This window comes from Stenella coeruleoalba (genome assembly GCF_951394435.1).
Source record: "Stenella coeruleoalba genome assembly, chromosome: 10".
Taxonomy (NCBI): Eukaryota; Metazoa; Chordata; class Mammalia; order Artiodactyla; family Delphinidae; genus Stenella; species Stenella coeruleoalba.
In genome coordinates, this window is record NC_137156.1 from 36,158,116 (window position 1) to 36,734,831 (window position 576,716).

Consider the following 576,716-nt stretch of genomic DNA (forward strand, 5'->3'; position numbering starts at 1 on the left):
ATCTCACCCGTGCTCATCTGGAGACGACACAGTGACACAGAGGTCGACAAGAAAGCCAGCAAATTAACTGCCTCATGTTCATTCAAGTTTTTAAGTAATCAAATAACTCAAACCCAGGTAGACAGTCTTAATCCCCAGAAATAGCTTGCTCTATAAATCACCCACAGAAAACTGTTTCTCCTTATTCCTCCCAAGTCTCCCTTTTTAGTAGAAAGTCGTTATTTTTAGATTAAAAATAAGCCTTTTGAACAAGTCAGATTATCTTTCCGTGTCATTGCTTTAAAATACAAAACCTGAACTTCAAAAAGGGTTCTGCCCTTTTTCCAGAGTGTCATCTTCATCCATTTCTAGGCCATTCCTTTTACTTATAACCAGAAGGCCAACATTTATGAACACCGTGACCTTATGTACAGAGATGGCAGTGTGAGAATTCTTACTGTTCTTACGTAAGTGTGCACTCAGAGTGTGCTTGTGAGTCCAGAGCCACGGTCAGCAGGCTTCCCTGTTCTCTTTATTCCTCTCATTTGTTTTTCAAGTTCCCTTTGAAGCTAAGAAAAAAATGCTTACATATTGGACAAAATTAGGGGAGAGTAAATGAGAATAGGGGTCGAAGCTAAGCTAGTACCGTATTTATCTGCTCACAGAGTTTCATCAGTTGTTCAGCAGTCTATGCTTCTGGGAAGACTGGGCATATGCAACCATCATCAGCCTTATGATGAGGCCAGACCAGAGTCACTCAGAGGGCCAAGGCTCTGTTCACTTTACTCTTTTTTTTTTTGCAGTACGCGGGCCTCTCGCTGATGTGGCCTCTCCCATCGCGGAGCACAGGCTCCGGACGCGCAGGCTCAGCGGCCATGGCTCACGGGCCCAGCCGCCCCACGGCACGCGGGATCCTCCCAGACCGGGGCACGAACCCGCGCCCCCTGCATCGGCAGGCGGACTCTCAACCACTGCGCCACCAGGGAAGCCCCACTTTATTCTTATTAAGTGTCCCTTGGGCGCCTTCTCACTTTCTTCCTGAACTAGCGAGTCCAGAATTCTGCTGGTTTTGTTTTATCAAACTTCTCAGCATTTCTGTGTGTGCAACGGCAGAGCTGTGTGGTTATGATCAAGCTACCTAATCTCTCCGTGCTTTGATTGTCTCTTCTGCAAAAGGGGAATGACAGGAATAATGCCAACATAAGTATGTGAGGCACAGTGCAGGGCACACAAAACACTAGATACTGTTGCCACGGTATTAATAATTATGATCATTATTATCATCCACACGATGATATGTTCTTTAAACAAAATGGATTTCTTCTCTCGACAGAATCACACACATGTAAATCACTGATATATTATTTTCTACCTTTTCTCCTGATACCTCTCAACAATAAATAAATCCATGAACATAGATGAAAAACCCTTTAAACAGGATACTGGAAAGGAGCAGTGGTGTGGGCAATCCTAACTGCCAGCTAATCTGTACATGCAAGACCTGTGGTGTAGACAGACTCAGGGCATTCCTTGCTGGTCCCTACTATAGGGTGTGGATCCAAACAGCAGGGCAATCAGGAATACGGGCTGCCTTCTGCCTCGGCGAGAGGGCTCCGGCTAGGACAGGCCGTCAGCACCCGGGCTCCCGACTGAAGAACAGGATCTTCAGCCTTTGACCAAAGGCTGAGTGGCTGGTTCCAAACCAGAGACAGGGTCTGACCAGGCCAGAGAAGCCAGGACAGAGAGAAGAATCCATGCAGGACGAGACAGCGGTTACCAACCTCACCAACAAGTCCCCTTTCAGCACCCTTTCTGTGATGGGTAGTTCAACCTTGGCCGTCATTCTGTATCCTTATGTAGCCTGATCTAATAAGGAATGAGATGATAAACGAGATTCCTTTGGCCCTGGGGTTCCTGATCGGTCCCACAACTGGGCTTCTCACTCGGAACTCCTCCCAAGGGGGCTTGGCCTATATACCTCCCTCAAGCTGGGAAAGTCTTCACATGAGTGAAGAATAGAGAGAGCACAGGATAAGAACTTTCCTGGTCTCCTCACTTGTCTTCTCTAAACATCTCATCAGCAAGGGTGTTGGTAGGAACTCAGTAGGACTTTGTCTTCCAGGGGCCTCGGTGTGGGCCAAGCACACTCCAAAAAAAAAAAAAAAAAAAATCACAGGGAGGCAACAGGTAGGGGTCTTTTCCTGGTGTGTCCCAGCATCCATCAATGACACTTCCATGGACATCAAATTTGCTGTGTTCGGGCATCTGGGATCCCCAGACAGCTGACTCCGGCTGGGTAATCTGGGTCAGGGATATTCTGCTGCAGTGCAAATGGCTTCACTCCATCGTGCACTACTTGTTTCTTTTTATCCTGCCCCTAACTTTTTATGGGATCCTGCATGTAAGGCCAAAGTTACAGTGCCAGCAAGCACACAGTGTATCCATGGGGAAATCATTATTCTTGTGTGTTTGAAGCGCTTGTTTGAACCGTCTTTAAATTATTTCTCTGGAAATCAGTCTGGCTTAAATGTGTTTATCCCTCTGCCTTTGTTAGTCCTTGTTTGCCTTCGCCGGGCATTGGTAACAGATGAGCAGAGTCATCGTAAGGTATTTAGCCCTTTGAGGCACTGTAGTTGCTTCCACATTTCTAGCCTAGATAAAATCAACAAGAACTGGGAAAGGATGAGATGGCTAGATGCCCAGGGAGGGGAAAAGGAGAGTTTGGGGATCAAGAACTCACTATGGAGAAGCTAGAAGAGAGATCTTCAGCTATAGAATTGAGTGTGTGTGTGTGTGTGTCTGTGGGTGTGGGGATGTGTGTATACACATACACACATTTTCCCCCCTTTCTTTCTGAAATGCAGTAGATATTGCAGGAATCCCAAGTCAGAAGCGAGATAACTAGGAGCTAATGAGTGATAAATTAAGTCCAGAGACATAACACAAAAGCAGCGTGGAAGTTCTATGTTGGGCCTTGCCCTTCTCTTGTGTGATTCTGAATAAGTCACTTTCCCTCTCTGAACAGTGGAAAACCTGGACCAGAGCCGAGAGGCCTCCCAATTTTGATTTTCCATGGTTCTAAAATACAAGGGAATTAATGGAGAATAAGATCCCTGGGGTGCCCAGGCAGGGGGACTCTCCCTAACTCAGAAGGTGTATTGCGAGGGGGTAATGCAGCACAGGAGGTGTGGCATCGTACTTAATAGTGTGGGTTCTGGAGTCCCACAGCAGAGGTTCAAGTCTAGGCTTTGCTACTTCCTACCTATGCAACGTTGAGCCGGTTCTTAACTTCTCTGTGCCTTTATTTCCTCATCTATAAATTGGGGCTAATAATAATGGCTACCTCAGAGGGTTGAGGGAGGAATAAATAATGCATATAAGGTATTTAGAACTGTGCCTACCCACCTAGAAAGTGCTCAGTGGGTACTTTTTAATATATCTATATATGCACTGATGTGTGGATGTATACATCTATATCTGTATCACTCCAGTGGGGTTGGAAGGTCTATCAGTGAGTGTGGCAGAGACTGCCAGATGCCTCCCCATAGATTTTCACCCTTAGGAAAAAATAAAAGCAAAATAAAACCCTTGTCTAAGATGCCAGGATTCAAATCCCAGCAAGCTGGTTCCAGAGCCTTGAGGCTCTGCAGGGTGTGAGGAGGGTTGATGGACTATGAGGTCAGGAAGTTTACTTGCAGGTCAGAGTGTGAGGGACCAGTGAGCCTTGTCTGTGTCCTGCAGGCAGCATGGAAGCAACTGGAGCTACAGAGCAGGGGTGTGGCTGGATCTAGAGGGTTTAGGACGGGGTGGAGGGTGGAGTCAGTGATGGGCAAAGGCTGTGGTGGGGAAGCCAGTGGCAGGTTGTTACAGTCCTCCATTGAGATGGGCGAGACCTGAACTAAGACAGTGGCTGAGGGCGGGGTCTGGGCATCAGAGGGCACAGAGGATTTGGAATTCTCCCACCTGGGAGAATCGGTACGAGTCACGCCAATGACCAATGCAGGGAACAAAGGAGAAGCATTTTTGAAGAGGAGGAAACAGTCATCTCGGTTTGGGATATTAAACTTGAGGAGCCTGTGGGGTCTCTGGGGAGATGTGTTCAGGGTTGTCAAAATAGAAGTGTGTTGCTTAGGAGAGTAGTCCAAGCTGAGCATGGAAATTCGGGTGGAGGGAGGGCCATCTCGATCCAGGTGAAGACTGAAGCCCTGGGAAGGGATGTAACAGCTCAGGGACGTCTCACGGAGCATGGCAAGAACCCAACTTGCATGGGTTTGCTCTTCCCCCAGGACACCCAGGGTGTCAGATGCCAACAGTGGGAAGCCAACGAGCTCCCAGGTCTTCACAGCATCCTGGTACCCACTGTGGCTTCCTCTGAACCAAGCCCAGGGCCTGCCATCTAGTGCCTTGGCTCCCTTTCAAAGCCTTGTGAGTTCTGGACTGGAATTCTGTTACCAACCACTGACCAGCCCACCCAGCCCTCCCTCTGATCTCTGGCCATAGAAGGCAGCCTCCCTCTTCTGGGTTTCCATTCCCAGATGAGCCTGAGGCTCTTTCAGAAGAGACAAGACATGGGGGAGACTCTGCTTTGATCTTCCAACCGCATGAGAGGCTCCATCAAGCTGCTCACATACTCAGCCAGGTGTGTCTAACAGCCTCGGAAGTGCTGGGCAGGAGAGGTGGCCTCCCTACTTCTCCTGGCCTTTTGTGCTTCTATCAGCTTGATCTCCACAAGGAAACTTTTCAGCAAAGTTTAATGCAGCAATTGATGTTTATATCCAACTCAATTCAGCCTGATGTCCAGTTTCTCTTTCCCTATATTTTAACTCAAGGATAGTGGGGAATAAGCTGAGTGTGGGGGCCACAGGGTCGGGGGGAGAGCAGAGGTGTGAAAAAGATCATTAAGAGTACTGAAGATTTATGCCAAGTTGGACTTTTAGTTGGGAGAGGCCAGGAAAGGTTAAAACCTATGCTGATAGAGGGAACTTCCCTCAACATAATAAAGGCCATATATGACAAACCCACAGTCAACATCGTCCTCAATGGTGAAAAACTGAAACCATTTCCACTAAGATCAGGAGTAAGACAAGGTTGCCCACTCCCACCACTCTTATTCAACATAGTTTTGGCAGTTTTAGCCACAGCAATCAGAGAAGAAAAAGAAATAAAAGGAATCCAAATTGGAAAAGAAGAGGTAAAGCTGTCACTGTTTGCAGATGACATGATACTATATAGAGAGAATCCTAAAGATGCTACCAGAAAACTACTAGAGCTAATCAATGAATTTGGTAAAGTAGCAGGATACAAAATTAATGCACAGAAATCTCTTGCATTCCTATACACTAATGATGAAAAATGTGAAAGTGAAATTAAGAAAACACTCCCATTTACCACTGCAACAAAAAGAATAAAATATCTAGGAATAAACCTACCTAAGAAGACAAAAGACCTGTATGCAGAAAACTATAAGACACTGATGAAAGAAATTAAAGATTATACAAATAGATGGAGAGATAGACCATGTTCCTGGATTGGAAGAATCAACATTGTGAAAATGACTATATTACCCAAAGCAATCTACAGATTCAATGCAATCCCTATCAAACTACCAATGGCATTTTTCACAGAACTAGAACAAAATATTTCACAATTTGTATGGAAACACAAAAGACCCTGAATAGCCAAAGCAATCTTGAGAAAGAAAAACAGAGCTGGAGGAATCAGGCTCCCTGACTTCAGACTATACTACAAAGCTACAGTAACCAAGACAGTAGGGTACTGGCACAAAAACAGAAATACAGATCAATGGAACAGGATAGAAAGCCCAGAGATAAACCCACGCACATATGGTCACCTTATCTTTGATAAAGGAGGCAAGAGTACACAGTGGAGAAAAAACAGCCTCTTCAATAAGTGGTGCTGGAAAAACTGGACAGGTACATGTAAAAGTATGAAATTAGAACACTCCCTAACACCATACACAAAAATAAACTCAAAATGGATTAAAGACCTAAATGTAAGGCCAGACACCTCATACTCTTAGAGGAAACCATAGGCAGAACACTCTATGACATAAATCACAGCAAGATCCTTTTTGACCCACCTCCTAGAGAAATGGAAATGAAAACATAAATATACAAATGGGACCTAATGAAACTTAAAAGCTTTTGCACAGCAAAGGAAACCATAAACAAGATGAAAAGACAGCCCTCAGAATGGGAGAAAATATTTGCAAATGAAGCAACTGACAAAGGATTAATCTCCAAAACATATAGGCAACTCATGCAGCTCTATATTAAAAAAAGAAACAACCCAATTCAAAAATGGACAGAAGACCAAAATAGACATTTCTTCAAAGAAGATATACAGATTGCCAACAAACACATGAAAGAATGCTCAACATCATTAATCATTACAGAAATGCAAATCAAAACTACAATGAGATATCATCTCATACCGGTCAAAATGGCCATCATCAAATAATCTACAAACAATAATGCTGGAGAGGGTGTGGAGAAAAGGGAACCCTCTTGCACTGTTGGTGGGAATATAAATGGAAACAACCACTATGGAGAACAGTATGGAGGTTCCTTAAAAAACTAAAAATAGAACTACATATGACCCAGCAATCCCACTACTGGGCATATACCCAGAGAAAACCATAATTCAAAAAGAGTCATGTACCACAATGTTCATTGCAGCTCTATTTACAATAGCCAGGACATGGGAGCCACCTAAGTGTCCATCGACAGATGAATGGATAAAGAAGATGTGGCACATATATACAATGGAATATTACTCAGCCATGAAAAGGAACGAAACTGAGTTATTTGTAGTGAGGTGAATGGACCCAGAGACTGTCATACAGAGTGAAGTAAGTCAGAAAGAGATAAACAAATATCGTATGCTAACACATATATATGGAATCTAAAAAAAAAGAAAGAAAGAAAAAGAAAATGGTCAGAAGAACCTAGGGGCAAAACAGGAATAAAGATGCAGACTTACTAGAGAATGGACTTGAGGATATGGGGCGGGGGGGGAAGAGTAAGCTGGGACAAAGTGAGAGAGTGGCATGGACATATATACACTACCAAACGTAAAATAGACAGCTAGTGGGAAGCAGCCACATAGCACAGGAAGATCAGCTTGGTGCTTTGTGACCACCTAGAGGGGTGGGGTAGGGAGGGTTGGAGGGAGGGAGATGCAAGAGGGGACATATGTATATGTATAACTGATTCAGTTTGTTATAAGGCAGAAACTGACATACCATTGTAAAGCAATTATACTCTAATAAAGATGTTAAAAACCAAAAGAAAAAAAAACCCAAACCTATGCTGAGTTCCTACAGAGGAGATTGATTTTCTTTAGCTGCTCTGTGTCTGGTCTAAGAGGATGAGTTCTCCCCCTCCACAGAGGGGAGGGGCCGGTGAGCAGCTATTTCACAACCCACAGGTCTGCGAGGTGCTTTTATATTAAGCTGCTCTCCCTCTACAGTAAGAGCATAGCAAGAGAGAAGCCTTCAAAGTACAGCAAGAAATACTCGGGTCAGACATAAGAAGGAACTTCCGGGCAGTGAGAACCATTAGGAGAAAGTTCTAGAAATAGTATTTATCTGTAGTAATTTGGATGTAGTGTTTCTGTTTTGTTTTGTTTAGTTTTCTGTGTTGGGTCTTTGTTGTTATGCGCAGCCTTTTCTCTAGTTGCAGCAAGTGGGGGCTACTCGTCGCTGCGGTGCACGGGCTTCACGTTGTGGTGGCTTCTACTGTTGCAGAGCACAGGCTCTAGGCGTGCAAGCTTCAGTAGTTGTGGCACGTGGGCTCAGTAGTTGTGGCTCATGGGCCCTAGAGCACAGGCTTGGTAGTTGTGGCGCACGGGCTTAGTTGCTCCACGGCATGTGTGATCTTCCCAGGCCAGGGCTCGAACCAGTGTACCCTGCGCTGGCAGGTGGATTCTTCATCACTGCGCCACCAGGGAAGCCCTGGATGTAGTTTTATTGGAAGGCAAAAGAGTGGATAAGGCAAGAGTTTCCTTCCAGCCCCAGTAATGCATCCCCGAGAAGAAGGTTAAGTATCCCTAAATTCCTCGGAAAAATTAGTTGGTGTGGAAGTGTGATGAAATGGCTGATGCCTAGGGTTTGGAGCCAGATGGACATAATGTTTAATTCCAGCTTCAACACTTGTTAACAGGGTGGCCCTGTCCAAGTGAAAATAACCACACCAAGCCTTGGTTTTCTCATCTATAAACTATGGGTAGCAGGGATCATAATAAACATGCAGGAATATTTTTACCTGCTAGAGAAAAATATATGTAAAGCAATCCACACATAGTGGGGCTCAATTTTTAAAAACTTGGATTGAGTTTTTCACTTACTTCTGTGCACATAATAAAAGCCTCAAAGCACTTAGCTCTGGTTTCTATTACGCTCGAAAATGCATTCAGATCTGACTGGGAGAGAGAGCGGATTTTCAGGGCAAAAAACAAACTCCATTGTCTGCTTGTTTATAATTAGTGACATATTTCCCATTACGTCTAGGACTGGCTGTGACTGGTGAGAGAAACAAGGCCCTGTGAAGTGTCTAGTTTGTGCTCTGCTTTAAGCTGCAGAGTTGTTATGACACCAACATCCACGGCTTATTGTCATGGAAGCATGATCCACGTCCCCGTGAAAACACCCAACACCCAAACGACCCCTGGGGAATGTAAATCAGGGGAGATATCACTTCAAAGTAACGTGAAATCCAATCCTTTGTCTTTTCATCATGACTCCAGTGTTTACCATATTGCTTCTCTAAAGCACAGCCTTAATTCCCTCTCTTGGACCAGAAGATGATTTTTAAAAGTCTCTATACTGGGAGCCTCTCAAAAGCCAAGGCAATGATGCTGTGTTGTATTTGTGAGCTCAGGGGAGCAAGGACAGCAGGACAGCATCTCGTGGTGAACTGTATTTGGCAAATGAAAAATACCCACCATCTGCAAGCCTCTCACTGGCAGTGTGGATCCACTTACACCATCTCATCTGGACCATGGGGGGAACTCTACGTGTGAGACAGAGGGCAGGACTGGGTGTCCTTCATGCTCTTGAGAGATGGGAATGAGCTGTCTACACTGGGATCAGATCCTTCAGTCTTACACACCGTGCAGTGACCTGCCCAGCCGACCTTGGTACATAGGTCTCCGAGTAGCTGAACTCTTGAGAACATTTTGAGGCACCAAATGTCATGTCCTTCTGATTTTTGTTCTCATCCTATTCCAGAAGGACCTCAGAAATCCCAGGGATAAGAGAAGAGAAATTCTCTTAGATCACTGACCCCACACATAAAATCTCCATTTGGTGTTAAAATCCCCACTATCAGTTAATAGGTGCTGGGCTATATGAGACACATGGCTTATATGCACGGATGAAACCTATTACGCTTTGTATTTCAAGAGCATGTCATGACCAGGGTTAATATCCAAAATATATAAACAGCTCATACAACTCAATATCAAAAAAACAAACAACTTGTTTAAAAATGGGCAGAAGACCTGAATAGACGTTTTTCCAAAGACATGCAGATGGCCAACAGGCACATGAAAAGATGCTCAATATCGCTAATCAGAAATGCAAATTAAAGCCACAATGAGATATCACCTCACACTTGTTACAATGGCTATCACCAAAAAGACCACAAATGTTGGCGAGGATTTGGAGAAAACAGAAACCTTGTATACTGCTGGTGGGAATGTAAATTGGTGAAGCCATTGTGGAAAACAGTATGGAGGTTTCTCAAAAACCTAAAAATAGAACTACCATATGACCCAGCAGTTCCACTCCTGGGTATATATCCTAAAATAATGAAAACACTAATTCAAAAAGATACATGTGCCCCAATGTTCACAGCAGCATTATTTACAAGAGCCAAGATATGGAAGCAACCTAAGTGTTCATTAACAGATGAATGGACAAAGAAGATGTGGTACATATATATACAATGGAATACTACTCAGTCATTCAAAATGAATGAAATTTTGCCATTTGTAACAACATAGATGGACTTGGAGGGTCTTATCCTAAGTGAAATAAATCAGGCAGAGAAAGACAAAATACTGTATGATATCACTTATATGTGGATCTAAAAAAATAAAACAAACTAGTGAATATAACAAAGAAGAAACACTCACAGATATAGAGAACAAACTAATGGTTACCAGCAGGGAGAAGGGAGGGAGGAGGGGCAAGAGAGGAGAGGGGATTAAGAGGTACAAACTACTATGTATAAAATAAATAAGCTACAAGGATATATTGTACAACCCAGGGAATATAGCCAATATTTTATAATAACTATAAATGGATTATAACCTTTAAAAATTCTGAATCACTATCTTGTACACCTGAAACTTATATGATGTTGTACATCAACTATATACCTAAATAAAAAATGCAAACATCAAATAAAAGGAAAAAAAAAAGAACATGTTATGACCACTTAGCAAATACGTAGATGAGTATCTTTAGGGCTTTTAAATAGAGCCCGGCATGTGAGTCAGGGTCTGGGCAGGAAAGAGGCAGCCATTCAAAGGCACAACTGAAAAGAGCCTTTGACATGGTGTGGGCAGAGTTAAGGGGGCAAGAGGGGACCATGCAGCACCCAAAGACTAGCAACAACGGAAAGACGTCATCACCTGTATTCATTTTCTACTGCTGCCATAAATTACTAAAAATGTAGTGACCTAAAATGATACCTGTTTATTATCTCACAGTTATATAGCTCAGAAGTCTGGTTACAGTGTTACTCAGCTGGGCCCTCTCCTTGGTCGCACAAGGCTGGAGACAGGTGTCCGCAGGCCCATGTTCCTTTCTGGCAGCTCTGGGGATGAGCCTACTTCCAAGCTCATGCAGGTTGTTGGCAGAGTCCAGTTTCTTGCAGGTGTAGGACTGAGAGCTGCTTCCTTACTGACTGACAGCTGGGGGTAGAGCCTCCTCCCTGGCCCCTCCATCTCAGAACCAACATTGAGTCCTTCTCACACTTGGAGTGTCTCTGGTTTACTCTACTGGGGCATCTATCCTGTTCCAGCTGGAGAAAGTTCTGCTTTTCAGGGCTCGTGTGATTAGATTGGGCCCATCTGGATAACCCAGGCTACTCTCCCTATCTTAAAAGGGCCATTACCTTAACCACACCTGCCAAATCCCCTTTGCCATGTAATGTAACGTATTCACAGGCTCCAGGGATTAGGCCGTGGTCATCTTTGGGGGGCAGCTATGCCCACCACACATCCCTAGGACTAAGGAGTGGGGGCACTCTTGCCAGAATGCAGCAAAAGCTGTAGCCCTGGTGAGGGCGACCTGGTAGGTACTGTAACTATATGTAAACAGCTACTACCAAACTGCACCCCAGCTGGGTGGGGAGGGGAGTAAACACTGAGATCTCTCTCTGCTCACCCTCTGATTTCTTGCCACTGCCTTCCATTGCCTGAGCCCAAATGGCACTGAGAGGGCAAGGGAGCCTGGATAATGGAATCCATAGACTTTAGCCTTCCTGAGCACAGATGGAGGCAGATATGGGTAGAGGGTGGGTTTCTGGGGCAAAAGTAGAATAGCCAGCAGATGAAGGTATCGAGTGAATCTAAGCCGAATTCCCCTTAGGATCCAGACATTTCTAGGCAGGTCTGGAAGAATAAATAACAGGGCAGCCCAACAGGGCACTGTTTACATGAGAAACTTGACTCCTGAGAGAGAACACTTCCCAAGGGAAGGATAAATGGAGTTGGGGAAGTTGGTTTAAGGACAAGGGACTGGTAAACCAAAGGGATGCCTGATTCTAAGATCAGTGCATTATCTCTCACTAACACTAAACTCTGACCCATTCCACTGGGCTTCTGACCAAGTCTCTGGCCAAGGGAGTTCTGATAAAAAGCAAGCAAAGATAAAGAGTATCATTTCCATGGGACACTGAGACTGGAGGAGCGGAGCACAGCAGTGACAGCCAGGATCGGTGACGACAGCTGCAGTTTGAAAGCCACAGTGTCAACTTTAGAGTCCACACCGGGGACCTTGGCCCAGACACTCTGCAGCAGCTGACCTAGGGGAGCCATCAGGGGCAACGCTGGCACTGCTGCCTTTTCAGATGGCTAGAGTTGTCAGCATACTGAGCTGGGGCAGGAAGGGAGGAAGGCTGTGTATCCAAAGGGTCAAATCAAGGGGACTTGATTTGGGCAGCAAGGAATTGAAATTTCTTCAGGGAGCATGGGGGCAGGGGAACTAGAAAAATACTCTTTTGTGTCTGTTATTAGTATCCCATTCCTACCTGCAGCCTGGGACACATGGAGTTACCTACAAAGAGGAGTGGGCTAAGTCTGTGTGTTTATCAGGGTTCCAGCAGGAGACAGGCCATCGTACTCACTGGGTTACTTAAGGCCAGCTTAACAGAGGGGCTACTTCCAAAGGTCTGGGTAGGAAAGAGAATCCACAAAAGGTCTTACAGCAACCTGGGGCTAGCCGGAGCAGGAGTTATTCCAGTTCCTAAACCTGAAGGGAGAGACTGGTTACCAGAACACAGAGGCAGAGTGGGCTGACCCAAAGAAGCCACTGACTTCAGTAGAAGGAAGTAGCTACCAGCTAGGTTAGGAACCAGAAGTGGGAGGGGTAAATCTCCTAATCTCCCTTTCTTTGAGTCTCCCAATGCTGTGTCTCCCCTCTATATCGGGCAAATCCAAGGTCAGCCTTGCTGGACACAGAGAAGGATGGAAGCGGGTAGGGAATGGATCTGGAGGGGCAAGTCAAAGACATCCAGAGCCGTCACTGGACAGAAACACATGCTACCACCAGCTGCCGGGCACTGTGTAGCCTGTCTACATAACGCATTAAACTCAGTAGGGTTTGGTCTGTTACACAGCTCACTTCACTGGTCTTGGGAAATGGTCAGAAACAACCCCATCCACTGTGATATAATGAGCATTACCACGATGGAGTTTTCTTAGGTTTTGGTGAACTTCTTAGCAAGACCCAATTTATGTATCTGGTTACCAGAGTCTAAGGCAAGTGATGGTATTAAAAGGCAGTGTCAGGTTTATGCATTCAGTGTAAAGGGTCATGGTAGCTCCTGAACTGCATTTGAATTTGCCACGGAAAGATCAGGTCTGATGTTCCATGTGCAGTAGGAGGTCCACAGGGCCAGAATCAGTGCAATGAAGTAAAAAGCCACTGAACAGTTCCCTAGTGACTGGAGTTAATCAGATTTCACCAAATGCTTAACCACATTGTGGAAAAGAGTTTACATATGGGAGACACTGCCTGTTGCATCTACATTTAATCTCTTTCTCCTTTGAAGCAATGTATTTCCCACAGGGTAAGTTTCTAAAACTCGAACCATTTAATTTGGGGGAAGAATTTTTTTTATAAAGGAAAAACTTAACTTTGTGTGTTTTCCTCCAGATCTCCTGACTTTCTGAGATTATGTATTTTGCTGTTGGGGAGGTTTTTCCTCCATAGTTATACAATAAACTCTTTGTTGTTTAACATTCTATTAACCACAACCCTCTAGTAACCAGTACATCTGTAAATCTCCAGTACAATAATTGTTGTTCATAACCATGACCCTGCGGCTCTGCGTGGTCTCAAATGCCTTCCAAGCCATCAAAGAGAATGCACTAAAATGATTTTGCATTCCCAGAGCACACATCAACCAACCACAGAGGGAAGGAGTCCAGATAAGTGCTAGGTAGGAGAAGAAATAAAGTGGGGATTTCAAATTTGCCACAGGTAATTCACTGTATGGATAATAAAAATCTATACTACATGTGTTAGAGCTTGCCCCTCTCAGTGACTTTCTTCCTGGTCAACGTGAACTCCATCAACATACTTGTGCGCAATTTTCAAAAGTACACGGCTGTAAAAGCAGATGTCAGTGTACCCAGTTAAATCACTGCTGTTTGTGCCTAGTTTGTATTATCCATTGACAAATTGAGGTTGTTAAAAAGCTTTTAAAATTTGAAACTTAGGAGTGGGTGAGACATCCATCTGCTGACCACACAGCAGCAAACACCTAGGTCATTTCCAGACCTTGGGATGGACAATACCAAGCTTCACATGGAACGCTTTCCTCCCTCGGAGAAAAATCTCTGATTAGTCACAGCTACACAAAAGAGTAAAAGCATAAAAAGAAACAAAGAAGGAGGAATAGAAGAAAAAGATTGATGTTGGGAGGGACAATTTTATGATCAGACTGACCAGGACTCCCAAATTCAAGCTCACTTTTTAATGTATCACTGCAAGAGAAAGGCTGCAGAGTATGTTTCTGCAACACGATGTGAATTTCACTCCGGAGGAAAAGCAACGTATTAGACCCCATGTAAGGTTCTATGTTAAGTCAGGTTCCACTGCCATCAAAGACCGGATTTGACAGACAATGTAAAACTGGTTGGCAGGTGGGGGAAAATCAGTTGGATTAGGGAAGAATAAAATAGGATTCTACATGTTAATAAAAACATCTCTTCCCAGCAAAACTGAACATATTTGATTCTGAACAAGAACAACAAAAACAAGATGCCATAATTTCCACAGATAGAGATAAGCCGGGCTTCCCTGATGGTGCAGTGGTTGAGAGTCCACCTGCCGAAGCAGGGGACACGGGTTCGTGCCCTGGTCCGGGAAGATCCCACATGCCACTGAGCAGCTGGGCCCATGAGCCATGGCCACTGAGCCTGCGCATCCGGAGCCTGTGCTCCGCAACGGGAGAGGCCACAACAGTGAGAGGCCCGCGTACCACAAAAAAAAAAAAAAAGAAAAGAAAAAAAAAAAAAGATAGAGATAAGCCAATCCCTAGAAAGAAGTTTTCACAAGGTTATGGTACAGTCTTATTTCTATAAAAAAATCATAACCTTTCCTGATTCTCCATCTAACATTTCAGAATGGTTGAGATAAGTGAGGAAATGCATGTTTCCAAAGGCGGCCGTTTGGGGTACGTGATCTAAAGAGTGTATTTTCTATAGGCACCATACTTCCTACAGTTTAGTATCACTTCTGACTCTGGTCTTACCATAAGACTACAGCCTATGTGGGGTCTTACAGTCCTTGCATCTTCCAAGTTCAATATTTTCCACCCAAATACTCTATACCACCCCAACTGTCTACTTTGTATTTCTCAAGTAGGGTGCTGCTGGCATTTGGGCTGGAACAGTTCTCCTCAAGTGTGTGGGGTGTTTGGATGTTTAGCAGCTCTGGCCCCTATCCACTAAACGCCAGTAGCACTCCCATCAGCAAAGGTCTTTAGGATGACCACACCTACAAGCACTCCCTAGGAGAGCACTTCCTCTCCGCCATGAGAACGCTGGCTACTTCACGTCAAGGCTCCAAAGCAGTGACGGGGAAGCCAGCTGCAACCAGGACAAGCTCAGGCAATTGACTGTGCTTTTCTGGCCCCATCTTTTCTGAGCCATTTATCTCCCTGCTCTTCACCTAAAGTCATAAGCTTTGAGTCATCAGTGATACAAAGACGATGCAAAAAGATCTTGTTTTTGTATAGATAGTTAACTTTTAAAAATCCATGGTATCACGCAAAGCCTGATTTGTGTTGGTATAATTTTCCCAGATTCCTTTTCTCCTTTCCCCTACGATTCCTTAGGATCAACTTCCCATTGCACTGTTTCTGAACTTCTACCCGCAGTTTGGTGCCCAAGTGCCTACGCTTTAATAAGCTTCACACACCAGCTGTGCCTCCAGATAGGGCTGTCCCCTGCTTAGCCTGATTTCATGCTCTTCTCCAACGCCATCGACCACCAGCCTCGAATGCCCCACTTTTTCAGACTATGGTAGAGACCCCCCCAAAGAGGGCTGCCATCAGTTCTTTTCCTCCTTGTACGTGCATGCTACTCTATCAAGATGAGGGATCCGTGTCTCTTCCCTTTCAATCTATACTGGTCTTATGTCTTGCTTTGATCAACAGAATGTGACAAAAGCCCTGAGTGGGAACTTCCAAGACCTGGCAAAACCAGCTGCCACGTAGGCAGCCGGACCACCCTGAGAACGCCATGCTGTAAGGAAGCCCACGCTAACCACGTGGAGAGGCAACGTGATGGAGCACCAAGTAGACAGACCTGTGAGCATGCCTTCCTGGACCTGCCAGCCCAGCTACCGGCTGAGTGCTTCCAAGTTCTCCAGCTGACACCTCTTGGAGAAGAAAACTGCTCAAATGAGTGCAGAATTATGAAAAATAATAAATTGTTGTTTCAAGCCACAGTTTTGAGATCATTTGTTTTGTAGGAATAAATGACTAAAACACATGCCAAGGACTAAGGTTAAAAAATATCCCTCTGCCAGGTTGCATTGGGATGTGCTTTAAATCTCTTAATTTGAGCAGGACTCTCTTAAACATCTTAAACAGTCTCTCAGCTCACACCAGGAAAGGAGGCGAGAACTTGCCTGCTGCCACTCCAGTTGTGGCACTAGCCCTCATCTAGTGGCATTTCTAAAACTCTTCTGGTAGGATTCCACTTACTTGCTGCACTTTGTCAAAAAAAGGAGGTTCTTCCTGTCACCCCAGGGATAACCTCTCCTTTTTGTACAAGGTTACATAAGGATCCGCTGTGGCTCAACTTCCTAGGAATTGGCGTTCCACCTCATGTGACTCCATCCCAGTTTTATCTAAGTAGTTGCAATTATTCATCAAGGGATGTCCAGAATTTCATTCTGTTCCTCAGAAATCATTTTTTCCCTGAAGTATAGACTCATATTTGAATAAATCAATCATATAATTTGTATGATTTATTTCACTTTGAACATGAATTGCTTATCTAGCAAATTTTTAGAATATCCCAGCATTTTCATTCTCAGTGCCAAAAAGGTTTTGTTATGTCTCTATTTCTGTTTTATTAACTTGCAGGAGTTCACCATCACACCTGAAAAATAGCAAAAACGTTATGAACTGCCCATCACTATCTTTGTGTAATCCTACCCACCACTTCAGAAAGCTTTCAAGTACTTTCTAATCCATTTTGGGGGACTAACTTTCGCTTTAAGCTTGGAAATCTGTAAGAAGCAAATTTTGATTTGCAATCTCCGTTATGTAACCTTACCCCATAGCAAAGCCCTTGCAAACCAGGGTGGAAAGAACAATTCTAAATTAGGCAACATTTTGGCAACTACTTCAGGAAATGTCCTAATTTTTTTAAAAAATAAAATTTATACCAACACATTTATACATTCCTCTGAAATTTGGACACATCAAAGTCCAAAGCATATTAGCCTGTTTAAAAAGATTATTTTCCCAATGACTGCTGCTTTGGTGATATTACTGTCCTGTTCCAAAGTTCACTTTGGAAACTTTGAAAACATTTTGAAGACATGTTTACAGAGGCCATATGTGCTCAGCATCGAGGCAGAGAGCAAGAATTCGAAATCACGTTGATGAAACCAAAGTCAAAGTTTGGGGAAAGAGTTGGGTTTGTTGAGCTGACATGTATGTCTATCAGTATTTTTAAATGACCCTGGAACTGCCACTCCCGAACTATAGGAGTAAAGGACAAGATAATACACGTGCAAGGAGTGAGTGACAATTCTCATGCAGAGGCATCCACAGTGAAAATGGTTTATCTGAGTTATAAGTCTGGCAGTCTGGGGAGCCTTTAGGGCCTTGAAACTCTCCTCTCACAGGGATACAGCTGGGCTCATCCAGGCTCTGTGGGTAGGTTACTCAGTGAACTAAAAACTAAAATCTATCTCAGTGAACAAAAACAGTCCTAATGAAACAAGGTGGGACGTGCATTTCTTCAGCCCCCAGCATGTGCCAGGGAGTTTACATACATCATCTCAGTTAAGCCTCACGATAGCCCACAATAGAGAGGTAGAAAACATTCGGAAATTAAGGAAACAAAAGCTCAGAGAGCTTAAGTAATTTGTTCAAGGTCATTCACTACTCTAATGAGATACCCTGGGATTTGAACTCTGAACTGATGACTCAGAGACTCTTTCCTGTACATCTCAGAGCCTCTCTGAAGCCCAGATCAAAGACTGTTAAGCTTGTCTCTGCACCAACAACAGAGCCCGCTACTAATCCCGGCATATAGCTACCTAATGAATGCCATGGGTGATGGAGATTAGACGGGAGAGCGTGGATGGGTAAAGGAAAAACTCACCTAGCTCTGAGCAGATGGTATGTCGTGCTCACTTCTATATCTTAATCCTACCCCTCAAAAACACACTCTTTCCATACTAGACCCTAGCATAATACCTGGCAGGTGCTCATGATTTTGTTGCATTTGATCTGTCACTAATGAGACTTATAATGGTGGTGATAATAATACCAACAACAGTACAAAGAGTTCAGATTTCATGAGCAACTTACTACATCACAGACACTGTCCTACACATACTGTAACCATTAACTCTTTGGGTGCTCATGGCAACCTATGTGGGAAGTACTATTCATTATCGCATTTCACAGATGAGAAAACTAAGGAACTTGTCCAAGATTACACAGCTAGCAAAGGCCAGAATTTAGAATTAAACTAAATCAGGCTGGCTTTAGTACTTGTATTCTTAACCACCCTACCAGTATTTCTCAAACATCCTGAGAATTACTTGGGGCACTTGTCCAAAATAATCTTCCCAGTGCCTTTCTCTGGAAAGTCTAGTCTAGGAGGTTTGGGTTGGGACTCAGCGCCCTGCAACTTTTTAAGAGCCCCCATGAGACTCCTATGATGATAAACACTGCATGTGCCCTTGCTGTCTCTCACTGACAAAACCCTTCCAACGGCACATTTGAGTAGGGTCAGGAGCACCATTTTTTGCAAGGAAGAGTGAATTTATTTATGGGTACAAGGAGAATAACTCCCCACGGAAAAAGGGTTTTTTTTTTGTTTCTTCCTCCAACACATAGCTCAAAAGAAGGTGTTGGGGGTACATATTCTTTGGAAGGGCTGAATTTTCTTTGGAGTCCCTGCTTTTCTTATAAGGCTTCTTCCTATAAGGCTTCCTCAGCACATTATCATAGCGTTTCTAGTATTGCTAGTATCTAGTATTTCTAGTATTGCTAGTATCTAGTATTTCTAGTATTGCAGATGGACTTTTCTTCTGCTGCCTCAGAAGTCTGAGAGGAAAAGAGAGGAAGCTGGGATATGGCAGAAGAAGCCCTGGTTCCCTCCATAGTCATGATATTGAAAGGACAAGGCACAAGCTCACTGACGACTGAGGAGTCAGTTGGGGGCTGGATCAAGAATGGCCTTGCCTGTTGTGTCAGATGGGTCCTCTGAGAAACAAATGCCTAGATAGGACTAGACAGGCAAGAGATTTATTGGGAAAAACACCTGTAAGGATAAAGGGAGAGGAAGTAGGAGAAGGCTAGGAGAGCCTTCAGATTGTGATGTAGGTTTGACACCTGTGAAAGAGGAAAGGCGGGATTGGGTCAGAAAAGCTTCAGACTGCAGCAAAATCCTGAGAAAGCCTTGGCAAGGCTGATTAGGAGCTCCCGAGCAAGGGTTGCCTGTTAGGAGAGTCTTGCGTGGTGCTCAGTCACTGGCTTGGTGCAGTTTGGAGCAAGAGTGGCCTTGGAGTGAGTGCTGTGGCGGATCCACAGCTGTGGTGGCTGGAGGCTGTCAGTCGCTATGCTCTCTGCATCAGGTTCTTCAGGGAGAAATGTGAGAGGCATCCCTCCATAGTTGTCCCATATGTGTGGCTACAAATTTTATGCTTAGTCCTGAAAGCAAAAGACATTTTAGAAAATGCAATGGGGAGATAAAGAGACTAGTTATTAGGCTACTACAAAAATTCAGCCAAGAATGGGAAAGAGCTGAACTCAAGGAAGTGGCTGTGGGAAGAGAGGCATGAGCCAGATGCAAAAGAGCTAAGAAGTTAAATGTTGGCTCTTCAAAAGACACCACAAAGAAAATGAAAAGGCAAGTCACAGACTCTGTGAAAATATTGGCGAAACATATACCCCGTAAAGGATTTGTATCCAGAAAATATAAAGAACTTTTACAACTCCATAATAAGAGACAAACAACTCAATAAAAAAGAGCAGAAAATATTAACACCAAAGAAGATAAACGGATGCAATTTCATGAAAAGATGCTCAATATCATTAGCCCGCAGGGAAATACAAAATAAATGGTAATGAAATGCCCTGCTACTCCTATTAGAGTGGCTACTATTAAAAGATAGACAATTCTAAGTGTTGATGAGGATGTGGGAAAATGAGGATCTGGAAGCTAAATACACTGATGGTGGGAATGTAAAATAGAGCTCCAGTTTGCAAAACTATGACAGTTTCTTAAAAAGTTAAACATACACTCACCGTATAAACTAGCAAGTCCAGTTGTAGTTATCTATGCAAGAGAAACAAAAACATATATCCACACTAAGACTTGTATGAGAATGTTCTTAGCAATATTAGGCACAGTAGCCCAAAACTGGAAAAGCAATCAAATGTCCGTAAATAAGCAAAATGTGGAATACTCATACAAGGGAATACTATCAACTATAAAAAGGAACAAACTGTTGGTACGTGCAACAACATGGATGAATCTCAAAAGCATCATGGAAAGTGAAAGAAGCCAGATACAAAAGCTGTCATATTATGTGATTCCATTTACACAAAATTTCTAGAAAAAGCAAAACTGTAGAAACAGATAGGTGGTTATTTGAGGCCAGGGTGGCATGCAAAGAGGCATAGGGAACTTTTTGGTATAACGGGAGTGTTTTAAAACTGGATTGTGGTGACGGTTGCACAGCTATATATATTTATTGAGACACATTGAAGAGCCTATTTAAAGTGAGTGAATTTTATGAAATGTAATTTCATAAAATTTCAATTTCATGAAATGTAAATTAAAACTCAAAAAACTGTTAAAAATAAAAAGAGCTAAGAAGGCACACAAGATGAGATATGGTAACTGATTGTATCTCCAGAGAGTGAGGTTGAAGAAAAGGTCAAGGATGATGCCTGGGTTTCTGGCTAGGGTCCAGCAGGGAGGATAATGTTATAAAATAATATTTGGAATAGGAGGAAGAGCAGATTTAGAGTTTAGCTTTGTACGTATTAATTTTGAGCGGGCTGTTGAACACTCAAGTGAAGATTTCCAAGAAAGAGTTGCAATGAGTGGTCTAGAGATCATGAAAGCGATAGGAGTTGGAAAGCATTTTGAGAATCATCCACCGTTAGGAGGTAGCTGAAGCCGTAAAAGTGGCTGAAATCCTCCAAGGATAATGTCCACGTGAGGGATCCTAGTTCAGCTGAAATACATTTTCAACTAATTATGAACAACCTCTCAGCTTCCCTAGAGAGTATTTCACCATTTGTGTGATGATAGGAGGGAATTTCTCTATGTTTCTTATATTTTTTTGGTAGCTTGAGATCTTAGAAATTCTGCTTCTAAATGTCAGACCTATTATATAGAGGTAATTTAATCCAGCCTGTATTATCAAATATTTATCTTATGTCACATAACTGGAAGCTGAACTATGGCTAAATTAACAGTATCTGAGGACACTACCCTACGCATGATGATGTGTTTTAAGTCTCTGAAGCTGATTTCTAGACGTTTACAATCTGGTCCTGTAGATTCTGTACCTTTCAGCAGTATGGATTCTGGAGTGGGAAGAGAATGGTAGATGGTAGAGAATCCATCGCCCTACTAGGAAAAGTCCACAAGTACTATAATAAGAAAGAACAAATCTGACTACATACTAGCTCTGCTTCTTTTACTTGAAACTTTGTATTCTATTGCTTTTGCTTCAAGTGAAGAATGTTGCCTATGACCTGAAATATACAGGATAGACCATTCTCAAGGCTCTGACCTTTAAGGGTGTAACACTTTTCTATTCATATAGAGATAAAAAGTTGCAGAGCAGAGAATAACATTTATCTCCTTGGAGGTTTACAGGAACATGGTGACCTGACCCATGGGGACAACTGCAAGAACAAAAGATTCCAACACCAAGATGTTTGCAGCAACCACCCAAGCCCTTCCCTCACCTTGCCTGTAAAAATGCTTGCTGAAACCCTTCAGGGAGTTTGGGGGTTTGGGGTACAAGCCACCTGTTCTCCTTGCATGCCCTGCAATAAACCTTTCTCTGCTCCAAAATCTGACCTTCCAGTTTGTTTAGTTTCACTGCTCATTGGGCACACAAACTTGCGTTGGATAACAGTACCTGTTGGGTTATTTGTCTCCATGATAATCCTTGACTGGAAATAAATTTGAGGACATTGCTCAGGCCAAAAGGGCTTCTGTTTTGTTTCAGAAAGTGAGTTCTTGTGGGTTTCTTTTTTAAGCTCACCTTGGTCATTTTATTCGAAGTGAATTTTATCCTGATTTTCCAAGAGACACGGTAAGCATTATTTTCAGAAGCCATTAATATGTTGTATAATTCCGTGCAATGATGGGTATGTTCCAGACAATGGAGAAATGAAGCAAGCCCCTTGGCCTTTTATAAACAACCTCCCTATGTGGAAATACGGATGCAGGAGCTTATTCTGGGTCTGACAAGTGATTTGAGAGAGAAGGGCAGCTCTATAAAGTCTGTGGCCAGAAGGAAGGCGCTTATTGGCTGAGATTGGCAAATGGATAATGAGGCCTTTGAAAGCCATTGAGGAGGGGGGAAAGCAGCAGCCATTAAGAAGTGGGAACACAGAGAGACAACATATTCTGATGATATTGGGCAGTGGGTGGCGTCCCCCTGCAGTGTGGTAAGGAGACTGTTGTGTGGACAACTATGACCCAATATGGCTAAGTGAGAGAGGACCAGAGCGGGCCATTGGTTCCACTGTCAGACAAGGGAAGGAACTCACATAATGTGTTAGGTCCATGTTGACTATGAGTGAGATTGAAATAAAACGTCATTTTTCAAGTTTGCTCCCCAAAGAATGGCAAGCTTCTTCTGTCCTCCAGTAGAGGGTCAGCCAAAAGCTCCAGGATGACCCGGAGGAAGGAGGATCAGTATCTGCATCTTGCACTGCAGCAGAATCCAGACTCCGTGCCCACTAAGCTGGATATGTCTCCAAAAACACACTTTCAGAACTGTCTGGCAATTGAGTACCACTGCAAAGCAGCAAAATGCATAAGCAGCCTTTGGAAATTTCTTTTTCCTTTTGCAGGGAAAATGAGTTTTCCCAACAACCGAGTGTTTTAGCTCGAGTATATTCTTAAATTATTTAAAAATCACTTAGTTCAACAGGAAGAATTTTATATAGTCATCCTCTAGGTTTTTTTTAACCCACATGTAAATTTGGATTTACTTCCGATTTACACAAGCTCTATTAAATTATATTCACAGTATTCCTTTACTACTTAACAATCTTAAACAGACTCCTGCCACCATAAAAGAAAACCTTCATGACTTAAAAAAACAGGCAGGTCGGGCTTCCCTGGTGGCGCAGTGGTTGAGGGTCCGCCTGCCGATGCAGGGGACACGGGTTCGTGCCCCGGTCCGGGAAGATCCCACATGCCGCGGAACAGCTGGGCCCGTGAGCCATGGCCGCTGAGCCTGTGCGTCCGGAGCCTGTGCTCCGCAACGGGAGAGGCCACGTACCGCAAAAAAACAAACAAAAAAACAGGCAGGTGATCTCTGCATAAACTTGCCAATTGCCAGTGGTCAGGATAAATAGTAGACACACAAAGAGATTCTTAAGTAGTTATTCTAATCATCACGTCTTGCCTCAGAATTGTCTTTGTTGTTGTTCTTAAAGGTATTGCTACTAGGATACCAGGGACCAAACAACCTGGCATGAGGTGAAGGAGCTCACACATTCCAGAGGGTTTGGGCGGGCATGAGGAGTGGTCCAGCAGAGGTTCCAGTTCTTCCTGGTCCTCCCTGCCACCGTCTTAGCTGCACATCTACTGAGGTTCCCATAAAGCGTTTGGTCCAACCCACATAGCCGTCTGCCCTGGATAGGATTGTGCATTTTTGTGCCTGTGTCTGGCTTTGATGCCTCTGAATTTTATAATTATGATCATTTTCTTTAAGAAATATCTTGCTAATAACTCACAGCTGTTTTTGCACAGATTGAGAATTTGGATTTTATTTGAATACATATTGATTTGTTCCTGAATAGGATTTTATTGAGCCTGTTTGGTTTGAAATTTGCCCCACCTCATCTGATGCATACTGGGGTAGGGATGATCTAGAAGTGGCCTTCTGCGATATAGTGGAGATTCACAGCCATCTTCTTCTAACCATTCCGGCTTTGCCTTTGACCTTAAAATCAGAGTCTTAGGTAAAACCAGTGAATGCAGAACAGTCTTTGATATTTCAGGCTTTCTGATATTCAGGAAGGCACAGTATGTCATAATCTGTTGTTTTGTAATAGGCGTCAGTTTCATTTCATAAGTAGAATGTCCAATCTGGTCTCATTGACCATGTTTGTTGAAGGATCATATTTGTTTTTCTTAACATGAATCTTTTGGTGTCACTGTTGTTCAGTGACAATAAAGACACATTTTCTGTTCTATGAAGTGCCTGTTTGTGTCATAATTTACACTTAGGAAGGAAATTGCCACCCCATATAAGCTCTCGTTATCAAAGAGTCTGTCTGCTTTATGGGAAGCGTTGTCCCACAGCTGTACTCTAAGTTTGGTCCTTGGATATAAAGATCAGTCATTATATGTGAAATCAGACTTCTTCTTCCTTCAGAATGTGTCCTACTGTAAAATACTGGAGGCAGTTTATAAATCATTCAGGGAAGATTTAGAAAGATCGTTAGTTTTAAATTCATTTGCTTTCAAGTAAATTAATATATCTGTTTATTCGCCATTACTCTGGGTGAAGATGCATATTTTTCTGTTAGCTATATTTTTACCTAAAAAAGACTGCCTAAATCACCACTCTTCTTTCTGTTGCCTTCGGTGCAACACAGAAATGAACTTTTGTATATTCCTTTTCAGGCATATTATGTTTGCCAATATATATCCCACCTCATATGGTTTTCTTACATGTGACTGTCCCTCTTTTGAGCCTGGCTCGGGTTCGTGACTACATCAACCAACAGAGTATGGCAGAAAAGATGCTGTGTAATTCCCTAGCTAAGTCATAAAAGTTTCAGCCTTATCCTCACTCTCCCTCCCTCTCCCTCTCTCCATCTCCATCTCTATCTCTTCTTCTTTTTCTCTTTCTCTGAAAGTGCTAACTCTGCATGATGCCAACCCTGGGTTATGAGGAAGCTCAAACGAGTTTCTGAGGAAAGTCTCCCTGGAGAGTCGCTGAGACTCACAGCTAATGGTTATCAACAACAGCCAGACATGTGAGTGAAGGAGCCTTCAGAGGATTGCATGATTCTATCCCCAGCTTCAAGTCTTCCATCTGAGGCTCCAGACATTGTGAAGCAGAGACAAGTCTTGCTCCCTTTACCCTTTCTGAATTCCTGACCCATGATATCCATGGGCAAAACAACTGGTTGTTTTATGCCACTAAGTCTTAGGGTGACTTGTTACACATCCATAGTACCTAGAACACTTTCTTTTTTTCTCTTCACATCTTTTCGTAGTCCTCTAAGGCTAGTACAGAATGGAGCTGGGGATGTCAAAGAAGATGTGGTAACAAGAGGTATACTGGTGTAGGTATACTTCCTGATACTCTTTTTTCTTTCCTGTTTCCTCTTATTTTTCATAAAGCTATAATTAAGAAAGTGATTTCTGGAGCCAAACTGCTTGTGCTAGAATCCTGGCCATGCCCCTTACTAATTGTGTGAACATGGACAGTTATTTACCCCATTTGTACCTCAACTTTCTCATCTGTAAAATAGGAATAATAATCATACCTCTCAAAGGGGGTTGCTGGGAGATGATTAAATGAACTAATACATGTGAAGAGCTTAGAATAGGGCCTGATACATAGTAAGTGCTCATTAAAATATAAAATATTACCATTTTAGCTTTAAAGAACTTCATTTTACTTTTTATGATTTATGTTTACTGTGCAAGTGTATTTCAATATAAATAATGGGAAATTTAAACACATGCAATTCAAATACCCTATCAACTTATTTCATTTTTCCATGTTTTCTTCAAGACTCCATCTACTCATAAACATTATTTTTAAAGTCATAATCATTGCAAAGATACATAGGGGCAGAAATAATTACTTAGGGTCTACTCTCTGAGATAAATTATTGTGAGTCAGGCAGCTACCCCAAGAGGTGAGACTATCCCCATTTTATTGATGAGGAAACTATCATTCCTTTAATCAACATAATATTATTCAGATATCAAAATTATAAGAAAGGAGACCGATAACATTATATGAACAATATAATATGAAGTGAAAAGAGTAGGCTATAGGACTGCAGATTTTAAAATTACTAGAGACAGGCTACAAAAAAACCTATGTTTAGTATATTCGATGAGCTAAAAAGACAAGCTGAAAACTACAGCATGGAACTGGACACCATAAAAAGTGACATGGCTTTTTTGAAAAGCAACCGAATAAAAAGTTGTAGAATTGAAAAATATAGTAACCAAAATAAGACCTCAATGGGGAGGTTTAATAGCACCTACAGAGAGACTTAGAGAATTAGAAAATGGATCAAAAATATTACAAATGAAGCATGGAGAAACAAACAAAATCCCTAGAAAATGCAGAGGTGAAGATAAGGGGCATAGAGTATATAACAAGGAATTTTAAGATGTTTAATTGGATTCAAGAAGAAAAAGCAAAAGATAAAGGATGAGAAGCAATATTTGAAGAATGATGGGTGAGAATTTTCCAGAACTGATGAAAACCACCAATTCATGGTGCATAATGAATCAAAAGCAAGATAAATAAAGGAAATTCACACCTGGGTGCAGTAGATGGCACCTTCAGGAAACCAAAGACAAAAAGAAAATCGTAAAAGCAGCCAGAGAGAAAAGAGAACGCCTTCAAAAAGAGCTGCAGTTAGACTGACAACTGACTTCTCAACAACATAGATGGAGGCCGGAATCCAGGCTTTGGTGTGCTGAAAAAAAGTAAATAAATAATGACTGCTAACCTAGAATTTTGCACCAGGGAAAAGATGCTTCAGGAAAGACATTTTCTTTCAAACACTTACTTTGTCACTAATCAGTCACAGTGAAGGACTTTCTAAAGGTTACATGTAGGTAGAAGAAAATAATCCCAATCTCAAACTAAAGCATCTGGATGGTCAAGTTAAGTCTTAAATATAGTTTTTTTAAATCTGACCTTTGGTTTTTTAGAGAAGGGAGAAGGAAGAATTTTTCACTAAATACCATTTTTGTTCCTTTTGAATTGTATTCCTGATTTATTAAGTCTGCATAGAAAGTGTTTCTCTTGGTACACTCTGCATGTTAATATAACTGGATTAAAAGAAACGTAACCCCGAAGTTGTTGTGGTCAGAAAATAGAAAGTGGAGTAACGAGCTTCTTTCAGGACTACCATGGGAGGTAATAAATTAACATGATCTCAGCCATAGAGATATACACATATTTATGTTTCCAGACAGTGGAGATCAGGCTGTGGGTATAACAGAAAACTAACCGGCAGGCATAGAATGCTTTCTATCTTATGATGTAAGATATTTTAATTTGGACTCCACAGAAGCCAGGACTATTCAAAAGGACATACTAGATTCAAGACTACAAATTCTGCTTGGCTTTTCCATTTAATCTCAGAATCATGAAAATGTTATGGCCCATGTTATCCTGCACTGCACGAACACTCATGCTGATACACTACAGAGAATCAAATAGATCAGATCATAATATTTTAGAGCTGGAAGGTACTCAGAGACGTAGGAATTAAGTATCTATTATGCCTGAGAAGCTTGAACACATTCACTGACGGGGGCTCACTGCTTTTTATTCTGTAACTGGACATCACCAATTGTTTGAAAGATTTTTCACTGAGCCCGATTTCTTTTCTGTGACTTGTTCTTACTGGTTTGTCTAGCTCTGTTCTTTCCATGGCAACACAGGACAAGCCTACTCCTTCTTTCTTTCCTTTTCTTTCTTTTCGTTTCTAACATATTGCCTTTTTTACATGACACACCATCAAATGTTAAAAGGTGACTATAATGTCGCCCCTTAATGTTTGCTGTTGTAGGCTAAAGATCTCTCATACAGTTAAGCCTTGCTCAATCTGCCTGCGTTTGGCTAGTCAGAGGAGAAGCAATCTGATTCATGGAAGAAAGGAATGGCCGGATGAGCAGTAGACAAAGTCAAGGCAGAGAGGGGAGGTGAGCTTTGAGAAAATGAACTGAGCCAACACATGTTTTATAAGGTTAAGTATGACTTTTATGGGCTTGGTGATTATTTTTCAATATTCAGGGCATTAAAACTAGGAAGACTCTTTGATCATGCCGTAAAGATACAAATCTGAGGCTCAAGGTGGCCTAGGAACTTTCTGCTGGTAAGATGATGGCATCTTATTCTGAGATATGCTTGGTAAAGGAAACTTCCAGCTATGTCCTTAGATTTTGAAACAGTACACTGGAATGAAAGATTCCAATTAAAATTATCTAGCTAAAAATCTAAGTGTAAGGAAATATACTCGTAAGGTCTGGCCAACCCCAGTAATGTAACTGCAAAACGCACATATATTCATGGAGCTAGGAATGTAAGAAATTGTGTTCATCTGGCGATATTGGGAAGACAAAGGACACCCTGTCATTTCCTGCTGATACACACTGAGCATTGCAATGGACATTAACTGCTAACGATCAGAGTTTGTTAATATTCTTGGGTAAAGGCTGAATTTTAATGGTTCTTTCTATTGCCAAGAAATCTGGCTCCTACAGCTTGGAAGCTGTACCATTGCTAATGTATGAATCGTAACATAACAACTTGACAGAGGCTTCAGCTGTGGGGATCCAGCACTTATGAGGACAACTAGGAAATGACAGCCTTTGCATTCTGTAATTCTACACAGACTGATCCGACTAAAAGGATGCTCAGAAAATCTACTTAGAGCAGATTCTTGAAGAATGGGCTATGCTGGAGAAAAATCCATGAGAAGATGGTAGCCTATCTGATTCATGGCTACAATATTCACTTGTTTGTTTCTCCTAGCAAGTAACAGTTTGTGCTGGGTTTCATATGCACTTGACTGTCTATGGAAAACATGACTGAGAGATAGGTAAGTGTATTAGTCATCTATTGCTGGAATAATGCTAAGTAACAAAACTCAGTGGCTTATAAACAGCAAGCATTTTACTTTTCTTACTTACTGGTCTGTGGGTTGGTCAGGGCAGCTCTGCTTCAGGCTGCAGCTTGGCTAGTTTAGGTCCAGGTTGCAGATCAGATTTGGGTTAGCTTTTTGTGTTTCATTCTGGGCCCAAACTGAAGGGATAGAAGCCAGCAGGGCCATGCTCTTCTTATGGGAATCACAGGGGTGCAAGAAGGCAAGCCAAACCATGTAAGCATACACAAAGCTTTTGTTCCTGCCATTTCCACAACATTCCATTGGCCAAGCCAAGTGCCAACAAAGTGAAGTATGGTGGGAAGTAAACTCCTTCCACTGTCCCATTGTCCTGTGGTGGTACCTTGCCAAGCTGCAAGGGGAAGGGTGTAGATGTACAACCCTACTGCAGGGGAGTGAAGAGTTGAACAATCCAATCTTTTACAATCAGTATTCTGTGTTTTTTGGTAAAGTCTGGCCTAGAAAACTGCTTTTTTTTTTTTTTGATTCAAAGATAATATTTTAGGCTAAAGCCTGACAGAGATATATTAAGTGAACCCATAAACACTGAAGAATTAATAACAGAGAAAGTCATTAATCCTCAATTCAAGAAATTTAAAAGGCTCCCAGCTCTGTGTGAAGGCCTCAGGGTATAAAGTGATGATGGGGATGCCTCAGGTCGCAATCTCAGTGGGCTTGGCAAAGAAGATACTCTGCCATCCTGGCTGATTCAGGGCAAGTCAAATGCACTCAAGCTTCCTGACGTTGCCAACGGTGCCCAAAGGGATGTGCTGGTTGCCAGCAAAAGGGCCATTAAAACATGAAAATGAAACAGAAAAAAAGTAAAAGTTGGGATAAATTGTCTAAGTGTGTTTATGGAAAGGCCTATCCATTTCTAAATGATGTAATGGAAAATCCATCTTTGGTCTACCCAAGTCAAGGCCATTTTATAAACTGAAGAATGTGACAGTTTGTGACAAATTCTAAAGCCACTAACCAAAATCTCCTGCCTCTGGGAAAAGGGTAGCTGGAATTTCTGAACAAGTAAAATTACGGTTTAAAGCTCTAAGGAGAGGCAATAACTCAGAAATATTTAAGAGTCTATAGATGCGTCTGTGTGTGCGTGTGTGAGAGAGTGTATAAATGAACAGATGTATACATAGAGATAAACATACACATACTGTATGTTGATTTTGCCAACCAATACTTGTCAAAGCAAGGACTAGATATTTTAGCACCTGCACTATTTCTTCTTTATTAATATTCGTTGCTGTCAGCTTGTCTGATTAAAATTAAACCTTTCTTCAGTTCAAATTTGCCCAGCCTCAAAGATTCTCACTAGAGTTACAACCATGACATAAGAAAATGGGGCATCTTAAGTCTTGCAGTGGTTGAATTGGAAGCAGGGTGTTCTAAGGTAAAGGCAAAATGTCTCCAAAGACATTCAATTCAATTCCATGTACCTCACACCTTATAAAAAATTAATTTAAAATGTATCAGAATGCATCATAAGCCTTAATGTAAGACTATTGATATCAAGCTATAAAACTTTTTTATAAAAAAAAAGGAGGAAAATCTTTATGATCATGAATTAGACAAAGAGTTCTTAGATCTAACACCAAAAAGCATGAGCCATAAAAAAAGATAAATTAGACTTCATTAACATTATAAAAACTTTTGCTCTGTGAAAGACACTGTTCGGAGAATGAAGACATAAACTACAGACTTGGAGAAAATATTCATAAATCATATATAATATATGTATATATGTACAGACTCAACAAAAAGCAGATAACTCAATTAAAAAGTGGCCAAAAGGTTTGCACGTCATCAAAGATATATACATGCCAGGGCTTCCCTGGTGGCGCAGTGGTTGAGAGCCCGCCTGCTGATGCGGGGGACGCGGGCTCGTGCCCTGGTCTGGGAGGACCCCACATGCCGCGGAGCGGCTGGGCCCGTGAGCCATGGCCGCTGAGCCTGTGCGTCTGGAGCCTGTGCTCTGCAACGGGAGAGGCCACAACAGTGAGAGGCCCCAACAGTGAGTGGCCCGCATACTGCAAAAAAAAAAAAAAAAGATATATACATGCCAAATAAGCCTGTAAAGAGAGGCTCACCATCACTTGTCACTAGGAGAATGAAAATTATAACCACGTGAGATACCAGTACTTATCAAATGTCTAGAAAGTGTTTTAAGAGTGTCCATACCAAGTGCTGATGAGTCTAGAAAGAAGTTAAAATTCCCAAATATTGCTGTTTAGAGGACATAATGGTATAGTCACTGTGGAAAACAATTTTTAGGAGTTATTACAAATTTAATCATACACTAACCCCATGACCCAACAATGCTACTACTAGGCATTAACCCTTGAGAAATGAAGACTTATGTCTTACCGTGGATGAGTGAATAAACAAACCGCGGCACATCTAACCCATGGACTACTAGCAGCGAATCAAAAGAACAGACTATTGGGCTTCCCTGGTGGCGCAGTGGTTGGGAGTCCGCCTGCCGATGCACGGGACGTGGGTTCGTGCCCCGGTCCGGGAGGATCCCACATGCCGCGGAGCGGCTGGGCCCGTGAGCCATGGCTGCTGAGCCTGTGCGTCCGGAGCCTGTGCTCCGCAGCGGGAGAGGCCACAACAGAGAGAGGCCCGCGTACCACAAAAAAAAAGCAAAAAATCAAAAACAAAAGCAAAAAACCAGACTATTTATGCACGCAACAAAATGGTTGAATCTCAACCATGGTGAGTACGTAGTGTCTATTATAAGTAATAATGATAGTGTGGTGTAAGGATACAGGATGCTAAGGGAACTCGGAGCTAGAGCGATGTATGGAGTTTGAGAGGATCAGGAGAGGCTTCTCAGAGGAAGTGATGTTTCACCTGGCCCTGAACGCTGGGCTGGGAAAAGAGGAGGGAGAAAAGGGCAAGAGGCTGTGTATTTTAGGAAACATTCCTCTAGTGTTTGGGGGAGTAAAACTCACGGGAGAGAAGGAAGAGCAGTTTACTGAAGTGCCAGCGACTGCCTATGTCAAACTTTCCAACAAACCCTTTTTAACATGAAACAAAAGAAGGTGAATAAACATTTAATTAGTCATTCGTAAACTGCATTCTTTTTAAAATTAAAAACAAGTTTATTCCGAGATTCATTAAGTGCTTCCCAGACACCCTGGGTGAAACTCACTGACTTAACAATGGGACTACTTTGCTTTTATACTTATCACTCTGTTTCTGTTCTTGTCCACTGACACGAATGTTAATGTGCTCTCTTTATCACCCTGGGAAATTGGTAACCATCTTTTTGTGCCTGAAGAAAGAGGGTTCAGAAATGGAAATGGTGATGCTGTGTTTGCTTCTAACTCTTTCTACTGTTCAGTGTCTACTCAGTCTGCAGGTTACCTTTGTTCTCTGGGGTGAGAGAGGAGGAGGAGGATTTTCACCATGGAAATATGAGCCTCAGATAAAAATTTTAAATTGGAGGGGTTTTATTTTATTGATTCCTTGCAATGGGTTATGCATGCACTCATTCATTCATGAAGCATGTAGAAATCTCTGGTATGTGCGTAAAGCCTTATTAGTCACTGGGAATACAGAGACAGAAACAGGAAACAGTTGAAGTTTTAAATAATCCCTGGCACGAAGGGGGGACAGATACATACAGGCAATGTTGATAGAACAATAAGTGGTATTACAAAGGGACGTATAAGATGTAGCTGCACAGAAAAGGGTCACTAACTTTGCCAAGGGGAGGTGGGGGTGATGGTCTTTACAGAGCAGGTGGCATCTGAGCTGGGTCTTGAAAGGTGAGTTGAGTATTCCTAATGGACAAGGTGGAAAGGGCACTGGAAACAGTAGGAAAAGCACACACAAAGGCACAGAGACATGCAAAAGCATGGCAAGTTTGGGAACTGCGGGAAATCAGTGGCTGGAGTCGAGGGGCAGGGAAGTAGGGGTGGAGGACATGATAAGGGCTGTGAAGTTGATGTAAAGACATTTTGGGACCAGGTTAGGAAGGCTCTTTGGACTCGATTCTATTTGTAACAGGGAAGGATCGGTGGTTTTCAAACAAGGAGTGATGTGGACTTATTTGCGTTGTATAAAGCTAATCCTGTAGCAGGTGTCAATGATGAAATAAAGGGGAACGAGATTAGAGGCATGAAAAGCAGTTGGGAGATCTTTGCTAATGCTGGCAGAGGACGAAGAGCCACATTAAGGCAATAAGTAGCAAGCATGGAGTTGACTGGAAAGAGACAAAAGTTATTGATATTTAGGAGGTAGGATCACCGGGACTTGGAAACTGTCTGGATATAGCTATCTCAGAGGGAGGAAGCAGCGAGGAGCAACTCTGAGCTCAAGCCTGGGCAACTGGGTCTATCATGATGTTATTCCAGGGTGTATACACAGAAAGGTATCACTCTGGAGGTGCAAAGTTTAAACAGGTTCCGTGGAGCGTGGGAGATGAAAGTCAGACTGCAGGGATTGAGAAGCGAATAGGAGAGGAAGAGGTGGAGATGTAGGCAGATGTGATTGCTAAAGAGCTACATCCAGGATGGGTAAGGTGTTGTTAGACTTTGTGGCAATAATAATGCATTCGATAAAGGAACTCTGCTATGTGAGCCATTTTCCTTTATGTCTTAAGTTACGCTATTTGTCGGTAAGCATTTCTTGAGTTCTGAAATATGCAGGGAAACACGTTAAAGTAAACAACCGGAGGAGATAGGACAGGGTGGGTAATTTACTTAGAAGAGAGGCATTCTGGAGCTATTTTAACTCGGCCCATCCCTTCCTTCATGGGAATGTTGGTGAAACGTTCAGGTTGTTTATGAGGAGCCTGTGCATAAATACACAGTCATATTTTCCATTCAAAACTGGAGGCTTTACCAGCCTTTGTGCCATGGCACTGTCATTTGGTTCACATGCTACACTCTGTAATCCGGCGAGAGCCTGGGCTGTAATTCCATATGGCTGGCCACCAGCTTCCAGCCATAAATGACTTTGATGTCGCTGTTCAGTGAGAGCCACAGGAGAGCTGCAGGAAGAGGATCAGACAAAGCAGGAGGAAAGGAGCCTCTGCCTCTCAGCCAGAGAGAGGTGAACCTGAGACAGGTCCCAGTCTGATGTCAAAAATCTGCATCCACCATCTGATAGGGAAAGGGAGGGGGTGCCAGTTTACCAAACCCAGTGATTCCCACTGGGATCCTATGAACCCAAGTGCTGGTAAAGTTTTATGAATTCCACTCTGCTCTGTGTGTGAAGATGGTTATGGTAATGAAATTATGCTTTAAATTAGCTGAACATACTCTCAAAAGAAAATTCTTTGCTGACATTATATATTACAGATTTTGTGGTGCCCTTGCTCCACAATTTAACAGCATGTTGTTATTATTCTGCATTTAATGAGTACCAGAAAATGCTCTATGTATTCTCCACTTGATTCAGAAACAATGGAATAAGTGGCTTTTTTATTCTACCAGGTATGAGGGGATCCCTCTGATAAGGACCATTCATACGACTGATGAGCTGGAGCTCGGCTGACAAGGGGATTTTCAAGGAAAGCATCCACCACAGAAAATATGCTTTCTTCCTCGGCTTTCAACTCCTTTCCATGGGATCCTCAGTCAGGGACCCTCAGCAAGCATGAAGGAATCATGCCTGACGTCCTATCCATTATCCCCAAACATACTCTTGAGTTCTTATTATGGATAAGAGCAGCTTTCAAGAGAGTAGAGGGACAGTTTACAGCGGTTGACTTTTATTCTATTAATAAGGCTATTTACTAATAAACAGCAAAATTCTGGTTCCTTGTCTTGCCCCTTGGAGTAAAGTAATAGGAGAAGACCCCAATCAAATGTTTTCTGTCCTGTTCGTGGAGGCCCTACCACTCCTGTCTGAACATGCTTGCTCATCTGATAACAAAGGGGGATGCTATGGCTGTGAAAGATTTTTGAACAAACAATCATAAATCCCCCAAAGCCACGGAATAAAATAGAGGAAGGAGAAGTTTACTGCAGTTAGGTAATTTTAGGTACATATTCTATAATAGCAAAATTACCAGCCCATAAAATTTTAACGGGTCCCTCTCCAGACCTACAAAGATTAACGCATTTTATAGTTGTAGGATCAACAGCTAAAGAGCTAGTTGAAAACTAGTACTGGATCACAGTTTCTACTTTTCTTAAAAAACATACAATCAAACAAACAAAACCCAACGAACTTGCTTATAGGCTAATTCATTTCAGGCACAGCTTGATTTCTTTCAGATTTGAGGATTATAAACCCTGGCTATTTTTCCTGGTGCAGTTATATGTTATTTTGGCGACTGCAGAGCTCAAGAATCTTTTAAACAACTTGAAGGCATCTTAATGCCCATATTTAAGCAAGTGGATAAGGTGCAAATAATAATAGTGAATGTCAACCTATTAATAGTTGTGGGAAAGACACTGTAACTTGGAGATTTAATCTCAAAACTTATTTAATATCCATTAGAGCCATCTGTTTGAGATTTTGGTAAACCTGTCAGAGGCACTGGGCCTGGGAGTTACTGAAGTCGGCTATACCAGCAACAGGAACAGAGGTTGTAAGCTGGGGGCTCACAGTCGTGCTTTATTTAGGAAGCCTTGTGCTTTAGCTATTTTGAACGTGAATATTTTTAGTTGGGGGCAGAGTCTCCAGTTGACAGGACCACCGCCTATTGTCGTATACCTGCCTGCTTGACACGCTTACTCCATGGGTCTGGCCCCAGGAGATGTGAGTTTATAATCCCTGGTAAGTCTCCTATCCATATATATGTTGCAGTTTCCACCCCTTAGGAGGCGTTTACAAGCAAAGGAATCCAGTCCAGAGGTCAGAACCCTTTGGGCGCTGAGCATTCTCTATTCACCTGACAGTAATAGTTTTATATGCATATCCACATGTATTCTTCCCAACTAAGCGACATAGCTGTTGTTATTATCCATCCCCATTTACTGGATGAGACAACTGAGACTTAAAAACATAAATAATTTGCCCAATGTCACACCCTTAGGTATAACAGAAGCGGGATTTGAACCCACACTTCCTCCCCATCAATGCATTTGGTCATGTGGCCTGGCGCTCAGACAAGAAGTGTAAATTTCCCATATGCTGGACCCATCACTGTCCCTCCAAACCTCATAACACTCCTCCATGTCAAATGTCACTAGCAGCTCTAAGCAACCTAGACCCCATGATTCAACACTTAAAATGATCTTTCATGAATACCCTTGCTCCCTAGCCTCTTCCATTGCACCATCTTGGTATAATGCCAATTTTTCACATTATCTTCTCTCTTCCTGTACCTTCAACCTCCCCTTCCTTATTGGTTTTACCCCCTTAGATATGAACAAAAGACCCTTCCTTACCCTGGGTTCCTTGAGCTTTCACCCTGTGTTTTACTTCTTCACAACCCTTCGGCAGCAAGCTTCTGGAACGGTAGCCTGTCCTTTACTCCTGGGCCTCCTTGTAATCTTGACTTCCGACCCCATTGCTCCACTGAAGCTGCTGTCTAGGTTACCAATGACCTCCTAGTTGCTAAATTGCATGGACATTTTTCAGTGCATCCTCTTTAGTATCCGACACTGTTGGACACTTTCTTCTTCTTAAGCGTCCTCTCCCCTTGGCTCTCATGCTACAACATTCTCCTTTCTGCCTCAGACCATCACTCCAGCTGCCCCTCCAGCCTCCTTTGTAGCCCTGCTTACACCTCCAACCGTCAGTGTTAGGATTGCAGCATCCCTCCTTGTAAATCACTTGATCACCTTCTGGAAAAAAAACCCTGTGATGACCCCCCATTCCATATTTTCAGCCATAGCTTTCTCCTAAACTTTATCCAACTATGGATTGAAGTCCCACAGGCGCTTGAAATTGAGCACGCCCCCAAATTCTTATGCTGCTCTTTCCCTCTCTGATCTATTTTACGTGTCCATGTGAGTACCTGCACCACACACCCAATTGCCCAGTCTTTTCCCTCCAGCTTTATTGAGGTATCATTGAAAAATAAAATTGTAGGGCTTCCCTGGTGGCACAGTGGTTGAGAGTCTGCCTGCCGATGCAGGGGACACGGGTTTGTGCCCCGGTCCGGGAAGATCCCACATGCCGCGGAGTGGCTGGGCCCATGAGCCATGGCCGCTGAGCTTGTGCGTCCAGAGCCTGTGCTCCGCAACGGGAGAGGCCACAGCAGTGAGAGGCCCGCGTACCGCAAAAAAAAAAAAAAATATATATATATATATTTAAAGTGTACAGTGGGATGATTTAATATAGGTATACATTGGGGAATATTCACCACAATCAAGTTAATTAATGCATCCATCACCTCACATAGTTACTTTAAAAATTTTTTTTGGTGGTGAGATCAGTTAAGATCTATTCTCTTAGCAAATTCCAAGTATGCAATACAGTATTATTAACTATAGTCACCAGGCTATACATTAGGTCCTCAGAACTTATAGCTGAAACTTTCACCAGCATCTCTCCATTTCCCCCACCTTCCAATCCCTGGTAACAGCCATTCTACTCCATGTTTCTATAAGTTTGACTTTAAAAAAAAATTCCACTCATACGTGATACTATACAGTATTTGTCCTTCTCTGTCTGACTTATTTCACTTACCTTCATCTATGTTATTGCAAATTGCAATTTCCTTCTTTTTATGGCTGAATAATACTCCGTTGTATATGTATATACAACACATCTTCTTTATCCATTCATTCGTAGATGGACACAGGTTGTCGTACTTCTGGGAATATATCTGAAGGAAATGAGACCAGCATCTTGAAGAGATACATGCCTTCCATGTTCCCTGCAGCATGATTCACAAAAGCCAACGTATGAAAACAACACAGTTGTCCAATCTTGAGTCATTTCTTCCTTTCCACACAGCACCAGGTGAAAAAGTCCTTAAAATCTATTTCATAAATACCTGGTTCTCTCCTCTCCTCCATCCCCACTACTGCCACACCTGTTCATTCCCCATCCTCTATTTTTTTTTTTTTTTGCTTTTCTTATAATAGTACAATTTATATACAGTATAATTTACCCGTTAAGTGTATAGAGAGTTCTATGACTTTTGACAAATGTACATAGTCATGTAACCACAACTAAAATCAAGATATGAAACCATTCCATCACCCCCCAAGAAACTCTCCCATGCTCATTTGTAATCAACCTCTTTCCCTACCCCCAGCCCTTGGCAACCACTGATCTGGTCAGTGGTTCTATCCCTATAGTTTTGCTTTTTCAGAGTGTCATGAAAGTGGAATTTTAAAGTATGTAACTTTGCCTCTGGCATCTTTCACTCAACATAATAAATCTGAAATTCACCTATGCTGTTACAGGCATCAGCAGTCCATTTCTTTTTATTGTGTGGATGTACCAGTTTGTTTATCCATTCAGCAGTTGAAGAACATTTGCTTTGTTTCAGCTTTTGGCAGTTGTGAACAAAACCACAATAATCATTCCTGTTTGCCTTTCTGTGCGAACATCAGTTTTCAATTCACTTAGGTAAACACCTAGAAGTAGGATTGCTGGGTCACATGGTAAGTATATATACAATTTTATATATAAGAAAGTAGAAGACTGTTTTGCAAAGTGGCTGGTCCATTTTGCACTCTCTCCTGCCATGTTTGAGAGTTCCAGATACTCTACATCCATGCCAGCTCTTGCTAATGCCAGCTTATCTTCTTCTTTTTAGTCATTCTAAAAGGTGTGTAATAGTATCTGATTGTACTTTTAATTTTTCATTTCATTAATGATTAATTATGTTGAAAATCTTTCATGTACTCGCCCTCCTTATGGTGGAAAATGTCTGTTTAATGCTTTGACACCCTTCTTAAAAAAACAAATCGGGTAGTTTGTTTTCCTATTTATTATTAAGTTTTAAGAGTTTTTAAGTATTCCAGATGCCAGTCCTTTATCAGGTATGTGTTTTGCAGCAATGTTCTCCCAGTTTGTGGTTTGTCTTTTCATTCTCTAAGCCTTTCTTCTTTTTTTTTTCTAAGCGTTTCTTCTTAAAACCTTTTTATTTTGAGATAATTGTAGATTCACGTGCAATTATAAGAAATTACACAGAGAGATCTTGCATCCTCTTCCCCCAGTTTTCTCCCACTGGTAACATCTTTCATAACTATAGTGCAATATCACAACCAAGGAATGAACGTTGATACAATCCGTCCATCTTATTCAATCTTACTAACCTTTCAGCAATTTTATATGCACGCGTGTGTGTGTGTGCGGTTCTATCACATATGTAGATTTCTGTGCCCACCACCGTAGTCAAGATACAGAGCAGTGCATCACAAAGATCCTTTTAGAGCCGTAGCACCTCACCCGACCCCCCCGCCTCCCTAACCCCTGGCAACCACTAATCTGCTCTCCATCTCTACAATTTTGTCATTTCAAGAATGTTATATAAATGGAATCATACAGTATTTAACTTTTGAGTCTGTTTTCTTTTACTCATCATAATTCCCTGGAAATTCATCCAGGTTGTTATATGCATCAGTAGTTTCTTCATTTTAATTGCCGAATAGTATTCCACTGTTTGTTTGACCATTCAGTGGTTGAAGGACATCTGAATTGTTTCCAGTTTGGAGCTATTATGAATAAAGCTGCCATGAACACTCATGTATAGATTTTTGTGTGAACACAAGTTTGCATTTCTCTGGGATAAATACCCATGAGCATAACTGCTGGATCTTATAGTAGCTGCGTCTCTAGTGTTGTAAAAAACTACCCAACTGTTTTCTAAAGTAGCTGTACAATTATCTATGATATGTTTCACATTATATATTCCCACCAGTAATGTATGAGTGATTCAGTTTCTCTGTATCTTTGTCAGCATCTGGTTTTGCGGCTATTTTTAATTTTAGCCATTTCTGATAGGTGTGTAGTGATATCTCATTGTGGTTTTTAACGTGTATTGCCCTGGTGGATAATGATGTGGAACAACTTTCCATGTGTTAACAGTATCTTTTGAGGAGCCCCTCTTTTCTTTTTGTTATTTACTTATTTACTTACTTATTTTCCAGCTTTACTGAGATATAATTGACATATAAGTTTAAGGTATACGATGTGGCAATTTGATGCATGCATATATTATGAAATGATTATCACAATGAGGCTAGTTAACAACTCTATCACCTCATTATTACTTTTATCCTGAAAAGAACATTTAAGATTTACTCTCTTAGCAAATATATAACATGATATTGTTAACTATAGTTACCATGCTGTATGTTAAGTCCCTTGAACTTATAACTGGAAGTTCCTACCCTTTGCCCAATATCTCCCCATTTCCCCCACCCCCCCAGCCCCTGGAAACTACCATTCTACTCTCTGTTTCTATGAGTTCAACTTTTTTTGATTCCACATATAAGTGAGAGCATACAGTATTTTTCTTTTCCAACATATTTCACTAAGCATAATGCCCATCCACGTTGCTGCAAATGGCAGAATTTCCTTCTTTTTTGGCAGAATAATCTTCATATATATCCCCATTATAAACATAAAACGTAATAAATATATAAAATAATATCCCATTATACAGATCACATTTTCTTTATCCATTCATCCATTAGTGGGCAATTAGGTTGGTTCTATATCTTGGCTACTATTGCTGTGTACATGGGAGTGCAAATATCCCTCTGATTTCAATTCTTTTGGATATATACCCAGGAGTGGAATTGCTGGATCACATGGCAGTTCTATTTTGAATTTTTTAAGGAATGTGCACACTGTTTTCCATAGTGACTGTACCAACTCACATTCCCACCAACAGCGCACACCGGAGCCCATCCTTTCATGCCAGGACCACTGCATGGGAAACAGTCCCCCTTCCTCCAACTTTGGCCTCTTCCAAAACAGAACTAGATGAGGTGCCCTTCCACAGAACCCCACGCTACCCCAACATAACTTGTAATTTCCTATTAAAACTCTGTCTCCTTCATCAGACCCTAATCTCCAAGTGGGCACAGGAAGTTTTGCTCAGCTCAGGATCCAGGGCCAGTATATTGCTGTCACAGATCAAGTGCCATTTCTTCAATGAATGAATAATAAAAACCAGAATGACTTCAGTGCTAAAAAGAGGTGTTGGCAGAGAGAAAGAATGTATTGAAGAACTAGCAAGGCATTATCACCCCGTTAACCACTCTCCAGGCCAGCTCTGGCGTCAAGCCAGAAGCCGGACCTCACCATGCGCATGCGCAGCTCTCCCCGCTAGGCTCTGCCCCGCCCCACCCTCAATCCTTCCCTTCGGGCTTTCCCAACCCGTCAGCAACCAATTAGGGAGAGGAGGCGGTCCTGGTTGGCGCGGTGCTCCTTGGGTAGTGTCCCTAGTTACTGTTGCTAAGCCTTCGTCTCGCCTGAGGTGGCGGGAGTCAGAAGATTTGGGAGCCGCGGCCTGAGAGAGAGGTCAAGGGTCAGTGCAAGAACCGGGGAGGAGATGGTGAAGCAGACTATCCAAATTTTCGCCAGGGTGAAGCCCACTGTCCGGAAGCAGCAACAAGGGGTACGGGTCGGAGCAGCACGGGCGCCGGCGCGGCGGGGCCTCTCAGACCGGGGGAGGGGCGGCACGCGAGGGGCCTGGGCCGGGGTGAGTGGTTCGGCGCCAGGCGCCGGATGCGGCCCGGAGCTCAGCACACTTGGACACGGAGCCCGGGCAGCCTCGCAGACTCCCGCGCATTGCGGTCAGGGGCGCGGACAGACAGACACCCAGTACACTCCCACCCAACCCAGCCCTGCGGGTCCAGACTAACCTTCACAGAGCCACATGCGTACCCCCGGACACACATGTTCACGCAGCGGCAGACACGTGCACGTGCAGGTACGTCTGCGTGTACGCTCACGTAGACGGCGCCTCAGCTGTTCACCGTTATTGCACCTTTCTGGAAGACAGTCACACAGCTGTGCCCACCCAGGTACACTCAAGCTTCTCTTTCGTCCTCAGGCAAAACGTGCAAGCAAGAGAAACGTGCCTATCCGTGTCTGAGATGATAGGACAATAGTTACAGATAAAGATACACAAAGCATACACGGTGCTCTGCCCGCAATGGGCCCTTAGAATTCGTTGACTAACTGTATTGTTATCAGGAACAGAAGCATGAACGTTGACATACACTCATTACAGATATGGATAGATATTTATGCATCCTGACACAGAATACACATAAACTTTTTATTCAGAAAACATTAACTGAGCATTACTAGGTGTTTCCTCTAGGGTGCTAAACTCGAAAGGGTACAAAGAAGGTTAAGACATGACCCTTACTCTGAGCAGAGATATTGTACTTTGAATGCTTCTCAAACGTTGTTTTCTTTCCCTGGGAAGGACCACAGTCATTCTTACCACTTAGATGCTTTGTCTACATTATCCCTGAGTCTCAAGAGAACTCCGCAAGATTGATGTCATTTTCTTCATTTTATAGATGAGGAAGCTGAGCCTCAGACAGGTTAAATAATTTGGCCAAGCTACCCACCTACTGAGTGGCAGAACCCTGATTTTAATTAAAGATTTTTTTTTTCCCAAAGCTCTTGGCTCTTGGGACAAAACCTTTTTGCCTCACAAAATAAGGATATAGGCAAGGGCAATCTGAGTCCTGTTCACGAGTCTCTGGAATGGGCATATTATAAATAATATTTTATCTCTACCCCATATCTACACAGTGTGTGGGTATATATGTAACATCATAGCAGCTCATAATTTAGCATTTGCCTCATGTAATTTATGTATTTAAAACAAGGAGAATATAGTGTCTTGTCATCGTCATCATCTTCAGTCTTTTCATTCGTGGAATACATTTAGGGAAAGATGCATGAGAAGACTCCAAAGAAAATATTGGCTTTTTTTTTTTTTTTTTGAATTTTAAGGAATAAAGAGTATAGAAAGGAGCCATGGGTATCATCCCATTTTCTCTCCTCCTACATTGATTTTCAAGAAGGGTTGTAAAAGTGCATCAGTTATAAAAATTATATGTAACATTTCCCTACCCCCCCCCAGCCCTCCTCAGATTCTTAGCTAAAAATACTGAACTTGTCTACATTGACTCAGCAGTCAGAAACAGGTGCTTGGATATGGTAACATGAGAAGATGGATAGAAGTGGGACTGGGGGTGGTGGTGGGTTGATGGAGAACGCTGGATTTAATTTGAACTTCCTCTTTCCTTAAAATGCAACGTTTGAATATTTCAGTGTGCCTCCTTTTGCATTTCTTTGGTGCGATTCGGTGGAGTGCCTTGTTTGCTACTCCAGGAAGTATTTTTAGGTATCATAGTGTATTTTAATAATGTCAGATTCTTACCGAGATGCAACATTATGCCGCATAACACAAACATAAGAGAACACAGATGAACGAATTTTGAGTTCATCTGTGCCTGGAGCAGAGAGTATCCCTGCTCTTTCTTAGAAATCCCACTTTTAGCACCCTATCCTTTTGCCCCCCAAAGACTGTGTGGTTGTTTCTCTGACTAGAAACACTCCTTGTAACATTAAACCAAGTGATTCAAAGGTGTTTTTTTTCTCTTCATTTTGTGGCTCCATTACTTCATTAATCGTATTCCCTAAGGCTCTATATATTAAATTATGATAATTTATAGATTAATACATTAAAAGGTACATAAGAAGATGCTCTGTGATCATTTTAACAATGGCAATGCTTTTCATTTGTATACTGCCTTGTATATTTTGAAGTATTTTCATATTCATCCTTGCATTTGATCTGTCTCCTATTAAAAACAAACTATCTCATATTTTTATGACTAACGGTAGAAAGCCAATCTATAAGAGTAAACAAGTTTTTTCATTAGGGACTTTTCTTAATGCCTCAAAGAATGGCTTAATGAGAGGAGTTGAGGGTCACAGTAGCTACTCTAATTATTGATCCTTTTTCTCTTCTGAGTACTGAGTGTTACAGATTTTTTAAAATGTTGTGGCACCTCTCACTCCTTTATGTTTTATGTCTTACACACTCCTTTAACTCACCTGTCTAGCCATTAACCTTTAAAAAAAAAATAATGTAATGCCCTATAGTATGTAATTTTAAAATGTCTCTTGAGAAAACCTAGCCAGAAAGCCTTGGACCTGCTGCCATTACTTTCTACAAATAATTTTATTTTACAGCATGACTTTTCTTACATGAGCTCCTCACATTTTAAATGAGAGGGCTCAATAAAAATCTGCTTAGGAAAATTATTCAGACTTTCTGGAGATTTAGATAGGCTTTTACTTATTTAAAAATATGACTTTTCCCCCATAATCAAGCATCTAAATGGGTCTTAAACAGGAAGTATTGCCTGTTAGAAGGAATTTTATTTCTTGATGAAAGACAAGAAATCTTTTTTAAAAACCTCTAAATCTAATGACTAACATTTTTTATGGTGCATTACAAAATGCTTCCATTTCCATGACATCCTTTGAGCCCCACAGCAATCTTGTAATGGAGGCAATTCTGTTTTCTTCATTTTATGTATAAGGTACCGAGATTCTGAAAGCAGTGGCTGGTCACACAGCTGGTGAATTGAGATCAGCGTTAGACCCAGGTCTTTGGACATTGAATCGTAGACTTTTCTTTATTCCCCATGATCTCTTTATAGGCTTGACTCTTGCTTTTCCTGGCCAATAAATAAAGGAGTAGGTAACCAAGAAAAGAATCAGGGAATATTACAGTTGTAAAGGTGGTTGGTTAAGACCCTTCATTTCCATATCAGCTTAAGGAGGTTAAGTGATTTCTCCCAGGTCATTTTCTAATTAGTGGCTGAGCTGGGAGGAGAATCTTGAAAATGACATCAAAGACATGAATGACATGTCTCCTTTGAAACCACATGTCTTTTATCAGACGCTTGAATATGTCTCGTGGAAACGTTTACTTCTTTGAACATAACTTGAATTAGGGCATTCTTGTGAGCTCTCTGAGAAGGCTCAGACCCAGTCCTTTCATCTCTGTGTCTAGCATTTTGGAAATGCTCAGAAATGCTTATTGGTTGTAGTAAAATGTTAATTTCTGGTACATAATTCCAAAGTAATACTTAGATAATATGTTGTTGTCAGGGCTATTAGCTTCTCAACAATGGAGACAGACACTTGATACTCAAATTTGAATGTTACATCATTCAAAGAGGATTTGAGCTTTGATTGGGCATTGATTTAGGTTTTACCTCTTGTTCAGTTCCGTATATTTGTTTGAGTGTGCACAGAGTTTAAAGAGGAAAATTATCCAAATTGTGCTATGTTATGACTTTTTATCTGAAAAGTGCAGTTTTTTAAACACCATTAGAATGCATGTCATAATAACATGGTCATTGTTCAAGCCATAATTTTACCATTTTATATTCACTTGTCTTCACATTTTCAGATTTATTCCATAGATGAAGATGAAAAATTAACACCTAGCTTGGAGATCATCTTACCTCGTGATTTGGCAGATGGATTTGTGAATAATAAGCGAGAAAGCTACAGATTTAAGTAAGCCTTTCTCTTTTCATCTTCATTTCTGTTTTACTATTGAACTAATTCTTGTACTGCGTTAATAGACACTGTGAAATCATTGGTACCATTTCTTGGGGAGAATGTAGTACAGTTCTCTATTTTTTAAAAAATTTATTTAATTTATTTTATTTTTGGCTGTGTTGGGTCTTTGTTGCTGTACGTGGGCTTTTCTCTGGTTGCAGTGAGCCGGGGCTACTCTTCGTTGTGGTGCGCGGGCTTCTCATTGCAGTGGCATCTCTTGTTGTGGAGCACGGGCTCCAGGCACATGGGCTTCAGTAGTTGTGACACGTGGGCTCAGTAGTTGTGGCTTGCAGGCTCTAGAGTGCAGACTCAGTAGTTGTGGCATGCGGGCCTAGTTGCTCGACAGCGTGTGGGATCTTCCTGGACCAGGGCCCGAACCCGTGTCCCCTGCATTGGCAGGCAGATTCTTAACCACTGTGCCACCAGGGAAGCCCACAGTTCTCTATTTTATCTAGTAGATAGAATTCAAGTTGTCTTTTCATTGCTGTGCCCAAAGTTAAAAAGGGGATATATTTCTGTATCCAACAGGATAGCCCAAGATCTCAGCCTTTCTTTACTATATCTGTTTATCAAGTGTTATCTTTTTCCTTTTTGGCCCACTGTAGTTTAGCTCTTATAAGAAGTTCAGTGCATGACTAAACTTTATTAAAGATGTGTGCTGTATAGGTGAGCCTTCTTAATAACATAAATGGTATACTGACCTCAAGTGTACATATGTACGCTCTGTATCTGTACTGTCCAGTGTATCAGCCACTAGCCACATGTAGCTCTTAAGCACTTGAAATGTAGCTGGTCTGAATTGAGATGCACTGTAAGTATGAGATATATCAAGGATTTTTGAAGACTTAGTATGAAATAAAAAGAATATAAAATAGCTCAAGATTTTTTTTCATATTGATTACATGTTAAAATGATAAAATGTTGGATATATTGTGTTAAAATATATTATTAAAAATAATTTTACCTGTTTCATTTCACTTAAATGAAGCTACTAGAAAATTTTGAATTACACATATATGCATATTTATGTGTTACGTTTTATTTCTCTAGCACAGTTCAGAACTGTATGGTTCAGGTGGAAAGTAGCAAATAGCTACCCCTGGATTGTCATCAGTGCCCTTTGTCTGAATACTATTCTAGTAGCCAGGCCTTAAATTTGGGGATTATGGCTGTTTCATACTGCCTTTATTTTCCAGTTTCAGATGACATCATTTCCTTTAATCCCCACTTTTGATTTCTGGAGAAGTTTGAGCCCGAGTTAAACCCATATTTAGTCTCTGGCCTAAATTTAGGTAGGAGATTCCTGGGTCCTGCTGAAGGAATCCTAATTGCTCTCTTGCATTCCTCTCTATGTTGTTTTTCATAGGCCTTATTTTGAGACTATTCCTGCCCTTGCCCTTTGGATAAAACCATCTCAGATATTTTTTTGTGTTTCTCTCTCTCTTTCTCTCTCTCTCTACTTCTTATTTCTCCTCCCCCCTCATTATTATTGTAATTATTGTTATTATTACTTTGTCTTATAAAGATTCTCTTTGGTCTTCACAACTCCCCCCTTTGTCTATCATGTATATATCTCTCCCAGCGCCTCCACCCCTTCTTTTCTTGTGTCTCCTTTTACAGTAAGTACAAGCAGGATGGCTAGCACAAGGTTACATGGTGAGATGGTCCTAACCTGGTCTTTTTGGCTCCTCTTTGCCTTTCATTCTATCCTTTAAGGAATAGCCTTCTAATATATGACTTACTTTTCTGAAGGGGCATTCTCCCACTGGTGTAAGCATGCTACATACCTTAGTAGCTATGACTTAATGACAGATACCCTAGGCCTGTCTCCACAGTTTGCTAAAACATTTTATTCAGCATGATTCTGTTTGAATGCTAAGAAACAGTTGGCCATGTTTCTATCCATCGGCCCTGTCCAAAGTACTCTGTGTGTTATGTAGATACAAACAGAGTGCAATTTAAACACGTGCTTATTGAAAAAGTGCTATCTGCTTATTTTTAAATCTCTTAATCATTCTTTCTAAATCTCTGAATTAAAAACATTGGTTTTAGTATTTTAAATAAAGAAATTAGTAAAATACATATGTTGAGAGATAAATATTTAAGCATTTTAAAGGCTGTTTTCTCCCAAGAAAATTCATGCAATCAATAAATCTTTATTAACCATCCACTGCATGCTGTTTAAATGGCTAGGAATACAGCAGGGAATGCCACCAAGCTTCTGCTCTTAGGTGCTTACATTTTAGTGGGAGGAGATGGACGGGCAAGGTGTATGTATCAGAAAGTGTTGAGTGCTGTGGAGAAAAATGAGGCAAGGAAAGGTAACAAGGAGTGCTGGGATGAGGGGCAGCAAAGTGGAGGGGTGGCTGCAATATTTCACGGGGTCTTCAGGAAAGGTGTACGTTTTAACAAAAACTTGAAGGTGGTAAGGAAACGAGACATTCAGATACCTGGGGGATGGGAATTCCAGGCTGAAGATATAGCAAGAGCGAAGTTCCTGGGATGGGAGAGTACCTGGCACGTTTGAAGAAGAGTGAGAGATCTGTGTGGCTGGAGGAGAGTAAGCAAGGGGGCTGGAGGGGAAGAAGAAGGTTAAAGGGGCAGCAGAGTGGACAGATCATATGGAACTTTTCCCAAAGTGCTGAGAGAAGGTAATGGGGGGTTGTGAGCAGAAGAATGGAATAATCTCACTTATGTTTGAGCAGGATCATTCTTGCTAGCATGTGGAAATAGACTGTGAGGGGGCAAGGGAGACCAGGCAAGAAATTGTGGCAGCTTGGGCCAGAGTAGTAGCAAGTGGAAATGTTGAGAAATAGTTGGATTCTGGATGTATTTCGAAGGTCAGAGCTGACAGAGTTTGCTGATGGGTCATATATAGAGTGTAATGGAGAGAGAGGAGTCAAGGATATACTCTAAGGGTTTTGGACTGAACTTTTAAAAGGATGGAGGTGTCATTTACCAGGATGAGGAAGACCGGGAGGAACAGGTTTGGGGTGAGAAGAGATAAGCAATGACCACATTTGAAATGGTCTTTAGAAAAAGCCTACACAACCTCCTAATAAATGAAAGGACCTGCTAGGAATCAGGAAACCTACATTATGTCTCAAGGCACATTATAGATTAGCTCCACGGCCATGAGTAAGTTGCTTTATCTCTCTGGGCCTCAATTTCTTCCTCTGTAAAGGATTAGATTGAACTTATTAAACTCTTTGATTCTATTTTGCTCTTCAGTGGTTTTCAGAAGATAGCGGATCATAATGACTTTCCAGATTACTATACAACTGCATTATATAAAGTAAAATGTTTGGGGGTGATGATATTTTATGTTTAATGCACAATGTGTGATTTATTGAAACTCCTGCCACCTCTTTGGTTACATGGTGGTAGATGTCATTCCTCTTAAGGAAGTGGAGTTGGGAATGGCTAATTCATTCGCTCAGTCATCACCAACCTGGTAAAAGAAGCAAAACAGCCTTAGCATCATCACCTAAAAGCACCGCTGGGTCTGTGCTCAGACATCACAGTGGGTAGTGCTCTGGAGAGCACATGAGCAGCCGTGTCATCTCAACATTCCTATCTGAAGCCCTCATACACCTATAGGGTCTTGAGGAGTGTTCTGGGCACACTCAGTAAATATTGCTGAAATATAATCTGGCCCGCTAAATGAGTACCCAGAGTGCCTTACAATCTCTCTTTGTATATAGTTTCATTATTTGCTTCTTCAAAAGGGTGGTTGGTATGCTATAGGAATCTTTTGAAATTAATGTTGATTAAAGACAATGAATTTCATTCCATTTTACATCCAACCCAGCTCCAGACATCCTTCTGAACTCCTGAGTAGTGAAAACAAACCTACATTTCATGTAGTCTCTACTTTACTTGAACATGTGCCCAACTCACTTGTGTGGGCAGATACACACACCAAAGGTTCCTAAGCACTTTGAAAGCTGCTTAGGATTTGGGTGTTTCAAAGGTTTTGCTTTAATGTACCCCCTCTCCCAATTTTTATTCTGAAAACTTTTAAATATGCAGAAGAGGTGGAGGAATGATGCAATCAAATCTCCTTTACCCTTTGTGGGAAATTCATCAATTGTTAACGTTTTGCCCCCTGTGCTTATGCATGCACACTCTCTCTCTCTCTCTCTCTCTCTCTCTCTCTCTCTCTCTCTTTCTCCCCCTTCTCCTTGCCTTCTCTCCCTTTTTTACTTTCCTTCCTGTTTGTATTGCTCCCTGTCTGTTTCTTCATGATGTTTGAATGGGGGCTATATTTGCTGGTTGTGAGTTAACATATTGTATAAGGATAGGTTGTGAGTCTCCCCCCAGGTTTTCAGCTGTGCTTGTGATCCTGTACTAAGCTAAATCAGGGTGCCATTGCAAGAAGGGTGCAATGGATACCATCCCCCCTCCCCATGGCTCGAGCCTTGACAGTCGGATCAAGATTTCCTTTATAGGACAGGTCTATCTTAATTTACTGTTTGACTTTTGACTCATGATCAACAAAATGAAACAAACTGTCCTAAGAATTAAGTAGCTGATACTAGGTGCAGTACCTAATTAATGGAAAATAAACTTCAGTTTAAAACTTTAAAACTAAGTTCAAAAATTATACATTTCACAGCTGCATTCTTTTCTTACAGGTCAGACATCAGAAGTTCTTTGGCTGTTTACATCCTGTTCTTGGGTTTCCATTTCATGCACTTATCTAGATTTGAATTTGATGCCAATTGCAGACACTGTCCCTCTTGAGAGCTAAAAAACACACAGTTTATTATTTGGTTCAAAGCTGCTGCGGTTTTTCAGAGGGATTTATTGTGCAGATCTTGTCAAAGCAATACTGTTTACCCACCATTTGTATACAGGGGTACAAGAGTACAGTGTGTTTGGGGCTACAGGGCAAACATTGTGTTAGGTTAGTTAAGCCCAGTGATGTAAATATGAGGTAATTTACAAAGCTTTCAGGAGAAAAAAAAGTATGTATTAATCCAATAGTGTTTGAAGGCTCAAGCTTTTAAATAATTACTGTTTTCACATTTGCAGATTTCAAAGGATTTTTGATCAGAATGAAAAGCAAGAGACCATTTTTGAAAACATTGCCAAACCAGTTGCTGAGAGGTAGGATTTCCTATATTTTGTTCAGTGGGTTAGTGGTTTTTCATCTTGCCTTCAATTCTCAGATAACTGTGGTAATGTGCTTCAGTATATCAATTATGTACTCAGGCTGTAGGGCATGTGATGAGGGCAGTACTAATACCTTCTATTGTTACACCTTGTTTGTTTTAGATTTAGATTCTGAGCCTCAAAACAAACCAGTGAGATAGACAGAATAGCTATTATTACTCCCATTTTGAAAGATATGTAAATCTCTGAGGATTAGAGAGATTAAGTAGCACTGCTCAGGGTTAGTGGCTAGTGGTAGCAGAGTCCTAGATGGTTGTCTAACTGTTAAGTCCAGTGCTGTTTTCTGAGTACAATGTTTCAAACATATGGTTAGACAGATGAAGGACTGTGACACCTGGGAGGCCTAATTCTGGTTGACCCAACTCTACCTCTGTGTAATAACTCTATTTCAAAGCTTGACTCTTAGCTTAGGTCCCTTTTGTTTCTGTATACCCAGGTAGTTCCAGGCTGCTGACTACTGGAACCAAACTCACATGAGAATAAATGATTCCGAACAAACTGGAGTGCCATTTTATTAATATATGTTGGCAAAGTCTCCTTGAGACTAGACTCTCAAGCCCTTAGATAAGCACACTCTCTTTCTGTAGGGAGTCTGTATGGGAAACTACTAGTAATAAGATTGCTTTCTGATCCTGAAATCATTTGGGTGATTTTATGACCTAATTAACCCCAGATATATCTATCTTTACTATTCAAATGAAAAATATGTCTGCTAAGTAAACCCATTTTTCAAGTCCACGGATCAGTACACCCTCAACCACGACATTGCTGAAAATATATCGACACACATTGTCTCCCAGACTCCTAGCTCATGAATCCTACTCAAAGCACGCCCTTCTCTCTTTTTTCCCAGCTTTATTGAGATATATTTGACACATGACATTGTGTAAGTTTAAGGTATATGTGTTGATTTGACACATTTATAAGTTGCAAAGTGATTCTCACCATAGTATTAGCTACCACCTGCATCTTGTCACGTAGTTCCCATTTCTTTTTTGTGGTGAGAACATTTAAGATTTGCTCTCTTAGCAGCTTTTAACATTTATAAATACTATTAGCTACAGTCACCATGCTGTCCATTAGATCCCTAAACTTGTTAAGCCCTTCTCTTTTCATACTGTCTTCCGTCACAGTGGGTAGAATTTAATTGAGTAGGCTTAAGCTATTTTAGTTGTAGTCACAATCCAACAGCATCTCTTTAGACTAAATTCAGGTCTCCTTGACTGGATGTCACACATTTCTAAAATTCTCTTCTTTTTAGTAATGTTTTGGGTTATGTCATTTTTCAGGTAGCCCATCCCATGTGTTTTATTTTGAGCCTTTCTAAAATCATTCCGGGAGGGGACCTTAGTTTGTGTTTCATGGATGTCTGTTTCCCCCCCCCATTACTGACTGCCTCTCCCCTCTTGAGCCCACTTCCCCCTTGAGCCCTTGCTGTGCCCTCTGACAGGAATTCTCTTCCTTCAGAAATCTGCTTAGTTGCTTCCTCAGCTCTTTTGAAGTCTTTGTTCATGTATCCCCTTCTCAGGAAGGCCTTCCTTTATTAGTACCCGATTGAAACTGCATTCCCTGTCACGCTTCCCTATTTTATTTTATTTGTTTGAGCACTTATCACCGTCTGATGTACTATATAGTTTACTTACTAGTTGCTTTGTTTGTCTGTCTTCTACTAGAACAAAAGCTCCATTGAAGGCTGGAGATTTATTTGTTTTGTTCACTGACTTGACAAAGATGCCCAGCCCGATGATGACAGGATTTGAAAAATGACAGGCAAGAGCATTTTTATCCAGGCTGCTCAAGTTGGTCCTAGTGAATCATATCTTTCATCAGTAGGAAGCATTCCTCATTGTCCTTTTTAATACTTTTATTCTTGTGTCCCATTTTTCCTGAAACTATTTTTGCTATTTTTTTCATGTTAGCCTTTATCTGCTTTATCTTTCTCGATCTCTTAACTCAACTTCCCTGTGTCATTTTGTCTTTAAATATAGGTCTGGTAAATAAAATATATTTGGCTTTTGCTTTTGTAGCTAAACTCAGAGTCCCTGATATTTAATTGGTAACTTTAACCTGTTAATATTTATTATTATTACTTTAATAGTGTTTGGAGCTATCCTCTCAGGGTTTTTTTCTATTTATCATACTCTCTATTTTTTTCCCTTTCATGCTGTTTGTTGGTTTGACTGTGCTCTTTGTTGCTTTTGCCACTTTCCATTTTCTCTCTCAAGGTGTACACACCTCTGTGTGGTTTAAATTCAGATATTAAAACTTATTTGTGTTTTTTCTCAACATCTGAACTTCCTCCATCTGCCTGCCTGTCTGTCTCTCTTCTCCGCAGGCAGGGACCTTAGCACACTTTTACTTTGCCTTTCCTACTTTCCCAGCACTTTTGGTATTGAGATCTACTGATAATTTTATTCAGGATTGTCGAAAATCATTTTCATTATCAGCATTTGCTTAAACTTATCTCTAAGTTATTTTTCTTTGCTTTTCACTGTTTCTTATACTTATGTCTGTTCCTTGGATTCCCTTTTAGTTTTGCTGGTAATCATCTTCTAATAAGTTTTTAGAGAGAGTTCAAGACTGGGGAGCTTTCTGAAGCTTTTCATTCCCCTTCACAGTTAAATGACAGTTTGACTGGGTATAGAATTCTAGGTTAAAAATTCCTTTCTCTCATAGCTATGAAGATATTGCTTCATTGTCTCTTTGTATGCAGTGTTGCTGAATAGATGTCAGTGTCAATCTGGCTCTTATTTCTTCTTAGGAAATACCCTTCTTTCCTGGATGTTTTTAGGATTTTTTTCTTTTTCTTTTTATGAAATTTTATATCAGTGAGTCTATTGATTGTCTAGGTATGGCTATTTTTTCATATAATCATTTATTCTTGTCTCTCATTCAGCCACTTCAATCTGAAAACCCTTATATTCAAGCTCAGGGGTCATCACATTGCTAATTTCTTTGATGATTCAAAAATTAATTTTCTTCCCTCTAACTTATTTATTCTTTCTTTCTGGAACTTCTGGATCCAGAACTACCAGTTATATCCTTCCAGGATGGTGATTTGCTTTTCAGCCATGTATATTCTCTATCACCTACCTCTTAAATTTTTAGTTTTTACAATTTTAGTTTTCATTTGTAGGAAATAAAAAAATTCTATTCTTGTTTATTCATGTGATCTCCTCCCTTTTCCTTCTGAAGAAAATTATCTTTCTTGGAAACACTGGCTTTTCTTTCTATGTACTTTCTATGTGAATGTTCTTCTACTGTTGAGTTTGGTGCGTTGCTTTCCCAGTACAGACTTTCCTCGGATGTTTGGTGATTCTCAGTGGTGGGCTCACCTGTGTCATTTGAGAGTGCCGTTGTCTGTTTGAGAATGCTGTTTCTGTTCTCTGTGGCTCCCCTAGTGTCTGTGGTGAAGGAATGGTGTGCCCTGAGCTTGTCTGCTGGGTGTGAGAACACTCTTTCCTCCTGGGTGTTGCTCACCACCAAGGGCTCTGCTCAGCGTCACTAATCCAGGCTCCTACTCTGCAGGAAAGTGTTCTTCAATAGTGGATGGACAGGGCTTCCCTGGTGGCGCAGTGGTTGAGAGTCCGCCTGCCGATGCGGGGGATGTGGGTTCGTGCCCCGGTCTGGGAGGATCCCACATGCCGCGGAGCGGCTGGGCCCATGAGCTATGGCCACTGAGCCTGCGCGTCTGGAGCCTGTGCTCTGCAACGGGAGAGGCCACAACAGTGAGAGGCGTACTGCAAAAAAAAAAAAAAAAAATAGTGGATGGACAGATGGAGGCAGACTCACGTCTCTCTCTGATTCATCTGCAGAGGAGAGGGTTATCAAGGAAATTAACACTAAACTAAGAGCCTGGGGGAATCTCTGTTTTCATTGCCTTTAAATGTGTCATATATAGTATGTTCACACTTTAGGAAAACTTGAATTGTGGGACTTTGAATGGTAAAATACAAGGTATCAATAAAGTCATTTATACACAATATTTGAAGTAATATTTATCCCATAAATTGAAAAATATAGTTTTAAGAATTATATAATTTGGCAGGCCTGGTGAATGGAAGCTGTGCCACTTTCGATGTTAAACGGAAGTGCCTGCTGTTCTGGTGAAGGTTAGTCTCCAGGAACACATGCTCAGTGTAAATCCAGTTCATCTTACACTGCCCCTTTAAGGCTGCTCTACTGGGTTAACCTATTGTAGCTTAATTCTGGTTACTGTGTACAATTAAAGCTAAATAAAAGTAATCATATTTCTTTCCAAAATTCTGTAGTTCAGGAATCTTACTAATTTAGATGCATCTTTTCCTACTTAACTCAAATCAGTGATATGACTCCATGGCTGCAGAACTGCAGGACTGGTGGTGAGAATTTATAAAGCTCTAACTTTGTATCATGGGAAATTAAAAGAATCTCTGTGGTTATTTGTTCTGTAGCACATCTCCACTAGGAAGTACATTCCGCCTCTTCTGAACTTTGAAGGTAAAAACCGCCTTCTAGCATATTCATTTTGCTCACTGGTTTTGGAATAAGTTTTTGGAAAGGTGAAATTTAGCAGGTGCACAGATGCGTTTAGTGTATGGCGCTGCACCACATGAAAGAGGTTGTAGCTTTGCTTGATATTTCACCTGGTGTTATGCTTTTCAAGCTGGAGTGCATTGATCTTGGGAGTATGTGGTGCTCTATCAGGGGATACCTGAAGCCACAAGCTGAACGCAGCACATCATTCTGGAGTATGAATTTTACTTAAAGATTTAGGCAGAAAACTTTGAAATCTAGACTTTTCGGGGGTTTTATCACATGCACTTGTAAATCTGCAGAACCCCAGTTTTCCAGCCAATCTTATGCTTTACCTAAAAGCTTGGGGTGTAGGAAATTCATTTTAGGTACAGTGAGTGCTTTTGGAAGAATTTGGAAATTTGGTGTTAGAGAAGAACATGGTTTGACCAAAATGAATAGGGCGCACACTGCCAGGAGGACTGGTTGCGCCCAAGATACAGGTCCCCATAGCTGGCGCCACTGGGCAGCTAAAGCCTCTGCACTGCAGCAAGGCCTGCCAGGATGGTTTCTGAAAACCTATTGTGAACCATTGCTTTTTAACCTTTGATTTCACGAATGATGAACAATATCAAGGGCAGCCTTTCAATTTATGAGAAGAAGAGGGTGAAGGGGAAAAGAAAGCTCCCAGGGCTACCACCTCAGACTTGGAGAAGAATGTTGGAGATTACCTGTCCACCTGTGCTCTGGCTGGGGGGGAGGCCAGGGCTTGGTAGAGGAATTTCCTCATGGGAGGGGCAGTCCCACACTCCAGTGGGGCCAGGGCCAAGCCCAGCAGGGCTCTCACCTGTGCCCTGGGAAACAGGCTTTGCTGATGATGCTGTGGGTCACACAGCTTGCCCAGTCCTGCTGCACAGGCAGAAAATAGATCCTGCACCTTCAAGACAAAAGGACCAGAAAGGGAGAGAAGGAGCGCCACAGAAGAGTATTTAAAATAAATCTTATTAGCCAGTTATTCACCTCTGTGTACTCATGCTTCTACCTCATCTGGCTCAAAAAATTTGGCAACAAGTAGAATAATCTAATTCCGGCCTCAGCCCTGTGATGAACTCACTATGTGACTCTGGGTCAGGCCTCTCACTTCGGAACCAGTTCTACCATCTGAGAAAGGGTGATGCTAATAATATTACATTTACCAGGTTGTTTTGAGGATGAAAAGAAACAATGAATATGAATGTACTTTGTGAACGTCAATGCCCTGTTCAGTCTAAGGGTTGAAAAGCTAGAAATCTTTATTCTTTTTGCCACTTTAAAACTATGGCCAGTCACTTCTGTCTCCAGACAAAGATGAAGTCGACATACTTCTCTCTAATCCTCTTACTAAGTACAGCTAAAAGCTCTGGGCGTTATATAGAAAAGAATATAAGAAGACCCTGAAAGGTGGAGATAAGAAGGTAGACTGGCCAGGGGACTTCAGGACCTAAAGGAATGACACAGCCATGAGTTCCCTGTGTTTTTTTTGTTTTGTTTTGTTGCTTCATGTATCCCAGACTGGATGCTGGAGAAACTGGCAACCCAGAAACACCAGTAGACTTAGACAAAAGTGCCAAAAAACTTCTGCTCTCTATAGCCAAGGCACCAGGAAAGGGGGCAACCCAGTGAGACAGAAACTTTTAGATACTGGCTGCCCTGCTCCATCCAAATACCATGGAAAAACTCATGGCCCCACCCTCACCCAGACAGCAAAGGCCGGGCTGTAACAAGGCACCCCATTCTGCTGCTGCCAGGGTGGTATCTGAGGAGTGGGAGGACTTTCCTCCCCACTTGGAGGTAACAGCTTCCATTCTCCCCTCCCTCAGGTTGTCAGTGGAAGTCTCTTGAGGATCCTGGAGTTCACCACCATCCAGCAGTATCAAGGCCTCCCCACCCTGCTGTGAGGTTACTGAGCATCACAAGGTGCCCCTCCCTTTCTTGTCCAGGGAGGTGTCGGTTGAGGCCTAGAAGGGAGCCTGAAATCTCACCTCTGTCCACAGGAATGAGGCCCCTCCACAGGTGTCAAGAGAGGCAGAGTGGTGAACCGGGACCCTTACCCCCACCTGGCAGTAGCATGATGTCAGAAGAGACCTGCTAAAATAGAAGTTTTAAGTATGACCTAGAATCTCAGTAACTAATGCCTAAACTATCCAGGATACAATGAAAAATTATGCATTAAATAAGAAATGTCGAGAAATAGGAAAATACCAACTTCCATAAGGAGAAACCATCAACAGATGCTAAAACATAGATAACACAGATCTTAGAATGATCTGACAAGGATTTTAAAGCAACCACCATAAAAATGCTTCAGCGAGCGATCATGAACATGTTTGAAACAAATGAAAAGATATAAAGTCTTGGCAAAAAAAATAGAAGATATAAAGAAGAATCAAATTGGAATTTCAGACTGAAAGTACAATAACTGAAATTAAGAACTGCAGAATGGAGAGGTCAGATGAAAGAATTAATAAATTTTAAAATATAACAATAGAAATTACCCAGTATGGATAACAGAAAGAAAATAGACTGAAAAAAAACAAACAAACAATGAACAGACCCTCAGGGACCTGTGAGAACTACAGCAAAGGATCTAACATTCATGTTGTCAAAGTCCCAAAAGACAGGAGAAAAAGAGTATAGTTGAAAAATATTTAAGGAAATAATGACTGAAAATTCCCCCAATTTGGCAAAAGGCATAAACCTAGAACTTTATGAAGCTGAGAAAGTTCCAAACAGGATAAACTCAAAGAAATCCACTTTAAAACAAATATTAGTTAAACTTCAGAAAACTAAAGACAAAGAAAAAAAATCTGAACACAATGAGAAAGAAATGATACCTTACCTACAGGGAAAAAATAATTTGAATTATAGTGTATTTTTCATCAGAAAGTGTGGAGTCTAGCAGGAAGTAGCAGAATATTCTCAAGTGCTGAAGGAAAAGAACTGTCAGCCCAGAATACTATCCCCAGTGTAATTATCCTTCAGGAATAAAGGGGAAATAAAGACATTTTCAGACAAAGGAAAACTAAGAGAATTAGTTGCCAGCATATCTATCCTAAAAGAAGGGATAAAAGAAGTTCTTAAAAGAAGGAAAATGAAAAAAGAATGAATCTTGGAACATTAGAACAAAAGAAGGAACAAGAGAAAGAACAAAAATATACACTAATAAAATAAACTTTTCTTCTCTTGAGTTTGAAAAATCGTGTTTGATGAAGCAAAAAACAAAGCATTGTCTGATGACAGTTACAAACGGGGAGGGTAAAGGGATTTAAAGGGAAGTAAGGTTTCTGTACTTCATTCAAACTGGTACAGTGTCAACATCAGTAGATCTCTGTGGTGATGGAATAGTTCTGTATCTTGATTGCAGTGACGGTTACTTGAATCTACACATGTGATAAAATGGCATAGAACTCTACACATGTATTGCACCAATGTCAATTTCCTGGTCTTGATAATATACTATAGTTATGCAAGATATAACCATTGGGGAAAACTGGGTGAAGGTACACCAAACCACACTGTAATCTTTTTGCAACTCCCTGTAAATTTATAATTATTTCAAAATAAAACGTTAGTATCACCAGGTATGAAAATTTTAGTGTCCTTTGTTTTATGATGCCCTTCTCTTCAGTAAATTCAGTAATCTGAATGATTAGACTAGAACTTCTCCCCCATGGGTCTCAATAAAGCTAATTTCATTAGACATTCACCCAAACATGCCTGCCAGTAAACATTTATTTTTCTCAAAGTTGGCTTTCAAGCAGAAAACACTGGTCAACCACCAAATTGTACAAAAACCCCTTGGCTCCCACAGATCTGTTCAACTTCAGGCCACAAGTTCACTTACCGGATGTGTTGTTTATAAACATGTACCTGTACTTGGCCCCACTTCCTGCTACACTGAATTTCCTTATAAATCACATTTATGGCTTTTGTGATTTTACTAATATTCTTAATGTTTTAACACTTTTTAAATTATACTTTCAACTGAAAACATGGCTTTGTGTTTAAAAACAGGAACACATATCAGCTTAAAACCCTGGAATTATATAAGAGCATGACCTTGAGGTACTCCAAGATCTTAATGAGGAAGGGGGTAACAATGCCACTCCACCCACAGCTAATGACCTTGGAGAGAGCAGCGGCAGCCCAGCAAACAAGCAGATTGTACTAAGGATGCACTTTTAAAATATGGATTTTATTATTGTACATAAACAAATGAGTCTCAATCTGGATGTCTCTTAAGAATGACCAGTCAAGGAATTGCATGATACCATCATTTTTGCAATGATAACTACATGTAAAGCTATTTGTAATTCATTTGATAAAATACCTCTGAAAAAATGGCCTGAGAGTTTTATGAAGCCATTTGATTGGGACTATGAGTTCTCTGACAGAGCAGGTACATGTGATGAAACTTGCTGGGCCAGTGCTAAAATAAAAGGCATTGCTTGAATTAAAGACAGTAAAAAAAAAGACTGACAAGTGGATCAGAGATGCCCTCACACAGCGATGTGACTCCTTAGCTAGAAGGTACTTGTCTTAGGCTGCCAACCTACTCCTTCAAGCAGATCCTGAGGCCAGGATTTGAGTGGAAGTAGTTTACTTGCAAGGTGAGCCCAGGAATCACCAGTCAGGTCCTGGTGAAGTGAGGTGGGGAAGGAAAGGAAGCCACTGCAGGTACATTAAAGAGCAGGTTACCGCTGTAGGCAACGGGGACTCAGTCCCACTGGTGTTCTCTGGGGGACTGCGAGGAACAGGCCTCAGCATTGTCCCACCCGAGGGGTGAGGAAGCGCATTTGTATATAACCTCTACATTATGTGAAATTGTGTTCTTAAAACATCGTGATACCAGAATGGAGAAGTTATCTGCATATTGAGTGTGACGAGAGCTCTCCTTGTTTCTTCCCAATATTCTGACATTCACACACTCAGTATCATTTTTCCCATTAATCCTTGAGGACAGTAGAAAATTTCCCTCATTCATAATAATTTAAAACATTATATTGCTATTCGTCAAACACATGAAGTGTGTTCCCAGCTCAAGACCTTTGCACTTGCTATTATTCCCTCTGCTTAGAACCCTCTTCTCCCAGGTTTGCTCCTGGCTTGTCCCTTCCTGTCCTCCAGGTCTCTGCTCAGATGTCTTCTCTGTCCTTAAATGTGCTCTATTTTTCTTTATAGCCTGTATCACCAACTAACATACTATAGGCAGTATTTACTTGTTAAATTTGTTTATTGCCTGTCTCCGCCCACTCAAGTATAAACTTCCTGAAGGCCCGGGGTCTATCTTTGTTCACTGTTGTATACGCCGCTCCTAAAACAGTGTCAAATACATACTGCCTACTCTATGAATATTTGTTGAGTGATAGAACTAGCACGTAAAGGGTTATCTATTGGGAGCTGTAGCCTTCCCTTTCTTGCTGAATGCATAGTGATGGACTTTATTTCTTGTAAAAGGAGTTTCACTTTTGGTTCCTTCCGGAGATATTATTTGGACAGAGGCCTTTTCAGTGAATTGAAAATGAAACTACAGGTAGCTGCCTTTTTGTCTGGTCTGATGGTTCTCAAAGTGTGATCCCTGGGCCAACAGCATCAATGTCACCTAGGAACTTATTAGAAATGCAAATTCTTGGGCCTCACCCCGACCTGCTAAATCAGAGCAATCTGTGTTTTAACAACAGATTGTTAAACCACCCTCTAAGTAATTCTGATGCACTAAACTGGAACTAAAGTTTGGGATTCTCTGATCTTGGTACAAAGCTTAATACAGGTTGAGAGGGGTCAGGGGTAGGAACAGAGCGGGTACTCGTGGTATTCCTCTTTAATGATATCTTTCCCAGAGATCTGAGGTGTACTCTACACAACTTTCCAATTCCAAAATTGGTATTTGTTTTTTTATAATTTACACCCCACTTATTTATAAAATAAATCAAAGCACTTTATGCTAGTGCTAGGGCAGGCTTCATGGGTGTAGTATGTAGTAACACAGGGCCCCATGTTCAGAAGGGGACCCATCTTGGTTTAATACTCTGTTGTTAACATTTTTAGGAAGACTAAAAAGTAGCAGAGACATCAGAAACTATTTAGACTGTTACGTAATTAAGTAATTTTAGGAACTTTATAATTCTCTTTGAAGAAGTAATTGTGGGAGACTGTATAACACATTGATTAAGACTGTGGGCTTTGGAGCCATACAAGCTTGGTTCAGCTCCCAATTTTAATACTTAATAGCTGTGTGGCTTGGGCAAGTTACTTAATCTCTCTGTGTCTCAGTTTTTAGTCTGTAAATGGGGAAAGTGATACCGTAATAGCTACTTCATTTGCTACTTCATTTGCCATGATCAAATGGACTATCCATGAAAAACATATGCCTCAGTACACAGTATGTGCTCAATAACTCTTAGCTATCATCCATTTTTGGCTCCTCACCAACATTTCCATAGACAAAGAGTTTTCATTCCAATTCAGGATTTTACTGAGTTATGAATGTTTTTCTTTATGGATTTTTTCCCCTTGACTGTCTTTAGCTTTGGTTTCTCCTGAGGCACAAGTTTGCAATTTTACCATAGATCTTTATTTCAGGATTTGAGGATACGTTTACAGATGATCCAAAGATACTTCTAGTTATTACTGTTCACCTTCATATCCTCCCAAAGAATGATATGCAAAGAAAGCAAACAGAATGCAAAGCCGTCTGGAAAATCCTTCCTGCACAAATGTGTAGTGATTGATTACAACTGGCAAGATTTTTACTATAGTTATTTGCATTTATAATCGACTGTGGCAAAAAGCACAACCATAGTTAAAACATGTTGTTTAAATTGTTGGAGAAACTATAGCAGTAAATTTAGCTAGTGCTTTATCACTTGCAGATCTAAATATCTTCCTCATTTGAAAGTTGCTTTCCTTGGAGCAGAGCTCTTTTAGCAGAATTTCCATCATTCTCAGTGAATTTGGCCTTTCCTATTCTTGGCCATGTGGTTTTGGTCAGATTTTTAGTGTACTTCTTGCTAAATAACATGAACAAATTTACATATTGATATTTGATAACAGTGAATACATTTCATTTTATATAGAGCTTTGCCAATCTTATAGCACTTTCACATGTATTATCTCACTTAATTTTTACCATAACCCTATGGGTAGCTAGGTATTATTCCCATTTTAGATGAGAAAACCAGGGCTCTGAACATTTAATTGACTTCTGCAGGGTCACACAGTAATTAGTCTGTGGAGCTGAAACTGGAATAGAACTTCCTTTCATATAGTCCTTTGATCCTGAAATTGCTGTATCACACAGTTGCGTTTATGTATTTCCTTCCATTTCACAAAAGTTGCCCTGACTAAATTCGCCAGTGATGTTCCTGTTGCTGAATCAGTGGACATCTTTCAGTCTCCATCCTGTTTGACCTTTCAGCTCGGGCACAGCAGGCAGCACCCATGCAATAGCGTTTGGCCAGCTGCACACCTGGGAGCAGTCCAGGGCACTGCAGGACCCTGAGGGGGCAGGCATGCTGGGGCTTGGACCTAGATAAGTGAGAGTGACCACCATAGCATCAGCAGAAGTGACCACTCAAGATGATAGGGGCTTCCCAAGGGAGCAGCACGAGGACAGGCATGCAAGGCTGGCTGTCCCTTGTGTACCCAGAGCTGGTCCTAGCAGCATCTGATATTTAAGTCTCCAGCCTTAGCACTGGGACAGGAACTGCTGGTGCTCAGGCTGCAAACTTTATCAGTAAGTTATTACAAAATAAAAGCGGATATATGGACATGGCAATAAAGCATATCAGAGAGTTGATAGAATTCTTCAGAGAGGTTAGAGTTTTCAGTTTTGAAAACTGCTGCAACATTGTAAAGAAAATATCTGCAGGCTTAGAAATTAAATTTAAAGATCATCACATTCAACAGAAAAGGACACTATTTTCATATGAAGCTTGAGATGAACCAATTAATGCAGAAGACAATTTTTAAATTAAAGTTTTCCTTGTAATCATATAGATATGGTGATAGAATATATAAACATGTGTTTTGAATTATGTACAAATTATAAAGCCACTCGGTTTCTTGTTCAACTTCCACAAGTTACAGGAGATGTCAGAGGAAACATTAAAATGCAGTGTATGTATTTGCATTTAAAATTAAATTCAGGGCTTCCCTGGTGGCAGTGGTTAAGAATCTGCCTGCCAATACAGGGCATATGGGTTCGAGCCCTGGTCCGGGAAGATCCCACATACCACGGAGCAACTAAGCCCCTGCGCCACAACTACTGAGCCTGCACTCTACAGCCCGTAAGCCACAACTACTGAGCCCGTGTGCCACAACTACTGAAGCCCGCACATCTACAGCCCCATGCTCTACAACAAGAGAAGCCACTGCAATGAGACACCCACGCAACACAACAAAGAGTAGCCCCCACTTGCCGCAACTAGAGAAAGTCTGCGCACAGCAACGAAGACCCAACGCAGCCAAAAACAAACTAACAAACAAATAAATAAATAAAATAAATCTATAAAACAATTAAATTCAAACTAACATGAAACTGATTTGTATGAAGAGTTAAATCTTTTTAGCGAAATTGTTTTATAAGATTCATCAGCTTAGATATACTAAATTTTATATTTTGAAATAATTTATAGGAAATTTATCTCAGTGTTGTCACAGCTTGTGAAATACTCTTAACAACTCCAGTAACAGTTACGTCAGCAGAAAGATCTTTCTCAAAATTAAAAATTATTTGTACATAATGGTCTATATGGGAAAAGAATCTAAAAAGGAGTAGATATATGTATATGTATAACTGATTCACTTTGCTGTACACCTGAAACTAACACAACATTGTAAATCAACTATACTCCAATAAAAATTTTTTAAAAATTATTTGTATATTACCTCCCCATAACTTACTTATTTTATAACTGGAAGTTTGTACCTTTTGACCACCTCTGCTTACCATGGTGACTATAGTTAATAGTACTGTATTGTATATTTCAAAGTTGCTTAGAGAGTACATCCTAAAAGTTATCATCACAAGAAGGAAAACTTTTGAAAGAAAAATTATTTGTGATCTTGCATTTGCTAAGAGCTTTCAGTTATATCAACTGAAAATGAAATTGCTCAAAATACAAATTTTGATGACCTAGTAAATGCATACATAGAAAAACAAGTCAGGAAAATTGTATGATCAATCAAGATATATTAATAAAGTATTACTATTTTTGTGTTATATAAAATTATAACACCAACATATTATTTTTTTACAATTTGGAAGTTTATCATTACTCATGTAATACTATTATTCATCTAATTATAAGTAATCACTGTAATTACTAAAATATTTTTAAGGGAGAAGGCTTTATATTTTAATATCTTTGACAGCACTTTTTCCTTTTTGAACAAGGGGCCCTGCATTTTCATTATGTCTTTGGCCTCACAAATATTGTAACTAGCCCTACCAGAAAGGCCCTCCTGCTTCCCCCTTGTAAACAGAGGGTCCCTTACCTTATAGCTTTTTATTTTCTTCTCATATTCTCCCCTTTGCTCTCTAGGCTTCAGGTTTCAACAGTCCACAAATCTTCAGCCCTAGGGCATTTGCCCTGGCTGTTTTCTCTGCCTGGAATGCTCTTCCCTCAGATACCCACGTAGCTCACACTGTCACCTCTTTAAAGTCTTTGCTCAAATGTCACTTTCTTAATGAGGCATGCCCTGACCACCCTAGCTAGTGAAAACTACAGCCCACCCGTCTCCCCAGCTACCGCTGACCACCTTACATTAGTCTACATTTTCCTTTTTTTTTTCCATAGCACTTATCACCATTTGACATGTATAGTTTACCTATGTACTGTGTCTGTTGTACATTATCTGTCTCCTCTGCTAGAATGTCAACTTCATAAGGACAGGAATCTTTTTCTGTTCTGTTCACTGATGATTCCCAAGACCTATAACAATGTTGACGTATAGTAGATACCCAGTGGATATTTCTAAAATGAATGAAATCTGAAATTATTAGATAAACATGCAATTGCTGTGCAAGCCAAATTTATTCACATAACTGCAATGTGTTTTACTTTGTTGTGCAAAAGACAAATTAGATTCTTGATTCCTCAAATTGTTTACAGCTAATGCTTTTGTATTTCCATCTATTTTAATTAATGAAAATTCCTATTATAGAGCTGTACACTGAATGCATGCTAATTAAATTGTGTTGTTCATATAATTATAGCTGTAAAAGGCTTTCAGAACACTAAAAACTTTGTTACAAAAGCTTAAACAATTGAAATAAAAATAAAACCCCAGTGGCTGTGTTCTTTATTTGCCTGTTAAGAATATTTATCTCTTATGAGACCCTGTTTTGCCTCAATCTAAATGATAAAAGAAGTATAGTACGTTTTCATTTAAGAGTGTCTGTATTTTCACTCTTAATTTAGGTGCATAGCCAACTGTGTTAGGAATTAGGAACTATTCTTATTCATATATAAAATATTCTTTATCCATAGCTCTGTAGAAATTCAAATGTATATTTACTAACTTGTGTAAATGTATATTTACTAACTTCACTCTCAAGCACTAGGATCTTTGAAAATCAATATTTCTTTTATTTGTGATTTAATTTTGGTTAGTTTTATCATGAGAACACCAACACTTCTTCTCACTGAGACAAAATCAGGATTATTGTTACAAGTAGGAAGTATCCATTTTTTAAATAACAAACTTGTGCTGCCTGCTACTTTTAAAAAATGGAATTGCTTCTTTAATGGGAGAAATTGTTACTGAAAGTTGCTGTGCTATCTGTATGTTTCTGGTAGAGGGAGTTTTTATATCAGGACAATAAAATTTAGATTTCTAAGGAAGCCACCAAAATAATGAAACACTTAAGTAGCACACCAAAACTATTTTCTAAATGTTGATACGATGTAAAAGCATGATTAGCGTCTTTAATTAGAAGGATGAAAATCACGGCAATAGTTTCATATCTATATTAGATGAAGCCATAGCTCCAAAGATTTCCCAGTTTCCATGTGATATTAGTAATATTATATGACTACTATTATATGAGTAATATGAATCAGAATTTTGCAGTACTAAGAAGATAACAATGCAGATACTAAAAAGTTGTGGATTCTATAGTTTCCCAATCTATTTTATGCTTAATATGTCATTGAACCCTGGAAAAATGACCTGTCTAATGTTAGTCTACTGAACTGTCTCAGTGACAAGAAATAAAAACCTACCTCAAATCAAAGAAAAATAAATTTATTGGCTTACGTTACTAGGAAGTGTAGAAATTTTTTTTAAAAATAAATTTATTTATTTAATTTGTTTATTTTTGGCTGCTTTTGGGTCTTCGTTGCTGCACGTGGGCTTTCTCTAGTTGCGGTGAGCGGGGGGCTACTGTTCGTTGTGGTGCACGGGTTTCTCATTGCAGTGGCTTCTCTTGTTGCAGAGCATGGGCTTTAGGCACGTGGGCTTCAGTAGTTGTGGCACGTGGGCTCTAGAGCTCAGGCTCAGTAGTTGTGGCACATGGGCTTAGTTGCTCCACGACATGTGGGATCTTCCCAGACCAGGGCTCGAACCTGTGTCTCCTGCATTGGCTGACGGATTCTTAACCACTGTGCCACCAGGGAAGCCCCTAGAAATATTTTGACTTCAGTCTCAGTATCCTCCATGTGGCTGGCAGCTCCAAGTTTACAGGTTTGCAGAATCACAACTTTCAAAAAGGACATTTATCTTTCCTACTGACGTTAATAGAATGTCCGTGTGAGGATTCTGGCACCATGCCCACGCCCAAACGAATCACTATCACTAGAGGATGGGGTACCCTCTTTACCTAGATTCCCCTGGCCTCACTGTTGGCCCTACCTGTATCACTTGGAGATGGGGAGAAGTTCTGCTGAAGGACAGGATGTTGGTGTTCCCAAGGAAGCGAGATAAGAAAACAAGCTGGACAGATAAACTTCTGCCTTGAATAAGTAGGCAACTTAAAGAAAGCCGAATCAATTTGGAGATACCTATGAAATACTGAAGGCCTGAGGACGTTCAAGGATGACTATAGAAAATAAGGAACAAGAACAGAGCTTGTTTGTATTTTGGCTGTGTCCTTCTATGGTATCTAACAGCTCAGTCTACCTGGTTAATGGGATGTTGACATGTGTGTGTAGATTTTGGGTTGACTGTGATGATGCCATACTAGGTAAAGAGGAACTAACATGTGTTAGGTTTCTACCATGTGTTAGGCTGTAAGCACTTCGGGATATTTTACATACATATATACTCTCGAGTTGAATCCATGAGATCTTGATGCATCTGTGAGTGACAGAAAAACTTAACAGGTCTTAAAGATATGAGCATTTATTATCTCACTTAAAAGAATCCTGGAGACAGGCAGTCCAAGACTGCATGGACAGGTCTGTGACCACCTTCCTTATCACGTCACCTTGTGGCACAAGATGGCTGCTTGAACTCCAGCCCAGAGATGCACCTTCTAGGAAGGAGGAAGGCGTGAGTAGGCGGAGGAGATTGCAGCTGCTGCTTGTTAAAGAGAACTGTTGGCGTTCCCACACGACATTTCCACTTAGATTTCATTAGTCTTAACTCAGTCACATGGCCACACCAAGCAGTAAGTGAGGCAGAGAAGTGTAAATCTTTTAGTTGGGAGGCCACGTGCCCAGCTATAATCTGGGGTTTGGTTACTAAGGAAAAAGGGGAGAATGACTACTGGGAGGCAACAAGGAGTCTCTGCCTCGTACTTCATCTCCAATACACAAGCATTGGTCAGGAGCTGGAAGACCATGTGACCATTTGACCATGTGACCATTCCAAGTTAGGAAAGTCTTAAAAATCTCTGGATCTGTGCTAATTTGGTGCCTTTAAGAGCTCCTTTCCTTCCCTTGCCTAAGGCCTCAGACGTGCTTTAAAGAGGTTCCTGGTGAATCTTCTCAGAGTCCTGCCACATATGTACTATACGTACTGACTTTCCCCGGGCATATGTGTGTGTTGATCTGGGCATTGCTGCTCTACGCTTACATCATATGTGACCACTGCTTTCTCACATGTTGCTCCGTTACCACCGCATTCTTCCTCAAGTGAATTTATATGTGACGTTTATGATAGTTATCCTTTCGGTGCTGAGAAACTACTTCATTTCTTACCTAACTAGCTGGTGCACTGTTGTGTCACTTTTAAAAGCAGGGCTTATGTATATTTTAAGTATAGCACACTCTTCTGTCATGGGAAAACAATAGTTATAACTCCTCTGTTTCACCTCACACATTGTATCTCCTTTAAGGAATAGTAAGAGTACAATAGGCTTGTATATTAAGTAGCCTCCAGTAAATGTATTAAAGTATAGGTGTGGTAGAAATATTTCTCCCTAGAGATTACTTGACAAAATAAGTAATGAATAGAGGTTCAGATATACGTCAGTGATAAAACCATCGTTCTTCTTTGTTAGGCACATAACATATCTTTTCTGAACTGTGAACATGTTCAAATGTGTTTAAGACCACACTGTGAAGAATATCATATATCACAACTTCAGTATATTGAAAAGCTGTTTGGCTATTTACCTGATGTTTTCAACCTCTCTAAGATTGGAAGTACGGATAAAAAAGCACGTGTGAAACTTCCTCAATAAAATTCTTTTTGAGCAGGATTCTAAATGATCTATTACAGGGACCTTAAACTAAACCAAAGTTCATCATGTCTCCATATGGCCATCATGTTATGAAAAGAATGGCAATGGTTACTTCGGGGAAATTAGGTGGCTTTAAAAAATTTGAACATAGAAAGACTTGTTTTCTTTAGTTTTAAGTTTGGGTTTCTTTTTACTAAATTTACCACTTAGGCCTTTATCTCCAGTTCAGTCTGCCTCTTTCAGAAGTTCATTTGCTACTTCACTTCCTAAGCTAGGGTTGCCAGATTTAGCAAATGAAAATGCAGGACACCCAGTTAACTTTAAATTTCAGATAAACTATGAATAAACTTGAAGTATAAATGTGTCTTAAATGTGGCATGGGCCGTACTTACACTAAAAAACTATTTGTTGTTTATCTGAAATTCAAATTTAACTGGGCATCCTATATTTTATCCAGCAACCCTACTTCCAGCCCTTGTTGCTGTGATATTGTCTGCATATTTTCTTCGTTGAAGTTCACATCTCGATCAGTGGATTTCTCCTGTCCCTGCATTTTCCCCTGCCTTTGGCCATTCCATCTGGATGGTGTTGTCTTCTCCCTTTGTTGTTTTATCAGCTTAATGCAGTCACCCATCTGCCCCTCCTCCTGATCTCTCTCCTATTAATGACACACGGCAATGTTTATGCTTGAAACTTTGAGGTTATTTTGAGTCCTCCTTTACCCTTGTCCTCTGCATTTAGTCAATAACAAGTCCTGTCCATTCTTCTTCACTGTCCATTTCTCCCTCCCTCCCCTCCTCCTCCTTTTTCCCTCCCCTCACTGTCTCTCTCATTCTTGTCTCCACCTGTCTGTCCATTCCCCACAGTACCCTCAATTCAGGCCCCTGCTCACAAGTGACCCCTGCCCATCTGCTTTTCCAGCTGGCCTCCTGTTCGAGGCTCTCGCTACCCAGGTCATTTTGCATACCTGGCTCATCATTCTAAACTATTGCACCAATCTTATTCCTTCCCAGCTGAAAACCTTCAGGGACTTCCTGTTGTCTACAAAATGAAGTTTAAGCCCCTTATTTGAGGCCTTACATGCCAGACTTAACAAGAATTGGCCTCTGCCTTTTTATCTAATTACATCATTACCTTATACTAGTGTTATCGAGTCTAAGCTCATACCGCTTGCTGCACAACAGGCCAATAATCAAGAGACAGGTTGCTGGGGCAAGGAATAACAACTTTATTCGGAAAGCCAGCAGACTGGAAAGATGGTGGGCTCATGCCCCAAAGAACCATCTTGCCTGAGTTTGAATTCAGGCTCTTTTTATACTAAAAGGAGAAGGAGTAAAGTCAAACACTTCCTGGTTCCCATCCGCTTCTGGAGGGAATGTGTTAATTTCTTCCTCCCTGCAGTCATTCACAGGTGGGCCTGGTCAGGATGTTTTAGCATAATGCTCATTACCTGGGAAGCAGGGTTCCCAGACATGGGCCATTATGGATAATCTAAGCTTATAGACAACATCCCTTTAGTTATTAACTTGTAATATATCAATAGAATACAAAAGGTTCTTCCCTATTATACTCGTGTTTATCACCCTTTTAGATTCACTTGCTCTTTCATCATAATATAATACTGAAAATCCCTTTAGGGATGTTTTAAATTACGTAATCATTTGGCATATAGATTAAAAGGAAGAATTATCCTAGCTTATGTCACTATATTAGTAAATGCTACATTATAAAGTTTATTTCTAATAAAAATTTAATAATATTCTAATTACATAAATACAAAGAAATGTTTTTACTTTTCCCCACTTACCAAATGATGCACAGTTTCTTATACTTTGAATTAGATAATAAAAATGTGATTATTAACAAAATTTAAAATGACACCTTGTGTTATATTTGGCTTTGTGATCAAATATATATGGACATGTGCATTATTATTAAGCATTTCATAACCTGATGTTTAATTCTTACATTTTGCATTTAAAAATTAACCTTTTCATAATATCAAAATATTCATACCTTTTACAGTACATTTCTTTTTTTTCTTTTTTTTTTTTTTTTTTTGCGGTACGCAGGCCTCTCACTGTTGTGGCCTCTCCCGTTGTGGAGCACAGGCTCCGGACGAGCAGGCTTAGCAGCCATGGCTCACGGGCCCAGCCGCTCCACTGCATGTGGGAATCTTCCTGGACCGGGGCACGAACCCGTGTCCCCTGCATCGGCAGGCGGACTCTCAACCACTGCGCCACCAGGGAAGCCCTACAGTACATTTCTAAGTGATGAGATAAGAAAGCACGTTTCAGGTTGCTATTTCCAAGCATTTCTACAATGAGTATATCTCATAATTAGATAGTCTTTATTCACAATAAATAAAAATCCAGATTGTAAACAGTCCTCCTCCTCCCCCTCATGACTCTCCGTTTGTTCTGTTGTAGAAGCCCAAGGCTCAGGAGAATACATCCCAGGCTGCCCCTTACCATGCTTCTCTTTATGGGTTTGGCTTGGTTGCAAAATACTGTAGCAGCTTCTTGCTGGGCAATCTGAGAAAGGCTCCAGCTAGTTGCTGGGATACTTCTTTTCTCCTGGATCATAATAAATTGAATAAATAAGGAGTTCCTGATCCCTGGTCTATATCAATCAAAGTGAAAATATGGGTATATTAATCTTGAACTGTAGCCTAGCTGAGCTCATCTTCACGGTTGGTCCTGACTGGTATGATGTAATTAATTGCAGTTAATGTATATTTGTGGAAGCTAAGATGCTTATAATCACTGGACGGTTTCGGTACCTGGAAGTGCTTGAGCTGGATCTCTTCGTTTGCCCCTCCAGACCTCCCATCTTCCCTTTTCCACCTGGTCTCTGTCCTCGTTGCTGGGCCTGGTGGGTTCATCAATCTGCTTCTTGCCCCCCGGCTGCTGGGTAGTTTCGGCCAATGGAAAGCCCCAGTGGGAGATCATAGGGGGAGGGACAATGAGGTCACTTTCCCCCAAGGTTTCTGCCTGTAAGGTCACCTTGGATTGGCTGTTTTCTTCAGACTGAAGACCACTTACTTCTCAAGGCAGCCTGCTGTCTATAATTCTCTCTCCTCTGGATTCGTTACCCTTCTTTCCCCTTGTGCTCTTTAGCCCTAGGGGTGATGTCAAATCCACTACTACTTGCACCGGGTCTCAGCGCTGTTCCTTATGGCCCCCCAGAATGTCCCACACCTTTGTAAAAAGGCCCTCAATGAATAGAGTATGCCATCTACTTCCTGTTGGGATCCTCACTGATAGAATGCTTTATATGGAGTAACTAATTTAATCCCTTCAACTATGCTATGAAGTAAGTATAAATAGTATCCTTGTTCTAGGGGAAGGGAAAGTGAGGCACAGAAACACTAAATCACCTGCAAAGGTTGCAGGACTATGATGTGATAGAGCCAGGATTCAACCTGGCTCCAGGCTACATGGTCTTACATGCTGTATCCAGGTATGATAATATGAGTGATACAGGATTTCATTGTTTTTCCAGGAATATTCACGGTAATAAAATATATTAACATTAATCATGTTGATGACAGATAAGGCTGATCCACCAAATTATCAGCAGTGCTCTCTCCTCACCTAGCACTTTCATCTGAATACTTCAAAAGAGAGTGACTTTTTTTTTTCTGTTACCCAGGAAAGATTGAAAGAATGATATTCTTTGATGATAAGGAATAAGAAGTGCAAATTTTACTTATTATCCTCAACACTGCTTGAAAAACATTCTTTGCCAACAACTAAGTATTCTCTTTAAAATATGAACTCATCAAAGGTTCAAATTTAGCTTGTTTCTTTTCTTAAGAGCCTGACATTAGAAGTTAGTATTCATTTCTCACAATGACCTCGTTTTTACATAATTTCAGTCCTGTCAGTTCGTTCCCACTTTGCTGTTCTCTTTGTGTTAGGGGATGTGTCTTCTTCTGCCCTGCCCCCCACATTCGCCACTCATTCTTCAGTTTTCATTGCCCTCCGTATCCTTCTGTGGCATAACCTGTCCCATTTTCCGTCCTCTTGGCCTTGTGCTATGGTGCTGCTATTGACTGCAGCTGCAGTGTGTTGATTCTGGACTCTAGATACCCCTGGTTGCTACAGTATGCTGCTTCTGGATGACTTATTTGGCAGTTAAAATTTTTTCCAACACAGCAGCTTCCTAAAATGTAGCTTCATTTCTTCATGCTAAAATGCTGAAAACAAAGAAACAGTCCTATAACAGTCCCTTAGGGATCCTTGGATCATTAAAACTTCATAGAATGATAGCCTATAACTTTTTTTTTTTTTTGGTCTCAGGAATACACAAGCTTTAAAAATGCAGTTGATTTTTAGGAGCTCAAAGAAGAAAAACATACATTTATGATTCAGGTGTTCTTGTTGTTAAAAATAGTACATTTGAATGAGCAGCTGTTTATAGTTTGGGTTTTGGGTGGTTGTTCTGTAGGGAAGGTTCTGTTCTTGACAAATGTGCTTCCCAGTCATTTTTCCTAACGTGGGCGGTTGGATCATGGGAGATGGCCAGAGTTTCTTGGCAGTTTTCTCTTCTTGTTGCCTGGAACCCCACACGATACTACTCTGGGCTTAAACTGCCAAACTTGGGAACTTGACCAGAAATTCGAATCTGTGAGCACAAGCAATCATTTATATTTTCTCAGACTACTTACCTTGGTGGTGTATTTATTAAGAATTATTCTGCAATAAACTGTAGCTTTAAGACTATAATAGAAAGCTGCTGATTAAAAGGTTTCAGTTTTACCACATGATTGGTGTAAATACTAGCATCTTTTTGGTCAAATGTTTTTGCATGAAGAGTATATAAGTGTAAAGATTTGCTCAAATAAATGGGGAGTTTCTAGTTGCACCTACCTTTGGCAAATGCCAAAAAAGATCAATGTGGTGGTACCTCTTCTTTAAAAAAATTCCCATTTTATGTGCATTTGAGATCTAGACAGAACTATTAAGCTAAACACCATACCAAATATGACTTACTGTATTGTCCTGGCAAAGACTTAAGAAGATGTCATGTTGAGCTATTTTGTTTATTTTCATCAAAATGCCCTTTCATCTGCCATCCAAATAAGGGATAATTTAAATTCAGTGATGTTTTAAAATCCAATCCTCATTATAAAAGAACAAAAATTTTTAAAATAGTCATTAAATTCAGTTAAAACAAAAATAAACCTATGCAGCAGATTTTTGCATTATATTCATTATAAACTTTGATATCTGTGAGTTTCAATAGCAACAAAGGAAGGGTAAGTACAGAGGTTGCCCAAACAGAGGAGAAGAGTAGAAGTTTTTCTAGGAGTTTGGCAAGTTGCAGGAGCCATAGCCATTCAACCACTGTAACCACCATCGTGTGGGGTTGGATCCATGGCCAAGAAGCACCATAAATTCTTCTCCCTCTTTCCCTGCCACATACTCAGTAAAACCCCTTCTCTTGTTAAACCTAATCAGCCGCCTACTCCACGCCTCCACTTAGGCCACTGAATATTGCTACAGAAAAGCATTCATTGTTTTGATGGGTCCTACTATAAACTCATGTCCACATGCTTCAAAGAGAGACACAGGATAGCCTTACAGACCTAATACACTTTCCTGGTAGGTTTGCTTTCTCACTCTCAGAGATGACTATTTCCCAGTTTAATTCTTCTCAAACTTCCCATATTCCTTTCCAACCACCTTCCTCTCAGTTGCTTTGTACTTCACTGACTAAATAGACCCAGTCAGACTACCTCGTTCTCCCATCACTGAATCTTCCAGCCTGCATTGGTACCTAACTCACCTTATTATCCCACCACTGAATCTGCCATCCTGCGTCGGTACCTAACTCTCTGGCTTCCTTCCTCTTTCAGTAGTTAGAGTCCCCCTGTCCCTGCCACAGGCCAGCTCTCCGTTTGTTTCCTGAGGCCTTGTCTCGTCTCAAGTATATTGCACTTGCAATTTTCTCCTTTCTGCAACCTCACTGATTTTTCAAATCTAAGGGATTCTTCTCATCAGTACATTCTAGTATCTCCTATCTGAAAATGAAACAATGCACTTCATTTGACTATAACCCTTTCAGCTATTTCCCATTTCTCTACTTCCTTTTCCCAGCAAAACTATCTGAAAAGAGTTGTCTGTCTCCTTGTCTACACTTCTTCACTTTCTCTTCATTCCTTGACCCTCTCCAGCTGGACTTCTGTCTTCTCTGCCCTCCTGACACTGCTCTTGTTGAGGTCATTAGTGAACTCCATGATGTCGAAAACAATGGCCATATGCCTGTTCTTGTGTTACTTGATCTTTAAGCAGCATTTGACAAGGCTAACTTCTTCTTCCTCTTTGAAACACTCTTTTACTATAGGTTTTCATAACATCACACTGTGGTGGCTATGGAGGTGTCCCACTCAGCTCTTCCTTCATGAGAATATGCTGCAGGGTGACAGCCTCCAGCTCTCATACCCTTAGATCTAAGACAGTGGAAACAGAGCCAAGGCTTCCTTGGAGTGTTCCCAGCAAATAACTAAGCATGAAGGGGGTACTAGAACTGGGACAGTCTCACCACATGAGAGTCCTCTAATAATTACCTTGGATCAGGAAGTCCCCATTGGCCAGACCAGGTCTTTCTTAAAACTGAACTGTGGTCTGAAGCTCTTCCATTAAACCCTTCCATCCTCCTCCCCGTTCATAGATGTCAGACCTGCAAAAGGTCTGAAACTCTCTTCATCTGCTCCTCCCTCCTCCTTTATATCTGTTTCATATGTCTAATCCCATCTTGGTGTCACCTTCTTAGAGGGTCCAGATGGACTCACACACTGTCCTGTTCCCTTCCCACCTGGCAGTTCCTTATCTTTTTGCCTCCTCTTCTCCAGGAGCCCTTAACACTGGTGGCTTCATCCTTGGACGAACTCTTCTCTTCTTGGTGTCTTTGTGATCTCATTCATTCCCATGGCTTTAAATATAATCTTTTGTCATTAACTATCAAATCTTTATCTCTAGCTCTGATCTCTCCCAGAACTCCAGACTTCTGTATCTAATCATATTCTTGACATTTCCACTTGGATATTTAATGGTCATCCAAAAGGTAATATATTTTAAGGAACTCTTAATCCTCGTCCATAACTGCCCTTCTTCAGTTGCCCTCATCTCCGTAAATGACTCCAGTCATTCTTGATCGCTCTTTTTTTTCATCCCCCATCAGCAAGTCCTATGGACTGAACTCTAAAGCGTCTCCCAAATTGGTCCATTTTCCTCCAGCTTGGCTATGGCCACCCCAATCAGTGTTGCAGCAACTCTCTGCTTCTTGCCCTCTCATAGTCCATTCACCACTCAGTAGCCAAAATGAGCCTTTAAAAGTGTACATCAGATCTAATCACCCCCGTGGCTACAGTACTACAAAGGCCCTTCGTTGAACTTTGACTAAAGCCCAGATTCCCTTATATTGTTTACAAAACCCTACACAATTGGCCTCTCCTGGCCCCTCAGACTTAACCTCTTCCTTCCCCTTGCCACAGTGGCCTTCTTTCTGTTCCTAGAATAAGGAGAGGTTATTCCTGCCTTTGGGGCTATTATCTCATCCCTAGGTGTTCTTCCTTCTTGTCACTCAGATCTCAGCTTAAATGTTACCTCCTCACAGAAGTCTTCTCTGACCTCCCAATCTGAAGTAATGTATCTCGTTACTTTCTAACACACATCACCCTGTTTTCATTCTCTTCATACCATTTACATTTTCTTATCTTCTTTATTAATTGTCTGTCTCCCCTCAACTAGAATGTAAGCTCCATGAGAACAGGGTCCTTTTCTGTCTCGTTCATTGCTGCATTCCCCGCACCTCTATGTGCACCTGGTATGTAGTTAGAGTCCTTATATACCTGTGGAACAAGTGAATTGACAGAACTGCATTATGGCCCTTCCATGAGCATATTTTCTTTCCTCTGAAAGAAAAAAGCAGTGAATTTTCCTAACTCTACACTGATGAACTTGTAGCTCTTATGTTCACCATTGCCTAGGATGTATTTTTCCTTGAATTTATACGTAATGCCAATAGAGTTAAAAATCCCATTATAGTGAATCCATGGGGCATGCTGTTGGCTTTGTTCCAGTGGAATTTGTCACAAAGCCAGAAATTGCATTTCCAGTCTACGGAAACTGGGGGTCAAATTGCTGATTCTCCATTCCTCTCCAGGACTGGGAAGGGAAAACTGACTCCGAGATGGGAAGTGAATGAGGTCTAGCGAATCTCCTGCCTCTCTCATCCAGGCTCCCTGATGTTCTTCATGGATGTTGGCTTTGGGCTTTTTGTTTGCTTGTGTTTTGCTGAATGATATGAGTATTGGAAGAAGAAGGGGTAGCTGAGGAAGAGAGAAAAATGAAAAGGCAATTACTATTTGGTGACTAGAAAAGATTCTAGAGTTAAATCTTTTAAAAAGTTGGGAGTTGTTTTCTCCTACTTTTTGTAGCATGAAAAGGTACATCATTAGGTGCTGTTTTTACACATGAAAATATACATGAACAAGGGTCAGAAAATGAAACAAGACGAAACAGAACACAGTTCCTATTATTAAGTATTTGGTACTGACAGTTTGTTGTAAACAGAGCAATGAAGGGTTCTGTTTTTGTTTTTTTTGTTTGTTTGTTTTTGTTTTTTTTGTTTTTTTTTTTGTGCGGTACGCGGGCCTCTCACCGCTGTGGCCTCTCCCGTTGCGGAGCAACAGGCTCCGGATGTGCAGGCTCAGCGGCCATGGCACACGGGCGCAGCCACTCCGCGGCATGTGGGATCTTCCCGGACCGGGGCACGAACCCGCGTCCTCTGCATCGGCAGGCAGACTCTCAACCACTACGCCACCAGGGAAGCCCTGTTTTTGTTTTTAATTGTATATTATTCTGAAATGTAGAAGCAGCTTTGATATAGAGATCTCTCTTTCATTTACCATTTCATTTGCCATCTCTCTTTCAATTACCATTAGGTAATTGTGTTCAAATCAGATTGTCAAATTTTTATTTTAATGGCTCAAATGTTATGAGCCATATAAATGTTATATTATACAAAAATGTCCAGAGTTATTTAAAAGTCATTTATTAAGAACTTTTCTGGTTCTCTCAGATAGAAGTATTTATACCCTCCCTCCTTTTACCCATGATACTTGATACATGGCACTTATCATGCTGTCCTACCTGTCTGTATCCCATACAGTGAACATACTAAGGACAAGGGCTGTGTTTTATTTATCTTTACATTCCCCACCTATACTGCCCCTTGCACTCCCCATCTTTCCTGATAAAATGGTGCCTGGGGAAAATGGGTTTTAAATGCATGTTTATCAAATGTCTATTTCTATAGTTACCTGAACCTATTACTTGAATCCCCTACATCTTATCCTGCCCTTGTTAACAAAGCTGCTTGCTTAATGGCCAGTTATTTCTAGTCTTGGTCAAGCTGTCAAAGTAGGGTGGGGGATCTTAGCTCATCCCCAGTCTGTCATATTGCATTCTCCTGTTTCTAGTCCTTATATTAAGATCTTATCTTCATGGATAAGCCCACCTTGTCTTCCTCTACCAATAAGCACAATCTTTCCACTAAAAAACACCTGACTCATTTCCTTTCTACAGTTTTATATATGCTTCAGTGGATTTTGTGTTGATGTTGTCTTATTTATCTTTTTTCCCCAGTTATTTATCTTATTAGGCTCTAAGTTGTTTGAAGGCCAATCTAAGCCAGTCAGTGCATACTCACCAAAAGTGCTGGGATAGGTGCAGTGGTACCTGGTACAGACAAATACTGAGGTGCCACGCCTGCTCTCAAAGAACTGATAGTTTGCTTGGGAAGTTAAAACTAACTGTATTTGCTTTATTTGAAATGCCTGACGTATAATATACCATTGTTATTAATAGCTTTCATGTAAGGAAAGAAACCTTGCCATGTGATATCTATGCACTGATGCTGACTGATCTCAAATTCTGAATGGCGCTCCAGGGAGATGGAATGTCATGTACAAAAGTCGAAACGAATTTAAGAAAAAACCAAAGGGTCTAGAAGCTCATAGGACAGACGATTCTTCTGTTAATTTTTCTTCCATCCTTCTTGCCCTCTTCCCACGGTTGCCTTTCCCAGGCCCCCCACCCCTGGGTAAGGTAAGCATCAGTGCAGATAATACCTTCCTAATTCTTCCCTTAAAAATGATATAAGGTAAACAGATTAATTGGACTCTCTAAAAAGGGACACTCAGGTATCATAAATTTGCAAATGTAAATTCATATGTCGGTACACACAGCAGTGTTTTCCACACAAGTAGTCTCTATGGACCAATTAAATGATGGCTCCCTTTTGTCCTTATCTGTTTTTATAACAGTAGAACTGTAATTGTATATACAGACTGATGTTTGGACCCAAGTCTGTAGATAATTATGTTAGTTATAAATTTAACCCATTATATTATTTCAACATGTGCTTTGTTATTTATTTTTTCCTTCTAGAATTCTGCTGTCATTTGTTTGTTGAACATCAGTATACAAATTCTTTTTCTTTTCCCCATGGTGAATGTCCGGGAAGAAATATTGCTGCCTGGCAGAGGGTACCGGGGACTTGTATGATTTATTTCTTCTAATTTTATTCCATCGTAAAGACTCCAAAATGTTATAGAAACTTGAATAGTTTAAAGTTAATTCTTTTGAAATCTAGGCTTTTGCTCATCTTTCAAACTGAACAGTGCCCTGACATGTCTGAGGTTTAGGAAACTTTGGCTCGAGTTGATGAGGGGCGTCTAATCTAGATCTTTGTTGCTGAGTGAAATTCAGTGGTTTTGGCTCATGGGAATTTGTGCAAAATTGTTGGTTCGTTTGATTTGGTTCCCTTTAGACTACACCCATGAAGTTTTCTTTGGGTTTAGCTTGGTGATCCCCACCCCACCCCAAACTCAAAGTGGAACACTGTGGGAATGTTGAGGTTTATACCTCAAGCTATAACTCATCCTAGAGCCTTACCCAGTTTTGAAAAAAAAAAAAAGAAGAAGAAAAAAGCCTGGATTTTAAACCTTTGAGCAAAATATTTATTGAAACTAGACTAAACAACCCCATAGTTAGTTAGGATCCTAGAGGTCATTTGACCAGACTCTCCACCTGATACATGATTCCAAGGAATAATTTCAGATTGTTTAAAGTCTTATAATAACTAATTCTATGCAGGATTCCTTATTTGTCCTTTGGTTCAAGCTTGTTGCCTTTGTGGTCGAAGTTTGCTATACCTGTAGAATTTTTTTTCTTTTCAATCTATCAAGAACCAACGAAGATGTATAAGAACTTTCATATATATGTATCTACTTGTAATTCTGTCAATTTATTTCTTGTATACTTGGAAGTTACGTTATTCATTTAGAATTGCTTCATCTTCCTGAGAATCTTTCCTTTAATCCTATGCAGTGACTGATTTTATGTCTAACAATTCTTTATATCTTAAAGTCTATTAAAAAAAAACTTATGGGGCTTCCCTGGTGGCGCAGTGGTTGAGAATCTGCCTGCCAATGCAGGGGACACAGGTTCGAGCCCTGGTCTGGGAGGATCCCACATGCTGCGGAGCAACTAGGCCCGTGAGCTACAACTCCTGAGCCTGCGCATCTGGAGCCTGTGCTCCGCAACAAGACAGGCCGCGACAGTGAGAGGCCCGCGCACCGCGATGAAGAGTGGCCCCTGCTTGCCACAACTAGAGAAAGCCCTCGCACAGAAACGAAGACCCAATGCAGCAAAAATAAATTAATTAATTAATAAACTCCTACCCCAAACATCTTCTTAAAAAAAAAAAAAAAAACAACTTATGTAGGCCCATAACCAAAGCCCACAGTACATGTACAGAATATTACATAATAGCACCAAAGGGTCTGAGCCAGCATGCAGTAATCAAATACATTGATATACTCACGATAAATGTGTGAATATCCACACTAAGTAGGATATATAAAAATATAATTTCCATCTTTTAATTTTTATTTTTTTATTGAAATATAGTTATTTACAAATTTTACATCTTTTTACATTTCAAAAATTTCATGTTCTTACATCTTAGTTTGTGTCTCTTTATAAATGATGTATGGATGACTTTTACTTTTTTATCCAAGTTTTAGTCAGTTTAGTGAATACTAATATTTGCAGTTGCTTCTATCATATTTACATTCTATTTATCCTTTTTCTATGCCTTTTTTGTTTTCCTCCTCTTTTCCTACCTTCTGTTTTGCTGACCAACTTTGTCTTATTTATTTTCTTCACTTCTTATCTGGAAATTTTATATTATCTTTCTTTTCTTTTAGTGGTTATCATTAAAAATTTATAAGCATACTTGACTTCATAAAGTCTAAAATTAATATTTCTAATCTGATCTATATGATTAACTTTGGTTATATCTCCTATTTTATCTTATTTGTTAAATATTTTAATTTCATCTTGTTTTAATAAGACTCAAATCAATCATCATTATTCTTTTTTTAATTTAATTTAATTAATTTATTTTTTTTAAACAGCAGGTTCTTATTAGTTATCTATTTTATACATATTAGTGTATATATGTCAATCCCAATCTCCCAATTCATCCCATCACCACCACACCCCTGGCTTTCCCCGCTTTGTGTTCATACGTTTGTTCTCTACATCTGTGTCTCTGTTTCTGCCTTGCAAACTGATTCATCTGTACCATTTTTCTAGATTCCACATATATGCGTTAATATACGATATTTATTTTTCTCTTTCTGACTTACTTCACTCTGTATGACAGTCTCTATGTTCATCCACGTCTCTACAAATGACCCAATTTCCTTCCTTTTTATGGCTGAGAAACTAGTGAATGTTAAGATTTCAGCAGTTGAATTCTCAACTATTCTTTCTTTGAATACTTTCTCTCTATTCTTTAATAGTTGAATTCTCAACTATTCTTTCTTTGAATACTTTCTCTCTTCTATTCTCTTTAGTGTCTACTTCTGCAACTCATATTCATTTTCCTTTGCATTCACTGCTGTTTCTTAGATTTAAAAAAATATGTATTGTCTATCTTTGTATTGCTCTTTGTTTCATTTTGGGTAATTTCCTCAGATAATCTCTCCTAGTTCACCAAGTCTTTCCTCACCTATGTCTAATTGGTTTAACTCTTACATTGAATTTTTAAAATTTCAATAATCATAGTCTCATTTTTAGAAGTTCCGTCTGGTCATTTTTCTTCTGTCCTGCTTTTCATAGTATCTTGCTATTTTATTATTTTTTATTACTTATTTTAAGTATTTTAACACATTTATTGCATAGTCTTTGTATTTTAAAACACTTAATTTTAATTTAATTTTAAACACACTTATTGTATAGTCTTTATATCTAAAGCTCTTGTAGATCTGAACCTGCTGTTTGTTATACCTACTGACTATTTTCTGTAGATTGTGTCCTTGTGGGTTTTGTTATTTTGGATTGTGAGCTCATCTTCAGTGGAGCTTGGTCAGTTGGAATCCTATTCTATAGCATTAAGGGCAAGTTGCTATGACTAGATTTATTTTTGCTGCTTCCTGCTGCCCCAGGGCTGTCATCAGCTTGAAACCACTTTTTAAATTAATTTCAGTGATTGGGATTTGCAGACCAGCTGGGTAGTGTAAATTTATACCTCAGTTATGCACATGAGTAAGTCAGTGGTTATGAAGGCTGAAAGAAGACTTTTTCTTTTCCGACCCATAGTTCAGGCAGAGACAGAGAAGTTTCCTTGCCATTTCCTATGCTGATAGGTGGATATGCATTTTTTTGTTGTTGTTTATTACTTTAGTAGGCTATTACTTATAGACCCCAGGCTTATAAGGAATCTTATTTCTAAATACCCAGTTCATATTGGGCTAAATCTTGGTTACTGATATCAGCATTCTTTTCCTACTCCCATACTCCTAGTGTTGTCCTAGCATTAGCACATACATTTTTACTTTTTCATTTACTTCTTTGTTTTTGGTCCTTAGATATTTTCCTTACATTTCTGGGGCAAATTCAGCTATGCACTTAAAAGTGTATACATTAGGGCTTCCCTGGTGGTGCAGTGGTTGAGAGTCCACCTGCCGATGCAGGGGACACGGGTTCGTGCCCCAGTCTGGGAAGATCCCACATGCCATGGAGCAGCTGGGCCCGTGAGCCATGGCCGCTGAGCCTGCGCGTCCGGAGCCTGTGCTCCGCAACGGGAGAGGCCGCAACAGTGAGAGGCCCGCGTACTGCAAAAAAAAAAAAAAAAAAAAAATTTATACGTTATATTTTATCCAGAATTTCTAAGTAGATTTTAGAAGGAGTGATTTCAAGCCTTCTGGTCAGCCATAGGGGGAGAATTGGACGTCTTAGTCATTTTACATTTCCTGGTCCTGTACTAATGCAGTTCGTTTGTTGTTATTATTGAGCTGCAGGACTTTCTGTTGATCTCTGTTACATTTTTATTGTTGTTGTCATTAAATTTGGTCCCTCATTCTGGCTTTTTAAAGAAGAATCATGGCTCAGTCACCTAGTATGTTACTTTTACCTCCCAGACCTGAATCATTTGTATATTTGATGTACAAACCAGCTTGGTTTTCCATAGCATTTGGTAAATGTATTAAACCAGAGCAGTTCATGTACACAGCCCAGAGGTATGCCACCAAAGATATCTCTGTCAGTGGACATTGATCAGAACCCCTTTTATTTTCCTTTTGCGGTACGCGGGCCTCTCACTGTTGTGGCCTCTCCCATTGCAGAGCACAGGCTCCGGACGCAGAGGCTCAGCAGCCATGGCTCACAGGCCCAGCCGCTCCGCGGCACGTGGGATCTTCTCAGACTGGGGCACAAACCCATGTCCCCTGCATCGGCAGGCGGACTCTCAACCACTGCACCACCAGGGAAGCCCGATCAGAGCTCTTTGAAATTACTTACAAATGTGTCCAACTCTGTTATTCATTTCAGTTTACATTTCAATATTTGGCTCCCAAGGCTTATTCTTAATGAAGTTGCTCGGCTCGGTCCAATTCATTTCCGCCAATATTTCTAAGTACATACCATGTACCATTTTGTGTACTGTGTGTACCAGAGATATAAAGAAGAATAAGCCATAGCTCCTTCCTTCATGACACTCAGGCTGGTAGATGAGACACTTAGGAAGGCACACAGGCTAGCCATGTGATAATCTCTTCCTGTATTTTGCTCAGGATCAACTTCTCTCTGACTGATCTATAGTTTATGGCATCCACCCCTTTCCTTTTTTTGCTGTGTCTCAGACATATCAGTTGAGTTTATACAATTGATTTGTGGGAAAATTTTCACACGGCTAACTTCTGTGTCTCTTCTCTCTATAATCTTTTGTGAATAAATTCATTTTGGTATTTTATACTCCTATATTTTAGAGTATTTTTACAACAATAAAGAATACTAAAAATATTGGACATATGTTAAGCTACTTTAAGATTTTTTTTCCTTTTTGTTCCTATTCTAATTATTTTCCCACTTGGTTAAAAATATTCTCAAAATTCTCCCTTCTCCAAACTTCCTCTTTCCCAGAAAGGCAGTGCAATATAAATGCCTGATAGCAATTTGATCTTTTTTCGTATGACCCCTTGTGCTGACTTTTTCACACAGGGTTTCCTACTTGGTCCAAGACTCCAGCTCATTTTTTGTTGTTGGTATTTGAAAATTCGTTAGGCAAACTAATGATGTAACCACATTCTCAGTGAAGGAAGTTAATTTATTTAAGAAATAAGTTCTTATCTGGACTAGAAATTGTGGATTTCATCTTTAGCCTTTTCTCTCTGTAACCCCAACCAACATTCATTAATCAAGAAGTCCTGTCAATATTTCCCCTTCGAAGCATTTCATATCTGCTCCCAGTATTTTGTTCCCACATTTAGTGCCCTAGCCCACACCCTAATCCTTTCCTGCCTGATAATTGGATAACTTCCTAAATGTTTTTCATATCTTCTGACTTTAATCTTAGTCCTGTGTTTTTCATATTGCAATTCAGAATCTAGTAGGTTATAAAATCAATTGTTTGTGATCAGAAGTTTTCAATGACATAAAATAGAAGAGATAGACAATATTAGAGTCCATGGCTATGATAAGGGTATTTTTTTCATGAAACTTTTGTTTTAGTTATGTATATATGCCACCTATTAACTTACCATTTGTAATAGAAGATGATAATTATATAGGTATTTGTCATTTGGAGGAGTGTCTACCTAGCATTTGAACCTTGTTCGTATGTTTAGAGAACTATGTAGGATATGAGTCTTGGTGGGAGGTAGGGCCTGCCTTGCATTATAGAACTTTAAAAAAGCCCCAGTCTTGCTTTTCCAGCATCCCTTGCAGCTAGGGTGCTGCCTTTTGACCTAGGCTTCTTAATCAGATGTCTGGGATGTTGAGTTAGGACTGACAGAAGCAGGGGAAATGAGTACCTAGGCTGATGGTGGTGGCAGTGGCCATGACACTGGCATTTGGCTTTCTAAGCAGCAGGGACTGACAGTCTCAGCTGTGGCATCCAATGGTAGCAATGGGGTCCTCATCAGAATGGTTATGGGCATAGTTTGGGAATGTTTTTGGCTGTATGGCCTCCTTTTGTTCCTGCCTATTTTCTGAGTCTAGTACTCTAAATTTCCTGGAGATTTTATGGGCTACTCAATTTCCATTCTAACAATTTCTTTTCTACTTGCTATGGATTGAATTGTGCCCCTGCGCCTCGCCCCCGATTCATATGTTGAAGCTCTAAACTCCAATGTGACTGTGTCTGGAGATGGGGTCTTTAGGAGGTAATTAAGGTTAAACAAGGTCATAAAAGTGGGACCCTACTCGAATAGGACTATGGCTATATAAGAAGAAGAGGGGGACGTCTTTTTCTCTCAGCCACATGAGGACACAGGGGAAGGCAGAGAGACCTGCAAGCCAGGAAGAGAGCTCTTACCTGAAACCAAACCCTACTGGACCTGGATCTTGGACTTTCCAGCCTCCAGAACTGTGAGAAATAAATTTTTGTTGTTTAAGCCACCCAGTCTGCGGTATTTTGTTATGGCAGCTGAGCTGGCAAATACAGATTGTGGTACAGAGAAGCGGGCAGTGGCAGCACACCTTCACGGAAAGAGGGAGGCAGAGTCCCATGGATTTCTCAGAGTGTCACGGTGCAGTGCTGACTTTCTCACCTATCTGTGCAGAGGCCTGGGGTAGCTTTTCCATTAAAGGACCCTTTCTCAGTGATTTCTAGGAGAGTGGGCTCTTCACTCCATCCTCCTGCCTGGGCTACTGAGAAAGTCAGTTTTAAAGGAAGAGAAGCAAACAGCAAGTAGGTTGCCATCACGGGCAATGCTTCCACAAGTCTAAGTGTGCTGGAGTCCAGGCCAGGATACCCAGGAGCCCGCCCTGCAGCACCTGCCACCTCTGTCCTAGCTGCCGGCTGTGACTGCGGGCTCCATGCCGCATCACCAAAGGGGCCAGCACACCTCTAAACATGGCTCCTCTAGTCCTGGGGACTGTACCTCTTAGCCTCTTGTTTGAGGTACAAAGCCTAAGTACCTCACATGACAGGGATCAGTCAAGATACAGAAAAAACCCGAGAGTTTATTATTACAATTAAAGTTTTGAAAGTAGCTGGCTATGAATGAACAGTAACATTTTCAAAAGAAAATAAACTGAGAATAGACCTGTGTGAGATGTGGAAAATATTTTAAAGCAAAGGAAATGATTCAGCACCTCAAAGACGTGGCACTTAGATGAATTACTCAGGTCAGTTCTTCACTTCTGTGGAGAACCTCTATGTCTTGGATAAATTCGTATGTGTGTGCTTTGCATAATGCTCATGGAAGATTATTTAATATTAGTATTCTGAAACAAAGGAACCGCTTTGAATGATTCTAGCCATTTCCTCTACAAGTCAGGGTGGTGGTAGGGGGATAGTATGCCTTGTGGAATAGAGCTTTGTTTACATAATGGATGCTTTGTCAAGTAATTAAAAAGTGACCTGTGAAACATTTAGCTTGGTTTGTTTTGTTAGATTTTCTCATTTATTTATTTTCCCTCGGGTACCTTTTTGCAACTCCTCATAGCATCTAGGTGAATGCTTTAAGAGAATATATTTTATCCTTTATTTCATGAATCAAATGTAAAAGTATGAAGTAAAAATAAATAAATAAGTTTGAAAAGTAAATATTCAAGCTACATTCTAGCCATTACCTGAAATAAGAATTTTATAGTATAGTCAAAGTGCTCAGTATTTAATCTCAGGAATAAATGTTTCAATGGTTTTTATAATTTTAGGTAATTTTCCAGATAAATTGTATTCGTAGTAGATGCCACTTGTCATTACTGAAAAGAGGCCAAAATAATATGTTTTCACGGAATTGTTTTACTACATTGAAGTTAACATTAAATATTACTTAAAATTATAATGGAGGCGGGTTTGAATTACATTTGTGTTTCTCATTTGAGAGATTTAAAGAATAATTAATTTAACTTGTAGGACCTGATGAGCAGAACAGAAGCAATCAGGGAAAGTTACCATCATGAGGTGCTCTGGATACAGAAGGCCTGAGCAACAATTAAACTTGACCAAAAGTAAAATGGCTGCTATGTGAGATAATGAGCTTCTCATCATAGGAAGTATTCAAGCAAAGGCTGAATGACCTTAACAGGGATCCTGGCATGTACTGTGTCTCTGCATCTCATGGGGAGGTGTTCAGCAGGGAGAGACTTCTCAGGGCCCTTTGGATTCTAGGACAAAAGTTCTAAGCAACTTTTAGTTTGTCGTAATTGTGTACTTTGTGTTGGACGAGTCAACGTTTGAACTTGTCCTATGATCACTCTTCTTTTGCAGACAGAACCAGTAAAAGAAATCGCTCTTAGTTACTTAATATGCAGTCGAATACTTAGCTTTTCTAAGCCTAAAATAGATCACACAGAGGACAAAAGATTTATCCAAGTTTTGAAAGGCATGCGAAAAGGTCTGTCTAACTTGTTATGCTCACAACTCTAGCTCAGGCTAGAGAAGAGAAAAATAAACCTGTTTTAGCTGTTTTTTTCCTCTAGATCTCCTGTGCTGGTAACTGGTTGTTGCTCACGGCCAGCGCATGTTCCGTCTTTCCATCTCTAATTCCACGTTTCACATACTTTTATGTAAAGTCCACTGTCATGAAAAACACTGTGTATTTTGGGGCCGGAGCACCCTGATTTATTTAGAAATACCACGAGAGGACCTATAATGACAGCTCCTTCCCCATGCTACCATCTGTCAGTGAGATGTTAAGGGGTTAAAAAGCTTAATAGTTTTCAGTCTCAGAATCAAGGCTGCCATCATGTGGGGAAATTAGAGGTAATTGTCATGCCATTGTCTCAGGCCAGCCATATACTTCAGGAGATGGAGATTCTCAGGATACCCAAATTTCTCTGTCTCCTTTCTCAGTTTTCTATCTTCCACCCTCAAAATGCCAAGCTTGAACTCTCTTATCTGCTCCTCCTTGGCCCAACAATCCTGTAAAATCCTTTCATTCTCCATCTCCTTCCCCTGCTTTGTTATTTTTCTTCATGACAGTTATCACCACATGAATTTATACTATATACAGCATTTATTTTACTTTTTAAATTGGTATGAGTTCTGATGCTCATCATTTCACCTCAAGTGTAAGTCCCACGTGGACAGGGAAGCTGTATGTCTTGGTCACCGCTGTATCCCAAGCTCGTAGAGTAGTCCCTACCTAGCACACATTAGGTACTAGGAACAAGTCTTTCGAGATTTTTATTGACTCATTTGTCTGCTCGGGTGACTAGTGTTCGTTGAATTGATTTAGATTTCTCCCTTAAAGCTATACTTTCTCACCTGATGTGATTTCTTGCCTCCCCCTCATCCTCTCTTTTGCTGTCATTGTAAGATGTTCTCCTCAGTCTATACCTTTAAGAGAAGCTTAAAAAATAAATAAATAAAAGGCGATTGCTTCCTCAGGCTTGGCTCTATCTTTTTACGTACTACTCCTTGTAATTACTTCCTTTCCCAGCTCAGGTCTTGGAAGTGACCGTCTACTCTGGCTGCCTTGGCCTCCTTGCCTCCAAAATCCTCTGCAACTTGATTTGTGTGCTATTTATATTTCGTAAGCTCCTCTCTTCAACATACGTTTTTCCTGGAGCTTCTCATTGTCAAATCTAAAAGTGCCCACACTGTGCTCACTCTGACCTCTTCCACATGTCCAGCACCGCGCAGCCGGCTACACTTCTGCTGTGGTTTCAGTAGCACATGGAACATCTCGCAGAGGGACCCCTGAGTCTGGTTAGTTTTATTTCTGACTCTGCAATGTACCACCAACTCCCTACTTCTTTCTTCCTGTAATCTGTCTACAATCACCAGCCAAGAAATAAATCCTTATACTCCCATACTTACAGTTCTTGTTATCTGCAGTGTCCCCTGGCGATCTTTTTCCAAAATTTGAATTTCCTTAAATCTACAAATATTCTAGAACACAGGTTTTTCCATTAGTGTTAGTGTGACTGGTCACACGAATTAGATCTTCAGAATGATACGAAGTTGAAGCTGAAGAAACTGCTCCAAATGGATTCCCAGCTCAAAGTCCTACTGCATGTATTCATTTGACAAGTACTTTTGACTGTCTGCTATGTACAGACATTGTTTTAGGCTCTGGGGACACCGGGGTAAACATGGCAGAGAAAGTTCCTGCTTTCTTGGAGCTTACTTTCAGTTTATTTTATTGTCCAAGGGGAATTTTTAAAAGGACTTCTTACATTTAATTGGGTTTTAAATGAATATTTAACCTATTAAACCTATGCATTCAGAAACATACTTCAACCTACAAATCTTATGATTCTATTTTTAAATCTAGTCATATTAATATAAAAATAAGAACAGTGTCATTCATTATTTCATTAACATTTAGTTTATTCACATTTAAGAGTTGAAAGTTCTCTATACAGTGAGTTCTGATTTCAATTTAGGTAATTCAATTCCCTTAAACATCTTAAACTTCATGTACTCATTTAATATATCTGATTTCTCAAGTACCTAAACTGCCTGGTAAGGCAGACTTACAAACCTAACAAGCAAATCATTCTAAGAACATAAGCAACTTAAAAGATAACAATAATCAAACATATATATGTAGTAAGTCAACCTTTCTTAAACATTTCCACAATGTTTCCAAAATTAAATAAAATGTTCTTACACCTTCTGATTTAATATCACAAGTCTGAAATCAATTACATATTTCAAATTGAAATCATAATCTCTTTAAGTATTTTAAACTCTTTAAATAAACATACCTAGAATAACCCAGTGATATGAAAATTACTCTTAAACATATTCCATAAAAGCATTAAGAGTTGGGTTTGATTTACTTTGTTATCTCTATTCTTATTTATTTAAACTTCTCTAGGGTGGCAAAGTCCCCAGCACAATTAAGGTAAGTAGTTGTACCGTCTTTGGTTGGCTGAGGTTACTGGGTTGAAAATCAAAATATCTCTATGCAGATTAGTGCTCAGAGATTGGCCCGATTTGTGTTTTTCAAAGACGTCTCCTGGTTGCTGGGTAGTAAAGGATTGAGGGATGTTGGAAGATATCAATCTGGTAGTGACTCCTTGGTCTTTTTTAACTCTTCATCAGCTTCTTCATGGGAAGGGACTTTATTTTGTTCTCTCAGGTTACTCTTTATTAGCTCCAAGACTCTGTTGTCTCTTGCACCATTCTCTTCTATTTTTGCCTGTACCATATGCCTTTCAAACTCCTTTTCTTGTCCTTGATTTTCATTTCCTCCCAGTTCTACTACTAGTGGTAGAGTGGGATGCTTCCGATTCTACGAGTGGAAGAAAACCGGACCCCAGGAAGAAAGTGGGATGGGGGTTGGACTTAGCAGAAAAAAAAGGAAAAGAAAGAAAGATGTTCTTGACATGTAGGCAATTGACAAAAATCTAGAGGTATGATAGCATATGTTAGCCTGTGTTATTTTTGTGGGACAAGGTTATAGAGGACTTTGACTTTCTACTCTAATCTATGCTGTGTTTTTGATAAGAAGCATATACTATTTCTATAATCAGAGAAATTTTAAAAAGAAATAAAAAGAAATGCAAATCAAGGGGATTAGTGTGGCAGCAGAATCAAGAAGGCTTTATGAAGATGGTAGAAATGAATCTTGATAAAGAATTGAGGCCACCCATTAAAAAAAGATATTATTATTATTAAATCTTCTATCAGTACATAAATGTAGAGTAAGAATAGCTTTTGAAGTAGCAGACTTTGATGTGTCATTTTTCAGACTCTGAACGATAGTCGCTGTGAGCCTGTTCCTACATATATCAGCCTTTTGGGGGTGATTGATTTCGTAGAGCAATAGTTGCAGTGAAAGTAAGATCAATTTGGATTTTGCAGCTCTCACTGAGAGCAGCAGTACAGTAAACAAATATGTAGGCACGAGCTTTTTGTGTGAAGCACTACAAGGTGCTATCATGGGATTTACAGGGAGTGAAAAGGAAGCTATCGCTTGCCTTAAAAAACTTGATGTAATTATGGAATCATTCATAATGGCTTTGTTGACCAGAATAATTATATTTTAACTTTCTACTTATTTGGAAAGAAAATGGAAGCTTCTGGATCATATTATTCTACTTAGACAATGTTATTATCTCATGCTAACAGTTATTATTTTGAAGTTGCTGTAAAGTTCTTTTACAAGGGTCCCAGTGCTGAGCATAGACTGATGACACTCATATCACTGAATAGAATAAAGACAGTATTGGGGCTCCTCGGTTCAACAAAACTTGGCTCTTTAAAGTCCATTTTAAATGGCCTAGAAAAAAAAGTGCAAGATTTCGGCTGTTGAAGCAAAGCTTCATTGACAAAATTGTGTTAGCATTTTATATATCTGGTCTTAGCAACCTGCACCTCAGAGCCTCCAAAGAGACATTGGCAACACAACTAGGCCTTTTCCACGCTCACAGGTGGCTACTCACACAATATCCTGATCCAATTTCATGATAGCCCCCAAGTGATTGAGCAAGGCCCTGTGCTTAAAACTTCCCCTCCAGGTGTAGACTAGGTTGTCCCTCCATATGTGCTGCTACAGCACATGGATTTTCCTGATTTGTATTATATTGTACCTCGAATAGTGCTGTGAAAGAAGGGGAATCATAACCATTTGTTGGAATGAAGAAATGGATTAAGTAAGTAATAGGCCTTCAACAAATTTTTTGATTGGCAATTTTGATGATACATTTATTCTACGTATATGGATTTGTGGGTAAATATAATATGGCTAGGTTGGCCAGTTTTCCACATGGTCAAATTGAAGCCATTTCTTTGAGGCTAAGTAAATCATACAAAATACAACTTTACTGACTCATATCACTGCATAATTGAGCTAATTAACCATGACGTGATCAACTATGAATATGGTGAAAAAGCCAGTTTGACTGCTGACTGACCAGGGCCGCGGTAATATATAGAAATGGTCTTTTCCTGTAATCTGCTGCTTTGCCGGCCTTAGATTTGTGACCACATTTAAGGAAAGAAACCCAGATTAATGAGATGATATTCCAAATACTGAAACAAAATAGGGCATATATTTTCTGTATATAACACTTTCTTGGCCCAGATATTCTTAAGTAACTGTTGGGAAGTTGCTATAAAATGCATGGAGAATTGGTCCTATTGTATGAGCCTCAATGGTACAGTATAACCTCCACGTTAGGGGGCCACATGTCAGAGTCTCATTGGGGCCAGTTTTCCGGTTTAAATTTCAACACAAAGGATTTACTAGAGGTATTCGGAAGATCTCATGACAGAGCTATTTAATACTAGAATGAGTTATTGGGAGCAATTGTGGCAGGCTGTAAATACAGTTCAGTTTCTCCTCTGTCTAGGATAGTTTGGGTGGCCCTACCTGAGAGCAGAAGGACAAACCAGACTGGTCCTTCTAACCCAAAGTTTTTGCTATTCATTATAACCCAAAAGGAAGCCCTGGTACCTAAATGACTCAGTAGTTCTTTTTTGTGTATTCAAATAAGAGACACACACCATGTTGGACTTTCATGCTCTAGCTTGGCTGACCACCCCCTGTGTGAAGACCTTCATTATTGAGTTTTGTTTTCATTCACTCTGAACTTTTCGCCTTGGTTGGAAATATGTGTGCTTAGCTTCTGCTCACAGGGCAGTCGTTTAATGTATAACTCCAAACTTAATATGCTGAATTAAGTAGTAGAAGAACAAAACAAGCTTTTTTTTTTTTTCTCATTTGTGAAACAAATTATGCACTTCAAGAGAGGTGGGTGCTTATTTCCAAGCTGACAGAATTCTTTCTAAAATTTCTGCATCAAAGGAGTTTAGGGAGAAAATAAAATAGAGAATAGAACTGAAAGACGTTGTAAGATGGTTAGGTATAATGATTTTGTTCTTTTAACCATTACAAAATTTTCAAGATACCTAATAAGATTGTGTACTTCTGTTATTTTGGAAATAGATGCTTTCTATATTTTTGTTTTAATTTTTTGAACTAAGAATATATTGAAAATGCATAGCAATTTTTAATGCAATATAGATGTTTCTAATGCAGTGTGAATATTCAACTTTAAACCACCTGAATATTTAAATGAAATAGGGTCTGTTCCAGTTTCCCACTGTGTGTATCCATTATGTATATGGAAAATAGATCATGTTATTCTGTAGTTCTTTGAAAATAAAAATAGACACGCTAACCAGGATGAGCATTTGGACTCTTTATATATGTGTTCTTTTTGTGTTCCAGCTCAACTTAACCTTTCGGTATCTAAACTTAGTTCATATATAGAATATGGAAAGGGGGTTAGCTAAAGTTGTTTTGAGAGCCATAACTTTTCAGTTTCCTCTGTGTTTAAACTTGAAACCTTAATGTCGTATTAATGGAATTTTGTGTTTTATGTATACATGCACATGTCTGCTAGACAGATGCTGAAAAAATGCCAAAATGGGACTAATACAACTAAGAATACAACTAAAAATGTTCTATAAATATGATTATAGCGCTTAGGCATTTTATGGAGGTTGCATTTTTGTTTTTTTACAAAGCTGGAATACCTGATTGGTCTTTAATATGTGAGAAGAATGTTCAAAAGAGTATCCTTCAGTCTTATTTCAGTACAGGTTGCCTTGACTTTACAGACTGCTAAGTACCAGTGTGGAAAGCAAGTATTTGTATACTTAACCACTTATTAGCATCAAATTTCTTTATTATTTGAAATGTTTAAAATATATTGGTTTTAAGACAGAATAAGCTTAAAAACTTTAATAGAGAATTTATTTGTGGTATTGCACAACTCTTACAAGTTTGTCAGAGAAATAATTATGAATTGTGTCCACTTGTTAAAATACAGGACAAAGTTAATGCCGCGCTTTCCTTGGAGACTTAGTTGTTTGGTCATGCTGACTATGCTACTATTTTAAATAATGAACAGAATTCTACATGGCTGTAAGCTCCCCAAGAATAGAGGCAATGATTGAGTTATCAAACCCTCCTCCCTTCCTTCCTTCCTCTCTCCAAACTTCTCTCCCATAGGTTTTGTTGAATGCCTGTAGACTTCTAGTTACCCTGCCCTAGAAGACACTGGATTGATTAAGATAGCATTTCTGTCCACAAGGAGAACACAGTCTTATGGGTCAAATAGACAAGAAACTCAGTCACTTATTGATTTGGTGGAAGTGGGACACAGAAGAAGAGCCTCAGTCCTTCCTTGCGAATGGTGGGAAGGTGAGGGTGACAGTGGAGAAGGAGTCAGAAAGAATGGTGAAAAGTGGAGAGTAGTGGAATTGAATCAGAGACCTGGAGACATAGGTGTCATATAAGCAAATACATGTGAGGAAAGAAGAAATTTGAATGGGGCAGAGGGTCGGAGGGTGAGGTTTATGGGTGGTGGGGTGACTTGGCTTTCCACACAAACAACTTAAATTCTAGTATGGATGGATACATAGGAAACCTATGGGGAACTGTAGGCAGGTCAAATGGCTAGAGAAGGGATAATGTGGAGGTAATGGGAAATGACACATGAAAAATATTCCAGGTTAAGAAAAGCCTCATATGGCCTACAGAGAAAACCAGACCTTATCCTAGAAGCAATGAGAAGTTGCCAAATACTTTAAATTAGAGTGGTGGATCAGTTATAGATGTTATAGAAAATTAGAGTTATAGATGTTACAGAAAAATCATTCTGGTGGCAGTGTACAGAGAAGATGAATTGAAGACTAGTTAGGATGGTATTACTATAATGCAGGTTCTCAGAGGCAAAGGCAGTCTAGGGTCCAGGCAAATAGCACAAATAAGCGAAATGGGCCAAGTTCAGAAACTGGAAAACTTGGACTTAGTGACTAAGTAAATACAAGGAGCAGTCACCACTCAGCTCCAGCCAGTTGTTGCCCTTTGGGAAAGCAAAGACACCCCACCACACACAGACACACACCCTGTTGCACATGCATTATTTGCTTTTGGCTCTCAGATGAGTGTCAAATGTTTTTAAAAACATGAACAGGTCAACACTCTACTGACCAAACAAAATAAATCTTTGGGCCAGATAAAATCTAAGCCAATATATCACTGAAATATGTTCTTTTGAACAACGATCTTTGAAAAATGAGTTCTGTGGTCAAATAAATTAGAAGCAATTGGAACTTGACAAAACTGATTTTAAAATTCACAAGGAAAAGAAAATGTGCAAGAATTAGCCAAGACACTTTTGTAGAAGAACAAAGATGAAGAAACTTGCCCTACTAGATATCAAACCGTATTATAAATCTATGGTAATTAAAATAGTGTGGTGCTAGCACAGGAATGAACAAATAATAGCATAGAATGGATATTTCAGAAACAGCATCATGTATAAATGAAAATGTATGATAAAGGTAGCATTTTAAATGAGTTGAGGAATGATGGATCATTTAATAAATGGTGCTGGGGGAATTAGCTATCAACTGAGCAAAATCAATATTAGATTCTAACTCATGCCATTAGCAAAAAAAAAAGATGAATTAAATAACTAATTGTAAAAAATAAAGTGATAAATAGAAGGAAATGGAGAAAACATGTTTATGATGTTGGAGAACAGAAGGCCCTCTTAATGACATAAAATGCAAGAAACAAATTTGACTTGATCAAAATTTTTTAAAAATTTGGACAGCAAAAGCCATCATAAACAGTATTAAAAGATAAGCTACTATCTAGGAGAAAACATGCAACGTATAACAGGACAAATATCTATAACATGGAAATAACTCCTCCCAATGAATGAGAAAGAGACAAACAATCCATTATAAATGAGTCAAAAGATATGAACAGGCAGTCCCCTGAAGAGGAATTATAATTAGTCAATAAACATATGAAAGTATGCTTAATATGAATATGAAAATATGCTTAATCACATGACAATCAGATAAATGAAAATTAGAAATATGAGAAAGTTCTTCCCCTCACTAAATTGGCAAAATTACGATTTGGTAATGTAAGAATAAGTGACAGAATGAGCAAACGGTAACTCTTCAATTACAGATGTGAACATACATTGCTATGGCTGCTTTCGAGGACATCACTGTCAGTATCTACCAAAACTGAGAGTATACCTGCTCCAAGTTCCAGAAATTTCACTTCAGAGCATCCACTTGTAGAGAAATAGTAAAGGCTGTTGTCCCTTCTAGCATTATTTGCAATGGCAAGAAACTGGAAAGAATGCAAATGTTCATCAGAAGAGGACTGGTTAAATAAGGTGTATATTTCTACTGTGAAATGCTATACAGACTTAGAGTATAAAAGAATGTAATGGGTCTACTGATGTGATAAGACATATTACTGAGTAAACAAAATAGGTCACCCAACAATACAGAGAGTATTAAACCAGTTATTTAAAAAGGGAAAAGGACATAAAACAGTTCTATATGTAATAAAGCCTGGAAGTTCTGCAAAAGGAATAACGGGGATTCACTCTGGTGAAAGTTTGAGGTTGGTCGAGGGCAATTGTGTCCAAGGGAGACTTAATTTTATATGTAATTGAAATTTTTAATAAGCTTGTATTCATGCATTTATGAATTACTTGTATAATCAAAAATAAATAAAATATTCTCAATGATGGGAGAAACTTGAGCTTCTTATTTTCTAAGAAGGAAGCAATCAGGAGAAAGGAAGGAGTCAAAAATATGGGAGAGGAGTTATTTGATGGAGAGAGGTCCCCAGGGAGGTAGGAGAGAATACAGTCTAGAATTTAGCTGGAAGCGATTAGCTTTGGATGGGAGGAGGAGGAACACAACTAATAGAGATAAATTTATGTATGTTGGGGTGGAGATTGGGAGGGGAGAGAGGAACTGCAAAATTTCCTGTATGACGACCTCTATGTTCATTTCTAAGTAGCAGCATGTCCCCCACTACCCTCGGGTCCTGTCATCCTCACTGTGGATATCAGTGAATTCCTCCACCTGTTCACCTGAAGCACATTTAATGTTATTAATATCTCATTACTATTAGCCTCTTTCTTCTCGTCACCTTTGTAAAGAATAGCTTGTTACAGCCATTGCATATGCTCCCACAAGTCCTGCAATCCTACGCTGAGAGCAACAAGGTCATAATAATGGGCCACATCAAGGAACCAATTCCTCTTGTTTGAAAGAACCTGGAGAATTGCTTTCAAATGGCTTGTTTAATTCTAGTGATCCCATTTTGTACTCAAGAGTCTTTCTTTTTCCGGTGCATCCAGAGGTCCCCGTACCAGCTTTCTCCCTGGGGAGGTCTATAAAACCAACCCCCTCCCACCAGCATTCTCTGGAATTTCTTCTTTTGCAGTCGCACAAAGCCATCTGTTGTTCCTCTTTAACAGTCAGCTAACTGTGAAGTTAGGGAGAAGTGGTTCTGCCCTTCTCTCGCCTTTAGATTTTAAGAGCCTTCTAGCCACCCGGGGGCTTACCTTTTATGTAAAATATATTTAGCACCTCATTACAAGTTACAATCCCTTTGTGATCCTTGGGTTCCAGATAGGGAATTGAAAAGAGTTTTTAGATATCAGGCATCAAAGGAAATTGAGGAGAACATCTGAGTCCTTTCTTCTTCTGCTCTTAAACTTCTGCCTTTCCTAGAGGCTGTCCCCGAAGTCACTGGTACTTTCTCCCTTTGATAGCTGCCCTCAGGAGGAAAACCCTAAAAAGATTAGACATTCTTTTCTATCTCCTATGCTATTAATGCCATTACTAACATGCTGATGTCAAAGGCACGTCTTTTGCTTCTCTCTCAATGGGTGACACAGATATTAATGTTGTTATTATTTTTCTGTCCTAACTTTAGCCATCCTAGTTAGTGGTAAGTGTTCTAAAACAGTGCTTTTCAGGATTTTACTGTATAATTAATGAAAATCAAGGTACTCAAGATGAAAAGATTATAGATCTGCACTACATTCATACCTATAAGATGCTTACTACATGTGGTGTGAGCCACAAAGGTGTGGTTTTAAGATGAGCAATGAAAATGAAAAGTATTAGAATATACTATTATAATACTATAATTTTTATACTATTACCTATTAGAATAGGTAGTTTAGTTGTATACAACTTAATCTGTCACCTTAATCTTCATGTTTTTGTTATGATTAGCCCTCACTTTAAAAAAAAATGAAGCCAGTAAATGTAATCTCTAAGACTTTTGTGTTATTTTTTTCCTATGAACTTCTGAGTGAAGCAACTTTGAGATGAATATTTAACTGGATAAGATTCTAATGAACACACTGGATCATTAAGTTTTAAAAAAAGATGGTCAGATTCATTTTATAACTTAATTAGGTAGTAGAAAGAATATTATATTTGGAATTAGGTAGACCTTAATTTTGGTCTTATCACTTACTAAGTGTGACTTTGATCTAGTTAACTTCTTAAAGCTCAGTTTTTTTCATCTTAAAGTGGGGATAATAGAGATGTCTCAGGAGAAATTCTATAGAGAATGAAAGAGGAGAAATATGTTTGCGAGGAAAAATAATGAGTTAAGTGTTTATCAAATTAAATTTGCAGTGCTGCAGAAAAATTTAGATATGTAAATTTTTATCGATTGCTTTAGGACTAGAGATTTTTTAGTTTATTAAGACCATGTTAATAGCACTTGGTAAGATAGTATCTCAACTATACTATCCATAAACTAATAGCAGGATATGTTTCTCACAAAATGCTGTGAACACTGTTTCCTCCTGTTCTCTTCACGTCTCTTTCCACAGTGGCTCCTAAAAGGCCCCTCATAGGACGTCTCAGCCAACACTGGCCTGCCCACCTCTGCTCTCATGCCCCTCTAATGACCACTACTCACCCGTTGGCCACCACCCACCTGTATCAACCCTTCAGTGACTCTCCATGGCCTGCAGGACGAGCTTGACATTACTCAGCTGAACTGTCAGCTCAGTACTGGTCTGGCCCACACCTTCTGCCTTGTTTTCTTTTCCTTTCCCCAAATTCCTTTATGAGTGATCCCAATCAGTTCATATCTTTCTGCTTCAGACTCTCAGCTCGTCTATCTCATTAGATTCTTGTATATGCATGATATAACCAAGACTATGGTGAAGAGTGATTAGCAACTTCATGAGATGCATTTTTATTTACCTTTCTGTTCCCAAGGGCAAATTACCCCCCTTGATTTTTTTTTTCTACAATTTGTTTATCCTTTCTCCTTTTTTTTTGGTATTTATTTATTTTTATTTTTAACATCCTTTTTTTTAAACAGCTTTATTGGCATATAATTGCTTTACAATGTTGTGTTAGTTTCTGCTGTATAACAAAGTGAATCAGCTATACATATACATATATCCCCATATCTCCTCCCTCTTGCGTCTCCCTCCCATCCTCCCTATCCCACCCCTCTAGGTGGTCACAAAGCACCAAGCTGACCTCCCTGTGCTATGCGGCTGCTTCCCACTAGCTATCTGTTTTACATTTGGTAGTGTATATATGTCAGTGCCACTCTCTCACTTTGTCCCAGCTTACCCTTCCCCCTCCCCGTGTCCTCAAGTCCATTCTCTACGTCTGCGCCTTTATTCCTGTTGTGCCACTAGGTTCTTCAGAACCAGTTTTTCTTTTTAGATTCCATATATATGTGTTAGCATATGATATTTGTTTTTCTCCTTCTGACTTACTTCACTCTGTATAACAGACTCTAGGTCCATCCATCTCACTACAAATAACTCAATTTCATTTCTTTTATGGCTGAATAATATTCCATTGTACACAGGTGCCGCATCTTCTTTATCCATTCATCTGTTGATGGACACTTAAGTTGCTTCCATGTCCTGGCTACTGTAAATAGAGCTGCAGTGAACATTGTGGTACATGACTCTTTTTGAATTATGGTTTTCTCAGAGTATATGCCCAGTAGTGGGATTGTTGGGTCATATGGTACTCCTGTTTTTAGTTTTTTAAGGAACTTCCATAATGTTCTCTACAGTGGCTGTATCAATTTACATTCCCATCAACAGTGTAACAGGGTTCCCTTTTCTCCATACTCTCCAGCATTTATTGTTTGTAGATTTTTTGATGATGGCTACTATGACCGATGTGAGGTGATACCTCATTGTAGTTTTGATTTGCATTTCTCTAATGATTAGTGATGTTGAGCATCCTTTCATGGGTTTGTTGGCAATCTCTGTATATCTTCTTTGGAGAAATGTCTATTTAGGCCTTCTGCCCATTTTTGGAGTGGGTTGTTTGTTTTTTTCATATTGAGCTGCATGAGCTGCTTGTATATTTTGGAGGTTAATCCTTTGTTAGTTGCTATGTTTGCAAGTATTTTCTCCCATTCTGAGGGTTGTCTTTTCGTCTTATTTATGGTTTCCTTTGCTGTGCAAAAGCTTTTAAATTTCATTAGGTCCCATTTGTTTATTTTCATTTTTATTTCCATTTCTCTAGGAGGTGGGTCAGAAGAGGATCTTGCTGTGATTTATGTCATAGAGTGTTCTGCCTATGTTTTCCTCTAAGAATTTTATAGTGTCTGGCCTTACATTTAGGTCTTTAATCCATTTTGAGTTTATTTTTGTGTATGGTGTTAGGGAGTGCTCTAATTTCATTCTTTTGCATGTAGCTGTCCAGTTTTCCCAGCACCACTTATTGAAGAGGCTGTCTTTTCTCCATTGCATATTCTTGCCTCCTTTATCAAAGATAAGGTGACCATATGTGCATGGGTTTACCTCTGGGCTTTCTATCTTGTTACACTGATCTGTATTTCCATTTTTGTGCCAGTACCCTACTGTCTTGATTACTGTAGCTTTGTAATATAGCCTGAAATCAGGGAGCCGGATTCCTCCAGCTCTGTTTTTCTTTCTCAAGATTGCTTTGGCTATTGGGGGTCTTTTGTATTTCCATACAAATTGTGAAATGTTTTGTTCTAGTTCTGTGAAAAACGCCATTGGTAGTTTGATAGGGATTGCTTTGAATCTGTAGATTGCTTTGGGTAGTATAGTCATTTTCACAATGTTGATTCTTCCAATCCAAGAACATGGTATATCTCTCCATCTGTTGGTATCGTCTTTAATTTATTTCATCAGTGTCTTATAATTTTCTGCATACAGGTCTTTTGTCTCCTTAGGTAGGTTTGTTCCTAGGTATTTTATTCTTTTTGTTGCAATGGTAAATGGGAGTGTTTCCTTAATTTCTCTTTCAGATTTTTCATCATTAGTATATAGGAATGCAAGAGATTTCTGTGCATTAATTTTGTATCCCACAACTTTACCAAATTCATTGATTAGCTCTAGTAGTTTTCTGGTGGCATCTTTAGGATTCTCTATGTGTAGTATCATGTCATCTGCAAACAGTGACAGTTTTACTTCTTTTCTGATTTGAATTCCTTTTATTTCTTTTTCTTCTCTGATTGCTATGGCTAAAACTTCCAAAACTATGTTGAATAATAGTGGTGAGCATGGGCACCCTTGTCTTGTTCCTGATCTTAATGGAAATGCTTTCAGTTTTTCACCATTGAGAACAGTGTTGGCTGTGGGTTTGTCATATATGGCCTTTATTGTGTTGAGGTAAGTTCTGTCTATGCCTACTTTCTGGAGAGTTTTTATCATAAATGGGTGTTTAATTTTGTTGAAAGCTTTTTCTACATCTTGAGATTATCATATCGTTTTTATTCTTCAATTTGATAATATGGTGTATCACATTGATTGATTTTCATAATTGAAGAATCCTTGCATTCCTGGGGTAAACCCCACTTGATCATGGTGTATGATCCTTTTAATGTGTTGTTGGATTCTGTTTGCTAGTATTTTGTTGAGGATTTTTGCATCTATATTCATCAGTGATAGTGGTCTGTAGTTTTCTTTTTTTGTGACATCTTTGTCTGGTTTTGGTGTCAAGGTGATGGTGGCCTCATAGAATGAGTTTGGGAGTGTCCCTCTCTCTGCTATATTTTGGAAGAGTTAGAGGAGAGTTGGTCTTAGCACTTCTCTAAATGTTTGATAGAATTCGCCTGTGAAGCCATCTGGTCCTGGGCTTTTGTTTGTTGGAAGATTTTTAATCACAGTCTCAATTTCAGTGCTTGTGATTGGTCTGTTTATATTTTCTATTTCTTCCTGGTTCAGGCTCAGAAGGTTGTACTTCTCTAAAAATTTGTCCATTTCTTCCAGGTTGTCCATTTTATTGGCATAGAGTTGCTTGTAGTAATCTCTCATGATCCTTTGCATTTCTGCAATGTCAGTTGTTACTTCTCCTTTTTCATTTCTAATTCTGTTGATTTGAGTCTTCTCCCTTTTTTTCTTGATGAGTCTGGCGAATGGTTTATCAATTTTGTTTATCTTCTCAAAGAACCAGCTTTTAGTTTTATTGATCTTTGCTATCATTTCCTTCATTTCTTTTTCATTTATTTCTTATCTGGTCTTTGCCAATTTTTCTTTCTGCTAACTTTGGTTTTTTTTCGTTCTTTCTCTGATTGCTTTAGGTGTAAAGTTAGGTTGTTTATTTGAGATGTTTCTTGTTTCTTGAGGAAGGATTGTATTGCTATAAACTTCCCTCTTAGAACTGCTTTTGCTGCATCCCATAGGTTTTGGGCTGTCATGTTTTCATTGTCATTTGTTTCTAGGTATTTTTTTTATTTCCTCTTTGATTTATTTAGTGATCTCTTGGTTATTTAGTAGCATATTATTTAGCCTCCTTGGGTGTATTTTTTACAGTTTTTTCCCTGTAATTGATATCAAGTCTCATAGCGTTGTGGTTGGAAAAGACACTTGATACAATTTCAATTCTCTTAAATTTACCAGTGCTTTATATGTGACCCAAGATATGATCTATCCTGGAGAATGTTCCATGAGCACTTGAGAAGCAAGTGTATTCTGTTGTTTTTGGATGGAATGTCCTATAAGTATCAATTAAGTCCATCTTGTTTACTGTGTCATTTAAAGCTTGTGTTTACCTATTTATTTTCATTTGGTTGATCTGTCCATTGGTGAAAGTGGGGTGTTAAAGTCCCCTACTATTATCGTGTTACTGTCGATGTCCCCTTTCATGGCTCTTAGCATTATGTTTTGATAGTTTGATTAATATGTGTCTTGGCATGTTTCTCCTTGGATTTATCCTGTCTGGGACTCTCTGTGCTTCCTGGACTTGATTGACAATTTCCTTTCCCATGTTAGGGAAGTTTTCAACTATAATCTCTTCAAATATTTTCTCAGTTCTTTTACTTTTCTCTTCTTCTGGGACCCCTATAATTCGAATGTTGCTGCGTTTAATGTTGTCCCAGAGGTCTCTGAGACTGTCCTCAATTCCTTTGATTCTTTTTTCTTTATTCTGTTCTTCAGTAGTTATTTCCACTATTTTATCTTCCAGGTCACTCATCCGTTCTTCTGCCTCAGTAATTCTGCTGTTGATTCCTTCTAGTGAATTTTTAATTTCATTTATTGTGTTGTTCATCATTGTTTTTTTGCTCTTTAGTTCTTCTAGGTCCTTGTTAAACATTTCTTGTATTTTCTCCATTCTATTTCTCAGATTTTGGATCATCTTTACTACTATTACTCTGAATTCTTTTTCAGGTAGACTGCCTATTTCCTCTTCATTTGTTTGGTCTGGTGGGTTTTTACCTTGCTCTTTCATCTGCTGTGTGTTTCTCTGTCTTCTCATTTTGCTTAACTTACTGTGTTTGGGGTCTCCTTTTCGCAGGCTGCAGGTCTGCAATTCCCATTGTTTTTGGTGTCTGCCCCCAGTGGGTAAGGTTGGTTCGGTGGGTTGTGTAGGCTTTCTGGTGCAGGGTACTGGTGCCTGTGTTCTGGTGGATGAGGCTAGATCTTGTCTTTCTTGTGGGCAGGACCATATCCGGTGGTGTGTTTTGGGGTGTCTGTGAACTTATTATGATTTTAGGAAGCCTCTCTGCTAATGGGTGGGGTTGTGTTCCTGTCTTGCTAGTTGTTTGGCATGGGGTGTCCAGCACTGGAGCTTGCTGGTTGTTCAGTGGAGGTGTGTCTTAGTGTTGAGACAGAGACCTCTGGGAGAGCTCTCGCCAATTGATATTACATGGGGCTGGGAGATCTCCAGTTGTCCAATGTCCTGAACTTGACTCTCCCACCTCATAGCCTCAGACCTGACACCCGACCAGAGCACCAAGACCCTGTCAGCCACACGGCCAGGTACATGGGGAGTTTCTTGCCTTTTGGGTAGTCTGAGGTCTTCTGCCAGTATTCAGTAGGTGTTCTGTAGGAGTTGTTCTGCATGTAGATGTACTTTTGATGTATTTGTTGGGAGGAAGGTGATATCCACATCTTACTCCTCTGCCATCTTGAAGGTTCTCCCCCCCTTGATTATTGTCCATCGAAATCAAAGTGTGTTTAAATTTTCCCAAGAATGTGAAAAATGTCTTCCATTTCACACAAAATTGACATCAAGTTAGAAGATCTTATTTAGTTCTTATTTAATCTTGAGATTGAAAGTTTAGAGAAGAAGGCTTGTAACTCAAATATAAACTAGAGCTCCATGTGATCCAGTCTGTGTAGTGTGTCATTTTGAAGATACACAAAAGTCAGGTGGTTTTCAGGCTCTCAAGCAAATGCAAAGGGTAGGAGAGTGCGTATTTAATGTGCTGCAAACATCTTTCACATCCTTTCTCCATTGCTGTTTCTCTCAGCATCCTCCACACTGATAGCAACCACCTGCTGTCCTCTGCCGCCACACTCGGTTCTCATTTTCCCACTCTCCACTCTCTTTCAGAACTCTTCAGATAACTCATCCCCACAATGTGGGCCCCTTTTTCCCTTCTTTTCTGTGCCTGTATTCCCCACCTCTTAACCTACATTCATGGATTTCTGTTTCTACCTACTCAGACGGCTGGAGAGCCCAAACGCTTTGTTCAGTCTTGAGAGGAAAAGAATGGAGTCTCCAGGAAAATACAGTTTTCTCCCTTTGCCTTTCTAATGACAAATCCTTAAAGAGGAGTTTTTATAAATCCTTCATCTCTCTGCAAACATATTTATAAATAAGTCACTTGGGGTTTTTAAAATTATAGATTAATGTGTAAATTAGAAGATTATGTAGGCATAATATATGCACATCCTCATATATTTAAAGATACTTATCTTGCTAATTATTTTGCACTGTAAGGTTTTTCTTTCCCCTATAAATTCACATAGCACATAGTGCCAGGCTTTAATATAATATAATGGGTGCTTCAAAAATGTGGTTTATCAATTTACTGACAGAAAATTCAGTGTTACAATTTTAGGGAAAATTGTTTTCTATTCTCTTTTGTATCCCTTCAAAATATACACAAAAAAATGAATTCAGACTTTATGCAAGATTCTGCTCAAATAAATTTCTGTAGACAATGGATTTTTCCACATTACTGTATAAAACTTTTGTTTCATTTTAGTTGCCTCTTTAGATGGTCATCTGAAAATGATCATGCATTTAATGAATCTAAGTGTTTATTCTCAAGGGTCACAGAAAAAATATCTGTCAGAAATGCTACAGTAAATGCATTTTTCATAATGTAAATAAGATAAAAATTTAGCCTTCACTTTTTAATACAGTATACTGGACTTGAAACTAAAACATAGTTCAGAACTGGATTGTGTTCAGAAGGGGTCATTTTCTTCTATTGAAGTTTCATGCATTTCTGTTATGTTTCCAGATTTAAGCTGCTTATTATTAATACTGAGACAAAATGGTTTCTTCAGAAACTTGGGAAATAATAAACAACCTCAATTAGAGAGCACTTTGGCCTGGATTTGGTCCATGAACTTATGGACATGAAGCCGTTTAGTGTGCTTACATCTTGAGAATCCTTTCAAGGGAGTCTGTTTGGATTATGTACCCTGTGATGTGTTTGCCTCTTGCAAAGTTTGGTTTGAAGTAGTTGGGACAAGACTGTGAACAAATCCCTGAGAATCACAGAGCTGGAAAGAACCTAAAAAGGTCCTTTTTCTTAGCCCCTGTATCCAAGGAGAAGAATTTGCAAATCATTCAAGACAGACGGTTGCTGATCCTGTTTTTGTGACACGTCCAAGAGTGGGAGTTCTGATTGTGCCAAAGGGACTGTTTGAGAAGAAAGCACCCAACATCCCTGTTCTCTCATCTAATTTAAAACTTATTCAATGTGAGCAATGATGGAAGAGATATCCAGTCTGTTTCTTGGGTGGTTGATGGTGTGAGGGGGTTTACCTATGACGTTTCAAAATCTGGAAGATTTGTTCATGCTCATACCATTCTTATATTTAGTTCAATTTAGTTTACTTAAAAAAAAATCATAGTGTTAATCTCTTAACATTTATCTGAGTTACTTTATACCAGGGGTTGCAAAACTCAAAATTCCACAGAGGGAAGGCAGCTAATCTGAAATAAGCCAGTGAGGGGAATAGGGAGTGGTACTATCTGTGCCCAAATTGGGGAGCACCGGTCCTGTAGGATAAGAGCATTCAGATTAAATTTTGTTAAAAAAAGATAGTGCTGGACAAACAAAATGCTCTTTTGACTGAATCTGGCCTATGAGTTTCTTTTTTGTGACCCTAGTCCAATAACCAGTGTTCCCATAGACACTTAAAAAAGCTTTAAATAATGATCCCAAGTGTATCAATTACCACTTAATCTACATTTGCAGTTTTATTTTTCTGACAAAAACACATTTTGAATGTGTAGGTTGTTTTTAATCTAGATATCCTTGCCTTGGATATTCCTTTCCAAAAAATAACTAGTGATTGATTTAGGTCAACTAAGGTTAGCCATGTAACCCACTTTATTTTTCTTACTAGGATTTACAGCTAGATCAATACATCATAAAAGTGGATCTCTCAAGACCTTAGAATGATCTTGCCAGAGCGTGCTTTTAGAAGGACGATGTCTAAACCAGGGGAAACTAAACTTATATGCCTTTAACCAGTACATCCATGTTACATATCTCAAGGGGGCATGATTCAGCATAGTCTTCATGAATGACAGCACTGTGCCCCTCTGGGGGAGTGATGGCATTCACAAGGACCACACTGTGGCTGGCACTCCATTATTGTACAGAGATGCAGCCCTGCCTTCAGGTCTAGGCTAGTATCATACATTTGGGAAGCAACTGAGTCTAAGACAACAGGGAGTTTAGGGGACTGTGGCAAACGGGAGAACGCATGTCCCACATAAGCATTCTTGTAGGCAAGATTCATTGCCAGCTTGAGATCTCTGGTGTAAACCAAGGTACCAAAGATGTTTTGCAGGTCGCTCCAGAAACTTTGTATTAGTTAGGACTCTTTTGTTTACATAAAATAGAATCCCATCTCAAAGAAAAGAGAGGATTTCTTGGCTCACATAACTGGGTTAGCTCAGAGAATTGAAGGGGGTGCTGCAAAAATCAGGGTCATTGCTACTTGAACTAGGTACTTGACAAGGCTAAGATTCCTTCCCCACCCATCTGACCCATGCTTGGTTCTGCTTCTTCCCTGTGCAGAAAGACAGGGGACATGGCCCCTGGCAGCCATGGTTCAAGGACCCCAGCAAAAAGGAAGCTTTTTTCCTCTCAAAATTCGTATGGGAGGGATTCTTATTTGCTCTGCTTGAGGCATGTCATCATGCCTCTTAGAAGAATAACTGTAACAGACAGGGCAGGAGTTGGGGGGACCATGGTGGAATGAGGTGGTGTGATTGGCCAGGCCTGAGTTATAAGCCCTGCACATTTGCCTGTTCCTCATGAGCTTGAAGAATGGAATGGAGTGGGTGAAGGTTTATTATCAGAAGAAGAGGAACTAAGAAAGCTTGCTGGGCAGAACAATTTAGCTCTCCAGTCTACTGCCTTCTCAAGTTTCCCTGAAGCGTGGGTTGCCCTCACTACTTTTTTCTACCTACTTCCCCTTTATAGCAAAGGGAATGCCCCATGACCAAAATTTGCTGGAAATTTTACAAATTACGGGTTCACTTGGCTTAACAGATGGGAAGATTATTTTTATTTATGGCAAAATGGAGTCATGTTAATTGTGTTAATTATGAGTTGCTACTGTCTTGGGTTCAAATTCCTCTTAAAAATTCAAGCTGCTGAATTATGCACTCAGAAATATTATGAAAGTGAAACAAGTAAGAGTCACTTATCATATTCTCTGTAAAAGACAATTGGCTGCACCAAAGAACTGCTTGAGGCTACTTCTGAGGGACTTTATTCTAGAAGAAGGGCTGCAGTGGACAGAAATGAACTGTTCTGAAAATTAAAACCGAATAAAAATTAGTGAATTTAAGCTACTGGGGCTCTTAGAACTGGGTGAAAGGCAAGATGAAGTAATAAGGTAGCTATGTATTTACATAGGGACCTTAATTTTGATAATTCTGGTCCAGATTAGTCTTATTGATGTAAAGATTTTAGTCAAATTAAACATACTGTATAGTATAATATCTATTTGCTTAAAAAATTCTGCTCTTAGTACTAACTAGTTTATTTGTGTTTTCTGGTGAACTAATTTGATTCGTTCCGATAAAAAGTTTTTAAAATTATAAATAATGTATTTCTCTGTATTTTATTAATTTTTCTAAGTCTCAACTGCATGATCTTTTAAGGTACTACCTCACTTGCCTCTCTCCCCTCAAAAATAAAGGCAGCCCCACCCAGATATGATTCCATCCTGCTCCTGAATCAAACAGCTGTTTAAGTATAGTTCAGATATCTGTTTTCCAGAAATACCTTAGAAGGATTCTTCTATTGAACAAAAAGTAGTTAGAAAACTGCTAATGACACCAATTATAAAATCTGTGATCCTATTACTTTGTTGTTGTTTTCAAATCTGCTTAGCTCTTCAAATTTGAGGGACTATAATATCATTTGTTTGGTTTAGTGAGCTAAATTCTCATCACAGTAATAATTTGTTGTTGATTGCTTTGATTTAGATGTTGTATAAGGAGCTTTCTAAAGCCTTCTCATCTAGTTAAACAAAATAAAGTCTCACTTTATGCAGATACTTCTAGAAGGTTTCTTCTACTTGCGGTTAAACAAATAAAGAGTAATAAAAGTGAAAAACTAAAATGATTTGTATTTTTTCTAGTATGTAAATGTGATGTGTGTGGAATAATACTCCAGTTTATAATCTGCAAGAGGCCTGAAGCTTTATTTTTGTTTTATTCATGCAAATACTGAAAGATCAGAAATGACAAAATATCTTAGCTTTGTAATTTAAATTTCTAGGGAAAAATGCGTTTTTCAAAAGGAAAGAGAGGGTTTCTACAATGGAGCTTTCATCTGATATCAAACTTTGGTTTATAAAGCATTGGTTTATTTACATAAATCAGAACTGTCTCTAGCTAGGATGATTTAGGCAGTAACCTGCATTGTTGGTTTTAGGAAGTTCTGAAATATTTCTTAACAAAAATGTGTATCCCATTGTTCATTGCTGAAATTCATCATTTGCTTTTCATTACTTTTATTAATTATTACTTTCTCTTTCTGTCTTTTAAAAATACTACTACTGGTGGGAATGTAAATTGGTGCTGTCACTGTGGAAAACATGGAGGTTCCTTAAAAAACTAAAAATAGGGGCTTCCCTTGTGGCGCAGTGGTTGAGAGTCCACCTGCCAATGCAGGGGACACGGGTTCATGCCCCGGTCTGGGAAGATCCCACATGCCGCAGAGTGGCTGGGCCCGTGAGCCATGGCCGCTGAGCCTGCACGTCCGCAGCCTGTGCTCCGCAACGGGAGAGGCCACAACAGTGAGAGGCCCACGTACCACAAAAAAAAAATAAATAAAAAATAAAAAATAAATAAATAAATAAATATAAATAAAAATAAAAAAAACTAAAAATAGAGTTACCATGTGATCCAGCAATCCCACACCTGGGCATACATCTGGAGAAAACTCTAATTTGAAAAGATACATGCACCCCAGTGTTCATTGCAGCACTATTTACAATAGCCTAGATGTGGAAGCAACCTAAATGTCCTTCGACAGTTGAATGAATAAAGAAGATGTGGTATGTATATACAATGGAATACTACTCAGCCATAAAAAAGAATGAAATAATGCTATTTGCAGCAACCTGAATGGGCCTGTGGATTATCATACTAACTGAAATAAGTAAGACAGAGAAAGACAAATATCATATGATATCACTTATTTGTGGAATCTAAAATAGAACAGTAATGGACTTATTTACAAAACAGAAACAAACTCACAGACATAGAAAACAAACTTATGGTTATCAAAGGGGAAAGGGGGTGAGGAATAAATTAGGAGTTTAGGATTAGCAGGTACAAACTACTACATATAAGACAGATAAACAACAAGGTCCTACTGTATAGCACAGGGAACTATATTCACAATCTTATAATAACCTATAATGGAAAAGAATAACTGAATCACTTTGCTGTACACCTGAAAGTAACATGACATTGTAAATTAACTATACTTCAATTAAAAAAGAAGAGTAAGAGACACCAAGAAAAATAAAATAAAATAAAACAAAAAATCACATATGCAAATAGAGAATTCTATAGCTTCAAATTCATTCTTCAAAAATTAAGAAGAAATTAAGGCATTCCCAGATAAACATAAACCAAGAGAATTTGTCACTCGAAAACTAGCCAGTGCATTTAAGCAAGAAATGAAATAAAAGATATCTAGATTGGAAATGAAGAAGTAAAAGTATCTCTATTTGCAGATGACACAATTGTGTATATAAGAAAATCTTGAGGAATCCACTATAAAATGATTATAAGTAATAAACACATTCAGCAAGTTTGCAGGATATAATATCTATGTAAAAAAATCACTTGTATTTCTACACAGTAGCAATGACCAATCTGAAAACAAAATTAAAATATAAATATTAGGAGAAACTTGTTAATTTCTGCAAAGAAAGATGTCCAAACTAGTCTTTTGGCATTTTGAATACGTTGTTCCATTGCCTTCTGGCCTCCATCATTCCTGTTGAAAAATCCATCGTTAATCTTACTGAAGATTCCTTGTAGGTAATCAGTCACTTCTCTTTTGCGACATTTAAGGTTTGCTTTGTCTTTAGACAGTTTGATTATGACATGTCTAGACTTGGATACCTTTGAGTTTGTCCTACGTGGAGTATACTGAGATTCTTTTTTTTTTTTTTTTTTTTTTGCGGTACACGGGCCTCTCACTGTTGTGGCCTCTCCCGTTGCAGAGCACAGGCTCCAGATGCGCAGGCTCAGCGGCCATGGCTCACGGGCCCAGCCGCTCCGCGACATGTGGGCTCTTCCCAGACCGGGGCATGAACCCGTGTCCCCTGCATCGGCAGGCGGACTCTCAACCACTGCGCCACCAGGGAAGCCCCTATACTGAGATTCTTCAAAATATATTATAGATTAATGTTTCCCATCAAATTTGGGAAGTTTAGAGCCATTATTTTTTTAAATATTTCTCCCCTCTCCATCTGGGACTCCCATTAAGTGTATGTTGATCTCTTAAGTTTCTATTTATTTTTCTTCATTCTTTTTAATTTCTTTTCCTCAGACTGGATAATCTCAATTGACCTACCCTGCAGTTTACTGACTCTTTCTTGTATTAAGTCAAATGTGCTGTTCTAGTGAATTAAAAAAAAAAAGTTTTGGTTATCTTAATTTTCAACTCCAGAATTTCTACTGGTTCTTTTTTTTTTTCTTTTTTTTTTGCGGTACGCGGGCCTCTCACTGCTGTGGCCTCTCCCATTGTGGAGCACAGGCTCCAGACACGCAGGCTCAACAGCCATGGCTCACGGGCCCAGCCACTCTGCAGCATGTGGGATCGTCCCGGACCGGGGCACGAACCCGTGTCCCCTGCATTGGCAGGCGGACTCTCAACCACTGTGCCACCAGGGAAGCCCTACTGGTTCTTTTTTAAAAATTTATTTTTATTAATATTCTTTTTTATGTGAGATCTTATTCTCATACTTTCTTTAATTCTCTAAACATGCTTTACTTTTGTTCTCTGAACATATTTATAATAAATAAATTATTTAACTAGTTAGTGAGCCGTAGTCTGGGCTTCCTCCAGGACTGTTTCTATTAAACATTTTATTTCTTGTGTATGGGAAATACTTTCCTATTTCTTTGTGGGTCTCAAAACTTTTTTGTTGGAAAACTGGGTGTTTTAAGTAATATAATATGTCAGTTCTGAAAATCACATGCCTACCCTCCCCAGGGTTTGTTATTGTTGTTTGTTATTGTTGTTGCTGCTGCTGGTTTGTTTGTTTAGTGAATTTTCTAGACTAATTCTGTAAAGTCTGTATTCTTTGTTGTATGCAGCCTCTGAAATCCCTGCTCAGTTGCTTGGTCATCAGCTAATGATTGGACAGAGATTTCCATAAATGCCTTGAACCAGTTTCCAAGCTTTTGATGAAGAACTCTGTGTATGTGTTGGGGCACCCCTTCAATGCTCTAGAAATTTATAACTCTGCCTTAGCCTTCATTTTATGCTTGTGCAGAGCCTCAAGGTCAGCCAGAAGTGAGATATAATGACCTTCTCAGGTCTTCCCTGGGCATGCACATAGCCCTGCATGTGTATGTGTCCCTCTAGAGCCCCAGGAATATATCATAACTTTTCAAACCCCCTCATAGACATATCATTCGACCGATGTTTATTGTAAGCCTTTGTTCACCCTCTTGTTTGCCTCCTAGCATTGCAGGTTAGGGCAACTGTAATATTAGACACTTAACACTGATTTTTTTTTGTTTTTCAATAAACACCATGCGGAGAGGCTCTTTGCACTGAGTAAACTCTGAGTCAGGTCAGACAATGACAGGTGCTCAGAGTGGGGCTTTTCCAGGTAGCTTCCAGACAGATCAGAGACGTACATTTCTTTGGGCTTTTTGGGGAGCTCCAAACCTGTACTGCCCCCCAATCGTTGCTAGTCTCCTGGTTGCTAGTTTGCACAGTCACACTTACTGTGGTTGCAAGGCTATTGTCTTTCAAGGCTACAGTGGAGTTGGGAATGATTAGGTTAAAATATCATAAAGCTCACTGTTTTTACTGATACTCAGCCATTTTTCTTGAGTAAGCACTCCTTGGACTGTTGTGAGCCTTTGGATAACTTCTAGGGTTTTGAAAAATATGATTTTTACTATATTTGCCACTGTTCCCATTGTTCTTGTGGAGAAGTAAATTTTAAAGGTCCTTATCCCACCATCTTTATTTTTAATTAGTATTTTCCCTTAAGACAGATGAGACTGGAAGCATATGAAATTTCCCAGTGCCCAATGGAGAGGGGGCAGATTGAGTTTGGATGAGGAGGCTGTACGGAAAGGAACTGGAGACAAATTTTGCCCATTTACATTTCTTTGTTTATTTTTTATTGTAGCAATGTAATACAGAAATAGCCATAGAGTATATATAGGTGGAACTTACATTTAAAAATCTTTATATAGCATTCTATGAAGCTTTGCCATTTGGTTTTCTATTCCACTGAAGATGGGGGGAGAGTGAGCACATATTAGAGGATAGTATATTAAGACAACTGGTAGAAAGAGAGAATATTTAAGTTAAAAAAGTAGATATAACAATCATCAGGTGCCAGTATAGCACACTACAGTACTCACTTTTCATAGGCTGTAGCTAAATCAAAATGAAAATGCTAATTTGTTCTCTGTATCCTTTGCTTTTCAAGACAGGAATGCCTAATATATTTTAGAAGGTTTTCTATCAAAAAACAATAAAATGTTTAATGTTTGATACTTAAAGTCATAGACTTCATTTACCTAGAGCATTTATGGCTAAGAAATTTATATTCAAATGACATTGCTAATGGGATAGTGCTATATAACTGGTGACAAATTCTGTTGAGCAGAAATATTCTATAATAATCCAGCTCCCGTAGCCCAAGGCTCCAGACTGGCCATAGCACCAGGCTGGCTCCTGTGAACCAGCCTCCAAGCCAGCTCCTGTGAACTCAGGCTCCCAATCCACCCCTGCTCTTGACTGGACCCAGATGCCAGACCAACCCCAGTGATTCCCAGTGCCTGGTCAGCCCCTGTGGACACAAGATCCAAGTTCACCCATGCAGGCATGACATCACCAAAGGAAATTGATAAAGCTCCAATGACCGGCCCTAAAGAAATAGAGATCTATGTACTTTCTGACAAAGCATTCAGAATAACCTACTTAAAGAAATGTGGTGAACTACAAGAAAACAAAGATAGACAACTAAATGAAATTAGGAAAACAATGCATGAACAAAATAGGAAGTTCAACAAAGAAATAGAAACCATTAAAAAAACAAACAAAATCCTAGGGTCAATGAGTACAATAACTGAATTGAAGGTTCATTAGAAAGCTTCCGTAGCAGATTCAACCAAGCAGAAGCAAGAATTGATTAACTAGAAAAAAAGTCATTTGAAATCATCCAGTTAGAGGAGCAAAAAGAAAAAAGAATGAAAAAGAGTGAAGAAAACCTACATGAAGTATGGGATACCATTAAAAGAATCTACTCATTATTAAAGTCCCAGAAGGAGAAGAGAGGGATAAAAAAAGGTGCAGAAAGCTTATTTAAAGAAATAATGGCTAAGAATTCTCAAATCTGGGGAAAGATTTGGACATCCATGTTCCTGGAGCTAATATGTCACCCCAAAATTTCAGACCAAAATGGTCTTATCCAAGACATATTAAAATAAAACTGTCTAAAATCAAAGACAAAGAGAAAAATTTAAAAACACCAAGGAAAAAAAATCCTCACAATAAGGGAAACCCCATAAGGCTATCAGCAGATTTCTCAGCATAAACTTTGCAGCCAGGAGAGAGTGGAATGATATATAAAAGTGCTGAAAGAAGAAAAGAAGAAATCCTGCCAACCAAGAATACTTCACTGGCAAAGTTGTCTTTCAGAAATGAGGGAGAGATACTTTCCCAAACAAACAAAAGCTGATGGAATTTATCACCACTAGACCTGCCTTACAAGAAATGCTGAAAGGAGTTCTTCAAGCTGAAAAGAAAAGACACTAATTAGCAACATGAAAACATATGAAAAGATAAAACGTACTGGTAAAGGTAAGTATATAGTCAATTTCAGAACACTTTAATACTGTAATATGGTGATGTGTTAATTGTTTAACTCTAGTATAGAGTTTAAAATGCAAAAGTACTAAACATAACTATAGCTACAATATTTTGTTAATGAATACACAATATAAAAAGAGGTATTGTGATATCAAAAACAAAATATGGGGCAAGGAGTAAATGGGTAGAATTTTGGGTATGTGATCAAATGGGTATGTGATCAAAGTTAAGTTGTTATCAACTTAAAATAAACTGTTATATCGTTAAGATGTTTTATGTAAGCCTCATAGTAACCAAAAAGCAAAAACTTATAGGATATACACAAAAGATAGAAAGGAGGGAATCAGAGCATACCACATGGAAAACCATCAATTCACAAGGAAAGACAGGAAAAGAGGAAGAAAGGGACAAAGGAACTACAAAGCAGCCAGAAAGCAATGAATAAGATGACATTATTAAATCCTTACCTATCAATAATTACTTTAAATGTTAATGGATTAAATTCTCCAGTCAAAAGGCACAGAGTAGTTGAATGGATTAAAAAACAAGACCCAACTATATACTGCTGATAAGAGATTCACTTCAGTTTTAAGGACACATGTAGACCTCAAGTGAAGGGATGGAAAAATATATTTCACACACATGGAAACCAAAAGAAAGCAAGAGTGTTCTTATATCAGACAAAGTAGACTTTAAACCAATAAATGTAACACGAAACAAAGTTAATCATAATGATAAAAGAGTCAATTCATCATGAAGATATAATAATTGTAAATATATATACATCCAACATCAGAGCACCTAAGCAAATGCTAACAGATCTGAAGGTATAAGTAGGCAATACAATAATAGTAGTGGAATTCAATACCTCTCTCTCAACAATGGATAGATAATCCAGATGGAAGATCAATAAGAAAACATTGGATGTGAACTATACGTTAAACCAAATGGACTTACCAGACCTATACAGAACATTCCTACCAACAGCAGCAGAATGCATTCTTCTCAAGCATACATGGAACATTCTCCATGTGTGATAGATCATATATTAGGTTACCAAAAAACCATAGAATATCTAAGAACATTAATTATACCAAATATCTTTTCCAACCATAATGGTATGAAACTAGAAATCAATAACAGGAGGAAAACTGGAAAATTCCCAAATGTGTGGAAATTAAACAACACACTCCTGAATAAACAAAGAGTCAAAGAAGAAATCAAAAGAAGAATCTAAAAATAGCTTGAAAGAAACACAAATGGAAACACAACACACTAAAACTTATGGGATGCAACAAAAGCAGTTCTAAGAGGGAAGTTTATAATTATAAATGCTTACATTAAGAAAAAGAAAGATTACAAATAACCTAACTTTAAAACTCAAGGAACTAGAAGAAGAAGAACAAACTAAGCCCAAAGTTAGAAGATGGAAGGAAATAGAGATCAGAGCAGAAATGAACAAAATAGAAACCAGAAAGATAATAGAAAAAAATCAGTGAAATGAAAAGCTGTTTTTTTAAAAAAGATAAACAAAATTGACAAACCTTTAGCTAGCCTAAGAGTAAAAGGTAGAATTCTCAAACGAATAAAGTCAGAGATGAAAACAGAGACATAACAGCTGACATCACAGAAATACAAAGGATCATAAGAGACTACTGTGAACCTTAATATGCCAACAAATTGAATAACCTAGAAAAACTTTTTTAGAAATATGCAGTGTAGCAAGATGGAATCATGAAGAAATGGAAACTTTGAACAGACCAATAACAGTAAAGAAATTGAATCAGTAATCGGAAACCTTTCAACAAAGAAAATCTTGGGACCAGATGGTTTCACTGGTGAATTCTACCAGATATCTAAAAATTATCACCTTTTCATCCTTTTCAAACTCTTCTAAAAAAATTAGAGAGGAGGGAACATTCCCAAATTCATTTTACAAGGCCAGCATTACACTGATAACTAGCCAGACTAAGGACACCACAACACTATAGACTAATATCCCTGTTGAATATAGATGCAGAACTTCTCAACAGAATACTAGAAAACTGAATTCAACAGCATATTAAAAGGATCATACACGATGTTCAAATAGGATTATCCCCGGAATGCAGGGATGATTCAACATATGCAAATCAATAAATGTGATACACCACAGTAATGGAATAGAAGATAAAAATCATTTGATCATCTCAATAGGTGCAGAAAAAGCATTTGACAGAATTCAACATTCTTTCAAGATAAAAACTCTCAACTAAATTGAGTATAAAAAGAATGTACCTCAACATAATAAATGCCATATATAATAAAACCACAGCTAACATCATACTCAACGGTGAGAGCTTTAAAGCTTTCCCACTAAAATCAGGAATAAGACAACAGTGCCCACTTTTACCACTTCCATTCAACATAATACTGGAAGTCCAAGCCAGAGCAATTAGGCAAGGAAAAGAAATAAAAGCCATCCATATTTGAGAGGAAGAAGTAAAATTGTCTCTGTTTGTAGATGATATGATCTTACATATAGAAAATCCTAAAGAATCCACCAAAAAACTGTTGGAACTAATCAACAAATTCCCTAAAGTTGCAGGATACAAAATGAAAATACAGAGATCAGTTGTGTTTCTATACACTAGCAACAAAATATCTGAAAAAGAAAGAAAAAATACAATTTAATTTACAATAACATCGAAACCAATAAAATACTTAGAAATAAATTTAACCAAGGAGGTGAAAGATCTGTACACTGGAAGTTACAAGACATTGAAGAGGAAATTGAAGAAGATACAAATAAGTGGAAAGATATACCATGTTCTTGGATCAGAAGAATTAATATTGTTAAAATGAACATACTACCTAAAGCCATCTATAGATCCAATGCAATCCCTATTAAAATTTCAATGGCATTTTTCACAAAAATAGAAAATAAATCCTAAAATTTGTAAGGAACTACAAAAGAACTTGAGCAGCTGAAGCAATCCTGAGAAAGAAGAACAAAGCTGGAGGCATCATACTACCTGATTTCAGGAGAAGAAAAGGGAACCCTTGTACACTGTCAGTGGAAATGTAAGTTGGTTCAGCCACCATGGAAAACAGTATAAAGTTTCCTTAAAAAATTAAAAACAGAACTACCATATGATTTGGCAGTCCCACTTCTGGGTATACCTTCAGTATCTGTGGGGGATTGATTCCAGGACCCCTTGCATTTACCAAAATCCATGAATACTCAAGTCCCATATTTGGTTCTCTGTATCCTATGGGTTTCAAATCTGTGGATTCAACTAACCCTGGATGGAAATTTCAATAAATAGTTGGTTGAATTTGCAGGTATGAAACCCTTGAATACAGAGGGCTGGTTGTATTTATTGAAAAAGAAAATCTATGTCAAAGTGGATCCACACAGTTCTAACCCAAGTTGTTCAAAGGTCAACTATATATCCAAAGGAAATGCAATCACTATCTCAAAGAGATAATCTGCACTTCCAAGGCAATTGCCAAGGCATGGAAAAACTCGTGTCTATCTATGGATGAATAGATAGAGATGTGGTATATTTTCACAATGGAATATTATTCAGCTTTAAAATAGGAAATCCTGCCTTTTGTGACAAGATAGATAGACCTTGAGAGCGCTGTGCTAAGTGAAATAAGTCAGAGAAAGACAAATACTATATGTTCTCACTTATATATGGAATCTATAAAAACAACCTCATAGAAATAGAGAGTACATGGGACTTCCCTGGTGGTGCAGTGGTTAAGAATCCGCCTGCCAATGCAGGGGACACGGGTTCAATCCTTGGTCTGGGAAGACCCCACATGCTGCAGAGCAACTAAGCCCATGTGCCACAACTACTGAAGCCCACGCACCGCAACTACTGAACCCACGCGCCGCAACTACTGAAACCCGCATGCTGTAGGGCCCACGTGCTGCAACTACTGAGCCCGCATGCTGCAACTACTGAAGCCTGTGCATCTAGAGCCCATGCTCTGCAACAAGAGAAGCCACTGCAATGAGAAGCCTGTGCACTGCAACAAAGAGTAGCCCCCGCTTGCCACAACTAGAGGAAGCCTGCTCACAGCAACGAAGACCTAATGCAGCCAAAAATAAATAAATAAAAATTTTAAAAAGAGAAAATAAATAGAGAGTAGAATGGTGGTTACCTGGGACTATGGGGTAGAGGAAATGGGGAGATGTTGGCCAAAGGGTATAAACTTCCAGTTATAAGATGGGTAAGTTCTGGGCATCTAATGTACAGCACAGTGACTATAGGTAACGGTACTGTATTATGTATTTACAAGTTGTTAAGAGAGTAAATCTTAAATGTTATCACCACAAAGTATATTTTTTTCCACAAGTATTTGAGGTGATGGATATGTTGATGGATGTGTTAACTAAACTTACTGTGGTAATCATTTCACAATATATACATGTGTCAAATCATCACATTGCACACCTTAATCTTATATATGTTATATGTCAATTATATCTCAGTAAACCTGGGAAAAAAGAGACATTAGATTAAAAAGTAAGGAGATTTTTATAGAGTTTGTAATGTTTCAATTGGTTCATTAATTGTGACAAATGTACAATACTAGTGTAAGATATTAACAATAGAGGAAACTAGCTGTGGGATATATGTGAACTCCCTGTACTATCTTTGCAACTTTTTTGTAAATATAAAAGGGTAGACTACATTTGACCCTTGAACAATGCAGGGGGTGGGGCACCAACCCTCCCCGCAGTTGAAAATCCAAGTATAGCTTTACAGCCATCCCCCTGTATCCATGGTTTTGCATCTGGGGATTCAACCAACTGAGGATCGTGTAGTACTGTAGTATGTATTTAGTGAAGAAAATCTGCTTATGAGTGGACCCACACAGTTCAAACCCCTGTTGTTCAAGGGTCAATTGTATTCTAAAATAATAATTTGAAATAAAGAAAATATTTAAGATGACTGGATCCCATTTGAGTTATAGGTCCTCTCTCAGAAAAAAGGATTGATGTGCTGAGACTCCTAGATAAAAAATAATTTCTAGCTAGATAGTCACATACATAAATATTTTTATAGATATTTCTATAAATGTCTTTTCAGTAGTGTTGAATCAAGTTGCTCTTAGAATACTAGCCATTTAATACAAATGCAATTAGCCATTTTGATATTAAAAGTTTGCTATTTCTTTATGTAGTGTACTGGCAGGTTACAATGGTACCATCTTTGCATATGGACAAACAGGCAGCGGTAAGACGTTCACCATCACAGGTGGGGCAGAGCGCTACAGTGACAGAGGCATTATCCCAAGGACACTGTCATACATTTTTGAGCAATTACAAAAGGTATGAAGCTTTAAGTTCATTTTATATTTGATATATTCAGCAAAAATTTACTGTGGGCGGAAAATTTATCGTGACATTTTGTTATATTATACCTAAATGAGGAAATATTGTGTAGTAACTCTGGCATTTACATTTAAGGAAAGTTTGGGATTTTGCTGAAGAGGTGAAAATCCAGAAGGTGCTTCTCATTAAAGGGGATGCTACTACAGCAAAGGCTCAAAGGGAGTTTGTTCTGATACACCCATGGAGGTTAAAACACATTTTACCAACTTTTATATTTGTCATTAAATTGAAGAATATCCTTTTGCCAAAATGGACCTTTGTTTTAGCTACTAAAGCACTGAATAGGATAATGTGGTTGTACTTTTTCACACTTTTAATGGAAGCCCAGAGGAATTTACCACAGTAAAAATCCTATTGCAATTAATATTACTATAAAGGGGAGTTTCCTATCTATATTATATGCATCATTTATTGTGTGGTTCCAAATGCCTGTTGCTTTATCAAGATTTAATAAAACTAACAATGTAGGTACCTCTATCCCCATTTTATAGTTGGGAAGACTGAGTCTTGGGATATATTTATTTTCCTCTGCATCCTCATAAGTAGCTGATCTGGAGCTTCCATCCCAGGTCTGTGTGATGCCAAACTCTGTGCTTTTTAACCACTACATACCCTGCCTCTGGGTATCAGACTGGCTTTATTTTAATGGTTGTATTTAAACAAACTCTATGTAATGAGTCACTTAACTTCTCTGGGTTTCAGTTCTGCCCTCTGTGAAAGTAGGGACTAAACTGTACTAGAGGATCTCCAGCGTCCCTACTAGTTCCAACAATTCTTTGGTTGTAGCAATTCTGTATAACAAATGTCCTAACTAGGTCAGTGTAACAGTCTTTCCAAAATATCTCAACTGTATGCTGCTTGTATTCTGAGTTGCAAAGATGAGAAGTTGCTGAGATCTGCATAATTCTAATTTCCACCCATAAAGTAGCAATTACCCATTAGTTCAGCTCATCACTCACTAGCGCAAACATGCCAGCTCTGCATGCCAGAAAATTTGGAAAAGCAAGGATAGCATATAGTGTATATGTTGGATCCAAATCCTTTCTTTTCATTTACTCATTTATTTCTGACATTAGCTCTTCTGTTTTGTTCCCAGATTTCGCCAACTGGGAATATAATTTCTAATAGTTTTTGTTGCTGTGGCCTAATGTGGGAGCGTGCTGTCTTGGGAAAATCACTGAAGTTGGTGCAGGCCAACCTGGTTCTAAGTGCACTACTTACAGGATGTGGCCTTGGGCAGTTCCTTAATGCCTCAGGCTTGTGGAGTAGCTGTGAGAGTTGAATATATTGTATTTAAAGATATTGTCCAGTTCCTGGCACATAGGAGATGCTCAAAAAATGATAGTTATTACTATTGCCATTAATAGCCATATATATATGCACGTGGCCAAATGATTGCTGAACAATTTCAAAGAATCCTTTGAAACTCAGAACAAATGAAGCTAATTCCCCTGATTAAGTTAAACAGAATAAACAAATTCTTTCCTAATAGAAAATCTATTTGTCTCTTTTTAAATTTTGTCTATGGTTACCAAAATACAGTTTTAAAAGTCTAAATATCTCCCAAGTACCTACCATCTGTTGGGTTCATTATTTTATATCTGTTTGTCATTGACATTACTCTAAACCATTTCATTCCAAATGATTCTAAATAACTTCTTGGTTTGGAGAGAGCCCATCAGATCAGCTTATAGCCAGGACAACTCCTTGTAGACGAGCAGATTAACACAATGGGGTACAACACATTAGTTATAACCCGACTGAGCTATGGTGAAACAAGTCAGAGGCAACTTTGAAGTTCTTCATAAAGTTTGTCCTCATTGTTTAGCGGAAAAATGCTGACAGGTACTCAGATGCTCCCAGTTGATTACTTTAGAGGACACATGGTGCTCTGCAGAATCCTTAAAGGAAACATTTGACTTATGCAATGTATTTATTTCAAGATAAACTAAGAACTAGTGCATACTGGGTCCTAAAATGCCTGTGAGTGTGATAGGAGCACATTTGCAAAGATTTTAAAAGAAGAAAATTGATTCCATTTATTTTAGAAATCACTGCTCATTATTTTTGAGTATCGTAAGGTTCATACTTGTTTGGGGGCAAGAGAAAAGGCTGTCTGCAGCAAACATGTGTGTTACATTACAGTCTGGCAGTCCTGAAGAGTAAAAAAGGAGTAATAAGGAAAGGTAGCTGCCACATAGCTCAGTGAATTTTAAGTGTGTATTCCAACAAAAGCCCAGAAAATGCAGAAGCCAGAGGAGCCAAAGGCATTATCCCTATCATCTCTGGGCAATGGACTTGCCATTTTCCTGACTTTTTATTATTTCTTCTAGTTTCTGAAAGAAGAGAGTTTCTCCACTGCTGATGAACGTAGAAGTTGGCTGCTCTTTTTGCCTTTCTTTTCCTTTCCTTTTGTATTCACATACTGAATTCTCTATTTGGAGGCTTTCAGAAATAATAATAATAATAATAATAACAGCAATAATAATAAACTCAGCAACAGCAATGATTTATTGGTGCCTATTAGCAGGCCACACATTTTTGGTAGGATTTAAAATACAGAACCTTATTCCTCTGTCACAGCAGTTCTGCCATATTCTAAAGGTTATTATCCCCAATTTCGTGATTAAACAACTGAGGTTAAGGGTGCAGGATCACTCAGTTATAAAGGCAGATCCAGTGTTCTAACCCAGTTTTGTCTGATGCTAAGAGGAACTCATAAACGTATGCTAAAATCTCAAACGGTAATCTATGGGATATTTCACATATGTTCAGATAAGTTTTAGAAATACGTTGTTTTAAACAGGATCTCAGGATGTTGCTGAGTGATTCCCCATGGGCTTTAACTTGCTCTGAGAATCTTTCAGAGATGGACAGTATGTATGCTGATCATGGAACACTTTTTTCCACAAGTATTTTAAGTAATATTTTAGGAAACACTGGATTAGACTAAAGACCACTCAGTCTGTCTAGTATTTGTAGTCTCTGATTCCTGCACTAATTCAAGCTATAATCCCCAAAATTATGCTGATACGATGCCATTACTAAATGAGGTTACTTTAGTCATGATAGACTGTTGATAGCTCTATCAATATAATTGATAGACTGTTTGTCAGCATAAGCAGCCAGAGTCACCCACATCAACAGGCTTTCTGGCATTTGGTTGGGAAAAACTTGATTAGTAAAGATTCAGTCCATGCTGTCACCTTCACAGAACACCAAACATGGAATTTCAGCTGTAGCTTGAGTGTTTCACTACAGTCCTGTGCTGGCTGAGAGCTGCCTTAGTTTTGCATGTATTATTTCATTTTTATGAAATGGTAGTATCTTTATTTGGATAGTTTGAGACATTTTAGGACCAGAGAATCATATTCGTTTTAATCTGAAGAATGCCGAGGGAGTCGTTATCCAGTTTCTTCACCTTAATGAGTGTGGAAACAGAGGCCTGACTTGGTAGGGGCTCAGAGCTAGCATTCCAGCTTTGGATTTGCAGGCCACTGTTCTCTCCCCCATCTCTGTGACTTGGTCTTCTCCTTCTTTGAATAACACCTGTCAGATGGATTGTCCTGGATATAGATGAGAATCCTCTCTGTGAATATCCACTCTGACAATCTGCCGACCTTCTTGCCAGAAGACACAAATATATTCTCCTCTTATAAGTAGCAAGACTCTAATATTCAGAGAAATGGAAGCATTTGTGTTTTGGGGGAAACAAGAAGTGCTATTATTGATATTTGGTATTGAAAAAGTGAGCTTGGAATTTTCTCGAGACCTGAAAAAATTCCCTTTTTTATTCCATCTCAGAGGGAGTGGGTCCTTTTTGTCTGTTGGCAGAACTGAGAGTAGGACCAGTCACCTTGACTTTTATTCTAATTACATTGATGCCTATATTATTGCATTTCAGCAATGACACACAGAAAATACCTCTCCCTAACCAACAGTTGAATATCCCTAATTTGCCACTTGGGCAAGGAAAATTAACCCAACAGGTAAGGTGCAGGTAGTGAACTGTTAGTGTCCACTCTTACTGTTACCTGATTGATCTAAACTATTTATGTTCCCTGGAATTCACTTTCCATATCTATTTATTGTCTGTTATCTGTCATTGGAAATTTGAATATTAGAAAAGTTAAAAAGGAATTATGATTGAAGATGGTAACTCTTTGGCTACTGAAATTTTTAAACTGAAGAATTCTGTATTCTGTTCTTTTTTCTGTCTGGAAAGTAAAAAATGGTGTGTTATACAGTTCTGCAACCAAGTTGGCTCATTTTAAGTGTATATTGACTTTTTATGTATAATGTGGAACTAATAAAAAATAACAGACTGAAGTTGCTTGTAATCATGGGTGTTGGCTATTGGGGGAAAAAAAGCCTCATACATATGGTAACTGGCAACTTGAAAGTGTCACGAACTGAAAATGTAAACCATACAAAGTGAGAGAGTGAAGGAGGGAAACTGTGAGGAAACTAGTGATAAATGTGTTCATCTTTCTCTAAGCCGAATCGTGATTTATAGCCATTTAATAATGTCTTTCTCTTTCCCAATCAGGACAGCAGCAAAATATATACAACGCACATTTCCTATTTGGAAATCTACAATGAATGTGGTTATGATCTATTGGATCCAAGACATGAAGCCTCCAGTTTGGAAGATTTGCCGTGAGTAGCAGAACAACAAAGAATGGGGGAAAATTACTTTCAGATGTTCCCTTCATTTGTTTTCTTTGAAACTTTGTATGTTTCTGGTCTCAATCATAATTAACAAATACTGGATAACAGAATCTTTTTGCAATATAGTGGATATTTTTTTTCAGTTACAACAAATAGACAGTAGTGATGGGACCCAAAACTGCTTGAAATTCATTTCTTGAGACAATCTTTTTTGGAGTCGGCACGAACGAATGCAGTGAATATTCTCGGAGAGTGGGCGCTGAGAGGATTGATGGGATGTGACAGTACTACTTTGCTCTTGCCACATTAAACCCTTTTACTCCTCTAGTTGTGGCCTTTCTCTGAAGAAGGTATCCAAATTAGCAATAAGAGAATCTGAAAGAGAGAAAATAAAACTTTTTTTCCCCAAATGCTTCTCTGCTGTTATTGACTAACATTGACACGCATTTGGTCAGATTGGCACTGACTGTTTCATAACTGAAATGTAAATAGAGTCTTCAGAGCTTATCTCTTAATGGAATAAGTTACTCTGCAAGCATTTATATAACATTACTCACTGCTTGTTTGAATATTTGCCTAAATTATACATATATTAATTAGTAACAATTCATATACTTTTGTCCAGACATCTTCAGAATGTTGGTAGAGCCAAGAAAATGCATTGTAATATTTTTCTTATTACATATTCTAAAGCAGTTTAAAGTATATATTAATCCTCTACCAAAAAGGTCAACAACCATTTGCTTATTTTAATTTGCAAAGGAAACAAGAAGAGATAATAAAGCAAATAGGTTATATAACCTTTATATACATTCTTCTGTTAATGTTAAGAGTTTTTACATCTCATCTTTTTTTATGCTAACAATATTTACTAGAGGGAGTTAGAAAAGGGGATTATTGTTGGCACTGTTAATATGTGTATAAAAGTTAAGAGAAAGGAAAGATTACTGACTCCATGGAAGAAATTGATTTTAAAGAAGCTATTGGAAATAACTTCAGGAAAAGGAAGCACTTTCCCCGTAGGAAGGATAGAAACAGCAGCATTAAATACATAAAGGCCATGTGTTGAGGAGTCATGTGAAGTAAAAGCAGGAAGGCCAACGGAAGCCAGCTTTTGAGGGATTTGAATGACAGGCTTTTGGTGTGAGATTGGTCTTTATTCTAATAGGCTTCTTAATTAGTTTTCTAGCCTCCAGTCTAACCTGTATACCTCTAGGCTAACTCTTGTTTAAAATCGTTTTTAACAAGTCATATCTACACGGAAGAGCTTGATAACTTGTTTAGTAATAATCCAAAAAAGAAGGGCTTGGCTATGATGAACATGGAGGAGAGAGAAATCTGAGAGATACGCAATAAATAAATAGAAAGAAAGAAGGGAAGGAAGGAAGGAAGAGAGAGAGGGAGAAAGAGAGAAAAGGAGAAAAAGAAAGACTGAAAGACAGATTATGCCTAGCACCTTGGACTTGATTGGTTTTGCAAAGAAGGTGAATCACAGCAAGTTGGTGCTCTAGTCATTTTACTGACTGAGGAGATGAAGCTCAGAGAGGTAGGACTTGCCCAGGGTTTCAAAACTAATTGGTTAATGGTAGAACAAGGATTAAAAGCAAAATACTCTCACTCTCATGCCAGAATAGCAAAAATAGCTTCAAGATTTTACCACAGGACCTAGAGAATTAAGGAGTAATTGACCTAAAAGGGAGATTTCCATTAGAAAACTTGAGTGGGTGGTGGTGATGCGTTTCACATATATAACTTGGGTCTCTGAGAATACTGCACCAGATGTTTACATTTATATACATTGCTCAGAGGAAAGAAGTATGCCTTAATTGCATTGGTAGTCTCTCTTCCACCTATGCCCAAGTAAGTCCTTAAAATTTTTAGATATTATCTGTTAAATTGAAACTATGAAGGAGACATTTTGAAGATGAGAGTGTAAAGGGAGAGCAACATGAGCCCTGTGAGTCTGAGTCTAATTGATATAATTAGGTGCAGCCTAACTATGGGAAGAGAAAAGTCCTTTGACCTCTAAGAGAGGTAGTGTGATATAGAGAAAAGAGCACTTGATTAGAAGTCAGGAAATTTGGGTTCTAGCCCCAACCTGCAATCTTAATTTTTTTTTCACTTTTCTGGGTTTCTTTTTGTATGTAAAATGTGGACATTGAATTATATAATATTTAACAACCATCCAACCTCCAATGTCTAGAGTTCAAAGATTAGTGACCTCATAAGATAGGATTTATTTGGTGGCTCTTCTCCCCTTGACAAAAGAATAAGAAGTGATCTAGATATTTTCTATTGTCCTGCTAGAGATAGCCTTAAGCCACTTTTTTTTTTTTAACATCTTTATTGGAGTATAATTGCTTTACAATTGTGTGTTAGTTTCTGCTGTATAACAAAGTGAATCAGTTATATGTATACATAGATCCCCATATCTCCTCCCTCTTGCATCTCCCTCCCACCCTCTCTATCCCACCCCTCGAGGTGGTCACAAAGCACCAAGTTGATCTCCCTGTGCTATTCAGCTGCTTCCCAGTAGCTGTTTTACATTTGGCAGTGTATATATGTCCATGCTACTCTCTCACTTCGTCCCAGCTTACCCTTCCCCCTCCCCGTATCCTCAAGTCCATTCTCTACATCTGCATCTTTATTCCTGTCCTGCCCCTAGGTTCATCATTACCTTTTTTCTTCTTTTAATTCCATATATATGTGTTAGCATACGGTATTTGTTTTTCTCTTTCTGACATACTTCACTCTGTATGACAGACTCTAGGGCCATTCTCCTCACTACAAATAACTCAATTTCGTTTCTTTTTATGGCTGAGTAATATTCCATTGTATATATGTGCCACATCTTCTTTATCCATTCATCTGTCAGTGGACACTTAGGTTGCTTCCATATCCTGGCTATTGTAAATAGAGCTGCAATGAACATTGTGGTACATGACTCTTTTTGAATTATGGTTTTCTCAGGGTATATGCCCAGTAATGGGATTGCTGGCTCATATGGTAGTTCTATTTTTAGTTTTTTAAGGAACTTCCATACTGTTCTCCATAGTGGCTGTATCAATTTACATTCTCACCAACAGTGCAAGAGGGTTCCCTTTTCTCCACACCCTCTCCAGCATTTATTGTTTGTAGATTTTTGGATGATGGCCATTCTGACTGGTGTGAAGTGATACCTCATTGTAGTTTTGATTTGCATTATGCTAATGATTAGTGATGTTGAGCATCCTTTCATTGGTTTGTTGGCAGTCTCTCTATATCTTCTTTGGAGAAATGTCTATTTAGGTCTTCTGCCCATTTGGGGCTTGGGTTGTTTTTTTGATATTGAACTGCATGAGCTGCTTATAAATTTTGGAAATTAATTCTTTGTCAGTGGCTTCATTTGCAAATACTTTCTCCCATTCTGAGAGCTGTCTTTTCATCTTATTTATGGTCCCATTTGTTAATTTTTGTTTTTATTTCCATTTCTCTAGGAGGTGGGTCAGAAAGGATCTTCTTGTGATTTATGTCATAGAGTGTTCTGCCTATGTTTTCCTCTAAGTGTTTTATAGTGTCTGCCATTACATTTAGGTCTTTAATTCATTTTGAGTGTTCTTAGAGTGTCATAGAGTGTTCTTCCTATGTTTTCCTCTAAGAGTTTTACAGTGTCCAGTCTTACATTTAGGTCTCTAATCCATTTTGAGTTTATTTTTGTGTATGGTGTTAGGAGGTGTTCTAATTTCATTCTTTTACATGTAGCTGTCCGGTTTTCCCTACACTACTTATTGAAGAGGGTGTCTTTTCTCCATTGTATATTCTTGCCTCCTTTATCAAAGATAAGGTGATCATATGTGCATGAGTTTATCCTGTTCCATTGATCTATATTTCTGTTTTTGTGCCAGTACCGTACTGTCTTGATTACTGTAGCTTTGTAGTATTGTCTGAGGTCTGGGAGCCAGATTCCTCCAGCTCTGTTTTTCTTTCTCAAGATTGCTTTGGCTATTGGGTGTCTTTTGTGTTTCCATACAAATTGTGAAATTTTTTATTCTAGTTCTGTTAAAAATGCAATTGGTAGTTTGATAGGGACTGCATTGAATCTGTAGATTACTTTGGGTAGTATAGTCATTTTCACAATATTGATTCTTCCAATCCACATTCATGGTATATCTCTCCATCTGTTTGGATCATCTTTAATTTCTTTCATCAGTGTCTTATAGTTTTCTGCATACAGGTCTTTTGTCTCCTTAGGTAGGTTTATTCCTAGGTATTTTATTCTTTTTGTTGCAATGGTAAATGGGAGTGTTTCCTTAATTTCTCTTTCAGATTTTTCATCATTAGTATATAGGAATGCAAGAGATTTCTGTGCATTGATTTTGTATCCTGCTACTTTACGAGATTCATTGATTAGCTCTAGTAGTTTTCTGGTAGCATCTTTAGGATTCTCTATTTATACTATCATGTCATCTGCAAACAGTGACAGCTTTACTTCTTCTTTTCTGATTTGGACTCCTTTTATTTCTTTTTCTTCTCTCATTGCTATGGCTAAACTTCCAAAACTATGTTGAATAAGAGTGGTGAGACAAGGGCAACCTTGTCTTGTTCCTGATCTCAGCGGAAATGTATTCCCTTTTCACCATTGAGAACAATGTTGACTGGGTTTGTCATATATGGCGTTTATTATGTTGAGGTAAGTTCCCTCTATGCCTACTTTCTGAAGGGTTTTTATCATAAATGGGTGTTGAATTTTGTCAAAAGCTTTTTCTTCATCTGTTGAGATGATCATGTGGTTTTTCTCCTTCGATTTGTTAATATGGTGTATCACATTGATTTGCGTATTTTGGGGAATGCTTACATTCCTTGGATAAACCCCAGTTGATCATGGTGTGTGATCCTTTTAATGTGCTGTTGGATTCTCTTTGCTAGGTTTTTGTTGAGGGTTTTTGCATCTATGTCCATCTGTGACATTGGCCTGTAGTCTTCGTGACATCTTTGTCTGGTTTTGGTATCAGGGTGATGGTGGCCTCGTAGAATGAGTTTGGGAGTGTTCCTCCCTCTGCTATATTTTGGAAGAGTTTGAGAAGGATAGGTGTTAGCTCTTCTTTAAATGTTTGATAGAATTTGCCTGTGAAGCCATCTGGTCCTGGGCTTTTGTTTGTTGGAAAAGTTTTAATCACACTTTCAATTTCAGTGCTTGTGATTGGTCTGTTTATATTTTCTATTTCTTTCTGATTTAGTCTTGGAAGGTTGTACTTTTCTAAGAATGTGTCCGTTTCTTACAGGTTGTCCATTTTATTGTCATATAGTTGCTTGTAGTAATCTTTCATGATCCTTTGTATGCAGTGTCAGTTGTTACTTCTCCTTTTTCATTTTTAATTCTATTGATTTGAGTCTTCTCTCTTTTTTACTTGATGAGTCTGGCGAATGGTTTATCAATTTTGTTTATCTTCTCAAAGAACCATCTTTTAGTTTTATTGATCTTTGCTGTTGTTCCCTTCATTTCTTTTTCATTTATTTCTCATCTGATCTTTATGATTTCTTTCCTTCTGCTAACTTTGGGTTTTTTTTGTTCTTCTTTCTCTAATTGCTTTAGGTGTAAGGTTAGGTTGTTTATTTGAGATGTTTCTTGTTTCTTGAGGTAGGATTGTATTGCTATAAACTTCCCTCTTAGAACTGCTTTTGCTGCATCCCATAGGATTTTGGTCATCGTGTTTTCATTGTCATTTGTTTCTAGGTATTTTTTTATTTCCTCTTTGATCTCTTCAGTGATCTCTTGGTTATTAAGTAGTGTATCGTTTAGCCTCCATGTGTTTGTATTTTTTACAGATTTTTTCCTGTAACTGATATCTAGTCTCATAGCATTGTGGTTAGAAAAGAATCTTGATACGATTTCAATTTTCTTAAATTTACCAAGGCTTGATTTGTGACCCAAGGTATGATCTATCCTGGAGAATGTTCCATGAGCAGTTGAGAAGCAAGTGTATTCTGTTGTTTTTGGATGTAATGTCCTATAAATATCAATTAAGTCCATCTTGTTTAATGTATCATTTAAAAGTTTGTGTTTCTTTATATATTTTCTGTTTGGATGGTCTGTCCATTGGTGAAATTAGGGTATTAAAGTCCCCTACTATGATTGTGTTACTGTAGACTTCTCCTTTTATGACTGTTAGCATATGTATTGAGGTGCTGTTTGCCTTATGTATGGAGGTGCTCCTATGTTGGGTGCATAAATATTTACAATTGTTATATCTTCTTCTTGGATTGATCCTTTGATCATTATGTAGTGTCCTTGTTTCTCTTGTAATAGTCTTTATTTTAAAGTCTATTTTGTCTGATATAAGAATTGCTACTCCAGCTTTCTTTTGGTTTCCATTTGCATGGAATATCTTTTTCCATACTCTCTCTTCCAGTCTGTATGTGTCCCTAGGTCTGAAGTAGGTCTCTTGTAGACAGCATATATGCAGGTCTTGTTTTTGTATCCATTCAGCCAGTCTGTGTCTTTTTGTTGGAGCATTTAATCCATTTACACATAAGGTAATTATCGATATGTATGTTCCTATTACCATTTTCTTAATTGTTTTGGGTTTTTTATTGTAGTTCTTTTCCTTCTCTTTTCCTTCTCTTGTGTTTCCTGCCTAGAGAAATTCCTTTAGCATACCTTGTAAAGCTGGTTTGGTGGTGCTGAATTCTCTTAGCTTTTGCTTGTCTGTTTTAATTTCTCTGTCAAATCAGAATGAGATCCTTGCTGGGTAGAGTAATCTTGATTGTAGGTTTTTCCCTTTCATCACTTTAAATATGTCCTGCCAGTCCCTTCTGGCTTGCAGAGTTTTTGCTGAAAGATTAGCTGTTAACCTTATGGGGATTCCCTGTATGTTATTTGTTGTTTTTCCCTTGCTGCTTTTAATATTTTTTCTTTGTATTTAATTTTTGATAGTTTGATTAATATGTGTTTTGGTGTGTTTCTCCTTGGATTTTTCTTGTATGGGACTCTCTGTGCTTCTTGGACTTGATTAACTATTTCCTTTCCTATATTAAGGAAGTTGTCAACTATAATCTTTTCAAATATTTTCTCAGTCCCTTTCTATTTCTCTTCTTCTTCTGGGACCCCTATAATTCAAATGTTGGTGCATTTAGTGTTTGTCCCAGAGGTCTCTGAGACTGTCCTCAATTCTTTTCATTCTTTTTCTTTATTCTGCTCTGCAGTAGTTATTTCCACTATTTTATCTTCCAGGTCACTCATCCGTTCTCAGCCTCAGTTATTCTGCTATTGATTCCTTCTAGAGAATTTTAAATTTCATTTATTGTGTTGTTCATCATTGTTTGTTTGCTCTTTAGTTCTTCTAGGTCCTTGTTAAACATTTCTTGTATTTTCTCCATTCTATTTCCCAGATTTGGAACAACTTTACTATCATTACTCTGAATTCTTTTTCAGGTGGACTGCCTATTTCCTCTTCATTTGTTTGGTCTGGTGGGTTTTTACCTTGCTCCTTCATCTGCTGTGTGTTTCTCTGTCTTCTCATTTGTCTTAGCTTATTGTGTTTCGGGTCTCCTTTTCACAGACTGCAGTTCCGTAATTCCCATTGTTTTTGGTGTCTGCCCCCAGTGGGTAAGGTTGGTTCAGTGGGTTGTGTAGGCTTCCTGGTGGAGGGGACTAGTGCCTGTGTTCTGGAGGATGAGGCTGGATCTTGTCTTTCTGGTGGGCAGGACCATGTCCAGTGGTGTGTTTTGGGGTGTCTATGACCTTATTATGATTTTAGACAGCCTCTCTGCTAATGGGTGGGGTTGTGTTCCTGTCTTGCTAGTTGTTTGGCATGGGGTGTCCAGCACTGTAGCTTGCTGGTCATTGAGTGGAGCTGCGTCTTAACGTTGAGATGGAGCTCTCTAGGAGAGCTTTTGCTGTTTGATATTACATGGAGCCAGGAGGTCTGTGGTGGACCAATGTCCTGAACTTGGCTCTCCCACCTCAGAAGCAGAGGCCTGACGTCTGGCCAGAGCACCAAGACCCTGTCAGCCACACGGCTCAAAAGAAAAGGGAGAAAAAAAGAAAGAAAGTAAAATAACATAAAGTTATTAAAATAAACAGTAATTATTAAAAATAAAAAACTTAAAAAGTAATAAAAAAAGAAAGAAGAGAGCAACCAAACCAAAAAATAAATCCACCAATGATAACAAATGCTAAAAACTATACTAAAAATAAATAAATAAAATGGACAGACAGAACCCTAGGACAAATGGTAAAAGCAAAGATACACAGACAAAATCACCAAAGAAGCATACACACACACACTCACAAAAAGAGAAAAGGGAAAAATATATATCTATATCGTTGTTCCTAAAGTCCACAGCCTCAATTTTGGGATGATTCATTGTCTATTCAGGTATTGCACAGATGCAGGGTACATCAAGTTGATTGTGGAGATTTAATCCGCTGCTCCTGAGGCTGCTGGGAGAAATTTCCCTTTCTCTTCTTTGTTTGAATAGTTCCTGGGGTTCAGCTTTGGATTTGGCCCCGCCTCTGCATGTAGGTTGTCTGAGGGCATCTGTTCTTTGCTCAGACAGGATGGGGTTAAAGGAGCAGCTGATAAGGAGGCTCTGGCTCACTCAGGCTGGGGGGAGGGAGGGGTATGGAATGCGGGGCAAGCCTGTGGCAGCAGAGGCCAGCGTGACGTTGCACCAGCCTGAGGTATGCCGTGTGTTCTCCTGGGGAAGTTGTCCCTGGATCATGGGACCCTGGCAGTGGTGGGCTGCACAGGCTCCCGGGAGGGGAGGTGTGGATAGTGATCTGTGCTCGCACACAGGCTTCTTGGTGGCTGCAGCAGCAGCCTTAGCATTTCATGCCCGTCTCTGGGGTCCGCGCTGATAGCCACGGCTTGCGCCTGTCTTCTGGAGATCGTTTAGGCAGTGCTCTGAATTCCCTCTCCTCGCGCATCCTGGAACAATGGTCTCTTGCCTCTTAGACAGTTCCAGACTTTTTCCCAGACTCCCTCCCGGCTAGCTGTGATGCACTAGCCCCCTTTAGGCTGTATTCACACAGCCAACCACAGTCCTCTCCCTGGGGTCCAAGCTCCGGAGCCGGAACCTCAGCTCTCAGCCCCCACCAGCCCTGGCGGGTGAGCAGAGAAGCCTCTCAGGCTGGTGAGCGCTGGTTGGCACCAATCCTCTGTGCGGGAATCTCTCCGCTTTGCCCTCTGCACCCCTGTTGCTGCGCTCTCCTCCGTGGCTCCGAAGCTTCCCTCCCCGCCCACCCCTGTCTCCGCCAGTGAAAGGGCTTCCAAGTGTGTGGAAACTTTTTCTCCTTCACAGCTCCCTCCCAGTGGTGCAGGTCCCATCCCTATTCTTTTGTCTCTGTTTTTTCTTTTTTCTTTTGCCCTACCCAGGTACGTGGGGAGTTTCTTGCCTTTTTGGAAGTCTGAGGTCTTCTGCCAGCGTTCAGTAGGTGTTCTGTAGGAGTTGTTCCACATGTAGATGTATTTCTGATGTATTTGTGGGGAGATCTACACGTCTCACTCCTCCACCATCTGGAATCGGGCACCTTAGGCCTCTTGAGAGCAAGGACAAAGCCTTAATTCACTCTGTGTCTCTGCACTTCCCAGTGTGCCTGGCATTTAGTAGTGGTTCTCAGTGTTGGTCAGATTGTCTCTATAGCTGGTGCCAGCTTTCTGTCTTAAACTAGTACTCCTTCTTTAGTAGCTTTGTCCTCTTGTTGGAGAATGAGTTCACTGACTCAAGTCAGAAGTGCCCTCAGTTTCAAAACAGATGTTTTCAATGAACTACCACACACACACACACACACACACACACACGCATACAAAAGTGGTTTGAAAGATTTTCTTATCTTACATTTCAGACTATAATTACATGATACCAAACCTCATTAAAATAAAAATGAGAAGATTCTCATTAAGAAAAAAGATTCCCATATGCCAGGACTATGGCCTGTTTACTTCATATATATTCAGTAGTATAAAATTCCAAAACAACTCAAGAGCTGCATAGTCTTTTGGTGTGGGGATAATGGGATTTGACTGGTATTGAGTCTGCTAGTTTTCTGGGGGTTTTAGAGGATTTGCCTTTCATTAAGGTAGAAAGCAATTCTTTATAATGGGGTGTGACTTTTGCTGTACCTGGATTGGATTAAGCGTACGCACTGTTAATCTGGTTTCACACACTTTTGAACTGGGACAAGCTCTAACTCTGAAATCCTATGAGTTAGGCTGACTGGCGTTATTTGTTGTGAGCTGGAATGTCCCAAGCACTCTGAATACCATCCAAAAGCAGTAGGCAAAATGTCTGTTGACCTTGGTCCTCTCCTGCAGTCATCGATTTGAGGGGCAATGACAATATACACATTTGATTCCTTCCACATTCTTAAACTTGGCTTAACCATGTAAAATGGAATTCAAGGTCATTTTGATATTGTACAATAATAGCCTCAGTAACAGGTTCCTTACCACTGAGCAACACAGCTTCCCCCAAATCACATGATGGATGCTCTTGTTTTTCTCACATGTACTCTGCCTTTTCTGTGTCTTCTTCTCTTATATTCTAATGAGTTCTACCTCTCTGCCCTTGCAGAAGCATATGCCTATTGACTACTTGTAGACTTTGTATACATGCTGTCAGGGCACCAAGCTAAAGTCAGTCACTTTTTGCAATTATCGCTCTAGTCATTTGGCAATGAGTTTTTAGATACAAGACCAAAGCATGATCTGTGAAAGAAAAAATACATAAGTAGAATTCATTAAAATTCAAAACATCTGCTCTCTGAAAGACACTGTCAATAGACTAAAAAGACAAACCAGAGACTTAGAGAAAATATTTCCAAACACATATCTGATAAAGGACTTGTATCCAAAACATTCAAAGAACTCTTAAAACTCAACAATAAGAAAACAACTCAATTAAGAAATGAGAAAAAGATCTGAAGAGACACCTCACTGAAGAAGATATGTAGATGATAAATAATTATATGAAAGATGCTCAACATCTTCTGTCGTTAAAGAATTGTAGTTAAAACAGAAGATACCACTACACACCTTTTAAAAATTTTAAACTGGCAATACCAAATGCTAACAAGAAGGCAGAACGACTGGAACTCTCATTCATTGCTGGTGGGAATGCAAAATGGTACAGCCACTTTGGAAGACAGTTTCCAATTTCTAACAAAATTAAGTATAGTCTTACCATATCATCTAGCAGTCATACTCCTAGGTATTTAACTGAGCTGAAAATTTATAACAGCACAAAAACCTACCCACAAATGGATATACCAGGCTTATTCATAATTGCCAAAAAACCAAAAGCAACCAATATATCCCTCAATAGGCAAATAGAAAACAAACCGTGGTACATCCATGCAGTGGAATATTATTTGGCAATAAAAAGAAATGAGCTATTAAACCACAGAAAGACATGGAGGAACCTTAAATGCATATTGCTAAGTGCAAAAGCCAGTATGAAAAATCTATACACTGTACAATTCCAACTGTATGACATTCTGGAAAAGGCAGAACTATTGAAACAGTAAAATATCAGTGGTCGCCAGTGATTGAGGAGGGTTTCCAGGGATAGAGGGATGAATAGGTGAAGCACAGAGGATTTGGGGGCAGTGAAACTATTATATATGATACTGTAATGGTGGGCACATAACTTCATGCATTTGTCAAAACCCATAGAATTTACAACACAGACTGAACCCTGATGTAAACTATGGATCTTTAAGTTTAATAAAACAGCAGTTACAAAAAGGAATGAACTATTGATACACTTAACAACTTGGATGAATCTCCAGGGAACTATGCTGAGTGTAAAAAGCCAATCCCCAAAGGTAATAGGCTTTGTGATTTCAATTTTGTAATATTCATTAAATGGCAGAATTAGAGAAGTAGATCACAGGTTAGTGGTTGACAGGAGCTAGGGAGGGAAGCAGGAATGGTTAGATGAATCCAGTGATGGATCCTTGTAGGGAAGGACTCTTCTGTATCCCGACTGTGGCTGCGGATACACACAGCTGTCAAAATGCATAGAACTAAAGCACATACACACACGTGAGCATAAGCAAAACTGGGACATCTGAACTAAATCAGTGGATTGTATCAATGCCAATGTCCTTGTTGTGATATTTTAATATCGTTTTACAAGATGTTACCATGGGGAAAAACCGGGTAATGGGTACATGGGATCTCTCTGCATTATTTCTTACAGCTGCATGTAAATCTACAATTATCACAAAAAATAATTTTAATTTAAAACAGTAAGTGGCTATATTTTTATCTATAGACATATATACGCATATACACACGTGTGTGTTAAAGTTATTCTGCATTTAGTAATTTAAATGAAAATAGAACTTCTACTTTTGAAAGCTCATTATGTCATATGCTATAAAGGGAATATAGTTAGAATCTAAGTATGTCTCATGAAGTAAAACAGTATAACTACTGGCCTTAACCATAGGGAAAATAGTCACCTTACTTTAGTATAATTTTAGTATTCCTAAATAGGGATGCATATTCCATTTAAGGTTCCAAAGACAGTCATGGTTATTACTGTTAAAAAAAAAGTCAGTAAAGTCTAGTGTTCAGTATTGAAATCTTGTCTGTGTTGTGATTTTTAAATAATTTGTCATCAAAGGAGAAAAAGTTGACAGATGTTAAATTTAATTCACCATATTTCTAATACCTACTGGATATAAAACACTGCTAAGTGCCACAGGAGTTACAGAAGTGTCTGCCTTCCTGGCTTACAGCCTAGTCATGTGGAATCACTCATGTGTTTAGCAAACATTTATTGAGGTCCAACTTGGTTCCACACACTATGCTAGGCACTGAGCTTACTAACATAGTCTTTGCCTTCCTGGAACTCATAGCACAGTGGATAAAAATAGTACAAAATAGCATAAAGTGGAATATGAAAATCATAAGAGAGGTGCAAAGAATGACAAGGACTTAAAGGAGAAAGAAATCACATCAGGTCAAGCAAACAGAAAAGGACTCATAGAGGAGATGGCGTGTGAAATAGCCCTTGAGGGAAGGGCTAGGACTTGGAGCAGCGAAGTGTGGCATTCACGTGGAAACAAAGGTAGGGAAGTTGCAAAGCATAGAGCTTGTTCTGTGACAGTTAATAAATCTGTTCAGCAGGAACCCAGTAAGGGAGCAGGTGAGAACATTAAGATTGGACAGGTATGAAAGCAAGGATTTGGCAGACAAGATCTAGCCGTTGGAGATTTTTATTCCAGGGCACAGCATGACTGGAACTACCTTTCAGGAAGAAAGATCAGTCAGTAGTGTACCGGACAGGAATGAGATGGATGGAGGTCAGAGTGAGCCCAGAGCATTATGGGAAGTTATTAGGCCCATACACATGGCAGTGGGAGTAAGGAGGGGCAAAATTGGAAGATGTTATAATCCAGTGGCTCTAAATTTAACTACGTGTAAGAAGCACCTGGAATGGCTGTTAAAAATGCAGATTCCTGGCCTCCACCTCCAGAAGGTTCAATTATGTTTGAATAAGCATCCCAGGTGCTTCTAACACAGATGGTCTGCCTTAATCCCTTCACTCATCCACCTGGGGAAAGTTTTTTTTAGAGGTACCAGGGAAAACCTCTCATTTAAGGAAGTGGGTATCATTGTTACAGAGTCTAAGCTCGTACTGCTCGCCAATAATTGCGAGACGAGTTATTGGGGCGAGGAATGATGACTTTATTCGGAAAGCCGGCAAACCGAGAAGATAGTGGGCTCATGCCCCAAAGAACCATCCTGCCTGAGTTAGAGTTCAGGCTCCTTTTATACTAAAAGGGGAGGGAGTAAAGTCCAACACTTCCTGATTCCCATCAGCCTCCGGAGGAGATGCGTTAATTTATTCCTCCCTGCAGTCATTCATGGGGGGGTCTGGTCAGGATGTTTCCTGTGAGCTAAACAAAGGTATTTTAGCTTAATGCTCATTACCTGGGAAGCAGGGTTCCCGGAGATGGGCCATTATGCATACTTTAAGCTTATAGGCAACATCCCTTTAGTGATTAACTTGTAGTAGAATACAAAAGCTTCTTCCCTATTACTTCATAATACATGTTTTATAGATGACTAAACTAAGGTTCACATAGATTGTGTGATATTTCCCCCAAATTCTGTGTCTGCTAAGAGATAGGATATCAACCTCAGTCAGTCAAACATTAGAGCTGGGGGTGATGGTGCTCTTGCCAGGAGGATCCGTTTTTATCCTGGTTTTCCATCTGAGCTCTGAGCCGACTGTGGTTTCTGGGCTTCTTCAGGCCCTGGGAGCCTCTTGTGTGAGCCAAAGCTTTGAGTCCAGTGCAGCTCTGTCTGTTGTGTGTCAGACACTCTGCAAGGCTGAGAGTATCCGTTCCTGACCTCAAAGGGCTCTCATCTAGTAGAACAGACTCATATACTGATCATTTTCATCTTACATAGTAAGTGACAAGATGCCTTGGGTTCTCTGAGGACACAGATTTCAACCTGGGGTTCAGAGAAGACTAGAGGAAAACTCTGCCACATTATAGTCTCCAACCTCACCTGGGCCCTCAGCCTGCTAAGCAATATCTTCATGTTCCCAGAACTTTTTCTCTCACGCCTCACAATAATTATGTCAAACGTATGTCTCTGTCATCGAGAGCTACCTGTCCCAGTTCTCTCCGATGCCGATTGTATCCTTACCTCAGAGAATATGGAAGTTGTCAGACATGAATTCTCTCAACTTCCTGCCTTCCTCCCTTTTTCCCTATCACCTGTGTTCCTCTCATCTCAGGAAACTCTGTCCTTTTGAAAGCCAGTCTTTCCACTTATGCTCTGGACACCCCTTGTATCAGCACCAAATATGTTTTGTTTGGCCTACACATTTTATGTTTAAAATTTTTGAAGTTACTGCCTTTAGATGAAACATGCATCCTTCGATTCTGATACCTACCTACTGCATTACACTTTTCATTTGTGTCATTTTTCTGGCCCCAGTTAGCATTTGAGATTTCTGGGCCTGTAAGCACAGATCTCAAAGTTAAAACTAAACTCCAGCCTTTTCTTCAACTGAGTCAATTACTGACACAGCTGGGAAGCAACCTCTCGAGAAGCTGGGGGTGCTGTCCTGCAGGATTATCTGAACAAGTGACCAGTGACCAGTGATGGTCAGTCATACCCTGTGTGACGAATTGGCCAGGGACTATGTTCTTGGAAAACATAGAACATCGCAAATGACCATGGTAGAGGAAAAGAGAACTTCTCCAGCCTGAAAGTGACACACTTCTACCCAAAGCCTGTCCCACTAGAATAATAACAAGGGGAAAGCTGTTTCCTCTACTCTGAATGGCCAATTGAAAAGAGATCATTCTCAATATCAGAAATGTCTTAGGTAGGAGGCTGTCTTAGTCAGTGTGGCTACCATAACAAGATACCATAGCCTGGGTGGCTTAAACAGCAGATGCTTATTTACCAGTTTTGGAGTCTGGGAAGCCCAAGATTAAGGTGCTGGCAGATTTGATTCCCGATGAAAGCTTTCTTCCTAGCTTGCAGGATGGCTGTCTTCTCTCTGTGTTCTCTCATGGTGGAAAGAGAGAGAGAGAGAGAGAGAACCTTTGCTTCTCAAAGATTCATCTCCGAATACCATCACATTGGGGATTAGGCTTCGACATATGAATCTTCTGTGGGGCAGGTGGTGGTGTAGGGGGCACAGACATTCAGTTCATACAGAGGTGTTAGCTTTCACCATCCATTGCCTAATATGTGACGACTAAAAGGATGGGAGAAACAGCTGCAGTATTTTCCTTCATATATCTGGAATGTAAAAATATATCTGTGATTTCAGGGGTTTTAGTCACATGAGATTCATTAATGACATGAAAAACATTGTCACCTCAGTCTATTACATTTTCCTCGTGCTTTGTATATAAACAACTGCATACAATTTCTTTTCCTGAGATTAAGAGGCGAAATGCACTTTTAAAATTATGTATTGATGTGGATCAGGGGATGTTTTTTAACTTATTGTCCAGTCCCTGTAATTGCTGTATGAATTATTTGATTTATGCTGATACTACACCATGTTTTCTTGAAATCTGTTCCGAATTTTGAGCATCGAAAGTAAAACCATAAGATTACCTAAAAGGGTTTTGCATAACTTAGGCTTGCCAGGTCACTTTATTCTGTCCTTAAGAAGAATACTCAGGGTTTGGAAACACCTGTAACTCTTACAGCTCAAGCAATAGAGAAAAAAAGCAGTACAACCTTATGAGAGTGTCAACATCATATGTATGAAGTATTCACTATGCTACAAGCATTTCGGTGAGCTCTTTTGGGGCATTATAAAGAATTTAAACTGTATTCTTCATTTTACTAACCATTTAGTTGGAAAATGTAACGTGCATATGAAACGCCTCAGGAGACTTCCATAAAACACAACTTCTAAAGTGTCCAGCTAATAATGTCTGAAAATGCAAAAAAGGCAGGCAAATCATTTAGAGCTGCGGTAGTCTCATGAACGGAGCCCATATCAGCCAATAATTTTCTGTCACAGCTCACTTCAGCCCCTTCACACCAGTGTCTTTGCTCCCATGACCCTCAGTGACTTCCTGATTTTACTGGCATATGCCAAGACCAGAGTTCTGACTGAGCCACAAGCTGGCAGTGCTGCCAAGGCAGGAGGAGTGCTGAGTCATGGTAGAGAGGGTGTATGTGGGGAAGAGCCTTGAGAATGAAATCTCAGTGAGTGAGGGGAAGAGGTTCCGTCATGTGGCTAGAGTGATCATCTGGACCAGGTGATAAGGGTCACAGGTAGCATATTAATCTCCCTGCTCTGAAACTTCCATAGCAGTTAGCCCACGTATCCGTGGCAGTTTAGCCAATTACACTGGACCTTGTGTTTTCAGATTGAGTTCTAGGATAGTCGGAGACATTTTACAAAATGAAAGCTGGTGATTATGAACCAGAGGTCAGACTGATGCTCTTCAGGCTGGCTGACCACCTATTGTCTTCCAGTACATATCTAACTCAATTGAAGAAGCAAGCCCTAGGAATAACCCAGGTGGAAGAAATAATGGCAAAATAGATCTCTTTTTTGATAGCGAAAAAAGGCGAAGTACTCAGGAAATGTTCAGAGACTTTGTGAGGACAATAGTACAGTTTGGAGTGACAAATAAAAGAAGGCTTGAAGGTAAATGGAGAGCTATTAGGAATGAGAAATGTGAACACTTTAAAGAGGTCAGTTCTTCCCGTATTGATGTAGAAGTTCAATGAAATTCCAAGCAAAACCTGAAAGGCTTTAGAAAATAGATAGAATTCCAGAGTTTATCTGAAAGGATAAACAACCAAGAAGAGCAAAGAAGTGTTTGAAAAATAGAGAAATGAGGGAGTACTGGTGACACCATATACTGAAATTCGGTAAAAACTCTAATAATGAAATCACGTTATACTCCTTCAAAATTAAACAGATAAACCAGAATCAGATCCTATAAACATGTTATTATTTAATGTAGATAGAGGGAAGACTTATTCAGTCAATGATATTGAACATTTTTGTTAGTGAATTAACTGCCAACTGCGGGTAACAGCAGTTCAGTTTACAGCGGCTTAATCAAATAGTCCGTTCCTTCCCCCCCAACCACCGGACACGGTAATAATTCTGGAGATCGCAGCCAGGGCTGCATTCTCAGCAGGTGGCTTCGTTCCTCTGCAAAATGCCTGCATTGTGTTCCACATCACATCCACATTCCTGGAAGGAAAAAGGCAAAAGTCATGTGCTGCCTGAGGCTGCCCCTTTAACAGTCTTCCCTGAAGCTCTACCTATTGATTTTCACTAATTTATGACTGATCAGAATTATGTCACATGGCCACTGTAGTTGCAAGGGAGTCAGGGAAATTCTAGTATTTTAAAATAACTCCCTGAACAAAATCAGAGCCTAATAGGGAGAAAGGGACATCAGATCCCATATAGGCAACCTGCACTGTGAGCCACAATTAGTTATTTGGGGGAAAAATCCATGTATATCCCCCATTTCCTTCCCAGCACCTGTATCCGAAAATAGTAAAAGGAAGATAGCATCATTAATATTAAAGGATATAATAACATGTATACATTTATAATTCTACCACAAATCTGCAAAATATACATGAGAAAATTAAGGAATTACATCGTTATCATTGTCTTTGTGATGGGACTCTGTTTTAAAAATTTATTTTACTTTAAAAATTTTTGAACTTTGTCACAAGAAGATGTATTACTTTTATACTTGGAAAAATAATAAAATTTATGTTAAAATGAAGATAAACAAAAGTAAATAAACTTGTAAAATTCCACCTCTAAGTGGAAACTTAGAGGTGTATAAAGCTATTTACTTGGCAGAGGAAGTGCTGTGTCTTTCCAAAATTACAAATCCATTGCCTCGAGATCTATTTATCCCTATAATTTCCCCAAATGTGGAAAACTTGAGCACATAATCTGTCATACTGAAACTATAAAATCTGAACTAGAAAGCAAGTATTAGTGAAAATGGGAGGAAAATGATTTCCTTTGAAAAAAAAAGTTGGTAGCACTGAAGAAGATAAATTTTAGTGTATGGGCTTTGTAATTCCGTATGAAATTAAGCCAAACAAGACATTTCATTAAACGATGCATTATTTGTGAGCCTGGAGCACCAAAAGGAATGTGATGGCTGAAGCAAAGGGTATTAGTGTTAGAGGGAGGATAACAAGCATAGTTTTTTATGTTAAATGTTTACATCTGGAAAATCATGCTAATGGTGGTTGCCTGTAGGCAATAGATAAGTCGATGATAAGCCATGGTTACATACATTAGATTTGGAAGCCATTTGTCTGTTGGGGGTTGCAAAGTGATATTGATTTGGGGTGGGAGAAGTTTGGTTAATTTAATATAATACAGAAAGATGATCCTATCAATTTATTAGCAAACTAAAATTCTATCATATATGGCAATAATTTTGAGAAAAAAGAAGATATAAATGAAACTATGTTTCACATAGATGCTAAATCTTAGTGAAATAATTAAATGACAGTAACCAATAAATTAATAAATATAACCACCTGTGAGAAAAGTGTTGCTTCTCCTACACATTAATTGTGCCTAGTCTGGTTCTGTCTTTACCTGTCATGGATAATTCTCATTTTGGTTTTGCATTTCTGTAGCAGCTTCCAGTTCTCTTTCTTTCTTTTTTTCTTTTTTTTTTTGCGGTATGTGGGCCTCTCACTGTTGCGGCCTCTCCGGTTGCGGAGCACAGGCTCTGGATGTGCAGGCTCAGCGGCCATGGCTCACAGGCCCAGCTGCTCCGCGGCATGTGAGATCTTCCTGGACCAGGGCACGAACCCGTGTCCCCTGCATCAGCAGGCAGACTCTCAACCACTGCGCCACCAGGGAAGCCCCTAGTTCTCTTTCTTGAGTTCTTTTGGTGATACCTCTTTTCATAGCATATGAAAGCCTAAGCACAGTAAGAAGCAGAAACCTTTTGAAAGTGTGAAGATGTTGCCACAGTGACATTGGGCATCCTTGAATCATGTAGGATACATTACATTAAATGAATCATTTCAATTTTGCTCCTTTTCAGACAGGCAATAAATCATATACAGGTTGCCAGCACCTCTGAAATGGCAGACTTTTGGTGGTAGAAATACCTTTGGGTGTTGATTAAGTTCTTTGGGAAATCAAAAGACCAGAGTTCAAGTCAAAAAATATTATTATTAGAAATAATAATGGGGAGATTGGTTCAAGATGGTGGAGTAGAAGGACATGCTTTCACTCCCTCTTTCGAGAACACCGGAATCACAACTAAATGCTGAATAATCATCAACAGGAAGACACTGGAACTCACCAAAAAAGATACCCCACATCCAAAGACAAAGGAGAAGCCAAAATGAGATGGTAGGAGGAGCACTATCACAATAAAATCAAATCCCATAACTGCTGGGTGGGTGACTCACAAACTGGAGAACACTTATACCACAGAAGCCCACCCACTGGAGTGCAGGTTCTGAGCCACATGTCAGTCTTCCCAACCTGGGGGTCTGGCAATGGGAGGAGGAATTCCTAGAGAATCAGACTTTGAAGGCTAGTGGGATTTGATTGCAGGACTTCAACAGGACTGGGGGAAACAGAGACTCCAGTCTTGAAGGGCACACACAAAGTAGTGTGCACATCGGGACCCAAGGGAAGGAGCAGTGACCCCATAGGAGACTGAACCAGACCTACCTGTTAGTGTTGGAGGGTCTCCTGCAGAGGCGGGGGGCAGCTGTGTCTCATCAAGGGACAAGGACACTGGCAGCAGAATTTCTGGGAAGTACTCCTTGGTGTGAGCCCTCCCAGAGTCCGACGTTAGCCCCACCAAAGAGCCTGGGTAGGCTCCAGTGTTGGTTGCCTCAGGCCAAACAACCAACAGAAAGGGAACCCAGCCCCACCCATCAGCAGACAAGTAGATTAAAGTTTTACTGAGCTCTGCCCACCAGAGCAACAGCCGTCTCTACCCACCACCAGTCCCTGCCATCAGGAAACTTGCACAAGCCTCTTAGATAGCCTCATCCACGACAGGGCAGAGAGCAGAAGCAAGAAGAACTACAGTCCTGCAGCCTGTGGAATGAAAACCACATTCACAGAAAGATAGACAAGATGAAAAGGCAGACGGCTATGTACCAGATGAAGGAACAAGATAAAACCCCAGAAAAACAACTAAATGAAATGGAGATAGGCAATCTTCCAGAAAAACAATTCAGAATAATGATAGTGAAGATGATCCAGGACCTTGGAAAAAGAATGGAGGCAAAGATTGACAAGATGCAAGAAATGTTTAACAAAGACCTAGAAGAATTAAAGAACAAACAAAGAGAGATGAACAATACAATAACTGAAATGAAAACTACACTAGAACGAATCATTAGCAGAATAACTGAGGCAGAAGAACAGTTAAGTGACCTGGAAGACAGAATGGTGGAATTCACTGCTGAGGAAAAAAATAAAGAAAAAAGAATGAAAAGAAATGAAGACAGCCTAAGAGAACTCTGGGACAACATTAAATGCAACAATATTCACATTATAGGGGTCCCAGAAGGAGAAGAGAGAGAGAAAGGACCAGAGAAAATATTTGAAGACATTATAGTTGAAAACTTCCCTAACATGGGAAAGGAAATAGCCACCCAAGTCCAGGAAGCGCATCGAGTCCCATACAGGATAAACCCAAGGAGAAACACGCCGATACACGTAGTAATCAAGTTGACAAAAATTAAAGAAAAATTATTGAAAGCAGCAAGGGAAAAATGACAACTAACATACAAGGGAACTCCAATAAGGTTAACAGCTGATTTCTCAGCAGAAACTCTACAACCCAGAAGGGAGTGGCATGACATACTTAAAGTGATGAAAGGGAAGAACCTACAACCAAGATTACTCTACCCAGCAAGGATTTCATTCAGATTTGATGGAGAAATTAAAAGCTTTACAGACAAGAAAAAGCTAAGAGAATTCAGCACCATCAAACCAGCTGTACCACAAATGCTAAAGGAACTTCTGTAAGTGGGAAACACAAGAGAAGGAAAGGACCTACAAAAAAAAAACCCCAAACAATTAAGAAAATGGTCATAGGAACATACATATCGATAATTACCTTAAACGTGAATGGATTAAATGCTCCAACCAAAAGACACAGGCTTACTGAATGGCTACAAAAACAAGACCCATATATATGCTGTCTACAAGAGACCCATTTCAGACCTAGGGACATATACAGGCTGAAAGTGAGGGGATGGAAAAAGATATCCCATGCCAATGGAAATCAAAAGAAAGCTGGAGTAGCAATACTCATATCAGATAAAATAGACTTTAAAATAAAGAATGTTACAAGAGATAAGGAAGGACACTATGTAATGATCAAGGGATCAACCCAAGAAGAAGATATAAAAATTATAAATATATATGCACCCAACATAGGAACACCTCAATACATAGGGCAACTGCTAACAGCTGTAAAAGAGGAAATCGACAGTAACACAATAATAGTGGGGGACTTTAACACCTCACTTACACGAATGGACAGATCATTCAGACACAAAATTAATAAGGAATCACAAGCTTTAAATAACACAATAGACCAGCTAGATTTAATTGATATTTATAGGACATTCCATCCAAAAACAGCAGATTACACGTTCTTCGCAAATGCACACGAAACATTCTCCAGGATAGATCACATCTTGGGTCACAAATCAAGCCTCAGTAAGTTTAAGAAAATTGAAATCATATCAAGCATCTTTTCTGACCACAACGCTATGAGATTAGAAATCAATTACAGGGAAAAAACGTAAAAAAAACACATGGAGGCTAAACAATACGTTACTAAATAAGCAAGAAATCACTGAAGAAATCAAAGAGGAAATCAAAAACTACCTAGAAACAAATGACAATGAAAACACGATGATCAAAAACCTATGGAATGCAGCAAAAGCAGTTCTAAGGGGAAGTTTATAGCTATACAAGCCTACCTCAAGAAACAAGAAAAATCTCAAAGAAACAATCTAATGTTACACCTAAAGAAACTAGAGAAAGAAGAACAAACAAAACCCAAAGTTAGTAGAAGGAAAGAAATCAAACATCAGAGCAGAAATAAATGAAATGGAAACAAAGAAAACAACAGCAAAGATCGATAGAGCTAAAAGTTGGTTTCATGAGAAGATAAACAAAATTGATAAAGCATTAGCCAGACTCATCAAGAAAGAGAGGGAGAGGACTCAAATCAATAAAATTAGAAACGAAAAAGGAGAACTTACAACAGACATGGCAGAAATACAAAGCATCCTAAGAGAGTACTACAAGCAACTTTATGCCAATAAAATGGACAACCTGGAAGAAATGGACAAATTCATAGAAAAGTATAACCTTCCAAGACTGAACTAGGAAGAAATAGAAAATATGAACAGACCAATCATAAGCACTGAAATTGAAACTGTGATTAAAAATCCTCCAACAAACAAAAGTCCAGGACCAGATGGCTTCACAGGTGAATTCTCTCAAACATTTACAGAAGAGCTAACACTCATCCTTCTCAAACTCTTCCAAAAAAATTGTGGAGGAAGGAACATTCCCAAACTCATTCTATGAGGCCACCATCACCCTGATACCAAAGCCAGACAAAGATACTACAAAAAAAGAAAATTACAGACCAATATCACTGATAAATATAGAGGCAAAAATCCTCAATAAAATACTAGCAAACGGAATCCAACAACACATTAAAAGGATTATACACCATGTTCAAGTGGGATTTATCCCAGAGATGCAAGGATTCTTCAATATAGGCAAATCAATCAATGTGATATACCATATTAACAAATTGAAGAATAAAAACCATATGATCAGCTCTATAGATGCAGAAAAAGCTTTTGACAAAATTCAACACCCATTTATGATAAAAACTCTCCAGAAAGTGGGCATAGAGGGAACCTAATTCAACATAATAAAGGCCATATACAACAAACCCACAGCAAACATCATTCTCAATGGTGAAAAACTGAAAGCATTTCCTCTAATATCAGGAACAAGACAAGGATGTCCACTCTCACCACTATTATTCAACATAGTTTTGGAAGCCCTAGCCACAGCAATCAGAGAAGAAAATGAAATAGAAGAAATCCAAATTGGAAAAGAAAAAGTAAAACTGTCAGTGTTTGCAGATGACATGATACTATACATAGAGAATCCTAAAAATGCCACCAGAAAACTACTAGACCTAATCAATGAATTTGGTAAAGTTGCAGGATACAAAATTAATGCACAGAAATCTCTTGCAGTCCTATACACGAATGATGAAAAATCTGAAAGAGAAATTAAGGAACCACTCCCATTTACCATTGCAACAAAAGGAATAAAATACCTAGGGATAAACCTACCTAAGGAGACAAAAGACCTGTATGCAGAAAACTATAAGACAGTGATGAATGAAATTAAAGATGATACAAACAAATGCAGAGATATACCATGTTCTTGGTTTGGAAGAATCAAAATTGTGAAAAGGAGTATACTACCCAAAGCAATCTACAGATTCAGTGTAATCCCTATCAAACTACCAATGGCATTGTTTACAGAAGTAGAACAAAAAGTCTTAAAATTTGCATGGAGACACAGAAAACCCCAAGTAGCCAAAGCAGTCTTGAGTGAAAAAAACGGAGCAGGGGGAATCAGACTCCCTGACTTCAGACTATATTACAAAGCTACAGTAATCAAGACAATATGGTACTGGCACAAAAACAGAAATATAGATCAATGGAACAGGATAGAAAGCCCAGAGATAAACCCATGCACCTATGGTCAACTAATCTATGACAAAAGAGGCAGTGGTATACAATGGAGAAAAGACAGTCTCTTCAATAAGTGGTGCTGGGAAAACTGGACAGCTACATGTAAAAGCTTGAAATTAGAACACTCCCTAACACCATACAGAAAAATAAACTCATAACGGATTAGAGACATAAATGTAAGACCAGACACTGTAAAACTCTTAGAGGAAAACACAGGAAGAACACTCTTTGACATAAATCACAGCAAGATATATTTTGACCCACCTCCTAGAATAATGGAAATAAAAACAAAAATAAACAAATGGGACCTAATGAAACTTAAAAGGTTTTGCACAGCAAAGGAAACCATAAACAACATGAAAAGAGAACCCTGAGAATGGGAGAAAATATTTGCAAATGAATCATCGGTCAAAGCATTAATCTCCAAAATATACAAGCAGCTCATGCAGCTCAATATCAAAAAAACAAACAACCCAATGCAAAAACGGGCAGAAGACCTAAATAGACATTTCTCCAAAGAAGACATACAGATTGCCAACAAACAGATGAAAGGATACTCAACGTCACTAATCATTACAGAAATGCAAGTCAAAACTACAATGAGGTATCACCTCACACCAGTCAGAATGGCCATCATCGGAAAATCTACAAACAATTAATGCTGGAGAAGGTGTGGAGAAAAGGGAACCCTCTTGCACTGTTGGTGGGAATGTAAATTGATACAGCCACTATGGAGAACAGTATGGAGGTTCCTTAAAGAACTAAAAATAGAATTACCATATGACCCAGCAATCCCACTACTGGGCATATACCCAGAGAAAACCATAATTCAAAGAGACACATGCACCCCAATGTTAATTGCTGCACTATTTACAATAGCCAGGTCGTGGATGCAACCTAAATGCCCATCGACAGATGAATGGATAAAGAAGCTGTGGTACATATATACAATGGAATATTACTCAGCCATAAAAAGAAATGAAATTGGGTCATTTGTAGAGACCTGGATGCATCTAGAGACTGTCATACAGAGTGAAGTAAGTCAGAAAGAGAAAAACAAATATTGTGTATTAACGCCTATATGTGGATCCTAGAAAATGGTACAGATAAACCAGCTTACATAGCAGAAATTGAGACAGACATGTAGAGAACCAACGTGTGGACACCAAGGGGGAAAAGCGGCGGGAGGTGGGGGTTGTGGTGTGATGAATTGGGACACTGGGATTGACATGTATACTCTGATGCGTATAAAATGGATGACTAATAAGAAAAAATAAATAATAAACTTAAAAAAAGAAATAATAATGGTAATATTTAGTAGAGGATATTTACCAGTTGAAAAGAAAGAAGTTAATGTGGAAAACAAGACAAGAATTCATCACAACAAACGCTCAGTATATTTTGCACCTTCGAGGATTAAGAGGTACAAACTACTACATACAAAATAAATAAGCTACAAGGATATATTGTACAGCACAGGGAATATAGCCAATATTTTATAATAACTTTAAATGGAGTATAACTATAAAGATAATGAATTGCTATTTTGTACACCTAAAACTACTATACTCTTGTAAATCAACTATACTTCAATTTAAAAAAAAGAACATTTTACAGCTTTCAGTTTGGACCTGTTTTTCTTTTTTTTTTTTTCATGATGAAGTATTTAGTTTTAGGTTCACAACAGAATTGAGAGGGAGGTACAGAGGTTTCCCATATACTCCCTAGCCCCACACATGCATAACCTTTCCCATTTTCAACATCACTCACCAAAATGACACGTTTGTTACAAAGAATGGATGTACATTGACACATCAAAATCACCTAAAGTCCATAGTTTACCTAGGTTTCACTCTTGGTGTTGTACATTCCATAGGTTTGGGCAAATGTATAATGACTTATATTCATCATGATAGTATACAGAGTATTTTCACTGACTTAAAATTCTCTGTGTTCTGCCTAGTCATCACTACCCCTACCTCCACCTTTGGTGACCACTGATCTTTTTATTATCTCCATAGTTTTGTCTTTTCCAGAATGTCATATAGTTGGAATCATACAGTATGTAGCTCTTTCAGACTGGCTTCTTTCACTTAGTAATATGCAGTTAGTTCTCCATGTTTTTTCACGGCTTGATAGTTTATTTCTTTTTAGCACTGAATAATATTCCACTGTCTGTATGTACCAAAATTTATCTATCCATTCACGTACTGAAGGACATCTCGGTTGCTTCCAAGTTTTTGGCAGTTATGAATAAAGCCTCGATAAATATCTGTGTGTAGGTTTTTGTGTGAACGTAAGTTGTCAGCCTCTTTGGGTAAATATCAAGGACCATGAATGCTAGATGATATGGGAGGGATATATTTAGTTTTGTGAGAAACTACCAAACTGTAGTGACTGTACCATTTTTGCATTCCCATCAGCAATGAATGAGAGTTCTTGTTGCTCCACATCCCAGCATTTGATGTTGTCAATGTTCCAGATTTTGGCCATTCTAATAAGTGTGTAGGGGTAGCTCATTATTGTTTTAATTTCCATTTTCCTGATGACATATGACATGGATCATCTTTTCTTATGCTTATTTACCATCTGTACATCTTCTTTGAGATCCTGTTAAGGTTTTTGGCCCAGTTTTTAATTGGGTTATTTGTTTTCTTATTGTTGAGCTTTAAGAGTTCTTTGTATATTTTGGATAACAGTCTTTTGCCAGATGTGTCTTCTGAAAATGTTTTCTCCCAGTCTGTGGCTTATCTTCTAATTCTTTAGACATTGTCTATTAATTTTAATGAAGTCCAGCTTATCAATTATTTCCTTCATGGATCATGGCTGTGATGTCATATCCAAAAAGGCATCACTGCACCCAGGGCCGTCTAGGTTTTCTCCTATGTTATCTTCTAGGAGTTTTATAGTTTTGCATTTTATATTTAGGTCTGTGATCCATTTTGAGTTAATTTTTATGAGTGGTGCAAAGTTTGTGTCTAGATTCATTTTTTTTTTGCATGTGGCTGTCCAGTTATTCTAGAACCATTTGTTGAAGAGGCTGTCTTTGCTCCATTGTATCGCTTTGGTTTCTTTGTGAAAGATCAGCTGACTATAGTTATGTGAGTCTATTTCTGGACTCTGTTCCATTCCACTGATCAATTTATCTATGCTTTCATCAATACCACACTGTCTTGATTGCTGTGGCTTTATAGTAAGTCTTGAAGTTGGGTAGTGTTGGTCCTCCTACTTTGTTCTTCTCCTTCAATTTTGTTTTTGCTCTTCTGGGTCTTTTGCCTCTCCATATAAACATTAGAATAATTTTGTCAATATCCACAAAATAATGTGCTGGGATTTTGATTGGGATTGCATTGTATTTATAGATCAAGTTGGGAAGAACTGACATCTGGACAATATTGAGTCTCCTTCTCCATGAACATGGAATATCTCACCATTTATTTAGTTCTTTGATTTCTTTTGTCAGAGTTTTGTAGTTTTCTCATATAGATATTGTGCATATTTTGTTAGACTTATATCTAAATATTTCATTTTTAGGTGCTAAGGTAGATGGTTTTGTGTTTTTAATTTCAAATTCCACTTGTTCATTGCTAGTATACAAAAAGGCAATTGACTTCTGTATATTAACTTTGTATCCTGCAGTGTTACTCTAATCACCTATTAGTTCCAGGAGTTCTTTGTCAGTTCTTTCAGGTTTTCTGCATAGATTGTCACGTCATCTGTGAACAAAGACATCTTTATGTCTTTTTTCCCAATCTGTATACCTTTTATTTCTTTTCTTGCATTACTGCATTAACAAGGACTTCCAGTATAATGTTGAAAAGGAGCGGTGAGAGGGGATATCTTTACCTTGTATCTGATCTTACTAAGAAAACTTTGAGTTTCTCACCATTAGCTCTCAAATTAACTGTAGGTTTTTTTGTAGATAGTCTTTATCAAGTTGAGAAAGATCCCCTCTATTCCTAATTTACTGAAAGTTTTTATCATGAATTGGTATTGGTTTTTGTCAAATACTTGTTCAGCATCTATTAATATGATCATGTGATTTTTCTTTTTCAGTCTGTTGATGTGATGGATTATATTGACTGATGTTTGAATGTTGAACCAGCCTTGTATACCTGAGATAATCCCATTTGGTCATGGTATATAATTATTTTTCTGCATTGTTGGATTTGATCTGCTAATACTTTACTGAGGATTTTTGCATCTATGTTCATGAGAGATATAGTCTAGAATTTTCTTTTCGTTATGTCTTTGGTTTTGTTATAAGGGCAATGCTGTCCTCACAGAATGAGTTAGGAAGTATTTCCTCTGCTTCTCTCTCCTCAATGAGATTGTAGATAAGTGGTATAATCTCTTCTTTAAATATTTAGTAGAGAACCTGGTGTTTTTAGTGGGTTAAATGAAATAACTCAATCTAAAGTGTCATGTGATTGGCTATATTTTTCATTATCAGTAAGAAGATATAATCTTAGATAAAACAAGAAAGAAAAGATATCTTTTTCAAGTTACTAGAAAGAGTTTTCAAAATACCTCAATAGTGATCTTGAGAAAAAGTATCCATTACTGTTAGCCCATTCTGTCTAGGTTAAGACCAGCACAAAAATTTATTGCAGGTTCATAAAACTTTCTTAAGTGATATGTTTCAACTATTATATTTTATAACAGAAGAAATCTTTTAGATTTTTAATCAATCTAAAGAAGAAGGGCTCTCCTTACATACTTCTAAAAATTTACATCTTCCCCCAAATCTACCCTGTAGAGAGTTTCTGAAAATGTGTTGGGGTGGGGGAAAAAAAGGAAGTTGGAAAATGATGAATTAGGTAATATTCTCTTTATTGAAATGAATGGTGCAGCTCTGTTTACAATATGTGAGATTATTCAGTTATTTAGAAGAGCCTGATGGACACCCTTCCATTTTCATGAGGGCTGCCTGCTACTGATATTTTTCTAAGTCAAGGTAACTAGACTGAGCTACCTCTCATCTTTATGGTACCTTCATGCGATTATTAAAAGACAACCCTGCCACCTGTTGAAAAATTGTTGTAATATGCTGGTTTTGTTGGAAGACACTTTACTGCCCCCTGACAGACATAAGTCATAATCTACAGACTCATGTGAATTGCACCATCTTGAACAAGGTGCCGTTGTTCAGTGCCTGGCCTGCACCATCACACGGGGCACTCGCAAGTAGAAAAAAATAACAGAAATCACCATAGCAATATTTGTCTATAACGTGAACATGAGAGACCAGATTCACTGTAGTAACTCCTGGAAAGTCCCTGTTCAGCAAGTTGGTGGTATTGGAATGTTGTGGAGATGGGATGTAGGGTGGGGAGGGTTCTTTCATTGATGGCTTCCATTATTGGGAACAAGAGCTTGGCCATTGCTCTTAATATGTCTTCCAGTCAGTTAGAAAGCCTGAAAATTCCAACTACTTAGCCAAATGGAAAAGAGTCTCTGTTTACAGAGAAAACACAAAGCTTGCTTCTTCTCCATCATTGAGTAGGCTGAGTATACTTAGCAGAACTTTTCCACTTAGGGGTCCAAGTTAAGGCTATCAGTGGCTTTTTGCTTGAAATCTAAACATTTTAGAAACATTTTGTAGAGAAAACTATTCACAGGCCCTTTCAAAGAGGAATCAAATAAATAGTTTGGGGGGTTTCCATCTTGGAATTAAGATGTTTATTTAAGAAACTCCAATAAAGCCCTCTTTCAAGCTATGAAAATTATAGTCAGAATCGAGTGGTAGACTGAGGATTCAGGAAATAGCTATTGATTTGTTAGAGAGCTGAGGGCATGGGGAGTGGCAGGGGGGTGGGGAAGGGCCAGGAAAGGAAGCAACTCGAAGAGAAACTTTTGCTAATGATTCTTATTTCCTCCAACTTTGAAAAGCTTTCCACCAGCAGCAGAGTTTAAAGCATTCTCACTCCTAGATTAGTCGACCTAGTCAAGAGGTAGTACCCAGCTGAGGCTGCACTTCTCTGAGTAAAGGCATGAGAGTGGGTGGGAGTGACAAATTGGTTGGGAGGCTTAAGTGCAAAAGGGATTTTCAATGAGGGCAGGCGGGGCAATAAGGGAAGGTCCAAAGCCTCATGCCCAAGGGATTGGGCAGAAACCAGGAAAGAATCTGAGGAGAAGAACTGGCAAGAGAGACCCTGATGGGAGACAGTTGCACTGAAGAAGATTCCAGAAAGATGCCAGAGGTGGAGTCTTTTTATTAAAGCGTGCCCAACAGATGAGCCCAAAGCAGGGAGAGAACCATGAAAGAAGCCAAAGTAAACTGGACACCAACCTGTCTTTTTATTTACTTTTCAAAACCTCCACGGGCAAGAAATCAGAAAGTAGTGAGGAAAACAGTATCAGAAAAGTGCCAGAGAAATGCCTGGTGATGAGTTACAGGGTTACAAAAGACGGCTGAGAGTTCTATACAGAAAAACTGGAAGCACGTGCAAACTGTATTGTGATCAAAGTGACAAAGCTGGACGAGCACCCGGAAGTAAATATAGAAGTGTAATAGTTCTGAGGTAGGTCCATTGCAAATCAAAGGCTCTGAATGATTTAGAAGGAAAAAAGTAGCTTAGCCGAATGCTGCTGATGACATTTCACGCTTTCTACCTTATGCTTCTAACTATTCTTTGTAAATATAATCCTAAATCAGTGACCCATTTAGGTTGTCTAATAAATGAACACTTTTAGAGTTCCATACTTGCTTGTTTTCTGCATTCATTTCAGTGAAGTAATGGTGAGATTATTTATGATATATCATTTAGATTTTGTTTTGATTTAGCAACGATATAAACCCTATGGATGTTTAGGAATATCCATAATCCCCAGTTGAGCTGTAGTTATTGTTGTGGTTAATGGGTGGCTTAGTTTACCCATCAGCTGCATGGTCAGGGAAGTAGAAAAGAAACCTCCCATGGAAGGACAAGCTTTTTAAAATTCACAGGGACCTTGCCTATTAGTAGATATGGCCCAAAGTGACTTCAGCTCCAACCAGTAAAATGAGTAACTCTCCCCTTTGGGCTTGGGGTGGAGCTGGGTGGAGAGTAAAGATAAAGAAACCAGAAACCTCCTCCCCCTGTGTCCACCTTGTGTGGTCGTTAAAGATGAAGTCAATGGCTCTTAACCTTGGCTGCACGCTAGAATCACCTGGAACCTTTACAGATTCTGATACCCAGTCCACGCCCCAGAACAGTCAAATCTGAACCTCTTAGGAGGACACCTGGTACCGGTGTGTTGCTTTAAGTTCTGCAGGCTATTCCTGTGTGCAGCCAGGATTACAACTGGATTACAGAAGACAGTGCAGGTCCCTGGCATATTTTTGGTGCCCAGTGAGCGTGAGCATCCTCGTCTTTGAATTGTTTCCTGCTCCCCCACCTCTCCCTTTTCTGAACTTGCACAGGTTGGTTTTGTATCAGACTTGGTCTTGCAACATGTACCACAGGTGACTTTGCCTCAGAGTTGGAGAATTTGTTTTCTTCCTCCTGTTGAAACAGACAGAACTCTCTTCTTTTCTCACTTCTAATATACTGTCTCATCACTTATTTCATGCTTTCATCTTCCTTCCAATATTACTTAACTTCTTTTTACCTTTAAGACCTAGAATCTGTGGATTTAGGAAGAATTCTAACTTCTGTGTCCTTAGGGATTGAATTTAGGCAAACCTTCTCGAGCATATCAGAAGGATCAGGGTGGAAGCAAAGCTTAAGGAATAAAGGGGGTTCCTAAAAATGGAGCACAATTCATCTATTTCAGTTAAAAATGCCTTAATGTTTTCTAAGCATTTTTTAACTCAAGCATTTTTAATAAGCTCACTTATGAGTCTTGTTGAAAAATAAATAAAATATACTTGTTTTCATTTAGGGAAGAGATCTTTTTCCATCTTAGGTGGTATTGTTGAAGGAGACAAAAAGGAGTCCAAAACTTGGCAACAGGCTAGATTATTAGTGACATATTGGTCACAGAGGTGCTGGTAGAGCTACATTTTCTTCCTGCAGTTAGTATTTTAAGTGCCCACAAATTACATATGAAAGTCCAGATAACCTCCTTACAAAATGGAAGACTGAAAAATTATGGTCTTTGCAAAATCTTCATTTTTAAGGTTTTATAAATGTATTTTTGTCAATAGGCAAGTGACACATGTCCACTTGCTAGTTGTACTTTGAAGGGAGAAATAGTGCTAAACGATGCCAACCTTTATCTATTATCATCAGTTCCAAATGCTGTAAGCAAGTGCAGATATCTGGAGGTACACTTGCAACACTTGTGAATTACAGATTTCCTTTCTTCAACAATTTTTAAGAAAATCAAGAAAGCAAAACTCAAGAGGCGCAAGGGAACTCTCTTTAGTAACTTTATTGCTTGAATCTGTAGGCATTTGAAGCAAGACTGTGAGGAGTTTAGCCAAATTGTGTTCATTTGCAGAAAATCCTAAGAGGACTCTAAGGAGAGTACTGACAAGCCAACTCTCAAAACAGGGTTAGAATTCACCTGGGAGGAAGTGGTGTTGGCACCAGGATGCCCACTGAGGCAGTTGTAATAGATGAATGTAATTCCAGACCTAAGGCTCTTACTGTAAGGATTCAGTGGAAGGAAAAGTGATGTTGTAAATGAAAAAAAGTCAAGAAACACATCTGATGGACATAAAAATAATAATTATGAACTAAAATTTTATTACAAGACTTCTTGATTATTTTTAATTCACCTTGATAAGAAAACTAGACAAGGGAACAACTCCTAGAGGGATAACAGATGCCTCAATTTTCATCATGTTTAAATTGATGAGCTAACCAGTTTGAAATGTCATGTAAATTGAAAATGGTATGAAATTGAACAAAAGGGAAAAATTAGAAGGAGAAAAATTTGTGCATTACCTATGTAAGAAACTGAATTATGACATAGAAAAATACTGTATAGCCAAGTTTCCTGATATAGGTAGAAGGTTAACTATTTGCATTTTTAATTCAATAAGAATATGTATTTTAAGTTGCTTTGGGGTTCTGATGATTACCAAGACAGATGGCTTTAAATCAGGAGCTTGTAATGTACTTTTCAGCCCCAAAGCTATTTGGTAGTACTGTCAAGGGAATGTCAGTGTTTGATGCTAATCCAGTACTGTCTGGTGTCTTGTGTACTATTGGATTTTATAAATTCAAGACATCGTGCATACAGCTTTTAAAAAAGAAACCTGTAAGAAAGACTTGAAGTTCTTTTCATTCTCAAAGTGCCTTGTGTTGTTGCTTCCCATTTCCCTAGGAAAGTGACAGTATTGGAGGACCCTGATCAGAATATCCACCTGAAAAACTTGTCTCTTCATCAGGCAACCACAGAGGAAGAAGCTCTGAATCTGCTTTTCTTAGGAGACACCAACAGAATGATTGCAGAGGTAATAAGCATTTCTCTGCAAGCTGTTTTTTGCACATTATAAGATATAATAGAATTTTAGGGGCAGCAATGACTTTAAAAATAATTTCATCCCAATTTCATGTTAGGAGAAGGAAACCTAGATCCAGAGAATTGAGAAGATTTTCCCAAGGTCTTCCAGCTAGTTAATGAGCAGGGACAAAAATCTAGTCTTTTTTAGTTTTATATTTTTAAATTTTCTACAAATTGATTTGCAGCTAGTCAGTGACAACTCATCAAAAGTCTTAATTATAGGAATTTTTGCATAAGTTTTGAAACTTAAAATACATGGTTCATTCTTCCTAACCTCCAGTCATCCATGTATTGGCATATGTTTACCTATCCATGTATTTTCATGTATTTAGTGAATTAATATTTGTAAAGAATTTAGAATAATGCATGGAACATAGAAAGTGCTCTATGCATTTGCAGCTATTGTTGGCAGATCCAGGAACACTGCCATGGTATGTAGTATAAGTATGTCTCAGCGCGATATTGGGGATATACTTATACTAAAAACTATTTGTTGCTAATCTGACATTCAAACCTAACTGAGCACTTATATTTTACCTGGGAACCATATTCTGGAGCCAGGATTCTGGAGCCAACTCAGTCTTGGGCCCTAACCTCAACCAGTTACTGATTGGAGATGGAGGGTCACAAAGGTCTCATCCAGCGACACTGCAGTGAAAGGAATTAAGTGGTCTCGGTAGTGGTGGTGGTGATGTGGGAACAGTTCCCCAAGTGAACAGCTTACTGTGATCACGGGCACTTTCCTTTTTAAACCACACTCCCCGGGTTCTGTGTTCTGCCTTGTCTCTGATGACAAACAATAGGTGAGGACAGTAAGCTGGGAGGAGAAGTAGTCTGAGAAAGTCTCCCTCAAGTGACTTCTTTTCTGCCCCATTTTCACCCTCTGGAATGCACCACCTTAAATACAAGATAGATAAATGGAAAGAAAAGTCAGGTAGTGAAAGCATGGTGTTGACATCTGTTATTGTGTTGGGACCTTAGTTTTGTTGTTGTTGTTTTACTAGGTCTGCATCAGTACTCTTCAATAGACTAACTTAAATAAGTTGAGCTTAGGTGCCACATATAATATGGATTTGAGGACGCTTAACTTATTATTTTTATTTAAAGAGAGCGGTACATAGTTTTTAATTTCAGAATATCTTCTTTTGTTTACAATGTTTTGCATTTGTGTATTGCTTCAACATTTTGTCCATGCGATCATCCGTGTTGCTCTTCTCACAATAATTGAAGAGAAAGGAATAAAGGCAGATTAAGAATTAGGGAGTGTAATAATGAAAAATTTAACATGCCCCACTAAAAATCCTCCTCCATACACAGTTTAATAAACAGCAAACGGAGCGGGACAGACTAGAGATGGGTCCTGCCCACCAATGGAATATGAAAAAGGTAGATCCATTAATGCTGCTGGAAAACACGGGGAAGCTTGTCCCTGCCTCACTGCTGACCTTCTTCCTGAGGTGACGCATCCCTAGAGGACTCCAGGCCTCATCCTCACAATTACGTCCCCTCATCTTTAAGGGGTCAGGGAGGGCTCCTGGCCCTGGTTCACTATGACCTCTATTAGCTAAAAATCTTGGCCATTTGCTATTTTAAAGTTACGCCTTAACTTTAGCCAACTGCATCTTTTCAGACTATTGTAAAGTCTTGAGGACCTTAAGCTTCCTTTGCACAAGCTTATCTATCATGTCCTGTCACCTTACAAAGTTCCAAAAGTCTTTTCCTATTATTTACTGTTGAGTGTTTAACAATAGTATAAATAGCTGAAACATGAAGAAGTCCAATTCTAACAATGTTGGTTATGCATTACTTTAAAAATGTATTCACTTTTTTCCTGTGTGAAGCCTGATTTCTTTTAAACCAAATCTAATAGGTTTTGGATGTTTCTGTGCTTGGCTTTTATTTTTGTCTTTGGTAATAGCTACCATGTTATGTCAAGAACCTGCTCAATAGAGTTGGCATTGTTGTAGATGCTTTATATATGTATATATTGTTTCTGATTCTTATTTTATAGATGGAAGCTAAGGCTCAAAGAGTTAGACTACTTGCCCAAGGTCACACAACTAGTAGGTGGCAGAGCCAGTGTTCAGCTCCAAGTCCGACCCTTTCAGAAGCTTATGTTCTTTCCTTACACCACAGTTCACAAGTTCAATAATCAAATTGACATGTCAGATTTTTCAAGTGAGGATACATTTCTGAATTATTTAAAAAATATAGCAAGTATGTAGCACTTCAGTTTATCTCTTGAATTCATTGAAAGCAAATACATAAAAATATAAATGAAGAGTAACTGTCAATCCCTGGAAATACTTTATTATTCAGTCTCCAGAGAGGCATGTTTTAGATTACAACCAAGCTGTCAGAATATAATTTGTCAGCACAGAATGAGCTTACCAGGATAAAAAGAACACACTAATCATTTTTTTTAAAAGGCGAGGTTCCCAATTTCCCATTTACATAGAGAAATCCAGAAGTTGGCATGGTAACCAGAAAACATTTGCAAAACAAAGTCTAAATATGGGGACCTAAAGTGGAGAGCTCTTCCCTTTTAAGTTCTCTACTTATAGCTAGCATTTTAAGGAAAAGTTATTAAAAATAGCTTTAGCCTCTTCTTATTTTTAGAACTCACTCTTAAATAATTTCTGTAATCCTACCAATGTTTTGAATAAAACGTGATTATGTCCTTAGGGTAAATTTTTTCAAAAGTTGATTTGCTGTACCAGAGAGAATAAATATTGTGATAGCTGAACTGTGTGTGACCCAGTGTCCAAGCCCACCAGTAACAAGTATAACTTGGTACCTTTTTGTCTTATCATTGAAATGTTGCTCTCAATTAGTTACATCTAATTGAACAAGATATTCTGCATTTGATTGTTAGGCCCTGCACAGTCCCATTGCTGGAACTGTTTGTTCAGCCCTGACCACGGTCTAGAGCACTCTGTCCCCAGGTATGGCCCAAGGATAACTTGTATTAGGATACCCCATGGTAGTCAAAAGACACAGTTTCCTGTATCCCATATCTGATGGATAGATTCAGAATCTGCCGTGGAGCCCAGGAATATGCATTTTAGCATTTTAAATGTGCTCAGTCTAAATTTGGGGGCAGTTTGTGTTTTACCATTAAGAAGCTGGTTGAAACCCACTCCCAGAGAAGTATGTGATCAGGTCCATATTCTGTACCCTCACCAACATCACAGGATTTGAAAGTTCTTCCAATTTGGTAGGCAAAAAAAAATTTGTTTTAACTTGCATTTTTGATTACCAAATTATTTTATATCTTTATTTGCCATTTGCATTTCTGTCTTTGTTTATGTGCTCTACTTGTTCTTCTCTTGGAGTGTCAGGGTAGGTCTGGTTGATTTGTTGACTCCATGAGGGCTGGCACTTGGTCTTGTTCACATCTGCCGCACCTAGAAACAAAGACTGATATATAGTAGGAGCTCAGTAAATAATTGTTGAGTGAATGAATAAAGATAACTTTTGTCTTTGTCATATATTTAGCAAACATTTTCCACCATTTTATAAATTTTCTTTTAGTTTTCATTTCTTTTTTTTGGCCTTCTTTTACAAGCCAATTTGGAGAAGAGAATAGTGTTCAGGGTCCTTTCTACCAAAACTTCACAGTAGTGTCTGTTGTAGGTTAAATTGTCTCACCCTGTCAAATTCCTGTGTTGAAGCCCTAACCTCTAGTACCTCAGAGTGATCTTATTGAGAGATGGGGTCTTTACCGAGGTGATCGAGTTAAAATGTGGTCATTAGGTTGGGCCCTAATCCAATATGACTGGTAACCTTATAAAACGGGAAAATTTGAAGACAGACTCATAGAGAGAGAGTGTGCCATGTGAACATGAAAACAGTCATCTACAAGCCAAGGAGAGAGGCCTGGAACAGATCCTTCCCTTATAACCCTCAGAAGGAATAACCAACCCTGCCAACACCTCCATGTGAGACTTCTAGCCTTCAGAACTGTAAGATAATAAATTTCTATTGTTTAAGCCACCTAGTTTGTTGTACTAGAAAACTAATACAGTGTCCAAATAACCTTGGATGTAATTTCTTGTATGATTGGTATCTGGTGTTGCTCTTGACCTTGATGAATTCAGGAGCGCTAATATGCTATATATAGTATAACATCTGGAAAGACCCTACAATTCTCAGCTAGCAACTATTGAAAGACAAGACTGTAGTCCTGTTCAACTCTATTCTCTCAGCATCTGGCAACTACATAGTTGGTCAGTCATTAATTAAAAATATTTTTTTGTCGAATTAATGTGGAGCAGAAGACCTGGTGATTTCAGGAGAAAAGACCTGCAATCTCAAACCCAGAATTGGGGGTGATTTTATGGTACACTGTGCCTCTTGGTGAGTACAGAATGCATCACAGATGACTTTGGCATTTTAAAATTTAATTTGTGGTGCTTCAGACCTTTTGGAAGACATCACTTTCTAAATAACCATCCTCCCAACAACATTTACAGGATTTGTAAATTATTTTCCCAGGAACTATTAGAGGTCTTTCTGCCTAATTCTTTGCTTGAAATAAAAAACATACTAAATGTATCTGAGTTGTGCTGATGCGTTTTGTAAGCTCTCAGACTTTGCACTCTGTCAAACTTTTGGAGTGAGTTGTGTGACCTTGTAGAAGTGCAAAGACAATTGGGAGACAGGCTGTGAGTGGAGTGAGTAGGTTTGTACAGTTACTGAAACAGCTGTCGCTGGACACGTTGTCTAATAACACGAGGACAGCACGGGAAGGAAAGAGCAGCTTGACTGTGTGATTGTGTTTGTTAACAGCTCTCTAAGCCTCGATCTCCTTGTGTAGTGTGTGTGGGAAACAAGAGGATTTGGGTTGCAATTAGTGTTCCAGAATCATATTCCATCACACCATTAGAGAGACACTAAATAACACATCCTCACAGATTTTTGTTGGAAAGATATATTAGTTATATATAATTAGCAAGTATACACCAAGATTTGTGAGCCTGAGAAGAGCAAAATATTTAACAGGGAAAATCCATTTCACACTGCTCTTATTATAATGAGAATAACATGTTTTATCATTAGGTCCCAATAGGCAGCTAGAAGCCTTAGCAAAAGATGTGTTGACAATTCTAAATTTTCTTATCTACTGTATATATATTAGTAGGTATAGAAAGAAGGGAACTTAAATGTTGAGCACTTAATATATCCCAAGCATTTTTCTCCCTCTTTTTTATATTTTATATATGAGAAATACACAGTCTTTCTTAACTAGTGATTCTGTCTTATAATATAGTTTGCATTCTGCTCTCATCTAACCTGATTAGTGGTATTGCATGAACCATAAGTTTCAAGTCTAAAACGTTTATTAAAATAAATGAAGTGGTACGGTGCAGCCATTAATAGAATATTAAAACGTACTCACTCCATATACATAATTAGAGAAACACAATCTTCTTGGCTGTAAAAATTTAGCTCCTGAGTTTCTTCTGACCTTTAAAATTCTGATTTCTGATTAAATAGCAGAAGAAAGTAATTTTTACTCCCTGTTACTGAAATTCACCACCAACAACAACAAAAAGTGAAAAATAGAAGGGAAAAAGCCATCTTCAGTGAAATAAGGAAATAGCCATAACCTCAAACCGTGAGGAAATCTGCCAAATACTGTGAAATTTGAATTACGGTGAGGGAGGTTGCTGAGAGCCAACACATATATCCTCCAACCTCAGGCAGGATACAGTTTCTCCTTAAAGAAAGTGTCACAATTCTTAAATGCAAATCCAATGATCTTCTGGTTAGGGTGGTGAGATCTAAGAAAACAGACAAGTACGATAGGGCAATATTATTTAGATATTCATTCTACACTATAGAAGGTGAGTCTAAAGAAGAAACCTTAAAGACAGGCCATTTTTATGGTCAGTGGTCTAGGCTTATGGCCAAGAAAGATGGCCTTTGGTGAGTGGGATTCAGGGAGTTTGTGACTTAAGGGGTTTTGCCATCCCAGACCTTTTAGTGCAAAAATTTGAGGAAAGTATGTGCTCTTAAAGCTAAGAATGAAATATGTGCAGAGTAAAGGTACTCAGGACACAAACTGAATTTGAATATTCCCTTACCCATCTCCCAGACTACTCTCTAGGAAAAAGATGCACATGCTCAAAGATAAAATTATCAAAAGGAAAATACTAAAGATCTTTCCATGTATATGGAGTGTGGAGGGAAAAGCAACATACATTTGAAGACTCCTTACATTAGGAAGCAAGGCAGTATACTTCAGAATCTTAAATATGTTACCTAAAAGCAATATTTGTTTTTAAAAATAGCTTAAAAATATAGAAAGTTTCAAAGAAAAGATTACAAGACAAGAAAATAAAAGCAAGCTTGAAGAACTCAGAAATGAAAGAGAAGAAGAAAGCCATTATAGTGATGAAAGTGCCATTACTAAACGAAAGAGAAGGAAGGAGAAAAGGAGGAGGAGAAGGAAGACAAGGAAGAAGAAGAGGAGGAAATGTGGCTGAAAAATAACTAAGGATATTTAAAATAATGAGAGAAAATGATACCTAGAAAGAGAGCCAAAGGAGAAACCAATCTTGAGTAATTAGAAATCCTGAAGAAGAGTGAGGGGAACAGAAAAAACATGGATAGAGAGTGAGAGAGAGAGAGAGAGAGAGAGAGAGAGAGAAGTTTCCTGAAATCTGGCATTACTTGAATCTGCAGATGAAAAGGCCATGCTGTGTCTAAGAAAAAATGGAAAAAGCTCAACTCCAAGATAAAATCTATTGAAGTTACTAATTTCCAAAGCTAAATAAAGAAGCTTATGGACATCCGGTCTGAAAAATGCAAGCCAACTCTGAGTGAAGATTAAAAAAAGTTTGCTCTTGGACTTTTCCTTAGCAATATTCAGTGCCAGAAGACAGTGGAACAAGTTCTGAAGCAAGGATATTGTGTCCCAATAATTTTATACCCAGCCAAATTTTCAAGTTTTCCTTTAAAAACAAAAACATCAGACAAGTATTTTTAAGCATGTGTGACTCCTGGAAGAAAATGAACCGAGGGATCGTTTTTAAAAATTGCGTGACAATCAAGGCTAACCAACTAAGAGATAAATCAAATTAACGAATGTGAGAACCCAGAAGCATTACAAAAGGACTGGTGAGAAACATTGAATTTATTTAAATGTAGACATAAAACTAAACAACTGTGTAAGTAAATATTATAAACCTTGAAAATATAAATAATAATAGATATAACACAAATTTGGAGTTAGAAAGTAGAGGAGGGGTGGTGTTATAAGTGAGCTAATTTCCTTATATTTCAAAGCAAGAAAGTAGATACTGTCTAAATGTCAACCATGTAGTTAAAATCATGATGACCCAAGTCCTTTAATTCCATGAGTTTTCCTTAATTCTAAAGAGATACTTTTAGAGAAAAGATATACATCTCTTACTATGAAAAAACATTTATCTGAAGCTCACCAATCCCTTCAGTTTTATTTATTTTTCTATTAAATTCAAATAAAATTTAATTTAGTCATTTTCAATTAAGAATAATATATTCTTAGAATATATAGAATATATATTAGAATATATAGAATATGTGTAGTATGCTTTTGTTTTGGTAAAGTACTTCTATATGTTCTTCTATATTAAAGGTATCTAAATACAATTTTTATCAAACATTAACATTGTTATTTTGGGGAGATTTTCACTTTCATCTTTGCTCCTTTTTGTGTTGTTTGGATTTTTAAAATGAAAAGTGTGGTAGGGATTACCAGCACTTACCAAAACTTCTGTTTATTCCTTCTAGCACATGCTTCCTTGAAGTTAAGGGAGTTCACTTGCTGTATCCAGTGCAATCTGAGTGAAAGTAGCATGTTACTTTTGTTTCGAAGCCTTTGAGAACTAGCATAAAGTTCTCCTTAATCTCCTTCCCTTTTGTGGCAAACCCTGAAGCTTTATGTTGTGGAGGTGGTCTTAGAAGATGGCAGCACCCCCATCAGCTTTGCTGGTGTCAAGTATGTGGAGCAGAGCCACCATTTAACAACACTGGAGAAATAACGTGAGCAAGAAAGAAACCTTTGTGATTTTTAAGCCTCTGAGATTATGGTGCTATTTGTTCATTTGCTACCATAATATAACTTGATCTATCTTGATAAATGTGCATCATTTTTACAAAATACTAACTCATTATTCTTCATAAAATTCAAATATAGCATGTTTTTTTTAGTAAGAAAACAATGTTTATGTTAGTATTATATATATCATCTATTTTCCAAATGGGTTTGAAGCAACTTACAATATTAAAACACATATAAACCTGGACCCAAAAAAATGTCAAAGAGGAAAAAAAAAATTTGAAGGTAAACTTGATTTAAAAGAAGATAGATGGATATGATAGACAACTGGAGTGAGTTAATTATTGCCATTAAGGACAAAATTTAGCTATGATTCTTCAGGCAGACAAGTAAAAACAAGGGCATCATTTTGACATTTTTGGTTATATCGTTTTCATTGTTCAGAGAGCAAATTTACGGGTATTGAATTGCAGGCAGATTGTATCCATACTTGTTTAAAGGGTCTTGTGTGGCAAAATGGGCAGTGTCTTGCCTGTAACTTTGAAAGAAATACAAAGACTTTATACTTCTGTCAGTCTTGTATAACATCTGAGAGCTTTATGTTAAATTGCTGTGTATTTAATTGAGTGTATCAGTCAGGATCTAACAAGGAAAACAAACTACTCTGTATTTAAAACAGGAGAAATCAGTGCAGATAGTTTTGTTTCGTGGATGACGGAAGAATCTGAGAAGCCAAACAGGGGATGGTAATACAACTCGTAGAGATGACCAACAACAGGAAGCTATGACAATCTATAGGCAGGTCTCAGCGGGTAGGAGGCATTGGCAGGAGAGTGGAAGGCATGAGGAAGGGAAAAGCCAGAGTATCTCTCCCCTTCCCTGACTTTCCAGCTGGATGCCAGCTAAAAGGGGTCTTGGGGAAATGCTGCCTTTAGGACTCTGCATCTCTGTGATGTAGAGCAAAGTAGGGGAAAGGGAAGGAATCGATCAGAGGGCAAAGAGGCATAGATTAGCCCCTGAGTAAAACCATTTCTATAAGAAATAGGGTTAATAATTCAGATAGATTGCTTTTGGCTTATCTTCGATCAGGAATACACATGAGGGAAATGGCAGGAAGTCAGTTTGGGCTATAAGAAGTCAATGTTAAGAAGAAGCTATTCTTCTAGCATTTCTTGTCGATAGATACTTTCATTTTTTTGGCAGGCTGACTTTTGCATTAGTCCTTGTATTGGTTTCAAACTAGGAGGGAGGAGACAGGGCTCTTATCAACTGCCCAAAACCTTCAACAAGTAATTTGATCACGTTTTGGGCTTGCCACTTGGATTCTTGCCAATTCTAACAGCAAGAGATCTTCATAGCCATAGAGAGAACTGTGGAATCTTCAAAATGTGGAAAAAATATCATTGGACTATAAAATGGAGTGAAATAATGTATGTAATCACCAGACATCTATGCTTCTAGAGTTCTTCCTTCAGCATCTGTACTGTGAGTGACATTGTCCTCAAATCTGTGTCTGATACAGACCTCGATGTCTGAACTCAAACATTGCATTGAGCGCTACCACAATCAATTTGACAGGATAAACTTCTTTCATAAGAATAAAATTACTCAAATGTATATCTGAGTTCTGCTTTGTGTGTTATCACTACCTGTTTCTAGTTGTCTATACACAGGATAGTAACAGGTATTTTCAGTTTACTTATAATCTCGAGGTATACAGTATGTATAGAAAAATGTTTTCCCTAAAGACAGTTTAAATGAACTGCTATAAATTCTTGAGAAGATCATTAGACTTTTTAGCCCCATAATATCATTTTTTCCAGTTATGTGTATGGTCAGACTTGGAAATTGTTAAGCCCGACTGAATTTTAAGAGGAAGAGAAGAGAGAAAAAATGTTAATCTTAATTTAAAAGATGAAAAATGTATATGCTAGACAACAAGAATGCCATTGAGGACCAAATTTAGCTATGATTCCTCTTTCAGTCAAGTAAATAAAAGGTGGGGGAGCATTTGGGATGATATATTTTCCATTGTTAGAGAACAAACCTTTGTCCTGGTGTTGATATGATGATACCCAGTTCAAGGATATTAAACAAGGATGATAATTGAACATAGCTCTAATTAAACATGTAGGTAAAATTCTTCCTCAATTTGCCATGTGTGCTGACTTCAGCGTACTTATATTTTTATATTAATGTATTTGATTTGCCAAATTTTGGAGAAATGACCCGTAGGGAAGCAATCTTCTAAATATTGACATCCAACAGAAGAAGAGCCATCACTAATTCTGGCATTCAATTTCCCTAAAATTTTGAAGTCAGCTAACAGATCTTTGAAGGCATGAAAATCAAAAATCCATCAAATTGATTCCAGACTTGTTAGAAGGGATATATAATAAAGCAAAATAGGCTATTCTTATCAGAAAGGTGAATCACAATTGCTAAAACATTCTTATCATATGTTTCAGATTGCTCCAAAGCTTACTTTTAAATTAAAAAAAAAATTGGTGTGCCTGGTCTGTTTTTCTCTTTTACACAGTTGCTTTGATAATACCCTGGACCTAGAAATCTTGCAAGTAGGGAAAATGAGTTTGATTACTTTTCTAAAAGCCAGGTATCTTATAAAAAGAAAAATCAGAAAGGAACATGAGCAGTTTAGGGTTATTAATTCCCATAGAGGGCTATCAAATTGGGGCTATTTTGCTGCTAAGCAGTATGTTCTGAAACAACTTCAGAAAAGATCAAGACAGGTGTTTATAGGGTCACATGCTAAACCACTAAGTTTGGTCAGGCCTCACTTTTCCAGGCTGAGTTAGAGTACAACAAGTGTGTGGTGGGCCTCCTAACCAACCCATTTGCCATGGGAGGAATTAGATAAGAAATCATTTAACCAGTTGGGGGAGGGTTAGATAATCCTCAGTTAAGGGTGAATTTTAACCTAAAAGGCTCAGATATCAGTCTGGGAAACACATGGAGGCTAGTATTTTCAGTCTTCAATTCAGTTAGAGCAAATGATCAAAGGAACAGATCAATTAGGATATCTGGTTAGAAAGTGTTATCAAACAAGGAGAATTGGAGTGAAAGCTGAATTCTGGATTCTGTGTCTGCTGCTGTTCTAAGATGGTTTGCTTTAAAAAGTCTCAAGCATGTGTATTATATACTCCTGTTGAACCTAAGAGAGAATTCTCTTCATCTGACCTATTCTAAATTAGGGGAAATTCTTGTTGAGCTATTTCACTGCAAAATAGAGACCTGATTGAAGAAAGAAAGATTTTGGTACATAAGAGTGGAATATAAGCTATAAGATACAACAAGAAAAAGAAAGTATTCAAAGGATCCTAGGAAATCTTAATATGTAATATAAAGAAATTACTTGACTCATTGAAGACTGTATTTATTAACTATTTGTAATCATTTTTTGTTTTTTTGTTTTGTTTTTTTTTTGCGGTACGCGGGCCTCTCACTGTTTTGGCCTCTTCTGTTGTGGAGCACAGGCTCTGGACACGCAGGCTTACCGGCCATGGCTCACGGGCCTAGCCGCTCCGCGGCATGTGGGATCTTCCCGGACCGGGGCACAAACCCGTGTCCCCTGCATCGGCAGGCGGACTCTCAACCACTGCGCCACCAGGGAAGACCTGTAATAATTCTTGAAGTGATTGAAAACATGAGATTAACTAAAAGTAGAAAAATTGTTACCAAAAAAAAATAGTATATTATATAAACACAAAAATCATAATTCACATATCAATTTTTGCCCTTAAATTAAAATTTTCAATCTTGAAAATGGCCACACACCCACAAATCATGAAGAAATAATGAAAAAAGTGAAAAATTTTGTTGATCTACCAATAGGAATATGCGTAACAAAATCATAGAGCATCAGGATTAGTAGTTGTACATCTGCAGATTCCAACAGGAAAGATGAATAAACAGGCTTTTGTAAATGCTTATCACTGTTACCCAATTCTTGTTGCTATACCATTTCTTTTCAAATTTCTCTTTCAGCCTAGGAGTATCTCCTGCTCTGCAGAAAATGATTCTTGTTCAGTGAAAGAGCTTCTTAGGGTGGTAGCCCAGCCAGTGCCACTAAGTGGCTTGAAGGGCTGGTGGAGAAGGAGCTTTAGCCTTCAATACAGACATGTGGTGTTTCCTCGATTTAATGCTATGTTATGTAAAGCTGCAAAAGCAGCTTCAAGTACCACTCCACAAGTACATTGCTACTCCAAGCCCCTTTTAGATAGACAGTTTGAAGCCACCATTGACTGACAAGGTCATTTTTGAAGCACCTTCTATAATCTGCACCACTCTTTACACTGCAAGAAATGGGCTGACCACCAAACACTCAGTTGTAGCCTGGTAGATTCCACCGTCATCCCTCACTACCCTCTGCTGTAAACTGTCCATTACAATGTCACAATTTTTTAAATGATAGACATTTAAAAATCCATTTGGAACAATGGATTTTTCCAGAGTTTGGATATTAATTATCTTCTACTCTATGCACAAATGTTTAAATGGCCTTTCTGAACACAGTAGTTAATGCCAATTGGGAATAGTCCAAGGGAATTCATGAAGATAAATGAATTTTGAGTAGGCTTATTTTGGGAGGAGGAGAAGGGCATACTTTTCCCATAAGACATACTGGCCAATACTTGACCATCAAGAGGACATTCCAGGCAAGAGAAAAGGCAGTTGAAGATGTACAGTGTAGTGGGTAATAAGAGCCCTGGAGTCAGGCACAAAGGGTAATTGAAGCCCAAGATAAGTGTAGAGATTGGAGTCAATCTTGCTGTACAAATAATTCTCATTTTTAGACTCAACTTATATTGCATGGATTTAAAGAGTTTGCAGTTATAGTCTCTGAATTATTTGGCAATTTTTAGAAATTATGAAGCATGCCATAGAGATTCCAGAAAACTAGAAATGAGCAAGAGTCAACGATTTAACAAACATTTTTGAACACTATTGTGTAATGTTATGCTAGGGTTACAATGATGTGTGAGACACCGTCCCTGCCCCCAAGGAGCTCAGAGTCTAGGTGGGAGGAGGTGGGAAGTGGAGAGCCTTTGTAGAGGAGGTAACCTTTCAGATAGGCCTTCAGTGAGAAGTCAGCTTTTGCTGGGCTAGAGATGAGAAAGAGGAAAACTAACTTTCCTTGACCACAGATTACCAATATGATGAATCTGTAAGGGACCCAGTGAGCCTGGGTTTTAGACTTTTACTCTATAAAAGAAAGTCATTTATTCTCAACTCTGCAAAAAAAGAAAACATTTGGAAAATGACAGGTTAATATTTTTGATACAAATCCTAAAAAAGAATCTGAAAAATGATTGTTAAATGATTCACTTTAAACTAATTTCATTCACTTTTCTGATAGGGTTATAAAAATTCATAGGTCAAGTGAATCAAGTTATTTAATAAAGTCTCTCAAAATATCCTTGGGAGATATAAAGAGAAATTGAGAGTATATGAAAGTACTTGGATTGAAGCCAATTAGAAAATACCCATAATTATTACCTAGTGGAGAAGAAAGTACAGGTGTCTTCATGGAATACTATTGTTCTGCCCTACTCCATGTCTTACAAAATTGTTTGGGTGAGGAGATACAGGATAGTTTCATTCGTTGACAGCGCAAAATTGCAAAACAGTCAAAATTCAGAATTATCTCAACAGATAGTAATGTTGGGATAAAAACTAATCAAATGCAGTCATCAAATAAACAAGTGTGTGTGTTTCCCGAAGAAATTCCATAGCATGGGTAAAAGGCTGGAGCAAATATGGTTTATCACTTCGTGTGCTATTTATTGGCAACGCTAGATTTGGATTGCTCAGATTCCAGTTTCCTCTGCTGTGGTTAGGCTACATTTGAAAGCATAAATTCAGTTCAGAGTGTCAGATTGCCATACTTTAAAAATAGTTTGATAAACAGTTGTATCAGATACAGTTGTAGGAACCGGAGATATTAGTCTTAGGGAGCATGCTAGTTTAATTCAGGGATTTAGGTGGGATTGATGTAATCAAATATGTGTTTTTGAAGTATTACTCTGTCTGCAAGGTGGAGAACAGTTGGAAGAGCCAAGAATAAATATGGGAAGACTAGTAAGGAAAGAATGTAGTAGCCCAGGTGAGAGGTAAAAGATATTTGGAGATGGAGCAAAGCTGACAGAGGTACATGCAATAGGGCGGATTGGATATCCATCCGTGGGACACAGAATGAGGGAAAGTGATGAGGTTGTTTGGGGTAACATTAAGTTCAAGATGCTGGCAGGGCATTTTAGTGACAGTTTTCAGTCCAGCTCTTGGACATTCTACTCTGGGGTACAGAGAAATTGTGATTGAAATAAGGACATGGGAGGCATCTGAACAGAGTGAACATCAACAGTGAGACATTCTTATGACCTTTTACAGTTCATGGACCACTTCAACATTTCAATCGGTAATTAGTACAACTCTTTGCAGCAAAGCAAGTCTTATTATGGCATTTCAAAGGCATGAAAAACCAAAATTACTTTATGTAAATTTGCTTAAGATTTCAACACTAGTAACTGATGGAACCAGGGCTTGAAGAAACCAGGTCATCCGACACCCAATTCTAAAATTTTGGTTGTGTGATTTTTAACTACACTGCAGTACCAATCCAATGAGAATCAGAGCTATGGAAGAGTTCCCCAAGAGGAAGAAATATGATGACCATAGCTTGGGACATGCCTATTTTAGGGACTGGAGAGAAAAGGGTCCAATAAAGGAAAAGGAGACAGAGCAAGCAGTTAGAGCGAGTGGTTTTTTTTTTGTTGTTGTTGTTGTTTTTAATTTTTTACTCAGTTCTTTCTTTCTTTCTTTATGTTTGGCTGTGTTTGGGTCTTGTTTCTGTGTGAGGGCTTTCTCTAGTTGCAGCAAGCGGGGGCCACTCTTCATCGCGGCGCGTGGGACTCTCACTATCGCGGCCTCTCTTGTGGCGGAGCACAAGCTCCAGACGTGCAGGCTCAGTAGCTGTGGCTTACGGGCCTAGTTGCTCCGCGGCATGTGGGATCTTCCCAGACCAGGGCTCGAACCAGTGTCCCCTGCATTGGCAGGCAGATTCTCAACCACTGCGCCACCAGGGAAGACCTAGAGAGAGTGTTTGACTCTAGAAACCTAGGAATAGAAGGAGCGTGGAGAGCTTCCATAATGAGGGAATGGTTAACATTCGTAGGTTTTACCTGAAAGATCAGGATGCTCAGTGCTGAAAACAGATCACTTTCTTTCCTGCACATTTACCTTTTTCTCATTGTTCACTCTCATTTCACACATTTTGTCATTAGCTCCTGAACTAGATTATAAATGCCTTGAGGGCAAGGTCCAGGCCTTCTTTTCCTTCTTGTCTCTGTACTGCCTAATACGGGGCTATATACTCAGAATGATACGAAATGTGAAAGCTCTCTGCATGCAGATGATTAATCATCACTAGAATTTTTCCAAAGACACTGTCTCTAGTGCCAAGAGCACATTTGTTTAAAATGTGCCCTTAAATTTGAATGAAATCTGCCTAAATGGTGCCGTCTGTTCTTAGGCAGTTTCAAAAATGTTTAAATACAATTTTACCTTTAAAAGGACAAACGTAGGGGCATGCCTATGAGACATAAAGATGTCCTTAAATAAACACAGAGCAGACACTGGCATATTCAATCACACTTAAACAGCTATACATAAAGAATGTTTTCTGAGGTTTAAGAAATTTTTCGCTAAGAGTACACCAACTACTACTTCATGCAGAAAATATTTATGAGAAGTTACAAAATTGTAGGCATGGACTCCTACACATATTACTGCATTTTAATTACAAACTACAGAAATACAATTTAATTTGATGTACCCTTGGGTTCACTCTTCCACTATTTGTAATGGTCCACATTTTACTGTGATTTCAGTGCATCAATTTGGAAGCTGAAGACAGCTGTTGGGGATAGTCTCTACGTTAGTCATTTATATCGATTGTCATTTGACTTTTGTTACAGTGCTGTACGATTCATTGTTGTGCAAATATAACAGTGAAATGAAACCCACGTTTAAGTTCTGCAAATAACTTACAGTCACTTCCAAAACACCTCAACTTAGGTTCTAAATTTGAGTTTGCGGTTTTAGATGTACGGTTATTTGCTGATCCACTTTAGCATGCAAAATCACACACTGGCTAGGTTTAGGTATAGTTATTGTGGCAACGAGTAATGGGTCAAATTTTCAGCCTATGTAACTCCCTAGCTACATCATCATCACGAAAACTATGCCAGTATTTTCACATCTCTGTATTTTGCTAGTTGGTGTAAATCAGTGATCGTGTATATCAAGAATTTATATTTACAGAAAGAATTTCTGGTTGAAATAGCATCTAAATATATTACCCTATCTGAATACAGGTATATCTGTATGGAAAGTCTTTCGTTAAATCCTGTTTTGCAAAGGTGGAGATCTGAACGTGTTTACTCACATGAGCATTCTTTTGGAATATTTTTAGATAATTTTTATTTTAGATATTTTGAGATATCTGATATCTATTTACTTCTGAGAATTTTTAAATAAAAATAATAGGATATTTCAGATAAAGTTGAAGTCTCCTTGTTGGCCTTCCACTTCCATCCCTCCCAAAGGCAACAACTATCATTAATTTGCTATATCCTCCAGTCCATTTTTTACGCTTTTAATGACCTAAGTTATAGCACCATGAACTAATATTTTTAGATAATATTGTCTTCTTAATTATCTAAGTTCTATCATAGTATTTATATTATTCTTTAACTTGCCATTTTTCCTCAGCATTCTATTTTAGAAATCTATGTCAATCTATACAGAAGTTTAATTTTCTGTAATTTGAATTATCCCAGTTTATTCATCTTTCCCACCACAGATGTCCATTTAGGCTGTACATCTTGCACCAACTTTTTGCTACCCCAAGCAGTATTGCAGTGAATGTCCATCCATCTCTCTGCCTCTGTCTCTGTCTCTCCCAGGTAATGTACCTGGCCCAGGTTTCTCTCTAGGAAATATACCTAGTAGTCAGGCTGTTGCTGGCTTGTGAGCCGTAGGGAATTCTCTCAAAAAAGATTCTTGATTTACATTCCTACCAGCAGTGTATAAACGTTCCTGCTTCCTTATATCCTTACAAACACTTGTTTTGTTAGAGTTTATTTTTTTTAATTTGCCCGTCTAGTAGAGGTGAATGAAGTAGTTTGTTGTTGGGTTTTAATTACTTGTCTTGACTATTTGTAAGCTTGAGCAATTTTTTCAAAGACTTGTTGACCATTTTCATGTTTCCTCTTTATGGGATGCCTGTTCATATCCTTTGCTCATTTTTTCTGTGTTGTTTTTCTTATTGATTTGTGGGGGTTCTTTATTTCAAATATTAATCTTTTGTCAGCCATATATATTGCCAATATCATCGCCCAGTCTTTTAACTTTACCGTAGATCTCATCACACAGAAGTTCTTTAATTTTGGATTATTTGGTCAAGTATTTCAAATCCATTCAGTTTTGTGTTTTGTGTCTTATCATAGATTATCTATTACTACCTTGGGTTGATTACAATATGCTTCTATATTTTATTAATGTTAAGGTTGTGTTCTTTTACACATAAGTCTATAATACATTCTGGAATTTATTTGTGTGTATAGTGTGAGAGAGCAACCTAAATTTACTTTTTCAAGGTGGTTAGACCATTACTCCAACATCATTTGTTAATAAGTCCATCCTTTCTCTACTGTGGTGTGATGTCACCCATACCTCATACAGAGTTCCTTAAATGAGCACAGCATGTTTCACTGATCTAATTCTCTATCTGTTCCTGCACCAGTCCCACAGTTTTAATTACTATGGTGTTATGATTATTCCTTGATATATAGCAAGACAAGACCCCTTTCCTTATTATTCTTTCACTGAATTGTTTTTGATTATTTTGCCAATATTTGCTCTTTCATCTGGTTTTTAGAATTAATTTGTTTTGTTCTGCAAACAAAACCAGTGGCATTTGTATTTCAATTGCATTGAATATATAGATTAATATAGAGAGATTAATATAGAGATTAATTTTGAATTTTCCCATCTATGAAATGGTATATTAACATCTGGTACACCATTTATTCAGATTTTCATTTTCTCTGCAAATTACACATCTTTTATAAGATTAATCTCTTAGTGTCTCATCATCTTTGTTGCTATTACCAATAAAATATTTCCTGATTAATTGTTGCTGGATTATTAGAACTTTATTGATTTTTCATATTGGTCTTGCATCCAGCAACCCTGCTAATCTTTTTAGCCCTTAACAGTTTATTTGTAGACATTCTTGCATTTTCTTTGTAAACCACAATATTTTCGGTATATAATGACACTTTAATTTCTTCTTTTCCTGTCACTATGCCACATATATTTTTCTTGTTTATTACCTTGACTGGAAGCCCCAGTTCAGTGTTGCGTAGTAGCGGTGATGTTGGGTATCCTTGTCTGTGGATTGTGTTTACAATTCTGTAATGCATTCTCTTTATGAACCCATTCTCAGCTCTTTTACCATGAAATTCACATTGAACATTTTCAATATGGCTAGCCAAAGTTAAGGTATGCATTGTGGTCATGTAATGAAATAACATTATACTACTGGTTAAGAGGTCCCAAACTTTACCTCATTCACACTCTTTTTTCACTTTCTGAATGAACCCGGCCACATCTGTTATCAGTCATTCAGGAGAAAATAATTGATGTTAAGGATCTCAGCTACAAGTGTTTTTACTCCATTTGAAAGTGTTCACTTCCTGGGAAATGAAGTCTTTTCACTGGAAATATAAATTTAAATCTGTTGATATTCCACAGAAATTCTCATTGTTCGCATTACTTCTTTTTTTTAACGTTTTTATTGCAGTATAATTGCTTTACGATGGTGTGTTAGTTTCTGCTTTATAACAAAGTGAATCAGTTATGCATATACATATATCCCCATATCTCTTCCCTCTTGTGTCTCCCTCCCTCCCACCTCCCTATCCCACCCTTCTAGCTGATCACAAAGCACCGAGCTGATCTCCCTGTGCTATGGGACTGCTGCGCACTAGCTATCTATTTTACATTTGGTAGTGTATATATGTCCATATATATACTACCACTCTCTCACTTTGTCCCAGCTTACCCTTCCTTCCCCCTCCCCGTGTCCTCAAGTCCATTCTCTAGTAGGTCTGCGTCTTTATTCCCGTCTTGCCCCTAGGTTCTTCATGACCTTTTTTTTTTTTTTAGATTCCATATGCATGTGTTAGCATACGGTATTTGTTTTTTTCTTTCTGACTTACTTCACAATGTATGACAGACTCTAGGTCCATCCACCTCACTACAAATAACTCAAATTCGTTTCTTTTTATGGCTGAATAATATTCCATTGTATATATGTGCCACCTCTTCTTTATCCATTCATCTGTCGATGGACACTTAGGTTGCTTCCATGTCCTGGCTATTGTAAATAGAGCTGCAGTGAACATTGTGGTACATGACTCTTTTTGAATTATGGTTTTTCTCAGGGTGTATGCCCAGTAGTGGGATTGCTGGGTCGTATGGTGGTTGTATTTTTAGTTTTTTAAGGAACCTCCATACTGTTCTCCATAGTGGCTTTATCAATTTACATTCCCACCAACAGTGTATGAGGGTTCCCTTTTCTCCACACCCTCTCCAGCATTTATTGTTTGTAGATTTTTTGATGATGGCCATTCTGACGGGTGTGAGGTGACACCTCATGGTAGTTTTGATTTGCATTTCTCTAATGATTACTGATATTGAGCATTCTTTCATATGTTTGTTGGCAATCTGTATATCTTCTGTGGAGAAATGTCTATTTAGGTCTTCTGCCCATTTTTGGATTGGGTTGTTTGGTTTTTTGATATTGAGCTGCATGAGCTGCTTGTAAATTTTGGAGATTAATCCTTTGTCAATTGCTTCATTTGCAAATATTTTCTCCCATTCTGAGGGTTGTCTTTTCTTCTTGTTTATGGTTTCCTTTGCTGTGCAAAAGCTTTTAAGTTTCATTAGGTCCCATTTGTATATTTATGTTTTCATTTCCATTTCTCTAGGAGGTGGGTCAAAAAGGATCTTGCTGTGATTTATGTCATAGAGTGTTCTGCCTATGGTTTCCGCTAAGAGTTTTATAGTGTCTGGCCTTACATTTAGGTCTTTAATCCATTTTGAGTTTATTTTTGTGTATGGTGTTAGGGAGTGCTCTAATTTCATTCTTTTACATGTAGCTGTCCAGTTTTCCCAGCACCACTTATTGAAGAGGCTGTCTTTTCTCAATTGCATATTCTTGCCTCCTTTATCAAAGATAAGGTGACAGTATGTGTGTGGGTTTATCTCTGGGCTTTCTATCCTGTTTCATTGATCTATATTTCTATTTTTGTGCCAGTACCATACTATCTTGATTACTGTAGCTTTGTAGTATAGTCTGAAGTCCAGGAGCCTGATTCCTCCAGCTCTGTTTTGCTTTCTCAAGATTGCTTTGGCTATTCGGGGTCTTTTGTGTTTCCATACAAATTGTGAAATTTTTTGTTCTAGTTCTGTGGAAAATGCCAGTAGTAGTTTGATAGGGATTACATTGAATCTGTAGAGTGCTTTGGGTAATATAGTCATTTTCACAATGTTGATTTTTCCAATCCAAGAACATGGTATATCTCTCCATCTATTTGTATTATCTTTAATTTCTTTCATCAGTGTCTTATAGTTTTCTGCATACAGGTCTTTTGTCTCCTTAGGTAGGTTTATTCCTAGGTCTTTTATTCTTTTTGTTGCAGTGGTAAATGGGAGTGTTTTCTTGATTTCATTTTCAGATTTTTCATCATTAGTGTATAGGAATGCAAGAGATTTCTGTGCATTGATTTTGTATCCTGCAAGTTTACCAGATTTATTGATTAGCTCTAGTAGTTTTCTGGTAGCATCTTTAGGATTCTCTATGTATAGTATCATTTCATCTGCAAACAGTGACAGCTTTACTTCTTCTTTTCCAATTTGGATTCCTTTTATATCTTTTTCTTCTCTGATTGCTGTGGCTAAAACTTCCCAAACTGTGTTGAATAAGAGTGGTGAGAGTGGGCACCTTGTCTTGTTCCTGATCTTAGTGGAAATGCTTTCAGTTTTTCACCATCGTGGACGATGTTGGCTGTGGGTTTCTCATATATGGCCTTTATTATGTTGAGGTAACTTCTCCCTATGCCTAGTTTCTGCAGGGTTTTTATCATAAATGGGTGTTGAATTTTGTTGAAAGCTTTCTCTGCATCTATTAAGATGATCATATGGTTTTTCTCCTTAAACTTGTTAATAGGATGTATCACATTGATTGATTTGCATATATTGAAGAATCCTTGCATTCCTGAGATAAACCCCACCTGATCATGGTGTGTGATCCTTTTAATGTGCTCTTGGATTCTGTTTGCTGGTATTGTGTTGAGGACTTTTGCATCTATGTTCATCAGTGATATTGGCCTGTAGTTTTCTTTCTTTGTGACATCTTTGTCTGGTTTTGGTATCAGGGTGATGGTAGCCTCGTAGAATGAGTTTGGGAGTGTTCCTCCCTCTGCTATATTTTGGAAGAGTTTGAGAAGGATAGGTGTTAACTCTTCTTTAAATGTTTGATAGTATTCACCTGTGAAGCCATCTGGTCCTGGGCTTTTGTTTGTTGGAAGATTTTTAATCAGTTTCAACTTCAGTGCTTGTGATTGGTCTGTTCATATTTTCTATTTCTTCCTGGTTCAGTCTTGGAAGTTGTGCTTCTCTATGAATTTTTCCGTTTCTTCCAGGTTGTCTATTTTATTGGCATATAGTTGCTTGTAGTAATCTCTCATGATCCTTTGTATTTCTGCAGTGTCAGTTGTTACTTCCCCTTTTCCATTTCTAATTCTGTTGATTTGAGTCTTCTCCCTTTTTTTCTTCATAGTTTCTTCCAGGTTGTCTATTTTATTGGCATATAGTTGCTTGTAGTAATCTCTCATGATCCTTTGTATTTCTGCAGTGTCAGTTGTTACTTCCCCTTTTCCATTTCTAATTTTATTGATTTGAGTCTTCTCCCTTTTTTCTTCATAGTCTGGCTAATGGTTTATCAATTTTGTTTTACAACATTTTTATTGTAGACTCCTATGAACCAAGCTTCAACCCGTTCCCACTGCATATTCACCATTCACTTATCAAGCAAGGAACCAGGATCTGCAACTGTGCGACAGGCCAAGCTGCATTTGGTTGACCTGGCTGGTTCAGAGCGAGTTGCAAAGACTGGAGTCGGGGGCCAGCTTCTGACAGAGGCCAAGTATATCAACTTGTCACTACATTACTTAGAACAGGTAAATGGGTAGGGTGGGGTGTACCTATTTTAACCATTTTTTGACCATGTACTTCACATCACGCATTCTACTAGCATTTTTGTCTTGTTTTGTTTTGTTTCTCTTCTTTTACTGTGGCAAAGTATATATAACGTAAAATTACCATTTAACTAATTTTTACAATTCAGTGGCATTAAGTACATTCAAAATGTTGTGTAAGCATCAGCATCATCCATTTCCAGAACTTCTTATGATCCCAAACAGAAACTCTGTACCCATTAAACAGTAACTCACAATCTCTTTATACTCCCAGGCCCCCATCACCTCTATTCTACTTTCTGCCACTATGAATTTGCCTGTTCCTGATTTTCGTATAAGTAGAATTATACAATATTTGTCCTTTTGTGTCTGATTTCTTCCACTTAGCATAATTTCAAGGTCCATCGTGTTTTAACGTGTATCACAATTTTCTTCCTTTTTAAGGCTAAATAATATCTCGTTGTGTGTGTGTAGATATAAATATAGATATATAGTATTTAGTATATCCATTCATCTGTTGATGAACATGACTTGTTTCCACCTTTTGGCTATTGTGAATAATGCTGCTATAAACATTGGTATAGCTACTAGACTTCTGTATAAACCATTTCATTTAAACCTCACAACAGCTCTGCACTGTAGGTATTAGTTATTACCCACATCTTACAGTTTTTTTAACTCCGGTCTTCCACAGGCCTTCCTGAGATTACACAGCTAGTGCTGAGATAGGGATTTGAACCTCGAATTGCTTGGCTCCAAAGCCTATACTTTTTTTCACTATACCTTGTATCTTTTTGTAAAATTAGTAGTGGGTGTGAATATAAGTTGGAAACAACCTCCATGGCCTATTTTTTTCAGGCTGGTAGATTAGCTATGAGACCATAATGTGGAGATGACCAGTATCTTTTCCATTTGTAGTGACTTCATCTAGTTGGTGATTCTGACCCTGCAATGGTTCTCTTTGCCTTAGCTTCCCTCCCTGTCCCTACTCCAAGTTTACTACAGTCCATCCCAGTGCATGCTTAATTTTTAATTTCTGAATTTTATTCCAAAGGCAGAGAAAGCTCATCTGAATTTTGCTAAATAAATCTTCCAGAGAAAATTTCTCCCATCTAAAAGGAGTGCATTGAATTAAATTATTTCTCAAGTTCCTTTCAGCTCTGTGAGTATAAATGTTGTGAGTTGAATGTTAAAGATGGCAACTAATTCTGAAAAAAAAAAGAAAGAAAGAAAGAGAAACATGATCAAAAACTGGAGTGGAGAAGTACAGAGGATATTGGCGAGGCAAAAGGGTCCGTTAATGAATGTTGGAGACTGAAAGATTTGAGAAAAAAGACTACTTTTTTAAAGCTGCATAATGAACCCTTTTGAGAATGATGTTGTCCTGACATTAAATGCTTTCTAATGGTCAAGCTGGCTGAAAAAGCAGATTGAGAGAAACCTAAGGGAACTTTCTGTGAACAAGGCACACACAATTAGGCTCTGACCAAATGAATCCCAGTAATGCAACACCCAGAGATTAAGGCCTGCATGGTGTTCAGATCACTTTAGTGTTTCTGACGATAGTCAGCATTCCTGAACTCTTTCTTGTTCACATATTACATACTATTTTTACTTAACAGATCCTTTTACTTTATAGGATATTTATGTAACATTGATATGAAAGTATAATAGACTATATTCAAAGTGCTTTATTTCAAATATACCTACTTGTTTCAGAGTCTTCACTATCATTTAATTCCCATTATATCCATCCATCATACGAAATTATATTTATATTTGTTAGTTGAATCAAAATTTCCGCCAATTGTAATCACTCAAGAAAAACATCCTGCTCCTTATCTTTTCTTTTTCTTCATTCTACACAACCTTTGCAAGCTGTTACTTGTCATTAAAACTATTCCTCTCCCTACATTTCTTCTCTTCAAAATTCTGGTAACATCAGCCTCATGTGAGCAGTCTTGGTGGCTATGTGACATTTGATTTTCTATATAGCTAGTTTATTTATTTAACAGATACTTATAAGGAGCAGTAATGTGCTGAGGACTGTGCCGGGCCCTGGACCACAGCACTGAATGAAACAGAAACAGCCCCTGCCCCGAAGGTCTCATGGTCCAGTGGAGGGAGACATGCACTGAATAAGTATTCATTAAGTACGTGGCTGTAATCCCGATGGGAGACTGCAGAGCAAGTCCAAGGGGCGAGGAGAGTGTGGGGGATTGGACTTAGACTGAGGAAGGGAGAGTTAATGAAAGTTCTCTCAGGACTGATGTTAAGCAGAGATCTGAGGAATGTGTAGGAGTGAGCCCAGCCAGGATGGGGTCAGAGCATGTCAGGCAGTGAGAACTGGGAGTCTGTCAGCCCTTAGCTCCATCTGCGCGATGGATTCACCCAGGGTCTCAGTGACGTTCACGTGTCATTGACCTTTGGCTCTCCGAATGTAACTTATCTGTTTCATAGATGCCCACTGCATCACTGCAGCCGTTAGCTCTTTACACTGCTGTACAAGGGTCTTCATGGAGGTTATGGCATAAAATAATGGAGAGAGGAGGAGAAGGAGAAGATCAGTATGAGAGGAAAGAAGAACATAAATATGGAAGACTGCAGTGTGTGGACATGAGTATGTGAGATTGAGTAAAGCTAGGAGCAGCTGCTAGAGAAAAAGTTGTGGCTAGTAGAGAAATATTGGAATTTTACACAGAAAGACATAAGTGAGAGGGAACCAAAGAGTACCTAGGAAGGAGAATAGTAAAAAGAGTGAGCAGATACTGTTGATGAAATAACAGAATTCAAGGACTTTTATAAACATTTTTTTTTTTTTTGCGGTACGCGGGCCTCTCACTGTTGTGGCCTCTCCCGCCACGGAGCACAGGCTCCGGACGCGCAGGCTCAGTGGCCATGGCTTACGGGCCCAGCTGCTCCATGGCATGTGGGATCTTCCCGGACCGGGGCACGAACCCGTGTCCCCTGCATCGGCAGGCAGACTCTCAACCACTGCGCCACCAGGGAAGCCCAACATATTTTCTTTATGAAGTACTTTATTATGGGCCTTTGAGACTGGAAGTATAACACAGTTTAGTTTAAATATCTTCATTCATTCATTCACTCATTCATTCAACAAATTGTGATTGAGTGTCCACTGGGTGCTACAAGTTACCATAGGCAATGGGGATCGATGTATAATTGAGAAAGCCTGTGCTACCGTGTCATCCAGTGAAAGAGCAAAGCATACAAACAAATACTTAGAATGCAGTAAGATAAATGCTGTAATAGAAATTCATGTAGATGTCCATAATATAATCAAACTGAGACATCTTCTCTGTCTCAGTTTGAATATATAAGATGGAGATGGACTAGGAAAAGACAGTTTGGTAGCCTTTCTTCCATGAATTAGCCCACATTAGGGTTATAGAAATTCCATGCGAATTGTAAGGGCCCTCTGGCCATAATTGTGAGACCCTACACCTGCTCACAGGGCACAGCCGTTCTGAGTTGAATGCACCTTATTGTGCTCAGAAGCAAATAAATTTCTATTGGCCAGAGTGCTGTTGGTTTTGGAGTTTTCCTTGTGTATGTAGTACTTTTTCCAAAGAGTCTCCTCAAAAACATTTCAAGCCACAATAACAGGGTACATCTTGACCCTAGAAATCGAGCCCATGGAGGAAAAGGAAGGGACCATGCATACTTGTTCCAGCCATAAGCCTCACGGAGTGCTCCTTGGGTGACCCCGGGTCTTTGTCAGCCCAAATGTTAAGTGAGAATCCACTGGGAGCAGAGAGTGTTTGCTCTCTCCTTCTCCAGAAATCAGAATCAGGGTCACCCCGGCCAGTTATCCAACATGAGTGGGACTTTTTCAGAGTGTTACTTTCCACTTGGCTTCCACTGAATGTGTTGCGTTCAGGAGAAAAAATTGGTGGTGCGGTGCTAGTTGTAACTCTCCAAATTGTTGTCAGTTCTCAGGGGATAATCTTCCATGGACATCTGAGTTCTTTAAAAGAAATTCTGTTTAATGAATGACGTAGTAAACTGAGTTATTGATTTCAGGCATAGTTTCTCGGTACGTGGAGATACTATTAAGTGTAATGTGGGGTTCCACCCTTTGTTGCTTAAAGAATGTCTTCAGGAACATGTTATTGTATTTGTACATGAAATCCAAAATGGAAGTAGACACTAAAAAAATCCAGGTTGTATGAACACCTCCTCACCCTGTGCCATTCAGATCATTTGGTTTCTGCCCAGTGTAGAGAACCCAAAGCAGCACCACGAAGAATAATTTACTTCTGCCTCTCTCTCAAATACTGGCCATTTCTAAGTCACTCTGAAGATCCGTTTCTGTCCAAGGGGTCTGGGCTTATTATGGTATTCCTAAAGTCCTCTAGAGCTGGGAGGGTACCTGCTCAGGACCCGCTTGTAAAGAAATGGCCTAGGACTTCCCTGGTGGTGCAGTGGTTAAGAATCCACCTGCCAGTGCAGGGAACACGGGTTCGTGCCCCAGTCCGGGAAGATCCCACATGCCGCGGAGCAACTAAGCCCGTGCGCCACAGCTACTGAGCCTGCCCTCTAGAGCCCGTGAGCCACAACTACTGAAGCCTGCATGCCTAGAGCCCATGCTCCGCAACAAGAGAAGCCACCGCAATGAGAAGCATGCGCACCGCAACGAAGAGGAGCCCCCCCTCACCGCAACTAGAGAAAAGCCCATGCACAGCAACGAAGACCCAACACAGCCAAAAAAAAAAGGAAAAAGAAATGGCCTAGAACTGCGTTTATTGTGCTACAAGTCTTCAAAGTGATGGGGTCCACCATATTTCTCACTTTCTTCCCAGTTACATTCAAGCTTAGTTCTCCCAAGTCTCGTTCACTACTAATGACCCTCCCACTGCCTTCCTACGTAAAACTAATTAATCCAATCACTCATTTATTCATATTCGTTTAACAAAAAAGTGTTGAGCATATGTTGTATTAATCAGATTTTTTAGCTGCAAATTGGGAAATTGATTCTAGCTAATTTAAGCAGCATAGAGTTTATTAAACATAAAGAATCTCAAGAAAAATTAGAAAACTGGGCTTGAGTACTACCCAGCTAGGAGCAGAACAACCAAGATACACTTCTTTTTTTTCTCAAGATCTTTTTGATGTGGACCATCTTTTAAAGTCTTTATTGAATTTGTTCCAGTATTGCTTCTGCTTTATGTGTTTGGTGTTTTTGGCCGCGAGCCATGTGGGATCTTAGCTCCCCGACCAGGGATCGAACCCTCACTCCCTCCATTGGAAGGTGAAGTCTTAACCACTGGACCACTGGGAAAGTCCCAGCCAAGAGACACTTCTAATCACACCACTGAACTGCTCTGTAAAACGCCACTGTTATCCCCACTGGGCACTTAGGACATTAAGTCCTAGATTCCAGAAACTTCCCTGTAGCTGCCTCAAAAAAACCAGTTGCCTTTGCCACCCACCTACAAATGCGGTCTTCCTCCTTATGACCACCACCTCTCATCACTCACCTCCAATCCCACACAGGGTGTTTGCTTGATGGAGCTAGGTCTCATGCAGACCGTGAGCTGTAAGAGAGACTAGGAAATGTAATTTTGCAGGAAGCAGAAGTAGTATGGGGACTATCATGAGAGCTGAGGGAGACAACTCAGCTTCTGCCACATGTACGGGGTGCCGGGTGCTGTTCTTGGCAGTGGCAATGGAGCCACGAGCAAGAGAAACAAAGTCCTTTGTTTCTGCCTTGTGGAGCAGAAACTCTCGTAGGGAAGCAGGTAACAAACAAGTAAATAAATAAAATTTCCAATAGTGGTGAGTACCAGAAGAAAAATAAAATAGAGTTAAAGCCTGGATATCGGGGTGTTACTTTTGATAGGGGGTTCAGGGAAAGCCCTTGTGAGGAAATAAAACTTGAGCGAAGATTTGATTGATGAGAAGCAGGATGCTATAAGAAAATCTGGGGCAAGAGCATCCTAGGTAAAAGAAACAAGGTCAAAGGCTGCGATGTGGGGCTAAGCTTGGCATGGTGAAGCAACAGCAAGGCCAGTGTGGGCCACGAAAGCACCGTAGGAGATGAGGTTGGATAGGTAGACAGGAACCAGATCACACAGGGGTTGGGTCATTATACCAAGTGCATCGGGAGGTTGTAAGCAGGGCAGTGACTTGATGTAACTTACATTTTTGTAAAGGTTTCTCTGCCCGCCATGCAGAGAGGAGACCATGGGTGGGCAAAAAGAGAAACAAGGAGACTGATTCAGAGCCTTGAGAGCAGTTATCCAAGGAAGGGAAAATGGTGCCTCGAACTGGAGCGGTGGCAAACGAGGTGGGAAAAAGTGATCCAATTCTGGGTATGTTTTGTAGATAAACCTAATGGAAATTGGATGTTGGAGGTGAGAGGAATTCAGGAACGTTGCCTAGGGTTTTGGACTGAGCCACTTGGTGGATGGTGGCACTATCAGTAATGATGGGTAAAGCCTGAGAAAGAATCAGGCTTGGGGGCAGAGGGGAGAGACAGTCAGGAACAGACATCCAGGTGGAGATGCAGAGTTGCCTCAGGGATAGTAGCTCAGGGAAGAGGTTGAGGCTGATGCTGTAAATTGGGGAGACATTCGGATAGGATATGGATGTATTTAAAGCCAGGGGATTGGATGAGATTACACAGAGAGACAGTGTAGATAAGAAAGAGGAGAGGATCCGGGACTGAGCCTTGGAGCACTTCAACAGATATAATTTGGGAAGAAGAAAAGCAAGTATTCATTATCTAGTTTTTAAGGAAAGATAAAACCCAGAAAAGTGTGATGTCCTGATTACCAAGTGAATAAAGCATTTCCTGAAGGAGGCAATGAATACCTATGTTGATGCCTTACTCAAATCAGAGGTCTAGTAAGAGAGCAGTCAGTGCTTTTGGTTCAGGGGGGTTGCTGATGACCTTGGCAAGAGCCAACTTAGTTTAGTGCTGTTGTGGGCTTGCAGAATGGGAGTGATTCCGGTGAGAGAGAGAAATTAATGCAAAGAGAGGGGTTAATTATAGGAGCGAAGTAGGTAAGAGGAGAAGAGGGAGGGGACACAGGGCTGGACTTGGGCAGGAGCAGGACAGTAACCACAGGAAGAGTGGAATGTGTGGGGGATTGAGGGACGGGGCAGGTAGACCGCTTACACCTAGAAGAAGAGTGTGTGGCCATCGGCTCAGACTGAAGGTGGAGGGAGGAGGCTGGGTAGGTGTTTGAAACAAGAGGATAAGGTGCGAAGGCCCATTTCTGAGAGTGGAAAAGTGGTTTTTGAGAGACTCTCACAGGATTTCTGGTTTATAGTAAAACCTGTGGGTCATTAGCTTAAAGCAAGACCGGTGGTATCGTTACATGATTTTGCTAAAAACGGCCTTCAAAAACAATGTTCCCATCTTATTTTGTAAACTAAAGGAGTAGAAAAAGTTCTGATGATGGGAATTACACAGCTGGGAAGAGGGAAGACTAGAACAACGGCAGGTGTTGGAAGTATTTTCAGGAGCCAGGGCCTTGTGATGCCCCTGAAGTCACATGTCACATCTGTGGGTGACTTATTCCTGATGCTTTGCAGTGGGCGTCCTGGCACTGGATTCATCTTCCCCAGAAAACCCTGAACCCCTGGTGGCTCCCCTTGGGGACAGCCCACAGCAGCCCTTCATCCATCTCCCATCCATCCATCTACCACCTTCCTACTAAGTACGTAAGACTGCTAAGGAGCAAGATGAGCAGGCTCTAGTTGAACCAAGGTGCACTTCCCCCAACACTTACAGTGAAAGTAAACACACATATACAGCACTTATTTTGGGCTAGTTCTACTCAAAGTAATTTGCACATTTTAACTCTTCTAATCATCCCAACTACTCATAGGTAGATACTGTCTTTTCCCAGTTTTACAGATGAGGAGACTGAGGCAGAGATGGTGAGTGGCATGCCCTGGTATGACTAGAATCTGGACCTGGACAATCTGGCCCCAGAATCTAGGGTCTGTTGCCTCTTGTGGTTCTTATTTATTGTTCTGCCTCTTTTACCTTGAAGATGAGGCATGCAGACCAATTTTGGTAGGATTTTAAAAAATCTGGCATGATTTACTCTTGAGTTTTTATATAAATTTCTCAGTGACTGAAAACAGAATAAAAATATATCCAATTCTGCACAAGTTATATCATCTATCCAAAAATGACAGGGTTCATCATGGTATGTTTTTACTATATTTGCTTCATTCCATCTTCACTGTTACTGTACTGAATATTTTAAGATATTTATTCTGAGCCCAAGTTTTGGGGGTCACTGCATTTTGTATTCTTGTTGCCGTCGCAGCTCAGTTTGTCCAGTGTGCATTTTCTGCTAAGTTAACGCTATTCTTTTTCCCCTCCACCACAGGTCATCATTGCCCTCTCAGAAAAGCACCGCTCACACATTCCATATCGGAACTCCATGATGACCAGTGTCCTGAGAGACAGCCTGGGAGGGAACTGCATGACGACCATGATTGCCACCCTCTCTTTAGAGAAAAGGAATATCGACGTATGTTGCTTCTTCTTTCTGGAGATCTCAGTCTGAGTTTTTATGCTAGTTTGTGAGACGGAGTTGAGGGTCCTGGGTGGGTTTCCGTCTTTTCAACTGGGTTAGGGTATGCCTTCAGAGGTGAAGACCCACCAGAGTTCATAGCTTTGGGTTATTTGCCAGAATTGTAATTCCCCCAGTTTGAGAACTGACTTCACATAGCACGGGATGGTTTGCAGAAAACCTCATACACAAATTTTGGAAGACCTGCCAGAGACGTGAGGGAGGAGACCCATCGGCTTCTCCTGATCCGTTTTGCTCCTGATTGCTTAGGTGCCTTGGAGACATCTCCAAGGTGTGTCCCTAGACGTGTCCCTGGGCACAGCACCCAGGACGCCTTGGCAGGGTTTGGCTGCCAGATGGCTCTCCTGGGTTGCTTTAGAGCCAGCTGATGTTTCATGCATTTCAGTTTAACGTTTGGGACTCAGACTTTCTCTAAGAGAGGAAAACAGGAAGCTGCAGGGTGCCTCCCCAAACAAGGCCAAGCCCCAAGTGCATTGTAAGATGCCTTGAAAAGCCTCTCTTTTGCACCTGTTAAAAATATTTATTTTTTACCCTTTGATGCTTATGGATTGTGGTACCTGCTATGATTCTGGTTTGTGTATGTGGTTCTGGTTTGACAAATCAATAGTTGAAAAGCACATACCAGTTGTCACTTAGGACCTCAGGATCTTCCACACTTTGGGCATCAGTCATTATATTAAGCCCAAACAAAATTTTAATGAAAAATAATGTTCCAGGGAAAGGCAAGACTTCCTAATTTGGAAGCATGTTTCCTCATTGTGTTTTATGCACATCACTCTAGGTGTACACGTTTTTCCTGTGAACAGAAATTGTTTTATCTCTCTATGCCATAACACTTTAAGGACTAATCTTGCTTTCTTAGGAATCTATATCTACCTGTAGATTTGCACAACGAGTGGCACTCATAAAGAATGAAGCTGTTCTTAATGAAGAAATCGATCCCAGATTGGTAAGCAACTTTTAACTATGTTAAAAAAAATCAAAGTATATCAAAGATTAGTTAAATTTTGGGAGACACTCACTCTCCGTAACCAGGCAACGTTCTAAATACTGGAAACGTGTTAAATCATTTAATTCTCACAACAACCTCATGAGTAGATGCCGTCTCTTCCTCTACTTTACAGATGACAAAACTGAAACGCAGAAATATTTAGTGATCTGATCTGAGTAACAGTGCTGATTGGTAGCAGAGCAGGATTCAGACACAGACAGTCTGACGCCAGGGCCTATTCTCTTACCTACAGCCCCCTTTACTCCATCAGTTAGGGGCACAGTGAGTCCTGGGGACATACACAGAATCATACACAGTTATATTTGTAGGCAGGTCGTAGCCTTTCAAAAAAAAAGTCAGCTTAACTTTCTAAAGACAATAATTATAGACCATCTTTTATAAAAGCTTATCGAGAAAAAGAAGTCCTAATGGTTATTAAATAGAATAGTATTTTGCATGACTGTTCTGTTACTTATTCTAGAGATTTTTAAAAGTTAATAGTTGGTTTGATCCATGGAAAAATGGCCAAGCCTCTAGTTTTATAAAAACGAATTCTTCTTTATCAAAGTTCTTTTTTTAAAGGAAAAATATTTGCAAGTTACATGATTCAGCTACTCATTATAAATGCAGATATTTTTTCTTTTCTCTATTTTGTTAGTCTTCAAATAAAATACAACAAGGAATTAACTCCTGTCAACATTGGAAATGTTGAAATAAAATATTTCAGTTTTGTAAAACTCCAAAATTAAGATTATATTACTTTGCAAATCAGTCACCTTTAAAAAAATTTTTTTTTTCTCTAGAAAATAAACTGGTTTAAGCTTAGTGGTATGCGTTATAAAAAAGATGTGAAATCTTACCAACAGTGCTTCATTTACAAATTTCTCAAATTCCAAACAAGAAAATCTCAAGTTCACTGTTACCCATATTAATTACTTCCTCTTGAGTGTTTGCCCTTCCTTCCCTGAAATCATTCCATTGAAGGGTAGAGGAAAAGAAGGACAAAAGAATAATGGGGCTGACTGTTTTGTCCTACTTGCCTCAGGGAGCCCGAGCTCCCCTGACAGCCTTCTCTTCTGGAGAAACCAGTGGGTGAGGCAGGATCCCTTTCCAGTCCAGTCCCTGGTCAGCACCACAGGGTACCTCCACTGGAAAAAGGAGACACAATTCAAAGGCCTAAGTCAAATGGAACTGAACTCCTAGGATGAATTCTTCTGCTGTTCCTACCCTGCCAGCAGCCCTGTAATATTACTGTGCAGAATGAGAAAGATAGGAATGTACTATTAGCCTGAAGACAAAAATTACTTCATAACTGAAGGAAAATAAACATATTAGACATTGAGGTTATTTTTTCCCTTCAAATTTGGCTAGAGAGACTTTTCTTTGAAGGAACTTGAGGAATTTGAACAAAGATGAACATTATCGTGTGTTAGATGTAAGTCTGTGAGAGATTTAAAGAAACGACAAATCAGGAGTCAAAAACTAATAGCTAATTGAACAAATGTTGAGGTCTTCCTGGTGCAGAATTATCTGGTAATTGACAAGTGTTGTTTCCTCATCTCCTTTATAATTGCTTCTAAAAACTGATATTATTTTTCATTATTTTATGTACAGAGCTTTTCTGAAGCACAAGTGACAGTTGAAAAGTTGTCCTCAAAACCACCCAAAACACAACTGAATGGGAAAAATAAACACCAAATTTAGGGAAGACTCTATGGGATGGGCATTCACAAGAGTCTGTAATGTTTTATTTCTTAAGTTAAGTAGTAGGTACATGGTATTATTTATACCTTTTTGTATATCTGAAGTAGTTCATACTAAAAAGTAAAATCACATGAATTAAGGTGATTCATCACATTCACAATTAAAAGAAAAAATGAAATGATCACATCACTAGATGCAGAAAAAGTGTTTGATAACATTAAACATTCATCCATAGTTTGAAAAGACTCATCAAACTGAATATAAGTGAACATCCTTAGAATGATTAAGGGTATCAACCAAAAACTACAGCAAACATTTTAAAGTTGAAATGTTAGAAGGAATAAGACAAGAATGTCTTAAGCACTATACTTGGAGGTTCTTAGGAAAGAGACTTTTTTTTTAATTTATGAGGATTTGATAAGAAGAATATCTGTCATTACTTGTGGACAATTTGATTGCTCATATAGAATATCCAAGAGTGTTTAATAACAAGTAAACAGATAACCAAAATAATATTCAGAAAATTAATCCATTCATAAAAATGAATTGCCTTCCTATATATCAAAAGCCAATAATTAGAAAATGCAATTTTATAAAAATTCCATTTATAATAGCAACAAAAACTTTAAAATTATAGGAATAAAATCTAATTAAAGACATATACAGATTAGTATTGAAAGGAATCAGAAAGCTATACCATGTTCATGGATGTAATGATTCATAGCATTACTTTAATGTCTTATCAAATTAACCTTTTACTCAAATTTATTTCCAGTTAAAATTTGAGGAGGGCCTTTGGTAGAATTTTACAAGCCAAATCTAAAATTTATATGAAAGAGCAAATGATCAGGAATAGTGAAGTCTATTTTGGAAGAGAACAAGATGGAAGGGGCTTATTCTATCTAGATGCCCCAAATTTTTTAAGATATAGTAATTAAAACAGTGTAGTATTACCATACATATAGTCAAGTAGACAAATGTTTTTAACCAGTAGCCCAGAAAAAGACACAAGTTACATGTGGAAATATATAACAGAATTATAATAGCAAATCTTGCATGGTTAGCCATAAAAGAATTAAAATTAGATCCATATCTCACACTTCCTACAAAATAAAATCAATCAACCTAAATGTAAAAAGCAAAACTTTAAAACTTTTATAAGAGCATATAGGAAAACATTGCTATGGCTTTAGGTAAAATAGATTTTCTTAAAGAAGACACAAATATAAAGCTCAAAACAAAAGAAGTTGATAATGAAATTATATTGAAATTTAAAACTTTCATTTAACAAAAAGAACACCACAGAGTGAAAAATATTACATAGATTGGGAGAAAACATGTGCATTGCATACAACTAACAAAGGGTTCACATCCCGAATATATAAAGAAACCTGCAAATTAATAAGGAAAAGAAAAACAACTCAACTGAAACATGGGCAAGATGGTGAATAAATAATTCACAGAGGAGGAAACCCAAACAGCCAGTATGCATACGCAAAGATGATCGACCTCACTAATAATCATGAAAATACTAGTTCTAAATTAGAACTAGATAAGAGACCATTTTACACCCACCTAGATAGGCAAGATTAAAGTGTCTGGCAGTACTACATACAAAATGACAAAAATGTGGGGAAACAGGAACTTACATATATAGCTGCTGAGAATATGAATTTATGCATCCATTCTGAAGAGCAGTTTGGCAATATATAATAAGGGGGTGCACTCACTCTACCTCCACACAGTTCTAGGTGCACACTACAGGGAAACTGTCCCACACATGCCCGGAGACTTATAATGTTCACAGCAACACTCTTTGTAATCGCAAAAGTAAAACTCCTGAATGTCCCTCAACAGGAGACATAGATACGTAAATTGTGATACATTCCTTTACTGAAATACTATATGTCCATGAAAATTCATGAACTAGAGCCACATGAAGCAATATAAATAATCTCAAAAACATAGTGTGAGGGGGAAAAAAAAAGCAAGTTGCAGTTACATGCAGTATGGCAACATTTACATAAAGTGTAAGGCATGCAAGATGATATCATACATCGTTTACAGTCACATCTGTACATATGGAGTAAATGTATAAAACATGCAGGGAAATGCTACCCACTAAATGCAGGACAGCAATCACTCCAGGAAGGACAGAAGGGGAACAGGAATAAGGGATACCAGTTCCATCAGTAATGTTTTATTTGTTAAGAAAAATCCTAGAACTATTTTGACAAAATGTTAAGATTTAACAAAGCTGGGTGCTAAGTACAAGAGTGTCTTTTATATCATCCTCTGTACATTTTTGTTCATAATTTTAAAAGATGTATGGTTCTCTGTCACATAGTTCCCCTCAGTGAGGAGTTGACATTTACGCTCCTGCCTTGCCGTTTGCAGATGATTATACGCCTACAAAAGGAAATCCAGGAACTGAAGGATGAACTGGCCATTGTCACTGGGGAGCAGAGGACAGAGGCACTCACAGAAGCAGAGCTCCTTCAGTAAGACTGCAGACTTTTTCTTTTTCTTTAACCGTTGAAGTTTGTGTTAACTTCTTTGTTGGCCCTAATATTATGAATTCACCTCAAAGAACGAAGTTCTCCTGGGACGGTCTGAAATTGCATTTAGGCGCCAGTTAAGAGTGGCGGCTTTCCATGAAAAGCTGGATAAGGCTGGCAGGGTTTTTGCCTCCTCAGCTTTGAGGAAGTAAAGAACAGAGCATAGAGAGGATGGGAATATCCTTCTCATGCCAGCTGAAGAAAAGAGGTTGTATAATAGTCGTGCAGTTTTTAAATGTATACACCAAACACTCTTAAGCTGTGGATCTCAGATCTGAAAGGAATTCAAGAAACGTCCCTTGTATTAAACAGCATCTTGCTGCAAGCACCAATTTATCCCATGCCAAAGTAAGCTCTCTCCTTTAATAAATAGATGGTCCATATATTACAGTTCAAACACTCAAGATGGAAATGAAAGCAGGTATTCAGGGCTTCCTACAAGTGCGGCATCTTTCAGAGCCTTTAGATTTGCAGCCATATGGCATACCAGGGGCACAGCGTGGCTCTCGTTCTCTCTCTGATCACGGGCCACAGTGGCGGGCTCTCTAGTTGGTTCTGTGCTGCTTATTAAGCACTGTGGAGTGATCATAACGGACTAGGCTTAGAAGGCACTGGTATTCTCTATTTCAGAATAACAAAGCTACACAAGATTTTTTTTTTAAGGTTTTCTGTCATTTCACATAACCCTCTCTCAACAGAGAAAACGGTAACAGATGATGAAAGTATTTTCTTTAAACAAGCTCATGGCTCCCCCTGAAGGTAGGTGTGAAGCTTGAGAAGCCTTAGGCAAGGTTTCTGTTATACTCAAAGCCTTCCTCCTCTAGGATAGCACTTCCTGATTCTAGAACACTGTGTTTAATAATATGATAGGCCCCTAAGGCTTTCCTTACAAAACCGCTTTGTGGCATATATGCAATTAAGGTGAAATGTACTGCCAAATTTCACATTTTAGAGGATTTCATGTCACTCCTTGAAATAACTTGGGATATCTTAGATATTGAGAAACCCAAGTTTAAAATTCCTTTACTATGGTGCTCCCTTCCCCTCAGAGAAAGGACTTACCCAATATTATTTTTGAAGAAGTCTCTTCAGAACTTTGATCTTCAAATCAGAATCCAACCAGGAAAACAAAACCATTCTAGGCCTCTCAACAGCAGGAATTTAATATAGGAAATTTGTTGCCCAGGAGATGGTTCTATGAGGTGCTGCAGCACCCCAGAGATCAGAGCAGCAGGAGGAGGTCCTACGCCCCTAGGACTGGAGGGACATCGGTAGAAGGTTGTGTTACCAAGGCCAGAGACTAGTGCCAGCCAGCAGGAGCTGGACAAGATGAACGCTGCCCGACAGAATGGAAGCTGAGGCCTCTGGAGAGCCATGGGTGCTGTCGAGGCATCATCCCGGCAGGGAGGCCTGGCTTCTCCCTCACCTCCCCTTCCAGTCTCCACCAGTGCCTCCCACTGGCTGAACAACTTACCCAAAAGCCAGTTGTTCAAAGAGTCAGGGAGTGTAGTTTCCTGTGATGCAGAGTCAAACAAGGGAAAAGTGGAAATTGGATCTAAAAGCAAACAGGGAAATGACCAACATATCAAATAAGTAACAGTGTTTTCTCTAATTCCTGTGTACTCTATGTTGCTCAGAAGGCTCCGTTTAAGGGTAAGATTCTGAATGTTGTGGTTCAAAATGTCAGAATGTGCAAAAATATGCTGCAGGTTCCCTCCAGATTGGGGGGCTTTTAGAACAGATATAAAGAAACATCTGAATCTCTAGCCACACCCAAGAATAAGAAGTAAACTTAATAAGGGATTAGAAGCTTCAAGGAATTCCTGGGAGACTGAACAGTGGGATTGCGATGGGCAAGAGAAAAGGATAGACCAAGTCATGGTGCAGCACCACCAAGGTCCCATGTCTAGAAGTGGTGGCACCCTGGAGCAGGAGAGGGCTGGGAACAGCCACGGAGGGTTGGTAGAGCTCTTGTAGTGGGAGGAGTTTGTTCCTATGAACCCCTGTGTACTCCCTTCTTCCTTTCTCCCCGCAGTGTTTAGGTCAGTGTCTAGGATGGGGAAATAGGGAAGGACCCCAGGTAGCTGATGATGCCCAGGACAAAGAGGGACTGCATAAGCTCTAGAGACCAGCTGCTGTCTCCAGCTCTGCCCATCTCCTGGTCTCACTGAAAACAGTAGGGAGCACAGGCACCCACAGCTGCTTCAGTCCCTCACCTAAGACTGGCTGCCCAAGCTGAGAGAGCTTAGAGTCTAGGAAATGTGAGCTCACAGTTGGGAGTGACTAGAAATATGAGGACAGCCAACATGGAAAAAGCCAAGAGCAAGCATTTACAGCTTGGATGGCTTCAGAACTAAGCAAGAAAAGTGGAGATATAAAACATGGCATTCCATCCATGGAACAATAACAGGATCAAGAGGAGATCTTGAAAATGAAAAAAATGTACTTGTTGCCATTAAGAACTTAATGATGGCCAAATAGCAGAATGTAAACACAGAGGGGCAAATTAGTGAACCAGGAAGGTGGGGGCTAAGGGATTCTTCCAGAGTATAAGATAAAAGGGTAAAAAAAGAAAGTTTAAAGAAAAGAATCTTAGAGAATAGCTCTAGATTTGTCAACATGTAAGAAAACAGAATTTATGGAGAAGAAATAGAGATAATTTAGGGGAGCCAATAGTTAAAGAAAGAAAACCTATTTCTTGGAACTAAAAAAAAAAAAGAACAAAAAGACATAGGACTTCAGAATGAAAGGGTTACCATATGCTGAGTAGTATAATAATGTTGTAGAAAATTTTTAGAACGTCACCAGATAGAAAATAATCCTAAGAGTTATCCGAGAAGAAAATTATTAACAACCAAGAATCTGCTTTAGAGAAGACTTCTCATCAACAACTCTGGAAACAAGAACTTCTAGTGCTGAAACACAAAACAAAACAAAAAAGGACTATGAATGGAGATTTTTGTATCTAGCCAAATTAATATTCAAAGGTGAAGGTGAAGTAAAGCCACTTTTCAGACGTACAAGCTTTCAGACAGAAAATTTACCATGCTACATCCTCTCTTAAAGAGACTACCACAGACTATACTTTCACAAAAAGAAAAATTCTGTGAAGAATAAGAAACAATAATCACATTTTGTTATAACTTCTTTATGATATTTAATATTGTATTATGTTTACATTACCTCTTTTACTAACTTCCCATTTATTATATAAACAGATGTTTCTATCTAAAAGTTACTGACAAGCAAATTTGCCAGTCACAGGAGTTTCGGGGTAGAATCATGAGAAATAAAATTGTGACAGCAGATTTAAAATACTGACAGATGGTTAGATTTTGGATTGGTTTCCTTTGATCCACAGATAACAAATATACAAATGTCAATTGGAACAGATTCTATACAGACAGTATATAGGGTTGCCATTAGTTTTTCTGGACAATTGGTTCACTCATTAAATGTTTATTATTCATCTACTATTCACACAACTCTATCCTGGGCCCTGAAAGGAGCACAAAGATGAGCAAAACCTAGATCCAGCTCTCAATCGGTTTACAAGTTAGTGGCAGTGACAGACATGAGCACAAGTAATTATGATGCAACATATAAGTATTATGAGGAGAGATGAATAAAACATGAGACCGCAGAGATAGTGATGATTAATTTTGAGCTCAGGAATCATGTAAAATTAGTTTATGTGCTAATAAGTGAACTTCAGCAATTTGCAATGAAGTCGCTTCTCTGCTGTCAGTATCAGAGCACTATATTGCATTACATCTCATTAATGGTTTCTGACCAGCAGCTGGGGAGAGCTCACGCTGCAAACTGCATTCACCCTGCCAAAGCCAAGCATAGAGTTTCACAATCCAGTAACCTTGGTGCTTGTTCATGCTGATGGTGAGGATTATTCAGAGAATGTGGTTTTTTGTTATTGTTTTTGTTATATTATAGTTGCATTTGTGTTTTGGCATAATTAGCTAGATCAATATTGGTACAACTTAAAATTCATCAGATTTAAGAGTGCTTTATCATGTTAAAGTAAAAGAGATAAGTTAAAATTTGCCCCTAATGTGGCTCTGGCATTTCATATCGTCTGTGCTTCTTTGTCTTCTGGGGCCCCTGGACATTTACTCAGGAATGTGAATGAGCTTCAGTCCTCCCATTGCGCCCAGACTCCCGGATGGCAAGGGTGGGAGGGAGATAGTAGTGTAGCAGAGAGGAAGAGTCCCACAGCTTGGCAGGACAGAGTGGCAGGAATGTTCTAGCCTTGTCTACTTGTCTGTGCTGCTGATTCCTGGGCTTATGCTGACTGGCATGGCATGAAGACATTCCTCTCAGGGATTCTGCGAAGGACATCAGAAAGCAGATATTTAATAGATAATATATTCTATGTAGTATGTATTGGACAGTTTGGAGATGTCTGTTAATACCTAGCCCTATCAAATTTTTTGAACTATTTCCCAGAATTTCAGTTCTTAATGTAAATATTTGTTGCATTGATTTGGATGCTTCAACTGAAGAGGATTTCAGATGTCAGCCTCCAGTTATTGGGATATTTTTAGTTTACATCTTTTTTTTTTTTTTTTTGCCTGTGTAAAATTTGAAAAGAGACAGCTGGATGGAGGCTGTATAGCCAAGTTAATGTTTATACAAAACTTCTTGGGTGAAGATTTAATTCTGATTGATTCTCTAAACACATATCTCGTTCTTCCTTTAAAAAAATCCCTTAGGCCTCTGGCTAGGATGGAAGCTTTATTTCCTGGCCCAAGTCTAAATGAGTAGAATATTTTCTGCACAGCAACATTTTCTTTCTGAGACGGAGCTGAATTGGATCTCATGGGCTCAAGTTTGCCCAAAGTAAATTTACAAGCATCTCGATCCTTTGCTTTTCTTTTCTCTTTTATCTCCCGGCTTTATTGAGGTATAATTGACATATAACATTGTGTAAGTTTAAAGAGTACAGTGTGATGATTTAATATAGGTATATATTGTGAAATAATTACCACGATAAGGTTAGTTAATGCCTCCATCACCTCACATAGTTGCTTATGTAACTATGTGTTTCTGTGTGTGATGAGAACATTTAACATCTACGCTGTAGGCAGTTTTCAAGAATACAATACGGTATTGTTAACTATAGTCACCATGCTGTACATTAGGTCCTCAGAATGTATTCATCTTAAAACTGGAAGTTTGTACCCTTTGACCTCCATCTCCCTATTTCCCCTGCCCTCCAGCCCCTGGCAACCACTGATCTACTCTCTGAGTTCAACATTTAATTTTGTACACATAAGTAAGTTCATACAGTATTGGTCTGTCTCTAACTTATTTCCTTTAGTTAATCTTTATAAATCAGTTAATCCTTCAAACTGAATTTATTGAGTACCTACTGGATGCTAATCATTTTAATAGGTGTTTTGGGGGGGTTAGTAATATAGGATACAGCAAATAATTCCAACGATTTACAGTTTTATTGGGAAAATAAGATATATGCACACACGCACATTTATACACACAAATATGTATATATAAAACAGAGAATAAAAGAGTGTATTAGTGGAAAGAACAAATGGACACTGAGAATTGTAAAACATTAATTATACTTTTAATTCTAATCATGTTAGTTTTTAATGGCTCTTTTATGTGTAAATGCTATCTTATGACTAAATGCTATCTATGCTCACTTTCAGCTCCATGTTTTTAAATCTAATATCAATTTATCACACATGGTTTAATACAGTATTTGCTCATAATCTATGATAATGAAAAGCTAAATCGTTATGTAGGAATGGGGGAAGCCATTGCAGATATCACTCACTGAGCAAGCCAACGAAGCCTGAAAGGATGTCACGAGGAAAAAGGCACCATTCTCAGATGAAGCAGACCACATAAACAAAGCTACCTAGAGGGATTGAGCACAGTGTGTGTGTGTGGCGGGGGGTGGGGGGGGGGTGATATTTGCCGAGGTTGCGGGTAGGGGAAGAAACTGTGAAAAAGAAACAAGAGGGGGGTATTAAGAGTGACTGAAATATTCTATATCGTGATTTTAGTGGTGGTTACTTAAGTATACACATTTGTCAAAAGTCATAGTACTACACACCTAGAAAGGGCAAATTTAAAATTTTACCATCTGTAAATTTAACCTCAACTAACCTGACTTCTAAAAAACTGGAGAAATCTGTATGACGAAACATAGAATTAAAAGACTAGTCATTAAACAAGCCAAAGCAAAATAAAACTGTACAATGAGGGATTTTCCTTTAAGTAAAATTTGGCTATAATTAGTTTAATAATAGCAACGTATCTTTGATGACAAGCCCCTAAGCACACATATATTTTTACAATTAATGACTACATATACAAGTTGAGGAGAACTTCCTCAGTTTCCTGCTCTGCTGCCAAACCTGCACACCATCCTGCATCTGTACCCACCCTCTACTCCTTCTTGTTACAGTAGAGAAGGGGTCTCTTCCAGAGCCGACCTCACCAATTGTGCTCTCAACCCCAGTGCCTTCTGCCATGTCAGGGACCTCAACTCCCCTTCTATTTTTTTCTTAGTCTACAGCTTCTCTCTTTTTACTGGGCTCTTCTTATTAGTATTTGGGCTCAAGTTTCCCGTATTTGAAACAAAATGCTCCCCCTTGAGCAAACATCCCTCTCTACCTACTGTCACTTTCCTCTCCTTTAAGCTAAACGACTCCAAGAAGTTGCCTTCACTCACGGTCTCCCTTCCTTTCCACCCCACTCACTACACTACACACTCCAATCTGACTTTTGCCCCATTGATAGACCCCAGTGTAGATCAATTTGATGGGCCTATGTCAGTCTTCATCTTCGGTGACCTCTCAGCAGCATTCAACATGATTCACCACGCTCTCGCTGAAACGTTCTCTTCTCTTGTCTTCTTCCCATCTCCTGACTGCTCTTTGGCTTCTTGGGCCAGATTATCCTCCTTTCATGTGGGTATTCCTCAAGGCATTGTCATAAGACCTCCTCTTCTCTTTTTCTTTATACTTTTTCCTAGATGATCTCCGCAACACCCACACGTCAGTTGCCATCCAGATGCTGATGGCTCGTATTTATTTTACTCGTCCATATTTATTCTTCTCTGAATTCCCTGCTCATTGATCACATTGCCTACCTGACAGCTGGCCCTGAACTCAACATGCCCCGAGCTGAATTCTTTTCCATCTTTCTCCAGACCTGATCTCAGCCACTGGATCCCCCTCAGTCAATGTCTCTACAAGCCCTACAGTTGCCCAGGCCAGAAACTTAGAAGCTACCTGTGATTGTAATCATTTTCTCATCCCCCAAATCCAACCCATCTGGAAGTCCTGTTGACTCTGTCCTCAAAGCATGTCTTGACTTGGACCACTTCACACCACCTCTGCTGTTGTTATCCTCGCCCAAACCTCTGTCACCTTTTTTCTACTACTAAATTTGTATCATATAGGTTTTTCCGCTCCCCTCTAAATCTTTTTCTGTGCAGCCAGAATATTCCTTTTTAAAAACACAGTCCTTACCATTTCACTCTTCTTGAAACTCCGCAGTGACTTCTGACTTCCTGTTGTTCCTGGGAAAACACCAAAATCCTGCATGTGGCCTACAACTGTCTGCCTGGTCTGACCCCTTACTGTGTTTTCAGCCACATTTCATATTCCTCTCCCCTTTGCTCCCTTTACTTCGACAGCACCGACCTTTCAGTGTTTAATTTCATCCTGTCTTCTAACCTGGGGCCATTGCATATGCAGTTGCTTCTGACTTCTGCCTGTGATGACATGCATAGGGACATGTACACACACACACACACATACACACACACACACACACACACACATACGCACATACATTGTTTTGTTTATTTTACTCATCCTTCAAACCTCAGTTTAAATTGTTCTTCCTCAAAGACATCTTCTCTGACTTGCAGCCCCAACTGAATCATGACTGTGCTGCACATTTTTGTGTTTTCTGTGCTTTTCCTTCGGAGTACTTATCTCTGTTCACAGTCATGTACTTGTGGCATTGTTTGGTTGGTATCTGTGTCCCCACCATATGGAAAGGCCTTTGAAGGCAGGAGCCATGTCTGCTTTAAATGAATGTACGCAGCACCTTTCTTTCTATCATTTTGTGACACACAATCAAAGAATATGCAGTGAATAGTAATACAGCAAAGATTATGCATACGCTACATTAAACCCACAACGGGAAAAACTTCAGAGGTGTTTGACTGGCTCCTGAGCACGTAATCACACAATTTAAGGTATTGAATGATGGAAATCCACCTGTGCAGGCAAGTGTTACCTGAAGGAAATGATGCCCTAGTTTGATGTACATTTTACCAAACAGGAGATGACCTGGGGCTCTGGCCAGGGCAGCCTTCACTCCTGCTCTTTAGGAGTCCCCAAACTCCTCTTTGCTCTACTTACTCTCCTATTGGGGAATAATCCCATCCTTCCAGACTGAAACAGTCAGTAAAGCTGGGAGCTGTGCTGGAGTTGACCCTCAGACTCTTAAACCATGTGCAAAACAGAGGGTAGGCCTTCACCTTTCATCCTTGGGGCTTGGCGCGATAGTTGGAAATAGTTATCTGATGGGATTTCTTTTAATACAATTAAATGATTTAAGACCAAATACAGTTTAAATATAGTTTAAAACCAAACACATTGTGTTATCAAACCCACAAACACAAAATTTGTTTCAAAAGGGCATATATGTACTAATAAAATCTTCATTGATATCCAAACTTTTATTTCAATGCAAATAAATATACCTAAAGGAAGAGACTTAAATCCCCATTTTTGCACCAAATAAATCTCACTTTGAAATAAAACTAATTTATACCTTTATTCATTATTTCTAGTGAATAAACACTGATTGAGTATTGTTGATACCATGTCAGGCACTGTGTTAGGAATCGGAAGCTCAGAGAGAAACCAAAGGGTCCTGCAGGAGGCTGGCCATTGGAGAGAGAGGGGCAGATGACCAGACATACATGCTTAGTGATGGTGCTGAGCTGCTGTCATAGACACCCGGATCCAAGATGGGGAGGGCAAGCTGTTTTGCAAAGGACAGAGGACCATGGAGGAAAGACTTTATAGAAGAAGTGACATACAGAAAACCCATCAGCACTTTCATCCTTTTAAAGTAAGCATTTAAAGGTGACTTCAGGAAAAGTCATTTCCACCATGTTTAACTTGCAGCTCAATTTTTTTTATTAGACTAGTCTAATAAAAGTTTAATTGGGTTCAGTTTCTCAATATGTTTGAACTGGATTAGAACCAAAAAAACAGATTTCAACTATAGGTATAGTGGCTCTCCTGAACCTAAAATTTGATAAGTTGTTCCCAAAGATATGGGACAAAATAACTAAAATCAAGACCATCCCATATAATTTGAGATATATCATCATCATGATGATAAGTCTTGTCCTGTGACCCTCCAATTATTTTTGAAATGAGAGGAAGCAAGCAAAAAATAAATGATTCCCTTCAGTATTTGAGTTAATACAGTCCTAATGAGAATTACTGATAGATACCAAAGCAGTCTTTTAGGGAGAATCTCTTGTCAGTACTTAACTCTGGATCAATAATACTTTATCCTTTTTATATTTGGCTTATTGTCACTGGCCTCCAAAGTGATTTTATTTGTCAAACCACTGTTTAGAATGGTTTTTTTTCTTTTTTAAAAAAATAAGTTTCAGGTGTAGAACATTATAATCAATATCTGTATACACTACAAAGTGATCACCACAACTAGTCTAGCTACCATCCGTCACCATGCAGTTGACGCCCTTCACCTCTGGTAACCATTAATCTGATCTCTGTATCTATGAGGTTTTCTTTGTTTTATTTTGTGTGTTTGTTTTGTTTTTTTAGATTCCATATGTGAGTGAAAGCATATGGTATTTGTCTTTCTCTGTCTGACTTATTTTACTTAGCATAACACCTTCAAGGTCCATTCATGTCGTTGAAAATGTCAGGATTCCATTCCTTTCCATGGCTGAGTAGTATTCCATTGTGTATATATGTCACATCTTCTTATCCATTCATCCACCAATGGGCATTTAGGTTGTTTTCATGTCTTGGCCCTTGTAAATAATGCTTCAATGAACATAGGGGTACATATATCTTTTCCAATGAGTGTTTCATGTTCTTCAGATAAATACCCAGAAGTGGTATGGCTGGGGCATATGATAGTTCTATTCTTAATTTTTTGAGGAATCTCCATACTGTTTGTCATAGTGGCTGTACCAATTTACAGTCCCACCAAAAGTGTACAAGTGTTCCCTTTTTTCCACATCCTTTCCAACATTTGTAATTCTTTGTCTTTTTGATAATAGCCATTCTAACAGATGTGAGATGGTGTGTCATTGTGGTTTTGATTTGTATTTCCCTAATAATTAGTGATGTGGGACATCTTTTCATGTGCCTGTTGGCCATCTGTATGTCTTTGTTGGAAAAATATCTATTCAGATCCTCTGCCCATTTTTTAATCAGGTTGTTTTTTGTTGTTGTTGAGCCATATGGGTTCTTTATATGTTTTTAATATTAACCCCTTATTGGATGTATGATTTGCAAATATCTTCTCCCATTCAGTGGGTTGCCTTTTCATTTTGATGATGGTTTCCTTCATCGTGCAGAAGCTTTTTAGTTTGATGTAGTCCTATTTGTTTATTTTTACTTTTGTTTCCCTTGCCTTTGGAGTCAGATCCACAAAAATGTGGTGAAGACTGACATCAATGAGTTTACCACCTGTGTTTTCTTGTAGGAATTTTATGGTTTCGAGTCTTACACTCAAGTCTTTAATCCATTTTGAGTTAAATTTTGTGTATGGCGTAAGTCAGTGGTCTAGATTCATTCTTTTGCATATGGCTGTCCAATTTTCCCAGCATCATTTATTGAAAAGACTTTCTCCATTGTATGTTCTTTGCTCCTTTGTTATAAATTAATTGTCCATATATGTGTGACTTTTGATTCTGTTTCATTGATCTGTGTGTCTGTTTTTGTGCCAGTACCATACTGTTTCGATTACTATAACTTTGTAGTATAGTTTGAAATCCAAGTGGTTTTATTTGTCAAACCACTATTAAAAATATGTTTCAAAATCATGACTTATGCTGTACAAGTTCTATGATATGATGAGCTCTCCTGATTGTTCTTCCACTGTGGAGACAGAGAGGAGTAGATTTCAGGAAATGATGTTCCCTAAGGATAAGAGATTGAGATGGAGATAGGGATTGAGATGGGGAGAGGGGGAGGGACAGAAGTAGAGATAGAGAGGAGGTTGGAGAGACAGAGAAAGAGAGAGAGAAGCTTATACAGGAATCTGAACAATCTCTTGAAAATTATTAGAAATATGACTGAACGCTGTCCTACACCAGATTGTTCATTAAAAAATGAAAAATCTCAAGAAAGTTTGTGCCTAATTTCTCGTTATTATGGATGAAATTGTCCCAATGACAGTGATATTGACTACTGTGACTATCCAGAACCTCTTTCCAGGACCCAGTGGCCTCACATGGCCTGGCCCCTGGTAACCTCTGCAGCCTCATTCCCTCCCAAGCCTCTCCTCCTCACCATCCCTCCCCTGAAACACTCCTCCCTCACCTCATTACTCAAATGTCACATTATCAGAAAGACCTTCCCAGGCCACGTTATCTAAAATACACCTTCCCCTGTCACTCTTTATCTCCTTTATGCTGAGTTATTTTTCTTCATAGCAGCAACATCATGTTTAATGTTTCGTTATCCGTTGTCTGTCTCTCCCTACTTCATGAGGACTGGGACTTCATCTGTGTTGTTTCCATGTACTTGGCCCATGGTAGACCCTCCATAAATATTTGTTGAGTGAATTGGTGAGCACTCTGTCAGGGCCTCAGTTCCCTCTCTGGCTCCTTTCATGAGCCATTCATTTTCCATCTAGGACCTCTACTCAGAGCTGCCCAGGTGTTTGGTATGCACCAGGATCCTTAGAACCAGTCTCTGTGAACAGTAAGCACTTCCTGACATTTAGATTCAACACGCACTGGTTTGGTATCCACGGTGTGGATTTCATCTTATCAGTGTGAATGATGGAGGAAGTATCTGAAATATTCAGAATTTTGCCCACAGCTATTTTGTGAGCATTGTCTGACTGAGATAAGGCAGAGAAAATTTATTTGAATGGACTGAGAGTCAAGAGACTTGAATTCTAATCTTGACTCTCCTTCTAATCGAAGGAGATCTTAACTGATCCCTCTACCTCAATCTTCTAATCTTTGCTGTGTGACCTTGGGCAAATTATATCATCTACATGTGTCTCAGTTACTCATCCATTGTGTGGGAATAATAACAGTACCCACTCACTGTGCTATTATGAGGATTGATAAAATAATTCATGCTATGCATTAAACACAATTATTATGATTATTATTATTACCTATGCTTCTTTGATACAACTTTTATTGCTGCTGAGGAATCTATTCACTTCAATTAGATATTTTGTCAGCCTCCTCTATTAGAAACAAAGGAGCAGGGACTTCCCTGGTGGTCCAATGGGTGAGACTCCACACTCCCAATGCAGGGGGCCCAGGTTTGATCCCTGGTCAGGGAACTAGATCCCACATGCATGCCACAACAAAGAGCCTGCATGCTGCAAGTAAAGATCCTGCACGCCGCAGTGAAGATCCCACAAGCCACAACTGAGACCTGGAGCAGCCAAAATAAATAAATATTAAAAAAAAAAAACTATTAAAAAAAAAAGAAAGAAAGGAGCAAGCCATGTTTTAATGTCTCTCTTTAGCATATACACACACTTACACATTCATGTACAAAGAAAGAGGTAGTACCGGAAGGAAAAACCAGGAAAATGTTTTTAGAATTACTAGTGGTGGATTTTGGTTTGTTTTGTTTTGTTTTTAGTTCTTTTCACCTGGCTCTATTTCCTAAAATTTCTACAGAAAATTAAAGGTTATTTTTAAAAGAATTCATGTCACTTACTGATTTTACACCTCCAAGTGGCAAAATAAAACTGTTTTTAGTTAATTAACAAACAGCAGAAAAAAATGCCCTTCTTCGTTAACTCCACTCTTACACTAAATTTCACAGTGGGATTAAAAACAAATGTTCTCTCTTGGCATATAGCAAATTATTGCATAACACACATAGTTGTTTCTGAGATCTAAATTACATCTGCTCCTGGAATTTTAACTTTAAATTAGTTTATAATATTTGTATTCATTTTTTGTATATTTGGGCTATAATATTGTGTATTATTAATCAGTCACTTCAGAGTGGTGCTTTTCTAATACAGTTGATATAAAACTGTATCTCTAAAGGGCTAAAGAAAACAAAAACTATAAATTGCCGGAATGGATTGTTCACAAAATGCTTCCAAATTGGAGTTGTTTGCTTTCCATCTTACTGTCCGCTTCCTTAACCATAACAGAGCTTCCCGTACCCCCCAAGTGTGAAAAATGTGCTAAGACCTTTAAGATATTTGGAAATTTAAAGATAAAGTAGCAGCCTGAATCATAGTCAGAACTGAGGCATAAAGTTTATATTTGTACTTAAAACAAAATTATAAATTTAAACAAAATCTTTGTGAATATGTATATATATTTACATGATAAAATATATGTAAGTATATAAGTAATATGTACTCATCAAAATTCTGAAAAATACAGGCAGACATAAAAAGGAAAACAACATGTATATATAATGCCTGTATCTGAGCACGTGGGAGACATGCCAGAAGTAAAAGGCAGATACTTTTTGCTTGAGTGACGTTGGTGTAGACTTTTTCCCCTAGATGACTTTGCAAGGGACTTATAAATGTTATATCCAACATCAAGATATGGACTCCAAGCCCCTGTTCTCTCTTCCACCCTGTTCTTCAGGATTCCTGCCAGTTGGAATTCTCTGCATCTCTTTAAGTTTGACATAAATACTTTATTTTTATACCTTAATACTTCTTTTAGGTACTTCCCAGGGTTTTTATTTTGAACTCTCCATTCTTTCTTTCAAATGCTGGACATGTCAGCAAAACCTTCTGTTTTCCATTTTCTGAATTTAGCATTTCAACATCTGTATAATAGTTGTACTAAAAATACACAAAGATAAAACTGTTGGGGAACATCTTAAAATCTTATAAATTGGCAAAATGAATTGAGTTGAAGTGTTTTTCTTGGTGGTTTTTTTTTTTTTTTTTTTTTTTTTTGCAGTTACTGAGAAGGATCTTGTTTTGATTACTTGTTTGGGGGGAGAAGCGGGGCTCACTTTTTGTATGATTTTAGGAACCGAACCTTTGGGTATATCTTCTAGTTTAACTCTTTGCTTACAAATCTGTGGGGTAAACAGTTCAGAGAGAACAGTTTGTCTTAGCTTCATCCCCTGAGGCTTGGGAGAGGAGGTGTTAAGATTTTTCCTCTATTTCCTTCCTTGGCCTTGCTGCTGCTGAAATCTGGAGATTCAGATCCATCCTGAGGCCTCACTTACCAGTCTCTGAGGATTGTTAGGCGCTTCGGAGCCCTGCGCTAGAAGCTGTCAAAGCAGCCTACGCAGAAGCATAAAGCATGGTGCCTGGCCAGCAGGAGCCATGTGAGGATGTGTGACATCTGCTTTTCCAAAGAAAGAAATAAAGACAAGTAAATGATCATATTCAAAATGGGCAGTAAAGACCAGGAGTGTAAAGGACTTAATGAAAGAAAGATTAATTAATCACCCAAATAACTGTCTGTATAGATCAAGCTTTTAAAATAAAATGCCGGAAAATGACCTGCTTCAAGAACTATCCACATGCAATATCAAAGCCAACTTGAGGACTCTCAGAACTGCTACCAAGTTGCTAGGATCTAGATATAGACACTTTGCTTTTATTTTTCAGCTGTCTTGTCTGTAAAATATAGCTACCCATCCCCCTGATATTCAAGTAAAGATCTGAGAACTTGTGAGAAATTCAAAAAGAATGTTTTTATATATTAAAGAACTCCAACGCAGGACATCATAGCGCCAATAGAGTTAACGATACCCCAAAGCAGAGCAAGGATAATCTGTGTCATTCACTGGACTATGAGATGACAATTATTTTGTGTTCAGTGGAACATTGGGATAAATCCTACTTCTTGTTACCTTTACACCTATCAAAAAATGCTAGTTTGGCATAACGCAATGGAAGAATTATCTCCAAAATAATATGTAAATCTGAGTTCACAGTAGACCTCCAACTCCCTATGAAGGCATCCAAATAAAATGTAAGGTGCCTCTTGCAGGTAGCCCCTGTTTCCTCCTCCAGCTGACCCTCTCCCGAGCACCCAGAACCCGTCTTGTCTGGCGTTCACAGGCTGTCTTATCGAGGCTCGGCTTTACTGCGAAGCTTTACATCCTTAGAGGCAAAAGACAAACATCCCTCAAGACAACACAAGGACAGGCTCTCTTAGCCTGCCCTGATTGGCCTGGCAAACAACCTGTCCTAGTTCTAGCAACCTGACTCCAAGGGGCTAAACTCAGTGTTGACTCAAGACTGGTTTTCTTTGTTTGTTTGTTGCTCTATTCCTCAGAGTATTCTTCATTCTCATTCCCATCCTTCCGGCCCAGTTCCCCTAGTGGTCCCCCTGTGTTTATCCTTAACCGAGCATACTCATGACTTTTGCCACAGCCTCAAAAATATGTCACCGCTAATGTCAAGGTAACTAGTGCCTGGTGTGTGATTTCTTCAGTTTACTGGAGAAATCAGATTCTCCCTTCTTGTTCATAAGCCCACCTCCTACAGTTATGCTTTTCAATTGCTTCCTTCATCAATTTGCTTTCCGATCAGTCAACTAGCATGTGCCGGGCAGAGTACAGTACTGTATGTTTACTTTTCTATTTAATCTGCACCCCCTGGTTGAAATTTGCAGCCACGTGTTTCCTCTTCTTTCTGAATCTCACTTTTTCTTATGTTCCCTGATAGCCATAAATTATCCTCTAAGTTTGGAGGAAGAGAGTAACCATCAAGAAACAAAGAAGTTGCTAATCATCAAAGAAATGCAAATTAAACTGAGATGCAATTTTTTTGCCAGTCGTATTGGTAAGAATGAAGAGACGGTGATACCCGTCAGCGAGGGCATGGATGAGCTCTTACCCTGCGGGCAGAGTAGACAGGGCCAGTGGAGGTGGCAGACGGGGAAGCCTGGTCCTGAGTCCTGGGGCAAATTCTTAGCTTGTTCCCCGTGTTGGACAGCCCTGTAGAGCATTCGTATAAGCTTTTAAATGGGTATGCTTTTCGGCTCGGCTCAGCAATTTAACTTCTAGAAATCTGTCCTTAAGGACAAATGTACAAAGATGTATAGATAAAAATATTTATCACAGCACCATTTATAACAGGGAATTGGGTTATGATACATTCATTTAATGAAACGTAATGCAGCAGTCTTTTTTTAAATTGGGATATGGTTGCTTTGCAATGTTGTGTTAGTTTCTGCCATCCAACTAAGTGAATCAGCTATATGTACACATATATCCCCTCCCTCTTGTACCTCCCTCCCACCCCGCCCCCCATCCCACCCATCTAGGTCACCACAGAGCACCGAGCTGAGCTCCCTGTGCTATACAGCAGGTTCCCACTAGCTCTCTATTTTACACATGGTAGTGCATATATGTCAATCCCAATCTCCCCATTCATCCCCCCCCCACCTTTTCCACACGTCTGTTCTCTATGTATGTGTCTCTATTCCTGCCTAATGCAGCGATTTTTGATATCAATGAAGACCTATACATATATTGACCTGGGAACACTTCCAAACTCTATATGTTGTTACTTTTGTAACCAAAACGTGCACGTGTATGTATACATTTGTATGCATATATGTATATTTGCTTACAAACAAGTCTGGAAGGATAAACACCAAAATTTCACAGTGTTATCTCTGGGTTCCAGGATTAGAGTAATCATTTTTATTCTATATTTTCTAAACTTTTTGCATTAGACATGCATCACTCTATGATCAGACAAAATAAAGGTATTTAAAAATATGTTAAAGATACAAAAGTGAAATTGTTCTTTAATGCATAACATTTTCCATAAGTTATCATCAAATCATTCAGCAAACGTGTACTGATAATTATGATAAAAATAAATGCTGTTTATAGAGCATTTGCCAATAGGCATTGCATTACGCTTTTTATGTACATTAGTCTAATAAAAATTCCACAATAACTTCATGAGACAAATAACAGTCAGTCAATAAGATGAGAAGCAGAGTTAGAGTTTGAACCCTGTTTCGTCTGTCTCCAGAGCTGCTCTTTTGTGGCCCTTGAGCCACAAAGGTGTAAGATTTACAGTGATGACTTAAACCTGAATCTTGCTTCTAGGAGTTAACAGGGCAAAATGCAAGCAGTATTCTAGAATTAGCTAGATTTTTCTATGTTGTTCATCATCAGAAACTAAGGTCTATCTGGAATTCTGGGTTTTCTTCACTGTTGTTCATTCACTCTAGCTTTGCTGTCTAGAAATGGTCTTATCTGGAAGGTCTGCTAAGAGACAAGGAAAGGACTTATATGTTTCCCCTGGTAGGAAATGTGTCCCCCTTTCCATCCTAAGGAACTGGCTTCTGAAGTAAGACAGAGAACAGGGCCGTAAAGTAAATATCCACCCACTGCTGTTGGCTCAGTTTTGGTGTGTTAGAAGTATATTAACCAGTGCTTGTTTTAATCTGAGACAGTTTATGTAGAAGTGACCACAGCTGATAAAACTCAAGAGTTCATGCCAATAATTAAATTCCTCACAGTTCAAGCAATCATGGGGCCACTAACCTATGAGGTAATTACTAAGAAACACAGGGACAGACCCTAATTATCCTTATTAGCCACCATTTGGATCAAATGACTAACTTTTCCAAAGGTCATTTCTTATTCTTTGTTGTTATCAGCCAAAGAGGAAGAGTGGCAATGTATGGGATTTTGTGTTTGATTCAGTCAGTATCACTGATTTCACAGAAACATGTTCTCACATGGCTTCCGTTGAACGTATCACACAGCTAGAAGCTCAGATGGCTGGGTAGAAAGCCTGGGATTGCCGCGTGCCAGACCTCGTTAACACAGGATGCGCCTTACTCTAGGGTCTCCCTGGGTGACCCCGTCGTGCCCATGGCTTCCCCAGGCACCTCCCATTTGCTGAGCAGATCCTTCCGTGGCTGAGCTGGGCTTTGAACCTCCAGAGTATCATGTTTCCTCATTGAGTTAGGAAAGCAAAGGTTGCACAATATTTGTTTCTAAAAGGTTTGACTTCGATATTTACGTTTTCACTTTCTTAGCGTTCTTTTCCCGAAAAGCGCTTTATGACTTAAACTCACTTTCATACATATCCTGTGCAGGTAATATATAGGTTGGTAATAACTTATTACATAGGTCTGGTTTTAGCTGTCCATCCTCTTCTAGGGTAGGGTTCCTTCCGATTCTGGCTTAGGTACTCTTCTTTCACGGTTCTGGTTCTGCGTTGTCTTCTGACTCAGGTGAGCTGCCCCTCCGCATCCACACTGGCCATGCTTTCTGCTTCGAATGCTGAAGCTGGTCCATATTTTTGTTGTAAAGGCGACTTATCTGCTCCGTCCATAAGTGTCCCCAGTCAGCCTTTTAAAATGCAGAGACTTCTGACCGTAATTACACAACCTCAGGAGTGCATGCAATAGGATTTTCATTGCTTTAGCTATTTCTATTCCTGTTTGCTATTTCTCAGATCTGTACAAAGGCATTTTTGAGGGTCTGACTTGAATCAGAAAATGCTCAGGCAATGACATCTGCAAAATTACCCTAAAAAGTCTACCTTCCTTAGGGGTACATAGAAAAGGCTGAATCCACAGCCCACAGCAGGAGCATGAAACAAAATGAGGCATTTGGTGCCGGGATGGCAGGGTGGGGATTACAAAGGTGAATGAGTGACAGGTTCTGGCTTTAGAGGGCTTCAGTCATGGAAGGGAGACGAGTACATGAATGCCTATTAGGTAAAAAGTGATACCTGACACAGGAGAAGTGCTGGGGTAATTGGAGGAGCAGAGATTACTTTTGAGGAGGAAGCTCATGGACAACTTTTAGCAGACCCGTGAATTAAGACAAGATTTAGAAAAGCGAAGTTGGACAGGGAGAACATTTCAAATGCAGGAGGGATCGATATGAGCAAAGCCACAGTCTGGCTTTCTTCTTTTATAGATTCGTAAACAGACCCAGAGAAATGATGTGACTTACAAAAGACTTCTACCAAGTTGGATTTTTTTTTCCCGGAGAGAATCAGCCTTCACCAATTCTGGCTCCCTAAGGACTCTAAACAGTTTTATAGCTCTCTGAATTTGTAGCTTTAAAATCAATTGAAAATGTAGTATATTAGTAGTAGTACTGGGGAAACATTTAGGTGCTGTGGGCAATGCTTACAGTACTTTTTACCCTCTCAGAAAAGAACAGTGGCATTGGGCCTCTCCTGTTTTTGTTACCAGGGAGCAGATTATTAACCAACAGCAGTTGTCAGCACCCTCCAGTATGCCTAGGACCACGCTTCCCAGCAGCTGCACCCACAGGCCAGCTCCAAGCTGGAGTGCCTGCTGGCTCTCTGGCTTTCAGCTCAGGGTGGCCAGGTTTAGCAAATAAAAGAATGCAGGATATCCAGTTAAAATAAATTTCATATAAACAACAAATAAGCTTTCAGTATGTGTCTGATGCAATATTTGTAACCCTATTTCAGTTTTGTTTTGTATGATCAGGGTTCTTATTTTCACTTGCATAATTTCCATGAATAGTTTTGCCTTAAAAACAACTAATTGATGGTTGTGTTTATATCTGTTTTAAAATTGCCATTGAACACCACCTCAAAGATTTTTAAAGCTCGAGATCCAGGAGGATGTAAAGTGAATAGAGTGGGGTGTGTCTTACTGATCTTTAATTATCCAACACCTGAGTCACGGTAGGCCAATAGTAAATGCTCTGCTCTCTGAATCAATGTAAGAATGAATGGAGTTAGCACATTCTTGATTTTTATTCCTTGTCTTCTTAGAATCTGTCCTTCTGCAGTGACCAATTTAAGTCTCAAATATAGTTCCTTTCTAATATGTCTCAGTGGGTAAAGAATTGAGAAACATCTTCTATCTGGTCAGTATTTTCCAAACGGTTAATTCACACCACCTGAAGAGGAGAGGCCCAAGTACTCATGCAATGTTTAAAAAAAAAAATTATCGTGATCCTGAATTCACATCTCCTGAGTCGTAGGCATCCTTACCCCGGCTTCTCATAATGGCTGGCTGAGAAGCAATAACCTAAGCTTTGTGGATTAAATATCCCAGAGGGTCATTAATGGCTAATGCTCTCTCACTTATTTTATAAGAAATCAGATCTCTGAAATCATTCATGAGATATAATTCACTACAGATGAGGTTTCTCCATTTTGGTACAAAGTGTTTTTGGTCCTGACACCACATTTTGAAGATATTAAAACCAAAACTAAAAGCATGGTCTACAGCTTGTGTTAATTATCCTTGGGTAGTTTATGGAAGCATTTGAGTTCTTCAGACATAGTTATCTAATATGATTAAAAAGGCCTGTCTCCATCTCAGGCCTGTTTCTATACTTTAATGATTACTTTATTCTCCTAAAGTTTAAGTGCTTTGGGTTCTAATAGGCCAAATGAATGAATACCAAAACCAGATAACAGAAAAAGGACGAGGCATGAATGGCAATGCCATTTATTGGACTACAGTTGACACATTGGATTCTTCTGGCCTAGACAGCTCTTTCCTCAGAAGTCCAAGTACTTGATTCTAAATTAGAAAGTCTTGAGTATGAAAGTATGAACATACTGTTTCATTCTTGCCATTATTTAATGCTTTCTCAACGTTAACGCTTTCTACACATTAGGTTTTGTGAGCTCCAGGGAATTCTTTTAAAAGAAGGAATGAGACCCTTCATCACAACACACAGGAATATTTGTATTCTCTCTTGCATTCCCCCATAACCTTTTCACAGGAAAGGTCTGCATATACATGGAGCTGGGTATTTTTAAAGACTTCCTGAAACAAATGTTTGTTCTAATTACAGTTTTATATGGTTTATGCCACTTAAAGAAAACCCACAGTGTGAAAATGTGCACTTATGGAAATAATAAATTACAGCGATGTCTAACACCTGGTTCCCGATAGCTTGCTCAAAGGATAGATAAACAAATGCAGGAATAGCCACCAACCACTATAATCAGCACCATAAAATAAGTAATTAGATCATATCAACAAACCAAACCCATCTGGAAGGAACAGAGGAACAGCTTTGGAATATAACTGTGGATTTCATTTCAAGGACCTAATAGCAAATAATGTGTGTCTCTTTCCCATAACATTATCCTCAAGGAAAGTAAATTGAAATGTTATAAATTAAGTTTTAGAATTTTATCTATTTTTTTAAATTTTACTTTGAGAATTGTAGGGGTTTTATAATTTTTCATTTTCAGACAATTCATGTTCATTGTGGAAAAGTGATATGGACAGATAAAGAAAAAGAAAAAAAGGTAGAAATCAATTGTAATTCCACTACTCAAAGATAGCATATGTTTATTATTTGGTCATAAGCCTCCAAATTTTTCAATGAATACATATAAATATGTATTTTAATAAAAATGAGCTCATGCTATTTGAACTGTTTTTTAACCTATGTTTTTCACTTGATTGTAATATCTTCTCACATCAATATATATGTACATCTCCAAAAGAGGTGCTGTCGGGCCCAAGCATAAATTTGGGGGGATTTATAGAACCTTCACCCCCAAAAATGTGCATAAAAATTTCTGGGTTTTGTGTATATGTTTTTTTCTGGAAAAAAATGCATTGGGGCTTTTATTGGATTTACTTTAACTTTTAGTGATAATTTAGAGACATTACAGTTCTGCATCTTCTCACTCAGGATCATAAGACTCCCAGTGTGCTCTTTTCCTCTTTGATCCCTCTCTAAGTTTGTATTTTTCTTTATATAGGTCCGACATCATTGTTTTAACAATTTAATGGTCATCTCCTTTTAAATATTTACTTTATTAACCTTATTGTGACTTTTTTGCATCTTAGGGTCTCCATCTTTACCTTGTAAACCCATCTTCAATTTAATATAGAAATTGATAATAATGTATGATTCAATTTACATAAATTTGCTTTAGATTTAATACTACACGAACACATTTCAAACAGCTATTTTCCATATAAGAGAATAAATCAAATTATTGGTTACCAATGAATTTGGTAAAGTTGCAGGATACAAAATTAATGCACAGAAATCTCTTGCATTCCTATACACTAATGATGAAAAATCTGAAATAGAAATTAAGGAAACACTCCCATTTACCATCACAACAAAAAGAATAAAATACCTAGGAATAAACCTACCTAAGGAGACGAAAGACCTGTATGCCGAAAACTATAAGACACTGATGAAAGAAACTAAAGATGATACAAACAGATGGAGAGATATACCAACCATGTTCTTGGATTGGAAGAATCAACATTGTTGATTCTTCATTGTTTCAACAATGTTGAAATCAGCATTGTGAAAATGACTACTACCCAAAGCAATCTACAGATTCAATGCAATCCCTATCAAACTACCAATGGCATTCTTATACAAATCTTAAAATTTGTATGGAGACACAGAAGACCCCGAATAGCCAAAGCAGCCTTGAGGGAAAAAAACAGAGCTGGAGGAATCAGACTCCCTGACTTCAGACTATACTACAAATCTACAGTAATCAAGACAGTATGGTACTGGCACAAAAACAGAAATATAGATCAATGGAACAGGATAGAAAGCCCAGAGGTAAACCCACACACATATGGTCAACTAATCTATGACAAAGGAGGCAGTGGTATACAATGGAGAAAACATAGTCTCTTCAGTAGGTGGTTCTGGGAAAACTGGACAGCTACATGTAAAAGAATGAAATTAGAACACTCCCTAACACCATACGCAAAAATAAACTCAAAATGGATTCGAGACCTAAATGTAAGACTGGACACTATAAAACTCTTAGAGAAAAACATAGGCAGAACACTCTATGACATACATCACAGCAAGATCCTTTTTGACCCACCTCCCAGAGAAATGGAAATGAAAACAAAAATAAACAAATGGGACCTAATGAAACTTCAAAGCTTTTGCACAGCAAAGCAAACCATAAACAAGAAGAAAAGACAACCCTCAGAATGGGAGAAAATATTTGCAAATGAAGCAACTGACAAAGGATTAATCTCCAAAACATACAAGCAGCTCATGCAGCTCAATATCTAAAAAACAAACAACCGAATCCAAAAATGGGCAGAAGACTTAAATAGCCATTTCTCCACAGAAGATATACAGATTGCCAACAAACCGATGAAAGAATGCTCAACGTCACTAATCATTAGAGAAACGCAAATCAAAACTACAATGAGGTATCACCTCACACCAGTCAGAATGGCCATCATCAGAAAATGTACAAACAATAAATACTGAGAGAGTGTGGAGAAAAGGGCACCCTCTTGCACTGTTGGTGGGAATGTAAATTGATACAGCCACTGTAGGGAATAGTATGGAGTTTCCTTAAAAACTAAAAATAGAACTACCATACGACTCAGCAATCCCACTACTGTGCATATACCCAGAGAATACCATAATTCAAAAAGAGTCATGTACCACAATGTTCATTGCAGCACTATTTACAATAGCCAGGACATGGAAGCAACCTAAGTGTCTATCGACAGATGAATGGATAAAGAAGATATGGCACATATATACAATGGAATATTACTCAGCCATAAAAAGAAACGAAATTGAGTTATTTGTAGTGAGATGGATGGACCTAGAGTCTGTCATACAGAGTGAAGTAAGTCAGAAAGAGAAAAACAAATACCGTATGCTAACACATATGTATGGAATCTAAAAAAAAGGTTCTGAAGAACCTAGGGGCAGGACAGGAATAAAGATGCAGATGTAGAGAATGGACTTGAGGACACAGGGAGTGGGAAGAGTAAGCTGGGACAAAGTGAGAGAGTTGCATGGACTTTTATATACTACCAAATATAAAATAGATAGCTAGATGAAAGCAGCCGCATAGCAGAGGGAGGTCAGCTCAGTGCTTTGTGACCACCTAGAGGGGTGGGATAGGGAGGGTGGGAGGGAGACGCAAGAGGGAGGAGATATGGGGATATATGTATACGTATAGCTGATTCACTTTGTTAATGAAGCAGAAACTAACACACCATTGTAAAGCAATTATACTGTAATAAAGATGTTAAAAACAATTATTTGTTATCAAATGGGAACATACCCACAAAGATTGACTTTGTATTTTTACATAACAATATCTTTTTTTTTTCTTTTTTTTTTTTGCGGACCTCTCACTGTTGTGGCCTCTCCCGTTGCGGAGCATAGGCTCCAGACGTGCAGGCTCAGCGGCCATGGCTCACGGGCCCAGCCGCTCCGTGGCACGTGGGATCTTCCAGGACCGGGGCACAAAACCGTGTCCCCTGAATCGGCAGGCGGACTCTCAACCACTGCACCACCAGGAAAGCCCACAAAATCTTTTTACATCTGTCTTTTAAAACTTTTACAAGTTTTCTAATTTAAAAAAATATTTATCTTCTGCATATTTGTATGTAAACTGAGGCTCTTATTTAAATTTTGGTAAAAGAACCAGCTGAGAAATGTTTATCTCTAAACGTTAATGTTTTCTACAAATATAACTTCATATAAGACAGAATTACAGAAAAAGAGTTCAGAGAATTGGAGCAAAGGATGGATAAAGCTTTCACTAGTCCTTCAAGTTAATCAACTGTCAGGGAAGACTATAGCTGGGAAACTTTAACCATGGAGATGAGATATATAGCTATGGTAGAGCCCAATCCACTTCCACCTGGCTCTCTTCCTCCAAATTTCCTGATTAACCTTGTTCCATAGGCGCACTCTGGTATTATCCATCTGAAGTCTGCCTTTCTCTCCTCTCCCTTCCTCTCCACCCCATCCTCTCCCCTCTCCCCTCCTTCCTGTCCTTGTTCCCCCACCTCCCCCAGCCCCCTCCTGTCCCCCTCTTTTCTCCCTCCCTCTTGCTCCTCACTGTCCCCAGTGATCTCCTCCAAGGGGGTCTCCTGGTAGCCCCTCCACATGCTAATCCAATTCATCCTTTTCCCGAGTCCTTGCTCTAAATGTCTGTCTCTACACTACACTCTTCTCTAAGCTTTAGCCCAGTTTAACTTCTCTCTCCTAGCTCTTTCCATCTCTGCATAATGAAACCTTTTCTACCTCATTTCTCCTGTCATTACCCCCTTCCTGAATGTGAACTTCTTTTACATTTTCCTGCCACCAGATATCCTGCTCCCTAACTAGCTTCTCTGCCCCATTCTACCACCCCATCCTTCTCTTTCCTATAAGTCAGTTTCTTATTTATGATGAATTTATGGAGATAGGTATTCATGTTTACATTAAACACAAATAATAGAGTTTTTGCATATAGCAAAAAAGTGATTCAAAAGATACATGTAGAGAGAGGGCAGACAACAGAAGCAAGAAGAACTACAATCCTGCAGCCTGTGGAACAAAAACCACATTCACAAAAAGACAGACAAGATGAAAAGGCAGAGGACTATGTACCAGATGAAGGAACAAGATAAAACCCAGAAAAATAACTAAATGAAGTGGAGATAGGCAACCTTCCAGAAAAATAATTCAGAATAATGATAGTGAAGATGATCCAGGACCTCGGGAAAAGAATGGAGGCAAAGATCGAGAAGATGCAAGAAATGTTTAAAAAAGACCTAGAAGAATTAAAGAACAAACAAACAGAGATGAACAATACAATAAATGAAATGAAAACTACACTACAAGAAATCAATAGCAAAATAAATGAGGCAAAAGAACGGATAAGTGACCTGGAAGACAGAATGGTGGAATTCACTGCTGCAGAACAGAATAAAGAAAAAAGAATGAAAAGAAATGAAGACAGCCTAAGAGACCTCTGGGACAACATTACATGCAACAACATTCGCATTATAGGGGTCCCAGAAGGAGAAGAGAGAGAGAAAGGACCCGAGAAAATATTTGAAGAGATTATAGTTGAAAAATTCCCTAACATGGGAAAGGAAATAGCCACCCAAGTCCAGGAAGTACATTGAGTCCCATACAGGATAAACCCAAGGAGAAACACGCCGAGACACGTAGTAATGAGGTTGACAAAAATTAAAGACAAAGAAAAATTATTGAAAGCAGCAAGGGAAAAACGACAAATAACATACCAGGGAACTACCATAAGGTTAACAGCTGATTTCTCAGCAGAATCTCTACAACCCAGAAGGGAGTGGCATGATATACTTAAAGTGATGAAAGGGAGGATCCTACAACCAAGATTACACTACGCGGCAAGGATCTCATTCAGATTCAATGGAAAAATCAAAAGCTTTACAGACAGTGAAAGCTAAGAGAATTCAGCACCACCAAACCAGCTGTACAACAAACGCTAAAGGAACTTCTGTAAGTGGGAAACACGAGAAGAAAAGGACCTACAAAAACAAACCCAAAACAATTAAGAAAATGGTCATAGGAACATACATATCGATAATTACCTTAAACGTGAATGGATTAAATGCTCCAACCAAAGGACACAGGCTTGCTGAATGGGTACAAAAACAAGACCCACATATATGCTGTCTATAAGAGGCCCACTTCAGACCTAGGGACACATACAGACTGAAAGTGAGGGGATGGAAAAAGATATTCCATGCCAATTGAAATCAAAAGAAAGCTGGAGTAGCAATACTCATATGAGATAAAATAGACTTTAAAATAAAGAATGTTACAAGAGACAAGGAAGGACACTATGTAATGATCAAGGGATCAATCCAAGAAGAAGATATAACAATTATAAATATATATGCACCAAACATAGGAACACCTCAATACATAAGGCAACTGCTAACAGCTACAAAAGAGGAAATTGACAGTAACACTAAAATAGTGGAGGACTTTAACACCTCACTTACACCAATGGACAGATCATGCAAAATGAAAATAAATAAGGAAACAGAAGCTTTAAATGACACAATAGACCAGCTAGATTTAATTGGTAATTATAGGACATTCCATCCAAAAACAGCAGATTACACTTTCTTCTCAAGTGCGCATGGAACATTCTCCAGGATAAATCACATCTTGGGTCACAAATCAAGCCCTCAGTAGATTTAAGGAAATTGAAATCATATCAAGCATCTTTTCTGACCACAACGCTATGAGATTAGAAATGAATTACAGGGGAAAAACCGTAAAAAACACAAACACATGGAGGCTAAACAATACCTTACTAAATAACCAAGAGATCACTGAAGAAATCAAAGAGGATATCAAAAAATACTTACAGACAAATGACAATGAAAACACGATGATCCAAAACCTATGGGATGCAGCAAAAGCAGTTCGAAGAGGGAAGTTTATAGCTATACAAGCCTACCTCAAGAAACAAGAAAAATCTCAAGTAAACAATCTAACCTTACACCTAAAGGAACTAGAGAAAGAAGAACAAACAAAACCCAAAGTTAGCAGAAGGAAAGAAATCATAAAGATCAGAGCGGAAATAAATGAAATAGAAACAAAGAAAATAGCAAAGATAAATAAAACTAAAAGCTGGTTTCTTGAGAAGATAAATAAAATTGATAAACCATTAGCCAGACTCATCAAGAAAGAGAGGGAGAGGACTCAAATCAATAAAATTAGAAATGAAAAAGAAGTTACAAGAGACACCGCAGAAATACAAACCATCCTAAGAGACTACTACAAGCAACTTTATGCCAATAAAATGGACAACCTGGAAGAAATGGACAAACTCTTAGAAAGGTATAACCTTCCAAGACTGAACCAGGAAGAAACAGAAAATATGAACAGACCAATCACAAGTAATGAAATTGAAACTGTGATTAAAAATCTTCCATCACACAAAAGTCCAGGACCAGATGGCTTCACAGGTGAATTCTATCAAACATTTAGAGAAGAGCTAACACCCATCCTTCTCAAACTCTTCCAAAAAATTGCAGAGGAAGGAACATTCCCAAACTCATTCTGTGAGGCCACCATCACCCTGATACCAAAACCAGACAAAGATACTACAAAAAAAGAAAATTACACATCAATATCACTGATGAATATAGATGCAAAATTCCTCAACAAAATACTAGCAAACGGAATCCAACAACACATTAAAAGGATCGTACACCATGATCAAGTGGGATTTATCCCAGGGATGCAAGGATTCTTCAATATAGGCAAATCAATCAATGTGATACACCATATTAACAAATTGAAGAATAAAAACCATATGATCATCTCAATAGATGCAGAAAAAGCTTTTGACAAAATTCAACACCCATTTATGATAAAAACTCTCCAGAAAGTGGGCATAGAGGGAACCTACCTATACATAATAAAGGCCATATACGACAAACCCACAGCAAACATCATTCTCAATGGTGAAAAACAAAGCGTTTCCTCTAAGATAAGGAACAAGACAAGGATGTCCACTCTCACCACTATTATTCAACATAGTTTTGGGAGTCCTAGCCATGGCAGTTAGAGAAGAAAAAGAAATAATGAATACTAATTGGAAAAGAAGAAGTAAAACTGTCACTGTTTGCAGACGACATGATACTATACATAGAGAATCCTAAAAATGCCACCAGAAAACTACTAGAGCTAATCAATGGATTTGGTAAAGTAGCAGGATACAAAATGAATGCACAGAAATCTCTTGCATTCCTATACACTAATGATGAAAAATCTGAAAGAGAAATGAAGGAAACACTCCCATTTACCATTGCAACAAAAAGAATAAAATACCTAGGAATAAACCTACCTAGGGAGTCAAAAGACCTGTATGCAGAAAACTATAAGACACTGATGAAAGAAATTAAAGATGATACCAACAGATGGAGAGATATACCATGAATGTGGATTGGAAGAATCAATATTGTGAAAATGACTATACTACCCAAAGCAATCTACAGATTCAGTGCAATCCGTATCAAATTACCAATGGCATTTTTTATGGAACTAGAACAAAAAATCTTAAAATTTGTATGGAGACACAAAAGACCCCGAATAGCCAAAGCAAACTTGAGGGGAAAAAACGGAGCTGTAGGAATCAGACTCCCTGACTTCAGACTATACTACAAAGCTACAGTAATCAAGACAATATTGTACTGGCACAAAACAGAAAAATCAATCAATAGAACAAGATAGAAAGCCCAGAAATAAACCCACGCACCTATGGTTAACTAGTCTATGACAAAGGAGGCAAGGATATACATTGGAGAAAAGACAGTCTCTTCAATAAGTGGTGCTGGGAAAACTGGACAGCTACATGTAAAAGAATGAAATCAGAACACTCTGTAACACCATGCACAAAAATAAACAAAATGAATTCCAGACCTAAATGTAAGACCGGACACTATAAAACTCTTAGAGGGGAACATAGGAAGAACACTCTTTGACATAAATCACAGCAAGATCTTTTTCAATCCACCTCCTAGAGTACTGGAAATAAAAACAAATGTAAACAAATGGGACCTAATGAAACTTCAAAGCTTTTGCACAGCAAAGGAAAGCATAAACAAGACGAAAAGACAGCCCTCAGAATGGCAGAAAATATTTGCAAATGAATCAATGGACAAAGGATTAATCTCCAAAATATATAAACAGCTTATGAAACTTAATATTAAAGAAACAAACACCCCAATCCAAAAATGGACAGAAGACCTAAATAGACATTTCTCCAAAGAAGACATCTCCAAAGATGGGCAAGAAGCACATGAAAAGCTGCTCAGCATCAATAATTATTAAGGAAATGCAAATCAAAACTACAATGATGTATCACCTCACACAGTTAGAATGGGCATCATCAGAAAATCTACAAACAACAAATGCTGGAGAGGGTATGGAGAAAAGGGAACCCTCTTGCACTGTTGGTGGGAATGTAAATTGATACAGCCACTATGGAGAACAGTATGGAGGTTCCTTAAAAAACTAAAGATAGAATTACCATATGATCCAGCAATCCCACTACTGGGCATATACCCAGAGAAAACCATAATTCAAAAAGACTCATGCACCCCAATGTTCATTGCAGCACTATTTACAATAGCCAGGTCATGGAAGCAACCTAAATGCCCATCGACAGATGAATGGATAAAGAAGCTGTGGTACATATATACAATGGAATATTACTCAGGCATAAAAAGGAACAAAATTGGGTCATTTGTTGAGACGTAGAAAGAGCTAGAGACTGCAATACAGAGTGACGTAAGTCAGAAAGAGAAAAACAAATATCATATATTAATGTATGTATGTGGAACCTAGAGAAATGGTACAGATGAACCGGTTTGCAGGGCAGAAGTTGAGACACAGATGTAAGAGAACAAACATATGGACACCAAGGGGGGAAAGCCATGGGGGTTGGGGTTGGTGGTGTGATGAATTGGACGATTGGGATTGACATGTATCCCCTGATGCATATAAAATTGATGACTAATAAGAACCTGCTGTATAAAAAAATAAATAAAATAAAAAATTCAAAAAAAAAGATACATGTAGAATTTAAAGAGGCAGTTATTAATAGCTAGGGATTGATTATATTATTTTAATCTCTTATTTACATTTTTTCTAAACACTGAACCTTTCTGTGTCTACTGAAGTTAAAACGTTTGGTCATATCAAGATATATATATATGCCTTTAATAAATTGGATACATGAAAATATGAATTGACAAAATCAATTTTTATAACTTTTCAAAAGCCTTCATCATTGCATTTTTAAAAGTTTTTTTTAGTGTCTTTAAAGTTATTTTATTTTACTTAAAAATTATTTTAAAATAGTGTTTTTAAATTCCATAAACTGAAGTATGGCCAGGAATGTATTTTCCTATAAATAGGCTATATCTTCACTGTTAAAGAGGCACACCAGTCTGGGTTTTGATTTGGATGTTTTGTGTTTGCTATTTCAAAACACTGAAAGTATCAAGCAGTTGTGCAGCTCTGCCTTTGAGGCGCCATATAACTGCTTGGTGGAGGTAAAGGGAATATGTGTTACTAAGAGAAATGTTGACAGTAAACTCTGTATAGGAATTTCCTCTGTATCACCCAAACCAGGAACTTCCTGGCCCCTACTGCTATTAAAAAGAGCTCATTCCAACAAAGTGGCTGACAGTGAACTCAGTTCTTTGCACATGAGGGTCCATGTCTTTCACTTACTGGTTAGGGCTTGGGGATCATATAAATGTATATAATACTTGTCATAGACCAGAGAATTCTAAAAGAAAAAAAAAAGATCTTGAAGTAACCACCTTTAAGCCAATTGGGAATAGTTCTTTCAGCAGAATCTAACAAAAAACAAACATGAAACTAATGACCCCGAAAAATATTTGTATCGTTTCCTTTGGTTGTAGTCCTGTTGGCACAATCTCAGCCTTCAGTTTTTCATGTCCTGTGGATTGTAGTTAACCATAAATTGTGAATTTATTGTTCTTATCTGAACTTTTATAAATTATGTGCTTTTCCAACACTGTATGTTTTAAAGGGCCATACCCTATAAAAGAAGCTTGTCATGTTAGTAACGTCAAAATAAGGCTTTCCTTCACCCCCCACCATTGGGTCTCAAGAGCCCCCACTGTTGCATCTTGTTAAACATTATTTTCTTTGAAATGCAAGACACAACGTTTATTTGATGATCTCATTGCCCTTGTTGTTTGCATCTTTACTTTTTTTTTTTTTGCGGTACGCGGGCCTCCCACCATTGTGGCCTCTCCCGTTGCGGAGCACAGACTCCGGACACGCAGCCTCAGCGGCCATGGCTCACGGGCCCAGCCGCTCCGCGGCACGCGGGATCCTCCCGGACTGGGGCACGAACCCGTATCCCCTGCATCGGCAGGCGGACTCCCAACCACTGTGCCACCAGGGAAGTCTGTAGGGAAGTTCTGAATTGAAAACACAAATTTAGTATATTAGGGATTATGGCAAATGGAAGACATTTTTCTGACTTGATTGAGAGGCTTTGTGATATGTGTGGAAAGAGTGAGGGTCCCTGAGGGTTCCTGATTCAAAAGACCAGTTTTTAAATCCCAGTGTTTCAGTTTCCTAACTTGTAACAGTATGCAAGTTACTTTGTTTCTATGAGTGCTTCTGTCCTCATCTATGAAAGAGGGAAAATAATTTTTAGGTTTATGGTACAGATAAATAACAATACATGTGAGAGTGCCTGACATGTGATGGATGTTCAATAAAAGTAATAATAAAATAACTAGGGGAAGCCAGTTATAAAGAGAACCAGACTATAATATTCTGTTTAATTCTTTTCCCACTTAAATAAGAAAACATGTAAGGTTGCTAGCACAGTAGCCAGGACATAGTTGACCATCAAGGGATGTTGTTACTCGTTCACTTAACGTTTCAAGTTACTTCTTTTTTTGGTTTCCAGGGCCAAAAACTGTGTATATATACATGACTCAAAGTTCAACAACAAGTTGCCTTGTTGTAATGCTTCTTAAACATTAGTGCACACACGAATCACCCGGGAATGTTGTTTAAGTGCAGGTTCAGCAGGTCTAGGATGGGGCCTGCGAGTCTACATTTCTGCAAGCCTCCCAGGTGATGCATCTGAGGTTGGCCTATTATTTTTCACACTAAGAATAGCAAGGCATTAATGGGCCAGACAATAAATACCCTCTCTTTGTTCCTTGTATTACCTTATTTCATAGAGCTTAAAGAGTTTAGAGATGATATTATTTGGCACATTTTTACGGATGAGAAATTTGTGACCCACAGAAGCTGATTAATTAGTTGACAGTTGAGATCATTCAGCCTAATTGTTCAGCCACCTTCTTTACCTACAGTGATCAATATTTTTAATTGTATAACTATTATCTCATTCTTCCTATTTAGTTATATTCCTAGAAGTTAAGAGTTACCAGGTTTCCTTCTATCTTTATCATTGCTTTCCAGCTTTTTAAAAAATATGTTTGCTTATGTTGATATGTAACTTTAGTTTGTCAGCAACCCCATTGCTTAGGCTGTCGGAGACAGCCTATCCTTGCTGGTGCAATGCTTAGTGGCAAAATGACTGGTAGAGGTTGGGCAGATTTTGATACTTGTTGGTATAATTAGTACTAGTTAAGTTTTTCAATCAGCGCTCGTTTCTAGCCCTTTTGAATGAACCTCCTATTCCTCTCTCAGAACCAGTGAGAAGCCAGATGAACCATCAGTGCAGGGATACCAGGCATTTCCATGATTCTACCACCAAACAGCCCTGACCCACCAAGTGGGGTATCTTTTATCCACCTCACTCTTTCCAGCTCAGTATCAGAGGACAAGGTCCTGGTGTTTTGCACTCCCTAACACTGTTTTTCATAAATTCCCTGGAATACTGTGTTGTAGGACACTTCTGCTACCCTCGTCCCCCAGTTATTCCCCGGGGCTCACCTCCCATAGCTGTCCCAGGAGTTTAGAACCAGCCAGGGTTTCCATACCCCAGTTTAGGTATGCTCCTCTTACTAATGCCCATCCCTCTTTTCTCCCAGCTTTCCCACAACCAGTGACATAGAGATATGGTTTCTAGCCCATTTTGATATGCTAATGCTGACAGGAGCATGTTAATAATTTTTTTTTTTACAAACAAAGATTATTTTAGAATAGTGAGAACGTCATAATCATTGCCAGTGTATAAACAATGAACTTCATTTAACAAACAGTTGAATATAACATAGTCATAAAAATATTGCAGAAGAACAAGTTTAGCTTGGATCACTAGTCTTTATTCTTACAAGGATATAATAAATGTTCTTGAGCCAAAGGCAACGGGGCAAAAATCTCAGGATTTTGCTTCCTTCCTTCTTTCCTTCCTTCCTTCCTTCCTTTCTTGTCTCTTGTCTTCTGTCTTTTTGGATGTGTTGCAGGGTACTTGCAGAATCCTTGTAAAGGGATTCATTATTAACCTATCATAATATATCATGAATATTTTAATGTCAGTAAGTATACCTCTTCACCACCATTTTAAACAGTTGCTTAACTATGTACATAACTAGGCCATAATTTATTTAATTTCCTAACGTGGGACATTCTGATTCTTTTCCTACTTCTTTTGCTGTTATAAATCATGCTGATCAGTGGCCTTATTAAGATCCAAGCAACTGCTACCCAGTTATTTCCCTCTTGTCTATTCAACTATTTACCTCCTCAAAGAATTCTAGAAGGTATGGCATTCCCTTTTAGAAATGCATCGCCCATCATGATGTTCAAATAAATTTAGTAACTTTGCTACAGTATGGTAAGCATAGTGCTTAAACCTTGGACTCTGAAGTCAGCCTCCTCAAGTTTGAATCCCAGCTCTGCTGTTTGCTAGCTGTATGACCTTGGGCAAGATATATAACCTCTCTGTACTTCAGTTCCTTCGTCTATGATATATAAGGACAATAGTAGTACTTAGCTCATCTAGTTGTTGTGCAAATTAAGGAAATGATGTATTCAAGTGGTACAGACTAATAGCTAGCATTTACTGCTTGCCCAAGTAATATTTGCTATTGTTAACAACAATTAACTTGCTTTCCCTTTTTATTCACACTACTAAACCTAAATTTCCACAAAAATATGGCTACAGACAAAATTTCATTTCTTTGGCAAGAAATATTGGGAGCAAAAAGGGAGGAGTATGGTGGTCTTGAGGGGGGAAGGCACATGTTAGGAATTATGGTCAATTCTTATGGTGTGGTCAGGCATCAAAATTTATAGTTCAGTGGAATTGCTGAACTAGGCTACAGGTTGTCAGAGCTAGCTCATCAGCAGTCAATTTGGTGCAAATAGGTATAGTCACCAAACACCTACCAGTCAAGTTATGTGTTCAGACACATGTAGATTATCTACCATCTTTCTTGTCCATATGAACTAGAACTAAATGGCATATGTTTATTTTTACTTCTTCAGTAGGATTCTTTTACTTCTTTTCTCCTGGAAAAACTAGAGAATAAGTAAAGTTTCTTGTTTACTTGGGCTTCTCGTAAAGAACAGACTTTATCGTACTCACTTGACCTCCTTGGAGACCCTTTCTGCAAACAGTTCTTCACTGGCCAGCAGAGTTCTGGCAGCTGGGAGACCCCTCAGTGGGAGCAGTGACTAGGTATGAACTTGGGAACTATTTTGGGAGACAGGAAAATGCAGGGAATTTGGGGTCAATTGTTCACTCTTAACTGTGAGAGGAGTACATCGGAAACATCTGAATTAGGCATATTTCTGTACTTTAATTATTAGACCAACTCCTTGGTTGATAAGAAAATTAATTCAACAATAAATCATTTAATGTATGAAAGAAAGACCAGGCATTTTTCTCTTATCTAAAGAGGCTCTGTCGTCTCAAGCACTGAGAAAAAAATTGCACGTCAAAAGACCTGATTTTCATTCTTAGTTTTATATCAGACTAGTCGAGTCTCAGAATGGGTAAAGGAATCCAGTTCTTTCATTTAGGCAGAACTTCTTCACCATTTCTTTGGATTACGTCCCTGGTCCTCCTTGTATCCGATACTATTATTGTGCAGGACGAGAGTCTTGATGGCACGGCCAAAGTCCAGTGAGATTGAGTGATCTGTGAGTGGCCACTCAGCTAATCAGCAGGCCTGTGTCTTACAATGCTTTCTTGTGAACTAGGAGGCCACTTCAGCCCTGCTTCGTGGGACGTTTCCTAAAATATTTACTTTATGATCAAACTACACAGGAGAAATAATTTTCTAAAGAAAAAGCCAGACGGAAGAATTGATTAACCATTGCTTCTAACCTAGTATTAGCTATTTGAATTGTTAGGGACACTGGAAACCAAAAAATGCTTTTACTCCAGAGGATGGGTATATCCTAGAACTAATGGTAATTTTCAAAGTTCCAGACTTTTTGTTAAGTATTCAGGGAAAATACAAATAGATACACATTACAATTTTTTGAAGCTTCATTAATTGACAACTGTACATCCAGGCTTCCTCATGGGTGACAGAGGAAAGTAGCAACTATGAATATGTTGCCTCAATGTCCATCATGAGAGGCTCAGGACACCCATACTGTGGAATACTATACAGCCATTAAAAATAAAATAGTTCTGGGGCTTCCCTGGTGGTCCAGTGGTAAGGAACCCACCTCCTTTCAATGCAGGGGATGCCGGTTCGATCCCTGATTGGGGAACTAAGATCCCACATGCTGCAGGGCAACTAAGTCCATGTGCCACAGCTATTGATCTCATGAGCCTCAACGAGAGAGCCTGCATGCCACAAACTGCAGAGCCCATGCACTCTGGAGCCCTAGCGCCACAACCAGAGAGAGAACACCTGCACACCACAACTAGAGAGAAGCCCAAGCGCCGCAACAAAGAGACCGCGCACTGTAACAAAAAGATCCCACTTGCTGCAACGAAGATCCCATGTGCCACAACTAAGACCCAATGCAGCCAAGAAATAAAGAAAATAAATAAAATAAATATATATATATTTTAAATTGAAATAGTTCTATTATATATGTACTGACATGGAATATTATTGGTGGTAAGTTGTTTAGAAAAATAATGATACAGAACTCTATTCAAAGTGTGATCTCATTTTTGTATAAACAAACAAAATCTACAAATGTACATAAGAATATAAGTATCTGCTTCGTTAAGAGTTAGAGGAACTGTTAATAATGGATTATCCAAAGTATTGAAAATAAAGAAGATGAGAATGGAGGTGGGGAGGGGAGTGTTTAATTTATTCACATCTGTGTTATTTGGAATTCTTTTCATAAACATCTATTTTTATAATACTTTACATTTTTAAAAAAATGTTTTAAAAAAGCATTAAAAATTTTTGTATCAGAAACTAATCTCTCTGTGTGTCTGATGGTTTGAAACCCTATTTTAGAAGGAAACATTGCAAATAATGCAAATAAGTATCCCTCCACCTGAAGAAGCTCCTTAAAAATTACAATACAAATTGTCTCATACTTGGAAGCATCAGCTGTCACGTGTCACAGATTGTAGGAAGAGATAAGAATTAAATCTAAAGCTGCTATGTGAAGGAAATCATTACATCTTATTTGAGTGGGCTGATAGTAATAGTGAAAAGAAAATGTGTACCATTTAAACTGATGCTGAAGGTGTGCAGATATTTTCAAAACAATGTGAGGAAGATAGACTTCTGCTGTATGATGATAGTTAGCATAATAGATACTGATTGCCATTCTTACACCTTCCTTATCAAGAGTCTTATCCCAACATAGAGGGAATCACTTCCATTGATTCTATATTGATGCTCTAGATACAGAGTGGGGGAGAGGGAACACACGGAGGAATAAGAGTTAAGAATTGCCCCATGATATTGACCTGCATGAGCTGCTTGTATATTTTGGAGATTAATCCTTTGTCAATTGCTTCATTTGCAAAGATTTTCTCCCATCCTGAGGGTTCTTTTTTCATCTTGCTTTTGGTTTCCTTTGCTGTGCAAAAGCTTTGAAGTTTCATTAGGTCCCATTTGTTTATTTTTGTTTTTATTTCCATTACTCTAGGAGGTGGATCAAAAAGGATCTTGCTATGATTTCTGTCATAGAGTGTTCTGCCTATATTTTCCTCTAAGAGTTTTATAGTGTCTGACCTTACATTTAGGAATTTAATCCAGTTTGAGTTTATTTTTGTGTATGGTGTTAGGGAGTGCTCTAATTTCGTTCTTTTGCATGTAGCTGTCCAGTTTTCCCAGCACCACTTATTGAAGAGGCTGTCTTTTCTCCATTGTATATTCTTGTCTCCTTTGTCAAAGATAAGGTGACCATATGTGCGTGGGTTTATCTCTGGGCTTTCTATTCTGTTCTATTCATCTATATTTCTGTTTTTGTGCAGTACTATACTGTCTTGATTACTGTAGCTTTGTAGTATAGTCTGAAGTCCGGGAGCCTGATTCCTCCAGCTCTGTTTTTCTTTCTCAAGATTGCTTTGGCTATTCAGGGTCTTTTGTGTTTCCATACCAATCCAAAAATGGGCAGAAGACCTAAATAGACATTTCTCCAAAGAAAATATACAAATTGCCAACAAACACATAAAAGGAAGCTCAACATCACTAAATATTAGCAAAATGCAAATCAAAACCACAATGAGGTATCACCTCACACCGGTCAGAATGGCCATCATCAAAAATCTACAAACAATAAATGCTGGGGAGGGTGTGGAGAAAAGGGAACCCTCTTGCACTGTTCATGGGAATGTAAATTGATACAGCCACTGTAGAGAACAGTATGGAGGTTCCTTAAAAACTAAAAATAGAACTACTGTACGACTCAGCAATACCACTACTGGGCATATACCCTGAAAAAAGCATAATTCAAAAACAGTCATGTACCACAATGTTCATTGCAGCACTATTTACAATAGCCAGGTCATGGAAGCAACCTAAATGCCCATTGACAAATGAATTGATAAAGAAGATGTGGGACATGTATAAAATGGAATATTACTCAGCCAAAGAAAGGAATGAAATTGGGTCATTTGTAGAGACATGGATGGACCTAGAGACTGTCATACAGAGTGAAGTAAGTTAGAAAGAGAAAAACAAATATTGTATATTAATGCATATATGTGGAATCTAGAAAAATGGTATAGATGAACTGCTTTGCAAGGCAGAAATAGAGACACAGATGTAGAGAACTAACGTATGGACACCAAGTGGGGGAAGCGGGGGTTGGGGTGGGGGTGGGATGAATTGGGAGATTGGGATTGACATATATGTAGTAATATGTATAAAATAGATAACTAATAAGAACCTGCTGTATGTAAAAAAAAAAAAAACAGGGAGAGAGAGACATGTACCACAATGTTCATTGTAGCACTGTTTACAATAGCCAGGACATGGAAGCAACCTAAGTGTCCATCACAAATGAATATATAAAGATGTGGCACATATATACAATGGAATATTAGCCATAAAAAGAAATGAAATTGAGTTATTTGTAGTGAGGTGGATGGACCTAGAGTCCGTCATACAGAGTGAAGTAAGTCAGAAAGAGAAAAACAAATACCATATGCTAACACATATATATGGAACCTAAAAAAAAAAAAAAAAGGGTTCTGATGAACCTAGGGGCAGGACAGGAATAAAGACGCATATGTAGAGAATGGACTTGAGGACACGGGGAGGGGGAAGGGTAAGCTAGGACGAAGTGAGAGAGTAGCATTGACATATATACACTACCAAATGTAAAATAGATAGTGGGAAGCAGCTGCATAGCACAGGGAGATCAGCTTGGTGCTTTGTGACCAACCAGAGGGGTGGGATAGGGAGGGTGGGAAGGAGACACAAGAGGGAGGGATATGGGGATATATGTATGCACATAGCTGATTCACTTTGTTATACAGCAGAAACTAACACAATATTGTAAAGCAATTATACTCCAATAAAGATGTTAAAAAATAAAAAAAAACAAAAACAAAAATTGAATATCCCAGCCATCAAAATGCCTCACCTCCTTCGAAACAAGAACACAAGTGATAACAGAGTTTTGGGGAATCAGATTTTTTTACCTTTTCTCCATTCTTTAGGGTTATTGGAAAAGAAATATATATTATTTAATCTAAATTATTTTAAAAAATCTTTCCTCCTAGATAACTTGATAAAAATAGCCTGAATAAACATACTAGCACATATATATGTACTCACAAAAAGACAAATATTTTATGATTCCACTTATATGTGAAATCTAAAAACTACAACCAACCAGTGAATATAACAAAAAAGAAGCAGATTCACATATACAGAGAACAAACTAGTGGTTACCAGTGGGGAAAGGGAAGCGGGGATGGGAATCATAGGGCTAGGGGATTAAGAGGTACAAACTGGGCTTCCCTGGTGGCGCAAGGAAGACTCTCTTCCCTGAGAGTCCGCCTGCCGATGCAGAGGATACGGGTTCATGCCCCGGTCTGGGAATATCCCACATGCTGCGGAGGGGCTGGGCCCGTGAGCCATGGCCGCTGAGCCGGCGCATCCGGAGCCTGTGCTCTGCAACGGGAGAGGCCACAACAGTGAGAGGCCCGCGTACCGCCAAAAAAAAAAAAAAAAAGAGGTACAAACTATTCTGTATAAAATAAGCTACAAGGATATATTGTACAACACAGGGAATATAGCCAATATTTTATAATAACTATAAATGGAGCATTACCTTTAAAAATTGTGAATCGCTATATTGTACACCTGTAACATACAATGTAGTACATCAACTATAATAAGAAAAAAAAAAGAATTGCCCCATTGTGCTCATAAACTAATAGAGGAGCCAAGGTGTTGTGCAGACCCTAGAATGCCATGTAGACAATATAAGCACACGTGATGCCACTAACTAAACCAGGACTTCATGAAGGGGTGGATGTTCCCTCCAAAGGCAGGTGTTTGTTTTCTATTTTTCTTTGTTTTAGAATAGGAAAATCGTGAAAATCATTGTAAGCAGAGGGGAAAGAGTCAGCATGGAGAGGTGATAAGGAGGAATTAATCAGGTAACCCTGATAGGAGCCTGAAGAGAGCCTAGGAGAGAGATTGGCCATGAGAAGGAGGAAGGGTAGTATCCAAAATATTTAAAAGAGGGAAGAGGGCCTGAGTAGTAAGACAGAGACCCTGGGAGGTGAAGGAAAAGGAAGCCGAAGGAGCCCCCTTGAATGGCTTTGACTTTCTCAGTCTAGTGAGAAGCTGCATTATTGATGGAGAGTGAAAGAGTAGTGGCGGGCTTCAGGCTGTGGAAGGATCTGGAAGAGCCACTGTGAACACTGTATGTCAACCAGGAATGATTAAAAGGCTTTGGAGCATCACTGAGGTCCCAGCTCAGGCCAAGTAGCATGAATTTTTTTTTTGAATTTTATTTTATTTTTTATACAGCAAGTTCTTATTAGTTATCTGTTTTATACATATTAGTGTATATATGTCAATCCCAATCTCCCAATTCATCACACACACACACACCCGCCTCTTTCCCCCCTTGGTGTCCATAAGTTTGTTCTCTACATCTGTGTCTCTTATTTCTGCCCTGCAGACCGGTTCATCTGTACCATTTTTCTAGGTTCCACATATATGCATTAATATACAATATTTGTTTTACTCTTTCTGACTTACTTCACTCTGTATGACAGTCTCAAGGTCCATCCACGTCTCTACAAATGACCCAATTTCATTCCTTTGTATGGCTGAGTAATATTCCATTGTATATATATACCACATCTTCTTTATCCATTCGTCTGTCAATGGGCATTTAGGTTGCTTCCATGACCTGGCTATTGTAAATAGTGTGAGTAGCATGAATTTTTAATGAAACTAATTAAAACAAAAACTTATTCATTACTCTCTGTAGCAATGTTGCAGCTAGGCACAGGGGCATACATAGAAAGTCAGCTTGGGTAGAATGCATATTTTGTAGAAATCAAATGATTCTTGTATTGAAAGCTGCATGTGCAAAGTCATTGGAAATTAGTCAAATAATTGCATCATTTCCAGATTTCACGTTGTCAATTTCTTTCCTCCCCCTTAAGGTTTATAGTGAAATCAGATAACCATATTTTCATAAGGAAGTGAGAACAATATCCTGTACTTCAAATGTTAACCATCAAAGTAATGCCATTAGAATTTCTAAAGTTTCAAGGTCATAGTTGGTTCTCATACCTTATGTATTTTTTAGGCTGGAAAAGCGAATAACATCCTTTTTGGAAGACCAGCATCCAGAGAGTAAACTAGAGGTTGGCGCTGATATGCGTAAAATTCATCACTGTTTCCATTATTTAAAGGTAAACTTAACCATTTCCACTAGTAGAAGCCATTGTCTGCCATGTTCAAACTGTAATAAAGCTTTCCTAGTTGACCAACTCTTGAAATGTTTAGGACCTTGCTTCCCATGTCTAGAACAGTATGATCTTCGAATCAATGCTGAGAGGATCACTGAATTTCTTCAGAGGTTGTATCTTACTTCCCAATGAGTAAGCTCAGACCATGGGCTTCTAAAGCTTTTGCCAGGAATCTCTACCTTCTACACAGAATAGTTCCGTGTTCAAAACCTACTTATTTTGAAGCTATAGCAAAAGAATTGTGTCCTTCATTTTTCTGCAGCAGCTTCAGCCTTAGGTGTTCCTTTCATGATGACACGGTGGCAATATCGTTACCCTCCACTTCTGCCTGACTTGTAATTTGGCATATTTCATTAAGATAACAGACGTTTGTTGTGAGTCGGCTCTGGACCAAGCGTAGGGAAGGCAAAGTTGAATGAGTAAGTCACGGAGAAGACACATATGTAAAGAATAATTAGAATACATGATAAGTGGTTTTTTAGAAAGTGTGAATTAGTGGTATGGGGTTATGGAGAAAGGGAAAGTGTTCAAGAGGAGATAATGTTTGAGCAGGAATTCCCTGGTTTAGGGAAGCAGAGATAAGGTAAGGGGGAGGGGAATGAGGAAGCAGGACAGAAAGAAGACAGGCAGGAGGAGGAGAAAGACACATTCAAGCAAAGGCAACTGCAGTGCAAGTCAGGGAGTCAGAGGAGGACACACACGCCTGATCTGTGCAAGGCATTGGTAAAGGCGAGAAGAATCAAAGAAACAAAGACATTTGGAGTTGAGGTATGGACGCTAAGCTCTTGTTTCATCTTTCAGAAACTATTGAATGACAAGAACATCCATGGAACAAGCATAGCCTCCTCTGAAATCAAAGATCAAAACAGTCAAGAACCATTAAAAGAGGAAGAATATAAAAAGCTACGAGATATTCTACAGCAGAGGGACAATGAAATCAGTATCCTTTCTGAAGTGATGAGGAAGTCTTCTTCTACTGGCTTGAAGCGGGGAACACTTAGCCGTCTTCCCCTAACCACACACCCCAGCTCCCCACCCAGATTCCAGCTCACGTTGCTTCTTTCCACTTAGAAGTAAAATATCCCTTCGGCAAACACGTGGTAGGAACTAGTCAAAACCAGAGTTGCTATAAAAGAAAAAAAATTACTTTGTTTTTAGCCAGATATAGTTACTATTATGGGAGATATTTCAGTTTATTGAAAAGCTTTCTTACACCATGTCTCAACATTAAATTTCTTTTAGTATATTTGTTGACTACTCCGCAGTGCTCTTTCTGTTTTAGTCCTGAGCCAGTAAAGTTAGCTGGTTATCTTTAGCTAGCTGACCAGACACTGGGCTGACCACAGCCTCGTTATGGCCCAGAATTTGTGGCTGGTGTGTGGGTGAAACTCAAATGATGGCTGAGAAACGACAAATGGTATTTAGCTTATGAAGAGCAGAGATTGATTTCAATGTAACTTTTTACTTAAAAGCCAGATCTATTGCTTTGAGTTCCACTTACAAATGTGTAGATGAGTGTTGAGGATAGACATCTTACGGCTCTAGGAGACAGCACGTACTGGGTGCTGAAAATGGTTAGCAGCCCGCGAGAGCTGCCTCTCTTACAGACCAGGTGATTGCTGCTAAAAAGCCCCTATTGGGCGGTTAGACCTCAGGTCTCCCCAGCATTTCTTCACTATTGTTTCTTATTTTATCTTTCAAGCTTCTTGCAAAAGATGTGACATTTTCATTCCATTTGCAGGCTTTACACATGCACAAGCAATGACTTTAGTCAGTTCTTTATGAGCAAATATTTTTGTTCCTTTCTTAAAAATTACTAAAAGGCATTTTAGCTTTAGCTATTATGCAAAATTCCTAAAAATAGCCTACATGAAGGAAATCCAGTAATAAAGAGGTAAAACCAAACCAAATACGAGGTGGGCATTCTGCCTGATTGACCTCAGTCTCTAATTTTAGTTGAGCATTAGCAGACCCTGGATGTCTGATTCAAGTGAGTTTGAGCTGCCTTATTATCCGGCCAGTAACAGTAGATTGGACTGTGCGTTACACTCCCACACCAGCCCCTGTCTCTGAGCACTGCCCACAGTGTTGTCACCCTTGCATTCCTTTTCCTCTCTCCTACCCTATCCATCTCCAGGGATGGTCCCAGCCTAGACCTCAGTCCTGGCCCCAGCCCCAGTCTGAGCTCTGCTTCTTTTCCTGGCCTTGATCCTAGTTTAGGATCATCTCCCCTAAATACTCCTACCAACTCCTTAATCCCCTTCTGGGCTTATGAATGTCTGTGTGTATGGGAGGAATGAAATGAGATATGACAGAGAGGGAACAGTCTAGGCTTGTTCATATATGTTTATTTTGAGAAGGGAGTGAGAGAGAGACATACATCATTCTTCACTGGTAAATCCAGGTACCGCTGTCCATGTGGGGCTGCACCAGATTCTTTACTGACTGTGAACAACTCCAGCAGGGTCCCCGCCTTCTGAGACTCATATTTGCAAGTGAGGGTGTGTGGGAGGCATGGTGAAAAGAGCACTAAACTTAAAGTTCACACCCAGGTTGACGTCCTAGCTCCTCACCCGTTATCTCTGTAACTACCCGGTGAAGCTGGTCCTCGCCAGCGTCACAGTGCCAAGCAAAGTCGGTAAGCTGCCTTATGGCAAGTGCTCTGAGTGCCGTAGAGTGTTATGTCGTGGAAGATAGGACCCCACAGACAGTGGGCAGACTCAGAAGAAGGAAAAAGAGCATCTAAGATGTACTCGTCACAAAGCTTACATTTATCAAGGGCTAATGACCAAGAAAGGCTCCTGAAATTTCATAGTATCTCACAGTCAGGTTGGAGAATATTTTCATATCTTTTTTGGTAGAACCAAGAAGGCCAGGACAGTGATAGGAGGAGTGAGAAAGATACGGCTTAGAACAGGAGAAAAAGTGATAATACTTGAGCTCAAGAAAAGATAGTACTGCAAACAAAATGAGTGAGCAGCATGGAATGTTCTTGGAAAGGGAGGGAAAATGGTGTCGTTTCAGTGACATTATCAGTCTGAATAAAGTTCAGACATCCCTTCACAAAACACATAACAAGGTGACACTTAGTCCCCAGCCCTGCACTTGGCATGAGTGAAGGCCCAAGTGAAACGGGAGTGGGAAGGGGGGCAAGACAAAGGAGAGGTGAGAGGAAGGGAGGCAGCAGAGAAGCTGCATCTCTACTGTGGCCTTTATGAATGTAAATCACATGAAGACCGTCGAGGGACTGCCCATTATACGTAGAGCGACGTTCACACTCCCTCCTCCGGATTAGGCGGCCACACGTGGTCTTGCTCCTGCCCAGCCCCTGGCTTCGTGTCTTCCTCCCCCACCCTGTACATGTTAGGCTGCGGTCACAGCGGCCTTCCTGTCGTTCTGCTAACACCCGTTTTCTTGACCTCAGCACTGCTGCCACTGGGGCTGTCCCGGGCAGTGGAGGGTGTTGGGTGGCATCTCTGGCTTCTACCCACTGGACACGAGTAGCAGCACCTACCCCCCACTCCAGAAGGACAATCCAAAATATCTCTAGACGTGGCCAAGTGTCCCGTGGGTGGTGAAATAGCCCCTGCTTGGGAACCACCGCCCAGCTCATTTCTCCTTAGGGTTTCGGCACTCACCACTTCCTCTGCTTAGATGCCCTCCCTCTGTCTGGTTCTTGTTGTCATTCAGATCTCAGCTTAAATGTCACTTTTTAAAAAGCCTTTCTTGAGGCTTGAACCTTTCTTGAGCACCCAGTGAAGAGCGGCCACTCAGTCACTCTTGACTTTTTAAAAATAAGCATTCTGGCACTTTACCCTCTAATGTCTTGTGTGTGTGTGTGTGTGTGTGTGTGTGTGTGTGTGAGAGAGAGAGAGAGAGAGAGAGAGAGAGAGAGAGAGAGATCTGTCTTTCTCCGGTAGGACATCTGCTTCATGAGAGCAAGAAACCAGTCTGCCTTTTCATCTTTCTATCTCTGTGCCTAGAATACTGTACTGCCTGGCACACGGTATAAGCTCCAATGAGTATCGTGGACTGAGTGAAGGAAAGGACGTTGCCATGGCCGTGCATGAAACAGTGAAAGTGTATGATGGTCTTGCTAATTATCCCCACACAGCGGAGTAGGGGAGCTGGACAGAACCAATGCCTAGACACCACAGAAGTTGTGAACACCTTTGGTAAATACAAGCTTTTTTGAGGCGAAGAATGGAGGCCATGTCAGGGCATGTGAGAGAAAAACTGATAGTGCTTCCAGAAATCACCAAAAAGGTGAGGCCAAAGCTGAGGCGGAGGATGGAAGTCAAGTGCATTCCCTGTTACCTGTGCAAGGACGAGTGTACCTGGATGCCCCCCTCCACTCCTTTCTACGTAGCAGTCTTCCCTCCCACGCCACCTTTGTGTTTCCTCAGACTCCTGTTTTAATGAAGCCATCTCTAGGGCTGGTGAAAGCCTTGAATTCATCTCACTGCACATGCAGGTAGAGTTCTGAGATTCTCAAGAGGGAGTATCGTCTTTTCTCTTCGTGATGGCAGAACCCCTTAGAGTTCTTGACGTCTTGAACCTGAAAGAACAGTGAAGTAGGGTAGAAAGGAGTGATTTTATCACTCAGAATCAGTGCTCCTAATAGATCTAAATGGCCCACAAAATTGGCATTTTAAAATGATATATCTTTACCAATAATTCTCCTCTTTTCGGTGAAATTAGAGGGACCAAACATTAGAGACTTTTTAAGACAGTGACTTGAAGCCCCATTTGAATATACACTAAAGAAGCATGTGTTGGACGTGGGGGTGCTCTGGCCACCAGAACTGACTCGGCTGACCTGCCAGCTGGGGGGGGGGGGGGCTCTGGCGTCCTCCCTCCCTCCCCATCCTGCTGCCTCCAGAGCAGCTTCCTGCATTAAAGTCCTATTTACTCACAGGTGGAGACGTAGCTCCACTGTCTACTACTACCTGGTGTTCATTTTCCTTTTCATAAACCCTTTCATAAAAGTTTTAAGTCCGAATTAGTTTAAACTCAGAAGATTTTAAAGACCTTTGGGTTTGCTAATTTTTCATATGATGGTAATGGTGCCGTATTGAAAGCCCGGCAGCCTCCCAAAATGATCCATCACTGTATCAGGGACCTCAGGAAGGTGAAGTCTTTCTTTAGTCCATCTTTACTGCATGACAAATAGCAAATATTATTGGGAATATTAATCTCATTTGAAAATGAGTGTTTTGATCATTATAATCTAGCATGAATCACTAAATCCTTAAGTCAAGTTTTAGATATTTTGGTAACTATGTTAAAGAAGGAAAAGAAGAAAGCTCAGGATGCTCTCCACTTCTCCAGCATGGACAGAAGTGAACTGAGACGCTCCCAGAGCTCCCCCTTCCCACCTGGGAACCCGGAAGGTCCGAGGATGTTGCCACCCTCAGCTCCCACTCAGGCCCCGGACTCCAGCACTTCTCAGTACAGATCCAGTTTGCTCCACGGAAAAACAGGTCAGTTATATTTATTTATATACATAAACTATATAACTGTGAATAGAAAACATAGGCTGTTAAATTATATATCCATATAAAAAGTAAACAAACATGTAAATGATTATAATTTTATTATTATATTCATCGTAAGTCTTATCCTTTTTAATATTACATTTCTTGAAGTTTTGAAGTTGTAGTAGAAGCAGCTGCAGCAGCAATAACACAAAACCCCAAGTAAAGTGTATCCATCCTAAAAGAAATATTCATTCTCCATAATGGAATGCAGTGTAGCATCCTTTAGCTTTAAATGTGCAAGGACAAAGGCTCTCACAATTTATTTGTTAGAATTAATTTTTTATAACTAGCAAATCTCTTAAATGCCAGTTTCTAAAGTTGATGACTGAACTGAAAACACAAAGTGTGGGTTGTCACAGAGGCTGAAATAGAGGGTCCAGGACAACAGCAGAAAAGTTAACTCTAGAGAAAGGAACAGAAACGTTCCTCCAATAGAGGAGGGAAAGAATGATCATCACTAATGTGATGAAACAGTGTTTATTTCTAAATCTAAATGAGCTATCTGCAGCAAAATAATTTTAAAATAAGATCACAGTCTGCCTTAAAGGACAATAAATACACACAATTTTGTCAGATAATAGGATTGACAGGGTCAGACTAACACTGAGGCATCTTCCCCAAGTGTAGCCTTTGATAAGTGTGTCGGTACTGCCGCAAGAGCAACCACAGAGCCATGCTAGAAGCCCAGATTGGCTTGTGTATGTTACTCTTTCTACTAGACCAGTAGAACATGATGTATAGTTATGTGACGAATACCTTTCTCCTGAAGACACTGAGGAATCTGAAGTATGGAATGTACTAGAACAAAGGGGTGAAGAGCTTCCCTTTTGGCAACGTAGGTTGAAATTTTCCATGTAAACATTTGTTGGGATGGACAACCTGACGTGTGTGGTTTTCTAAAGGCTCTAGCTTGGGAATAATGAAAGAGTATGGTGTTCATTAAGAAGGACACTGTTTAGTTAATAAAGACAAGACTGAGAAGCCTGGAAGTGTATTTTGTGATGTTATATTCCTTTATCTCTTAATTCCAAATCTCCTTGCTGTGAATATTTCTTTAGCAACACAGTAGGATAAATTCAAAATCCCAGGAAACAAAAATGCTATTTTTACCATTGATCGTGTTGGCTGTAGACAGGGAAAAGCAATCATTCTTCTCTGTGATCGTTTTCCATACAGTATTTCTATACTCTCTTATGGGTAACAGCTGGTTGGAAGAAAAGAGGTCCTCTGCTTTGGTGAATTCATTAGTCCAACCATCATATTTTTCATTCCTTTATTCATTCAATATATATTTATTGAGTTCACACTTTGTTCTAGGTACTGTGCCGATTATTATCATATGGCTAGAGCTTTACATAGTCGTTGTATGTACCAGGTACTATTCAAAGTTTGCTACCTGAATGAACTCATCTAATCCTTATTCTATAAGTTCTTGTTTTACCCCCATATTATAGATGAGGACGTGCACGGACCAGCACAGTCCCTGACTTCAGAGCACTTATAGACTAACAGGGAAGAGAGCCTTGAACAATTAATTGCAAAAGTACACCTCTGTATGACTGGGGAGCACACACCAGGGAGGCTCTACCTCAGGTTAAGACCAGGAAGATCCAAAAGGGCCATGAGAGTAGGGGTGTGGCTGGAAGGAACATTGCAAGCAGAAGGAATCACTTCAATAGCTTCCAAGGCCTTTGTGTTGGAAAGGAGCATTTTATGAAGTGGAAAAGACAGGTGTGGTGGGATCCGGGGAGTGGGAGCCTGGGAAGACAGGTTGAGTGACATGCGTAGAACAGATTGGCAGAGGGCGCAGGACAGGATGACCTTTAGGAGGCTGTTGCAGTCCAGTAGTCCCAGCCAGAGGATGGAGATGATGAGAGAGAGGTGGGAGATCAAAAACACTCCAGGAGGTAGTGTGAGCAAGGATTGGTGACTAGTTGGCTATGGCGGGTAAGGGTGAGGATTGGTCCCCAGGTCTCTGGGTGGCTGGTGAGGCTCTTCACAGAGGTGAGAAATGGTGCCTCCCATGGCCCAGCGACAATTGGCATCATTGGCTGTAGAGAATACAGCACTGGCGTCTCTGCCGAAATGAAATGTCACAATCAGTTCCTGTGTTAGAACCGCATGCTCTTGATGGAAGGAACTCTCTTTACTGGCCTTTTCCGAAGACACACACCATTGTGCCTGTGCAGAAATGGCCTCTGATATCACTGCCCAGCCCCTTGCTGTATGCCAGACCTTTTCTATTTCTATTTTTTCTTGCCCACACCATCTCCCTTCTCATAATTATTCTTCCCATAGTATCTCTAATCTCTCTCCTAACTCATGATTATAGTTAACTTTTTCAGTAACTCTTTTTGTCCCTTGATATTGCTATTGAGATAGACTGTAGTTTTGTTTGGAGGATGAACTAAGTTCACTTGAATAGAAAATCACTGAGAAAATAATGGAAATTGTTTGCAAAGTCCAAGTACAAATGAGGTAAAAGAGTTTTGGAGAAAAGCCTTATAGCTGAAAGGGTTTTTGAGTTGTTTTCACTGTCATTGGATAGTTGGATAGTTCTAGCAATGACTTTAAGTAGGAATAGGCTCACAAATGGGCTGATAATAATCTAACCATTTGGAGGAGGGATTGGTGGAGGATTGATTTTATTTTGGCAAAACTACAGTTAGAGTGAAAATTGCTGCGGGTGAATCAGTGCTGCAAAGCAACAGGTAATGGGATAGTTTGTTGCAGTGTTTAACATCTCAGTAGGTGATTAGGCTTATATTCATGCACTATTTTATATACAAGAGGCTTGTGTAAACTATACCAAATGCAAAAAGTTAATAAGCATGTTGTCTGGATGGAAAGTACTACTGCCTTATGTAGGTGTTGTCAGATTCTATTAACCATCCCTGTCTTAATGCGGAAAGCAAGTAAATTTGACCATCTTCCACTCTGAGACTGTTGTGGAACTGTTTCCTCTTCAGTAACCCTCCCCCTTTTTCTATTCACCCCCACTTTAGGCTAAAAATGACTTCTTTCAAATTTCTTGTGTGAAAAGAAAATGAAACCCAACTCGTGGTTCCCCAGAGAACCCCACCCCCAGTCATTGCATGAGGTACCCGCCAAGACAGAGGGAGGTTAGGGCCTTCAGGACCTTTTGTTGTTTTGGAGGTTAAATGTCTGTTTCAGTTTTATGGGAATAATGACAGGGATTGTTCAATCCCACAGTTTGCAAAGAGTCATTCATATTGGTCTCTTTAAAATAGAAGGGGTATTATAGTTTGGGGTTTTTGTTGTTGCTGTCTTGTTGTGGGTTTTGTTTTGTTTTTTTCTGTTTTAGTTCTCTGGCTGCACGTTCCAAATAGTTACCGGAACCGGTCAATATTCCAGAAGTCCCTCATGACTCACCACTTTCTTTAACGGTTTGAGATGCTAACAGAATCCACTGCTCACAGGTGACGTCATTGGCATTTAAAAAGTGACCTGAAAGCCATGGCCTGGAGGCTCCAGACTCTTTTCTCTTACTCACTGAGGGAGAATTTGTTGAATCCTTCATATACGAAAGGAGGGGCCCAGGGTAGTGTTGACCGAGGACTGAGGTGAACTGAGAAACGCTCTCTGGCTCTGGGAGCTTAACTTAAATGTTGGGGCCTGGTTTAGTACCCAAAGAGCAGAGAATAAAATAACAAGTGCTATAAGCAGGAGCTACAAGACATGCTACTACAGGAATTCAAAAGAGAAGGGAAGAGTTTTAATCAGTAGATCAGGAAAGACATTACAGAGCAAGCAACATGGAAGTTAGGCCTCCAAGGGTTGATAGAGTTTGGATATTCAAAGATGGAGGGAAGAACATTATATAAATTCCAGGTTTAAAGATTAATATGAGCAAAGACTTGAAAACAGGAAAGCAAGGAAAAAATATGTAGAGTTGGCAGGAATATTTGTTTAGCTGGGGTTTTGGAGATTGTTTAAAAAAAAATATTCGACTGAGTATACTTTAAAGATCTTACTGTCTTTATGCAACCATTCGTGAATCAAGCAGCATCCAATCTAGCAGACAGCAAGGAGCTCTGAGGGGCTGTACAAAATGAAAGACTTTTGCAGGCAGAAGGCAGTGGGAACAAGGAAGTTATACTGGCAAAAGGCAGCTTGGTTATGATAAGGTCGCTTTCCTTTGGGGCACGTCAGGGGTCTGTCAGGCAGATTGTCTGTCTAGTGCCCACCAGGCGATTCTTGATTGACTGGTTTAAGACTCCATTTCTGGAGGAGCCAAAACTGTAATTAAGTCTCCATTTGGTGATGTGGGGTTTAGCATAAGTGACTCCATTTGGAGCCTGTTGTCTTGTTTTTAACAAGATGTACAGGGAGTCAGAATAAATAGGGTAGAAAAATGACTGAAAAGCTGAAAAATAAAGGAATTATATAATCTAATCACCATTTTTAGCACTGTTTTTATGACAAAATGTATCCTGCTGCTTGCGACGCCAAGAACACAGCCCTATCGCTCTGCCAGCAGGGGAATAGAGGTCTTCTCTCTCTCTTTGTCTGTCTTTCTACCTCTCCCTCTCTCACACACACAAGCACACGTGCACACACATGCAGAGTCTTGCCCAGACTTTGGCAATAAAACATTATTCTTTAATCAATTATATATTTATTTACTGTCTAGAACGTGTGTAGTGCTGTGCTATTCGAGATGATGTGTAGAGTATGAGACATTCTATTACAGAGCTTGTGGAAAGCATGAAGGACTATCCTTAGCTGCAGGAGCAGTGGTTCCTAATTAATTCATTACATACAGGTTCTTTGAATTTAAGCAATGAACCAGGCAGTGCTAGGTGCTGGAGATTAGAAGGTGAATGAGACGCAGTGCCTGTTAGAGGGTTTACAGTCTAGAAGAGGACTTACGGTGAATATGCATATATGGTGCCATGGGACGTGGAAGAGGAAGGTCAACTCTTCCTGGGCAGGTTTAGGAAACAGGTACGGAAGAGCTGGGCCTTGAACAAAATCTTCACAGAGTCATCACATTTACGTCTGGCAGAATGAATAGAGGAGGGAAGAAAGGTCAGAGCACTGAGGACTAGGAAACTTCTCAAGCAAATTCATAGGGGTGTGGAACACATGGTGTGTTTGTGACATTGCAAGCGTTTAATTTGGGTGGCTTTTAGGATTTGTGTGGATGGAATGGTATTTAGCAAGAAATAAAGCTGAAGAGGGACCAGCTCATGAGAAGCTTAAAAGACTTGCTTCTGAATTTAGAACTTTATTTGTTGGCAGTGGGGAGCCATTACAGCTCTTTGGTATGAGAGTAATGTGGCCAGATTTCTGTTAAAGAAAGATCATTGATAGCGATGTGCTGAGTAAACTGGAAACTGGAGGGAAAGTGGATAGGATGTTCTAGTAGCCATCGAGGTAGGAAATTAAAAGGGCCAGAATCAAACCAGACACAGTAGGGACTGAAAGGATGAGAAGAGTGTCTGCAGTACATAAGGAGAACTGACTTATGACTGATCAGAATGAGGTTGAGATGAAAAGTCTAGGATTTCTCCCAGGTTTCTGAGCAGATATGGTGCCACTTACCAAGCCAGTGAATACATGAAGAGAAGCAGGCTTAGGGGAGAGGTTATTTGTCAAAGTATGGATATGTTGAGAATGAGTGTGAGGTGGAAGTGTCTAAGCCAGCACATACACAGCTTTAGTGCTCAAGGGGAGGGGTTTATTAGAGATATGGATCTGTCATGGACTTGTAGCCATGAAAGTGGACAGGGTCGTCCAATGAGACGGGTAGCAAAGGATCAAAAGCAGAACACTTAGGAGCCCCAATAGATGGTGTAGGCTGAGGCAGAAGAACCAGCAAGGGAGAACTTGAAAGGCAAGACAGTCAGGAGAGAGGGAGACCTCAGAAGCCAGGCTAGAGACTGAGTTCCAAGGAGGTGGATGTGGTTGACTGTACTGGATGTTACAGAGTGGTCCAGTAAGATGAGAACTACAGAGAGTCCACTGGGTTGGATGGGAAGTGATCAGTGACCTTTGCCAAAGCAATTTCAAAGATTGCGAGAGCAGAAAGCTCACTGTACCAGATTGAAGAGTAGGAAGTGAGGAAGTGAGATGGAAGTGGTCACACAGGTCGCTGGAGGTTAAGGAATTTTGAGGCTGGGGTTGTTAAGTGGAGTTTCTTTGTGGGCGTTGAAGTCATTCCGGGTATTGGCAGGAAATGGGGCGGAAAGGAATACTGTGAGCCAGGAGCCCAAGTCAGCTTGGGTTAGCTGCCTGGTTTGTTCACTGTTGGATCAGTCTGTCTATCATCTATCTATCCATCTGTCTATCTATCTATACGTACATATGTACATACCAAGCAGCCTTAAGTTACAGCATCACAAAGAGTGGGTAGCAGAACCAAATGGCACAGATCTCAAAGGAGGAAAAGATTTGGCTTTGGTGTTTAAAAGAAAAAAAAAAAACAGTGATTTTGAAATGGTATCGAGGAGCCAGAAGAAGGCCAGCACTCAGCACCGTCTCTGGCCCTTCTGGTACTTATGTTACAGGAGAATGAACGTCCTCCACTTAAGAGGGCTCCAGAGCAGGGAGTATCCTTGAGGGAAGAGTCAGATTTCAGTGATTAGAAAGAGCTGAAGGGGGTGTTTCATGAAGATGTCGAGCATGTGAGAGAGTTTAATCAACAGTGGAGTGTGGGGTCCAGAGAGCAGCCTAGGACAGGTTGTCTGGGAGGCCAGTAGTGGCAGGAGGGATGGGTGGGATGAGCAGAGGTAGAGCAAGGAAGTCAGGAGTCACATGTGAGGTGACAGCTGCTCAGAGGGGCTTGCATCTTATGGGTGGCCGAAGACGACAGGGATACAGGTCGTGGTAAGATTGATTATCCTTGAGGCTACAGGCCTAATACGTGTAGCAGATTCAGCCTCTTATTGGTTTTTAAATGATATGCTTCTGAGAATTCCCTTTTAAATGAACTCTCCCTGGATGATGTGTTGGAATGGAGGTGGGGAGAAAGATCAGCTGGCTTCTAAAATGTTCCACTCCCAGTGAAACCCCAGCCCCTGTGGAGGTTAGGACAAGGATACAGCATGGAAAAGCTTGGGAAGGAGCTGAAAATTGTCTCCCAGGTACAGTTTTCCCCACCTTGTGGCGAAGCAATAGGTATGGCCACATATGCTCATCTCTTGATGGAGTCCTGCTTGGTTGCAACAGCACCTGCTCTCCTAGGGATGGGGACACCGGCCTGGGGGCTGTTCTTGCATCAGTGGCAGTGGTTGTATGGTTTTGTAGATATGGGTCACTCCTAAGTCAGATATTTATAAATTTGGTGTTGTATTTCCTAAACTGTAAGCTCCTAAATATGTCTTCACTGTTCAGAGGCCTCCTCAGAGCCCCCTCTGGAGGTAACACAGAGACACTAAAGCAAGAGAAATAGAATTGAATCAAGGAGCTTCTTTTTCTCCTATGTTTGACTTGGGTGAGTCAGAGATGAGAATCCTTATGTGACAGTTTTAACTCTGTTACTTCCCTGTGGCCATAGTATAATCAGCCTTCATCTTGCGATGAGAGACAATAATTGCACTGAGCTATAGTATTTGCCTTCACCCTGGAGCTCGAGAATTCCATCAGCACTCCCTTCTTCAAAACTGATTTTCTGGGATTTATACCAACAAAGATAAAAATGGTTTCTGCCCATGTGTTTGGTAGGGAATGTATTTTGGAAACATGATAGATGAACCCTGACTTTATTTGGAGCATAAGACATGATCTTTATAAAACATCTATCAGTTGCTCCTACAGCCCAAGCCAGAATTTACCACTCTGCTTCTACTACAGTTAGGTTTAGCTGTTTTTCATGTTTATGATTATGTTATTAATATTTACCGCAATCAGTATATACATAGAGTGGGGAGTAGGTGTGACTGAAAAGGCCACCATGGAAACAATAAGACTTTCTGCACTGTACACATGTGAAGTTTGTCTTTTGACTAGAACCCCAATCATTGTTTGAGAAGCCCTTTGTCACCTGTTTCTCTGCCTCTTAACCTCCCTCAGCCAGAAAGCTTTGCTCAGAAATACTGCTTCACCCTATCTCGCTGCATTTCAGGCTGATCTGTCTCTTCATCCTCTAATTATGCTACATTGGTTAATGCTGTGCTTCCATGAATCTGTTAAGTTCTTTGCATTTGGTTTTCTACTTCATTTTGGTGAACAGAGATTTCCTGGGACTCCTATAACCATCTCTTTCCTGAACTTCTTGAGCGGCATAAAGTTGTGTTGTGTTGAGCACCTTCTACAAACAATAGAAGAGGGATGTATACCCTCTGGCAGGAACATTAAAGTAAAATAGAGGACAATCAGTTAAATTTGAATTTTAGATAAACAACAGATTTTGTTTTCTGTATGAGTAGGTCCCATTCAGTATTTGGGACATACTTATACTAAAAGTTATTCATTATTGATCTGAATTCAAATTTAACTGGGAAGTCCTATATTTTATCTGACAACACTTCTCCTGGCCCTTTTCTTTGTGATGTTTCCTTGGTATAGGGAATCATAGGTAGCCTTTAAGGAACTGCTCCAGGAGAGGAATAGGGAGGTCTCTGTGGGCTCGTTAGCACACAGGACACTGCAGCTTTCTGTACTCTGTCCCTCATCTGTTTCCTCCAAGGCTGGTGGAAGTCCAGGTTTCTGAACCTAGGAGGAGGACAGAGGTGCTATAGTACATAGTATTCCTCAAACTTTTGCCTCGAATTCCCATCAGCATCTCACTGGATGCTTGTGCGCGTAGAACACTGTTTGCAGTCTTTTGCTACTTGTCGAGTTCACCTGGTACTAGTATATCCAGCTACTTATTCTTCAGATCAGTTGTCAGTGCCCAGGACTGGCTTAGACCATGCCAAGATATCATGGCACCATGGCCATATCTTGTTGTGAGTGTGTTCCTAGAGCCCAGCCATTTGTATGTGGTTATTTTCAGAAATATATTTTATAACCAATACTTTGATTAACAATGTGGTCTATTCCTTTGGAAGTTTTTCAGATGCCCAGAAATACCCTGAGCCTGGTTTCCTCAAGCTGACAAACCAAAACAGAACTATTATACGTGCAACTTTCTTCCACTGAAATACCCTCCACTCTCCTTCACCAACCTTACAGTCAGGAGAGCCTATGGGTGTTTATGAACTTCTCAAGGCATCCAAACTTAGAAGCTTCCAGAACTCAGTTCTGTGCATAATGTCATATGCCTTTGCCAAGTTGACAGATATAACAAAGAGGTAATAACATTTAACACTGTAGTTTTCCCATCTTCACTGCATGATGAAAATCAACTCAAGGATACCCTGAGTTTTTAGATGATAGGGTTTTCCCTCTCCAGCTGTGCCACTGGGATGTGTTTACAGATCTCTGTTTAGTAGTTTAATTTCTCTAGAAGCTCAACACTTACCATTTGGATGGTTTGAGTGACATTTTGCAGCCTGTGAGTGACTTCACCCACAAGGGCTTAATGGGTTCAGACAGTGGTTCTTCCAAAAAGTGCCATGTAGTCACTGGCTCGCCCTTCAGGCCTCATTACCAGACAGTGGCCTCATTGAGGTGTGAACACCACCTGGGCTTTGAATGCATTCATGCTATCTTTTTCTTTCAGTAGAAATTTATATTACTGATCACAAGGTGATGCCTGGCATATTCTTTTTACACGACTATAGTATAGAACTTCATAGTTCAAGCCCTATGTTGCTTAATCATCCTCCTATATTACAGTAAAACTCTCAGTGAGATACGTAACCTCAGTATTTTACAATCCACTGATAATGACATGAGAAAGAGAAATGGAGTTTTTTTAGCCATTAGTCTGCAATGCTCATCACTTAACTCAGATAATGCGCAGTGACTCTAAATCACTTCTATCAATCCCAGCTGTACAAATATACGCGTGTACACATACTTTCTTACACGCACACAACAGACATTTCCACATAACACACAGCACACTTACACACTACACACATGCATGCACACTGACTCTCATCTTTTGGGCTTTTCTAGTATATCCTGTTCTAGTCCTCTTAGTCTGCACTAAATTAAAGAAATGTCCTGCCATACTTGCTGGTCCAGAACTATCTAAATGGTTGATTTACTGACTCATCGGTTAAATTTCCATTTTTTTTCCATTCCATTAAGTGTAGCAGCTACTGGGTTTCTATCCTCTAGCATTTCTCTTGCCCTTTATGATCTCAATGAATTCCTTTGACCCACTTTATTCTGTAAACACAAGCAGGATCAGAACGGCATTTTGTATGTATGAGATAATGGAAAAGTGATGTTCTGCCTAATGTGGGGGCTTTTTGTTGATTTTTCTCACCAAGACCCAAGATGGCTTTTTGATAGTGTCCTCCAGGGAGACAGACTATTGTGCTCTCCGAACTCATCAAGGTCTGTTACATGGATTATGTTAGCTCGGATATACAATAGATAGGCTCTTTTTTAAAAAAAAATTTAAGCAGAGGTAAAAACTTAATTGGTTATCATTTTCATTTCATAACATCATTGCTCATTACCCCTTCCATTTTAATTTCATATGTTGTGTGAAAGAATCGATTCTTGCCATTAGCAAACAGAACCCATAGAACTTCATCATCCGCGGACTCGTTGCTCTGGTATTCCAAGTACCATTTTTGTTAAATAGTTTTGTTTGACAGAAGATTGACCCTGGGGTTTAAAACCCCAGTTTTCACCAAGTGCAGGCAAGTGAATAGTGCAATAGATGGTGTCTAACGCATCCAGGGGGAGGAACTCTCTTCAGTCCCTGTCCTTCACTGTCCCTCACCGATCTGCCAAATGTTGAGATGGAAGCTGCCGCATCTGGATTCTCACCATGACTCTCTCCTTCACATCCTTTCCTGATCCCTAACAGTAAAGGCCTCTGGTGGGGGTTAGGGATGCTCTGCCCAACATAGCCTTCTCCCCTAAGCTTGAAATTGCCTCACTTTCAGTTTCATTTGGCCAAATGAAGTAACAACCTTTAAAAGGTTAAGCTAGAGACACCCATTATTCTACTTCAGTGCATTTCCTTTGGTCAACTCTTTACTTAGCTAAGATAAACACAGGTACTCTGAGGAAATGACACATGTGAGTGGGGTACCACAGTGATGGAGGCCTGTTTTCTAGAAGCCTGGAGAGCAGGCCAAAGGGAGAAGGACAGGGTACAGGGAGGGAGCATGGAGAATGAAGTGTGCTGCTTGGAAATGTTGCTGCTCTGACCTTCCTGTCCTCTCAGGGCTCACTCCACATGAGGTACAGCTGTCATTTCACTGAAGTTAATTCCTGGGGTTACAGAGGTCAGGGAAGAGCAGGAAAGGGGTCGGCAAACCAGCCACAGTCAGCTGGTGTCCTGGTAACCGATGCTGAAATCTGGAGAGTTTATTATCAAGACAGACCCGACATTTGTTGCGTGCAGACTGTAGAAGGATTTTGTAAGATTATTCTGTGTCGTGTGTGGCCACACATCCATATGGCTTAGCAAGGATGATGCCATAAAACTTCTAATTTTACAAGTAATACTCATACATATTTTCCTTTTAAAAAATTAAAACCTTACAAATAACACTGTTTCCTTTGACAACTCACACCAATCTCCCAATCCCCACCTCCCCAATTAAAACTATATGTATGTTTACTTTACTTTTTCTTTAAATACATACATATATACTCACACATATGTATATATATTTATATATAAATAGCATAATTCCAAATATATAAATAATACAATATATAATATAGATGATATTATTTATATATTTATTTAATATATAAATCCATATTTTTATATAATAAATCCATAGAGGGCTTCCCTGGTGGCGCAGTGGTAGAGAGTCTGCCTGCCGCTGCAGGGGACACGGGTTCGTGCCCCGGTCCGGGAAGATCCCACATGCCGCAGAGCGGCTGGGCCCGTGAGCCATGGCCACTGAGCCTGTGCGTCTGGAGCCTGTGCTCCACAACGGGAGAGGCCACACTGGTGAGAGGCTCGCGTACCACAAAAATAAATAAATAAATCCATAGAAAATGTATAGCGTTATTTAATTTGAATATATTTGTATATTTCTCCTTAAATTCATTCATTCAATATTCAACAGACGTTAAGCGCTGTTTTACATGACGCGTAAATGTGGTCATGTCACAGGTGATTTAGACATTCCCATACTGATGGAATTTAGTGTCATGAAATTTTGGCCTAGCAATCTGGTGTGCTGGGTATTTCTTTACAATTGGCTGACAGTGGAGAGGGCCCCCTTGCAGCTTTTGCTTCCATTGCTGTGGTGGGAGAGAAGAAGTATCTGCATCTCCCACATCACTTTGTGATGATTTTGTCAGGTGTGTTCTGCTCTGTCGGACCAGAGTACAATACGAGAGAAGTATTTGAGGGAGTTGGTGAGGAAAATTTTCTTTTCTTACTTAGGATAATGCATCAATTTTTAATGGTAAGAATCAAAATCAGAATGGTGACCAGGAGAGTAGAAATGGAAGAGAATCATGGGCAGGGAACTTATGAAGGGATGGCAAGTGGGAGAGAGCTGGGAGGAGTACAGCCCAGACCACAACAGCAGGTGACACAATCGCACCAAAGGAGAGGAGAGCGGGCCAGTTTTATCTGCGTCCAGATCAAACATTGGAAGAAGGTCTATTCTGGTGTTAATCTCCTATTTTTCATCTTCCAGTATGGTTCCTATTCATGACATCACCTAGTTTTCTTTTTAAATCCTCCTGAACTATGAAAGCCTGCATTCCTGTCTCTAGACATTTGGGTTTGATAAAGATGTGGGAAAGCCCTTTTGTCTGAACAAACAGAATGAGGCTTACAAGAAGAGCCTCAAATATAGAATGAAATCCCATCCTCGTAATTGAAATATTTCCTTTACCTCATTCTGATCCACGTGAATTTAATGTGCATTACATGTAGAAGTTTTTTTCATATAGCTTAATCAGGTCTTGATGTTCAAGTTAGTATTATGTTATTTTCCATTTGTCCATCCATCCATTTAACCTGAAAATGATTAAACCAAGTAGTAGAGGACATCATCTCCAGAAAAAAAAAATCTTGAGTTTGAATGATTATTTTTGGAAACTTCATCCAAGTAGTTTCATTAAATGAGGTAATTTAATGTGTTTCATTACATCTTTTTTTTCTATGTGAATATTTCTGTGTGAATATATATGGCCTCTCTATGTGTTGATTAGCAAGGAAAATATTGGGGGACTTCATTGAAATTTGAATAATTTCATTTCTTTGTATTTCAGGGTTAGTCTAAGGGATGCAAAAATTAAATCTTATACATTTTGTGTTTATGTATATATGTAATTAATAGATATTTAGAGAACACACTTGCCTTCTTTTTCCACTGTGTGCCCTATGTGAAACAGGTTTTTCTGTCTCTTTCAATCTCTTGCGTCGTTCTCTCTGCTTAAATGCTAATGCCTAAATGAAGATGCCAGTGTACAGGTGGAACCAGGAAGGTGAAGGACAGGGATTTGCTCCTCATTTGAGCATTTTAACTTCCCAAAGGAAAGAGAAGAACAACAACAACAAAACTTTTTTTAACATTTATTTATTTATTTGGCTGCGCCGGCTCTTTTGTTGCGGCACCCTGGATCCTCGTTGCCGCGTGCGGGATCTTTTAGTTGCGGCATGCAGGCTCTTAGTTGTGGCATGAGGGATCTAGTTCCCTGACCAGGAATCCAACCCAGGCCCCCTGCATTGGGAGAGTGGAGTCTTAACCACTGAACCACCAGGGAAGTCCCAACAAAATTTTTTAAAAAGAAAAAGAACCTACCAACATTTTACAAGTTTCACCACTAGACCTAGACAGCACTTTCATAAATGTCACTGTTAGGGGAAAATCCAGGTTTTGTGAGGCCTGAAGCTTATGCAATTTGAGAGGGTCCTCTTTAAGGAAAAGAATAAAAAACTATTAATTCAGAAGTAGGTATGAAATTGAATATTTATGAAATAATGAGAAAAGAACTTAATCACAGCACATTACAAATTTTAAAAAGCTAACTAATAACAAAATCCAGAAAAATACAGTATTTCAATTAGCTAACTGCTTGACACGCCTCTAGGATACTTTTTCTCTACGTTTTCACTGCATAATCTTTGATCACTACTTCATATGACCATTTGGTAATATTATTTTCCATAGAGAGAATAGAAAGATTACTCAATTTTTCTTCTAAGCATGGTCAGCTGAAACTTGTTTATCTTATTGGTACTTTAGAAAAGATTCTTTCAGCTCTTCAACTGGTCACTGTTAATGTTGTGGAAATTATTAGAACTGTTGTCAAGTTTGTGAAAACTCCATCATGTTTCCTTTTATGTAAGCTATCAGAATTGGAGGAATTTTTCCACCTCCACAGACTCGTCTCTGTGTTCATACATTCAAACCTTGTTTCTATTCCAATACCAAAATCTAGCCCTGGGTGCCACAGGGCATGTTCATATCATGGCATAACCTCAGACCTGTACCTTCCTGCCACAATGCCGGGTGAGATGGCAGTGAGTGGAAAACGCATCGCAGGAGGCTGTTCTGACACTAGGACCACTAGCAATAACTTAAGCATAAACAGCAGCAACTAAAAGCGATGCAACTATGTTATGCTAAAACCAGATTAAATGTTCTCCTTAGTCAGATCCTAAAGCACCAGTGGTCACTCCAGCACTCCACACTTCCAGACTGGATGGGAAGTGGAATGGAGGGGAAATCCAAGTGGAAGATCCAGGGGTCTTGACCGATTGTGATGAAAATATCTTACCTTTGAAAATTTTACAATACCTCATGACCACGTCCCTGTACTACTAAGACCCACTGAGGGGCTCATGCAAGAGGGGCTCTAAAAATGGAGCCTCATTAGTTTCATGGTAACGATGCCTCAACGTACCGTGGATGACGGTGAGTAGAGATCGAGAGTGAAAAAGTCAGCAGCCTGCCAGTGTCTGCTACTTGCGTGACGTGAGCAGGTGCAGGCACATGGGAGTCTGCAGGGAGGAGGAGGAGGAAGCCTGATGCATATGCCACTGACACTGGGGAAACAAACCTCGCATCAGGGTGACTGACCCCAAAAAGGCAGCCAGATCACTTGCTGTAGGATTTCAAATGTCATGTTAAACTCCAATGGGAACACCAGCAGGAAGCCAGCCATTACCTCATGGAAGAAAGAACATGAGTTCTGGAGTCATGAAGATCTGAACTAGAATCTTCATCCATATGCCTTCAGTAGCTGTGTGACTTTGGGCAAGTTGCTTAACCTCTCTGAGCCTCATTTCTTTTATCTATATAAAATGGAGGATGATACCTACTTCTTTGGGCTGTTGAAGAGCTAATTGGGAAACAAAACCAAAAACATATAGATGTGCCTGGCTCACAGGACCGAATTTTAGTGGACGTCCTTCCAGGAGGCAAAGCTACAGGAATGTTTCAAGACAGAAACATTCCTGTAGCTCTTCATAATCAGTCGATTTGTGTTAAGAACCTAGCCTGTGGTTAGAGGTACAAAAAATAGAAGCTAGTTGCTGGCTGCAAGGATCTGCAGGGGCCCAGATGGATGTCAGGGTCCCAGCCAATGTGAATGAAGCCCAGGATGGGCCTGCAGTTCAGCAGGAACTGAAGTAGTCGGCAGAGAAGCTGGGGCAAAACGCTTTCTCACAACCTGTGCCTGCATGGAGGGGAGGAAGGGAAAGACGGTGACAGGCAGACACAACGGAGCCTAGGCTCTCCGCCAGGCGCACTAGAACTCTGGCAAGTGGTGGCGAGACTCGTCCTAGAGCTCAGTGGCTGAGGCTGCTCATGTGCAACCTGCCACGGCCAAGACTGGACACAGGCTGCAGGTGGGAGGCCGCAGACACCCCGGGTCCTGCAGGGCTGGGAAAGAGTGAGGCCACACCTTCCAGAAAACCTGGAAATGCTCCCTTCTTTATGGTCCACCAGCATCACAAGCAAATGAACAAAGGATGGCAATTGGAACATACACAAAATCCTACATTAGACAACGACACAGAATCACAGGACAAAAGAAAAGAATAGTCAAAAATAATGTTGTTTCTAACCATCACCACCCCTTTAGTCTCTCTGTAGAGACGAAAGGTTCTTCCTTTTATTTCTGGTTCTTTATGCTGGCTTCTTCGTTATTGGTCGTAGCCTCTGGAACCCATCCCTCTAGTTCAGGGGTTATCAAACTTTAATGGATATAGGAATCCCTTGTTAGGATCCTCGTGGGTGGACCCTGGGAATCTGCATTGCTAGCACAGAGCTCACACTTTGCAAAACTCTGCTTGCAATTATACTAGAACTCTCCCAACCCCAATCCTCACCTTTCTTCCAGGGTTTTGTTTCTGATCATCTGCAAGTCCAGGCTGCTAGGCACGAAGGTATTAGACAAATGGCGTGTCACACCTGGAGAAGGGGACTAAAATATTTTTATCAAAAACATGGGGCTTTTCATGGCACTTGGCTGCACAGAAAGAAAGAAAATATTTTATAAAGAAATGGAATAGTCCAGTGGTAGCATGTGGCCTCATGGGGAAAAATATATATTAGTAGTATAAATATATTTTTATTATTAAAAATATATCTCACCAGCCCTCTGGTTGCCCACCAAAGGCTCCCGGAAAAATAACCAGATGAGGGTCAGGACCCTCAGGATCTGCTTATAACAAATCCACAAATCCTTGGCTCCCAGATCTTTGGTCTGCATCTCCTTCTACCCCATCTCCCTAAAGGATTTCAGCCCTTCTCAAAGCTCAGCTACCTCCCCTATGCGGACGTCTCCACACCTCTGTCTCTAGCTCTGGCTCTGCCTGTCTCTTCAACCCCTAACTCTCATCTCTACCGAGATGACCCTTTGACAACAATGAGAGCATTTGTCAAGCACTTTTATGTGCCAGGCTCTGTGCTAACTCTTCGCTTGCACTATCATTTAATCCTCAAAGAACCCCCTGAGGCAAAAGTAACGTTGTTGTCCCCATTTCATAGATGAGAGAACTGAGGATGTGAACGTTTCAGTAAGTTGCCTCAAACCATAAAGCTAGTAAGTACCAGAGCCCAAGCTCCTGGGGTGCCTCAGTTAGCACACTTAGGGAAATGTGCTCCCAATTTCACTTCCTTTTAATTCCCTAGCTCCTCCTCCTGTATTTTCCTACCTCAGTTGATGATCTCAGCAGCTGTCCTGGTAGGAAAACTTCCTGTGATTTCAGATGCCTTCACCCCCTAGTTCCCCACAACCAAACTGGTTATTCATTCTGGCCAGTTCTGCCCCTGAACTCAGGAAGCTGCCCTTTCTTTTCCATTTAATCGTCTCTCACCTGTATTATTTTTTTAACATCTTTATTGGAGTATAATTGCTTTACAGTGGTGTGTTAGTTTCTGCTTTACAACAAAGTGAATCAGTTATACATATACATATGTCCCCATATCTCTTCCCTCTTGCGTCTCCCTCCCTCCCACCCTCCCTATCCCACCCCTCTAGGTGGTCACAGACCACCTAGCTGATCTCCCTGTGCCATGTGGCTGCTTCCCACTAGCTATCCACCCTACGTTTGGTAGTGTATATATGTCCATGCCACTCTCTCACTTCGTCACAGCTTACCCTTCCCCCTCCCCATATCCTCAAGTCCATGCTCTAGTAGGTCTGTGTCTTTATTCCCGTCCTACCCCTAGGCTCTTCATGACATTTTTTTCCCTTAGATTCCATATATATGTGTTAGCATACGGTATTTGTTTTTCTCCTTCTGACTTACTTCACTCTGTATGACAGACTCCAGGTCCATCCACCTCACTACAAATAACTCAATTTCGTTTCTTTTTATGGCTGAGTAATATACCCTGAGAAAACCATAATTCAAAAAGAGTCATGTACCAAAATGTTCATTGCAGCTCTATTTACAATAGCCAGGACATGGAAGCAACCTAAGTGTCCATCAACAGATGAATGGATAAAGAAGATGTGGCACATATGTACAATGGAATATTTCTCACCTGTATTTATTAAAGCTGGTTTCTTTTTCTCCATTCTTACTCTCCAAGCACTTCCATGCTGCCACCAGGTGAGTCACCCGCAAGACTACCTGGATCTCTCTCACCTGCTCAGCTACCTTCATGGTCTTCCCACCCCGACACGTTAGAGTCCATACTTGGAGCGCAGCCCAGCCCTGAGCCCGCTTTCTAGCCTCATCTTCCCTGTGCATCCCCCTCTGCCTTTCCCTAACTGAAGCCACCCCAGATGGCATGCCCCATCCCAAACACGCACACACACATCACCCCATCTCTCCCTAGGTTTTTAAAGTGAGGTCTGTGACCCAGCTGCATTAGAATCATCTGAGAAGCTTTTGAAAATGTAGACCGTGCAGGGCCCAGGAATTGGGAAGAAGGGAATTGGTCTGTGTCTAGAACAGCGTTTCTCAAAATGCCAAATCCTGAGCTCCTGCGGGCAGTTGATGAATATGGGTCCCGCTACAGGCAAACTACATTTTTCCAAGTTCCTTATATGATTCTGATGTACCCTAAAGTTTGAGAATCACAGAATTCTCCTCTCTGTAAGACATCCTGGATTCCTAGTTAATAGGATAGAATTTTCCTTTAAAGATGAGCAGCCAAGAATAAGTTTCCAAAATAACTAAGCTGACTCTCTAGTCCCCAATCATTTATAATCCGTTTGTTAGATGTTCACTTACAGAAATGTGGAGAGGAATAGCACAGGGGGATGGGCTGTATGGTAAAGAGGACAGGGAGATAGAATGTGGAGGAACGTTAGGAAAAGTTAGGAACATGAGTTTGGGGCAGGGGGATGTGAGGGGTGACCAGAGAGTAAAGGGTTGTCAAAAGTGACTTCAGTATGGCTTTATCTGGAGGTCTGACCCCATAGACCACATGGCAGCTGTCACTGTGGTAGAAATTTCTCACTGTTTAATATATAGAACAGGTTAGACTGCCTTAGACTGGTGGTCAGGAGCCCTGAACACTGTGCTTTGTGCTAGAATAGACTGCTTAAACAGATCAAATAATCCCTTTCTCTCCACACAGACCCAACTGCCTAGGATATTGGGAGGTTACAGATAAGGTCTGGTGAGCCCAAGTAAGGGGTCTGTCAGAAGCCTGCAATTCTTAAGGTCTTCCTCAGACTTGGCGAATGACGGTGGACTTGAACAGCATTGACTTCTCCACTTGACAACTGTACCAATTTTCATGCTGACTGATCTGTTTTTCTTGGATCCAGCAAGTCATCTTTGAGTTAGGAATGGCGGGTAGCAGCATAACTCCAATTCAGTGCATTAGCCACGCAGTGCTGATGTTTACCTTGGACCAGATCCTGATGCTGACATTTTGGCAGGCTGGCTCCTGTCACTGAGGAACTTAGCGAGATTGCAACAGGGAGTCGATGTAGAATGAGCAGTTTTCCATTTTTAGTATAACCCAGCTGCTGCCCTGTGGAGGAGCAGGACATGGCCACGTAGCGTCTGCAGTCGAGCCTGCCCCTAGTAAGCAGGCAAGAGACTGAAAACTCCAGTTTGCAATCTTTATTTTGTGACCCTGGCAGTTATTTTACCAGGGTCATGGTTTTGTAAATCTGGTACAAACGTTACACTTTTTAAGTAATTTGATTAAGCACTATAAATCAAAATAGAATTCCTCAATTTGCTAATTTTCAGAAAGATCTCAAAAGAGTCGAGCTCCTAAAGCATAAAGCAGTATTAACCAAGGCTTCGACTTATTTTAGTCGTGTAATAATTTAACTAAATTTATACTCATCATTCTGGGCTCAGTGTGAAAATGTTAATAATTTACCATTGTTAAGTGGCTTCTGTTGACTCTAGACATTGGACATAATGGGTAGTTTCTCCATAAACAAGATTTCCATATAAAAATAGATTAACTTACCCTATAACCTTCTCAGGCTTGATAAAGTGGGCTCACTGTTTTCTAAACTTCATTCCCTCAAATGACTGTGAGCAGGAAGGAGAATGGTGTAGGGCCTGGGTTCTGCCACTTACACGCAAAGGGGAAGTTGCCGAACTCTCAGAGGGTTACTATGAGTCTTAAATATGTCTATGTATACATATATATATTCACATGCATAAAATCGTGGCTGAGCAGACTAAGTACTCAAGACATGTTAGCACTGTATCAGGATCACTATTATTGCAGGAGGCACTTAAGCCATTTGAGCACAGCGTCTAGATGCAGAAGGCTCTGCCTCGCCTTTGACTCCCATCCAGCCTGCGGTCATGTGGCAAATGAAGTGTGATGTGACAGCGCAATCTGAGGGACTTTCGGTAGATCTCCTTCCATAGGTGGTGGATATCGAAGCCACAGTGTAATGGGTTGCGGGTTGTGTGGGATTTGAAGAAGTAGAGCAGGCAGCTTAGGGGTTTAAAATTAAGGGAAAGAAGAAAACTGGACTGGCATCTTGAGGGGAAGATAGAATTGAAGAAATAATTTGCAATGGAGAGACTTTTGCTCGTCTGGCTCAAGTTTTTCCAGCCCATTGCAGCCTGAGGTGAAACGGCTCTCACAGTTGGCTCTCACTCCTACCTCTTCTTTTGGCGTCCCCAGTTCCCTGAGGGTACACCCCCTCCATTAACTGTAAGAGTCCACAGAGAGAATTTCACAATTGCACATGACCCAGGTCTCTCCCCCCCTTATTATGGCGGCTGTTCTCCTCCTTTCTTGCTCGGCCTCTTTAGTGCCATCTGCTGCCCAAGGTGAGGACGCCTCACCTTCCTTCTCTGTTGTCAGTGTTCACAAGACCAGTGCCAATGTCTGTGCCAGTGGTGTCTCCATTGCTTTTGTTTTTTCATTTTATTTTTATTTTTTCCCAAGCTTTATTGAGGTATAATTGACAAATAAAAATTGTATATATGTAAGGTATACAACGTGATGTTTGACATATGTATACCTTGTGAAATGATTACCACAACCTAACTAATTAACACATCCATCACCTTACATAGTTACGTTGTGTGTGTGTGCACGCGTATGTGTGTGGTGGGAACATTTAAGATCTACTGTCTTGGGCTTCCCTGGTGGCGCAGTGGTTGAGAGTCCGCCTGCCGATGCGGGGGACACGGGTTCGTGCCCCGGTCCGGGAAGATCCCACATGCCGCGGAGCAGCTGGACCCATGAGCCATGGCTGCTGAGCCTGCGCGTCTGGAGCCTGCAGCAGTGAGAGGCCCGTGTACCGCAAAAAAAAAAAAAAAAAAAAAAAAAGATCTACTGTCTTAGCAAATTTCAAGAATACAATACAGTACTATTACCTATAGTCACCATGCTGTACGTTAGGTCTCCAGAACTTGTTCATTCTGCATAAAAGAACTTTTGGCTCCTTTGACAAACATCTCCCTCACTCCCTAGCCCCTGGCAACCACTATTCTACTCTCTGCTTCTGTGAGTTTGACTTTTTTAGATTCCTTGTATGAGTGATCATGATGTATTTGTCTTTCTGTACCTACATTATTTCATTTAACATAATGTCCACCAGGGTCATCAGTGTTGTGGCAAATGAAAAGATTTCCCTCTTTTTAAAGGCTGAATAATATTCTATTGTTATATATACCACATTTACTTTATCCATTCATCCATTGATGGACACTTGGATTGTAGCTATATCTTAGCTATTGTGAATAATGTTGTAATGAACGTGAGGGTGTAGCTATCTCTTCCAAATACTGATTTCATTTCCTCTGAATATATCCCCAAGAGTGGGATTGCTGGATTACATAGGGTTCTATTTTTAATTTTTTGAAGAACCTCCATATTCTTTTTCATAATGATTGTACATCCATTGCTTCTTGAGGCTGCCATTTCTTGCCTCTCGTGTGGCCTCTTGCTACTGTGAAAGGGCAGATTCTAGGCACGACTACCACCACTGTTGAAATCTTGGTACTCTAGAAATTATATTGGCACCCATGTTGTTTAACAATAGTGTCAATTAAATACACAGAACATAACTAGCTTACAAAAGTTGCAGATTCATACCACAGTCTTAATTTTGCAAACATTTATTAAATGCAAAACACCAGACACTGTGCCAAATTCTGGAGATAAAAAGATGAATTACAAACAAAATACACTGGAAGACTATACAAACAAAAGCAACTTAACTGTGGGTTAAAACAAACAAAATTAAATGGGATAGAAATAAATGTAAAGTTCTGCTCTTAGTATTAAAAAAATCAACATCATAAAAAGTATCCAGATTGAAAAGGAAGAATTAAAACTGTCTCTCTTCTTAGATAACATGATCTTGTATATAAATAATTTTAAGTAATCTACTGGGAAAAAAAAACTATTAGGACAAATCAAAGAGTTCGAGGTTACAAGGTACAATATTAATATGTAAAAATCTATTGTATTTCTGTACATTTTGCAATGAACAGTTTGAAAATAAAATTAAGAAAACAATTCCATTTACAACAGTATCAAAAAGAATAAAATATTTAGGAATAAATTTAATAAATGAAAGTCTAAGTTATCCTTTGAAGACTACAAAACATTGTTGAAAGAAATTAAAGATTTAAATAAATGGAAAGGAAGCCCATGTTCATGGATCAGAAAACTTAATATTGTTAAGATGGTAATGCTCCCCAAATTGATCTACAGAGGCAATGCAATCTCTGTCAGAATCCCAGCTTACTTCTTTGTGGAAGTGATAAGCTCATCCTAAAATTCATATAGAAATGCAAGGGACCCAGAATAACAAAAGTGTTCTTAAAAAAGGAAAACAAAGGACTCACCACTTCCCAATTTCAAAACTTCCTACAAAACAACAGTAATCAAGACAGTATGGTATTCTGTCTCTATGGAATAGAGACAGAAATATAGACCAGTGGAATAGAATTGAGAGACCAGAAATAAACCCGTATATCTATGGTCAACTTATTCTCAACAAAGATGCCAAGACCATTCAGTGGGGAAAGAATGGTCTTTTCAACAAACGACACTGGGACAACTGGATGCCCACATTCAAAAAAATGAAGTTGAACTCCTATCTCACACCATATGCAAAAATTGCTCAAAATGGATCAAGGAGGGCTTCCCTGGTGGCGCAGAGGTTGAGAGTCCACCTGCCGATGCAGGGGACACGGGTTCGTGCCCCGGTCCGGGAGGATCCCACGTGCCGCGGAGCGGCTGGGCCTGTGAGCCATGGCCACTGAGCCTGCGCATGCGGAGCCTGTGCTCCACAACGGGAGAGGCCACAACAGTGAGAGGCCCGCGTAATGCAAAAAAAAAAAAAAATGGATCAAGGAGCTAAAATTATAAAATGCTTAGAAGAAAACATAGGGATAAATTTCCCTGACCTTGGTTTTGGCAATGGTTTTCTGGATACACACTAGAAACGTAAGCAGCAAAAGAGAAAATAGATAAATAGGACTTCACCAGAATTCGAAACCTTTGTGCTTTAAGGGATACCATCAAGAAAATGAAAAGAGAACCTATGAGATGGGAGAGAATATTTGCAATTGATATATCTGATAAGGGTCTGGTATCCAGAATATATAAAGAGTACTAATAACTCAACAATAAGTAGTCAAATAACCCAATTAAAAAATGGGCAATAGATTTGAATAGACGTTTCTCCAAAGAAGATATACAAATGACCAATAGGCAGGTAAAAAGATATGCAACAACATCAGTCATTGGGGGAAAAGTAAATCAAAACCATAGTAAGATTACCACTTCACCAACTGTAGTAGCTAGATCAAAAAGTTAACTACTGGAGAGGACGCAGAAGAATTGGAACTCTCATACATTGCCAGTGGAAAGGTAAAATGGGACAGTCACTTGGAAAACAGTCTGGCAGTTCCTCAAAAAGTTAAACATAGAGTTACCCTATGACCCATCAATTCCATTCCCAGGTGCATACCCAAAGAAATTGAAAACATGTTCACACAGAAACATCTACAGAAATATTCACAGTAGTATTCTTCACAACAGCTAAATGGTGGAAATAACCCAAATGTCCAGCAATTGATGAATGTGTAAATAAGATGTGGTGTATTCATGCAATTCAGCCTCAAAAAGGAAGTACTGATGGTACGTACTACAACATGGATGAACCTTGAAAACATGCTCAGTGAAAGATGCCTGTCACAAAAAATCACATATGGGGGGACCTTCAAGATGGCGGAGGAGTAAGACGTGGAGATGACCTTCCTCCCCACAAATACATCAAAAATACATCTACATGTGGAACAACTCCTACAGAGCACCTACTGAATGCTGGCAGAAGACCTCAGACTTCCCAAAAGGCAAGAAAATCCCCACATACCTGTGTAGGGCAAAAGAAAAAACAGAGACAAAAGAATAGGGACAGGACCTGCACCTCTGGGAGGGAGCTATGAAGGAGGAAAAGTTTCTACACACTAGGAAGCCCCTTCACTGGCAGAGACAGGGGGTGGGCGGCGGTGGGGGGGAGCTTCAGAGCCATGGAGGAGAGCACAGCAACAGGGATGCAGAGGGCAAAGCGGAGAGATTCCTGCACAGAGGATTGTTGTCGACCAGCACTAACCAGCTTGAGACATTTGTCAGCTCACCCACCGGGGCAAGTGGGGGCTGGGAGCTGAGGCTCAGGCTTTGGAGTTCAGACCCCAGGGAGAGGACTAGGGTTGGTTGTGTGAACACAGCCTGAAGGGAGCTAGTGCGCCACAGCTAGCCAGGAGGGAGTCCGGGAAAATATCTGGAACTGCCTAAGAGGCAAGAGACCATTGTTTCAGTGTGCGTGAGGAGAGAGGATTCATTCCCTGTGTGCCCACAGAAGGCAGAGCACCACATAACTGAGCTCCAGAGACAGGCACGAGCCACGACTATCAGCTCGGACCCCAGAGATGGGAATGAAATGCTAAGGCTGCTGCTGCTGCCACCAAGAATCCTGTGTGCAAGCACAGGTCACTACCTACACTCCCCCCCCCCACCCAGGAACCTGTGCAGCACACCACTGCCAGGGTCCTGAGATCCAGGTACAACTTCCCTGGAGAACACACAGTGCACCTCAGGCTGTTGCAATGTCACACTGGCCTCTGCCACCACAGGCTCGCCCTGCATTCCAATTATGACTACAGTACCGCTCCCTCTCCCCGGCCTGACAGAGCAAGAGAGCCCTAATCAGCCGCTGCTGGGTGGGGAACAGACGCCTGAGCGCGACCTACACAGCAGAGGCAGGGCCAAAACCAAAGCTGAACCCTGGAGCTGTGCAAACAAAGTAGAGAAAGGGAAATTTCTCCTTGCAGCCTCAGGAGCAGTGGATTAAATCCCCACAATCAACTTGATGTACCCTGCATCTCTGGATCAGCTGAATAGACAATGAATCATCCCCAAATTGAGGTGGTGGACTTTGGGAGCAGCTGTAGACTTGGGGTTTGCTGTCTGCGACTGATTTGTTTCTAATTTTTATGTTTATCTCAGTTTAGTTTTTAGTACTTGTTATCATTGGTGGATTTGTCTATTGGTTTGGTTACTCTCTTTTTACTTTATTATTTTTCTTTTGTTTCATTTTTTCTTCATTTTCTTCTGAGCCATGAGGCTGACAGGGTCTTGGTGATCTGGCCGGGTGTCAGGCCTGAGCCTCCAAGGTGGGCAAGCTGAGTCCAGGACACTGGACTACCAGAGACCTCCCAGCCCCATGTAATATCAATCAGCGACAGCTCTCCCAGAGATTTCCATCTCAACACTAACACCCAGCTCCACCCAATGGCCAACAAGCTCCACTGCTGGACACCCCATGCCAAACAACTAGCAAGACAAGAACACAACCTCACCCATTAGCAGACAGGCTACCTAAAATCATACTACGTGCACAGAAACCCCAAAACACACCACCAGATGTGGCCCACCCCACCAGAAAGACAAGATCTAGTCCCACCCACCAGAACACAGGCACCATCCCCCTCCACCAGGAAGCCTACATAAGCCACTGAACCAACTTCACCCACTGGGGGCAGACACCAAAAACAACGGGAACTATGAACCTGCAGCCTGTGAAAAAGACACCCCAAACACAGTAAGTTAAACAAAATGAGGAGACAGAGAATTATGCAGCAGATGAAGGAGCAGGTAAAAATCCACCAGACCAAACAAATGAAGAGGAAATAGGCAACCTACCTGAAAAAGAATTCAGAGTAATGATAGTAAAGATGATCCAAAATCTTGGAAATAGAATGGAGAAAATACAAGAAACTGTTAACAAGGAACTAAAGAGCAAGCAAACAATGATGAACAACACAATAAGTGAAATTAAAAATTCTCTAGAAGGAATCAATAGCAGAATAACTGAGGCAGAAGACTGGATAAGTGACCTGGAAGATAAAATATTGGAAATAACTGCCACAGAGCAGAATAAAGAAAATAGAATGAGAAGAATTGAGGACAGTCTCAGAGACCTCTGGGACAACACTAAACACACCAACATTCGAATTATAGGGGTTCCAAAAGAAGAGAAAAAGAAAGTTGAAAACTTCCCTAACATGGGAAAGGAAATAGTCAATCAAGTCCAGGAAGTACAGAGAATCACATACAGGATGAATCCAAGGAGAAGCATGCCAAGACACATATGAATCAAACTATCAAAAATTAAATACAAAGAAAAAATATTAAAAGCAGCAAGGGGAAAACAACAAATAACATACAAGGGAATCCCCATAAGGTTAACAGCTGATCTTTCAGCAGAAACTCTGCAAACCAAAAGGGAGTGGCAAAACATATTTAAAGTGATGAAAGGGAAAAACCTACAACCAAGATTACTCTACCCAGCAAGGATCTCATTCAGATTCGATGGAGAAATTAAAACCTTTACCGACAAGCAAAAGTTAAGAGAATTCAGCACCACCAAATCAGCTTTACAACAAATGCTAAAGAAACTTCTCTAGGCAGGAAACACAAGAGAAGGAAAAGACATACAAAAAACAAACACAAAACAATTAAGAAAATGGTAATAGGAACATATATGTACATAATTACCTTAAATGTAAATGGATTAAATGCTCCAACCAAAAGACATAGACTGGCTGAATGGATACAAAAACAAGACTCATATATATGCTATCTACAAGAGACCCACTTCAGACTAGGGACACATACAGACTGAAAGTGAGGGGATGGATAAAAATATTTCATGCAAATGGAAATCAAAAGAAAGCTGGAGTAGCAATTCTCTTATCAGACACAATAGACTTTAAAATAAAGACTATTACAAGAGACAAAGAAGAACACTACATAATGATCAAGGGATCAATCCAAGAAGAAGATATAACACTTATAAATATTTATGCACCCAATATAGGAGCACCTCAATAAATAAGGCAAATGCTAACAGCCATGAAAGGGGAAATCAATAGTAACACAGTCGTCCCTGAATCAAGATGGCACAGTAGAGGACGTCTCTCACTCCCTCTTGCGAGGACACCAAAATTACAACTAACTGCTGAACAATCATCAACAGAAAGACACTGGCACTAACCAAAAAAGATACCCCACATCCAAAGACAAAGGAGAAGCCACAATGAGATGGTAGGAGGGGCGCAATCACAAAAAATCAAATCCCATAACTGCTGGGTGGGTGATTCACAAACTGGAGAACAATTATACCACAGAAGTCCACCCACTGGAGTGAAGGTTCTGAGTGCCACATCAGGCTTCCGAACCAGGGGGTCCGGCAACGGAAGAAGGAATTCCTAGAGAATCAGACTTTGAAGGCTAGCAGAATTTGACTGCAGGACTCTGACAGGACTGGGGGAAACAGAGACTCCACTGTTGGAGGGCACACACAAAGTAGTGTGCACATCAGGACCCAGGGGAAGGAGCTGTGACCCCAGGGGAGACTGAACCAGACCTACCTGCTAGTGTTGGAGGGTATCCTGCAGAGGCAGGGGGTGGCTGTTTCTCACCATGAGGACAAGGACACTGGCAGCAGAAGTTATTGGAAGTACTCCTTGGCGTGAGCCCTCCCAGAGTCCGCCATTAGCCCCACCAAAGAGCCCAGGTAGGCTCCAGTGTTGGGTTGCCTCAGGTCAAACACCAACAGGGAGGGATCCCAGCCCCACCCATCAGCAGACAAGCAGATTAAAGTTTTACTGAGCCCTGCCCACCAGAGCAACACCCAGCTCTACCCACCACCAGTCCCTCCCATCAGGAAACTTGCACAAGCCTCTTAGATAGCCTCATCCACCAGAGGGCAGAGAGCAGAAGCAAGAAGAACTACAATCCTGCAGCCTGTGAAACGAAAACCACATTCACAGAAAGATAGACGAGATGAAAAGGCAGAGGGCTATGTACCAGATGAAGGAACAAGATAAAACCCCAGAAAAACAACTAAATGAAGTGGAGATAGGCAAGCTTCCAGAAAAAGAGTTCAGAGTAATGATAGTGAAGATGATCCAGGACCTCAGAAAAAGAATGGAGGCAAAGATCGAGAAGATGCAAGAAATGTTTAAAAAAGACCTAGGAGAATTAAAGAACAAACAAAGAGAGATGAACAATACAATAACTGAAATGAAAACTACACTACAAGAAATCAATAGCAGGGCTTCCCTGGTGGCGCAGTGGTTGAGAGTCTGCCTGCCGATGCAGGGGACACAAGTTCATGCCCCAACTGGGAAGATCCCACATGCTGCGGAGTGGCTGGGCCCGTGAGCCATGGCTGCTGAGCCTGCATGGCCGGAGCCTGTACTTTGCAATGGGAGAGGCCACAACAGTGAGAGGCCCACGTACCGCAAACAAAAAAAAAAAAAAAAAAAAAAAGAAAGAAATCAATAGCAGAATAACTGAGGCAGAAGAACGAATTAGTGTCCTGGAAGACAGAATGGTGGAATTCACTGCTGAGGAACAAAATAAAGAAAAAAGAATGAAAAGAAATGAAGACAGCCTAAGAGACCTCTGGGACAACATTAAATGCAACAATATTCACATTATACGGGTCCCAGAAGGAGAAGAGAGAGAGAAAGGACCAGAGAAAATATTTGAAGAGATTATAGTCGAAAACTACCCTAAGATGGGAAAGGAAATAGCCACCCAAGTCCAGGAAGCACATCGTGTCCCATACAGGATAAACCCAAGGAGAAACACGCCGAGACACATAGTAATCAAGTTGGCAAAAATTAAAGACAAAGAAAAATTATTGAAAGCAACAAGGGAAAAATGACAAATAACATACAAGGGAACTCCCATAAGGTTAACAGCTGATTTCTCAGCAGAAACTCTACAACCCAGAAGGGAGTGGCATGATATACTTAAAGTGATGAAAGAAAAGAGCCAACAACCAAGATTACTCTACCTGGCAAGGATCTCATTCAGATTTGATGAAGAAATCAAAAGCTTTACAGACAAGCAAAAGCTAAGGGAATTCAGCACCACCAAACCACCTCTACAATACATGCTAAAGGAACTTCTCTAAGTGGGAAACAGAAGAAAAGGACCTACAAAAACAAACCCAAAACAATTAAGAAAATGGTAACAGGAACATACATATCGATAATTACCTTAAACGTGAATGGATAAAATGCTCCAACCAAAAGACACAGGCTCGCTGAATGGATACAAACACAAGACCCATATATATGCTGTCTACAAGAGACCCACTTCAGACCTAGGGACACATTCAGACTGAAAGTGAGGTGATGGAAAAAGATATTCCATGCCAATGGAAATCAAAAGAAAGCTGGGGTAGCAATAGTCATATCAGGTAAAATAAAGAATGTTACAAGAGACAAGGAAGGACACTACATAATGATCAAGGGATCAATCCAAGCAGAAGATATAGCAATTATAAATATATATGCACCCAACATAGGAGCACTTCAATACATAAGGCAACTGCTAACAGCTATAAAATAGGAAATTGACAGTAACAAAATAATAGTGGGGGACTTTAACACCTCACTTACACTAATGGACAGATCATCCAAAATGAAAATAAATAAGGAAACAGAAGCTTTAAATGACACAATAGACCAGCTGGATTTAATTGATATTTATAGGACATTCCATCCAAAAACAGCAGATTACACTTTCTTCTCAAGTGCGCACAGAGCATTCTCCAGCATAGATCACATCTTGGGTCACAAATCAAGACTCAGTAAATTTAAGGAAATTGAAATCATATCAAGCATCTTTTCCGACCACAACGCTATGAGATTAGAAATGAATTACAGGGGAAAAACCATAAAAAACACAAACACATATAGGCTAAACAATACCTTACTTAATAATCAAGAGATCGCTGAAGAAATCAAAGAGGAAATCAAAAACTACTTAGAGACAAATAACAATGAAAACACGATGATCCGAAACCTATGGGATGCAGCAAAAGCAGTTCTAAGAGGGAAGTTTATACGTATACAAGCCTACCTCAAGAATTAAGAAAAATCTCAAATAAACAATCTAACCTCACACCTAAAGGATCTAGAGAAAGAACAAACAAAACTGAAAGTTAGCAGAAAGAAAGAAATCATAAAGATCAGATCAGAAATAAATGGGAAAGAAATGAAGGGAACAATAGCAAAGATCAGTAAAACTACAAGTGGTTCTTTGAGAAGATAAACAAAATTAATAAACCATTAGCCAGACTCATCAAGAAAACAAGGGAGAAGACTCAAATCAACAGAATTAGAAATGAAAAAGAAGTAACAACTGACACTGCAGAAATACAAAGGACCACTGAGAGTTTACTACAAGCAACTGTATGCCAATAAAATGGACAACCTGGAAGAAACGGAAAAATTCATAGAAAAGCACACCTTCCAAGACTGAACCAGGAAGAAATAGAAAATTATAAACAGACCAGTCACAAGCACTGAAGTTGAAACTGTGATTAAAAATTTTCCAACAAACAAATGCCCAGGACCAGATGGCTTCACAGGTGGATTCTACCAAACATTTAGAGAAGAGGTAACACCAATCCTTCTCAAACTCTTCCAAAATATAGAAGAGGGAGGAACACTCCCAAACTCATTCTATGAGGTCCCCATCACCCTGATACCAAAACCAGACAAATATGTAACAATAAAAGAAAACTATAGGCGAATATCACTGATGAACATAGATGCAAAAATCCTCAACAAAATACTAGCAAACAGAATCCAACAACACATTAAAAGGATCATACACCATGATCAAGTGGGGTTTATCCCAGGAATGCAAGGTTCTTCAATATATGCAAATCAATCAATGTGAGACACCATATAAACAAATTGAAGCATAAAAATCATATGATAATCTCAATAGATGCAGAAAAAGCTTTTGACAGAATTCAACACCAATTTATGAGACAAACTCTCCAGAAAGTAGGCACAGAGGGAAACTACCTCAACATAATAAAGGCCATATATGACAAACCCACGGCCAACATCGTTCTCAGTGGTGAAAAACTGAAACCATTTCCACTAAGATCGGGAAGAAGACAAGGTTGCCCATTCACACCACTGTTATTCAACATAGTCTTGGACGTTTTAACCACGGCAATGAGAGAAGAAAAAGAAATAAAAGGAATCCAAATCAGAAAAGAAGAAGTAAAACTGTCACTGTTTGCAGATGACATGATACTATACGTACAGAATCCTAAAGATGCTACCAGAAAACTACTAGAGCTAATCAATGAATTTGGTAAAGTAGCAGGATACAAAATTAATGCACAGAAATCTCTTGCATTCCTATACACTACTGATGAAAACTCTGAAAGAGAAATTAAGGACACACTCCCATTTACCACTGCAACAAAATGAATAAAATACCTAGGAATAAACCTACCTAAGGAGACAAAAGACCTGTATGCAGAAAACTATGACACTGATGAAAGAAATTAAAGATGATACAAACAGATGGAGAGATATACCATGTTCTTGGATTAGAAGAATCAACATTGTGAAAATGACTATACTACCCAAAGCAATCTACAGATTCAATGCAATCCGTATCAAACTACCAATGGCATTTTTCACAGAACTAGAACAAAACATTTCACAATTTGTATGGAAACACAAAAGACCCTGAATAGCCAAAGCAATCTTTAGAAAGAAGAACGGAGCTGGAGAAATCAGGCTCCCTAACTTCAGACTATACTACAAAGCTACAGTGGATCTAGAGACTGTCATACAGAGTGAAGTAAGTCAGAAAGAGAAAGGCAAATACCATAGGCTAACACATATATATGGAATCTAAGAGAAAAATAAAAATTAAAAAAAAAGGTCATGAAGAACCTAGGGGTAAGACGGGAATAAAGACACAGACCTACTAAAGCATGGGCTTGAGGATATGGGGAGGGGGAACGGTAAGCTGTGACAAAGTGAGAGAGTGGCATGGACATATATACACTGCCAAACGTAAAATAGATAGCTAGTGGGAAGTAGCCGCATAGCACAGGGAGATCAGCTAGGTGGTTTGTGACCACCTAGAGGGGTGGGATAGGGAGGGTGAGAGGGAGGGAGACGCAAGAGGGAAGAGATATGGGAACATATGTATATGTATAACTGATTCACTTTGTTATAAAGCAGAAACTAACACATCATTGTAAAGCAATTACACTCCAATAAAGATGTTGATAAATAAATAATAAAAACCCACATATGTCTCTGTTTAAATGACATGTCCAAAATAGGCAAGCCTGTAGAGACAGAGAGTAGGTTAGTGGTTGCCTAGGGCCAGAGGGCATGGGGTCACTGGGAGGTAATAACTAAAGGGTACAGGTTTTCCTTTTAGCCTAATGGAAATGTTTCAAAATTGACTGTGGCAATAGTATTGCACAACTCTGTGAATGTATGAAAAAATATGGGATTGTACACTTCCAGTGGTTGAATTTTATGTGAATTATATCTCAATAAAGCTGTTTCAAACCAACCACCACACAAACAAAAAGAAAATGGCAAAAGGAGGGTCTCAGGAGAAGCAGCTCCCTGTGTAGAAGAAGCAGGGATCTCAACTGGCTGCTAACTTTGTGTGATGCCTGCTAACAAAGCCGATGTGATCCTGGGCGGATAGAGAGAGGCAGTGCCCAAAACACAGCAGTAGTAACAGTCTTATCAGTAGATTACCTTAGTTGGTGGGATCACCTGTGAAAGGGTGGATTCCTTCTGGACACCCTATTCTTGAAGGCTGTTAATGATCATACCCAGAAGAGGGAGCCCGTGGGCATATGTGGTGAACCTGCCTTCCCGGCTTTTATGGTGTGCAAGGCAGACAGACTTTCAAAACTTATGAATAATAAGAAAGTATGGTGATCATTCCAGGGGAAGGAAGTCTAAAAGAGTGTTTAACACTGTAAAGCAAAACCAAGGAGAAATGTGCTCTGCTCAAGGATGTGGAGGGGTAACCAGTGAAAGGGTAAGACTTATTATCCCGTGTCAATTCAGCTCAAAAGATGTGGACCATCTACCACCTGGAAGGCAGCCTTCCCCAGATCATCGTCCTGGGGAAAGTTCGTGAATGAGGGGTTCTCGTTCATGCTAAACAGCCCGCCCTCCCCTTTAGAAAATGACACTCTGCATTCATTTACTAAAGGTCTAGAATACCAGCCCCCCTACCACTGTTTGTTTTGTCTGACCCATCATTTCTCAGGCGTGTTTGATCACTGCACTCCCCACACCTTTGTATGCATAAAACCTTTAACAGAGGGGACACTCGGTGCTCCTCGTAGCAGGCAGCGCTGGTGGAAGGAACCACAGAGATACCAAGTACAAAGGCGGTGGTTACTGTGGCTGCCCTCAGGAAGCCTACATCTCCCTCTAGTGCAGAGCCGGTAGAACAGGGTGCCACTGAGGAAGGACTTAGCAGCCAGTGGGCCCAGGCCTGCTTCCCTGTTTGTACCCGTTGCTCTCTTGCTGCTGCAAATGGCTAAACTGTGTGTACCGTCGCATCCCAGCTTCCCTTTAGTACAGAGACACACAGAGCAGAGGCCAGACCAAGTCCCCTCAGTTCTCCCTTCACTAGTGCCTCAAAAGAACCAGGACTCTGCGGAAACTGTTGTAATTACAGTAATTTGTCCGTGTTGAGGCTGTTTGGGAATGCAGTTATCTCATCGGCTGAAAATGTTGTTGGTGACTGGTTCGTTTCGGAGTGACCACCGATGTGGGGTATGGGAGCTGCAGATGCAGATTTTTTTCCACCTTTATTTCCTTTCTCCGAATAAACTTGGCAGCTCTGAGGCCTCTGATGTCCACATATCACATCCTCTGAGAAACTCTCCTGATGCAAAAAGGATGTTTGGAAGCTGGTGAAAGATGATCCTGGCAATTACCCCACCTATTTAGAAAGTTTCTGTGGATTCACCGTGCTCATATAGACTTCCATATCTTTTTTTGTCTATAAAGTCATAAGAGGAATTTCTTGTAGATTTTAACCATTTGCCATTAGGTATATACCTCACCATTCATTCATCTGATTTTCTTTTCTACAAAAAGGACCAGTGCAAAAAAAAAAAAAAAACCAAAGGACCAAAGATAGAGAATAAGCAAATATCACAATATTTTTTCTCACCATTAATAAAATACCCCATTATTTTACATCTGAATATTAGTCTTTCCTTCCAAACTTCAGAATTCTAAAAGCATTGATTTGTTTGTTATATCAGATATGACATATGCTTTAGTTTGAATGATGTAGTTCTTCATATTTCTTTTACAAAAATACTATTTCAAGTGTCTGCCCTTCTCTAAGTGCTACAAAAATGACTATGATTATTTAACCTTCAAAAAAACCCAATATTTTCTTGTTTGGTATTGAGTATTAATTTCTGTTCATTTATCACTTATTTCACTGTAAACCTTTTATTTTAGAAACTTTTTAAGGAAGAGGCTGTATCTACTTCTTAATATATAAACATTCAAGTGACTAAAACCGAGCAATACTCCTAGGACTTAGTCAGTTGAGTGAGTGTGCGATCTTAAACTCAAAAGGTAATATTAAATTCTCTTGAGTGCATTCAGATTACCAGGGACTACCCAGAGTCACTTACCAGATATCACCCTTACCCTCTAAGCTATGCACCAAGTCAGTAATAAACACTAGACAAGAAAGAAACACTGGTAAGGATGGGAGAATCCACATTCCACACTTACAGTCCCTAAAGGACTAAAGAGGAAGTGGGTTCATTAGTGAGATTTTCCCAAGAATATCAAGAAAGTTCTTAGTGTTCTTGGGAACAGACAATATTCTTTACGTAGGGAGTTATGCAACAAGAGGTTTGGTGCCAGGAGTGGGGAAGATTTTGATGAAAGATGCCAGGACCTCGCCAACCTGTATGTAGAAAGAGACCAAAAGAAGGTTCTTCAGGCCAGGAGGAGCTCCAGGTTGAGCTCTGTCTTACGGAGAGGCAGTGATGGGTTTTGGAAAAGGCCAGAGAATAGGCCAGAGCAACTAGTAGGAAGGATTGCTGTAAATTTTTGAATTAGATTTTGTATAATTTGAAGGTGGCCACATGAGCAAGAAATATATTCTACTTGGAAAATAACCAGTGTATTCAATTCCTGATTATCTGTAGTAAAGTGGTATACAAAATATCTGGCATAAATAATCCAAAATCACAGACAATACCATGCCAAAGGCAACAGTTTTGACATCTCCACCCATCAAACCTTTTCTAGAACTACTACAAAGGGAGTCAACAGACTGGCTTGAATGCCTCTCTACTTCCTGATTCTGGTTAACATCATCTAATGAGTATCAAAGGGAAACAGAAAAGAGAAGGAAATCTAACCCATGTCTTACAAATAGCAAGCTCTCAGAAGATTTTGTTGAATGCAGGAATGGAATGACAGGAGAAATTTCTAGTCTTGGCTCTATCATTAATGACATGACCTTGGGCAGGTCACTTAACCACTGTATGGTAAATCATCCCACTGACCAATAAAACCTCAATGTCCTTATCTGTAAAATGAAGGGGGTGAACTTTTGGACTTTTAAGATCCCTTCCAGCTCTAAAACTTCAGAATTTACAAGATTTATCCTGCAGAAATAGTTTCTGAGTCATTCAGGATTGACAGTGTTAGAACTAAGAATTCTGCAGCAAGAAGTACATCCCCTAGTTTCTGTAGAAGAAGGAAGAGCACAAGGTTTTCATGACCATTTTCATTAACATCAAGCATTTAATGTAGGCCTAATAAGTACAAGACCCTGAGCTGCATACTAGGCAAATTTAAGCCCCATTCCTGCTCTAAGGGAGCTTATTCTCAGTCATGAAGCTGTGAGCTTCATAGAGGAAGTAAGACCTAAGATAATGGTTTAGATATCAAGGAGAAAATGATATCAACGCATTAAATATGACAGATCCCATGCATTGAGCTATAATTTTTCCTATAAAAATCAAGAGCTTGAATAAAGCATTAAGTTCAAGGTCTAAGCTCTAAATCTGATCCTGGTGTTCTTCCTAGGACACTACTTTGTAAGTACCAGCTGAAGATCTGTAGAAACAGGTTACCTGCCCCCAACATATAACATACATGCTGAACTTGGCTCTGAGGTTTGATAACTGCAGTAGATGCTCCTGTTCCAAAAAAGGGAGACTGGGTGGCACACAGCAGGCACTGTGCCAGAGCAGCTATAAAAATATCCAAGCACATAGTTCCAAGTCCATCATTAGAACCCAGTCCAACTTTCTGGGAAGTCTAATGCATTTCTAATGTTTTCCATGGCTTTTGGCTCTGCTCTTGGTTCCAGTCTCTGGGTCATCCTTTTTTTTCCGTAAGAAGTGGCTTGAGTTTGCAAATGAGCAACTTCTGTGCATACTTTCTATCCTCAAAAGGTCGGGGGTCCAAAGCCTTCTTTATATTTTGCACCATCTCTTCACTTTCAGCCCAAACTGATACAATTTCCTTTAAAACTTTATGGGCTGGGCTTCCCTGGTGGTGCAGTGGTTGAGAGTCCGCCTGCCAATGCAGGGGACACGGGTTCGTGCCCCGGTCCGGGAAGATCCCACGTGCCGCGGAGCGGCTAGGCCCGTGAGCCATGGCCGCTGAGCCTGCGCGTCCGGAGCCTGTGCTCTGCAACGGGAGAGGCCGCAACAGTGAGAGGCCCGCGTACCGCAAAAAAAAAAAAGAAAAGCAAAACTTCATGGGCTGCCTGCATATCAATTTATAATCCACTCTGTTAGACTAAACTCACACCCATGAATCTCTTTAAAATAGGTCCTCTTCTACCTTGGGCTCCCTGTGAGGCTGCTGTGGGACAATGAAGCCCTATTATTTGACTATAAGGATCTGTGAGATATGCCCTTAATATCCTTAGGACAACATTTATCTGCCAGAAAGGGACAAGATCTCGAGATCTTTATGAGGTCTTAACAAAGGATCTTACTGTCCCACACTGGATGTCATCTTTTCTAGGAAGCTATTCCTTAATTCAAGAACCCGTTGCTAACTGAAAAGACTCTGCTGGACCCTTTAAAATTCTTCCAGCTTCTACTCAAAAACTGACTAGCTTGTTCCTTAATTCATTTCTCTCCTCTCTCATTGTAATATAGGCAGCTAGAAGAAACCTTAATACTCTTCCTGAAAAACTCTCTAGCTAAATTCTTAGGTTCATTAGGTACTCAGGAAAAAACCACACTGAATAATAGGGGTAATAATAATGACATGAGTAATAATTACAATGATTTATTTCAAGCTACTACACAAATATCAGGCAATATACATTCACTACCCCTAACCCTCAGTACAGTCTGCACACTAGGTACAGTAGATGGTATTTTCCAAAGATGGCTACAATGATATCTCCCATCCCACACGCTCTTGTAGAATTTTGTCCCTTCACCATCAAGAGGTGGACTCTAATTATAAAAATCTCTATTTTCCATATTATTGCTGGTGACAATTTTGCTAAACTTCCCACCACTACACCACCATAACAAGAGTCTTTTCTGTGAATTCCCTGATGGTCCAGTGGTTAGGACTTGGTGCTTTCACTGCCAGGGCCCAGGTTCAGTCCCTGGTGGGGAACTAAGATCTCACAAGCCATGTGGAGCAGCCAAAACAAATAAATAAAAATAAAATAAAATGATGGAAAAGTATAAATTAAAAAAAAAAAGTGTCCTTTTCTCCAGCTCAAATAATATTTCCATCACTTTCCGTGAAGCCTCCTTAAGGTTTCTGCTAACATTCTCTTTAACATTCTTTAGGCTTTGACTAACAGATTCTTCGAGTCTCTTCCTACCACTGCCTGGTCGCAATGCCAACGTCACATGTTATAGGTTTTGTTTACAGCAATACCCCAATTCTAGGTACCACAGGTACCCAAACCTGCTGGTTAGCTATGGCTAGGTAACAAGTCACTCCAAATTTAGTGGCTTAAAACAACAACAATCATTTCACTATCTCTCACAGTTTCTCTGCATCAGGGATTTGGGAAGGCTGGGTAGTTCTGCTTTAGGGCTTCTCATGTAGTTGCAGTCAGATGGTAGCTGGAGCTTGAACGGTAGGGAGAGGGGGTGCTGGCAAAGTTGGGAGCTATCCAGGCATCTCTTTTCACATTGTCTCGGGACCTCTCCATGCGATCTCTGTGAGGGCTTTCTCACAAGATGGCAGCTCCCAACATATAAGCAGCCAGGTTGCTTTTTTAACAGTGAAAGTCTTCAAGAGCTAATGTTCCAGTTCACAAGCCAGGAGCTGCACTGCCTTTTATGATGTAGTCCTAGGGCCAACCAGAAGGACTTCTGCCACATTCAGCTGGTTTCAAATAAGTCATAAGTTCACCCAGATTCAAGGAGAAGGAAATTAGACTCCACTTCTTGATGGTGAAGGGACAAAATTCTACAAGAGTGTGTGGGATGGGAGATATCATTGCCATCTTTGGAAAATACCATCTACCACACCTAGTATGCAGACTCGGCTGAGGGTTAGGGGTGGTGAATGTACAGTGGCCTGGCCCACAGCCTGACATTTGTGTAGTAGCTGCTAAATAGATCATTGTTATTATTACTCATGTCACATTATTATCCTTATTATTTAGTGTGGTTTTTCCTAAGCATTGCCATAATCTTCTCAAAAGAAGAGTTGTTTTAACTTCCTTTCTTGCCCCTTTATAACTTTCGTCATTGCCTTTAATTGCTAGTAGAGTACTTTTATAGATCACTTTATATCTCATAAAATCACAGAGTCTTAGAGCTAAGGACAGGTTATTTATCCTGTCAACCAGACGTTTTGTTTATAGATGACAAACCCAGAGCTCAGCGCGGCGAACTCATTTGTCGCACTCACAGTCAGGCAGCCTATTGGTAACAAATATCAAACTCAAAAAACTGCTTGTCTGGATTCCCAAACCAGTACTTCTTCCCCCATAGCATTCCCATATCTCTCCTCAAGAAAGGTGTGATGACTGACTGTTTCTCCTTTGGAATAAAAGTTTATATTTTCCCTTATTTGATGTCTTCACCATCCCTTCTGCTTTCACGTTGTCTAGGCGCCTTCTGCTGCAGGGGTTGAGATGTTTCCCTGGAATAGACCACGCTTTTTTGGACACAGTTAAGTGTTAGTGAGAATGCCCTGATGTCAGGGAATCCAAAGATGGAGCCTCTCCAAAGGAGAAAGCAATGCAATGCTTCCCGTCTGTCCTGGCATTTCTTATCTGAAACAAGAACTCTGATGGCCTAACAATCTTTTTCACTTCTATTGCTTTATTAATATCTTTGGAAACATAGTACAGGCCAAATCTGTCCTTTGAGCATGCACATTTAACTTCCACTTAATTTGGTAAGAACCTTTACGTATATCCAAGGGCGAAATTTGGCCAGAGGATAAGAACAAAAATGTCACAGGTCAGAGGCACCACCAGTAGTTCATTTCTGAATGTATCTTCTGCCTTCTGCTCTTTGGATCATTCCCTAGACTCTGCCCTGCTCTAAAAAAGAACTTAATTTTTCTTTTTGAAATGACTGTTAACAATATAAAGTCATAGTGCCTCTAGGTTTGTATTAAGTAGTTTCTTGTAAGGTTCAGTTTGCTCATTTATAAGAACTTTATCCTCCCACCCTCTTCCCACGTGGGTCTCCCTCACAGCTATTTTCTTGGTTCTGTTAAGCCAGCCACTGGGGGAAATACTCCCTCCCAGATCAGTGTTGCTATTTGAAGGCACTGAAATACTGCTGCTCTTGTTACAGTTATCATCCCTTTCTGGTCTTCCGATTTCCTGTTTGAGATTTTTGCTCAAGTACTAATATTCTTCATTTTCTACCCTGACAACAAGTAAGAAATAAATAATCCAAGGTTATTTTAATAACAACAGTAATTGCTTAGGTCCCTGCAGACCTCAGTTCCAGCTGAGAGAGCTCTCAAGTCCATTACCATGACCATCCCTGACTTTTTAAACTAAGAGATACACGCAACGAGTACCAACTTATGTGATTTGGGACAAAAGCAGTTTGGAAAATTGTTAAGAGCTTTCCTTAAAAAAAAAAAAAAACTGAGCCTCAAAAAGGAAAAAAGAAATCCCACAAAAGAAATTCAAAGTCAAAGGCAATTTAGAAAACAAAGATTTTATATGAAATTGTAAAAAGTGGAAAAATACCTTAAACCTATTTCTAAGACTGTCATCACTTCAATTCAGATGAAGATATAGAAAACAGCTGTATTTTTTAAAGCCTCAGATTTCAGATATTGGCCCTGCACTTATAATTGATGTCAGGGAGCAAGGTAGGGCTATCAGAGTCAAACGCATGATGGCTGCCGTCAAGACTTTAGAAGGTCACATTAATTCAGTAATCATAAAGGTCTTGTAGTCAGCACTGCCATTCTAGAAACAATCTTGTGATTCCTCCCAGGGTTAATGAAATTAGTGGGGACTGACTCATGCAAACTAAACCCACAGAAGAGAGGGCTATACATCACAAAATGTCAATTGACAAAAATTTACAATATTGTTTATGTTTGCCAAGCAAGTTGGAATTCTAACGTTTGGTTGGGGAATGGCTGGTCAGGACAGTCTTTCTCTAGTAGTTATATGTACATGGTTAGACAGATATTTGCTTATTCAACAGATATTTACCAAGTGCCTACTCAGTGCCAGGTACTGTGTCAGGTTCTAGGGAGTCATAGCTAAATAAGATACAGTTGCTAAGCTCTCAGAGCGGACCACCTAGAAAACAGGCAAGGGTAATACAGTCAGCTTAGAATACATAGAGAGGAGACCTAACCCAGCTGCAGAGAGTCAAGGAAGGCTTCTGGGGGAAGAGGGCATCTCTGATGGTCCTGATGGGTGAATAGTAGGAGTTGTTCATCGGGCAATGGTGGGGTTGGCAGAGGGAGCAGCATGTGCAGAAACTACAGGCCAAACTATCTAAGCTGATTATTGAGTCTGGAATCAGAACAAGGCAGTCAGATGGGAGATCTTAACATCGGCATCATGAAGCCAGGACGGAGGGAGGGGATGGGGGCAGTGTCTCCAACCTCACTCTGTCTGCCGAGTAAACTGAACCTCAGGATTGGCTGACTTTGAGCATTGCCTCTCCTGGGTGATGCCCGTTCTCTGACAAGCTTCTCCTCAGTGCCCATCCTTCCTCAGACTGCTGACGTTGACTCACTGGTGGGTCAGGACGGTAACTTAGTGGGTCACAGTGAGTATTTTAAAAATTAAATAGAACAGAGACTGTCAGAGTGTATCACACGTAATAAGGGCAGGTGTTGTTCTGTGAGATTTTATTTCGGATGGATGGATGGATGGATGTTAAGAGTCTATGCGAACAAACATGCCTTGTTTTATTACTAACATTGCTGGGTTCGTGCAGCCTGTGCCACCACATTGTCACTGATCACTCATGAGTTCAGAGATTCCAGAAATGATGTCTTAGGCTCTAGGCCACCGGCACTTTCAAAGTCTGGAGTCAAAGCTAAACTTCAGGGTTTCTCTAGTGTGTATGTGTGTTTTCTCAAAAATGTATTTCTTTCTGTGTGTCTCAGAAAGTGTGAATACGCTGTTCTGGTTAACGTAACATAATTACCCAACAAACTATCCCAAAACTCAGCGGTGTAAAGCAGCAACCATTTTATTACAGCTCATGGTTTTGTGACTCGGGAATTTAGACGGGGGTCAGCTGAGTGATGATTAGCTCCACGTGACATCGAATGGAGTTACCCAGTGGAGTCAGCCGGCCAGGGCTGGGGCTCCAAGATGGCTCCTCCGCAGGCCCGGAGCCCCAGAAGGGAGGGCTGGGCCCTGCCAAGCTCCACTCTCTCCATGGAGCCTCCGGACCTCTCCACTTGGCCTTTCCCACAGGGTGGTCAGACCGCTTATGTGGAAGTTCAAGGCTCCAGAGGAAAGAAATGGAAATTCTTAAAAGCTAGGCGCAGAACTGGCGTAGTGTTACTTCTGTCATTCCTTATTGGTCAAGTCAGCTGCAGGCCAACCCGGGTTCAAGAGGAGGGTACACGGAGTCCCTCGAGGGGAGGAATGTTAGAGTGCTTGTGGCCATCTTCAATCTGCCACAAGCATTGCTCTGGATTGCCTGGTGTGCGCTCTAGAGCTTGACCATCGGGATTTGAATCCCACTGCCTAGCTGTGCAACCTCGGGCAAGTGACTTAATTTTCCTGTGCCTCAGTTTTCTTATCTACAGAATGGGGTTAATATATACCATCTCCCTCATAGGGTTGTTGTGAAGATTGAATGCTTGCAAAATATGAAGCACCTAGCCCTTTTCTGGGCCTGGAGTGAGTGCTATGTACGAATCAGCTCCATCTCTTACCATTCCTTCTTGTGTTGCCACATTCTTCCTAAAAATGTGTTAATACCCGTGTTCAGGCTTGCTCCTTTGCTCTGCTTCAAATACGTGAAAGGCCAACAACTCCTTTTGTGACAGTGGTTCTCTGCACGCTGCTTATCAATGAGAGAGGTGAGGGATAAGAATCTCTGGAGGGTGGGGAACATGGGTAGTTCTTTTTCAAGCTCTTCACTTGAAAATCACTCAGCTACAGGCTGCATTAATCCATTGTTTACTATGTGCCAAGCCCTGTTCTAAGTGCTGGGATCAGAGTTTGGTGAAGACACAAAACCCCAGCCTTCAAGGGCCTCATATTCAAGTGAATGGGACAGTTACCAATCAAGTATCCAAGGACATAAGCGGCGCTCTGGAGAGAATCAAACATAGTAAGAGTTGTGGTTTTGGGGAAGGGTGGGGGGGAGGTTTTTAGATAAAATATCGGGGGTGAACTCTTTGAGCTTTCTAAATTTCTAGAGCTTTCCTTTCTTCCTTCATTTGTGAGACATCCTGTGTGTGAAATGGCTCTGCAGGTGGTTAATCTCATCCACTATGTGTAGACTCGTTAACATCACTGCCAGAAAGTAACCCAGTGTCCCAGCGCTGGGAGCATCACTGCTGATCCCTTTCTGCTAAGTGCACTTTCTAGAGAGTGACAGGGGCAAGTCTGTCAACCTCACTAAGGTTTTATTTCCTCATCTATAAGATGGAGAAATCCTCGGGCCAAGGAAAGAGCCCGGGGCTGGGGCTGGGGACGTGGCAGTGAAATGCAGGGAGGACAGAACCTGATAGAGGAAAAGCCAGAGAGAGGAGAGCAGAAAAGGGGGCCCAGAGGGCTCGCTGTGTAGACTGGGTAAGAGAGGCTTCCCAGGGGCAGCAAACACCAGGCTGAGGAGGGGCAGGGATGACCACCGGAGTGTCTCGAGACAGCGCCCTGTGGCCTGGCCTGTGCGAGAGGGAAGAACGATACCTTCACATATAAAGGCCCAGTAGTTAACATGGGGAATGTAGGTGAATGCAGAGAGAAATGGCACCGGGGTCCACAGTCCAGGTGGCTCTCAGCAATTGCTGAACTCCGGTAATATTGCCGGGTTCCCACACACCTGGGACTCCTGAAATTAATCACTTCCATCAGCCAATCAGCAATAGGCTTTTTGTTGCCTAGAAAATAAAGTTCAGGGTCCCCAGCATGGCCGTGGCCTGTCTTTATTTCCTGCCTCTTCTGCCGCTCCACCCGAACTCTTGCCTGTGGTTGTCTCCCACCCTGCTCCACGCTGTGTCCCCTGCTTCACGCCTCCCCGTTGATCCACACAGAACTGATCACTCCTGGCCCTGCATTCCAGCACTACTGTGTGTGTTGCTTTTATGGCCCTTTATCATATTATGCCTTTCATTTTCACTGAACTATCATCTTGAATGGGGGAATGAACATATTCATCACAGTAAGCCTCCTCTGCTTTCTGTATCACACCAGGTACCAGCTGCTCAATCAATATCTGTGGATCTAATTATTTAGTAAGCATCTCTATAGGGAAGACCCTGTAAACAACAAAAGTATGTTGAAATGTGTTCCCTACAATATAATAGCAGAGGTGAGGAAAAAAATGCACAGGTGCACATGTAGGGCAGAGTATAAAAGCACAAAACAAATGTTAGCAGCAGTAAGTCCCCTTAAGTCACTTTTGAAAGTGTTCCCATAGCTCGGTGCCCTCGTCTTCATTATCGTTTGTCACACTGCACCAACATCACCCCTTCACATGCGTGTAGCCCTCCCCACACAGTGAATTGAAGAGCATGGAATATGACTGGTTCATTTTTTTATCCCTGGTTCCTAGCCCTCGGTCAGAATTCAGTAAATGTTTCTGGAATGAATATAGCAGCTAGTCACCGAGAAATGTCACTCTTAGATACCTTGTCTTCCGTCAGAGGCTGTCTCATTTCATTTATTGCTCCTGAAAGGCTTTTTTTCCATTTCCCTTTACTCTTAGGGTTAATATCCTGAATATTACAGGAACAGTCCTTGAGTTTTCCCTTTGAATCCTGGATAAAGGCCTGGAAGAACAGCAAAACATTTAAGTGCCCACGCCCTTCATGTTAGGGTCAAACCTTAGATCTCTTTCAGATGCTTGAAATGCACTAGTTTAAAACCTGCTCTATATCAATGGATTTCACATAGTTATCGTGAGTGAAAGACTGCCTTTTCAGATGCTAGCAGGGAACGTTGGCACATCAGACAAAGGTACACCCCAGTGTGGTGACTCATAATGTGATGTGGCAGGTGGGAAATCTTAAAAGATCAATATTTCCTCATAAACCCAGCTGCAGAAATCAGATGTGGAGCTGGGTAGGGGTTGTACGTGGCAGGGATGGAGGAAGGAGCTTCAGGAAAGCAGCAGTTGTGAAGGGAAAAGATCTGAGTGCCTACAAGAAAGGGCTGCAGGTAGCATCGATTCTGGATTATTCGCTGTTTGTGCATGAACTAAATATTTTCCTACTTGCTCCTTCAGACTGCCTATATTCTGTCTATTTGGTTCCCTGTAATTCCCCACCCCACCCCCCAAAGGGTAGGCAGAGAGCCAGAGAGGAAGGAGAAAATCTCAAATCTGTTGACTATTTTATGAGGAACTCATAGTTTGTTGTGGAGGGACAGAGGGAAGGGATGGAAGAATAAAACTATTAACTGAAGTCAAAGTTTTGGATCATTTGTTATTTTGATTACCCTTACTTTTTCCTTTATCTAAAACAAAACAAAACAAAAACAGACCTTACAGGGTAATGGAGAAACTATAGGTTCTAGTTCTACCTTGGTAAGGAGGCCTTGAACAAGCCACTTTCCTTCTCTAGGGCTCAGTTTCCCTGTCTGTAATATGGGATCAAGGATAACAAGTCCACAGAAAGTGTACCCTCCCATTCTGAGCCCAGGGCAGACATGTGTAGTGGATTATGGTGCTCTCTCCCAGTGAGCCGGACTGGCGTTCAAAATCCTTCCCGATGGAACTCCAAGGGGCCACTCCCCAGTTGATGAGAAGGAGTCAGCACCCAGGATGCAACCTACTGGCCATTCCTAACTCATATTCTAAAATTCTGTCACTCAAACCATGGGTTCATTACCAGTGAGATCATGGGCCCCACACTGTGGGAGGAGCTCACTGATGAATGTCAAGTGGAAGCTGAATTTCTTGAGGCATCTTCTCCTTGTGGGTGTGGATGAGGTCACGCCAGCAGAAATCAGCTACATGTCTTGGTTCTTGCCACCATCCACTCCCATCCTCAGCATCCTGCAGAATCCCCTCACCACCCAGGGATTTCTGACGGCGCCTACGGGGATCTTACGTTGCTCAAGAACTGGTATTTCTTGTAATTCCGTAGCAGTCCCCTCCCTGACATCCATGCCTTGAGTAGTCACTTGTCCCGCGCTCACCAGGCCACCTGGCTCAGACTCTGGCTTCTGGTTCTCCTCCCAGCAGCAAAACTCAAAAAATGTGGAAGCTGCCTTGCATTCTCTCCATTCTCACTGACCTAGAGCCACGCGGGCAGAGCAGATGGCTCCCTCACAAACTCGGAGTCTTACTGTGTGGTTCCTGGCTTCCTCGTGGAAACGGACCCTTTAGTTTGACCTGCAGTGTCTTGCTCCATAGCGCTCAGATGCGGGCTAAAGGGATTGAGAACGGGTGCTGAACTCTCTTCTCTCTTACCTCAAATGTCCTCTCGCCTCTTGTCTCATCTGGTGGTGATGGTGGGGCGGGGGCAGGGGGTGCTCCACGTGGGACCACCCTTCAGTTCCCTAGATACAGCCAGGAATGTTTGGAGTTCAGTTTGGTCTAAAGGTAGGGTGCCTATTATGCAAGTAACAGTTAACAGGAAACTGGAGAATTTCCTCAGGGTCCCTAAAACCCCACTTAAAGCAGAAGGTGGGGGATGGGTTGAGGTCTAGCCAGTCCTTACAGTTGTGACTGGACAACCTCTTCTTAGTAGGACCCAGAAAGCTGTAGATGTGTATGGTTGATGTTGCTGCCTCCCAAGGGTCCCAGTGGGGTGTGTGTGTGTGTGTGTGTGTGTGTGTGTGTGTGTGTGTGTGTGTTTAGGTCCCATAGGCTTTATCTCTAAGGATCTAACAATCTTACACGGAGTCAAAGTTAAGCCTGCACTACTGATGGTAAGTATTGCGGAGGTCACATAAGGGATAGATCAGTATGGGCTCAAGGCACAGTCTTTAGGGAAGGGAGGGGCCTTGGAAGACAGTGAGGTTCAGGATAAACAGAGGGCAAAGTGGAAGGCATCCCCAGAGACAGGGGAAATAGCACAAGCGAAAGCACAGGGATGGAAACATTCAAGAACAATGTTGAACCCAGCCTGATGGGAGCACAAGATGCTTGTTGGAGATCTCAGGAGTAGACATTAGATTGCATCGGTTGGGTGAGGTGAGTTTGTTTGGGGAGAGACCTAAAAGTCAAACAGAGATGTTTGAATTTGATGCAGAGACCCTAAGGAAACATTTCTGGCAATCTGTCTAAAGGGGTATTTGGGAAGATCAATCTGGCAAGGGTTTATAAGAGAAATTGGAGAGGGAGAAACCATGTGAGAGATTAGTTTAAAAGGCTCTTATGTGATTCATCCCTCAGGGAGTTTTAAATTTAATAAGAAAATAAGGCAGCAACGTGTATTGTACACATTATTGGAACATGTGATGTCTTCCCTAAAAAAATTTTTAAAACATACCTATTTTATTTTTTGAAGAGGTAATACAGCCATGTGACTCTTAAATCCAAACAATATAGAGGCATACAGTAAAGGGTTTTGCTCCCACCTCTCTCCCCATCTGCTCTATCCCCACCAGGCACGATGTCTCCCTGCCACCACAACACCACCACTCTAAGCCACTTTCATGACCTCCCTGTGTATTCCAGAGTTTCTTTGCACAAACTCAAGCAAATATTAATGTATATTCTTATTTTCCATCTTTTTACAAAAAATAAATAAATAACATGCTATACACACTTCTCTGGGTTTTGCTTTTCTCACTTAATAATAGATCTTGAAGATTTTTCCACATCGTTCTTCTTGTCACCTGCATGGTATTCCATTATTTGTAGAACCAGACCCTTATTGATGGATGTGTTTTTTAATAATCTCTTGCTGTTATAGATGGCGCTGCAAAAAATAATTTGCCCTTATATCATTTTGTATGTGTGCATGTATAACCGTAGAATAAATTTCTGCAAATGGGCTCACTGCATCAAATTCTACATATATTTATAATTTTAATGGAGATTTGAGAATTGCCCTCTTTGGGGAGTTGTACTACTTTGCATTCTTGCCAGCAATATCTGAGATTGCCTGCTTCCCTACGGCTTTGCCAACACAGTGGGTTATCACTTTGGAGGATTTTCTAGTCTATTGGGAGAAATCTTCATACAGCTCTAATTTGCTTTTCTCTTATTATGAGTGAGGTGGAGCATCTTTTCATCAGTTCATGGACCCGATGGATTTTAAGCTCCTTCGTAAGGGACTGACTTCATCATTTCTCTATGTGTCCCAGAGCTTTCCCAAGTGCCTTGCTACAGAGTAGGTTTTCAGTCAAAATTTGTAAATCCAATAAATGTTTGTATGAATGAGTAGATAAATGGTTGCACAGATGCTTGTGCTATTGGAGTTAGAAATCTTCAATTAAATATGATTCTTTCTTCAAGATGTGATAAGCTCACGGAGCAGATTTAAAGCAACATATGTATGTTCAGAGATTACGTGCAGCATTCTAAGAGTGAATAATTATTTACCTTGGGCTGAAAAATGGAGAATGATACATGAAATACCTTGTTCATCCCTAGGAAGGTGAGGGATGGTTCAGCGGGGGTGGGGGAGCGTTGGAAGGAATCCTACAGCTCTTTTCCATGGGTTCTGGTTCATTTAAAGAGTGGTTTGGAGCTGGTATGATTAACTGGTTTCCAGAGAACTAACTAGTAAATCAGGAGAGATAAAATAAGGCTCCTTCCAGCTTCATTTTCCCTCAGAATCCACCCAGAACTCAGCTCCTGTGGACATGAAAACTGTCATTAGCTGGAGTTTCAAGCTTGCTTTCTTCATTTCTCTGTTGTTTCTATGCGTTCCCACATCAAAATACCATAAGCCACAAGCAAAGCATGTTTGATTGTTTGTCTGTTAGTTTTATGACTTTTATGGAATTCCATTCTCCAGCAGCACATTTGCCAACTGTTTAATTTATGCTATCTTCAGTCAAAGAAAAGCCACTGCTAGACGGGCAGAGGGTGAGAGCAATTGTCAGCAAGACAAGACCACGGCAGAACTTTCCACGGTGCACTGTTACCTGAAGTGACTTTTCTAACAGCTGTGTGAAAAGGAAAGCCCACCCCCAGAAGAAGCATGAATCCCTCCACCTGCTTATGAAGCTCCTCTTCTTCCTCAGAGAATGAGACTTTCCTCCACAGTTACAGGGAGGTCTCTTAAAGCTGAGCCCAGCCCAGAATATAAGATCACATCAAGCCAGGGACTGGGTCAGAGGTGACAGCCACACTAATGAGCAACAAGGCAGAAAGGGGACAGGAAAAGAAGAATGAAAAGGCAGACCTGTAATTCAGGTTAGAGCCCCAATTCCAGACCCTCTGTGACTGAAAGTAATCCTAAAAAATATTGCCAGGGACCTAGGAAAATGATGTGAATGGGGACTCTACTTGATGTTTTAAGTAGTTCTGTTGATAGAGATCAGCTGTTTAAAATTAGGACCCTTGGAAAATTAGGATACCTGCAAACTTACCACCACTGGTTCTTTTCCTTTCTGTTGTCACTTTTGGTGTGTGTGTGTGTGTGTGTGTGTGTGTGTGTGTGTGTGTGTGTGTGTTTAAATGACTGGTCAAGAAGAAACAATTTTAACAGATATTAGCATTTAAGAGTCTATTCCATGCATCTGTATTCATTGTATAACTTCCTCCCCCGAACACCTTTATATGTTATTTCCATCTCCACCAGCCACCCCTTTTGTAGACAAGGAGGAGCCAGGAGAGGTTAAGTGACTTGCCCAATGTCACACACCTCATAAAAAGGAGTCAGGACTTTGACTTGAGTCTTCTGCACCCAAAACTATGGCCCTTTCCAGGACTCAGTTCTTAGCTCATTGCAAAATTAGTTTAAGGGAAGGAATTGTGGCACTGAGAAGTGCAGGAGAAGAAGCATTATCTTCAGTTTCAGCAATAGAACCATTATAAAATTGTTCTGTGATCATCTGAGGTCACAGCGATTGTCTTATATCCAAACACAGAGATAAATGAGTAATCAATACCTCTGAATGGTTACCCTGATAACCATCAGGGCAATGGGTCTACTGCAAGGCAGTTCAGCTGCAAGCTAGAGTTGGAATCACTCTTTAGGTTGACCTCTTATCCAGAGATAAGCTTGTTCTGCCACAATTTACAAACCACAACATGACAACACACAGTTCTCACCAAGTATTTAGCCCTACTATGGGCCCACAGTTCCTCTGTGGAAAAAGAAATAGAAAAGAAGCTTCAGACCACAGCCCCTTCACAGTAGGAACTGAAAGTCCAGCTCATTTATTATTGTGGGTTTTTGATCAGTTATTAACCCTATGGAATTAGTCAAGAGTCTGGGTATCTGACATGAAATATAAGGTTTGTTAGGATGTATTGAATACTTCATTCATACAAGCAAAGTAAAGAAGGAAATTTATCGAACACTTACTGTATACCAGTTGCCTTAGTTACTGGATACCTGCAATTAAAGGGAACTCAAGTAAAAAAGATATTTTCTTTAAGGATGAATATGTTAGGAGAGGACTCAAGATGGTGGTATACGAAGATCCTGAACACACTTCCTCCCACAGACACAATAAATTTATAACTACATATGGAATAATTCCCTCTGAAAGGGACCTAAAAACTGGCTGAACAGAGTCTCCACAACAAAGGGTAAAAGAGCAACATCAAGACAGGTAGGAGAAACAGACATACAGCCGCACCAAGCAAAAAAACCACGCCCCAGTTGTGGCAATCCACAATCAAGAAGGATCACAAAGTCATGGTTACTTTCCCTGAGGAGCAAGAGATTTGAGTCCACATCAGGCACCCCCAACCGTTAGATCCTGTACAGGAGAAGTGAGCCCCCAAAACACCTGGCTTTGGAAACCAACAGGAATACGTCCAAGAAAACTACAGAACTTCAGGGAACAGAAGACCTGCTCTTAAAGGGCACAGACTCACTTGACCTGAAAACCAGGGCAAAAATAACACATTGAAAAGTGCATGGACCATAGGTGAGGGAGACCCACTTACTAATCTTGAAGCTTCTGCCAGAGAGGCAGGAAAAATTGGGGATGCTCCCTGGGGACTGAGACACTGGTGGGAGCCATTTTTTGTGATCTCAGGCTACCTTGCTAATACTGGCATTGGTGGGCACCATTTTGGAAATCTCCATCTAACCTGTTAGCACCAGTGGGCATGACTTAACAGAGAGCCCCATCCCTTCCTGTGCCTCAGTCAGGCCTCAAAGTTGGCCAGGTGACAACTCTGCCCACCAGTGCCTGGCAGCCACCACATCTGAGCCCTACAGCTATTCTGGGGGCCATCCCTGGTCACCAGTACCAAGCAGCCACTGTGGCTGAATGCCATAGTTGTTCTGGGGGCCAGCTCCATCCACCAGCACCTGGTAGTTGCCATGGCCAGGTCCTGCAGCCATTCCAGAGGCAACCCCCACTCACTAGTGTGCCACAGCAGCAGCCAGGGCTCCGCCACAGCGGGAGGGCTCATGTAGCCTTCTAACACCCCTTAGGGGTGTTACCTTGGAAACACCCCTTGAGCACCTGGCTCTGGTGGCCAGGTGGGATTGCTCTTCTGAGCACCAAAAGACATTTCCTACCTAAAGCCACTCCTTCAAGACTGGGAAAGGGAGCTGATTTACTTAATACATGGAAACAAACACAGAGAATTAGGCAAAATGAGGAAACAAAGGAATGTGTTCCAATCTAAAGAACAAGACGAAACCTCAGAAAAAGAACTAAACAAGACAGAGATAAGCAGTCCATCTGATAAAGAGTTAAAAGTAATGGTCATAAAGATGCTCACCAAACTCAGGAGAAGGATAGACAAACACAGTGAGACCTTCAACAAAGAGAGAAAATATAAGAAAGCATCAAACATAAGTTAAAACTGAACTGAAAAATACACCAGAGGGATTCAACAGCAGATTGAATGAGGTAGAAGAACAAGTTGGCAAGCTGGAAGACAAAGAAATGGAGTTCACCCAGACAGAGCAGCAAAGTAGAAAAAGAATTTTAAAAAGTGAATATACATTAGGAACCTTTGAGACGACATCAAGCAGAATAAAATTTGCATTATAGGAGTCCCAGAAGGAGGAGAGAGAGAAAGGGCCAGAAAAATTATCTAAAGGAATAGTGGCTGAAAACTTCCCTAATCTGTGGAAGGAAACAGACGTACAAGTCCAGAAAGCCCAGAGAGTTCCAAATAAGATGAATACAAAGAGACACGCACCAAGGCATGTTAATTAAAGTGATAAAATTTAAGGATAAAAAGAGAATTCTAAAAGTGGCAAGAGAAAAAAAAAAAAAAGCATTACATACAAGGGAAACCCTGTAAGGCTATCAGCAGATTTTTCAATAGAAACCTTACAGTACAGAAGGGAATGGCATGATATATTCAAAGTGCTGAAAGGAATAAACTTCCAGCCAAGAATTCTCTACCCAGAAAGATTATCACTCAGAATTGAAGGTAAAATTAAGAGTTTCCCAGATAAGCAAAGTTAAAGGAGTTCACCACCACTAAGCCAGCCCTACAAGAAATGTTAAAGGGATTCCTTTAAGCAGAAAAGAAATGGCACTAATTAATAATAAGAAACATCTGAAAGTAAATATCTCACTGGAAAAGGTAGTGTAATAAAGGTACTTTAGGTAGTGTAGTAAAGGTAGTGTAATAAAGGTACTTAATAAAGGTAGTGTAAAGCAAGAATGAATGTTAAGAGGCAAAAGTAGTAAAATTAACTAAAATTACAATAATTAGTTATGGGATACATAAAATAAAAAGACAATGAGAAAGGAGTCTAAACATAACACTAAAGAAAACCACCAAAACACAAGGGAAGAGAGAAAGAGAAGAAGACAGGAACAGAGAAGAAGCACAAAAACAGCCAAAAAGCAATTAATAAAATGGCAGTAAGTACATACCTACCAATAATTACTTTAAATGGACTAAATTCACCAATCAAAAGACATAGAATGGTTGAATGGATAAATAAAAACAAGACCCATCTGTATGCCACCTACAAGAGACTCACTTCAGAAGTAAGGACATACATATACTGAAGGTAAAGGGATGGAAAAACATATTCCATGCAAATGGATCTGCTCTTCTTAGCAAGATCTTCTCTCAGGAGAAACTCCTTAACCTTCTGGGTTTTATCAGAGCCTAACCAACCTAGGGGAAGGAAAATAACCAACTCCAGCTGACTCTAGCCTTCCATGTGGGAAAAGGGAAATATCCAACTCCAGCCCATGAGAGCTATTCTGTCCCATCTAAGGGGAAGTAGGGGAGAGGTGGGGACTGAGAAATATGTGAAGTTCACAGTCCAGAAGCATAAGCTCACTACCCTAATCATAGGACTACAGAATGCTTCCCTCTCCCCACACACACCATACCACCACATTACTAAAGGCCTATTTATAGCAGTTCCTTTTACCCAGTACATCATGTCTGGCTATCAAGAAAAAAAATCACAAGATGTACTAAAAGGCAAAACAAACAAATAACAACAAAGAAAAAACAGGTTGAAGAGGCAGAGCAAGCATTAAAACTAGATTCAGATAGGCAGGAATGTTGGAATTATCAAACCAGGAATTTTAAAAGCCTTGATTAATATCCTAAGGGATCCTAAGCCCTCTAATGAATAAAATAGAAAATATGAAAGAGCAGAGGGGAAATGTAAGCAGATAGATGGAAATTCTAAGGAAGAACTAAAAGAAAATGCTGGAGATTTTAAAAGACTGCAGCAGAAATGAAGAACGTCTGATGGGCTCACTAGTAAACTGGTTATGGCTGAAGAATCTCTGAGCTTGCAGATATCACAGTAGAAACCTCTAAACCTGAAAAGGAAAAAAGACAGAAAAAAATAGAACAGAATATCCAAGAACTGTGGGACAACTACAGAAAGTGTAACATATGTGTAATGAGAATACCAGAAGGAGAGGAGAGAAAGGAATGGAAGAAGCATTTGAAACAGTAATGACTTAGAATCCCCTAAATTAACGTCAAACACCAAACCACAGACCTAGGAAGCTCAGAAAACACCAAATAGGATAAATTCCAGGAAAACTACACAAAGGTATATTATTTTCAAATGACAGAAAGTCAGAGATTAAAAAAAAAATCCAGGAAGGATCCAGAGAAAAAAAACACTTTACCTGTAGAAGAACAAAGATAAGAATTACATCCAATTTCTCTTCAGAAACATTGCAAACAGGAAGAGAGTAGAGTTAATTATTTAAAGTGTTGTGAGAAAGAAACACCAACCTAGACTTATATGTCCTGTGAAATTATCCTTCAAAAGTGAAGGAGAAATAAAGACTTTCTCAGACAAACAAAAACTGAGGGAATTTATTGTCAGTAGATGTGCCTTGTGAGAAATGTTAAAAGAAGTTCTTTAGAGAGAAGGAAAATTACATAGGTCAGAAACTCAGATGTACATAAAGAAAGGAAGAGCATTGGAGGAGGAATTGGTGATGGTAAATAAAAACTTACTGGTGATCTACGATCAGAGATATTTGATGTTACTATTGTAATTATTTGGCGGCACTATGAACCATGCCCACATAAGATAATGAACTTAATTGGTAAATGTTGTGTGTTTTGATTGCTTTACCAATCATTCTCCTATCTCTTTAACTCTCCTTTCCCTATTCCATGAGACACAACAATGAAATTAGGCCAATTAATAAACCTACAATGGCCTCTGTGTGTTCAAATGTAGAGTCCCATTTCTCTCACTTTAAATAAAAAGCTAGAAATGATTAAGCTCATTGAGGGAGGTATGTCGAAAGCTGAAATAGGCCTAAAGGTGGGCCTCTTGCACCAAACAATTAGCCAGGTTGTAAATGCAAAGGAAAAGTTCATGAAGGAAATGAAAAGTGCTACTCCAGTGAACACAAGAATGATAAGAAAGCAAAACTGACTTATTGTGGATATGGAGAAAATTCTACTGATCTGAATAGAAGATCAAACCAGCCGCAATATTCCCTCAAGCCAGAGCCTAATCCAAAGCAAGGCCATAATTCTCTTCAATTCTAGAAGGCTGAGAGAAGTGAAGAAGCTACTGGAGCAAAGTTTGAAGCTAGCAGGTGTTCGTTCATGATGTGTAAGAGATGAAGCCATCTCCATAGCAAAGCGAAGCCACGAGTGTTGATATAGAAGCAACAGCAAGTTATCCAGGAGATCTAGCTAAGATAGTTAATGAAGGTGGCTACACTAAACAACAGATTTTCAATGTAGATGAAACAGCCTTATAATGGGAAAAGATACCATCTAGGACTTTCATCACTAGAGAGAAGTCAACGCTTGGCTTCAAAGCTTCAGAAGACAGGCTGATTCTCTTCTTCGGGGTTAATGCGGTTGGTGACTTGAAGTTGAAGCCAATACTCATTTCCCATTCTGAAAATCTTAGGACCTTAAGAATCATGTTAAATCTACTCTGCCTCTGCTCTATAAATGGGACAACAAAGCCTGGATGACAGCACATCTGTTTATAACATGGTTTACTGAATATTTTAAGCCCATGGTTGAGACCTACTGCTCAAAAACAATTTTTTTTTAAAGATTCCTTTCAGGGACTTACCTAGTGGTGCAGTGGTTAAGAATCCGCCTGCCAGTGCAGGGGACATGGGTTCCAGCCGTGGTCCAGGAAGATCCCACATGGCGCAGAGCAACTAAGCCCATGCGCCACAACTACTGAGCCTGTGTGCCACAACTGTTGAAGCCCATGCACCTAGGGCCCGTGCTCAGCAACAAAGAGAAGCCACCACAATGAGAAGCCCACACACCACAACAAAGAGTAGCGCCTGCTCGCCACAGCTAGAGAAAGCCTGCACACAGCAACAAAGACCCAACACAGCTCTAAATAAATAAATAAATACATAAATAAATAAAATTTATTTTAAAAATAAAAGAAAAGTAAAGACTACTTTCAAAATATTACTGCATTAACAATACACCTGGTAACCAAAGAGCTCTGACGGAGATATCTAATGAGATTCATGTTATTTTCATGCCCACTAACACAACATCCATGCTGCAGCCCATGGATCAAGGAGTAATTTTAACTTTCAAGTCTTATTCTTTAAGAAATACATGTCGTAAGTCTGTAGCTCCCATAGATTGTTATTCCTCTGATAGATCTAGGCAAAGTACATCGAAAGCCTTCTGGAAAGGATTCACCATTCTAGATGTCATTAAGAACATTAGTGATTCATAGGAAGAGGTCAAAACATCAACATTAACAGAAGTTTGGAAGAAATTGATTCCAACCCTCATCCTCATGGATGACTTTAAGGGCTTCAGGACTTCCGTGGGGGAAGTAACTACAGGTGCGGTGGATGTAGTGAGAGAAACAGAATTAGAAGTGGAGCCTGAAGATGTGACTGAATTACTGCAATCTCATGATAAAACTTTGTCGAATGAGGAGTTGCTACTTATGGATGGGCAAAGTAAGTGGTTTCTTGTGATGGAATTTACTCCTGGTGAAGATGCGGTGACAATTGTTTAAATGACAACAAAGGATTTCGAATATTACATAAACTTAGTTGATAAAGCAGTGGCAGGGTTTAAGAGGATTGACTCTAATTTTGAAGGAAGCTCTGCTGTGGGTAAAATGCTATCAAACAGCCTTGCCTACTACAGAGAAGTCATCTGTGAGAGGAGGAGTCAATCTATGCAGCAAACTTCATTGTTGTCTATTTTAATAAATTGCTACTGTCACTCCAGCCTTCAGCAACTACCACCATAATCAGTTAGCAGACATCAAATTGTAGGCAAGACCCTCCACCAGCAAAAAGATAACTTATTTGCTGAAAGCTTATCATGATTAGCATTTTTTAGTGATAAAGCATTTTAAATTAAGGTATGTTTTATATATATATATAAAGGTATATATGTGTGTTTGTGTGCACGTGTATGTGTCTGTATACAGTTGTTCCTCAGTATCCATAGGGGAATGGTTCCAGAAACCCCCATGGACACCAAAATCCACAGATGCTCAAGTCTTTTGAAATGGTGTAGTGCAATCAGCCATCTGTATCTGCAGATGCAGAACCCATAGATATAGAGGGCCAACTGTATATAGGCTTATGCATAAGGGAAAAGAATGACAGCAATGATACAAGGGATGGGAAGGAGGAATTAGGATTATTTTGTTATAAATTATTCACACTACCAATGAAATAAAATAGTGTTATTTGAAAGTGCGTTTGGATTAGTTTTATATTACAGACTCTAGGGCAACCATTAAAAAGAGTGGAAAGAGAAGTACTATTGATATATTAAGAAAGGTGAGAAATAGAATCATATAAAATGATCAATTAAAACTACAAAAGGCTGAAAAGAGTGGACGACAAACAGGAAAAAACAACAAGGGCAAGAAATAGAAAAAAGTAACAAACATGGTAGATACTAATCTAACAGTATCAGTAACCACTTTAAATGTCAATAGTCTAAATGTACAAATTAAAAGACAGAGATTGTCAGAGGGCATCAAAAGACAAGACTCAACTATACGTTGTCTACAAAACCCACTCTAAGTATAAAGACACATAAATTAAAAGTAAAATGATGACGAAACATACACCATGCTAACACTAATCAAAAGTAGGAATGGCTATATTAATTTCAGACAGAGCAGATTTCGCAGTAAGGAAAGTTCTCATGAATAAAGAAGGGCATCAAATGATAAAGGGGTCATTTCTCCAAGAAGACATAACAGTCTTTAATGTGTATGCACATAACAATGGAACATCAAACTACATGAGGCAAAAATTGATAGAACTGCAAGAAGAAATAGATGAATCCACTATTATAGTTGGAGACTTCAATACCCCTCGGTCGGAAATGGACAGATCCAGCAGGCAGAAAATGAGTAAGGACATAGTTGAATTTAATAACACCATCATTCGATTGTATATACTAGACATCTATAAACTACTTCATCCAAAAACATCAGAATACACATTCTTCTGTAGCTCACATGGAACTTTCACCAAGATAGATGCATTCTAGGCCATAAAGCACACCTTAACAAATTTAAAAGAATAGAAATCACAGAATATCTGTTCTCAGACCACAGTGGAATTAAACTAGAAATCAGTAACAGAAAGACAGCTGGAAAATCCCAAGATACTTGGAGATTAAACAGCATACTTCTAAGTAACACATGGGCCAGAGAAATCTCAAGAGAAATTTTAAAATACTTTGAACTAAATGAAAATGGAAACATGGTATCAAATTCTGTGGGACAGTGAAAGTAGAGCTCAGAAAAAAAAATGAATAGCACTGAATGTGTGTATTAGAAAAGGAGGGAGATCTAAAATCAATCATCTTAGCTTCTACCTTAGGAAATTAGGAAAAGAAAAACAAATAAAATCCAAAGTAAGCAGAAAAAAAAGAAACAGTAAAAACTAGAGCAGAAATCAATGAATTTAAAAGAGGAAATCAGTAGAGAAAATCAATAAAACCAAAAGCTGGTTCTTTGAAGAGATCAGTAAAACCAGTAAGACTCTAGCCCAGCTCACTAAGAAAAAAAGAGAAAGGACACAAATTATTAATATCAGAAATGAAAGAAGGAACTTTACTACAGTCCTCATAGACATTAAAAGAATAATATAGGAACACCTTGAACAGCTCTATGCCCACAAATTTGATAATCTAGATGAAATGGACTGACTCCTTGAAAGACACAATCTGCCAAAACTCACAGAAGAAAGACACAATCTGAATTGGCTTATATCCATTGAAAAAATTGAATCAATAATCAGTAACCTTCCACAATAGGAAGGAGGCCCAGGTGGGTTAACTGGTTCTCCATAATCTCTTTCAGAAGATAGAAGCTGAGGGAATACTTCCTAACTCATTCTATGAGGCCAATATTACCCTAATACCAAAACCAAATGAAGACATTAAAAGAAAAAACTACAGACCAATATCTCTCATGAACATATATGCAAACATCCTCAACATTTGTCTATTTTTGCTTTTGTTGTCTGTGCTTTTGGTTTCATGTACATGAAATTATTACCGAGACCAATGGCATGAAACTTTTCCTCTGTTTTCTTCTAAGAGTTTTATAGTTTTCAGTCTTAAGTTTAAGTTTCTAATCCATTTTGAGTTGATTTTGGTGTATGGTATAAGATAAGGGTCCAGTTTCTTTTTCTGCTTGTAGATATCCAGTTTTCTCAATACCATTTATGAAGAGACTATTCTTTCCCCATTGTGTATTCTTGCACCCTTGTCAAAGATCATTTGCAGGGGCTTCCCTGGTGGCGCAGTGGTTGAGAGTCCGCCTGCCGATGCAGGGGACACGGGTTCGTGCCCCGGTTTGGGAAGATCCCACATGCCGCGGAGCGGCTGGGCCCGTGAGCCATGGCCGCTGAGCCTGCGCGTCTGGAGCCTGTGCTCCACAATGGGAGAGGCCACAACAGTGAGAGGCCCGCGTACCGCAAGAAAAAAAAAAAAGATCATTTGCAGTTGTATATGCATGGTTTAATTTCTGGGCTCTGTATTCTGTTCCATTGGTTTATATATCTGTCTTTGCGCCAGTACCATACAGTTTTAATTATGGTAACTTTCTGAAATCAGGAAGTGTAATGCCTCCAACATTGTTCCTTTTTTCTCAAGATTGCTTTGGCTATTCTATGTCTGTGGTTCCACAAGAATTTTAGGACTTTTTTCCTATTTCTATAAAAAATGCCATTGGAATGTTGATAGGCATTGGAATGAATCTGTAGATACCTTTGAGTAACATGGCACTTTAACAATATTAAGTCTTCTACTCCATGAACACGAGGTGTCTTTCATTTATTTGTTTTCTTCATTTTCTTTCATAAATGTAGTTTTCAGTGTAAAAATATTTCATCTCCTTGTTAAGTTTATTCTGAAGTATTTTATTCTTTTTGATGCTATTGAAAATGATATTTTTTAAATTTCCTTTTCTGATCATTTGTTGTTAGCATGTAAGAATGCAATTGATTTTTGTAGGTTGATTTCGTATCCTGCAACTTTACAGAATTCATGTATTATTTCTAAAAGATATTTTTGTGGCATCTTTAGGATTTCCTACATCATGTCATCTGCAAGCAAAGAAATTTTTACTTCTTCTTTCTGACTTGGATTTCTTTTATTTCTCTTTATTGGCTAATTGCTCTGGCTAGGACTTCCAGTACTAAGTTGAATAGAAGTGGCAAGAGTGGGCATCTTTGTTTTCTTCTTGATCTTCGAGGAAAAGATTCATTTTTTACCACTGAGTTTAATATTAGCTGTGTAATATATGGCAATTAGCTTGTAATATATGGCAATTATCATGCTGAGGTACATTCCTTCTATATGTAACTTGTTGATCGTTTTTATCATAAAATTGTGTTGAATTTTCTTAAATACTTTTTCTTTATCTATAGAAATGATCACATGATTTCTATCCTTCATTCTGTTAATGTGGTGTATCACATTTATTTATCCGCATAGGTTGAACCATCCTTGCATCCCAGGAATATATCCTATTTGATCATGAAGTGTGATCCTTTTAATGTGCTGTTGAATTTGGTTTGCTAGAATTTTGTTGAGGATTTTTGCATCTGTGTTCACCAAGTATATTGACCTACAATTTTCTTTCCTTGTCTGTCTTTGGTATCAGGGTAATACTGGCCTCATAAAATGAGTTCAGAAGTGTTTCCTTTTATCAAACTTTTATCAAACATCTGCCCAGAAAACAAAACAATCAACAGAGTGAAAAAGTGACTTACAGAATGGAAGGGAATATTTGCAAGCCATGTATATGACAGATAATTAATTTCCAAAATATACAAAGAACTCCTACAACTCAATAGCAGAAAAATTTTTTAATTAAAAAATAACCTGAGTAAAAAATGGCAGAGAACTTGTATAGAGGTTTCTCCAAAGAAGATGTACAAATGGCCAACAGGTATATGAAAAGGCACTCAACATCACTAATCATCACAGAAATGCAAATCAAAACCACAATGTAATATCATCTCACATCTATTAGGATGGCTATTATCAAAAAAACAAAAAATGGCAAGTGTTGGCAAGGGTGTGAGAAATTGGAACTCTTGTACACTGTTGGTGGGAATGCAAAATGGCACAGCCACTATGGAAAACAGTATGGAGATGTCTCAAAAAATTAAAAACACTAACTAACACTAACTAACTAACTAAAAACACTAATTAAACACACTAACATTCACATTATAGGGGTCCCAGAAGGAGAAGAGAGAGAGAAAGTATCCAAGAAAATATTTGAAGAGGTTATAGTCGAAAACTTCCCTAACATGGGAAAGAAAATAGCCACCCAAGTTCAGGAACCACAAAGAGTCCCAGGCAGGATAAAGCCAAGGAGAAACATGCCAAGACACATAGTAATCAAACTGACAAAAATTAAAGAAAAATTATTAAAAGCAACAAGGAGAAATGACAACATTCAAGGGAACTCCCATAAGGTTAACATCTGATTTCTCAGCAGAAACTCTACAAGCCAGGAGGGAATGGCATGATATAGTTCAAGTGAGGAAAGGGAAGAACCTACAACCAAGATTACTCTACCCAGCAAAGATCTCATTCAGATTTGACGGAGAAATCAAAAACTTTACAGACAAGCGAAAGCTAAGAGAATTCAGCACCACCAAACCAGCTCTACAGCAAATGCTAAAGGAACTTCTCTGAGTGGGAAACACAAGAGAAGAAAAGGACCTACAAAAACAAACCCAAAACAATTAAGAAAATGGTAAGAGGAACATATATATCAATAATTACCTTAAATGTGAATGGATTAAATGCTCCAACAAAAAGACACAGGCTTGCTGAATGGATACAAAAGCAAGACCCACATATATGCTGTCTACAAGAGGCCCACTTCAGACCTAGGGACTGAAAGTGAGGGGATGGAAAAAGATATTCCATGCAAATGGAAATCAAAAGAAAGCTGGAATAGCAATACTCATATCAGATAAAATAGACTTTAAAATAAAGAATGTTACAAGAGACAAGGAAGTACACTACATAATGATCAAGGGATCAATCCAAGGAGAAGGTATAACAATTATAAATATATATGCACCCAACATAGGAGCACCTCAATACATAAGGCAAATGCTAACAGCTATAAAAGAGGAAATCAACAGTAACGCAATAATAGTGGGGGACTTTAACACTTCATTTACACCAATGGACAGATCATCCAGACAGAAAATTTATAAGGCCACACAAGCTTTGATGACACAATAGACCAGATATATTTAATTGATATTTATAGGACATTCCATCTGAAAACAGCAGATTACACTATCTTCTCAAGTACACAGAGAACATTCTCCAGGATAGATCACATCTTGGGTCACAAATCAAGCCTTGGTAAATTTAAGAAAATTGAAATCTTATCAAGGATCTTTCCCAACCACAGCACTATGAGATTAGAAATAAATTCCAGGGGAAAAAGACTGTAAAAAACAAAAACATATGGAGGTTAAGCAGTATATTACTAAATAACCAAGAGATCACTGAAGAAATCAAAGAGGAAATCAAAAAATACCTAGAAACAAATGACAATGAAATCACAATGATCCAAAACCTATGGGATGCAGCAAAAGCAGTTCTAAGAGGGAAGTTTATAGCTATACAACTCTACCTCAAGAAACAGGAAAAATCTCAAATAAACAATCTAACCTTACACCTAAAGGAACTAGAGAAAAAAGAATAAACAAAACCCAAAGTTAGTAGAAGGAAAGAAATCATAAAGATCAGAGCAGAAATAAATGAAATAGAAACAAAGAAAACAATAGCAAAGATCAATAAAACTAAAAGGTGGTTCTTTGAAAAGATAAAGAAAATTGATAAAACTTTAGCCAGACTCATCAAGAAAAAGAGGGAGAGGACCCAAATCAATAAAGTTAGAAATGAAAAAGGAGAAGTTGCAATGGACACTGCAGAAATACAAAGCATCATAAGAGACTATTACAAACAACTCTATGCCAATAAAATGGACAACTTGGAAGAAATGGGCAAATTCTTAGTAGGGTTTAACCTTCCAGGACTGAACCAGGAAAAAATACAAAATATGAACAGACCAATCACAGCACTGAAATTGAAACAGTGATTAAAAATCTTCCAACAAACAGAAGTCCAGGACCAGATGGCTTCACAGGTGAATTCTATCAAACATCTAGAGATAACACCCATCCTTCTCAAACTCTTCCAAAAAATTACAGAGAAAAGAATACTCCCAAACTCATTCTACAAGGCCACCATCACCCTGATACCAAAACCAGACAAAGATACTACAAAAAGAAAAAAATTACAGACCAATATCACTGATGAATATAGATGCAAAACTCAACAAAATACTAGCAAACAGAATCCAACAGCACATTAAAAGGATCATACACCGTGATTAAGTAGGATTTATCTAAGGGATGCAAGGATTCTTCAATATGTGCAAATCAATCAATTTTAACAAATTGAAGAATAAAAACCATATTATCATCTCAGTAGATGCAGAAAAAGCTTTTGACAAAATTCAACACCCATTTATGATAAAAAAAAAGAACTCTCCAGAAAGTGGGCATAGAGGGGACCTACCTCAACATAATAAAGGCCATATATGACAAACCCACAGCAAACATCATTCTCAATGGTGAAAAACTGAAAGCATTTCCTCTAAGATAAGGAGCAAGACGAGGATGTCCAGTCTCACCACTATTATTAAACATAGTTTTTGAAGTCCTAGCCATGGTAATCAGAGAAGAAAAAGAAATAAAAAGAATACAAATTGGAAAAGAAGAAGTAAAACTGTCAGTGTTTGCAGATGACGTGATACTATACATAGAGAATCCTGAAGATGCCACCAGAAAATGACTAGCCTAATCAATGAATTTGGTAAAGTTGCAGGATACAAAATTAATGCACAGAAATCTCTTGCATTCTTATACACTAATAATGAAAAATCTGGAAGAGAAATGAAGGAAACACTCCCATTTACCACTGCAACAAAAAGAATAAAATACCTAGGAATAAACCTACCTAAGGAGGTAAAAGACCTGAACTCAGAAAACTATAAGACTCTGATGAAAGTAATCAAACATGACACCAACAAATGTAGAGATATACCATGAATGTGGATTGGAAGAATCAATATTGTGAAAATGACTATACTACCCAAAGCAATCTACAGATTCAAGGCAATCGGTATCAAATTACCAACAGCATTTTTTACAGAACTAGAACGAAAAATCTTAAAATTTGTATGGAGACACAAAGATCCCAAATAGCCAAAGCAAACTTGAGGGGAAAAAACGGAGCTGGACGAATCAGACTCCCTGACTTCAGACTATATTACAAAGCTACAGTAATCAAGACAATACGGTACTGGCACAAAAACAGAAATATAGATCAGTGGAACAGGATAGAAAGCCCAGAGATAAACCCACACACCTATGGTCAACTAATCTATGACAAAGGAGGCAAGGATATACAATGGAGAAAAGACAATCTCTTCAATAAGTGGTGCTGGGAAAACTGGACAGCTACATGTAAAAGAATGAAATTAGAACACTCCCTAACACCATACACAAAAATAAACTCAAAATGATTTAAAGACCTAAATGTAACACTGGACACTGTAGAATTCTTAGAGGAAAATGTAGGAAGAGCACTCTTTGATATAAATCACAGCAAGATCTTTTTTGGCTCACCTCCTAAAGTAATGGAAATAAAAACAAAAATAAACAAATGGGACCTAATGAAACTTAAATCTTTTGCACGGCAGAGGAAACTATAAACAAGACGAAAAGACAACCCTCAGAATGGGAGTAAATATTTGAAAATGAATCAACTGGCAAAGGATTAATCTCCAAAATATATAAACAGCTCATGAAGCTCAGTATTACAAACAACCCAGTCAATAAATGGGCAGAAGACCTAAATAGACATTTCTCCAAAGAAGACATACAGATGACCAAGAGGCACAAGTAAAGCTGCTCAACATCACTATTTATTAGAGAAATGCAAATCAAAACTACAATGAGGTATCACCTCACACCAGTTAGAATGGGCATCATCAGAAAATCTACAAACAAATGCTGGAGAGGGTGTGGAGAAAAGGGAAGCCTCTTGCGCTGTTGGTGGGAATGTAAATTGATACAGCCACTATGGAGAACAGTATGGAGGTTCCTTAAAAAAGTAAAAGTAGAACTACCATGTGACCCAGCCATCCCACTACTGGGCATATACCCAGAGAAAACCACAATTCAGAAAGACACATCCACCCCAATGTTCATTGCAGCACTATTTACAATAGGTTATGGAAGCAACCTAAATGCCCGTCGACAGACAAATCGATAAAGAAGATGTGGTACATATATACAATGGAATATTACTCAGACTTAAAAAGGAACGAAATTGGGTCATTTGTAGAAACGTGATGGACCTAGAGACTGTCATACAGAGTGAAGTAAGTCAGATAGAGAAAGACAAATATCATATATTAACGCATGTGTGTGGAATCTAGAAAAATGGTACAGATGAACTGGTTTGCAAGGCAGAAATGAGACACAGATGTAGAGAATGAACCTATGGACACAAAGGTGGGAAAGCAGGGGTGGGGAGTGTGGGATGAATTGGGAGATTGGGATTGACATATATGTACTAATATATATAAAATAGATAACTAATAAGAACCTGCTTATAAAAAATAAATAAATAAATAAATACACTAATATAATCCATCACATCAACAGGTTAAAAAAGTAAAATTGTATGATCGTATCAGTAGATGCAGAAAAAACATTTGACAAAATCAAATACTCATTCATGATCAATACTCTCAGTAAACTGGGAACAGAGGGGAAATTTCTCAATTTGATAAACACTATCTACAAAAAACCTCCAGCTAATATCATGTTTAATGGTGAGAAACTTAAAAGTTTCCCACTAAGATCAGGTACAAGGCAGAGGTATCCTGTTCTCACCACTGTTTTTTACATCATGCTGAAAGTCCTAGCTAATGCAATAAGACAAAAATTGAAATAAAAGATATACAGATTGGGGACATCCCTAGTGTTCCAGTGGTTAAGACTCCACTTCCACTGCAGGGGGCATGGGTTCTATCCCAGGTCAGGGAAGATCCCGCATGCCATGAGGCATGGCCAAAAAAATAAATAAATAAAATGGTTAGTTCTTAAAATAAATAAATAAATAAATAAATATATATATATATATATATATATATATATATATACACACACACACACCAGATTGAGAAAGAAGAAATAATACTGTCTTTGTTCACAGATGACTTGATTGTCTATGTAGAAAATAAACAATAATAAATGTTTTAAAAACTCTTGGAACTAATAAGTGATTATAATAATGTTGCAGGATACAAAGTTTACATACAAAAATAAATCACTTTCCTATATACCAGCAATGAATAAGTGAAATTTGAAATTAAAAACACAATACCATTTCCATTAGTATCCAGAAAAGTGAAATACTTAGTTATTCATCTAACAAAATTTGTACATGGTCTATATGAGGAAAATTATAAAACTCAGCTGCAAGAAACCAAAGAACTAAATAAACAAAAAGACATCGTATGTTTATGGACAGGAAGACTCAATAATGTTCAGAGGTCAGTTCTTCCCAACTTAATCTACAGATTTAATGCAATCCCAATCAAAATCCCCAAAATTTATTTGTGCATATTGATAAACTAATTCTAAAGTTTGCATGGAGAACAAAAGATCCAGAATAACCAGCATGATATTAAAGAAGAACAAAGTTGGAGGACTGACACTCCCAACTTCAAGACTTACTATAACGCTACAATAAACAAGACAATGTGGTATCAGTGAAAGAATAGACAAATAGACCAGTGGAAGATAATAGAGAACTCAGAAATAAACCCACATAAATATAGTCAGCTGATGTTTGACAAAGGAGCAAAAGCAATGCAATAGAAAAAAAAGATAGTCTTTTCTACGAATGCTGTTTTAACAACTGGACATGCACACACATCTTATATTCTTCACAAAAATGTAACTCAAAATCGATCACAGACCTAAAGGTAAAACCCAAAACTATAACTCCTAGAAGTTAACATAGGGTAAAATCTATATTATCTAGGGTTTAGCAATGACTTTTTATATATAACACCAAAGGCATAATCTCTGAAAGAAAGAATTGATAAACTGAACTTCTAAAATTAAAGACTTCTGCTCTCTGGAAGACACTGTCAAGAAAATAAAAAGAGAAGCCACAGACTGGGAGAAACTATTTGTAAAAGACATTTGATAAAGGACTGTTATCCAAAATATACAAAAAAACTCTTAAAACCCAACAATAAGAAACAACCCAATGAAAAAAATAGACCAAAGACCTTAATAGACACCTCACCAAAGAAGATACAGGCAGCAATTACACTTATGAAAAGATGTTCCACATCATAAGCCATTAGGGAAATGCAAATTAAAACAGTGAGATACCACTGCACACCTATCAGAATAGCCAAAATCCAAAACACTGACAACACCAAATGCTGGGGAGGATGTAGAGCAATAGGAACTCTCATTCATCGCTGATAGGAATGCAAGATGATACAGCCCCTTTAGAAGACAGTTGACAGTTTCTTACAAAACTAGATATATTCTTACCATAAGATCCAGCATTTACCCAAAGGAGTTGAAAATGTATGTCACACGAAAACCTGCACATGGATGTTTATAGCAACTTTATTCATAATTGCCAAAACTTGGAAGCAGCCAAGATATCCTTCAGTAGTGAATGGATAAATAAACTGGTACATTCAGGCAATGGAATATTATTTGGCGCTAAAAAGAAATGAACTGTCAAGCCATGAAAGAACTATCAAGCCATGAGGGAGAACCTCAAAGGCATATTACTAAGTGAAAGGAGCCAATATAAAAAGGTTACATACTGTATGATGGTAACTATATGACATTCTAGAAAAGGTAAAACTCTGGAGATGGTAAAAAGCTCATTCGTTGCTAGGTGTTAGGGGGAGGGGAGGATAAGTAGACCACAGAGGATTTTTAGGGCAGTGAAACTATTCTGCATGATACTGTAATGGTGGAACATGTCATTATACATTTGTCCAGACTCACAGAATGTACAACATCAAGAGTGAACCCTACTGTAAACTATGGACTTTGGGTGATAATAATGGGTCAATGTAGTTTCATCAATTGTAACTCTGGTGGGGGATGTTGATGTTGGGGAGACTATTGCATGTGTGGGGACATGGGGTAAATGGGTAATCTCTTTATCTTCCCCTCAATTTTGCTGCAAACCTAAAACTGCTCTAAAAACTAAGATCTATTAAAAAAAAAAAAAGATTATTGGGTGTGGCAATAACGAGGTAGAAGCTGACCTCGGAAGAGCAGTTTCAGTAGAGTGCTGAGTATAGGAACCACAGTGAAATGAGGTGTGAAGAGTAGTTGAGGAAATGGAGCCAGGGAATACCGATAGCATTTCTAGGCGTTTGCTTGTGAAGGGGAAGAAGATGCAGATTAGTAGAGGATTGGAAGGCAGGGTACAGGGAGGAGTTTCCTGCTACTTATATTAGTATACAGTGCTCTAAGATTTTAAGGGTCACTTGTGCTAGGACTCCTGGACTTTGGGCTATTTTGGTGTGTCAACAGTATCAAGGTCTTCATTTAAAAATGGAAGAAGTTGAAGGCCATGTATTTACTGTTTACTCTACTCTCTATGATGTCTTTAATGTTTATTCAGAAAGACCATACAGGTATCCCAAAAACTGAGATGCTCAGCGAGTATGTAGGGAGAACCTCTCTTTCCTAGAGCTAAAGTGGTTCCACGGGGAGGAATACAAAGGCTTGAATTACTTAGACCTTTTCTACTTCGAGCTGTTCCCCCCGATGGGCTGGGAAAGGATATTTACTACTCTCTCACCCCCTCCTGGTGGCATTCAGGGTCAGGACACCTGAGGGTCTCTGAATAGCCTGCAGCCATCAGGGGCACGCATTTTCTGAACACATGTGGCTTTATGAATGGAGGACCTATAAAATGACCACAGAAAAGGAAAACTCAAGATATGGAGTGCCCAGGCCTGGCTATGTGACTAGTGTCCTTGCCCAGAGAGAGTATGATAGATCCATGTGCACAGCTGGCAGAGAGCAAAGGGAGTGCTCAATCTCATGACCAGAGAAGAAGGCAGTAAAAAGTCTGGGTGTGGTCCACAGAGGCATAATGGAAAGAAAGGTCAGGGAGTCAGAGAGGAGGAAGCAAAACTAGCAGCAAATGCAGCCACTCTGCACACAGCAGAGCCTTCCCTGGGGAGAGGTGGGTCCACGTGCTGGAGAGGCCGCCTCAAGGGGGAAAAGTGGAGACTATAAAAGATACCAGGAGAGGGCTTCCCTGGTGCGCAGTGGTTGAGAGTCCGCTTGCCGATGCAGGGGACGCGGGTTCATGCCCCGGTCTGGGAAGATCCCACATGCCGCGGAGCGGCTGGGCCCGTGAGCCATAGCCGCTGAGCCTGTGTGTCCGGAGCCTGTGCTCCGCAACGGCAGAGGCCACAACAGTGAGAGGCCCGCGTACCGCAAAAAAAAAAAGATACCAGGAGAAAAGAAGACCAGGATAAAAGGAAATGAAAACAGAAGAGAGGGGTATCACATTTCTTTTGGCATTTAGAACACTTCCAGACTGCATCCTGAAAACCTGCTGGACCAAGATTTGCAAACTTCTGACCAGCTCAAGGCCTTAGCTTTGGCATCTCTGTCATTGTAATGTCAAATCACAGCTCAATGTTAAGTTTTATTATTCAACATGAATTAAAAGGTCAAGGGGAAAAAGAGCTTAGTGGTGTTCCATTAAAGGAAAAATTTGATCATCTTAAAGCAATGTGATCTTAAAGGAGCCCACATTAAAAAGGGCAGCATATAAAGGAGTGTGGGCTGTTAGTGCCTGTGACTCCCTTGGAAGCTCATGTGGCTGCCGGGAGGGGTATTCACCGATGGAGTTAACGCTTCTCTCCAAATGTTTCACTCACAGAGAGTAGTAGGAACATCTGTCTCACGTAGGTGAAAAAGTTACTCACGTAGGTGAAAAAGTGACATATTATTCATCTTTCGTACCGCAAAATATGTTACCTAAGCTTGACCCTGTGAATGTGCAACATCTTCCACATCACCTGGGAGCATGAAAAGAAACCCCTCCTAATCATACTCCTGGGTGTCCTAGGCATCATCCTTAGATAATCTCCAGGACAGTCATCTGGTAGATTCCAGTCTGAAGTGATTAGAGACAAGTTCACTAGGGTACACTGTTGCGTGTTCTGCTGTGACCAGTCCAGATGCTCCTACAGACAAATCTGTGACCCCTGTGTAATGGGCAGGAGCTACCAGGTGGGTGTTTGAGCTGTACTTAGCCACATTGTTCAACTCAGCCACCTGCCACACCATGAGCTGCTGTTACTGCATTGATCTTTAATCCATATAAAACTCCTCTGAGACCTCTGAACTTTGAACCTCAAACCATGAAGTCCCCTCCTCTGCCTTAATTGCTCCTTCCTTGTCCCTGATATCTCAGCTCCTGCCCCTTCCTCTGCAATATGATCCCCTTTGGTCTTCCCTGTCACCAGTCTGTGGTCAGAGAACACACTTTGTATGATTTCAGTCCTTTTAAATGTATTGAGGCTTGTTTTATGGTCTGGAATATAGTCTATCCTGGAGAATGTTGCACCTGAAAAAAATGTATATTTTGCTGTTGTTGGAAAGAGTGTTCTATAGATGTTTGTTAGGTCTAGTTGGTTTATAGCATAGTTCAAGTCTTTTATTTCCTTGTTGATCTTCTCCTTAATGTTCTATTCATGAACGAACATGGGGTGTTGAACTCTTCAAATACTATTGTTGAATTGCCTATTTGTCTCTTCAATTCTGTCAGTTTGCTTTATCTTTCTTGCAGTTCTGTCATTAGTTGTATACATGTAACTGTCATATCTTCCTGATGGATTAACCCTTTTACCATTATAAAATATCCCTCTTTATTGCTAGTAACAATGTTTGTTTTAAAGTCTATTTTGTCTTATATTAGGTAAGTCCCTTTAGCTTTGCTGTTTAGTTGGCTGTTTGCATGATACACTATTTTTGTCCTCTTACTTTCAACCTATTTGTATCTTTGAATGTAAAGCATGTCTCCTACAGCACATAGTTGGATCTTGATTTTTTAATCTCATCTGAAAAATCTCTGCTTTTTTGATTGGATTGTTTAATCCACTCACATTTAATGTTATTATAGCTGTAGTTGGATTTATAGCTGCCATTTTTCTTTTGTGTTTCTCATTAACTGCTTTATTTTGCATTAAGCAAATATTTTGTAGTGTAGCATTTTAATTTCTTTAATTTTTTTTTTTTACTATATTTTTGAGTTATTTTCTTAGTGGTTGCTTGGGCTTAAATATACATCTTAATTTTATTAGAATCTACTTCATATTTATACTAATTAATTCCAGTGAGATAAAAAAATATTAATCATATATAGCACTGTTCCATTTTCCCTTTTTTGTACTATTATTGGTATACATTTTACATCTTTATATATTACAAACCTAGCATTACTATATATATTATTATATGATTATATTATCATACATTATAATTATTCCTTTATATAATTTTATATCTTTTAAATAAGCTGAGAGAAGAAAGGAGAGCAATCATATATTTATAGAATTTGCTATATTTCTGACTTACCATTTCTGATTGTCTTCATTTATTCCTGTGGATTCAAGTTACCATCTGGTGTAACTTGGTAATTTCCTTACTCCTATGCAACTTTCCTCCCACCCACCTCTTTTGTGTTGTTTGTTTTATTAAATTTCTATATGGTATAAGCCACACAATATGATTACATGCGTATTGTTTTATATAATTGCTGTTAAAGTCAGTTAAAAGAAGAAATATGAGATATAATGTCTTTCATAATTATGCACATAATTACCTTTACTGGTGCTCTTTGTTTTCTCATGTGGTTTTTGTTTTCCTTCCAGTCTTGTTGAGATATAATTGACATATAGCTCTGTATAAGTTTAAGGCATATGGCATAATGGTTTGACTCACATACATGATGTAATGATGACCACAATAAGTTCAGTGAACACCCATCATCTCTTATAGATAAAAAATAAAAGAAATAGAAAAAATTTTCCCTTGTTATGAGAACTCTTAGGATTTACTCTCTTAACTTCCGTCTATAATAGACAGCAGTGCTCATTATACTTATCATGTGGTACATTGCATCCCTAGTACTTATTTATCTTATAACTGGGAGTTTATACATTTTGACTGCCTGCATCCAATTCCCCCTCCCACTACCCCCCAACTCTGGTAACCGCAAATTTGATCTCCTTTTCTATGAACTTATTTGTTAGTTTGTTTTTGAAGTATAATTGACCTACAACACTATGTTAGTTCCTGGTGCACAGTACAGTGATTTGATATTTCTATATGTTTCAAAATGATCACCATGATCAGTTTAGTCACCATCTGTCACTATAGAAAGATATTATATAGTTACATAGTTATTGGCTACATAACTACATAGTTACATAGTTGTTGACTATTCCTACACTGTACATTTCATACCCATGAGTCACTTATTTTGTAAATGGAAGATTATACTTCTTAATCTCCCTCACCTTTTTCTCTCATCCCCCCCTGCCCTTCCCCTCCCATCTGGCTACCTCTTGTTTGTTCTCTGTATCTATGACTCTGTTTCTGTTTGGTTATGTTTGTTCATTTGTTTTGCTTTTTAGATTCCACATATAAGTGAAATCATACAGTATTTGTTGTTCTCTGCCTGACTTATTTCACTTGGTATAATACCCTCCAGGTCCATTCTATTGTTGCAAATGGCAAAATTTCATTCTTTTTTATGGCTGAATAATACTCCATTGTGTATTTATACCATATCTGCTTCATCGAAATGGACACAAGTTGCTTCTATATCTTGGCTATCGAAAATAATGCTGCAGTGAATATAGGGGTACACTTGTCTTTTCAAATTAGTGTTTTCGTTTTCTCTATGTACATACCAAAGAGTGGAATTGCTGGATCATATGGTAGTTCTATTTTTAATTTTTTGAGTAACCTCCATGCTATTTTCCATTGTGGCTGCACCAATTTACGTTCCCACTAACAGTGCACGAGGGTTTCCTTTTCTCCACATCCTTGCCAACACTAGTTATTTGTTGTCCTTTTGATAATAGCCATTCTAACAGGTGTGAGGTGATAACTCATGTGGTTTTGATTTGCATTTCCCTGGTGATTAGTGATATTGAGCATCTTTTCATGTGTCTGTGTGTCTTCTTTGGAAAAATGTCTCTTCAGAACCTCTACCCATTTTAAATAGAGTTCTTTTTTTTTTTTTGATGTTGAATTGTATGAGTTCTTTGTATATTTTGGATGTTAACCCCTTATTGGATATGTCATTTGCAAATGTCTTCTCCCATTCAGTAGGTGGCCTTTTTGTTTTGTTGATAATTTCCATCACTGTGCAGAAGCTCAGTGGCTTGATGTAGTCCCATTTGTTTGTTTTTGCTTTGCTTCCCTTGCCTGAAGAGACATATTACAAAAAAATATTACTAAGACTGATGTCAAAGAGTTTACTGACTTTGTTTTGGTCTAGAAGTTTTATGGTTCCAGGTCTTATATTTAAATCTTTAATCCAGTTTGAGTTTATTTTTGTATATAGTGTGAGAAAGTAGTCCAGTTTGATTTGTTTACATGAATCACCATTTATTGAAGAGGCTGTCCTTTCCCCGTTGTATACTCTTGCCTCCATTGTCATAGATTAGTTGCCCATGTAAGTGTGGGTCTGTTTCTGGGCTCTCTATTCTATTCCATTGATCTGTGTGCTTATTTTTTGTGCCAGTACCATACTGTGTTGATTACTGTAGCTTTATAGTATAGTTTGAAATCAGGGAATGTTATACATTATACCTCCAGCTTTGTTCTTTTTTCTCAAGATTGTTTAGGCTATTCAGGGTCTTTTTTGTTTCTATACAGATTCTAGAATTATTTGTTCTAGTTCTGTATATTTTTTATTCCAGTTATTGTATTGTTCAGCTCTGTTTGGTTCTTCTTTGTGTTTTCTAACTTTTTGTTGAAATTCTCTCTGTGCTCATCCATTCTTCTCCTGAGTTCTTTGAGCATCTTTATGATTATTATCTGAGCTCTTTATTGGGTGGATTGCCTACCTTTACTTCACTTAATTCTTCTCCTGGAATTTTATCTCCCCAAAACGGCTGCCATCAATATCTGTTGGGTTGCCCAAAAAGTTCGTTCGGGTTTTCCCATAGCATCATATGGAAAAACCCGAACGAACTTTTTGGCCAACCCAATATGTCCCCAGAGTGAGTTCCAGTTGCCTCTTGGCTCTCTGGGAGGCTCTCCAAGATCAGAAATTATGTCTGACAAGGCTCTTTTCAAATTATTCCTTCTAGTCTGGACCTTAGAGTGTTGTGAGATTTTATGTGCACCCTTTAATAATGGAGTCTGTTTCCTCTAGCCCTCTGGCTCTCCCAAGAGCAAGCCTTGCTGGCCCTCAATGACAAACGTTCTGGGGGCTCATCTTCCTGGTGCAGGATCCACAGGCTGGGGAGCCTGATGTGGAGTGTGAACCCCTTACTCCTCGGGGAGAACCTCTGCAATTGTTATTATCCTCTTGTTTGTGGGTTACCTAGCTGGGGGTGCAGGTCTTGACTATTCCTCCTACCCATTTCGTTGTGGTTCCTTCTTTATATCCTTAGTTGTAGAAGATGTTTTGTGCTAGTTTTCAGGTCGTTCTCATAAATAGTTGCTCTGTGAATAGTTGTAATTTTGGTATACCCATGGGAGGAGGGGAGCTCAGGGTCTTCCTACTCCACCATCTTAGCCTCTTCCCTCTTATGGATCTGAATTAATGAATGTCTGAAGTCACTTGCATTTGGCCTGAAGAAATTCCTTTAGTATATATTGTCAGGCAGATCTGCTAGCAATGAATTCTCTCCATTTTTGTTTATCTAAGAATGTCTTTATTTCATCTTAATTTTTCTTTTGCTGGATATAATTTCTTGGTTGACAATTTTTTTCCCAGGACTTTGAATATATTATCCCATTGCCTTCTAGCCCCATCATTTCTGAAGAGAAGTCAGCTTTTAATCTTCCTGGGGTTCCCTTATACATGACAAGTCTGCTTCTCTTGAAGTGACACTCCTGCTTTACAACTAGAGTGCTGGCCAGTTGCAGTAACCTTTTGTCTTCTCACCTTCTCTCTTCTAGCATGGAACCATCACTTTATGAGCAAACCGGGGCAAGGCAATAAAGACCCAGGATTCTTAATCTGCTACTCCTGGGGTGGAGATTCTGCTTTTAAAGTGGGGGATGGATGAAAGAAGGAAGCCCCAGGCTTGTCATCTCCTCCTGCCTAGAATAAAACTTCTGCAACACAGAGCTGGGGATCATGAGAAATGTTGGCAGCCCACCCCTCCTAGAGAGATACCATAATTCTAGTCTGGGATCTAAGGGGAGAGGGAGCCTTGTGTTCTAATCTGCATTCACCCAGAGTAAAGCTTCCATCATGCAGAAGTGGGAAATGGGAAGGGAGTAGGTCCTGGCTCAAATGCCACAAACTCTCACTGTTCTTACCAAGATTTAGTAGATCTTCTTGAATACATATTTCTCCATTTGCTATGTCCCATTAGGATAATTTCCAGAATTTAAAAAAAATTTTTCACTAGCTATGGTTGTTTTCTGGTGAGAAGGCCCTCTGAGCTCCTCATACCACCATTTTGGAAATGCTAACTCCCTTATCTGTGATTTTTTAACTGTGGAACCATTGCTCTATGTTCTTCCAAAAAGTATGAAAGAGTTCTGGGATCCAGTGTTTGTTGGAAAGAAGGAAGGAAGGGAGGGAGGGAGGGAGGGAGGAATGGGGAAGGGTTGAAAGAAGGAAGGAAGGGAGAGAGGGAGGAAGGGAAGTTGGTCTTGGTGTCACACAAAACTCTTTATCAGAATAACTTCCTCTATCCCCATGTTTATGTATTCAGCAAACATGAATGAGCAGGATACATATGTGAGGCTTTGTGCCAGTTCCTGGAGTACAAAGTGCTAAGGTCAGGGAACTCACAGAGAAGTCAAAGAGATAGATAAAAGTAAAGGAGCCCTTGGGGCGGGGGTTGTGGGGGTCGGCATGTGGAGAGTGGTGTGTCATGGGGAGGAGAGAATGATGTTCTATTCTGGAGGAATTAGGGTGGGCTTCAGGGGCAGCAACATTTCAGCTGCCTCTTGAAATAAATTCAGAGGTGCTGGAGAAGAACATTTGAGAAATAGGGAACAGCATAGTCAAAAAGAACAGAGATGTGCCAAAGCCTGGTAGGTATGAAATGTCTGGAGGACTTCAAGTGGTTGAGCGTAGTCAGAACACAAGACGCACTGTCTGGTGGGGGGCAGCAGAAGTAAAGGCTTAAGTTGAGGCCCACTTGTTGAATCCATAAGGTTTGGAAATGGTACAGTAAACATAAACACTAGGGAACCTCTGCAAATATGTAAGCTTCAGAGAGAAACTATCAGATTGACGTTAGAAGGATACTCCTGACAAGAATAGGGAGAGGGTTAGAATGGAGTCAGAGAGACAATTCGGAAGATAAGAGATGAAATTGTTTAGGCATGAGATGATGAGGTTTTGAACCAAAACCTCAGTGTTGAAGATGAAGGAGAGATGAGTAGGAGAGATTTATATGAGAGGAAATCAAAAGGTCTTTGTGACCAATTAAATGGGGAAGGAGGGGAAGGAGGAGTCAAGGATGATTCAGAGGGTTCACATTTGGTAGCTGTTTCTCAGTTACCTACAACTGTCTCTTGATGACAATGTCATTGCTTTGATTTTTGAAGAGACAAGAGTTACTCGTCCAAAATTCTTCATTTGCCAAAGATGTGTCTATCACACTATATGGTAACATCTGACCTTCCTCCCTGCCCTCCCTTGATAATTTCATGGCCAGTGATGCTAGTAACCAAATAATAGGGCTGCTTACTTCACAGCTTATGCATACTGAGGGTATGGCATCCCTGTTCACCTAGGGAAGCAGCAGAGTTAGTCCATGGCCTATTCTTGAAATAAGAAATATACTGCTCTCTGATGATACCAGAAATATTTGGGAAAGTGGACTACAGAATGAAGTCCTGACCAATTAAAATTTACAGGTACATCTTAAGGCTGCTAGCTCCCATCCAACTTTTTGCTCAGGTGGCTAACAAGCACAAAACCTGGTTTGCATATAACTTTCTTTTGCCATAAACTGGGACAGTCATGCTTTCAGTAACCCAAAGTTTGTTGTAAGTTAACAAGGGTAAAAATGATCAATTAAAAAAGGCAGTTCTTGAAAGATCTTTAATCCATCGTAAATAGATCACTACACTGAATTCAACAAGCTGTAACCATCTCCCACAGTCAGGGGATCAGTGGGTCCTTCAGGGTCTTGTTAGCACAAGTCCTACTCCACTGAGTGGTGCTTGCAAACATTCCACCTGGCCTGGCCACCTTGGCCTGCTGGCATCTAGGCTGTGTCAAGACAAGTGATAGCCTGATTAGGCTGAGAAGGAGGAGGCTAGTGGCTGTTTTGTATTCCAGATTCAACTTTTAACCAGATGTTCACAATTTTCAATTATAAAAGAATAGCTGTGGGCTTCCCTGGTGGTGCAGTGGTTGAGAGTCCGCCTGCCGATGCAGGGGACACAGGTTCGTGCCCCGGTCTGGGAGGATCCCACATGCCGCGGAGTGGCTGGGCCCGTGAGCCATGGCCGCTGAGCCTGCGCATCCGGAGCCTGTTGCTCCGCAACGGGAGAGGCCACAACAGTGAGAGGCCCACGTACCGGGGAAAAAAAAAAAAAAAAAAAAAGAATAGCTGTGTGAGATAAAGAAGCGTTAAATGCAAAAGTAGGGACACGTCACCAGGACCCTTAAGTTAGTGCACAAGTTTATACTTAACACACTGGCTAATCTAAAGCAGATACTGGATTTAATTGAGATCACTTTTTCCAAAAGAAGGCTAAGACTCTCATATGCACAGAGGTTCCCTCATCCTCCAGGTACTCAGCAGCCAAAATAAACATGTTTTCATTTAGCCTGGAAATGCAGATGGTCTCCAAATGTCTGATAGTCTATCTTGTTAATCAAAGCCGGGCCAACATGAACCACTCCCCGCCACTCAGTCCTGAGCACGAGAATATGAGGCCTGGTCTCCCTTCCAAAGCCAACCAGACCTCACAAAGTGCAACGGGGGGTCAAGAAGAAGCGGCCCCCAACCTGCTAGCTCTGTTCCTCCTGCTCTTGGCCCATCTTGCTGGCCCCTACCACCCTATCACACCATAACCCACGTGGTAGAAACATATATGCAACCAGCTACAAACTGTTCAAGTCATAAACCCATATGTTAGAGAAACTGGGATATGGGAAATATAAAGAAAGGGATAGTGGGAGATTACTGGAATGACACCTGGGGTAAATTTTAAGGAGAACAATGATTTGACAGAGGTGTAAGAGGAAGCAAATGAAGGATGGCTCAGAAGGAGAGAGGCAAGTTGTGTGGGAAAGAGTGAGCCAATTTATTTGTCTGGAACATGAAACACCAGCTGGAGGGTAGAAGCAGATGTAGAATGACAGCACCTGACAGAGTCCAAGAGTTGGAATTTTTATTTAATACAAAAGACAATTGGCAGTCACTGTGGGGAATCAGAAAAGAGAAGTGATGATATAAAGATATAGTTAAGTTAAAGAATGGCTATTTGGGGTATCGTGCAGTTATTTTTTTTAATGCTTTTGAAGAATTCCTAATTACAGAGGAAAGGTTTCACGATGTGATGAGAAATGAAAAGGATGAATGCAAGTGTTGTTTGTAATATGATTTTAATTATGTTACATAGGTCTCAACATGTATAGAGAAATGTCTGATGGAAAATACCCTGAAATATAGTTATTATCTCCTGGTAGTCAGATTAGAGATTTCTTTTTTAAGTTTATTCCAGATATTCTACAAGGAATGTATTATCTTAAAATCTGAAAAAGAAAATTACATGTTCTTTAAAATATAGTATCAGAGGAATTTGACTGGCTTGTAGTTTGGCGTTGATGGGGCTGGAGGCAGATTGGCCAGTAGAGGTTTGCACAGGTTTCGAGCTGGGAGTTGGAGGCCTGCTCTCACACTGTGGGTGGGATGTGGGAATGAGATAAAGGAGGACTAAAGACAGAAAGGTCACCATGAGGTTAGGTATGACATGTTCAAAGAGGTGAAAATAGAAGCCAAGTGTCAGAGGAAGGATAAAGGTGCTACTTAGTAATTAAGTTGAAAGTGGAGAGGGTTAGGCAAAATTCAATTCAATGTTGTCCTTTTTGTTTTAGGTGTTTATGGGACAGAAAAGTTAGGCCAAGGACTTTCCTTAATAGGATTTCTCACTGAGGGGTTTAGTTTGCTGCATTTTTTTTAATGTTAAACATCTGATCTATGCTGAAGAGACAGTCTTCATCCCTCCAGCTCTATATCTAATCATTCAGCTAATGAGTATTTACTGAATACTTTCTCTGTAAAAGTTCTCAGCTTTTATAATCTAGTAACCAAAAAAGAACATATATATAAACTACTATACAAAAGACAGAACATGACAAGCTCATAAGACAAGGACAGTTACACTACTCTGGGCTTCTCAGCTGAGCTATCTAGTGGACCCTCCATTTTCTGGCTCTACCCCATCTCTTTAAACTTATTACTATTCCTTAACATGTACCTCTATCCTATTCAGGCTGCCTGTTGTCTCTTTTCCCAGCATGCCATGCTCATTGTATCAATTAGGAATGCTTTCAGCTGCAAGCATTATCTGTCTATTAATGATTTAAGTTATAGAGAGGGACACTATTTTTTTATCAAGAAGTTCAAAGGTAGGCAATCTCAGAGCTGGTCCAGCAGCTCAGTGATTTTCCTCAGGGTTTCAAGTTGTTTATTTTTTCATCGTTCTAGTGTTTTTATTTTTCATCCTCATATGAGTTACATCATGGCAACAAGATATCTACTATAGCTCCAGGCATCACATAATGTTCACATGCAAAGCAAGAAGAAGGAGAAGGGAATGGTGCTAGCACATTCTCTTCTTAAGTTTGTCCCTTTATCAGGAAAGCAAAAGACTTCCTAAAAGACCACTAGAAACTTTGTCATACATTTTCTTTCGTCAAAAATGTATTATACAGCCACCCTAAGGGTGCCAGGAAGGCTGGGAACATGGATATATGGCTTTTCCAGCCTCTAGAGCTGCACTGTTCAATGTGGTAGCCACTAGCTACCTGTGACTATTGAGTATTTAAACTGAGGTTAGTGCAACTGAGGCTCTGAATTTCTAATTTTATTTAATTTTAATCTATCATATTAATTTATAATTATTTTATATTTAATTTAAATATAAAAATGGAAGCAGTTAAAAAACATATCTCCATTAGCTACAAATTTATTGTTTCAGTCGGACTACATTTCACTATAATCATGCATTTTAATCATTGCGTGGCACAAGATTTTAATATTGTAGTACACATGTCAACAGGCACGTGCATTTTTTCTAGTATTACACGTAAACATTTCATCGACCAGCTTTGTCAATATGGATGCAATTATTAAAAGACAATACTATTTTAGCACTCATTTTGGTTATTGGAAAACCTTTAAGGATGTTTGGAAAAATTGTAAATTCTATGAAACATAAATATAGATTGTGTTTCTATGTCAATTCAGTGTCTGAAATGAGATGTACTGTTAAGTATAAAATATGCAAAGGAGTTCAAATATTTATTATAAAAAGCATATGCAGGGCTTCCCTGGTGGCGCAGTGGTTGAGAGTGCGCCTGCCAATGCAGGGGACACAGGTTCATGCCCAGGTCCGGGAAGATCCCACATGCCACAGAGCGGCTAGGCCCGTGAGCCATGGCCTCAGAGCCTGCGCGTCCAGAGCCTGTGCTCCGCAACGGGAGAGGCCACAACAGTGAGAGGCCCGTGTACCAAAAAAAAAAAAAAAAAAAAAAAGCATATGCAGATATCTTGTTTATATATATTGATTACATATTGAAATTATAATATTTGGATATATTGGGTTAAATAAAATATATTATTGAAATTAACTTTACCTGTTTATTTTTACATTATTAATGTGTCTACTAGAAAACTTAAAATTATATATATGACTTGCATTATATTTTTATTGAACATTGCTTGTCTAGAGTAAGAAGAAGGCAAAGGTGAAGAGGATTAGGGATGATTTTTAGGTTAGCCAACCAATATGGTTGGCCTCACTTATATTGCCTGTGTCATCTGCCCATGAAGAATACTTCTTCTCTCCTCAACTATTAACTGGTACAGAGCAGCGCTCAATAAATCTTAACTATGATTTATTGCTGAGGTTACTCCTGTTGCTATTAAGTTTGGCCTTAAACAAGATCTAGCTGAGCTTTAAGCAAATTCTAGCTTAAGGCTGATGTCTTCCAAAACCTCTTTTTTGACTACCTACTTTAGCACTTTTTTCATGCGTGCATGCTCACTTCCGTATTAAAAATCATTTTATATTGAAATGAATGTGAAAGAATGCAATAAGGAAGTTAATAATTCTGTCAGGAGGGGTCATGAAAAGTTTCCCAGAAGAGGTTGCACTTGAACTGAAATTAGAGGAATGAATTGGAGCCTGCCATGTGGGAAAGGCCAAGGAGGCAGTACTGCAAAAGCATAAAAATACATAGTGTATTTAGATACTGATGAAAATTTAGCCAGAATAAAGGTTGCTTGGAATTGAAGGTAGAATTTGGGGTTTCTATAAGGGCAGAATGGGGAGTAAGCAGAATATTTCTCTAAGCAGGGGAATGATATGAACAGGTGTGTTCCTCTTATATCCTTCTTTTTTGTAAGGGATTTATCCTGATGTTTCTCTACCTGCTCAAGGTGTATGCTTATTTCATTAACTTACAGTCTTCCTTATATTATAATAGAACCCTGAAGCTATAAATTTGCCATTAATTACTGTTTTAGCTGCATTCCACAAGATTTGCTATAAAAACATTAACATTGTTATAAATAGTGTCTACTTTCCTTTTTGTGTTTTTTTTTGACCCATAAGTAATTTTAAGATGTTCTATAAATGATCAAACATATGGACTTTTTAAAGGTGTATTTTTGTTTTTAATTTCTAATTTTATTGCACTATCATCAATGAACATGGTTTCTATGATTAAATCTTTGTACTTGTTGAGACCTGATTTGGGAACTAGTATATGTTTGGTTTTTGTCAATGTTCTATGTATGCTTAAAAAGAAAGTATATTTTCCCATTTTGGGATATAGGATTTTTGTGTGTTCTTTGGATTGAGTTCATTAACCATATTATTTCAACTCCTCAACAGTTTTACTCATTTTGTCTATTTGATCTTTCCATTATTGAGAAGGTATATTTAAATGTTCCATTATAGTAATTGATTTGGCTACTTTTTTGTAATTTGTTTACTTTGGTTCTATTCATTTTGATGCTACACTATCAGAGCTTTCAATTTATGAATTATTGTATCTGCTTTGTGATTTCTTTTTATCGATACATAGTGAGCCTGTTAGCCCCTAACAATGCACTTTGCTTAAAATTTATTTTGCCTGATACTAACATTGCTGCACTAGCTTTCTTTTGGTTAGCATTTGCTTTTAATATTTTTTTCAATCCTATTACTTTCAACCTTTCTAGGTCCTTATATTTTTAGATGTGTCTCTCATAGAAAAATATAGTTGGATTTTTAAAATCCAGTCTGACAATCTTTATTGTTATAATAGTGAATTTGATCAATTTCCATTTATTGTGATTACTAATATCTTGGATTTCATGGTTTTATTTAATTTATCCTTTCCATTCACTATCATTTGTCTTTGCTTCTTTTGTTTCTTTCCTACTTTCAGTAGATTTATTGAGGGCTTTTTCCTCTATTTTTTCTATATTGGCTTGGACATTTTATATGCTATTTCTATTATTCTCAAATTTAACAAGCAATTTTTACTTTGTGAAATCAAAAGTTAGTTAATAGTTCTACCCCTTCCTAAACAAAAGAACTTTAGAACATTTTAATTCAAAGCACTCTTTATCTTAAACATTATTGTTGTCCAATATATTACTAGATTTATTTTTATTCTTCCTTTATTCCAAATTAACAAATAGTATTAATATTTTTATATACAGGCACTACTTATTTAGATTTATCCTCCTAATTTACTTATTTATTTAACTTTACTTGCCTTTACTATTTCTTCTTACATCTTCCTTCTTTCTTATGCATTCAACATTTTTCTTCATGAAATAAAATAGAAGAATAAGTTGGTGGCTGCCATGTGGAAAAGGGCATTCCAAGCCAAAGAGGCAGTATTGCAAAAGCCTGAAGTCCTGAGAAGATACAGTATGTTTGGATACTGGTGAAAAATTGTGTGTAGCTGGAGTAAAGATTGCTCGGAATTGATGCTAAAGTTTGGGCTTTGCATAAAGGTGGAGAGGGGAGTAAGCAATCTGTCTCCCACATTTGAACGGCAATTTAGCTGAATATAGAATTCTAGGTTGGTACATATTTTCTCTGAAAACTTTAAAGCTACTATCTTATTGTCTGTTTCCATTGTTATCATTGGGAAGTTTGCTGTAAATCTAATTGCCATTCTTTAGTAAGTAATACGCCTTTTAAAACCCCTGGCTACTTTTCAGATTCTTGTCTTTGGTGCTCTTGGTATCAATATTATGTTTAGGGAATGAGTTTTGCTTTTATTTTTCCTGCCCAGGATTTATTGTGCTTCCTGAATACCAGGATCCACATAGTTATTATTTCCGGAAAATGCAAAGCCATTATCTCTTTTAATATCGACTCTCCCCCATTCTGTTTTCTTCTTTGGAAACTCCTATTAGGCATGGGTTAGGTCTTATTACCCTGTCTTTCACATCGCTGTCTCTCTTTCATATTTTCCATCTCTTTAGATGTCTGTGCTGTGTTTTGAGTGACTTCCTCAGATCAACATTTTCTTTCTTTTGCTTTTTGAGTCTTTGTGTCAAAGAGTGCCCGAAACCAGCATTGCCTTTGCATTTTTCAGTTGCCTGAACTAATACTATCCATTTTTTAAAGCCATCTTCAATCTTAAGTTTCCATTATTTGCAACTCAAGCGTTCTAACATAGACTCACATAGTATATGTCATCGTGTTCCATCAGAAATGTCCGCAGAATTCAACACTTCCTTTCCATCCCCACTGACTTCCTCCTTAGGTGGGCATCCAGTGTAGCAGCCAGTAAAGGAGGCTCACAATGAACAGTCAGAGACATGGCAGGAGAATAAGGAGGGAACTACGCCAAAATGGCAGAGAAGAAAATTTTAATAATTAAGGAATATTTAAATACTGCAGAGAGGTCAAGAGGTATGAAAATTGACAACAGGTACTGGAATTGTCAATTAGGAGATGACTGCTGACTATTATCTTCCACCTTTACTTTTTATGGCTCTTGCTGATTCTTTATCAATTGCTATGATTAGCAGAATGCTTAGAAGGTGATATTTCAAAAACATTGAGTGACTGATTAATGGATTTTCTTTTGCGGATTTGAGAACATACAAAAATAGTCTTTTGGTATATGGTTTCTATGCAAGGGGTGAGAAATAAAGTTTTCAAAAAACAAGAGAGGCAGTTTTTTTAAGATTTTTTTTAAGTTTTATTTGTTATTTATTTATTTTATTTATTTTTGGCTGTGTCGGGTCTTAGTTGTGGCACGTGGGATCTTAGTTATGGCACGCGGGATCTTTCATCATGGCGCGTGGGCTCTTCATTGCAGCATGCGGGCTTCTCTCTAGTTGTGGCGTGTGAATTTTCTCACTCTAGTTGTGGTGCACAGGCTCCAGAGCACGTGGGCTCTGTAGTGTGCGGCACACAGGCTCTCTAGTTGAGGCGGGCGAGCTCAGTAGTTGTGGCATGCGGGCTTAGTTGCCCTGCAGCATGTGGGATCTTAGTTCCCAACCAGAGATTGAACCTGCATCCCCTGCATTGTAAGGCAGATTCTTTACTACTGGACCACCAGGGAAGTCCCAAGAGAGGCAGTTTTAAATTGAAAATAATTTGGAAAGGTTGTAAGTCAGACAATTTAGCTCAGAGCCAAGTTCCCCATGTAGCATATGGAGTCTTCCTACAGTGGTGTAGGTGAATGAGAAACCTATGTAAAGGTGTTAATTAGAAATGTCAAACCTGGGCCCATTTCCTCTTATTGCGGTCCTGGGAATTGTTCATCATACCCAAGGCATCAGAGAAGAAAAATTGTCTTTTCAGATCAGTTACTACTCTTGCAACTGACTAAGGGGCAATGATCATTTCAAATGTTTCCTGAGCCAAAGACTGTTCACATAGCAGGTGTCCTCAGGAGAGGGCTCTAGGACAGAAGGCCGTGGAATTCTCCTTCCACCACAGACTCATCACTAGATCACATTTATTTACTATGATTGCTGTGTCTGTAAGTCCATCTGTCTAAGTAACTAGCTTTGGGCAACTCAGAGGCATCTATCATCAATGACTCTCTAACAACATTGTGGTTAAATTGACCCAAAGATAGGTATTTCTTCCTTGACCTCGATTCCAGTAGGTCCAAGTGAGTTGGAAGGAGGGCAGGGGAGAATGTCCAGGAATCATAGCATTATAGGAATCGTATGCTGCTGGCTTAGAGTTGGTTTTGCATCTGTTCCGAAATGAGTTTTCCTTGTTCGTTTGTTTTCTGTGCCATTTTTACTCTTTATTTTGCTGCTTGGCTCACACTGGGCCTGCGCTTGACTTGGGTCCATACGTCTGGAAAGCATAGTGCAGCTCGTTCTCCTTCCACACATCCTGCTCTTTTAATAAAACGGTTCCTTTTTTTATATATACAGAATGGCTGATCACAGCATTTGGTAATAGGGAAAACACTGATAATTTGCTTAAAATGAGTCACTTTTGCACCAGACTGGGAGCCCCATGACTCATAATTACAAGTTCAAAGACTGGCTGTTTGTAACATGAGGAAGCCCAGCCAGAGGGCCTTTCAGCCTGCTCACTCTTAGCATTCTTTGTCTCCAGAGAGCAAATTACTGACCGAGGCAACCCAAAGCTCCTTAGCGGACCCAGTGAAGTGGAAGGCAGCTTCTTGGGCCCCGGCAGCAGGGACAGTCCGTCTACCCAGCCACGTGAACTACAAACAGTTAACCAGGTCCTAGAGCATCTGCCAGTGAACATTTTCCACCACAGATGCATGCCAATGCGAGAAGCTTTTAAGCAAATCAAACTGAGATTCTTCTTCATCCTGCTACTTAACTTTTAGCACCCTTTCCTTCCCCCGCCTCTTCCTGCCATAGCAGATGGCAGAAATCAGGGCCCCAAGCCCTTGGCATTGTTTTCCACAATCCAGTTCTGCTTCTGGCTTAAAGAAAAGGCAGGATTAAAAAAAGAAAACTAAACAGTGAAGGAAGAAGTCAGACAAAGGCTATTACTGCAAGTACTGAGAAAAGCCGCTTACATGCTGCTACCACGTGAAGAGATTGCAGCAAAGATAGGGGAAGAGAAAAGCAAGTAGGAGCCACGAGGCCAGCAGCAGATGGAGCCGATCTGTGGCCTCCCCTGGATGCCTCAAGAGTGAGGAACCTCCTGGACATCCCTGGAGTTTGGGAAAGGGGAGGATGATAGTAGCGGGCATGTCACGTGTGTGTCCCACCCCATACAAATATGCACGACCCAAGCAGGGTCCGCCAGGTCCCCAGGCGGGCACATCTTACAAAGAGCCTCGCCTGGATGAGAAGGGTCTGAAAGAGGAGGGAGAGACACAGCAGAGAGTTTACAGCAGGACCTGTGGAGGTGGAGGGACTGGAGCCCAAGGGAAAACTGCTGGAAAGACCCAAAGGAAATACGTGATTTGAGCTGTTTTCCAAATTAGGTTAATCATTTTAGATGAAGAAAGCATTTATGTCTGAGGCTACAATGCATGCCTTTGATAACTTTGTTTACCATCAGCCATCAACCAAGGCCTTGAAACTCCTTCCTGGGAGTTTTTTGTCAACATTAGCACATATTAATTGTCTTATGCAACAAAATGATTTTATTACTGCAGATCTGAGAACTCAAAAGGATACAACCCAAACGCTGGTGCATAAGCAAATAAACTATCCAGTTCTCGGGGCTGAGGTTTACTTAGAGCCCTCTGGGTGCTGTATACCACTGTCCCACCTCTCACTATCCCAGATCCTTTCCCACCTAATTATACAAAGTTGAAGGAGAAAAACAAGCATTTATAACTACTGTGAACAAGTCACAGTGTTGTGTTCTTTCCATATTTCAAGCCCACTTAATCCCCCAAACAAGCCTATGAAGTAGACATTACTAGCTCCATTTTATGATTGAGAAAACTGAGGATACCACCTATTTGCAGACTCGTGAATGAAAAGAGGCTGTCTTTGTAGTGTCTTCTTGACAAATCATGAGCCAGAGGGCACTGCTACGTGACCAGTCATTTAAGACCTTTCCTTCTGTCAGTCAGCTCTTCTTGACAGGTTGGGTTCCTTTCCTTCAAAATACATTACTGACCACCTGATACGTGTTAGACACAGTGAGCATTCATGCCACACCTTCCAGAACCCTCTTTCAGCTACGCTTTCATCAACTGGAATGCCCTGCATACATTCAACAACCTGATCTCTCCCCTTTCACAGACACGCGTTTGCTCCCTGCCCTCGTTCTCCTGGGATGCAAGAACCTTAACATCCCTGCCCTGCGGCCACCCGCAGCCCTGCCGCCCCCGTGACACACACATACACACACACACACACACACACAGTGTACATAAACAGGTGTGATTATTTCCATTTCACACAGGAAAACTAAGGAATAGAGGAATTAAGTAACTTGCTCATCAAGATCATGCCCTAGTAGGGTGCATTTCTACAACTGTGATTTCTTCCAGAACTGTCAGGGAGTAAACTGGCTTCCTAGAAAGCAAGAACTTTAATTCAGAAACTCCCTCTAGGAATCTAGCCTACAGAAATAATCCAGAATGTCTTTGTGCAAATACCACTTCCTCAGAGAGACATTCTTCTAACCCTCCTGAGGAAAATCGCCTCCCCCGTCACTCATCTCCCTCTGTCCCCTTACTTTGCATCACCTCTCCTCATAGAGCTAATCAGTATATGGATTTATTTGCTCCTCTTGTCTGTACACCCTCAGGAGTATGTACGCTCTCCGAGGAAGTAGACCTTTGTTCATCTGCTCTAAGTACAGTAACTGGGATATAGTGGGCACTCGGTAAATACTAGTTGTATTAATTAACTAAGAAAATAAGTAATTAAATGTGGAGTAAAATTTATACACCAAGATCTTCACTGCAGCATTATTTACAGAGCATGTATATAAAATAATGTATAAGTCCAATATTGAGGAATGGACTATAATGATGAAATGATATAACCGTAAAAGGTAATATTCATGAAGAATTTAATGACTTAGAATAAAGGGTTGGGACATAATTTTAAGTGAAGTAAGTAAACAGGTTACATAATTGTATATACATTATCATCTTAACTATGTAGTAAAGCAAAGCATAGAAAAAACAGAGGTGAAGGGATTGTGAGTGATTTTTTTTCCTGCTTCTTTATACCATTCTTTATTTCCCAAATTTTTGGCAATGGGCAAGCTATATCGTGATAATTAGGAGTAGTAAAATAATACCTTTTTTTTTTTTTTTTTTTTGGTGGTATGCAGGCCTCTCACTGTTGTGGCCTCTCCCGTTGCGGAGCACAGGCTCCGGACGCGCAGGCTCAGCGGCCATGGCTCACGGGCCCAGCCGCTCCGCGGCATGTGGGATCTTCCCGGACCGGGGCACGAACCCGTGTCCCCTGCATCGGCAGGCGGACTCTCAAACACTTGCGCCACCAGGGAAGCCCAATAATACCTTTTACATATTCTTACCTCATTAGGCAAAGACATGGGGGTTTAAATCTTCAGGACTTGCCTTCTGCATCAACTATATTCCTTTCTGAATCCTTATAGGATAATGCACCTATGAAAGAAAAATTCTTCAGAAACTTTCCTGAATGGCTTAATACAAATGGTTCACAATAGCAAATTACTTCTCCCTGTTGAGGATGTACGAATGCCAGACACAGATATTAGCTTGGATGACCCTATCACATTCTGAAATGATGCTAGATAGCCCCATAGATTCTCATTTCTCTATCTTAGAAATGGAAGGTCTTGCCAGGGAAGGGAATGAGAGCTGTTCTCACAGGCCCCTCGCCACTTACATGTGAAGTACAGTTTGGCTCCCTTTAGAAATAATTAGTTCTAGGTTTAATATTCAGAAAATAAAAACAAAACAAACAACCATAAAAAGTGAAAACTCAGTGAGAGAGAGATAGCAGGAGAGTGAGGTGATGTGGTTACTCAGGGGATGGGTTAGCAAGGGCCTGTGGAAGTTCACCCAGGCAGGTCCCTGGGAAAGAAGGGTCATTTTAAATATTCTGATTGTGGATACAAAGAGGAGGGAGCTCAAACCTGGGAGTCTTCATAGGAGTCAGTTTGGCCTTGAAGTGCAAGGCAGGATAAGGGTGCAAACCTCGTGCCTGTTAGGGGGACCTATTTCCGATAAGACTGTGACCCCTCTCTTCCTCCCTCCCTCCCTCCCTCCTCTCTCCCTCACTTCCTTCGTACCCTCCTTCTTCCCTTCTTTTCTTCTTCCTTCCTTCCTTTTTTCCTTTCTTCCCAGCACCAGAGAAGGAGCAATGAACAAGATAGATATGCCTATATGGAGTTTTCAGTCCACACAATACATACATATCTGTAGTTTCAGGTGGTGACAAATGTTAGAAAGGATATAAAACCGAATAACAGGGTAGGAAACAATTGGGCTGGGTTGGGGACCCAAAGGAGCTGACATATGAGCTAAGAACTGAATAAGGAGTTGATAGTCATACAGAATGTTCAGGGAAAGAACATTCCAGACAAAAGGAACAGACAGCAAGTGTAAAGGCCCAGAGATAAGAATAGTATTGACATATATGAGAATCTGAAAGAAGACCAGTGAGCCAAGAAGGCACGAGCAAAGGAGGTGTGATTGGGGCATGGGGAGGGAGACATGTAGGCAGAGACCAGATGATGTGAGGCCTGCCAGGCTGAGGAGTTTGGGGTGTGTTCAGGGGCCACAGGAAGCCACTAGAAAATTTAAAGCAGAGGAGTGACATGATTGTGTTCTTAGAAAATCATTCAGGCTGTTATGTGAGGAAAACGTCATAGGAAAGTAAGATGGAAGCTTAGCAAAGCAGTTAGGAGACAGTCCAGGTGAGCAAAGGTGGTGCCTTACGTTGGGATTAAAAAGAGACCAGGAGAAACAAAGAGATGTAAAGCATATTTGTAAAGGATTGCTGGCAATCTCTATCAAACTACCAATGGCATTTTTCACAGAACTAGAACAAAAAATTTCACAATTTGTATGGAAACACAAAAGGCCCCGAATAGCCAAAGCAATCCTGAGAAAGAAAAACAGAGCTGGAGGAATCAGGCTCCCTGACTTCAGACTATACTACAAAGCTACAGTAATCAACAGTATGGTACTGGCACAAAAACAGAAATATAGATAAATGGAACAGGATAGAAAGCCCAGAGATAAACCCATCTTATCTTTGATAAAGAAGACAAAAGTATACAATGGAGAAAGGATAGCCTCTTCAATAAATGGTGCTGGGAAAACTGGACAGCTACATGTAAAAGAATGACATTAGAACACTCCCTAACACCATACACAAAAATAAACTCAAAATGGATTAAAGACCTAAATGTAAGGCCAGACACTATCAAACTCTTAGACGAAACCATAGGCAGAACACTCCATGACAGAAATCACAGTAAGATCCTTTTTGACCCACCTCCTAGAGAAATGGAAATAAAAACAAAAATTAACAAATGGGACCTAATGAAACTTAAAAGCTTTTGCACAGCAAAGGAAACTATAAACAAGAGGAAAAGACAACCCTCAGAATGGGAGAAAATATTTGCAAACATAGCAACTGACAAAGGATTAATCTCCAAAATATACAAGCAGCTCATGCAGCTCAATATCAAAAAAAAACAACCCAATCCAAAAATGGGCAGAAGACCTAAATAGACATTTCTCCAAAGAAGATATACAGATTGCCAACAAACCCATGAAAGGATGCTCAACATCACTAATCATTAGAGAAATGCAAATCAAAACTACAATGAGGTATCACTTCACACCAGTCAGAATGGCCATCATCAAAAAATGTACAAACAATAAATGCTGGAGAGGGTGTGGAGAAAAGGGAACCCTCTTGCACTGTTGGTGGGAATGTAAATTGATAAAGCCACTATGGAGAACCATATGGAGGTTCCTTAAAAAACTAAAAATACAACTACCATACGACCCAGCAATCCCACTACTGGACATATACCCTGAGAAAACCGTAATTCAAAAAGAGACATGTACCACAATGTTCATTGCAGGTCTATTTACAATAGCCAGGACATGGAAGCAACCTAAGTGTCCATCGACAGATGAATGGATAAAGAAGATGTGGTACATATATACAATGGAATATTTCTCAGCCATAAAAGAAACAAAATTGAGTTATTTGTAGTGAGGTGGATGGACCTAGAGTCTGTCATACAGAGTGAAGTAAGTCAGAAAGAAAAAAACAAATACTGTATGCTAACATATATATGGAATCTAAAAAAAAAAAAAATTGGTTCTGAAGAACCTAGGGGCAGGACAGAAATAAAGATGCAGGCGTAGAGAATGGACTTGAGGACACGGGGAGGGGGAAGGGTAAGCTGGGAAGAAGTGAGAGAGTGGCATGGACATATATACACTACCAGACGTAAAATAGATAGCTAGTGGGAAGCAGCTGCATAGCACAGGGAGATCAGCTCGGTGCTTTGTGACCACCTAGAGGGGTGGGATTAGGGGGAGAGGATGGAGACGCAAGAGGGAGGGGATGTGGGGATATATGTACATGTATAGCTGATTCACTTTGTTATACAGCAGAAACTAACACACCATTGTAAAGCAATTCTACTCCAATAAAGATGTTAGAAAAAAAAAAGGTATTCAGTAGTTTTAAAAGGGAGCTAGCTATGCACTTCATGGCACCTCCTCTCATTACCCCTTCACAGTTACATTAAGAGACAGGAGTTCTGTTAGCTTCACTCTATAGATGAGGAGGCTGAGACTGGGAGCAATTTAAATGGCAGACCCCACCCAGGTCCCACAGCTGGAGTGAGGCCAGCACTCAATCCCACGGCTTCTCACTCCAAATCCTGTTTCCTTTTTGCAGCCACTGGACAGGAGGAACAGTGAGGTTACACGCTAAAGCCAGTATTCTTCCTCAGTCATGTGAGGGAAGGAGAGTTGCCTGAGTAGGTGTGGAAAAGTCCAGTGGCCTCTGCCTGGGGATTCCTGGGCAAGCAGGGAAGTAGTGAGGAGTGTGGTGTCTGCACCTAGTGGTCCCTCGAGCCCCAATTCCCCCACAGCCCAAGGAAACCCCCAGGTACTCTCAGTCAGGCTCTGCACCAGGCCGAGCTCCTTTCCTCCAGCTCCTGCCCCTCGGTTCCTCTAAAACCTGCCCCAGAAGGAACGCTCCTCCAAGAGCCCCTCTGCAGTCTGACCAGCCCCTCTGCGCCTGCGCAACCACCCGCACCATCTGTACCGCGTTACTATCAGTGCCCTGTCTCGGGGTGCTCTCCTGCTTTGTAACGTAAGCTTTGACCTTCCCATGTTCCCACTGCTTTCTATCCTAAGGCCAAGGGCAGTGGCTCTTCTATTTTTCTGTAACGAGCCATGGGAGAGGGCTGTCGATAGCGTAGATGCTCAGTACTTGTTAATAGATGGTCTGCTTCACCAACTGACTCATTGCCTGAGGGAACAAACAGGTGTTTCATTTAAACAATGAGATGTTTTCCAGAAAAGAAGCAGTTAGGATACAAAGAGGTCAAAGGGAAAATGATGGCCTCCTAGATCCTTTTCACCTCTTTTTCACGACTGTTGCTCTTTTGGGGTGGGAGATTATTCTCTGCAGAGTCCACACTCTGAGAACCTGGACCCTGCCCCTTCTCTTCTCTTCCCTGTAGTATCCCTCCTGCTCAGTCCAACAAAACCGTCTTAAGTGCATAAATTCTTTTTATCGTGGAGACCCTTCTGAGCACAAGCTCCGTATACCTGAGGGAAAGATAACTATTTAACTGGTCCAGCCGTAATTGGCTAACTAACAAAGTCCTCATAGAGAGTCAAGGCTTCACCACAAGTCAGCCAACTCCCCCTTTACCTCTGATCCTTACCCCACCCCACGGGTCCCCAGGTGAAGTAGCTCCTCCCAGCCACCTGGTGCCTTCCCTGTTTCCCCTTCACAAAGATCTCCCCAACTCTTCTGAGCTGCTTTCAGTCCACATGCCAGCTCACAGCCCTCCAAAAACTGCCTTTTTTCTCTTTACCACCTCTGAGTCCTGACTCCGTCAGTCTGACCTCAGTGGTTTGCTGGTACTTATGAGATCATTTCTACTTGGCAAATGATTTCCATCGAGTGACACTATATGCAAAGAGAAGGTTTTGGAGTCAGACAAACCTGGGATCAAGTTATGGCTTTGCCATTTTACTAACTGTTGTGTTGGGGTCACTTTTAACCTCCTTCAACCTCAGTTACCTTACCTGTAAAGTGGGCCCAATACTGCCTAGTTGACAGAGTCACTGTGAGAATTAAATGAGACATGTATAATCCCTGTAGCACAGAGTTCTCAGTAAGCATTAGCTCCCCACCACCACCAGTAGAGTCATTGTAAAGATTAACTGAGTTAATATTGATGAACTATGGAACAGGGCCTGTCACATAGAAAACACACACAAAAAATAATTTTCCCCTTCCTTTTTTTCCCCCAAGGAATGAACACTGACATATCTAAACTCCATTTTGACTTATACTTATTTCCAACCCAGGGAAACAGAATTTTATCTAAATCCACATGCATTTCAGGGAAGGAGAATTTTGCTATTTGGCTAGAATGTAATTCTTTAATTCTCTTTTTTAAATGTATCAAAATAAATTTGAGACGAGTGGAATTTATTCCTAATTTAGGCATACATAGAAAACTTGCCTCATTTCAGACAAAAGGACATGTGAACTCAGCTTTAGCCACTGTCCCCAAAGCATAGGCTGACACAAGAACCAAACTCGTCAGGGTGGTGACCAGGCAACAGAACCCTATTAACCATGGCCTTTGGAAGTGGTCAAGACATGTCAAACTCAGGGAATCCGGTATTTTTCAGATTCCACAGAATTTGGAGCCTCTTTCTAAGCTGAAGAGGAATGCTACCTTTCTGTTCAGTGGACCTCTCTGTCAACTGCCCTTTAACCCACAAAGGGCTAGAACACACATGATTCCCAAGGTTGGTCCAAATATTGGGCATGGAATGAGACCCCAAGGCCCTTTGGGGCTGCCACATCCATGGGTTGAAATCGATGAAAAAGCCCCCATAGGTCCAGGTTAGCCTGGCAGCAGGAGCCACAGGGTGATGTCTTATTTCGTGGAAACATTGCTGGCCTCCAGATTCCTGAGTGAACTCCAAAACGCAGAAATGCCAACATGACCCAGGCTGCTCTCCAAGCTCCATGCCTGTGTCCATCCACAGATCTCTCTAAGCAACCCACATGGGCATTTTGTCCTGAATAAGAACACTCACAAAATAAAAGCCCCAGAGATGCTGGGTTAGGAAAATGACAGTTTTCGGCAGATGGTCTCGGGACCATTGTCTGAAGGTTTTATGTTACTGCTGGAAATGGGCAACTATGTTCAAGCAGCTGCCCTTCTTTCAGGAGCTCCAAGCCCGTCCACTGGGCTGGCACATGGGACCTTTCTTCACCTTCTCAGGCCCACATCTAGGACACAGCTGCATCAGGAGGGTGAATCAACCCCGGTGCCAAGACAAAAAGGAAACACAACCTGCCTCGTGCGCTGCCGCTTCATTCCATCCAGCCTACACGGTCTGTGCTGCTGGGCCTGGTAGGTTGCCAGTGGGACGTGTGATTTCTGGCACCAGGAGTCAGGAACCCATCTGATTTATTTAGATGTGGTGCCGCCATGGGGTGGGTCTCCTAAGGTTTCAGTGGCTTTTTCCACTTTGGATCTTCCCTTCACTCCACTCCCTAGAGCCCTGCCAAGCCCGCCATGCTTCAGCCTGCTCCAGGCCAGCCCTAAGAATCTACTAATTAAAGGTTCTCCTTTGACATCTTTCATGCGGCAATTTAGGAAACTCCAAGGCAAGTCCTAATCTGAGGACTTTAGCCCAGGTGGTATCACCTGGTTTGAACATAGGCTTTTGACCCCAAAGCCTTTGGGGCACCAACCCATTCCAGAAGTTGTCAATCAAAAGGGAGAAGCAGGTTGGGCAAGTGTTCTAGGTCACCCCCAAAAGATCTACTCTTTGGTCTTCACATCTGCAGTCACTTTGGCCGTGGCTAAGTGGTTTTGTCTTCCCTTCATCCTCTGATTCCATACCCTGCTGTACCCACCCAGCAGCCCCACAAATTGTAGATGAGCTGCTCCTGGCCCTTAAAGTAAACAGAGCCATGGCACATGGCTCTTCCTGTGGTGACCTGCACCACCCTGGCAGTGGAGAGACATGAACAGAGCGCTCCTCAGCATCTCCTCCCAGACGGCCACTCTCAGTGATTCAGGGCATTGATGCCACTCCCTGGGGAAAATTAACTTCATGTCAGCCCCTAAGGTGATGGAAGAAGGCAGCCATTTTTCCCTTAAAGCACAGGAATGATGAAAGTAACGGCAGCTGTCATTTAATTGGGTAGTAATGTGGGAGCCATGTATTACAGGAAGAGCTTCTATGCCAGGGATGATTGACTGGAAGAGGCTGCCTGAAGAGCTACGCTGACAACTCTAGTGCTATAATTAGTTTCCCCAGCAAAGGATGCTATGATTGGTTAGCAATGTCTTCCATGGGTGTGAGGAAGGAAAGTGGGAACATGGGAGCTACATGTGTGCCATCTCTGTCTTTCATGTAACTTCCGAAAACCTCCTCCTTCCTAGATGACAGCATCTACCCCACAGATGGGGTGGGGAGGACAATGAAGACAGTATCTCAGATGTCCTTTCTAATCTTTCTGGGAGACGTTCCATCCTTTAGCACCTCCCGATCTCATGAGTTCATTCAGTCCAGCATCAAAGGACCCTTTGCTCTCCATGCTAGGAGCTGCTGACTTGTCCTTCACCCGAGTTTCAGCCTGAAGCCATCAATTCCTCTCTATGGCCCCGCGGACATCCTCGTTCCAAGCACCATTCCCAAGAAAGCTGGACCACTGACCCTTCCCTTGGTCCTCCTATCCCTCCTGACCTATATGTTTCATGCCACCTTGATAAGTTATCCCTTCCTGTCATCTACAGTCTTCGTTCCTTTCCCTCCCGTTGGCCCATTCATTCTAACTTCTCCACACACTAGAGGATGGAATTCTCTTCTGGCTATTTGTGGGAGGATATTTTTGTATATTTCACCTAAGTCAACACTTACTGAGAAATTTCAGTGCATATAGAACTTATATCAGATACCAAAAAAACACACTCTATCCCTACCTGTTGCTTCTCATTCCTGTGTGCACTTCCATGGTCTACATATTGTAGGTATTCATCATAACATTATATCAAAGCCATTCCCTTATCTTTGGTTTCGAAAGTTTCTGCTACCAAGCCACAGACAGTGTAATCATCCCCTTCATACCAGCCTTCTCCCTGCCTGAGCCCTGAATGTCCCTTCCCAGCTCTGAGTCTTCTCATGTTTTTAGTCCCAAACGGTGGGTTCACACCCCCTCTCCCCTTGGAATCCACCCCACCTCGCACTTTTCCTCATTCCCTGTTGGTCTTTTTTTCTCTCTTTCCTTCTTCAGTCAGAAGGAAGTGAGGCACCACATGAATAAATGTCTTTCCCAAGGAAAATATATTTTTGGCTCTGATTAGCAAATCATTTTTCAGCTTGAATAACACAACTCTCCATCATTTTATTCCTGTCAATTTTTAAGCAATAGTTTAAGCAGTAGTAGGTTGTTTGGGGGCAGCCAGGAAAATGCGCTCTGGCCCAGGAGGCCCAGACTAAAGGAAATCAGACAGCAGGCCCAACGGCAGCAGCATAAACTCTCCATTTCCGTTGTTTTTTCTTTCCATTTGGTTTCCATGGGGCCCTGTGTTGGGGGCAGGGAGGACTTCCAAAAGTACTGATTTGTATTCTTTAGAAAAATAAGGAACCAAATTTCAGGATGGCAAAAAAAAAAAAAGGAGCATTAAGAAATGTGTAAGGGACCAGTACCTAAGAACTTCGGGTGCCTATCATTTCCAGAAACCCAACTCCAAGGCTAATTTGGAGGGTACCTCATTGACTGCCGTTTCTATCTAAGTGCTCTTTAATAAGTATCAAAATCCAGAAGAGGTTGTACCTTCAGGACTTGGAAATATTTTCCATCCATCTTGCAGCCCAGAATTGTAATGTCCTATTTTGGTGCTGAGACTGAGAAACTCCTCTCCTTTAGGGTTTTTTTGGGTTTTGGTTTTTGCTTTGTTTTGTTTGAAATTTTATACTACCCTGTGATATTTTATTTACTCTCCTTTAGGTTTTAAACAGTCCTGTGATTCAGCAAGCCAGCAGGCTTCTCTGAGTCATCCATATTTTCTGGAATTTAACACTGGGACCTATGACTGAAATTCACTAAAAGGAAACAACTGAGAACTAGAAGTGGGCATGGCAAATCAGAACTCCTGAGGGCCAAAGCTGATGAGCCTCTGAGTTTGACAGACTAAACAAAGTTGGGGAAAAGTATATCCATCTTCCCTTGCAAGCTCAGATCCCCCTGATTCTGGCACCAGCCTGAGACACCATCTTATGCCTCATCTTTGCAGAACCTCTTAGCTAATTGTCAAGAAATCATGGAGTTTTTCTTTGCTAGCCCTAAAATAGATGCCTTCAAGAGTATTTGTTCTTTTATAAAAGCTTCTTGGAGTTGAAATTCACCTCTAATGGTAACATGTAGTGGGGAGAAGATGGTGTTGGGTTTCTAAAATCACACCATACAGGGACCCACCCCATAGCATGATGGTGGAGAGAGGGAGAGCAGTGGGTGTGTGCCTCTCCTCTGCCATCGCGTCACAGTGCACTGTCCTAAAAGGAACAACGCTAAGCATCTAAAACATACATTCACTCATTCATTCATTCAAAAGATATTTGATTGAGTTCCCCCTGTGTGCCAGGTACTATCCAGGTGCTAGCAAGACTGCAGCAAACCAAACTGACAAAAACCCCTGCCCTCATGGTGCTTACAAATTCTAGACACACTAACAGAACATATTAACATATGAAGTAGGGGCTTCCCTGGTGGCGCAGTGGTTGAGAGTCCGCCTGCCGATGCAGGGGACGTGGGTTCGTGCCCCGGTCCGGGAGGATCCCACATGCCTCGGAGCGGCTGGGCCCGCGAGCCATGGCCGCTGGGCCTGCGCGTCTGGAGACTGTGCTCCGCAACGGGAGAGGCCACAGCAGTGAGAGGCCAGCGTACCGCAAAAAAAAAAAACATATGAAGTGAACTTTGCAAACAGTGAACAAAACTCATGGTTCTGTTTTTTCTGTGATACTGTAAAAAAAGACTTAAAAGTTTTAGACAAGATAGGCACTAATAAGAGTACAATCTCGTGGGTAAATCTATTTCTACCAGATCATTTGGAGGCCCACCACCTGCTTCCTCTATCAGGCATACTTTTCCCTGGAAAAACTGGTCTAAAAGCGGGTCTACCTTCCTCGGAAAGCTGGGCAATTTTTTACCCCTTTATAACCATTTCTTTAAGTGAACCCCAGTTTCCTCCTCTGTAAAATGAAATTATGACCAGGGATCACGAACAAGTTTAACTGGAATAATATGTAAGAAAGCACTTGGCACCATGCTTAGCGTCAGGTATGCAAAAAATTCGTTTCTGAGTCACCCAAAGGTCATTCCTATCAGGTGGCAGAACCACGCATATTAATCCAGTTGCCCTGTTCATCCACACTCCTCCGACCGCTCCTCCTGGGATCTCTTCCACTTCTCCACCTCGCAAGCGCCGCTTCATCTCCAGGACCCTTCACACACTCCCTGACAGAGCCGGCCCTCCCTCCCTCCCCGCCGCTCAGCGCTGGACAACACGCCTCCCTTACAGCAAGCAGCAGCTTCTTTGTAATTATTTGTTCACTTTTCTTTCTCCCTTACTAGATTTTGAGCTCTTTAAGGGCAAGGATCATGCTGTAATCTTCTCGTTCAAGTTTATATCTCTGTCACATGCCTAGCACGTGAATAAACAAAATGAATAAATACTTATCGAGAGAATAAATAAATTGATGATAATCTCATAGCGAAGTGAGCCCTCAGTCACTGCGCGCTCCATGGCTCCTGGTGTTTTTAGTGCACGATGTGTGCTTAGGGGCGAGAGCTCGCCAGACGAGAAAGAGCTGTTTTGCAAACCCTGAGAGGGAAAGGGAGGTGGAGGCATCTCTTCAGTAAATAAAAAGCTGCTGATTAGCTTAGTGGCTGGCCCCAAACTGGAGTGAGAACTGGTCTATTAGCACAGTCCAAAAGGGGGCTGGATATGGTCTCTGAGCCAGCAGAATGGGAATGGACAAGAGTGGGACGGAGGTGGAGCCGGGGTCACGCACCGCAGCTGCCTGTGGGGTTCCTTCCACGTGCCCCTCCCTGTGGACCCAGCCTCACCCTCCACGTGGCAGCTGTGAAGCCCCAGTAGGCTTCCAGGCCTGGCTTTGCCTCTTGGCCTTCAGTCTATGGGCATCCTCACCACCTCACCTTGACCTCCCTGAGCAGACACTTAGGATACGAGCTGCTGGGATTACAGCCGCCACACTCATGTCCATTCACCTGAGGTCATCACCGTCAAAGAACACCAATGCCAGACTCTTCCTCCACTGTAGCAGGAGAAAAGCCAATCCCGTGTTCCTGACCATAAGCCCATGGCACTGCAGGACCCCAAGTGCCTTTTAAATCACCAGAAATATCAAATACTTCCAGTGTAACTATCCCATAATGTGTACTTTACTAAATTTTAAGTCTTTGAAAGTTGGTGATTTGTGTATAATATGTCACGGCGTTGGCCCCAACTTTCTTAGCACGACCTTCAAAATTCTCTGCAAAATGCTCCCAAACTACCCTCCTGGGCTTATCTCCTCTGTGCGCCCCCTGTCCCTTCTGCTCCCACTGCCTGGACCCCTCCACACCTTAGGGAAGGCCCCGTGGGGTTTTCAGCTGATTGTAAGTTCTTCCGGGACCTACCGCCGTATCAGCACCATGGGTGCTGGGAAACCTTGCCCTGGCTTCTCCACCCAGCTGTCACCCTGGGCTGTCAGCTCTGAAAGAAAGCAGAGCCTGGGAGAGTAAAGGCCATGAACGCTTCTTCTTCGCTGTAGCTTTCTGAACAACCCTCCACCCCACCTCCACCCTTGCCGCCTCCGGTTGGTGGAAGCCCTCTCATTACCTCCTGTGTGGGAAGCAATCTGGGGGTCCCACAGGCGGGCGGATTTTAGTGTAGTCTTGGTGGAGCTCCCCTCTCCCCCAGCCCTAGTCCAGAGAGACTCATTCCTCTACCCTCTGTGGTTAAAACAAATCATAAAAATGATAAATCATAAAAATGACGCAATAAAAGGCATACATTGTCAGAGCTGGGCATGGACTAGGGTGGGGAGAAGGTGTGGAATGAGGCCTTTGGCTCCTGGTGGGCTCCGCTGAGCCAAAGCACTCTCTGGCTAATGTCTCTCGCGTATCAGTGCTCATCTTTCTGAACATCGCCCAGACCCCTTCCCAGGCCCACCCGACTCGGGAGTGTGCGGGGCAGATGTGGAGACAGAACTGAGATGTGCCCATTTGCTTCTGATTGGAAAAGGGTGGGGTGTCTTTGTGTGCCTCACCATTCAGACATTCTTCATGGTGCTATTTTTATCAACAGTCATCATTAAATTGGTGTCAGATGGGCTGGTCCACTTCCTTACACCGGGGCTTTTCCAGGCAAAAGATGTGGTATGTGGCCCACATGAACGCACCTCTGGAACCCTGGGTCTCAGAGCGGGTCCCTCTAGTCCTGGACTGTGTTCCTATGGCAACGAGAGCAAGGCTCCTCATCACTCCTGGTTCATTCCTGACCCGATTCATTTAACAGACATATGTTGAGCACCTTCTAAATGCCAGGCATTGAGCAAGACACTGCGGACTCACCAAAGATATTATCTCTACCTCCTACGAGACATGCATTTCATGAGAAAGGGCTGTCACGTGAAGTGGCAGTGTCTACTGGGCTGTGCATGTCACAGAAACACAGTGGAGGGAGGATTTGTTTAGTCTGGGCCTCACAGAAAGCTCCATGGAGGTGGTAGCACTCAGCCAGGGCTTCCAAGATAGAGTTAAGTGGATGAAAATACAGGAAAGGGAACCAAGGGCAGAGGCATAAAAAAATGACTCCATAGATTTATCCAAAATCCAGCTGTGAATGCAGCTGTCACCATGGGAGTCCCAGACCCACACCTGCCTGGAGCCTCACCCTGGGAGGCTGCGAGGAAGAGGGCTTCGGGGCAGGAATGCCGTCTGCTCATTCCCAGGGCCCTGGCCGTTCTGACTCTGGTTTCAGAGTTTGGCCCCTGAGCAGGGCCCAGCCTCTGGGACAGTGGGGACAAGAGGCGCACAGAGGAGATAAGCCCAGGCTTGGCCTGTAGTGGCTAAAGGGACTCAGGAGGTTGAAGTTAGACGTGAGCCAGGAACCTGCACCACAGTCTGCTTGCGGATCTTGTGATTGAGAACTTAACTCTCAAGTTAGAACTGGGGCCTCTCACTAGACACAGGTAACAAGGATGAGTCACTCTATGGAGACTAAGGGCAGAATTTTCTAGATTCTCAATCTTTGAGTTGGGATTATACTTCTTTTAATTAAATGCCTGGAAATTCAGGGTGAAATTTCACAGAAAACCAAAATGGGGCATAACAGGAAAATGGGCAGAAATGTGGCCCTGAGTGATGGCAGAAAGTGGTTTTGCAGATGTCCCCGGACATCCGGGGCTTGGCGCTCTGGTTTTCATTTCCTCTGACCAGACATTCCAAACTCCACCCGCCACGAGTCACGTGGATGCCCAGGCTCAGGCCCACAGGGTGCGGCGGGTGTCGCTGAAAGGGCCTCCTGGGCGGCTGGCGGCGGCCAGCTGGAAGGGCCTGGGGTCACCTGTCTGGTGAGGAGCCTCTCTGCTGTGGGCCTCGTTGGCTTTACAGTCTGACTAAAGCAACAGTGAAATTAATGGGATCCTGATGCTCTGACTGAGGCCATTTCCCCGTGTCTCCAAACAGGGATGAGAGAGGAAATGTCATTAGGACGCCAGGAGGCTTTTGAAATTTTCAAGAGGGACCATGCTGACAGCGTCACCATCGAAGACAACAAACAGATTCTGAAGCAGAGGTAAGGCTGGCACGGTGAGCAGCTGGTCCTCCGAAGCTTAGCTGGGCCAGCCTAGAGAAAATTGATTTCTGAAAAAAAGGCACAAGGTGTGGGCAGTTTCACGTGGAATGACATCCAGCCTGGTACACTTCTCTCCCATGCGTTAAGCCTCATCATCCCAGTACCGCTGGGTAAGCGACGTTAGAGCAGGGCTGTGACTGACAGCACTTTGTATACAGTTCTTACATCTCACATGAATTCTCATCAGCCTGGGACTCTATTGCTATTTCACTGCTCCAAAGGCAAAGGAAAAAAGTGTCTACGGACTAAATGATACCTCTTAGAACTCTAGGCCCTCCGGCTGCTCAGGAAAGCTGTCCTGTACTTCTTGGTCAAAGGAAGTATTCACATGCACATCCTGTGACCCACACACCTCTGGTGTGTTCCCCAGGCCGGAAGCAGAGCAGGCTACACCATCTGCTGACATGTTGTCCAGCAAGCCTGTGTTCTGGACCCTTTAGAAAAAACTTAGAGGTACATCGTTTGTTTCAACTAATCCATGAATTCGATGCATGTCCTCAAACTGGACGTGTGGCTCTGGAGTTCAAAAACTAGAGTTCTAGACTGCGAACTCTCATATGTCACATATGACTGCATCTCAGCACACAGTACATTTTCAAAAACTATTTGTTGAATTAAAATGAGATCCAGGTTTGAGAGTCATATGTTTATAAATGTTTCAAGGAAGCATGAGAAGGGGATGAGCTCTCTCAGGAAAACATGTGGAAGTACAAGGGCCTGGAGGGTAGAACCTCAGGGAAAGCTTTCAAGGAAAGGGGTGGGGGGTAGGGAGGAGGCCATGAGGGAGACTGAGAAGAGGGGAAGAGCCAGCAGGAAAGACCTGCCTGAGAGCCAAGAGGGGAGATGGCTCCCGGAAGCGTGTTGTCGGGGGTGTCAGATGCTCCAAAGAAACAAGCAGGAGGCAGCAGGCAAGTGCGTGGGGGGCTGGCAGCTGGAAGAGCACGGGTTGGGCGCTGGGAGGGAAGGGGCAAGTGAGAAGGAATTGAGCAAAGGAGAGAGGGTGAGCAATGTGTTCAGAAAGCCCGTGAGAGGTGGGAGACATTTGTAAAAGAAAAAGGGGAGTGGCCTGAGGAGAAGGGAAGTTGGTTTCAGAAGGGGAGAGAGTTGGGCAAGATTGTAGGCCTCAGGCAGAAGCAAGCCAGTCGGTGGGGGGGGTGGTGGTGGGGAGCGAGAGAGAGAAAAACAAGGGAAACACTGACCCAGCAAGGCTCCAGGGAGCCGGGCAGTAGGGAATGTCAGAGGGAGGGGAGCCTGGAAGGAAGCCTGAATAGAAAAACACAGCAAGATGGGCTGACGCTGATACATTTAGAAGTGGAGGAAAAGAAAAAGGAAAGGCAGGGCTTCCCTGGTGGCGCAGTGGTTGGGAGTCCGCCTGCCAATGCAGGGGATACGGGTTCTTGCCCCGGTCTGGGAGGATCCCATGTGCCGTGGAGCGGCTGGGCCCGTGAGCCATGGCCGCTGAGCCTGCGCGTCCGGAGCCTGTGCTCCGCAATGCGAGAGGCCACAATAGTGAGAGGCCCACGTACCGCAAAAAAAATAAAAATAAAAAAGGAAAGGCAAGCAGCATTGAGGGCCCAGCCCAGCCTGTTGACCAGTGACGTTTGCACTTGGGGGGCATGGATCCCAGATCACTTTAGGAATTCAGTGAAGGCCAGAACAGCCCTCCTAACCAAAGAGGTGTCTGCACCCGCTGTGACCCAGCAGTTCCCCTCCTGGGTTTACAGCTATCATGCCTCAGTATCTATAGGGATTGGTTTCAGGACTCCCATAGTTACCAAAATTGGCTCAGGCTCAAGTCCCTTATATAAAATGGGTAGTACAGTCGGGCCTCCAAATCCACAGGTTCCGCCCACGGACCCAGAGGGCCGACTGTATCTCCCGAGAGGTTCTCATGGATTCAGGAGGGGACATACATGAGGATGTTCACAGCAGCTCTGTTTGTGGCCGAGGAGCACTGGAGACCTTGTGGGCATCATCCCTGGGGAAGTCGAGAGATAGAATGCTGGGGAGCTCTCTGTGCAGGCTGCATGCTGGGGAGTCGGATGTGGCAGGTGGGAGATGGATTAATGCACACATACCAACAAGGACAGCGCTAAGTAAGAACACACGATTTATGTAAATTATAAACAGATGCACGCAAAGCAAACAAAAACAGCTGAACAAAAAATATACTTTCGGGCTTCCCTGGTGGCGCAGTGGTTGAGAGTCCGCTTGCCGATGCAGGGGACATGGGTTCGTGCCCCGGTCCGGGAGGATCCCACGTGCCGCGGAGCGGGCTCGCTGAGCCTGTGCGTCCGGAGCCTGTGCTCTGCAATGGGAGAAGCCACAACAGTGAGAGGCCCGCGTACTGCAAAAAAAAAATATATAAATATATATATATATATATATATATATATATATATATATACTTTCATCTACTTTGACCGTAAGAATGGCTGCCTCTGCGGGGAGCAGAATGGGAGCCCAGCATGGGATATGAGTGACAGATGAGTAAACCAAGGGGTGGGGAGAAGATAAAGTGAATCTAGGGAAAGCTGAAGACTCTGTCCCCAGAGGAATGGAATATGCACATCCACACTTTAGCCTGTGAATCCAGGGGTTTCACAGACTTTCCGATGCTTCTCCCTGGTGCAGGCCATGTATTTTCAGCAGAGTCAGTTGGATGTGTTGAAGCAGGACACCTTGTTCGTCTGGAGACAAGCATATAAAGCTGGATGACAGCTGCCTCGTCCAGTGACTTCCGAGGAGCTTTCAGCTGTGTCCGCACCTCAGGCTTCATAGCTTATACGGGCACCTCGTAACCCTTGCTTCACAGTAAAATGACCCATGGAGCTTGTAAAAGCTACCAGAGCCTAGGCCTGACTCCCCAGATAGTCTCACTGAATTAGGTAGAGCCTGAGCATCCATTTGTTTCAGGATTCCAACCTGCCACCAGGTTTGAAAACCACTGGCCAGACAGAGACCTTGTCCAGAGACCTTGAGACCCAGAACCTCTGCAGGAAGGCCTCAAAACTCCACAGGTTAAACCAGTTACCAGGCGACTCCTCTGCACATTCAGGTTGAAGAACCACTGGCTTAGGAAGAACATAATACTTTGTCTTCCTTGTTCTAGATTGGCATGGCTCCAGGATCGGGCTTGTACCCTTGAGTTTAGGTCTTTTCCCAGCGGGGGGTGGGTTGAGGGGATGGCAGAGATGAGGATGTTGTGGGCTTCCAATACAGAGCTCGCTTAACTCTAGTAGAATAGTAGAGTTCTGACAGCCCACGGGACAGATGTGCTTTTGGGTTCAAATACATCTAAATCGCACAGGATGGGCTGGTAATAATGGTGGTCCCATCTTCCTTGTGGCCACGAAGTAAAGGAATTAATGAAATTCACACAAAGCTCTCCTCTGAGAAGAGGTTTTCCCAGCAGTAAATCAGTCTTTTCAAATCAAATGAAAAGTCAGGAGGCCAGCCCACATTTTTAAAATGTCTACATCTGTTCAATGTTACCAATTATTAAAGGAATATTTGGTACTGGGGAGAGTAAGCCATGACCTACTCTTTTCTCAGGATTGGAAACTTTTTTGCATTCACGGAGAGTATTCAATTATCAGATATTACATGCTCATAACTGCGATGGCAGAGGACAAAGAGAAATGTTTTTATATGAAAACAAATAACTACAACCAGTGCTCCCATAGCAGACATCAAAATAAAGCATGACTTCCATGCCTCCCTTTAGGAAACGGTCTGCAGTAACCCTGATCCCTTCCACAGATTTGCTCCCATTCCCTCTACTGACCAGGAGCACCATGTGGGCCATCTGTGGGAGGACTGACCGGTCCTGGGGATACAGACATGTGCCAGAGGGGTGTTCCTCAGGGCGGCGTGAAATTGCTGTTCCCTAACCCTACTTCTAGCAGACTTCCTCTTAGAAAGTCTTACCTTTCTGGTAACCCTACGCCACCAAGCCCCACAGGCCTGGGCTCCCACTTTATTCCCCGCTTCTCACGTCAAATAACTCTGCCATCCGATGGCTCAGGTGTTGAGCCATCCTGTTGGAAAAGTCCACGGAAGAGGGGCTTAGGACCCCACACACGAACCTTGGTGCAGCTCAGCCTTGTTAGCCAATGGCGAGTAGCTTCTAAGCTCAAATATAGAGACTCTTGGTGGCCCAGATCCCTTTGAACTCCCTCAGCTCCCTCAGAGTGCAAGGCTGATGCAGAGATGCAGGAGGGGACCATCAATGGCTCAGACATCAGTGTTACTTAGTAGGAGCGATTTCTTCCCCTTCTTGCCGGCACCCTCTGCTACCCCACAGGGAACTTCTAGTGCATCTCAGCTCTGCCCCCAGTCTGGGGAAAGTTGTGCTGCCTGCCTGTGACAACAGAAACAAGATGTTGCACATTAATGGGATATTTACCCTTCGGTGAACTAGAGCACGTGAGCCAATTCTTAAGCCGGATTTTTCAATAGAAGACAATTCAAGTAGAAGTGCAGTTGAAAATCACCACATTTTTCAGGCATGACTCATCCTCATAGTATATAATAAGATGAAGAGAGGTTGGAAACCCCATGCTTGGCAAATTCCAGTGCCCGGGCACCACACAGCTAACTTTCTTTTGTGGCAGATCTTTCATGCAAACTGAATCCCCTGTCACTGAGTCCCATTAAGTAACAAAAGAATAAATAAATGGGGAGATTAGCCGCAATTGGAAACGAAGGCATTGATAATGTGAACTAAACCAAGAAAAGCACCCCTTCACTCAGTTGGATCCTTCAGATAGAGAATAGATCAGCAATCTAACGCCAACGGGAAAACTGGACCGAGAGCGGCGAGAAATCTCGTGGCACCATCTGGAAATAACGTCCATGACAAATAGGAGTTCCCTGGTTCCTGTTAGACTCCAGTTTTAACCTTTATTATTTTGCCATTTGTTTTTTGTATTTACACCTTGTCTCCTGAACAAGAATTATGGACTCTGAGAGCAGAGATTAGATTAGAATCTTCTAAGCCTCCCACAGTTTTTTAAAACAGTGCTGGCCACAAAAATGGTACTCAAAAACACTGCTTTTTGGCTTGAGAATGACAATTTGAAATTGACTTTGAGAAACCTTAGCAACCAAGAAAACTGCGTGAGAACTGCTTCCTAGGAGTAGGGGAATGTAGCAGCGGCTTCCTGAGAGTCAGGGAAGGAACCGCTCAATGGGAGACAAGAGGGCAGCCATCTTGATGGGGAAATGGGATGAAAGTTTCTATTTTGGTATTTTTAAAAAGTGTAAAGGAAATGAAAGGTGGATCTTCATCACAATATAACAGAGGCAGCCAAAGTACCATGTCAGGGACAAGTCAACAGAGGAAAGAAAGGGCATAGATACAGACTATACAGACAAATGGTCTTTCTCTCTGATGGGGAAGAAAATTGCATGTTTGTTCACTCTGTGAATAATCAACATACTAAGTTAATCACCCCAGACCAGAAGACAGGAAAGACTGAAAGGTAGGAAATAGCCCAAAGGCAGGCAGCATGAATGCAGGGAGCTGAGCAAGGAGCCGTTGAAGTGGTCTGGGGGAGAGTGACAGCTCCTTCCCAAGGCAGGTGGAGTAGGGTGAAGCTCAGTGGGACGTCAGGATGGCTACTGAGGACGTAGAATGGGCGAGACTCCAGGGCTGAGTGAAGGATCTAATGGGGAGCAGGGCAGACGATGGTGTGCAGGTTACTGGCATGAGCACCTGGATGAGTGGGTGCTGTGCAGCGAGAGGAGAAAGGATGGGAGGAAGGCACGGAGGTCTTCAGGGAAGGGCATCAGTTCTGCTCTACGTCCTGTGGGTTTTAATTATCTGCAGGGCATCAAATGGGCAATTGGATAGTGGGTCAGGAAATAAAGCAGGGCCAAGATGGAGATCTGGGAGGTGTCCCTAGAGGAGGCACTGCCTAGAGTGGAACGAATGGAATGCCCAGAGAGAAGAGGTAGCTCGAGGAGAGGGTCTAAGACTAAACCTTGACCATCACCAACATCTAAGGAACAGGCTGCAGAAGAAAAGCCTGAACAGGAGACTGAGAAGCAGCAGCCAGGGAGAGAGGGCAGAAAACGGAGGTGATGTAACGTGGAAGCCAGCGGGAGAGCATTGTTTCTACTCTGTGGACAGAGCCTGGCGCACAGTGGGTGCTGTTGGGTGGGTGAGGGCTGGATGTCACAGGGAGCCAGGCTTGCGAAGGAGCAGCCAGAGCGCTGCGTTCCTTCTCCCTTCCAAACCCAGGCCTCGCCCCAAGGTAGAGCTTTCTCTGCGCGGGCAGGTGGGCAGAGCAGTCTGCCGGGCCCCACTCTGGAACTGCCCCCCGCACCATATGCTCCTCAGATGGAGCTACGCAGAGATTCCCCGATAGGAAGGTTTGGGCACCGGGAGTAGGAGACCCTCAGGGGCTCACAGGTGGTACTGGTTGAGTCTCAGCGGCTCCCCGGCACCAGCCTCCTCCCAGCAGCCTCAGATATTGTCCAGGAGGGCGGCACCCCTGGGGAAAGTCAGCACAGGTTCAACCACCTGGACCACATCCCTAATGGGAATGTGCCCCTTTTAGAAGCTCAGGAGTCAGGAGGCTCCTGCTTGGGAAGATCAGAACTCGGGCTGGGGCGGGAGGAAGGGGAGGGGGCGGGGCTGGGGGAGACTTGGGCTGGGAGGTGTGGAGGTGCAGGGTGCGCAGGAGAAACAGGGCAGAAGTGCGGGGGCGGGGGGGCACCTTCTTTCTCATCTCTCCCGCCATCCCTTACTCCCCTCCTTCCCCCTCAGGGCTGTGCTTCCTTAGGCAAGGATTTGTCTTGACAACCGGAGATCAGGAAAACGTGTGGGTGGGGTGGTCCGGAGCAGTGACAACTGCAGCCTGAAGGGAAAATGGTCTGGTGGAGACAGGGCGGCCCTCAGCCCGCACCTCTTCAGTGGGAAAGCCCTTTTGAGTTCACGCTGGGCTGCAGAGGAGAGCATGGAACAGCTCTTGGCTCCCGGTGGTGTCCGCCAGCCCGGGTGTGGGGCGGCTCTTCGGAGACGGTCGACCGCAGCACTAAGCAGCTCCTCGCCGTGCCCCCGAAGGCACACGTGGGCACCGGCCAGCTGGGGGGCTCCCTTCCAGGCCTGTCGGAGCTTCTCTGAGCCGGGCTGCTGCGGAGATGGCCCATTCTGCCTGCAGGATCTTCCCTCCTCCAGCTCTCCTCTGGTTGCCTCCAGCATTGACATGAATGTCAGCAGCTTTGCAGCCCTGCTCTTGTGTTTTCCTCATTCCCAAGAATCTAAAGCTTCCAGAACTCTCTGGAACAGGCAGTAAGGGGGGCCACTCATTGGGCAATTGAGGACTATCAAACCCCATGAAATCCTAGGTATTGGGGATGGATGCAGCGACCACCAAACAATTAGAGCCCCGCACTTGGCAGAACTTCAAGTATGAAGATAGTCCTCATCTGAGTGGCCCGGACCAGACCTCAGAGTCTGTCTGCCCAGGGGACAGAGGCCAGAATGGGCCCACAGAGCCCAGCACAGTGATCTACACATGATATGAATATTTGCTGAGCTGAATTCAGTCTTCATGGCATCAAATGGGATTGCATTTCTCTCCGGAAGGTGACAGGCACTAGCTGAGGAAGGGACATATGTCATCTGTGATGAGCCTGAACACCCTTAATAAGGAGGCAGAGGTGGAGTCCCAAGAAACCGAACACTAAGAGAAAATTTAGTCCCCTTCCCTGGCAACATCTGTCTGCAATCTCAGGCCCAGCAGACACATTCAGAAAATAGCAGTGACATCATTCACGCCTCTTTTCCACTGAGCCTGGAGGCTGCGGGGCACTCTGGCCTTTGCTTATGTTGTTCCCCTGCCTGGAATGCCCTCTTCTCCCCACTTCCTCTAACAAGCTCCTGCTTGACTAAAGCATTTATGGATGAAACAATGTGACATCTGAGATTTACTGAGATCCAGAAAGATTTGGGGATGGGGCATTGACATTTCATAAGGGCCCGCTGTGTGTAGGGGCCTGGATGGTATGGTTTTTACAAAGGCCATTTCCTACACTTCTCCAGCACGGTTGGGCTCTCAGGGGGCATCTCAGGAATACCTGTTAGAAAATAGGAGTCATTCAGTAAACTCAACACAGCATCTGGTGGACTAGTGGGCAGCAATCTAAGAGAGTGGAGAAGTTTCTGATAACATAGGGAAGGACCAATAATGCTGAGTAAAAACAAAACACCCAAAGCACAAAAATCATATATTGGTATGATCTTAACTCTGTAAAAACTGGCCAGAAAGAAGACTGGATGGATCTCAAAATGAGCTTATTTCTGGGTAGGGGATAATTAGGGATTTTTTTCTTCTTGTTTTTATATGTCCACAATGTGATTTAACATCATATATAACAGGAGTAAGCAAATTCTTTCTGGAAAAAGCCAGATAGTAAATATTTTCAGCTCTGCAGGCCCTACAGTCTCTGTCCCAGCCCCTCGACCCTACCTTTGCAGTGTGAGAGCAGCCTTAGACAATAGACAAACGAATCGGTATGGCTGTGTCCCATACTACTTGATTTACAGAAACTGGTGTTGGGATGCATCCGCACCATGACCAGCCATAGTTTGCTGGTCAGAAAACAAAAAGGATAAGAAAAAAAAAAATGTTCTTTAAGGATTCTTTGACTCTAAGATCTTGGCACTGTGATTAATAGAGCACAGTACAGAAGGCTTACAGCGGTGCTTTACTCTGGTTCCCTCGTATCATAAAATACTAGAAATCAAAAGTAGATTTGATGAATCTACATAAATCAGAGACTATGAGCATGGAGTTCTATGCTGGAGAGAGGAGTAAAAAGGCACGATACCAGTAATTAATACAAATTTTATCTCTACTTTTAAGCCTAATATATTTCATTCATTTAAATTTTCTTTTATGTCTTTTGATAAAGCTTTATACTATTTTAGAGACCTCTCGGAAAGCTCTTATTTTTAAAACATAATTTAGGATGAACAGAAAAGGTTAAGCTCTCATTTCTTTTTTTTTTTTTCCTCCAGATTTTCCGAAGCAAAGGCCCTGGGAGAAAGTATAAATGAAGCAAGAGTTAAAATTGGTAAGCAGATGATATTCTGTGAGCCTCTTTCACAGGCCATTTTCCTGGTGAAAATCAGGTCATGATGTGCTTCCAAATAGCTGTGAGGATGAGTTTCAGGAGGTCCGTGCCAAGGAAGCCGCTTTCAGAGCACCTCTCCTTGGAAGTTTGTCATCTCTCCTACCATCCATCAGGAGAAGCACTTTCTTTCGTCTAGAACTTGAATTTTTCGTCCTCATACAGCCTTGAGCTCTAGCATCCGAACGAGAAAGTTTTGCTTTTCCTGGTGTTTTCCAGCAGTAGCCCAACTGGTCATAACTGTACAATTATAGCAACATTTCTCATTTTCGAGTGCCATGGAACGCTTTTATACCTCCCAGAGCTTATACTTATTGTTTTTGGCCCAGGTGCGCAATTTTCAGCGCCATTTCAGTAAGCCGCCTGGAGGATGAGAGGAAAGGATGAGTCACTGTGCCTTCCCAGGGCACAGGCTGCCCAGCAGGGCTCCCTCACTTTAGTGAGCATCCCTGGACCCATGAGGTTAAAGCAACAGGCTAACTCGAAAATAGTATGCCTCAGATCTTTGTCAAAGTGAGAGGAAAATGTTTCTCTCACACCAGGCTAGAAGACACACGGTGACCCATCTCCCAGGCTGGGGCAGCTTCACAAAGCTGCAGCTTCCCTGTGGCTTCGTCTCTGTGCTAGGGACAGCAGGAGTTACCTGGTCACAGCTGACTCCCTGTGTCCCCCTTGTCCTCACCTTTCTCCTCTCATAAGTGAGGACAGGACGGAAGCCACTATGAATGTCCCTTTTGGCTTTTCCTACAGAATATGGAAGCTCACAATAGCCTCAGGTCACTTCAGTTAGGGAAACAGGGAGCCCCACGTTCTCTTCTGTGGCCTGAGTGGAAAGAGTTGAGGCCGCCAAGCCCTGAGCCATGCCCAGTACCAGGCCAAGAATCTCCAGAGTCTCTGAGATTCTTGACTTAAGGTCCAGGATCTTGGATGCAGGAAAAATGCATCTTTATTTTCACTAACCTCTAACTTCAGTTTAGCACCCCCTCCAATGATGAATGTCGGCAGCAGACCACAGTAGAAGTAGCAGCACCTGTCACAGCGGAAATCACAGACATTTTCATTTCACAGCACAGTTAGCAGATATCATAAAATATCTTTTATACTCATCAGTACTTCAAAATTACAGGAGTTATTAGACTCACCAGTAGATCTTGTTATTTAATGCATTTATATGAAAGCACATAGATATTTCTATATCACAAAAATTTTTTAAATTTTGATAACTACTTCAGTGTAATTGGTCTCTCTTAAAATCCTATGTAAAACTCCTCTCTTGGCGTGAATTCTCAAAACTCCTAATACTGCATGAAAAAAAAATTGGAGGTCAGGAGCACTTTTCTAGAGATAATATCCATAGTTTATCTGATTCTCAAAGGAGTCAGTGACCCAAACCAATAGTGAGGGAAGGGGAAGCAGGCTTAAGTGGATCCAGAGCCGGCTTGTCAGAATTGTCTGACTGGAAGCTCCTAACGGTCTGTTTGCATCCCTGGGGAGACAAGAGGGAAGGACCTTTTATAAACCGTTTCTGCCCAGAAAGTGATAATAAAGTTTTGCTCTTGAAAAAGATCTAACTCTCGAAACCAAAATGAAACTGTTCCAACACTAATGAACGATGCTAACTATGGAAGGCACCAGTGGCCTACACTAATACACTTAGTGTTTCTCTCTGAATACAATGACTTGTTGTCACAACTAATTCTAAGTTCACCATACCTGTGGTGCGAAAACATACATTGATGAATCCAGTTTGCCACATTCTTGGGATTAGGCAAATGGGTGGCTGCCCTACAAGCTGCCCAAGAGGCAGGGGCCCGGGGTCTGAGGGATGTAATTGATCTTCCAGAGAGGGTGTCTGTAATTTACACACAAAGAATCCAGGTATACTAGAAGAAGCCCTGGGCAAGTAGACCTTTCTGTTTTCTAGATAATAATAAGTAGGGCTCCTACCAGTGTTAAAATTCAAACATCTATTGCTAACGAGAAAGTGGCTGCTAGTTCAGCGGTGCTAATAAAACCAGTGTTACTCTTACTTCATTCTATGCAAATAGTAGACTAAGACCCATCTCCTGGCCAAGCATCTTTCAAACGTGCTCTTTACCCAAGGAGGGCCCAGGTCAGTGGATCGCTGAGACTCAGCCCCGTTACTCAACAAGCCCCTCATGGTGCTTGACCACAGGGAGTAGCCCCTCCACCACTGCATCTCAGACACAAGGTTAAGATTAAGGAAGTACAAGGTGGAACTTGTACACATATTTAAAATTTCCAAGGCAACTTTGAAGGAAACTGGTTTCAAGAGATTTATGACATTACTGAGTGCATTTTTCTTAGGGAGAAATTAAATCAAGTGGAATTTTCATTCCCCTCCAAGTCCTTTAATTAATCTAAGAGTCAGGAGGTGGGAGCGTGGCACAGATGTACCATGACTTGCGTGGGATGATGACTCAGCGCCCCTCCCAAACTGAGCCACATCCTGCCTCTGGACCTCGGGGCAGGAGTGAGATGCTGGGGGGTGCACATGTAATTGGCCTGCCGAGAGGAAATGGAAGCTGTGTTTGTGATCTACACATCAGCCAGCCCACATGCTTAGAGTTCAGGTTGCCACTGTCTCTTCTCAGGCAATTTGCTTTTTCTCTGACATCGTGATCTAGAGCTGCGACTTGAATTTCATTCTTAAAAATCCCTAAAGGCTATTAATTCAGGAGTGACCACATAATATCTAATTTTTACATGGCATAATCAGTCAACCAAAACTTCCATATTATTTCCTTTTCTTATAACAAGCCAACCCAAACCAGGTAGATTAAACTCTTGCCACAAACTCCTTTCTTGTCCTTCTCTGTACGCCATTTACATCAGTCCTGATGTTGAAACAAGTTGAAATCAGAAATGGAAGAAATAACCAACTTAGGGTCTCCTCAAAAGAGAACGGTGTCTTTGTTTCAGAAAGGAGAGCCATTTTCATTGCATTTGCCTGTCCCATACACAATAGCATTTAGGCTGCTTTCCATCACATGGGGCTGTGTTTTGAACATATGCATGTATACCCACCTCCATTCATCATATCTCTAAAGATGCCATTAAAGCCCAAACTGTAGGGAAAGAAACAGACAGCTTCCAAAGCAACGGCATAAACCAGGCCATTTTTCACTTATTAAAATCCTGGCGTTGGTTTTCATCAGTGAGCTACCACTGGCAGCATTGTCTTTGGCAACAAAGGACAATGAATGGCTGTTCTTTGGCTTGAGGCCTACCCTCGACCAGTCCAGGAACCAGCTGCTGTGGAGGCAGGTGAAAGAGTCTGACTGACACGTCTTGGACCTCTTCGCCCTCCACAGACCCCTCCAGGCCTAAAGGAAAATGCCCATCACAGGTTGTTGCACAGGAGGGTTTTCACCGGGGAGCCAATCAGTGATCACTTCAGAAATCACAGGTAATGTAATAGGAGTAGCTGTCAGAGAGCAGGAAACGCTAGAAAAGGGAACAGAACATTCTGGAAGTTTTCTTTCTCCTACTCCACATTCAAAGAAGGACCTTCAACCCACCATTTGAACAGTACACTTTTTAAAAATGTATCTCCTGAACATTTGGGATTTGGGAAAATCATTACTCAGATCTGGGTCTCCATCAGCAGAATACATAGGATTATTTTCTGTTGTGCATTTTCTGTACTTTCATCTTCCTCTGAGGTTTACTTCTAGACCTACCTCGTGCATATTGGCTTCTACTATCTCACCCTGGCGTAGAGGAAAGACTATATCCAGATCGTCTTGCTAGGCCCTGAAGACCTCTATCAAGTCTATCCTTTTGTTATCATTTGTCACCAACTCTGAATAACCATCACACCCACAGCAGCTTCACTGAGCACTGACTCTGGGCCGTGTCAAGAACTTGACACGCGCATTATCTAATTTAATCCTCATAATCCTATAGGCAATGAGAAGAGTCATTACCTATAAAGTGGATATTACCATATGTCATAGAGTCTGAAATAAACAATTTTTACAGTCTTAACACCTCTGAAGTCAGGAAAACATTTGACTATTCACTTGGCCATTTTTTCGTTTTAAAAACCTCTGTAATGAGACAGGGTCTTACAATTGATATAGTCTAGATTCTATGAAATATAGTATTATCATAATTTTGCAGATTTTTTAAAAACGGAGTTTCAGGGAGGTGGCCTACTTAGTGGCCATGCTGGAGTCAAAGTCCATTTCTGTCCAACTCCAAAACTTTTACATACAGTATACTATCCCCATAAATTCAGATTTATCTGACTCTGAAGTTTTTTTCTTAGTTTAACATTTCACTAAGCTGTTACTCAGTTCTCCTGAATCTCTGCCCTTTATCTGTTGTGCCCAACAAAAGGCTCACACTAGACCCTAGCTCGTGCACACATAGCCCAAGAAGATGAAAAGGGTCTTTGTAACATGATTCATGATAGGTCACCTTTTGCCCAGTGGGGCTCAGTTGCAGGCGTGAGTGGGGTCGGACACCCAGCCTACCCTTGCTCTCCATCCCATGTGCACTGGCCCACAGTTGTATCTGCCCTAGGAAGAGGCGCCTTTTTCCAATTTGCAGAAAGGTGCACTGCGGGCTTGCAGCATCCCTGGTAGGCTTCAGTGTCCCACATTTCAACTATCATTTTCAGTGGTTTGGAAAATAGAATAGAGGGGTTGTATTTTCAGGCTCTATACAATTCCAGCTCAGTGGGTTTACCGATGCTTCAGAAAACATGAGAGAATTCAAAGCATAAACTTAGATGAGGTTAGTAAGAATGGGTGTAATGAAGTGCTTATGCTTAAGTACCAAAACCAGCACCAATAAATTGGACTAGAGAAAGCCTGATTAAGGGCAGGCATAGAAATCATCAAGGACCACAAAATAAAAATATGTCACCATAAAGTGAAAAAATACTACGTTCTCAAAAGTAAGAAATGCAAAAGTCAAGAGGTCACCCTTTCGCTCTGCCCAGCATTTCCAGGTGCGCTGTGTTTTCTCGGGAGCTCTGCCTCTCTACAGGAAGAGAGATGGTTCAGAGAAAAGCAGCTAAAGTCGTGATGAAAAAGTTATGAGGTAGATTTTTTTGGCTTTATTAAGTAATCCACCAAGTTTATTTTAAATAATAAGCTCTACTTGCCTGTTAGAGTATTTAGTTCGATTTTTCTAATTACTCTTATCAAACAAATTTAATTAATCTGTGTTCAGCTTGTATTGGCCAAGATGTTTGGCTGTAAGTATGAAAGGAAATTTATTGTCTCATGTAACCAGGAAATCCAAGGAATACAGTTGGCTTCACATGCAACCTCATCCCCGTCCTCCCATCTCTCAGTGCTACTCGACTAGGTTCTCTGATAGCCTCTCCCCATTTAGTGGGAAGGTGCTTCTGAAAGCTCTAGGCTTACATGGTCTATAGAATTCATAATCCCAGTAAACAGGGTCTTTTCCAACAGTGTTAGCAAAAGTCCCTGGAGGGAGGGATGACTGGCCTGGCTGAGGTCATACACCCATCTCTGAAGCAGTCCCTGCATTCAGGGGAATGAAACACTCTGACTGACTGATCCTAGATCCTGTGCCCACTCCTCGGGGCTTAGCCCATCTGCTCCACACAAGCTGAACACGATTTTTAGGGAATTAAAGAGGTATCTTTCCCCAAAGGAAGAAATGTTGGGCCGACAACAATCGTATTCACTGCAAACCTTTCAGATATTGATCTGTGGCTTGAAACAAGATGCATCTGTAAAGGAATGAATAGTAGTTCCCGTGAGAGACTACAGCGTTTAGAGTAATTTATCCTGGAAAAAAGAAAGCTGTGAATGAGGAATTTAAAAACTGGCTTAAGTACTGGTGCCTCTGCTATAATGGAATAAATGCAAAATTGCATGATAAAAAAACTAGCAGGGATTGTAGAAGAATTAAGACTGGGAAGACCTCTCAAAACCCATGCAACTTTATAACGAATACTCTAAGAAAACCAATTGCAATGCTAATAAAAATAATGATATAAATTTAAAAGACATGTTAAATTCCTAATGCATAAGGAAGCACTATGTAAAACAGCCATTTTTTTTCCAAAATGAGGCTCTCATGGTAGAAGAGCATACAGGAAGGGCTGCAGAAGAGCATACAGGAAGAGCATACAGGAAGAGCATACAGGAAGAGCATACAGGAAGGGCTGAGGGCTGAGTTATGGAGGCGCGAACAACACATACAAGGGTGGGAAGGGCCCCTCAACAAGGAAGAAGCGCTTCCTTCTAAGAAGGATCACTGACCACAATGGACTCGGAGGAAGAGTGTGGGGAGAGGGGTGTGTTCAGTCCTGAGCTCCCTCCGCCCGACTGCTGGGCTCAGCTCTGCTAGTTTTGTGTTTAACGACCTTTTCTCGGTGATGCAAAACTTGAATTTACTAGGAAAAAAATCCTATGTCAACAAATGAGTCTGCTGTATGATACTGACCTCAGCTCCCTCTAACCAACTGCATACGAGTGATTCCTGTTAAAGAAACCTAGTTGCATGAGGACAGACTGTGTATTACTTGATGTTATACAGAGGGACCAGTCAATTGTAGTTCATCTTTAAGGAGACTCAAAAAGGAAGAAAAAATTTTCAGTTGTATTGAAACTATAGCTGATCATGTGAAAAAGACATCTTTGTCAGAAAAGGTAATTAAATGGATATAGATTCTAGGAATCATTAAAAGCAGGATAGATTGGCACCTTTCTGAGATGACTCAGTGTATATAGAGATGAAAAGAGCAAAGCAGATTTCTTAAAGTCCTTTCTGTAACAATTCAGAATGTTGAGATTCCAAGACGTGCAGTTATTGGAGTGACAGCCCATAACCAGTACGACTGATGTCTTCATAGAATTGATTGAATGTTTGCTGTCATACTTTGGAGATCAAACAACAACAAAAAAAATGATTTGAGCAAGCTGGAGGGTTGTGGAGTATATTAACTGACAAGAGGTAACGCTAATAATTGTCATATATAAAGAAGGAAGCAGTGATTTGGTCGGAATGCCAGGAAAAAAAGAATAAAAAGATGGATGGCTGCCTCCCAAGAGTCCTGACAGGGTGGTCTTACCTTAGTGAATGAAACAACGTCCAGGATCTGGCCTTGCTGGGTGGACTCAGGAAGGCTGTCCAATGCCAATCAAACTCACTATAAACCAGAGAGGCAATCTATTAATTTTCCATGGAGGATGTTCTTTTATAGACAGGAACTCTTAAACTGCCTCCATCCAGGGCCCCTTCTCCCAGGGGAAAAAGTAGATTCCTTATTGGAAGTTTAGTAAATAAGCAGCCCCAAGCACAAAGGGAGTCAAAAAAAGGAGAAGAGTTTTGACAGATAGGTTCCCACAGTCACGGTGAAGCCACACCAGGCATCCACCGCCCGCGGGAGCGAATATCCCCACAACAATACAGGCAGCCTCCAGCCCGACCACCCCTCTTCTGTGCACAATACCCTTTTCTCCAGAAAAGACAGAAACCACTTGTTAGGTCTCTACTTACTAAACTATAATTATATCCCGGCTCCTGCCTCTCGAGGGTGAACCCCAAGTCACATTGCTTCAAGTCATAGGAATAATCAGTTTTACTTTGGCCCCCTTGATTTTCAGACATAGAAACCCAGTTGAGCTAGCTCAGGCCTAGGATGCCTGCATGGTGATGACTCTCCCTGAGATACAGCCATGAGATCTGAGAGCCCTCCAAGCTGCAACGGGAGCCAGAGCCAGGACCCGGGGTGGGGTTAAGGGGGTCATCGGGAACCAGCATGGCTCCAGAGGCCAGCACACTCCCCGTGCCTCCCTTGGGGCCTCTTGCTACCTCTGTGCACGTCTGCTCTCGCAACGTGCTGGCCCTGCTGACCCTGGGTCCTGCTCGCTCGTGGCTTTGGTCTGCTCTGGCCCCAGCTGTACCTGAAAGCATCCTTTAACTCTGTTTCCAAGGTAACAAGCTAATTATTTGCTTGTTTCTTAGCTCAAAGTTATGAGAAAGAGAACTTGACTGGCCCGATTTATCTTTTCTAGGCCTTCAGGACAGCTGCTGATGGCGAGCTTAAGAATGTGCTGTCTTTGAGTCAGAAATGTACCTCTGGTCCAGGCAGATGTGGCCAGGGAGGAAGAGAGGTCTTGTGTTTCAGAAAGTGTCCACCTAGGCAAAAGAGGGTGTGACAGGGGAGGTTTCTGTTTTATAAACAGGATGGATAGAGCAGACACAACGATTGACATCTTGTATTCTCTGGGTTCTATCTCACGGGTGTGAAGACTTTTGCCAGTTCAACTCTTATAAGGCGACATCAATTCCTTTACTTCTAGGTTCTCCAGGAAGCATCTTGCCCTTGTCCCTTTGTTTTACCAACAGGAATAGTGACTAGTCTTTGTAAAGTGCATTATAATATATAGGGATTTTATTTATTTTTATCTCATCAAATTCGTTGATCTTTTCTTTTACAACTTCCTCCAGTGCTTTTGTACTCAGAAAGGGTCATTGTAACAGCAATAATAATGGATCGTTCATTGCCTGGTATTTGTTTAATGCTTTCCTAAATTTTCTTATAGTTTTTTTTGTTGTTCTATTTTTCACACTCAACTCATTTGGGATTTATTGTGGAATGCAGTATAAGCTGAGGCTCTAAGTTGAATCTTTTTCAAACAACCAATTTTCCCAACACCTATTTCATTCAATGAAATGCCTTAAAATAACATTTCTTCTCATAGGAGAGTCATTTCAGATTTTCAGAAGGCAGCTGAGGCATCCTAATCTCATCACAGCAGTAGTATACATTCTTGACATGATCATTTTCATACAAGTATTTCAAAAATAAGTTTCCCAGCAGATACTATTATCTAGAGATCAGAATAACCCTGCAGAAAAGTGCCAACTTTTATGTAAACCAGGAAGCTCACAGATGGGGAACAGTAGGCGTGTATCTGTACATGGGTGGTCCCCGCAGGCTCTGTCGGCGCCCTCTGAAGGGAAGGAGATGGTCTTTAAGTAACAGCAGCACAAGCTGGGCTCACCTTACTCATTTGCCAGGGGAAGATAGTTGGTACCGTATTTTCTCACTTCCAAGGAGAAAAAGTATATTTCGTTTTCTTACATTGATTAAAAAGGGGGAATAATGATAGTTAAGGCGGAAATGAGAGTAGGGACTTTGTCAGTGATGCTGTACAGGGAAGATCTGAAAACAGCAGTTTGCTGTGTCCACTGTCTACCACCCTGAAATCACTGATGAGCCCGCCTGCTGAAAAGTACCGTGTTTCAAAAATACAGCACACACAAGAGTGGGACTATCCCCTCCCTGCAGTGGCCGTTCTGCTCCGGGTGGAGATGGCCATGGTTTGGTGTTGGCCTCGTGTAATAACGGGACTCCGTGGACCAGCCCCACTCTCTAATGGATGGTCTGCACCACAACTTACTTAAGCCTAAAACATACACGTGCAGCTCCACAGCAAGGCATGCTAGTTGCAGCACAGGCCTTCAGAGGAGGCAATGAAACACCACGCAGAGACATTCGTGCAGCCGCCGGCACTCTGTGCTCCTCTTCTGGCAGGTAGACGGCTGCCATTCAGGCAGCATTTATAAAGCAGGGAAGCTCCCTCCCGAGCACATCTAGGCTACATCACTAATCAGGCATATCATGAACAAAAGCCCAACCCTGGGCAGCTACCTGAGCAAATCTGAAAGGGGGCCCAGTGGCAGGGAAACCAGAGTGAGTGCCACAGGGACTCCTCAAAGTCTGGTATCAATGTTTGGGCAGAGCTGGGGTTGCCCAAAAGGACTGGGAGTAAACAGAGACATATTGCAGCCAACCATCGTGTGTCTAAGCACAGATTTTGGGCCACTAAGAGTCAAAGAGATCGAGTCCACTCCAAACATGAGTGCTCCTTTGAGGTAGATGCCTAGAAGTAGAACTGGGGAGAGCAACAGCAGGTATGCATTTTTAATTTTCATGAGTACTCCCCATTTGCCTTGGCAAAAGTGTTTCATAAGTTTATATTTGCATCAGTGTGTGACAGTACCCATTCCTCTGCATCCTTGCTTTTACATCGTAGTATCAGTCATTTTAGGCTTTGCCAGTTGGAGAGCAAAAAATGGTATTTCTTTATTGTCTTAATTTGCATTTCACTGACAGCCAGTGGAAGTGAGTGCTTCTTCATGTGTCTCATATCCTTTGCCCATTGGGTGGTTGAATTTCTCCTTTTGATTTGTAGGAACACTTAGTATCCTCTGGATACTGGGCCTTTCTCCACGGAATAGTTGGCAGATGTTTTCTTCCAGTCTGTCACTTGTTTTAATTTTCTCTTAAGATTTTTGGAAGAACCCTGAAACAGTTGCTTCTCTCTAATTTTTAAAAATTTCCTTGGATAAGACTAATCTGTCTGCTCTCCTTTTTTTGAAGTTGTCCACAAGTTGGGAGTTATCAACCCTGACTCACCATAACTCTGCCCCAAAGATGTCCAAGATAACTTTGGTCATACTGCACAGATCTCACTGAAACATATATGGGTTAAAATTGAACATGATGATGATTGCAGATCATTGTCTTTTGGCCACTAGCCACTACATGAATGCATGATTCCTGCGTACAGATGTTTAAACCTTTTAGCAGACCACAAACCTGGCAATCTTACTGCTGAAAACATAAGCTTTGTAACGAGGTAAAAACTGATTTTATTAACTTAACCTTTATTGAAGACATCTTTAATAATGCCTGAATATTTTAAAAACTTAATCGTGTTTTGCACAACACCTATTAACACATGTTTAGGCAATACTAAAATCTAGAAAACCTGCTAATAAATAATTGGAATGTCACACTACCTGGTAACTCAGTAGCAAATACTAGGGTCCTTGGGTACTCCCTTTGTTGGAAGACAAAAGCAAATAATTAAGGAATGAGTACAGAAATGGGTAAAATGCCAAGTAAACTTAATAGACAAGGGACATCAAAGACATAAAGCTTATTGATTGCCTGCACCTGTAATCCAAAGCCAGGCCAGGTCTATATTTGAAGGTAGTGAAACAACATATTCGGTGTATTCCTGCAGAAGTGTCTTGTAAAACGGAAAAGCTATGTCATGGAGAGGAGTCATGAAGGGTCTAGCTTCACCTCACCCCTGGTGAGATAACTGGGACACAACCTTCATTAACTCCCATTACAGAGGTGACGTCACATGCAAAAAGGGGTCCAACACCTGGAAGGCCGGATGGTGCGATGGTGACTCCGTAGTCAGCACTCAATGGGACAATAATGGCAGTACCTCTCTTCTGCTGCTACTGGGGGCAGAGGATGAACTGCGGAGGAAGGAGGTCAGAGTCAGGGTTGACTCAGACTGCTGCCACAGGAAAAGAGCTGTTCAGCTGCTAAAGTAGAATCCAAGGACACTGATTCCGAAAGAGAGAAATCCATCGAACAGAAGGGTCTTGGGGAGAGGAAGGAAGTTGGCCACCTTTAAATTAGAATTCTGGGTGATTAGTAGTAAAGATTGCATTCTAAAGGTGAATATCCCCAAGCCACAGCTCCAGTCAATTCCTCCTCACTCAGAAACCTCTGAGGCCTACCAAAAGTATTCATGCCCCTTTAGCCTTTTTAAATTCTTATCCATGTCGATATAATTATATTAAATTCATATACTTATATGAAGTATTGGGTTGCTTGTCTTACCAAAAAAAAAAAAAAGAGAGAGAGAGAGAGATAAAAAGCATATTATGGGGTCTTCCTTGGTGGCACAGTGGTTGGGAATCTGCCTGCCAGTGCAGGGGACACGGGTTTGAGCCCTGGTCTGGGAAGATCCCACATGCTGCAGAGCAGCTAAGCCCACGTGCTACAGCTACTGAGCCTGTACTCTAGAGCCCACGAGCCACAATACTGAGCCCGCATGCCACAACTACTGAAACCCGCACATCTAGAGCCTGTGCTCTGCAGCAAGAGAAGCCACCACAATGAGAAGCCCACGCACTACAACAAAGAGTAGCCCCTGCTCACCACAACTAGAGAAAAGCCCAAGTGCAGCAACAAAGGCCCAACACAGCCAAAAATAAAATAAATAAATAAATAAATTTTTTTAAAAAGCATATTATGTACATTTCTCTGCATCCTGCTTTTCACTGTATCCTGAATTTCATATACATATGAATATACATATAAAATCCCTCCACATCAGCTGGGGTAGTTATATTTCATTCTGTTTAGTAGCTGCATAATATTCTATAGAATGATTGTGTCACAACATTTTTCTATCATTTTCCAGTTAACAGGTATTTGCCTTATTCCATTTTTCTGCCATACAATGTGCTGCAGTAAACACCCATGCACATGTATCCTTTTATACTGGTCCTTTTACTTCAATGGAAACTTTTCCTGTAAAGGACCAGATAGTAAATATTTTAGGCTTTGTGGGCTTCCTATGGTCTCTGTTGCACATTCTTCTTTTTTTTTTTTACAACTCTATAAAAATGTAAAAACCATTCTGAGGTCACAGTCCAAAGCCATACAAAAACAGACCACAGGACAGATTGGCTTGCCAGCCCTAGTTTGCCAATCCTTGGAATAGAGTCCTAGGAGTAGGATTTCTTCCTGAGAGTATTATAATTTTTGCTGCTTTCTTGAATGGAATATTGTTCCATTTCCTGGGATAGAAAAAAATCTGTTTAAAAAAATAGATTTTTCTTGTACCCAGTCATCCTACCAAATTCTCTTTTCAATTTTAGTGGGCTTTCTCTTGCTATAGTTTCTTGAATTTTCTAGAAATGAAATCCTATTCATCACAAAAGAAAAACCTTTTTCCAGTCTTTGCACTTAGTATTTTATTTTCTTGTCTTATTGCATTCATTAGAGCTTCTGAATCACTATTAGCTAATAACAGTAACAGCCTCTCCTTCCTTGTTCCCAAGTTTCATGAAAATGGCTTAAGATTACATAATTCAGAATGACAAAAGACATTATATGAATGTGATAAATATTGCCATACCTCACCCGAGTCCAGGCTGTTGGAATTTCTGTAGTATGAATTTGATATGAGGCAGAGCCACAGTGCTCTAGACACAGGACCAGAAAGGCAGGTAATGGAGAGATTCAGTGTTTGAGAACTGGCCTGGTTGGTAGGTCAGAGGATCAGGGAGGTACAAATGCCTGAGGTTTGATAAGGAATTAAATACAGTGTAAACAGATCAGCTAATGAGCTGGGGGAAGGAGAGAGATGAGTCTGCTCTTACGATGAAAAAAGAAAAGGAAGCAAATGTTATGGATTTATGAGAAGGACGTATTCTTAAAATTAAAAAAAAACAAAACAGAAACAAGCAAACAAACAGAAAACAGTGTGAGTTTCCAGGTTCTGGACAAGGTGACCACACTCCATCCCGTCTGTCCTACTGAAGGCAACTAGAAACCATGGACAGAACACATGGAGCAGCTGTCTGAGAATTCCAAAAAGTAAGTGGTAGCAGGCAACTCAGGGAAGGAGACCAGAATTCACAATGTCATCAAATTGGCACTCCCAGAGAATCTTCTGGGAGCAGAGGAGCAGCAGCAGCCGTCAGACAGAAGCCCAAAACTCTGATGGAGGAGACTCCTCCATTCTGAACAGAGGAACCGTGGTACCAGAAACATGGGAAGACTTCCCACTGCTCTTTCCTCTCTGTCCTCCCACTGCTTGGTCTGAGATGCAGACATAGTCCTGGGAGTTGCGTGGCAGCATTGAGGGGTCCAGGAGCCAGGCCTCAGAAAGTCATAATGTGTCAGGTAGATCACAGAGAGAAGGAGATCAAGACAGTAATTCCATAAAGTTGTTTATATTAACTACAGGGCTCACCTTCAGGCTGAGCATGCACGGATCTAAAGAGCATGTCAAAGGCTTTGACAATCCTGCTGTGAGATAGACCAGCACCCAAGTCCCAGACTGGCCACTGGGTAGCACACACATGGAACAAATCTGAAAAGCACTGCAGAGCCTTTGAAAACGGAGCCAACATTGGAACCACAGTCCGAAGAAGGCTTACTGGAATTTGTGACCTGAACCTAACCAGATTGATTGTCTGCTGAAACAGACAAACAAACAAAAATCAGTAGTCTCCTTAGGATTTAAACAAGATCTTGAAAATGTTCAGGATGTGATCCAAAATTACTTAGCATAAGAAGAACCAAGAAAATCTCAACTCACAAGGGAAAAGACAATAAATAAGTACCAGCCCCAACATAACACCGTGTTAAAACTATCAGACAGGGACTCCCCTGGTGGTCCAGTGGGTAAGACTCCAAGCTCCCAATGCGAGGGGCCTGGGTTCGATCCCTGGTCGTGGAACTAGATCCTGCATGCATGCTGCAACTAAAGATCCTGTGTGCTGCAACTAAGACCCAGTGCAGCCAAAATAAATAAATAAATATTATTTTTTTAAAAAAACTATCAGACAAAGACTTAAAGCAGCTCCTAAAACTATGCTTCAAGAATTAAGGAAAAAAACTCTTGAAACGGGCTTCCCTGGTGGGGCAGTGGTTGAGAGTCCGCCTGCCGATGCACGGGACACGGGTTCGTGCCCCGGTCCGGGAAGATCCCACATGCCGTGGAGCGGTTGGGCCCGTGCGCCATGGCCGCTGAGCCTGCGCATCCGGAGCCTGTGCTCCGCAACCGGAGAGGCCGTAACAGTGAGAGGCCCGCGTACCGCAAAAAAAAAAAAAAAAAAAAAACAACTCTTGAAACAAACCAAAGATATACGATGGCAAATGAGCACATGCAAAGATATTCAACATCATTAGTAGTTAGAGAAAAGTAAATTAAAACAATGATGAGATATCACTATACCTTACTGAAATCGATTTAAAAAAATGTTTTAAACTAACTATACCAAGTGCTGACAAGGATGTGGAACTCATACATTGAGAATGCAAAATGGTAAAGACACTTTGGAAAAAACTTGGGCAGTTTCTTATAAAGTTACACATAGATATATGATACACCTCGGCTATTTACCCTAGAGAAATTAAAACTTATGTTCACACAAAAACTTGTAGACAGATGTGTCTAGCAGTCCTCTTCACAACTGGCAAAAACTGGAAATAACCCAAATGTCTTTTGTTGAGTGAATGGCTCAACTACATAAAATGGAATACTACTCAGCAATAAAAAGAACAAACTACTGGTACATATGACAACATACAAAACCTCAGATGCACTGTGCTCATGAACTTGTACACAACCTAATTCCACTTCTGTGACCTTCTGAAAAAGACGACTATAGTGACAATGAGCAGGAGTGGAGGAGAGTGTGAATCCAACAGGGCAGGATGAGGGAGTTCTGTGAAGTAATAGAACTTTGGGGAATCCTGATTGCGATGGTGGTTACACAAATCTATGTATGTGTTAAATCTCATCGAATTATCCGTGCGTGCATACATGCACTCACAGCCAAGTCAATTTTACTGTATGTTAATTTAATAAATAAAATTTAAAATAAAACAGGATGAGTCCACAAGAAAAGAAGATGGAAGGGAATATTAAACAACATATCTCAGCTATAATTTTGAAATGAATCTTATGTAGAGGACAGAAATTTTTTTAAATTTCTCTGGGAAGGGAAATTTAAATTTTTTTTAAATTTCTTTGTGTGTAAGTTAAGAGTACAAGATTTGGTAAATTATTTCAGGCTGAACACAGTAGGAACCTTTACTACAGTTTTTCCACAGTTCGGGTAGGGCTGTCAAGAGTGAAAGAGTAGGAAATTGAGGGCTTCTGTGATCAGGAATATTGGCAGAAACTCTAGGTCTTGTGATTTATTCATTTGGCGGTTATTATACATCTATTAACTCCAGGGCTCTGTGGGGGACACACAAATCCCTAGGAGAGAGTCCCAGCTTCGGGATACTCATATGCTGGTTGAGAAGATAGGACAAAGACGATTCGTGGGGTTCGGGCCCTGAGGTTACTCTGTGGAGCCCCTGATAAAACAGTCAGGGCTTCTCAGCCAGGCCTTGGTGGTGGAGTAACAGGTCACCACAAATAAGTGTCCAGTAAAAGATCTGGGGACATCTGACCAGAGATAATCATCTATAATGCAATTTCCCCTTCTATGGTCATCCCAGCAAAATCTATGGGTTTCTTAAATGCGCCTCTGGAGACTTTCTGTTCTCTGTCCCACTTAAAGACAGTTTGCTTATCTTTTCATCTCTCTCCACATAACAGCATCTCACCAACCTTCCCCCAGCCAGGGATGTCTTTCCCTGACTTCCTAGTTTGCTGCAAGGTTCTGCCAGGCACGGCACAGAGTGAGGAAAGGAGAATGCATTGTTCCCACTGTTCTAGCTTGAGTCCTTGAAGCGGCTCGAATCCCTCGTGCTTCCACATGGTGTCCACCTCTGCCGGGGTTGGTCAAAGTGTCATTCACCATCATAGCAACACATTGCCACCTCCCCGGTGCTCCACGTGAAAGCTGATCTCCGTGAAGAAGTGTTAAGGAGCTTCCGCTATCAGAGCTTCATTTCCAAGGTGTCACCTCAAAGCGGGAAACTGAGGCCACAAGAGAGAGTAGCTCACCCCAACATGCAGAATGTGTGCCAAGGTCTGGGAAATCCGCTGTCTGTTAAAATGTGGTCAGTAGAAAACTAGGGGCTATTAAGCCAGAAAATAAACCTGGGCCCCCAGTACCAGCCAGACCTATAAGAAATGAGGCAGCGGACTGGCTGGAATATTGAATCTCCTCTGCCTCTCTCTTTGCTGGCTTGGTAGCCAGCGAATTAGCTGTTTGTAAGAGACTATATTAACCGCAGGCAGTACTAATCTTTTTCAGACAAGGAGGATGAAGAACAAGAAATAAAGGCTAGAGCAAATGCTGTCAGAGCCCCACCCGGATCCCCGATGCATATCGTGTGTGCGCCTAGCACAGTCTCATCTGCTAGCACCTTCCAGTCTCTCTGAGAGCCTTCTCTGACCATCCAAGAGATGCACGTGGCGCAGGCTAGTGCCAGGGAATGAACGCCCCCCAGGAGGCCTCACCCAGTGACTGTTAAAACCTGGTATATACACGCCCCACCTCCCTCACCCCCATCAGGGACAACTTGGAGGCGTGTGTCCTCCACTCGCCCTCAGAGGTCCCCGGTGGGCCTCAGCTGCACTTGCCCACAGTGGAACTGGATGGCTAGTGCCCGCTTCACTGGCCACTTTCTCTCTGTGTCTCACTTCCCCACTTTCTTATCAGTTTGTCCAGGGATCACTTCCCAAATAAGCTACTTGTACTAGGGTCTGCTTCTGGAAGACACCTCACTAACTTAGGGGTCACCATAACTCAAAGGGTGAAGGGAAGACAGAGAAAACTGGGAGCGGGGTTATGCAGGCTGGATCTGAGAGAATGAAAGAGAGTGGAGGAGCCACAGGCAGGCCTCGGAGCCCTTCCACAGCTTCCTAGATGTCACGATGTCAATACTGGTAATGTCACACTCTTAGGAATCAGGGGTGCTCTGTTTGCCATCCAGATACTTAGTTGTTCGTTTCCTGCTGTGTGCGCAAGATCTCATGTCATGTGTGACATCATGCAGGAAGATGTCATCCATCCATTAGAGGAGCACTGTTGGTGATTTCCTAAGATCCAGGTGAAAACCACCAACTCCACTGAATGCCCCCTCATGGCTAAAATAACAGCCCACGAAGGATCACTGACTTTAGTCTGCTGCCACGTAATCCGCGAAAAATAGATTTCTACGATTCTGTGGTATGGAAGGTCATTACCTCCAGCCTGTTGTCTCCAGCAGACAACATTCTGAGGCCCAGAGCAAAGTCCCCACGGAACCCATATGTCACACATCATCACTCTTCACTGATACCCTTGACTGTGAAGAGAAAAGAGTACAAATACTCATCGCCGTGAAGAAGGAGTCAGATCTGTTTCCAGTGACAGGTCAGCGTCAAAATCCTTTTACCTGAACCCGGATGGATTCATACGCTTCTCCCCACATCCCCACTCCCCCTCCTCTGCACACGCTCACTCAGCTCCTCCAAAGCAAGAGCTATTTCAAGTGGAGGCCTTTCGGGATGAGAAACAGTCCTCAGATTCCTCTCCTAATTCCTTGGCCGCTTCTTGGGCCTCCTGATGCCGGCCAAATCTAGATCAGGTGTGTTTGTGTTGGACCCCATGAGGCCGGGCCAGCATGGCCAGCCTAGAGCTGTCTGCAAAATATTAGCTTTTGATGTTTTTGAGAAGGGTGAAAAGAACAGATTTAAGCAGATTCTGTTTCTTCAGCAGTTTGTGAGTTCGGATGAGCATCCAGGCCGCGTTTGAGAGAAGGCCATCCTTTTCCAGTTTGCATGGCTCCTTGCCTCTTGCCCGCCCTTAGAAGCCACCATTCCTGTCCCTGGACGGGCACAGCCTTAGAGGAGGCTGCTCCCCAGGAGTCTCGCACATCCCTGGCCTCACCAGCCTCCTTTTTATTCCCAAATGATTATGGCCAGCGTCCCTGCTGGCTTTACTGCTACATATTCATCCACTTGTCTCGAAAAAAGTCCCCAGACTGTTCCCATGAGGGTCTCCAGGGGCTGCCTCCTGACGGCTCTGGAGCGCGTGCCTGAGGTTCCTCCCCTGGCTTCGTCTTCCTCTACACTGCAGGGGCTGCCGTTTGCTGGGCCCCCCGCCCTCTGACGGTGGCACTGCTGGTGGCCACTGCTCCAGCCTCAGGGACCCTGCTCCCCTGGCTACCGCCCCACACTGGGCCGGGCAGACTTTTACAAGACTTTGCCAAAGGCTTGAGGCTAATGGAAAGCCCCATTTTTTTTTTTTAAAGAAATACCACAGTTTATTGAAGACTACAAATATTTTGTTACAAGTTGAAGCTACATGCCTTCCAGAAATCAAAAGCAACAGCAGGTGTGTGCACTGATGCTTCAGAGAGTAGCTTATCTTTTTTCTCTTAAAGCCTTCAACTGGTTGGGTGAGGCCCATCTACATCCTGGAGAAGAGTCTGCTTTATTCAAAGTCTGCTGATGTAAATCTTAATCACATCTAAAAGCAACATCTAGTTGTTTGGCCAAACATCTGAGCACCAGACCCTAGCCAAGTCGACCCATAAAAGTAACCATCACGTTGGCCAAACACAAACACTACCTTTTAGGTGTAAGACAATCTCCATGGAGATATAGAAAAAAAAAAAAATTCGCTAGCTGTACAAGCACATAGTTCTGCTAAAGAAACATCCAATCTGTGTTTCTGAACACACAACACCAAATGGAACACCCGACTCTCATCGTGAAGCACCTGTATTGGGGTTATTTCATGTGTAGAGCTTCCCCAAGAATGGTGGAGCTGAACCTTACATGCAGAGACTCAAATGGTCCATTAAAGTTGTTAGATTATCTCAAACAGAGCTGTGTTTGCCTCAAAGATAATATTCAGACTCTCCCATAGAAGGCAGCAGCTGCTCCTAATTCTGAGAATTTTAATCCTCCCCAGTTCAAAGGAGGTAAAGGTCTGCTCGCCTCCCGGCACCCGTTGGGCTGTTGAAGCAGCTGACCACCAATATACTCCATGAGCTGAGAGGACAGTAGCTTCTGCTGAAATGAGGATTCGCATCAGTTGCTGTGCCCTGAGATGTGCACTGTCGCGTCTTCCAATTTATAGAGTACAGTTATTCACCTATCCCCAGCCACGAGGGATTTGAATATCCTGTGATAGGAAGAGTCATAATTAAGGATTAAGGCTTTTTGTGAAAAATAAGACTGAGTTTGTGAGTAAACCCATGAAAGGCCCTGCAAACATTTTTATATTCACCAAAACAAAACACTAAAGCGAGTACGCTAAAGAACGCGCGACACCTAATTCATCTTCAGTCTGTCGCGATGGGTTCTGTATATTTGACTTCCACTCACCATTCCTTATACACTGAAAAAGCTTCGGGATCTCTCTCCCCTAAAGTCTCAGCATGAAGCTGGTCAATTATTTCCGCTTTTGTGTATGACGGCAGTTCCTTCTCTGTGCCTGTTTCCTTCCCTCTGAGTATTCACCCCCTTTTCCGATGTTCTCACCCGGAGTTGCTGACTCCGCTGAGACGCAGCACCAAACCCGGCGCCGTCAGCCGTACTTACACGTGTTCTGACCCGCGTCCCCTTCCTCGCCCCCCTGATGAATGAAGAAGTGTAGGTCTCAGGCTGGGGGACTCCCCCTTCCGCTTCCTTCATCTCTCCCAAAGCTTTGCCGCAAAAGCCTCCATCCTGGTTTTGTGATCTGCTTTGCCTCTTTTTCTAGTCCTAACTATCCCCAACTAGTCCTAACTTATCCCCAAAATGACCAGCTTTTAACTACTGGGACTGAAATCTGTACAGAAATAGAGATGTGTACACTAGAACTTCATGAAGGCAGAGTTCAAGTTCAGGGAGGGGAACCACATTCTTGCTAAAGAGCATCCTCTGCAAAATGGCCGGCAATTCCCTCTTAGCCGCTCCCCTACCCCTCTCCTTGCTGGGAATATTCAGCCACCACAGAAACCTCAGGAGAAAGAGCTCTAGTGCTATTTTCTGGAAAATTAAACAAAATAAAAGGATGAGGGTAGGAATCATCTCAGGCTCTGAAAATAGAGCCATTACCACCACCACTTCAAGCAAGCTTATTAAAAGTCATTTAGTTACACTTGCAGAAATCAATCGTATTTACCATCATAAAGGAATAGGAAAGACCCCGTTACTAATGAAAGTGATGGTGAACTTGAGGCTGAGTAACCGATCCAAAGGCGGGGGTGTAGTCCGTGCGGTCCTACATTTGTAAAAAGTTGGAGTTGGACTCAGTGTCTGCCGAAGCCCTGAGTTGGGACTGTTGCAGAGACATTGCGCCCACTGGGGGATAGAGCACCTCCATTCAGTCCACTGGGCCCAAGGAAACGAGTTAATTAAGACCTTAGATGGCTTTCAGGAAAGGGAACGGGAAAATGCAGATGTCATATCATATGTGAACATAGCCAAGGCCTTAGAAACAATTGCGGTGAGTTTGTTTTCTCCTGTCCTCCATACAGTATTATTTGTAATTCAACCCCCCCATAATAATTACTTTTACTATTACCACCACCAATGCTACCCCACTTTGCGCCCCTACGATGTGCCAGGCACTGTGCTGGGTGGTTGATGTATATCTTGTCTAATTCTTGTAGCACCCTTACCAGAGTGGTGTTATCACCCAATTTTAGTGAAGAAATTGAAACTCAAAGGGATGAAGTGGCCCAAGGTCACTCACAGGTAGTCCCTGGCAATCCCAACTCGCGTCCTCCCAAAGCCCATGTTCTTTCCACTCTTCCAGGCCCAGGGTTCCCGCTGCCATTTCTCCTGCCAGCTTCCACGGCCCTCCTACCGAATGAGTCTTCACCGCTGTTCAGTGCTCTCAGAAGGCCAACCACCCTTCTCTGGCTTCCCACTTCCACCACCATTTCCTAGTCTTCCCACTGGCTCCTTCCCTTAAGCTCAGCCCCCATTGGCTCCCCTGGGTGATTCTCCCCAGGTGCACCAGTAGATCCCAGCCCCCCGCCCCCAGCCCCGTGACTGCAGAGACAGAGCCCAGGAGCCCTCGTGGATTAGAGGGCTTGGCCCATTGCGCGAGAAAGAAGCAACAGGTGTAGCAGCACATAAACAATGACTTTCGAACCTGGAAGCTGAAACCATTTCCGTATGATTTCGTCTTTTATTTACAAACTCACTGACACGTTTCCCCTAATCTCCAGCCTCTTCAGACGGAGAACAATTCCCACATCAAGAAGCACTCCGTGTAGGGCAGTGATTTCACATGCCAGCTGGCAGTCTGACCAGCAGTGAACCTTAACTGGGGCATGTTTCTTTCCATTGACTTTTTTTTAAGCACTAGCTAATTTTTAAAACTAAGTGAATAGAACCAAGCTTTATCTTGGAGTGAGAGAGTTTATTATTTATATCAAAGAGCAATGTAAAACTCACTAGTTTCATGTTAATCCATCTAAAAACTACGTACATTGCCAAATCAAACATCTTAGTGCTTGGGGGGTATTTTATATTCCTTAGGTGAACCCTGCCCTCTACCTCCACAGAGGGGGCCATACAAACTAGCCTCCAGCATGAGCAGGGGACCTTGGGAATAGGTGGAATATACCTGCGCCCCCATCCTGGAGCAGGGGAGCCTTGAATGTGCCCAGGCACCTCTGAGAGTGTCCTGTGCTACTACCCCTGGGGCTTCAGGGATGGAGGTCAGAGGCCATGCTGCACGGGCCCTCCCCTCACCCCAAATAGCATCCCTGGCAACCAGAGCCATGTCTTCAGACGGAAAGAAGGATTGTGATCTATGCCTACTCCTCCAGGGCAGGTCGTGGAAGCTAGTTATATTCCTCCCTTGCTGAGATAAGAACTTCCAAACGTCTAAAGTAACATCTTTTGAATGGATGCCAACACAGTCATGAATCCTCAGCTCCCTGAGATGTTTTACCTACCTGCACATTTGTTTGAGCTTTTAACAAATGCACTTATTTACTTAATTCTCTGAATATGTTTATGGAATATTATCACATACTGGAATAGTGATATCAATAAGCTCCTTAGCTTAATTAAGCGTATACAATAGCCAAATGCCTAAGCTTCAGACAGAATGTGCTAATCTTGTATGATTATTATGATTACTTGGGTAACCAGAATGAATATCCCGTAGGAAAAGAATTGGGTCTCCCAGACATGGTATAATTTGGTCATATTTTATAAATGAGAGCGTCCTCCAAAATACTATCATATACCATCCTAGAGGTAAGAAAGTAGCCCAGACTGCTGTCTGGTGCTTTCATCCCGAGCTGAAATGCTCATCAATTACAGGGCACATCCTCTTCTACAAGGGAGGACCAAGGTGATGGGGTGTCCTGGTGAAAAGCCCCATGAGGGGAATCAAAGCAAGTTACAATATGTTTTTTCTTAAAATTATTGATATTTTCAGAATGAGCTGCGTTTTCCTCTCTGTGTGACTTAATAATGTTACCAAATAAGATATTAAATGGAAGGAGAAGCTTGAATTCTGGAGAACTGAAATAACATTTTGGAATGAGAAGGCTTAAAAACATTTGCCCAGCATTTAGACCATTTCCAGTCTCCCACTCTGTGCTCTGTCACTGGACCTTTGTCTCTAGGGAACCCAGGAAGGACTTGTCTTCTTCTGCACCTAGGGAGGGCTGGAGACGTCCCACAGGCTTCCCCCAGCCCAGGCCAGTGGACAGCTCTTGGGTTGCTGCTGCTGTTCTGGGCTCCCTGTGGCTCTCCATCCTCCATCCTCCCCCCTCCTCAATAATGTTCCTGAGCAAAAACAGAGGTCTGACAAATAAACTGAAACACTCCCCATCACCCCCAGCCTATCATTGATGCCCAGGTTGTGAGTATTTTCGGTCATCGCACGTGTGGCAGGTGCCCGAGCACAATTTTCAGCATGCTACAGTAGCATCACATTTCCCTCTCCAGGAAGCATTTTATAAATATACACAAATATATTTTTACATAAACCATAAATCATACACGCTTACTGATGTGTGATTTTGTTTTCATCTTGCTTGGCTCTCACCTCCTTACCCATTTCATTCACCACACCACTTCCATCGCAGCTAACCCATTGTAACAGCTTTGTAGATTCCCATTCACATCACCTCCACACTCATATAAGCGTGTATATGGGTGTGCGTGTGCTCACATACACACACACGCACACACACACACACACACACACACACAATTATACACATACACATATATGGAAGGCTCTTGCCACTGTTTGACCAAACAGGATTATTTATGCCCTTTTTTTCTTCACTGTCTTCTTTGCTTCTTTTCTCCTTTCCTGCCGTGTTGAATTGTTAAAATGTTGGCATTCCCTCTCTGCAATCCTCTCCCCTGCATTTTTTTTTTATTCTCTATTGATTTGGCTGCTATACTACATATTTCTATTCTTCTAGAGTTAAAAAGTAAGTGTAACAATGTCTGTAGTTATTCCAAATCCATCCTCCTCCACCCACATCCAGGGCTGTAGCTTGCTTTAAGTCCCTGTTGGATGGTCTCTCACCTTAGCTCCAGTGTTATTACTGCTTAAAGTTTTAGTTTTCACACATACACGCACACACACACACACAGGGTGTTTATGGTAGCTACTTAAATATTTTTACTTAAGTACTCTACTTTTTTATGTTCATCATTGTTTCTTTATCCTCCATATTTCTCTGTGTTTTTCTTCTTGCTGATCATCATAATAATGACTTACACTTATATAGTTCTTCTTATACGCCATGCACTCTTCCAAGCACTTTACGTATGTGACCTAATTCGGTCCTCTCAACAGATACTGTCATTATCCCTGTTTTGCAGATGAGGAAACTGAGGCACACTGACATTCATAACTTACCCGAATTTGCCCAGCAAGTGGCCCGGCTGGTCTGCTGACCAGGGAGCCTGGCTCCAGAGTCCATGCTCTCTTGCTTGGCTGCCTCTCAGTGAGTCCTTTCGGAGATGGGGGCGGGGGAGTGGTGGTGAAAGCTTAGTTCTCTTATGATGGGAAATGACTTTTTTTTAAATAAATTTATTTATTTTATTTATATATTTTGGGCTGTGTTGGGTCTTCGTTGCTGTGTGTGGGCTTTCTCTAGTTGCGGCGAGCAGGGGCTACTCTTCATTGTGGTGCGCGGGCTTCTCACTGTGGTGGCTTCTCTTGTTGCGGAGCAGGGGCTCTAGGTGCGCAGGCTTCAGTAGTTGTGGCTCGCGGGCTCTAGAGCGCAGGCTCAGTAGTTGGGGCATGTGGGCTTCAGTAGTTGTGGCTTGCAGGCTCTAGAGCACAGGCTCAATAGTTGTGGCGCACGGGCTTAGTTGCTCCGCGGCATGTGGGATCTTCCCGGACCAGGGCACCAACCTGTGTTCCCTTCATTGGCAGGCGGATTCTTAACCACTGCGCCACCAGGGAAGCCTGGGAAATGACTTTATTGTGTCCTCACCTATGAGTGATAGTTGGACTGTGTATAAAATTCAGGTTGACAGTTATTTCCCTCCATTGTCTCCAGGACCTATTGCTGTCACTGGGGCCGGGGCTGTCGTCTAAGTTGGTCTTTGCAGGTCCCCTGGAAGCTGATCATAGTGGCTCTTTTCCCCTGAAGTTATACAGTTTCACTATGATATGTCCAGGGGTAGATTTATTTTTTCTTTATCCTGCTCAATGCTCAGAGTGCACTGTCAATCCAAGGGCTTATGTTTTTTTCAATTCTGGAAAATCTCAACTGCTATCTCTTCAAATCTTGCTTCTTCACCACTGCCTCATTCCTTTCTTCTAGGACTCTTATCAGGCAAATGATGAAACCTCTCAATCTCTTCTCTGTGACTCTTAACTTCTCTTTCCATTTTTACCTCTTGCTTTCTGTGCTGTGTTTGGGATGAGCTTTTCTATATTAGCTTCCAGTTCACTAAATCACCCTTAAGATATGTCCAATCTGGTGTTTAGTCCCTTATTCCTTCTATCTTTTGTTTGTTCGTTTCAGTGATTCTAGTTTTCATTTCAAAATTTCTTTCCTATCCACCTATTCTTATTTCATTTATACCTATTTGCTGCATGATTTCTTATTCCTTTTAAAGAAATCTTATGCCTGCATTCATCTCTTTGGGTATTCTCAACATGCTTATTTTGAAGTCTGTCTTGGGAGTGTAGACTGGCACAGTCTTGATGGAGAACAGTGCCTCAAATTCAATATACGGATCTGCTGAGACCCAACAAAGGAGTTTTCTCACAGACTTACCAGACTACATGTTCAAGGATGGTCATCACAGCACTATTTCTGTTAGTGGGAATGGGGGGCAATCTAGTTGTTCCAGCCTCAGGAAAGGGAAGTAAAATTTGGGGGTACACAGTATGGAATGTATGTAGCAGTTATAAACTGAGAACTAGATGCACATATAGCAAAACTGGTAGATGTCAAAAACGCTGTGCTGATAAATAGGTAGGAAACAGAATGAGCTCTGTAGCACAGCATTACTTCCATAGCTTACAAATTGCACAGAAAACTTATAACACAGATGTAAGATTACATACAATAAAAGGGTATGCATCGAACCAGTTAGAACGTGTGCCTGTTAGAAGAAGCAGGGCACAGGAGCGCACGCACACGGCTTTGCCCAGACTGACAAGGATGGTGTGCAGTAAACTGAAGAGTATGGCTCATTCAGCCCTCTGTGCTTCTGTATCAATAAATGTCTTTTTCTGCCTGTCCGGAAAACTACCTTTTCATCTATAACAAATTCAGGTCCCAACCATTGGTTTTGCGATCTTTTTCTAGCATTAGATTTATTCATATACTTTGGCATTTTGGTGGACAGGTTCGTTTTTAATGAAAACCATTTTCTTTCTTTCTCTTTCTCCCTGTCCCTTTGTGCTCATCCCTCTCTGTCTGACAGACCCTCCAGGCCCCCAGTACAAAAGCAGCTCCAAGAAGGACAACTTGGAGCAACTGTTCCCGGCAGTACTGGGACAGGGCTGTGGCTGACCTGGTCAGAGTCAGTGGGCGGCTCGGCTCAGCAAGCAGAGAGGCTGAGTTTGCCCTTTCTTCCACCTTGGGCTTGCGGTGGGCGTGACCCAAGCCCCAGGCACCAGCAGGCAGCACTTGTTTTCCTCCGTCCCCTTTCACTCACAGGCTGGGTGGCGGGGAGTCTCTCCCCACCCTGCAGCTTGCAACCATGTCTTGCACTTTCAACCTCCTTCCTGCCTCTGGACCGGAGCCCCGAGGCTGAAGGCTTAAGCTCCACTTTCCATTTTGCATCTCTGTCCTGCTCCTGGTGTTCAGAAATACGTCTTGTAATCTAACCCAGCAAAGTCTTCTCGATATTCTTTTTTAATTTTACCCGCCATTGCTGTGGTGGGAAGAGGTGGTTCTTGCCTCAATAGATACTCAGATTACACAAACAAGTTTAGATAAAGCCTGATGAAATGTTTATTAGCAAGGAGATGAATGTGCCTGATTTTAAGGCTTCAAATGATTTATGTACTCGTTTCTTGGAAATTCATCTAAGGATTGCACGCTTAATTTATGCTAGGCCCATTCTTTTCACAGATAGCCTTACAAACAGCTTAGGGAATCCAGCCTCTGGTAATCACAGTCCTCTATTTAGAGCACAGGGAAACTGGCTTCTACGTCACAGCCACAACCGATGCTCCAAATTCAGAACCACTAACTAGACCTTCCCTTTCAAAGAGGCCCCTCAGGCAGGAAACATTCTGTGTGTTCTCCCCACACCCCAATCCTGCTACTGAAGTTTATTTTCATTGGATTTTCCCGGGATACCATAGTAGTAGAGTCAAATGGAAGAAGAGATTTTTACCTGGGTCCAAAGCCCTTGGTAATTATTACCTAGGATCCTGGACTCTAGTATGATTAGAACTCGGTCTCCCCCCAGCCTTACTCCCCCATTCAAGCCCTCCTTCCAACCCCTGCCCCAAACCAATGTATACCTGACCTCCTCCACCATCTTGCTCCAACAGCTCTCTGTGACTGGAAATATTTATTAGCAAGGAGGAGACGAATGTGCCTGATTTTAAGGGCCCAGCTCTCTGGGCCTTTCCCAACGGCCCCCTTAACCCCCTGCACTTTTCGGAACCTACTCGAGTCTCACCTTTAGTAATGTTGCCTTTCCTAGTGCCACTAACCCACCTTTTCCTCCTCTGAACTTCCCTCTAGCACTGATCGACATTTAGCCCTTTGCCCTTCAGGGCCTGTCATCTTATGAACATAGTATCCTTCCAGTATGTCTGAAAGTACCTTGATGCCTAAAGTTAGTGTCATGTGTCACAGATGCTGGTACGTTATCTCTTGATCCACCCAGTAAAGCAGGTATTATCACAGTTAGATTATTGTTCCTATTTTTCAAATGCTAAAATTGAGGCTTAGAGATGTTCAGTAACCTGCCCTACTAGGAAGTAGCAGAGCTGGGATTTGAACTTACTTCTCTCTACCTACACATCTGTAATTACTTTCTAGTAAAATCAGAACGGCAAAGAGGTCTGCTTCATCTCAAAGTCCAACTCCAAGTGACTGCTTATCGCTGCCCAAAGTACTGGGTTGAAGAGCCAAACTCAGACTCAGCAGGAAAGCAAACCATCCAGGATGGAAGGACAAGGTCAACCGTGGGTTCAGCTTTTTAAAGGAAAAGCATGCAGGCCACCTGTCTGCCATCCCCCATATCACGCTAACTTTCTTGAACTAGGATGGAGTCTTCTATTAGTTTGTAGGTTCCATAGCACTTAGAACACAGTGCTTAACACAGGGTGGAGGAACAGTAAATAGGTACTGCTTGACAGGAACATCAACATTCTCGATAAGGCACCGCATCGTGGGAGCTGCACAAACAGCTTGCAACAGCTGTACCAAGGGAGAATGAGTGAAGGGCTCTGTCCTGGACCAGCTAAACAGCTTTCACTTGGTGAACGATTTCAAGCTAACACGCGTGCAAAATACAGTGTGAAGCTTGAGGAAAATTGTTTTATCCAGAAAACTGAGTATCACTGTAAAAGAATGAGTTTTGCTTCTGCATGATGATAATACCTCTCCTATGAACCACCACTTGGCACATACCCTGCTCGCAGGTGTTTTTAAAGGTCATGCCTCTCTTCTGGAGCTCAGCGTACCCCTGCACCCCTTGCTGCCACCTCCACTCTTGTCAAGTAATGAATCCAAAAGCGAGAGAAGGTGTTTCCAGCGTATACTGTTGTAAGTTACCGGAGGCAAAATTACAAATTACCACCATTCTCCTACAAGCAGAGCGCTCCTCCCCTCCCCGGCTTCCCTCCCAGACCATCTCCTGCCTCGGGCTGGGAGTTCTCTGTTTCCGTTTCATCTCTTTTCCATACCTCGGGACAGGGATGTGTCCAGGAACCCAGGCCAAAAGTAGCAGATTTATCACCGTGCTAATGACAGCGAGCTGCATGCTGAGTGAATTCTGCAATCCCCCTCAACTCCTTCTTCTGCCAAGACCTATGGAGCTGCAAGATCCAGCCGATTACAGAGACTGTTACCTTCACATGAAGAATGGCCCTGTTGGAAAATGCAATTAGGTATCAGCCATAAGGCTATTTTTAGAAGCTTGTTTGGGAAGCTCTCAAAAGCAAAAAATGCCATGTGGTGGGAGGTGTTAGCCAACTGGCCGGAATTGAGCATCACTAAACAGATTTTCCACCTACCTTTATCAAGTTGCGGCATTCTAATGACCCACCTCACAACCCCAAGGGAGGGCTCATTGTTCTGGGAATAGGTATCTACGTTTGTGCAGTTTATAGAACTCTCAGTCCTGGTGGCAAAACCCCACCTCTTTATTTTCATGAGCAGTATTTCCCAGGCTGGATCTGTGGACAATATTTCACATATAGCCTCCCCAGGGCTTTGGAAGGGGAGCCTGGTCACTCTGGTAGGAACAGGGGAAGCCACAACACACTAGGCTGAGCACCTGTGGGAGGCGCATAGCTGGGGAGTCGCATGGTCAGGGAGGCCAGCCGTCGAGGACACTCTTTGGCGGGGAGGCTTGTTGTCGGGGAGGTAGTTTCCAAGGGGGCAGGCAGCCCGTATGGGCTCTAAAGGAGCAGGTCACTGTCCAGTCTCATTAGGAGGGTGGTACCCAGGCACGTTAGAGGCTCGTGCCACCTGCGCCAGATACCCAGGAGACCAGCCAGGCACCACAGCAGCATCGGTGCTCCATACTGTGGGCGTGAGAAAGCCCTCGATGACCTCCTCGAAACTGCATTCGCCGCAGCACGGTCTCCTTTTATTTGAAGACCGTGTGTGCCGTGCTTCTTTAAAAATCAAGTCAGCAATGTTTGAGGCAGACTGGAGGCTCAGCCCAGCACCACCCCTGCGCCCCCAACTCGTTGACTCTGCTGGTGCAGACACTAGGGTCACGTGGGGAAGAGAGCCCACCTCTGGCCATGTCTGGGCTGGGTTTCAGGTCCTGGTGGCTCCAGGCTCATCCAGTACTCATCCATGGGCTAGGTTTCCGCCTCCTCACCCCCTTCCAACACATTCCCTGAGTTCTCACTCGCCCCCACTTGGAATTAGGGTGCAATGATTGCTTCCACCCAGTCATTGGCTCCCTCTCTGTGCGTAGTTCTCTCCAGGGGGGACACGTGGAAGGCAGGGCAGACCTGCACAGTGACACACCAGGAGACGGTGGCTTCCAAGGTGGAGCTGAAAGAACTGGGGATGTTTAACCCAGAGAGGACACATCTAAGTGAGAAACCATAGCACCCTCAGATGTGTAAAGGGGTCTCACTGCTCATGAGAGAGGATCCTTTTTCTGTGCTGTTCCAGAGAACACACCAGGTCCAAATAGGAAAATTCCAAGGAATCAGGTGTCAATAGCACATCAGCAATTCCTTATATACAGTTTAACCAGTGGAACAGCCAGGGCACATATAAGTCAGAGGTGAAATGACCATTTCATTCTGTAGAAGGGACTCCTAAATTTTGTGGGAAATTAAACTGAATGACCTCTGCCATCCCTCCCAGTCATAATATTCTAGGAGTGCCCTAGAACTTTTGGGGAGTGACAAGGTCTCCTGTGACTGCTTCACTGGAAGCTCAGTTCAGGTGTAGCCTTTGAGGCATAGAATGAACTGTATATGAGGAAAGGAAGCAAGGAAGTTCCCAGGCTTTCTCAGAATCCCCCAGTGGTCTGATCACATCTCCCCAATGGGACGTGCAATACAGACAGCGCTGACATTTTAACAAGTGCGCTGAACGCTTGGACGTAAACTAACCCCAGGGCTGCTGTTGCAGCCATGCCTCAAGCACGGCATCACGGAGTTTCAGAGATGGAGGAAGCCTGGAGGTCATTTGGTCCCAGCTCCTACCCAGGGCAGGAATTCTCCATCTAACAACCCAACAGATGGCTGCCCGGCTTCTGCTTGAGCGTTTTCAGGAAGGGGCTCACTGCTCTGCCAGGAGATTTAGTCCATTTTGAGACAACTTAATCCACGTGGAGACAGTCCTCGCTGTGAGCTGTTTCTTCCCTGTATTGAGCCCCAAGTCTGCCTTCATTCGACTTGACTTTTACCCTCAGCAGTAGGACAAAAATAAATCTGTTCTCTCATCCATATAACAGTGTTTAGATTTTTAAAGACAGCCATTGTCTCCATAACTCCAAATATTTTTTTTTCCTGTCTAAACATCTCCAGTCACCTTAACCATTTCTCACATGGCGTGGTTTCCGAGCCCTCACCATCCCAGTTACCATCTTCTAAGTATTTTCTATTTTACTAATGTTCCTTACAAAAAGTAGCTCCTAGAACAGATAACCAACTGTGGTCTGACCACTGCAGAGTACGGCGGTGCTCTCACCTCCCTTGATCTACACACTAGACCTTTATTGGTGCAACGTGGAATTAGATGTGTTTCCTACCAAATGATCAACTGTCGTGTTCATATTAAGGTTATCATCAACTAAAACCACCATATTTTTTGACACAGTTTCTTATAGCTTAAAAGAAAGAAGTGGATTTAAAAGGGATCCTATAAATTATTAAAAGATCGAATCCTGCCTCCCCTTTCATTAATAATAGACACATAGAACTGTTTAAGAGACTGTAGCCCTAGCAAAAATTATGAGTGACATACTAAGATAACTGAACCCACAGAGAGTCCAAAGGTGAAATGTGTGCTTATATTGATACGCCAGGGCCCCAGCCTTTGCAGCCTCTTGTTCCACACATCCAGGGCCTGCAGGGCTATGCTTGCTTGGTCTTTCATACTCTACCTAATTTTTTTAGCTCGCCACCTGCTTCCTAGGCCACGTCTTCCTCCAGCCCACTGGAGACTCACCCGTGGTTTCCTTTGTGTCTTTGACAGGTCGCCTGAAGGAAGAAATCACCCAGCGGCACATGCAGCAAGTAGCTCTAGGTGGGTACAAAGTGGAGCCTGCAAGCAGACGGGGAAGGTAATACAGGCTGACCTGGTGTGGGAAGCCCACGCCCAGCTGAACAACAACCCATCCAGAACCCTTGGGAAGGTTAAAGGAGGGGAGGTTTGCGGTCAGTGCAGCTTTCTTGGGACGCCCCTCCTCTCTGGGACCAGTCAATTGGGACCAATTGACCAGGGACAATTCACCCCCTATGTCCCAGCTCCTCAGGGTCCTACTCGGAGCTTTCTAGAACCACGACTAACTCATCGCAGCAGTAACGGTTGGTGATGAAAACAGCTACCAGTGGCTGAACTATCTCTGTGCACTGGTTTATGTGCACGTCTCCTCATCCTCACAACAGTCCTAAGAGCGCAGTGCCTTTTCCAGATGAAGGTGATTCAGTGACTTGCCCAAGGTCACAGGCTAGTAAGTGTTGAAACTAGGACTTGAACCAGGTCTCTGAGTCCACACTGGGCGCTCTTGGTCCCCATGCAATTTACTGCCCACAACAACGATGGGCCCACTTCATACATTAATAATGCAAACACTAAACCAACAGAGTGATATCGTAAGAGGGCCTGGGCACCTTTTAGGCAGTGGGCATCTGCAGAAAATGCCCCCTTGTGACATGTGACCCAAGGAAGTCACCCAGGAGGAGTGTGCAGCTCCCTGGAAGGCTGGTGGAGCAGGGCTCCTGGGCAGGGCCCCCCGTATCCTCTCCCACTAGCCTGGGATCGAGCCTTCTAGAGCTTTGATTAAATAAGCAATTCATATGTTCCGAACAATGGGATTCCCCTTGAGAGGGGCTGGCCCCTGGAATGACCTGCAGCTAGAGAAATCCTGTGCGCAGGATCTCTGGGGGTAATGGAGTAGAGCCCCAGCGTCATGAGGGTAACCCATCTGAGCCTAGTAACTTGGATTATTGGGAAGGTTGGTTGTTTAGTTTTGGTCGTAACAATGATCATACCAAATAACTACTGATTACATCAGAAACACAGAACAAGGAAGCCTAAGACACACTGATGGAGCCTGAGCTTTTCCCTGTTGGCCCCGGGACTGAGGGGTCAGGCAGATGTGCTGGGCCTGACCTCCCATTGCCAGAGGCCTGGGCAGGGTCTTGGAGCCAGGACTCTGCAGAGCACCTTCCCCAGCACACAGCCAGGGCTGCCCGGGGCCCTAACTCATAGCGCCGTGCTTGGGAAGGGCACAGGGACCTCTGTGGGGAGCTGCGCCGAGGTGCAGGTCACCGGAGAGGGAGTCATCCCTAGCGCTGGCTGCCACCTGGTCTCTTCTTCAGTCTTCATGATGCTTGTTGAACAGAAACAATGATGTGGAAAATACCACTCAAGTAATTCCAAGGGCGGTTTTGCTCTAGAGCCTGGGGAGTCGTTTCCATGGCTTTCAGGGCAAGAGGTGTTCCATCCTCTATGCCCCCGCCCCCCGTCCCAACCCTGCTGCGTCTCTTCAACCGCAGGCTCCTCCTTAATTCCTGTGTTCACCTCTCTGGGAGCCTTCTTATGAACTATAGCAGGTGTCAGGTGCAGCAGGGCCCAACTTTGCCTGAAGTAATCAGCAAACTTCAAACAGAAAGCACTTTGGCTGAAAGTCTAATTAAGAGCATTTGAAATACTATTTATTTTAAAAGCAGACTATCCCAATTAGAGAAGAAGTGTTACCATCTCCCAGCTGCCGTTTTGAGATCAAATGCCACATTGCTATCCAGACGCCTTAGGAGCTTGTCTGATGGGGCTGTGGACCCGCCGGTGCACATGTGTCCCAAGGGACACATTTCAGAAGGGACTTCTTCTCATTGAGAGAAAGCTCTCAATGCAGCAGATTATTAACAGCGCCATTTCCTGCCTTAACCCTTGCCCTTCAGACTAGCCTTGGGGCTGAAGGCCAGGAGCCATGGCTCCTGTAAGAACAAAAACAACTCGCTCGGTGTATTTGGCTTCCTGACGTCCTGTAATTTGGGCTTCAGTACAGGGATGAGGCAGTGACTACACCTGGCCTCACCCTTCCATCTCTGTGGGTTTGTGTTGCGGTTCCTTCCCCCTTTCTGTTCTGTTTCTTTGTCTGTTTCTTCTCCTCCCTACTTTCCCTCACCCTCCATTTCAAGTATTCCCTTTGATATTATTTCTTTCTTTTACCGACATGTTCCTAAGTTTCCATGAAAGTGCAGGTGGGGTCGCTTGGTTGAGTTTGGGGTCTTGGGGGGTTGGGGGGGTCAGGAGTAATAAGCAAATCTGAGCAGGAGAAGTTTTCTCATGTATTTTGCGTAAGAATATGTCTCTGTTTGTATCAGTAGACATACGGCCAAGAAAATTTGCAGAAGTGTAATCTCGTAAAGTGTACTTAATGGTGAGGTGAGAGGCCCCGTGTGGAAGAGACAGCAGACTGATGAAAGAAGGCCAGAGCCAGGGGAGAGCATGTCACCCTGTCAGGAATTTGGGGAACACTCAAAATGCATCACTTCCTGATTCATTTACTACATTTTACTGCTATCTCTGCTCATGAGGTTATCCACAATGACTGCGTCTGTGTCCTGGACACACTGGCTCACGGTGTGCTTCTGTGCCTCTCTTCCCAATTCCACCCTCAGTGACATCCCACTGGCAGCTTGAAATCAGCCACAGTGGGAGTATCTACACCAAGGGCAAATACTGTTATAAACTGGGGCTTTCTTTCCCAGAGAGCTGGTTGTTAACCATTTCCCGCCACGCCACTGGCACACAGAGAAGCACCCGTGGAAAGGCCCATTCTGTGCGTGAGCATCTTTGCTCTTCAGAAGCCTTCTACTCCCCTTCCCAGCTGAAAATCCACATCATGGCTCTGCCCGCATTCACTGCCCACCCAAGGAACCTGGTCCTTTCGAAAGGCAGTGACCAGGGAAACCGACGGAGACGGTGGGGCAAGAGAAGAATTGGGCCCAGTGGGCCCCCTGGATGTGACAGCCAGAGCTGGAGGGAGTGGGTTTCTTAAGAAAATCATCAATGACCGGTTCTAAGAATATCATCAACAAACAAGTTACTGGTGGACTTAGAGCAGGGCTGACTCCCGCACACTATTTCAGGAAACAATAAAACTATTATTTTTCAATGAAGCATCATTTGAAAGTGATCCTAACTGAACTAGATCGAGCTGGCTGAGTTGAGAGTGCTTTGCTGAAATCAGCTGCGTGTGTTTTTCCCTCTCTGTTGTGCTAGCTCCCCAGCGTGGTAAAGTGTTGTCAGTGACGCAGCGGGGACTAATCAGCAGACGTTTCTTGAGTACCTCCCCATGTGCCATGGCTCTAAGCTCTTTCCTTGTATTTCCCTCTTTGAAGCTCCTAAAATCCCCATGCGGGAGGTACTACTATTATCCTCACTTTACTTAAGGCCCAAAGGGGTTAAGGTGAACCTACCCAGCTTTGCTCAGCTAAGGATGCAAATGCAGATGTAGCTTGAGAGCTTGTGCTGTAACCACCACACCGCACGGCCCTCAGCCCCAGGCTGAGCACTATGGAGTCCACAGAGGGACAGGGATTCAGTGCCTGCCCTCGAAGGGTGCGTAGCCAGCCCAAGGGGATATATACATTAAAAAGATAACTCTTTATCTAATTCCGGATTTAGACATATGTATTATTCTATCCACTGTCCTCTTCCTGCTGTAGCCCCAAACCAAGTTGGCCTTGACCTCCTCCATGCAGCCTTGCCCACCCGCTTCTCGCCAGTCTGCTTTGTCCTTTAGCCTTGTTTTGTAATTATTTATTTCCATAGCTATTCTCCACTCTAAAATGTGAGCTCCTGGAAAGCTGGGGGCAGTCAAGTTAATCTCTGTACCCCCGGCAGCCAGCACAGGCAATAAACAGGCCAAGTCAGTGCTTCCCCAGATGACTCCCAGACTCACACATCTTGCAAAAGTGGAATGAGACATTTGAACGTAAAATAAGTCCATTTAAAAGAAGTAGAAGGAGTAAGTGCTTTCGGAGCCCACAGCTGAGCGGATTACAACACAAGGCAATAAATCCGACTCTGTCTTATCTAGCCACCGAGCAGAAAGAGGAGTACCCAGAGTTACACAGTTTTCATTTTCTGACTACAGGAAGCATACTAACTAATTTATCTGCAGAAATAAAATGTCTTCTGGAACTAAACACAGACCAGAATTTATCGTGGGGACCTTTGTGTAAAGGACACTGAGTGACATAGTGAATGATGTCGTCAACTGCAGTTTTACAAAAGATACCGAAATGTTCCACAAGATGATTCTCGCATTGACCCTCTGTAAAAGCGAGAGGCCTGACATTAGCGCGTAACTCACTGAGAGGTGATGTACTCCAGGAACCCTGCTTTCTGACGGCCTCACAGCTCAGGGCGAGCCCAGGAAGCCATCCCAGGAACGGGAGCTGTGCCCTCCCTCTCAGGTGTCTCTTCCAAGCACTATTTGATCAGGGCCTGGATACCCTGCAGCTCACAATCAAAATTCTACCATGTGCCTGTGATTAAAATTCAAAAGGCCCATCGCACTACCAAGTAGCGTGTGAAATGTGGCAGGTGAGAGGGACAGACCATCAGAGCTCCAGGATCTTAACAGAGAGAGTGGCCCCTGGGGGGTGTCACCAAGGCCATGGGCCTGAGCTGAGCCTTGAAGAATAAGCACGAGTCAGAACCACAGAGAGGAGGGTGGGAGCAGGGGATAGTTGTCGTGTGTGTGCTGGGGTGGGGAGTGGGGGGAAGGCTGATTCGGGGTGTGTGTGTGTGTGTGTGTGTGTATGTGTGATATGTGTGTATGAAGGGGATGTATGTGTATTTAGTGTGTGTGTGATGTGTATGTATATGTATGTGGGGGGGTGTATACAGTGTGTGTGTGTGTGTGTGTGTGTGTGTGTGTGTGTGTGGGGTATGTGTTTGTTTTGTGCTTTGTGGGGAGTTGATATGAAGTAGTCCAGAAAAAGGCTAACACAGTGAGCTGGGCCAGTTCACTGAGAGCCTTGAATCCAAAGATTTCTCTCACAGGCAGTTGAGCCACTGAGCATTTCTGAGCAAGGAAGTCTTGGTCAAAGAGGCCTTTTAGGAAAAGAAAGCCCCAGGCGGTAGCTCGAACTCCTCAGCCTTTGCTACCTGACTGATGAGTAAATAATCTGTACCACCCTGGAGACCCCCCTCACCCAAGCCTTCACCCGGCCCCTGCACTGGGTGATTCCTCCGGGTACACACGCCTGCAGCCCAGGCCCAGGGAGGGGTTGAGGACTCCTGGCCATCTCTGGGTAAACCTGCTGCAGACACTGCCCAGCGAAATCTGGGGCTGCCCGGGGAGTCCCACGCTGACCACATGCCACACAGAAGCGACCCCTGAGAACAGGCCATTGTGGCTGCAATGCCTCGTGGGGCCCTTGGATTACCACCGGGTAGAGCACGCTACCTGACCTGAAGAGCCGGCAGTGACAGCGCTGAATCCCAGCAGGGCCTTAATGAGGGTCGACAGAGGCACTGACCCTGAAGGCTCCCTGTTCTACCTCATTGTTCCAGCTTAGAGCGCTCTGAGGAGTTCTTTTCTCCTGAACGGTGTTCCTGCAGTGACCTCTTGTGGCGTCCCTGCCATTCTCCAAAGACAGGCCACCACCACTGCCACCTTCTCCCGTGTGGTGGAAAATTAAGCCTGAGTCTTGAAATGCTTTTTGGAATTCTGAGCCCGGGAGCCACAAATCTGAGAGAAAGCAAAAGGCCAGACTGTCATCAATTTATTCAGCAGACTGGACTGAGCACCCAGTGTGAGACCAGGAATTCCAGGATGAGGGGAGGAACCACTGATGGAGACAACTGGAGCAACCCTCCCGGCATCAGCTAGCCCAGTGGTTTTCAAATTGGGCTCTAGGGGACCCATTTGGGCCACCCTATGGCCCCTTTGGGACCACAGGGTGAGGGTGAGGGGACCCAGGGTGCAAATGGCAGGACCCCAGGATTTTCACCTGGTTCAACCAAAGCAACTTCTGTTTCTCTTTTTGTCATTAAGCCTTTGCTTGAAGAAAAGGTTCTGAGCTTTGAACACATCTTCCTCCCTTCGGAACTTGCAGCTCTTTCTGAGACATTTCCAAAGGCAGACAGTCCAAGCTTCCCTTCCCCAGAGCTATCTCAGTTTCCCCTGGGCTCACACGGAACTCTGCATATGCTTCTATAAGAGAACTTGTCACTTGTATAGTAATTATACAAGTATAGAAGTCTTTTATCTTTATAGTATAGAAGTCTTTTATCCTTCTCCCCCAGCCCCAAGCACAGTGATTGGCACACAGAAGGTCCTCCCTAAGTGTTAGCTGAATAAATCAGTGATATCTAAGGGATCCGATTTTTGCCTTAAAGATTCACCAGCTAAGGGACTCTGTGCCTAGGTTCCAACATCTGTAAAATGGGGGTGGTTGGATTAAATGATATCCTGTGCCCAACAGCCCATCACAGTCCCTGGGACTTAGCGGACGTCTACAGATCCCTGGTTGAATGAACAAATGACTCTAACACTCCTCAGCCATCAAGTGCCACAATTGTATCTCTTTGTGGATACAGAGTTCCTTAAGACATGCAGAAAACACTCACAGCCTTGGCAAGGAGACGTGCGAGGGCTTGGATTGGTTAGAGATGTTTTCATCCTACCTGAAATGAATGATCTAAATGCCGACCCTTTGGAGTAAGGGATAAAGAAAAGGAAGCAGCTGCCCCAGAGGCTGAGATGGCATCTCAGCTGGTTCCAAAAGGACTCAGGTGGCTCTGTAAGACCAGTGATAAAGTCTCACCTGAGCCGATTCTACTCCACAGGTGCTTGTGAATATAGGGTCAGCTTCGGTGACACAAGGTCCTTGGCCAAATGTCCAGGCTCAAGATGGAGGCTGGGAGTCATAAGGAGTCCCCACCCCATTTCCCTGCCCAGTTCCCAGTTGCCAAGGCTCCAGACCCTTTGAGGAGTTCCGACTCCCTCAGCAGCCGTTCTGGAGAATGGAAGGCTGTGGGCATCAGCCCCGGGGTGAGTCTTGAACTGCGACCATGGTTTAGTAAAAAGAGCCCTCGCTCTAGAGTCAGGAGAACCCTGCTTGATGGTGCCTCTGCCATTCGCTAGTCATGTGACTTTGGCCCATTAACCTTCCTGCATTTCCGTGTCCGTAAGGGAAGAAGAACACCTACTCCCCAGGACTGATCTCAGTGCTGAGCGAGGTGTATATGTGATGGAGCCGAGGACAAAGTAGATGCTCAGTGAATTGTCATGAACCGTGACTCTGGGTGTTGGGAACCAAATGCCCAGGCAGTGGGCAGAGCCCCTGGCCACAGAGCTACCACAGTCCTGGGCTACCAACATGAGTTGGCATAACTGGTGGAGGTCACCATGGTCCCCAGTCACCACGTCTCTCTACCCACATTTGCTCACAGGTTCTATAAATCACTCTTCTTTGCAAAAATACATCAAGCCCCAGGAAGGGGCTGTCTATTCCTTTGAGCACTTGAACACTGATGATCCTGTTACTGGTTGCCAGAGCCACATTTTTCATTGTGCAGATATGCAGAAACCATATGTGCTGCTTTGAGTGAATTAGGCATTTGACCAATGTCTCCATCAGTTGGGACTGCTGTAACAAATTACCACAGACTAGGTGGCTGATAAACAATGGAGATTTATTTCTCACAGTTCTGGAAGCTGGAAGCCTGAGATCAGAGTCAGGTTCTGGTGAGGTCCCTCTCCTGGGCGCAGACTGCCGGCTTCTCGTTGTGTCCAATTGTGCTGGAAAGATCAAGCCAGCTCTCTGGTCTCTTCTTAGAAAGGCACTAATCTCATTCATGGGGGCTCCACCCTCATGACCCAATTACCTACCTGCAGATACCATCACATTAGGGATTCGATTTCAGCATGTGAATTTTGGAGGGGACACAGTCCATAACAATCAAACACAGTAGACAAAATTCTAACCTCTTGACTTCACCTGCAAAAATGTATCTGATAAAATATACCACGGCCGGCTCCTGCATCTGTCCTCTCTTGTGTTTGGCCAGTCTCAGCCCAGAAAAGTTCTTACTGTTTTGCAGGACCTATTCTGTTGCAAGCATAGTGGAGCTGGGTAAGACCTTCCTAAATCCCCAAGGAAACTGATGATGAGTTTGGGGAAGACCTACCAACAAGAAACCAGGGTCATCTGTGCTCAGATACAAACGATGGGTGCTTTGTGTTCCAAATAACCAACATAAAGCTCTAAGTGGTGCTCTGAAAATACTGATGTCTATTCAGAAAACCATGAGGGCACTGTCGTACAGAGAGCTGTGGGCAGGGGACACCCAGAGAGCAGAGCAGAGCAATTTCCATATAAAAAAAGAAAAGGAAAAGAGAAGCAGGGAGAAGTGAATTGTATAGATAAAGTCTATGACCAACCATTGGGGATGAATCTGGCAATATCTGAAATCTGCAATATCTAGAAGATATGCAACCTCCACCACCTGGCAATTCCACGCCTAGGAACATATACCTGAGATGGTGTCACATGTGTGCCCGAGGGGGCACTCCTGGCAGCATTGTTCTTATCATAGCAGACAGTCAAACGAACAAGAACCAAGACAGGAGACCACGCAAAGGTCCCCCACAGGGGGTGGATAAGGGAGCGAGAGCTGTGATACAGTCATACAGTGGAACACCTTAGAGAATCCAACATGGATAAACTAGATTTACGTGTAGCAGTGTGACTACGTCTCAAAAACACAATGGTGATTGAAAGAAAGAAAATTGCTGAAGGATATATATGGACCCGTACCACTTGTGTAAATTCCAAAATTTTCAATAGTTTTTGTCGGGGGGGAGGGACATGAAAGATTTTGGACATGAAAGATTCATAAAACACACAAGTACAGGTGCACAGTCTGACAAACGGTTATAAAGAGAACACTCTGCCACCCCTTAAGTCAAGAAATGGCTAAGTAATGTTTACAGGGCACTAAAGACACAGCGCGAATATAAAAGCACGAAGGGAAGGCTGTGGAGCTCCATCCGGACAGTGATGTTACCTTCAGGGAGGGAGGGTGGGGCTAGGGGAGGGCGCAAAGGAGGCCTCCACCAATTCTGAACCCTTCTAGCTCCAAACAAAGCCCAAGTCTAAGGCAGCTGTGGCAAACTGCTGATTTTTAGATTATCCAAAATACTATTGTTATTATATCATTCTTTGAATATTTTTTTGTGTTTGTAATGGTTTATAATAATTTCTGTGAAGGACTAGATTCCAACGGTTCAGGAATCAAACACAAATGACTGTTCTTGTGGAATCATTGTGTTGGTAGAAGTGGTAGTAAAAAGTGAATCCCAATTCAATTCCAGTTCATCTTCATTTTCCTCACTACCGTTCACGTCAGGATCATTTTACTTAAAGAGGAAAACGGAAAGTTTACCGCCATTCATTTTCTCCTCCAGGTGCCTTGTATTCTCTGGGAGGGACTAACAGCTGCAGATGGTCTGCCTGCATGTTGAACAATACAGGGGAAGCGCCTGTGAAGGCTGCTTTTTATTGCTCTCCCCGTTTCTATAAATCCTCACAATGGAGAGAGTTCTTCTCCTGCCCCTGGAAGAAACTGGGCAGCCCAGTAACTCAATTGTTCATTGTTAATTACCAGCAAAACAAACAACAACAAAAAAGACAGAAACTCACAATGGTCATTCTATATTGTAACTAGAGTCTCAATAGTTCAAATTTCACTCAAAGAAAAGACTTCCCTCCCTTTCCCCAGCTAAGGCCAACCACCAGAAAGAGAGGGACATGGTCAGCTCCTTCTCTCTCTAACTCACTTCTTCCCTCAGCCTGCTAAGCTGTTTCCCCAGAAGGAGTTGGAGAGAAGAAGGAAGGGAGGAAAGGCAGTTGGTAAAGATCACACTGAACTGGTACCATTGTAACACAGCTTTGTGCTCTCTGGGCCCAGCAAATGTTCAAAGATGACTCTTGCTCTTTCGGGGTACTTTCACGGGTCCCTGGAGGCCCCTCACCCACACATTCCTTGTCTCGAGGGAATGCACCTCGTTCGGACAGTTGCTTACCTGTACAGGTTAGGGTCCAAACGGGAAGCAAGTGGCACTACTCAAATTAGCTATTGTGAAGAGAGTTGAATAAAGTCCTGTTGACAAAGGCGTGAGCAGAGGGTAGGGAAACCACAAAGGAGATCGCAGTACCCCAGAGGTAATAACAGCAGCAAGGCAGGAAGCATCAGGCCTAAGAGGGCAAGGGAATGAGCAGTTATGAAACTTGAAGACAGAAATGGCTGTGCAGCTATGGAGAACAATATGAAGTTTCCTTAAAAAACTACAAATAGAACTACCATACGACCCAGCAATCCCACTACTGAGCATATACCCAGAGAAAACCATAATTCAAAAAGAGTCATGTACCACAATGTTCACTGCAGCTCTATTTACAATAGCCAGGACATGGAAGCAACCTAAGTGTCCATCGACAGATGAATGGGTAAAGAAGATGTGGCACATATATACAATGGAATATTACTCAGCCATGAAAAGAAACAAAACTGAGTTATTTGTAGTGAGGTGGATGGACCTAGAATCTGTCATACAGGATGAAGTAAGTCAGAAACAGAAAAACAAATACCGTATGCTAACACATATATATGGAATCTAAAAAAAAAAAATGGTTCTGAAGAACCTAGGGGCAGGACAGGAATAAAGACTCAGACTTAGAAAATGGACTTGAGGACACAGGGAGGGGGAAGGGTAAGCTGGGACAAAGTGAGAGAGTGGCATGGACATATATACACTACCAAATGTAAACTAGATAGCTAGTGGGAAGCAGCCACATAGCACAGGGAGATCAGCTCGGTGCTTTGTGTCCACCTGGAGGGGTGGGATAGGGAGGGTGGGAGGGAGGCGCAAGAGGGAGGGGATATGAGGATATATGTATACGTATAGCCAATTCACTTTGTTATACAGCAGAAACTGACACATCATTGTAAAGCAATTATACTCTGATAAAGATGTTAAAAAAAAAAAAGTAATGACTGTGCAAAAAGGCTCTGGCCGTCTGATAGGAGCTGTGACCTTCAGTAAAGCAGGGCATCCAGCTCGTGGCCTCTACAGAGATGTCTGGGGAAAGAAATACCTCAGCCTGTCCCCTCCCATGCTCCAGTCCCTGCCCATGTTCCCCATCGGCTGAGTCCAGCCAGAGGGCGGAGGGCAAGGAAGCCCACTGTTCTAGCAGCCAGGCTCCTGGGGTGAGGAGCAGAAGAGGAGAGGGCGGAGAGTGGATTTGGAGAAGCAAAAGGAACAGGCCCAGCTCTCCCAGGCTTCCTGTGGTCCACCGCCAGGTTTGTTTCTCCTAAGGTCCCTCTAGGTGGCTTTATTAAAAGGGATCTAGGTTTTAAGTGGCGCGCCGGAGGGTCTGAGTGCTGTGCTGGACCCTGCTCACCCTGGCTCACGAGCACTGACCACGGGCATCTCCTCCCAGCTCCAGATTCGGGAGCACCATGCTGGTGGCGTGAAATCAGTCACACCACAAACACTGGCAAACACTACAAATCAGGGCTTTTTCTCTCCAGAGAGCTGGTTGTGACACATCTGCCAGCATGCCTCTGACCTCAGGTGACCCTAACTGACTCTCCTCCATGCTGGAGCCCATGCTTTTGCCACAGAAATGGCAGCCACTCTGCTCTTGCTTCTCACACAGCATCACGTGCCCCACCCTCTAGAGTTCTTGAGGGGAGTCACAGTTCTGTCCACAACACACACACACAACACACCGTGCACACACAACACACCGTGCACACACAACACACCATGCACACACACAGCACATACCATGCACACACAGCACACACCGTGCACACACACAACACACGTCATGCGCACACACACACCACACCACAAACACACAGATTCCCAAGAGTTCTCATCAAGCTTTCTGAGCTGTCTCCTTCAAGCCCTCTCCCTACCTTGGGAAGGATCTCTACACACATTCCCCCCAGTGAAGCGGATAAGGTGGGCTGAAGGCAAACTACTAGGGTCTTTAAAAAAACTCTCCAGAAATTTCTTTGGGCCCTTTTCATTTGGGTTGTCTGCCCACTCTTGCCACCTCACTTTGAAAATGTGCCGGTTCTACTGTGTAGTCTGTTTCCGACCTCACTTTTGACTCCGAAATACAACAAAATTTTGCCAAATGAACAGATTGGCTTACAAATTGCCTAGTAGCAGATAAGTTGTCCAAAAGTGGAGGGAGATGATTTTATGAAGGATTCTCAGTTCAATTCCTAGAAGTCCTAAAATTTCTTTTACAAGCCAATCAAGAGAATTGACCAAACCCCACTAATCATTATCATTAGAGGTTTTCACAGGAGGAAGGCCTGTGCTCACCCTCACAGGTGTGGGGAAAACTGCCCTCCCCAACAGGTCATAGGTATCCTGAGAACACTCCAGACTCGCTAGGTCCAGTGTGACAAGGATATAGCTGGGTTTTAGGCATGCCAAGCTTCCTGCTAATGTCTCTCTGAAAAGCCACTGAGATTAAGAAATGTGGTCACCACTGGTCAGTGAGGCAAAAGTGACAAGAGGGTAGAATTGCCGACGGACTCGGGCTCGTAGAGAAACCCTGAGTTCAGTAATGTCGGCACACTTCTGAGGAGTGAGGAGGCCTCAGTGGGCTGGACGCAGGCAGGAGCAGCCTTTGCACAGGCCTGCCGCTGAAGGGGGTGGGGAGAGGGTACCAGGAGCCTCAGAAGGAGGTGCCAGGCTCTGAGTGGCTGCACCCAGAGAATGCCGACCGGAACGCAGAGATGGGGCTGGGGTCCCAGCAGAAAGGACTGTGGAGAGCTGGGGGAAGGAGAGAGCTCCCATTTGAGCAGAGGTGATCGTGGTCGGGAAGTGAGTAAGGCGACGAGAAGCATCTTTCCTGGGAATGTGGGATGCTCCTGGGGTCTCCCTTGTATCGCTTGCAAGTCCACACTGACCCTCTGTGTGGGCCGCGTCCTCCTCCGGGAATGCAGTGGAGGGGAGCGATGCCGAAGGAGAGAGGCCACCATCCCAGGGGTCTGGTCGTGGGCAGAGAGGCCCAGAGTGGACGCAGAGGCAGTTACTCAGGAGGGAAGGGACGCAGCTGGCCTTCCATGGGCAGAGTCCAGGCTCCAAACCGGCATGGGGAAGGATGTTGATTGTGCTAAAGCTGGACCATCTGTGCTCTTGGAGAGCGCCCCATTCTCCCTGCGGGTAGGACGGCAGTGGTGAGTGGGGGCCTGAACAATGACCTGAGCCCTGGGTCCGCAGGGTATTCACCACGCCCTTGAGTCCGAGCCTGCTGTGGACAGCGACGGTGTTACACAAAATCAACACCAAGAGGCATGGTGGCCCTAAGCACCTGTCAGCGTGTGATCACTCCAGCTGGCAATACATTTGAGCCATGAAACAGGAAATGGTCTGATGGGGAAGCCAGAATCTTTGCCTCTGAGCTGCTGACCATTGTGGTCATTGAGCTACTGACATCATCCGTCTTGGGTAGAATAGACACTTTGACTTCGGAAGCAAGGGGAGGCTGTGATCTGGGCTCTGTGAGACAGTGTAGCCCAAGGAGGCCCAGAGTGGGTGTTCAGGGAGCGAATCCATAGTTGGATAGCTAAGGCCACCTGCTGGAAGGCCTCCGTGGCTCTGCTGTCTCGTCTGCCACGGTACAGCCACGTAATTCACGGCCTTTCCCGTGCAGGGCACCGGCCTTTGCTCCTTGGAAGACCACAGGGCCCCTTTCGGCTGGCGCCTGCTTGGAAATGTCAATACCGCCTTCCTTAGGATTCCTAACACACAGCTAAGGAGACAAGCAGGCTGGCTCCGGGTGTTCTGGGGGCTGCCTTGGGGGGGCCAGGCTCCCGTGGGGAACGTGGGTAGCGAAGCCCCTCGCACCCATCAGGCGAGCTGCAGATACCCGGTGGGAGCAGCGTGCAGGCCGTGGTTTCGGTTAGGAAAGGGCAGTCTGCACAGGCTGGCACTCGGGGGAGAGACTGAGGCTTTTTCTCAGCCCCGGCCCCGCACCTGAAAGGCATTCATGGAAAAGAGCATCACCTTCAGATACCAAGGACGAGTCAACCTCAGTGATCTGCCCCATGGCTGCCTTCATTATGCCAGTGGCTTGCAAGGGAAAAAGCACCAGCTTTGATGTCAGACAGAGCTGGGTCCTGACTCCGGCTCTTTTTACCAGTGGTGTGATCCCGGGGAAGATGACTTCCCCTGTCAGAACTCAGTTTCCCCATCTGTGATGGGCTTGTGATATAAGGGCCACAGAGCAGCCACGTGGTGGATATCGTTATTCAGAGATCCACCACCTGCAAGGGCCAAGTGCAGGCAGCCCAGCCCTGCAGAGAGTGTGACTTGCTTGCTTCAAACCCCTGAGCTCCTTTGCCCCACAGTGGCTTCCCAAGGTCTGGAAGGTGGGTGGGGGGCAAAGGGCCATGTTGGCCCCCATATAGCATCCTATATGAACCCCTGCAGGTCCTGCATCCTCAGGGACTCCTGCATGGAGTACTTGCCCTGAAACTGGACACAGAGCCTTGAACGGTGTTTCTTAACAAGGGGCGAGCGTCGGAATCACAGGGGAACCTACCATCAAATCCTAACTCAGAACGCCTGGGGTGGGGCCCAGCAGTCTCTGCTTTTACAAGCATCTTAGGTGATTCTCAGGTGCACCCCCAGTAGAAAGCCAGTGAATGAAAGAAATGAGATTCTGCACATTTCAGACATTTACTGACTGTAGGAGAGTTTTGGGTGTGTGTGTGTGTGTGTGTGTGTGTGTGTGTGTGTGTGTGTGTGTGTGTGTGTGTGTGTGTGTGTGTGTGTAGGGTATGGGGAGGTGGGAAGAGAAGGTACAGTGATCTTTCCAGTGACCCTGAAATCATGCCAGGTATGAGGGGACCCACAGGAGGCTGGCCTTCCCAGCAAGCACCCACTTGTTCTTGTGCTGCTGGTTCCAAACACCTGACACATCAGAGGTGGGGTCAGCCTGAGATGTGCGTGCCCTTGAGTCACCACGCCCTTGTACGTTTCAGTTACTATTTGACTGCTCAGGGCTTCCTCCGTGTGTGACGTTCAGGTCTACAGCCGCTGGAATGAAGCCCTTCTTTTTCGCTTCTGTATTGTGTGGGAGACAGCTGCCCACACAGACTCACAGTGTGACCTCATGGGCCACTCGGGGCTATGACCTTCAGTGCTCCCATCCCAGCCAGAGTCCTGTGCTTGAAAGGAGGACTCCTTGTGCCTCCTGTCAGGTGACTGGAGCTTCTGTCCCTGGCCACAGTCCCAGCGGGCATGGGGACCTGCAAAGCGCAACTGCCCTTTACGTACTCCCTTTTCCTCTGTTCCTGCTCAGTCGTTTTGTCTGGTTCCCTTTGAGTTCCCAGCCCCTCTTTCTCTTGAGAGAGGGCTGATTAGCCAAGCAGCAGGAGCAGCCAGGGCCGTCTCCTGGTGAGGTTACAATGCATTTCACTCAGCAGACATCACTTTGGCGAGAGGCCCCTTTGGTTGTCATGGCAACACGGGTAGCTTGTGTCTTGGGGGTACGCTGTGCCCTCATTCTGGCTGCCCAAGCTCCCTTGCCCCAGCTTTCTTTCCCAGATCCTTTCACCACCCTGGCGCCACCTCACATTAACTATGCTTCAGTTTGGAGCAGCTCTGTCTTGACCAGCAAAGCAACTACTTGGCTTGGCTATCAGAGGAATAGATCACACCATTCCTCTCCGCAACGCCCTCCAGCCTCTCAGCTCTCTCAGAGCCAACGTCCTTTCCAGGCCCTCAAGGTCCTTCCTGATCTGGCCTCAGTTTCCTCACTGGCCCAGCCTTCACCCCAGAGCAGGGTCTTCACTGCATCTCTCAGGGGGTTCCTTGGTATGGGATCAAAAAGTGTTAAAAGGACAAAGGAGAGCCACAGCTTTTCTTTTTTAACAGACTCGGAGATACATGTGTCCATTTCTGAAACCATTAGGAAAGGAAATATTCTATTTCAAGTCCTACTGTTATCAGTTTGGTGTTGAGATACTTCCTTCAGTTTATCAGGTCTGACGTCTCCCAGAGAGGACAAGGGCCAGTGAGCACGGGCAGCATTGAGGGCACCCTGGACGTGGAGTCTGAACAAACAAAGCACTGGGGAGATACAAAGAGCAGAGGGACCAGTCCCTGCCCTCGAGGGGCTTCCGGTGCCTAGGCCTGGGGGACCACGGGTGACGAGGACAGGCAGTTTGGCTCATTAGGGCCACTAAGATGCACCAGCATGGGGGACAGCATAGCCTTCGGCTGGGAAGTCTGTGGTATCTATGAGTGAGACACTTGCTCAGGGGTGAGATACTTGACACAAGGGACAGAGGGTAACAGGTGCCTGGCAGACAAAGAACAGAATCCTGATCCGCTTAGCGTATTTATCAATGAGTTAGATCACGACATCAAAGCAGCCCCGAGGGAAAGAATAAGGCATGCCAGAATAAGGACCTCTCAGCAGGCTAAGCCCCCAATAAATGGGAAATGTTGCCTTTGTGATTAAAAGGATAATCACACTGAAATAGAATGCGTTTCGACAACCACTGATAAATATAGGAACGTGGGTAAACTGACCGCAAGCTTAACAGAAGACAGTGACAAACTGACATGGCCATGACAATGACGAAGCTTCTGAAAAACCAAAACAGTGCTGGGGGCTGCCTGGTATAAACATCTAGCTCTTTGGAACCAGAAAAATTGGGTTCACATCCCAGCACTACCACTTATTAGCTCTGTGACCTTGAGTTACTCACCAACCTCTCCGAGCCTCAGAATCTAACTGAAATGAGATGGTAATGCCTTCCCTGCTGAGTTATTTTGAGAATTAGCAATAAGATGACCACCTAGCCCAGCGTCTAGTAGAACTTGGCAGAACCTGGAATATAGAAGGCGCTCGGTAAATGGTCATTGTTAGTAATTCACCTCCTATAGAAATATAGAACGTAAATTTTTCAAGGCTAGGAGAACTCTTCTCTACTCTGCCCCTCTCGGGCCTATCTGGAGTATGATGTCCAGATTCATGCTCTGTACTTCAGATTGATTAGAAAGTCACCTTACTACTGAGCCCTTAGGTGAGAGAATTAGGCAGAGTCAGCCCGGGAATAAAGCTCCAGGCACATGTGGTATTTTGTTGTTGTTGCTGTTAAAGTATTTAAAGAACCATCAGATTAAGAAGGAGGACAAACTGTGCTGCTCCAGAGCTCCAAAGGAGAGGTGAAAAGAAGTTAGTGGGGCAGGTCTCAGCTCCAATTAAGAGGAAACAGAGCTGCCCGCAACGAGGTATGCTCAGTGTAAAGCACTCAGCCTCACCCCCGGCAGTACGGGGGGAGAAAGCAGATGACCATCCTCAGAAATGTTATCGGAGGAATTTCTGAATCGAGAGCCTTGCAACCAGACAAACCTGGATTTGGATCCAGGCTCCTCAAGTTAGCCACGCGGCCTTGGACAGGTTAACCTCTTTGAACCTCCATGCCCTTATCTGTGAAAGGGGAGCAATAATACCTCCAATGAGTACCAGAAGGACTAAGTCTGATCATGTCCAGAAAGCACCTAGCGTGTGATAGAGTCTCCCCTCCAAAGAGTAAAAAGTGGGGCTGCATGACTCCTAAGACGCGTTCTGAGGCTGAGAAAGGCAGTACAACCACCGAGAGCCTCCTGGGAAGATAGACAGACCCCACCCACCAGGCTAGGAAAGGATGGGCTCCAGACGAGCACACAAGCCACCAGAGCAGGCAACCCGGCAAGCAGCAGTGACAGCTGGCGTGTCTGGGGGCACAGCCCTCACCTAGGACTTGCCAGGGCCCTGTGGGCAGGGCGTCTGAGCATGGTTCTCAGCCCTGGGTGCACATTGGGTTAATCGGGCTTAGAACCACTGCTTCAGCGGGAAGTCAAAAACGGGAGACATGATTTGAGGCCGGAGAATTCGGCACCGCAGCTGATGCAAAGTAAGATGTGAGCCGTTTTGGTGATGCCTTCTTGGTTTATGAAGGGCTCAGTATCAGAGGAGGGGGAAATGGTGTTTTGCATCTTCCCTGGGGACTCAAGAGCAAACGAGTGAACTCCATGGTAAAAGGATTGGTAGCGATATAAGGAAGAATTCCCTTCCAGTGACAGATGTGGGACAGTGGGAGGGACAGTGGATGGAGCATAATCATGGAACCCTCCTCTGGGGCTCTCAGCCGCGCAGAGGTTGCCACCCAGAGGAGGTGGGTAAAGCAGGCGCCCATCCAAAGGCCCCAGAAGGACTCACAGGGTCCCCTTTCACCTGGGACGCACGATGACTGTGTCATCCGCTCTAAACCACACTCTCCCCTGACCTTTCTTCCTCGCTGGAGGGAATCATCAGCATCTCCCTTCTCCAGGTATCTCAGAAAACACACCCGTGCCCTCGACGCCAGACCTGCTGGAAGAGAAGCTGCGATCACAACTGCAGGAAGAAAAGAGAAGGTGCCCTTTCTTTTCGCCACACACACCCTGACCCCAGCCCCTCGGGGCCACCTGGAGCTGTGGGGCAGGGCAGGGTGGCCACGCCCGTCCCAGGCCAGCAGCTACTCTGGAAGCGGGTCCTAAAATAGCTGGAGGAGGTGCCACCTTTCAGCAGGCGGTCGTGAGATGCAGGAAGCCGAGGCAGGGTGAGGCTGGAGTGGGGAGCAGAAGGCCCAGCCAGGCTCCAGCGCTGGGATCCCCGAATCGGGCAGGGAGAGCAGCCTCTGCAGCCCCAGCCCAGGCTGCAGCCCAGGAAGCGGCGAGTCTTGTCTGCTGCTGCCCTCTAGGGGAGCCCAGAAGTATGACCATGGAGGACCTCCTTCCCCCCACTTCTCTCCTGAGGCTCCTATCTGCAAGGTGTCCAGAGAATATCAGACCCTCCTGCGGCCATTTAGGGCCCCAGAATGATTTAACCTGCAGAGCGAGGAACCTCAAGCATAAACAGACATCTGGTCATTACTGATACAAGCTTCTCAGTTCATTCATTCATTTAGGCATTCAACAGCTATCTCCTCTGCCACGGAGACATTTGGGGGAAACCAAACAAGAAACCTTCCTTACTCTCAAGGGGGCGATGCTGTCACTGTAACACACACCACCCACCCCTGGGCTGGCTAGACATGTACCCTGAGCGCCCCCTGTCGCACTGCCCCCACCCCCAGATGGCCTGGGTTCAAACCCTGGCTCCGCTGTTTATTAGCTCGGTGCCGTAGAGCAAGTTCCTTAACCTCTCCATGCCTCGGGTTCCACATCTGTAAAGGGGAGATGATGATAATAGCGCCTTCCCCATAGGGTTGTGAAGAGGATTAAATGAGTTTATAGACGGCAAGGGCCTAGAGCAACGCCTGCCCTCCAGTGCCCAGTAATGGTACTTGTCCTTCTTGGAGAGGGGTTAGTCCTGTCACACACAGAGCCCCGCGGCCCACTGGACAGAAACACCTGGCTGTGGGCTCACATGCTGGCGCCATACTCTGGCCTGGGTGGGCAACTGTAAGGTCCCAGCCCCAGGCACCAAGGCTGCACGGCCAGGCTTCTGAGGCTCAGGCCCTGCCGCCGCCAGTCTCTTTAGAGCCCTCCCTCCCTGCCAGTGACTTTCAAGACTCCTCTCCGACTCCACTGCAGGTATAAAGCAATGTTCACGCACCTGAAGGCGCTGAAGGTGGAGATTGAGCATTTGCAGCTACTCATGGACAAAGCCAAGGTGAAGCTGCAGAAAGAGTTTGAAGCCTGGTGGGCAGAGGAGGCCACCAGCCTGCAGGTACTGGCAGCCATGCCCCTCGCTGCCCCAGAGCCCACCCTCCTGCTGGGGCCTGAGGAACGTCAGGGCAGCCAGGGAGGGGCCAGACCCCCAGCCCCATGGTGGGGGGGAGCAGAGGAAAAAGAATGGGGGCTTAGACCCGCAGTGCACGTGCTCTCAGCCCCTACCTCCTGAAGCGAGGGCTCGTTTTAGTAACAAGGAACGTGAGTGGTCAGGGGCTCACCGTTTCCTTGCTAGTGCCTGACGCATAGAAATGCAGGGGGTGGGAGGTGTAGCTCCCCAAGCCGATGGATTGCCACCATCGCTTCCGGAGACGGAGTGACAACACTGATTGTTCTTTATTACAGTCATATATATGCACGTATGTGTGTGTATATATGTATATATGGTATACATTTTAGAAAACACAGAAAAACACAATGGTGAAATCCCACCATTTAAGGATAATCGATATTAATATGTTGGATTATATTACTTTATATTTTTATGCATATACAACCATATGCTTTTATAAAAATAGAATCGTATTAGTCTTCAAGTATCACAAACGGCTTTTGTTTTCACTTAGTGGTCCAGCATGCCACCTCTTCCATGGCATGACGCCATGACATCATTCCAGTGCTGTCACTGTTCAAAGCATATGGATTTATTCTAATATATTTAATCTCCTGCTGTTTAATGCTTAGGTTGTTTGGGGGTCGTTTCACTAGAAAAGTATTTGAAGATACATTTTTGCGTATTTCCTAGACAAATTCCTAGAAGTTCTCTATAATATTATGAAGGCTAAAGAACCAGTTAAGAAACGTTAGTACACACCCCCAGTTCCAACTGTCCTCATGTGACCCCTCGGCTGTGTATAATAAAAGAGATGACATACGCATAATCCTACCACTTTTGTGGCTGGAAGAACCCTTAGAAAGTCTCTAACAGGCTGATTGTGTCATTTTAAGGACAAGAAACTGAGAGCCAGAAAAGATAGTGTCCCAAGGACAAAACCGAGCAGTAACCCGTACATTACCGAGTGGCCTCGTGACCAGACGATGGAGAAACATATTTGGATAAAACTAAATACACAAGATGACAAATAAAACCAATAAGATGGAAATGCAGTTATCACAATATTTTAGCAGCACAGTTATGGTATAGTAATATGTATACCATTTGACAGATGCATTAATTAATAAGATCTGGGGGGCTCAATATTTACCACAATTTCAAAGTAGTGATGAACACAGTATTTCAAGATTTCTGCAACAACTGTAATGTGATCTGAAAATATCTGTAATTTCTACTGGTGGCGGAGTCACTGGTACCACCCATTCTACTGTGGTGTGTTGTCTACATTTAATCCTCGAAAGATATGTTAAATTTCAGGTAGAAGTTAGGAAGAATAAAGATGTCATTGGTTCCCAGTCACGTTCACAGTGCCCCTGCTCTCCAGTTAAGAAGCCTCCCTCGGGAGGTCATCAGTGGGTGAGACCGTCAGCCACTGCTGGTGCCCATGGGCATCCGGCCACTGGACAGTGATGAGGGTTCTCCCAGCATCCCGTATGACCCAGTCGAGGCTGATGGATTCAGACCGTTTATTACTTGCATAGACAGTGAAAGGCAGGGTAGCCAAGCTGTCAGCTCCCTGTGCCCTCCACGCCACAGGATGTCATTGAAACAGAAGGGACCAGGTGACCACAGCAGGGATGATGGGGCGCCCTGTAGCAATTCCATGCAGCCGCTAAGCCATTTTATAGCCGGCGGATATACCCTGAGTGGGGCAGGCAAAAAGCCTTAACCCTCATTAGAACATAGGAGGTGATGAGAAACTGTCCCATGACGGCCTCTGAGCGAGATGGCGAGGAAGTGGGAGACGGCCTGGCAGCAGCTGCTCACAAGCCTCCCGTGCTCTCATGTTCTGGGAGAAGCGCGGGGCATTCTGCTACGACTCAGATCCGCTGGGGTTTCGTCGCTGCTCAGGAGACCTGGGTGGAGACACGCAAGGTTTCCAGGACCCTGCTGGAGCTGCCCCCACATGCACGATGAATGCATCGCTCCTGACTCTGCCAGCATCTCTTTGGGACGAGGGAAAGCAAAGCCAGGAAGGAGTTCTGGAGAACTGTCAGACCACATTTTAAACACTTTTTCTTAACTTTAAAAAGTAATACAGGCTCAATATGGAGAACTTAGAAAACACAGAAAAGCACAAAGAATAAATCAAACATTACCCATTATCCTGCCATCCAAAGAGAATGTTGTGATGCCCCTCATTAAGGTCATGACTACCTCTAGATTTATTTTTTTTCCCACACATGTACATACCAACTTTTCTAGCTGGCTTTTTCCCTTTAAGAAATAACATCAAAGACATTTTCCCCATGTCATTAGATTCATGCTTACACTGTGAAACTTTCTCTTGGACCAACAGGTAAACTCCCCAGCAGTGAATTCATTGAATCACATGAAACCCTTTCCCCAGACGCCAGAATCCCAGCACGAACGGTCCCAGCTTCTCTCTAGCAAAAGGTAAGGGGAGAACCCTGCGACAGGGTTGGGATGCCCAGAAAAGATGCCCTACCTCTCCTCAACCCAGTCTTGATGCTCTAAGTGTAGGCTGCCTGATCCGGGAAGATGAGTGACTTTCACGGTTAAATTAGTTGAAAATACTCAGGCCAGTGGCTCTCAGGCTTTACTGGAGGACCGCGCCCCCTCCCCCAACCCCGGCCCTTTCCCTCCGGCTCTGACAGCCAGTGGACCTACTGCCACAGTGACAAGAGAAGCAGTTTAACCAAACTGTGCAAGCCCTGGTCCTGCCGCTGGGTGGGAAGAAGCGGTTGGCAGTAGTGGGAGGGGAGAGGGAGGGGGGAACTGTGGAGGGGATGTTGGGTAAGGCAGAGGGGAGTCAGCCTGCCAGGACTCAGGAACCTCTGGTTAGTGACGCCGTCCTAGCACAGACTCAGGAGAGACGTGGGCAGCCTCCCGTGAGGACGCCCAGAGCCAGTGTCCCTGAGTGACGGCATGAGCCAGCACAGACTATACTTCCCACACACACACCTTCTGAAGGCAGGTTCCTTCTCATGCCACCCACGTTATTGTCTCTTTCCAACCGCACAGCGCGGGCGGTAGAGCCAATGACATCTACGTCATCCATCCTGCATCTCTGAGACAGGCCCACTGTCCGCATGGCAGAGACCAGGCCAGCACGAGTGGGGCCTCGGCCTCGACTGCCAAGGAACGCTCCTTGCCTGGGTCTGAGCAGAGCTGAGTTCTCACGTTGGAAATGTGAAATAGAGCTTTTTAAAGGGAGTTGGGGAGAGGGTTGCCAGACGGTGTTCCTGATCTGATGATGTGATGAGAATGGCAATGACCTCTGTGGTCTCCTTTTCAAAATCCCATAACCCTGGTTGAGTCATGAGGAAAACGTCAGACAAGTCCCAGTCGAGGGGCATTCTACAAAATACCTGACCAGTACTCCTCAAAACTGTCCAGGGCAAGAAAATTCTGAGAAACGGTCACAGACAAGAGGAGCCTAAGGAGATACGATGGCCAAATGTAATGTGCTATCCTGGATGGGAACTAGACCAGAAAAACTAAGAAAATCCAAATAACGAACAGACGGTAGTTAATAATAATGTATCAGTATTGGTTCCTTAGTTGTGACAAATGTACCACACTAATATAAGATTATATAATGAGGGAAATTGGGTATGGGGTATAGGGGAACTCTCTGTACTATCTTTGCAACTTTTCTCTAAATCTGAAACTATTCTTAAAACAAAACAAAACAGCCAACCAGAGAGCTGTCCACCACCTGGCTGACATTTTCCCTGGACCTCTTCACATCCCCCAACCTGGCCCTCAGGGCCAGCACTTCGGCTTGTATTCTAGCTTTAGGAAACATCTCCTATGTGAGCCCCTAAGCCCCAGGTTAACAGCCGGCAAGGTATGTTCTGTTTGGCTACGCTGGTGTTTTAAAAGGCAGTGTGGATCCACGAAAGAAAAAATTGATAAGTTTGACGATCTTCACATGGAAAATGCTGCTCTGTGAAAGACACTGTTAAGAGAATGAAAAGATAAACCACAGACTGGGAGAAAATATTTGAAAAACATGTATAAATGGGCAAAAGATCTGAACAGCCACCTCACCAAAGAAGATATACAGGTGGCAAATAAGTGTATGACAGGATGCTCCACATCATATGTTGTTGCGGAAATACAAATTTCCGCAAAATACAATAATGAGACACCATTCCACACCTATGAGAATGGCTAAAATAAAATAAAACTAAAAAAAAATAATAATAAAAAATAATAAAATAAAATAAAATTGATACCACCAAATGCTGGTGAGGATGTGGAGCAACAGGAACCCTCGTTCATTGCTGATGGGAATGCAAAATGGCGCAGCCTCTTGGGAAACCAGTTTGGTGGTTTCTTACTAAACTAAACATACTCTTACCATACGATTCATCAGTCATGCCCCTTGGTGTTTACTGAAATGAGTTGAAAACTCACATCCACGCTTACATATGGTTGTTTACAGCTTTATTCATAATTGCCTAAAACTGGAAGCAACCAAGATGTCCTTCAAAAGCTGAATGGAAAAACAAGACAAACGGTACCTCCGTATTTAATGATAAAAAGAAATGAGCTATTGAGCCATGAAAATACGTGGAGGAAACTTAAATGCATATCACTAAGCGACGAAGCCAGTCTGAAAGGCTACATACTGTGTGATTCCAGCTATGACATTCTGGAAAGGGCAAACCTATGCACACAGGTAGAAAGATCAGAGAGAGGGGGAGAGGGCAGGGGTGGAAAGGATGAATAGGGAGAACACAGGGGATTTTTAAGGCAGTGAAACTATGCCGTAGGATACTGTAATGACGGATATACAATAGTATGCATTTGTCAAAATCCATAGAATCGTACAACAGAAAGAGTGAACCCCGACGTAAGCTGTGGACATCAGTTAATAATGATGGTTCATCAGTTGTAATGAATGTACAACACTAATGCAAGATGTTAGTAATAGGGGAAAATACAAGCCGGGAGAGAGAGGATACATGCGAATTCTCTGTACTATTTGCTTAATATTCTGTAAACCTAAAACTTTTGTAAGAAAAATAGTCCATTCATTTTTTAAAAAAACTTAAAGGCAGTGTAAGTAGGCAGCTGCACTTCTCCGTGGCAATACAGAGCTTGGCATTAGTGTCCCACACTTGCCCTCTCTGTGCCTTCCCTTGGGTACCTGCTAATCTCTGGGATACTTGAGTTTCCAACCCCTAATGCCTTCCTGCTGCCCCACTCTGGGCCCCCTCCCTGAAACCCCAGGACTCCACAGAGCATGTTTAAAAAACACTAGTCCAGCCAGCCCAGAGCTTGCCCCAGTCATTGCTCTGGCTCTGGCTCCGATCCGAGCCTCTCGAGTGTCCGCCACACGAGAATAAGCCCTCCTCCCCAGTGGGAGGCTTCTCAGAACCCCTGACTATTTCTCCAGCTTCTTTTCTGACCTCTTCCAAGCTCCTACTGGTAGGAGTATCCTGCCCAGCAAACAGGAAGCTCCAGCTCTAATTTTTCTTTTGCTTCAAGACAATGAATTGTGTGTGTGTGTGTGTGTGTGTGTGCGTGTGTGTGCGCGTGTGTGTGAGTGAGAGAGAGAGAGTGTGTGTGTGTGTGTGTGTGTGTGTGCGTGTGAGTGTGTGTGTGTGTGTGTGGGAGTGTGTGTGTGGGAGTGTGTGTGTGAGTGAGTGTGTGTGAGTGTGTGTGTGAGTGTGTGTGTGTGTGTGTGTGTGTGTGTGTGTTGGGAAAGGCCTGGTGAAACTACTCCAGGGCTATAAGGTAGACATAGACCGTGCCTGCCAAGTGAAGCTCAGAACCTTGAATTTCAAAGGCGTGTATCAGGTTACCTATAGGAGCTTCTCCCAAAATCATGCTCCCTGAGCTCTACCCCCAGCACTTTTGATGATGCTGGAAGGAGGGTCTTTGGGGAGTGGACTCTCAGGCAGGCTCGGGGCACTGTTCAGTCTCTGTCATCTGTGGTGGCAGCCGGTGCTCGGGTGGGATCTCTAACCTTCGGCAGAGATAACCAAGTGTCCTGAGAAGTGTCTGTTAAGATGTCTCGGCTATGAGAGGTCGGCACCCCTAAATTCCTTCGCACAGAGTAGCTCAGATACCGTTCATTGTGGGCGGAAAGGTTACAGTGGACAGGTGAGAGGAGAAGGGTCCTGCTAGAGACTGGCAAGGGCAAGGTCTTGGGCTCCTCCTCTGATAAAGAAGTCACCTGCCACTGCTTTAAAAAGCTGGCAGAGAAGAGCTCACAGAGCTCTACCAGGGGTGAGGCAGGGAGGAGACCCTGCCCCTGGTCATTGTGGCTTCGCAGACATTCTCTGTGAACAGCCAACTGTGGAAGATTAGTTGTTGGCGTCCGTAAATTCTCCAAGGAGGCTTCTCCAAGGCTCTCCTCTCTTACGGTAATCACATCTCCTATGAGGGCTCTAAGGGCCAGGAACTGAACACGTGTGTGACGTATGTGCTATCATTGCGCCCATTTTACAGATGCGAACACTCTGGCTCCGAGAGATCAACTAACTTGCTAGGGTCACCCAGCTAATGAGAGGTGAGACCAGGGCTGGAACCCAGGCCTGTCAGCATCCGGCCCCCCCTCTCCCCTCACTCCTCACATCAGTTTCCTTTAACCTTAATGACCATGGCCGTCCTTTAGGGACACGTGCGTATCCTGTTGTTTAGTAGAAGGTGACATTTCCCCACTCATATTCTGCACTATTTTGTACAAATGTGTTTTCCTCATATTCATCCAAGTGCCAGGTCCTCCTGCTTGGGGTCCCCATTCTTTCCATGTGTCCACGATCTGATTTTCCCAAGAGACCAAGATTTTCAAAGAGCAAAATTATGGCTCCTAAGAAGGCCAACCTCTGACTGGAAAACCAGAGCTCCCTTGGATTGGGAACTCCAATCCAAGGATGGGATGATTGGCCCCATCGTTTCAGTTGAGAAACCCTGAAATCAATCCTATTTCACTAATGAGAAAACTGAGGCCCAGGAAGGGAACGTGATGCTCTGAACTCTGTGGTTAACAATGGGACGAGCTGCAGCTTCAGCCTGAACTCCAGGCTCCATGTCGAGCCACGGTTTTTCCTTCCTTCCTTGCCCCCCGGCCCCCCATGCTCCCCTGCCTCCCCCTCTCTCCCCCTCTCTCCTCCTCACTCCTTCACTCCCTTCTTCCCCTCACTTTCCCCCACTTTTTTTTTTTTTTTTTTTTGGTACACGGGCCTCTCACTGTTGTGGCCTCTCCCATTGTGGAGCACAGGCTCCGGACGCACAGGCTCAGCGGCCATGGCTCACGGACCCAGCCTCTCCGCGGCATGTGGGATCTTCCCAGACCGGGGCACGAACCTGTGTCCCTTGCATTGGCAGGCGAACTCTCAACCACTGCGCCACCAGGGAAGCCCTCCCCCACTTTCTTGCTCTACCTAACCCTTCCCACCCTACATTCTTTCTCCCCCTTTTCTCCTCCTCCTCCCGATGCTTCTCCCCCCTCCTCCCAGGCTCCCTCTAGGCCAAGGCCACTCTCTATTGTTTGTCCATTTGTCCATCCCTCTGCCAGCTTCTCTGAGAGAGTGTCCACCCTGGAATGGGTCTAAGAACTGGCCACTGGGAAGGCCTCCTAGGATCTCCTCGGGAAACACCGTTAGAATCCTCCCCCAGCATCTACCTTGTCTGAGAGGCAGGGCCTATCCTGGCCTGGCCTTCCAAGATATTCCTAAGGTATCCCAAGTTAAGCTGATCCCTGGATGTGCTTGCCAAAAGATCCTTAACCTTGACGTTCAGAACCTTGGATCTCAAAGGTGCCCATCAGCTCACCATGGGTTACCTGCAAGGAGTCCCCTCAGTTTAGACTTTCACAAAGGGTGCTCTTCTGGGTGCTGGCCCTTGGGCAAGCCAGCTCCCCCTTTGGGTTCCCCTCATCTCATCTGTAAGATGCGTCGAGGTCCCTCTGACACTATTCTTCCACGAGCAGGCGAGTGTCCCGGGGCCACTGCAGAGCTGCTGGGACAGGAGAGTGAGAGTCCAGCTGCCTGTCTCCCCTGAGCTCAGGAGATGCTGCTCCTGATGGGACCACTGCAGCCCGGGGGCTGGTCCTCTTGCTCCTTGGGTTCTGACAGAAACCTGATTTCATCCCTTCCCCAGGGATGCTCTGGGCCTGTGGGCTGATCACACTAAATTCACAACACTGTGATGGGCAACCATCATTAGGAGGCCTAATTACTATTAATATTACTTACTAATCCTTGTGAAGGAAGGTAATTAATTAAAGGTAATTCTGATGGCTGTTGTGCGCTCTCTCCGGAAGGAATGTCAGCGTGAGAAGTGAATTCACCGTCAAAGGCTCGTGGGTCAGGAGAGAGGACAAAAGTCATGGTATGACCCTGAGGGTTCAGAGGCCGAGCTATGGCACCCAGGGATGTTCCTGCAGCCTCGGGGCTGGAGGAGCCCCAAGCCATCACACTGCGCCATCCTCCTGCGGGAGCTGCTCAAGGCAACGGGATGGGCAGCTGGGCCTCTGCAGAGGGTGCCGGATGCCCCCATCTGTCCTGTCACCTCCATCTCTGCCCTTTTCCACCCGCTCCCAGCCCTCAACAGTTAGCACCTGCGAGCACTCCCTGGAATCTTAGAAAAGGCTCGGCCGGGAAACCATTGAGTTCATGAGCCATTTGTGTGCCAGTGGCTTGATCTTGCGAGACTTGCTGCAGCTTCCAAACTGACCGTAACCTGGTGTCATTGCAGCACCTGCGGGATGGAAAGCCCTTTCTCCTTCCCTAGTTGAGGCCTGCACCAGGAACCATTCGGAAGGAACCCTAGGAACTTGCCTCTGTTCTCCAAAGAAAGGCATGCAGAGCCTGCCACCTTGTGGCTGCCTCTGGTCCTACAGTGACCCTCCGCACAGATGCTCAGCTCACCCGAAGACTCAGTGCAGAGTCTCTGGGATACTGGGAAATAGACATCTGAGGGGGAAAAAAAAAAAATCCCAGGCTCTGATTTCCTTTCCCGTTTGTAGAACCCACATTCCTGAGACGGTGGAGGCAGGCCCAGGGTAAGAGGCCCTGCCCTGGCTGAGACAGGAGAGGGCAGAAGACAGGAGCTGGAGAGGAAGCAGTGCTTACGGCTGGGACAGTAGGTTATTGGGCCTGTGGAGAGCCTGGGGCTGCTGACGCGTGCTGAGCAAAGCCAGAGCACCTGTCTCTAACCCTGCCTGCCAGTCACACCAGAGTCCCCACCTGTGAAATGAGGGTTCTTAGGTGACTTCGGAGGCCTCTTTCTGCTCCGATATTGTGTCTAAGCAGGACATTGCAAAGCAAGGGAGTCCCTTCATGTCACTGACATCCCAGGATAGCTTGCCTCTCCACCTCCCAAGGGGTGCTGTTGGGCTCCACTCTTTCCCAACTGAGAATCCAAGGCAAGGAGCGCACATCAATTAAATGGGCAAAACTGCATCTGCATGAGCTGTTGGGTCTAACTCCTCACTCAGGGAGCACAGAGCCGGTCAGCCAGGGCCACCCAGGCTCAGTCCATGTGGCCAGGGATAAGCCATGTGTCTCCAGCATGTGTTTCCTCAGAATGCCAGAGCTGAGTCCGGTTAATAAAGCACAAGTTCTGAAGCCTCACAGAGCTGTGATTAGATCCAGATACTGCCACTTACGACTGGGCAACTTGTAGAATTTCTTTAACCTCTCTAAGCCTCAGCTTTCTCGTCCATATAACGGGGATGGTGAGGCTATTGAGAGGATTAAATAGCGTAATGTTTGCAGAGTACCCTCCCAGGACCTGGTGTGCAGAGAGTGTCTATAAAGGACGGTTGTGATCATTGTTGTTTTTGTTCCACGACCACAGCTGGTACATGCAATGCTCTAGCAATGAAAATTAGTGTATAAACCATCTGTTATAGACCGAATGTGTCCCCAAAATTCATATGTTGAACTCTAATCCCCAATGTAAGGGTATTAAGAGAAGGGGCCTTTAGGACCTAATTTGGTCATGAGGGTGGGGCCCTCGAGAATGGAAATAGTGACCTTATAAAAAGAGGCCAGAGTCCTAGCTTACTCTACCATGTGAGAACACAGCAAGAAGTCGGCAGTCTGCAACCCAGAAGAAGGCTCTCACCACAACACAACCACGCTAGCACCCTGATCTCAGACTTGCAGCCTCCAGAACTGTGAGAAATGAATTTCCATTGTTTATACGCCGCTCAGCCTGCGGTATTTTGTTATAGCAGCCCAAAGAGACTCAGTCAGAAATTAGTACCAGAAGTGGGGTGTTACTATAACAGATACTTAAAAATGTAGAAGCAGTTTTGGAACCAGGTAATGGGTAGAGGCTGTCAGAGTTTCGAAGCACGTGCTAGAAGATGCTGAGGTTGTCACGAATGGACTTTTAAAGGCAGTTCTGGTGAGGGCTCAGAAAGGAAAGAGGAGAGCTGTAGAGAAAGCTGCCATCTTCTTAGAGAATACGGAAATAATCGCGTAGAGAATGTTGGTAGAAATATGGATGGTAAAGGCCATTCTGGTGAGGTCTCAGACAGAAATGAGGAACATGTTATTGGACAGTGAAGAAAAGGTGATCTTGTTATAAAGTGGCAAAGAACTTGGCTGAATTGTGTTCATGTTCTAGTGTTTTGTGGAAAGAAGAACTTGCGAGGGATACAATTGGACATTTAGCTGAGGAGATTTCTAAGCAAAGTGCTGAGGGAGAGGCTTGGCTCCTCCTGATTGCTTACAGCAAAATACAAGAAGAGAGGAAAGATTTGAAGATGGAATTATTAAGCAAAAAGGAACTAGAACTTAAAGATTTGGAAAACTCTCAGCCTATCCATACAGCAAAAAATGAGAAAACATCTTCAGAAGAGAACGCTAGGCGATTAGTGTGGGTGTGAATCCCAGACTTCATCAGCCTCCCAGCAGAAAAACTGCCAGACTGAACTGAAGCAGAAGGAGATGGGAGGAAGAAAGGAAGGCTGGTGGACTTCTCAGACCTCACAGGACAGGACCACAGAACTATTCTGTTGTGAATGGGCACTATCCTTCAAGACAAGGGAAGAATTTCCCCAAAGGCAATTCAGAGATCCTCACAGCTGCCTCCTCCATTTCAAAAAGGGAGACGATAGCCTTGCTTTCAACAATCCAGACAGCCTCTGCCCAAGGCTGTGGGGGTGGGGCCGATCAGCAGAACTATGAGGGCACGACCCCTGCCCAGCAGAGCTCGGCAGCAACTCCACCCATGGGTCCAGAAGACAGGACCCTCACCCCAGTGGGTCCGGAGGGTAGAGTGTCAAGCCAAAGAGGATTGTTCTCAAGCCCTAGGATCTCATGAAGTTTGCATTGCTAAGTTTGGGACCTGCTTGGGACCTGACACTCCCTCCTTCTTTCCTGTTTCTCCCTTTTGGAATGGAAATGTCTATCCTATGCTTGTCTCATCATTGCATTTTGGAAGCACATAACTTGTGTGGTTTTACAGGTCCACAGCTGGCAAGGCATTTTTGCCTTAGGATGAAGCATACCTTGAGTGTCACCCATATCTAATTTAGATGATATTTCAATGGATGAGATTTTGGACTTTAGAGTTGATGCTGGCATAAGTCGGGGGCTGGTGGAATGGAATGAATGTATTTTACATGAGAAGGACTTGAATGGGGGGAGGGGCAGGGGCAGAATGTTATAAACTGAATGTGTTGTCCAAAAATTCATATGTTGAAGTCTAACCTCCAAAGTGATAATAGTCTTTGGAGGTGGGCATTTAGGTCATGAGGGTGGGGCCCTCATGAATGGGATTAGTGCCCTGATGAGAAGAGGCCAGAGACCTAGCTCACTCTCTTTCTACCATGTGAGAACACAACGAGAAGTTGTCAGTCTTGACCATGCTGACACCCTGATCTCAGACTTGCAGCCTCCAGAGAGAAATAAATTCATGTTGTTTAAGCCATCCAGTCTGTGGTGTTCTGGTATAGCAGCTCGAACTGACTAATCATCATCCACAACAGAGGATTCTTGGCTTCTGCCACAGTCTGCTTGGGCTGCCATAGCAGAATGCCATAGACTAAGCCGCTTAAACAACAGGGACTTATTTATTTCTCACAATTCTGGAGGCTGGGAAGTCCCAGATCAAGGTCCACAGGATCCACTTCTGGTAAGAACCCTCTCCCTGGTTTGCAGATGACGGCCTCCTCTCTGTGCCCTCACCTGGTAGAGAGACGGCTCTGATCTCTCCTCCTCTTCTTATAAGGGCATCGATCCTATAATGGGGGCTCCACCCTCATGACCTCATCCAAACTAATTACCTTCCCTCCAATTACCTTCCCTCCAGATACCTTCCCTCCAGATACCATCACACTGGGGATTTGATTTCAACGTATGAATTTTGGGGAGACAAACTTTCAGTCCATACAGCTCCTAGATATAAACTCTAAATTTCTCTTCTGTAAACCTCCTCCCATACCTTTTTCTTTTGTCGACTTGTCTCTTGCAGTGACGTATATGCCAGGAAAATCCTGCCCTCGCCTGGCCCCCTCCTGCACAGCCAGGAGCAGAGCAGCCCCAGCACCCCCCTGGAGGACAGGTCTGTGGTCTTCCCTCTCTGACACCTATGACAGCCACTGCTGTGGGTGCAGCAGGCTGAAATCGCCAATCTGCTTCCCTCACAACCCAAGGAGCCCCTTGTGCGGTGGCTTCACAGACAGAGCCCAGGGCAGGCCTCCGCCGTGGTACCCCAGGAATTCCCTGGGATCTCTCACAGGTGCCAACTCCCAGAGCCAAGGAATTTTCCCCAGGGTCGCTGGGGCCCCATGCAGGCAGAGTGGCTTCATGTATCCTTGTAAATGACGTACCTGGGGCCATTCAAGGAACAGGAGCCAGCCCAGGGGCAGTTCCACGTGGCCCACCAGCCCTGTGCAGAGTCCCCAGGCAGGGAAGGGCATGGAGTTGAGAAGCCTGGCCTCAGGGCTGTGAGCCATTCACTCCAGGATGAACAAAGCGGGCGAGGCCTCTCCCCAGCACGTGTCTCCACGCCCTGTGACTAGAATACCTGCATGCCCTTCTTCCCGTGGCAGGCAGGCCGTCCAAGGGTGAACTCCACCCACCGTCCCTCCCAGCCCTGGACAGAGCACACAGCTCCAGAGCTGTCCCAGTCTCCCTGCCGCAACTCTGCTTTAGCACTTCTCACTGACTTGCAGCTGGAACGCCAACAATTACACGTGATAACGAGCAACCCTTTGCTCTGTATAATCCTCGCTGCCTTCTAAGAGAGTGGATGCTGTCACCTGCTGTGTGGAGTGACAGGTGTGAGGATGGACGCTTGGCAGAGCCGGGAGAGTACCTTGCTTTGAGTTTTCTCAAGGGGGATTTTATGTATAGGAGGTGGATGGAAAAAGAGGAGGGAGAAGGTGACATGCATCCCTCCCTTTTTAAGGGGATTTCACTTCTTACAAATCTCATTGGCCAGAACCTGGTCACCTGACCACACATAGCTTCAAAGAAGGCTGGGAAATGCCGTTTTTTAATGTGGCAACTTGCTGGGCTAAATATTATGGTTCTGTTTTTAAGGAGAGAAGGGAGAAGACTTATCTCTGTCTCAGGAGCAACTAGCTAAGCCATGGTAGGGGATGGGGATGCAGTGGGGACACATCCTAAAGGATACGACATCTAAGTTGGGTGCTAAAGGAATCTGGCCCCAGGTAGAATGGCCTTGGTTTGGGTAAGTTAGGGGCAGGGTGGGGGGAGGGTGTGGGTGCAGGGAGAGGAAGGTGGGGTGAGGAGGATGGAGAAGATGCTGAGAGAAAGTCTGTGCTGCTGTGTAAGGCTCTGAGGGGAGAGCAGCCCAGGAAGAGGAGACAGCGAGGCAAAGGGCCTGAGGCCAGAAGGAACATGGTGTAACAGAGTAGCAGGGTGGCCGGAGCACAGTGAATGGGCCCACATCACACAGAGACGGAGTTTGAATTTCATTCCAAGAGTGATGAGAAGCCACTAAGGGTTTGAGCCAAAGGGCTGGGGGACACGTGCCTCATCTGGGTGCAGAAGGATTGCTGGGGGGGCTGCAGAGAAGGAGGGGGGCGAGGAGGCAGGAGCCCGCAGCCCCTGGGTGAGATCCAGTCAGTGAACGTGGGAAAGCACTATGGAAAGGTGAGCTCTGGGGCCAAACATAAGGCGTGGTAAAGTGTGACCTGTGCTTGTCCCCAGGATCCCGGAGAGGCCAGTGTCTTCAGTCCCACTCACGGGGGACAGCCAGACAGACTCCGACATCCTGGCGTTCGTCAAGGCCAGACAGAGCATCCTGCAGAGGACAGGTCAGTGCACCTTCCCTGGCAGCTCCTCCAGGTCCATGGTCAAGGGGCTGCGACGGGGGGAGGCTAGAGCCGAGGAAGCTGGAAGCTTCCCGAATGTTCCTAAAGCCTCGGGCCTGGCCTTGCAGTCACTCCACGTGTGCCTGCCTCGGCCTCCTCCTGGAGAAAGCCCCAGAAGGCAGCATTGGACACACCGAGACAGGCCAAGGGGGTGGCTGGCCCAGGTGCCCCGGCCCTGCTTGGCAAAGCTTCTCTCCCTCCTCCAGATCTTCAGCGTCTCTTGTTGCCTGTCCCCAGAGCCCACTCCCCTCTGCCCAGCCCTCTCCAAACAGGAAGGGCTGAGTGATGGTTTGGTAACTTGTTTAACCCCTGGCTCCAAATTTCACTCTCCTTTTGGAGCGTGGTCCTTGCCAGCTGAGTTGGAGATGTAAACACCACTTAAAAGCTCAGGCCTGAGGACATGGTAACAGTTACAGAAGAAATATGTGGTGTGTCAGAAACAGGATGAGAAAGAGAAGACCCTTCCTGGCCTCCATCACTGACCTCTCCCCTTCGTCTTGGCACCGGCCCAGCCACCGTGGACAGGCCTTCTCTTCTCCTTCCTTCTCCCTGGAGACCCACAGGGACTAGACTCCATCCGGGGCCCCCTACCCCAGGCCCACTTTTAGTCTTAGCCTCATCCCAGCACTGTAATCCAAAGGCTACTCGTCAGGCTCGGCATTGCTTTCACATGGCAGCAAGGCACCCTGATGGGTGAAACGGCCGACCTGGATCCTACGATGTCCGACTCCTGCCCCGAGAGGCCTACACGCAGCTTCACCGCCAGCTCCCTGCAGTTTAGATAGTAGGAGGTTTGCACGTGGACAGAGCACCCCCAGGAAAGGGTGGCCTTTGTCATATCGTCCTCACCCTCGCTGGGATGCCGGCCCGCTGACTGTTCTTTCTTCTTCACCACTAGCACCAGCAGCATCAGCGCCATTGTCAGGTCTTTTCTGAGACCTGGGACCCGCCATCTCTGCCACCAACCTGCCGTGACGCCCTGACCACATAACTTGCCTTCTCTCATCCTCAGGTTCCTTGTCTAAAAAAGAAAAACAATTGAATTCAGATTCAGTGCTCTCCAAGGCCCCATCTCTCCCCCAAATACTCTAATGATATGTATCAGACACAGAACAATACTGAACAGCCAATCAGTGAATGAACACTGCATTTATTAGGCACCATCTGTATGTCAGGCCCTGTACCAGTGCTGGGGCCATATCAGTGAACAGGACAGACTCAAACCCTTTACATTCTGGAAGGAAGAAGACAGACAATGACCACATCGACAAAGACATAAGGTCATCCGAGGTGCCAACGAGTGCTTTAAAGTAGCTGAAATATGTAATGTGTAGAGATCCCCAGGGACACGGCGGTGGGGGGAGAGCTTGAAACTGATGGCTGAAGAGTGAGGATGGCGTAGCCATGCGGTTCTGGAAGGGAACCTTCCACTCAGTCTGGGAAGAGCAGAACGTGACCAGCTCTGGAGGGGAAGGAGCTTGGCTTGGTTACAGGCGGGGGGAGCCGAGCCAGGGAGCAGGGCCAGATCACATGGACCTTGTAGGTAAGGGTAAGGGCCTTGGCTTCCATTCCAGGAGTGGTGGGAGCTCTGTGAAGAATTTGAACCATAGCGTGATGTGATCTGATCAGTGCTTTCGAAAGCTCGCTCTGGCTGCTGTATGTAGTGTAGGCTGTGGAGGGCCGGAAGTGGCTCACTTCTCAGGGAAGCACCTTCCCAGGAAGGTCCAGGGGGAGGGTGGCCGGGACTTACCCGCCGCCTGAATGGGACACGTGAGGGTCATGAAGACTCGCTTATATACTAAAAGGGAAGGCCCAGTGCTGGGTGTGGGGCGGGGAAGGGAATTTATGATTTGGGAAAGAGGACCAAAACTGCAGGGGAAAGTTCTTTGAGGAATTGGAGGGGATGATGTCCAGGACATAAGTGGAGGGAGTGGTTGGCTTTTGGGGCTGGGAGACACACCCCTCAGTGAACAAATTCATAAAAACCAACCGTTATTTGTCCTGTCAAGAAGTCTACAAATAAGCAATACTTTAACGTTATGTTTACTTAGCTTTTGTACACATAATAGAGATGAGATCATCCAACCTTCTCAGAAGAGAAGAGGCAGACACCCAAGGTCTATGTCAGGATGGCGTCTTCCTGCTGACACCAGGCCCAGCTGGTGCAGAAAGCTGGGCCGAAGACGGGGGCGCTTCTACCACAATGCGTGTGGCAGGTTACCAGTTATGCGTTTCTTCCGCATATATCACTCCCTCAACACTCCTGTAAATTACCCAGAGCCAAGAGTGTGATCCCCCTTTTGACAGGAGAGGAAACTGCTCACAAACGGCAGAGCCAGGAGGACCCTGGCCTCCCGTGCTCGCTCCACCGGGCCGTGCTGTCTGGAAAGCCACCCTGCTGGCGGGGGTTTTCTCTTGGCCTCCACCCTCCCTGCAGCTGGAGAGCTTTGTTCTCCAAACAAACAGCAGCCTGGAAGTAATTCATCAAAACAAACAGAAGTTCGAGGGTTCCATTTTTATTCTCAAGGGAAGGAAAATAATTCCAGGTTCTTAGTGACCATGGGGCCACAAGGAAGCTGAAAACAGGGTGACAAAGGGTCCCTCTCCGGCCAGGCCGGGGCTAAGAGGCAGCAGGTGCAGCCTCTCCCGATGCACAGATGGCCCAGGTCCCACCGCGCAGCGCTTTCTACGCAGCCCACTTATCAGGCCTCCCTGGCAGGCAAACACACAGGCCGGGGCCCAGGCACTTCCCCAGCCAAAGCAAACACTCCCTCTCCCCCGGCCTGGGCCCCTCTGCTCTTAATTTAGCGGCGCTGTCTGCCTGGGCTCCTTCAGAAGTGCTCATTACGGGGAATTTGTGACCGTCAGCCTGGGAGCAGCAGCCCAGAAAGAGTGATTTAACACAAGCCTTGCCCGACTTGTCCAGCTCTTGGACTTCACCAAGGGCCAGCATGAATCTACTTGACTTAGGATGCGTGGAAAAGCTGTGGAGCGTTTAAATCCCTGCCAGGGGCGCACGTGGACAGGTGTATCTCCCCCCGTAAGGGGCGTTAGTCATCCATGGTTTCAAATGTGCTGTTTCTAACTGCCAAGGATGGCTTTAAGAGATTAACCCCTTTCTAGAGTGCCTTCTGTTTTGTTTTTAATCTTCCTTAATCCCTGAGTTTGGAAGTATTTCTGTCTGGACGGGAACCTTGGTGTGACCCCCGTGACCACGACGCCCTCTTCCCCAGCTGGTGCCAGGAGGAGGCTCCAAAGCCCCCCGAGCTCCCAACCCCACCACCTGTGTTCTGGAAAAACCCCGGCTCTCCTTCAGTCAGGAGCCCTCCCAGCGAAGCGGAAAGAACACAGATCCGAGAGGGAAGAGACCCAAACACCAGGGCTGTCTCCACCATGGGAGACCGTGGGCAGGTCACCTCCTCCAGCCTCCCTGTCACATCTGTCGAGTTCAGATTCCACCTTTGCCTGGGTGGTCAGCCTCTCCTGAGATAACGTCCATAAAAGTCCCCTGTAAACTGCTGAGCGCCAGGGAGCCATCATCGGGGAAGCTGGCCTCTGTGCCGAGGACTGGTCCAACACAGACCAGTGATTGTTTTGTAAAGGGTGCAGCAGTACCCTCCATTCTGGGAATCTACAGGCACAAAATCCCAATATAGACTGAGAGCTCCAGCAATTAAATAAGGTTCATAAAGTAAAGAGTGCACTGGAAATGGCACATCTGTCGTGGGCTGAGGTCCGTCTGTGTGAGGAGCTGTGTCCTGGTGACGTGCGCACTCTGAGCCCAGCCCTGCGCCCCAGCCCTGCCCCCAGTCATCACCGCGGGCAACTGTCTGCGGGGAAGGTGACAGTCCGGGGGTGGGGGCTGGCTCAGACTCCTTCCCACTCCTTCCCACTCATCCTGGCCCTGGGTGCTTGTCCGTGGGGCAGAGGAAGCATCAGAGCCGTGACTTACTCAGCAGCCACATGCCTGCTGGTCCCCGGTACCTGCCCTCGCCAGTCCTTGGAACAGAGAGATGCAAGCAATGGGTTTCAGCCTGGCTGTTCCTCAGAATCGCCTGGACCCACCCCAGAGATTCTGATTTAACCCATCCTGGGAGTGGCCTGGGTAGGAGGATTCCAAAGGGCTCCCCGGGGGTTTCCAGTCTGTAGCAGAGCTGGGAACCATGGGTCTGGGGTGACTAGAGCACATTACCTTCCCACGGTCTGGTGTGTCTGACATTCTCCCTTCCTGTCCTGGGATTCAATCAGGACAGCTAAGAACATCTTAAAACTAAGGACCATCTCCATTTAATTAAACAGTGAGGCCTGCCTGGGGTCTTGCACACAGAACTAGGTCTGCAGGACCAATGGCTCACAGCCTTGAATTGTTTTCACTCTCTTCCTCCCCATTATCTCCCACATTCGATGTGTCGCAGAGATTCTCCCCCAGCAACAGCAAGCGGACCACGCCCACACTCTCCCACTGCCGGGTCCCCACGGCCACACCCAGCTGCCCGTGCTGCCTCACCCCTCAACCTCTCTGCCTGCTGCAATTTTTTTTTAACACTGTGTTCTTTACCTGAGAATCTTCAGAAATTCCCTTTTGCTCTTATTAGGACAGCCAAACTTTAAGCAAATTAACTGCACGTCACTCACACTAGCTCTCACACTTTTCTGGTCCGGTGAGTCTGGGTGGGCCCAAGATTCTGCATTTCTTAACAAGCTCCTGGAGATGCCAAGGCTGCTGGTCCGTGGACCACTCTTTGTGAAGCAAGGAGCTATGCTAGCTACGTTGCTTTTGCCAGGTACCTTGTCTGCTCCAGCGATTTGGAAATGAGGAAGTGAGGCCCAGAGAACAAACATGTTTTGCCCAAAGTCACACCACAGGTTGGGGACCATCCTGGCTAGAACTCAGGGGTCCTGCTTCTTAGTCCAGAGAACCCTTCTCCATATCCAGCTATGGGAGGCTACAGGATGGAGCCACGTGGTCAGGAGGGGCCATCATGCAATACAATGAACATCTGGGGCAAAAAGCAAGGAGAGAATCTCTGCGAGAATTAAGTCGGAGGGTCAGTGAAAATCGTGGGATAGGAGAAGGAGGGTGGATCCTGACTCAGAGAGATGAAACCTTTGCAAAGGGGAGTAAATGCAGCCCTGAGAGGTTAGGCCCTGAGAGGTGCCTTGCCCGACACCCAGAGCGGTGACCTGCAGCCTCCTCCCCTTGCCTTTCCATCCAGGAGGGGTCCGTGCTCCACGCACAGCCTAACCAAGAACACTCGTCTCCTTTCAGGTTTCCAATAAGCGTCCACCATGCACTGCGGCAGCAAGAACGGAGTACGGATGAAGGCCCCGTCTTCAGCAGTGATCTGTGGGCTGCTGGGGGCAACCGGTGACTTTGATTCTGGTGGAGGGGCTACTTCTTTAAGGATGATACCTTGGAGGCTGCCAGTGAGGCTGGGGCCAGGCTTACGGTGCCATCCTTGCTGTGGCTGCTGGAGCTGCTGGCAGTCAGGCAATGCCAGGGTGCTGGGGCGGGATGAGGGCTTTAGCTCACTCTTGTGGTGGTGTTTCACGCAGACGATCAGAAACTTTGAGATTATGAAATAGTACCATCCTAGTGTAGTGGCAGGGGCAGCTCACACTGGTAGAATGAGGGGGAAACAATACTGGGTTATTTTTAGCTACTTACCCACCCGCTCCCCTGCCCCAGCCCCTGGTTGAGAAGCCCAGGAATGGCTGGGGCAGGCTACACAGCAGGTCAGAGCCAAAGACGAGGCAGTGGAATCCAGGGCATCTGGATGGCCAGTCCTGACCTCCCAGGCCGGACCCTCCGCCATGGCCTGGACGACCCGTAGGCAGTGCCGAAATCAGCTGTATCTCCAGGGAGCCACCCCGCTGCCCCACTGCAAGGCCTGAGGACACGGCAGCACCCAGAGAGCAGCGGATGGCTCCAGGAGCTCTGCAGAGAGCTGAGAGGGGCAGTGTGGGTGCCCTGGGCCTCGCCTTCACCCCGCCTCTTAGGGCTCTGCAGGATTTGGGCCGATTCTCCCCGCTCCCACGGGGGGAGCGTCTGGTGGGGGGGTCTCGTCTCAGGAGCCCTCTCAGCATTCCAGACACGGAGCCAGCGGCCCGGTGGGTGGGTCACCCCATGCCCACCCGGAGCCCCTAGGGGAACTGCCGCCTACCTCAGGGTCCTGGCAGCAAGGGTCCAAGCCAGCTGCAGCAGGGGAGGGGAGTGGAGGAGGGAGAGGGATGGCACCTGGAGATGAAGCCAACTGAATAAAAGTTCTTGTCCACTGCTCCCATTATCTCTGTCCCCTAAGTGCAGGCCCTCGCCACCCCAGAGAGAGAGCAGAGAGAGAACACGGCATAATCGGCTTCCCCCACCCCTTTTCAGGTCTGGGTAAAAGGATCATACAGGAGAAGCTAGATCATGACATTTCATGTCATGAAATATCATTAGAAAACTCATTTATATCATTAGATATATTTATATCATTAGAAAACTAATGCGAACGGGAGGACCTAGTTGTTGATATATAGCCAGTTAGTGGCAAATGTCCTCTCCTCGGGGGGCTTTCCCGGATCACCCCAACTAGAGTGACCCCCTGGTCCTCACTCTGTTATATTTTCATCATTACTACCTGACATCTTTCTTTATTTGCTTTTTTTTTTTTTTCCTCTTGTGGCCGTGCTGCATGGCTTGTGGGATCTTAGTTCCCCAACCAGGGTTTGAACCTGGGTCCATGGCAGCAAAAATGAGGAGTCCTAACCACTGGACCACCAGGGAATTCCCTATTTGCTTATTTTTTAATGGTCCGCAAACCCCACCACCACCGCCAAGACTAAAAGCTCCATGACAACAGGGACCTGTCTGTCCTGCTCATCACTGTGTCCCCTGCACGAGCGGGGACTCAATTCATGAGTATCAGAGTCAGAACCAGCTCTCCTGCTTCTCAGGCCCCCACGACCTCCCTCGGGCTCTGTGACTGAGGCCCACTGGGCATTGTGGCCCTCACAGTTCTCTGGCACGTGATAAGTCCTCAGGAAAGTCCATAGAACCGGGGGAGGCCAAACAGCCCTTACAGCCTGATTCGAAAAACCTCCGCAGAAGTCCACAGGGCACACACATAAATACACGCACACTCTTTCTCTCTCAAGAGCCCTGAGGATGGTGTGGAGTGGGCCAGAGTCCGTCAGAAACAGCCTCAGTGTACCTGGCACACCTTAGTGCCCCGGCCCTCTGGAACTGCTTACAGTGTGTGGACCGTAGCTCCCCCGCCAAGAAGTTATCTCCTGGATCCAAAGGCCTTATTGACAGGGACATGTGGTGCGGCCCCACGCAGGGTGCAGATCTACCTCCTAGAACAATCACTAAGGCAGGAGAGGAAATGAAGAAGAGAGGAACACAGATAGCTCCCAAAGTCCCTCCCAAGGGAAGCTGGCCTCTGACGTGGACACCTGCTCCACCACGGTGCATCTGCCCCAAAGCTCTTTGGCCCCTGCAAATGGGAGAAATGGATGAAATGTTCTGAATAGAATCTCCAGCAATGCACCCAGGCTCAGTGGAGCCATGAAGAGGTCCAGAGTATCTGAGTTCACTCCAGGCCGAAATGTAGAGCTTTCCAAAATGTCTTCCAGAAAGCGGCCTGGCCAGTGACCCAGCCCAGTTCCTACTAGAACTGAACTGGCTCTGCCATTCCCTTGGCAGGAAGTGTCAGGAAGAGGGAGGTGTGGAATGTGACTTTCTCGGACCTTGAAAAGAGGGAGTTTCAGAAAGCAGATAGAGAAACTGTGGTAGATTAATACCTAGCCTTAATTCTTCACCCCCTGTAATAATAGAATAATAATATACATCCAAAGCTTTGCCATGGCCTCATGGGAGCAAAGTACACTTCCCTACCCCTTAAATTTGGGCTTGGCCCTGTGACTCGCTTTGGTCAGTGGGTTATTGGCAGATATGATACAAGCAGAGGCGTGAAATGTGCTTGCATGGTTGGGCCTGCCTCTTGCACGCCAGTGATCTGCTTGGGAAGATCATGGTCCGGGCAGGGGCCGCCCCCTGAGCCTACATCCCAGAACATGCAGTGAGCAGACCTGAGCCCAGCCTGCGGCGCTGGAGCCTGGAGCAGAGTTTCCCCATCAAGCCCAGCCCAGGTCAGCTGCGCCCTGGCTGACCCAAAGACCCATTCTCCTGAAAATAAATGGCTGGTTGTCATTAGACACTGAGACTTGGGGTGGTTAGTTATGAAGCATTAATTGTAAGAACAGCTACAGAAATTGAAACCCAGAGACAGTCCCTGACTAGACCCGGAATTTCTCAGAGTTCATTCCGTCCCTCCGTGCTGCCTATCGAAAGGCACTTGAGAGCACGCTGTACATGAAAAAGTGGGACTGCCACTTATGACCATGATAGAGCAACAGGGACCTGAGTTAGCCTCCTTTAAGCAATTGAAGACCAGACAAAACTGTAAAACAATGGTTTTCAGACATGGGAGCAAAGGCAGTACAGGACATTGATCCCCAAGAGAAGAGAAACAGGTGAGGTGAGCCTTCCGATCACCTGTGTGCAGGGCAAGCCGGCAGTGCAGGAGGTAACCTGCCCTGGAGCAATCCTCAACTGACAGGGACAGGAGCTGGCGGATAAACACCCCAGCCTCCTTCCACCCTGGGGGACATCTCTGAAGTGAGCCCTCCACGGTGTCCCCGAGAGCCCAGCAAGGTGGAGCCCCCCGATGCCCACAGGAGTCACCTGCTCCGTCACACACACTGCGTCGGCCGCCTTCCTCCCTGTCTCTCTTGCCCTCTTTCTTGGGATCATTTCCTGGGATCACTTCCCACACGAACTACTCACACCCACATTCAGCCTCAGAGTCTGCTCCGAGGACAGTCCAGCTCAGGCAAGGACATCTATTTCAGAATCATGGGGTGGGGAGGGGGCTCTTGCATCCAGCTCTCTGGGCTCCAACTTCAGCCAGAGCCCCGCTCTCCACTGCGCTACACCCCGGGGCTCCGGGAAAGACTTCTCGTGAGAAAGGGATCCTGCTGCTCCAATGCACACTGGAAATTTCTGAACAAGGTCAAGAACCGGTATGTTTGTTTGATTGTGTGTTGGTCTTGAGCCTTTCCCTCGAATCTCCCCTCCGCTTTCCCCTCCCTCTGTTGGTCACCCCGTCGGGCTGGACCTCCCCTGACGTCTTACTCTCTGGCCAGGAGGGCCGACAAAGCCCCCCACACACCTGCGCCCCCTGCCTCCACACAGGAGGCTCTCCCACACCCTTCACTGCGGGGACACCACCAGGAGCCCAGACAACCACACACAGAGCTTGTTACTCTGGCCCCGTGTGCCACCAGCAGGGTCTGAAACCAGAGCTCCTTCTCTCCACCTGCCCTTTCCCCTGCAGGGGACGTCCCTGGGCCAGGGGGGCCTTAGCCCCTCCCCTTACTTCCGGTCCAGAACGTGCCTTTTTCACTTGTGCGGATACGTGCCTATTAAGTGGCTCCTCGAGAGAATACCGATGTTGGACGGCATGTGGGCGGGCTGGCCTTCCCCTCATCTCCAGGCTCATTCAGACGGAAAGAGGCCCATGTCCAGCTGCTCTGTTTGCTCTGCATCCTCTGCCCACTGTACGTGAAATTGATCTTGGGGGGGGGGGGGCGGTGTTTTTCTTCTTTTTCCTCCAATCTTCCTTATCACTGCCGGATGTCAGGCCGCACTCTGCCATCAGGCCTGGCCATGTTCGACTCTCCATTAATTGATTTTGCCCTCCCCGCTTGGGAAGCGCAAATTGGCTCAGCCCATTAGCAGCAGTCATTCCCTGAAAGGGATTATAAATCATGCCCTACGGCCGCCCGCTGCTCACGGCGGAGTGGTGCCCACGTGGGGAGGTGTCGGGCGCGGAGGTGCAACGTCTGATGAGCAGCAGAGGTCCCTGCAGGCCTGCGGGTTCCCTCCTAAACCTACCCAAGCCAGGCCACGGCCAGGCAGGGGAGTAGCCAAAGCAGTGTGTACTGAACGAGTGAAGGGAGGGAAGGGCGGGGGCTCGCTCTGGGGCGCGGAGGGCTCTGAGGACCTCTCGAGCTGACCTCCCATCAAGTCCACCACTATGCCTCCGTTCTTTAGCTCTGTGGCCCCCTTAAGCCAGAAGAGCTCCTGGGAAAGACTGTCTTAAACTCCAGTCAGGTAATGCCCTGCCGGAAGGGAAGCAGCAGCGGCAGGGGACAGGTGGGAGGAGGCCCTCGACAGGGGGTCCATAAAGGAGTGGAGGGCTTGGCCCACAGTCAACCTGGCACCCCTTCCTGCCCAGGCCCTCAGGGAGGGAGGGCCCCACGCCGGCTGTGCCAGCCCCCCTCCCCTACCTGTCACAGACAGCCCTCCCCCGCTGCACTCGCCCCTCTCTCCCTTCCTTTCCTTCCACCTGACAACAGCCACCACCTACCTGTGGACCATGTCCAGACCCAGCGAGGATACTAGGGCTAAAGAGGTTGCTAAGACGTAGAGAATGGACGTGAGGACACGGGGAGGGGGAAGGGTAAGCTGGGACGAATTGAGAGAGTGGCATGGACATATATACACTACCAAACGTAAAATAGACAGCTAGTGGGAAGCAGCCACATAGCACAGGGAGATCAGCTCAGTGCTTTGTGACCACCTAGAGCCGTGGGATAGGGAGGGTGGGAGGGAGACGCAAGAGGGAGGGGACATGGGGATATATGTATATGTATATGTATAGCTGATTCACTTTGTTATACAGCAGAAACTAACACAACATTGTAAAGCAATTATAGTCCAATAAAGATGTTTAAAAATAAATAAATAAAGAGGTTATTAAGACCTGCCCAAGTCCTCCAGACAGCAGCTGATAGCTTTCCATACAGTAAAGAGAGAACTCTTCACATATGGAACTTCTCCAGGGCAATAAAATGGGACCTGATTGTCACACGGCCTGGCAGGTATAAGTACAACCCTAGCTTAGAGCCAGGACGTAGCGAGTTTGTAGTGACGAGATGACGGCCAGCTCTCTCTCCCAGTCTCTCCAAAACACGAGGAGGAAACAGTCAAGGGGGAGATTTGTGACTCCAGACGCTTCCTTCTGCCCCAAGACATGCCCGCTTCCCAGTGTGGTGCTGTCTGGGAAAGCTCTGGGTTCAACGAAGGCCTTCCGGAAGATGGTTCTAGACCCCCCGGCGGCCTCAGGGACCCAGAACCAGCAGGACTACAGAGAAGGCGCCCGCAACCCCCAGACAGGGCCCCACCTAAACCGCAGGAGGATGAGGTGCTGCAGGGACACCTGGGCCTGCCTTCCACACACTTACAGCGTCGGGATGTTCCTATAACATGCAGCCTCCACGTCGCCGCTTGCACCTCCACCCACTGTGTGTGTGTTGTGTTTTGGCCTTAGAGCAGATGAGGACCCCCGTGTCCTCACTACCACTCCCTTGATCATTCATACACTTGAAAATAGTAACATTCTCCCCCTTGCTTTCGTTTCCTATGAGACTTCTCTCCCTCCCCGCCCGCCCCCCATCTCTCATTATACAAACCATGGTTGCTTGCCCTGGACATAACGCCCGTGGTGTCTGCCTCTGCACCGTCCCTTCCAAGTGACACCTGTACGTGTGACGCCGCCACCCCTGGCTGGGGCCCATCAGCTGAGGGTCGTGCATGACCCAAGGACGGCCAGACACCTGTGAAGTGGCTCACATGCAAAGGTGCTCTTGGACCCCCAGCCTTTGAGAGGATTTGAACCAAGCAATACCAAAAGAGAGAAGCATGGGGCAACGGGAGCTGGTGCCGACCGGATGCCGGGGTCAGCCTGGAGCGGAACTCAGCAGAGGGAGGGAATCACTGCTGGGACAGGATGAGGGGAGGGGGCACCCCGAGGGGGTGGGCAGGGCACGTTAATGGGGGAGAGTTCAGAGTGAGGTCATGGCCCAGTTCTTCCAGAACCCTGGCTGCTCCCGGCTTCCTACCACGAATTATTTCAATTACTTGAGATAACCAGATTGTGTTCCTATTCCTTCCAACTCAAATAAGCCTTGAACAATTAAAAGAAAAGAAAACTTATGTAACCATTGGGAAGTAACACTGGCTTAAACAAATAGGACTTATGTGTCAAACTTTCTTAAATCTCAAGGGACTTCCCTGGTGGTGCAGTGGTTAAGACTCTGCACTCCCAATGCAGGGGGCCTGGGTTTGATCCCTGGGCAGGACACTAGAACCCCACACACTGCAACTAAGAGTTTGCATGCCGCAACTAAGGAGCCCGCCTGCCACAACTAAGATCCAGCACAAATAAGTAAATAAAATATTCTTTTAAAAAAAGACTTTTTTAAATCTTGAGGTAGGCGAGGAAACCAGCGGAGCGTCTTTGCGACGCTCTTGACCTTCCCTCAAGGACACGAGGTGGCTGAACAGGTGCCGTCATCTGTGCACTCAGGGCAGATGGGCGGAAGGTGGGGCCGGCTGCAGCCAAACCCTTGGTCTGGATGGAACACCTTTGCCCCGCACCTCCGCAGCTGCCTCTGCCCACATCTAATTGGCCAGAACTGGCTCACAGGTGGCCCCAGCTGCAAGGGAGCTTGGAAAGTGGCTGCAAGGGGCGGTCCATCCCCTGGCCCCCTCCCCATTTCTGGGCTCCTCTCCTCTGCTTTAGCGTGAGTTTGCTTCCAATGGCCTGGCCGCACCTGGGGCTCCTCAGTAGACTATCCACCGGCTCCTGGAGCTGTTTTGCCTGTAGGTGCAGAGCCAGGGACGCCTGGATGACTGCCTGGGCCGGGAAGATGAAAGCGCAGCCTCCCTGCCTGCAGGGAACCAACGGGGTGTGCTTCACCGGCCAGGGCTCCCCGGGAACCAGGAGGAGGCCAGGACTACGGTGCCTTGTTTGGCTTCACTTGCCCCACACCCCTATGCACCTTCACTGACTCCACTGCCCGTACAGAAAGCCCCCTCTCAGGGCTGTTCCTGAGACAGCAAGGAGCGGGACTGTCATGATGGGTGAGACCAGTCATGCTCCACTGCCTGGGGCTGACGTGTACAAACGTGGGATTCTGTTAGCCGGGAAGGAGGGAAAGGCTATCAGGCTGGCAACTCACGGTTGTCTGCCGGCGCAGCGCATTACGGGAAACACCAGAAAACACAAGCGGAGAACTGGCAACCCTCACACGCTGCTGGTGGAGATATAAAATGGTATAGCCACTTCGGAAAACAGTCTGGTGGTTCCTCAAAAAGTTAAACGTAGAGTGGCCATGTCACCCAGCAATTCCACTCCCAAGTACATACAGGGGAAAAATGAAAACATACAGCCCCGCAAAAAAAAAAACAAACTTGTACACGAACATTCATAGCAGTATTATTCATAGGAGCCAAATATCTATCAACTGATAAACGGATATGTGAAATGTTGGTACATCTGTGCAATGAACTATTATTCAGCCATAAAGAATGAAGTACTAATACTTGCTACACTATGCATGAACTTTAAAAACATTATGCTAATTGAAGAAGCCAGACTCCAAAGGTCACGTATTGTATGATTGAATCTATATGAAATGTCCAGACTAGGGAAATCCAGAGACAGCAAGTTAAAGGTTGCCAGAGGTCAAGGGGGCAGGATGGGCAAATAGAGGTGACAGGTAAAGGGTACAAGGTTTCTCTCTGAGGTGATAAAAATGTTCCAACATTGATTGTGGAGATGGTTGCAGGACTCTGAATATACTTGAACTCCCAAGCTAACCTGCTAAAGGTTTCAAGCAAGGAAAATTTTCAGCAAAAGCTCTAAAGCAAGTGCAACCAATTGATTAGGAGCATCGACCCTCAGACTGTTCCTGATCCGTCACTTGTATGTTCGCTTTGCCCCAATTTGCTACCCAGTTCCCTCATCCCCAGGCTCCCCCAGTAGGCGGGTCCATCCTTCTAGCTCCACTTCATAGGCAAGGCAACTGAGTACAAGGTTTATTCACACTCATTCTGATGTCTCCCCAGCACCTAAGCTTGGGGGCTTGAAGCTATCATGGGTAAGAAGCTGGGGGCTGCCAAGGGGCCCTGGGCAGAGTGAAGGGGAGCATCTGGTTTGGCCCCAAAGCGCCCATCCAACTTGGAGGCAGAAGGTGAGACACGATGGCCTCAGGAGGACCATTAGGTCTCTGAGGGGGTCCCTGCCCCTGACTTGCTGCTCTCCATGGAAAAAAAAAAAAGGCTGGGCGGGGGGTGGCAGGACTGTTTGCACTCACGGTACTTAGTGCAGCCAAGCTGAGCTGCACTGTTCAAACAGACTCCCCAGCCTCTGGACACCTGTGCCGAGGAGGGCGAGGCAGGCAGGAGGCTGGGCACAGGTCCCCGGGCGCTTCCCGCCTCCGAACCCACAGCCAGCCCCACGGCCCTGGCAGAGTCCTGGGCACGCCATGCCCCGCACCAGGCTCTGTAGCTGCTGGGGCGGCCAGGTGCTGCCCCTGCTGCTGGCCTATGTCTGCTACCTGCTGCTTGGCGCCACCATCTTCCAGCTGCTGGAGAAACAGGCGGAGGCTCAGTCCAGGGACCAGTTTCAGTTTGAGAAGCTGCGCTTCTTGGAGAACTACACCTGCCTGGACCAGCAGGCCGTGGAGCAGTTTGTGCAGGTGAAGGGAAGATGCTGGTGTGGGCCGGTGGGCAGAAGAGGGGTCTCGTTGCAGGTCCAGAGCCATCACTTATGGCTGAGGCCCTATTTGGAAGCAGAGTGTGGTGGGAACAGAGAGCCAGATGAGACCTAGTGCCGGATTCTGACCCTAGGTCTACAACCGGATTGCTGTGTGACATTGGGCAAGTCACTTAACCTCTCTGATCCTCTTCTAGGAGAGAAGAATAACCTTATATGCTGCAGACATTTGACAGCTGATTAAAAGTGCTTTCTAAGCTGCCACTTGCTGCATAAATGTGAAACGTGTGTCAGTGCTATCAACGCCGCACACGTTTCTGCCCCGCACACTCCTACAGCTTCCCCTTCCCCGACTCCGGGGCTGCTGCACCCTCTGCCCTCTCCCCAGATCACACCCCTGTGCTGACCACACTTGAGTTGGAGACACAGATAAAGGTCAGGAGCAGCCAGGCTTGATGAGCAGCAACTGGGGTGACTGAGCTACGGTGCCCCCCGGGCCTCTCTCTGGTGGCAGAGCGGGTCACCCCTGCTCGGGCCCCTCTGTACAAACTCTGGGGCCCCAGCACCCTCTCTCCCAGAAACCAGGCAAAACCAGGGTGTTGTGAGGGGAAGGTGAATGCACTGGAGACCAGGGGGTTGAGTGTTCCCACCTGCTGCAAAGGAACTAGCCAGCTGCGGAATCATCACAATAGCTGTCGCGTATTGAGTGTTCACGACGTGCCCAAAACAGCAGGGAGCAGGGTCATCACGTTGGGGTCAGACCAGTCCTGATCCATCACCTGGGGCCCAGTGTTTTACATGTGTTTCCTCATAATTATAGTACCTATCTCTACCACTGTCTCCAGTTTGCAGGTGGGAACTGGGGAACAGAGAGGTCGAGTACGTTGGCCAAAGCTACATAGTTAGTGGTAAAGGCAGAATTCGCACCCAAGCCTGGCTGCTCTTCAACACAAAAATTAGCATAAGTGCAGGGGGCAGGATACCACCTAGAGCAGCAGTTCTCAAAGTGTGGTCCCAGGTGTGGACCACCTGGGAACTGGTTACAAATGCCACCAGTCACTCCCCACCGCAGACCTACTGAATCAGGAACTCAGGGGTGGGGGCAACAGGCTGTGTGTTAACAAGCCCTTCAGGTCACACTGATGCCCCTGAAGATGGAGAACAGCTGGCCTAGGAGACGAGAAGTGGGTTGGCCTAGGAGATGAGAGAACGCTCCGGAGCTGTGAGAGGCCTGTCCAGGCGCTTTCTCCCAGGAAATGAGGCTTCCGGCCTCTGGCTGCACTTCCTTGCTCCCCAGCAGCACAGGGCTGGGACCACAGCACCCCTATCGGGGCTGGGAAGGATTCAGGAGCCTCCCAAGACCCAGGGGGTAAAAGGCAGAGGCCCTGGAGACCCTGGACCCACCTCCACACTCAGCCCCAGGTTAGAGGCGAAACCCAGGAGCCAGAGAGCGGCGGAAGGATTCATAGCTGGGGCCTAATTAGAGACACAGGCTGGACTGCAGCCCCGAGGGAGGCGCCACAGATTAACACCCCCCAGGCCTCCCCAGAGGTCCTCAGCCCCCTTGGGAGGGACCCTCACTTGCCAGGGTATGTCTAGCTGAGAGGCAGAAGGATGCTAGGATAAGATTCCCAGAGGGGAATTCCCTGTCGGTCCAGTGGTTAGGACATGCACTTCCACTTCTGCGAGCGTGGGTTGCATTCTGGACCAGGGAACCAGGGAACTAAGATCCAAAAAAAGGAAAAAACAGAAAGATTCCCAAAGAACACAGATTACAGTTGCCCCTCGGTATCTGCACGGGACTGCTTCCTGGAGCCCCGTGGAAGCTCAAGTACCTGACAGCCAGCCCGCTGTATCCGCGGATGTGAACCTCACAGGTGTGGACCCCATGGATATGGAGGGTCAGCTGTACTGTTCAGATGACAAGAAGGAAAAAAGCTATAAACAGTAGTAACAACAGTATTGAAGACCGACACCATGAGGAAAGAAGGCCTTGCCCAAGGTCCCGGGACTCGCGTCTGCCTTTCTAACCACGCGCGGATTCTTAGAGAAGAACGGATGGTCCACGTTGGGCGCCCCACGCCCAGTGCCCTCGCCGACATCACAGCCCCTCCTGGGCAGGATGGAGACCCTCAGGCTGGAGTATGGGACAGCTGGGTCTAGGGCAAGTGCTTCTCCCACGTGCGAGGGTCTCTGGGGAACGGGTGTGTTCTGGAATGTTCAGTCCTGGCCTCTCTGGGTGTGTGGGAAAGAGGGGAGGCCAAAGTTCACATGGGAAGAGGCCAGTTCTGCCAAATTGACGAGAAGCAGACAGCCTGTGTCAGGACACCCAGACTGGCCTGGCCCTCAGGGGCCATCCCAGCCCGGCAGAGCACACTCACCCAGCCAGCGGGGAAACGGTTCCCACAGGAACTGGAGGCTGGAGCTTTCCCTCCCCCACTGCCTCCTTCCTGCCTTTAGGGATCTACCAGGTGGTGAGGCTGCACTGCTGCCCTGGGACAATTCACAGCGACAGGGGAGGAGGATGGAGAGCAGATGGGCGAGGGAGTCCTGCCCACCTCCGAGAGGGCTGGGCCCGGGGACAGAGGGGCTTAGGCTTGAGCCTGTGGGGTTCTGTTTCCGTAAACAGCAGCGTGCACACACATGCAACATACGGCACCCATGCACACGCCACATGTATACAACACCATACATGTACACCACCCACACACACACACACCCAGAGGACCTTTGCCCTGGCCTCTGATGGAATTTCTCGGGCAGGCCTGGGCTGGGACTCACTAGGGGGCAGCAAAGAGCAAGGCTGCCAGCTCACCTGGAAGCTCAGAGAGCGCCAGGTTCTCTGTCCCGAATCATCCAGCCCCATGGGAGGGCAGCCCCATGGCTTCCCCGTGGTCCTGAACCTCAAGTTCCCAAGTAAGCCCTTCCAGGGCTTACCTGAAATTTTCCCATTGTTCTGACCACCCATGGAGTCTCACCCTCTTGGCTGTAGGTGGCATCTCCCACCTGCACCCCAGTCCGTAAGCGCCCTCCGCCTCCTTAGGCCCCTTCCCCTCCACCAGCCACACTGACAGCGCATCTCACTCGGCCCTGGCCAGTGGAGCAGGCAGTGAATTTGGACCTCAATGACCTTGGGCAAGTCAGCCACTCTGAGCCTTAGTTTCCTCTTACGTGAAATGGGAATGTGAGTAAGAATATCACCAGGTGAGACAACACGGAAGCACCCTGCAGAGAGCCTGGCCACCAGCCAGTGCCGTGAGCTCCCCTCGTCCTCCCACCCCATGCCACCCCCCCCCAACAGGTCATCATGGAAGCCTGGGTGAAGGGCGTGAACCCCAAAGGCAACTCCACCAACCCCAGCAACTGGGACTTCGGGAGCAGTTTCTTCTTTGCGGGCACGGTCGTCACCACCATAGGTAAAGGGTCAGGGTGGAGAAGGGCACCCCCAATGCCCCTGCTGAAGTTTGGGCTCCCCAAAAGCAGGTGCTGAGACTAGGATGTGGTTTATCTAGGAGACGATTCCGGGAAGCAGGACAAGCGGGAAATTGAGACAGGAAAAGGCAACGAAGTTTGCAGTAATGAGCAGGGGACTGGTTAGGGCGACTGGGTTCACCAGTGCTGGAGACCCTCTGAGAAGCTAAGGAGAGCCCTGCCAGGGGAGAGGAAGCAGGCATATTCATCTACCAACTCCTGCCCCTGCTGGCTGAGGGCTGATCCCGGATGTATTAATTTTCTGGTATTTTGGACCTGCCCAAAGGTCTCTCAGGTAGAGAGAAGCAGGGACTTGGGGTAGGGAGTCCTCTGCGTGTACTGTCCACCCAGCTGCAGGTGCTATCTCGGTGTTCCAAGGGGACAGGGCATATGGTCAAGCATCTGCTCTACCCCCTCAGCCAGAAAACCCACACCACCTCCCACAAGGAAACCCCAGACCCCACTAACCCCGGTCGCCACATCCATTCAATTAAGTCCAGTTCCACACACCTTCCTTGAACTCAAGTGACATTCAAAGAAGATAGAGTGGAGGTAGGAGAGTATGAACTTGGATCAGACCCAAGCTTGGCTCTCAAGGAGCTTCTGAACCAATAAAGAAGGATAAGATAAGCCAAAAACAAGAGCACAGGGCAAAGTAGAATATAGATAGGAATGACACAAAGCACTGTGGGAGATCACACCTAGTAGAGAGGAAGAGAGTGGCAGTCAGGAGGGCTTCCTAGAGGCAGTGTTTTTGGAGATGGACCTTCAAAGACAAGCAGGATTCTTACAAATAGAGATCATTCTAGAAGAGGTTGAGAAGGGTGTTCACGGGAGCAGAGGGGTTTCCCCTCACCACGCCCCGACCCCCAGTGGTGGTGGGAAACCAACCTCTGCCAGAGTCTGTCGGGGAGGCAGTTCTGAACTCTTCTTTCCCCATATTTGCACACCCTCCTCCCACTGCAGGATACGGGAACCTGGCGCCCAGCACGGAGGCAGGCCAGGTCTTCTGTGTCTTCTACGCTCTGGTGGGCATCCCGCTTAACGTGCTCTTCCTCAACCACCTGGGCACAGGGCTGCATGCCCACCTGACCACACTGGAGAGGTGGGAGGACCAGCCCAGGCGCTCCCAGGTAGGGCCCCTCCCTCCCCACAGCCCCGCTGGGACAGAGTCTGTTGCAGGTGGAGTCCTCCAGAAGCTGACACTGAGACAAGAGTTTGGCTAGCATGGTATTAGGAGTCAACACCTATGGAAGAAAAGGACTGGGCAGAAGGAGAAATTAAATTGTGTTGCAGGCTGGACAAAGCCTTGGTCCACCCCTCGAGGAGCTCGGCAGGTGCCGGCCACCCCAGCTGTCCCGCAGTGGGCGCTGACGTGGCCAGGACTCTGCCCTGGGCTCAGTCAGGCCCTGGGAAGGTGTGCCCTTGGGCCAGGCTGAAATACATCCTGAGGGAGCTGCCGGCTGGAGGCCACCTGCCAGTGGCTTGGCAAGGTTTTCTTTGAAGGGGGATCTATCTGGGCGGCACAGAACTCCAAAAGCAAACTCCACGCCACCCTGAACACCACCAGTGCCCACCTGTTATCGGCCCCTTGCAAAGCTAGGCACGCTAAGAAAGCAGGGGTACAGAGGAATCTGGGACAGTTCAATGCCCATCCTCCGTCCCAGATCTGAGTTCCCTGGGGGCCTGTACATGTGGACCCCACACCTGAAGGAGTCTCCAACTTGACCCACCAACACAATCCCTCTGACCGAATCTTTCCCTGGCCTGGGCACGGTAACACACACACAGATACAACCCCCATCCCAGAGGTCTGCAGGGCAGGACGGGGCAGGGACCTGGCTACGGTCCAGCCCACTTCCTAATTTGCCCCAGAACCCCACCCCCCCACCCCCCACAATTTACAATCCTGGGTCTTCCAAGTGGACTCAGAGACAGACTCCTCCCCTTCCAGCTACTGCAGACCCTGGGCCTGGCCTTGTTCCTGGCCCTGGGGACGCTGCTCGTTCTCATCTTCCCGCCTATGGTCTTCAGCCACGTGGAGGGCTGGAGCTTCAGCGAGGGCTTCTACTTCGCCTTCATCACCCTCAGCACCATCGGCTTCGGGGACTACGTCGTCGGTGAGAAAGAGGCATCCCAGATCTCGGGGTGGGGCCCCCTGGGATTCAGGGGATGGGGAGATGTCCGCAGGGGGTAATTACTGAGGACCAGAGAGCCCCTGGGTATTCAGGGGAGACAAATACTTTGTGAGGCTGCTGTGAATTCTCACAACATCCTCAGAAATTGCTGGTCTAGGACCCATCACCCTTTCCCCCAGGGACCTCCACTGCCGATCCTTGTTATTGGGAGGCTGGTGGGAGCCCTTATGGAACCTGGGGGGTGGCTGTGCCCTCGGACCTCTAGCATTTATCATGTCCCCCTTCCCGGCCAGGCACGGACCCCAGCAAGCATTACATCTCTGTGTACCGGAGCCTGGCAGCCATCTGGATCCTCCTGGGCCTGGCGTGGCTGGCACTGGTCCTCCCACTGGGCCCCCTGCTTCTGCACAGGTGCTCCCAGCTCTGGCTGCTCAGCAGAGGCCTCAAGGAAAGGGGAGCCCCCGAGACTAACGGGCTCCCTAGACCTCAGAAGATTCCCATCTCTGCATGAGGCCCCCCAGTGGCCACAGAAGCCCCTCCAGCATCCCCAGTCACCCCATATGCCCCCTTCTTGCCACACCTCCTCCTCTGCCAACCCACTCACTTCCCAGCCAGAGCTGGTCTCGGGGGCTCTCCGGACAGAGAAAGGAGACAGGAGCATCCAAGAAAGTAGCAGAAAGGAGAGTTAGAGACAGGATGGGAGACAGATGCGTGTGGTGCAGGATGTGCACAGGGGTCCCAGAGCCCCCCCCTCCAAAGTGACGCGAGAAAGTTGAATCTAGACATGGATCACTGTGGCCAAATCTCCGTCGCCCTCCCTGCGTCCTCCACCCAGGAGACCTCGTTCAGGACAGCAAACACGGGGCAACTTTGTTTGGGCCTCACTTGATGCATGCACAGCGTGCTGTCAGGCCCCCACTGTGTGTCAGGCACTGGGCCAGGCTCTGGGGCCCTCCAGATGGAAGGACTAGACAAGCAGAGAGGCAACCCTGACCCAGTGGCCAAAACCCCACGATGAGGGGCAGACCTGGGTATGACGAGCGCCCATGGGACCAGCTGGCAGGGTGGGTCGAGGACGGGAGAGGGCCAGGCGGGGACTTGGGAGCCACCTTCATGCAAATAGGACGTCTGCCCTCAGGAAGCTGCCCGCCGGAGGGGTAGGCAAGCTGCCTCGAGGCCTGCCAGTCCCCCTTGCCTACAGGTCTAGAGCTGTCCGTGAACAAGGCTTGGGCACGCTTGGGTGTCCCACCCACTTTCCTGGGCAAGGCCTCCATTGAACCCCTCAGGGCACCCCTTGACCTCATCACCCCTTCTGGGCTCCTAAGAGCCTTTCCAAACACTCCCTGGGAACACACCAGCCCGCTGATCCCAGGAGATTTCCAGGAAATGACCTGCGTGGAGGCCCAGCACCCCTTGGGAATACGCTGTGCAGCCTCGTCTCCCTCCTGCCAGACTGTGACATCTCTGGCCAGGAGGAAAGGAGACATTTACACCAGTCCGTCTCAAGGCCCAACGTCACCAAGGACTGCAAACCTCTCTCAGCAAGACAGACCCATAAGTGGCTGGGGACCTCTGGACAGGACTGAGGCAAGGCTGTGAAGCAGAGGAGGCTCGGATGAGACACCTAGGGAAGGATCTACAGCAGCAAGAGACCCGGGTTACACCCAGGACTTCCTAAGACAGAGGAGAGGCCTGAGAAACTGAGGACCCCCAGGACTCTTCACATACCCTGGACCCTTCCTCCATCCTGGGTGGAGGAGGGAGTGAGGGGGCCTCTTCAGAAGCAGGGAATGGACAAGCCCACTGGTCAAGGCCCCTCTTGCCTCCCAAGTTCATGGGCAGGTGGTGATTGGCTGGAGCCCCTCATCTTCGGGCACATAAAGGAAAGGATGGTGATGGGAGAGACCCAGAGAGGACCCAACAGGCAGCAAGTCCGTGGCAATAGTCCCAGTGCCCCAGGACAATAAACTTCGTTCGCACTTTCTCTTCACCCTGCGTGCGGTCTGCAAGAGTCCCTCCCACTGTTCGCTATAGGACGCTGGGAGGCTCTGGGCCCCTTCTCTCCCAGCGCCCCGCGGTCACCCAGCAGCCCTCCCCTTCTCCCAGAGCTAGGCCTGCCTGGGGGTGGGCACTCCACACACATTCGAGGCGGGGCCAGATGCCCACAGCTGGGCCTCTTTTTGTCCCTGGGATTGGATCCCGGTGGGGGTGGGGCAGGGCTGTCCCATTCCCCAGCACGCCTCCTCTGCTGAGAAAACTGGGCACAGGCAGGCGTTGGCTAGAGAACGGACCAGCCCAGTTCCTTCCTAGCCCTTCCTTTCCGCTTCAGTCCTGGTCCATGGCTCCCGGCTCCGGCCTCCCTGCCTTTCCCGCTGAGTGCAGACGGAGAGCACGGGAGGCGCCCGAGGGCAGGGTCTGGGGCTGCGCGATGCCGAGCACATGGCTCCTGCTGCTTGCCTACCTGACTTACCTGGCACTGGGCACCGGCGTGTTCTGGCTGCTGGAGAGCCCCGCGGCGCACGATTCCAGCGAGAGATTCCAGCGCGACAAGTGGGCGCTGCTGCGGAACTTCACCTGTCTGGATGGCCCGGCGCTGGACTCGCTGATCCGGGTCAGGGGCGAGCGGGGCGGCCCGGGCGCGTGGTGGGGCGTAGGGGGGTGGCTGGCGCAGCGGAGCGCGGGGTGCACAGGCATGCGGCGAGAGGGCACGCACCGGCTCGGGTCAGGGCAAAGCCGGGAGCACTTCTCCAAAAGAAAGTGGAGGGCACAGACGCGGGGACGAACGGAGGCGCGCGTTGCCGAGTAGGGACCCCAGAACTGGGCTGGACCCCGATGGAAAGAGCCCAGCTCCGGCGAGAGCAATGCGCAGCGCGGCGCCATGAGTCCCCGGTTCGGGGCGAGAGGGCGTGACCCTCCCTGTCCAGAGAGTTGCGTGGCGCACACACCCGAATCTGGGGACGAGGACGACAAGGGGCGCGCTAACGGGGTCCAGAGCTGGCTGGCTGGGCCGACCGGGTACGGGCGGCGTAGGGACAGAGCGCGCTGGCCGGCTTGGGAGGTGGCAGGAGGGGTCGACCTGGGACCGCGCGGCGCTGTGTCGATGTCGGACCGCGGGCCAAGGGCGAAAGGGCACCCTTGGCCCCTTCCACCGGAGACCCAGGTGCAAATTTGAGAACTGGGGGCAAGGACGGCAGAGAGCGCTGGGCGGAGGCCTGGAGAGGCTGAAGGGGGCGATGGGTGGGAGGATGCAGAGGTCACGGAGGACAGAGACTGCTGAGGGGGTGGGGGAGACCCATCGGGGCCTGGGGAGGAGGGCAGGCAGGCGAGGGTTCTTCCGGGCAGGGCCTCACAGATGGACGGAGGTCTCCTTCAACTCTGGGCAGGCGACGAGGGACCCGGCGCTGCTTGGATTTGGCGGAAGCATCAGCGTCCTGGACCGTGGCTTGGTCAGTGGGTGCAGACAGCTGCGCCCCTAGACCGACATCCCCACCCTGCAGTCCCCGTGCCTCCTCTGGCGAGGAGGGCAAGGCCTGTGTGCCAGAGTCACCAGCCCAGAGCTAGTCCCCAGAAGGTAGCAGGGAAGTGTGTCGGGTGGGAAGGGACCGGAGCAGTGGATTGGAGGTAGAGTCCTGAGCCCTTGAGACTGGGCCGCTGTGGCTGGGCCTGGAGCTGGACAGGGAAAGGACTATCTCTGTTAAGAATCCGATGTGACACCTCCACCCCCTACATCTCAACTTCTACAAATACAGCCCGACTGCCTAGTCCTGGGGGCTGTGTGACACGCCGCTTGAAAAGGTGGTGAACTTCAGTTACCAGCAGCCTGGGCCCAAGGAACGTGACAATGATGGCAACGGGAATGATAGTAAATGCTTCTGTGTAGCACTTACTGTGTGTCAGGCACTGTTCCTACTGTATTAACTTGCTTCATCCCCACCTACCTCACAGGTAGGTGCCATTATTATCATCCCCATTTTAGAGATGGATAAGATGAGGCTCAGAGAGGTTAACTACAAAGGCACAGGTTCATAGCCAGTGCACTGGGGTTGCCAACCATGAGTACCGGCTCAGTACAGATCTGTGCATGTGGGTGTTTCCCAAGGATCCCTGGGGGGCTCTCATCTCTTCCTCTCCACGCCCTCCTGCTCCACCCCCACTTCTCCTCCTTCCTCAACCCCCTGTGGATTCAACCATCCCCAAGAATAGGGATGTGGTATCTCCAACCCAGATCAACCCCCTGAGTGCAGACATGTAAGCGCAACTTCCCGCGGCCCTCAAACTCCCACGGGGTCAAGAGCAAGCGGTTCTCCTCCTCCCAGCCCTGTTCCTCCACCTGTTCTAAATCTCTGTCCTTGGCCTCACCTCCACACACCTTCACAGAGTTCTTAGATGCTTCTCTCACTACTCACACCAAATAAGGCCAGAGCCCTGGGCTTCTGAATATCTTCTCTCTGTGCCTCCCGGGCCACTCTGTGCCAGGATGCAGCTCAGGCCCTCTCCATCACTCACCCCTGCAGGACTCTCTCCCCTTCCCATCTGCCAGCATCTTCTATGCTGCCAGTTGCCACAGAGCACACGTACCTGAGCTTGCCTCCCCTTTGCTCGGTGACCTTGGGAGATGCCTGCCACTCCATCCCTGGCATGGCAGAGTCAAGCATGGCCTGGCTGCCAACTACCTTGCAGTCTCCTTATTCTACACCCCAGATGCAGTCCTCCCTCCCAGCCTTTGCTCCTGCGGCCCCATTTACCTAAACGTCCTTCCACCAGGAACAGTCCTATCCGACCCTCAAGGAAGGCCCAACTAAAACATCGCCCCCTCCATGAAGCCTTCTGCCTCTACCGCCATCAGAATGCACACTTTCCCTATCTGTATTCCAACAGCATTATATTTGCAGTAATGACGATGATAGCAACTGCTAACCTTTCCCATGTTCCATGTTCCAGACTGTTCTAAGTCTTTACACCTAATACCTCATTTAACCCTCAACGACTCGATGAAGTGGGTGCGATTAGTACTCCCATTTTACAGAGAAGGGGACTGAGGAGCAGAGAAGTTGGATATCTTACCCGCGATCACGCAGCTGCACTGCCTGTGTGCCTGGAGCTGCATGGGCTGCACTGTATCAAAGTTAGTTAAGTTTTTGGCTCTGTCCTGCTGAAGACTGAGGTCATGTCTCCTTTATCTTCAGCTCCCCTAATACACCACATGTACCAGGGCTTGTTGCAAGAACAGGAGTGAGCAGGGGAGAGAACAAATGGAGTTCTTCCAGCCAGTGAGATACCCTGGGCTGACCTGGGTTCTGGGGTGAAGAGAGGGGAAGGAGCTATCCCCATGGTCCCTGCCCGTGGGGAGCCCCTGGTTGGAGGGAAAGAGCCTCCTAGCCCCAGACAGGCTGGGATCATTGTCACGAGTGTGTGTGTGTGTGTGTGTGTGTGTGTGTGTGTGTGTGTGTGTGTTTGGGTGCAGGGGCCCCATCGCCCCACAGAGCCTGGTGGTCACTACAGCCTCTCCCCCAGGGCGTCATCCAAGCCTACCAAAATGGGGACATCGTCCTCGACAACACCACCAGCATGGGGCGCTGGGAGTTTGTGGGCTCCTTCTTTTTCTCCGTGTCCACCATCACCACCATCGGTAAGAGCAGGATGGGGCCAGGGAGGAGGGGCTGGGGAGGGCGGCCTCCCCTGGGGACAGGGCACCAGTTACTTTCGGAGAGGTTACTAGGGCCTCCTGGCTCTGAGCGTAAACAGACGCAGCAGCGTGGGCGCCGCCTGGGAGCAGAACCTTGGGCTCACTGAAGATGTGCTGAATCGGCTTCTGCATTGCACCCAGGTCCCCAGGAGGTTTGTGAAATGCTGCTCTGGGGACTTCTGCCTCACACAGCCTTTCAGGCAGCTGAGGGCCCCCCGGGTAGCAATAAAGACGCTGCTGGGCACAGTAAGTGTCCTGGTCTGCTCGGCCAAGCCCGCCCAGCACTCAGCCTGGGTTAGGGGGTGGTGAGGGCAGAGGGGAGGTAAGGGAAAGTTGGGGAGGAAGGAGGGACAGAAATCCAAAAAGAGCCTTTTGACCCCCTGTTCGCAGCCTTGGGGAAGGTGGCCCTTCCCACCTCTCCACAGCTCACTAAGGCACCCCCTCACCCCATCACCATCCTCTCCAACGCCTTTCCTCCCTCATACACCTGGACCCCTGGGCTAGACCTCCCTCCCCCATCTCTAGGCCTGTCCTCAGGAGAGCAGAGGTGGAACTTGTCCTGGGTGGGTGCCTGGGGACTGTTGTTTGGGGAAGAAGAGTGGCCTAGATCCCTCCGGCTCTGACACCCAGGAAATAACTCCAGAGGGGCTGCCTCATCACCCTGCCTGGGCACCCTGCCTGGGCGCCCGGCCCGAGCGCCTGCATGACACCAGACTCACCACCAGGTGGCGGGCGGACACCACTGGTGGCTACCACCTCCAGCCAGCTCCACTCCCCAGGAAACTCGCAGTCACTCTCCTCCCCAGAGTGGAGCCAGGCAGACGCACCCAGAGGACTCTCCCTGTGGCTTTAAATAATACTTCTCGGAAGCAGATCTCAGGCTGCCCGGGGGCTTGGGCAGTCCTCCACCTTGAAGCAAGCATGCTTGGGAGGCCCCTCGACTCCATGGGCCCTGCGCCCCGGAAGGCTGGGGCAGGATGGTGTCTATTCACCCTTACACCCCCGGGTCTAGTACAAGGCCCGGCACACAGTGGGTGCTCAACAAATGCTGACATAACGAATTCCAAATATACCCACTCTACCACCATTTATTGAGCTCCAGAGCAGGAGGGGATGTTGATGCAGTCACTGTGGGCCACGTCTTCCAGATGTGCGGGGGTCTCTCATCTCTGAACCCCACACCTCCTACACTCTCTGCCCTGGGCCCGTGACCGGCCCACCTAATTCAGAATTTCGCAGCCTCTCTCTTCCCAGCTCTACCATTCCTGATGTGGACTTTGTCCCTGTCTCTTCTCTCCACTCAGTGCCGCCCTAAAGCTGTCTGGGCCGGCTCTGAGCAGGGAGGAGGGCCGGGGAAGGGGTCTCCACCCTACCCCACACGCCTGGTCTGCGTACCAGGCACGTAGGAGCACTTTTATACTCGAGATCTCATTTTGTCCGTATGGTCCAACCTCCAAGGATAAGGCTTCTTCTTCTCACGGATGAGGAAGCTGAGGCAAAGAAGTTGCACAACTTCCTCAGGATCACGTAGCTAGTAACCCACAGGGTTGGAGTTCAAAACCCAGCTGGGGGCCATCCTTGCCCTTTCCAACAGCACCTACCCTTAGGGTGGGAATTCTAAAAGGCAGGAAAAAAGAGACAGCCATTCAGAGGTGGACAATAGGGAAGTTCATGATTCTGATTCCAACCACACACACACTCACACGGACACACACACACACATGCACACGGAGAAAATGCAGAGAAAGGAGGGGGAGAGGGGAGATGGGAGACCGGGTACATGTGGGACAGTTCACGACAGAAGGAAGGGGTCCTGAGAGGCGCAGCAGCGGGCTGCCTCCTTGGCACCCCTGTTACCCTAGGACCAGCACCCTGGGAGGGCTGTACTTTCCAAGCCCTAGAATGAAACAGGGTCTGACCGGCACACAGATACTTCTGGGCCAGCAGGATGGGCCTGAGCCCTGAAATCACTTATCATCTATAAAACCCATCACCAACTTGCTCTTTTATTCACTCAGCTACCCATCCATTCATTCAACAAAAAGACTGAGTACCTAGTATGGTCCAGATAGTTCTAGGTGCTGGAGATACAGTGATGAGCAAAGCTGGCAAGTCCCTGCTGCCCACGGGGGGCTGATATCCCATTGTGAGGGAACTCGTGAGAAACTAACACCTATCCTGAAGGAAGTGGCTGGAGGCTCTGCAGGCTCCCGCACCCCTCTGCCCACCCAGGGAGGGAGGAAACGAAGCGAGGACAGACGGGATTCTCACACTTCGTGGTGTGTACCCATGCACACAGCACCCCCTAGAGATTCGGTTTTCCAATCCGTCAATCTGGGCATAATCTGCATTGGGAAGGGTGGCTGAGGCTGGACTGAGGGAGCAAGTACAGCGCCCTGCATGGGAAGGGAAGGCCATGGTACATACCAGCTGCCATGTCCGTAGCGGGTCAGGAACGGGGGCCCCTGAAGACGGAAAGGCCTCCTGAAGTGTCTCCCTCTGGCCTCAGGCTATGGCAACCTGAGCCCCCGCACGATGGGCGCCCGCCTCTTCTGCATCTTCTTTGCTCTCGTGGGGATTCCGCTCAACCTCGTGGTGCTCAACCGACTGGGGCATCTCATGCAGCAGGGGGTGCACAGCTGCGCCCGCATGCTGGGGGTCACCTGGAAGGTGAGGGGGCTGCAGGAACAGGGGCGAAGGATGGGTCACTTCTAGAATGGGGGGCTGTGGTGGGAATCGGGGCCGTGGATGGCCAGGTTGTCACTACCCGGAGGGAGAGTCTCTGGTAGAAAATGATGGCCGTGGTGGGTAAAAGGGTTCACTGGTGGGAACAAGGGATCCTTCTGGGAATCGGGGTTACTGGTTGGAGTGTGGTGGGGTTGGGGTCACTGCCCAGAACGGGGGTCTTCAGTGATAAAGGGACATCAGTGGGGAGGGGACCTGGAGCTAGCCAAGGCCTTGTCCAGGAGCCTGGAGAACTCACAGCAGGGGCAGAGGCCCCAAAGGCGGCCCCCTTCCTATGAGGGTAGCGCTCACCCTGCCGTTGGCTCGGTGCGCCCCCAGGCTGTCTGCCCCCGGCCCCGTGCACTGAGCAGAGGCCTCATGGGGGCTGGGCGCTACGTGCACCCTCAGGACCCGGCCAAGGCCCGGTGGCTGGTGGGCTCCAGCGCCCTCCTGTCCGGCCTCCTGCTTTTCCTGCTGCTGCCCCCGCTTCTCTTCTCCCACGTGGAGGGCTGGAGCTACGTGGAGGGCTTCTACTTCTCCTTCATCACCCTCAGCACCGTGGGCTTCGGCGACTACGTGATTGGTGAGAACCGCCGGCGGGAGGCGGGAGGGGCGCCCTCCACACATCAGCCCATCGTCCGTGTCCCTGGGCACCTGCTGCGTGCCAGGCCCTGTAAGGGTTTGGGGCCCAAAGTCCAGAGGACACGGGCTTTGGCAGGTTCAGCTTGCCTTTGTGGTGTGATAGGGCTAAGGTCACCCAGCTAAAAAGTGACAAGCGGAGTTTGAACCCTGCGCCTCACGCTGTAAGCCACACTTCTGGCCATCCTGGAAAGCCTGAGAATTCCCCAGGCTCACCTCTTATTCTTAAAGCTCATCAGATAAAGGGGGGCCCTGAGTTCTCTCCCCCGTCCATCGTTGTCCCAGGGTCTCTCCTCCCCACTTCACCCCGCCCCACAAAATGCCCCTGGGTTCAGGGCCACGAAGCCCACATCACAGCCCAGGGGGTCTGGCAGGAGAGTCTGGGAGAATCAGAAAATCCCAGCCTCCCCTAACCCCCAAGCAATTGGTCTCCAAACTTGGTCAGTAAGAAAGGGCTGTGTGGCCCATAGGGTCCAAGGTGGGGTTTAATCAGCGGTCGTCACCCATCGTGGTCAAGTCAAGGGCCCCCGGAAGCGACTGTCCTTGTATTAAAAAGCTGTGGCAGTTGCCCAGCAGGTGGCAACAGAGGGACATTCTGCGGGGCGCACGGGTGGCTGGACCCCCAGCCCCATCCCCCTTTACTCCCCCCGCAAAAGGGTCACCAAGTGAGCAGTGGCCATGGCCTCAAGGGGCTGTGTGCCCTAAAGTGAGTTGGAGGCGCTGCCCTTCTGCTCTCCTGCAGAAGCAATATGAACCCAGCCTGGAATATTGAAATGAGGTCCCACCAAAGTAACAAACAGCTAGAGCCCATTAAGCAGCCAAGAGCGATGACTGTCCCCACATTTACTGAGGAGAAGGACGAAGCTCACAGAGGCCAAGACGTTTGCCTGAGATTTTGCACAGCTAGTGGGGTATGACTTCCGACCTGACTCCAAAACTCTTAGCCCTTTCCAGACGGCCTCACATATCCCCTGTCTGGGCCTCAGTATTCCTGTCTATAAAATGAGGGGCCGGTCTAGGTGATGGCTAAGACTCTGTGCAAAGTCCCCTTCCCTAAACCTCTCCTTCCCCAGGAAGCAAGGTCTGGTGTCAGAGGCGTCATGCTGCCCCTTCCTGATATCCTCTGTCTTGGAAGGGAGGCCGTTGCTCTGGAAGAGAAGCTTTGGGACAGTTTCCTCCAAGTGCGTCATGCTATCACTCCTACCCTCAGAGAGGAGAGATGTATCTGAGGAGAGCTGAGCCCACCGTTCCCACATCTGCCCACCTCAGAGCTCAGAGAATGAGTTTTGGGTATGCCCTCTCCTCTCTGTTCCCACTGCCGTTTCCCTAGTCTAGGCAGGGCTGTTGCACATGGCTGGTTGTACAGGTTGGGCACTGCACAACCCTAACGGGTTGCCATTCACACAGAGCATGATGAGCATGGCACCCATGGACTGGTACAGCCTCTGTCCTTGTCCTCCCTTGGCTCTCATGACCTTTAAAATGACAAGTGCTATCATGTCACCTGCCCAGCTCCTCTGAAAACCTTCAGTGCTTTCCTGCAACAGCTGGCCCCCTCCACTGACTGCCCCCCACCTTACCCCAGGGCTCAAAGGATGAAACTCAGGATGTGTCCCCAGTGATAGTCCTAAACCCACAAGTCCTTGTTCTCTGAGGGTGCCCATGCAAGGAGGGGGGAGGAGAAGAGGGAATGGGACCCCCAACTGCAATCTCTTTGTGCCCATGGATTACTAGGGCTTCTAAAGTTTGGTCCTAGATGGGAATAGCTGACAGCAGGCTCCCCTAGAAGCTTACCTGGAGGATCCTGTATGGGGTTACTGAGGACACATTCTGTGAGTATGTCCAGAGGCCCCACAGCCCCCTGAGGGAAGGCAGGGCAGGGGGAGGAGGGGGCAGGCCTCTCTAGACATGGGCAACCTGGAAATGTGAAGCAAGGCCTCTGCCACCACCGGGGGGGTGGGGGGATGGGGCGGCAGAGACATCCACACAGCTGCAGCAGTGAGGAGGGCCTGGCAGGGCAGGGAAGCTGGTGTATTAGGCGCAGGGCCCCCAGAGTCCCCTTCAACCAAAAGCTCTGACTGAGAAGGCCTGGTATGAACCTACGAGGGCCCTTTAAGTCCAGAGGGACTGCCGGGCAGCCCACTCCCACCGAGTGGCAACAGGCAGAACTGTCCCCTTCACCACATCTCCAGAGATGTGCTACTCACACTTTGCCCTCTGCACCCATCTCAGTGTCTCGTGACAAGTGACCACACGTACCCTCACTTGCCCTCTGTAGATCACACAGCCCTGGGTTGAGGCTGTTATGGCTGGGCTGGTCAGAAGAGTATTTCATGGTCGCCCACGTCCAGCGTAGAAGCGGAGAGCTCAGAGTGGAGAGGGAAGCAGGGCCCGGTCACATAGAGGGCCTCACAGGCCGAGTCACGGATTTTGGACTCTGTCCTGAGACTAAAGGAAGGCACTTATGGTTTTCAGGTGACATGATAATACTTGTCATTTTTAAAGGTCATAAGAGTCAAGGGGGGACAAGGACAGAAGCTGGAACAGTCCATGGGTGCCATGCTCATCATGCTCTGTGTGAATGGCAACCATTTAGGGTTGTGCAGTGCCCAACCTGTACAACCAGCCCCCGACTGCCTCATCTACAGACCCAGAGAGGGGAAGGAAGTTGATTAAGGTCATAGAGCAGGCAAGCCAAGGACAGGTCTAGGATAGACTCCCAAGCCAGGGATCCTCATACACATATGTTCCAAGATCTTCCATAGCTCAGCGGGGACAACCCACCCTCACTTCTTCCCCATGTCTCTCAGCCTTCCTCGTCCTCCAGGGATAGGACGAAACCCCTTTCTCGGATGGGAGTGCTGAGGTCCACCACCTGGACTCTGGGTGTCCACTGTCCTGTGTCAGCAGCCACAGGGTGTGTTGTCTTCCCAGTCGCTCCTCTTGGCCCCAGTGCCGTGGCCGGGACAGCCCCCAGGTCCCAGCCGCCTGCTTCTCCCTAGCTCACAGCCTCCGCTTCCCCCAAATACATTTGCAATTCCGTTGAGCGCCTTGCCAGCTGCCAGGTCTCCTGCCACTTATGATTTCGGCTAAAAAAACAATGAAATAAGAGGGGAGAAGAACACCTCCTCCCCTCCGTTGCCAGAAGCAAGTCGAGCTGACGGGCAGAGAGCTGGCTCACGGCTGATCTCATTTGGGACCGCCAGCGGAACGGTGGCCCTGTAACCCAATCAGCCTAATCCAATCCCAGCTTCCGCCAGGCAGTGACGTCGGGCCCGGGGCTGTGGGCTCATCCCCGAGCTGGGGCCCAGGAGAGGGGCTCGGGCTGGGGAAGACAGGGAAAAGAGGTTGTGTTGGGGCCAGCAGGACAGGGTAGGGGGTGGACAGAGGGGTGGGCGGTACAGAGAGTGGAGACAGAAGACGATGTCAAAGAAATAAGAGGCCAGATCTCTGCCCTTTGAACAATCCTGATCTGATAAGATAGACCCTCCAGCGCAGAGGGAAGAGCTAAGTGATGGAGTAGCTCTTGACACAGCTAATCTAAGCCTCCATCCGTCCCCTCCCTCACTCATTCCTTATCCAGTCCTGACTGTGCTGGGGCACAGTGTGGGGATCCAAAGGCGAGGAAAGCAACCACCTGACTATAGGTCTTACATGCCAGGCACCATCCTGAGCACTTTATGACGTGAACCCATATGATGGTCGCGACAGTCCTAGAAGGTGGACGCTCTTGTTGTCTCCATTTTATAGATGAGGAAGCTGAGGCCCAGAGAGGGTAAGTAACATACAGACTGCGGGAGACAGGGGCCCAGTCTAGTCTCTGGGGAGTAAAGTCTGAGCTGAGATCTGAAGGGTGAGGAAATGAAGAGCGTTCTGAGCTGAGAGGACAGCAAGTACAAAGGCCCAGGGGCAGGAAAGAGGATGGATGGAGAAATGGGGGAAAGACCAGAGTGACTACAGCACAGCACTCAAGGGGGAGAGGCAGGCAAAGCGGGGCTGGAGAAGCAGCTGGAGGGCATTGGGATGAGGATGTAGGATGAGAATGTTCTTCCTAAAGCTCCTGGAAAGCTCCCTTCCTTCAGACATGAGAAAACCAAACACAAGAACAGGCCAACCACAGAGCAGGCAATAGAATCTCTTGGAGGGTTTGTCAAAACACAGATTGCTGGGCCCACCCCCAGAGTTTGTGATTCAGTAGGTCTGGAGTGGAATCCAGTCATTCACATTTTTCACAAACTCTCAGGGGATGCTGATGCTACTGGTCCAGGGACCCCACTTTGAGGACCACTGGGACAGAGCACAGAGTCCTTCAGAAAGACAAAGAATTTTAGCTTCTAAACCCTAGGAGTTAATCCAGGGAGGCTTCCTAGAATCCAAGGGAGGCTTCCTAGAATCCTAGAATCCACAAGACCAGCAATCTCAACCCGGTCTGGACTTCCCACATTCTACTCAGACACATCAAGCCATGTATGTCTGTTTCTGTTTTGGGAGCATGGCCCTGACTTTCCCAGGTCTCTGTCCTCTGACCTTGCTTCTCCCCCAGGGATGAACCCCTCCCGGAATTACCCTCTGTGGTACAAGAACACAGTGTCTCTGTGGATCCTCTTTGGGATGGCGTGGCTGGCCTTGATCATCAAACTGATCCTCTCCCTGCTGGAGGCTCCACGAGGATCGTATCCCTGCTACTGCCACAGCTCTAAGGGGAACTTCAAGCCCCGAAGCTGGAGCCAGAGCCTGGATGGAGAGGCAGAGCCCCACTCCCCGCAGCCAGGCTGCTCTCTGGAGGGACCTGTAATCATGAATTGCCCAGAACCCTCTGTTCAAGTCTCACACTGTGGAAAGGACAGCTAGCTATATTCTCTTTGTTCCACCTTCTTCTTCAGCAGCAAGATCCCTGATTTTAAGCTTGGCATAAGACCACCCAGACTAAAGTCTACATTTTTTGGTCTTCCCTTAAAGCTAGGCGCAGCTATATGATTAAATGTTGCCCAACAGGCTACACAGAGAAGTATTCTGTGTGACTTATTATGGATGTGACTTCCAGTGTGTGGGGGATGCTCCTCTTTACCACGTCCTTCTTCTAGCTGGCTGCAATGCTGATACGGTGGCTGGAGCTCTGGCAGCTATGTTGCACCATGAGGTAGAGGCCATGTTTGAGATTGGCGACACAATAAGATAGAAAGAGCCTGGATTCCTGATGTTTGCAGAGCCACCATAACAAACCTGGACTGAATACCACCAGACTTCATTTATGTAAGAGAGAAATAAATGTTGATCTTATTTAAAACGCTATTAATTGGGTTTTTCTGTCACTCATAACCAAATCTAATTCCAGTTCCAGATGATACACGCACCAGAGACAAAGGCAGCTTCTGAGACTGGAGTATACATAAAGAGAAATCACTCCCTCCCCAGGTGAGTTTGCCCAGGACTGGTGGAGGGAACGGATTGAGGGCCACACTGCAGGCCCCCACAACCCCAGAGACTTTCCAGGTAAACTCACTAAAGATTTGCTGATAACTCTCAAGGTTGATACAGCCAGCAGGCAGCTGGTCCCAGTTTGGCTGCTAAATTCTTGCTCTATCACTCACTCATACCACAGAAAAGCCCAGGACAGGCCAGTGGGCTCCTCCTGCCTCAACATGCTCCACTGCATTTGAAGGCTCCAACCACAGTTTGCGAAGCCAGGTAGGATTTGCAGAGGTCACTTCTGTTTGCAGAGCATCTCTCCCTAAGCATTTCTGTCTCTCACTCAGGGTTGCCACTGAAGCAGCACACAGCTGTGTGGTCCCCACCTCACCTGGGAACCCAAGCCCAGCCAGGAGCCCCCGGCAGCACCAACCAGCACCTACAGATCACCTGGGGCAGTTGGGTTCTTGGCCTCAGTAGGTATCTGCAACTCTGCTCCCCTCTACCATCCTATAGGTAGCATCACAGGGACCTGGGGGGTGGGGCTCCATGTGGCCCCTCCCTGTGATGAACCCCTCAGCCTCAGGGCCCTCCTGGAACTGGGTCTGGGGCAGCCTCCTGGCCAAGGAAGAAGGAAGGGCTGTTACACCAACCAGCTTGTGCCAACTGGCCTGGGCCAAAGTGGACCAAGGCCAGACCCAGGAGCAAACACCAGCGAGTAAACAGCAGGGTCCGTGCCCACTTCTTAAGGCCCACAGGCTGGGCAGAGGAAAGTGGAGGTGAGGAAGAGATTGCTGGAGGTCTGGAAGTAGCATCCCTTGTGTTGATACTTAGCACACTCCAGAAGGAGGACCTAGCAATTCAAAACTGGGAGAGAGGCAGAGACTGGAGTGCTGGGTTGGCCTCTGTGGCCCCAACTCTGTCTTGCCTTGAACCCCTTTCTCCTCACGCCTAGCCTCTCTAGACAGAGTCCCTCTCTTCCCAGCAAGCCCTTCACCGGTGCACACTCCTGCCTCTGCTCAGAATGCCCGCCCCAGAGGGAACTTACAACCTGTGGTGCTGGGGGTGGAGCAGAATAAGGCTTCTTGATTGGCCAGTTCCTTACAGACGTCTGCTCCACAGCCAATGAGAAGAGTCGCTGGAACTCTAAGTACAGATCCGGAAGTGGGGAGGGGACACAGGTGAAAAGTGAGGGGTTGTAGAGCGGCGGGAGAAATAGAGTAACGAAGTCGGGATCTGGGAAAGACACGAGAACAGAAAAGCCGACCTTAGGACAGAAATCATAGAGCAGACGGGCGGCGAGGTCTTTCCCACGTGGAGCGATGATGCCGCAATAGGGTCAGCCAGAGAGCTGTGCACAGTGTGCGGGTAAGGAACCAAGTCATTCATTCGCTCACACAGCCTGGGCCACCAAGTCCTGGAGGAGGAAGGAAAGGGGCCCCTCAGAGCAGTATACGGTGGTTGTAAAGGGCGTGAGTTTAGAGCCAGCCTGCCTGGCTCACCCACCAGCCCTGTGATCCTGGACAAACCACTTAAAGTTTCTTTGCATCAGTTTTCTCCTCTGAAAAATGGAGATAAGAGCAGAGCTGATCTCCCGGGATTAAATGAGTGACTGTGCAAAGTACCAGAAGAATGTGCGTCAGCCCAGAGGAAGAATGATGTGCATGTCAGCTGCTGGCGGTCCACGGCAGGCCCAGTGGCCGGGGCAGGAGGCGGACACTGTGCAGGCCGGCAGCCAGGTGACAGGCAGCGCCTCTGATGACCCCTCTCGGGGCTGGGGGCTGGCCAGGCAGGCTGGAGCCCTGCCCTTGGGCGCTCCCAGGCTGATGCCATGGTGCTGCTGGCCGGGATGAGGGGCCTGGACCCACATGAGTCACAGGGGAACCTCCTAGCAGAGGCCAGGAAGTGTGTGCTGAGTGTGCAAGTGCAGGGCCAGGGGACCACGATGCGGAGGGACGGGCAGACCCCTCACACCAGCCAGCTGCTGCCTCTGCCTCCCCTCCTGGATGGGCTGCCCAGCTCTGTGGCTCCAGCACAGCCGGGACAAGATCAGACCCAATGTCAAGCAGCGGTTCCCTTTGAAACAGTGGCATCTTTTACGATCATCGTGGTCGTCATCATTGTCATTTCCTAACATTTATTCTGTGCTTAGTAAGCATCAGATGCTATTCCAAGCTCTTGGTCGTTTTCTTCTCCCATCAACTCTGTGAGAAAGGAGCTATTTATTTAACGCTGTTTTAACGTGGGGAAAATGAGATTTTCAATGGATGTTAAGACCAGGGGTAGCCACGGATCCCCGTGGGTGGGTAATCTTTTTTTTTTTTTTTGCGGTATGCAGGCCCCTCACTGCTGTGGCCTCCCCCACCGCGGAGCACAGTCTCGGGACGCGCAGGCCCAGCGGCCACGTCTCACGGGCCCAGCCGCTCCACGGCACGCAGGATCCCCCTGGACTGGGGCACGAACCCGCGCCCCCCACATCGGCAGGCGGACTCTCAACCACTGCGCCACCAGGGAAGCCCTGGGTAACCTTAACTGTTGCTGCCAGTCCTCTGGAATGTAATGAGGGCCTGGCCTGCGGGGCAGGGAGACTTCCTTTAAGCCCATTGAGTTCATAACCAGCCTCTCTGCTTTCTACACCTCATTTTCCTCATCTGTAGAAGAGGCTGGCTTCAGGGAGTCTGAGCCTTACTACTTCTACACCCTCGGCTTTCGTCTGGATTTTCTAATTAACCACATTTCAGGGAGGGCAGTTCCTCCTGGCCCAACCCGACTCCTGGGGCTGTCTTAAGAGTTTGGATCCAAGAGATCTCTCTCCTCTCTCTCTCTCTCTTTCAAACACACACACACACGCACACGCACACACACACAAGTTCACCAGGCCCTTGCCCCTACCCTCATGGCCCATCCGATGCTGAAGGCCCGGCTTGGGGAGGGATGTCCATTCATTTTAGGAGCCAGGACAGAGAAGGATGGACTCAGAGGGAGCTGGAGGAAGCCTCAGTCTGGGGCAAGAGCTATGCTGAGACTCCCTCATTCCCAATTCCCCTCGGACCTTACCACACCAGGTTCCACCCCAGGCTCCAGGCCTGGAGAGCACTGAGCTGAAGTCGGCCCCACAGACTGCCCCTCCCACCCTCCCCAAACCCCCCACACTGCTGGCCCCAAGACCTCCCAGCCCACAGATCCACCCACCCACCACAGGGCTGGTCCTGGGCCTCCCGCCCCAGTTCCTCCCACCCCCCATGTACATACGGTGCTGGTCCCTGGGCCTCTGACCTCACCGACCCTCCTCCCTCCCCCCAATACACAGTGCAGGACTCCCTTATCTCCTGTCTCTCCTTTGCCCTTTGCTCTGAGAAACTCATCTCACTTAAAATTGTTCTTCGGAGCCAAGGAGACAGCCACCCTTCCCTCCCCCGAGGCCTTCTCAGCTCATCCCTAGGGTCTTTGCCCAAGATTACCAGCCCCGACTGCCACTCCAATCAAAAAATCTCTCCCAAGCCTTCCGGGACCCCTTGTAGCTCACAGCCTGCAGGCAGGAAGAGCAGCTGGAGCTGGACATGGCTCTTGAAGGGCACCAGGGATGCTCCCCTCACCCCGCCCACCCCCCCACCCCCGGAACATTCTCCAGAAGTACGAAAGCAAAACTGTGCGAACTGGCTCCCCTCCAGCCACTGACCCGGGCTCCTGCCCTCTGTCTGGCCCTGGGGGTAGGATCCTGTTCAGCCTTTGCCCACATTCCAACCTTCTCACATCTTTTCAGACCAACTTTTATTATACCTCATTTAATTCTTCCCTGGCCTCGGGCAGACGTGAGTCTATATCCTGACTCTATTGCTTGCTGTACAATGTTTGAGAAGTCACATAACCTCTCTGAGCCTCAGTCTTCCCATCCTTAAAATGGAAACCCTGATACCAACCTCAGGAATGTTTTGAGGAATGTGAGGAAATGAGTAATGGGTAAGAAAGCGCCCATGTTGTATCTAGCACAGTATAGGGCTCAGAAATATTTGTTTCCCCCACTTTCTCTTCTTCTTGGACTGAAGCTTCTCCCCCTCCACCCTCTTTCATCTAGCAGTTCATGAAGCCCTTCCGCGCCCCTTCTTCCCAGAGGACCTCCTGGACCTGCCTGCCCTTTGGCCCCTCCAGTGGACTTGGGAGGGGCAGGAAATAAGGAGGGGATGGAGGGAATAAATTTGCCAAAGTTCTGGGAAGCAAGGAGACAGATTGTAAAATGAGAGGGTTAGTGTGAGTCTTGGAGGGGCAACTCCCCGATCCGCCCACCAGCCAGGGCCTCTGGGGTCAGGAGGGGTGAGGTGGGGTGAGGGGCAGCGGAGAGGGGTGGACGGGAGCCGCCAGCAGCGCTCTGGCTGTGCACCTCTCTCAGCTCCCCTCCCCATCTACCCTCTGCCTGTCTCTGAGCCCCTGAACCTTCCAGGGTGCGGGACAGGGGCTGACCCCTAAGGACTGTGTCACCCAGGCCCATTCAATCTTTGACTTCAGACTTGATTAAGCCTGAGAAGGAAAGTGATGGGAGGAGGTGGCGGGGAAAAGTCAGGGTATTTGCTCCCCTCTCCCTCTGGGTCCGGCAGTGGCTGTGTTCCTCACCTAAGGGCACAGTGTCTGGTGGCCCCTTTCCCAGGGTAGCAGCGTTGGCTGGGTTCTCGTAAGACCTCCCTTCCTTGCCCCGTCAGGCCTGGGGGGGTAACGACTCCGCCCTATTGCTAGTCCCTGGGAGCCGCACCATCGCTTAGACCTGCCCACACCGTACACGCTTCCTTCGTGACATTCTTTGCCGTGAACTCTTGGAAAGTGCCGTCTGCTCCCTGCGAGGGCTTGATTGATCCAAGCACCCAGTTCATCAATTTCTCACCTTCTCCTTGAGCCAAACCGGAGCCAGATGGTGGGGACAGAGGCTCAAAGCACTGAATTAATGCTCGGAGGAATCAGTCCAGCTGCCCTGGTCCAGGATCCAGCTCGTGCTCTGGGTAGCAAGAGTGGAGGCCCAGACTGGGTGCCAGGGCAACCTCGTCACTCTTGCCTGCCTCAGCCTGGCTGCGGACAGCAGCACGAGGGAAGGGGAAAAGCCTCCCGGAAACCCTGGTCTGGGCCCTGCAGAGAAGTCAGGGAGGAAAGGACAGACCCTGACCCCAACAGGAAACCCCTTCATCAGACTGGGGACTCCATGACCTGAGAAACCAGGTCTCCCCTATCTGACTAGATGCTCCCTTAGTGCAGGGGCTGCATCTCACTCATTTGTTTTTGTTTTGGGGGGTTTTTTTGTTATTATTTTTTTGTGTGTGGTACGTGGGCCTCTCACTGTTGTGGCCTCTCCCGTTGCGGAGCACAGGCTCCGGACGCGCAGGCTCAGCGGCCATGGCTCACGGGCCCAGCCACTCCGCGGCATGTGGGATCTTCCCGGACCGGGGCACGAACCCGTGTCCCCTGCATCGGCAGGCGGACTCTCAACCACTGTGCCACCAGGGAAGCCCTCACTCATTTGTTTTTGTTTTTAAATTATCTCCAACATCTAGCTCAATCACCAACAAACATCTCCTCGGTGCAAAACTTAGAGACAGAAATGTACAAAACGTGACCCCACCATCTTGCGGGGAAGCAGGCCCGTCTAACAGGCAGTGCAGCTCGTGCTGTGTGGGAGGTCCAGAGCGAGACCCCGGAGCTCCTGCCTGGCTCCAATCCCATCTTCCCACTCACTCTTGTGTGACCTTGGGCAAGTGACTTCACCTTGGAGTGACCGCCTAGTCCCGATTTTCCCAACACCGTCCTAGGATAGTCTCACATCTAAGGACACCCCTCAGTCCCCAGAACAGTGGGACCGTCTCCACTCTACTCTACCTCCCTGGGCCTCAGTGCCCTCATATGTGAAATGGAAATGATAATAGCAAGATCTGCCTCACGAGGAAGGCTGTCGCACAGATGAAGTGAGTTCATGTGAATCGAGCACTTAGAAAATGTCTTATGATTTGAACAGAGTAAGTTCTATATGATTTGCCTTCTTTGAGTTTCCTAGAAGCAGATCAGGGGACAAGATTTGCCTGCAAGTAGTTCGTTTGGTAAGTGGGGCCAAGAAGCACCAGTAAGGAACTAAAGCAAGGGAAGAAAAGGAAACCAAGGCAGAGAGTGTTCACGAGCAGGTGACCGCTGTGGGCAGCTGGGGCTCCACCCAAAGCAGAAGGCTGGATGGAGCATGCCTCAGAGTTGCCCCCCTGAGGGGCAAGGAAGCTGGGGTATGTAATCCCCAAATCCCATCCTTACTGCTGGAGGGCTGCTCCCTGAGTCTGGAGGTGCTAGCTCCCCAGCACACACGGTGCAGAAGCCTGCAGAGAACACTGGGATATGAGGGCAGGGCGGATAGGGCACTGCCAGCATCTGCCCTGTGTACCTTAACCACACGTATGATGTGCAGGAGAGAGGACCCTGCCCAGCTGTGGGAAAGGGGGTCCAGACATAAGGAGACAATGTCTGGGAGAGCTTTGAAGCATGAGTAGGAGTTTTCCAGGCAAAGGACGAGGCAGACTTTGTACATGGTGCGTGCACAATAAATGTTTAAATGATGCCAAATAAGTCGAGAGTGATTCAAATGCTTGAACTCGTAGGGCTGACTAGATGTTGGAGAGCTGTGGGCGGACAGAGGAGGAGGTGATGCAGTCAGGCCTGTGGGCATCAGGAAAGGCTGGATCAAGGCATGAGGCTCTGAGCTAGTCCCTGGTTGACAGGTGAAGAGGAGGGAGAGTAGTCCAGGTAGAAGAACTTTGAGATAGCTAAAGCAGAAAAGCAGGAACGGTCAAGGGTAGAAAAGAGTGTTTTAAAAAGGGAGGGCAGTAGAGAGGAGGGGAGGGAAAGAAAAGAGAAGGGAAGGAGAGGGAAGGCAAGGAAAGGAAAATAGCAGAAAGAGAAGGGACCAGTCAAACTTGGGAGGGGAGGAAAACAGACGTAGAAAGTCCGAACACAGGAGTAGAGGGAGAACCACAGAGGCTTGCATCACAGAGGTCAATGGAAGGAGAGATAACATGGGAGCATCCAGTTCTGAACAGCTGAGTCCAACCCAGAGTGAAGGCATGAGCCATCCCGGAAGACTTCCTGGAGGAGGTGAGTCCTGAACCAGCCAGAAGCTGCTGTCAGCCCAAGAACAGGAGCTTTGTGGAAAGAAAGCTGCAGGGGCCCTGAGAGTGAGAGTGAGCTGAGAGCAAGGCGCTGCCAGCAAGCCAGGAGGGAGGGTGGTTCCAGCGGTTATTACCGGAGCTGCACAAATATTGTTGTTTTGACTGGTAGTGGGGATTGGTTTATTTTTCCCCAGGAACCACAGTGTGATGTGCAGGTTCATTTTAGAACACGACACCATGGGAAGAGCAACAATCTCTGGCCTCACCTTTCCCACTTTTCCTGGTGAGACACACGCATGCACACACACAGACACACAGACACACACACACAAAGTCTTGAAAAATAACCCAAACCACAAATGTCTAATCCACCAACACCAAGGGTCTGCTGGAAATATCTCACTTGACGCAATGGTAAGAACATTGCACTTTTTAAAATACGTAAATCACTTACAACAGTGCCTGGACTATAAAAAAGTCCATAAATGTCTTTACTATTATTTGGAGGCTGAATAGCTCAACAGCTAAGAGCATGGGCACTGCAGCCGCATCATCTGTGTTCAGAGGTCAGCTACACTGCTTTCTGGCTTTGTGAGAGTGGGCAACATGCTTAAGCGCTCTGTGCTTCAGTTTCTCCTTCTAACAGAGGTACTAATAACAGTACCTCCCTCACATGGTTGTGAGGATTAAATGAGTTCATGCATAGGAAGAGCTTAGAAAACAGCCTGGCTCAGAGTAGATGCTACAGATGTGATCATCATCATCATCATCACCTCCTGCCCTGGAAGGAACCAGAAATGACCAAATCCCTGAAGCTTGTGCCATAGACTCCCATCCCCCTCCTTCCCACTGAAAACCAAGCATACCTTGCACAATAGTGCCCTGGGACTCTGAGGGAGAAAGAGAGAGAGAGGGAACGTGTGATCTTGTGCATTTAACAGGAGACTTCAGATGCCCAGAGGCTTGATTCCAAGATGGTGTGAACCTCCCCTTTTCACCTCGAAACTACATCCAGGGGCCGAGCCACAGCTACCTCCCTCTCTACCACCCCTTTTAGGAGTCTCCTGAGGAGAAGACAAAGCCACCTCCCCACCCCGAGCTGACGCTGCCGGCACCAATTAAGCCAAGTTCCAGGGCCGGGGCTGGTAGGCGAACTGAAGCTTAGATCTGGTCAGGGTTAAATCTCTCTTAGTGGTTGGGTTTGCCTGGAGAGAGAGGAGGTGAGAGCCCCTGTGCGCCATTTTCAGGTTTGCCAAAACCTGAAACCTGGAAACCTCTCAGTCTTGAGTGTACATCCTTATCCCCTAGAGGGCTTGTTCAAACACAGGTTGTTGTCCCCACCCCCCAAGTGTGTGACTTCTAAGACAATTTGCTTTTCCAGCCAGTTCTTATGCTGAGGCTGCCGGTCCAGGAAGCACCCTTTAAGGACCAGGTATAGGTTTAGGAGCTTGAGCCTAGACAGACCTTTGTCTGAATCCCAGTTCCACTCTGAGGAGCTGTGTGACCTTGGCCAGGTCACAACCTCTTGGGCCACAGCCTCCCCACTTCTAAAACTGGGGCTCTAATACCTGCTCTCAGGATGGCCCTGAGGGTTCCATGAGGACAGGACATGGAGGCAAAGCCACCAGCACAACGTCTGTCTGGCCCCACGAAGTATACCCTGTGTCTATTGTTATTGATATTATTCCCCCAGTGGCTGGGATGGGTGAGTTGCCTCCAGGATCTTCTCTTCCTCAGCGATGCACCCCCAATCATTAGATGGGCGCAAGGCTGCACAGAATAAAGACCACATTTCCCAGGCTCCTTTGAGACAGTGTAGCCTTATGATAAGTACTGACTAATGGGTTGTGCATTAAAAGGGATATTGGTTTGCGACTGAAACAAGAGATGCAAAATAGTAGTGACCCAAGTAACGGAGAAATGTATTTATTTCTCATGTAAATGCCTGATAGGTGGTCTATGGCCCTTCTATCTTGTTGCTCTCTCATTCTCAATAGAAGACCTTTATCTCATCATATAGGATGGCTGCTCCAGCTCCTGCCATCACATCCACATCCCAGAGAGTGGGAAGGAGAGAAAAGGGAAAGGAAGATCAAACTTCATCCCTTTAAGGTCACAATTAGTGGCTGTAAGTATCATTTCTACTCACAGTCTATTAGCCAGATGTTAGTCACATGACCACATCTACCTGCATGGGAGGCTAGGAAATGTAGTCTTTAGAGGAGCAGCTACGGGACCAGTCAAACATGCTATTACTATGTAAGAAGGGGAGAATGGCTACAGTGCTTGCAACAGGATAGAGTCAGAAGTTGTGTGTACAACCTCTGGGAATTGTCCTTGAAGAAAGGGAGTATTCCCTTTTTCAGCCTTCCTTCTTCCTGTTTTGGAAGGTAGGTGTGATGGTTGAAGCTTAAACAGCCCTCTTGGACTGTGAGATAAAAGCTGTGTTAAGGTAGGAAATCGATTACGTAGGAGGGCCTGTGTCCCCATCAATCGTGGCGCTGCCGTACCAGCCCTGAGCTGCTTCCGCTGGATTTTGTTTACATGAGAGAGAAGTATTTACCTCATTTAGCACACCGTTACTTGGGATTTTCTGTCAATGGCAGCTAAACCTAATCTGAACCGATAACCTTCTTCCCAGCTAACTGAACTACTCCTCTCTCTAGCTCAGAGTCCTCAAATGATCAGTTGTCACACGTTCTGGGAAATGGGAGGGAAGGGGGGGAACTCATGGGAAGTTCTAATATTTTACTGAGCTTTTAGCTGTGTACCCCGGCCCTGTGTTGCTTGTTGTGTAGCCTGAAGAACATAGTCCCAATTCTTCTTGCCTCCCTGGATCCCTGCCCTTTGTCATATGACTTTGCAATGACGTCTATGGACCATGAACAACAAAATGGAGTCATTTATGTCACAGAGTCTATTTTCGTATTTTCTTTTTCTTTTCTTTTCTTTCTTTTTTTTTTTTTTGCCACACTGCTCTGCTTACAGGATCTTAGTTTCCCGACCAGGGATTGAACCCAGGGCCACGGCAGTGAAAGCCCCGAGTCGTAACCACTGGACCACCAGGGAATTCCCTCACAGGGTCTAAAATGGAGCTGGGAGGCCATTAAGGAGGTGGACCTTCCACACATGCATATTAATGTGCATTAATAACAATGCACATGATTTTGCATTTTGAATGCAAAATAAACTTTTGACCCTGTTACCCTGAGACCACCTGGAACTTTTCTTCTTTACTCCCTAGAGACAGCGGCTTAGCAAAGAATCTGCTGCCCACAGGCGACTGAATGCCTGTGGGCACCACCCATAGTTCTGTAAAGATAACGTATATAACTTCTTCCGGAATGTCTTTGTCTATTGCCTTTATAAACCCCTGCCATTTTCTATTTCCCTCGGGGCACATTTGAGTTGCTCCTTGAATCAATGCCTCCCAAACTGCAATTCTTAAGACCCCCAAATCAACTCTTTTTCTTGCTGTCTTCTGCATTTCTTGGTCCACACTTGTCAGGCTGACTATACAGGCTTGGTCATGTGGCTTGCTTTGGCCAATGGGACGTTAGCAAATGAGATGCCAACCAAGGCTCAAAAGGCGCTTGTGAGTCTGTTTGCTTTCTATCTCTCTACCATTAGCCATAACAACATTTCTGGCCTAACCTGCTGGAGGAAGAGAGGCACACGTGGAGCCAGGCATTTCATTTCAGAAACAATAACCAAGGCTCAGAGGCCATGAACTGCCCATGGGCACCCTTAGTAGAAGATGGGAAAAGAAATGAAACTACAACTTCCTCAATACTTCCTACATGCCTGATGTATTTATTCATTTTAGTGAGGTGGTAATGCTGGGGCCAGGGTTCAAACCAGCCTCCAGCCTGACTTCAAAGCCCTGGTGTGCACACCACTCCACAGTGCCTCCAAAGACAAACCCTGACCCAGCTTCCTCACCTGGCCACACCCCTCCCCCAACTCCAGGGAGGAATCAGACACCAAAGTGTCTCTCTCTGAGGACAGACCTCCATGTTGCTAAGTCCAGGTGTCTTAGCTCTGGCAGCTACAAAAAATGCCATAGACTGGATGACATATAAACAACAGAAATTCATTTCTCACAGTTCTGGAGGCTGGGAAGTCTGAGATCAAGGGGCCTGTGTCTGGTGGGTGCCCACTTCCTGGTTCTTATAGAGCCAGCTTCTCACTGTATCCTCACATGGTGGAAGGGGAGAGGGAGCTTTCCCCTTGATAAGGGCACTAATCCCATTCATGTGGGCTCCACCCTCATGACTAAGTACATCCCAAAGCCCTCACCACCTAATCCCATCACCTTTGGAGTTAGGATTTCAACAAATGAATTTTGAGGGGACACAGACATTCAGACCACAGCACCAGCTACACTTTCCAGCCTCATCTTACTTGCTCCTCTCAGCTGCTCAGCATCTGTGTGCCTGCACTCTCCTGGATTTCCTCCTGCCCACCTGGCCACACCTTTCAGGTGTAGCGGGAGAGTGTATTTTTTTCCTTCTTTTATTCTTTCCTTCCTTCTTTCCTTTCTTCCTTCTTTTCTGAAATGGAGGACAACTGACCTTCTTTGTGAGACAAAGGGTCACTTCTGGAGAACATAGAGTTACTCAAAAGTACGGGCTTCCCTGGGGGCGCAGTGGTTAAGAATCTGCCTGCCAATGCAGGGGACACAGATTCGAGCCCTGGTCCGTGAAGATTCCACATGCCAAGGAGCAACTAGGCCCGTGCACCATAACTACTGAGCCTGCGCTCTAGAGCCCGCACACCACAACTACTGAGCCCACGTGCCACAACTACTGAGCCTGTGCTCTAGAGCCTGTGAGCCACAACTACTGAGCCCATGTGCAGCAACTACCAGGCACCAAGAGCCTGTGGTCCCCAACAAGAGGAGCCATCGCAATGAGAAGCCTGTGTACCGCAAAGAAGAATAACCCCCTTCTCGCTGCAACTAGAGAAAGCCCGCACGCAGCAGCAAAAGACCCAATGCAGCCAAAAATAAATAAATAAAATTTAAGAGAAAAAAAAAAAGTAGAGCAACTGGGCATCCACTGTTCTGAATTTAGGAGAGGAGGTGGGTCAATTTGTGTAAATTCTTAGAGATATTTAGAGAGAGGAATGTATTGTACCAGTTTACAATAGTGACCTGTGGCCGTGAGATTTGTGGGCAGATTGGACAAAAAGGCTACAGTTCTCTCCTCTGCAATGCTTTAACCTCAGGACTTAGCCCTTTGGGACCTAGTAAACCCCTGAGAGTATTGTCGGCTGTAGATAAGGGTGTTCCAGATGGAGATAATGGAGTTCCTGTTGTAGGGCCAGTGGAGACTGAAGGCTTTAATTCGAGTCTGATCTGCCAGCCCATGACTATCTGTAAATCTGAAACTTTATATCCATTAAACAATAACTCTCTATTTTCTCCTCCCCGGAAGCCCCTGGAAACACCATTCTCCTTTCTGTCTCCATGATTTGCCTACTCTAACTGCTTCATGTAAGTGGAGTTATACAGTATTTGTCTTTTTATGACTGGCTTATTCCACTTAGCGTAATGTCCTCAAGTTCCGTCCATGTTGTAGCATATTGCAGAATCTCCTTCCTTTTGAAAGCTGAATGAGATTCCATGGCGTGTATATACGACATTTTGCTTATCCATTCATCCGTCAACGGATGCTTGGGTTGCTTCCACATGTTGGATATTGTGAATAATGCTGTTATGAACATGGATGTACACCTATATCTTTGAGACCCTGCTTTCAATTATCTTGGGTATGTATCCAGAATTGGAATTGCTAGATCCCATGGTAATTCGATGTTTAGTTTTTGTGTTTTTTTGTGTTTTTTTGCGGTACACGGGCCTCTCACTGCTGTGGTGTCTCCCGTTGCGGAGCACAGGCTCCAGATGCACAGGCTCAGCGGCCATGGCTCACGGGCCCAGCCGCTCGCGGCATGTGGGATCCTCCCGGACCGGGGCACAAACCTGCATCCCCTGCATCGGCAGGCGGACTCTCAACCACTGCGCCACCAGGGAAGCCCCCAATGTTTAGTTTTTAAAGAGACCATTATACTGTTTTTCACAGTGACTGTATCATTTTATATTCCCACCAACAGGGCACAAGGGTTCCAATTTCTCCACATCCTCATCAACATGGTTGTTTTCTGGGTTCCTAATGGGTATGAGGTGGTACCTCATTGTTGTTTTGATTTGCATTTCCCTAATGACTAGTGACGTTGAGCATCTTTCATGTACCTGTTGGCCTACCTGGAAAATTGTCTGTTCAGGTCCTTTGCCCACTTCTATTGGGTTATTTGTTTCTCTGTTATTGAGTTGTATGAGTAGATCCTAAGAGTTCTCATCACAAGGAATGAGAACTTTTTTTGTTGGGGGGGGAGTATCTATATAAGATGCTGGATGTTAACTAAACATATCGTGATAATCATTTCACAGTATACGTAAAGTCAAGTCATTATGCTGTAAACCTCAAACTTACCCCATGCTGTATGTCCATTATACCTCAAAACTGGGGGAAAAAAACAAAGTGAAATGGGTTTTGAGAAGCATCTGGGAGAAAGGAATAGTGGGTCCTGGGGCTGCTTGGGCATAGGGGAGCGGGAAGCAGCAGCTCCCTGGCTCTCACAGCACCTCCTCCTTGGGGTTTCCCCAGATTCTGGCAGGCAGCACCCCACAGCCTCTGCCAGGAGCTACTGTGTCCCATGTGCATGCCTGTCAAGTGGCCGGGCCCATGGGCAGGACACAGCCTCCTGGAACCAGATGTGGCGGACACCCCCGATGGTCCATGGATGCATCAACAGCCTTAATCCACACGTGCAATCCCTCTTTGGTCTCTCCGCGAGGGAGAACTGCAGTGCCTTGTACCCAGGGCAGCAGATCCCCGACCCTTCACCCACCTGCCTGCACCCTCGGTGGCCGAGAGACCACTGACCTCCAACTGGAACACCTGGGTAAGAGAGAACGGGAGGGACGGAGAGCCTTCTTGCACATCCTCGGCTGGGTGGTGAGTCTGCAGTAGGACTGAGCCTGAGGCCACCTGGGCCCCTGTGCCACTCGCTCTGGGCTTCCACCACTGGCACCACTGGGTGCAGGACTGCAAAGCCAAAGGATAAATGTGCCCCATCTTCTTGCAACATCCATTAGACTTCAAAGAATGTGAGGAAGATAAGAACACTGTTGTATTAAACACAGATACGATGGAATAGAACGAAGCATTTATATGTGGGTTTTAGATAGAAGGCTTGAGGTCCTACTAGGGCATCGGGTAGGCTATTTTGAGCCAAGGCCCTGGGGGGAAGGTGATCTGGCCCCTTTGGGTGCCACTTTGGTGGGAAATTTTGAGAAAGATCAACGTTATCTAACACCCACGGTCCCGAGGACAGTCTCCGCCAACAGTAGATGCCAGGTGTCACCTGGATGAGCTTCCTTCAGGGCGGACAATGTCAGGGACCGTGGAAATGTTGGCTGACGTTTGCCTTCCCAGCACCGGCCGGTGACCAGCAAACCATCCCCGTTAGGTCTCCCTCTGGACGAAGCGCCAGCCAGTTCTCTGGCCTCAGGCTCCCACTGAGGGCGGAGCCAGAGGAGCCCGGCGGGGGGCGGGGGGCTTCTCTCAGCCGTCAGCAGCAGGGGCGGGAGGGCGGTCGGCCAGACCTCGCCCCATGGGTTTGGACTCTGGTTTCACCGAGGTGCCCGATTCTGCCACCTTTGCTCCCTGGTCAATGAGTAGCAGAGTGGTTCTCGGATGGAACCGGGGACCAAAGGGCAGGGCAGGAATGGAAGTGTTGTGGGATGACTGGGGGAGACAGATGAGGAAAGGGTTGCAGGCATTGGTGGTCTGACTGGGAGAGGGGAAAGGAAAGAGGAGGAAGGAATACAGGAGAGAGATGAGAGACTCCATGTCTGAGCATCTTCCTCTGATGTGAGAGGAATCCCAGGAGGGGACACCAGGCACCTAGTCTGTTCCCGACAGTGGGTCCAACTGTATCTCTGAAGAGGCACCCAGTGACCTGCGGCTACAGGGGACAGAAAATGAGAGCTGGTCACTCCTCCCAGGAGGCCCCTGATAGGAGGGGGAGACACAGCCCTGCCCTCAGGGAGCCCCAGTCTGAGGGGAGATAGAGCCGTGTCCCCAGGAAGCCTGGGTCTGACAGGGAGACCCTGGCTGTGTCCTCAGAGAGCCCGCAGTCTGAGAGGGGTCCCTCCATAGGGCCCTTGCCCATCCCACCACAGGTATTTCTGTGGCATTCCCCTGAACTCCTGTAAACAGAATTGGGAAATCCCAGGAACTGCAATGCATTTAATCACCCTCGTTTACTGTCCTTCCCTGGGTGACTCAGCGGTAGGAAAATCACTGCTGAGTGAACCCGGAATGAAATCCGAAAGGGAGAGTGATGAGAGAGCCTGCTATTGGCACAGCTCCTGCGGCTGCCTGCCGCCTCCATGCCAGGGACTGCTCTCAGCCGGTCACCGGCAGCCACTGAAGCCGCTAACGGGGCCAATTGTGTGGGGTGGGGGCAGGAGGACGTCCAGCCCCTGGGGACTAGGGCTAGGCCTCAAATCCAGGCAGGGACCAGTGCACAGCAGTGGAAGTCTGGGGGGTCTGAGGGGAATCACTCACTGCCTAGGGCTTCTGACTTCTGTCCTTTCAGACAGACACCAAGTCCCCTCAGCGGGAAGAGCCTCCCTTTCCCTCCGGGGTGCCACATCCTGTTCTCCTTCAGCCTCATCTGACTCCTCAGAGCTGCCACCACGCCCGCTGTCTGGGCCCCCTTGCTATCCCCTGACTGATTTGGCGTAGGTGGGAGTTTGTGTCTTTTTTTCTTATCTTAGACCCTCAAGCCTCGAGATTAGGTGTTTTAACTGCAGCAGGATGGGCTCAGTCCTTAGGAAAACATGAATGAACGAAGGAATGAATGAATGAACAAATGAAACTAGAACCCAGCCTGTTTTCTTGGTAGAAGCAAGAGGTCAGGGAGCGCCCAGCCCTACTGCCTTTCCCTGGGAAGGGGGAGGGAGACCTCCCTGAGCTGAAGGGGCCTTAGAAATTTCCTGAAACTGAGGTCCTGAAAGGGGAAAGGCCCTGCACCAGGGTCCACTGTCTCCGTCCCTCTGCCTGACTCTTCAGCCCTGTCCCTGGACCCTGGGCTCTGGACCAGGCTGACACCCAGAGAGAGACATGCTGTTCTGTTCTCACTCCCGCGGTTAGGGCGGTGTGGCCGCGGCAGTGGCTGACCGGCTCCACCCAGTGTAGGCACATTTCATCACCTAGAAAGCCTGGCCAAAGCTTGCAGCTTCTGAGGCCCAGTGAAAGCTGTGCTTTGCACATACCAAGGCACCCGGTCCCCATTCCAAATTTTCTGCAAGCCCCCAGGACATTCCAGCCCTAGCCGGCAGCGAGGGCAGGGCTGCCTGGTTACACTTCACCTGCCAAGGCAGCTCCTGGAGTCACTGCAGCCTGGGGGTTCTGGCATAGACTACTCTGGAGGAGTCCTGCCCAGTTTTCGTCTGCCCTCCAACGGTAACAGTGTTTGGAGATGATCATAAAAATTACTATTCTAATACCGAATCACCGTGTTGTGTAACAGGAATTAACATAGTGTTGTAGGTTTAATTACCCTTCAAAAACAAACTCATAGAGGGACTTCCCTGGCAGTCCAGTGGTTAGGACCCTGTGCTTCCACTGCAAGGGGCACAGGTTGTTTCTTTTTTTTTAATAAATTTATTTATTTATTTATTTTTGGCTGTGTTGCGTCTTCGTTACTGCGCGCAGGCTTTTCTCTAGTTGCGGCGAGCGAGGGCTACTCTTCTTCGCGGTGCGCAGGCTTCTCATTGCAGTGGCTTCTCTTGTTGCAGAGCACGGGCTCTAGGCACGCGGGCTTCAGTAGATGTGGCACGCGGGCTCAGTGGTTGTGACGCATGGGTTTAGTTGCTCCGCGGCATGTGGGATCTTCCCGGACCAGGGCACGAACCCGTGTCCCCTGCATTGGCAGGCGGATTCTTAACCACTGAGCCACCAGGGAAGTCCGGGGCCACAGGTTTGATCCCTGGTCGGAGAACGAAGATCCCACAAGCCTCACGGTGTGGCAAAAAAAAAAAAAAAAAAAAAAAAACCTCATAGAATAAGAGATCAAATTTGTGGTTACCAGAGGTGGGAGGTTGGGGGAGGGGGAATTGGATGAGTCAAAAGGTACAAACTTCCAGTTATAAGATAAATAAGTACTAGGGATGTGATGTACACCATGAGGAATATACTGAACACTGCTGTCTGTTACATATGGAAGTTAAGAGAGTAAATCCTAAGAGTTCTCATCACAAGGAAAAAAATTTTTTTCTATTTCTTTTATTTTGTATCTATGTGACATGATGGATTTTCACTAAACTTACTGTGATAAGTATGTAAGTCGAGTCAGTATGCTGCACACCTTAAACTTACACAACGCTGTATGTCAGTTATAACTCAATAAAACTGGAAGAAGAAAAAAATTGCTTTTCTAATTATTCTGCCCATCACTACACATATATTTCCTCACCTAAGTCTCCTAACAGTTCAGTGAGGTCGTAGTGTTACTATGTTATCACCCCCATTTTACAGGATGAGGACATTGGGGTGCTAAGAGGCACAGTGGCTTGTCCAGGTGGCATAGCTGGTAAGTGGTGGAGCTGGGAATGCCCTGCTCCAAATCCTAGCTTTATATCACCGCACTGCCAGTGACCCAGCTTCCGCAGCACCCCTCCCAACCTCCCAAACTCCTTCCTAGGAGAAGAGCACCCAGAACCCTGAGAGCAGGAAACAATGGCTGCAGGTGCAGGGGGAGTGGGTGGTGGTGGGGCCCCTCTGCTTCACAGAAGTGTATACTGGAAACCCATTTGGACTGTCCCCTTTGCCCACCTTCACCTTCTGGGAAGGGGAGGGGGCAGGAATTAGCATTTGACATCAGGGAAGCACCTACTGCCAGCCCTGGGTTGGGCACTTGTAAGATGATATTTGACCCAGGGCAGGGCAGGTAATTTCAAAGTTCTTTGGTGTTTGAACCAGCTGTATTTGTAGGACTGGTGCCCTGAGCGTGACAGCCTCTATAGAGGGGGTCCAGGGCTCTGCCCTTAAATCTTTCCTGCTTGGTACTGTCATTAGAGCCCACCCACCGCCCACCTACTGAGTTTCTAAGAGGATCATGGAGGAGGAGGCTAAGGAACACTGTGGAAGACAGAATCCAGAGGGCAGTCTCCCCCGTGAATGATGAGTCGGTGTCATTCAATGTTTATAGAACAGCCACTGAAGCCCTACTGTGTGCCAGGCCCTAGGGAACAAAAGGGACAATGAGGGGTCACTCCCCTTGATGCAGGTGGGGGGTTGAGTGGAGCTGCAGGAACCATTGCCAGATTCAGAGGGCTGCCCAGCCCCCAGGATGGAATGATTAGCCTGGGGGTGGGGGTGGGGGAAAGGGTTTCCTGGAGAAAGGCTTATCTGAACTAAGCTTTGAAAGGCAGATCAGAATAATAGGCCTTCCTGCCCAGATAACCACAGGATTAGTGTGAAAATCAAATGAGACAATGGAGAGAGAAAGTATCTTGTGACCTGATTTTTAAAAAGATGAGACAGTTTCAAGGTCCCTGTTATGCTTCCACAAGTGAGGAAACTGAGGCTTCTGAGTCTAGCACTAGGTTCTGGATCCTCTACGCTGACTTCTCCAGAGAGTGAATTCCATTGTAAAACTGGTTTTCTTAGTATCCTGTTTTATGAATGGTAATACAGAGTGGGAGTCTTTTACACTATAGTATAAATTAGCGGTCAGCCTGCTTTGCAAAGAGACAGCAAAGAACAGGGCTGTGAGGGAAATGTAAAGTGGAGAGGGAGGTTGGGTATGAAAAGGGACAATTTGGGAATATGTAAGGCTTGAGTGGAGGAGGGCTATTAAAAAACCCAGATGATGAGGGACAAGAAGCGAAGAGATAGCTCAGGAAAGAGAGTGAGAGTGCCAAACACAAACTTTACTAGATTATCAAAGGGCTCCGTGTCCAGACTCTTCTTCTTCAGGATGAGAAGCTGAGTCTGGTATTAAATTGTATACCCTCTCTGAGCTTCCAGCTCATCCGAGCACTGCCCTGGGAGCAAACCAGTCCTCTATCTCCATTTGCCTTCCTTGTGTAGAAGGGAAGAATAAGTGAGAATCTGAGATGATCATTCAGGCTTCCTGGGCCACCCTTACTCCCATCCTGAATGGGGTTTAAAGAGCCTTGCTGGATTTCTTTCACCTGTTGGCTAGACACCATATGCTCCAGTGGATTCTCATTCATTATGTGAAAATGCTGATTCTAGAAGCTCACCTTCAAGTTAAATGGATAATACATTTTTTTAAATATATGATGACTTCCTTCACTCCACCCTCCATCCACCTACATCGTCAAGCCATGGAGAACAAACTCAGAGAAAACAAAAAAAGTATAAGGAAGAAAATTAAAAGTACCCATTATCCCACTCCCTAAGTGAAAAAAAGATGGTTAACACTTTGATGTATTTCCTTCCAGTCTTTATTCCATATGTCCACGTGTGTATTCCACAGAGCACCAGACCACGTAAAGGCTTTCTTTACGTGCAACCTCCTGCCTCCTAGGAGGAGAAGGGAACAGTCTCCTTTCTAAAAAGCCCCAGGTCACCCACAGAAAGGCAGGTCTGTGGGTCTTTGTGGTGGATCCCAGGTACCAAATCATTTGCATATATTGATCCTTCAGGCTGATTTACATGAACATCCCTGGGACATTGACCAAACCCTAATCCTGTAACTACAGAGGCCGTTCCACTTCCCACACTCCCCACCAAGCTCTGCCTGGGGCTGGAAACTTGAGGATTCTTGTTGTACTTCACTCTTCCAGCTTGTCCCTGGCTCCCAGGGAGCTTAGCCTTGGTTCCCAGGGAGCTTGGCCCAGCTCATGCCAGCGTTTGCTGTGGCCTCGGAGTTGGGGTCCTCTCTTATTCTCAAAATGAATGGTCTCTGTCCCGACCTGGTCCATGCAAAGCAGTTAGGCCAGTCACCTCCAATCATCCCTTACGGCACTCGTGCCCATCAATTCCATCTTTTAAAAGGTTGTGATGGGCAAACTATGGGAGTTAGCTGTTGATACTAGTAGCTGCCACTCTACTCAGGGCTAAACACTGTAGTGAGCTCTTTACATTATGGTCTCATCTAAACCTCACAGCCCCTATAACAGGACATTCCTAGATCCCACTTGACAGATGGGGGAACTGAGGCTCAGTGATTTGCCTGAGGATACCTGGTACAACAGTCCAAAGCCACTGAGCTTCCCACTGCTCTCCTCTGCCCCAGTTATGCCCAGTGAAAAACATGTACCGATGGAAATTATTGCTTATCCAAGATAAGACTGGGTTGCCACACCGCTCTGATATCATTCCCACCAAAAGCAAAAGATCGGGCCTTTTCATGAACCCGAGTGACCTTATCTCATCTAAAAGCATAAATTCCATGCGACCATTTAAACCGTGGAAACAGCTCTGTCGCCTCCGTTACTGCCTACAAGTGTGCCTTGGGAACCTCAGTTTGGAGACATCTAGCAAGGTCAGCATATCTAGTCACTGGATTCCACCAGGTGTTCAGACCCTTGGGGATCTCTTGGCCATTCAGTCAGTCCTTGGTGATTTATTGAGCATCTCTGCATGCCAGGCATTACGTCCAGGACTGGGCATGAGGTACTCCCAGGGGCATGTGTGCTTTACTTTGTAATCACCAGGAAGCAGCTGCTGAGATGAAGATATACAGGGGAAAGGGTCCCTGGGGAGTCACTTCAGTGAAAGGAAACAGGATTGGGCAGATCTGACAGTTCTTTACCAGAGCAAAGTTTCTCTTGAGCAAAGATTGCCCAGGGGAGGAGCCCGGCCTGAGCTGGGCAGAAATGACCAGGCCCTAGAACCACTGCTGTGCTCAGACCCGGCCGGCCCTCAAAGGCCAAGACTAGAGACAGGTGAGTGAGGTGTCTCAGGCAAAAAGTAAAAGGTGTTTGCATGGTCCTGAGAGCCAATACCTCCTTACATTTTGTGTCCTAGAAGCCTTGCTCGCCTCACCCTAGGCCCCGCACTGGGGACCGGGGAGAGGCTAAGAACTGAACTTGTCAGCTCACTACACTCTTTGCAACAGGCAGCAAGTCCTTTCTTGAAGGGAGGTCTGCAGGCACGTCTCTGTGTCTGCCGCTTTCTTTCAACAAATATTTACTGAGCACCTCCTGGGTGCCAGGCTTTGGGGATGTGCAATGAGCAAATCAGACCAGGCTCTGCCCTGGGGACCTTCCAGTCTAGCACATCTCCCTGCACGAACCTGGTTATGTGCCCAGATTCCTTATTCTGGGGTCAGGGTGGCCACCTGTCAGGATCAGAGCCGACCTATAGCTCAGCACACGAGAAGTACGTGCACGCACGCAGAATCAAGGGGCTCTAGAAGGGTCGGGAAGATTTTCAAAGAAGCTGCAGCTTCAGGAGAAAGATGAGAGAAGCAAAGAGGAAGGAAGGGGCTTCAGGGCAAGTGGCCCAACAGGTAAGCAGAAAACCCTGGTGGGAGAAAGGGAAATTGAGTTGAAGGCCGAGCCTATGTCTGATGGGGCATGTCCCTGCAGGAGTGAGTAAGGAGCAGGTGACAGGGAGGCGACTCATGCAATGAGGCTGACAGCTGGGCTCAGGGCCAGGAAGGAAAAATTTTTTGCTTCCTTAGGAGCTAGGGGGTGGAGGGAGGAGAAAGCAGCCTGAAGCAAATCCACAGACCAAGAACGCTGGCTGGGAGAGTCTTTCAAAAGGAAGGAGCAGGCTGGCAAGGGGAGGGCAGGGGCCCGGGAGCCAGCTGAGCCCGGGGCAGGGCACCTGCCACTTTTATCAGTCATCACTGACTGGGAGCCACATGCAAACAATGCATTTGAATAATAAGAAGAAGTAGCAGTAACATTTGTGTAACTTCATACTATCCCCAGGGCCCTCCACCCATATTGAGTCTGTTTTCCAGGCCAGAAACCTGGGAGGCATGCTAGGCTCTTCTCTCTCCTTCATCCACTCAGTCCTCGGCCCCCAAGACCAGTCTACCTTTAGAAGACTCTGTGATTCCTGTCCTTTCCTATCCCCTTGGCCTCTGCCCTTGCCCGGACCACCCTCCCCTCCATCCCCTGGTGTTAACAGTCTCACCTGCCTGGCTCCCATCTCCCTGCCCCCTCACGTCTATTCCGTTTGCTATGAAATTTATCACAGCACTCTCTTGCCTAAACCCCATTGTCCTCAAGACAAAGCCCCGTATTCTTCCTTTGGCCTTCAAGTACGACCCCTACTCTGCTTTGCAGCCACCTCTGCTCCCCTTCTGCAACTCTACCCTGCAGCTGTCATCCTCAAACTCACCCCCATGCCCCAGCCACACACATATACACACCAGTGCTCTCTTGCCTCTGGGTCTCCCTTTTTTCTAGTTGTGGCAAGCAGGGGCTACTCTTCGTTGCGGTTCCCGGGCTTCTCATTGGGTGGCTTCTCTTGCTGCAGAGCACGGGCTCTAGGCGTGCTTCAGTAGTTGTGGCACTCAGGCTCAGCAGTTGTGGTTCACGAGCTCTAGAGCGTAGACTCAGTAGTTGTGGTGCATGGGCTTAGTTCCTCCGCGGCATGTGGAATCTGCCCGGATCAGGGCTCGAACCCGTGTCCCCTGCACTGGCAGGCGGATTCTTAACCACTGAGCCACCAGGGAAGTCCCGGGTGTATTGGTTTTATAAAGGGAAAAGAAAAAGTGAAAAAACGAAAGAAGGAAGGGAGAGAGGGAGAGAGAGAGACAGAGACAGGGAGAAGGAAAGAAAGAAAGAAAGAGAGAGAGAGAGAGAAAGATAGAAAGAAAGAAGGAAGGAAGGAAGGAAGGAAAGGAAGGAAGGAAGGAAAGAAAGAAAGAAAGGAAGAAAGAAAGAAAGAAAGAAAGAAAGAAGGAAGGAAGGAAGGAAAGAAAGAAAGAAAGAAGGAAAGAAAGAGAGAGAGAGAAAGAAAGAAAGGAAGGAAGGAAGGAAGAAAGAAATGAGGGAGGGAGGGAGGGAGGGAGGGAAAGGTTGACTCCTGTCCAAACTGTAAATCAAGATCTTCACAATTCGGGGCCCTGCCCTGCCCAAGTTTCTTGCCTCACTTCTCTTCACTTCCCTGCACAAACTTTCTGCTCCAGAGAAAATGCAGTTCCCCAAAGCGCATGCTTTTTCCCACCCTTGAGCCTCTGACCCTGCTGGCCCTGCCTGGACCACCTCTGCTGGCCCTGGGGGTCCTGTTCCCTTCAGGACTCAGCTCTCCTGTGTCGGCTCCCCAGCCCCGAGAGATGCTTCCTCCTCAGGGCTCCCTTGACATGGGCACACACCTCCCTGGTGGCACTCACCATGTTGCATGTTAGCTGTTCACACAGATGCCGCATCTTCCTCCCACCAGACTGCGAGCCCTGCGAGAGCTGAGACCAGGTCTTACTCCTCTTGGATCCTAGAGAACCGAGGCTGTGTCTGGCACGGAGCAGGTACTTGGGTGTCTGTTGAACTGAACAGAAAGGCTTTTGACTCAAATCCTGCGCTTTATTCACCAGCGCACCATTCTTCCCAGCCCTGCTGCAGCCAACGTGCTGCTCAGGCGAAGTTGGGGGCTGATCGTCCAGCCCACATGGCCCCCGTGGGGCTCCCCACGCTTCTCAGACACAATGACTTCCCTCTGCCATGATGTCCCCCATCCCATTTTCTTGTAGGTCCTCAACCCTAGTGCACTGTACACCCTGGACAGGCACAGGAGATTCAGGGTCCGAGACGAGAGGGGCACACACAACACTTCAGAAACCCCTCTCCTGGCTGCCCCCATTTCCACCCTCTCTCCCCGCAGATGTCACCACAACCTGACACCTAAGACAGTAGATTCATCACTGCTGCGCTAAATCTTTGCATAAACAGTTACATACGCCCCTTGTGAATCTGGCTTTGTCAGCACGTTTGTGGGACACGCCCAGCTGTGCTATCATTTTTATCACTGTTTGCTGTCCCATTAGAAGGATATCTTGGAACTCATTTATCCTTTCTGCCTTCCATGGATTGTTGGTTGTTTCCAATGATTGACTCTTAGGCATGATGCTGTCATGAACATTTTGGAACAGTCTTGTGGTGAGCAGACATGTGCATCTCTGTTGGAAAGAAACCTAGAAAAGAAACTGTGTGGTCATAGGATAGGCGGTGGTCAGCTTTAAAGAGATCGCCAAGAGTTTTCTGAAGTGGTTGCACACCACTGATTTTTTTAAATACAAGGGAAAGTCTAAGCTTATATAACCCTCTGCATTCTCCCCCCGCCCATTTCATATACACTGTGTGTGGCTGTGCAGGGGCAATAGTGTTTGAGGGGAAGGAGGGGAACTGGGGGTTTAGAGGAAGGGGCTGGAGGAGACAGATGTCCCTCAGCACTCTTTATTTACGCCTTTGGAATTTTGAAGCATTGAAGTGTAACCTAGTAACGACCTCTTTAATTAACAAAGAAGAAAGGGGGAAGCCCATGTGCAATTCAGACACCTTCTTGGGGTCTTTGTAACAGCCCCTTGTTTCCACTCAACCCCAGATCCCCGTCTGAGAGCGACACTCCCCACACGACACTTCGCCCTTAACTTTTACCTAAATGCCAACGGTTATCAGGGAACAGAGAGCCCCTAGTCTGAGGGGGGACGCACCGACCCCATCAGGAAGGAGCCCCCAGCACGACATGGGGAGCAGGGATTACAGAGCCTTGGAGGGAACAGAGGAGACAGAACAATGGGTGTGAAGAAACACACAGATTTAATCACGTTCCAGATTTGTTGGAGATAATCGGGAAAGGCTTGTTAGTTAGGAAGGGTTGGAAGGGCAGGATGACAGAAGGTAAGGGAAGAAGAGAAATACCACCCAAAAGCCCATGGAGGGAGGCGGTGGTGAGTATACGTGGACAGTGGGGTGCTGCCCCCCATCTCCTTCCCTCTCAGAAACTTCCACCACCCGTCACCTCCCCGCCACAGGACCCCCCTGGACACTTCTCATTCAAGGACATCTCCCACGACCTACTCACTCAGGCCCAGGGGAATAAAGAGAGGGTCCCAACCCACCCAGTCCAGCCCCCGGGACCAGGGGGGCACCTGCACCTCTACCTGCAGCCAAGAGGAAGTGGCTGCTGAGCTGGGCCTGGAGGAAGGAACCAGCACCTTCTGGCTGCATCTCCTCCTCTCCACCCTGCATCCTCGGAGAGGGGCTGAGAGAGGAGAAGCAGCGGGTGGAGTGTTGCTGTGACACCTGGCGGAGTTGGGGGCTGTCACTCACGCACTCACTCATCCATTCACCCAGTCAGTAAAGTCCTGCTGTGGGCCAGGCTCGGTGTAAGGAGCTGCTGGCAACAGGCTGACGTTGCTCTGCTGAGCTTGTGACTAAGACGGTTCCCTGGCTTGATGTGAAGTTAGAGACGGCAGGAAGATCCCCTCCCACACGGGGCTTTCCCTCTAGCTGGCCTGAAATCCCACCATTATTGCTGCTTAACTATAGATCGGCAGTGGATTGAGGGGCCGAAAGCCCCAGTTGGGGAGGGAGCACTCTTAGAAAAATAATTCAAAACGGCAATCTTTACAAAAATATATGACCCTGGGAGCACATTGCTGGGGTCCATCGCAGCCTGGGAAGGACCCGCATAAGCAAGGCAGATGCTGGGGCTTCTTGAGCTGTGCGGTAAACGCAGTTCACTGCTTCTTAGAAATGCAGAGATGAATGAAAGGAACCCATCCTCAGGATAAGGCTCTTGGAAAGGTGCTGGGCACTAACGGATGGCATTCGGACAGGTCAGGAGGGGCTCCAGGAGGGGCGAGGCCCAGAGAAGATGGTGGACGGGGAGGTGCCGAGGCTCCTCCCACACCTGGCTGACTCCTCCCACCTGCATAGGCTCTGAGCACAGTCTCAGCTCCCCACGGAGAATCTGCCTCCCTGTTGCAGCCAATGGGAGCCTCTCTTCCCCTTCCCAGCAGAGTCGGGGAGAGTGTGCTGTAAGCAGAAATGTGGCCCAGTTTGAGTTCCCCTCACCTGGGGGTTCCTTGAGAAGAGAAAGCAATGCCCCCCCGCTGCGGGAAGCTGGGTGGGCCGGATCTACACCAACCCTGGGTGGACTTTCTGTCTCTGGGTATCAGTCTTCACTCTGGCTCAGTGCAGAGGTTGGAATAAATCAGCTTATACCAGCCAAAGGCTTGTGAAAGTGCAAGGTCTCCCAAAATCTTCCTAGCCCGGGACTTTTAAAGGAAATGATGGTGTCTATTCCATCTCCAACTCTTACTATTTTAATACATTAAATAATCATTCTTCTCACCCTGAAGGCCTTTCTAATTAGGACACAAAACCTAGAAGTCATAAAATAGAAGCTTGATAAATTCCACTCTACAGGGGAAAAAAAATTCAAATGACTCTTAAACATTTGAAAAGATGCCAACCTCATCTGCAGAAAGAGAATTGCATATTTAAACTAGCACTAACATACTACTTCCACGTATCAGATTGGCCAAGATCAAACATTCGTCAGCACCCTGAGTTGGCAAAGATGTGTAGAAACAGCACTCAGATCTTTCTGCTGAGCAAGTAAATTGGAACAAACCCTTTGGAGAAACAGTCTGGCAACAGCTATTGAAATTATAAATGCGTGTTGAATTTAACCCAGCAATTCCACTTTGCTGTGGTAGTTTTGGCATTTAAAACCACCTAACCATATTAGCTACTTAAAAATAAAACAAATTAAAAAGCTTCCCGCTAGAGCGAAGGGAGTGCTTACTGAGTGAGCAAACAGTTCTTGTGACTTGTCTCTCTGGGGCACATCTTCTTACTCAACTGCCCATGATAGTCGATGTGTACTTTTTGACCATTAAACAACTTTAAATAGTTTTTCAATGCTGTCATTTATCGTTTTATGTCTATCCACAATGGCTGGTTGGTTAGTAAGGGGAAAGAGAAAAAAATACTAACGCTGAAGCAGAGCAACTTCACAAGGAAGGAGTCTTGCAATTTGCCTCCACGTATTATCGCCAGGTTTACAGTTTGCATTCATCTGATTGAAATTATTTTAAAATACAACAAGACGTCTTGGGTTCTTCCAAAATAATATTAAAACAAAACCAGAAAACAAGCTGATTCCTTCCAATTCGGCTTTGCTTCGATCGGAAATGGAGACTATATATAGTGTTAAGAGTGGAGACGTGCTTAGAAAAACCAGCCTGAAACCTTCCTCCCACCTAGTAGAAACCAGGCTTGAAAGGTATGGGAGGGGACCGGTTGCTTTTTCATGATGGAAAATGCAAGAATTCCACACACCACGTCCTGAAATTGTTGATGTTCTAACATATAGGATAGTATCAACCCACTTTTAAATACATTCAATCCCTAATCTAAACATGACATAACTTGTCATTTTGAAGTTGTCCAACAAATCATGCTTTTCCTTAGATAGTAAGTGGCAGTTCCATTGGAAAAACTCAAAGTTAGTCTTTATACATTATGTTTAATTAAAATGAACTCTATAATATAATCTTGAATAATACATTTCTAAGATATATATTTTTTTACTGAAAAACACTTAAATAAAAAAAGTGCAGAAATGCCCTTTTAACAAAACGTTGGCAGCTCTCAATACTACATATCAGTGTTGAAAGTGTCAGAAACTTCTGAATAATTGAGAAATGCTATTGAAGCTATGACATTCTTGGCTTATAAGACTTCACAGCCAGACATGTGTTCCCTCAGCATCTGGCACCACAGCTACACAAATGCTGATAAAAGAAACCAGGTGAGAGTTAAACATTTGCTTGTAGATAGTCCCTATTTTCAGCAATTTAAAAGTACTCATGATCTTCCTTGAGGCTTGCAAAACTTCTAGTGTCTATCTATCTACCTATCCATCCACCTACCTATCTGGTTATTCCCATTTTATAGATGAGGACGTGGGGGCCCAGAGAGGTTTACAGCACTTGTCTAAGGCCACATGGATGTGAAAGCCAGGTCTCCAGCTCCCTGACCTGTCACTCAGAATGGCTGTGGCTATAACAACCACCAGCCTCCCCCATCTACCCCTCCCCATTCCCCTTGTATTCTGGCGACAAACCTGGTGCTTTTGTGGTAAAGTAACTCAGAGCAATGGCTCTTGGGAGTCTGGGAGGTAGGCCAAGGCTGAAGGGTTGTCTAGTGGTGTGGACCTTAGTGGGGGCCTTTGTAGGGGGCCGGGGGCAGAGGGCATTGAAGTCAGCGTCAGCAATTCTGCTCCGTGGACCGCTGAATGACGCTCAGCACTCATCAGTGCCTGACGGGGCCAAAGCTCCTGGAAAACCGCCTGACTAGGCTTTGGTAAATGTTTAAGCACTGGGGGTGGTGGTAAGGAGCAAATCTTGGGGTTGGGGGGCAGGGAGGGCTCAGGGGCAAGAAGCACGGAAACAGAGACTTGTGGGTAGTTGCTCCCACCTCCACTGTGTCCTCGGAGGCTAAGAAGGGGCTGCCGGTCAGGCTGGCAAGGCCCCATCTCAGGAGTCCTGCTCTAAGCCATTCCAAGCAAGGAACCCCTTTCCCCACCAGCAGTCCTACTCAGTCAGTTAAGCTGGGACTGGCCACTGAATTGGGGTTTGGCTGCTTTCTTTTCGGGGTCAGACTCTTCGGGGTACGCAGCTGTCTGGGCTCTCTACCCCCATCCCTTTGCCATCTCCTGACAGGGCCAGTCCACAGGCCTCTGCTTTCCCGCTCCACCTCAGATTCCTCCCGGGTATGAAGCCACTGATCCCCGAAAGTCCCCTGGCCCAGGCAAGTGGAAAATAGTAAGAGTTCGTGTGGCTGAGTCATGGAAAAGAAAACGCAAGCCGGACCCATGAACGAGGCCTGCTCTCCCCTTGACGGAGGCCATTCACTGGGCTTCCCCAGTGGCCTTGCCGCCGGCTTGGAGCCCTGGCCTTAAACAGCCAGCACCCCTTCCTCACCATCAGTTTCATCACCACCACCATCTGATGGCTGGGCAGGGTATTGTTGCACAGCTGGGGCTTCCTTCCACAGATTGTCTGCCCTGGATTTGAACCAGTTACGTTGGGGCCAGGAGATCTCTTAGCCCTCTGTTAAGGCTGTTGGTTGCCACTTTCCCTCAGCGGCCCAATGTTCGCTAATCTGGTGTTTGCAGCGACTTTATAAAACATAACCACTGCAAATAATGAAAAGTGTATACAAACGTGTCCTAGCTCTGTCTTTTCAGGGGGCCGAGAAGTAACGATACCCCAGTAACAGCAGCCCAGTAAGCACCCAGATCTCAGTATCTAAATGCTATCCTTCACTAAAAGAAACCAGGGCTCCTTGAGGCAATGGCTGATTCCAGGGCTGGAGCAGGGAAAGTACAGATGAGGCTGGAATATTTTCTTGTGCCAGAAAGTAAGGAAATGCTCAAAGAATGATGAGGACATGTCAAAGGACACAGGAGCCAGCTTGAAAGGGGTCTGTCTGGCCCAATCTGGGACAATTTGATAACCAGAATAAACATAATATTAATGCATTTCCACCAAATAAGTAAAATAAGAATAAACGAGTCCATGCAGATATCAACAAACAAATGGAGAAAGGAAGGTTTTCCTTGTAGTAGAATGCTAACTAAAAATTGGTAGAAGGAATGCTGGATATAGAAAAATTCCCATTTGGTAACCACCAAAGTGGTGTCTAATTCAGACAGGGTGGTCAACAGATGCTAAAGCTGGTGGGGAAAGAGTCAGTAAGGATCAGGATATTGGCGTAATTCCATAATATCTCCCTACAAAGTATAAATTAATTACAAAGGGGAGATGTTGACTTTGTGATGTAGGAGCCTGGAGGCCAGCAACTTGACCAAATGATGAAGACACAGAACCATTTCTGTGGTAGTCCTGTCAAGAATGTTTGCATGGTCTGGGCTGGTCGGAAGAAAACATCAGATGATCCCAAGTTGAAGGTCATCCTGCAGAATACAAAGTCTGATTTCTTTTTTTTTTTTTCTTTTTAATTTTTTTTAATTTTATTTTTTGGCTGCATTGGGCTTTTGTTGCTGCGTGCAGGCTTTCTCTGGTTGCAGCAAACAGGGGCTACTACTGTTCATTGCGGTGTGCAGGCTTCTCATTGCGGTGGCTTCTCTTGCTGCGGGGCATGGGCTCTAGGCACCTGGGCTTCAGTAGTTGTGGCTCACGGGCTCTAGAGCACAGGCTCAGTAGTTGTGGTGCACGGGCTTAGCTGCTCTACGGCATGTGGGACTTTCCCGGATCAGGAATCGAACCCATGTCCCCTGCATTGGCAGGCGGATTCTTAACCACTGCGCCACCAGGGAAGTCCTGAATTCTTTTTTTTTTTAATTGATATAATGTATCTTATTTTATTTTCAAGTTTTATTGAGATATAGTTGAAATATAATGTTATATTAATTTAAGGTGTACAGCATAATGACTTGATATATGTATATATTATGAAATGATCACCACAGTAAGTTTAGTTAACATCTATCCCCTCACATAGTTACAATTTTTTTCTTGTAATGAAAGCTTAAGATCTACTTTCTTAGCAACTTTCAAAAATACAATGCGGGGCTTCCCTGGTGGCGCAGTGGTTGAGAGTCCACCTGCCGATGCAGGGGATGCGGGTTCGTGCCCCGGTCTGAGAAGATCCCACATGCCACGGAGCGGCTGGGCCTGTGAGCCATGGCCGCTGAACCTGCGCGTCTGGAGCCTGTGCTCCGCAACGGGAGAGGCCACAACAGTGAGAGGCCCGCGTACCGCAAAAAAAAAAAAAAAAAAAAAAATGCGGTATTGGTAACTATAGTCACCATGCTGTACATTATGTCCCTAGAACTTATTTCTCTTATAACTGGAAGTTTGTACCTGAACTCTTTAGGACTGCTAAGGATGCAAAAGTCAGAGAAAGATGAAGAAACTTAGATTAAAAAAGATGGATGAGGGGAACTCCTTGGCGGTCCAGTGGTTAGGACTCTGCGCTTTCACTGCTGAGGGCCAGGGTTTGATCCCTGGTCGGGAAACTAAGATCCCGCAAGCTGCGCTATGGCCAAAAAAAAAAAAAGATGGCTGAGCCATGACAACATTTAGCATTGCATGGTCCTGGATTCCATCCTGAACCAGAAGAGGAAAAAGACATCATTGGGACAGTGGACATCTGAACAGAGTCTGTGGGTTGAACGGTAGGGTCTTACCAATGTCAATTCCCTACACTGGAGAGCCCTAGAGTGACTCATCCAGGAGATTGTTCTTGTATTTTCGGGCAATCATTTCTGCAACTTGCTCTGAAATTCAGAAAAAGATTAATGGGTGTATATTAAAAGAGAGAAGGTGACAAAGCAAATGTGGAGAAATGTTAAAGAATCTGGGTGAAAGAGACAGGGGGGTTCTTAGTACTGTTCTTGCAGTGTTTCTTTAAAGTTGAAATGATCTCAAAATGAAGTATTTAAAATTTTTAAAAAAGAAGTGTACCCGAGTGCTTTGCAAACGACACAGAAGGTAAGGGGGAACTGCTGTTATATGAGGTGTTCGAATGTGGGATTATTCCCGGAGGGTATGCAATGTGTGTGTTTGTGGGGGGAGGGGGTGGCAGTGTTGCCATGGAGTGTGTGCTTATTTATTTTCCATCCCCCCAGATTAACCCCTTCTTCCCCAGGGCAACAGGTGATGCAATCCGTGCTGTGGCCAGGGAAGGGTCACATCTGAGCAAACACCAAGCCCGGGCTCAGCTGGGATGAAGACTGTGCCAGAGTGTTTGTGACTCTTCATGCCTTACCCTCCCTTCCTGTCACAACTGAGTGTTTCCCTGCCATCTGTTTATACAGACACTTATAAAACAACACAGCCTCATGCCTGGCTTGCTCAAACCTTGGGAATATCAATATAGTGATGCTGGCTGAAACAACTTGCATCCTGTTTCCCTGGCTGAGTTTTCCCACCCCGTGTGGTCCTCTGTCTTGGATCGGAGAGGGGACTCAGAACAGAGAGTAGGGAACCTCCAACTTAAAGTCACCCAGCAAGGTCATGGCAGGGTGGGGTTGACTGCAATTCCATGCTGTAGGTATTCACTATGGGCCTAAAACGGGCAAGGTCTGACACCAGGCAATGAACAGGAATTTCTTTATACTATTCAATCAGGCATAGAGAGGCAAGAGAAAGGAAGGACACCGTCACCATCATCATCACCGTCATCATCATTATCACTGTTATGGGTTGTGTCTCTCCAAAAATGTTGAAGTCCTAACTCCTAGTACTCCGAATGTGACCTTATTTGGAAATAGCCTCTTTACAGATGATCAAAGAAGATGAGGTCATTAAGATGGGACCTAGGGCTTCCCTGGTGGTGCAGTGGTTGAGAGTCCGCCTGCTGATGCAGGGGACACGGGTTCATGCCCCGGTCCGGGAAGATCCCACATGCCGCGGAGCAGCTGGGCCCGTGAGCCATGGCCACTGAGCCTGTGCGTCCGGAGCCTGTGCTCCGCAACGGGAGAGGCCACAACAGTGAGAGGCCTCTGTACTGCAAAAAAAAAAAAAAAAAAGATGGGTCCTAATCCAATATGACTGGTGTCCTTATAAAAAGGGGGAATTTGGACACAGACACACAGACTGGGAGAACACCATGTGAAAGTAGAGCTTGGGATAATGGATCTACAAGCCAAAGAATGTCAAAGCTTGCCATCCAACCTAAGAGAGAGGCAGATTCTCCCTCACATTCTCAGAAGGAACTAATCTTGCCAACACCTTGACCTCAGACTTACAGGTACTATGAGACAATAAAGAACAGTGAGACAGGGAATTCCCTGGTGGTTCAGTGGTTAGGACTCTGCGCTTCCACTGCAGGGGGCACAGGTTCAATCCCTGGTCGGGGAACTAAGATCCCACAAGCCATGCAGCACAGCCAAAAAAAAAAAAAGAACAGCAAGACAATAAATTTCTGTTGTTTAAGTCACCCAATTTTGGTACTTTGTTAAAGCAGCTCTTGGAAACTATTACGATCTCCATCACCATCAGCAGTGACATCACCACCACCACTACCATCATCTGCACCAACATCTTCACCACCATCACCACCACCATCACCATCACCATCACCATCACTGTCATTACCTTTGTCCTAGATGGAGCTCAGCGTACACCATCGCTGTTCTGAGCACTTTATTTATCTGAGCTCATCTAATCCTTATCATAACACTATGAGGTAGGTCCTATTACTATCCCCACTTTCCATAGAATATGAAACTGAAACTCAGAAAGGTTAAATCATCTTCCCAAGGCCATACAGCCAGAAAGTGTCTGTGCATTCACCCCCAGGACTGCTCCTTTCCTCTTACCTCAACTGCCATCTTTCTCCCAAGCCATCAGCTGGTGTGTCTATGTCCCGGGCCCGTCATCTCCTGCCACAAGCCTGCTTTAATCAAGCAAACACTTCGGCCTCATTCCCATGCTTCTCTGACCCTTAGGGTCACATAGGAGCACGTGGGGATCATGTATTGGGGTGGTGTCATGCACGGAGTCCTGCCCCCAGTCCTGGTCTACTCTTTGCCCTTAGAGTACCTGTGTCCCCACAGACAAGACTGTCCGAGCCCTGATGCCATCAGCCATCAGCAGGGGTGTCAACCTCCTTTGGATGCAGTATTCAAGTGGATTGTAATATGCTTTTATTGCTCCAGTTGATAACCAGGGGCATTAGCCAGGTACACAGTAATCATGACTCAGAAGGAAATCAATCTGTGCTGTGTGCAGGTATTCCCAAGGGCTACCAGAAAGGCCCCAGGGGGAGTTTGAATTTCCATGATCAGTGAGAACACATAGTTCCCCACACTTCTCATTGTCCCTCGCACCATTCTCAGCACATCAAAATGCCCCTATCAATGTTTGTTGAATTATTTTTGACACATTTTCAACCCACCCAGAGCCCCTAACCTTTATTTATCAAATTTACTTGCCCTTCTCCCATCCCTTCCTATCTTTATCTTAATATGTATTCCTCGTGGAAAGGGTAAGTGGTGACCAGTTTCAAAAGCTCTAATAGCGTTCTCAGCCTTGGGTCTGTAGTTGATACTTTTAGCCTATTGTCCAACTGTTTGCAGAACCTGTAGCTGTTTGCAGAGCCTGCAAGCACTTGCAGATTGCAGTTGTTCACAGAGCTTGCCTCCTTTTGCAAACCTATAGCTGTTCACATATCCCATAGCTGTTTGCAGAGCCTACACCTATTTGCAGAGCCTCTGGTCTGTAAATGTATTTAAATTTTTAAATCACAATTTAAATTTTTAATTGTGTTAAAATATACAGCTGTTTGCAGAGCCTAGAGCTGTTTGTGGAGACTGTAGCTGTTTGTGGCGCTCTGTGTTATTTGCAGATGCTGTTGTGTGCAAAACTTGTTGAAGTTATCACTGTGCTTGCTGGATGCTTGGTTTCTGGCTGGGCTTTTCTCCTCAAGCTAACAATGAGCATGTCTTATAAAGCAGAGACTGTGTGTCCAGTGTGATGCCAAGAGATTCAAAGTTTACTGAAGTAGGGAATCCCCTGGTGGTGCAGTGGTTAAGAATCTGCCTGCCAATGCTGGGGACACGGATTCGATTCCTGGTCCGGGAAGTTCCCACATGTCGTGGAGCAACTAAGCCCGTGCGCCACAACTACTGAGCCTGCACTCTAGAGCCCACGAGCCACAACTACTGAGCCCATGAGCCACAACTACTGAACCTGTGCACCTAGAGCCCGTGCTCCGCAACAAGAGAAGCCACCGCAATGAGGAGCCTGAGCACCGCAACGAAGAATAGCCCCCGCTCACCGCAGCTAGAGAAAGCCCGCACACAGCAATGAAAACCCAATCCAGCTAGAAATAAATACAATAAAATAAATAAATGTATTAAAAAAAAAAAAAGGTTACTGAAATATAAGGAAAGGCCCCCGGAAGAAGAGGTTTTCTATACAGTTGGGAAAAAAATCACGGAACATACATGGACCACTCAGAACAATTCACAAAGCACACGGAGGATGTGAGCTACTTGTAGGATCAGTTCAACTGGTCCCCACATGCATCTGGAACAGCTACACTTCATGCAGACCCCTCCCATGCTATACCCCACCCCCACCTCATGCCCACAGCTTTCAAGCTGCACCTCCCAGCCCCCTCCCTCCCCCTGCCTCCGACCAAATTACACAACTACCTCTGTCCTTTCCTTCCCTCATTAAAACTCCTCTCTACTCTCAGGGCGCTGATTCTAGCAAACCCTCAAGGAGAAAAGAGAACTGAAAAGCAAATTTGCAACAAGTTCTTAGCTACTGGGATGTGCTACCCTGATGGAATATTTACATTTTGAAATAAGATTCTTGGAGGCTGCCATGCCTTCCCCCAATGGTACACCCCCTGATGGTGAGATCTGGGGCACAATGACCAGCAGCAGGCATGAACAGGGTGCATGGCAACCTGGCTGCCCAAGGGGAAGGCTTGCCCTGCAGGCACACCCCACTTTTTGGCCACAGCTGTAGTCAAATTGAATCTTTGTTAATCGAATCCTCTTTTCCCAGTGACTCATATGCCCATTTCAGAGCAAGGACACACTAGGAATGAGAAGTGGTTCCAGTCTAGGCATGAGCTGAAGGATGATTCAGTTGGTCCGAGGCAGTGATTGTTACTGAATAGAAATATCTGCCTCTCTATGTTCCTATGTGCTTGTTTTCTTAAACTTCGACTTGGACTCTGACTTAGTACATGTAGCTGATGGCTGTTTTGCTTCTAGTCCTGAGTTCAGAGGCTAGACCAGTTCTCCCCAGTTTCTGCCTCACCCCGTGGGATAGGTTTGCATCCTTGTCTCAGCAAAGCTTCCTCTTCCTCTCCAAGAGCTCTGAAGCAAGCCACAGCTGGCAACATCTTGGTGTTCCAGCCTGGGAACAGGAACAGGGCAATTTGATCCACTTGGGAGAAGATAGCTGCCAACAAACGCCACCTGGGCGCTGTGGCCCCCGAGTATGGTTCTTCAGTGTCCTGAACTCCCAGTCCTTCATCCTCACTGCCCTCCTGGCTTTTTCATCCCGGTGTGCCAAGAGCATCTTACATGTAAAAAGCCCAAGGTGAGCTCATTATCTCTCCCCCTCCGCTGCACTCTCTGCCTTAATCCCTACTTCACAATCCACCCAGTTGTCTACGCAAAATGAATTCTTTCTCTCTGTATCCTGCTAATCGTACCTCTGAAAGGTCCCGTACTCTCCACCTTCTGCTGATCGTGCAGCACCCCCATCTCATCCTTATCGGGGCAAAACAGCAGCCTCCTTCCTGCTGTCACCAGCTCCCATCTCTAATCCAGACCCCAAGGATCAGCATTTGGTCAGTCAACAGTAATGACCGAGCACGTATAATGTGCCCATCACGAGGGACACCACAGAGAACAAGATAGACACAGCCATGCTTCAAGGAGTTTGTAGGCAGTAGAGTTTTTCTTTTAGTACTTGTCTGGAAAGAATGCTTCTCTGCTGTTTGGTTTTAATATTTTTAAGACACAAGCAACAGGTGGTCATTGAGAAAGAACTTGAAAATGCACTTAAGTATAACCAAGAAGATAAAAATCACTCTCTTTTTTTATTGAGACATAATTGTCATATAACGCTGAGCAAGTGTAAGGTATACAGCCTGTTGATTTGATACATTTATATATTGCAATATGATGACCGCCATAGCATCAGCTAACACCTCCATCACATCACACAATTATCATTACTTTTTTGTGGTGAGGACATTTAAGATCTAGTCTCTTAGCAACTTTGTAAAACTCACTCTTAAACCCACCACTCTTTCTAACTCCTACTACCTCCCCCCAACCCTCTCCCCCACAAAAATAAACATTGTTAACCTTTTGGTGTATTTCTTTCCGGACATTTTTGTTTTTCCTATTTGAATGTTTTAGAATACCACTGATGTCCCTTCCCACCTCAAATGTATTTATTTCTTCAGCAAATATTTATTATTAAGCACCCGGCACTGGCCTGGGTGCTGGGATTACAGAGATGGACAACCTAGCGGGGGAGACAGCAAAGGATCACACACATTAATACATGATTCTCAACTGTGATGCTTCTCATGAAGCCAGGGTGTAGGGAAGCATGAGTGCACATGAGGGGGCCACGAGCTCACCGTGGGGACTTGGGAAAGTTAGAGAAGGCTTCTCCAAGGAAGAGCAGGGCTCGCCAGGATGGAGGTGGAGGAGAGGGGAGGTGGAGACTGAATTCGTGACCAGGCTGATTTCTCCGTTAGCTGTCGCCAGTACAGTGTCAGGGGCCCACAACACTAAAAGGAGCCCATGCAAATATTTTAATTTCTTTTAAAACCAGAAGAAAAAAATGGACTTTGGGTTGAAGAAAATGTTTTAAATATAATATTCATGCATTGGTCTTTATATTAATACATTTGTAAAATATAATTTATGAAAGAAGGAACCTCACAAAGGCAAAAGTGCCCTTGAAAGTCACCATGTGGTCCTGGCATGAAGACCATGTGGCTGAAGCAGAGAGAGTGGCCTGAGAAGGTGGTGGGAGATGTGACTAGAAGGGCAGGTAGGGGCTGGATCCAGAGGCCACATTAGGAATGTAGGACATTATCCTCTAGCGACAGGAAAGCAGAGAGGTGACAAGATTCTTTGAACATTTTATTTAATCTCTAAAAAGGAAATGTCTTTTAGACATAATGCCATATTATACCTTAAAAATATGAATATCTGGGAATGAATACAGTGATGGTGGCATGACACTGTGTATGTAATACCACTGAATTGTATGCTTAAAAGTGGTTAAAGTGGTAAACTTTATGTTATGTCTATTTTACCATAATAAAAAAAATAGAGGCAGCAGATAGCCAATGGTCAGGCAAGAAATTAACAAAAACTCCTTAAAAACATTAAAGGTCCATTTGGTGTTCACATTTTCAATTGTCTCTTTTTAAAAACATTTTTTTAAATGGTAGTTGATGTACAATATTACATAGGTTACAGGTGTACAGTATAGTGACTCACAATTTTGAAGGTTATGCTCCATTTACACTTATTATAAAATTTTGGCTATATTCCCTGTGTTGCACAATATACCCTCGCCGCTTATTTTATACAGAATAGTTTGTACTACAATTGTCTCTTAAATGTTACAAATAGTTAAGCTGTTTTGTTTTTGTTTATTACTGTTTCAGTCAAGAACCAAATGTAGTCTATACACGTAATTGATGGCTCTCTTCAAAGTCCCTTGCAATCCATAGGTCTCTGTTCAATCTTCCTCCCTCCCATCTTTTTTCTTTCTTTCCTTTTTTTTCTTGTGACTTATTTGTTAAAGAAACCAAGTCATTTGACCTGGATTCTGTCAATTATACCCCTGTGGTGTAGTTTAACGTGTTCCTCTGTCCCCTGTATTTCCTAGGAATGGTAGTAGTATCTAGAGACTTGATCAGATTCAAGCTCAGTTTGGCGCCAGTCTATTTCAGGGTGGTGTTGGCTACTTCCCACGGGGGCACTGCTTTGTCTCTCTTCCGGGGAGGTTGACGGCCACTGACAGTCATTGCCTAGGACATGAGTCCATCAGGGGGTCATGGCCCTGTGGCACCAGATGAAGAGGGGAGAATAGGATGAAGGCTGGGGTGGTCCCAGTGTCTCCCTGTCCATCAGGGAAGGACTTCCTGGTGAAGGAAGGGGCAGCTATGGTCCCTGGGCCTTTTTCTCTCCACTACCTCTGAGCACCAATAGTCCTAACCCTTGGTAGGGAAGCTTTCCTGTATAGGAATCTGCTCCTGACAAATGAAGACAATTTCAGATGGGCTTTCCTTGTGCCTAAGGTTTACAGGTTTTTTGTTTTTTTGTTTTTTTCTTTTTTCCCCAGGGTGCTTGAATTTTTTATTATGGAAATATTCAAAATATTCAAAAATAGAGAAAATAGTGTAATGAACCACCAGGTACCCCTTAACCAACTTCAACAATTTTCAACATTTTGTTAATCTTTTTCACTTATCTGTTCCTCTCCTTTTCTTGCACTAGAGCTGGGATTGGCCAAAACGATGGGCCAAATCCAACTTGCCTCCTCTGTTCGTAAAAAAGTTTTATTGGAACACAGCCATGCCCATTCGTTTCTGTATTGTCTATACCTGCTTTTGCATCACACCAGCAAGGGTGAGTAGTCGTGACAGAAATCATGAGGGCCACATGCTTAAAATATTTGCTATCTGGCCTTTGACAGAAAAAATTTGCTGACTCTACAGTAAAGTATTTTAAAGCAAATACTAGTCAGCATATCATTTCATCTGTAGATGCTTCAATATGAAACTCTAACAGATAAGAGCTTTTTTAAAGCCATATCTGTAGGTTTTCAGTTTTAAAGTAGGCAGCAGAGCCAGCACTGCTGTGGCCCAGCAGGAAAAGCCTGGTTTTGGAGGTACATGGGACTGGATGCTGGAGGAGCTAAGCTCACTTGGGTCCCACCCTGTTTAAGTACTCAGAGGCCTTTGTCATCAGACGCCCCTGGGTCTCAATCCTGGCTTCCCCACTTACTGGACTGGGCAAGTTACTTCCCCTCCCTGAGCAGCAGTTTTCTCGCAGGTAAAATGGGAAAAATTGCCAGGCTTACCTTAGAGGGTCCTTGAAAGGTTAAATGCAGTGACGTGTTTAAGTGCTGAGTTCAGAGCCTGGCACGTGAGAAGCACACAGTGCCTGTGACTCATATCATGGCATCACTTAGACTAGTCCCCTCCTTGCCCTGACAGTAAGGTGGTAAGAGGAGAGGGGCTAGATTGTTCACCCCAATATGTTCACCTTAGTAAGGTCCCAATCAATGGCTTTTCCAGACCAAGCCAGCTTGGGTCGCTGACACAAGAATAGGAAGATTTCGGTGGCTGGTGTGAGGACCGGGGTGTTTTATGACCAGGACAGGGATTCCAGTCTCTTACAATATTAAATGAATAGTGGCTTAACGTGTTGCAGGTCCCGTAATAAGGTTTGGGCTCCAGCGCCTGGTGAGCCATCGCCCGGAAGCACATCTCAGGACTCCAAGGCTGAAGTCCGGTGTGCGCCCGAGTTCTGCTTATTGCCGGGCTCGCTCTTGGCATTGGCTCAGGAGGCAGAAATTCCAGGAATCCTGGTTCCTCCTTCCCCTTGGCATCCTCCTCATCCTCCTCCCTGCCCCGCCCCCTTCTCCACCAATCCTCAGGCCCCTCTCCCATCTGGTGGACAAGTGGCCGGTTGTCTCTGGGATCTTTATGTCTCTCTCGGGGGCAGCCACGTTGGGGCCGGATGGGGCTGTCGTGGGCATGACACGGTGATTTTGAGCGAAGCCTTCTGGGGTTACTTAGAGCAGCCGGGGGTGAGGGACGTTGGGGAGGCAGGCTAGGGGAGAGGCTCCCATGCAAGCCAAGGACTCAGGCAGTGGGGGATGAGAGGCAGAGTATCCTGGGTGCCAAACTCCGGGGTGCTGCAGGTCTCGCCTACAGCAGCGTAAAGTAGGGGAGCTCCGAAAACAGTGATGAGACCCCAGAGCTTCTTAGCATCTCCTGAAGCATCCCTGCCTCCCACTGCCCCTGTTCCTACCTTCCTTCTGGGGCCCACGGTCTCACGCCTGCACTGGTGCCATTGCCTCCTAAAGGGCACAGATGCCTGGGTGAGCTCTTGAAAATGCTGCAGTGATCAGGGCACTTGCCTGGCTGAAGCCCTTCCAGGCAGAGTGCTTCAACTGCTTTTTGTTTCACACACTCCTCTAGCTGTCTGGTGAGGCCTGTGGACTTCATCCTAGTAAAATGTTTTTAAATGCCTGAAATAAAATGTGCCGTGTTCCAAAGGCAACCAATTATATCAAAACACGATTGTCAAAATAGTTCTTAAAAATGACATCTGTGTAGGGGCTTCCCTGGGGGCGCAGTGGTTGAGAGTCCGCCTGCTGATGCAGGGGACACGGGTTCGTGCCCCGGTCCGGGAAGATCCCACATGCCGCGGAGCGGCTGGGCCCGTGAGCCATAGCCGCTGAGCCTGTGTGTCCGGAGCCTGTGCTCCTCAACGGGAGAGGCCACAACAGTGAGATGCCCGTGTACCGCAAAAAAAAAAAAAAAAGACATCTGTGTATAGTAATATATGTGGTTTTAATTAACGTGTTGTATTGCAAGTTATAGCAGTGGGTCTAATAACAGACATACTTTGTTTTTGTAACAATATTTGAGGTATCTGCCACGATTTTCTTATGATGCCAAAGAACCACGATATCTGTGGGTGACCGAGTCTCAGAGGCTGTTAATGCTACTGCGATTTGTTATCGAAGTGGATGCTGAGTTTCAGATAGAGGTGAATGCAAGTAAAGATGGAAAATATTGCTGCGTTCAAGTTCATGGAGTCCAGCTCACGTCCTTGCCTTCTGCCTTCATGATTTATTTCACACTGCCGCCCTCACCCAGTGCATCTGGTGAAGCTTACCTAGCTTCCGAAATGAATGTCAAGGTCAGCCTCTCTTTGAAGTCACTTGACTCTAACAGATACAGCCCACCACCTTTGTGCTCCCTGCCCCCAACCCTGGATAGATTTTTACTGCTGTTTTGTCTCCTGGTCATTCAAAGGATCTTTGGGACAAGGACAGTGCCCAGTGCTGGGCACGGAGTCTGGCATATAGCAATTGCTTAAAAAAAAAAAAAAAATTGAAGGAACGAATGAGTCAATACCCAAATGTATGAATATGAGGCGTTGTAAACAGTCATCCAAAGACACCGGCAGGGTCAGTATGGTACCGTCATCCTACACACAAAGAGCAATTCTTCCACTGACCATCCATACTTCTTATCTCTAAAATCCCTATCTGTGTTAAGGGTGACCAGCAAAGGGAGCAGGCTGGAAGAGAACAGCAGGGACAGGCCACCATCTCCAAAAGAGGCACAACAGGCTACAGAGGAAGTTGCTCACTGATGGATAGAAGGGCAACAGAGATATCCCCACAGGGCTGACAGGCACACCCAGTCACCCCAACAATGCGTAGGGGAAGACCTGAGCCAGCAGGGCAAGGATTCTCAACACAGAAGGAAACCAGGAGGCTGCAGGAGAGTTGGAGGAGGCCATGGGAAAGGGGGTGGTGATGACACGTGCCCAGGTCAACGAGGAGAGCCACGCTCTCTGGGCTCAGGTCACCCTGAGCAAGTTACCTTGAGCAAGGTTACTTCACCTCCCTGAACCTCAGCTTCCGTATGTGTAAAACGGGCTAATAATCCCCCATGGTGTCATTGCAACCATGAAATGAGAAAAGAATAATGACTAAATGCTTTATTTACCTGCATTATCTCATTTAGTGTTTATTAAATTTCTAGCACAGAGTGAACACTTAAAAGCTACCTAATTGTTATTGCTACAGGCAAATTTGAAAATACAAATTAGCTCCCTGGGCCCCCCACCCTCTCCACTCACCTTTTCCTCTTCTATTCTCCTTCTCAACTAGCTCCACTCAATCACCCCGAACCTCCCTGCCCAAGGTGCTTACAGAGTCACCCAGCCAGGAACAACTTTGGTGGGCGGTAAGGGTGGTGTGTTCCTGTGAACCATCAGAACTTGTAAGAAATTTTTTTGGTTTGTTCATGAGTGCTTTTTTCTGAGAAAATGTCGCATAAATACTCAAAGTTGTGACCAAAACAAACAAAAGAAAAAGGTTAAGATCCACAGAAGTAAAGTGATAGGGTCAATGCCCTACTCCTTCCCTGAGTTTGAAAAGAGATCTTAGTGGGTAGGACAATGTTTAACGCAAAGGAATGACTCTCAAATGGTAGAATTTCAAGGTCAATGATAGTTGGAGAGAAAGGTTTGGGGGTAGGTCCCATAACTGACGCCCTGCTATGTTACTCTAAAAATGACCCTGTCTAAGGAATAGCTTCGGGTGACCTCTGAACTGGTCAGAGTGGGAGCCTCTCTTGTTACTAAGTTGTTTTGGGGACAGTAGAAATTTTAGATGTTGCCACAGAGCAATGAAATTCTAATATTATCATGTTCCACTTTTAAAGGTAAAGACATTGAAATGGCAATAGAGACCTATCTGAAATCTTCAAAAACAAATAATTCAGAATCAGTGCTCAAGCTCTACCCCTAACTCATAAGGACACGTTTCTCCACAGCTTAATTGGCTCTCAGAGCGAAGGACATGTAGCTTCGGTATTAAGAGTAACGGAAATCCTGCCAGGGAAACCCTTATCTGACTTCATTATTGTCACTTAGCCATGTCTCTCTCCTCAATACCTGGCTAATTTTTGTCCCTTCAAATATCTAACATTGGATTTACAAGTTCAACTTTCACTACTTGTTTTTATTGTGTTTTTCCCATAAACCTTATACATAACATTTACCATCTTAACCACGTTGAGGTGGACAGCACAGTAGAGTTAACTATGTGTTTGTTATGTGTATCTTGTTGGGCACCAGATTCCTAGGGCTTTTTTTTCTTTTTTTTTTGGCTGCATTGGGTCTTCGTTGCTGCTCACAGGCTTTCTCTAGTTGTGGCGAGCTGGGGCTACTCTTCATTGCAGTGCGCAGTCTTCTCATTGCGGTGGGTTCTCTTGTTGTGGAGCACGGGCTCTAGGCATGTGGGCTTAAATAGTTATAGCTTGTGGGCTCAGTAGTTGTAGCTCTCGGGCTCTAGAGCTCAGGCTCAGTAGTTGTGGCGCACGGGCTTAGTTGCTCCATGGCATGTGGGATCTTCCCGGACCAAGGATTGAACTCGTGTCCCCTGCATTGGCAGGCGGATTCTCAGCCGCTGCGCCACCAGGGAAGTCCCCTAGAACTTTTTTATCTCACAAAATTGAAGCCCAGTGAATAATTCTTTATTCCCCTCACCCCAGCCTTGGCAATTACTATTTCACTTTCTTTTTCCAAGAGTTTGACCACTTTAGATACCTCATATAAGTGGAAGCATGCGGTATTTGTCTTTTTTGTAACTAGATTATTTCATTTAGTGTTATGTCCTCAAGGTTCATCCATGTTGTAGCATATGACAGGCTTTCCTTCTCTTTTAAGGCTGAATAATATTCCATTATATGTGTATACCATTTTCATTACTTTTTTTTTTTTTACTGCAACTATATGGCTCTGAGATTTCATTTTGCACAGTGATTTTATTTTATTTTATTTTTCCTGGTATAAAACTTGAAGGTAACCTTATCACATACCTTGAATTTACTGCTCAGAAACCTTTCTAATTGAATTAGCAGAGGATTTGTAGACATGAAAATTTAACAGATACTTTCCCCAGGTTTCCAAATGATCCATTAGAAACAAAGCAAGTTTATAAATTAACTGATAATCTTTCGTAATGCAAGCTATTTTATAAGGCATTTAAAACTGTCTCTCTTCCAAGCAATATGAAAAGAACAAAAATGAAAATATAATCTTTTGACCTTTTGAGTTGAGAGCTATAAAGATTTCTTTTTCATTTTTTAAATTATTTTTTTAAGGAAACAAGGTTTTCAGGTGATGTTGAACCACTTTATTCTTTTAATGGTTTTTTATATGCCTCCTTAGATCAGCCATGAATTTCAGAAGGGGATTATTCCCTTTGAAATTCCTGAACAGAATACAACAGAAATAATCTTAAACAGAAGTAAAACAGTAAATGTCTCAACATTATGAAAGGATTATCAAGCCATTCATTCACCAAGAGGATAAACCCTTCACCTAATTGAACCGAGGAAGAAATGACGAAAGTGGGTAAGGATCCTTTTGCGGCCAGAGCTTGGGAGCACGGCCTTGGAGAAAATAACTCATCTGCTGTGCCAGTTTCTCACCTGGGAACCAGCTGAGTCTAGTGATGTGTTGCTACCAAGGTGAAACTCAATCATTCTTAAAGCTGATTGCCTTTCAAAAGATGGCGCTCCGGAGTGATTGCCATCCATAAGCATAATAATAAAGTCATTGGAATGTATCTATTAGCCGTTTAAGAGAATACACCCCCTCCCCCAATACACCTTTTTTCTCTTCTGTCCCTGAGGCTCAAATTGTCCAGACGTTCATTTGTTTCGGTACAATTTATATTTCCCAAAGCCCCCACTGGCTGCTGTGCAGAGAATGGGCACATCTCCTGATCTCCATCGGAAACTGTTGATCCAAAAGTGTGGATAGGGCCAGGGAGTGAGGGAAAGGGCGGAGGAGGGGAGGAGAACATCCAACGCAGAAGGAGCCAAAGGAAAGCAAGGGAGGCAGGAGCAGGGAGAACGGAGAGCTGGGTTAAGGGGGTTGGGAAAATGTGGGAAGGGAAGGAATGGGGCCACAGAAGGAGAGGGTGAGGAGAATGAACGTGACATTGAGGGGGCAAAAAGAGGAAGGGGTCAGGGAATGGAGAAGTAGGCAATGTGGAAAGATAAAGCTGAAATTATAAAAACTTCAAATAAAACCCAATTCATCCCAGAGTCTCCTGCAGTGTTTCTGTGAGACAGTGAGACTGAAATAGGAAGAGGCCCTTTATTTTCTTAGGAAGAGAACGCAGACTGGAGGTAGGAGAGGAATGGGAGAGAACTTTGCAAACAAAGAGAGCCTGTGGCCTCTCAAACTGCCCCCACCCCATGCTGGATGAACTGTTCACACCACAGTCCCTGACTTTATCCAGAGAGGGGGGTCTGGGACAGAAGCCTGGTCTCCCTACAGGCTGAGGACTGGAGAGTCACAGTGCAGAGCTGTAGGAGGTGGGCAGGGGTTAAGGAAGAGGGCCCTGAAGTCTTCAGGAATGCAGAATTAGGAAACCTGGGGCTTCCCAGCTTCCTGCCCCAGGCTCCAGGGGACACACGTGGTGCCACAAAGGAGAGACAGAAACATCTGCAAACCCAGATCATTCCTTCAAACCTGCATCCCTAGTCCCTGGGCTCCAGCCTGATCTGGAGATACCACAGATACCATCCCCCAGCCCCCAAGGAAGACTCCCCATCCCGCAATGGGAAAAAAAAAGAAAAGGCCTTGGCCAGGGGTCAGTGCACAGCCCGCTGCTCTACCTGCCCACACAGAGGCACCAGGGTCAGGGCCAGCCTTTGATACGAGTGCTGGAGGGAGTGTGCCCCCTCCCCAACTTCTGGCTGTTGCTGGTTGAGAGACTTTGAACAAACTAACCCACCCAAGCTTCAGTTTCCTCACTGCAAAGTGGATGGAATGACAGGCCCTGCTTAAGATGCATGGAAAGGATGTATTGTGGCCTCAGGTTTACGAACCCTTGGTAGCAAGGTGAGTGAGAAATATCCCAGGTGAGTGTTTTTTGTTTTGTTTTATTGTTTGTGCTTTTAAAAGATAAATTTGGTTAATTTTTAAAATTCAGGTATAATTGACATATAACATATTCATTTCAGGTGTACAACATAATGATTTGATATTTGTATGTGTTGCAAAACGATCACCATAATAAGTCCAGTTGACATGTGTCATACACAGTTACAAAAATTTTTTTCTTCTTGTGATGAAGACTTTTAAGATTTCCTCTCTTAGCAACTTTCAAATATGCAGTACAGTATTATTTAATTATAGTCACCATGCTGTCTGTACATTACATCCCCAGAACTTATTTATTTTATAGTTGAAAGTTTGTACTTTCTAACCTCCTACACCCAACCCTCAACCCCCATCCCTGGCAACCCCCAATCTGTTCTCTGTATTTATGAGTTTATTAGGTTTTTTTTTTTAAATTTTACATATAAGTGAGATCATATGGTATTTGTCTTCTCTGTCTGACTTATTTCACTTAGCATAATGCCCTCAAAGTCCATCCGTATTGTCGCAAATGGCAAGATTTCTTTTTTTTTTGTATTTCTTCCTCTTTTATGTATTCAATTTTAGTATTCCATTGTATATATATACCACAATTTTTTTATCCATTCGTTCATCAGTGGACACTTTGGCTGTTTCCATGTCTTGGCTATTGTAAGCCGCAATGAACATGGGGATGCATGTATGTTTTCGAGTTATTGTTTTCATTTTCTTTGGATAAATACTCAGAAATTGAATTGCTAGATCATATGGTAGTTCTATTTTTAACTTTTTGAGGAGCAGCCATACTGTCTTCCACAGTGGCTGGATCAATTTACATTCCTATCAACAGTGCACAGGGTTCCCTTTTATCCACATACTGGCCAACATTTGTTATTTGTTGTCTTCTTGATGATAGCCACTCTGACAGGTGTGAGGTGATATCTCACTGTGGTTTTGATTTGCATTTCTCTAATGATTAGTGATGTTAAGCATCTTTTCATGTACATGTTGGCCATCTGTATGTCTTCTTTGGAACAATGTCTATTCAGATGCTCTGTCCACTTTTTAATTGAATTGTTTGTTCTTGTTGATATTGAATTGTATGAGTTCTTTATATATTTTGGATATATAAAATATCTGCAAATATCTGCAAATCAGATACATGATTTGCAAACATTTTCTTGATTCAAAAGGTTGCCTTTTCATTGTTGATGATCTCCTTTGCTGTGCAGAAACATTTTAGTTTGATGTAGTCCCACCAGTTTATTTTTGCTTTTGCTGCCTCGGCTTTTGGAGTCAGATCCAAAAAATTATGACCTGATGTCAAGGAGCTTACCACCTATGTTTTCTTCTAGGAGTTTTATGGTTTCAGGTCTTATATTCAAATCTTTAATCCATTTTGAGTTAATCTTTGTGTATGGTATAAGATAGTAGTCTAGTTTCATTCTTTTGCATGTGGCTGTCCAGTTTCCCCAACACCATTTATTGAAGAGACTATCCTTTCCCCATTGTATATCCTTGACTCCTTTATTGTAAATTAATTGACCATGTTAATTTTGTGGGTTTATTTCTGGGCTCTCTTTTCTGTTCCATTGATTCATAAGTTGCTTGTAATGCCAATACTTTACTGTTTTGATTACTATAGCTTTGTAATACTGTTTGAAATCAGGAAGTGTGTTGCTTCCAGCTTTGTTCTTCTTTCTTAAGATTGCTTTGCCTATTCTGGGTCTTTTGTGGTTACATACAAATTTTAGGATTGTTCTATTTCTGTGGAAAATGCCATTGGAATTTCAGTAAGGATTGCATTGAATCTGGAGATTGCTTTCAGTACTATGGAAATTTTAATAATATTAATTGTTCCAATCCATAAGCACAGGATATCTTTCCATTTAATTGTGTTTTCTTCAGTTTCTTTCATCAATGTCTTACAGTTTTCAGTGTACATGTCTTTCACTCTATTGGTTAAGTTTATTCCTAGGTATTTTATTCTTTTTGATGCAATAAATAGAATTGTTTTCTTTATTTCCCTTTCTGATAGTTCATTATTAGTGTATGGGAACACAACATATTTTGTATATTGACTTTGTATCCTGAAACCTTACTAAATTTGTTAATTAGTTCTAGCAGTTTTTTGATGGAATCTTTAGGGTTTTTTATATATAAATAATATCATGTCATCTGCAAATAGTGACAATTTTACTTCTTTTTTTTCCAGCTTGGATGTCTTTTATTTCTTTTTCTTGCCTAAGCGCTCTGGCTAGGACTTCCATTGGGTGTGTGCTTTTGACAAATATGTCTTTGACAAATTCATGAATTTATTCACTCCACTGCACAGATATTTGAGTGTTTGCTATATAACAGGCACTGGGGATATGTCATCAAACAATCCAGACTCCACCCCCGAGCTGTCATCATTTTAGTGTTTTATATTAGAGGGAATTTATTGCCAGGAGGAAAATAAGACCAACAAGGGGGATAAGGAGTGTGTGTGTATGTGAGTGTGTGTGTTTATGTGTCTGGGGCAGGGTGTTTGCAATTTTAAATATGCTTGGGAGTATGAAAGACATCAAGTGTTTCTTGTAGAATTGCAGTGCGTTTGTGGGGAGGGATATGAACAGTGCTGCCTCTGACTGCTCTTTCTCAGATGTTCACCAGGGCAGGTGAGGCTGGGGTGAGAGGAAGGAGTCACACCTTTGTGACTGGTTTAGTTCCTAATATCCTCTGACTTTCTCCGGTCCCTTTCTAATGTCCTTTCCCCAGTCTTACAGGAAGGTGTGTGAGGCAGAAAGACCGAGAATCAAGCTTTCTTGGCAGAAACATCAATAAATGAAAACTGGCTTATAATGAAAATAACAATAGCAATAACTTCCTGACCCCAGTCATTAGGTACACATTCATTTTAGTTAATACACCATCACTAGTAAGAAACGTGAGTCAAGAGACCACAACGCCTCCGAGCATGCGGGGCTCGTAGCCTACCCTGGCGGCGGCCCTGGGGGAGCGAACATGGTCCGCAACTGCTTCCAGCGCGCACCTAGCGGTAACTCTGGAACCAGCCGCGGGGCCTGCACGGGGCGGGGCCTGCACGGGGGCGGGCCCTCATCGGGCCCCTCCTCCACGGGCAGAGCGCAACAGGCCCGGGTTAAAGAGGCGCGCGGAGGCGGGCGCGGCGCACACTGTTGTGGCGCGCGGAGAAGCGGCGCACGTGTCTCCGGGAGTTCGGCCTTGGGTTCACCCAGCTGCTTTAGCTCCCGCGGTCCAGGGTGCCCCCTCGGCCCCCTTGGTGTCCGCCCACCTCTGGCCCGCGTGAGGAGGTCCCGCACAGTTCCCTGCGCTCAGTGGGCCAACTTGCAGGGGCAACTGTGTCGGTGGAGCGGCGCCGGGTTGAACGGGGCACTGCGCATGCGGAGCTCCAAATTCAAACAGCTGTTTCCAGAGGCTGGAGGGCGGGTGAGACCGGGAGCCGCTGGGGTTAGCTGAGGCATTCTCATTCTCCAGGAGGTGGCCTCTCGGGAGCCATGGTGGACCGGGGCCCTCTGCTCACCTCGGCCATCATCTTCTACCTGGCCATCGGGGCGGCGATCTTCGAGGTGCTGGAGGAGCCGCATTGGAAAGAGGCCAAGAAAAACTACTATACGCAGAAACTGCATCTGCTCAAGGAGTTCCCGTGCCTGGGCCAGGAGGGCCTGGACAAGATTCTGCAGGTGAGCTGGAGGTTTAGAAGTTCTGAAGGGGAGCGCCTCGCAGCTTTGGATAACCCTCACTCCCTGTGGGTGGTCCCGGGGTGACCGGGGAGGATGTCTCCCCATGAGTTTGACTGCTGGAATCTGCCGTTCACCCGTGGGCGCAGGAGTCTCCCACGCGCGCGGAGACTTTGGAACCCAGTTTGTCCGGAGGGAAGAACTTAGGCTTGACCCCCGGGTGAACCAGGGCCCGCAGTGGCTCGGTGTGGGTGTGCGGGTACCTCCCTGGTTGGAGGAGGCTGTGGGGCGGATAAAGGCGTTTGTCTTTCCTTGGAGACGCTCCCAGAGTTCGGGAGACCCGCCGGGTGCCGCCTCTTCGCGTCTCTACCTCCCAGCTCCGGGGCCAAGTGCGGCACCCGGCCGGCTTTTTTCGGCGTTTCTTCACCAGCCCGGCGGAGTGGCGCGAGGCTCCCCCGCCCCCGCAGGGCTCGGGAGCGGGGGGGTCCGGGGCTCTGTCGGGCCTGAGCCCCCGGGATGCGGGCTGGTGGCTAGAATGCTGGGGACGCGCGCAGGCTTCCGGGAAAGCTTATCTCGCGGAGACATCCCCGAAGGGCTCGGAGTTCAACTTTGTGAAAGTAACAGGTTGAACAAAAGAACAACACCCGGAGAGCCCCTTTTCGGGGGACGGGGCGGGATGGGGGTGGGGCGGCGGGCAGAGAGGTTGTATAGAATGGGAGGTTGTGGGAGAGTTTCTCCTCCATGTTGGCATTGGTTCATATGCCCTATGGATGGCATTGATCTCACGTGGATAAACTGTGGAGCTTGTTTGGGGATCGAAGACTTCTACCCCAGTTTCTCGAAGGTTCTTGGCCTCAACCATTCACGCTTCTTGGCCTGCAGGGATGGCCTCCCTCCAGTGGAACGACCAGACCTGGGTAAGAGCCCGTGAAGGCTCTAGGTTGTGAGGTGGAGTAGAGATATTGTCCAAGGTGTTACATTTCTCTTGGGGTAAAAGATGCCAGAAAGGAAGTTTGATGAGAAACAATCTTTAAACTGCTGCGGCTCCCCAGTCCTTTATGGCTGTGTAGTTGTCTCTCATTTTTCTGGCCTCAACAGCCCGTATGCAAAATGGGAAGAAATGTGTAGGTATCTCGCCTGTGGTGCCCCCTTTTTGTCCCCACATCGACAGACATTCCCACAGGTGAGCATATAGGTGCCTGCTAGCAGCCGGGCAAATAAAGACGTGTCCTCTTAGGAGCCAGTAAAAGGGGAGGTTTAGGCCAGAAGGTTGGGTGTTGGATTTTAGTGGGGACCCTCCTGTCCGGGAGCAGTTCCCAGGGCGGGGGCCGTTGGTAGGTGAGGCTGGTGGGAGTATGAGCTTCGGAAGGGAGTAGGGTGTTTTAGCTCCTGATAGCAGGAGTTCTGGGCAGCTCTGCCTTCCTTGAGATGGGTGTCTGCCCTGTGTGTGTGTGTTGGGGAGGGAGGGTCACTTTATAATTTCCCTTGAGGAAACAATTCCTCTGGAGAACGCGTTGCTGTTTACTTGGCTCCAGGGCTTTGTTTAGAGGGGGAAGAAGGCAGGCGGGGATGATAAAGAATCGAGCTGCCCTCGAAGTGTTTGCCTCTTCTCCGCTACTGCAGGGGAAGGAAGGAAAGAATTCAAGGCTGAATGTGGGAAAATAAAGTTCAAAACATGAGGAGAAGGGAAAAGGGGGGGGTCGGGGTGAGGCAGCCGGGTGCAGCTGGTGGTTATAGCTTTGGAGGTTAGGCAGCTTTCTTAAGGTGTCTTAAGCTTTCTTAAGGAGCAAGCAAGATGCCTGGTATTTTGAGGTCCTTTTAAACCCGCCAGCGATTACCCCCCAAAAGCCGGCAGGTAGCTTTAGGAAAAGGATTTGGGTATCAGGCCAGTCTGATTTGGAGGTGATTATGGACAGGCCTGTCCCCATCCCCAGCCAACCTCTCAAGCCATCTGCAACTTGGCGAATCCCCTCCCTTCACAGGAAGAACCCCAGAAATGAGAATGAACCAGTGGAAGCATTTCGCTAGCATCACTTTCAGTCTGCAGAAACCTGCCTGGCTTCGCTTGCTGATCTGGGACTTGGGGCACTGCTGCAGGCCACAGGAAATTGGTTTAAGGAAAAATGAAACTCAAAAATCTTCTTTCCCATCTGGCTGCTCCTGCATTTTCCACTGAGTTCTGTGTTTTATCAGGTTCTGAATAATCACCTTTGTAATCCTAAAGAAAGTCCCTCAGTTGGGAATTCCTGGGGTAGGGGCCCACCCCCCACCAAAGGCTGTTGGACGGGGGTGGGGTGCAGCCTGGGTTGGGGTTTTTCTTAGAGTGGAAATTGTGTGTGTACTTTCAAAGGCGTGAGAAAGGGAGTTAAGGCACCTTTCTTTAGATCTTTGGAAATAGTCCCTGAGTTGTCAGGTGCTTCCTCCCTGTTCATGCTGTGGTTGAACTGAGGCGGAGGCTGACTTTCAAAGGCTCAGCGCCCCATTGGCCTCGGACCACGTGGCCGCCCCTCCTTCCTGCCTTCAGAACCATCCTGAACCCTTTTGCTCTCAAGCCTGCTCCTGCAGGTGCTGGTGACCGACTCCCCCAGCCTCCTCCTAAATTGCAGAGGCTCCCACAAGGGGATTTGGCATTGACCGAGCGCCTAGCGTGTTGGGCGCTGTAGGCGGTCATCGGCATTTTATGAGAGGGCGCAGGCAGGTTTTGCCATCCGGCTTGGCCATTTACCCATCAGACCATTTAACTTTGCGTCTCTTTCCTCATATGCAAAATGGGGGTCTGGTGAGGGTCAAGCGAAGTGGAAGCATTAGGCGTTGGGTGTGTATAGGTGAAACTGAGGAGTGCCAGCCTCCCTCTGCTCGCACATTGAGGACACGTTGACTAGGGCAACTTGCTAGGTGCTTTATTAGTCGGGTACTCTTTACAGCACCCTTACGTGTTCAGATAAGGAAACTGAAGCCCAGGGGAGTTACCAGGAGGGCACAGGCTGGGGTGGGACCCAGGCAGTCCGCCTCCAGAGCCTGCTTCTCGTACACCCTTGCCCTCCCCCTTAGGCATGTGAAGCTATTGAATGGTGCGTCTGTCAGTGAGCTTAGTAAATTGGTTCAGCTGGACTCTCTGGTCTGCTGGGAAATTCTATTTTCTCTTTCCCCTAGAACAGGCATGGGCACGCAGGTGTCTCCTGTGTTGTGCCTGGCTGAGCCACACCTCCTCCCTTACCGAAATAAGCAGCAGTCCACCCCGCCCCACTTCTCCTTTGAGGGTGCGGTAGGGGTCGCCCCAAGCCCTGCCTTTCGCTGGCACACCCCATCCCTCATTGGGTTTTCTTAAACTGCACATGTAGCTGACCTGTTCCCAGAAGCCTCTTTGATCCTGCTGGCCTCTAACCTGCATTGTCCTATTCTGAGGTTTTCCGTGTGTGCCAGACCTCTCTCCTTTTATTTTCTGGGCCCTTCGTACTCCCCTACACATGTTCCAGTCCCTAGTAATAAGGCTAATTCCAATTTTGAGGTTCTGACATCCTGTTATTAACGCCAATCCTCCTCCTAAAACTTAAAGAAATATAACTATGGATCATGTAGTTAAATTACATCTGACCAAAATGCTCATACGGGGCACATGACTTGAATTTTGGGGGGAACCGAGGGTTAACGTGAAAACCTCTTTTGTTTCAAATCTTGCTGGAAATTGGAAAGCGCGCTGGTTCACTTAACTGCCTTTGTATGTAAAGGGAACACAATAGATCTTTTGATTATCCAGAATCACGGAGGCCTCTGGGTCATTCATTCAAAATTGAACTCTCACTGTCTAAGACTGCAGAAATGGAAAGTGGAGAAGTTGGGTTTTTGAAAGGAAATAGAAGAAAGAGGTTCCTTCCTAAAGGCTCATTTTCTTATTTATGTTCTGCTCAAAGTTGAGGGCAGTCAAAACAAAACGATTCTCAAATCGATAAATCTGCTTTCGTTAACTACTCTGGTTAGTTTTAACAGTTAAGGTGAATTTTTATTGAATCGTTTTGAGAGTTTTACTAGAGCCCTTAGGATGATTACAGATGGCACAGTAATAGAGGCTTATTGAGGGCAGAGATTAGCAAGTGTTGAAATGTTCTAGTGGGGGCGGGGGGAGTCCTATAGGAGGGGGTGTAGGGGAGGTGATGACTGCTGCTTCTAAGTATTTTCCTCAGGTTTTGCTCTATTTATAGTCTGGCATTTAAAAGAAACACAATCCTCTGGTTTTGGATGCCATGCTTGGCTGGCTGTGACCCCAGGTCAAGAGCTTTCATCTTGAACTTGGTTGTTTGCTGTTAGGTAGGCCTCAGCCTCTGAACTCTTTATGTCTGTGGGGTGGGGGGAGTGGGGGGGCAGGGAAGTACCAGGCTTTGGGGAACAGCCGGGCTGCTGAGACAGAACCCCCAAGAGAGTCTTTGTACAAATTGAGATGCTAGATCTTAGTGGTACCTCAGGAACCACTTGACTGGCCTGAACTGGGGTGATAGAGAGAGGTCAGATGAGGTAGGCGTGGGCAATAGGTTCACCTTCTGGTGTTCCTTTTGGGGAGCGGAGAAGGTAGAGGGGAATCCCCTTGGGGATTTTGCTGAGAGTCCCTCTGAACCCCTGGAATAAGTGGAGGAGCCCTGACCTGTCGATCCTCCCCACAAGGGTGGGTTGACACGGATAAAAGGACACGCTGCCCTCCGCAGGGATCTTTGTTCACGTGCCACTCACCTCGCTACTGCAGGCCCCTTTCTGTTGCTGAAAGAGTCACCCTCCAGGCACTGGGTCATGCCGTCATATCACCCTCACAGGTTGCTCAGAACAGTGCTTGGCACACAGCAAGGCTCATCACACGTTAGCTGCTGCTGCCACTCACCTCCCAGATGCCCCTACTGTGTGATGGGGCCATCCACGCACAAGTGTGGTGAGCATAGAGTCAGGAAGACCTTAGTGCAGGAGAAAGGTCAACTGACTTTTTTTTTTAATTATAGTGAAAAATACATAACAAAGTTTACCTCCTTCACCTTTTTTGAGTGCTGTTCAGTAGTGTTACGTATATTCACATTATTGTGAAGCAGATCTCCACGATTTTTTCAACTTGCAAAACTGAAACTCTAGACCCGTTAAACAACTCCCCTCTCCCCCTCTCCCCAGGCCCTGGTAACTACCATTCTACTTTCTGTTTCTGTGAAGTTGACTACTTCAGGTATCTTATAAGTGGAATCGTACAGTATCTGTCTTTTTGTGTAAAATGGTGCGTCCACTAAGGAAGACCATGTTCCTTAAAAAAATTAAAAATAGAACTACCATATGATCCAGCAGTTCCACGTCTAGGTGTATATCAACCACCTTTTTAAAAAGCTGGAGAGAGAAGGGAGGATAGGATGGTGGCCCTTTCTTCACTGCAGCCCTCAGGGAGGTGTAAAACTGCACGATGGTCCTGTATTGCAGCCAGGGGGCAGAGGGGTGAGGGCCAGATGACGAAGCTCTCTGGGTTTAGCCAAAGAATTTGAACTCACCAAATTTTTGCAATTTTCAAGTAGGGGAGTGAACAGCATTTCAGAAAGTTTCCTCTTCCTTCACAGCTGTTTGCAACTTAAAAGAAGTAGAGTATTCTACTCTAAATTATCGGCTGTTTCTGTGGGCTGATCGTTTCACCCTATGGGTGTTCTGATAAGGATGCCTCCTCCCTTTCTCCTTCCAATGTGTTGGAGTGTGGGTCTTTGCCCAAAAGCCCACAGAGCTCACAGCACCTCCCCCAAAAGAGCCCACCCGCACTCCCTCACACCCAGCTTGCTGTTAGGGTACCTCTGTCTTCCTTCCATGAACCCCTTGGGAGGTCCAGGTCTGGGTCCCCTCCATTTGATGACCTTCCCAGATTGTACCTTCTTTGCTTCTGTAGGTAACAGTGCGGAAGTGTGCTCCAGCTCTGTACAGCTCTGCCTGAGGCATCTCGGCTTTTTGTGAGCAGTTAATCTGGCCCCCAAACCTCAGAGACCTGGGCAAAGTTAGGGGATCACAGAGGGGTCCCTCCCTGCCAGCTGTCCCTTCTGTGTGCACTGAAGCCTCAGAAACCAGGTGGGGCTTTAGCCCTCGGGAGCTCAGTCTAGTTGGGGAGAGAAACAGGGCCACAGTGGTGAAATGAGGAAAAATGTAGTCCTGGTGCCCAGTGATGGGTTGCATATGGTGAGGCTGGAGAGATGGACGAGGGTCAGAGGGCCTCAGAGGATTCGATTCCTGTTTCCTGAGACCTGTAGAACCCTGTGGCCTGTGGGGCATCTGGCTCTGAACAAAACATAGCCCCTGCCCTCAGAGAGCCCCTACTCTAGAGAAAGCAGGTGAGGAGCTTGTTACCTGACATTGGTAGGTACCCCTGGAGCTTCCAAGCATGTACTGTTGAGAGATTAATTTCTGCTCTCGAGCTTAAAGAAGGGGGAATTTGAGGCAGCCAGGAGGGATGGGTGGTGTGAGCTGCAGCCCCTGGGAGCTCTCTGCTGCGTACCTCCCATGTGCCAGGCTGGTTCTTTACCTGTTGAACCTGTCCTGTGGGTGAGGTGTTACTTCTCTGCCCATTGTCTAGGAAACCGAGGCCAAGGGGTTTGCCCAGGGCTACATGGCTAGCCAGAGGCTAAAATTCACCCTTCCTTGCTGACTGCAGAGCCTTGGGGCCTGACCAGGAGTGGAGGTAGAGCCAGGAGGTAGAAGTGATGGGAGTGGGCAGGGATTGGGGGCTGGAGGTGGGGGTGGTTCCAGCTAACGGTTACTGAGCACTTGCTTCACCACAGGCAGTGGGAACTGTTTCTGTGCATCGTCTCATAATCCTCACAGCAGCCCTTTGCTGGAGGTACTCTTACCAGCACCACCTCCGGGCAGGAGCAACAGGATGGATAGTTCTAGTTCACTCATTTGCCCGAGGCTGTACAGCTAGGAAGTGGAAGAATGTGGATTTGAACCCAGAGCCCACACTCTGAACCATTCTGCTCGATGTGAGCCAGAAAGGTGGCGAAAACAAGCAGCAAAGGCCTAGAGGTGGGAAAATGGTGTCTTCAGAGCCTTAGGGTGCATCGGGTGGTTCTCTGTGTGGCTGGCTGATTACTTAGCCTTGGGGCCTGGAGCAAGTCAGTCTCCTAGTCTGTGAAATGGGACAATAGTTCAGTATTGCCCTCATGCCTGCAGAATCCACATTTGACTGAGTGCCTGACACGTGCAACTGGTGATTTGCTATGTGTTAGCTGTTCTCTGACACCCCGTCTCTCTAGGGTCGGGGGTGGGGTGGTGCTGTTCCTGACGCCCAGTTCAAGCCCCACATGGAGACACAGATGGAGACACAGATGATAAAACCCACCAAAACTCCTGGTGGAGTCCCCACCATTTTCCATTTCCTGCACATTCACCCAGCCCCTCCCTCAGTGGAAGGTGTATTTCCTCTTCCCTTCCAGCAGAGCCCTGCTCCCTCCTCTGCAGAAAGGGGACCAGGCTTTCTCTGCTCAGTCCTGGCTTATCCCAGGCGTTTGTTAAAACTCTTCCCTTCCAGAGGATTCCTGGGTCCAGGTGGCCTCACGGGTACCATCCCCGGAGGGTGGTCACACAGGATGTGGGGTCAGAGTTGTGCTCTCCCTGGGGCCAGACACCACCCATCTCCCCTCTCAATAGGCCCTTGCTGGCCAGGTCCCTTGGATTGCCTTTGAAGTGTCCATTCTGTTTTTCCCCTCCTAGCTAAATATTTGGGTTTCCTGCCGAACTATTTAGGCAGTATTGTGTACTTCTGGCTGTTGTCACCTCCCATGGCCACTGTAATCTGGCTAAGGTTGCCTAGCTGACACCTCCCATTAGGGAGAGCCTTGCCCCCAGGCTAGGCTAGAAGCTGTGTGGGGAGGGGCTTACCTGGGGGGCAGGGCCAGCTTGGCTGTTCCTGTAGACTGGTGGCGGGCCCTGTGGGCTGCCAGGGGTATTGTAGGCCACAGCAGCTGAGGAGGACACAGCGGAGCCCCTCCCTTTGTCTGTGTGACCAGAGCTTGGGGCTGGAGCTGGGGCCGGGAAACCCTTATCTGAACCACTGTGCAGGGAAAAGCTGATTCTAACACGGATTCTGATTCTCCCCCCAGTACTGGTTTGTGCTGTGTGACCCTGGTCAGACTTCACCTCTCTGGACTCTGCTTCTTGGGAGTAAGTTCAGCCTTTCATTCAAGAAGGCTTGGAGAGCCTGTTAAATTAGGCCCAGCTAGACTGCAGGAGCCCTGTGTGGGCAGCGCCATGTCTCCCTACCCAGTTCCTAGCTCAGTAAGTGACTGGCCCAGAATGTGTCTGTTGGGTCCCCGGGTGGCCAGTGGTGCGCCTGGCTCGGACGGGGAGGCCAAGATTCATGTGGACCTTTGGGTTGGAGTCTAGTCATGAGGGGCCCAGCCTCCTGCCAGGTCAAGGTGGTTACCTGGGTGAATTGAGCCAGGCCGGGCTCTGGCCCCAGAGAACAGAAGGGGAGCAGCTTTATCAAAATTTACGCCCATTTCCTCCTTCTAGCCTTCCAGCCTCACGAGGCGGTGCCAAGTTGCCTGGTGGTCAGCCACAGGCTTTAAACTCACACCGCCTTTGCAAGCTGCGCCCTGAGCCCCTGGCTTCATCAGAAAGTAGGAGTGATGGTATCTGTCTCTCGGGGCGTGAAGACCACAGGAGAACACAAGAGGAAGGCGCCCTACGAGTTCACCTTTAAGACCAGCTCAAGGTTATCTTCTCCCTTTTGAGGGACTTTACAGAGCAAACAGCTCTGCGTCTCTGGGTCTGTTCATCTCCAGGAGTCCCCTTACGCCTTTCCCGTGGGATGAACAAGGCCTGTCTGCGTGAGCACGCCTAGCAGGCCTGTCCTCCCCAGGGTAGGTGGTTTCTGCTTTCAAGGAACTTGAGAAAGAGCAGAGACCCAGTCCTTTGTGCAGATATTTACCAGGCACATACCATGTGCCCAGGCCTGTTTTGAGACCTGCTGTGAAGGGGATGAGCCGTCCCTGCCTGTCAGGGAATGTCCTCAGACCACGTACCGCAGAAACCACGAGGGCACGAGGGGTGGGGGGTGGGGGGGCGGAGCAGGGGGAAGGCCAGGCCGTTTGTAGGGGAGAAGGGTGTGTTCCTATAGCCCTTGGGCATGACTGCAGCCTGCAGGCATTAGGCCTTTTCTACCCCATGGCGCACCCCTTGGGGCAGAGCTGACTAGGGACGTTGGCACCAGGGGATGGAGCAGAAGTGTTGCCTGCAGCACCTGGGTGACCTCAAAGGGGCATGCAGATACCCAGGCTTTGCACCCTCCTCACATCCCCACCCTTGGCCTTACCATGGGTCTCTGCAGACCTACTCACCTAAAGTGCCTTCCTGTGCCCTCTGTGAGGTCTGGCAGTGAACTGTCATCCCTTTCGCTATATGGGAAAACTGAGTCCCGGTGAGAAGCTGGGACAGACCGTCTCTAGAACCAAGCTTGGGTTAAACTAGCTGTGCCTGCCCAGGTCCAGAGCCTTTCTTCGCCAAGCCAAGTCTGTTACCCCACCTCGAATCCCCTTTTGAACAGCCTTTAAATCAAAATCTTGATGTGTGTTAGGGTGCAGAGCGCTTACTTCACTTACACTAAACTGGCCTGATTTCCTAAATTGCCCCAGCACACCCTTTCCTTGAGTGCCAGCTTTCCTACGCACTAGTGAGTTTTTCTGAAATAAGAGGCAAAGGTTGAAGTTGTCGTCAACCATAGGCTCAGAAAGGCCCTTCAGAGCCTGGGGCAGAAGTAGTCTGATGTCTCCCCGGGGAGTTTCCCCATCACAGGACCCTGCTCCCCAAGTGTCTGAGCCCAAGGAGCTGTTGTTGGCTGGTTTCTTGGAGGCTGGCAGGGATGGGGGAGGAGGGTCAGGCTCTGGGTGCCACTCCTGGCAGCAAATCATAAAATGGGAGGCTGAAGGGAGCTTAGTGGTTATCTAACTAGCCTCCCTTTAGAGCCCTGAAGCCAAGGCCTAGACCTCGGGAGGTTATGTAACTTTTCCAAGGTAACTGTGCTCACCAGAGCGGGGAAAGTACAATAAAGGAGTAGGTAGAGCTAAGTGGGGCAGTTAGGGAAGGCTTCCTGGAAGCAGAGGCCACAGGAGGTGAAAGGTAGTCAATTACTGCCACGGCAGTCAGGGATCCTGATAGAGTGAGATTGGAACGCTTGACTCAGAAAACCCTCCATGGCTTCTCCCCCAGACTCAGAGCCAAAGTCCTTGCAGCAGCCCAAGTGATTTGGACTCTGTTCCCTGTGTGGTCTTGCCTCTGTCTGGAGCCCTACCCTTGATCCCAGCTACAGACAGGAGGCCATGCCCTGAGGGTGGGGAGGCATTCTGAAACCCTGCACACTCCCAGCACGTTTCAACTTTTACCAAGAACTCAGGTCTATGTCCACTGATAACATAAGTCACCCTGCAGGTGGAGCGGAGGGAGGTGTTCCAGCAGTCAGACCACAGCAGTGACTGCAGCTGGCACCTGGTGAAGGAAAGACAGGTGGGGGCCATCCCACACCCTGGGGACTCCCAGCAGCGGGACCATAGACAACGAGGAAACTCATTTCGCAGATAAGGCAACTGAGGCGAATAAGTTATTCAAGGTCACACAGCTAGTTAGTGGCCTGGACCCAGGCCTTCTGGGTCCAGAGCCAGAGCCCTGCCCCACTTAGACCCCATGGTGTCCTAAATCAGCTTTCCCCTGTGCTGGGCCACCAGCCCCTCCTAGAGACTGAGTTTTCTCCTTGGGCCCTGTTGGCTCCAGCTCCCCGGAAGCGGGCTGTGCATGCTTACTGACCCTTCGCTGAGAACTGCTCTCTTCAGCCTTTGTGGGTTCTGACACTGGTCACTGTTCTGACCGCATTGACCATATATAGGTTTGTTTGCTCTTCTCAGTGTGAAAAGTTTTAAAGTGGGACAAACCTGCGTTAGCGAAGTAGGTGCCGCAGCTCAGGGCGGAGGCCATCAGCTCCATCCCTGCCCTCCAGCCTGTTCCCCTGGCATCCTTACGGACCTGTCAGGCTCTGACCCTTCACTGCAAGGTTTGTGGGTCAGGGGACCCGGAGACCGAGCTCTCGAGAAAGAATCAAAGACCTGGAGTCGTGAGGTGCGGTTTAGTCTGCCTCTCGGCTATAGGGTTCCTGTCTGAGTCCACACATTACCTGCTACCGCCCCAGCAGCTAAACCCACACTTGCGACACGTCCCTGACTTGGCTTCCCCAGGGCTAAGCCCTAGCAGCGCTGCGGTCTGCACCTTGGGAGGAAACAGCTTTCGTCTTGCCTTTCTCCTGGGGTGTAAGCGCTGCTCAGATCTGCCTGCGTGACTGGGGACAGACTGGCCATTTTGCAGCCTGCTGAGGACCCCGGGGCAGACCCTTCACGGACTTGAATGTTGATTTTTGGCTTGGGTGCTCCTCGAGTCTGATGCAAGGTTCTTGCTCCTCCCATGCCCCCGGGTACAGGATGGTACCTGTTCAGACCCACTGGAGGAGAAAGAGCGGCAGCCCCATCCCCTCCCCATAGCTCCTGTTCAAATAAAACTCTTGCCTCCCGGGTCGAGGAATGCATCCTGACAGTGTTGGCTTTGGAAGGGTGCCCTCCCCTCCTCAGCATCCCGCCCCCTTTGGAGCAGCGGGTGGAAGGGCTGCCTCTGGCTGAGGGATAGTGCTGAGTGGGCTGAGCAGAGCGCGCTGATGCGGTAATGTCTTGTCAGCACCCCCCGGGGAGCAGGAAAAGGGAGGGTGTCCTGACTATCAGCTTTTCAACACCCCATCCCCCAGACTCCAGCCGCAGCCCTGAGATCTACTGATGAGTGGCCCAGGGACTGGGGATTGCAAGACAGAGCCAGGTCCTGGGCCTGGCTCAGCTGACTTGCTGTGTGACTGGGCCAGGTCACTGCCCCTCTCTGCGCCAGGGACTTGTTCACTAAGGCCAATTAGACTCTTAGCGCCAGCTGTATGCCCAGTGCTGGTTCAAGGTTGTGGGAATTATGAGACATTATCCCTATCTTTGAGGTTGGGGCCGGGCCCTGCGGTGTATATGAAGGATTATTAAATAGGGGTGCAGCATGTTGTAGGGGACTCGTGTGCTCCAAGGTAGAAACGTTGCCACAGGCTGGGGCCGCCAGGGAAGGCTCCCCTGACCCTGGAGTTGGCCTTCTTTTGAGCCCCATCATTCTCTGGGCACCTCCTTCTCCCCCACGTCAGAGCACATTGCACTGGGGGTTGTGCCTTGTCTGCACTCCTTCCCCCTCCCATGAGGCCCTCGACTGCCCCATTGGATCCCAAACCTCACACTGTGTACGAGGGTAATGATTAATGAACATCCCAACCGTGAAGCTGTGTCTCTCTCTCCTTTGGCCTCTGTCCCACCAGCCCCCAAAACCCAAAGGCAGGACTACCAGCGCCCACCTCCAATCTGGAAAACTCCTGCCCCGGGCCCTTCCCATGGGGACCATGCCTGGCCAGATTCTACCCCAACCCAGCAAGCACTCTGGGACGGCCCCCCACCCTGCTGCCCGTCACGTGCACAGGGCACATGAGTGGGGACGCTCTGCCCTCTGTTGGGACAGGTCGATAGGTTGCCTGGGGAGGTGCGTCAGCATTCCCCCTACCCTCCCACACCCCTGCCCCGGGCGTGCACCTGTCTGGACCCAGGACTGGCTCCCCAGGGCTGGGGCAAGGCAACTTCTGAGTCATGAGGGGACACTTTTGAGTCCTGCTCTAGGAAGTTTCTGTCTCCACGATGCCAGGGCTTCAGAGTTCGTAGGTCTCAGTCTTGGCACGCCCTCTCTCTTTGGAATGCCCCAGGGCTGAGGGCTGCCTGTGGCCAGACCCCCCGTCTCTTCCACCAGCTCTGTGTTGGGGTCACTGTGTACGTGTCTTAAAATTTTCGCTTGCCAAAGCCGGTTTCCATCTGTGTACACACTCCACTCCCAGCCACCACTGCACTGTACACAGGTTGATCCCTGCTTATTGAGTGACCTGGTAGGCTCTGGCCTGTGGAATAGGAAACCCTCAGACAGACCAGCAGGGGCACCTGCTGGGGCCCTGGGGCAGGGGTGGGTTCCCAGGGCTTCGATTTGGTGTTCTCAGGGGGGCTGAGCTATGAGCCAGACTTCAAGTGAGACAAAAACAAGACGGGGGTGAGGGCAGCGGGGGACTCTAGTTTCATGCATGGCGCTGTGTTAGCGTTGAATAATTGAAACTCGACGTGAAAACAGAAGGCGGGAAGCAGGGTTATCTATGCCTCTTCTTTCTCTGCTTCCCTAGTTTTCCGAAATGCTGTTGTATTGCTTTTAGAGCAAAGAAATCGAATTTTCTGAAAGGGTAAGATGCATGCATATAGCGTCAGCCACTTCTACACTGGCTATTTTTTTTTTCTTTTTTTTTTTTACACTGGCTATTTTTAATGTGTGAGTACACAAAGCACAAATAAACATGGTTCTAACGGCGCATACTCCGAAAACTAGTGTCGCTTCTGAAACTGCTAAACAACATGTTATTTTTCAGTTTAGCTGCCAGAGGGGTGGCTTCCTGGGCAGCAGTGCTGTTGAACACTTTTGAGGGGAAGGGTCTCAAAGACTGGGGAAACCAGGTGGGCTTTCGGTCTGCAGACCAAGAAGTTTGAGATTGGACACGATCTGATGGTCACCAAGGACAGAGTGTGGTTCCCCAGGAGAGGCCTGGCAGAGCTGGGGGAGTCCCAGGGGCTGTCCCCAGTGTTGGGCTCAGGGTCCCCTACAAGGGAGGGGATCCTCCAGAAGCCCACGGACAAGTATTGTCTTAGCCTCTGTGTCTATCCAGCTCTTCCGACTCCTGTGGGGGCCCAAGAAGACTTTGCCCTCCTTGCCTTTTAGACTGACAAAAGACACAAGCACAGGAAAGATTTGGGACAGCCCAGGACCGTGCGTGTAATTCAGAGCCCAGAGCATGTTGCAGACCACGGCCAAGGCTTGGGTGAATCCAGGGGTCCAGGGTAAGGCAGACCCTGCCCAGGTAGGATGTTAGGATGTGTTGTGTTTGACTGCATCAGTACGGTAATTACCACCCACAGGTCCCTAATTAATTTAATTTTAACATGATATTACTAACTATTGTGGCTGTTTAATTTTTAATTAAAATTCATAAAGTTTGAATTTAGTTCCTCCATCACACTGGCCACAGTCCAGGGGCTCAGTAGCCACATGGGACTGCTCAGATAGTGTCCCAGCAGCACAGAGAGTTCTCTTGGGCAGTGCTAGAGTGCTGATGGAACCTGTTGAGGTTCCTGAGGGCACATGGCTTCTCTTGGTACCTAGTTAAATTCCATCCTGCTCTGGGGCGGATGAGGTCAGAGCTGGCCGGCAGCCTTGGAGTGGGGAGGGTGATGTGCCGAGAACCTGAAGGGGGGGTTGCCCCGTCCCACCCCCCGGGAAACTTGCAGGCTCCTCTGAGGTGAGCATCCCCACCGGTCTGGTTCACAGAAAGCGCGGGTTGGCCAGGGTCTGCTGACTGCGCTGCCCGCTGTGTCCCGTCAGGCTCAGATGAGTGTTTATTGAGCAAGGACAGTCCTGGCCTTCCTTGCCTTGTCTGCTGTTTCTTGTGCTGTCTTCCTCTGTCGTTGTAACTCCTCCCATCTGCCTGTCTGTCTCTTGTTAGACCCAAGGCCCTCCTGGGCAGGGCCTGTGTCTTGCTCTTCCCTTATTTTGCCCACATCGGGGCACAGGGCCGGTGCTCGGCAAATTCTTAAGGAAGCACTCGACCTGACTTCGAGCTGCGTAACGTGAGAAAAGCTTGCCCAGGACCCTGGTCGCATCTTTCCTTGGGTTAACTTAGGTTGGTAGATCTGTACAGGGGTGTTGGGGGCTGGTATCTGGCCTGATGTGGCATGTGTATCAGGCAGGAATGGCTCCAAAGAGGGGAATGCCCAGAGCCTCGACGTGGGAGGGAAGGTGAAGGGAACCCTGTTCCCATCTTGTCCTCTTGTCCCCCTGCTCTTCCTGGGAGGTAACCCATGGGGCAGAGGGCAGGCCATATCCTGGAAGCCCACTGCTCGATCTTTGGTTTAGCCCACAGTAGCCCAGGCCAGGTGGCCATCTTCAGCAGACGCGAGGGCAAATGGACCTCCCTAGACAAGCCTGAGAAGTGGCCACTCCAGCTGCCGCTCAAAGTGTTTCGTGGGAATCTGGGTTCTGCAGGGGGGCAGGATGCAGGCACTTGAGGAGCGGGTCTCGCTCCCCTGCTGACCCTTGCGTGACTTAGAAATCTGGTGGCATTTGCTTTCCTGTCTCTGAGCCTCCGCCGTCCATGCACAATGCACCGGGAGGCTGGGGGAAAGCCTACCCCCAACGGCAGTGGGTGTTTAGAAACTAGAAGTTCAAAGTCAGGGGCATCTCTAGCTCTGCTGGTGCACCTACTTCACGCTCTTCACGTTCACATCTGCTGAGCCTTCGGACCCATGGCCCTGTGAATTGGTGGGGAGACAGCATTACTCCCGTTTGATCAGTAATGAAACTGAGGTCATGACTTGCAGGGCTGAGGAATAGCTAACGCTGTGCAGGCGTGGGTGTCAAATGTTGCTGCGCGCTCCTAGGAAGGTTGAGGACTGCCAGAGCCTGGGTGGGTGTTAGGGGACTAAGCAGCTTCAGAAAATGCTCTTGTGTAAAGTTGCAGCCCGGCTGAAGGGGAGCGAGAGAATGTGTGTGTTGAAGGCCTGGTCCCGGTCCTTTCTGCCTCCCGTGTTTCACAACGGGGCTGCCTCAGAGTTAGGACTTTCCTGACGCGCCATCGGGAGAGTTTCCATTTCCTGTGGCCCAGCCTGTCCCTGGTCCTGGGCCCCAGGTGGGAGGATGGGAGGTTTTCCTAACCACCCCCCACCCCAGCTCCCCTCACCTCAGCCCAGCCTCTCTGTGCGAGGAGGGCTCGCTGTACTTTTCCATACCTTCAGCACAAAACAGCTCTCTGTTGCTTCACCCTGGTTATGCCCCAGTCAGCCGGGGATGGGAGGCGGGTGGGGGACTGTCCCCGCAGGGTGGAAAAGCTGAGGCGGCTGTGCCTTTGTGCTTTTGTGGCAGCGAAGGCAGGGGAGGCGGGTGGGGGGCACCGGTTGCATGGATCAGGCTCTGTTCCTTTCCCACTGTATTTGGGGATCCCCTTTGTATCTCATCCCTGTGATCTCCAGGTGGGGGCCTTGGTGGCCGGAGCCCCTGGTGCAGCTGGTGTGGTGAGAGATCTGTGTCCGGCTGTCTGGGGCTTGGGGAGTCTGCACTTTAGGGCACAACCCCCCTTGCCTCCGGCCTCGCGATGTTCAAAGTTGTCAGCATCGTGGTCTGTCTTTGCTCTTGTCTCTAGTTGTGACTCAGTCTTCCAGCGGTGAGATTTGATCTGGGTGAGATTTGATCTGCCATCGAGGCAGAAGGCTCCCCACCCTGCAAAGAGTACCATCCACCCCAAAATGCCTGTGCCGTTTCGCTGGTCGTTTCTTGTACAATTTATTCCAGAGACGACGGAGACCAGCTGTTGTCCGTCTCCAGCTGGAGACTGAACCAAAGGAAATGGGCTTGGACTGCAGCCGGGGGGATTTAGGTTAGAGTCAGACAATAAGGAAGGGTTTTGTGACAGGTGGTTGGCCCTCAGGAGGGTCTGCAGGGGGCTTCGTGGAGAGGCATGGGGGTTGGGTCATGCTTGGAGGCAGCAGGGCCAGGTTTGGGGGGGAAGCGGTGGTTTGTAATAAACAGGCCTGGAGGGTTACTTCATAGGCATGGCAAGACTCCGCTGCCACCTCTCATGCGAGATTAACACCAGCGCCTAGTATCCCCCAGCCTGTTTTCTTTTTTTTTTTTCTTTCTTTCTTTTTTTTTTTTTCCCATTAGTGAAGAGATTTACAGTTTAACCATCTGGTCGTCTTAAACAAATTATAAGAAATGGGTAGACTTAATAATCCCTTATCATCAGAACCCTAGCCTTCAAGGATGGGCAGTTACTTATTACCCGGAGCTGCCAGCCGCAGGTGAAGGGAGAGGGGAAGGAGCAGATGGAGGGGTCCCTCTTTTGGGCCCCTGGGTGGAGACAGTTTGACGGTGGTCTGGGGTGCTGTCCTCTGCTGGGTAAGAGGTGAGGGTGTTGGCCACATCCTTCTCCCAAGGGTGTGGGTGTACCCGGATGGGATGAATGTGGTGAGGCTGCGGGCAGCTTTCATCCCGTGGAGGGGGAATCTGGGGGTGTCAGTTGCTGGAGAGCCTTGTCCTCAGGAACCCAGCAAGAGGGCCCAGGGGAGGCGTCTGTGTCCAGAGGAACAGGGCTGGCAGCTCCCAGGGCTCAGGAGAGCTTTATGGAACAGAGCATCATTTTCCCCCTCTGCTGGAGAAGCCACGAAGCAGCGGCATGCATGGGGCCCGGGATGTGGCCCTCAACCCTGACACCCATCCCGGGCACCCCCTCTCACCGCCTGCCGGCCTCCTTCCTCAGGAATCCTGATGGTTCCAAAGTCTGCCGTGCAGCTGACTCACCAGGGCTAGGACCTCTGGGGGCTCTGGCCTGGCAGACAGGTAGGGTGGGGTGAGGTGAGGAAAAGGCACTGGGCAGAGAAACACAAAGCCATCACCCCGGGTGGCCACACCTGCCAGGACTGCCCACCTCATCCAGCCAGAACCCATGTTAAATACAGCACCAGCACCCATCTCCGCCCATCTTCATGCCCTGGAAGTGTGGTTGTGGAAGGCGTACATCTCGGAGACTGAGTCGTCATTTGGCAAATATCGAGTACCTACTGGTCCCAGGTTCTGTTCTGGGAATGAGGGATGAGTGAAATCTCTGTCTTCAGAGCCCGTAGTCTCTAGGCCAGATAGCAGATACCTGATAGAATGTCATGGGGCGATAAGTACCGTCCCAAGCCCTGATCTTCCCGGTGGTGGTCTCCAGGACCACCATTGCAGGTGACAACTGGCCAGCTCTGTGTTCACAGCTCTGGAGGTGTGTGCCCGGGCACAAACCCTCGGAATGGAGGTGGCCTCCCCACCGCCCTGTTCTTCCCGGTTTACTTTTCCACCCATCCTGTATGCCCAGCCCCAAGCTGTGCATTTTCACATAATCTGCACCCCAACCCAAGGAAGTCTCGGTCCCCCCGCTTCCCAGAGACGGAAGGAGAAGCTCAGATGGTGAGAGGACGTGCCCCAGGGGACCTGCTGGTGGGCGATGGAGCCAGGAGTTGAACCCACGTGTGTCTGCTCCAAAGGCCAGGCCTTTCCCCGCTCTGCCCCCGTGCTGCCTGCAGAGGGTCCCCAACTTGACGTGTGTGATTTTGCAGCGGATCAGCAGCTTGTGTCGTCCAGGCTACTGTGTGGGCGGGGGCTCTGGAGAACGGGAAGCCTAAGGTGGCACAGACCAGGGTGGGGCTGCTGAGCTGTTGATGAGTCTCCTTCAGGTCATCAGCCCAGGATGGGGAGACGGCAGGTCAGCAGTTCCTGCCACCTCCTTTGTGGCCTGCTTGAGGGCTGTTTTTAGAAACCTTGAGGGGCTGGTGACTTCCTGTGTTTGCTCCTTCCACCCTACTGTCAGGTTGGGATGAACCTAAGGCATCTCTGGGTGAGGGGGGAGCAAAGCATACGCTCATCCCAAATCATCTCGGGATTAGGTCCACGGGTGTGACACCCTTTTATAACTCTCCATCACCTGTCGTCCGTGTCTGCCTGTCTCCCGTCACTCACCTTCCCTGATCCACTTTGGTTGGCATTTCTGAGCCCTGTCCCAGGAAGGGGATGGGTGGCTTGCTTGTTTGGTGCAAAGGGCCCTCAACTGAGAGTCAGAGGGCTTCCAGCTGGTGCTTCTCTGTGCTTTGTCATCAGCTTGCTGTGTGAGCTCTTCTGTGTCACTAGCCCTCTCTGATCAGTTACCTCAGTTACAAAATGGGAATAACAATATCCATTTTGCTTGCCTTGCCCACAGGGTCTTGAGTCTTAGATGAAATTAGGGCCAGAGGAGTGGTAAGTATGAAAGGTGCCTGATGAATGGGGTTTTGGCCAGGAGGAGGGAGATGCTGGCTTCGCCCTCCTCAGCCTTGTTACAGAGGAGTTGAACAGGACCCAGAGAGGTTTGCCGGCTTGCCTGGAAAGGGCAAGCCAGGAGCCGAATCCTCTGCATGGATCTCTCACTCCCTAGTGACCCATACCCCTATGGGGAAGGACGGGGGTAATCTGCACACCTGGCATGTTTGAGGTGTCCTGGCTGAGTAATTTCCTGCCCTCGAGTTGTTGACCCACTCGTAGGAAGATGTCTGTTGTCATCAGTCAAAGTAGAAAGATGTCAGATACTCCCAGGATCTGGATTCTGGGGGCAGAGGGGGGGCCAGGTCATGAATCCAGGCCAAGCATCCCAGAGAGGGAAGAGAGACTAGCACAAGGCCATGGGCCGGGCCACAACCACCCAGAGCAGGGCAGCGGTTGTGAATTGGGGGTAGGGAAGCTGCAGGTGGATGAAAGGTGCCCCTCTTGTCATTTAAGCCTCACTGCACGTTCCCCCTGCCCCAAGTGCTTCAGAAGATGAGGCAGGGGGTGGAGTTTCAGAACCTGGCTCCAGGGGGTTATCTGGTGTGTGTGTTTGGGTGGGAGGGGGCTCTTTCCTATTCCCCAGGGCCGGCTCTCAGGCAGGACTGTGGAACCGGGACTGGGTCCTTGAGGTCCCCTGGGTCTGCACACACAGGGATTTCCAGTCTCACTCATCAGCTTAGCCCTCCAGGTGCCTGAGAACGCTTGCTGACGTCCCATCCTGAGCTCAGGCCCCACCAGCCCTTGTCTGTTTGTTTTAGCCAAACCCCCGCAGCCCACCCGCGGGGGCAGCCAGTCCCTGCACTGCTCTGCCCTGGCCTCAGCTCTCATGGGAGGGGCGCCCAGCTGCCCCGGGGGAGGGGGGAGTGTTACCGTCCCAGCCTGAGAACAATGGGGGCAGGGTCACCTGCCTTGTTTTCATTGTCCCTCCTGAGTGCAAGCAGGGCTCCCGGGCCTGAGAAAGTCGGAAACCCAGAGGTTTCTGCTGAAAACGCGCTCACCTCTGGCACGGGCTTTCCCCGTGAGCGTGAGAGCTTGCAGCGCCTCTGAGCTCTGCAAAGGCTGCTGAGAGATGGCCCAGGAGGGGAAGCCCAAGGGTGGATGGGAGGACAGTCATCCACATGGCTGCTGTGCTGACCCCTGGGGCGGGGCTGGACTAGGCCTTCCCCCTAACAAGGAGTGAAGGTAGTTTGGGTCTGGGGCAGTGGTTTTGAAATCGGCTGTACATAATATTAGAGTCACCTGGGGCAGCTTTTAAGCATCCTAGTTCCCAGTCCACACCCCAGGCCATTTCTGTCTGAATCGCTGCGGGTAGGACCCAGGCATGAGTATTTCCCCAGGCTCCCCCTGGGTGATCTCCACGTGCAACCAAGTTAAGAAGCAGTACTGTAGGGACCCCTCGAGCGTGCGTTGAGGGTGAGGGTGGGATACCACTTTCCACCTTGCCTGATGAGGGTGTGTGGGTTTCTGGGGTTGGGGGGATTGTATTTTGTACACCAGGCACGTCCTCCGGCTGGCTGCTTCCTCCCTGGGCTGAGGGAGGGCAGCCTGGCCAGCACCAGGCAGGTTACTTTAGGGACCAAGGCGAAGTGAGGCGCCTTCCTCATCCTGCAGTGGGATCTGGGAGGGAATGAGGAATAGGGCTCGCTTCTGACTCAGGCAGCCCGGCTTGCCGGGGGCTCAGGAAGAGCTGGAGCTGGTGGCCAGTGAGCTGAGTCCTGAGAATGAAAATGTATTTTCTCGAATGTGCTGTGGATTTTCCTGGAGCTTGGGAGGTGCTGAACTGGGCCCTGAAGTCGTGGTTCTAGGCAGAGGAAAATGTGAATTGTCCCCAGACAGGGGGACCCCTGTAGTCATAGGCCAACCTCCTCCTTTTACAGAGAAGTCACGTTGGCGGAAGTCAAGGGTTCCTGGAGGGTCTCGGTAAGCAACGTGAGCCGCACCGGGGGTCTTCCTGGCTGTACATTGACTTCCTAGTGTACCAGCCGGGGCTCCAACAAGTTGTCTTTCCTTCGTTCAGCTAAAAACATTATAAATATCCGGGTAGGCATTGGAGCAAAACTGAAAATGCAGATAAGCAAATCAGAAGTCTGCCAAGTCCACATTACAAGAGCCCAGGTCTGGTCGTAACTGAGATGAGGTGCGGCCCTGCCCCCAGGTCCCTGCACCTGACCCGCAGACACCTGCTCCCCTCCTGGGAGAGACAGGGCCCGGGTGAGCCAGGCCTGCAGCTGGTGTAGGTGTCAGGGTGGCACCACTGGGCCCTCGCCAGTGCCCCGCTCATAAACTGGGCCCGCCCTCCGAGCCACACCTGGGCTGCAGGGAGAGGGCGGGAGGAATACCGAGGATGCCTTCTCCCTGCCCGCGCATCCTCCCTCCTGGATGGGGAGCTGGAAGGCTGAGCCCGGCACCCACACCCATCACCCCCACTTAGGCAGCGGTGAGGGGATGAATCACCTGTGGAGCTTGTTAGCCACTCGGCGCCCAGGTCCACTGCACAGAGTAGCTGCGAGCGAGGCCCAGGCATGGTATTTATTTAAACTCCCATGTGGTTCCATTGGGCAGCTGGGAATGAGAGCGGCTGCCTCAGGGACCCGGTGGTATCCGAGGTCTCTGAGCCTCAGTTTAGCATCTGGAAACGATTCCGATGCCCCTCCCCCGCCCCCACTTTAGGAAGGTTTGAGAAGCTGAGTCAGCGCGAGAGAGGGAGAGTGAGAGGAGTGAAGGTAATTGAGGGCTCTGATAATAGTCTTCAGTCCTCTAATTCGTCTTGGGGATAAGAGAGGTAACAGGTGCTCCCCTTCTTGCCAAGGTACTTTGGGTCTGCCAACAGTCCCCGAAAGACGGTCAGAGGGAGGGCTGGCCAAATAGCTGGACGAGTGAGCTCTACCCCCAGCCCCCTGCCTGCCCATTCCCCCTCCTTACACTGTGGCAGGGAGCCCCAGTACATGGGATCTGGGGCCCTCCCCTGCCCCCTTTATCTGTTCATCAGTTCGTGGTGTTAAAGGTCAAAAACATTGTTCTGAAAGAGCCCAAACTCTAAATATATTTGCTGAAAAGTGCCTGCATTAGGTCTACTAATCTCCACTTCGGTCTGTTCTGTTCAGAAGCGTCCCCAGCTCCCTTGGCCCCCTACCCTGAGGAGGTTCTTTGTTAGATAACAGATGGACGTGCAGACAGATGTGGACACACAGGAAGGAAGAGCCCAGCCCAGAGCAGGGGCGGATGGGCATTCGGCTGCCTTGTGAAGCTGGGGGCAGCTTGGCGGGGGCTTCAGGACTGGGGTTTAGAGAAGCCACCACGCCTGGCCTCGGCCTCACCTGGGGAACGCAGCGTGAGGACCAGCGTGTGGCCTTGCTCCCTCCGCAGCCGGCCTGCCTTGCTTGGCTGTGCGGGAAACCGGCCAGGGTGGCGGGGAGCCTCTGGCGGGCAGAGGTCCGGAGAGATGGGCCTTCTGACGGATGGGGTGGCACATCCTGGGTGTGCCTCTGCCAACTCAGGGGGAGCCTTAACACACACCCCCGCCCCCCAGATCCCCGACTCGCTGTCCGGGGGCCCAGGGCACCTACCTGCTAGCCTCGGTGTCCCTGTTCTCACCCAGGCTTGTCCTGCAGGTGCAGAGAAGTAAACCCCTCGACCTTTGATTTACCGTTGGGGACAAGCGGTCTTCCCCCCGGGGCGTCGGGTCACCACTGGGTCTGGTTTCGTCATGACACTGACTGCAGGTGCGTTCATTCAGCGCTTCCAGTGTCCTAGGTGCTTTTCGTGTTTGGGGAAGGTGCTCTTTTTGGCAGATGGAGGAACTAAGGCTGATAGGCCGTCATTTACCCAGAGGCTCGGTGCCAGCATTTGAGAGAGGACTGCCGCCCGCCCAGGTCACGCCCAGGGCAGCCCCATGTTTCCATTATCTTCTCCCAGGACAGGGCCAGGTCTGGTTCGAGAGAGAGGCCTGTCGCCCCCCTTTTGTTCCTTTCCCTGTTCTCCACACGTCCACAGCCCCCTAGGAGAGTTTCCGGAGGGGGCAGGCCTCCCCTTCCTGCAGGAAGGACAGTCCCTCCAGTCACCCCAGGGACTCTCCCAGCCCCACTGCCAGCCGCTCTGCCCTCTTGGATGGGGGGCTTTTGTTTGCCTCCCTCACCTCACCCCTTCCCAGCCCCCGACCCCCAGGACCTTCAGCCCCCCTGCCCTCTGTTCTTGCAGCCTGCTGACCCCACCCTTCCCTCCCCCCCGACACGTTGGATGCCCTGCATTCACCCCCTGACCCCGCCAGCCACACTCTTACAGGGGTCTGACTGTGCTTCCCGCCCTCTTGCTGGATAAAGCCCTGCCCCTTGTTGCTGATGAATTTATTAAATCCACCTGCAGAATAATGCTAGGAAGGTGTTGAAGGAAGGATGTGAGAGGGTGAGTCAGTCGAGGTCAGAGAAGGTATCCTCATTCATTCAAGTTTGTTTACTCCTTTAACAAATGTTTGTTGAGCACCTACTATGTGCCAGGCAGTGTCCTCGGCTCTGGGGATACCGCAGATAAAAGTCCTGCCCTCATGGAGCTTACCTTCTGGGGGGTGGTCTCTGCATTCCCATGGATGTTTCCCTTGCGTTTGCCTGGTTGTGTTCTAGAGACCCGGCTTCACTTCTGTAGCTGAGAAACCCACCCTGCACCCCCTGTCCCCTCTCCCCAGCTGTGGACAGCACAGGGGTTACGAGCCAGACTGCCTGGGTTCACGCTCCGGCTCCACCACTGCCTAGCAAGTTACTTAGTTAGCCTCTGTGCCTCATTTTCCTCAGCTGTAAATGGAGGTGAGAGTACCTACATTACAAGGTTATAAAGACTCAACAAGCCGAGTGATTTAAAGTGCTGTGATTGTGCCTGTCATAAAATAGGTGCTCAGATATCAGCTACTCTTCAAATAGGAGCTCTTGTCTATGAAAGGAGGAGGAATCCACCATGCCCTGCCCACCTCCCAAGGTGGCTGGGAGGGCCAGGTGAGAGGGGCATTAAAGGTTCTTCCTACTCCGCCAGGCACCGTGCACACATGACATTAGTCTCATTCCGCTTCCAGGCCGGAGGGACCAAGTGAGTGGAGGCGGAATGAATTAGGGATGGATGCAGCCCAGGATGGTGAGGGGCGTCCGCTTGTGTACCTTGACGCAGCGCGGATCCAGTGGAGGCTGGCATCCAGGGCATCCTGGAGGCCGATCCTACATGGCAGGAAGGGGCCCCCGTGACCCGAGCATGAGGTCTGCCGCGGGAGCTGGAGGCAGGCAGGGCGGCGGCCCTGTGGGTGCCCCTAGCTGCTGTCCGCAGGCAGGGCGGTGGCCCTGTGGGTGCCCCTAGCTGTTGTCTGCAGGCAGGCTGCCACCTGGACTTGTTTTCCCCACTGGCCTGATGAAGGCAAAGGCCCGACCTCAGCCCCGCTGCCCGTGTCTGCAGGTGGGCACCAGGTACGGGATGTGCCCTCCCTGCAACTCTGCAGAATGAATCTCCAGGATGGGGAGGCCTGGCACTGCCTCTGCACAGGAAACCCCGGACCCCTGGGGGATGAGGCGCCGTGGGGAACCCAGATTGCATGGACAGCGAGATTCTGGGAGGGTGGTGTCTGGGGCAGCATGTTGCCCGAGCCACAGGCAGGGGCGGGAATGTCTCCTCCCGGAGGGCTCAGGTCTGAGTGGATGGGCTGGTTTTAGGGCACTGTTCTTCCAGGTGGTGGGTGCGAAGGGGTGGAGGTATGCACTGGCCTCCTTCCTGTGGCCTGTGTGGGACAAGGGTCGGGTACCAGCGGCCAGGGCCCAGATGAGGCAGGCTGTACTCCTGGCTTCCTTGCTTTTAGCATCCCGACCTTAGGCTACTTTCTTAACTTCTCAGCCTTAAGTCCTCGTTTGCAAAATGGAGAAGATGATGGTGTCTTCCCAGCAGGATTCTTTCCTCCTTAAAGATGAGCTGGAGGCACCTAAAGTGCTTCACCTCTCAGTAAATCACAGCCGCTTTATTACGAGGGTGACAGGCGGGGAGGAGAGCTCTATTCCATCCTCAAACCAGAGCCGGGCCTGGGCTGTGTGCGGCATCCCCCTCTCCCATCACTCTCTAGGGATATGTGGAAAATGAAGATATTGTCTTGTGTGAATTTGGAAGCCAAGTTAAAGAATCCTGTGAGTGAACAGGGGCCGTCTCCTGAGAAAGCTGTTTCCCTAACCCCGGGGGACGGGATGCTGTGTCCAGTGGCTCCCCCTTACCCAGGGATGGCCTCAGTCCTGGGTCGAGCCCCTCTCTTCTGGGGGACCTCTCCACCGGCCAGTGGGACCCTGACCGTAACCAGTGAGCTGTTCCGACTGAAGCCACAGCAACATGGGGTGGGAGCAGGGAGCAGGCAGCCCAAGTTCACATCCGGACCTCTGCTCCCCAAGCCTAGCTTTCCTCCTCTGTCAAGTGATGCCTGGCAGAATCACAGGAAGAGCCCGTCAGGGAACATATAGAAAAGCCCCAACAAGAGGCGTCTGACGCACAGCGGCACTGAAATCCTGCCTGTCTCCCCAGCATTGGGATGGAGCCAGGCTGATTCCCAGGCCAGCTGCTTGGGACCCGTGGGCAGAGAGAAGGTAACAACGGGGGTGCTGGGGGCGTCCAGGGACAGGGAGAGCAGCGAAGGGAGAGAGGTGGGGAGCCGGGCTGACTTGCAAGAGACAGTCTAGAACCTGGCCCAGTTCTGCCAGTTAACCTCTCAGCCACAGTCGCCTGACCTGACCAGTGGACATAACTTCCGCCACTGGCCTGTTGTCAGGGTGAGTGGTGCTTCTGGCCCTGGGGGGCTTAGGGCCCTTCAGAATGTCCCCTTTGTCTGCCCCCCCCGGGTGACCATGGAGAGATAATGGAGGTCAGGGGACAGCACATGGGGCTGTGGCTCCCTGATAACCCAGGGCAGAGGCTGGGTCTGAGGGCTGTGCCTCAAAGCACACACCACTGGTGCGGTGAAGAGCAGGAAGCCAGCTTTTCTACTGCAAAGCTCCCAACCATAACGCCCTCTTCAGTTACCCTGTCTTGCCAGCTCTCACGTTTGTTGTCTCCTTAGCCCTTACTAAGCGACCCCCAAGTCGCAGATCGCCTTTGGCAATCCATCCAGTGTTATCTCAGTGGGGGCAGCGTGGACGTGGCGTGTGGGGCTGTCCTGTGGGTGGCAGGGCATCTCACCTCTCTGGTCCCTGCTCGCCTCATGTGAGGAGCACCCCCGGCATCCACTAGAGTAGATGTGTGGGAGGACAGGGATTTCGTCCCTTCACTGCTCTCCCCCTGGTGCCCAGACCAGTGCCCGGCACATACAAGGCACGTACTCAGGCAGCATTTCCAGATACTTCCAGAGGGTGCTACCGCCCCGGTTGAGAACCCCTGTTCTAGTCACACCTTCACCATCGCGGATGTGTGCTGGTCTCCCTGGGTCTAACCACTTTCCATGATTGGAAATGGATGACTGCCAAGGGCAATCCATTCTGAGGTAGCTCGTTATCCAAAACAGCCACCCCCGTTCCCTCTGGCACCTTGGCCCGCTGGTTAACATATCATGAAGTCCGACACCCAAGAATGGAACAGAGTGCCCCCACCATGTGGCCTCACCTGCAGAGGACAATGGGCTCGTTGCCTCCCAGCCCTGAAGAGATAAGGTATTGACACTGCCTGAGATTGTATTTGCTTTTCTTTTGGCAGCCATACCAGTGTTTGTTGGTTTGTGGTCAGCTGAAACCCAAGGACTTTCCCTTTCAACCCTGTATGGGTCAGTGCCTTCTAACCCAAAGTGTAAGACATGAAAAATTTAAAAGACAGCCGTATCTTGTTAGTTTGGGCCCATTTTTCCAGTCCAGATGATTTTGAGTCCCAAACTGCCATTGCAGTGTGTTAGCTATCTTCCCATCCCAGCCTTGTCCCAGTTTTGCATCCTTTGCAGATTAAACTGGTCAGCCATCTTTGTCCTTACTGTGTTGTAGATTAAAAGACTGAAGAGGCCTGGCCTTTGGTTTAAGGAGACCTCAGGCCAGGCAGATAATGATCAGTACTTCTTGGAGTTGTTTATCTGCCTTTACGTGGACCCGGATTAACCCCGGTTCCTCCCTACATTTCTCTGTCTTGTCCACGTGAATATCTTTAAGCCCATCTGTTCAGTTGCCTTGTTGCTATCCAGACTGACTGCATTCCACTGAACTTCAAGGCTTTGCAGCCTCTTTGGGGTGGGAGATGCACTTAGCTGAGCGTGACTTGCTCTGGTGAACCTGTGCTAGTGGCTTCCAGTGCCCACCACTTCCTCTTTGAATATGCCAAACGTTCTGCTGTCTCCAAAGAAGAGTCAGCAAGAGTTCAGGTTTGAGTTTCTAGAATCCACCCTTTTCGTTCGTATGAGAAGGCGGGGGTAGGGTGGCGGGGGGCAACTTGCCTTCTGACATCTTTCCTGTTCCTCCGGGATTCCATGGGGATGACCAGGGGTGGTGCCCCAGGCCCATGATTTCCTGGTCAGTTGTCATCCGTCTTGGGCTGTGCTTCCTGACAATGCTGCACTCACCCCCCCCATGCACCCCCCCCCCGAAGATGGATATCTGAGATAACAAAGGCTGCGGCCAAAGGGAGCCGAGTAGTTCTGCTTTCCCTGCCATCTGTTTAACATTAACATCCAGGGCCCTGGGACTTTTCATTCTCCTGTTTCGAACGTGGATTTCATGGTTTGGAAAACCTTTTGGGTGGACCTCCAACAGGATAGACCTGTTGGCCTCTTCGTATCTGAACGTCCTGGTGCTTTTGCGTGGAAGTGGCCTGGCCGGCTTGGTGGCCGCTCTCTGAGGGCAGGTGAAGGCAGCCGTCCCCACTTCCCACTTTGCAGAGAGATGCTCAGGAAATAGCAGGGGGAGGCAGGGCGGTGAGCCCTGTGGTTTGACGGCCTGTCAGATGAGCACGTCATCATGGAAAATTCCTTACAAAGTCTGCAGATCCGTTTACACAGGCCTGCCGCTGCAAACTGCACATTCCTTCAGGACAACCCACCCTTCCCTCTTTTCTCACCAAACTTCAGTCGTGCTGCAGGGAGAACTCCGGTTTTTCCATCTCCCTCCTGCTTCCATCCTTCACTCCTCTGTCTTTTCTCGGTCCTAGGCTTGATTTTTAGAGGCAATTTGGCGAGTTTCTGGTTTCTTAGCTGGTCCATCCTGGGGCTCTCCTAGGGGGCAGGGGCAGGACCCCAAATTGAGAGTGGATCCTGGCCCCTCCTCGGGAGCCGCCTTCTGAGGTCCGGGTCCTGCCAGTGGTGGGTGTGGGTGAAGGGAGGTAGCGCAGGAGGATGGGGTACAGGCAGGGCCTGGGCGGTGAGCAGGTTTGGCAGCTGCCTGTGTTCCTGGAACAGCTAAGGAAGGCCTCTCTGGGGGCCTCCCAGTGCACTTCCCCAGGTGACCTCTCACCTGCTGCCACCCATAGTTGCCGGGAGCTCTGTGGGGACTCATAGCATGAATTTGTCACCCTGAAAAGTACATACCACCTTCTGATGACGTGTCCTGGCCCAAACCTTGAAGTTGCTCAGGGCAGAGAGAAAGGGATCCAGAGAAGGGAGGGAAGGGGGAGCTTGTAGGGGGGAGAGGACAGAGTCCCAGGCATGGGAGAAAGGAGGCCAGCTGATATGTCCGCCCTCGGAGGACAGACCCAAGAGCTTACCGAGCTGACCTTAGCAGGTGTCCTGACAGTGGGGGTGAAACGCATGTCGGGTGTGGGGGGCGGTCCCTCCCAGGCCAACCCTGCAGTAGAATGCTTTTCCGGAGGTCCTCTTGTTTGTCTGCATCACATCTGCCTTCTTTCAGAGGCAGAAGAGTCTGCTGCAGTTCTCAAACTGTGGTCCCGGGACCACAACATCAGCATCACCTGGAACCTTGTTAGAAATGCACATTCTCTGACTCCCTCCCAGCCCTACTGAATCAACCTCTGGAGGTGGGGCCCAGCAGGCTGTACTTAAGAAGTCCTCCAGGTGATTCTAGTAAGTTTGAGAAGCACTGGCTCAGTGAGAGAAGGCACTTTGGAGCCGGATTGCCAGGGTTCATATTCTTACCAGCTGTGTGACCTTGGGCAAATCACTTAACCTCTCTGATCCTCTATAAAATGTTTCACCACCCCTAAATTGGAGACAGTAACTGTCACTTTGTTATTGTGATGATTAAATAAGAATGCTTATAAGGAAGTTTATAAAGTGCTGACCTCTTCTCTGACCTTCATTGTGTCTCTCTTTTTAGATAGTATCTGATGCTGCAGGACAGGGTGTGGCCATCACAGGGAACCAGACCTTCAACAACTGGAACTGGCCCAACGCAATGATTTTTGCAGCCACGGTCATTACCACCATCGGTAAGTCTTCTGGGACCTTCAGGATACCTACTTCCCCGTCCGAGCTCTCCAGGATCTTGTAAGAGTCCAGCTCTGGTCACATGGCCTTGTCAAGGTTAAGATCAGGCCAGCTGCACTTTGTCCTTCTGACACGTCCCTGGAGATTTAGTAAGTCCTTGGTGACTGGCCATGCTTAGGAGACTGTTTTCTAGAAGTCCTGACCTGGGCTTTGGAGTAGAAACAACACAGCTTGACAGCCAGAGTTCGAGCAGGTTGCTCACTGCACAAATGCACCCCGTGCTTATTCACCAGTCTGGGTGTCTGTTCTGGTCATCTATGACTGCATCACCAACCACCTCAGAAGTTAGTGGCTCAAAACACAATTTATTATTATTGTCGGCCATTCTGTGAGTTGATGGGGTTTGGCTGGTTGGTTCTTGCTTGAGGTCTCTGATGCCGTGGTAGTTGGAGTGGCTGGGGCCGTGGTCATCCACAAAAGCCCAGTTGGCTGGAAGTCCAAGATGGCTTCTTCTATCGCATGTTTGGTAGTTGATGCCGGCTGTTGCTGGGGAGCTTAGCTGGGGATGATTGGGCATCTCACAGTATGGCAGCTGGGTTTCAAGAGGGAGACTCCCCAAAGTGAGCATTTCAGGAGATCAAGGGGAGAAGCAACAAGGCTTCTGATAAGGACTTAACTGACTCAGGGTCCCTTCTGCCACATGCCATGAACAGGTCACTAAAGCCCAGATTCAGAGGGAGGGGAATTAGAGGCCAGCTGGATGTGAGCATAAGAAGGGACGGAATTAAGAATCGCCGTCTTTGGAGACCGTCTACCACAGTGCTTCTGGGGTGTCTACGCAGAGAAACTACTAACTTGTGCCTTGTAGCTTGTGCAAGGGTGCCACACGGACTCGTGGAGGACTTGCTAATGGTGGAGGCTTAGTCCGCCTTCAGAGAGCTCCCAGTCTGACGGAGGAGACATAGCCCATACCGTCATAATTGCTATAAATGATCCTGATCCTAGCATGGTCAAGGGAAATTTCATCTCTGAAGCACTGATATTAATCAGTGTCAAGTGACCTTAGGGAATGGGCTTTCCCCGGGCTGGCTGTGTGGCGGGGGCGGCGGAGGCAGGTGCCACTGGGTCCATCACCCCCGCCGTGTCTGGGTCCATCACCCCCGCCGTGGCTCTGTCGGCCTCACCCTCTTCTTTTTCCTCAGGCTATGGCAACGTGGCCCCCAAGACCCCCGCCGGGCGCCTCTTCTGTGTCTTCTATGGTCTCTTTGGGGTGCCGCTCTGTCTGACATGGATCAGTGCCCTGGGCAAGTTCTTCGGGGGACGTGCCAAGAGGCTGGGCCAGTTCCTCACCAAGAGAGGCGTGAGCCTGGTATGTCCCCACCCCTAGGTCCTGGACAGAGATGGGGGGACCCTGGCAGGTGATGGGGGGGGTGGGAAGGATCTCAGAATTGGACAGAAGTGTCAGGACAGGTGGCAAGGGAGCAGTTTCAGAGCCCGCTGCCCTCCTGGGGGAGGCTGGGAGCATCACCACCAGCCCCCGCCCCTGGGCAGTGAGCCTCCCAGGCCTGGTGCCCAACTGGCCTCACCTCTGGCTGCCTCCTCGGCCCTCTGGGTGCTCTGCTGGGCTCCCCCCGGTCTCCACCGCCGTCTGACTTGGTCTCCCTACCCGTCCCCCTCAGCGCAAGGCGCAGATCACGTGCACGGCCATCTTCATCCTGTGGGGCGTGCTGGTCCACCTGGTGATCCCACCCTTCGTGTTCATGGTGACAGAGGAGTGGGACTACATCGAGGGCCTCTACTACTCCTTCATCACCATCTCCACCATCGGTTTCGGCGACTTCGTGGCCGGTGAGTCCTGCCCCTTGCCTCTGCCTCCCCACCCTGTCTTTCTCTGCTTCTCCTCCAATTTCAATTCAGTTGACCTTTACTGGGGGCCCTGGTAGGCGTCCAGTGTCCTGGGCCTCCACCCAGTGGGATCCTGCCAGTTGCAAGAGGAAACCAAGGCACAGAGTAATTGCAGACGTTTTCTATTTCTCTTTCTTGGAACGTGGCTTTTCCCTCCTTCTTCTCTGTTCGTGTTTGGCGTCTGGTCTCTTCCTCTCTTCTCCCCCGTCTCCTGAGCTTAGGTGCTTAGGTGCACTGGGGGCTGGAGGTAGAGCCTTCTGCCTGCAGGGTCCACGTCACAGCTGCCTCCTCCCATCATTCCCAGGCGCTGAGGGGGCTGTGCTGGATGCTTGGGTCAGAGACCAGAAACTTTGCTCTTGCCACTGGCAGCTTAAAGACCAGAGAGGCCTTCCCCCAAGCTGCCCTGCTCCCTCGGGCCTGGACCCTCCCTCCCTCCCACTCCTCCCCTATTTAATCCACACGGGCGATAAGATTCTTTGGCCCCTTTGTCTGTCGGCTCCAGCCGCTCATGTCCTTGTGCCTGTGGCCTGCACAGCATCTTGGTTCTTAATCTTGCTGACACCCCGTTTGGCTGCACTGGCCCAGTGGCTGCTCCCTCAGTGCCTGCTGCCCTGCCCAGCTGACCTTCACCTCTGCTCCAGGACCTCCGATCTCTCCCCTCCCCCTTCCTAGCGCCAGGGACAGGTCACTACCCTCCTGCCCCATTGTAAGGGGAGACTCGGAATGCTGGGAGGGGGCGGCTGAGTGGATGGGAGAAGCAGGAAAGAGAGGCCTGAACACTCCACTGACCCTTGCAGATCTGAGCCTGCTGTCTTGAGAGATAAATTTAGATGGAGGAACGACCCTGCCATTGTCTAGCTGTTGGGGCCCAGAGCAGGCTAAGGAGGACCCTTCGTATCAGGGAAGCACAGAAGGGTGTTTAATCATACTTTCTCAGCTCCAGCAAGACACCAAACCACTGCCTCAGTTTCCCCATCTGTAAAATTGGTTAAAAAAAAAAAGTAACGGTGCATAGCTCACAGGGTTTTGGACAATCAAATGAGTTGCTATTCATGAGTGCAGTGGGTAGGGCCCGGCTATATTACTGTGCCCCGGTTGTCATCATAACCTGCGTATGACCAGAGTCCTGAGCAAGATGGACAGCACCTCCTGGCTGCAAGGGAGACAGCCCTGCCTTCAGACTCCCTCCAGTCTGATGAGGGGGTTATAGCCCTTGCTCTAAGGGAGCCCCACTCTGGAAGTGGCCCCCTTCCTCCAGTTCCTTTTCCAAGTTTCTCCCCAGTCTCAGGGCAGGAAGGGGGACACAGGATACGTAATAATATGGATCAACATGCCTGGAGGTGTAAAGTGAAATCTCTGTGATCCTGGAGGGTAGGGGAGTGACCAGAGCTGTGCAGGGTGACCTGGGAGGGCTCCCTGGAGCAGGTGTCTGGAGCCTGGCCATGGAAGTGGGGGTGTGGAGAGGGCAGAGCCCTCCAGGCCATAGGAGGAACCAGTAGGACGAGGGTAGATACAGGAAGTCAGGAGGCAGGCCAGACGTCACCAGAAGGAGAATCAAGGCCGTCCGGGATATTTCCTGCTAGGACCCGTGCTCTTGGACATCCCAGGCCCAACTGTCAGCCTCACTTATATTAAATTAGTGAGTCCATCCCCAGCAGGAGGATGCCAGCTGCCCTGTCACTTAATTTCTATCCAGGTTTTAACTGAACTGTAACACGTACACCCAAAAAGTACACAAAGCAGCCAAGTGTCAGTGTTGGTGAATCTGAAAGGCTGACGTTCATGGCTTAGCTCCTGACCCGAGTGCTGGCTCCATCCCCAGCCTCCCCAGAGCCCCTCCCCCTTGAAGCTCCCCCACCCCAGGGAGACGCTCTCCTGACCTTCGGTAGTTGAGGAAGCTCAGGCAGGGCTCTGGGACAGGCACACGAGTGACCAAGCCGGGGTTCTCGGGACGATGGGGTGTCCGGCTTCTAGCACAGGCCTCCTTTCTTTCCTGGTGCGTCCGCGTCGGTGTTCTGTGTTCTTGCGGTGTCCACTTTCAGGTGACACGGCTTTTGGCCTTTGTGTGTTTCCGGGTCCCCGCTGGCCCTTTCCTGACCCTCTGGCCTTCCTGACCCGTCCTCAGGTGTGAACCCCAGCGCCAACTACCACGCCCTGTACCGCTACTTCGTGGAGCTCTGGATCTACCTGGGGCTGGCCTGGCTCTCCCTCTTTGTCAACTGGAAGGTGAGCATGTTTGTGGAGGTGCACAAGGCCATTAAGAAGCGGCGGCGGCGCCGGAAGGAGTCCTTCGAGAGCTCCCCACACTCCAGGAAGGCCCTGCAGGTGGCAGGGGGTGCGGCGTCCAAGGACGTCAACATCTTCAGTTTTCTGTCGAAAAAGGAGGAGACTTACAATGATCTCATCAAGCAGATCGGGAAGAAGGCAATGAAGACGGGCGGGGGTGGGGAGCGGGTCCCAGGGCCGGGCCTGGGGCCCCAGGGGGGTGGGCTGACAGCCTTGCCCACCTCCCTGACCCCCTTGGTGGTCTACTCCAAGAACCGTGTGCCCAGCCTGGAAGAGGTGTCCCAGACGCTGAGGAGCAAAGGCCACGTGTCTCGGCCACCAGGCGAGGAGGCCGGGGCGGGGCCCCCTGAGGAGGGCTCCCCGACCTCTGAGGTGCTCATTAACCAGCTGGACCGCATTAGCGAGGAGGGCGAGCCGTGGGACGCCCAGGACTACCACCCGCTCATCTTCCAGAACGTCAGCATCACCTTTGTGAACGAGGAGGCCGGCCTCTCGGACGAGGACACCTCCAAGTCCTCACTGGAGGACAACCTGGCTGGGGAGGAGAGGCCCCAGGAGGGGGCCACGGCCGAGGTGCCCCTGAACCTGGGCGAGTTCCCCTCGTCGGATGAGTCCACCTTCACCAGCACTGAGTCAGAGCTCTCCGTGCCTTACGAACAGCTTATGAACGAGTACAACAAGGCAAACTGCCCCAAAGGCACGTGAGGTGGGGCCGGCTCCCCACCCCACCTTCCATGGCTTCTCTTCTCCTCAACCTGGGGTGTCCTGCTATGGCTGGGACCCTGGCCCCTGGTGGGGTGTGGCCCTGGAACTGGGAGTAGGGGGCCAGGGGCCTTCCTCACCTTCATCCCCTGCAGCTAGATGCTACCGGTCAGACACGGTGCACCCAGGACAGGGCCTCTGTTCCTCAGTGGAACGGGCGCCCTGGCAGCGGGAGGCGTCTGTCCTGAGCATGGTTGGGGGATCTGGGGGTTCACGGACACGTGGGCTGGCAGGACTGATCCCGGGGAGGCCTGCACCTGCGTGGGTCTTTGCCCAGTCATTCGGTTAAGACTGTCTCACGGTTCTCTTAGGTTGGGGGCCTTGGCCGTTTGAGTTCACCAGTATTAACAGGTTGCTGTGCGCCCAGCACTGAGCCAGGCATTTCAGAGAGAGGGTGAGGGTGGTGTAAGACCCTGGTGGGGTTGGGGGCTGGGCACTTCAGCACCTCAGCAGTAGTGGGGCCCCGCCTGGGGCACGTGTTTAACCGTCCCCCAGTCCCACCTCATCCGCCTGGCTGTCGCCCATACTGCAGACCTCAGTAGGGAGGAGGCCATCTGGGGAAGGGGAGCTAACAGGCAGGTGCTGAAACACTCCCGTTACGGGGGACTCAGAGTAAGTCCCAAGTGTGGCCCAGCATCTCAGCCCTTGTGTGGACTTACTGGGATGGAGCGCAGCCCAGAGTCCGGTTCCCTGTCCCAGACACCCTTTGGCCAAGCAATGGCAGGCGTGGGCTTCTGCCTCCCAGGAAGTGGTGGCAGAAAGAGAGGCTGGGGCTCCTGGAGCTGGCAGCGGGGGAGCTGCAGGAGTGGGCTCAGCTCCGGCTGAACCTGCCTCCACCCTTCCGTCCCGTGACCTCACCGCTCCCCAGATCACCCTTGGCTCACAAGTGGGGAATGTCCAAATATGTGAATCAGCCTCCTCCCTCCAGCTGCTGTTTGGTGTGTGTGTGTCTCTGTCCGTCTGTCTGTGTAAGAAAGAAAGGATTTGCCATGGGAGGAGCAAAAGATAATGTGAAACTGCAGACGGACTGTTTCTGGTGAGGGGCTGGCAGAGTTCTTGGGTTCTTCGTGAGGTGCACCCTCGGGCCAGCCCACTCTGCCCTGCATGTTGTGTTTTGTTAGTTTTTAAATGAATTGCTGTTTTTTTTTTTTTATCTCGTTGGCTTCAGAGCCAGAGGGGAGAAAAGGTGCAAGAGTGGGGTCCCAAGGATCGGGATGTCCAATGTTCACCCTCCTATCCCCCAACCCGGTTGGGCCTTTCTCGGTGACCTCAGCTAAGGTCATGGTGTCAGAGTTGGGGAGGGGCATTGGTCGCAGGCGACTGGATGCTGGGCAGGAGGTGCCACCCAGACACCCTCTCTGCCTCTCAACCCCCTCCCCAATGCTGCAGGACCAAAGAGGGCCAGAACCCCACCCATCCCCACTTAGCCTGTAACCCAGGGGTATGATGGCCCAGCATCAGGGTGGGAAGGAGCGGCCTTCTGTTTTTCTGTGAAATGTTTTAACGAGCTCGTCTTAGTTTTCCTGACCCCACTTGGCTGGGGTGTTGCTGGCTGTCCTGGAATCACACACACTGTATGTACATACTGGCAATGATGTCAAATGTAATTTATTTTAACATTTTTACAATAAAACATGAGATGGACAAGCCAGTCTGATGTGTGCTATTGCGGGGTGGGGGGAGAGGGGCTGGGGGCGAGATGGGGGGGCAGTCTGGGAGGACTGAGGACAGCCTGAGAGTCAAGGGGAGAACTGGGGTGGTCTGGAAGGGACAAGAAAATGAAAGAGGTGGGGAGGTGGAGAAGGGGCAGGCTACGTAAGATGTGGTCAGGGCGGGCTTCTTGGAGGAGGTGACAGTTAACAGGTTGGAATGAGGACGGGGAGAGGAGTGGGGGGACCGTGGCTAGCAGCTCATGTCGCCAGTCTGCCAGACCCCATTCTACACACTTTATGCTCAATAGTATGTGAATGGACTCATTTGATCTTGCAATAGCCCTGTGAGGTGGGTATTACATCCCCATTTTATAGGCGAGGAAACGGTCACAGAAAGGTGACTTAGGCAAGATCTCCATAGATGGTGAGCCTGGGTTCAAACCCATGCAGCCCCCATGACCAGCTAACAATCACCTGCTCTGTTGTGGCACGTCTGGCGTCCCCTGAAAGGGCCTCTGTGTTCAGGAAGGTGGGCCAGGGAAGGACCCCGGAGATCAGGCCTTCTGCGCTCAAGGGGTGGGCACTGTGGGCTGGAAAGGACGTGAAAGAAGAGTGGACAGGCTCAGCTGGGCCCATATGCATCCATTTAACAGGAAGATTTGTCAGACTTTGTGGTCTCAACGGTTTAGAAATTGGCCTCTTCCACAGCAGTGTCAGGGTCCCCTTCCCACACCACACAGGACATTGGTTAAACTTTTCAGTCTGCTGGGAAAAGTTTACAGTTCTGTGATTTCAGGAATGAAGCACATTTTTCATGAGGGTGTGGCTGCGTTTATAAAGGATCATATGTGTTTAAAATATCAACGGGTTCTGTAATGACTTGATACCATCCATCCCTTTGCCAAAACATCTTTCCACTTTCCTCTCTCTCTCTCTCTCTCTCTCTCTCTCTCTCTCTCTCTCTCTCACACACACACACACACACACACACACACACACACACACAGGTTCAAACTTATCTGGTTTTGCTTTAGCCCCTTCCAGCCACAAGGTAACAATTCTATTTACTACCGTGGCACTTGGCCTTCTCACAAAGCCCTCTGACAGGCGGCTCGGAGCGCCCCCTGGGGCACAGGGCTTTTGGCCCCCTCTGCTGTGAAGGAGATGAAAGCTCAGAGAGTACAACTTGACCAGGCACAGCTTCGCAGAGTTGCTCATAGATGATAGAAGCAGGGAAGGCTGGGGTTAAGGTGTGGTTTTGGTCCACTGCGGCTAAGGTAAGTGGTGAGCTTTCTGAGTGGAAGGCCTGGAAACAAGGTGGGACAGCAGCTGGAGCAGAGGGTGGAGCCCAGGAGGGATTCCTGAAGGATCAAGAGCAGAGGAGGGGTACCGTGTGTGGAGGGGCGTGAACCCTCCTGTCACTGTCACTGTGCCCATGAGCTGTTGGGGGATGGCAGGTGGAGGAAGTGATTTAGAAGTCGAGGGAGAGGACCCTGGCAGGGAAATCCCACTGTTGACACCAGATTCATAACCTGGTCAGAACTACGGGGGTGTATTGTTGAACCCCCAGAGTTTCATGAGTTCTGAGGCAGACACGCCTACTCCCAGCAGCCCTCCAGGCCTGGGCCCTCCCCTGCCCCCTCCTGGAAGCCTTCCCGCCCTGGTGGTGAGTTGGCACCCTGCTCTCCACCATTGCCACCTGTACTCTCCATTCATTCCTTCAACTAATGTTCACCCAGCACCTACCATGGACCAGGCTCTGTCCCAGCCACCTGGAAAACTACAGCGTGTAACATGAACAGAGATCCTATTCATGGAGCCTACCCTTTGGTTCCCTTTGCTCTCATTTCCAGCTATTTTTCATGGTCTGTGCTTGGTATTTCTATCCTGCCCATACCCCCAAGGCTCTTTTAATGTCCCTTCTATCTTATGTCTTTTAATCCTCACAACAGGTAGTGTTATCATTAACCCCATTTTACAAATGAGGAGACTGAGGCAAATACAGGATTTTTCACAAATTCAAACAACTATTAAATGGCAGCAGAACAGCTTCCCTGACTTGCATTTCCGTTCCTCCTTCTACCCTCCGGAAAGCTCCTGATGTGTTGGGGGAGACACCCTCAGAAAACCCACAGTCAAATGGAGGAGACAGTTCCTGCGCCCAAAGAGCCTGCAATCAGAGGGAGAGGAGCACAGAAATAGGAAATAAGCACAAACTCTGGGTCCCAGCTGGGCCTCTGGCTCCTGTGTGATCCTGCAGGAGTCACTTAGGAAAAGAAACCGGGGTGTTTCACCCCCTTGCTGGAAAGGTTATCCTCAGCCACCATTGCGGGGAAGCTTTCTGGAGCCTGGGGCAAAGGCAGGGGGAGAAAGGAGGCAGGTGGGCTGTGCTGCTCTGGGTGGGTCTCCAGGAATGGCTGCCTCTCTGGGGGCCCCTGAGGCTTGGGCTCAGCCCTGCCAATCAGCTGTCCACCCCTGAAATAACAGGTCCCCACTTTCCAAGTTCATACACAGCTGGTCCAGGAACCAGATGCCAGTTTGGGAATTGCCAGGATGTGTTTGTGTAACACAGTGAGAGCGCCTCCCCAGAATCTCTGCCCCTTCTCTCCATCCTGGCCACCATCCAGGCCACTACAGCCCCTCACCTGGACCCCCGCAGCAGCACAGGGCCTGATGCCTGGTTGAGCCCTTGTTGAATGAATGAATGAGCCCCTGAGCAGGTCTCCACCAGGCCATTACTGCAACCAGCAGGCTGGAGTCCATACTCAAATCTGACCCCCTTTATCTCCTGCTTTAAACTCCTCTGGGGCTCCCGCTGCTCTCCTGGCGCTGTCTCCCTCTTCAACCTCATCTGCCCCCTACCCCTACTCCCCAACCTCTCTGGGCTCCAGACACAGTGAAGTTTCCCAAATGAGCCAGGCAGCCCATGCTGTTTCCTACATCTGGGATGCCCTTCCCCTCTCCTAGCTGAGTTCTAAGACCTGTTGGGGTTAAAGGTGGACATCAGCTTCTCCGGGAAGAGTTCCACAGTTCCTGGCCCCCCCTCCTGGATTCTGAGTCAGATGTCCCTCACCAGGCCCAGAGCCCGTCCCTCACCAGGCCCAGAGCCCGTCCCTCAGCAAGCCGGCTGCTTCGCTGCTGTTCAAGCTGTCTCTGGGTCTGGAGCCTCTGAGAGAGCAGGGAGTGGCTTGTTCACCTTGGATCCAGACCACAAGCTGGCCAGCGTGGAAAAGGGCTCAGCTTTTCAATGTTTACTGAATGGAGGGCAAGTGAACCAGAATCCTGGACCCTCCCATTGTAATTCAGTCCCTCTCCTCCCGGGAAGAGGCCGCATCAGGAGGTGAAGTTTATTCCAGGAGGGCAAGTCCCTGCAGAACTGTGTGGACGATCTTGAGGGACCTTGTCACAGGCTGCGCTGGCGGTGAGTCACCTGATTGTGCCGAGTCACCTGAATCTGGCAGGCAGGGCAGGGACACAGCACTCCTAACTTCTGCACACTCCAGGAAGCCCCTGTGACTGCACCCCCTTTTCCGTTTCCCCCCACCTCTCTGTCCTCACCTCTCATTGCCTCCAAGGCGGCAGTGTTCCTTCTGGTCACCACTACCTGATGACAGGGGCCTGGGTGTCCCACCCCTGCAGCCCCCAAGTCCCCGTGCTTCCCTGGGGAATACCTCTGCTCACAGTGACCACTCACCTCAGTTTCGGGGCCGCCCAGTTTACAAAGCCCTTTCACCTCCATTCCTGTGGGATTACTCATCAGCCCGGGAGCCAGGTGCAATCTTTTATAGCCTGATTTAAGGGGTTTTTTCCAAATGAGGAAACTGAGTGTTTTGGTTTGGTTGCCCAGGAGAGCAAGGCCTAAGACCAGAACTAGGAGATGGCTGGAGGAAGTAGCAGAGAGGTAGAGGGAGATAAAGATGGGGAAAGAGCACAAGGCAATTAAGGGGGCATCGTTGAGCTGGTTCCACTGTGGGCAGTTGGGGCTCAATCCTGCTGGGACCCCTCTGAAGAGCCGGTCGAATACACCTCACAATTGTCCCTTTGAAGGACAGGAGGCCTGCGTTTATCCACCAGTTCCCACCCTTGCTGGTTAAGGATGGCCCCACGGACATTAATCCCCACCTCCCTCCTATACAGGCTGGATGTGGCAGACTGTACTGTCCAAAGACACCACCGTCCCACACTCTCCTTGGCAAAGTGACCTTGCCACTCCCCGTACGAGAGGTGGAGTCCATTCCCTTGCACATGGGCTGGCCCTGGGCCTGTTTTGATCAATAGAATACCCTGGAAGTGACCTCCCGTGTTAAGAGGCCTGGCAGCTTCCTCTTTTGTGCTCTCGGGGAAGCCAGCTGCAAGGTAAGAAATCCAAGTACCTGGAGACTCATGACCTGGAGGGGATCTGCCCAGCCGAGGAGCCATCTGGGACATTCCAGCACCAGCTGAGGCCACGTGAAGAGCCCAGCCATCCCCCGAATCTCAGAATCGTGAGCAAATCCATGATTGGTGTTATTCTAAGCCTCTAAGTTTTGGGGTGGTTTGTTATGCAATGATAGCTGACGGGAACACTGGCTGGGCTTGCCCTGGGGCTAAGAGACCTTCTTCCGGGTTTTGGAGAAAGTTCTGGGGTGCAAACGCAGAGAGGCACCCCTGGGGAGGGGCTTGGGCGGCATGTACAGGACTGTGCACTATAGCCGCACTAGCACCCAAAGCAGGCCCAACAGCACCTACTGCCCTGAGACTCAACCTCTTTGAAGGTGCAGAAACTGCTTACCAGGAGCTCCCTACCTTAAGCAAGATCAGAGATTTTTACCTTAAGCTATCAAAGTCTCTTCTACTTTGGGGTCTCTGGTCCTCTCTGCTATGTCTGAACAGTACCGGTAGGCCTGGGGTCTGCTACCATCTAGCCCTGTGCCTTAAATAAGCCACCTCGGCCATTTACAGTATGCCTACTGCCCATGACCTCGGATCTCATTTAATCCCCACCACACTGTGAAATCAGTATTATTATCGCCCTTTGGAAGCTGAGGCACAGAGTGGGTATGTTAACTTGCCCAAAGTCACACAGCTAGAAGCAGAGCCTGGGTTCAAACCTGAGACCCCGGAGCCTATGCTAGTAACAACCACACAAGCCTGCCAGAGCCGGGCTTTCCTGCTCCAGGGCCAGGGGGCCCAAAGAGGGTGCCCTGGCTGCAGCTCCCAGTTACCTGTCCTCTGCAGGACCAGTGAGGTGAACCAATCAGCGGATCCCAGCCCTCTGGTGACTACCCAGCAGTAGCCAGGGGATTCCCGAGCTCTGTTCTCAAGAGATTCTGACTTAGCAGACCTGGGGTAAAAGCCAGAAATACCCAGGTTCTGGAAATGCCTGGCTGGAGATCTCAGAGGGCAGTTCTGTTCCGTGTTTCTGGCATCTCCTGCCAGTCCCTCCCTGCCTGTGTTTATATTCTGCATTGAAATCTGTCTACCTCCAGTTATGGAAAACTTCCTTATTCTTAGATTCCTTCACCTGTGGCTCTGGCCAGCTGAGCCGCTCTGTCTGGGGTGGTGACATCATACTGTATTCAATTCAAACAACATGTACTTTTTTTTTTTTTTTTTAATACCGCACCACGGGGCTTGCAGGATCTTAGTTCCCCAACCAGGTATTGAAACCACGCCCCCTGCAACGGAAGCATGGAGTCTTAACCACCGGACCACCAGGGAAGTCCCCGACATGTACTTGTTGAGTCTCTTGTAGGCTGCCTAGAACACCTGATGCTGGTGACTGAGGAGGAAGGGAAATGAGGAGCAGGCAATTACCCACCAGGCAGTCAGGCAGTCAGGCCCTCCCTCTATCTCTCTACTCGCTCACATTCCCACCCTCAACAGTTCACTCCAGGGGAAAGGTTCTGACCCAGGAGTCTGGAGCCCGTTCGTCCCGCTCATGAGAGCCAGTGGTTAAAGTTTCAGAAATTTTACAAGTTGACTATATTAAAAGTTAAATTATATAACCATACGCTTAAATTGTATGAAGAGCGAAGGTAAAACATGCTCAAAACTCATCATTTCCTAATTACTTTACATGTTACTACTCTTCAAGTTTTTGAGGTTACTGACATCCATTGGAGGTGCCCAGTGGAAATATTACATAATGGTATGCTACTGCGTTTCTCGTCCCAACTTCATTTTTGTGACATCACGTTGTAGCTTAAAATAGCCATAGTGGAGGTATTTACACCACAGAAATGAGCAAACACTATAAATCAGGGCTCTCCTCTCTGCAGAGAGCCAGATGTTAAACATTTACCAACACATCATCGCACCGATCTTCCGGATGCGCTGTGTGGACTGGGCGGGGGCGGGGTGGGAGGCAGTGAGTTTTTGCTCATCTTGGAAAGGAGCCAGCAATGTCTGGATTACAGGGGGATCATAATTCCTAAAGTGTCCCTTGCAATCCCGTGGGCCCCTCAGACCATTGCTGAGTAAGGGTGAAGATCCAAGGCCGTGGGAGCTGACTGTGAGGGTAGTGGGTGGGCAGATGACACAGGTACCTGCCCCATGTATGTACACGGAAGGGTACACCCAAGAGTCACACTCCAAACTGGAGGCAGAAAGGGGAACACAGGCCTTGTGTAGAAGGCATATCTGCCTTCACCTGGAGTTCTCCGACTGCCCAAAGCCTAGTCCAGGAGGTGCCTTACACTCTCCCAACCGCACTGTGGTTTCAGCAAAGTCCTCATCCCCTGGGTGTCCTTGTAATTAAAGGGGAGACCCTCTTGGCATACACTAGGTCTGGTAACTGGACCAGGGCTCTTGGGATCCAGACTAAGGCTGCAGGGATCGTATCGCCGAGCAAAAACACCATTGATACACAGGATGTGGGCCTGAGTCAAACCAACACAGGAAGGAGTCTAAGGCCTTCCAAAAATTCCCCACCCCTAGTGCAGGGGAGGAGGTGACTCCACGCAGGATGTCCAGGGTCCCAGTCAAAAGTGGATGCTGAAGAGGTCCAGTGCCCCAGCCCCACCCCAGAATCCTCCCAGGAGCAGTCCTCAGTAAGCCAGCCGTGGTCTGGCCCCCTGGTGCGCCACGTGTAGGGCTGTCCCTCTAATGACCACCACTTTTTAGTAACCACTTGCTTTGGGACAGGCTCTGTGCTGGGACTTGACAAGGGGACACAGGGAAAAGACTTCTCTTCCTTTGTTTGATTCCACACCCATCCTCGGTGTATGTGTTGGTGACAGGAGGTGGAAGGAGAGTCAGTAGGGTTGGAGTGGGGGCTCCGTCATGACCCACCTGCAACTGCTGTGTGTTAATCCAGGTTCTCCAAGAAGCAGATGCCACGGCTGGATTAAGCTGGAAAGGACTATGTTAGGGGAAACACCTGTGAGAGGCTGGAAGCACCATCTGACCAAGATGCAAGTCCATCCTGAGTGACAGAGGGAGGGGAGGTTGGGTGAAGCAAGATAGACTGCCCTGCAGGCTGTGGGAGGTTAGGCTAGGCTCGGGTGAGCCCCAGGTCTCCGCGAAATGGATCCACCCTGGTACCCTACTCTGCTCAGTCACTGGCTGGAGCAGCCCATGATCTGGGAACAAACTTGGTGATGGATTTCAGAGGCAGCAGCTGGGGTCATTGGCCAATTTCCTCCTTGTAGTTGGAGGTCCTCGGGGTGCACTTTCATGGCTGCCACCACAATTATGGGGCAGCAGAAAGTATGCTCACATAGAAGTCAGACAGTAGAGAGAGGAGAATGGAGCAGATGCACAGAGAAAGGCAGAGGAGCATGTATGTGGAGTGTGTGTGGTGGGGACAAGCATAACATGAAGTCAGACAGAGACAGAGAAAGAGGGACTGAGGGACACAGAAAGACACAGACAGAAAGAGAGAAGAACGCACATTACAGAGAAAAGACAGCTTTCTAAGTCCCCAGCTCCAGACTCTCTATAAGGAAATACTGGTCCTACCTCTGGATCCCCTTGACATCACCTGCTGAATCCTGAGCACAAACTTTTCTTTCCATGAGCTAGCTAAAGTGGGCTCTGGTTCTTACCGTGTAACCCCAGAAACCCTGACCTGCCATCCCAGGAGAAGCAGCCCAAGACGGTAGTTAATGAGAAGGCATTTCTTTATGCCCCTCCACCACTGGCTGGCCTGGTTCTACACTAACCTTCTAGAAGGATGCTCTTAGCAGTCTCTGCCTCTCCCAGGTTTTCTGCTCTGCTCTTCTCCACCTGGCAGGTAACTTCACATATGGGGCTGCTGGCTTGTTTTCTAGATGTTTCACAGGTGTCTGTCCCATCTTCCCAATGAGAGGGCAGGATAGGGACTGCTCTTGGGCTGCCTCAAATTCCAAGCCCAGCCCTCTCCTAGCTGCCTGACCTCGGGCAAGTCACTTAACCTGTCTGGGCTTCTGTTATTTCTCAGGAAAACTGGGAACTATAACCTGCCTCAAAGGTTAGCATGTGAGGCCCGGGGCCTTCCTCCATGTTACTGTCCATAGGGGTGGCAGGTACATTATTGTCCTTCCGTTCACCCTAGGAAATGGCTCGACAGTAACGCGCTGAAGTTCCAGGGAGAACTTTGACTGGACAGCTGTCATTTTCCAGGTCAGAACCTGACAGTCTAGTGCCCCCTCTCTACAGCTCCCTCTGGGTGATGTTAGGCAGTGATAACCTGAGATTTACCTGAGATTAAGCCTCCTGTGAATAATCGTTTACACGTCAATCCTTTGTCTCCCTTAATCTTCTCCTCAGCCTAGTGAAGGAGAACTCTAAGTTCCTGTTTTGCATGGAAAATCTTGTGGTTCCTTGACTTGCCCAAGGTCCTAGAGCTGGGCTGGCCTTCAGATTCCCCAAGATCTCATCCCCACCGCAGGCAGCCCTCCAGCCTCTGGGCCCCAACAGCAGCGGTAGGTACCAAGTGAGTCAGAGGAGCCAGCTTGGTCTGTCTCCAAAGGATCACTCCTGAGATTCCTCCTTAACTGGCAGTGACCCTCCCTCCAGTGTCTTTCTGTCCCTTGTTCTGAGCAAACTCTTTGAGTCCCACTGGAGCCCCCCCAGTACCCCCAAACCTACCTCTCAACTCAGAACAGAATGTTACAGCTGAAGGGAATTCATTCCTTCAGGGAGAATCTATTGAGCACTTATTGTAAGCCAAGTACCATTGTAGCCATTGACTATTAGTGATAATCTAATGATTAGGTTCCGATCCAGTGGCTCTCAACCCTGGTTGTGTATTAGAGTCACTGGGGCCCTTTCAAAAGTGTGTAACCCAGATCTTGCTCCAACCAATGAAATCAGAATATTTGTGGAGGGAGGGAGGTGAGGCCAGCTATCAGAATTTTATTTAAAAACTCTCTAGGTGATTATGTTTTCCCAGGGTTGAGAACCTCTGATCTAGTTGAACCATAGCCCCCCTCATGTTAGGGGCTCAGGAGGGAACTGAGACCCATAGATGGGCAGTGCTTTGCCCAAAGTCACAGATCTGAGCCTGATTCCTCCATCTTCAACCCCCAGTGCTCTTTCTGAAGGTAATTGGTAAGAATTTGCTGAAGGCATCCTTGGATGAATGCAGGGTAGGGGGGAGAGAAAGGTGGTGAGTGTGGTGGATACATTTGAGATGCCTTCCCTACCCACTGTTCTTCCTGAAGATGGACAGACCAGGTAGCCATCTTTGAACCATGTGACTCACCTTGGTAAAGCTGATTGGGCTAGGAGAGGAAACCTGAACCAAGATGAACCAATGAGGACTTCCCCGGTGGCACAGTGGTTAAGAATCCGCCTGCCAATGCAGGGAACATGGGTTTGATCCCTAGTCCGGGAAGATCCCACATGCTGTAGAGCTACTAAGCCCGTGCGCCACAACTACTGAGCCTGTGTGCCACAACTACGGAAGCCTGCATGCCTAGAGCCCGTGCTCTGCAACAAGAGAAGCCACTGCAATGAGAAGCCCATGCACCGCAACAAAGAGTAGCCCCCACTGGCCGCCACTAGAGAAAGCCCGCGCGTAGCAATGAAGAGCCAACACAGCCAAGAAAATAAAAAATAAATAAAATCCTTAAAAAAAAAAAAAAGATGAATCAATGAGATGACCTGGCTAGGTATTTGAAATTAGTATATCAAAGGACTAAGACAGTGAGCTGTGGGGAGCTGAATCTGGAAGTCATGGAGGCTTGGGAGTGGTGGCAGGTATTGGGGTCATGTGTGAACCAGACAGTAGGCAGAGGAAAGAAGTATGCAGAGAGAAGTAGGGGGATAGAGCAGACATCTGGAGAGAGAGGCAGAGATGGGGACTGGGCAGGTTCTGTTTCTGCTGAGAGCTGTATCCTTTCATTGAACCTCACCTTTTAGAACTAGTGGGTTCTTTGACACTCAAAGGGCCTTGACTAATATAAGCATGAAGAATGACTCATGCAAAAGCCTGTAGGCACCAAAGACCCTTATGTGCCCCTTTCTTTGCCCCCAACCCTTAACAGTGTCCCTCTGAAGCATTGAGCTCCCTGTCATTCAAAGTGCTCAAGCCAAGGGTCGGTGTCCACCTCTTGGAGACGTTGGCAAGTTGATCTCATACGTCCTACTCAACCACATGATTCTGAATTTCCGAAATGGGTGGGCAGAGAGGTATTTTAAGATTGTTTTTTCTCTTTCTTGGCACCCAGTGCCCCTTGCCTGACACCTGGTCCCTGGCAAGGAAGCCTGTACCCCTGGGGATGGGAGTGGGGCCCACAGTAAACAAAGAGCACAAGAAAGTTCCTTTGGTACCCACCCCCCACATCAGTGCACACATCCCCATGGCAGGAGAGTGGCAGGGGTGTGGAAACAATGGGAGCCTATGAGTCATGGGGGTAGGCAGGATAACATTTCTCCAAAAAGGCTCCCTCTAGCCATGTCCGGAGTTGCTGACGTAGGCAGCTGCCAGGCAGTGACACCTGAAATGACCTTCAGTTCTGGGCAGTCACTAGGCCTGCCCTGGATGACCTGGATTTTCTTTTTATCTTTTAATTCAATTTTTATTTTTAGCAAAGTGATATATGTATATAAATACTTTTAATAAAAGTCAAATAATACTACACAGACTAACGGAAAACAGCGATTGCCTGCCTCACCCTTCCCCATTCCCAGTCCCCAGAGGCAACTTCTTTTAGACTTTCCAGCTACTTCTTCCTATTTTTCTTCTACTTCTTTAAATAACATATCGCTGTTTTTAAAATCCCATCATTATTTTTGTTATCCTACTTTAGTTAGTATAGATTATCTTCCTACTACAAAAGATGACGATTAGCTCCATTCCATCTCCAACACATATACTTCTTTCCCTATCACCCAAAATAGTTAGATCTCAACTCGATGTTAACACTATCATAACTATGTAAATATTCATAATGTACTTGGGTACACTTTTCTTCTTGTATGACATTTTGTTTTTCATGTTTTTTGTTTGCTTAACTTTGTATGTCTGTGTCACTAATTAACTCCTAAACTCCCTGCTATAATTGTAAAACTTCTCTCAGAAGAATAATCTCTCAGTCCCATTTTTTTTTTTTTCTTGGTGAACTGCTTTCAGAGCCAAACATTTTCTGCTCCTGGCTGGATGTCCTCTCTAGGACAGCTCACATCCTGAAGTGTCCCTTCACCATTGATTAGGAATTCCCTTTGCCTTCTTCCTACATCAGACCCCCTGTTTTCTGAATCCAATGCCTTCTGTCTTTGTTTACTTTCTTGGTTGATAGAGCACATCCTTAAATAGCTTTCTGAGAAATGGTGCAAGGGAGGTAAAAAATTTGAGACCCTGTACATCTAAAAATATCTTTATTCTACCTTCATATTGATTGATAGTTTGGCTGGGTATCTAATTCTAGGTTGAAAATTTTTTCCTTTGGAATTTTGAGAGTTTTTCTCCTTTGTTTTCTAGCTTCCTGGGTGGTTGTGGAGAAGTTTAGTGATATTTTAATTCCTGGGTCTTTAAATGTGACCGATATATTTTTTTTCTCTCTGGAAACTTTTTAGAATCTCTTTATTCCCCAGTGCATCAGTTGGTGTAACTTTTCATTCACAGTGCTGAGTCCTCAGGCTCCCCTTTAATCTAGAAGCTCATGCCCTTTGGTTCCTTTCTGTGCTTATTATGTTCTATCTTTTTGAATGAGGCCTCTTGGATTGGTTCTCTGATTTTCTAATCTTTACTTTTATCATCTTATCCTACTTTCAAAAGGATTTCTAAACTTTAACTACAATTCTCCTATTGATTAAAAAGAAAGTCTCTATTTTTATTTCATTTCTTTTTCTTTCTAAGTTTTTATTAAGAGAATTGCAAATATACAGTACAGTTGAAAAAATAGTATACTTAACATTCTTTTCCCTACCTAGGTCACTGCTGTACAATAGAAATATAATGTGAGCCACATATGTAATTGTAAACTTTATAGTAGCCACATTAAAACAGTTAAAATATAGGTAAAATTAACTTTAATATTTTACTTATTTCAAAATATCAATTCTACCTGCCATCAATATAAAAATTATTAATGAGATTTTTTTCATTTTTTCTGTTGTATTAAGTCTTTGAAATTCAGTGTGTATTTTATACTCACAGTGTATCTCAATCCAGATGATGTCAAGTGCTTAGAAGCTACATGTGAAAAGTAGCTACTGTATTAGACAGTGTAGTACTAGATTGAACAATTGTTATTCTATATCTGTCTATGAACTGCCTGTATATTTTGGCAGAACTATTTGAAAGAAATTTGTATACCATATTATACTTGATTTTTAAATACTTTAGCCTGCAGATTCTAAACTTAAGAACATTCTGTTACATAATCACACCACCATTACCACCCCCCCCAAAATGAACAATAATCCCCTAATATCTTTAATATCCTGTCCATATTCAAATTTCCCCAATTGTGTCCAATTTTTCTTTTATAGCTGGTCTAGTTGAACTAGGATCCTATCTTAACTTCCTTTGGTTGGTAGGTCTCCTTAGTGGTTTTGGTTTTGCATTGTTTTGTTTTTTTGGCCACGCCGTGTGGCTTGTGGGATGTTAGTTCCCTGACCACAGATTGAACCCTGGTCCTCAGCGGTGAAAGTGCTGAGTCCTAACCACTGGACCTCCAGGGGTTTCCCTCCTTAGTCTATTTAACATCTATAAACTCTTTTTTATCTTTTTGTTTCTCCTACAATATTGACATTTTAAGGATCTAGGCAAGTTGTCTTGTAGAAAGCCCTACATTCTGTGTTTGTCTGATTGTTTCCTCATAATGTCATTTAATTTTATCCCCCTACCTGCTGTATGTACTGGAGACTAGAAGCTAAATCATGGTAAAATACAGGTTAAATATTTTTTGCAAGGATGCTACATAGGTTGCTATCATATTTAATTTTCAATAGCTATTTCTTATTCAGTGAATGTTACTTTCTTATAGCATCCTATTCTTGTTTCAAAGGTTGCAGTATTTTTCTTATCTCTGAGAATATTAATTATCTCAAAGAGGCAAAAAAAGATTCTGCTTTTTGCATCATCTCTGAGTTACTTTTTTTTTTTTTTCTTATTTGCTTATTCTGGCTCTCTTTTTCATAGTGACACCTCTCTTGCACCTCCCTGTGATCCTTCGTTGTCTATTCATATTTAAGACTAAGGCTCTGATTATATGAGCAGAACTTGTGCCTAAAGGATTTGGTGACAAGCTGACTTTTTCATTGAGAAACCTTTAAATGCCAATATCTGTAGGACTCTTCTCTTTGGACAGTTTCCCTAGAGAGAATCCCTGGAATCTGCTGGGGGCTATAAACCTGTTTCCAATGTTCTGATGCTGAATGGGAAAGGGCTCATGGAAACTTACCGTTTGGTGTTCAGACTTGCACTTAATCCTCTGCCTCAGCTGTGTAATCCTCTCTGTTGGTAAACCAGCCCATTTTCTGCCAGGGTGGGGAAGGCAGTGCCTAGCTGTGCAAGAAGTGGGAGGGGATCTGGGGTTATCACTGCTTCTTCTTCTTCTTCTTTTTAAAAAAATATTTATTTATTTATTTGACTGCACCGGGTCATAGTTGCGGCATGCAGGGTATTTAGTTGCAGCATGCGGGCTCTCTTAATTGTGGCATGCGGGCTCTTTTTGTTGCGACATGTGGGCTCCTAGCTGCAGCTTGTGGGATCTTGTTCCCCGACCAGGGATGGAACCCGGGCCCCCTGTATTGGTAGCACGGAGTCTTAACCACTGGACCACCAGGGAACACCCTATCACTGCTTCTTAACCCACTTCCAACCAGTCCTCTTCAGCCCCACCCCCAACACCACCCCTCTTAGAGGGATCTGGCATTTCCAAGTGCTGAGACGTTCAAGGTGCCCACAGCTTGAAGCAGCCTTCTTACTATCACTCTGCCCATCCTCCCACCCCAGAGAGTTAAGGTACAGCTTCTGCCAGGCTAAGGAACTGTTCATCCCTTTTCAGCTTCCAGAATCTTGCTGACTCTTCTACATCTTCACTCTTCTTGTCCTTGTGGGCTATGCCTCATCGTGATCATCTTGGTGGGATTTAGGTGATTGCAGAGATAAAAAGTAGTCGGTCCTCCGTGCTTTCTCATCAGCAATGGCCCATTCTCTAGAGGTAAGAATTGAGGCTTAGAGAAACTTTGAAGAGATCCCACATCCAAATTCCAGCCCCACTAAGAAAGCAGAATGGCCAGAGACCTGGGAGAAGCTCAACCCTTCAAAGCTCTGCTCTGTGGTCTAGCTCCTAGGGAGCAGGGAAGCCAGGACCTCGATTTTGACCAATTCTGACATGGCCCCTTTACCCAGTTATATCACCAGACTCCAGCACTACCCTAGGGGTCTGCCTGCCTGCTCCCCCTGCCTTCCAGGGTTTGGCCCTCACTCCATCTCTCTAAACTTCCCTCTTTTGATCTTTTTATTTCTCTCTCTCTCTTTTTTTTTTTGGCCGTGCTGCATGGCATGCAGGATCTTAGTTCCCTGACCAGGGAATGAACCCATGCCCCCTGCAGTGGAAGCACGAACCGCAACGGAAAAAAAAGCTCAAAGCTCAAAGCGTGGAGTCTTAACCACTGGACTGCCAGAGAAGTCCTGCTCCTTTTATTTCTTTTCTCTTTTTATCTCATTTTCTTATTCTCAGTATCTCTTCTTCCTTCTTTTTCCCCCTCTCACCCTGTTTCTGTCTTTTCTTTTCCTCCCATTCTTTCTCTCTCCCTCACTCTCTCCATCCATTCCTGACTTGTTCCTTGGCTAAATCAGGACCTTTTCAATCTATACCAGTGATTCTCAACCAGGGCTGAGTTTTCCCCGCTCCCCCAGGAAACATCTGCAGCTGGGGAGGGGATCGGTGCTACTGACACCTAGTGGGTAGAGACCAGGGATGCTGCCAAGCATCCTATGATGTGCAGGGGCAGCCCCCGTGACAAAGAATCATCCAGCCCAAAATGTCAGTGCCAAGGCTGAGAAGCCCCGGTCTCCTGTAACCCCTGCTTTACATACGGTCTCTAGTCCCTCTCAGAAAAGACAAGAGTGGAGAGCAGAGGCCCAGAGGGGGAGCCATTGCCAGCAGCCGGCTGTGCTGTGTAGCCCAGGCAGTGGGCAGGATGCAGCCTTGGGAATCTGCTGGTGTTGATTCCAGAAGTTTGGCCTTCCTAGGGTCAGACAGTCTTGTGGGAAAGCTCTCCTTAGCCACTCTAGCTGCTGCTGCCAGCTGTTTACCCGGCTGTGGGACCACCCCAGTCCTGACTCAGGAGCAGTAGTGGAAACACAGCTGGCCCACCGCCCTCCCCAGACTGGCCTCTCCTGCTGCTTCAAGGGCAGAAGGAGTAGCCTCCTACATGTGTGAGGAGTGGAACCTACCTCTTCCTGAACCTGTCCTACCAGGCTGCCAGAAGCCCCCCTAGAATCAGTGTGCCATGTGATGCGGTGGGGACAGGCAAGGGCTGGCCCGCCTTCCATGCCTGTAACCCTCCACTACCAAAGCCTCCACAGGCTTCATGGATTTCCTGAAGTTGGTAGAAATGGGGGAGGATTGTGGGGCAGGATAGAGCTTGGCCTTGATGAACTCCAGGAGGCCAGGGCAGCTCAAGGCCAAGAGGAGAATCCTGTAGAGACCTGGCTGGGTTCCCTGGCTCCAACTCTATCTTTAGACTCTGGGTCACCCTCTGTGGCCCTTCAGTATTCCTTCTCCCATTCTTACACAGTAATAGAATTTTTACTTGGGCACATGGCTGCCTAGCCAAAGACTACATTTCCCAGACTCTCTTGCAGCTAGGTGTGGCTACATGACTAATTTCTGGCCAATGAGATATGAGCAGAAGATCCTGGTGCAACATCTGGGTCATGCCTTTAAAAGAAGTGTGCAAATGTGATGGCAGGAGCTGGAGCATCCATTTTGGACCATATGAAGCTATATGTTGATGGTGGCAGAGCAGCAAGGTAGAAGACGCCTGACTTTCCACCACCACTGAGCTGCCATGTTAACGCTATATCATCTAGTCAGACTTTTACATGAGAGAGAAATAAAATTGTTTCTTGTTTAAGCCACTATATTTTGGGGTCTCTCTTTTTTAATAGCAGCCTAACATGTGTCCTAACTAAAGTAACTCCTCAGAGAAGTCTTACATGAGCTACTCCCAGCCTAGGCATCCCCAACACTATTCAGATGAGAAACCCATGATCCAAGGTCACATTTACAGTTAATTTATAATGGAGCTGAGGCTTGAAGCCAAGTTCCAGCATTGGCCTGGATGAAGCCCAAGGTTCTTTACATTTCTGACATTCTAGGATTCTCTGAGACCATCAAGGGGTATGACAGGCACCGGGAGACTCTAGCTTACTGGAAACTTTTACACTCAGTCTTATCTGATACAATGGTCCTTCCCACCCTCCACCTCTCCAGCCATACTGATCTTTAGTTCCTCTAACCAGCCATGCTCCGTCTTAACTCAGGGCCTTTACTTATGCTGTTCTCTCTGCCTGGAATAGGTTTCTCTCCCCTTCTCACCAAGGTCATCTCTTCAAAGCTCAAGTGACACTTCTTCAGAAAAGCCTTATTTGTCAGTCCCATAAGCCTGAAAACTTCAAGAGAGCAGGGACCTTGTCTGTTTTTTGCTTATTATCATATCTTAAATGTCTAGCATGGTGCCACAGGAAACAAACGTGAAATAAATCCCCCTGGGAGACCACAGGAGTAGCCATACCTGTAGTCTGGGAGATGGCTGGGCTGACCTCACAAGGTGCCTTGCAGACTGAGGAGTGGAATCCACTGAGAGTGATGCTGTCATCCATGCCATGTCCACAAGGAAACCCCCATCCAGGGTCCAGGAAGCTCCCAGAGAAAGGCCTCCAGAACTTGAATACGTAAATGGATGTCCAGGCTCTGATTCAGTAGGTCTGGGTTGGACCCGAGATTCTGCATTTCTGAGAAGCCTCCATGTCATGCTGCTGTCCATAAACCACACTTTGAATGGCAAGGTCCTGGGGAGGCCTCAGACTCCCTCTAGGAGTCCATCTGTCCGTCTGTCCACTCTGCTGTTCTGTCTCTGCACGGGGTCCCAGAGCCTGGCTCCTTAGTCCAGGGAGGCATGTCCTTTGTCCTTGCAGCCTCCCAGGAAAGCATCCAAGATCAAGGCCCAGTCTGTTCACCCCAGAGGTGCCACATTTCAAACCTGGCAGCCCCACCGTGCAGGCCCCGTCCCTGCCGCCAGCCACCACCTCCTTCCTTCTCTGGGCCGATTCTCCATCTTCGCACTGGAGGCTGCTGTGACGTCCTTGGACTAGAGCCACCTCTTTAACTCTGTTTTGCCAGGGTTAATAGACTTTAAAACACAAAGGCTGTGTGTGTGTGTATGTGTGTGTGTGTGTGTGTGCGTGTGTGTGTGTGTGTGCATGTGCGTGTGTGTGTGTGTGTGTGTGAAGGTTATATCAGAAAAGTGAACACAGCCTTGTCTGCAGGGGTCCCCTTGTTGTGTGTGTATGTGTGTGTGTGTGTGTGTGTCTGTCCTCGGGTCCTTTGGTGCTGATGTCCTGGGCCCATGACTCCAGTGCAGTGCTCTGCGTGTGTGGAGTGGGGAGGGGAAGGCAGGAAGGAAAGGCCAGGGCACCAGCAGCTTCGTCTCTCGGCCTCCTCTTTCTCCTCCACCGAATAAACATCTTGTTTGTCCACCAGACAGTAGCCCCGGGGCTCACCCTCCTCCTCCTGCCCTCCCCAGGGCTCAGGACTCTATAGGCCTGCACAGGAAGTCTGGCTGAACCATAATCCGGCGTGGAAAGTGCCAAGGAGAAAGGCACCAAGGCACCATGCCAGGGCTGTTGACAGGACCCGGCAGTGCCGAGGCCAGATGTACCTTCCTCACGCCGGCTCAGAACGCTGCCTCCTCCCCACGCCGCCTCCACCTTCCCGGTGCCGCCCAGAGCACAGTGGGACCATTTCAGAGCAGTCTCATCCGTGAAATCTGTCTCCCCAGGAAGAGTTCCCAGACTCAGCCAGGAAGGCTCTGGGGCTCTGTGTAAAAATGTACTCTGTTCTGGCACCCCACCTTCTTCTTTGCTGGGGTCTGCCGTGACCAGGTGGAGGGGGGCACCCAGCACCTCACACTCCAAATCCCCTCCCATCAGAGGCATCTAGCAAAGGCAAGGGCAAAAGAGGGTGAGCTCCCTGTCACTGGAGACGTGACCTTTCGCTGGGAGAGGGCTGATCTTGCCACTTTGAGGGGCTGTGTGGGGTTATAGATGTCAAATTCTTCATCCCTCTGCCTCCAGGCTGACTGAACTGCAAAGAAAACAAGTCTAAAGAGTCCCGAGTTTAAAGAGTCCTAGAAAAGTCACCTTCACAGCTTCCCAGCATCCCCAGATCGCTGGGAACTTCCTCTCCTCCTTCTCTCGTTTGGACAATGTTAATCCCCAGGCATAGCTTCTAGTTTTCAGGTTTACGAACAAATTCGAGGTGGCCCGTTTCTCGGGATAGAAAGTGACTAAGGTCATGCAAGGGAAGGAGGGTGTTTTCCAAATATTATTGGAATTGAACCCCATTCAGGGTCCCTTCCTGCCCACCCTTGGCCCTCCCTAGCATGGAGGCCCAAACAAGGGCCATGGACGTGGCACATGGACACATCCCTGGAATATGCCGAGGCCTGTTCTCTCACCCCTGGGATCTGGGAGTGAAGGCAGCTGTGTGCGTTGGAGTGCTTCTCGGCCCCACCTCCCGTGGGGACAGCTGGTGGTCAGCCCCGCTTCTCCCCCTTCCACTCCATCCCTCCGATGTCTCCCGTCACTGTATGGGCTCCTAGCGTCCCAGGTCCTGCTTCCTCGGCAGCCAGAACTCATCTCAGGGCATGTGAGGCTGGAAAGAAACAGCGTCAAGGGGGTGGGGTCACTCCCGTCCTGGTCACCATGGAGGATGCCTCCCCCGGTGAGGCTGCCGTGCTCAGAGCCTCAGAGGACACAGCGGGATCCAAGGCCCCTGAGTTCCCGCGAGGTCTGGAGCCTCAGTCCCTGCAGCTCAACCGCAAGATCTTCCCCGACTCATCCCCGAGTCTGCGTCTCCACAGTCCTTGGAGTTTGGACCGTGTACTTGGCATTTATTGAAATTTGGTCTTGAGTGTTTTGTTTTGTTTTTTAAATATTTATTTATTTATTTAGGCTGCGCTGGCTACTGGTTGAGGCATGCGGGATCCTTTGTTGCGGTTTGCAGACTCTTAGTTGCGGCATCTAGTTCCCCAACCGGGGATCGAACCCAGGCCCCCTGCTTTGGGAGCGCAGAGTCTTACTCACTGGACCACCAGGAAAGTCCCGGTCTTGAGTGTTTTTAAGACTTCTTCCAAATGCACGTGGCTGTATGCATGTGTTTCTGCATGTGCACACACAGGAGAGGGAGAGAAAAATGTGGAGAGGGAGAGAAAGGAATAGAGGCAGCAAGACAGTGGCAGTGAGACAGAGGGATGACCTAGCAGAGACCACTGGAGACCAGAAACTGTGTTTCTCCCCTCAGCAGGACTGCGTCTCTCCTCACACCGGGGATCCCTGAGGGCGGGGCCGCGTCTCTCCTCAGACTGGGGCTCCCCGAGGGCGGGGCCGTGTCTCCCCTCAGACTAGGGCTCCCTGAGAGGCTGGCCTGCCTGGGAATGAGAAACCGCAAGTATTCCCTGTGTGTATACCATACGTGTGTGGTGAGCCTACTTTCCCTAAGTCTTCAGAGGCTTCTGAAGAAATACCCAGGGAATGCACTCTGCTTCTGGGCTGGAGGTTAGGGAGGTCCACCCCGGGGGTCCTCATGAACCAAGACGATGTGGATGGACTCATAGACCTGGGACTCCCCACAGGGCTGCCCGGGGTGGGGGAGGGCCCTGCCCGCTGACTTCTGCCCCGCCCCCCGCATCCCTTCGCCCTGAGCCTGTCGGCTGTGGGCAGAGAGGGTTGGAATCTGAGATCTGCCACTCAAGGCAGCCCCTGACAGAGCAGTCTTTCTCCTGGGGTGTCGGCAAACCCAACCCTCAGGCACCAGCGATGGGCCGAGGGGTGGCCTGCTCCAGGCTGGGCACAGCACAGCCTCCAGCTTCCTCCCTTCCTGCCCGGCCAGCCTCCTGACTAGCCCTCTCTGTGCTCATCCCTTGGGCCTGTGTGGATGCAGAAGGGCAGGCCCCTCCTTCCTGCCATGATGCCTCTTTGCAGGAGGATGAGGAGGACAGATCAGGAACCAGGAAAGACATGGAAGAGAAAGACAGGGGTACGGAGGAAACAGAGGACAAATCATGACGAGAGTGGTGTGTAGGCACAGCAACTATAAAATTGGAGGAGGTAGGGGAGGGCTTGCCATTTTTGCTTTATCACAGGACAAACAGAACTCTCACTAGAATTTAGGCTTCTTCAAGGCTGGGGTCTTTGTTTTGTTGACCGCTGCATCCCATAGATGTAGATGCCTAGCACGTAGTAGGTGCTCAATTAATATTTGTTGACTGAGTTACAGATTCTCAGCTCGTGTGGTGTCATGGACTTGGGACTCTTGTATCATGTTACTGAGGCTTACAAGAGTTTCCTCTGAGCTCCACTCCCACCCCACTCACACACCCCAGGCACCCATGGTGGGCTGTGTGGGGTGGGCCTGGCGGCCAGGAGACCTGGATTCCAGGGTTGACTCTGCTCCTCTCAAGATGTGTGATCAGGCAAGTCTCTGTTCCCGGGTCTCATTTTTTCCGTCTGTGAAATGAGGAGAATGGATTAGTTTAGTGGAGGAGAAGTCAGTGTGGATCTCATTGTAACTCAGTCCCCAGGGAGGCAGGAGTGAGGGGCTCCAGTGATGCTGAGTTGGGGTTGAACGTGGGTGCTCGTGGTGGGAGATGCGGCCCAGTATCAAGCCCAGCCCCAGCTCAGGAAACCCTGGAATGACCAACTTGAGTCAAAGTTACGTACCCTGAAAGCCAATGAGCCTCTATATGGAGTTGGGAGTCTGGGAAGGATCCTGACAGCAGGGAGCTCTGAGAAGTTTGGGGTGGGGTGGGGGAAGCAGAGCCCCCTCCCCACCTCTGCAGACCTCAAGCGCCATCCTGCCCGCAGATCATCACACGGGTGCCACCGCCCCCTTGTGGTCACAGCCACAGCACAGCTGAAGAGTCCGTAGAGATGCTCTAAGCACCTGGGGGATGAAGACCTCCCCAAAGACAGATTCTCTCAGGCCTGGGGAACTCAGGGTATCTGGCTCGGCTTCACTTTCTCCTTCATGTCAAGCCTCCCAGAACGGGAAACACCAGAAACCAAAGCCATGCGGTGTGGTGTACCCAGCTCCAGGCTGGGAGTCTAGAGACAAGACAGGGGGCTTGAATGCCGCTGCCTCCAACATGTTGTGTGTCCTGGGGAAGTCGTATAACCTCTCTGAGCCTCCGCATCCTAGTTTATAAAATGAGAATGGCAGTTCCTGTCCTGCCAGCCTTGGGAGCTGTTGTGAGGGCTTGTGAAAAACCCTTTGTATAAAGCCCTGGGAAGGTACAAAAGGTCCAGGAGACAACCATGAAAAGGCAAGAGGGAAGGAGGAACTCAACTGGGGGTCCCCAGACACAAGCCCCCAGGATTCCCCACCCCTTTGCCTTTAAGAAACCCATCTCGTCTGCAGAGCCCCTCATACCCCTCGAGTCCCTCCAGGAGCCTCGACCTGTCCCTCCAGCCCTCCCCTGGGGAGACTTATGCTGACCCCACAATGGGACACTATCAGGGGGCCTCAGAGCCCTCACTTTCGCTGAACAATTAATGCACAGGGACCGCTGTGCTTATCCTCCCCAGCCATGGGGTATGTAGAACAAGGACCGCCTTTCCTCCAGCTTCCAATAACATGTTCTTCATTTCCGTCTGACACCTCACCTTGAACTTTCATATTCCTAGCAACAGTCTCTTTCATAGTAATTCTAGGTTTTTTCTATCACATGCCTTCAAACTCTTCCAGCCTCTACCCATGTGTTATCCAATTCTGAACCCACGTGTCCATATTTGGGTACTTGTTCCAGCAGGACCCCAGAACCACCAGAAGCGAGGAGCGAGGCATGAACAAATTCTCCCTCACAGCCCTCAACCCTGCCCATACCTCCACTCAGACTCCTGGTCTCCAGAACTGTGAGACAATACAGTTCTGTCGTTTTAAGCCAACAGTTCATGGTTACTGTGTTACAGAAGCCCTAGCAAATGAACACAAACCATTGCATCCTCCACCCGGTTCTGCTCCGGCCCCAAGGGCGCCCCTCCTCACAGGCCTGCCCCCACCCTCTTCTTCTAGCTCTCCAGCTGGCCCATCTACTCCTCTGACCACCATCCTTGCATCTCTGCAATGGTCCTAAATAGATTCTCAGTCCCCTCGAGGTTCCATGTGTCAGGTCCCTATTGGTCTCTCGACAATAATTATAATAGTTAACGTTTCCTGCCCTTATCCTGTGCCAGGTTCAGGGTTAGATGCTTTACTTGCAATCTCTCATTGAGAGAGTGACGTAAGTGCCAACATTATCCAGTTTCCAAGGGGAGACTGAGGAAAGACTGTCTTTTTGATCATAGCCATTCTAACAGGTGTGAGGTGATAGCTCACTCAGTCCCCAGGGAGGCAGGAGTGAGTGGTTTTGATTTGCATTTCCCTGATGATTAGTGATCTTGAGTACCTTTTCATGTATCTGTTGGCCATCTGTATGTCTTCTTCGGAATAATGTCTGTTTAGATCCTTTGCTCATTTTTTAATCAGATTGTTTGTTTTTTGCTAGAGTTATATGAGTTCTTTATATATTTTTGGATATGAACCCCTTATCAGTTATAAGATTTGCAAGTATCTTCTCCCATTCAGTAGATTGCCTTTTCATTTTGTTGATGGTTTCCTTTGGTGTGCAGAAGTTTTTATTTATTTTTAAATTAAATTAGATGTATTTATTTTTGGCTGTGCCATGCAGCCTGCAGTATCTTAGTTCCCCGACCAGGGATCAAACCCATGCCCCCTGCAATGGAAGCATGGAGTCCTAACCACTGGACTACCAGAGGATTCCCTGTGGAAGCTTTTTAGTTTGATGTAGTCCCACTTGTTTATTCTTGCTTTTACTGCCTTGGCTTTTGGTGTCAAATCCAAAAAATCATTACATCTGTGTCAAGGAGCTTACCATCTGTGGTTTTCTTCTAGGAGTTCTATGATTTCAGGTCCTACATTCAAGTCTTTAATCCAGAGGATCCTCCCCCGTCCCAGTCGTCTCTCTTCCTCCACCCTTGTGCTACCTTCTTCCTGGTCACACTGGGAGGAGTCACCCTCTCCTGTGAGGGCCTTAAGGGGTCCTTGTACTCACTCAGCATGTCCCCCGCCACACACAACTCTCCTCTGACAGTTCATATCCTGCCAACTGGTATGTCCAACCAGTGTTATTTCCTGAGCATTTTACTAAAGATGCCCTGGCAGATGGAAACACATCCTGCAGGACGTGATAGGTACACAGGTAGCTGAAATGCTAGGTGATTTATGATAAGTGCCAGGTCATAAAGACTTGGGAATTGAGAGAAGGAAAGACAAATACTTTGAGAGATAATCAGAGGAAGTTTCCTTCAAAGTTGAAGCTGAACTCAACTTTCTCACAGAAGCAGACCTACCTCCCAGCAGCCTAAAGAATGACTGTGTGAATGAACTTATCAACGAAACAGGAACAGACTCAAAGACATAGAGAACAGACTTGTGGTTGCCAAGGGAGAGGGGGGTGGGGGAGGGAATAGTTGGGAGTTTGGGATTAGCAGATGCAAACTATTATATAAAGAATGGATAAACAACAAGGTCCTACTATATAGCACAGGGATCTATATTCAGTATCCTGTGATAAACCATAATGGAAAAGCATATGAAAAAGAACGTATATATATGTATAACTGAATCACTTTGCTGTATAGCAAAAATTAACACAAAATTGTAAATCAACTATACGTCAATAAAATAAATTTTTAAAAAAAGGATGTGTGTGTGCGTGTGTGTGTGTGTTAGAGGTGAGTGGTCAGGGGGCATCTAGGAACAATACCTCTAGGTTATGAAGAGAGCTTAATTAACTCCTTGGTGACTAGTAATGCTTCTTCATCTGTATAGTAGTTAGCTGGCTTAATAAATAATTATTGTTTTGTTATTCTGATAAAAGAGACTACATTGTCTCAGAGTTTAAGAAATTCAGGGAGAAGAAAATGCCAGGCATAGCTCAAAAGGATTTTGTGGGGCTTCCCTGGTGGCGCAGTGGTTGAGAGTCCGCCTGCCGATGCAGGGGACACAGGTTCGTGCCCCGGTCCGGGAAGATACCACACGCCACGGAGCGGCTGGGCCCATGAGCCATGGCCGCTGAGCCTGTGCGTCCGGAGCCTGTGCTCCGCAAAAAAAAAAAAAAAAAAAAAAAAAAAAAGATTTTGTGAAATTAAAGGGAAAGGTAATATATGTAATCACTAATTGACTCTGAAAGGAAAAATGGTTGAGAGTTTCAGGAATGAAAATCTAGCTCCATGATGGCCAACCATTGCTGCGGGAAGTAAAAAGAGTAAAACGTAGAGACCCTGATGTCTCTTCTTTACCTTTGCACCTCCAATACATAGACACGCAGTAGGCTCTCTGTATTTGTTCTTGAGTTATCAAAAAAGTTGAATGGAAAATTACTGATTTCATTTTGGAGCCCAGAAATACACACACACGCTGACTTAGAAGAAGAGCCACACGACCACAGAACTACCGCCTTGTGGGAATATTGATAAATTACAGGCTAAATGTCCCCAAAAACCATAACTTCTTGAATGCTGAAGTGTCCTTATAAAGATTGTGCCAGCACTTCCCTGCCAGTTTCTCCTCTCCTCCCCAAGGTCTCAGCTAGCAGGGCCCCCACCAAAGCTTCTAAGATGGGCCATTTCCAAGCTGTTCCTCGTAATGCAGTCGAGGTCTTCAAACTCATTACAATGCAAAACAGACAGCATTAGGCTTTATCATTTAAGTGTCTAGGGTCCTCTTTTTTGTGTGTGTGTGTGTGGTATGCAGGCCTCTCACACAGGCTCCGGATGCGCAGGCTCAGCAGCCATGGCTCACAGGCCCAGCTGCTCCGTGGCATGTGGGATCTTCCCGGACCGGGGCATGAACCCGCGTCCCCTGAACCGGCAGGCGGACTCTCAACCACTGCGCCACCAGGGAAGCCCTGTCCTCTAGGGTCCTCTTTAAAATGATTTCCCTTCCAGGCTCTAAAGCAGGCGTTTTAAACTTGGGATCCAAAGATGGGCTTCAGGGGATGCATGAATCCTTTGAAATTGTTTGCCAAAGTATGCAAGCATAGGCATACGTGCTTCTTTTCTGAAGACGGGGTCCATATCCTTTGACCAGATTTTCCACGGGATCTGTGACTCCAGAAAGATTACAAAATCCCTGCCCTGGGGTGACACAGGCCAAAGTGATCTTAAAAGGAGGATAGGGACCTGTCTAAATAAATGACACAGAGAAACAAGACACTCTTGAACTACTGAACATAATGAGAGATTTGATCCCTCTTCCTCTTCTCCAACTCTCTGCTCTTGACACGCCCCCACAGAATGCTCTTTTCTACCCCCCCCACCATGATGAGTAAGGAGGGGGTTCAAACTTCACATGCAGATGAGTGACCATCTGTCTTTCCAGAGGTTTATGGAGGAAAGGAAGAATTTTATAGCCTCCTGGGGGGACAGATTAATCCAAATTAGCTCAAGGCAAAGGAATCAGGCTATTCAAAATAACAACATTAAAAAAAAAAAAAAAACAACAACAATTCCCTGATTTGTCTCCAGATCAGGTGCCTGAGCTCTGCACAGGAAGTTGATAAATGATTTAGTTATGTTTTCCGTTTGGGGAAAGCGCCTCTTTTATCTCTGTGATTGCTTCTTTATTTGGCAACTCACAAACATCTGTTTTCCCTAATAGAATTGCCTGGCCCCTCTCAGCAGCTTGCAGTAATGTCAGCAGGGCTCCCTTTCCGTTTTCCTCTGGAGTTTAATATTGTTTAAGCAAACTAATTGGACTCTACTTCACTTTGCTTTATTTTCCTGTGCTAGACCTGGCAATCGGCTGTTTGGGTTTATACTTGTTTTGCTCCTTCATGAAGTTTCACTTGTGAGGTTCCCAAGGATACTGGTATTGCTCCTCCTCCCCCCTCCCTTCTTTCCTTATGTAAACATTTCTCTTCCTCCTGTACTGGGACAGGCACAGCTCTAGATGCGGTAGGATTTACAGAAGTAAATAAGGCTCAGGCCCTGTCCTCAAACTTTGCACTTCCCTAGCCAGAGCTGCCAGTGAGAATCATGAAGGTTGTTCACCGGACAAGGGTGCCCAGCCCAGAAGGCAGCGGAGGCCGAAATCCAGCTGCCGTTCAGCTTGCCAAGTACATACCTTGGAGCAGAGCTGTGTCTGCAGGGAGGAAGGGATGCCTTTTTTTATATGCAGAAAGGTACCATATGGGCCAGAATCAGCCCTTCCTCTAGTATATAGTGTTACTTACTAGAATGAAGGTATATTAACATCCTGGACATCCACTTAGAAGTCTAGAAACCCAGGTTTGGTCCTTCTCTCTGAGCCTCAATTTCCTCATCTGTATAATGAGGGTATTGGACTCAAAGATCTGTGGGGGCCCTTTCACTTTGAACACTAACACTAGTACTTGTCAAATTTAACTAAAATGATTCCATCCACCCATCCATCCATCCAACCACTCCATCCGTTTCAAGAATATGTGCCTCCAGGGGGAGGAATGGAGTTAAGGCATTGTAGGAAAGAGATGTGACCTGGTGGGACCTTTTCCAGCAAAGTGGACTCTCATGATCTCGAGGGTACATTTCTGCCTTTGACAGTGATCCTTTCCCTCCCACCTGAGAGTCAAGGTATTTACATGTCCCACTCCAGCAGGCAGCCATCATGTCGTCATAGATGCAACCAATACAGTCAGCAACTGCAGTCAGCCATGCCGCGTGGAGAGGGTGGAGTGTGCGTGGGTTGATTCACCTGCTGCACCGACATAAAATATTACCACAGCTGTGAAGGCTAATGAACTTCTCCCTCCCAGCCTGACCCCATGAGGGGTGGTGGGTGATTTTACAATTAAGGTGCCAGAAGCCCAAATGAGAGGCAACAATTATAAATATTGGATCAGATTGAACTTGGGTGCCTGGGGAGGGCATAGAACCACAGCCAAGCATTAAAGCAGGAGGGTGCAGGTGGAGTGCTGAGACAGGAAGTGAGAGATGGTTCGTGGGGGGAGGAGTCATTCTTCTGGAGGTCCCATCTTGGGGACTAAAGCATGCTGGCCAGGGGTTTTCTGCTCCATTGGAACACCTTGCTTCCATCTGCCTGATTTATTTTCTCTTTTAAACCCAACCTTCTGCCAAAGAGGATTTGCAATGGCTAGCAATAAAGACACCTAAAAGTAAACTTAAAATGATCCAGAAAGGTTTAAAGCTTCACTGTAGGGAGTCCTCATTCATTCATTCATTCATTCATTCAGTGTTCTACTTGCTGAAATAACAATTCCCTACATCAGCGATCTCCAACCTTTTTGGCACCAGGGACAGGTTTCGTGGAAGACAATTTTTCCACGGACCGGGGTGGGGGATGGTTTCAGGATGATTCAAGCACATTACATTTATTGTGCACTTTATTTCTATTATTATTACATTGTAATATATGATGAAATAATTACACAACTCACCATGATACAGAATCAGTAGGAGCCCTGAGCTTGTTTTCCTGCAACTGGATGGTCCCATCTGGGGGTGATGGGAGACCTTGACACCCGACGTGTGTTGCTTAGGTCCAGTCTACTCCGTGATCTCGTTTTGGTCGCTGTCACTGCAGAAAACCCTGCTTCACAAAGACAGGATGTTGGAAATGGAAGCAGGCTTTTCAGTGCTTCTGTGGCCATCTCAGGATATTCCGGCTTGACTTTAATCCAGAAGATATGGAGATCTGAAGTTGTCTCAAACATACCTTTAAGGCCACCGTCATTTGAGATCTCAGGCAGTTGATCGTCTTCTAGCATGGACAAAGTCGATTCACCTGGCTTATTCACAAATGGGTCACGGATCCATTCCTCCCCAGTTCGGGAGTCTTTTGTGGTTGGGAAGTAATGCGCAAGCTCTTTTGAAAGCTGAGACAGGTGATCGTGCACCAGCTGGGAGAAAGAAGGCCCTGGCTCAGTCTCTTTCAAAATCTCTGCTAATGTTTGAAACATGTCAAACATCCCAATGTTCACTCGTCGCCCCCATAATTCCAGTTTGGCTTTGAATGCAGCCACTTTATCTGCCGACTTGAACACAGTTGTCATTCTCCCCTGAAGTGACAGATTGAATTCACTGAGCAGGTTGAATATGTCACACAAGTAAGCAAGTTTTGCGACCCATTCTGTGTCACTGAAATGTGCTGCCAGTGGTGACTGTCTTTCTAAAAGGAATCTCTGGAGTGGTTCTTGTAACTCAAAAGCTCTGGCCAGTGATCTACCTTTAGAAAGCCATTTAACTTCTGTGTATAAGAGAAGACGTGTGTGCCCTGCATCCATCTCCTCACAGAGCTGTGCAAACAGATGTGAGTTAAGGGCATGTACTTTAATGTGGTTGAATTTATTTATTTATTTTTGGTGGTGTTGGGTCCTCATTGCTGCGTGTGGGCTTTCTCTAGTTGCGGTGAGTGGGGGCTGCTCTCCGTTGTGGTGCACGGGCTTCTCATTGCGGTGGCTTCTCTTGTTGTGGAGCACAGGCTCTAGGTACGCGGGCTTCAGTAGTTGTGGTGCGTGGGCTTCAGTAGTTGTGACTCGTGGGCTCTAGAGCACAGGCTCACTAGTTGTGGCACATGGGCTTAGTTGCTCTGCGGCATGTGAGATCTTCCCGGACCAGGGCTCGACCCCATGTCCCCTGCATTGTCAGGCGATTCCCAACCATTGCGCCACCGGGGAAGTCCAACATGGTTGATGATCTTAATCACATCCTGCAAAACGTTGTTAAGTTCAGGGGACATTTTTCAGCTAGCCAGCATTTCTCTATGGATGACACAGTGCATAGACTCACATTCAGAAGCGACCTCTTTGACCCGAGCAGTGAAACTACTGGACAGAAAGCTGTCCAGTCATGGCAGCCACTCTGTCTGTGCATATACCGACACAAAATGACCAATTCAGTTTTCCTGACATGTAATCATTCAAAGACTTGAACAGTTCTGCAGCTGTGGTGTTGGTTGGCAACAAAAGTGCATGTAACACATCCTCCTGAGAAATATATCGCACAAAAACAAGCACTATTGCCTTGTTGTCAACATCGGTAGACTTGTCAACCTGGATTGCGTACCACGGTGACTCATTAATCCTCTCTAACAATTGTGCCTCGATATCCTCTGCTATTTCATCAATTCTTCTAGTTATGGTGCTAGCCGAAAGGGGAACACGTGGCACCTTTTGAACTGCAGCCTCTCCTAAAAGTTCATGACAAATGTCCTTAGCAGCAGGTGGGATCAGCTCTTCACCAATAGTAAAGGGCTTCCTAGCTTTAGCAATGCAGTTAGCCACTTAGAATCATGCTCTCAGTGCAGACACATTTGATGAAGTGGTGGCCTTCAATAATTGCTTCTGTTCTTCGTGTTCACGTTTTTTTTCTTCTGAAAGACTCCAAAGGTTTCATAACTTCGTTGGATAGCCGGTCACCACATATTATACAAAGCAGGCTTGGAGAACGTGATTCACCTGTTGCAATGAACCCGTAATTTAAGTAGGACTCTTGGTATTTTCTTTTAAATGAAGCTTTCTTTTTGTTGGCAGTCTTAGAGTCTTCTGCTGTCTCATCATTGGGTCTTTCCCCCTTTTCAAAGAAGCTCTCCAGCAACGTTTGTTTTTTACTCATTTTGGCGAGGGTTAGCTTGTGGGCTTACCAAAACTGTGACTGAGACAGATGTGCAGTGCGGGAAAGAGGCACAGACGGAAGTGGTAAATAAAATAATGGGCGAACCACACGTGGACTAAAATAAGTGTCGGGTTCTGACTTAAAGCCTGCCACCAGATGCATCTTAATTGTCCCTTGCCACTCACTGATGGAGTTTTGATATGAGTCTGCAAGCAGTTGATTTATTATGGTCTCTGTGCAGTCAAACCCCTCTGCTAATGATAATCGGTATTTGCAGCCACTCCTCAGCGCTAGCATCACCGCCTCAGCTCCCCCTCAGATCATCAGGCATTAGATTCTCATAAGGAGCGCGAAACCTAGATCCCTGGCATGCGCAGTTCACAGTAGGGTTCGCGCTCCTATGAGAATCTAATGCCGCCGCTGATCTGACAGGAGGCGGAGCTCAGGCAGTAATGCAAGCAATAGGGAGTGGCTGTAAATACAGATGAAGCTTCGTTCCCTCGCCTGCCGCTTACCTCCTGCTGTGCAGTTCCTAACAGGCCATGGACGGGTACCGGGGGTTGAGGACCCCTGCCCTACATCACACCCAGCACGGTGCTGGATTCTCAGTTTGATTCATATGGTCTTTGCCATGTAGGAGGTTACAAGGTGACTGAGGCTCAGCACGTATATTAAGAAACTGAGGGAACCAGGCATCCTGGTATAGGGACTCAGGATGGGTTTTAGACCTCACTCCACTGCTTCTGACTTAGGCAACCTCAGGGCCTCAATTTCCTCAGCTGTAAAATGGGTAGTGTGACTAGGTGGTCAGTGTTTTTTTTTAAACTTCAGTGGGCATTAGAATTTTCTAGGGAACTTGTTAACCCTGCAGATGCCTGAGATTCTGCTTTCAGATATCTGCAGAGGAGGCTGGAGTCTGTACTTTAATAGTTCCACATCCCCATCCTGGGGGGATTCTGATGTTGGGGTCTCTGGACAGATTTTGAAAAACTCTAGGCCAAATATTCTAAGTAAAGGTTATTCTCTTGGGGGGAAAAACTTAATAGTCCAATGGTAGGCAGAGGGCAATTAGATGGAAAATAAAAGAGCCAAAGAAGGTCAGGTAAGGGTGATTTCAGTGTAGGGGGCTCCTTAGAGGAGCTGAGGCTCAAACCACCCCTTTTAAGCTGTGTGAGTCTTGACTGTTGCTGTCGTTCTGCCTTCCTTCCATTCCCCGAGGGGAGGAGCTGTGCTTTTTAGCTACTGGTGCCACCTTGAAGAGCAGGTACAGAGCAAGCAGTGGACAGATGTTTGGGGATTATTATTTGGATTCAACAGTCATCTTTTACTGTTAGGATGGGTCCAGTTTTTTTGGAATTTGGAAAAGAAAAATATTTAAACATATTATATTTTCATAACATTTAAGAACATTTATCGATTACCTAAACTACAGGAACTAGAACTAAAACAGGTATGTAGCAGGATAACACTTAAGAGGTAATCTTTAGTTGAATAAATACATTTATTTTTCCCAGCTACAAAACTCAGGGTTGACTTGCTTGGTCAGGTTAAGGCAAAAAAGAAAAGAACATTCAAGAATGGAAAGTACAAGTTCAATATTCAAAGTAAATGCATATTGCATTTTGGGGCCTATGAACTATTCCCCAAATTCCATTCAGTGACTCAGGCTGGAAGTCCAAGTGCAGCCCCTGGATTGTCCCGGGCGTGACACTGAAGGCAAGTGTGTACGCATGCGAGGCCGTGCCTATGGGAAACATGGAGGCCACTCACTGGACGGCAGTGGGAGCGTGAGCGATAGATGAACACCAGAAGGAATGTATGATTTTATGCCAAGAAGCTAAGGCTCTAGAAGATGGATACCTGTGAACTACTCGAAGGACCTTTATTCTTGGTGACAGTCTAGGGAATCCTCTCCTGGAAAATGGGTGCAGGCCCCTATGGTGGCTGGCCACAGGTTAGGAAGTAGTCCAGTTGCCCAGGGCGGTGGCATCCTCCTATTGGTGAGATTGTGCTGGCACTCCTGGGACAGCATCACCTATGTCCTCCATCCTGGTTGAAGGAATGAGGCTTCTAGAACTGGGTAGAGGTTGATTGACAGTCACAGGTCCCCTTCTAGAATACAGATCTTAAGGAAAGAAAGATTCACTCAGGAAGCAAATCATGATTCGGGAGACAGAGTCTGGGCTGGCTTTGTGGGCAGGACAGTTGTGCAGTCGCACAGAGCCTGACATTCAGGCAAGTCCCAGGCTTGCTTCAATGTTCTTCTGTTGCTGCCTTGAAATTCTTAAATCACTTTCTCTTTGAACTTGTGTTTTGGCTTCATGAGCACAGAATTCCAGTGCACCATACTTCCCTGGTGGTGCAGTGGTTAGGAATCCGCCTGCCAACGCAGGAGACACGGGTTAGATCCCTGGTCCGGGAAGATCCCATGTGCCACCGAGCAACTAAGCCCGTGTGCCGCAACTACTGAAGCCTGCGCGCCTAGAGCCTGTGCTCCGCAACAAGAGAAGCCACCGTAATGAGAAGCCTGCACAGCGCAACAAAGAGTAGTCCCCGCTCACCGCAACAAGAGAAAGCCATGCACAGCAATGAAGACCCAATGCAGCCAAAAATAAATAAAATTTAAAAGAAAATAAAGAATTCCAATGGACCCACAATGTGTGGGAGTTGAGTGGCATAAAGCAAGTACGAGGTAAGCGGCTGCTGACGGCCCAGAGAGACCACACTTTCCATGAGAACCAGAACTTGCTTTGAACACAGAAAGAAGGCCATGATGGCCTAAGAACCACGAATGACCAAGGAACTCCATCAAACCCCTATTCACTGATGCTACCTCCCTGTATTTGCCAACCACATTCCCATCAGTCCTTCCTTACTCATCAGTAAGCCAAAGGCAGACAGTGTTGGTAGAATGTTCATGAATTAAGAAGCAAGCAATTTAAAGTACGTGGTTAGTTTTGTGTGGCATTTCCACTGTTCTGCTAAGAACTATACACATATCCATGCATGAGCTACAAAATAAGAATTGTGTAATTTTGGTAATGCTGCCTATAAGATAAATGCTCTTATATTTGCTTTTAAAACTGCCACAGTATAATATAAAGATGAATGGTTAAATTCATGCTAAGAATGAAAAATTTTAATTTTTCTTTGCTTAGATTGACATTAAATAACAAAAAAGAACCACACCATGCCAAGTCAAGACACCCTAGAAGAAAGGAAAGCGGAATATATTTTAGTACTTTTTTTTTTTTTTTTTTTTGGCTGCGTTGGGTCTTTGTTGCTGTGCATGGGCTTTCTCTAGTTGCGGTGAGCGGGGGCTACTCTTCGTTGCAGTTCGTGGGCTTCTCATTGTGGTGTCTTCTCTTGTTGTGGAGCACGGGCTCTAGGCATGTGGGCTTCAGCAGTTGTGGCATGTGGGCTCAGTAGTTGTGGCTCGTGGGATCTAGAGCACAGGCTCAGTAGTTGTGGCGCACAGGCTTAGTTGCTCCACGGCATGTGGGACCTTCCCAGACCAAGGATTGAACCCCGTGTTCCCTGCATTGGCAGGTGGATTCTTAACCACTGCGCCACCAGGGAAGCCCATATTTTAGTACTTTTAATGGCATTTCCCCCCTGCCTTTTGATCAAGGGAGCTGGATTTTTATTTTGCACTGAACCCAGCAAATTATTTAGTTGGCCCTGGGTAGATGACACCTCCAGTTCTGGCAGGTGGGCTAGAAGAGCAGCTGGGCTCAGAGGACCTCTCTGTAGTAAGATTTGATAAGTGTGTCTTCCTGGAGTTACGGTCACTGGTGTTTGAAGCATTGGTGTCTTGGTTTTACTTATATTAATTTCTGTCTCCAGCTGACAGCTTGCCTCTTCTCTCCAACAAGAGCACTTTCTGCAGCACCAGTGGTATACCTGCTGTCACACAGACTTTCTGATCAAAAAGAGCAATTCTGGTTTTATTACATCTTGTTTCCCCTGCCCCACCCCCATAATTCATGTTCTTAAATTCTCTTGCTTAAAAGCTTTCACTTCCTCTGCAACCGAGGTCCCTCACTCCTTCTCACCATTCATCCTCCTGCAGAGCCATGCCTCTCTGCCTGTCCACGTCATTAAGAACTTGGGCTTTGGCTGCAAGACTGTGCATCCATTTTCCAGGTACGCTTTGATGGAATGCTGTGTCCAAAGGTCAGTGTCCAACTTCCTGGTACTTCCACCCCAGGCCTAGCTGATACCTCATCACTCAGTTTGTACTGGAAATGGACTCTGCGTTTCCCAGATATTCTTCATTTTGTCCAAGAGGTAGCTGTTGTCTGTCCTCTATGACTTTTTATTGTCACACCCTGGTCGTCAGTCCAGTGCAATTATTCAAAACGAGAGTTTCATCGGCTTTGTGCACTAGAGCTTCTTCTTAGGGCCTCCTGCGATTTCTGATAGGATTTGGTTCATTTATTAAGCTCAGTATTTCATACATTCCAGCCTTCTCCTGCTCAAGCAATAATAGTTCCCTGCCAACTGAAGTCTGGAATTCTTTTTCTAGAACATAGTAGTGTACAGGCATCATCTTCACTTTACTTAAATTATCTTTATTTATTAGGAATTTGTTCCTCCCTCTGGAAGTTTTATATAAAATTAGTAGTAAAAATGTGTGACCTTTCCATAGAGTTCCAGCTTTCCAATGAATTCTTTATATTCTGCTCTTTCCTACTTCTCAAAACAGCAAACACGTTTCCTGTGCATTTGAAGTATTTCTTCAAGTCATCGGATTGTATCTTTAAGGCCAGATACTTCCTTAGGGAGGTATTTTTTGGAGGTGGGGAGGTCTTGATTTCTCTAAATGATAATCTTTGCTGTTTCAATGTTCTGTTCTTAATTGTATAATTTTTATTTTGGAAACTTCACACCTACAGAAAAATTGAGAGATTAGTGCACTGAACATCCTATGTACTCCTCACCAAGATTCACTAATTGCTAACATTTTGTCATATTTTTCTTTTCTTTATGTATGACATATACTTTTTTTTGCTCAACAATTTGGAAGCAAATCACAGATATGACACTCCATCCCTAAATATTTCAGCATATATCTCCTATAAATAAAAATATTTTCCTACATTAACCATAATACCATACTCACATCTCATAAAATTAACAATAATTCCAAAATTTAAAATACAACTCATATTAAGATCTCCCTATTTCTCCCCAAAATGAATCTGACAACTTTAAAATCATTTCTTTTAATTCTGCCAAGATCATTTGAAA

The 576,716-nt window shown here is 44.2% G+C and overlaps 4 protein-coding genes across 6 annotated transcripts; all 4 read left to right on the top strand.

The window, feature by feature from the left end:
• Nucleotides 1–41,304: 41,304 nt before the first annotated feature.
• KIF6 (kinesin family member 6) lies at nucleotides 41,305–420,799 on the top strand (the record flags this gene model as incomplete). Its single annotated transcript, XM_079934314.1, has 21 exons — nucleotides 41,305–41,568; nucleotides 45,406–45,515; nucleotides 50,598–50,672; nucleotides 120,455–120,602; nucleotides 125,215–125,324; nucleotides 158,867–158,996; nucleotides 181,214–181,420; nucleotides 189,811–189,954; nucleotides 190,880–190,966; nucleotides 195,110–195,213; nucleotides 236,949–237,054; nucleotides 237,913–238,051; nucleotides 242,379–242,594; nucleotides 345,106–345,214; nucleotides 354,306–354,361; nucleotides 386,235–386,285; nucleotides 404,649–404,733; nucleotides 405,895–406,030; nucleotides 408,447–408,544; nucleotides 418,559–418,648; nucleotides 420,265–420,799. Exons 1-21 carry the CDS (start codon nucleotides 41,503–41,505, stop codon nucleotides 420,797–420,799), a joined length of 2,802 nt encoding a protein of 933 aa, XP_079790440.1. The 5' UTR covers nucleotides 41,305–41,502.
• A 14,011-nt stretch (nucleotides 420,800–434,810) lies between these two features.
• Nucleotides 434,811–441,160, top strand: KCNK16 (potassium two pore domain channel subfamily K member 16; the record flags this gene model as incomplete). The annotated part of the gene is made up of 5 exons (XM_079935292.1): nucleotides 434,811–435,023; nucleotides 438,342–438,456; nucleotides 439,478–439,644; nucleotides 440,466–440,631; nucleotides 440,943–441,160. 5 exons carry the CDS (start codon nucleotides 434,811–434,813, stop codon nucleotides 441,158–441,160), a joined length of 879 nt encoding a protein of 292 aa, XP_079791418.1.
• A 1,771-nt stretch (nucleotides 441,161–442,931) lies between these two features.
• Nucleotides 442,932–455,579, top strand: KCNK17 (potassium two pore domain channel subfamily K member 17). Of its 3 annotated transcripts, none has more exons than XR_013830095.1 (6): nucleotides 442,954–443,260; nucleotides 446,164–446,278; nucleotides 448,845–449,005; nucleotides 449,468–449,642; nucleotides 454,242–455,191; nucleotides 455,301–455,579. XR_013830095.1 is itself a non-coding variant. In XM_079933527.1 (5 exons), the coding sequence occupies exons 1-5, from the start codon at nucleotides 442,988–442,990 to the stop codon at nucleotides 454,547–454,549; spliced, it is 1,032 nt and encodes a 343-aa protein (XP_079789653.1). In that variant the 5' UTR covers nucleotides 442,932–442,987; the 3' UTR covers nucleotides 454,550–455,579. The 3 variants fall into 3 exon arrangements, 1 of the variants encoding a protein (XP_079789653.1); XR_013830096.1 differs by having other exon boundaries at nucleotides 454,242–454,951; nucleotides 455,034–455,579; XM_079933527.1 differs by having other exon boundaries at nucleotides 442,932–443,260; nucleotides 454,242–455,579.
• Nucleotides 455,580–504,830: 49,251 nt separating this feature from the next.
• KCNK5 (potassium two pore domain channel subfamily K member 5) lies at nucleotides 504,831–541,054 on the top strand. Its single transcript, XM_079935332.1, has 5 exons — nucleotides 504,831–505,168; nucleotides 534,430–534,541; nucleotides 535,742–535,908; nucleotides 536,219–536,387; nucleotides 538,570–541,054. The coding sequence occupies exons 1-5, from the start codon at nucleotides 504,983–504,985 to the stop codon at nucleotides 539,433–539,435; spliced, it is 1,500 nt and encodes a 499-aa protein (XP_079791458.1). The 5' UTR covers nucleotides 504,831–504,982; the 3' UTR covers nucleotides 539,436–541,054.
• Nucleotides 541,055–576,716: the final 35,662 nt, after the last annotated feature.

What these genes read in the sequence shown, in the direction of transcription:
- KCNK5 (XM_079935332.1), top strand. Translation starts at nt 504,983, where the DNA reads ATGGTGGACCGGGGCCCTCTGCTCACCTCGGCCATCATCTTCTACCTG. An exon ending in CACGGTCATTACCACCATCG is followed by an intron (nt 534,542 to 535,741) that starts GTAAGTCTTCTG and finishes CTTTTTCCTCAG; the next exon opens with GCTATGGCAACGTGGCCCCC. An exon ending in CCAAGAGAGGCGTGAGCCTG is followed by an intron (nt 535,909 to 536,218) that starts GTATGTCCCCAC and finishes CGTCCCCCTCAG; the next exon opens with CGCAAGGCGCAGATCACGTG.
- KCNK17 (XM_079933527.1), top strand. Translation starts at nt 442,988, where the DNA reads ATGGCTCCCGGCTCCGGCCTCCCTGCCTTTCCCGCTGAGTGCAGACGG. An exon ending in TGCTGGGGGTCACCTGGAAG is followed by an intron (nt 449,006 to 449,467) that starts GTGAGGGGGCTG and finishes GTGCACCCTCAG; the next exon opens with GACCCGGCCAAGGCCCGGTG. An exon ending in CTTCGGCGACTACGTGATTG is followed by an intron (nt 449,643 to 454,241) that starts GTGAGAACCGCC and finishes CTTCTCCCCCAG; the next exon opens with GGATGAACCCCTCCCGGAAT.